The sequence below is a fragment of the Opisthocomus hoazin genome, chromosome 15 (assembly GCF_030867145.1).
Source record: "Opisthocomus hoazin isolate bOpiHoa1 chromosome 15, bOpiHoa1.hap1, whole genome shotgun sequence".
NCBI lineage: Eukaryota > Metazoa > Chordata > Aves > Opisthocomiformes > Opisthocomidae > Opisthocomus > Opisthocomus hoazin.
In genome coordinates, this window is record NC_134428.1 from 23661156 (window position 1) to 24232232 (window position 571077).

General features: G+C 48.6%; 5 protein-coding genes and 1 long non-coding RNA gene across 12 annotated transcripts; 2 read left to right on the forward strand and 4 right to left on the reverse strand.

The window, feature by feature from the left end:
• Positions 1 to 6345: 6345 nt before the first annotated feature.
• On the reverse strand, positions 6346 to 10369 carry B9D1 (B9 domain containing 1). The gene is made up of 7 exons (XM_075436846.1): positions 10243 to 10369; positions 10086 to 10154; positions 9871 to 9982; positions 9700 to 9796; positions 9180 to 9242; positions 8265 to 8332; positions 6346 to 8085 (listed from the first exon to the last, which is right to left on the reverse strand). The coding sequence occupies exons 1-7, from the start codon at positions 10306 to 10308 to the stop codon at positions 7940 to 7942; spliced, it is 621 nt and encodes a 206-aa protein (XP_075292961.1). The 5' UTR covers positions 10309 to 10369; the 3' UTR covers positions 6346 to 7939.
• Positions 10370 to 20163: 9794 nt separating this feature from the next.
• CACNA1H (calcium voltage-gated channel subunit alpha1 H) lies at positions 20164 to 278018 on the reverse strand. 5 transcript variants are annotated; one of them, XM_075436240.1, is made up of 36 exons: positions 277939 to 278018; positions 277390 to 277676; positions 146758 to 146869; positions 143070 to 143203; positions 138228 to 138325; positions 133002 to 133161; positions 123446 to 123761; positions 110325 to 110417; positions 107600 to 108389; positions 103026 to 103438; positions 75185 to 75336; positions 73981 to 74166; positions 73203 to 73320; positions 71379 to 71534; positions 66681 to 66771; positions 64304 to 64512; positions 61889 to 62323; positions 61093 to 61193; positions 60546 to 60669; positions 60337 to 60405; positions 60043 to 60227; positions 57748 to 57874; positions 57004 to 57129; positions 56214 to 56303; positions 55184 to 55376; positions 47072 to 47223; positions 45170 to 45279; positions 43916 to 44049; positions 43267 to 43337; positions 33842 to 33920; positions 31595 to 31716; positions 30752 to 31090; positions 28874 to 29026; positions 25113 to 25296; positions 21903 to 22081; positions 20164 to 21346 (listed from the first exon to the last, which is right to left on the reverse strand). In XM_075436240.1, exons 2-36 carry the CDS (start codon positions 277659 to 277661, stop codon positions 20165 to 20167), a joined length of 7455 nt encoding a protein of 2484 aa, XP_075292355.1. In that variant the 5' UTR covers positions 277662 to 277676; positions 277939 to 278018; the 3' UTR covers position 20164. The 5 variants fall into 5 exon arrangements, with proteins under 5 accessions (XP_075292355.1, XP_075292354.1, XP_075292353.1 ...); XM_075436239.1 differs by having other exon boundaries at positions 30770 to 31090; positions 55163 to 55376; XM_075436238.1 differs by having other exon boundaries at positions 55163 to 55376.
• Positions 278019 to 361289: 83271 nt separating this feature from the next.
• Positions 361290 to 389830, reverse strand: LOC142363240 (uncharacterized). 2 transcript variants are annotated; one of them, XR_012765610.1, is made up of 6 exons: positions 389759 to 389830; positions 375979 to 376091; positions 371906 to 372077; positions 370599 to 370636; positions 369863 to 370088; positions 361290 to 363842 (listed from the first exon to the last, which is right to left on the reverse strand). It is a non-coding gene; the product is annotated as an uncharacterized LOC142363240 (long non-coding RNA). The 2 variants fall into 2 exon arrangements; XR_012765609.1 differs by having other exon boundaries at positions 370599 to 370757.
• Positions 389831 to 414085: 24255 nt separating this feature from the next.
• Positions 414086 to 427527, forward strand: TEKT4 (tektin 4). The gene is made up of 6 exons (XM_075436538.1): positions 414086 to 414643; positions 421639 to 421709; positions 423260 to 423403; positions 424356 to 424578; positions 425559 to 425713; positions 427223 to 427527. The coding sequence occupies exons 1-6, from the start codon at positions 414110 to 414112 to the stop codon at positions 427437 to 427439; spliced, it is 1344 nt and encodes a 447-aa protein (XP_075292653.1). The 5' UTR covers positions 414086 to 414109; the 3' UTR covers positions 427440 to 427527.
• Positions 427528 to 472773: 45246 nt separating this feature from the next.
• On the forward strand, positions 472774 to 475453 carry C1QTNF8 (C1q and TNF related 8). The gene is made up of 2 exons (XM_009935984.2): positions 472774 to 472999; positions 473774 to 475453. Exons 1-2 carry the CDS (start codon positions 472774 to 472776, stop codon positions 474319 to 474321), a joined length of 774 nt encoding a protein of 257 aa, XP_009934286.2. The 3' UTR covers positions 474322 to 475453.
• Positions 475454 to 502466: 27013 nt separating this feature from the next.
• Positions 502467 to 512132, reverse strand: SSTR5 (somatostatin receptor 5). 2 transcript variants are annotated; one of them, XM_075436383.1, is made up of 2 exons: positions 511880 to 512132; positions 502467 to 504456 (listed from the first exon to the last, which is right to left on the reverse strand). In XM_075436383.1, the coding sequence occupies exon 2, from the start codon at positions 504390 to 504392 to the stop codon at positions 503280 to 503282; it is 1113 nt and encodes a 370-aa protein (XP_075292498.1). In that variant the 5' UTR covers positions 504393 to 504456; positions 511880 to 512132; the 3' UTR covers positions 502467 to 503279. The 2 variants fall into 2 exon arrangements, with proteins under 2 accessions (XP_075292498.1, XP_075292499.1); XM_075436384.1 differs by lacking the exon at positions 511880 to 512132 and adding an exon at positions 511496 to 511720.
• Between the last annotated feature and the right edge of the window lie 58945 nt (positions 512133 to 571077).

Sequence of the window (571077 nt, forward strand, 5' to 3'; positions counted from 1 at the left end):
GCCCATCCAGGTTTCCTGTAGTTATGGTTTGCTGCCAATCAGACTGTTCACTAATCAAATACTTAATTTCTTAATGCTGAAACTGCAGCAGTGCTAGCGACCTGGCTGTTGGAAATGCGGCCATGGGGGGAAAAGCATCTTGTTTTGGTTTCAGAGCTGGCTGGGGGTGTTGTACAGACCCGCTGCCCCTGTAACACACCCGTTCCCTGGAGAATGGGCCTGCCCCCGGTCAGGCCTTTGGATCCACTTTGCTTCTCTGTTCGGGTGGGTAAGGAAAACAGAAAAACCTCCTTTGCCAAGGGTGGCAGCCCGGGTACCTGTTGCCTTTTGTACCTCTCATTTTTACAGAAGGATGCTCTCTGCTCCCGTGCAGGAGGGCTCTTGCGTGTTTATTGCTCCTCTGGCTGGCCTCTCCTTTTCTGTGTGATGAGTATTTCTTCACTGTTTTACTCTGGCCTGTTGAAATGGCACATTTTAAAACAAAGGTGCTCGCTATGGAAAGGATTTAGGAAGGGCCTGAAGTGGAAACTTGTGGTGACTTTGTAATACTCTTAAAAAGGAGCCGAATGCTGCAGGCTGTTGCAAGGCGAGGGGGTGCTGGAGGGAGCCTGAGCTGATCAAGCCTGTTGTGAGAGAGGTCTGGCTGCGGCTGAGCCTTCCTCTGACCTTGGGCAAGCTGCTCTCCCCCTGTCCCGGGTTTCCTCTTCCTCGGCTGTGAAGTGAGGTGCTACTTGCCTGCTTTTGCAGAGGAAAAGGATGATCTGGATAAAGTATTATCTACCGGCTTGCCCTCATCCACACTGGTGTTGCCAGAGTATTTTTGCTGAGCACGTACATTGCCGTTACCACTTGTTTGTGCTGGGCCGAGTGGTGCTCTTTCACTCGATTTCATCGAACTGTGAGAAAATAGTCGGGGCCAGCAAGACTTCTACAGCAGCCTGCAGTGTACGTTTAGGAGAATCAACGTTATTTATACAGCCCTTCATGTTAAAAACTTCTGCCTTTTTATCCACCTTCCAGGTCATCTCCTCCCTGTCTGTGAGTTGGGACACAGGCAGACATTGATTCGGTGAAGACAGAAGCGCGTTTGCGAGCTGAGGGTTGTAAATAGCAGAGCCAGTGTTGTACACGGTGGTAGCAATCCCGTCTCTGCGTTTTGCTGTCAATCGATTGCACCCTGTAATTGGTGAAGACTTGAGGTTTCAGTGAGTGGAAGTTCCCTTTGGTGCTTCAGGCATCCCTGCCAATTACCCATTAGGGCAGTTAATTGGCAGCAGTCTGGTGATTGGCATCCTACCAGTGTAGCACAACCCAGTAGTCTGCAGAGGCTGAAGTAGTAAATTATGAACAGGGGAGCAGGGAATTACCTTGGTGGGGAGATGGTGCATCCTCGGGCTTGGCTGGGGGGAGTCCGGAGCTGTACCAGACCTGGGCTGAGTAGCGGGACCCTTGGGTGCTGGGTAGACCTCTCTGTGAAGAAAATAGGGGGAAACCTGTCCTTTCACCAGGTTTTTAACACAGCGTGCAGCAGGGAGGTGGGGCAAACTTTATTTATGAGTTAACTGGCGAGCAGCAGAATTGTTAGCTGTAACACGCATCAAAACTTGGGTCAAAAATGCTGTTGAAGTGCAAAATATTTTTAAAGCATCTGAACATGTTTATGGCCACCAGACAGCCGCTGTGTGCGGAGCACAGATAACCGTAACGCAGCCGTGTGTGGAGGGACGAGGGCGGTGTGTGCTGCTAGACGCGGATGAAATGCTGGGATGGAGGGAGCAGTGTTAAATAATCTTCTGTGGCTGTTCGGCAGGCACGGACAGAAGCAGCCTGGGCAGGTTACCTGATCTACTCCCAACGCTTGTGCCGCTGGTTGAGCATCTGCGTTCCCGTTCTCAGGTGAAAGAAAATCGGATGACATTTCAAATAGCCGGAATAAAGCAGTTGTAAAGGTGGAGTTTGTCTCCTCAGCTCCCTGCCTGCTGCTGCCTGACGTAAAATCTCACCAGAACGTCGGTGATGCCGACTTTGCAGTTTGAAAGCTTAAATATGCTGTGGGAGATCCTCACCATTGTGGTTTTAAGGCCCATTTAAATGCGGCATGCTGGAGCTGCTGCAGGTCAGATCAGAGCTCGATCCAGCCCGGGGTCCTGTTGCTGGCAGCAGAGACCTTCCTGGAGAAAGACCTTGTGTTCCGTAGACACCAATACAGCTGCCCAAAAACCCTGCTGTGAAACCGCCTGCTCTGCCGGCCTCCGTGACAGCCCATGGGCTCATGCAGGGGCTGGAGGAGAACTTCGCGCCCGGCTGCTGGAGTGGATGGAGGCCAGGGCTGAACAGCCTTCGCAGGATGCTGACTCAGCATGGGCTTGTCCCACCAGCCACGCTATCACTAACCCATGTGGGATTCCCCATAGCGCTGTGGCGGAACCACCTCTGGTAATGTCTAAGATGGAAAATCATGAGGCACCTTCCCTGTGCCCCACCAGGGTGGGAACATGGAACCTGTGAGAACCAGGCCGTGGGGTCCGTGTTCTTCTTGAAGGGCTTTTTGGCCGGGGAATGAAATCCGGTGGTTTAACCGAGCTGAAGGGAGCCAGTTCTGCCTTGCTGTAACAGCACATATGGCCTAGGAGACCGTGGGCTGGCTGGGGTTGTGTTGGGTGATGGCGGTGGGGTGGTTTTTTTTGCTTTTTTTAATGTCTTCATTAGCAAGTCTGGCACTAAATGCAGTGATATTCGAGGTGAATTTGGGTACTTAAATATCTTAGCCTGAATAGAGGTATAAAAATAGCAGCCTACAGCAGTTAGATGCTTCTGCTGATCTTCCCTCTGAAGGACAAGAGACTGAATCACTTGCACCCTGCCGTGACAGTGGGTTGCGTTGCACCCTCGCTTCTCTGCAGCCTCCTTCCTGGGGGCTCAGGCCTGGTTTCGTGGCCAGAGGATGGTTTCTAACAGGATTTGTGCCCTAAGGATGGCCAGGCACTGGAAATTTGTTGTCTCCAGCCTAGCCCTCGCAACCCGCTGTCCTTGTGCTCCGCAGCCTTGGCTGCGCTGCAGTGGAGGGTGCTGGGTGCTCTCTGCAGGCTGGCGGGAGCTGTGGTTTGTGTTGGGTTTTTTTTGTTTGTTTTTCTTTGCTGTGCTCCAAATGTGGAGGTTGTTTCTGGGTTTGCAAAGAAGTGCCTCGGCTCTTGGGGTTTGAGCTCACCCATGTTTGCTTCCCAGGGGACTCCCCAGCTGGTGGGAAAAGCCTTGAGGATCCCCCCTGCAGAGCACACACCATGGATGGACGGTGAGAGGAAGGGCAGGGAACAAGTGCTGAGCATCCCTGTGGGGCTGTGGGCCAGGCAACCTTTCCTGCTTGAGGTTTGTGTGGCCTGGAAGACGTTGAAAATGGCTGTTGGTGGCTGCTCCAGCCATGCTGCTGGCACAGGCTTGTGTGCCTGGACCTTGGCTCTCCGGCTGGGCTGGGTGGTGGGTGCAGGAGGGGTGGTCCGTGGTGCTCTCACGGGGGAGCTCGATTTCTTGAGCGTGTTTGAGGGGCACCCTGGAGATGTCCTGCGTGGGCTCTGCTGCAGCCATCTGCTCGTCCAGCCGCTGCTTGGTGCCGTCTGCTGGCACTGCCAGGCTGCAGGGACAAGGCCCAGAGGAAGGAGGCTCTTGCTGGTGCTCTTGGACGCTGGCGGTGCCTGGCCAGTCGCAGACACCGGCTCCGCACCGCCACTGCGGGTGCAAGCCCGGCTCTGTGTAACCCCTGTCTCCCACCCCAGCTGTCCTGTCCCCCTGTCACCCCATGGACCCATGTCTGGGACCGTGGATCCAAGGTGTTCAGCCCCCTGCGTCCCCGGGCAGCAAGTCCTGGCGTGATGCTCTGGTGACCTTGGCACAAATGGGTCATCCTGGGGCTGGTTTGCGATGGGCTGAAGCACTGCTGGTGACGAGCCCAGGTAGAGTTGGAGCTGAAGCTCCAATTTTCCTCAAATTTGGCACTTCTGTGGTTTTGTGTTTTATTTTGTCTTTTTTAATTTCTACTTGGAGTATTTCACAGGAGGCTCCTGCTCCTAAACGGACGCTGCTGCTGGGGAGCGCTTGCTCTCAGCTGTAATCCGTCTCATTTTCAGATGGAGATAACTTCTAGCTGCTGCAGTACTGCTGTTGTAACGCAGCCTTCCTAGCCCCAGGTCAGAGGCGGTTTCTCGAGCGCTCACGGACACACAGATTTCCCCCTGCGAGCAGCTCGGTGGCTCGTGGCCCTGGGGGGTGTTTGCCCTGTGCTCTCAGGGCAAGGGGCAGCGGCAGGGCGGCCGGCACCATCGTGCTGAGCAATTTTCCATGTAGGATCAGGAAAAGCTTGGGTGTCCTTCATGCAAGCTTGTCAGCCAGTTGTTATTAGCAGCCTCCGACATCTTCCAAAAGGCTGAAAGCTGCCACGAGAGGGCAGGAGCTGATGCTGCTATTTCTAGTTTTGGCAGAAAGGGCTGCAAATGTCAGTTCCTCAAGACTATTCAAATGATTTTCCATTTTCTAGAGGGTTTGGTTCCCAAGCTGCTGTTCAGTCCGTGTCCTTGGCTGTCTCCATCCCAGGGTGTCTTCCACAGTGATGGCAGGAAAACTGCCCTGTGAAGAGAGCTGGGTCCTGCTGGGCAGTGTTCTCCAGAGCTCCTCCAGACCCGGAGGGCTTCTGCAAGGCCCTCAGCCATCTCGCAGGCTTCATTCGCCTCCAGCGGTCTCGCTCTGTTTTGATGGCCTTGAAGCCTCATCCTGTGTCGGGACACATGTTCCGAATAAAGGTTTTTTTTTTTCTTGCCCATCTTGAATTAGGAGGTTAATGACCAATTTCACTGTCTGGGAGAGACTTAAGCGTAACAAAATGGGAGCTGCAGTGCCAGCTGACAGCCTCGTGCTGCCATCTGTGCTACAGGGGGTTGGGAACTTCAGTCTGGTTTTGAATAAAAGGGAGAATGATTAACTAGTAAACGAGCGGGGTGGTTACAGCTGCCCGGAGAGTGGCTGAAAGGAAATTGCTTTGAGCCTCCATGTTGGCAGGGCTGGGTTTTTCTGGATTTTGGCTGTTGTGGGTTCTTTTAACCTTTAACGCTAACTGCAAGGAGCGCTTACGGGTCGTTAATCCCTTCGCTGGTAATGTCACCTGCGGTCAGCAGCACGGCGCGGTGTCTGTCTGCTCCTCTGTCAGGAGAGCAGAGATTCTCCCGGGTGAAACAGCTGCAAACGCTCTGCCACGCCTGAGTACCAAAGACTCAAACCAGAGACGTTTTTTTCTAGAAAACTATAAAGGCAGCAGCAAGGCTGTCTCTGGGAGAAGAGCATGTTTATGAGAGATCAACAGTCGGAGCAAAGGAACGGCGCCGAACTCGGGAAACGCTCACTGAAAACATCACCCCCCACACGTGCCCTTGTGCAAGGAGCAAACCGTGTCAGACCGAGAAGCTCCCGCAGGGAAGGGCTCACGAGCTAAACACGTTAAGGCCTTGAAGAAGGTATGTGAGTCTTCACAAACATGCCTGAGACACTGAGGAGTCCAAAAAAACCCCCCAAAACCCAACCGGACCCAGAGACAACAGGCAGAAAGCCCTAATACTTCAGGTAGCAGTGTGGGATCTGCTTAGTCACGTATCGTAAATACCGTTTTATGGAGATTGGCATTTTTATTTCTTTTAAACTCTCGCTCTTCATTGTTTTAACCTTGCTTCCGAGGGTCCCTGCAGCTGGGCTGTGAGTGGTGAAGCTGTGTGAACGCCCGTGTGGGTTTTGATGGGTCTCAGCGTGGTGAGTGTCCAGCTACTCGTCTGAAACGGGAGTGGTTCAGGAGAGGGGTCGTCTTACCACGCTGCAAAGCTGTGCGCAGGTAAACTCACCGCGCCCCTGGGGGCTCGAAGCTTGGGCTTTTTCTGGGTTTAACAGGTTTCTCATGACTGGAAACTCTGTTGTGCAGTTTTGCTCTGATTGGAATGGGGGCAGGTAACTGCGCTCAAGGGAAAAATGATATTTAAGCGGCAGTAGGTGGAATGTTTGCCTTTCAAGTATTTCAAACACAGATATTCATCCTGCTACTGTAGCTGCTTCCCAAATACTTTTGAAAAGCAAACAAAATTCCTTGTATCTCCTCTGAGCCAACAGGAAATACTTCTTAGTTTGGGTTCCAACATGACTCAGTTCAGCGATTACAGAAGTGCCAAAACAGCTGGTGGAGGAGCTTACTGGAAGTGTAAAATCAACAAAAACAAGAGAGGAAAAAAAGTAAGAGATGAAAAAATCATCTGTGTTTGGAAATTTCTAAATAGTATGAAAGATGCTAACGCACACAGCAAAGTTACAGGGCTCACATTCTCTTTTCAGACATTGTATTTATTGAATCACACTGCCCAGCGTGGAGTAATACCTCTCTCTACGTGGGTGCTTTATCTGGTGCGTGTCCCGGAGGCTCTGCAGCTCAACACTCTATGTTACTACTTGTACTTCTGCAGTTCTGGGGTCTTGGTAGTTCACTTACAGGGTGGCATCATGGGAAGTCATTGGCACAGTCATCTCTTGGTGTTTGTGGTCCCAAATTTACGAAAATAACTAAAGAATTATCATTGTAGCATGCACTTTCTCTTTTGTACCTGTAAGGACAGCAGATCCTGGGTGATTTAGGACTTAGAAACATCCGTTCTGGCACAAACAACCCAAAACCCTACCACTAGAAAGACGAACAAGTGTATTTGGACCATTGGGTTTATTCAGCCTAAAAGCAGAGCGCTAACATTGGCTCAGAGGGAGCTCGGTGAAAGGCTGCAGTAAGACGTCAGAGGAGAAGCTCTTGAGCCCAAGGCCAGCTCTGTGCCCCCACGCTGCAGGCACCCGAGAGCTGCCCACCAGCTTCGGAGCTTCTGTCGCACGCCAGTAGCAACCGACATCCTCGGTCCTGCTCGGAGGTGATGCGATGGGGAAGAAAACCGGAGTGTCGCAGACTTGGACATCACTACGTTGCTTTTTTTCTTTCGACAAGAAAAGCAGGTAAGGAAAGCTGTGCTCTGGTACCGATTTGGAGCTAAGTGTGGCTTACTGAGCCTCTGCTTGCTTTGCAGAGCCTTCTCTAGAGTTTATTTTTGAGTCAATACCTGCACTTAAAATGCAATTTGTTCTACCAGAAGTTAAAACCATGCATCAAGGATATGTTTAACACTGTGGCCTCTCTTAACTCCTCTAAAATAAACTGTTGTCCTTTTTTTATATTCCTGAAGCTTGATGCTGATATAAAACCTGGAAGTGGAAGAGTGGTCATGTTGTTCTAAATGCAAAAGCCCAGGTTGCTTCACTGAAAAAAACGTGGGAAGGTTTGTTTCTACAGTGCGTGTGCTATTTTAATTAATTGTACTAACTCTAAAGTACCATGTGGGATTAGAAAGAAAACTGCTGTTGCTTTTGCAGAGGGAAGCACGTGGCATGGAGAAGCGTGTGCACATTGCACTGGGACGTTTCCATAGTCCCTCCTTTTTGGAAGGTGCAGTAACTTCAACTTCCCATTTCTACCACAAAAAAACGTTAGTAAAAAGAACTGGGTTTGCAGTGATGTTTTAAACACAGGAAAACTGCTACAATGATAACCTTTCCTGTTCTTTAAGTATATAAAAGTGTACAAAACGCTGTTTTAGAAAGTATTTTGTCACAGATCTTACTTTGAGATAGTCTGATACTACTCATGAAAATGCTGAATACTGTCTGCTGCCATTCCTCTACGTAATACTTCAACCCGTATGCTTACTGAAAGGAGCGTACTTGGGTAATTATTCCAAAGCCTCATGGGCTTGTGTTTCTTTTGGGATAAAGGTCTCAAGGGCAATTTTCTCAGTTTAGCCAGATGCTCACTTCCCTTTGCCACAAAGAGCCCCAGAGTGCTTCTGTTCTCTGGGAGCCGTGGAACATCTCGTGCCTGAATTCAGTACTTATGGATCCCTTCTGTCACAGGCGCCAGAGAAGGGTTCTGCACGTCGCTTGGGCTCACGTCGTAGCCCAGCTTCTTCATATCTTTGGTCACTACGTTGAAGGAAATGGTCACAAAGCCTTGAGATCGCACCCTCGTTACTAGAAGAAAGACGACATGAATAAAACTGGTTAAGAGGGGTTTTTGGAACTCCTCGCGTCTCCAGGTAGCACTGTTCTCAGTAGGAACAGTTAGGTTCTTTATTTCAGCAGAAGGTGGCTGGCCAAGCCATGGCCTGCTGTTGTGCAAGGGTCGCAGTCAGGAGCGCCCGGGGACTTACCTTCTCTTCCTTCGCCCTGTGCTACCACCCTGGGGTCAGTAAATTCTGGACGTCTCCCTGTGAACCAGCTTGGAGAAGAAAATAGAAAATAATTAATTCGATACATTTCAGTGATGTTTAGATTTGACACAGCTCATTACGTGCCTGTTAAAAAAAGCGGGGTGGTGGTGTTGAATGAGACTCCAAGCTTTTGTTTGCAGTAGAGAGTTTTGAAGACTGATTCACTTTACTGCTGATCTACTTTGATCAAAGATAAGTTTTGTCTCTCTAAGGAAAAAAAATGAAACCAATTTCATACACATGTTAAATCCAAGTTATTTCTGGATTAGACAGAGTCTTTCTGTGGCAAAGATGTGTTTGAAACTGATTCAGCTCTTGATTACCCAGAGTAACAGAGAGGCTTAGATACTCTGAATACATCAGAGGTGCGCATAATACAAAAGTATACAAATTAGAGTATGGATGTACTACAAAAGGGTATCATAAAGAGAAGAAAAGTCTGCAGCACGCCTCCTTCGCGTCCAGTGACAAATGCTCAGTGACGTTAGTCTGAGTAGTGCCTCTGCACGTTGGACCACTGATGGGAATCAACCCATGGAACACGGAGCTGCCTCATGGAGCAGCCTGCTCTGCTCAAAGGAGTTCTTTTTCAAGCCAACAGCGTTCAAACGTGAGGATGACAAAGAGTTGAGTTAGCATTACTGCAAGCAGGTAGTTAATATGTTTTAAGAAAGCTCTTCAAAAGACCTAGATACCTAAACCCGTGATTTTACCTACAGAACTCCAAACTATCTGGTTATAACCCAAAGTATTCGCATGCGTGCACCAGTGAGTAGCTGGATCTACCTTTGGGCCTAAAAGCAAGAAGGAATTCTTAAAAAAAAAAAAAAAAAAAAAAAAATCTTTAATCATTACCTTGTAAACTTCTGCAGCCTAGATGTGGACTCTGGAACAAACATAGCGATGGTTCTTGTGTGCCTAAAACAAATACGCACAGAGCTTCAGAGATGAACCAAACAGCCCTGGCAAGACTTCTCGTCTTTATAAAGGCATCAGCATTTCAGAGACACCAGAGCACTGAACACAGGACAGGGCTTTCCCTTCCGCAAAGAGAGGGGCTGTTTGCACAGCGAGAGCGTATCTCCCTCCCTTCCCAGGGGTGGGATGAAAGCTCCGCAGGTGCTGAGCGTGATGGCGGAGAGGTAGCGTACCGTGCCTCATGTTTGCTCTCTGCCTGCCGGTTCTGACTTTAGAGTTGTCTGCACGATTACCAAGAGTTATTTCGATAAGCAGAGGCTGCTGCCAGAAAATCCACGCTCTTTGTGCCAAAGGGACAAGACACAGCAGGAAGATGGGGGAACGTTTTGTTGAAACAGCATGGTAACTGGAAAAAAAATCTGCCTTTCGGTCCCAAAAGACAAGGGTTGTCGCTCACCGCCCGGGCGTGAAGGGAACGTGAACGGCTCCGTAACCCCTCACCACGTCGTGTCCGAAGAAGTCGGGTCCGTAGACGCTCACGACGATCTGCGGCCCTGCGAGCGAGGTGGGCGTGAGAGGGGCTCCCGGTCCGTGCGTGGGGTTCCCCCCCACCCCCCCCAGCACTCACAGCCGGACGGGTTGGTGCTCTTGAAGGTGATGTCGATGGGGAAGTTCCAGACCAGCGTGGTGGGCGCCACGTTGCTCTTGGAGGTGATCTGGGAGATGCCCTCCTCCAGGCCCTGTGGGGAGGGGGTGCCGTCAGCCCCGGAGGGGGGGGGGGCCATGCTGCCGGCGGGCCTGGCAGGCGGCAGGGCCCGGGGGGGGTGCCGGGGGGGACCTCACCGCTGTGGGGACCCAGTCTTGGCCGTAGACGAAGCAGAACTTGCAGTAAAGGTCGTCAAAGCCGGGGAACTGCGGTGGGGGGGGAGAGGCTGCGTTAGCGGGGTCCGGGGTGGGGGCCCGGCCGGGTTGGGGGGGGGTCCGAGGGCACCGCGCTCACCTGCCCGCTCTCGATCTGCCCGGTGACGGCCAGCAGGAAGACGCTGGGGGTGCCGGCGGCCGCCATGGCGCCGGGCGCGGCCTGCTCCCGCCGGGCAAGGGGCCGGCGTCGCCATGGCAACGGACGGCGCGCCGGAGGGGACACACTTTGCCGGGCCGCTCCCCGCCTCCCGAGCGCGGGGGGATCGCCCCGAAAGGCGGGCAGGCACCCCTCCCTCCCCTCCTCACGCCCCCCAACCCACCCGGGACGGCCCCGAGCCCCGCTCCGGGCGCGGGCCTCTCGCCGCAGCAGGCTGGAGGGGCTGGGGCTGAGGCCTGGCTGCCGCTCTCCCCGCTTGTTCCCCCCACCGCCTCACGCTGTAGCTTTTAAGTTTGTTTTTTTATTTTTAATATCAGTCTGTACCGGCCCCGCTGAGCTCTTTCACAGAATCACAGAATGGTGGGGGTTGGCAGGGCCCTCTGTGGGTCACCCAGCCCAACCCCCTGCCCAAGCAGGGTCACCCAGAGCAGGCTGCACAGCACCGTGTCCAGGCGGGGCTGGAATATCTCCAGAGAAGGAGACTCCACAGCCTCCCTGGGCAGCCTGGGCCAGGGCTCCGTCACCCTCAGAGGGAAGAAGTTCTTCCTCGTGTTCAGCTGGAGCTTCCTCTGCTTCAGTTTGTGCCCGTTGCCCGGCCGGTGACAAGCGGTGTTCCCCAGGGCTTGGCTTTGGGTCTGGTCTTGTTTCTCTATCAACAATCCGGACCAGGGGATCGAGTGCTCCCTCAGCTTGCAGATGGCACCGGGCTGGGTGGGAGTGTTGATCTGCTCGAGGGTGGAAGTCTCTGCAGAGGGATCTGGACAGGCTGGATGCTTGGGCAGAGGCCAACTGTATGGGGTTCAACAAGGGCCGAGTGCCGGGTCCTGCCCTTGGGTCACACCAACCCCATGCAACGCTACGGGCTTGGGGAGGAACGGCTGGAGAGCTGCCTGGCGAGAAAGGACCTGGGGGTGCTGGTCGACAGCCGGCTGACCATGAGCCAGCAGTGTGCCCAGGTGGGCAAGCAGGCCAACGGCATCCTGGCTTGGATCAGCAATGATGTGGCCAGGAGGAGCAGGGCAGGCATCATGCCCCTGTACTCGGCGCTGGTGAGGCCACACCTCGAGTGCTGTGTTCAGTTTTGGGCCCCTCACTACAACAAGGACATTGAGGGGCTGGAACGTGTGCAGAGAAGGGCAGCGAGGCTGGGGAGGGGTCTGGAGAACAAGTCCTCTGCGGAGCAGCTGAGGGAGCTGGGGCTGCTCAGTCTGGAGAAGAGGAGGCTGAGGGGAGACCTTCTCACTCTCTACAGCTCCCTGACAGGAGGGGGTAGTGAGGGGGGGGTTGGTCTCTGCTCCCCAGTAACCACTGATAGGATGAGAGGCAATGGCCTCAAGTTGCATCAGGGGAGGTTTAGATTGGATATTAGGGACAATTTCTTTCCTGAGAGGTCAGGCGTTGGACCAGGCTGCCCAGGGTGGTGGTGGAGTCCCCATCCCTGAAGGGGTTCAAAAACCATGGAGATGTTGCACTTGGGGACATGGTTTAGTAGGAATGGTGGTATTGGGTGGACAGTTGGACTCGATGATCTTAGAGGCCTTCTCCAGCCTATGATTCTCTGATTCTATCATTTTTAAGGTGCAGCCAGGGGACCACAGCCTGCTCCCGCCTGCAGCCACCAAGGACATGGCTGTTGGGTGCTGGTGGTGGCCGGGCTGTGGCAGGTCTGTCCCAGGCCAGGCCCAGGGGCAGGTTTCCCGGGGAGGAAAAGCTTCAGGGACTGGTGGGAAACGGAGCGTTTCGTGGTCCCCGGAGGGTCACTCGTGCTGCGGGGAGAGGGGGAGGCTGGTGGGGTCGTTGGCGTCCCTGGCCGTGCCTCCGTAATGCCGGTGTCCAGGCCTGGGAAGGGGAGGAAACGGGGCTGTGCTGGTTTAATTAGCCTGCTCTAATTAAAAGGAAGGGGTGAGTTTTATGTGTCAGCAAGGCAGGTGGATGTGCTGAGGCTGCGCAGAGCTGGAGCCACTGAGCTCTGCTGGCCAGGTCTTGTTGTGTCCCCGCAGAGCCCGCGACGTGCCGGTGCCAGCCCAGCTCCGGAGGCTCGGCCACCGTGTGCGTCCCGTCCCTTCGGCTCCCTCCTGCTCCGCTCGTGGGGAGCGAGCTGGCGGCGTTCGGCTGCCGCGGACCCTCCGGGAGGAGCGAAGGAAACCCTGGCTGGGCCTGGGCTTCCAGCGCTGTTGTTGCGACGGGTCGGGGACCTTCCATCATGGGCTGAGCAGAGACGCAGGGTGGCAGGGCTGGGACAACGCCTCCGTCCTTGTCCTCATCCGCCAGCTCCGTTTGACCCCCCTTGGCAGAGCTGGTGGAGGTGGCTTTGCCACCTCGGCTCTCTGCAGTGCCTCGCAGTGGTCTGTCCGCTGCAGCTGCCTTTCCGTGGGGACTCCCCAGGATCCCGCCTTGTGTGCCTGTTTGTGTTGGACTGAAAGTAAATTACCATTACACTTCGTGTTAAAAAAAAATGCCTTCCGTGTTCCAAGAGACGTATTCTCCATCAATATCTATTTCCACTTGATTTTTCAGGTTTTATTTGAATTTTTTTTTTTTTAACATTCAGCAAACAAAGTTGGCCATGAGAAGAATGAGAGAAAAGCAGAGGGATGGGAGGGAATGACTGAAATTTTATCCTTTCTCCCCTGTCCCTCAGGAGTGCTTCAGAAAAAATAATTCATTTGAACAGAAAATTATCATGGGGAGGGGGGAATGAAACAGTTCTCGACCAGCTGTCCGATGCAGCTAGCAAGGCTGTTTAATTAACAATTTACTTGGCTACCAGCTCGCTAAGAGCCAATTTAAGGATTTTTTTTCTTGCCTGGCAAGTGATGCGCAGCTGCTGGAGGAGTTAATACCAGCGCTGGGAGACCTTCCCCATGACAGGGAGAAGACAGCAGGGTTATTCAGCAGCTAGGAGTGATCTGTACCTGCTTGTGGAAGGACTCGGTCCCCTCCCAGTCCTAACGAGACCTTTCTTCTTTCCTCCCTTGCATGCCAGTCGTCTTCTAATTAGCTGCATTTTAAATCTTTGTGAGCAGAATGAAATCCCAGGCAAGGAAGCATTTTTACCCTGCTGGAAAACTTCATTAGCGATCTGCCAGAGAGTTTGATTTCCAAGCAGAGTGGAAACCCGTGGATCGCAGCGACTCTGTGGGTGTTGTTATCGATGTTGCTGTTTCTCTTGGCCACGTCGAACATTCACCTCTTCTCTGGGACCTGCCCTGACCCTGCAATGCGGGAAGGGACCAACGGGAAGCCTCTCTGGGGCTGCAGTCATCCTCGAGGAGGAAGGGCACTCGCTGCTGCATGCTGACCTGTCATCTCTTGCAGATTTGTGTCAGGCTCCGGTTCTGGAAGAACGGCTCCTGGCCTAGCGAGAGCACCGGGTTCCTTTGGCAGCGACCTCCACCCGTAAGTTGTGTTAAACAGCTAAGGGAATTATGTTTTCTTCATTCCCAGAAAGAGCCAGGGGTCGGAAAAATCCAGATTCCTTGGAGCTCTGTCACTAAGAGCTTCTGAATCAAGCCAACCCACCTCCACCTGGCTCCCAGCACCGAACAGGCTGCCCTGCTCGTGGGGCGATGGGCTCGGGGGAGGCCGGAGCGTGGTGCTGCTCACCGAGGCGTTTGGTGCCCTCGCCTCCTGTTTCCGTAGGGATTGACCCCACGCTTGTGTGGGTGCAGGCCAAGCCAGCCCACGGGGGGGGAGATGATGGAGGGTCTCCTTGTCCTGGGAGAAGCCGTCAGGCTGTGGCACAGCGCGGTAAAGCTGGCGGTGCGCATCTCGCCTGTTGCCCATCACCCTGTCTCTGGGCTCCTTCGCGTGTTCACAGCAGTGGTAGCAGAGCCCTTGATGTGAGCGGCAGGTCCGGGCGCTGCTGCTCGCTGCCGCCTGGGTCAGAGCGTGCTTCAGAGTCCCGTGCTGCCGCGAGACGCCTGGGGAGCAGGTACTTTGTCACCGTTATGTTTTCAAGTACGATTAAACCAACCCCGGGGCTGATTCATGGCTTCCAACAGGTGCTCGGGGAAGGTGGGTGAGACAGAAATGACAATACAGTGGCACAGCAGAAAAGTTTATTTTTAATCCCAAATATTTACGATCAACACCTGCTAAATGGTGAGTGAAATCCATTTTATGGTGTCATTAATCTGCAATAAACTGGTTTTGTTTTTACACTGTTTGCGCAGCGTTGCCAGCCTGACTCGTCCCTGCCTGCGTTTTATCTCTGCGAGGAGGCTGCAGAGAGCTTCCCTGCCCTTTGTCTTACCAGCTGTTTGCTGCTCTTCCCACCTGCTGCTCGAATCGAGCGGCGCGGGAGGAGGATTCTCCCGTAACATCAAACGACGGCTCAGAGGAGGATGTTCTTGCTGTAATTCTTGCTGAGTGTATTTACCCAGAGATTTATTTTGGTGGGAAGACGAGTGGGGTGAACTTTTGCATTACGTGTCTGAACGCCGCGAGGCAGCTGGGAAATGGGGCCTGAAGGGGTGGCAGCTGCGCCAGGAGGGTCCCCATTCCCCTGGGCACAGCAGGGAAGGGGCTTTGCAGGTCTGAGGGGGACACACGGTGCTTGTGACCCAGGCCCAGGGGACTCATGCCATCGTCAGCCCAAGCATGTTTTACCAATATCCCCCCAGAGCAGGAAAGCAGGGCAAAAAGCCGGAGCAGGCGTTTCAGGACGCCGTATTCCGCTCCCCTCGTTACGCTGGGCGATGCAGCGGGTTGGGGTCTGGCTCCCGCTGCGTGCGGGAGGTGTCGCTGCCAGCGAGCTGTGAAATGCCCGGTCTGCTGTGAAGAATTAATTTCAACTGGAACTTGTTACCATTTGTGAGACCTTTCTTTTTGTTAATGAGGAAAATTAATTAGTGCCTTGGGTCTGAGCCAGTCAGGATAAATTAACGTGCAGGCAGGAAGAGGGAGAGGGCGAGGAGGGCTGGAGAAGCTGGTTCCCAGCGGGGCTGGCGGATTCGATAAGGGTGTAAGGAGTAGGAGCAATAATTGGGCTCAGAGAGGGGAGGGACGCGAGCGAAGCCCCCCTGCTCGTCGGCCGCCCGCTCGGCCGTGGCTGCGTTTTCGGGGGCTGACTCGGGTGGGAGAGCCGCGCTCTGCGTGTGCGTCTGCAGCAAAGCCTGGCGACGTCGCCACGGGCCTTCGGCAGCTGTGGCTCCAAGTGGGGCGAAGCAGAAGTGACAATAACCTGCTCCAGGGGATTTCAATCAAATAGTCAAATAATTAGTGTGGTTTCCTTCCTGTGGTGTGACGTAACCAGCGTTGCTGACACTTTCTCTCTTTCTCCACGAACAGATTTTTACAGTCCAATGGCCGCAGCTGGAAAAACCCCCAGCGCTGACCTACAGGTGCAGGGTCCTGGCGCGAGGAACAGCCCGGCCTGGTCACAGCCCAACCTGGGTATGAACCCTCCTGGCGACGCAGCTGCGTGCGTCGGTGCCGAAGCAGGGAGCTCCTCTGTGCCGCTGCAGGTCCCTCGGCGCGGAGCAGCCCCTCTGCTCCCTCCCAGCCGGCGCTGGGGCAGGGGGCTGAAACCCATCATGGGAGAAGCCAGCGTTAACGTCGCTTCGCTGGAAGAGGATCGAGCTCCCATCCGGTGAGAGCTCGAGTTGTTCCAGGGCCTGGCAGGATTGAGGCAGATAAACACGTTGAGCTGCTTAAAAAAAAAAAACCCAAAGGAGGTGGAGATCTCAGCCCCTCAGCCCCTGCTGCTGGGGCTGTGGCTCTGGGAGGCTGCACTCAGATTTCTAATTAAGCTCCCCCATATGGAAGGCGAGATGGCCCCAGCCATTAAAACACATTGCTGTGTTTAAAGCTTAATAGGAAAGGTTTAATGGATAAAGTCAATTTAATTATTCATCCTAAGAAAGCTTGTACAAATATCAAATGCTTATTAGTATTCATGCAACCTGTATGATCTCGCAGCACTGACAGATTAAAGGTTGTATCTGATTGCACTGGGGATGGATTCAGATTTGTTTGGTTTGGTGTTTTTTTTTTAATGCTTTAGTTTTTCCTCCCCAGTGCGACAAAGGAAATTTCAGGTCGATGCCATCTGAGAGTTAACCTTGCAACAGAGACCATCTGAAGGCTCTTCAAGTCGCTTTGTGATGGTTTCCTCTGCCCCTTCCTCAGGACGGTGATTTTTCATCCTCATTTGATCCCCGCTCCTCAAAGGCTGCCGAAGGTGAGCCCAGACTGATGCAGCGCTGCTGTCCCTGCAGCCGTGGTTTTGCCAAAACAGTCTGGCTGACAAATGGAGGCGGCTGGATTGTCATTCAAAATGCAAAATAGAAATCAATCGAGTTAAATAATGACTTGCATTTACCCGCTGCATTTCGCTTCTGATAGCAAGCAGCGCGACCCTTGCAGCCAGCCTGGTGGCAATTGCTTAACGTTGCGGGGACTCAGTCGGCAGGGAAATGAACGCTGGGTGAGGTTAAACTGTTTCCTGGCGCAGCTGGTCATGGCCAGGTTTGGGCAGAGGATGCAGCTCCGGGAGCTCGGGGGTTTTGTACCTGGATGTCTGGGTGACCGCCCCCAAAGAGACATTGGGAGCGATTCATTCTGGCCTTAGGAAATTCCGTCGGAGCTTGGCTCTCCTCCCCACGCTGCCTGGGTGTTCCTGCAGGCTCGTGGAGGGAGTTGTTACGGCTCAGAGCCCGCTGCAGTGCCTCAGACCCCCGTGAATTTGGAAAGCTGCTTGGGGAAGGCGATGGGAAAGGCTCTTTCCCTTTGTGCCCAGTCCCGAGCAGCAGGGACAAATATCTTGTTCCTTTTTTTTTTTTTTTAAAAAAGTTTTATAATTGAAATTTAAAAAATTGGAGGCTTTCCCTCTGCTGCTCCCCTGCTCCCCGGAAGAGCCCACCTGACCTCCCTACCATCGCCTGTGGCACCCTGGGGCTCCTCTTGCTGGGGCTTCACCAGGGTTTATTCCCAACACTGTAACAAACCCCTTCCCTGCTGGCAGTCTGCGCAAGGCTCCGACGCCACGGAATGTGTTGGTTTGAACAAAAATTCCCTCTTGAGATAAAACCCAATCACAGAATCACAGAATCACAGAATAGTAGGGGTTGGAAGGGACCTCTGTGGGCCATCTAGTCCAACCTTCATGCCGAAGCAGGGTCACCTACAGTAGGTTGTAGAGGACCTTGTCCAGGCGGATCTTGAATATCTCCAGAGAAGGAGACTCCACAGCCTCTCTGGGCAGCCTGGGCCAGGGCTCTGTCACCCTCAGAGGGAAGAAGTTCTTCCTCATGTTCAGATGGAACACTTGCTGTGTGTTTGGGGTGAGCTCCACCGGTTTCTCCTCTGTCTCCAGCTGCCACAGTGGAGTGGGAGATGCCTGTCCTGTCCCAGCCCATCGTGATGCTGCTCCTGGCTTGGTGACGGGCAGAGTCAGCACCTCTTTTCCTCCCTTTTACATTTCTGCTAGCATAAAATAAAACAAACAGCCCCCCCCGCTGCAAAATCCAGGTTTTGGCACCTGGCGAGAGGCTTTTCGCCGAGCTCTGGGGTATGGAGGAGGGGATTTGGGCCTGGGGAATGCCGCCTTGCCCAGCAAAGCTCGATAATTCCAGCAGCGAGTAACACCACGAGCAGCTGTGCCGATTCCTCCAGGCAGGATTCAGCCCAGTGCAGGGGAATTTCCAGTCCGCTGCTTCAACTGCAACGAAAAAGAGTTTGCCGTCATCCCCAAAGCGCTAATAATAATTGCTTTTATGATGTTTTTCCTGGAATTCCTTGCTATCCCACCGAGACGGAATAATTATTTATGATAATCCGAGATGACTCTTAATTACAGCGGCGCACGTGCTTGGAGGCAGCCGGCACGAAGCAGCTCGACATCTGGATGCTCCTGCACCAGGTGAGGGATCCGTTGGTGCCGCTCGGCGAATCCCTCACCTGGTGCAGGAGCCGAGCGGGAGGTGGGAGCAGCTCCCAACTCCGGCAGCCAGATTTGGGAAAGGTTTTAGGGAACGCCGAGCTCCGGGAGCGGGACAGAGCCCTTCGGGCTGGGCTGTGGGCAGCGGGATGGGAGCGGGGCTCGGCGTCCCGGCTCCACCCCGCTCTGCGGCACAAAGTCAGGCCACGCTTCCAGTTTATACAGTTTAATACATGTGAAACAAGATACATTTCCTTTTTGAGTAATGAATGCATAAATAACAGAAGATATATGTGAATGCACAAATATGAGGTGGCATGGAACGAACCCAACAAAAACGATTTGTTTTAATTTCTTGGGTGGTTTTTTTTTCCCCCCCCCCTGTACGTCTGCCCGGCGCTGGGGCTGACGGCTGTCCCACGGTGAGAGGGCCTGGAGGAGGGGTGGACAGGGACCGGCGGCTAAAAAAGAAAACAAATCAACCCCCAAACTGCAAAAAAAAAAAACCCAACAAAAAAACAACAAAAAGAAGTGGTGTGAAGAGGTGACCTGAATTCCTCTCGAGGCTTCTCAGTCCAGGAGGGCTGTGGGAGGCGAGCGCGGGTGCCGGGGTGCGGAGGGACGACCGAAGGAGGAGGGCGAGCGGGAGGGTCACGGCTGGCCCCGAGGTGCCGAAGGCATTCTGCTACGAGGAGCACAGCGCGGTCGCTGAAATGCTCGCGAGGAACATCATCACCTAAGGCAGCTCTTTACACTCTGTAGCAATAATTTACTTTGAACTGCAGTAAACAAAATACATTTCTTAAATAATTTACTATTTATTTGGTTTGGTTTTTTAGCTCTCTGTAAATCTAACTTTTGCCTTTTTTTTTCATCTTTTTTTTTTCTTTGTAACACAAGAGACCGCGTTTGTGCACGTTGGTTCAGATTATTGCGACATTTAACCTGAATTTCAGTTAAAAAAGGAGAAAAAAAAAGCAACAGGACAGTTGTACAGACAAGAAGAATGAATAACTTATTATTGCACTGGCTACAATTCAGTAGTGATTGGTTTTTGTTTTTTTTTTTTCTGTAGTTAGGACAACCTCTAAAGTACAAAAGAAAAACGAGGGAGACGTCGAAAGCATCTGCTGTGAAAAGAAGCTGGTGGGATGATGGTGGAGGGCAGGAGAGGGAAAAACTGAAAGCGGAGAAAGAGGAGGAACGTTTGGGAAATGAATGGCCGTAGTAATTAGTTCCACATAAAACCGAGGAAACGCCACCCAGTTGCGGAGTCACAGGTAATGCAAAACCCAGTATCGTTTCTCTATAAAAATATGTGCATTATGAAGAGAGAGTTTTTGTGGGTATATTTCTTTTTTTTTGTCTTTTTTTTCCTTGTTTTGTATCTCACAAATACATCATTTCTATTTATAGAACTGCTGATATACAGAAAATGTACAGCTCCCGGCTCCTGGGCGCTCCCGCCTAACGTGATGTCTCTAAAAGGTGCCTTGGTAAAAGTTGAGCATCTCTAAAAAAACCGAACCAACAAAACCCCAAGAGACCCCCCTGAACCCCGACCGCCACCGCCTCGAACCCGAATCAACGTGCCTGAGGCCACGGTGGGGGGGAGGAACGAAGCAGCCCCCCTGCCTCGACTCCACCGTCCCTTTAGAAAAGAAACCCCCAACCCGCTTTGCAAACCCGCTCCCCCACCCCGGAACCCATCGCCGTTCCGTCCACCCGTTTGTTTGGTTTCTTTATAACATTTTTTTTTCTTCTTTTTCTTTGTGTGTGTGTGTGTTTTTTTTTTTTTTTGCAAACCTCCACAGCGCTTAAGAACAAGTGACTGCGAGAAAGGAAGAAAAAAAACCCGAGCGAGCAGCCAGCCGCGTCCCTGTGGCCGCTCAGTCCCTTCCATTCGGACCCCCCCGTCGGTGTCAAGCCCTTGAGACCCCCCCGCTCCCCCCTCCCAGACAGCTATACCGGCTCGTCTATGTCTTCTTCTGTCGCAACAGTCACGGGGACCAAGTCCTGCTTCTGCAGGGGGCTCTTGGCGAGGCCCAGGAGCTCTTTGCTCTTCTCGGCGTTGCCCCACTGAGTTTTTAAGTGATCCGGCTTTTTCAGTTCGGAGGCGGCGGGGTCCAGCCGGGAGTCCGCGGGGGCCGGCGTGGACTGACCGCTGTCCAGGAGGAGATCCGAGAGGCTGCTCAAGGAGCTGCCGTCCGACTGCTCGAAGGAAAAGTTGGGGATGGTCAGGTGCTCCCCGCGGCACGGGGGCTGGCCCCGGCGCTCCGCTTTGGAGGCCGGTTCCCCGGGCTGGCTCTCCGCGAGCTCCAGGGACTCTCGGTAAGCCGGGAACTCGCAGGACGGGGTCCTTCGCCGCAGCATGCTGTTCTCGGAGGGTTTGGTACGCGAGGCCGCCCCGCCGTCGTCCTCCATGGGAGGATCTATAGAAATGCAGGGCGGACTCATCTTCTTCTTCCTCCGGGCTCCGTGGATGTACTCGGACTCTGCCTGGATGCGGGCAGGGGACCGCGGCTTTTCCTCAGCGCTGTCCTCAAAGCTGCAGTCGCCATCGCTGATGGAGGGGCAGATCTCGATGGAGTGCCGCCGTTGGTCGTCTGCCCAGCTGGGCTTGTTGAGGAAGCCCTTCGTGTCAATGCTGTAAAACTTCTTCAAGTCCTTCTCCTTGCCGCTGCCTCTGGAGAGGCTGGCTGTGCTGCAGTTCTTGAGGGGCACTGGAGACGGGGCCGGGGAGACGTACGGCGAAGTCGAGCGGCTCCCAGCGTCCGAGCGCTCCCCTCCCCAGTCTTTGGCCGAGCTGTTGATGTGGCGAACCTCCTCGTCGGCCAGGTCGGAGGGCTCGAGGAGGCAGCCCTCGGGGCTGGGCGGGCTGCTGCTGGGGCTGGGCGGCCGGCTGGGGATGCCGTGCTGGCCGCGGCTGTGCTTCCGCAGGAGGGTGCTGGGGGGCCGATGCGGGGAGCACTGGGGGGAGCGCGGGGGGGTGCCCGGGAGGGAGGCAGCCATGGGATGGAGCGGGCTGGGGGTGAAGGTGCTCTGGGGCTGCTTGGCTGACGGTAGCTTCTCTCCAGGCTCTGCCTGCGGGATGTCCTTGCAGTCCGGAGTCTGTGCGTCCACGGAGTCCGTTTGAATGGCCTCCTGGAAGGTGAGGAGAGGGAGATGGGGCAAGACCTGGGGATCTGCCAGGCGGGGGGCACATCCAGATGCCCCGCAGTGCCAGTCCCCATCAGACCCTCGCTGCACCAGAGGACGCAGCTTGTCTAGCAGGCAGACAGAGCCCGCGGGCGCAGGCCTTGCGTCTGCCAGGTCTTTCTGCACGGTCTTGGTCGTGCTCTAGCACCAAGCCTTGGGTCGGTGCAACTGACACTGTCTAAAGCGACACGGGGTAGGGCTGGCTGCGGGCTTCTCGCAGCACCGCTAAAACTGAGCTGGGCATCTTGTCTCTAGGCTTCAGCCATGCTTTCATGGAACAGTACATCCACCAAGATGAAAGTAGGTAGCAAGGGCCTTCCCCTGTGTGTCACTTGCAGAGTCTGGAGTATGTTAAGGTTTATGGCACCAGAAGTCTTTTGTTCTAAAAGGGGGAATTCTACTCTCAGCTCCAGGAAAAGAAACCCAAGAGAGGACTGGAAAAGAAGGGAAGGACCCTGGTGGCTACGAAGGAGTTTACCTCTGCAGGCTCTTGGCCTCTCACCTGTCTGCACAGCAGCTTGTTGAGAGTAGGAGATCGAGGTGTGACGTGGGGCGGAAGGATCTTCCAGCGGCGTCGGCCTTCGTGGTGGGGAGAATGGACTGCCAGCGGCAGGGACTCCGTCGGGACTCTCAGAGAGGAGCATGTTCCCACGGGCTGGGAGCGGATGGAGGTGATGGACCCTAGGAAACAGAGAGAGAGCAGTCACCTCCACTGCTGGCGTGGGGCTGTGAAGGTCTGAGGCAGAACCGGTGCCCACAGACTCCAGGAGGGGAGCAAACGCAAAGGAAAAGCCTGTCTAGTCTGGCTGAAATCCCAAGCCTCAGCCCCAGCCTCGGCCAGCGCCAGGGTTAAAAACCCGGAGTCCCTTGTCCTGTCTCCTGCTTTGAATCCGAGGCCGTAGCTCATCAGGGAGGGCAGGGAGGTTGCAGATGAAGTCTCTGCAATTCAGCAGCAGCGCATGTGGCTCTGCCCGCTCCAGGACATCTCCTGTTACAAACCCTACACTCATAGCCTCTATTTTCTGTTTCGGGTACCAGAAATCTTCTCTTGCAGCTGCTGTGACGCTCAGGGTGGACGGCGGCCACCAGGACCACGTGGCAGCAATGGATGGGGAGCCGGTGGGGTTGCGTTTGAAACGCTGCCATTTCCGCTTTCCTGGTAGCGTTGCCTTGGGTGGATCTGTAGCAGGACGGTGCCTGTTCGAGAACGTGGATCGGGAAGTCTGGTGGCTGTGCCGGCTCCTCCGAGTCAGGACGCCTGGGTTGTCTCTGCAGTGCTGCCAGGGACGGGCTTGCAACCTTACGCTGCTCTGCCAACGTGGAGGCAAGGGCAGCCCCGCTCAGCTCCCTTGGAGCCTCCCGAGCTCGACCTACAGGTCCAGCCTACAGCCTGGGACAGCCAGCGGCACCCTGCCACCCTGCCCCACGCACAGGGCCACGTTCCCACTCCCTACAGCCCACGAGGCAGACCTTGGCCGAACGTGGTCCCATTAGAGGACTTTTCCAACCTTAATGATTCTATGGAGACTGCTTCGAGCGCTTTGGCAGTCCCTGAGCTCAGGTGCCAGCAGGAATCGCTCTGTTCCTGCAGGTTCCCAGTCCCCTGGCTGAGTCTCAAGACACTTCCTCCTCCCCAACCCCTTCGTGGTGCTGCTTTACTGCAGTTCTGCCTTGTTTGAAAGATCTTTTGCTTTTTTATTTTTTTGGCTGCAGGATTTATTGTCCTCATTAGCTGGAAACCCAACGTCTGTTCCTACGTTGCTGCTCCACGTTAAAAACACAGCTATCCATCACTTCAAGAGATCTCGCCCAGAGGTCAGGGAACTTGAACCTATGACAAAAGCCATCCAGACAGATTGCAGTCGCATTTCAGAAAGAGATTTGTTGTTGCGAAGAAAGAAAAGTTAGTGTTTAATCATTTTTCTTTCAGAGCTTTACTGCAGAACACTGCAGAATGAGCAGAGCAGCTAGCTTCCCACCCCCCCCAGCCCACCCCAGTTCTCCCTAGTTCTCTTTTGGGCTCTCCTACAGAGTTTCAGACCGAGTCTGTGCCGTTCATGTGCTAACCCAGGCTTTACGAAATGTTTTTTATGATGCAGAAAAACTTTGTCATAAAATCTGTCACAAACATGGTCATAAAACCAAAACCCTATGCTCTCCTCCCTGTCCTTAGCTGGAATTTCCTTCTGTTGGAAACTTTCCATCTAGCCCTTGTATAGGAAACCAAAGCCCCCTCCAAACTTCATACTCAGGAGCATTGAATATCTCTGGACTTGCAGGTTTTTTCCTCTTGCTTTTCTAGTAAATCAGGAAACAGCATCAAAGACAAAAATAACACAAGATCTGGTCACCTCACAGTATTTTCACTGGGTAGTCACTGCAGTACTGGGAGAAGACCAGACATCCTCAGCTGCCGTTGAGAAGTCCATGGAAGCACAAACGCTAATGTGAGTCTCTGTGTGCTCAGTTTTACTCGCACATAACTGATGGGAGTGTGGCTTAATTCAGAGTCTGGTCAGCTCAGGAGCTGCGTGGCTCTGGGTGATGCTGGCTGGGTGCATCTACCAGACCAGGTGAACGGTAAGCCCCTGTCGCATCGCCTGAGTGCTCTTGGAGAGAAATTTGGGAAACATGAGAAAATTCTTGGTCATTTCTATCCGCCCTTGCCAGCATCGCAGCAGTTTTATACAGGTATAAATCCTGATTTACACCCACTGCAGAGATGAAAACCATTCCCAGTAGTCCAGCCATGAAACTCAACCTCTGTTTTCTTTGCTTAGCAAAGAAATTTGCAGGTGAAATAATAATAAATACTGAGTGGAGAACATTAACTGGTATCCAGAGAGTTTGAACAAACACAGAGTTACTTCACCGGAGGAAATCAGAGCAGATCTTGCCAGCCCCACCAGGGATTGCAAACCCACTACTCCTCTGTCCGAGCAGTTCTTGCATTTCAAACAATGTCGCATCAAAGGAAACCAGGCTGGTAAGTTCTTGGGAGCTGCTCAAGAAGCACATGTGCTTTTAGGGAGGCAGATATTTTCTTTCTTATTGATTTCCCCTTCAAACCAACTCGTGCAACAACAGAGAAAGGCACTTTAGTGGAAATGTATTGGCTGCGGTCGGGTAAATGTATACTCAAAGGCTCTGTGTAGCTCGTGATTCCCTGACTGCGGGGTCTCTCCACGAGATCCATTATAAGGCCAGGCTAGGGAGGCACTGGAGAGTGGTTTCTGATCTTTATGCTCCCCAAGAAACCCCTGCATCTCTGAACTCAATGTACCGTGCTAAAAAGTTACTGCTCGGAGACTGGAGACTGCCTCGAACAATAGCTGCCAAGGAGCTCCGTCAGGAAGCACTCCCGACTCCAGCTTCTACTCGTGTTGATTTTACTGACTCGTGGTTGTGATGTCAGGGCTGGTCACTCCAGAAGAAATGTGCGGCCTGTCCTCTATACCTCCGACACTGCTTGGGACCCCCACGTCTCCCCAGTCAGACACCCGAGCCACCAGCCTTCTCCTGAGAAAATGCAGTGGTGGGATGAAAACACGGAGTTGTGCAGTGTGTGGGAAACCACAGTCGCGCCGACGGTATCAAATCGAAGCAAGCCATGTTCCGCACGGGGTTGCTTACTCCCCACCTAACCACCACGTGTACCTGCTGCCCCATGGCTTCAGGTGGGAGGAGGAAGGGGAAGCTCCGCGAGCGGTACCTCTTTGGGATTTGCAGGGATACGCTTCCATCTCCACCTCGTGGAGGGGGAAAGGGGCTTTCGCTGGCATCACCGGGCGGAACATGTAGCTGTCGTTGGGCAAGGAGTGCATACGGGAAACGGAGATCTTGCGGACCGTCAGCAGGTTTTGAGAGTCCTGCGGCCTCAGAGAGGCTGCGCTGCCCTGCAAAGCGAGGAGACAGAGAAACGGGGTCATTCAGCATCGTGGTGGTGAATCTACAGCAATCTCCTTCTCGTCTGCATTTTGCTTTAAAACCTCGTGCAGATGTTCCTCTTGGCACACTACAGAGAGCCTGCGGCCCTGGTGACTGCAAGGGGATACCAAAACTACACCGTGCTAGCTGAGTAAAGAGCTTAAGCTGTGGCTGGAGTAAGATGAGGCATCAATGACCCACCACTAAGCCGACTCTTGGACACCACAGAGAAGGAGTAAGGTCCAGGAAAATGGGGCCCACCCTCTAAAGACACGAGAAAGCCAGCACTTCTCACACTGTTCTGCTCCGATTTTGCCGGGGATGCTTTCAGCCCAGCCTGGGGGGCGATGCCCTTCTCCTCAAAGCTCCTCTGTGACAGATGGGCAGAATTGGCCAGTCCTTGGCCACGCTCACCCAGGGTACCAAGTGGCTCTGGAAATTCGTGTGTTATCGCCCCAAAACACACATACAGGCAGACATTTAAACATAGACATCAACACCACTGCAAAACCTGCAGCCTCTCTCCTACAACACGGAGCATTTTGGACACCACCGAGCCCAGAAGAAGACAGCCACATGGCAGGAGGAAGGAGAAGACATCACGGCCTTATAGCAAATTTAACCTGGGGTCTTGGGAAGCTTTAGGGACTCAAACAATGTGGTGCTGATGGAGCAGCTGTGAGAGATGGTGCCATGACTTGGCCAAGTGCTGGGAGAGCAGGGACCATTGGAACAGGACCTGCAACCCAGCTCCTGGCCCTGCGTTTTTTTCGTCCTAGACACGTTCCCTGTACAATTCACCACGTTATCTAAAGCACGACTAATTGCTCTGGTTTTCCTTTAACATCAGCCTCCCAGTGACTGATTGAAAACGTTTTCCCAGCTGCAAGTCTTAAATTAAATGCATTTTGCTTTGCTCTGTCGGGCTGTTTTCCCTCTCTGCTAGCAAAATCTGGGCCTGAGATCCCTCACTGGATAGTCTGGAGGTCACCAAGGATCTGGTTAAATCTGTTTTTTCCATACATTTCTGGCTTACAAATTTATTTCCTCAGATCCTTAAAGAGACACATCCCAAGACAAATTACTCGATGCTTTTACCCTGTTGAGCTTGGCTGAGAAGATGGGGGGGATCAGCAGCAGGTATTTACAGGTAGTTGGCATCCAGCGCTGACTGCTGCCTTGCCCAGCAGCCCTCCGGGTGCAACCCAGGCCTCTCGTCTGATGTATTAATGCATCAGCAGCCCGGCTGTGCCAGTTGGCCTCTGGCCATTACAGCTAATAAGCTATCAGCATCGCCATACCTCAGCTGAAGGCAGGCGGGCGATTGTTAACACCCCGGTGCCACACAGAGAACAAAAGGTCTCGTGCCACTGTCTCAGTAGCCGAACAGAAGGATCACAGTATCTGTCTATTAAATCTCAGTTCGTCTTTACAGAATGTTGCGTTCATCTTCTGTGGCTGGGACAAATGAACAGAAATCCCCACTGGACATAAACAATTTCAATTTTTAAGGTTTCAGCTATTGAGACCCAGTTGACTTGGGGACGTGGGCACATTTCAAATGACTTCAAAGCCACTGTAGTCAGTACCTGAAATATGAAACATGGGCAGGAAGATTGCTGGCTCACACCTGGTGAGCTGCTCTCGACAGCTAGGAAGGCTTGGAGACACAGCACCGTGGGCACTGCTGCTCCTGAAACCCCTGATGCCCTCGGGAGCCTGATCCCATGCCCTGGAAATCAGCGTGGCTCCTTCAAAACCCACGAAAGCCCAGCCTGAACCAGTGATGCTGAGACTCTGTGGTGAACCCTGCCTGCAGGTACCCTGAGAGCTTGGGAGGATCCCAGGCATCTGACAGAGACGGGCGAGGTGGGAGCCTGCTCTCCGTGGGACCCCTCTCAGGGAAGTAGAAAGGCATTCAATTGACCATAGAGGCTCATGGTGATGCAGCTCAGAGGCTCAGTTAAGCATCTTTAATCAGTGGGCACAACTCTTTCCTCTTGTGTCTGGGAATCAATGGTCTTTCGGAGTTCTGATCTTGCTCTGCTGCAGAGGGAGCTCGAGAAGAAATAATCCTGTAGATGCCTCCGCAGGACATGACCCTTCCTGGGTGATTAAACGGCCAGAAGATACTCTGTAAGCAAAGGTGACTGGCGGGATACTCTGGAAGAGCGAACACTGTAACTTCTCAGAGGCCTGGAGCCAAGAGCCTGCAAACAAGCTGCGGGCAAAATTCCCAGAGGAAGAGCTCCTCCTGATCCCTCTCCGAAGGTGTGCGTCTGCAGCGGTGCGAGCGAGCTTAGCCATTTCCCGCAGCCTCTGCGGTGGGGAAGGCTGCAGCACGACGAGGGCAGGAGGTAACTCCCTGCCTGTGCCTGCCAACGCTGCCATCCCTGCACAGGCCAGCTCCGGTGGCAGCCAGGGTTGTGCTGCCATTCCCCACGGAGGTAACAAACTCTCAGCTCTTCCTGCAGAAGCCCAGGACCCCCTGCAGTCGCATTTACAAAGTCCCTGAAAGATTCCTTCCCCGTGATCGCCCTTTGAGCCTTTGCAGCTTCCAGGTGGCCAAGCCAATGGACACCGTGCAGAGCTATGAGGGGGGACTTCTGTGAGGATTACACCTTCAAGTCACTCATGTCACACCTTCATCATCACTTCATGTCACAGGGGAAACTGGTGCTTGGTCATCTTGGTCATCAAGAGCTTAATCCGAGCCCAGAATTTGCTTGGAGATGCCCTGAGATACTCGCCACTGGAAGGTGCCTTGACAGTCAGGCTAGAGGTCAGGTAATCAAGGGGAAAATGGTCCAAGCCTAAAGCAGATTAATTCTTGGCGGCCACTGAAGTTCTCTGATGACAGCAAGCGTGCTCCCCACTGCAGCTTGAGCATCGTCACCACCGACCGTGGCTCGCCTGGTCTCGTGCCCACCAGAGGACAGCTGGAGCGCGTTCGCCCCGGGGAGGGCACTGAGCTGCAGCAGGGCAAACCACGCAGCATCCTGACGGGATGGGACCTGGGCACCGGTTCGTGGTGCAGTCGGGAGCGACTGAGCAGAGGGGGCTGCAGCCCCTCTGTCTGCTGGGTGATCTCCCCAGAGCATCTCCCAGAGCCTCAGCTCCAGCGCTTGCCGAAAGCCTCATGTCTTGATCTACTCATGCCTTTGTTTCCTCAGGACTGTATCAGAAACAGGTTCTTACAGTAAGAAGACTAAACTGGGCTGCGTTTTCTCCACAAAGGACTCTGCCTGCCTCCAGCTCTCGAAACATCATTTGAAGACAGACTGCTCACAGATCACACCGCACATCAAACGCAAGACTTCTTTTAGCTAAAAAGAGTATTTCATTTGTGCCCCGCGCCAGGCTGCTGGCTGGGACACGTTCTCTGCCCAGCCCCTGCACACGCAAAGGCAGTACGAAGGACAGGGGATGGAAGCGACTGTTGCGGCTGTGAAGCAACAGGTTTAGGACAATTCAGACACCACCGCCAGCTGCACAGCACCAAAGCACAATGCCACAAAGCAGAAGCAACGGCGCGGTGTCATTCACCTCTGCCTCGTGGCCTGGGGTTTTGTGGGAAGGTGTCAGGACATGGTGGGAAACTGAGCAGAAGGACGGGATTTCCATCATGGGAGCCTCTGCCCCCTCCAGCGTGTCCGAGTCTGGGATGACTACAGACACATCCTCACAGCTCAGCGCCTCCTTCAAATTGGGGAGATAAAAAGCATCAGTAGCAGAGCAAGGCTGGGTCTTAACGCTCGAACACATTTGCCCCGTCGCATTTCCTAGTTGCCCCATTCATCCAAGAGCAGGAAAGAAGAGAAAAGGAGATTTGGGCTGCAAAAACTGGCACAGATGGCAAAAGGATACAGAGCCTCTTGCAACACCTTCCAGGGTGTCCGTGCCCCCATCGCTGGCAGGATTAGTTGCAGAGAGCTCTACGTGTTTAACCTCTTCAGCACAGCTAGCAGCGAGCGCGGCATCGAGCTGCCAGCCGTCCACCCCTGCCCAGAACAGCATGGGTGTCTGAGATGTGAGCAAGGGCATCACCGCAACCCAGCCCCGCTGCCGGGCAGGGGACGGGGAGCCCTGCCTTGCGAAGCCTCACCTGCGCGCCAGCAACCGTATCCACAGGGGGAAACCTGCGGCCAGCTGCCCTCTCACGCTGTTCCCCCTCTGGGGAGCATCGCCTCCCACTGCGGGTGTTCTCGGGCTAAGAGGAGGCTCTGCACGGCTCCTGATGTGCTCAGGAGGTACTGGAAGATGAGGAAAACTCAAGGAGAATGAGCTCAAGTCTGCAGCCACAGCCGATGTGAAAGGAGGTGCCCTCTCTTCCCCCAGTGAGAAAAGCAACCCGGTTGTTAATGGTGCGTTTTCCTGAAGAAATGTCTATTAGAAACTACATTCAAATAGCGAATTCCCCATCGCTGTGTAACTAAATTTCTTTTTACTTGACTTAATAGAGTCTGATAGATTTTACAAAAATCTAATTTGATGTAATTTAATCTCAAATCCCCCATTGATTTTGCAGTAGATTTATTTGCGATCACGGTGACAAAGCAATTTTGGATTCGCTCTTCATCATACGCTGCTGACATGGGATGAGGCAATTATCTCACGCCCCTCCTTCCCCCTCCGACTTCCAATTGCCCTATTTTTCTAGAGGACTAGCAGAAATCAGAGAGCAGGCAGTGTCTGGAAAATCAGCCCAGGAACCTCCAGCTTCTTGCTGAGGGGCTCTGACAAATCCCAGGGTCCCAGTCAGCCATGCCCCAAGCAGGGCACCAGCCAGTGGGACGCTGCATCTCACACCAGCGCCAGACATCCCCTTCTGAGCTGCGCACTTAAGGCTCCTCTGGAAATCCCAAACTGGGATTAAAAAGAACCGGAGCAGTATTTCTACGACTGTGTGAAGGGAATTTATGCCATCCTCTGCTGCACGTGTCAGGGTTCACAGTGCCAGCATTCCCAGGGCTTTATGAGACTGCTCCCTTGTGCTGCTGCCCATGCTGAAGTGACAACGACCCCTGTATTGGCTGGGAGGACAGACAGGGACCTGTGGCTATTATGCTTCTGCACTTCATATTCGCAACCTTTGAATGAACTGCAAATGGCAAGAGATGGACTCTCAGCGCTCCCCCAGAACAACGGCCAGGACAGCGTTAGTCCTGGAGAACGCATTTCAAGCAGACTTCCACCTCAGGGAGCCCTCTTGAGATGACTCAAGATGTGGAGGTGGTGGTGACATCTCTGCCGTAGGGGAACCCGGGAAAGCTGCCTTCCTCCCACGCTGCCTTGTCTCCTGTCTCCTTGGCTCTGTGTCACTCGGGATGTGGCTGTCTGACGATCAGACAGCGGTGACTGATGAGAACCGTCCCCTCCCTACCCTGAGCACAAGAAGAGCAGATGCTTTGTGTGAACTATTACCAGGGCTTGGTGCTTCACCTGCACCGCTGACTCGGACTTCACGGTCTCCTGACTCCTGTAGGGTGCTCTGCTCTCCGGGGCCACTGCACCTCCCCTGCTCCCACTGGTGGCTGAGGTGGTTGCTCCTCTGGACATCTCCAACTCGATCTCAGCATCCATCTCAGCATCCTCCTTGGCCTCCTTGTTGCTCTCCTCCAAGTGCTTCATCAGCACTGCCACCACTACGTTGACCAGGACGAACTGCGCGATGAGGACGAAGGTGACGAAGTAGACAGGAGAGATGACAGGCAGATAGCTGAGGCAGTGCTTGTCTTCCCGAGTGCATTCCCGGAGGGTGTCCTACAACAGAGAGGGAGAGGTGAGGGATTAATAAGGGCTGGGGCTGTGCTTGGGCTCCACATACAGAAACATGAAAGATAACCTGCTGAGGACTGAAAAGCATGCGATTACATATCCCAGACACAAGAGCTTGTAGGTATAACAAAATCGGTAGAAGAAAATACGGACACCATGAATTAGAGCAGCTATGAAGAGGAGGATTCTGTTATGTCCCAAAGGCACAGGGCACAGAGTACATGGTTACTCCTCTCACCCACAAGCACTGGCATAATTTTCCTGAAGTTTTATATACATATGTTAAAAAGAATGAAATTTCAGGTTGGGTGAGACTTAGGACAAATCATCCCTTGAAAATACACTTGTCTTTTAAATGGGAAAGTTTAATTTTGATGTTTTAAAAGGAAATCTTTTTTGTGTTCACAGAAGAGATGCCTAAACTTGTTTGAAATCTGTATCTATATACCTACAGAGGGAAGAAAGTACCCAAACAGAGACTGCACACACCTTCATGATACCATTCCAGTTGTCCCCTGTTGACACCCTGAAGAGGGTGAGAAAGGCCATGCCGAAGTTGGTGAAAGTTGCGTGCCGGCTCAGACCTTCACAAGGATTTTCTTCACTGCAGTCTGCAGGAGAGAGAAGCACATCAGTGAAGCCACGTTTGCCAGTGCTTCATCGAAGCAGACCCCCAAACCTGGCGGTGAGACCCTGAGGTAAGTCACGCTGATACCCGGCATCAGGGAGGACTGCTAAGCCGTGACCTCGCGGTGGCCTGCAGCTACTGAAGGGCAGCTGTAGAGATCATGTAGCCAAACTCCTCGCCATGGTGGCCACAACGGACAGCAACCCACTGTGGCTTAGGAGGTCCAGGTTGGACATTAGGAAAGTTGTTTTCATCTGGAGGACCCAACAGCTCTGGGACAGGTCACCAGAGAGGTTTTTGTTGGAAGTTTTCAAGATTTGGCTAGAGAAAGCTACAGCTACTCTACGCTAGCGATGGGGCTTCAAGTGGGAGGCTGGGTGGGGGCCTCCAGAGGCCTCTTCCACCAACATTTCTGTGATTCTCTTGACTTCACCCCAACAGGCAATGCCAACACAAAGAGATCTAAAAGCAGGTGGAAACAAGCAGACTTGCTGGGCTGTCTCAACAAATACTGCTCTACAGCATCCTTTGTCTCCTACCCCCTTGATTACATCCTTGTCTTGATTATTTTCACAAGGCCCATCTACCATGAGGGATATTTCACTGAGATAAAGTGGAGCAATTGGACATTCTTCCCCTGAGAATTCATATACTAATGAATGTAAACGGAACATATGAAATGCTCCTCTTTCCATAAAACACAGGCTCATTAATTATTCATGAGGACAGGCAACAGTGTCTCATGCTAGGGCATTTCATAATTTCATTTCATACCATTAGATATTATTTCAGAGGCAAACAGGAAGGAAAAACAAAAAAAGCAAAACCCCCCCCCAAACCCACAAATGACCAGTCTTGGGGGAGCGAGCACTGATGGTTCTTGTGGCTGACGTGGACCAGCAGCGATCAGGAAAAAGAAGTGAAAGTATTTCCCAGTTAAATCAGGGTGGGAAGCGGTGTGCTGACGGTCTGCCGTTCGCGCCAGACAAGATCAGGGCTTTCCCAGTCTCTGAGCACAAGCTGGGGTTACCGGGGGCTGGCACTGGCAAGGTGGGCACGGAAACACAAAAAGGATTCACAGCAGCAGAAGGTGCCTCTGGGAGGAAGACATTTTTCAACTTTGTGGCTGAACAAACACATACTTGTATCTAGATATGTAATATAACCCCCACAGTATTTCATATGGGGTGGATGCAGAACTAATTTTTTTCCAGAATTTGTTGGAAACTGAAAAATAATTTGTCTTTGGTTGAAAGAAATATTCTGCTTTCAGGCGTTTGTAATCTGAGCCGAGGGCTGGACTCGTAAAGGGGATTAATGACAGCCATAAAATCACAGCAGAGGAAGGGCCCTTCTGATGCTCTTGAAGCCCGAACTGGGCTGCAAACATTAAGAAGGCAGACACGTCTCCTTCCAACAGCGTGTTCAAAGGCAGTGACTGCCTTGGCCTGGCTAAGCTGGGCAAGGTAAGGCTAACGTCTTTTCTCTCTGACTCCACCTGATTTTCTGTTTAGTGGTGGACACGTTCATGACCAGGTCCGCAGTGTCCTCAAGCCAGAGGAATAAATGAAGCCGGACAGTCAGAAACCAGTGGATGCTTCCTGATTTATGCAGAAAGGGGAAGGTGATGCTGAGAAGAGCAATGGACAGACAAGACCTGGGCAGCTGAAGTGCAGTGTCAGCCAAGTGCAGATAACTAATGGAGCGTGGTGGAAGCTCCGAGGAGGGACATGTTTACGGTGGCATCTCTCCAGCATGAATCTGACTACCATCCAGCTTTACAGACTCATGTTCTGTCTTACGTATCAAACCTCCTTCTTTGTGAACATATCCATGCTGGACAATTATATTTAAACAGTAAATATTCCTCTACAGCCAAGGGTGGTGTTGGACAAATCTCTAAATGTGTGTGTGTGCACATTAGACAGGTTCTGTATTACATCCTCATGTTTCATCTGCGACCCTGAGATCAAGAGAAAACTTTAATCTTCAGACCGTAACTGTGAAGCTAAGGAAGGCCCAAGAAGGAGAGAGAGAAGAAAGGAAACAGCTAGATACCAAATAAACATCAACCGGATGAAATAAATTGTGTGAGGCACATTACTCACCTAGCTTGCCAAACAATTCCACTCCCAGGGCAGCATAGATAAAAAACAGGAGCATAAAAAGTAGGCCAAGGTTCCCTACCTACACAAGGAGAAAGCAGAACAAGGGTCAGGCAAGTTGAGCTCACATATTAAATTGCTCCATCACATTTTAAACACAAGCGAAAGAGAAACCGGTGGCCAGAGGCTAACCATCATCTCCCCTGGCTTCCAACATTCTGGTCCCCTTTCACGGTTCTGCTTTAAGAGATCCAGAGTAATCTCCCGTGGGGGGGGAAGGAGCAGATGTTCCCAAGTGCAAAGCAGTCTCTGTGGCTGGTGCCCAGATGCTCTCCATCGCTCTTCCACTCACCCGGGATGCTGCCTGCATCTGCAATTTGGCCAACCCGTCGCTGTAGCCTCAGCGACACTTGGCGCCGCACTTCAGTGCGTTGGTAGTTGAAGGGACCTGGTTTGAGTTTGAAGGGCCTTTCCCTTCTGTTTGCCAGGTTTGAGACGGAGCACGAAGGCTGAGGGTTTCAAGACAGTAACGTTAACAAGACACGTCTCAAGCCACAGGAGGAACTGCCTGGCTTTCAAACGTTTTGCTGGCCTGGAGGGCTTTCAGAAAAGGGACATGTGCTCCAGTGGGATGTGAAGCTCTCCTAGCCTTGCCACTTTACAGGTATTTCTCAACAACAACTACCTGAATTTAGCTTTTAGTGTCTCAAAGGAAAAACCTTATTCCACATGCTAACAGTTAAATGCAGGCACCTTGCAGTTCAGACACTGCGTGGTGTGCTACCATTAGGTATGAACATGCACTGCAAGGTGGCTGAAGGGGATGGCAACAGAAGTGCAGTGATGCTGAAGGGAACACAAAGGTTCTTAATAACCATGGCATTACAGTTACCGCAACGGATTCAATCACTACATGGGGTCGAAGCCTTTAAAACATTTCAAAGAGCACGTTTTTTTGTGATTCAGGCAAAGAAGATGACGGGCAGAGCAACCTGACCAGCTAACCACCTGCATTTTACCTGCGACTAGCCCTGGCCACATTTACCATCTCTCCTACGAGGAGAGGCTGAGGGAGCTGGGCTTGTTCAGCCTGGAGAAGAGAAGGCTGAGAGGGGACCTTAGAAATGCCTCTAAATATCTGCAGGGTGGGGGTCAGGAGGATGGGGCCAGACTCTTTCCAGTGGTGCCCAGCGACAGGACAAGGGGCAACGAGCACAAACTGAAGCAGAGGAAGCTCCAGCTGAACCCGAGGAAGAACTTCTTCCCTCTGAGGGTGACGGAGCCCTGGCCCAGGCTGCCCAGGGAGGCTGTGGAGTCTCCTTCTCTGGAGATATTCCAGCCCCGCCTGGCCGTGGTGCTGTGCAGCCTGCTGTGGGTGACCCTGCGTGGGCAGGGGGTTGGACTGGGTGACCCACAGAGGTCCCTGCCAACCCCTGCCATGCTGGGATTCTGGGATTCTGTGAAATGCCATGTGTCTATCGGCTTGTAACAGAGATAGAGCGATCGAGTTCTCCAGTTGGACATGGTGTCACAAGGATCATTTATCTCTAAATAAAAATGAACTAGGTGGTGACCCAGGTAGTCAGGCCGAGGGATTCATGAGCTCCAAGGTATGTTCTAGCGAACTCTTCAGTTTGACAGAGCTTTCTTCTCTGAGGCGGCACAGCCACGGTGTTGCTGGGTATTTTGACCATGCTGCTTAGAAAGGTTATCAGTATGATACCTGTTCTCATAAAATCAACACAGCTATCACGTATTTTGACCATGTTGCTTAATTTCATTACCAAGGTTATCAGTATGATACCTGTTACCATAAAATCAACACAGCTATCACTTATGAAGTAGGTTTTTTTTGTGTTAAAGAAATGGGACTAGTCAAATCACCCAGTGGAGACTGTAATTGCTATAAAGCCTCAACTGGCTACTACACATAGAGCTTTGCAATTCCACTAATGCTATTACCATACTGCAGGGAATAACAGAGATCATACAGAGATGTGGATGGCTGGTCTGGAGTATTTCGTCTGCATGTACTGTCTTCTGGAATAGTGCTTCCTAACTCATGTCTGCTGGACCACTCATGGCTTGTAAGACATTAGCAGGCAGTCACCAAACTAACTGCAAATTAGAAAATACAGGAAAGCAGGCACACACGCAAATATACACACACACACTGCTGGGGAGGCAAATGAGCAAATAATTAAAGAGCAGGAAAATAAAAGTGACCCACAAGTTTTCTAGGTTGAGTGTAAATTAAAGCCTGATGCTGCACTGCAGAAGAGGGTCTTGGAATTTTTTCAAAGCAGCCTATAAGCTAAATATTTTACTGCTATTTTAATGCCTAATAAATCAGTCTGTAAACTGCTGGCATTGATGAAATTCCAAAGAATTCAGACTAACATCAAAGTTATTACCAGGTTATCAATCAAAACTGTTATCTATCTCTCGACATGCAAAGCATGTCATGCGCTGACATTGGCTCATAAACAATTTTCCTACTATCTAATGTGCATTTGTAAAAGATTCTGTATTTAAGATCGTGACTAATTACACTACTGAACCAACGTGACTCATAGCTAGTCCTTCAAAGACAAATCTGCGCTCCTGGGTTTGCTTTACAGGCTCAAGGCATCGCAGCCATAGTCTACAAGTGCCAACAGAAGCAGATTTGCTAACGTGGTGTCTGCTGGTGTCGAAGGCTGCGTTTACCCTTGGCTGAGAGCAGACACCCGGGCACTTCCAAAGCTCAGCCGATGCACAGGGTCTCTCGGGAAGTGCCTGAATGTCTGACTGACGTGGAAACGTGGCTACACGAAAGAGAGATGTGGGAGACAGCAGCAAGTCAAAGACCCTGGGATGGGCGACGGCATGACTTTTCCTGTTAAACTCCACCCCACCCTGTATCTAGACACCCAGCGCTGCTCTGGAGTGCCAGCCAAGAAGCAGGTTGTTCCTCATGTGCACAAGAACAGCCTGCTGCCCTGACCACCCCCTGCAGACGTAGCACCCACGTGTATGTGTGCAGGCAGTCGGTGGCTCGCGAGCTTGGAGAGGGCATGAGTTTCTCAGCAGCCCACAAATACCTGATGCTCAGAAGAATGTGGCTGAGCGAAATGGCTCACCTCTTGCTTAGGTGCTTGAGCAAAACCACTTGCGTAGCTTCTGGCTGTACTGAATCAGTACAAGCCAGTGCCAGATTTAATATTCTGTCAGTGCTAGCCCACAGCGCTCTGGTACGTACCAATGTCCCTCAAGAAAGGAAGGTCCTCTTCAGCCCACAGCCTTCACCAAGGCCCGAGCACAGAGAAGGACCCAAGGTATGTTCGCAGAGATGGGCTGAGGTGGAGGCAGCGAGGTCAGCCAGCGGCTGCTGAGTAGCAGAGAAAGCAGACTGGATGTGTGTCTGTGACCTTGAGTGAGTCATTCCTCTCCTGTAACTCAACGTACCCATTTGTAATACCCTTGCGGATAGGTAATTAATGTCTCTAAAGCACTTTGAGACCTACTGAGACCAGACAAGAAAAACGTCGTGCATGAATCATGTTGCTGGGAGGAATGGGAGGGGGCAGGAGGGGCAGGAGCACATCCAGGCACTTTTCTCCAGCAGCCAAAGGCTGCGATGTGTGTGCTGGACTTTGCATCAGGGACAGAGATCCAGCTCTGGTCAGCAACCTCAGCTTTGGCAGCCGGTCACCCAGACAGGCTCTGAGAAGCGGTTCTGCTCCAGCAGCACCGAACAGGTCAGCCCATGCTCTGTTTATCCATCTGACTCCCCCTAACTTGGGCTGGTGCCTTTGCCTGGGCAGAGAAAACTACAGATAACCCCTCTCTCTGGCAGCCAGGAGCTATCCATCATTTGCTGTGGCTCCAGTGCCGAGGGGAGTCTCTGGCCTGTAGTGAGTGAAGCAGAGATGAAGAATGTCTTGAAGATGTTCTTGGTGCCCTAAAGTACCTCAGAGAAGCCACAGGAGAAGATGGAGACCCTGGTGAGTATGTGTGATTCCTCCTGGACCTTCACTTTCTGGCATCCTGGCTGTCATACACTGCTGGCAGAAGTTTCTGTGTGCCTGGGACAGAGGGATGTTGTGGGGGGAGGCAGAGTCCTCCATCCCACCCGAAGGAGCTGGGAGGCCCTGTGTGCAGAGCTACCACCCTTCACCACGGCGCATCCCAGCTGGATCTGTGATCTACTGTCGCAAAAGCCCTGGAATGACCCTGCTCAGCGGCAAGGAAAGCGACGCTCCTCTCCACACACCCAGCAAAACCCTTCTCCCACTGCCGCTGCGTGGTCTGGGGAGGCTGCCTCTGCTTTAGCTCTTGTGGACATCACTGCTCTTAGCTTTCTGCCTCCCCCTAAGTGAGACTGCAGTAGCTAAGCACCACTGCACGTCCCCTCAGTGTTCAACCTCTGACTGACTCCACCAAGTAAAAAGCCCACAGATGCAGACAGACAGAGTACCTACGCCAGGCTGTGTTAGCTCGATACGCAGATGTGTTGCACTGATCATGGACAGCAGGACACCGGCCTCCTGGGCACTATCACTTCTCTGCTGCGCTGTCAGCTGTGTGATCCTACCCAAATCCCTCTAGGTCCTGCTGGCCTCTACTCTCCCTGCTCCGGAGAGGCACGGATGAAGTACGTGTCTCCTGCAATGGCTGGCTGAAGCACACTCCAGCTCCTCCCGTGCCTCCTCCTGCTCTCACATCAGTTACTTCTGCATCACTGGCCCACACCTTAGCATTTCAGTTGTCCATGCAGGCAATGCACACAGCTCCCTGGGATGCCCGTCAAGAGCAATTTCTCATGAAACTAAGCCATTGCCAATCCTTTCCAAGGACATGAGTCCTCCTCATCTTCTTTCCAGCACTCTCCAGCCAAAGCAATAAGCCTGGCAGCAGGAAAACACAGGCTAATTTATGCACTGGACCCAAGAGAAAGTGGACACATGTGTCTGCTTGGAAAACGGAGGCCATCTGTGTGAATTCCAGGGCTGGTGGCGAGGGCCAGACAACCTTGGAGGCTAAAGTCATTGCACTGGTGCAACCACAAGGCCACTAGCTGAACTGAACGAACTCCCCTCTCTGTGCATCAACTCAGCCCCACGCAGACCAGAGCTAATGGCCAGCAGAATGGTGTTTCTTTACCTCGTGATTTCTGCTTCACTGCTCAAATCTCTCGGGCATCTCCGCGCTTGTTTACAGCTTGCGGCACAGCACACACGTACCTATCTTCCAAAATCTGTCCCACCTGCAATGCTTGCTGGTGAGACATTTCTACTTAGAGAACAATCTGAGCTTCCCAATCACTGTGGCTTTCCAGCATCTAGCAAAAGCAGGCTACTGTTTATGTCCCATAGCTGCTGCTACACAACGCCAGGAAACATCTTCAAGAGCTAAAGTTGAGATAAGCACAGGAATTACAGCACCAAGAAGAGTTAAACTCCTGGACAGGAGCAAACTACAGACTGTCCTTCAGGGCACCGATAGAACGAGGAGTTCTTCACTTTTTTCTTGGCACAGAGTCCACCTGGGGGAAGTTCCAAGCTTTGAAGACAAAGAGGAGGCATACTGTACAGTTCTGCAATTAATTAATGAGCCGTCCATAGACCAAATGAGAAAGAAGAAGGAAAAAGAACCCAGATCTTTTGATAGGAAAGTTCCACATTTTACTGTTGTTGGCCCCGCAAAGCCAACTGGACTGGATTCCACTTCGCCTTCTCCGTCAGGAAGAGCACTGGCAGCTTAGCTATTGACTGCAGGTTTCCTTACTGGCAATCAGTACCAAAAGTGCCGTGCAGACTGAGCTGGGCTGCTCAGCATGGTGGATTCACTTACACAACGAGCATTTTAACCCTGCCAAAGGCAAAGTTACAAATGCGAGAGTGAAGTGCAGGCCATGCTACAGAAAGGGTGAATTGCACTTTGGAGATCAGGAGATGTGCAAAGGACTAAAGGATTACCATCAGACAGGAGTCTTCCAGAGCAGACACTGCTCACAAAACCGATGCAGCCACCAGGTGTATAAGCAAGGGAATATTCAGCTGAAGCATAAGAGTGATATAATTCATGGTATAGCCAGAGCTCATAAAGAAGAGGAAAACACTTGAAACAGGTCTTTAAAACCTGGTTCATACTGAGCGATAAAGGAGTTCAATGTTCTAACGTTTGCCAGACTGCAAAGGATTATTTTATCTCTTATTGCTCCAGAAAGGATAAGTTCTAGAAGAAAAAAAGCAAAATTACATCCAATGCAAACACAAACTTGGCTAATTCAGACCAAACCCACATGATTTCTTCAGCAGGAAGAATGTATTTCATCAACAGGGGCTGGCCCTAACACTTTGCATCCTTAAAACAAGACGAGGTGGCTTTTAAAAGACATGTCAAAGTCCAGCGCAGAGCTGTGTGGCTTGTGTTACGCCAGCAGCAGGCCTCTGCCATCACAGGGGAGTTTTTGGTCTGTGAATGGCAGCACTGAGCTGGCTTAATTAGGACTGGCAATGTCTAAGTGATGAAATCAGTGCTGGTCACGTTAGCCCAGCTGGTTTTAGGTGCTCAGTCTAAAGCAGTGGATCTATTTCGAGTTTACACCAGTGTAGCTGATTTTAGCACTTCATACTTTAAAGTCCATGACAGATTTCATTCGTTCTCCAAAAGCCTGTGCCATGAGGGGACACCTTCAGAGCTGAGGCTGGCAGTGCCTTTCGAGGTGACCATGACCCCACTATTAGTTCAACCTCTTGCTCAACCAGCTGTGAAATCGGAAAACATGGATTCCTGTTTGAAAAGGAGATACTATCTCAAGACAGTGCAGTAGTGGGTAAAAGAGCCACCGCTGCACAAGCACAGACGGCCTACGGCAGGAACACAATGATAGATTCACACTATCCCAAACATTTGCTGGGACGAAGAGGGCATTGAGGTATTAGGCAAAGAAGGTGCCATTTTGAGATCTTTCCCTGACCATTCTTTCTGTCTCTCTTGCCTCCCCTCATTTGCTTTCCTCTACTCCATCACATTTTTTTCAGAGACATGGTGGAGGAGAAGATCTCTGAGCTGGTTAGACATGAGGTTACCAGACAAGGACGATGCAGCAGGCTAGGAAGTCTTTCTGCATTGAAAACAGCAGCTCAAGGTCAGTCTGAAGTTCCAGAAGAGGAGACTAAGCCTGCACCATGACCACTTCAATCTTGGATCAAAATGCTAACGTTGCCCCAAGTCTGGGGACAGTCGGTTCTCTAAGCATTACTCAAGGTGTATCTGCCGACGAATAAAAACAAATAGAAAGCTGATGAAAATCAGAGAGAAAGAAAAAAAGTGTACTGCAATGACAACACCTTGTCATGGTAAGGCCATAAATGGACATTTTACATACACCAGGCAAAAATTTTCCCCCAAACCTTAAAGAATAACCACAAAATTCATTTTTCGTGTCACTTAGCAGACACATTCAATGAGGATTTTCCAGCTGTGCTTTTAGGCTGCCAAATTAATTGGGGTAGGGACTCTTCCCCTGCCTTTGAAATGAAAGCTGTAGCTTTATGAAGAATGGTTGTTGTTGGACAGGTCTTCCCAAACTTCTCATTTTCTGAACTTCCATTTCACAAAATGGCGTTTTTATCTGTACAAGATCTGCTTGGAATATCCTTGGGGATTTCCCTTTAAAAGAGACTTTGGTTTGAATGTAAACTGCAAAAACACCCCAAGGAAGCAAAAAGCCTGGCCTGCAGCCACCCTATTGTCTGGGGGGGGGAGAGAAAACACAGCGAGAGAGAAAATATGCTCTATAATCACAATGCTTTCAAAAGAAAAAAAATAAGACACAAATCAAATGCTTTCTTGAAATGCCAAAACAGGGGTCAGGTTGGTAAATTCCATGCTTTAATCTCAGCCAAAATCCTCCACTGAAAAGGAATTATGCATACCAAAGGGCAAATGTCTCATATTAGAAACATCTTTATGGCAGTGATGAAAAGTAAATGGGTCTTTCCAAGAAAAAGAAATTCCCCTTGTTTTCCAGTTCATTTTGAATAGATCATGGGCTTCTTTGTACTTAGCAACTAACTCATGGGGTGTGTGTGGGTAATTACATGTGCTAGTTCTACAGACACTCGTACGGCCACTCACTCTGGAAGAGGTATCTACACGGTGCCGGCTTTTGGCCAAGCCACAGTGCTGTCACCCTGCCCTTGAGACGTGATCCCTCCACAGACAGCTGAAGCCGATCGAGATGTGACTGCCCACCACGGTGCGCTGCCATCTCCCTGTGCCCACGGGGCTGGGGCTGGGAGATGGGAGGCCTGACTCTCCCAGTCCACCCCAGCACACACTACACTGCCTTTTAAACAGAACGGAGTGGGCCCACTCATAAAGCTCCTTACAGCGACTCAGCTGTGGGATGTTCTGGAGGCGTTGAAAAATAAGGACTTGTCTGACCATGCTTGTGCATCCTAGAAGTGCTGCTTCTGAATTGCCAGCTCAGAGAAGAAGGCGGCAGAGTCCCTTGGCCTCATTCTTGATGGCCTGGCACCTCATATTGGTACTCACTTCTGGGTAAAGTGTGGCAGTAAATGTTTCCAGTACTGTCTGGTGGGATACAGGATCCTGGTGGTATATGAAATTGGAATGTGTAGCCAGCTGAGCTGACTCTAAAGACTAAAAGATCAGGACTCAGACCATCAAACCCACAAACTAGCAGAATGCAGCTTAAACAGCGTAAGATTTTAAAAACAAAGGAACTGTAAATTTCTTGGAATTTTTCTGATGTGCCTTAAATCTTTTTGAGGGAGGAGTGCAAGTCAGCAAAAAGTTTCTTTCCTTCTTTTTTCAAATAAATGGCTCCATAAAAAAGTAGTCCCAGGAACTGAACACTTGAAGGATCCTATCAAATGTCATTAAGACTGGCAGCATCATTGTTCCTTTTGCAGCTTATGAGAATACGGTGATTTGAGACCCCACTTCAGGCTTTTAACGCTCAGAAACAACTCCCCTATTTGCTTTTTAAGGTCTGCAGCTCCTCTGTCAATAGGTGGCAATAAACATGATTGCTCCTGTCTCACAAAGAAAACTGCTGCCCTGGAAGTTGTCTGCTTCCACTGCTTTCACCAACAGATTTCTCTGTCTGCCCCTGTGTTTCCTGAACTTGCCAGGGAAATCTGTGTTTCATAAGAGCTCTGCCTGCAGCAATTGGCTTTCTGTTAACACTTCTTCCATCATTCTGGTTCTCCCGTCTAACATATGCTATGTGAGCAGGATGGGCCGTGCAAAACTCTGCTACCAAGGCACTGGTGGCAGCAGAGAAAGCTGATATCCTCCCCAGGTGGCTTCTAGTGCCCACCAAATATGGTGGCACAGAGCTGTCCCCAGGCCTGAAAGGCATAGTCCACCAAAGGGAACAAACTGGGCATGGATGAAGTCCAGGGGCTTACCTGGGGAAGCGCTTGTACCACTGTGTCCAGGAGAGCTCGCATCCCCGTGGCCATTTTAAGCAGTTTCAGCACTACAATGAGAATCAAACCCTGGTCAGCAGGGCTGGGAAACGTCAGGCAAAACCCATAAAGGCAATCTAGCTTCAGATCTTGTGGGGAGGATTTACATCTTTCTTGCTTCTATTCATACAGATGGCAAGCTGACTACATCCTGGCAGGGCCCACAGAACATCTGAACAACCTGACCACTTCCCACACCAATTAATGTTAACGACATCAGTAAAACAGGCCAAAAGCCAGAAGAACTCCAGCGTGCCCTAGCAGGAAAAAGGGACTGTGATGGGGAGACACTTCATCAGTGAAAAGCATCATCTCAAGTTCTGATCTTCCCTTCTCCACCGCTTCCCGCTCTTGTCTGGTATCAGCATAAAAGGTCTGTGATGCCAGGTTTGAATTAGAGACCAAACTAAGATGCGACTGGAAACACCTAGGAAACCCCACCTAGCTTGTCTCTGAACCGACATTTTGCAGCCTCATCGCCTATCTGTTCTCAAGTTGAACTGAGACTGCAGGACTAGAAGAACAAACGGGCAAACCATTTCCCGACGTGTCTGGGGGGATGGCTGGGGACGTACGGAGCAGGCCATACCTCTTGCGATTCTCAGCACCCGCATGATGCGTATTATTGTGGGATTGATGGGCAGCGCAGCATTCATCTCAATTTCCTCCAGCGTGATTCCCACAATTGATAAGAGAACTATGGCCAAATCCAGCTGATTCCACCTAGCAGACAAAGAGAGGAAGGACAACAACAACAAAAAAATCACACACGGACAGACACCCAAGTGTAGAGAATTATCTGTTAATAACAAGAACAAGCAGATCCCAAATGCCTTTCTTCTCTCATATCTGGGCTCATGATCTTCTGTGTGGTACAAAATCAACTCACTGCAGCTGGCACAGCCAGCCTCTGGGCCACAAGCTGCTGCAGGCTATGACTGGGAAGCATCCCTGCCTGTTGTCCCCCCGCTATCCCCCTGGAGCCACTCTCAGGGACAAGATACTAGGCTAGAGGGACCTTTGATGTGATGTAATGCAGCTGCTCCCATGTTATGTCACCTCTGTCTTGAATTGAACTGCACTTGAGTATCTTCACTGATTTATAGCCTAACACTTGCAGAGGATCTTCCACACCAGCACCAGAAAGATGGCAAGATGTGAAGAAATTGATTGTCTTTCCTACGTAATTTCCCTCATTGCTTGTAGCAGCTTCCAACCACTCAGTCAGGATGTATGAAGCAAACAGGCTGCTCTTGTGGAGAAGTGTCCAACCTTACCCTGCTCCCCAGCAAGCCGCCAGACCACAATGCACTTTCACACACTTCTGCTTCTGGCTAAATGCGACGCAGAAGAAGATCTGTAGGTTTCTGCAGCTGGGATCTGAAGGCAGTGGGGCTGAACACAACTACCTCTGTCTTTGCCAAAGGTAGCCAGCAGTCTACCACGGGACTGGTTTGGGCTGCAAAGAAGGCTTGTTCTGAGGAACTCTGTGACCTTAGGTTGCCAAAACTACACTTTTGAGGACTGGATTGATGCTAACAGGTTGTTTCTGACCTCTAAGCTGAGCAGGTCAGACCTGGTGGAGAGGCAGGTCCTGGAGGAAAGAATGTATCGAAGTTCTGTAAGATTTCCTGAATTCCTTCTGCAAAGCAGTACCAGCAGTTCTTAGAATTTTCAGTTCCTGCACTAGTAAGTTTGCACCCGTGGAGAGACAGCCCTTTGCTCTTCCTCGCACACAGCATGTAGTACAATCATAGTAACGCTACATTTATCCAGCATCTGGCTTTGCAACTGGGTCAATACAGCTTTATCCCAAATGCACAGGAGTTTAAAATACTCTCACCTGTCCTTAAAGAACCTTCGAAACCCAAACGCCACCAACTTCAGCACTGCCTCGAACACAAAAACTATGGTGAACACATAGTTGCAGTACTTCAGGGCTTCATCCAGGGACTGAAAAGAGAGACAGCCATTAGGGCAGCCCAAGCTGTCCTCACCCAGAGCCCCTGCAGAGGACCTGGCAGGCATGAGGGTGGCATAAGCACAGAGATGTAAGAAGGAAAGTCGTAACAGCTTGCAGAGCTCAGTTACAAAACTGCACTAAATCATACAGCAAAACTCAAATAAAGGGTTAGACAGCGACGCAAACAAAAACCTCCCGAGCACTAACACTAGTTGTGCTAAAAATGTCAAGAGCTATCAATTCTCCAACTTCAGTGGACAAATTGTTCAGTCTGGGTCAGAGAGAAGCTTTTACCCCTTCCCCATCCAAGGAAATTTAATTCTTCTGAACGGCCTAGGAACTGGGTGGAATAAAAGCCTTGATGGATCATTTCTTTATTCCAGCATGGCAACCCTTAGGACAATGGCTTCGCTTAAAACACTCAGAAAAATAAATAATGTTGGAGACAGATTAAATCTTGCCTTCTTGAAAAATGTTACACCTCTAGAGCTGGGCAAAGTATGTCCATATTTGGTGCAATGTTCACGCTCTCTATAGAGCTGCTCTCGGAAGTCAGGAATCCGCAGTGTTTATACTTTAAGATGATGAGTGTTTATAACGGATTTCATTAGAACTGCAGGCCAACAATAGCAAAAGAATCTTGCTGGGGCCTTAAAATAGATAGTTGCAGAGTAAAACAGCTCTTTGGTTGGGTAGGGTTTTGGGGAGAGGAGGGACAACCGTTCTTTCCTGACCCCAGATATGTGGGATGACCATGCACTCTTTTTGGGGAACAAGAGCTGAAAGTTTTTCAGATGCTGGCACTCCTCAGTGCACTACTATCCCTATTTTTGTCCCAGTGCCTAAAAAAAAGTGGCAACTTACAGGAATGTGGGACAATGTACTTTTTCATCTGAAGCACACTGCCTGAGCCTGAATTCTTGTATCATTTGTGATGGTTTGCATTACATGAATATAAAACAAGTATAAATAAGACCTAATCTGGACAAATCACACTTACATGCGAAACAAAGGCTGTCATGCAAAGGAATTACGGGGGCAGAACAGCAGACAGTCAGCTGGCGTAAACCAGGCAGGCGTTACCCTGTGGCTTGGTGCCCTCTGGCTCAGCTTCCAGAAGGCGTTTGCAGGTTACCTGGCAGACCAGGCAGTACTGCAAAAGCAAACCCTGAGCCTCGAGCTCCGTGAATGATCATGCAACGGCAGAGTAATATATGCGGCAAATGGACAGGCTGTATGATTTACGCCAAAGGTTTTCTTGGGAAAGAAGGATTTGACAATATAAAAAGAAAAGAAGGGTTGTGCTTAAGAGTTGGTTTATTCTAAATTCACTGAGGAAAAGAAACGTTGCTGTGCATGCATTAACTTCACGTTTATATCTGCTAATGGAATATTCTAGAACTCTGGACTGTTTTACAGTCTGAGGGTCAGTCACAGCAGGGATTGGGAAAGGAAATATTTGGACTAGTTTTTTCCTCATAAAAGTTTAGCTCACTCTCCATTAGCCTTATTCTCTGTTTTTTTATGCATGAGCAGGAAAATCAAGCTTTTGGCTGGGGTGACCCCCGAATGGTAGAGCTGGCCTAGAGTTAAATGGATTGCAATGCTGAGCCTGGAGCCTGCTGAGGCTTTCAAACACCAAGGAATGGTCCCAGGGAGGCAGGGCTGGCTGCAGACCTCACCAGCCAACGGTATCCCAAGAGAACAGCATATGGTCCTCAGGTCCTCTGCCACCCCACGGCGCTGTGTCTCACAGCCAACGCACCGACGGATGGCTCTTACCTTTGGCTGGTTGTAGTGCTCCATTGACATAGTGATGACGTTGACCCCAATGATGAATGTGATGAAGAGGTCAAGGTAGTGGCTGGTGCAGAGGGTGTGAATGTACTTCCGCGCTGGGGAATAGTCAGCGTAGTAAGGCCTGCGTTGGGCTTCTGCAGAAAAAGAGGAAGAAAGGCAACACAATGAACGCGGGTCCTGCCGCATGGCTGGCAGCCATCACAACGTGGCCTGCAGGTCGTGTCTTACGGATGCCCAGATTCATCATCTGGGAGAACAGATTCAAGCAAGCCACGTGAAATGGCCAAATGCTTCTACCTAGAACCTTCAAGAACCACAGTGGGGTTATCAGGCTGACCCAAACCTCTTGTGCCTGCAGCAGGGACCTCCACGGCTTTGACAACCAGGTCCATTTTCCTCCCAGGTGCTCTCTGTTCTTACTGCTCTCTCTCAGGCTAGAGGACAACCTTTTCGCTTAATGAGACCCTTGTCACAAACCAGGAAGGGTGAGAAGCAGGTTGGAAATGAGACTGAAAGCCAGGAGAAAAGCTTCAAACCCAGCAAAGATTCAGCTCCGGTTTAGAGGAAGGGCCGAGGGCAGGTCTCATCGGTCTGGGCTCTGATATGCATCTCTCCTAATCCCGCTGATGTTAGGCATGTTCCACACAAGTAGGGGAAGAACATAACCTCAGCTTCTGTGAGAGAAGGCTTTTGGTGTATTTTAAAGCTCTAAAGAAAAGATAGCAATGCCTATGGCAAAGAAGGACACGTGTGAGGGTTAGCAGCACACAGGAGAGCATCAACAGTGATGGAGCGGGGTGCTCAGCATGTGTCTCAACAAAGACTGTCAGCACAAGCTCCTCTGCAAACACAAGAACAAAGGCATGGCTACATCTGAAAAACCACTCAGGCTATGACCACATGAATTTTCTATCTCTGCCGCTGGTCACGACTCCTCCTTTCTTCGCTTTGAAATGGGGAAATTTTCTCACGTGATCAATTTCCCAGGGCTGTTCCAAGGAGAGAGTCTGGACACTGCCCTGAGACCGAGTCATATTTACTGCGTGTGTCTCTCTTGGATTAGACCGTGACCACAAGATGGCTGCGGGCACACGGATGGAGTTGAATGCTTTTCAAACTTAGGAAATGTAAATATCCAAAGAGCGTACCTAAGGCCAAAGTCAGCATTACTGTAGATTTTGCAACTGGAAGAGACATGTTAGGTCATAGTGAGTCAGAGCAGGATTGTTCTCAACAGAGAGGGATTTTTTTCCAAATGTTTCAGCAAATTCAGCTTTAAACGCATGAGGAGCTGGGAAAAAGGAGTTGCCTCACCTTAAAAATAAGGATGGAAGTAGGTTCAAATGCACTGAGTGACCCCCTGAAATACCTTTTCCACTCCTCTCATCTTCCTAATGTGTTTCAGATGGAGTGACTCTTAAAATGTGGGGGGATTTTTTTGGTAACTGCTGCCAGATTAGAGTCCAAAACCCTAAAATAAATAGAATAAAGGGAAACTGAATCTGCTGCTGTCTTTCCAACTACTATTTTTTCTGGTAGTTAAAAGTGGAGTGGAGGCATCTGAAAAACATTTCCTTCTGACTGGGGTCACCTAGACTTATTTTTTCTGCTAACGGGTGTGGAAAAACAAGATGAAAGCAAACACAATTGCTTTTGAATACATTTTTCTGTTGCTTTCATGTGCCTTACTCCTATCAGTCACCTTGGACTGGCAGGGCTGTCTTTGCTACTGAGCTCGGCTAATCTTCTGGTGTGTCTAAAAAATAATAATAAAAACATTGCAGTATAATATTTATTCAACTCTGTACAATGTGCTTTCAAGCATATTCAGGATTACAACATACTTTTTCTTTTTTTTTGGGGAATGTCTTCTTGGGAATGCAAAAAATCAGCTTGTTGGGAGCTCTGAGAATACCCCAAATAGTCGAATGTTATATGAAGGGATTATTTATTAATGACTAATGGTTGATTAATGGATCTCAGAAGAGCATTAGCAGTGATGGGCGGTGTGTCGATCCACTGGCTAGCAGCACGTCAGGAAAACAGGCTGTAGGTGACTGCAGCTATTCTCTAACCTGCCCCAACACGGCCATTGATTAATTATTCAGCAAAAGCTCAGGTGTTTATTATGTTTTATAAACTACTTCTATAATTCTAAAGCATAACCACAAGAAGACATTTTCCGCTGTAAAGCTGCCAAACAGCAAACCTTCTAGGCTGCCGGTCGGCAACGCAGCGCTCTCTTTACAGGGGCTGGATATACCAACAGTGAGGAGGAACCACCCAGCCGTAAGCGTGGGTCTGTTTTATTGAGCAAAAATGTCTCAGAGGTCTGTGCCTGTACACTCTGCCAGTGCTCAGCGCTGGCTATGCCTGGTCAACCGGTTGCTGAGAAAACTTGGGACAGGTTTACCTTGACCTGGGATGAGGGAGCCCTAGGAAATGCCTTACTCGTTTAGGATGCACTACATCCCTGAAGCCAGGTTAACAGATTAAAAAGAAACTTCTCCTGGGGGCACACATACAAGGACAGTCCGGGATAAAGTTGACAAGACCTCGAAACACATGCAACAACACTGTCATGCTCAGTGCAGCAACCCATGCAATGTCCATTAGAGGAGATACCGCTCATGCGAGGCTAACGGTAGTGAGCAGGGGGTGCAGGTAGGACAGGCCAGCTCCTGCTCTTGGCGATGCTGGTGTTAGGCTGGGATGGTCTTGTAAAGGCAGATGGGTTGCAGCAGGGTGAAAGCAGTGAGAGACCAGCCACACAGCTTCACTGCAGCTCTGACCCCTCTGAGCAGGAGGAAGGCTGCGTTTCAGAGCTCCACGACCCCCGGCTCTGCTGGGTCACTGTTCATCCCTGGTCGCTTTAGGAACAGGAGTTTTACTTCAGTCAACAGCACAGCAAGTGGCTCTGCCCTCCTCTCAGTTCAGACACATTTTTACCTCTTAGTGAGAGGTAAAACTACGTTACTAACTATGTTATTTTCCCCAGTTTGGGTGTAAGCGTTCACTGCACACACCTACTGCCACAACCTGCTCAACCAGAGATGTGGGGTCTCCAGGAGCACCTGTATGAGGAGAACAGTGGACCACGGGGATGTGGGCACAGCAAACAGGGGGGATCTAGTGCATCATTAATTACAGCAGGAAAAACATAACCTGTGCCTGGTTTCTCCAAGGAAACAGTTTCTGGGATGAGACCCCAATCAGCCATCCAGCAGACTGACATCAAACACAGACAAGTATCCCTGCAGCTGACAGTCTGAATTGGTGGAAATGCAGGAGGGAACGGAGAAACCATCAAACATATGCAAAAGGGAAACCACAGTCCTTTCTCGCTCCCACTTCTAGATGTTGGCTAATGCTTCAATCTCACCTCTCTGAAGAGTATTTAAACTTCTTTGCTTGTGATTCTGCTGACATGAAAACTAATGAAGCACTGTCTCCTAGCTTAAAAGCATTTAGGTTGGCATTACAATTGCTAGCTACAGCTCCTCCATTATTCTTCTCCGCATGAAACATTAGAAAGCCCTAATGGGTTTATATGCATGCTTGGCACAGAGCAGTTCTATACCTGCAGCTGCCTGGAAAAATAAATAAGCAAGATGGTTTGATAATTCCCTAGTTGGAAGTACTAAACACTCAGTGCCCAAAATTTAAGTTACAGCTCAAATGTTTCTGCTGGATACAGAGACAGTTGTGGCATTGAGAGGATGGAATAATTTATATACCACTGTGTGCTGCCCACCATTGCTCACCCCTAGAGAGAAAGGCTTCCAGTCAGGGCTCTGAAAGGCATCTCTGCTGGGTCTTACAACAAAACTGGCCTCTTCTACAACGCCCAGACGCTCTGCTCTGTGTTGGGAAATCTCTGTCAGAGACACGCGGCTGTGGCCACGCTCCTCTCGTCCAGAGCAGAAATCAGGAAAGAGCATTTGCCTTTCCTCAGTTCTCATTTTTTGGGGCCATCCCAGCGACTAGTGACTGGGTGGCACTGCTGAAAGGCACCCTCTGCTCCCCAGCTAGGGCCTCCCCAGGGCCGTGTCAGGCATGTCCAGCTTTTTCAGCACTGCCTGCTCTGCTCTTGGCACACAGAGTCACCCAGACCCTGCCTGCAGCCTTTGAAGCCCAGCTATCGCCTGCCTTTGACCCGACACCGTGCTCTGCTCAGTGGGCCAGCGGCTGCTGGCTTCACCGCAGATACACGCGGGTTGGGTTTGGCCCCGTATCCTGAATGCAGAGGAGATCCAGCTGATCCATGTGGTTTTAATCAAAAACTTTAATCTGGGGAGGCTGGTTTCAGTTTGTGTCTTCCGAGAACCTCATTAAAAGGTTAGGAGCTGCAGGATTATTAAATTACACTACACTTATTTACATAGTAGATGTAGTGGATGGGAGGTAGTGACTGCATCGGAAAAATGTTCTAGTTTAGCTTGAATTTTTACCTTCACGTGAAAAAGTACGCTGTGCATTTCTGCCTTTAAAACCACACCACGTACATTTCTACAGTGTATTCAACCCCCTGCCCTCTTCTCTCATGTGAGCACAGTGAACTGGCAAAGCTGGTGCCACCTTTCAGTGCTGGCCCTGGCCTCAGCTGAGCTCATTGCAGCCCAGTTGTGCAGGCTGGGTGCTGCGGCCGCTGCTGCAGTGCCTCGCTGATGTGCTGGGTCCATGAGCTCTGCTTGTCGCAGGAGCAGAGAGAGACAAGGCACGCTGACAAGGGGTGTGGGTTGTCACCCTGTCCCAGTCTCTTCATGAAAGTGGCCCTCAGAAACAAGAAACTTTCTGGGAAGGTCTGAGGTGGTGTCTGGTAGCAGAGATGTGGGCTGAGACGGACTCTCCTGCCAGGCTCCTGAAAGGCCTGAGAGGCATCGCCAAAACAGACAGGTGGTGATTCCCCATCCCACTTGCACGGTGTCTAATGTAGGAGCTGTGTCCTCCATGGAGCAATCCCTCTGCCAGGCTGACTGATCTGCACACGGGGTCCAAATCCGGGACCCAGCCTGCAAAGCCTGGGGTTCGTACCTAGGGCTTGCATGGATGGGACCATCCAGGCACCGAGAAGCTGAGGCTTAACCCATTTCCATGCCTGAGCCCACGCCTACCATGGCTCACTGGTGCGTTTCTGTGTGTGTAGGTACCTACAGATGCCCAAAGACCTCAATACACAGAAACACACACAGGGGACATTACAGACAGGAGACAGGACACAAGGAGAAGATGCCAGGCAGACAGGCCGAGTCCAGATGGACAGGCGTTGCTCAGAGAGTACATCTATTAGCTAGGCTGGATTTTACCCTTGTCAACAGACCTCATTTTTCCTCCCCTTACGGTCTGTTCAGGCCAAATGCTAGAAATGGCAGCTGAAGGAAAAGCAAGGCTCTCTGCTGGGCTTCCCAACGCAGGCTCCTTGCTCCTCCACAGAATCACCGGTCTCCTGTGCCCATCCTGCCCAGTGGGCACTGGTCTCTCACCTGCTCCTCCGTATGGGTGAGACACACAGTGCTGGAGCACATAGAAAGCTGGCCAGCCCGCTGTCACCGTGCAGCATCCCATGCCTGCATGTGCACACAGACATTCTGCAGAGACTCACTGCCACGCACAGCACCAACCACATCTCGCATCTTTCTGAGTCTGCCACATTTCTTCACCAAATCCATCATCATCTAAATTACCCAGGAAGTGAAAGCTCCTCCCACTTAAATTATAAAAAAATCCATTAAAATGTAAATAATAATCCCCCCAAATGTGTATCAGATATTTGATTTCACCTTGTTGACAACTCAAATTTGGATGCCAAGCTGTCCACGCTGAACTCAGGCAGGGAGGAGACCTCAGAGCCAGATGATCTGAGGTAACCTCCTGGAAGCCCAGCACATGGCCAAACGTTTAGACTCTCGGTTGCTATATTGGACTTGATCCCCTTCCAGAAAGCTGTCCTCCTCCCCACGTGCTCTCAGTGAAATGTTACAACCCACATCTGTGCAATGCCTGGGGCTGCGGTCTGAAATATCTCCTTGACTCTGTCCTTCGAGACAGCTGGATAAAGATGGGCAATGTAACAGTGTCCATCACTTTGATAGGGACTGGCTCTTCTTGGTGTCTAAGCAGCGAACCACAGACAGGCGTGCATTAAGATTTACTTACTAATTAGGAAAAGCAACCGGCTGTGGTTAAGCGATCCCTCCTTACCTGTGCCCCAGTCTATTTTCTCTAAGGACACTCAATGTTCTTTGTAAATAAGCTTTGGTTTTTTTTTCTCCATATAAACTTTGAGTTTATCTGAATGTCTTCTTGACTCAGCACATTGGTGTAGAAATACTGCACAGGCAGGAGGACTCTTGAGAGCCTGAAACTGATATCTCTTTTTGTGTTGGAAACGCTGCCTTCAGGAGTTCCGCTTCTAATCCTAGCTGGAACCTCAAACTCAAAAACCAAAACGGGAAAAGGGAAATGAAATTGCATTTGAACTCTTCCAAATCTCTGAAGAGATTCAACATCCATTTGCAGCTGGCTAGTTTGATCTAGGTTTCATTTTAACCCAGCTACTTCACTCACAACTAGCTACAATGAAATGGGCTTGGCCTTCACTGTGGTGTCAGGTCAGTCTGTTGTGAAGGCCCTGTGGAGACCACGGCATAGACCTTTAGTGCTGAAGTCTCCCATAGCTCTAATAAAGAGGACCACAAGAGCAGAGGAGGAGCTGGGAGGGATACAGCTGCCTGGCTTTGGACTCAAACATGGACGGATTGAGGAAATTGGCTGGGGTTTCTACTAGCAAAGCCTCTGACTGCTACGTCCTTAGAGCCAGGCAAAAGACTATTCTATCTAACTCCAGTTTTCCCAGCTGAAAATGGACACCTATGGCTTGATGTGTGGGAGACAGCTAGCTGTTTGTCATGGTGAGATATTAGGTCCTTACAGGAGAGATTAGACAGGGCAGCACAGCGCTAGGCAAAGAGCCACAGGACTGCTGCGGCGAGGAGGGCCAGAAACGCTCAAGCCTTACCCCTGACTAAGCTGAGCTTTCATCACAGTGGCCAAGCCATTTTCCCTCACTTCCAAAAAAGGCTTGCCAGCATCTCAGGCAGGCTACCCCTGTTCACTAAAACGGGCTGGGAAGTCGGGGAGACTGGTTTCCCGGCAGTTTCCCTGGCGATACCCACCAGATGCTATAGGCATTGCCCTGGTGGAGCCTGCCAAGGAGCGGTGGAGGTGAGAATTAACACGTGAGAATCCCTGGGAAGGTTTGGGTCAGGAAAGGAGCACAAGCTCAGGTGTTTTCTTGGTCTGGTTTGATGGTTCCTACTAGATCTGCTGAGAAGCAGATTTCAGCTAAAGGCCTTCTGTTGCACCCTAATGGCCCTGCATCTGGCCAGCATTTCCACGCAGACTGTTTGCAAGGACAGAATGAGTCCCAGCTCAGCAGTGAAGGGCTCCCCCAGCCTGTGATGGGGCAAGCATCTCTGGTAATGGACATCTTCCAGTGAAGAATTTTCTGGACAGCCCCACTCTCGGGGCCCCGTTCCTCTCCCCAGGGCTGTCGGTTTGTTCATGCCCTCATGCAGCATGTTTGTGGCATGCGGGGCCATGCGCTACGACTCCAAAAAGCATCGCCGTTATTTTGTGTAAGAAAAGAATTAATAAATCAAACCACCACCATCATCAGATGCAAGCGGCACGTTAAGCCACAGGGTGACCCTCGGGACTGGCCTTCAGGCACACAGTAAGCATTGTGGCTGTCTACTCACTCCATCCCTCAGTCACACCGCAAGCGCTCGCTCGGTGCTTGGGACACCTTTGTCTTGCAGAGCACAACAGAGGGAGGACTCCGTTTGGGGGAGGATTTTCTCCCCAACCAAGTAAACAGGTAATGCTTTACATCAGGCTTGGAGAGGACAATTCCAGGGTGTTGGCAACCCAGGACTTAAGGTACCGCCAAAGAGGTAATGAAGCAAAACAACCTCTTGAATCCCATGGAAACAAAACCAAAGGAAATGAAAGTCTTGCTTTGGGAGCAGGCAGGGCTCAGAAAGATTTTGGTTTGTAACGCAGTCTACCGACCAGACAGGTATATCTCCTTACTCCTGCGCTTTTTCTCCAAGCGTCTCAGGCGCTTCTCCTCCCGACGCCGGGCCTCCTCCGCCTCCTGGTGCTGTCGGCACTTGTGGAAGTTCTCCACCACCACCCCTACAAACATGTTGAGCACGAAGAAGCTGACGATGAGCAGGAAGGAGATGAAGTAGAGAAGCATCCAAGGGTTATGGTTCTGGATGGGCTGGTGAGGTGGGGAATTAAAAAACAAGAGAGAAGAGAAGCAGCATAGACAAGATGTGGGTAAGTCAGGATTTTGGGTACTCTGTAGCAACAAGACAGAACAGCATGCTTTTGTGGGGAGGAGGAGAGGGCTGGGAGGAGTTAGGAGATTTTTCCCAAAACAGTTTCCTCTCATCCACTTTCTGGAATTTTACTTTTGTTGTAAAACCCATCCTAGCCTCTGTACAGGATTTCATTATTTTGGCATTTATTTCATACAGCTTCAGATAAATCTCAGTGGACGTGCATTATCCCACCTGCGAGATCATTTTAGTTGAAGATAGGCTCCAGCTTATCTTTTTTTTAAAGATGTGGGCTCATGGTTAATGTTTCTCAGTTGCTATGAGATCTTCAGAAGCAGGGGAAAATTAAGTACATAGTGTTACCATAGCTACGATGGGGTACTACTCATTTAAGACCCTTGACTTTCCTTTGCAAATGCCACATAACACAAACTTAACGTCTCTTTCACAACATTCCTGGTTGTTTCCCATCTTGTGTGAGTTTGCTCTTACTCATCATGCCTTCCACGAAGCTGCGGTGCAATGGCACGTGTGGCCCTCCTCAAGTAGCATCATTCTAATTAAGAACGCCATCAGTGCTTGTTTGTCTACTACATGGGGCGCAGCCACTGTAAAAGTTACTCAGTGGAGAATGGAAAACCTTGCCAGCCCAACAGGCAGTCAGGAACTCAAGAAGGTCCTATAGATCTGCTTCTTCCTGGGACTTCAAAAACACCAGAGTCACCCAGGCATGAGACTTCCGAGAGCAACACATCTGGACTCTGCAGTACGTTTACCTGTTGGTCAATACCCACGGCATCCAAGCCATCGTACATGATGTTCACCCAGCCATCTTTGGAGGAGAGGACAAACAAGGACATGAGGGCCTATAAGAAAACAAACAGCAGAGATTGGTCTTGCACTTTAGTCCCCATTAAAGAAACTAACAGCAGACAATGCTCAGCGAAACCCATCCACAGCTCATAACACATCATCTGGCCTGGAGCTGGTGGAGAAACACAAAATATTGTGGCTTGCTTTTACCCATTTCTATATCTGGCTTAAAAGTGAGCAAACTATGGTCATTAATGTTCTTTTTGCTTCTGACTTTTGCTCGGACACATCAGGCTTTCTGGTCACCAAAGCATGATTAAAAGTCAGGCTGGCCCAATGTCATGGGGTTTTAAAAAGCAACAGTATATCCCAGCTCCTGCTATGGGCTGTCTTGCCTTTCAGCCAGTATAAAGCACCTTATTTTTTTCATTTGCAAACATCACAGCTAGAAGTCAAGAGACTAAAAGTGGCAGTTGAGGTCCGTACATGAGGGAGTGCATGCAGGAGCAGTGGCTTCACGACAACACTCTCCTATAAACAAGGAATCGTATAACCCTAGGAAGTCTGGCTGCGAGAGACCAACAGGTGACCTGATCCATTTTTACCCAGTTAGGGTTGCTTCTGATAGATGAATGCCTACATCGTTCCTGGAAACTTCTTATGATGGGGGTTTCACACCCTGCTCAAGGAATACATTTTAAGCGCTCACCCATTAAAAACCGGTACAGAAAATCCCTGCAATGAGGATTTTACCTGTCCCAAATTGTCAAAATTGTACTTCCGCCGAACCCATCTGTAGCGTGCGTTAGTGCAGTCAGTCTTCGTAGTGATGTTTTTTACATCAGAGCCATCACAGTAGTAAAACTTGCCTTTAAAAAGCTGTATTTGAGAAGCAACAAAAAAAGAAAAAACAAAAAAGAAGCAGCTTTGAAAAATCTGTCCCAATTTATCTTTCTTTCCCCTAGTAGAGTTGTTTGCCAAGTTCAAATCCCTTTCCTTTCCTTCCAGCTCAGACACCCGTCTTAACACACGTGGCAGGAAAACTCCTCTGGCGAAGCTTCAGGCCCTTAGACATTGCTGTGCATTGCCTCAGATGCAGAAGGAAGGTGACCCTGCAGGCCTGCCCTGTCTTGTTGGGAGGATGACAATCTCCCCTCTGAGGAAGAGATCTTGTATCCATCCCAGCGCACAGAGCCGGGAGGGATCTTGGGAATTTGTCTTTTCCATTCCCTACCATCAGGCAGGCTTAGTTGGTGCTGTGTTGTTCATCTGGTAGATCTGCTCTTCTAATCCTAAGAACCTTCCCATGAGCAGATGCCAACCCCACCCCGGAGCATTTCTTCTAGAGCCCGGCTCTTCTTTCCTTGCACCTAACTAAAATCTCCCTTTGGAGACATTTAAGCTCATTACTTCCACCTTAACCCCAGATGGTGAGAAAAACAGCTTCTCATTTGCAGCAGTCACTTACAGATGGCTGTGGTGAGTGAAATACGCTACCTGGACCCCTAAAATCCCAAAGATAATGAAGAAAGCACAGCAGATGAGAACAATATTCCCAATAGGCCTCAAGGAGGAGATCAAGGTTTCTACCACCAGCTTCAGACCCGGGGCTCTGCTGATGACTCTGGAAAAAGAAAAAACGCAAAACAATAAAGCTTTTAATTTTCATGCACGCCCTGTTATGACATGGTTGCTTTTTCTCCTCTGCTTGGGCTGCAGCAGAGCTAACACAACCCTCCCCTGCCTGCAGGCAGCATTCAGAGACAATCAGTGACTGACTTGGACAACCAGAACATTCACAGTCACGTGAGATGGAATTAAAAAAGTGTAAGACACCCTGTCAGCAGGGTGCTGGGCAATTGCTCACCAGGAACGGTGAGAATGGAACACTGTCTATGGGCAGAATATCACAGAGGTTCCCACTACTGGGCTACCTGTACCTCAGTGCAGAGAGCTGACGCCCTCTGAGGTCTCTGATCCAAGCAGCGGGGCACACACCAGGCAGGAGCCTGCTTCCCAACACAACATGCGTAAACAGCTTCGCAGTGGTACGAGAGAGCACGTCTCGACCTCTTTCTACAGGAATAAGTGCTCACCTGCCCTACTGGCCTGGGCCCCATCACAGCTTCTCAAAGAAAGTAATTTCAATTTGTTTCCTAATTAGTTCCTGTATTGACTCTTAGCTAACAGGAACTTGTGATCAACAGTTTCACAGCCAAAAGGTCAACCCATTAAAGAGCAGCTTGCTCGCTGCGAGGCCGTGAGAGGTTTTGGGTGTGTTGGAGAGCAAGTGTTTTCCTTTCCTGTATAAATGTCTGGAGAACGGCTTTCCCAGGGGCATGTGAAAAATGTGTTTGCACACGTTAAGCGTAACTAGCCCAAGCAGGCTTTTCTGGGAAGGTGGGTGTTTTGACTGAAGAACATCAAAGCTATTTTTAGGAGGGGCCTGGAGAGGGGAGAGGGTATGAGTCCCTGCAGGTAGCTTGAGCTTGCACAGCTAACGATGCTTTCGTGCCTGCCAAACACAGAGAAAAGAGGAGAGCTGTACGCTGCAGGGACAAAGCATTTCAACAGGGTCTTGGTTTGGCAGCAAATAATGCGGCAGTCTGAACTGCACCTACAAAGTGTTGGGAATGGTCCCTGGAGTAATCCTAGAAAAGGCTGTGATAAGCGAAGCCATCGTGAGAGGTGATGAATTCCTCTCTATTAATAGGATCTGGCCTAGTTATTCTCCAAGGCCAATCCCCGTTATTCCCCTTACATTTACTTGTGAATTGCCTATGCCCTGCTCTCTGTTCCTAGTTATGTGTGTTAGATCGGGGCTCCGCGGCGCTGCCAGGCCAAGGCTTGGCCAGAGTGACCCTGAGTGGCTCCCGGTGAGCCAGCACTGCAAGGGGCCCCCAATGCCACCAGCAGAACAGAGCGTGGGAGCAAGAGAGGAGACAGAAACACTCGCAAAGTTACTTGTCACTATGGAAATACAGAGCGGCAGAGAAAGAGCTGTTGTTCTTGTGGTCATGGGCCTAAATAAGATCACCTCTTCCTATTACTCTCATCAGCAAGCAGCTCTCCATCACAAAGCCTACAGGTCTCAGGAGGTGCCTATCTTATTTCCCCTGAAATTTCATGAAAAAAGGCTTGTGTTTCTCGCCAAGCAGGATGGAAATAGAACAGGAGCTGTGAGCTGATAAAAATCCCCCAAGCATTAACACTCTTTGTTATTGCATAATCGTAAACAAAATACGAATTCTCTTTATTCCTCTTCTCAAATACTGAAAACGTCTCCCCTTCCTCTTCCTAGCTGAGAGTTGAATTGTTTTGCAGTAATGTTAGATATGCAGGCACGGGACAGCAGGTATAGATGCTGGAGCTTATCAAATTATTGTCAGCACCTGTTCAATTGCAAATTCCCTCCCAGCCAAGGCAACCTCGTTGCTCGGGAATGACTGCGAGGTTGTGCAGTTTAACAAGGAGCCAGACTGATTTGTAAAACAGTGATAAAACAGTGATAAAAATGCAGCGCGGAGGAGGCATTCACTGTACTAACTGCCGGAGTATGATAACACCTCTCACTCCAAACTCCATCCGCTCTTTTCCATGCTGGCGCAGATGAATTATATTGCAACTAATTTCACTGTTTTCAAACAGTTTCACTAGATAAGAGCTCCCCATGGATGATTCTACCCATACCGTGTTTCATCTTTTTGTGTTATTAAGCAAGACTTTGATGGATCGTGTGCATTTTTTCAAACTCCTTGATCTATCAACACAAAGCAAACTCGGTGAACATACCGGAGAGGTCTCAAGGTCCGCAGAAGTCTCAAAACGCGAAGGACGCCCAGAATCTTAGCTCCGCCTGCTGATGCCATGGAGACAATAATGTCAATGATAGATACAAAGACCAAGACTCCATCCAGGACGTTCCAGCTGCTCTGCAGATAGGTGTTCTCCCCAGAGAAAAAGCCAAGAGCTACCACCTACAGCCAGGAGAAGAGAGACATTTAAATCTTCATCCAGATCATAACTACATCATGCTCTGGTCTTTGCCAGGCCTGACTAAGGGCCATAGGATGAAGATGTAATTACCTTAACCATCATTTCAGCCACAAAGATTGCAGTGAAGATGTAATTAGACACACTTAGGAATATCCTTTCCTGTAAAACACAGAACAACAGAGAGAGGCAAGTTCTTAAAAGATGTTAGAAAACAAACATCTTTCATCTTGCAGGGTCTTGCCCTGACAAGACTAAGATGGGGGTGCTGCACCAAGGAAGAAAATGACTCGGGTACTCACTGTGCTGTGTGGGTCTATGTCTGGTCGCTCCAGTGCTATAGTGATGCAGTTCAGAAATATGAAGACCAGCACCACGTGATCAAACATTTTGTGAGCAATGACCTTCTGGCACATCACTCGGAACCTGAAGAAATGGTGGGGAGTAAAATATCCTTCAGATATCAGCAAGAGACTCTCACCCGAATGGCACGTCCTTGAAAGTCTTCAGCATCGTGCCAGCAGCATCAACCCAGGTGGTAAGCTAGTCTCTCCACAAGCTTCAGCCATTATTATCAATGCAGTAAACAAGATGTAAAAAGATGTAATAACAGCTATTATTAATGCTGGTTAAACTACCCTTCTTTCCTAGACAGGCATGGTGTGAACCATGCCACAATTCTACCCACATGTAACAGAATAAGCTACCTAAAAATGAGGAATTGGATTTCTAAAACTCTCAGTGCTTCTACATCAGAGAGGGATTTTTCTCAAGGAAAGGCTAGCTAGAAATGTAGCATGTCATTACCACAAAAACCTGGTGGGCTGGCATTTGACTGGGATTTCTTACCGATTCTGTGGGGAAAACAAGTAGAGGGACCAGTCTTCATGACTCTTGCACCACTGTGGTTTGTAGGGCTCCAGGACTTTACGAATTCGGTAGCAGTAACTCTGGATAGAAAAGAAGAAACACCTTTTCTTCCTCTTTTATTTTCCTGCCTCTTCAACTTTCACAGTCCTTTCGTGAAAGGGGGCAGTACATGGCATTTCACAGTGCCCGTAAGGAGTCACGGCCTTTGGACAAAGGTGTGGCAGGCATTGTCGCATTTGTCCAACAAAACAGGGAGGAAAGGGGTGGAAGAAAGAGGCTGCTACACAGTAAGATATGAACATAACAAAGCAAGACTGTCTAGGCAGGTACCATTTTGAAATCCAAAGTTGTGCCGAAACCAAAAAGGCCTCAAACAAACAAAAAGTTAAACAGAGAACACTCTTTCTAGGCTTTCAAGCCTTTGAGATGGCGAACAGCTCTTGTGAGTGAAGACATTAGCTAGCTGTTGTTTCTACAGCTCAGTTTTGGAGGCATCCTGGGCCCAGGGGACCATCTCAACCAGTCCAGATATAAGGCAAATGCATGCACAACCCCTTACAGTTTTACCTCATTAGAGACCACCTCAAGGTAACAGCCCAACCCATTAGCTAAAAAACCCCCTTTTGGAAGTGGATGTCCATCCCTTGGATCTGGATTCATTTTGTCTACACCAGCCATTAGGCAGTAACACATTTCAAAGCCTGATTTTTAATCAGCCTTCTTGGAGTGGAAAAGCCACTTAACGCATGACAGCCCAGTTTCCCCCTCAACTCACATCCTCCATGTCATCCTCATAGTCCATGGCATCCTCTTTGTGGCCGTCGACACGCAGGAAGAACTCGCTGGGGACGTGAACCATCTTGCCGTTGCAGTCTTGGTACTCGGCAGGCAGAACGGCCACGGGGCTGATACTGAGCGAGTGGCGCATGGTCGGCAACTGGAGCAGCTCAGGCAAGTCCAGGGAGCTGCGGTAGTCCAGAGACTCTGCCCGGCGGTGCAACGAGGGCCTGCTGACCGTGCTGGACTTGGCGTCATCGGAGTCATCGTCTGTGCTGCCTTTCCCCTCCCCGGAGAGCAAGGACTCTCTTTCACCTGACTGGTTCTTCTTCTTGAGGCTTGGGGCTCTGCCCAGGCTATTCCAGCTGGAGCGTCGGCTTCCCCAGTTGCTGCTGGTGCCCCAGTTGGCACAAGGGGAACTGCGGAGGCTGGACTGAGAGAGGAGAAAGACATTTGAGGGTTTGTTTGAAGGAGGAAGCCAAAGGATATGGCATTTTGCCCACATTGGAGGATCCTCCTTGTTGAAAGTGATGTCTTCCCCTCCCAGCTTTCCTCACTGCGCCGATTTCACCACGCCAGTGCCTTGAGATGGGAGCCAAGCACCCAGCTAAGCCCACACTGAAGGTACTCTTTGAACTACACCTGTAGCACAGCTACCAATCCTCTGTGCTGCATGACTTTCCTACTGTCCTGGCAACATTAACTGTGCATAAAAACTGAACCCAAAGATGCTACTGCTGAAGTGGCATTTTCTTTCCTCTTGTTCAAGTGGTTTCAGTCCCCAACTTGCCTGGCTTCCAAATGCTTATAAATATCTGCAGGGTGGGTGTCAGGAGGATGGGGCCAAGCTCTTTTCAGTGGTGCCCAGTGACAGGACAAGGGGCAATGGGCACAAACTGAGGCACAGGAAGTTCCGTCTGAACATGAGGAAGAACTTCTTCCCTCTGAGGGTGACGGAGCCCTGGCCCAGGCTGCCCAGGGAGGTTGTGGAGTCTCCTTCTCTGGAGATATTCAAGACCCGCCTGGACAAGGTCCTGTGCAGCCTGCTGTAGTTGACTCTGCTTCAGCAGGAGGGTTGGACTAGATGACCCACAGTGGTCCCTTCCAACCCCTACTATTCTGTGATTCTGTGAAAGGGGCTCTGGTACCTGAGTCACTCAAGTGTCTGTTGGAAATTGTGCCCCTATTTACATTACTTTCTCTTCAATTTGCTGCATAAGGAGGTGGAATGAATGTTTCTCTCACAGCAAATTTCTGGCACTGATTGGTGTGTTAGGGCACTTTGGTTGGCAGGTAGTTGCTAGGATGAGAGCACTTAAGGTCAGAGCAGAAAAGCTAGAAGGAAAACTCCTTCTCCCTTCACGGCTTCTTCTCAGCACGAAACGAGGCAAACTGCCTTTCTCCTTCTTCTCAATGTTGGCCAGCTCTCTTCTGACTGCTTCATTTTCCTTTGGCTGGTGGCACTGATGTGCTTTCAGAGAAAGGATTCAAACCATGAACAACCCTCTCCAGCAACTGACAATCCCATGAAACGCCAAGGCAAACAACAGTCATCTCTATTTTCTTTTCAAAAGCATTACCTTGACTAAGCAGCTTACCAAAGGCGATAGTGGCTCTGTCTGCATGAAGCGCCTTCACGGTCTGCTGCCTTGATTTGAACATGATATTGCAGTTACAGAGCACAGGAATGAGATAGATAAGCAACAGCAGAAATCCACTTTGTCTATTAACTCAGCTCCCTGTGTATTCACAGACCTGCCCGCCCTCTCCCCTGTTGCAGGCAAAATGCACTGAAGTTGCCAAAGCAGTCAGCTCCAGCCTGATCCCCGCTCCGTGAGCTGTGCCTGGTGGCTATCGGTCAGCTCATACCTTGTTCCCCTGCTTCCCCTCCAATGGGGCTGCTGTACAGTAACTGGTGCTCAGCTGCTGTGTTGGTAAAGACAAATGCTTCATTTCCCTCGTCACAAGGTCTCATCCTCACAGGAAAGCTCCAAGACACCACAAAATGGTCAGTGTGGGTAGCAAAAGATGCCTGCTCCTACTCAGAGGGGTTTTTTGGAATAACTGCATGAACTTACGACCTGTCTGAGGTTGTGTCTTTCCAGTGAGGTGGCTTGGCACGGACTCCCAATCAGATACTAGGCAGGAAAACACTAAATCCCAGAACATCCCTGTCTCCCATCTTCATACACTCACTGTATTTGACCGCTATGTTGTCACTATCCTGCCCCAGCATACCACACCCATTCATTTCTCCCTCTTGATTCTGTTCTCCTCCTGCCTTACCACATACTTCTCACCTCTAACATCCTCCTTTTTATCTTCCAGCAATGCGTGCATGCACACACGCACATAAATATCACCTGTGCTGCTTGCAGGCACTTGAGGAGAGTTGTTAGCAACAGCAACCTACCAAGGACTTCTGATCGTAGCTCAAGGGGTCCAGTGAAGCGTTACTCCCTCTCCTCGAGTCCACAAAAGTGTGCACTGAATCCATGTGTGGGGAACACTTCGGTGTGGGCATTGGTGTGGCAGCCGTGCGCATGATTATAGGAGGTGGCATGCTTCCCCTGCCCTCCAGGTGTCCATTCGGGGTGACAGCAAGGGAGTACATCTTCATCTCTGGAGAGAAGGGGAGAGAGAATACAAGGTGAATGCTCAGCTACATAAATTACTCTTCAAAACGGACACTGCTCTTTGGGTCTTCTAGGAACTCTGTCAAATGGAGATAAAATATTGTGGGCAATAAGATCACCTCCACCACGTTGAAGGGCATACAGCAAATGCCACAACCTTTTCAGAGGCCTTCAGCCCTGCCTGGACTTGGAACTCGTTGCCTTCCAAAGGAAGCTGCTTCTGCTCACTGCTTCTCGGGATTTAGAGAGTGGAGTTACAGTCTGGGGGACGGGGAGCGAGTTTCCAGGGAAAGGACATTGAGGACTGGCTAAATTCACCCTAGGAAGTTCATCTCTTCTCCTTGTCATATAGTCTCGCACAGAGATTTTTATGCAGTTCTGACATGCTCTAGGTTCCTTCATGGGGAAGGCATCAAGCAAACATTAGGCATTGTCTTCAGTCATCTGTTCTGGGCACAGGAGATGGAAGTCGCTTTTACGCATCCCCTCCATCTAGAAGAGTAAACCCCCTGTAAGAGAGAAATCTAACGGCACAGCACTGTGGTAACTGCAGAATGCATCCATTTTAGCTGCATGGCAAGAACAGGCTGCAAAAACCATATTCACGCTGAAGACAGACTGCACATAACACCTCCAGCCCTATGGAGTGCCATAATACTGAAAACCAAAAGGCTAATTTCAAACACAAAACTAAAGTTGCACTAGCTCCTGTTTTACTGGGCTTAGTGGGTTCTGGTTTCATAACCGCAGAATCAGTCTTAAGGAGGAGGAAGGACGGGAGCATCTGCGACCAGCAGGGAAGAAGTACAAGTCTGCAGTGAGAAATCCAAGTGAGTGCGTTACCCCCGCTATTTTTCCTCCGCTGGCTGCTTTTGTAATGCAGGGTGCTTCTATTGTATCACCAGCTTAGTCGCTGGCTTGTGCACAGATACCTGATCTGCACCACGGCAGTCCATGGGAACACTGCCATTTGTTTTGAGGTGGAAGATCCAGCTCAAAATATGTTAATCTGCAATACCTGTTCCTCTTGCCAGCATATCTGTTTACAGACCAGTGACACTGTAATGGAATTGTTAATGTCCTTTATGCTGTTTAGTCACCGGTTGGCACCTAGGAGGCTTCTGGAGACGCACAGTTACTCACGGACTTTGACTGATGGCAAGTTCAGCCCTGTTTTCTATTCCCGTATTGCCTGAGGAGAGGTGACAATATTTCTTTCCCTTAAAACTCTTATTATCTGAAACTGCTCAGCAAATAGTTGGTGCAAAGCTGGTGCACAGTTGGTGCTGTGGGTTCCTTGCCAGCTGTTTGCAGTGGACATTCATTTGATCACTTGGTGTTTGGAATTTTTTTGCTTCATCTGCAGACTGAGCAGCTCCATTACCTTGCGGAGATCCAGCTCTCTCTCAGCTTCCCCAGTAAATTACTTCTGCCCCTTCCTCAGCTGAATTCCATCTGCTCACCACAATCAATATCATCTCCTTAGCTGAAACGAATCCTGGTTTAGAAGTATTTAAAAGTAAATCCTAACAAGAGCCCAAGCTGAGAATCAAAGTACAGAGGAACTAAACTGGCTCCTGTTTACCATCAGTTTACTATTCACTCTGTTTAAATATGTGATCCCTTCCTGGCCCCTATCTGGTTGCAAACTCTACAGAGTGAAGGCTCTTGCCTGCTATTCAATCTTTATAGTACACTAGTACAGCGTGGCCTCACCTCATATCAATTGCCAGGACCTCCTGTAACACAAACGAACAGCAACATTTCCATCAATCAAACCTCACCTAAATGCATTTGTGTGAGAAACCAAAAAGAACAGATGAGAACATGATTGATTTGAAAAGCTGCTGAGACGTAGTGTGAGAATATTGCTGTCAGCAAACCGTTCTGTGGTGATATAGAAGAAATGACGAGACATATCTACATACCCTAGTACAGTTTAAATTAGAAAAACAGCTGTTTAAAGGAAATATCAATGCTCATTTAACTTTCCCAACACTATTTGCATAGCTGCTCTGTGAACACAGCTATCAGATTAACTGACGAATAAAATGGATTCTTCCACTTTCCTCCATAAGTTTCTATGAAAAGATGACTGTGGAAGCAGAGTTGTAGCTCTCAGATTCCCAGGAAAATGTAGAGCCAAAATCCCACCTGTTGCTCGGAGGTCTTTTAGCTTCTCAAAATCATCATCGAAGTTGGCAGATGTCTTGTCCTCATCTGTGTCTGACCTGTTGGCATCACCCTGTGGAGAGGAGAAGGATAATTAACAGACCCGATCCATTTAAGCTGTAGCACAAAGGCCCTTTGGATTGCTGAGCAGCTCAGAGATACCTCAGCTCCCCATGGTCAGTTTAACTGTGACCCCAAGAACTAGGAGGGCAGAATGCCAAATTCCCTCTGACGCTGTCCTGGGGAATGACCCCAGCTACGTCCCTCTTCCTCGTTTTGATTCATTTTTCTACTTGGACAGAAAGGATGATGCTGTGATTGGGACTGCTGTTCCTGCAATGTCGTTGTGCTTCCTACACTGCGCCCAGCCTCCCTGAACAGTGTATCCTTGGGGAAACATGAAAGAGCAGCTCTCATCAGAGGAGTGACTAAGAAAAATTGGCATTGTGGGGTTCCATATTTGCACCCTCCATGGTCCCAGCTGAAAACACTGAGGTTTTAATGTCAAAGGATGTCGAAGGGTTTTTCTTCTTTATTTGACAGCACTGTAAATTTGACTTAGATCTGAAAACCCAGCCCTGATTTTCTTTCTTCACGCTGGCTGGTAATCGAGATTGTGTTGGGAAATCTCTTGGCAACATTGAAGCTGAAGCAGAAGGGAGTGAGGCCAGCTTGCCTGGCAGCACAGCATCATCTCAGGACAGAGAACAGCCAGTCACCCTCAGGCTGGCCTTCCTCCTGGAAGTCCAGGTACTTTTCCCCTTCATACATATCTGCCCTTGCTACAGAAAATGATCAGCCTAAATAACGTAGAAGCCAGGGACAGAAGAGCTACTGCCAGGTTCTCCTCTGCTGGGGGAGGTCTGCAGAAAGGAGAGATTCCAGCAGGCTGTCGGCATGGCTCTGGCTTGATCCATCAAGACTGCAGAAAAGCTGTGTAAATTGATAGCAAATGGTTGGATTAAAGCAGCTGATCCCAGAAAAAGGAGCACAGTTCCTTAATTGACGCCTGAACAAATCACCATGGTTTCTAGAGACATGGTGCCGAAGTGGCAGTGAACTTCACTTCATCTGTGATGTATGGCTAACTGGTGCAGCCAGGCAGACAGGATGACTGAAAGGTTTAAGCTGCCTTATTCATCTTCTGTTTCGGAGCAGAAGCACTAATGCAGAGTAGATGACAGATCTGCACAATTTTGGAAGGTTTGTCTGCTCTTCCAGAGCAGCTCTGGGGTAGATTTCAAAATGACATGGGAACAATGTAAGCACAAATATGCAATTACAGTCCTGTTTGAAGTCTGGCTGCTTGTTGTCCTAAGCACAAATGTACTAAAAATGGTTTTGCAGCCATTTAAGCCTATTCTCTTCTAGGGATGCTCCTGCCAAATTTGCTCCACAGGCAGATCAGAACCTGAGATCAAGCTGAGACTGTGGACTGTGGTTCACAGTACAATTTTTAGTGTCCTTGCTGAAACACTGCAGATGATTTGAGCTTAGAGCAGCTCTAATCTGCACCCTCTTCGCTGTACAAGTCCCCTAGGAGTCACTCTCCATCTAAGTAGCAGAAACACCTGAGCAAAGGGAGAAGTGCACCTCAGTGTCTGCTATAGCTGCTCAGAGCATCACCCTGTAAGAGGGCAAAGTCAATGAGGTCAAAATAAGAATTCCCGCTGCATTCCCAACATACCAACAGAACCAGGGATGACAAAAGAAAACCCCGCTCCACTGATACTTCTTCCTGGGAGTTGTCCAAGGCGACTGCAAACATCTTTGGTTTACAACCAGAGTTAAGATATGCATTTGTAAGTGGAAGACTTGAACTGAGCCCTGGTAGGTGAAATACAGCCCTGAGAAGGGTTTTCTGTAACACAGCTAATACCTCACTACGAGACAACTGACAAGCCCATAGGCTTAATGTCAGGATTTATAATAAATGGATGTGGAGAGCAAAATGTGCCCTGCAAACATCATGCCTGTGGTTGCTGGCCTTTTCTGAGGCAGCACTGAGTGAATAATACAAGCTTTGAAAACTACTCCTTACACACATTTAAATCATGGTCCATAATGACTCCGAAAGGAGCCATTAAGCCTGAGCAAGAAAATGACAGCCGTCCGGCTAGGTCTGTAATCCTGCACTCAGAGTGCTGTGTGAGGCTGCCCATTTCTGGCTTCGCATTAGCAGGTCATCCAACCTCCAAGAGGGCAAGTAAGGACTGGGATCCGTACCATACAAAGATACCTGCAAGCTGCCAGGTTGCCTTAAAGCAATCAGGAACAAAGGATGCAAACTGCTGTACAAGGGCTCTCTGTGCCCAAACGTAAGATCGCTTCAGCAGGAGCAGTTTCCAGCCAGTCGGGTCACACGTGCTGGGTATCATCCATTTGGGGTTTCCCTGCCATGCCCTCTTTTTCCACCCAGACTTGCTGGTTGGTGGAATCCAAGGATATCTGACACGTCTGGCCACTGAATACTCTCAGCTACCAGATGGCCAAGTGTATTGGTTGCTTCTGCATTCAGTTCAGGAAAATCTATTACTTGAGCACAGACTTTAGTCTGCTATGGCTTGTGTCATCTTCTAGCAGAACTGAGGTCCAGCACAACCACTCTGAATACAGCTACAACTCTCCTAGAGGAAAACCCCTTCTGGGCTGGAAGACAGCATCTACTGCGGAGCCTGGAGAAATACTGGCAAATCCTTTGCTTTGGTCTTACTAGGTCAGCGGATAGTATGTCCACCTCCGTCTGCAACAGGTTGCGCTAGAAGAGGAATATGGCAAAGGTGTTAGAGTATCCAGAGCAAAGCCAGGAGGATGTTGAGATTGGTGACACTCAGAAAACTACAGGAATTTGGAAATAAACAGTGTGAGCATAAGCTCTAGTCACTGACACATGGAGTATAAGCTTCTTCGTGGAAAAAGACCTTCTTGCTCTTCTTGGTCAGCTGTGCTGGATCTTCAGGGCATGGCCCACATTGTACAAGACATTAAAATGCCCACTAACACCGTGCAAAGCTGTTACTTTGGAAAGCCATGAGCTGGACTACTTGCGTCTTCTCTGTGTGTGCAGGTGGCACTCGCCACCCTCAGCATCCATGAAACAGCCCTGAGAGATGTAGATCAGGGTTGGTTTGTTCCACACTGGGCCTTGGCTCCTGTTGTTTCAATTAATTTTCCTCTACTAGTGCTGCAAGGAAGCTAGGAGGGATGTTTTAATAATGAATCTATTCAGAAATCGTTGAAAGACATAAATGTGGCTTGAGAGAAGGGAATTTTTGGTCCATGAATATTTCAATTATATTCCATTGCCAGCGAAGGTTCATCTAAGTGTGATCTAAACACAGCAAATGAGAGAATTATACCATTTCTGGGGAAATATAGTGAAAAAAAAGCTATAAAAATAATTTCTTTCTCCTCTTTCCCTTGGGAGCTAAGGCAGTGAAAACTGAAGCCATTTTCTCATTTTCTTTCTGTGTGTCTCTGAAGCCAATCCAGCACTAAGAAAACTTTCTCTTCTTGATGGTTGCAGAAATAAAAAAGTAATCATTAAAAAATCCCAAAGCACGATGTAAGCTCTTTCGATGCCACTATTCTTAGCTTTAACTGGGACTGGATGATTTTTTCATAAGTCTAAAAATCATTTCCATTTGCACTAGTACTTTGAAAAAGGTAAATTTTTTTCTGGATAATATATATGTGCACATACATCATTATATTTACAACTGAAACAGATCATCCTCACTTAAAATCTCCCCAAAATGGACTTCTTGTGATCTGAAAGGAAGACAGAGAAGAGCAGGACAGGGCAGGGGATGGCTGGTTTCACTCTTTCGGGATGCTGAAAGTAGATTTTGGAGTGGACTTGCCAGTGGGGAGGGAAACTTAAGGAGCTGCAGGGGCCTCCCACTCACACCAGTACCACACCACTTACACCAGTGAGGACTGCTGCTCTGGATCATGTGGCACAGGATTGCCTGCACAGCTGCTAAGGTTCCTGCCTAGTTCAGATCAGGACATGGCATGTCACTTTTGACTGAGAAACAAAATCATTGCTCTAATCCTTTCCATGTGAGATGAGATGCCTGCAGTTTATCATAAATTCCCTGCTCATCGACCCGATACAGACATTATTTTCAGGTGTATGTAAAAATCTCTTTAGCACACATATGTCATACATAAGAAGAATCTCAAAATTTAATGTTTGCAAGCTTGCAATGCAGCTTTTGAACAGCTGTGCTTCTAGCCTCAGCTAACACACAAGGGACAGAGTCACAAGGAAATGCCTGGACTGAAAGTCAGTTCACACTCTACCTGGTCCCCTTGACAAGCACTGGCTAGATAAATTGAAGGACTGAGGCCCATCATAAAGAAACTCAAAACACAGGACATACGGGAGATCTGGTGAGTTAAATTAATCCTAAATTATTTTCTCTAGGTCACACAACAGACCCTGCAGCAGATCAACCAAAGTGTTGGACTCTCAAGTCCCATGCCAAGTCCAGTGGGCCTTATTTGCAAAGACAGATTCACCAGAGCTTTCACACGGCCAACCCAGCTCATCCACACCCCTTAAGTTCAGGACTGCTTGCTTAGCTAGATGTTTGCACTGACATGGATTCATCCCTACACTCTTGCCTACACGTGCTTCTCAGCTTTCTCCCTCCCTCTGCTCAGATCTCTTACCTCTGCCTGGAAGCCTTCTACCAGAATAGCCACGAGAAGGTTGAAGAGCACATAATTGCCGAAGGTCATCAGGGCCACAAAGTAGAGTGCTGCCCATGAGGATGTAGATGCCATCCCATTGTACAGGACCACGTTCCAGTCCTCTTGAGTGAGGATCTGCAGAGAGGTGAAGGGGAAAACTCTTGAATTACTCCACACCTCTCATGCACAGCAGCTGCATTCAAATACTGACTCCTCTATGTCTTCCTCTCCTTTTGACCTTTTCTGAGCATAATCATTGGCAGGTCTCATGAGATGAGACAGCAAAACATTCCTTTATTTAGGTCTTTGCATGTGAGAGCTCTCTCCTGGACAAACCTCCCCTCTCTGCAGGAAGATCTAGCACACCGCTGCCCATCGAGATGACTAGTTCAGCTCCTAGGTATGGTAACGTGAAGGGTGTGCTGTCGCGAGTCCCATTATTTGGTGGTAGTATTGCCTCCTTTGAAAACCATCACAAGATAACAGACCTGAGGCCAGAGCTGTTGTCTCCTTTCAGTCTGCTCTTTACAAGGCATCTGGAGCCGAAGGAAAGGGTAGGGGACATGATATTTGATGAGATGAATGACATTTGGTGGCTCAAGAAGCTCAGGGAAGCAAAGTGGTTTCTGTTAGGTAAAAGCACTGACAAGCTGGGCAAAAAAAATACACGTCTTTGCAAAGCTTTGCTCCAAGGGACCTTCCTCAGGGATTGCCACTCTCGCAGCTTTCCTGGAGCTCGAAAATGCTGGGGCTAAGAAAAACGGATGACAAACTCATGTTCTACATTAATTCATGTTTACAACGAAAATGGCCTCTAACCCTCCTGGAAACAAGGTAGCTTTGGGGATAGGAATGCAGTCAGCTGCACTGAGTCATGCCAGTCATTAACCTTCAGGAGATGTAGGATTGAGCCCTTGCACTCTGTGCCAACTCTGTTTCCCAAAGGACTGGTAGAATAAATGCAGAAATCCATATTGATGTTGGCAAAAAAAAAAAAAAGGGAAGCTGTGAGACTAATGCTGATTTGTCCTTGCTCTTTGGTAGGAAGGAAAACTTTGCAAGAAGTTATATTCTTCGCAGTGAAGACTCTGAACTGGACTTTTTCTAAATGCAGAGTAGGTGTCCAGCACAGCATCAGTCAGGGTTTAGAAACTTACCTTAACATTGTTTACACTGTGCTCCACTTGCTGCACTTGAGCTCTAAAGGCTGAGCTTTTAAACAGAGAAGACTAATCTTTCTATTTAGAACGTTCTGGAAATAGCAGCTTATTGCTCTGTTGTGGAGTATGTCGGTAATTTCAAGCACATAACAGATCTTGTCTGCAGAGGAAACACAACTTTTTATATAATGACTTTCCTAGCACACAGAGCCAGCGACTCCAGCTCTGATCTGTGACAGTATATGTCACTCCCAGTTAAATGAAATTGTTTGCAAAAATGTATTTTTGGGAGCGAAGGAAAGTAAGGAGACCGAGATCTACAGAATAGGAGCAGAATGGACAGTGGACTGTGGGTCTTGATCTTACCACCTATATGAATGGAAAATAAGGGTGGACTTCCAGGCCTTCTTAGACTTGACTTTTACTGACAACAGATATGCACAGTGACAATTCTGAGTATATTGTTTCTCTGTCAGGGCTTATAGACACCAGCTAATTCAGAAACACAATCACTTTGCCCTAATAACCCTACAGTGCCTTTTCAGTCCAAATTCGACACCTACTAGAATATATTTTTATTTTTAAGTGAAATAACTTGCCCAGGTGGTCTACATTAAAACTTCCCAGATTATCCAGAGCTTACCTGAAATACGGTCACAATGGCCCAAAGTAAGGAATCAAAATTCTTTCTGTCTGGAACTGTGTCTCCTGTATCAGTTTTCAGGCTGAACTTGCATCCAAAAAGATGCATGCCAAGAATGCTGGAGCAGGAAAAAAGGGAGATGGAAGAAACATATTATTGTGTGAAATATGGTTGCAGGGAGGATTGCAGTGATTTTTCGGACACTCCTCCTCCCAGTGTTTTGTGTGCCAGTGGTATCTCCCAGGAAGAAGGGCTCTGCTCCACCACTGACGCAATCACTGATTAAACCCTGCCATTTAGCTCTTCTGTGTCACATTTCATTACAAGTGTCTACACTAAAGTCAAATCAAGGATCTCCTTTGTCTAGACAAACTATATTGCCAGCTCCCTAATCCAACTGGTTTCAAAGAACAGGATCCTGAGGAGCATTATAGGGTCAAACAGACAGAAGTCTTGGAGTCCGTACAACGTCCATCTCAAACATAACACTAGTAGGGTCCAGTTATCGACAGCTTCCTGAGCCACAGTTAAACGAGCCTCCCAGGAACTCCAGAGCAATTGTTGCCTGTTTGTGTACCTCATTCACCTACAGAATTACAGTACTGCATGAACAACTAAGAGCAAAAAGAGGTAAACAGTCTGTTGACTGTCTGCTTGTCAGTCTATTGTGAGCACTTCTATTGTGCAGGCAGCCTAGCAAATGCAGTGTATCATTATTATAATCTACATATTACTTCAGTGGAACAATTAATTGAAGAAGAGCTGCATCCTCTGGTACCTGAAGATAAAGATGAAGAGCATCAGCAACATGCAGAAGGTGGCCACGTTGTCCATTGTCTTCATCAGGACCACCAGCTGGCGACGGAGGGCCGGCATGAAACGCACCAGTTTCAGCACCCGCAGCAGCCGAAAAGTGCGGAGCACAGAGAGGCCTCCGTCCGACTGCCCAATGATCTCCCAGACGCTGCAGGAACACCAGAAGGAGAACAACTCTAAACAGCAGTACTGTACCGTGAAAGTCCTATGCAAGCTGGTTTCTTACAGGAGATCACACCATTTAAGCCCTAAAGGGGTACTTTATCTGCCTGCTGCTTTCTCGCCTCTGAAAAACACCTTCACTTCCCAGTTGTGCAGACACACATGCCATGCACAACCTGTATCTTTTAAAGCTGGTCTCCCGATTCTTTAATTCCCTTGCTTTCCGTGGCTCTTCACAACACAGCGTGTCTCCTGCTAGTCCGCATCACTACAATCAGTCCACAAAATGTGGATCACAATTTTGTACCAAGCTAATACCCAGCAGGACTGACATTCGTTGGGGTGGGCTGGTTTGATCAGGCCACCGACTGGCCTTTGTTCTGGGCCTCTATTGCTCCTCACTTCTCTGAATCAAAGGGATGGGCCAACTGAAGCCAAGAGCACTAACCTGGTTTACACCTTCTGTGTTTCCCCTAAATTCTCTGCCCCAAATTGCTGATTGAGGGGTGAACAGCACTGCTAGAAATAATCCCAGCACAGAGGTGCTGCACAAGCTTCTCACCCCCATGCTGTGACATCCCCAGTTCAGGCTGGGACAGTGTTCCCCTGGGAGAGGACAGCAGAACAGTGCCCTCTCTAACGCTCCTGCTTGCCCTATTCCAGCCGGAGTTACGTGTTAATTCGGGAGAGGGAGGGCACGCTGCTGGGTTATGGACACTCACAGTACTCCTTTCCCAGGACCAGCCTTTCTGCACTTCAATGGAAAATTGACCACAGTGCCAGATGTGTGGCGTAAACAGACTTTGTTCTCCATCTGCCAGGTCCATTTACTTTGGACAGCCCTTCTAATGACAGGAATCTAAAAGGCCAGCATAATTATAGCACATCATAGCCAGCGAGCCCTGGATTAACACACGCCATGTCATTCCTGTTCCCCATCCCACTTCCCAACTGGTCTGAGCCCTCGGTAGAAAAGCCACAATGGAGAAAGAACTGGCAGTGACCTGATGACAACTATGATCCCATCAAAGATGTTGTACGGGTTCTTGATGTAGCCGAAGAGACCAAAAGCAAGGAGCTTCAGGAGCATCTCCAGGGCAAACATGCTTGTGAAGACGATGTTACTGATCTCCAAGGCGTTGGTCAACTCGTCCGGCTATGGGGCAAAAAAAGCAACATGGTCAAACAGATGCACAGAGGAAATAGCTAAAGGCTGGTACGTTCCTCCCACTCTGGGATTTGTGCTAATGATGCACAAATGCTACATCTTCCCGTGTTCCTTCCGGAGAGCCATGGAGGCAGAGAAGTGTCTGGGAGAAGCGTCTCAGTCCCTGTGAGTCTTACTGGAAACAAACACAGAATCCCAGCCCATTTCTGGAGCAGCTGCACAACAACCGTGCCCAATACATGGGCCCAAAAAACTAAAGCTATGCAAAGGAGAGGGCTTGCTCACTGTTGCAAGACACAATTATCCAAGTGAACAGCTAATATGGATTACAAGGCTTCTATTTGGACGTGCATTGGTCAGGCTGTTTTCATTGCACTAACCCCAGCAGAGCTTTATGAATACTGCTATATCCAAAGCAGAACCACTGTCAATACAGCATAGCTCTATTCATAGACAAACAGAGCACTTTTCTTGCAGACATCTCTTAAGAGAATTACGAAAACAAATACCAGTGAAAGTCAGCAAGATCAATAGTTTTATCTCCCTTGAGACATTTATCTCGTTTTGGAAAATATCCCCCCAAAAACCCCAAGATTATTTTTCCTTCTGAAGTCCCAGTCAGTAACGTACAGCTGATTTTGTTACAGTGACAGCAGTATAGCCCTTAGCGTCAGGATTCCCTCCAGGATCAGCCTGGGTTTCTCTGAGTGTACACGACTGCAAGCAGCTTAAATCCAAGAAGTGATTTTTCCACTCCCCTCCTCCATCTCCAGCATCAAATTAACTTGGGGTACAATCTTGCTTTTCAGACACAGCCTTAGATGTTCCTTTCCTGGGCTGTGCAGCAATGTCTGCCCAGCACCCAGGCTCCAGAACCTGGCACAGCAGGGACAGCTGCAAAAGGTGGGATGGGGTTTGCTCACTTTCTGGAGCTCTTTATTACTACTCCCTCAAACAGCACCAGGCTCTGCAATGCGCATTTCTAATACTCCAGGTCGGTTCCTTTGCAAAAGAAAATGAGTCTTTTTCATTTCCTCAGTGTAACAATATTGTCTAGAAAAAGGTGTTATTCTCATATCTGACTCATCTCTTGACTGATAATAGCTTCCTTTATTCCCCATCTGTCATTAGACACTGTGTGAAAAGTTGGCAGTTTCTTGGGGATGTTGCTGCATTATCTGAGGCTCCGACAGGAGCAGACCACCGTTACACTGTGGCACAGCCACAATTAACTCCATACTCTGCAAACTCAATGCTTGGCAATCGAAGGAGAGGGTGAAAGAGTTAACCTGAAAGCAGGAAGAGCCCACACATCCCCTACTACAGGCAGCAACAGTCTGTGGGCTGCTAATGAACCATCATTCATAGGCTAAATTACTTTATGCAACGGACTGTCTTTTGCTCAACCATTTATCCAGGAGAAAAAGCACTAAGAGCCTCAGTCCTCGTGATTATAATCCATATACACTAATTACTAAGGGACACGAGAGGAAGGACTGTGCAGTTTTCAGTTAAGTCGCTAGCAAAGGGTGGCCCAGATGGCTGCACAGGGCACCCGAACAGCACGATCACCGGGCTGCCCTCCTCACACCTTCCTCGCTGCAGCGATGGCGATTCCCTCACTGACATCAATCAGCACTCGCCCATGCTATTCCCTTCCCCGACAATGACAAAATAACTCGGGCAGAGGTTTTCCCTTTGCAGCTGAAGAAAACGGCTGCTCTAGGACGGCGTCCAACCAGCTCCACAGCGGAGACTGAGCCTGACACAGCCCATGGGCTCCCCGGCGCCTGGTCCTGCTGTAAGCCACAGCAGTGACGGGACACCGCGCTCACAGTGTCCTCGAGCTATTTGTCAGGAGCAGCGTGTGGCCGGCACGCTCGGACTCCCCTCAGCTGGGGTTATACCAGGGCATTCTCGACAAGAAGCAAAATAACTTGCTAAATTCTTGTGTCCCTCCAGGCAGCAGACTAAGGACTCCTTGGGACAGGGTGTTCATGGCTCGTTAGCGTGTTGAGGCTGGGAAATTAATGACACAATCATCAGCAAGGAAGCTGCAGCTTGGGCAGCTTTGAAAGGACAGAGTTGTTCTGTAGCACTTTCTGCTGGGAAACGAAGTGAACCTGCCTGCTGCGACCCACGGTGCCCTGTAGTCTGCAACACTGCAGCGGTTGCACCCGCTAAGGTAAAACTCAATTCAGGGTTCTCCAAGTTCACCTTGCTGCTGCCAGATGGGCTGCCAAGAGTCGCAATTTTATCTTGAAAATCGGGATAGCTGGTGATAGTTTCAAAGTCCCTAATCCTGGAATGATGTGAATACGACAAGACGATCTCAGGAGTCATTATTCAAAAAGCCAGCGTCCAGCCTGAAAAGCCTAAGCTGAACAAACTTAAAAGCATCCTTGGGTAAAGAAAAAAGAATTTGTAAATTGTTATTCTCTAAAATCTCATGTTTTCTAAGCCAACCCCAAGATTTTTCTGTGCCCTGTTGAACATGTGGCATTGCAACCAGTTAATCTGCCGATATCATTGCTTGAATGGATTTGCCGATTTCCTTTGGCAGCTGGGTGTCCTTACGGCTTGGTCTCCAGCACTGTGGCTTTTGCTTCACATACGAGTTCAGCAAGTGCCAGAGCAAAGCTGCAGCCATCTCTCAGGGAGGGGAGAGAGGGCACGAGGAAAAGGGAAAGGAGAGGACAAGGAGGTGGCCCAGATGAGATCATCAATAGCTGTGGTGAGGGGCTGACCCCACAGATCAAGATGACAGAGGGGACATCTGGGCAAGGTTGACGGACAGCAGGCTGATGCTGCAAAGCCAGTTGTGCTTCAGACAAGAGATCGTCCTTATCTGTCAGTGATCGTACTCGGTGTGAGGCAGAACTAATTCGGTGACAAGGACTGCTGTAACGTGAGACGTTTGGAGCGCAATCCTGCAGCGACAGGGAGGCAGGACCCGCTGGGCAAAGACAAGGATGGATAGCCCTGCATGCTGGCTAAGCTGCTGATGGGAGCTTTTGTATTATTAGAGTGGAAGCTGAACAGCAGACGAGCCAAGCATCCAGTGATACAGCCTTCAAATGTAATTACCTTCTTTCAACACCAACTGGAGCCTAGAAAACAGCCTGCCATAGATATGTTTATGGCTTATGAAATGGTTTGTTGCTTAGAGCACAATTTACTTCCTACTTCTCTCGCTCCCTGAGGAGCAAAGATCTAGGAGGAGAGTCAAGGAAGAGACATTTGAAAGCCAGGATGGATTTGGCCACCCCCCTGGAGCCAGCCGCTAGGAGACACTCTTGTTTTGTTCAGATTGAAGCCAACCCCGGAGCAGGAATTTTTCCAGGAGCATTTTTCTCTGAGAAAAACAAAATGCTGGATTTGCTGAAAACAAAACTTTTCATAGCAAGGATTATTTTTGTCAAACTTCCTGGCTGGAAGAAAATGAAGTTGCAACAAAGCTTTAAAATTGCTGCAATGTCTCGGTTTGACCTTCTCAGAAAAGGAAATTTCAGGCTTTTTGCTTGAGACGTGGTTATGTCACAAAACGCGACTTCCTTTCTAGCAACAAATGGTTAACAAACAAAGGTTGCCATCAAAATAATGCACTGCCAACAGGGTACACCTAAAGTGGTATTTTTTGCTTTTTGCTAAATAATTCATAAACCTTAAAGACTCTGACTACTTCCCCGCCGTAGGGCTCCAACCTGTTTCAGTGCAAAGTTCCTTTTTGAAGCGACAGTGAGAGAGCATCACCCCTCATCAGCTTTGGATATCTCCACATCTTTTGCTGCTGCGATGATTGCCCTCTACATTGGTCCAGGTTTTCAGAGACAGGAGAGGCCGCACGGAGCATGGCCAAATGGCAACCAGGTGGCATTGCACGAGGCTACAGAACACCCAGGGCTCCCCACAACCGATGCAATGTGGGGAGGTGGTGGGCAATGCTGTCACGCTCTCCACGGTGCCAGACACGGAGGCTGGAATGGGAACTGCCACGCTGGAGACAGCCAGCAGAAACAAGCACAGGTACTGGTTTAAGCCACAAGTCCCACTGGTGGGTCCCAGGCAACATTCAAAACACGGTGAGACGTGAATACAAATTTTATAGATTTGAGATTCAAATGAAACCTCATACTTTGGCTGCCAGAGTAAGTTTCCCACCGCTAAAGAGAAGGGCAGAAACTCTACGGGATCAATTTGCAAGATCTCAACATCCTTGAATATGAGTTTAAAGTAACAGCCTTGACTCCAGGCAAAACATGTCCCAGGAAAGCACAACACCTCTGCTCACTTTCAAGGCCATATGTTTGCTGCGGAATATTTCAGTGATTCAAAACCGTGTTTTTGTTAGGGACAGACCTCAAACGTTTCAGCAGTTCATTCTGAGTTCAGATAAACAGACGAAAAATCCTTTTCTAAATAGTTTGGGTCTGAAAACCTCTGAAGACTAGTCTCTTTCTGAGAATCTGATACTTCTGGTTTTAGCAAGAGGCAGCAGCACAACCCCAGAGCCTTCCTGGAGTCGGGAGAAATTCAATAAAAGAGAAATCCATACCGGTCAAATTATTGATGGTCCCTGCAAGCAGAGGATGGAGAACAAGAGTAGGACTTTGCAGCCTTAGGTTCTCTTTGTGCGACTGAATTGCTGCATTTCTCACCAGTCACTATCTCTTTGTGCTTCTCTTTTTCCTCTCGCCCGTCTTCTACCTTGCCTCTTTTGATTGCTGCATCCACAACCACCTATTTTACATGGCTTAGGTTCAATCACCAGCAGGATGGCACCATGCCTTGGCTGGGGCACCTTTCCGCTCCGATACTGAGTAGAAATAATCATACCTGCATCACGCTGGAGGAAAGGGCTGTTAGACTCCTGGTCCCTCCCGCTGAACAAACAGGGAACGACGTTTCCAGAGCAAAGGATGTGCTTTGCTTCAGAAATTGCCCCCGAGCCCAAAGCAGCCGCTCGACTGCTCCTGAACACGGAGAGCCGAGGCTGGCAGAGATGCAGAGGAGTGGTAAACAAATCCAGAACATTTAGTCTCATAAACATCCTTTGCACTTGTGTTGTTTTTTCTCTAGTCCTGGGCCTAAAGCTGTCAATGGGATTTTGAGCACTTGTTTATGTTGGCTTTTCTGCTTTATATTTGGAAGTTCAGTCTGCAGAGACTCTGATCAGGAAGAGGAGACGTAATGAACTGTCAATTTGCGTTTTGCTTCCAGACAGGCTGTATTTTCTCTCTTCAGCCCATTTTTGAGAGATTGTCATTTTCCAATTACTAGTTATTCCATTGCAATAGTTTTCACCTGTCTGCAGTCTCTGGCATCATCCCCATTTCACAGAATTAAAAACCAAAGGGGATGCGTGAGAGGGGCAGGGAGCAGGGGAGAAGGTGTGCAGGCTAATTACAAGGAGGTTGAAGAGGGAGGGAAAATCCAACAACACACAACATTTCAGATTAATAAATCCAAACCATGGCAATTGGCGCAATGCTGGAGAACTTACCCAGCGCGGAGCAACTTTACTTTTTGGTACGGGCGTAGGTTGCAAAGGCATTCGCAAGCTGTGCCCAAGGACTAAAGATGGGACTGCACCTGATACTTCCTAGCAAAGATGCAGTCACAGCCAAGCACACAACAACACCCAGAAGGAACCGGTTTAGCTTCAAGGACGACTTCTTCCTCCGGCATTTGCACACAGCCTGCTCCTCCTTCCAAATACAAGCTCCTGCCATCCCGAGGCCAAGCAGCAAGGTCAGCCATGGCTCTGCCTGGGTTATGGCAATAGAGGTGCAAAGGCCCTGCTCCACCCTACTGAAAGGACACCTAATTTGGGGGATTTGAAGATCCATTTCCGTGAGCCATAGGCAGGGTCAGGATAGGAACTCAACAATTTCTGCTTTTCCACTGAGGGCTTTTCCCAGCAGCGTCTCTGTGTGCTGCACGGATACACAGGTGACACCAGGACACCCGCCGTGATGTCACCAGCTGCAAAAAGGCAACAGTCCCAGAAAAGCCATGCAAAGGGACACCAACCGCAGTGCAACTCTCCTCCTCTCACTGTGGAGGGGGGAGACGATGCCTCTCGGCAGCTCAGCCTTGCGCTTCACCCTTTCATCTCGTGCCAGACATCTATGTTCGCTCATCTGAGAGAACCAAGACATCACAACCAGCCACCCTCCAGGGTCCATCCCTGCCACGAGATCCGCAAAGCGGGAGGAAGCCCTTTGCATCTCCAGTGCACACAGACGGCAGAGCATGGAGCTATACTTGAGCCGGCTTTTCCTCTATGGAGGGAGATTAAAGCCTGCTTGCTTTACTCACTGAGCCATACAGTCTCCCACATAACTAATCTGTTTAACTGGTGGATTACTGGGCTCCATATTACATTTGTAGGGTTTATGTGCCACCGTGAAAGCAATCGTAAGATGAAAGCCAGTTTTCTGGGACAGATTAAAGCAATGGTTCGGGAGGGATTAGACTTCTTTAATACAAAAGATTGTTCAAAAATTGTGGAAAATAGCTTAAATGAGTTTGAAGCACTGGAACCACAGGAGGGGAGCCAATCAATGAAACTGCTAAAGAGAGCTCGAAATTACAAAACATTCCTCTCACGTTTTCTAAAACACTAGAACATGTATGGAATGTGTGTATAATACTAATATTACAGGCGGGCTCCCACTGCGCTAGGCAGTGAGCATCAGTCTGCAGCCCTGGACCTCTATGCCTTCCGAGTACAGGATGAAGGTTGGATAAACCATTGCATGGGACTGTTAGAGGCTGGGCTCAACCCATCGAGCAAGTGCAGAGATCTCTAACTCACAGCCTGGCTCCTTCCTTCCCTCTCCTTGGAGGCGGGGGGTTTATCCCAGTCCTCACAGCACCCAGTGGTCCCCTCCTCCCCATACACCGCAGCTCACACGCATCTAGAGTGATCTCCAAATCCTTGCACTCTCACAAGTTCAAACTTTGTACTTGAAAACCTAAGCTGTGTTTCTTGCACACTCACTCCTTTGAAACCTTACATCAAGCACCAATTTCTTGCCCATATCCTTTTCCTACAGGAAATTCAACTAAAGAGGAGCCTTGGTCTCCCCAGGTAGGTTCTACTCTTGGACCAGGAGCTATAACTAACAGTCCCACTACAGGCATTTTGCTACAGAGTAAATTTTGGACATGAAGACATTGGCAGCATTTGCCCTCCTGGACACAAGCTCAGACCCCTCCGAAGGCAGCCCAGCAACGAGACATGGCATGGGACAGGCCCAAGCTGAAGTTTCTTAAATGCTTAACAGAGTATATAGGAGAATGTCACCTCGAGCACCCATGAGGCTATTAATTATTTATCCTGTCCAGAACAGTGTAATCAGCCATCCAGCATGAGAGCAATGAAATGCAAGCGCGTAGTGTGGCTTAACGGTAATAACAAACACGAACATCCCCTGTCCCAGAAATGGGTGAGGGAGAGAAGCTGCGACATCTCACAAGCAGAGACCCAACACTGCAGCAATCATGTGGAGAAGAGACAAGGTTGCCCTACACTCTGCAAGCCATATGCTTGGTTTTATTTACAGCTATTTTGTTCTAATGCCTCTGAAGCACTTTGGGAAAAGGTCCTCTTTGAGGGAGCTGAGAGAGCCAGAAGCAGAGAGCTGTCAGGGAATGTAAGTGGCACCTCAGAAGACTGCTAGCAAACGCGAAGGCTACCTTTTGACTTTTATTTTTCTCCCCTTTTTTTGCTAGTCAAAGACCAAATGGAATAATTCTGATATTTCTAAGGTAAGTAAACAACCAACCAACCCAATCAAGCAATTTAAGACCTGGCTTCTTTCCTCCTTTGCATTTCCCACCCCTAAAGAAATACGAATAATAATGCAAGTGAGCCTTTCAGTTTCTGCATTTGAAAATATTTCCTTTGTAAACCATTTTGATGTAGTTTATTTACTACATACAACTCTTGTTGCCTTAAAATCAACTTCAAACCAGTATAGCCAATCTAGACTTTGATTCAAACCATGGAAATTGCCTTGCCTTCATACGCCACAACTTCTCTTACTAGAAAAAAATAGTTTGGATGGCGCTTTCCCATGCACAGGAGCGCAGCTGGAAGCTATTTATGCTCTCTGGCCTTGGAAAGGGACCAGGGACTTGAACCAGGATGCCCCAGCTCTGAGGAGACTGCCCTGGTCACCAAGATGTTTGCTGTTCTGAGGCGCCTTCTGCCCTGTGCTTGTCAGTTGGACACCACAACCTCTCAGAACAAAAAGCCCATCTCAGGAAGGGTTTAGCTGTCATTAATGTCTCCACTAAGAGCTGTAACTTCGATGAGTTTGTGCTTTCTGAGGAAAAAACAGTTTTGCTAAGAGATGTCCAAATGGGCTCTACTTAAAAGCAGGCTGGAAACAGGAGGAGAGAGAGATCTCCTCCTCATGCCTACTGATGAATGTTCACTCTCTGGCTTTGGAATTAAAAATGGAGAATTTATTCTCTCAGTCACCTCTGCGCTCAGGTTTTATGCCTTCCTCTAAATGGGATTCTTCATGTGGAGCGGTAACGGTTTAATTGAAGATAGCCGATGGTAATTTTTCCTCCTTTCAATTGACCTACTTGATCTCCTAATGCTGTGTGGAATTGCTGTTACCTCTCTGCTCTGTGGCATGAAAGTCACTGCTAATAATGACTTACACAACTGCATATGGCCAGCCAAATGCAAAACGTGCTGCTCCTTTCCAGAGCTGCAAGTAGGGCATCAGTGGAGGAACGGAGCAAGCTGCATACAAGTGTGACGTACTCTGGCATTGAAAAAAAATGCCATTAATGTTATCCAGCAGTGATCATATACCAAAATCATATACTCTGAGATTTTCATGTGAATCCTTCAAGTTCACTTGGTATTGACTCCTGACTGGGAGTATTTTCTACAGAAGAAACCTTGCCTGCCACACTTCCGTCTCTTGCAACGAGAGCTACAGATCAGAGTTTGTTCTCTGGGATAATCAACTCCGTTGTTGCTTCCTTAGGAAACTTTCCAAGCAGAAGGTCCCACATGGCACAACATATTTGCGGTATTACTTTCCCATTTCTCAGTTTCATTCAGCAAAATGCAATTTCATTTCAAGTGGCATAAACGCCAAGCTGGATTAGATCAATTGCTGTCTTCTCCACCCTCAGGAGGAAAGGACCTGGGCAATCTGAAATGCTATCAGCAGTAGCATACAAAACTAAAGCTACTATTCTTGAAAAGTAGGCCAATCAGCTGGATTATATCTTGATGGAGGATCACTTGGTCTGACAGATGGCTGAAAGAATAAGCCTTAAAATGAAAAAAAACCCCAAACCCTATAAAATAACGCCCCAAACAAGGCCAGAAGTGCTCAGGTTTAGTTATTAAACAAGAAGTCACAGGAGGAAGGCGCCAACTCTCCAGATAACAACCAAGGATGAAGGCCTCCAGCAACACACCAAGAGCACTGTAACAGCTCAGCTGGGAGAGGTGCTCGAGTGCAGATTCTGCGAAATGGTCATCTCTGTCAGTACTCATAAACTGATTAGTTTCATTGAAAAAGAAGAAAAACGGAAATATGCCTGAACTGAGGACAGCGAGTGACTCATCATTCCTCCAGCGTTGGGTGGAAGCGAGGAAGTGCCTGTTCCGACTGAGCTTGGTGCCAAGGAGAGCCATGATCATCCCTTCACTCTTGGCAATGCCAAGGCTGGAACATCGTTCAAGAGTACGTAGACCAGCATGTGTCCCACAGCGCATCAGGAGATGCCTCTGGCAACTTCCCAATGTTTCAGAAATGGACCTATTACTTGTACCCCTTCCTTCTTCTCTTCAGCAGCTGTTAAATACTAGCAGGCTTCTCCCTACGAGCAGACTGCCATCCCACCCCACATCGGCTTAGTTCCTTCAGGAGTCTCTGGCGAAATTCCAAGGCAATTATACAGACTGAATCATTCCCATCCATATGCTGGTGGAGTCCTTCAAAGAACCAAGCAGATCTGTGAGGCATGACATCTCTTAGCAAGGCCTGTGTTGACTCTCATCCAATATATTTGGCTTATCCCTTGCCATAAAAAAATTTATACTTACACAAGGAATTATATTCACACAATTCTTGCCTGCTGCAACCCTTTTTTTTTCTTGAGCACTATCTGTGCTGAAGTCAACGACAAATGGTCAAAAATCAGCCTCATGCCTGAAATCAGCTTTGCTGGCAAATCACAAAGTGTGCATTTCAAAAAAAAATAATGCATCATTCATACCGATTTATTTTCTTTTCCTTTCTTTTTTTCTACTTTTTTTATATTTAGGCTGAAAATATCTTGTATTCCATACCATTAACTAGAAAGAAGACCTAAGGTCTATCTTTTCCTTTTAGATGTAAAATGAGTCACAAGGTTTTAAGAGCTGGAGAATTTAAGAAAAAGCATACAATCTTGTGAGAAATGCTTTACAAGGATAGACACAAAGAACATGAAAACATCCTACAGCCCCTTTCAGGGAAAAATGGACAAAGGCCCTACCTTGAGGAGTCTGCACAAGAAATCAGGGTCGATTGTTGATTTTCTTTGCTAAAATCTTGCAGCCAAGCTACAGTTGCATATTTCTGACTGTGCACAGAGCTTACAGGACACCCATCACAGGCGGCTCTGACAATGTCCATTAAAGGTGGCGGGAGCATGAACACCAAAAGAATAAAGAACCGTTTCCAAACTCTTTGATTGTACTGCAAGAGGCACCTTTAGCAATGATTACATGATCTTTATCCGCATTCAAGCAACAGGCTTGCTCTCTGAGAACAGAGAGATCAAAAGTCTTTGGGTTGTCATTAGCAGGCAAACTCAATAGAACTTGTTTACTTCACCCAAGCTAATGGCACTGGAAATATTTAATCAAAAAATGGACACACTTTCTCTATTACTGCCAAGATGATTCAGAAGGGGCCACTTAAATCTATTTTGTCAAACCATTACTCATCCCTCGCTAACAGACCTTTATCGAGAGTCCCTTTGAAAAATGCACATCTGTGATTTGAGGGCTGTGTACTGGTATTAGGAGACAAGGCACATCAAGAAAACATGATAGAGGACTGCTGATGGGAAGGAAGATGATGATGGGGAATATGTTTAGTCTATATCTGACAAAGACCTCGACTTAGTCATCTTTTAAGCCCAATGAGAGGAAGCTGAAGTGGTCCAATGGAAAAATAAGTTCAAGGAGAGGATAATTCTTCAGAAGAATTTGAGCAATCTACTGTAATTGACCTCTGAGCACTGAGTGGAAGAAGAAAAGATGGAAGATGATCAGGAGAGCTTTTCTAAGGCTCAAGGATCTTAGGGTAGAAGAAGAAAACAAAAACGCTGGGTGGCCATCAGGAGAAAAATTGGTGGTGTATCTTACAGAACAGTGGTGTGTTGCCTACTTGAGCCTTCATTCTTGGGTTATCAAGGGAAGGTTCAGTGCCTACAATGAGATGCCAAATGTCAGGACTCCCAAGCTCTTTTCCTAACTCCTAACGTGTAGTCTCTCATGTGGTCCTAAACATGCATCTGACATTTGGGCACAGGCAGTTCTTTACGGGCTTCCCTTTTCAATATGCAGAGACTTTCATTAACCAAGAATGTTCACCTTCTGGGGTTGTCTTAGAAGATATGGAACCACTTATGACCCTGATATAGGACAAGTTGATCCTGCCTCAGAGCAAGAGGATGGACTAGGTGAGTCGAGCTCTATCTACTGTGGTTTTTGTGACACTGGACCAAAAAGATCCCTGGGGTTCTTAGGATCCAAGCCACTTCTAGGGTGGGTAGGTACATCTTATCACTTTTTTCATAAGCTGATGAAGCTCAGGGACATCCTGTGGGGACAACACAGCTGGGGGAACCTCCAGGTCTTTTGTCCTCCAAGACAGGACTGCACTTGCTACAGACTCAGTTTTGATAGTTTCTCTACAGCTTCCAGAAACACTCACGAAGAGCTTAAGATTCAAAAGCTTCATCAGCATGGAAATGATTATCTGCAAATCCACAGGCAGCAACTCCTCTCTGCTCTGCATCAAAGCCAGCCAAGAGCCAGGAGAACAAATTCAGGGGAAATCCACCTCTCCTCCACTCTAGCAACCCCAAAGCAACCCAAGCAATTGTTACAAGCTTATTTTTGTCCCCAAGAACACAATGCTGCCAACAGCCCAGGGTGCTCTAGCCTGCAGCCAAAGCAGGCAGATGGGAACTTTGGAGCTGCCACGCTGTTCTTGCAAGTGAATTATTGATACATTCTTAGCCATGAGCATCAGACTAAAGTGGTAATTAAAACCATCCACAATGATCAAAAAGTAAAAGCAAAGACAAAAAGGTACAAACCCAGAGTCTGTATTTGCCAGCAGCCTGCAGAACGTGCTATTACGACTGGCAAGGAAGGCTTCCAAGTCCTCATCCTTCAGGTGTGTCGTCGATAACAGGCTGCAGCAGAGCAGGGGATGGTGGTGAGCAACACACCACCACCACTACTGCTGGAGACAAGGGAATGAGCCGCTCCCGGGAGCTCATCGCCCCCCGTTTCACCTTTTGAATGTGTGCAATACAGGCGTCCTAACTCAGAAATTTAAAAATATCAACCACAACCACCGTCATCACTCTTGCTCCCTGAGACAACAACGATGTGCTTTGCTAAGGCAAGACAGGACAAAAGAGGTTAGAAAGGAACTAGGAGATGGAGCTGCCCTTCAGCACAGTCACATCACTTGGACACTGCACAAAGTGAAAGCTTGGAGTTACTGAATGCGAGCAGAAAGCAGCAGGGGATCTCAGCAACTCCTGTTCCTCCTCGCATCAGCTGCTGGTATCTTACAGACAGCTATTGGATTTTCACCTGGCAGAATTCCTCAATTTCAGTGGAACCACCACTGAGTCTGGAGATCGCCCAATGCTTCCACATTTTCACATCCTTGACAAAAAACCCCAATGAAATTAAATTCTAATAAACCACTACCAATATTCAGAGATGACCGAGAAAAAAAATTCACAGAAAATAAATGTGCTGGTTTTGCACTGCATTTCCCTTGTAATATTTATTTCAAATATTGAAGGAAGAACACAAAAATCTGCAAAAGAGGACTTAAAAACGAGAAGGTGACTTTCCACTGCATTTTTCTCATTCCTTCTTCATGAAATATGCCTCACCCCCAAGCATGCCCTGGATTTGCAGTATGTTTCTATTGTTATGGGAACAAAATGATTCGGGAAAAAAAACGTTTAGTCATTCTAATTTTATATAATGAAACAAAATCACTGCTGAAAAAATGAAATTCAATTATATTAGCCCTAATAACAGTAGCACTAATTAAAATTATTGTAATTCGCTACTACTATGAGGCTGCAGTGCCAAGCTGCAGAAGACGTAGGAGTGCTGAACACCTGAGCATAAGAGACTCTCGCCCCGAGTGAGAATCCATCCAAGAGTGGATGGATTTGGTTGTGGAGGTTGTTAGTTCAGCCTCGGTGTGTTGGGCAAAGGGGACTGTTACGCTAACACTAATTACACTGCTAATGGCAACAATAATAACACCTCTCAAATCATCGGCACTGATGCTGCGAACGCCAAAGCGATGCAATTATGCGCTGCTGTCATTTCAAGGGGAGCTGCGAGGCAGAGAAAAGCAAAGGTACAGGAGGCAGCACACGCCTCCTGCTCTATCATCGTGCCGCAGTTTCTCCACGGAAGACGCCTGGTTCGGGTGAAGAGCCAGGCAGCCCTTTCCCTTCCTCCTCCCACATGAGACCACGCTGTGCCTGGTCCTCGCACTCTGCGCGGGCCCGCTACCCTCTGTGCTGCCTTGCCATGATGTCCCCGTCCCGATCCCATGCCGCGTGCAGGAACCACGTCAGGAGCAACCCTCCAGGCAGAGGAGACGAGCTCTGGGTCCCTGCACCGCCTGCTCCCCTGTGACGGCACTGGGGCAGCACCCGGCCACTCCGCAGCCCTGCCGAACCGCACGGCTCTGCCAGCCCGCTGCCCACATCGTGCATTCACCAGGGGAAAATCTGTCAGACAGCGACAGCTCAGACTGACCAAAAAAGAAAAAAGGATTTCATTTGCAGCCTGCAACCTTCCTCCATGCCACGTTCGAGTTTTGCTCCTGGCAGCTTTTCGCATCCCTGCCACGGTTCTGACGAGCAGAAGCGATGCTTCTGCCACAGCAAGAGCCACGAGGAACAGGCGCGCAGGAAGGGCTGCTCCAGCCCTCTGCTCCAACCAGACCTCACGGCTCCACCAGCCGCACCAGGGCTTTGATCCAGTTCCCTGCCCCGGGAGCAGGGCCAGCCATGCCCTGCTGAAGAGGCAACCCCAAGAATAAGCCAGACTGACCCACATCCTCCAAAATATGTCAGTTCTCACCTGAAACAGGCAACACAAGGTTTTATTTGCAGACAGGGGGAGTGAAAGAGAATTGAGATGCAATCTCCAGCTTGGTGGCTTTGATAAACTTGCAAGGCTAAAGCAATGATGGGCAAACGGTGAGCCCTTAAGAAAGTAACTGAGCTTGCAAATGTTTCTCCTCGTGGGCTTCTAAAATGGACAGATCATGGTGAAAGCTGTCAAATTATTTTATTTCATAGTCTCCAAATGTGTCGAGGGGTGGGATACACAGTGGTTCACAAGCAATTATTTGCTAAACATCAGGACTTGCTCAAACGCTCTCACTTGAGAAGGTGGAGAGTGTTTCCATGGCAATGAGCTATTGCCTTGGTGACTGTGGACCTGGACTGGTGCTGCTAAACCACTGCAACCTTTGGACATCTGAGCACAGAAAGGAGTTTCCTCCTTTGCTGTGTAATGATGTTTTTTTTATTTCCGAGTTCATCCCTGTCTAAAAGTTGCCTTAGGTGGTTGTGCTAGAGATAGAGAAGCACGAATTACTACCGAGAAGCATCCTCTGCTCGTGCTTGCCTCCCTGCTACCCAACCCAGAATTAACTTTTCTATCCACCAGGTGCAAACCAACCCTAGGTCTAATCCTGGCTACTCGCAAGCAGTGCTGAGCCTCTACTGTAAAACAGAAAAGTAAACAGAGGAGGCACAAGACTTCATTAGCCCAGGCATCAAAAGTACATTAATCTATATGCATTTAAACCTTTTAAGAGAGGTCAAACTGAGAGGCAGCTGTGTTAACAAGGTGAAGAAGTGAGCTCCCACAAAAAAAAGCAGCTTTGCAGATAAACAGGTAACCTCCTAGGCAAGAAATATACCTGGATTTCTGTGGAAGAGTCAAAAATTTGTCTGTGTCTCCCTCCAAACAACCTTTGGATAAACTTTATGCTATCATAAAAGCCTTATCCTGGGCTCATATAGCAGAAAATTGTTGTATCGCTGCCTTTGAGAACTTCCACTGCTTTTCTTCCCAACTTTATCGCTGAAAGACACACTCCTTCCGAGTGACCAGCCGTCTGAAACCCGAACGAACCGAACCATTACATTAGTTGCCTTTTAAATTTGCACAAGCCCTGCACTCTGCATCTCCAAAGTGGTTTCTATGGAGATGCTAAAAAAATGGAACGGCACCTTCCGGGTGCGGAATTCGGCACGGCAAAAACTTGGGTGATCAGCAAACGCTGGGCGAGAGGAGTTTGAGAAGTGAATTAGAGACCCGGAATACGACTGCTGCAGATAACGGGGGTAAGTCACTGCCTTGGCTGACAGGCATTAACCAAACTGACACGCTGCATGGAGCATCACGCAGAGTTTAATTAACTGCAGGCAATGGGGCATTAATACAGGAGAGGACAGCCTGCCTGATTTCCTTACGGTGCGAACGTGCTGGAGAGAGGGAGGGACGTGAGCCTTTGCAAGGCAGAAGCGATCCTCGCGCATTAAGAGGTTTCTCAGAAGAGCCGTTTGGCTGCCTCTCAGAGAAGCTCTATCTGCAGCACCGGGCAGAGGAGTCCAAATCTTGCAACTTCCTACACAGTCTATTTTAGAGTCTTCGAAACAAAAACAACACACAACAGGAAGGATGCGATTACTAGAAATATGTCTGAACTCTCCCACACTCCAGGCCCCATCAATCTCGACGGCTTCACTATTTGCATCGTTAACACAGAGCTTTCACATCCCATCCCATCCCATCCGTACGGTCCTGCTGGATCAGAGCTCCGGTCTGCAGCGGAGCCCAGCTCCCTCAACACCCATGCTAGGTCCCAGTTTGGCTCCGCTCTGCTTTTCCCAGGCACCGAGTTGGACGCAGAAGGGTCCATAGCCAGGGCTGAAATGTCACATCTTGCATTGACACAACCACCCCGAGCCACACAGAGCCCAAACTTCAGTGCAGTGACCCTAGAGAGACACAGCCACAAACCCTAAGACTGTAACAAGACCTATACCAAGTACGCTATTCCCAAGTATATTTGTCACTTTTCAAACCAAAATACTATTTAAAAAAAGCGGCCAAAAGCCATTTTATCTTATTTAAGCAAATGTCTGTTACAATCACCCAGCCAGGGTTTCAAACTTCAGAGCGTGCACACGCAGGAGGAAGGAAGCACAAAGACACCGTGCAAATGCAGCAGCGGGGACAGGCAGCGTGACGTGCCCTTGCTCTTTGGAACAGAGGCAGAGTATTTCTTCCTTCAGCCACGGTAATCGGGACATCTGTTTTTAAGTGAAGAAACAATAAATGGTATGGAACATTGTCTACCTCCTGGTGAGCGGTCACCCCTGGGATTTGAACATATGGCTGCATCAAGTCTGTCTAGTGCCAACCTGATTCTTCAACTATTAAACCATCCCCTCAGGCTCTGTGTCCTGTACTTTCTGTGTACATTGTACAAGGGAAAAGAATTTGATTTGGGGTTTCGAGAATTTCAAACAAGCATATACAATTAGAAGAGTATTTGCTTCAGATGATGATAAATCACCCTGGACTGGAGAACCTCAGAAAATATCTATTCTTCACTCCGGTGTGATGACACAAAGACTTCTGCAGTGCTGTTTTACATGCTTTCCTGAGAGCCCAAACTGGTTAACCTTCATTCTGCCGCATGTTTTCAGAGGAGTGACAGCTGCAGCCATAAATACAGCATTCAGATTTCATGCTATAGCTGAAAAATCAAATATGTATGAAACCGTCTGCTATTACACACCAACTAGCAAGGAAGAAAAAAAGGAGTGGGAGGAAACCCATAGCATTAAATAATTTCTGAAATACAAAAGGACTTCTGCAAGCTCAGGTGGGAAACGTCCGCTCCCCTATTAGCTGGAGGGACAGTATCTGCCCGTTGGTCTCAGCCTGCCTGTTCGTCACTCACTCACCGGTTAAACAGTCTCAGGAAGAGGGAGAAATCTGTGTGCGAGAAAGGAAGGAGCAGAGGCACGTCCTCAGCCATCAAGCTCCCCACACTACAGCAAGGGAGCGATTCCTGCTACTTTGGGGGGTATCCGTATATGCCAGTACTCTGGCAGCAGGAAGGGAGGGATGTAAAGAACATCATTTCAGCCTGAACCTTAGGAGATCTCAGTGGCACCCTAAAGAGGGGACACAGCTAGGTAAAGAAGAGCGGAGAACAAGAAAAGGAAGGGAAATTCTTATTTGGGTATCTTTGAAAAGTGTTTTTGTGGGTTATTTTGTCCTCAGAAGAAGTGGAAAGCTGTCCTCCCACTCACCTCTGCCTCTAAGGGCTTTCAGAGGCACTCACAGCTCCTAATCGTCCTCAGCATAAACTGAGATTTCTGGCATTTAATCCCTCTGCACTTCCACACTCTGCAGTTCAGTCCCTTGTAATTTGGCACACATTCAGCTGATACCTGCCAGCACTCCAACATACCATATTAGTAGCTCTGCTTTAAAGACATTCAAGATGCTGATCTCTTGCTTTGGCAGCTTCAGGAGACCTTAGCACAAGTGAGAGATCTTCTGCAACATGGCCCCAGTAACACAGGCCATTCACAAGGAGATAATTGCCCGGCAACCCACACTGCTTTAGACTTTCGGGCTGAAACTAATTTACACAAATGACTTGAAACTGTTTGTGCTCCCAGGCAGCAGTGACCGGAGACAAACAGTGCTGACACGGCTGATGTTTTGCCTCTGAACCCGCCACGAACAAAAGGAAAACTCTGATTCTCTCCCATATTGAGCAGCTCCCTGTGGTTTGATTTATTTCTTCTTATTGAGTGGATTTGGGGCAGGTTGGAGCTGTGAAGTTCCTGCCTAGGCTCTGCATAGCTCTGAGAGCAAGGTGTACCTGCAGACACAGAGCCAGGGCTTTGTCCCCCTGGTCACATCACCAAGCTCCAGGTAGAGCTCCTCAGAGCAGCCAGCACACTCTGGCTTCATAAACCACCTCAATCCAAACTAACTTTCAAGCACAGACAAGTCCATGTATAGTCATACCCAGAGTCAGAGAACTACAGGATCCATCTGTCTGCAGCAAAGTCAATTCCCTTTGGAGTATATAAAATAAATAAAAGACTCTGCTGCTTTCTGCAGGGGCACTACGGTAAAAAGCTTTGATTTTGTCCGTGCATGGGCCAAGGACAGGGAGAGAGGAGGGATTAATTTGTACAGGCATCAGGCAGGAGAGAAAATTCCCGAGAAATGCCTTCATCTGGGGAAAGAAGCCAAGTGGTCTTCCTGCCCCGTGCTCGGTGGCAGACTCCCCGCTCTAGCAAGCTTTACCCCTGATGCTACAAGGCCTGTGCAGAGTGTTTTTCCCAAATTGGGAGTCAGGCTGTCTTTAAGGCTGTAAACCAGACAGAGCAAACAAAAATAGAGCTTTAAAAGAATGCATGCAGGCATGCCAAATCTCCCTCATTTTCGAATAAGAGTCTCACTCCTTTCAGATGCAGCTTTCTCCCCCCACCTCTCAAAACCATTTATAAATAAAGTATCTTGATCTTGTAACAAAAGATCCAGAAGGAGGTTCCAAGGAGACATTTAAAGCTTCATTCATAATTCTGGAAAATCTCAATGTCCTGGCTGGAGAACCCTGGTTAAAACCCGAGGAAAATTCATGACTGGGGTTGACAGCAGCAGTAAACATACCTGTTTATTTCCACGCAGTGATTCTTCTCCTCTGGTGTAAGGTGCTAGACTGCTACCCTGAGCATCTTTAATGCTCTGCCTGCCGATGGGGACAGCCAGCTCTGCCTCTCAGCACCGAGGTACCCAGAGAAGGGCAGTGTACGGGATGCCTCCGCAATACCACTGAATCTCCACCTGCAGCTCACAAACTAAGTTGCCATCATTTTGCATGTACTGCCAAATACTAGCCCCACTTCGCTCTTGGGTGTGGCACAACTGTCTTCTCCATGCTTTCCTAACATTTCCCCAGTTAAATCTATTTTTAAGCCCTTCTGTATTCTCCAGGTCTACAGAGAAAGCAATCATCCACAGCGAGTGGTTGGAAACGCACAGAAGTATTAAACACGACTATTTTCTTTGCCTCCTAACAGTTGGGAACCACCAGCCTATAGGCACTGTTCGTCCCTGGCACAACACCATCGTGTACCACCTTCCCCATCTTCTTACCTGTATATCTGTTGTGTTACATTCCTGCTGCATCTGTTCTGAATTTGGGCTGCACACTAAGTTTTGCAGAGTCTACCTGCAACCTCCAGGCATCAAAACCGGTGCTGGGAGAGGTGCAGTGCTCTGTTCCCGCTCTCACCATTATTATTACTTGTAATAACTTCTAGCAGGCCTTGCCCCAGAGCCCCACGCGGCAGGGTGATATACACAGAACAAAATGTGATCCTTGTCTTGTGGAACAAAAAAATCCAAGACGACAAAGAGATGGATGCAGACAGACTGGGGAAGTGTCAGGAAACAAAGCGACAGCCTCGGCTAACATGGGAGGTGGTGTTCCTGGCAGAGCCACAGCCGCATCCTCCCCAAAGCTCCTGAGGCAATCCAAGCCCTCCTTGCCTCCCCGAACTCCAGGGCACACTCACAGAATCACAGAATGTTCAGGGTTGGAAGGGACCTCTGTGGGTCACCCAGCCCAACCCCCTGCCCAAGCACGGTCACCCAGAGCAGGCTGCACAGCACCGCGTCCAGGGGGGTCTGGAATATCTCCAGAGAAGGAGACTCCACAGCCTCCCTGGGCAGCCTGGGCCAGGGCTCCGTCACCCTCAGAGGGAGAAGTTCTTCCTCATGTTCAGCTGGAGCTTCCTCTGCTTCAGTTTGTGCCCGTTGCCCCTTGTCCTGTCACTGGGCACCACTGAACAGAGTCTGGCCCCATCGTCCTGACACCCACCCTCGAGTGCCTAAGCACATTCTCCTGCCTCCATCGGTTGGTTTGGCTGTCTCCGTCTTTTACATTTCCTCCTCTGCTAACCCTGCTCTTGTCCCTGCAGCCCAGCTGCCTTTCATGGAGGCAGCGGGAAGGATGGCAAGCTGCTGCCACGTGCAGTACCAAAGCCACGTGGGCTGCTCGGAGGGGCCCGGCTGGGGCTCTGCGTGGTGCCTGCAGGCACCGTGATGTCTCCAGAGCCACTGATCACAGCTGCCACGAACCAGACACTCGAGCTCTTCCTTGAACTCGTTTCTTGTCGTCGCTCAGGCAAGGCACTACCAGGTACGCCTGCTTCGGAGCGTGGAGCATGCTCACCCCGAGGCCTGCTTACCTGATCAAAGCCAACCTCCCTCTCACCAAACCCACTCCCAGACGGAAAGCACAGGCTCAGTGCAATGCCACGCTCTCTGTGAAAGCCACCTTCTTCATCACAGGCTTCCCGTTGCAGAAAGCCAACGCCCCGCCGTCCAGCTGTGTCAAGCCTCCCTGCCTCGGAGCACATTAGAGCCATTGTCAGCATCACATTTGAAGCTGCCCGCCCATGACTGATTTACGCACATTTTTGTGATGAAATGCAGCTGGCAAGCGCACTCTGCTTTCGTTCTTGGGGCTCTATTACGCTTGGTTTATTTTACCTGCCAGTTGAAATGCAAACAATCTGTCTACATTCTATATATAACCACCCGTTGCCTTCATGTATGTTTATGAAGCATGGGGGTTTCATGGATTCAGTCTCAGAAGCCTTGGAGGGCACCGTGACTGCCTCAGCTGACTCGCTGCATGACCCAGATGGAAAAAATGCGTCTGGTGGGTCCTGCACACTGTGGCTGTGGGGTGGGTCTGTTCCCGGCACGGCACAGAGCTCCAGTCTCCACGCACCAGCTTATGCTGGGAAGCACGTTACTATCACCTGCTCAAGGATTCTGTCATCTTGGCAGAGAGCAGACGTGATTTATATGGCCATTCCCTCACCACAGAGAACCACTAATGGCGTAAGTGAGGGGAAGGAACTGAACCAGTGGTGGTGGTAAAACGTGCCTACAGTTCCACGGGGAATATCCCAACGTTATTCCCTAGACTAATGAGCACATCTATAGGAACCAGATCAGACGGCAAACTCCCCTCGCCACGACTAGCTCTGTTGTTCTCCTGACTCTCCCCTGGCTGCTCAGTATGTCAGCACTTGAATGAGTTATTACACGCAGTTTCTGCATTGGAGAGGTGCTGTTCCTGTCTGGTAGGAGGCAGAGGAATGGATGGATCTCTAGTACGCTTTCCCTTATATAGTAAAAAAAAATATACCATACATACAATCCAACAGAAGGAAAACAGAGCAGTGGAGTCAGTTAAATTACAGAAGAGAGTAAGAGAGACAGAAGGCTCCACGAACACCACTCACGGCAGGCTCCCCGTGGAAGGACACGATTTACACCTTTTGCCATGAAAGCTGCTAAGGTCCAGCAGACAAGGATCTACCCTTGAGCTGGGACACCTGGCTTCTGACTGCAAATATTTGCTGTCAGCTCATGCTGTCTTGCCTCTGAACTTTGATTCCCTCTAACATGGGAACGACACCTTGCCAGGTGTAAATGCTCCACCTACGAGCTGCTGCGGGCTCTGATGAGCAGCCTGGCAGCCTGAACTGTGCAGAGGGGATCCTCAAACTGTTACCAGGTTTGTTCATGTCCTGACAGAGCAGCCGTCTGCAAAAAAGGGGGCCTGGATAAAGGTGGTCTGGAGAGCACTAAAAAGGTGGTATGATCTTGGGGCACCAAAGAGGATGGGAAACACCTCTCTCCCCCAAGGCCTCCAGACAAAGCTCTCCTCTTCCCTGCCAATAGGTGGGGACAGAATGTGGATTATCACAGGGTGCTTGCTGAATGAACCAAATTTCTGTCACTCTGCTCAGGAGACCCCGCACATGTTCTCAACTGATGCAGCTTCCCTACCAAACCAGAGCATGGGTAGCCATCCACCCCACACTTACTGCTGGGACCTCAGAGGGGGAGCAGGGAGGGACCGCTTGGTATGCAGCTGACAAAGCCCAAACACATAAAACAAAGGACTGCTAACGACTGAATAAGTCTCACATCATTTATGCAATAAGCACAAAAACACTGGGCTGAATTTTCACATCCTGGGCTGGGGGAATCTGTTTGCTTCACATCCAGACAGTGTGAAAGTTCTTAAAAATGGATCATGCAAAAAGTTGGAAGAGTGAACAAATTTTGCTAACTGAAAGTGAGAATCTCAGATCAGGGTAATATTTTATTGACTCACAACTCAAAAGGAATTTAAGCAATTTGCTCCAAACACTGCTGAAAGATTCTCCTCTGCTTTCTGAGTAAGTGCTCAGCTTTCCAGGCCAAACCAATTTTTCAAGCCAAAATTGACAAATGCTAAAATGAACATCAGTAGAGAAGCTAGTTGCTACCTTAAATCTCACAGAATTACTTTTACTCCAGAATAATAAAATGTGCTACTCAAAACCAATACTTCTCCTAAACTGATCAGCAATGGATCACTGGGTGCCCACCAAGGTCAGCTCCAAAGTACTCCAAAGACAGCTGCTCTGAAAGAAACCGGCCATGGATGAGGGATCAGAAAAGCAATTAAAAGTTCTTTGAACAGCAATAGCTTGCAACAAACACTAATTTGTACTTCTCTTTTGAGAAGTGAATACAAAATAGCATTTCTAGTGCCATTTGATGTAAATTGAGCCTTTTATGGGGAATCATTACAAGTATCAACACCTACTTCTGCAAATTCCTCTGGGAAGCCAAGTGGGGGTCTCTCCTCACAACTTTAACCAGAGGTCCTCAGGGATGAATTCAGAGCTCACCCTTCTGCAGGGATAATGCCAGCATCTCTCTGGGACAAATGAACAGGACCCTGTCCTGCTACTGGACAATCGGGAGCTGGGAATCGAGGCAGACCCAATAAGTAGCAATTATTTCTTCAGACCAGTTAGCGAAGCACACACAGGAGATGACCCTGGGACAAAAAGCTATCAGCTTTCAGTGGCAGAAGGGCACTTGGAAACACAGCTCCTGGAACAGGACTTGCCTGTGCCAGGTGTCTCTGCCCACTGCCCCAGAGGCATGGCAGAGGTCACACTTTTGGAGCACACTGCTGCTGCTCGGTTGTTGCAGTGCCACAGCACGTTCTCAGATACTTTGGAGAATTGTCAGCTGCAATGCATAACAACATCATCCAGTGTATTGAAACTGCCTGGAAGACTAATGCAAGGATTGCCTTCTCCTTTGTACTTGGCTTTCTGCATTTGTCGGAGTGCTTACTCATGCTGGAGATAGACAAATAAATAAATAAAGCCTGAAAGAAGGAGGGAAAAAAAAGAAGGAACTCCAAACCAGCCAATTAACCTTTGAAACACAAGTCGTGCTGCTGCTAACTAACAGCATCCTGTAACCTCCTAATTACCAGCCATGTACAACGTGGCAGTTGGAGACAGAGCTGGCTGTTAACCCCACGGACGCGCTGTGCGGGAGGATCCGATGTCTGCTAATGACTGAAGTCCCAAAGAAACTCGCTTTCCATCATCAGCCTCCTCCTGCTATCAGGATCTCCTGCCACAAACTGGCTCTGCTGCCATGAAATCTTCAGTCTGCCTCTGAGAAGAGCAGCAGCTCCAGCATCTTCTCATCTTCCCCATGAGCCAGCTAGCTGCGAGGGTGGTCATGCCCTCAGCCACAGGGCAGGATCCTTGCCTAAAAGGGTACTACATGGGTGATGTGCATTAAATGGGGTGGTGCCAGCTACGTTAGCCAAGGGCAGCCAGAGTAACCATGTCAGCAGACTGCTGTGAGCTTCAAATTCGCATAAACACATATTGAAGACTTGATGGGATTTGGATATGGACAGGTCTGCCTCACTCATCTGGAGGTAGCAGCCGGGACTGTGGCAGTACAGACACCGATCCTGTTCATGCCTTGCCAAAGGGTGCTACCATGGCACGGGCGTCCCCTTGGCCTGCAGCTACCGTCAGGGCCAGCAGCAGAACCCACTGGGTTCTGTCTCCAGCCTGGCACCTCGATTTCCTCACCCAGAAGATATGGACAATAATGCTGGCTTGCCTCAAGAGGGCTCCATGAGACTTCTCCGCAAAGCGCTGCCGTGGCCCGGGATGCAAGGCAAGATAACGCACCAAGCACTAGTACAGCTCTATCTTCCATATGTTGTTCAGTCCTCTCCACCCCTCCCCCTCACACAGAGGATTGATGCCTTGGCTTTGAATAGCACCCCGACATAAAAACGTGTACGGCGGGCCCATCTATTTGCAAAGCCACTGATGACTATGAAGTCCGAGAAGCCAAAAAAGAAAAGCAAGCAGCCATTAGTAAGTTTTTATAAAAGGGATTGGGCATTTCCTTACAGACAGTGAGGTTTGGGGAGGACTTCCTTGTGGTTGCTGCCCTGATTGCAGCCCAGTTAGATAAAACCAGTCGATGGCTGAAAACAAGTGGCAAGAGTCGAGACCAGGGAACCTGCTTAAGCTCTTCCACCCAGAGCAAACGTCTCCATAGTGGGTGATGTTTTGCAGGGCTTCAGGGCCCAGGAGTCCCCTGTCCATGCTGCTGTCAGCAGGCACAGAGCACAGGAGGCCTCCCCAACAGCAGCCCCAGAACCCCTGCTCCCTGGGTAATGCTGAACAGCTTGGTGGGAGTGAGGGAAGCAGAGGAGAGCCACAGAGCAGCTATCCTTGTAGGCAGGTCCTAAATCCTTATGACTTGGGGAATGGCCTCCAGGTTTTCACCTCGGAAGGTGGAGAAGGAGACGATGGCAACACCCACGCCTGGTTAACAGCCTGGGGAAGGCTCACACTTTCTCGCCTTGTAATTCCTGCTCTGAGTAGAGGTGCAGGGTTACGGGCAGCATCCATCACTCAGTACCCAGAAAGCTGTAATTAAACTGCTCTTCCTGGCAAGGATCATGGCATACCCAAAACAAGCCATTCTGAATCACAGAATCCCAGCATGGCAGGGGTTGGCAGGGACCTCTGTGGGTCACCCAGTCCAACCCCCTGCTGAAGCAGGGTCACCCAGAGCACGCTGCACAGGACCTGGTCCAGGTGGGTCTTGAATATCTCCAGAGAAGGAGACTCCACAACCAACCTGACCTCCACTCTGTCCCAACACCACGCTGTGGGCTAATGACAACTTTGCTCAGGCATCTCCTTCTTATCGCCACACAAAGCCAGCCTCCCACCTGAAGTCCTGCAGCCAGTTCTCACACGAGGAGGGCTGTGGGTTCTGAAACCACCCCGCTTTGCTCACAGAAGCCCCAGACTTTCATGTTAAACGGTCTGGGAGCCTAGAGCCATTTTCTCTTGCTTTCAGATAGTGTCTCAGCCTCTGGCAATGCCCTGGAGGTCACTCTGTTGATAGGAGAGTGCTCGGGCGAGGTGTTTCGAAGCTGGGCTCTGACAGCTCCACAGCTCGTTATCCCCGCTGCGCATCAGAGACACTTTGCAGTCAGGCACGTGGAGGAACTTTTACAGGTCTCACTTCAAAATTCCTCCCTTTTTATTGGGCCCACGCCGGGCAGTGCCTGCGAGCAAAGCTGGCAGGGTTCTGATGCTCTGTAGCCAAAAGCTTCAGAATCTTTATTGCCATTGGCTTTGAGATGGTTTCAAGCAAACCTTTTACAAGGTAAAATCCAATATAAACCTGCCGGCTACAGTTTTCCTTTGTTAGCAGCAAGGATGTAATTCTCACAAATTACCTTTATATGAGTGACTGTGGACAGACTCCATGCGATCCCTGGGCCTTCTCACAGCAGCCTGCCTAAGGTTTTCCCCCAGCACCCATCATGGCAACATCCAACGACCGGCAAAGCTGTATCCGCCTGACAAAAGAGTATCCACGCAGAAATGCAGCTGCCACGAGGAATGAATAGTCTATTCAAAGGCTACTGACAAGGTGTATTTCCTAATTTTAAAAGCTGTTGTGGAACAACTAACCAGACAGAAAGCTGACAGCAACAGCTTTTTCTTTGTTGGGTTTGGACACTCTCTGCTGTGTGAACTAATTTATTGTTGCATGGCTGAGGTTCATGTGTTTTAGCTGAGTACTTGCTTTTCTGAAAGAAAATCTGTCTCAGCATAGAATATGGGGCTTTAAAGCACAGAACTGGAGAGAAAATAAAGTAGCAGCACTCTGGAGGAATATGTGCCATGGTCTCGAGCAGGACTTAATCCTGGGAAATGACGGAGAAGAAAATGCAGAGCCTCTTGTCCTGCCTTTTGATGTCCTACGCTACTCTGTCTGCCTTTCCTCCTCACTCCTGAGTGGACAGACCAAGGCAGAGAGGAGGAACAGGTTTATAAATAACCCTGACCTAGTCCTGATCCTGCAGTGAAGAATCTAGGGGAGCACTGGATGAATTTTTGACTGCCCGTCTCTCAGAAGCTCAGTATGAGGATGTCCTGCCCTCACTGGGATGTGTTTTCTGCACCTGATAGAGAGGTGGCACAAGAAATTCAAGAGCACATCTTGAGAAAACAGTTGAAAGTAACCAGTATTTCTGAGAAAGAAAAGCCCAGAAAAGCACAGCTTTCCCCAGAGTGACCAAGTGGAGACACTCGGCTGAGTCACCTCCCTCTCCCATCGGCCAACAACAAGGACAAGCTGTCCTCAGCCGCCAGCACTGCCATCACCGTGCTCAGACTAGCACTGGGAACAACACGGTTACTCTTTCCTCCCTCCAAACACTTAAATGAAAGACCTACTTGCACCCTATGAGATCAAGTTAAAGGTTTTGGAGCCTTCATGGAGAAACTAACTCTTTTTTTTTTCCTTTGTTGCTTTTAACATTGCCTGACAGTTTAAGTCTTTATTTAACGGTCCAGAATCAAAGAAGAAACTTCCAAATAGGTTATTTGCACTACAAGGTCCGCCATGCACCACCACCATCAGACCAACGGGGTATTTCCACCAGAACAATTCACACTCATATGAGTAATTCACAGCAAACAACTGGAGGAGTCAGGCTCGGAGCCGCTGCATCCTAACACACACATTTAAACTCTCCATGCTAGCCACCTTCCCGGCTTTTCACACGTGGAAGGATGCTCCTGCTCATCACATGTCTGCAGGATCAGGCCCTCGGCCCCATCCGGGGCTCTGAGCAGCCTGGTCTAGTTTAAGATGTCCCTGCTCACTGCAGCGGGGTTGGGCTAGATGAACTCTAAAGGTCCCTTCCAACCCAAAGCATTCTATGATTTGGTGCTTCCAACTTTCATGAAAATCACTTGCTCCGTCTCTGGCATGGCTTCGACAGAACCACGCCAAGCCACCATGCAAGCCGCCATGCCTTGGAGCACCCGAAACCACAGACCCTCAGGGCTCTTCAGACCAGTCTCGCACTCACCTGCTCGTGGTACTCGATGCCCATGCTCAGCGTGTTGATGAGAATGGCTATCATAATCCCCCGGTTGAAGTACTTGCTCTCCACGATCCTCTTCAGCTTGCTGCCAAAAGCCTTCCACAGCCGGGTGAGCTTGTTCCTCTCCTTAGGTTTCTTCTTCTTCCTCCTCCTCCTGCCCCTCTGCTGCTGGAGCTGGTCTCTGTGGTCGCCGTGCCGCAGGTCCTGGGTGAACTCGTAGACGCCATTGCTGTCGGAGTCGCAGCTGTCGGACTCGCTGAAGGCGAACTCGGGGTCGTCCAGGAGGCTGGCGCAGAAGGGACAGTCCTGCAGCTCGCAGGTCAGCGTGCCGCCCGGCGGGCTGGGCAGCGGGCCGGCCGCATTCAGCCCCGACAGCCGGCTGGGCGTCCGCCGCAGACCTGCAAGGGAGATGCACATCGTCAGCCACCTCACACCCGCGACACGGCGGACAGCCCCGTGTCCCCGCTGGGTCTGTCCAGGGCAGAGCAGCTTCTGCCGCATCCACAAATAAACATAATACCCTAATACAGCCTTCTAGCCATCCATCTTACCTAGAAACTCTTGCCTTGAATAATTTTTCCCCTCTGCTCCCCCCTCCCCAGGCCCCGACACCCACCCTCTAGCCCCCTCCACGGACGCGGGGCTGAGAGGCCCCTCTCCACCGAGCGCGGCAGCCATTTTGTGATCTGCTGCTGGGGGAAGACTGACCGGCACACCTCTCAGTTTCAATTATTTTTGATTATATCTGACTAGGCTAACATCATTAGCGGTGGTCTGAGCGCTATCAAGCTGTTATACCCAATTTAGACAGTGCTTCCATTTAGCTGATAATGAGGAGGGAGAGGTAGAAATGGACCAAAGGTGGCTACAGACCACAGATGACAGCTCGGAGAGTCACGTAGTCCCTTCAGTCTCCTTCATCCCTCCTTCAGCCTTTAATAAAGCTCAGGTGGATTCTTTGCTTGAGGCACAGGACCGAGTGTTCCGGGTGTTTTAAAATCAAACACGTTGCCACATGTTCTGCGGTGTGAGGAGAAATGCTGACTGCCCTCACAGAGCCAGGGTACAGGGATGGTATGGACCAGTGTAACAAGGATGATGCAGGTGGAACGGGAACCAGATTTTATTTCCTCATATCTAGGAACCAAATTCCTAGTTTCCTGATATGTAGGAACCAGATATTAATGGCAGAAAAAAACCCCCAACACGAATGCAATAACGTGAGCATGGGATCCTTCCTACAAAATGCCATTCAAGCATCAACGAAAGCTTTCCTGGAGATTCAGGGAAATAAGGTGAGGTGAGAGTTTTCCCCTGACTGGAGGGTGGATGGGGACACTTGGGTAGGTTTTGGGGAGACCAAGCAAAAGGCAGCGGCTGCTCTTGGCTCAGGGCCCGGGAGCTTGGAGCTCACCCAGCATCAACGCTGCTGATTCCAGCCACTCCAGCCTGACGCTTAAGGATGTCTTTAAAGAGAAGGCAGCACCAAACAAAACAAAAGCACCCCAGCTAGCTTGAAAACCAGGTTGTGACAAGAGTCAAAATACATTTCACTTGCCTGAATGTCACTCGGATACGACTGCCCTTCAAAACAGTCTTGCAGAAGAGGACTGTCGCCCTCCTGCTCATTGCGTCAAAGACACCAGAAGGATGAGAAATCTCTGCCCCCTCACTCAACCTGCAAGCAGCACCGGCGCAGCACTACACATTCGCATGCTGTTTCTGATCGGGACCGGTCTGATGAGGGAACTCTGCAGCGCAGCCACAGTAGCACGGGTAGCAGAGGTAGTGGGCTTGCCAGATGTCTTTTAATGCTATCAAAGTGTTAAAAGTTGTATGAAAAATACTGGTGCCGCAGATGTCTTCAAAATACCAGAGTCTCCTTGGCTGCCTGCTAAAATAACCTCACAGCATCGCAGGGCACAAGAACACGGAGGAACAGGCTGTACTTTATGCTGTTCAATTCCACAACAAAAGAAGGGAAGAGAATACTCTCTCCCACAACTGCATCTTTCCCAGCAGACACCAACCTTATTTCCAGCTGGGGCTGTGAGTGCCCTGGCTGCTAATGCCTCCTTAATGCTCTCAATTATCACTTCTGTGCTCTCCTTGCACAAGTGTTGCTGTGAACAGACTCCGCTTGTCGACTTGTAAGAGTGGAGAGAGAATTAAGTGAAATAACTCTATGTTTGTCCAAAGATGCTGAGGCCAGGAGGGTTGGGCGAGCTCTTGAGCTCACCTCACCTTCCCCGCTGAGCACAGGGCAGGGACTTAACGCGGCTCCTTTGCCAAGTTTAGGCTGGGATGGAGAAACATGAGTTGGGAGCAGGGCCTGGCAGAGCTACGCCCTCAGAAACTAGCTTATTTGGCACTTAAAGATCCTCCTGAAGCCTGGAAGATGCATTCATCATCCTTGCTGTATGAAAACGGTGGCGGTGCAGAAGTGAATCTGACTCAGCCCTGCTGGTGTGGCAGGAGGGGCTGTGGCTGGAGTGGGAAGGAGGGCCTGGAAAGAGCCAGAGCCGTGGAGGGGAACTGCTGGGCACTGGCACATCGTGAGACAGGGTCTCCAGATAGACCCGGCTACCATGCTTCCCCTCCCAGCCCCTGTGCTCCTCTGGAGGCCAGGTAAGCTGCTGCTCACCAGCCAAGAGCTGCGGCATCCACCCCTTCCCCTAGGTACAACCACACTTCTGAAGGAGACAAAACAATTTCAACGAGAGTTGTTTAAAGCGTTCTGGCATCCTCTGGGCTGAAACGCCTCTGTAAAAAGAGGATACTGCCACTGCATTATTAACAGCAACTCCACCTAACCTCTGGCTTTCAAAGAACAACCACAGGCTACGTGAAGCTCTCCTAAGTCGTTCAAATGGCCCTAAGATGTCACAGTTGGGACTGAGGTCTTGGGCTTTCTTCTCCTGAAGAGGACCCCAGCAGCAGATCCCCCTGCAAGCACAAAGAACCAAACCTCTGACTTGAGCGCTGCCTTCCAAGCAACAGCTCTTCTGCTCGTCCTTGCTTTCCCAGTTCCAGACTTCTGCAGAGCCTGGGCTTTTATCTCAAGGTAAATGCACATTCTCACAATAACCTGCATTAACTTGCATAGTTAAAGATGAACCAGTGATTCATATAAAGCCCTTGCTTAACGACGGAACAACGTTGCAACTAACCTTGCCCCCTTCTGCCCTCCTGCTAAGCTCCCAAGAGCACAGAAATGCCTGCCGAAGGCAACTTCTATAAACAATCCACTTTATCCTTTTGTACAGTCAATTAAAAAAAAAAAAAATTAACAAAGACAAACCACCCAACCTATTTGGCAAGCAACCTTTACTGTGATCCCCCCCAAGCTAGGCCTGGTATTTTTTCAGCACATACATCACTAGGATAAATATTTGTGTCCATGCACACACAGAGAAACAGTTTTGGAAAACACAGGCATTGAAAAAAACAGATGACGAGTTTGGCTTAAAGAGACTAAAAAATAGAAGCTAGACTTTCTTGACTTTTTACTGCTTGAGGGTTTAAGACTGTCTTTCAGCCTTTAGCTCCAGCCATGACGACTGGAAATATTTTGCAAAATGGAAACCTAAGTGTTGCATGTAATCACTACTCCAGCAGTGGGTGATTTACATGTGAAGGGAGATAAAATTACACTAACTAGCAGTGCTGGTGTGGCTGCGGTCTGTACAGATCAGGATGGGGCAGAGGTCAAGAGAGTCCCCAAGATGTTCCTCATTCATTCAGATTGAATGAAGCTCCTGTAGTAATCTGCACTAACGCTCATCTCTACATTTCTTCCACACGTGGGGAAGGATGAGAGTGAAAGCTTGAGACTTGTAGCTCTGCTACACTCCTGCCCTCACATGCACCCCCTGGGGACTAGCACAGAGCAAGACTTGGCAGTGGCCATGGGTCTTCCTCTGAATCTTCTTCTCCTTGCCAAAAAGAAATTCAGAGGTTCAGGAGCCCGTCAGAGCAGAACCAGGGGTTTCTAGAAGTGTCTGTTTTGAGCTCATTCAGTGCCTTCCTGTTTTAAACTTCATATGTTTCCTATACCTTATGCTTCTCCACCAGCTTCCACCCACTCTTCCCTTTCAAGGTACCATCTCCCACCAGCAGCTGGGGCTTCTCTGCTGCAGGGCTGCAGCCAGCAGGTCCATCATTCACCAGAGCTGTAATTCCAAGGGCTGCATAGATCTGTTCTTGGGTGGGAACAGAGGGAGAACCTCCAGGATATCACAAAGCACATGAGAAGAGCTCAAAAACACATGCTTTGTAGCTATGGTAAAGAGGCCTCTGGCAGTGGCCTGAACTCACTGCCCAGGCCATCCTGTATCTTGCTTTACCCAATGACTGCAGATACAAGGGCAGAAGGAATTAAACTCTCAGTCCCTCAACATGTCCTACTTCTGGATTCAGCGCTCAGTTCAGACAGCATTTGCAAAACAGCCTCCATCTTCAGCACCCTAGATGGCCATCATTAACACCTTAACTCTTGAGCAATTTGCCCTTTGCCCAGTTCTCCTAAAAGCAAAGAAAATCAGGTTGCTTCTCCTTACCATGCTCTCCTACCAGTTGCTGCAGCCTCCCATAAGAATCTGTGCCCAAATTTACAGGGCTATTAACCACTGCCACAGGTGAATTGCCATTCTTTTTCCCTTTGGGAACGGGAACAGAACCAGCTTTGCTAGTTGGAGAAGGCAGGATGGTAGGATAGTTCATGTTGCCATGGTTGGAGAGTCCAGCAGTCAGTTTAATGCTTGCAGGGGCATTGGAAGACTTACAGTTCACTTGGGGTCCTTCGACATGACAGTCTGCATGGTAAATGCTGTGCACAGACTCCGCATCTGGAGGAGGAGCAGGGCTTTGCAAGTTGGGTGATGGAGAAGGAAGCATCAATTGACCTCCAGGTTTCATGACCTTGAGTTCCAGGTTGCAGATCTCAGGGTTGGAGCGCGGCCCTCGAGGGCTCCCATTGCTGATGTGATAGTGGTGGTGGTGGTGGTGATGGTGATGGTGGATGAGGTGGTGTATGGAGGTGATGTGCTTTTTGCTTCGGTGGCTTTGCCCATTCGTGGTGCTGTTTGGGTTAACTTTTTTCCGGCGTTTACTCTGCCAGTTATTGTACAGGCGTATTGTCCGCCGTTTCACCTTCCTGAAGATGTGGCAGATGTACTTGAGCAGCTCCTCGTAGCAGCTACCTGGCTCTGAGAAGCTAGCAATTGTGCTGTCATTGGAGAGATAACGGGCCCGCTGCTCCTGCATCAGCTGGTTCTCCCGCTGCTTTGTTTCAGAAAACTGTGTTGCTATCACAACCAGGCACAAGTTAATCATGAAGAAGGAACCAACCTGGAAAAAACACAGGGAAAGGAATTAGCAGGGACTTTACAAAGCAAGACACACTCTTCTCCACCACGTGCTGTCTGGACTTGAAGTGTGGTTCTTAGAAATCCCGAGATTTCCAAACATGCCAAATCTCAGGGTCTGCTCACCAAATGTTATGTCAACATGTGCCTAGGCTGCTAAATTTGCTCCTAAGCCATGTTAATTATCTTGGCAATGGCGAAGAAAGCTGTGAACAATAGCCTTCACCACTTTCCTCCGCTCAACAGCGATGACATTTGCTGCTAACGCAGGGTGTATGGAACACAATGCAATGTTACCACCACAAAACAGATCACTAGGAAACTCCCAGCCAACCTGCAAGGAAAGATGGTCTGAAGTCCAATTTGTGCTGTACTGAAACTGCCTCTTCTCCTCCTCTACCACTTCACAGCGCACCCTCATTTTGAGGAGGACAGTCAGGATCCATGCATCTGTGACCTTGTACTCTTTTATCTCTCCGACACAGAGAAATGCATCTCCAGGAGCTTCAGTGCTCCTAGAAAGGCTTGATTTATTGTCTGGTTGAGTTGACATGTTCTTTGGCGATACCTGGTTTTCAAAGTGAAGTCCCAAGGACAAGAATGTGAAGTGACCCAAGTCTACATCCTTCCCTCAGCTGTTGAGTCTACAAACTGGTTTTTCACCACTTGGGTTCATAAATCAGCCAAAGGCAAATGTCAAATATTTGCATCAGATAATCAGTGCCCTTAGGCTTGAAAGGGACTGACGTCAAGAAAGTGCCACTCTCTACATGGCCAAACCTCTGTGCTGTGCTCAGCAGGAAACGTATGGATTTAATCCGGACCATTGTCTGCTGAATCCTCAGGGGAAGCCATTGGGAGATGGTTTGCAGTGCTGTTCTCCAGTTCGTAATATCAGCCTGGATGCTGTTTGAGAATCAGCAAGGGTGCCATTCCCAGCTCCAAGTGACTTGGAGATTAGTCACCTTCTGGCTTTTCTGCAATGATCCATATGTAGAGAAGGGCTCAAAAGAGTGGAGCATAAATCTCTACTATCCATGGCCTGTTGCTAAAGGCTCAAAAATCACTGGCTTCAGAACGCTATCCATTATTGGAAAACTCTCACGCTGCTCTGATCCATGCCTTTCCCACTGGTGGGAGCTGTGGTGGTTTGACTTCCCAAGATCTTCAAAACCACATTGACGAGGATGGGGTTATATATAAAGAATATCCAGCCACAAAAGCACTTTGAAGTGCCTCCACCCCATGTCCTGCCTGACATCTACATGGTACTTTACCCTTTGCTCTCCTCCTGACTTAAATGTTTAACCTTTCAACAGATCTAGACCCCTCGAGAAGGTTGTGTCCATTGTAAAAAAAGAACGTTGCTAACATGGAATAGCAGCTTCTGAAGGCAACCTCCAGCACCTCCAGTGAGTAATACTTTGTTTTTAGGAATGACAGCACCATAAGACCTCAGAAAGGTGCACTGCTGTTACTACTGTTATTTAAAGAGCTCAGGTGAAGTTCAGTATTTCGAGGGCCCTCCACTGAAACGAGGTGTTCTCTGGCACATTGAGGAGGCTAAAGAAAGAAAATCTACAGCCTCTCCACTTTTTGTTCTGATTAGCAGTTGCTTGGCCAAGGCACAACAGTTAGGACGCATCAAGGTGACAAGACCAAGACTGGGAGAGTAAGAGGGAGGGAAGACCATATGGCTTGACAAGCTGTGACTACGCATCACATGTGACACTAAAAAGGACTGCTGTAGCCAATAATCTGTAGCCACAGCACTAATCCCAACCTGCATGATTACGGTTTATGGTGGGAGGAAGGTCTCCCACTCTGAACCCTAGCTGGCTCTTCTCTGCGAAAAGCCCACGGAGCAGCTTTACCCCACAAGGACAAGGAATGGGAGCATCTCACAGTTCATACTTACTATTATAAGCAATATAAAATATATAAAATTGTAAAAAGAATGTGCATCCATCACATAATACATGATGTCAACCCATCCTTCCAGGGTTATAACCTACAGGAAGACAGAAAAAGAAAGTGTAAGAACAAAAGTCAACCAAAAAGTTAGTAATCATCAATCTTCTGATAGTGCCTGGTACTCATCACTCCACAGCATCTTGCAGGATTCATCCAGAACTGCCGCACTTCTTTTCCCAGTTGGCTTAGGATAGCAGCAATGTGCGACCAAAGGACTGGCCTGAGGTTTCTACAGGAATCTGGTACGATTAAAATGATAAAACATTACAATAAAACATCTGAAACAGTGGTTCAGAGCCAGTGCAAAGAAATTCCAAGGAGGGATCATGACCAAAGCAAAAGCCTCTCTGTGCAGAGATCTGGGCTTTTACCTTAGGCTCCCAGTTTTGTAACGCTACCCATAAAATTCCTAAGTTTTTAAGTCAATTTTGTCCCTGTAAAACCAGTTTCTTTGTGATTCCTACTGGCTCGCCGTTACAACTGCATCACCAATATCATAGTGGGAAAGCATCTGAATGGAAGAGAGTTACTTTAATTAAATGTAGAAATGATTTCATACTCGTTTTCTCAGTCTTCCTTCCACTGAAAATGAAGCTGAGGATTTAATTAACACCACACAGGCTGTGTGCAGAGCAAAGCAAATTCTGCCATGTAATTTACACTTCTTATTTAGACAAAACGTACCAGACTTCTAGTGCTATCTCGCTACTAGTCCTAGAGCTGAAATTCCAGCACAGTTCCCCTCAAAATCAAAGCTTCTGTCTGAATTTACTTGCACTGAGTTACGCCTAATGTGAGTCTTGGTGGTCCTAGCGTAAACCCAGAATTACTGCCTGCCTCCAATTTCAGTGGCATCGTTCCTGATTTAAACCATGTTTGCAGTGAAGGAACCGTGAATTAGCTTGCTGTGAACAAGAAAATGATCAAGCGTCACCGGTGGAGAGGTCTTTCTGTATGACATGTACAGAAAAGCTGATCCATAAAGCACTTGCTGTTGAGGCAGTGAATAAAACAACGTTCTGGTCACACCCGAAGCAACAGGGCTTGCAGGGAAGTCAGACAAGAATCCTGTCCACTCTTCTCCTGTGGAGCTGGAAGAAGCTCCTAGATATAGATCTTTGCTCTATGACCACATCTGCAAGGGGGAGAGCATTGCTGTCCACACAACCATCAGTACTCACAGTTTCCCTGAGACCGTCAGAGAACCTTGAATCAACACTACCTCCTCTTGATTCCTCTCACCCGAAAGTCAAATGCAGTGACGTCTTACCAGCAAGTTCTCAAACCCATTTCCCACGCTGAGGCACACGTAGCTCACCACCCACCGTGCAGCTGGGCGAGAAGCCGCCAGCGAATACAGCTCCACGCAAAAACCAATAAAGAGGATCCGCCAAGGAGCAGGTACAAATTGCCTCTGCAGCTGTTTTACTCCGTCAGCATCGCTAAAGACTTTGAGCAATGCGGTCTGACGACTGCATTCACACAAACGGCACCCACCTCTCCTGCTCCTCATCACACACGTTACCTATTCTTTCATATCACGTCCTCGCTGCTGGTTAGGGACGTACAGCTATCAGACAGCAATGCCACGCTTTCAGCAGCATGGGTTTAACAAAACCAGAAAGAACGCTTTTGGTCAACATGAACCCCAGAGATCAATCTGCGGTAGAAAGTTTTCAGCAACAGACATGTTTTTTTTTTGTGTGGATGCAAGTGCTGTGATTCACCCTGGAGCCTGAGCAGGGGTTAAGCTGTCTGGGCAGACACAGGCAGTGATCAGTCTGTTCAGTGGTGTGAAACGGACAAGCAATCAAACTCCAACTGCCCTTTTCTGCCTTTCCTTTAACACAGTTGCAACATTTATAGAGAGCAAAGTTCTTTTCCGCTTCATCCCTTGCCTCTGAGGGCTATGCGCAGCAGCCTGTCGCTCGACGCCTGTGAGGGTCCGTGGGGAAACTGGAGGGATCAAGCTGAGAGGTGACACGAGGCTAAACCAAATCACTGCCAACTACTAAGCAACAGTCTGCTTTGTCCTGTTCAAAGTCCTCTCCCTTCCTTCCCCTCTGTTCGGATGGGCATCTCGGAGTCGGGCTGGCACAGCTGGTGCTCCATCCATTCACACTGGAGGGTGAAAAATGAGTCTAGGGACTCTCCTTCTCTGGAGATATTCAAGACCTGTCTGAACAAGGTCCTCTACAGCCTACTGTAGGTGACCCTGCTTCGGCAGGAGGGTTGGACTAGATGACCCACAGAGGTCCCTTCCAACCCCTACCATTCTGTGATTCTGTGACTCCAAACATCTTACATGCACCTCTTCACCAAATATGCATTTGGCTGGCAATCAAGTCAAATGTATTAAAATGATTAAAGACAGAGCCGTCTCCACACAAGGAGTTACCTGAGGGCTGCTGTTGGGCTTCTGCAGGCGCTGCCAGCTCCCCACCTGGGAAACAGCTGCTGAGACAAGAGTCATGGCCAACCAACAGTTGTAGAGGTATTTTTCTTGCATGCTAGACAGCATTTTCAGCAAGAATCAATCAACACACCACATTTCTCCTCTGGAGGGCTCAAAAAGCTCATCTGGCTCTCAAAATATTTAAGATGTAATTAGAATTTGCATTATTTACTACTCACTGATAAACCAAAGGGACACAGGAGGGATAAACAGACTGCTGGGCTTTTGTTCTCCTGTTTGACATCTTTGTGGATTCATTCTTGGACTCATCACCCAGTATAAATGCAGCAGTACCTAGGGGAAGGATTCCTGAGCTGCCGAGGATTAGAGAGTACAAGCAATCCTGTAAGAGAGCATGCCCACAGGCATCTGTCATAATTTTTTTTTTTTTTTTAATCAAATAGCTCTGGAGAAATGCAGGACAACACACATGCACAGCAACCTGTCTGGACTGAAACACAGTGTCTGTGATTTTTACAGCCTGATTCTCACCATGCTGTGGACTTCTTTCATGCTGTCCTGTAAAGTGCTCCGAATGACTTTACGAGTACATTTTTACCTACTCCAAGATCCCGCTGCACATCTCCAGCAAGGCCTTGGTGTAAATGAGAACCAGACCATTTGAATTTGCCAGCAGCTGGTCTATAACACCGTGAACTCAACTCTTTAACTATTTTTGGAACCAAGTCAAAGGCATCTGACTGGTGCAAGGTTCACTGCTGCAATGCACAGTTTGATTCTCCACATTTATTCTCAGACCAGACAAACACAGAGGGAAAGCTAACAACTCTTGCTGTGGTCCCAAAATCATAGATATATTTTTTCAGCACTGCTTTGCCTGCTGTTCCTCCCTTGGGGCACCCTGAATGCAATGTCACCCATTTTGCTGAGCAGAAATTACTTCCTCCTCTCTTCACTTTCCAATCTGATTAATCCAGTTGACTGCAGCTCCAGCATTTGGCCCTCCAAGCCCCTTGTAGATGTCTTCCAAGGACCTGGAGCACCTTTCTTGTGCTTTCCAATCTCAGAAATCCATTCTCAGTAATTAAATTCTGTTCAAACCACGGCTGTTCAGACAGACATATTAAACAGTGTCTCCAAATGTACCAGTTCAAAGCTTCCAGTAAACGCAACACACAATTATTTATCAACAGAGATAAGTCGGCAAGAAACATGTTTCCTAATTCTGCTCCGATGAAAGAGATGTGCAAGATACATGGCACACTAAAATTGGCAGCTGCAGGGAAAGAGCTGAAAGGTTCAATCAAGATGATTGGCAAGGTTGTGCTGCAGAGTGCTGCCAACTGTAATCACACGCTGCAGACCCTGTGGGAAAGGAGATGCTGCCCCCTTCACATGGGGAAATGATTTTTGCCCACAAAGGCTGAGACTCTGGGCAGAGAAATGTCCTCTAACCCATGCACAATACCCAGTCGGATTCTCCTTGCCTGCTCATTCAGTCCTCTACCTTACCCACAGCATGGGCAGGGATGGGATACATAATTTGTCTCCCATTAATACCTATGAGGCTGAGTACCAAAGCTCCGGGTCTTGTGTCTGGTCCTCTCTCCCATCACTGCAAAGATTTCACAGAAAGCTCACTCAGGTGAGCACAAGGTCAGATTTTGGCTTCACTGATCTTTGGCTTGGACACCATTCACGCAGTCCCCAGTCAGGCACTCCCAGATCACCTTACTGATACCAGCAGGATGAGAAAGGACAGCCAGATTTTTTTATGTCTTCTGTTCGGTGATTCTGATCCTCTTGGTTTGCTCATGCCACAATAATTTCATCAGCTGTAACAAAGACGCTCATCTGATTTATAGTAGCATAATTTGGGACAGAATTAGGTCTTCTAGTCAAGCTAATCAGAATCATTCTAAAACTCCAGAGAGAAAAATCACAAGGGAGATGTAGATTAAAGATGCTGGCAATTAACTCAGACCTCCTCATTGTTCCCAGGGAGACAGGAGGTTTGCAGTGTTTTTTCTGGGGTCACTTCAAAGGTCTCTGCAGAACAATTTCTTTTATTATGTCAAGTTGTTTTCATCATAAAAATCCTTGCCTTTGAGGTCTGCCAAAATTTTTATAAGCTCTTGGCTATAATCCATTGAAGAGCAGGTTATTTTTTGCTTTAGTGTCAGTTAAGAAAAGAAAGAATCATCCACGAGAAAAAAAACAACACCCAAACTCCAACCCAAACTCCTTTAATTAGTAAAGTCAAACGCTGAATTACTTTCCGTGTATTAGCAAGCACCAGCGGCTAGCGCCAGATGGACTGCTGCAGATAGAAACCAACCTTGAGGTGCCACTAATCAATCGAGGAAAGTTTGGAAAATTACTGTGTGAAGTGAAGCTGAAAAGATGATAAGAACTGAATGCACAGCGCGCAGAACTCCAGCCTAGCCCCGAGGCCTGATCCTTCTCAGGGCAAGCTTTCGCTTTTGCGATTGCTGGAACAAACTCCATTCGTAGAGACACACTCTCTAAGCACGGGAACCAAAATTCAGCAGCTCGCGCTTTAGCTCAAAACCCCGACCAAGCACAGCTCTGGCAAACAGAAATTTCCTTGGTGGTTGACTGCAGAATTGCAGGTGCTTGTTCAACTCGGTGCCTGGCCGAAGCAGGACATGAGACAGAGAGAAACTCAAGTGTTTCCAAACCATTTGAAGCATTAATCTTAATTGACATTTATAACTTGCACTCAGCCTCTTTTTCTTTGGACTGAATCGGATCCTTTGGGGACAAGATGGGCACAATCTGCAACAAAACCAACTATGCTGAACCGAACAGCAACTCTGAGGACTGCCAGGATTACTGGCTTTTATTTACTCTTTATCTCATCATTTCCCTGGCCCTGCTGCAAGGATTTTTTGTTTTTATAAGCCTCATCAAGACAAGATCAAATGATATAAATTGTGAGAGCTATTAATTACTGTGATGGTCTCAGTAAGCTTGATAAGGCCTTCGGTATTCGTTTCGGAAAGCCTCTTCTCTATGATTCTGCCCTCCCAGGCGCATTGACTTGGCTGGCAAGCACTGACCAGCCAATAACGCAGTATTCCTTTTCTGTAGGCAGAGAGCTCGGCAGCTAATCAAATCACTATTTTTGAAGCCAGCTTCACAATTTTAATTATTTCCTCATGATACATGTCAAGTACCCTCTGTGGTCAGAAAAAGCAGATTTTATTATATCCTGAATAATGTCCTTTGAACAGATGCTTTTCCTTTCACTTTGAGGACCTGCTTACTTTGTAAAGCAACTTTAGCCTTTTCTTTATAAATCGAGCCTTGCAAACCATGCATCTGCTCTGAAAAGTGGCCCCGTGGAACAGAAAATAAAAGGAAACTCCGAAACCTTGCATTTGGTTTTGATTTGTGACCTCTCAAATCTGTTCCGCATCGATGTGATCTCTGGTCAGCGTTACCAGTTCACAGCGGATCTTGAAAAGCAGAGTGCAGCCAGCGTGCAATGAAGATGGACATGTCACTGATGTCCTTATTGGTGGCCCAGAACCTCATGAAAGTGAATCTACAAGCTTAAAAGTGGCATAAAAACTCATCAGCTTTTGTTACAAAAGGAAGGTTAGTCGCCGTCTCTGTTTCACACTAAATAATGCAAGCTCCCCATCCGACAGCAAAAACATCACTGACTTCAGACGGCTGCTGCTTCTAACAAATCACATCTCTGTCCATATTCATGAGGTCTGATTTACTGTGATAATTATCCAGTCTTCATTGTTTGTGTAAAGTATCTTATGCACAGGGAATGTATTTAACTGTTTAACAATAATGAGTCCATTAGCACAGACAGCGCCGTAAATCAGAGTTTCATAGCAGAGCAAAGCTGAAAGATGAAGAGCCTGCAATGAGGAGAAGGGACCCGAAGCCTGACTGAGATCCTTGCTCACAGACGAGTGTACCACAGAGCAATTACATGAATGACAGCGCTTCTCCAGACACCACTGTCTGGAACGCAGCAGCAGCTTGGGGTACTGGCCCAAATGCAAAAAGCAAGGAGTTTTGATATTCACACTGTTAGTCTGTAATCGAATTTGAAGCAGGGTCTATGAGGGACAAAGGGTGCGCAGCCTCAAGCACAACTAGCCCTCTGCGCAGGGCTGTGACACAAAGCACATCTCAGGTGGCCAAGGGTCCAAGCTTTACCCATTCACACTAATCGGAGTCAGGGGGATGTCTTGCTCTCCAGGATGGATCTGTCAGCTCAACACACTCTGGAGGCAGTTGTGTGGGGACACGAGGGTAAGGGAGATGAACCTCTGCCCTAGCATACAGGTCTCCCCTAGGCTATGTACAACTCAGTGCAACGTGCAATAGCAGGCTTGGGGTAATCAAACCAAATTAAGATTTCCCCATAAGAATTGTTAAAGTACCTCAAGACCAGCAGCCTTTTCATCACCTAACTGGACTCCAGATTAGGCCACGGCTTGCTGCAGGCACCGCTCTTTCTACTCTGAATACAAGAATCTATGACTGAGGCAGGACGAAACCCTTCCCAAAGCTACAGAGGTTGCAGCAGGTTTCTGTGCCATGCTGGGTCCCTCCAACACCTCCTATAGGTTAGGAGGCCCAGATCTGCAATCAGGATGGTCTCTCTGACTTGTGCTATATGGGACAACTTCTTCCAGCCTTCAAAACGAAGGAGATTTTTCAGAAACAACTAATCCTCTTGGAAGTACACTCTGAGATGCTTTAAAGGGGCTGCATATTTTTAGATTGGGTATTCAGCATGAAAGCTCTCCAAACGCAGAAAATGATGTTTATTTGGCTGACCAAATTAAAAAAAGCAACACCAACAAAACTCAAACGCCATCACTTAGAGTGAAATATTTTTGGTGATCCAAAACAGATTCAAGTCTAGTGACAAGGCATCTTGAAGCAGTGGAAATGAAAGCCTAGAACCCTTTTCTTGCCAAATTCAGCACAGATAAGCACTGTTGACACATATCTCCAGTTTAAAGAATGAACCATCTGACAAAAGAAAAAAGCCCTTTTAGCCAAAAAAATTACCTACTTAATGAACTCTGAAAACATGGGCACCTAGTGCGACAGCTGCTTCTGAAAAACACGGCCCACACAACTACATGTTGCACACGTAAATACAACTGCAGTTGGAAGCCTCAGGCTCCTTCACCTCCTTCTGCTTCAGCGTGCCTTTTGGCTGTTCCCCAAAATATTCAACACTACCGAGAGTGGAGAAGCAGAGGTTGCAGCAGACAGGCAAGCAAGCGTACTATTAGCACATCAGGTACAATACTCCTGGGACATCAGGTTAACCATCCCCCAGCTGTCATTTTTTAAAGAACTTGGCTGATGTACCCTGAGGTCCCAGCAAAAAAGCACTCTAGAGAAACAGGCCCTCAGAAGGTCCATATTAACATCCATCCATCCTTGTGACAGCCCAGCTAAGAGGAAGACGGGCTAAGAGGAACCAAGAGGAATGACCCTGCCAGTTCTGTCCTGCCAGTAGGTTTCCAGGGTGGAGGTTTGTGCTCACTCAAACAGAAAGCAATGCTAGAGCTTCAGGTCGTCTCCTCAGATGCGATCTTTTCATGACTGAATGACAGTATGGATGAGGAGGGACTCCAAGCTCACTCCTGTGTTTGGCCATAGAAGTCCATTGAAGTGCATGTCATTTTTCCTTTAATTTGAATGGAAAATATGGTTACTGCTGCAGATTTAGCCAGAAGATTTCCAGGCAAGGCAGAAATCCTCAGGGAAGGATGTCAATCACAACATCCAGAGGCTGAAGAACACGTGAAGGGGGCAACGGCCATGGAACAGATCAGGGCACCAAACAACAGTGAAATGAGACAAATGAGCCTTCCTCTTTCCAAACCCAAAATGTCCCCGCAAGCTCTGTACCTTCTCAGCTGGCCCATCCAAGGCACAGCTAGCAGGGGTGCAGGTCCTGGCAGCAGCAGAGTCAGCAATACGGAGACAAAACAAGCCACTCGTCAGCACATAGCACTGGGTCAAAACAAATAAATCCTTGATGGGATTGAGATAGCTTACACGAGCTCCCAGGGGCTTTGCTGACAAGGCAGAGCACAGAAAAGGTAACCGCACATCCAAACAAAAGGGCTATTTCGGCAGGTGGCCTGCAGCATACGGCTGTCACCGCCAGCTCAGGCAGCGTGCCGTCGTGTTAGGAGTCAAGCAGCCGCAGAAGGACAAATGAAGGAATAAGTGAGTGGCATCAATCCCCCCCACTTTCCCACCTCAAACTTCTTGTCTCTCCTGAGCTGGTCACCCACACCTTCATGGCTGTCACACACTCCTAGCTTTGGCGAGACCACATGCGAAGAGGACTTCTCCATCTAAGCGTGCTATCAAGATAACACCTTGAACTCTTGCTGCTGCTGACAGTTCCTGTAATGCTGCTGTTTCCAGACATCTTTCTTCAGAAGGTGATTCTGCTTTTCCTTTCTTGGGTATTCTTATCATGTCGTGTGCGTGCTGGGCTGTCTTCAGCTCTCATGAACACAACCAGGCTTCTTTTTTTTTTCCTTCCCTGACAGCAGCAAGGGGGCTGCTGAATGCAAAACAGTCTCCTCTGAGAATTCCCTTGCCAGGGCCTTCTGATGATGGGCCCGAGATGTGTTACTTGTATGACCTGATTAACTTGTTAACCGAGATGTTGTCCTAAGCAGAACCTCGTAGAAGCAATATGTACTCAGAATAACATAAGCCAGAAACAGAAGCATGAATCTGAGCGCTGCACCCAACGACTAATTTCAAGAGGGTTTTTCATGAAGGAAGCCCCTTAGAAAATGCAGCTACTTCTGAAACACAACATGTGAAGAAGAGGCCACCAAAAAGCTAACTCAGCCAGCACCAGCAGCGTCAGAGCCCCTCTGAAGTGCCAGCCAAATCTTCCCTCTTGTACTGGATGGACATTTCCCGAAATGTCCATGTAATTTTTTCCTGTACATTTGCTCTCAAAGATCAGTCCTTCCAACTACATCCTGGAAGGAAGCACAGAGGAACAGCTTGTTCCCTTGATCTCGTCTTGGTTCTGCCTTGCTGAGTGTTATTGCTCCTTCAGCTTTGCCAAAGCATTGCTGCCTGATGTAAAGTGCGATTATAGGTCTTACTTTTCTGGAAGTCAGACATGAAATCATCCAAGCAATGGTTCTGTGGTTTACAAAATAGCCTAAATCATCTCTTCTTCCCGAGCCATGTATCTTACCAGCCACCCAACCCCTTTTTGTTTTAATGGGGTTTCCGCATTCAGGCCTGGCTACACCGAGATGGATGGTTCGGAAGGTGGCAGCGTTTTGGCTGCTCCACTGAGACTGTCGGTAATTCCAATTAAATTGGACTTTGGTTAGGTGGGTATATTCATCATTTGCAGTGTGACAACAACACCTGTAATTACTGCTCTTATTGTTGTGGCTGAAATTCATGTGCAATAAAGGGATCTTAATATCATGCCAAACCTCACAGTTAATTTAGGTTCCATCTCCTTTCATTTATTCTGTAATAAGCTAATTAGTTCACATAATTTGCCATTGAAGTTGCCTTTGTAACAAATATATACATGAATTAGGCTATTATGCAACAAATGAAGGGAATCAAAACATCAGTCAATTGCAGGATTACATAAGGAATTATTATCCTTTCAAACGCCCATGGATGCAGCCATTGTCTTTATTGCTTTAAGATTTTATTATTTCCACCAGGTTAGTTCTCATGTCTGATGCCTCTGACTTAACTTTTCTGCTTGGGAGGACAAGAACGCATTTCTGTTTAGCATGCCCTGCTGCCACGTGACGGGTTCCTTGCAAGTCCAGGATCACCACCATGATGTTCAACGTCTTTCAGCTTGGCTGCTTAAATCCAAATTCTGGGAGCTGGAAGAGCTTCGTCATACTGCTAGCCTCCTGCCTTGGCACACTATTTGCAAGGACAAAGTTTTGGAGTGGAGACCTTCAGCTTTCCCTGTCAAAGCCTGCTTTTGGTTTTGTTTGCACAGCAGCGAACCGCGCCCTTGGACACTCTTGGGCACGGCTTGCAGTCACTGCGCTTGGAAGCTTCCTTCTGAATCTCACCTGTGGGGCTCATTTCACCAACCTCCCTTCCGACAGCTCTTAAACCATGCTAGATTTCCAACTCATTTGGGATAAATTATGAGGAATGCTTTGCCCAGCCGAGTCCTAAGACTGCCGTTATACAAACGGGAGGCTTGCCAGACCTTGAGGTTCAGTCCACCGTTACAGCTCTTGCCAAGTACCACGTATTCAGTATTACCCAGAAGGGACGAGGACAATTGCACCCGTCTCATCCAGAACACAGCAGAGTGCTTTCTGCCCAGGAATCCAATACCAATTCACAGGGAAGCTCCTGAGCTACTAAACCCATCAGTTCTACTTTCTGCACTACTTACCTTGAGGCCTCATCTAACTGCTGACCTGGTGCTACCCAGCTTCAACTATTAAATGTGATGAGAGCACAACTCAATCACTTTATTTGTTAAATGTTCTCTGCTTACAGCAGCTTTGATTTAGCATCCAACCTCTTGCAGTAATGATTTATTCTTTCCATATCAAAGCTAAGCAAGCACCTTACTCCCAACAGCTGCCTCTTTACCTGAAGTTATATTGTTTTCAACTTCTAGAAGTGAGTAGTTCTAAAACAAAGATGTAAGAATAGTTTTTGGCTGGAAATACTCTTTAGCATTTGGACAGCCTAAGCAGCACTAAAACCAATCACAAAGCTCCTGGCAGCTGCCAGAATGATCTATGGATACAATTCCAACCTCACCAGACACTCTGCTCTGCCCAAAGGAATCGGTTGAAGCCTCTGCTGTGGCCGGTGTGTTCTTCCTGGCTTAAAACTTCTCATTTTCAGACCGAGAAAATGAAATACCAACATGAAATGAAAACTTTCAGCCTGCAAAAAGGCTCAGGAAGTAAAAAGGCAGCAGGACTCCCCCGAGAAGCACCTGCTCATTTCCAACACACCGGCGCGGGCACTCTGCGATGCATTGCCCTCTGCCCTTTCTCTGGCGAGAACATCGCTGCCCCGTGCTGGGAGCCAGACGGGACCCCCTGGGCACATCCATCAAGCTCTGTCGAAGAACTATGCGAGAGCAGAAAAAGGAGAATACAAGTGCAGCCAGAGGCTTGTCTACCATTCTTGCTTTGATTTCCCTCTTTCCTTTACGCAACACTCACTACCAGTCAGGAATATTCAAAATTACTATGGCAGCTCCTCTCTTCACATACTAATTCCAGAAAAGAATCTAAGCATTTTAAAAAACATAGCCTAGCAGACACTATTTCCATTAAATTCAGTAACAGTCGAACTGCCTTTTGGACTTCTGAAAATTGTTCTAGTGGAATTACATTAATTAATGCACAGAGGAAAATGTATGGAAATAATAGGCAGGATATTCCTCAACAAGTATTATATCCTTAAATCACAGGGATTTCGGGATCTGTCTGAACCCTTCTGGGTTTGGTTTTAAGCCTCTGACACCAGCAGCACCGTGATTCAAGGTGTGTTACTGTGACAGCATGAGAGCAAACAACATGCTCAGTGCAAGCAATCACCCCTTTACAACTCCCAGATGAAAACTGAAAGTTATTAAGTTCATATTACGATATGAAACTAGCAGGAAATTCATAAATGAAATTTAGAGTTCTGAATGAGTAATTATTCATCATTAACAAAACTAAAAGGAGAACTACTACTCTTTTAGGAACAGATGTCACCTACACTTCAGGAGGACTAAATAAAACAGAGCGTCTCGCCAAAAGCATAGAGAAATTTGTATTAAAAACTGAAAGTACAAATTAAACATGGAAATCTGTCCATGGATCATTTAAAATAAGCTAGCCCTAAGAGACCACAGCCTCGGGACTGTGCAGATGAGCCATCCAATGTGCAGAGGTACAAATGCTTTGAAAACGTTTCAGTTGCTGGAGTGCTTTTGTCACCTGTATAGGCTCCCCCTGTCCGAGCGAGAAGCACTTTGGTCTCTAGCGAAGAACTATCCAGGTGTGGATGAAGAGAGACTCAAATTTCTTGTGAGCAGGATCTCTTCACAGGTATTCCGGCCAGAATGGACCATTAGGATTATTCCCATTACCTTTAGGATTATTTCTTCCTCCCTCCAGCTTGCCACGCTAACCAGTACAACCCTGCAATTCTGGAATCAAGCCCACACCATGCCATCCAGCTAGTGCCTACATTTTAGAATGGTATTAAGACTCACTTAAGGACTTTGACAACACTCTCCATTTCCTGATACTACAGCAATGAAGACCCTAACTCTCAAAAATCCCTGGGATTTATACAGGTCTGATTTACAGCGCTAGAACTTGCCACACTTTTGTCTATCTCAAGTATTACTTCCCCCCGCTCTTCTAATATGTACTGAAAAAACCCAGCTGTTCTCTCCAAATGCTCTCTTGCAACATTTGTGCAGGTTATTGTCTGATTCATTTACTCAATATGTCTTTATTTGCAGTTTCACACAGGTGCAAGCAAATTCCTTTCTCCTCCGATGCATCTATCAAAATCTTTCCAAGCAAGAAATTACAAAACAAAAAGAAACGGAAAAATCTTTAGGAGAGTCCTACCTGAAAAATAGCTATCCAGGCATATCCAATATTATCAAAATTGATAGCTCCGTTGTGTGGGTTTACATCCCCTGCCATGCATACGTTGTAATACTGGTTCCAGTTTATGCAGGCATTCCTGCTGCTGAAGTCAGGGTTGTACAAACTAGGGGTGTAGGAGTCCATGCTCAAGGTGCACTCCACCTTGTACTCCTTCCTGGTTGGGATGTTGGAGCATTTCTGCATGCCGTTTTCACGATGCGATGAGCAGATGAACGGGTTCTCCTCCGCTTCGTCTGTCTGGTAGTACGGATGCAGGAAGGTCAGGTTGTACGTCCTGGAGGGGGAAGAAAGAGAAGGATGAGAACAAACAATGCACCCCTTGTTTCATCAGCAGCAAAGGGCGCTGGTTCCTGTCCCTGCTTGGGTGTGTTATTTCTCCTTTGCCCTTCAGCCCCATCAGACTGCAGCAAGCCACAGTCGAGACATCAGCCCCTACCTTTGTCTACAAAGCTTTTTGCTTACAGCATCCTGTAAGGCATCAGCGCTCCTTCGGTTAAAGATCAACCTGAGCTTTCCCAAGCAAAGAGGGCAGTTGGAAGTTGAAATGAGAGGGTAGAGAGGGAAAACATCCCAGCAGGCCAGGTGCTTCCCAAAATCTAGGGAACGTTGCTTCCATCGAAGGATTTTAAGATAGCTCTTCTGATGCTCAGAACATGCTTCAGAAAAGCTGATGGCAAAGCAGCTTTCCCATAAATTTGCCCTTCAGCACATCTCCAGGATGACCAAGGTGAACTTTAACAAGCAGAGACCCAGCCACAGGCCATCTCAAATTCCTTCTGTACTTACATAAGAAAAGAAAGAGCCCACATTAATGGAAACTGTACGCTTACTGCCTATCTGATTTAATTGGCCTGGATAAAGTTCATGGCTCTGTTACAGCAAAGATAAGCAAGTGCTGTAATTGCAGCATGGCAGGGATGTGCCTTTTCCCAAGCCGTGCTCTGGGGCAGGTCAGTGAGCAAGCAGAGTCCAGGAATTCTCCTGCTGTTTGATTAGAATTGGTGAGACCCAGTGGCACTCACTGCTGAAGCACCGCTCAGAAGGAGAAGGTGCAGAGTCCCAGAGCTGACACTCTGGTGTGTTCAGAGGTGCAGGGACCTAAGATGCTATATAATCAGCCAGGAGATAAGGGAAACGACAACACACAAATTCTACGACCCAGTGAGTTGCGGGTAGAAGATAAGCAGGTAATTCTTCAAGACAGGACAGATGTTTTTTTATCTGTTGCTGAATGTACCTAACTATTGAATAAATTTGGCTCTGATGGGTGTCAAACTAGTGTTATTCCACACAATCGCTTAAAATTGCTCCTCAAAAGCCTTGACTCAAGCAGGAGTCACTCAGCAACTGCACTTTAAGGAGACAGCAATTGCTGCAGGGCAGAGGTGGGGGGAAATTAACCCTGCACAACTTTCTTGAGGAATTCGGTTCTCCATCAATGAATTACTTGAGATGGGTGTTGAGGGTTCATCCAGCTTTGGGGACAGGCAAGAGTAGCACATCAGAGGAACTGGGCATCGGTCACCATTATTCCCCTCCCGTGGCAGTGTTCCCACACCTCTGGACACAGCTGTAGTATCTTCCTCCCAGTTTCTATGCGTCAGATTCAAGAGTCAAGGAAGAAACTTGAAACATGTTTTTCCTCCAGGACTGCCCGAAAGCCTTCTCCTCCCACAAACTGGTTTCACTTGGAGGAAATTTCCATATAAAACAAACTGAAGAAAAGGCAGAGTGCTACACTAGCATGGTGTTTGCTGGGAGATCAGATACTACAGCCAGCAGAGTTTGTCACACGGAGGGGATATCGTGGAAGCTTGTGAAGGATTAAAACGCACCGAGGCGCAGGGCTGTGCCTGGGAGTGCTACAGGCTGTGGGCAAAGACGGCTGCGGAACTTCAGAGAAGAAACAGAGGGAGGAAGAGAAGAGACACCCGAGAAGTGACTTCTCCTAACTCACAAGTGACAGGCAGAGCCCTGGCAGCTCTGTTTTGGCATTAGTGGGTACACCGAGAGGGGCTGAGTTCAGATGCTAACGGCTCCTGCACCCTCAGATAAATGTGGTGGGGACACCCACACCTAGGACATCTCAGACAGGGAGGTGCAGGGAGGGCTCTGCACCTCCATGAGACACATGCAGCCCAGGGCAGAGCGATCCCAGCCCCACCAGCCTCGGGAAGGACATTTTCTTCTAAAACATCCAGGTTTGAGAGGCCATGGGTGCATGTCTCACTAACCTCCTCCCACGAAACTCAATAGCAGGTGCCCAGTAGCTCTGAAGTCTTTCACATGGGACACTGGGATCAGGGCTTTCCACACGCTGTGGTGGTGACGGGGGTCTCACACCCCTGGAGCCCAGCCCAAGCCTGCACTAGGCTGTGCATTGCCTGATACAGCAACGTAGCATGGCCACAGGACTCTGAGGTGCGACCGGCTTCCCAGGACTGACTTCACCACTCTTGAAACCAGGACTTTGTGGGTTACAGGCAAAGAGCTACTCTAAGTCCCTAAGATGGTGGCAGGAGAGGTCTCATTTGGTACCATCTCATCAAAGCACCTGGACCTCCAGCCCAAGCTCAACAGACCTCTGCAGTTCTCAAATCCCCAATGTGACAAGTCATGCAAACTCAAAACTTTGTCTGTCTGGGCAGCTCAAAGCCCAAACCTGGTGCTTGCAGCAGACAGCCACAGGGGCAAGTCTCAGACAGTAACCTGCAACCCTAAAGCTACTCTTTGAACTCCCAGCCCTGCAACAGCCTTGTGTGATCTTGCGAACATCTCTTGCTCTTTCTTGTTTCCCTTCAAACCATGCTGACCAAGGCTCTTTGATCTGGATGTGCCACTCCAGCGACCTACTCTTCCAAACTACCACTGATCATCCAGGAAAACTTGCTCCAGAGCCAGGCAGAGCTGTGAAACTCAGCAAAAACTTATTTCCTTCACCACCCTGGAAGCAACACCCCACCACACCACCAGCAGCAGGAGTTCCCCGATCGCAAACGCCTTTTGGCAGCGGGCAGGAGGGGAAGGCTCAGCGCACCGCAGCTCATCGGCCAGTGTAATTAGGATTCTACCCAGAGCAAAGCTGGCCTTGCAGAGAGAGATGGACCATCTGGAGGGATGATTGTGTAATTAGCAGCTATGGCTGCACAAGCTCCTTTCCTGGGAGCAGTTTTGTGTTTAGATGCAGACACAGACGTGCCCGTGCCAAGAACACTGACCATGGAAACAGCGCTCAGACAGAAGGGCTGATGAATTGGTGGGATGCTCCGCTCCGACCTCACACTCGAGGTCCCCTGTGAGCTGCCTCTCCCACTGTGGCACAATATACAACATCCAGCACCACACGCGACTCCGCAGCTGTCTGCCCTCCCAGCTGAAAGACGCCGACACATGTTCATTGTCCCAGATTAATTGTCTCCATTGCAGCCCACAGAGCTGACCTCTGATCTCCTGATATGCCCACCCCAGCTGGACAGGCTGGACTGGGACACAGCTAGCCAGAGAGCAGCGTGCCAGGCAATTCTGCTGGAGCCCACGCACCCAGTTTCACTGGAGGGAAGGAACGCAACCAGGCTGGGGACCTACAGGATCAATCCCCCTCCCACACAACGCTTCTCTACTCACTACACATTGCAACTGGACAAGCCTTTGATAAGCACCACACACAGATCTGGGAGGCAGCATCTTTCCCAGGAATCTCCGTTTCAGAAGCCTTGGGCTGAAGGAGAAATACTGCCTGCAGACACACTGCCCTCGGCTGTGATCTACTAAGCTGCATAGAGAAGATCTGGGCACAAACCTTCTGGAGAACCAGAAGAACACCACACTTTGATGGCTGTGGGAGGAAAATAAAACCAGGAAGACAAAGCACAGCTTGACTGCAAAGGGTGGATGAAGTTTGATTTGGTTCTGCTGCTGCCTAGATGATTTATCCTCCCTTTTCTCTGCCTTGCTCATATCTGCAACTGCCCCCCCAAATAATTCACAAGCTAAAAGTCTTCCCTGTGACAGGCCAAAATCAGTTGCATGGGGATCAATTTGCCCAGCCCTTTCCTGGGCACAGAGACACCACGAGCATCCGTCCGGCTGGAGGGACCCGCGCCAGCACGATGCTCTGCCACCACCGAGCACAGTGGGGAAGGGACACACCAACTGCAAATTTAAGACCTTTTTCTGCTTCCTCTGCTCGATGACCCTGCTGGCAAAACCAAAAAGGGGAAAGAAGGAAGGAGAGCAAGAACAAGAAACAACAGGCTTGCAGAAGGAGGGAATCCCCAATATCCACAAAAGAAATGAATTCGCTCTGCCACACAGGAAAGGTCAATCTGCCTTCCTTGTGACTTGCCAACGGGTATAGTCCAAATAACTTAATGGTAATGAATCCACTAAGCATCAGACCCTAGTGCTCTGGGGAAAAGACATGAGAAACTAAGCCCCAGAATGGATCTTGTTATCACATTAGAAAGGATTAACGCCCCTTTCTCGGCCCGCTGCCCAGTGCACATCTTCCTCCATGCCTGCAGCAGCTTGCAATGTGTTTTTCTTAATGTCCCTGGGCACGTTCAAGTGCAGGAAGGACAGTAGTGGGGCAGGAAAGCCCATTCTGTCCCACGTCAAAGGAGGCTGAACAATTCCCCTCTGCTCCATCTTTCCCCAGGCTCAGTCCCCCCCCCCCCCCCACCCAACCATCCCATGCAGGACATCACCCACAAACTCTGGAGTATGGTGTGTGTGCACTGAGCACAGTCCTGCTACAGCCTTCTGCTGAGTAGCAGAGGAGGAAAGGGAACCGGTGGAGGAACCTCAGCACCAAGCAGGATGCGTTCCCTGCAGAGGAGGCTGCTCTCTGGAGAAAATCCTGCTGACAACCCAGCGTTGCAGCACAGAGCGATGCCAGGAGGAGCAATTAAGCAGAACTCAGGAGTACCTTTCAGACAAACTCTGAGCTGTCTGCCTTGGCCGTCTGTGCCTTCTTGCAGCTCTAGAAAAGCCAAGGAGCCGAAGGCAGTACAACGCCAAGCAGGTATGGAGTTAATTAAGACTGACGTGCTCACATTATAACTGTCCTGCAGCATTAGATAAATACAAAGCACTTCACAGCTCTCTCCCCTCTCCTGCTTCCAACCCACTGAGTTCCTTGAAAGGCTCCACTTGGGGAAAAAGCTCCCCTGCATAGCAACGCACAAGCAAGGAGCAGCTCCAGCAGCAACAACCCAGACAAGCTGGGGGTGACCCAGTTCCTTTATTTACAGTGACAGCAGCTCATGATGGCAGGAGGGAGCCAGAGGGGCTGCGTGGGGCAGACACACATCCTGGAGATCTCACAGATAAACCACTAGCTTCACTTGCCCTTCCCACGCATGCATACCGAGCCTTCCTCTCTCAGACCACACCAAAGAGCCCTTGTGATATTCCCCCTCCAGCTCGCACTGGCAGGGATCTCCTGCTCTCGCTCCCATAGTGGCAGAGACCATCGCGGCATTGCTGGTCCCCACTGCTGCCCAATTCCAGGGGAAGCACAGTCTGGGCAGCAAGCTCCCTGGGGCTGAAAGAGGGGTCTGAGCCACCAGAGACCTCTGAAACACTGGTGTCTGAGCCACCAGAGACCTCTGAAACACCACTCTGGTCTCCAGGGTTGGCCGGGGAGCCACAGCTTCTCACACGGCCCGAGCAGCAGTGACCCACTCCAGTTCACCGCCTGCCAACCTGCTCCTCCAACAGCCCAGTAACTGCCTGCAATTCCTTCAAAGTCACTACTAAAAGAGAGTCCTTAATAAAACAACCTCCTTCCAGGATGATTCTGCATTGCAACAGTGCAATTTTCAAAGAGAGAGAAAGCAGATATTTCCAGCGCACCTCAAAGAAGTTCCCAAATTTTTATCAGAACGTACTATATTTAAAAATAGTTTCTTTACTTGAACCAGCCAACTTTCAAGGGATTTAAAAGAAAAGGTTTCCACAGGAAGAATGATGGCAAAATCAAAGTCACTTCTTCCATGTGATGCCTGCAGCAAAGTTGAACGGCCCAGGAAGCTGCTGGCAGCGAGTGTACAAAGACGCACGCAGCAGATAAGAAACTTTATTTGAAGCACCAACCTCTGAGCTCGCTTACACTCGCTTTACTCCGGAAAAGTTTTGGGGCTATGACCCTTCCTTGGCACCCTGGACTGTGTTCAGATGCTCACCCTCACTTTAAAGCAGTTCTGTTTTCATCTGGGGGGGGGTGACACCGCCACCGAGGCGAGCCCCACCAATAACTCCGGTCTCCCACTTTACGGGGCTGTAAAGAAAACCTGAGCCCGGACCATCACCTGCTCAGCCCCAACCTGGGTGCACAGCACGCCTGTCCATCCCCCAGCCCCTCACAGCCTGCTGAAGGGCCGGTAAATGTTATTTTCAGCTGATGACAACAACACTGGGATTTAGTGGGACTCCACAGACAAAACTAAATGACCAGAATCTCATTTCTCTCCCGCAGAGCTCTATTCTGTTTACTTCTAACCAAAACCAGAGTTTAACTTTAATCCTGCATCCCCTGGGTGAAGGTTTTGTTGTTGTTCTCTTTGGCAGCTCTCCCTGGAACGGGATGGAAGGTCAGGGCTCTCCAGCACCGACACCGAGCACAACGGCTTGGCGCGGGGATGGCCCACGAGGACACAGTGATGGACCCACTCCAATCCAACCGTGGGATTGACTTCACCTATATCTCCACACTGGCTTATGGGCAGATGGCATCCTGCTGCTGGTTGGCAAGACCTGCTAGTTTGGGCCCAATTCTGCATGTTTTGGTCCATTTGTACAACAGCAGGAAGATGTAAGCCTGAAGTGCTTCCTCTGCTACTACCAGTCCATGCCTCTTGCCCCACTGTACGACGTGCTGTTGGGGTGTTAATGACCACTGCAGGGGTGAACCATATCCCGATGCCTGGAACTACGGATTCAGAAGAATAAATCCGGAATAACAGAAAAGATGGGATCAGTTTCATCTGGATTCCCCCGAACTTTCACACCAAGCTCCAATCAACCTGGGATAGCTTCTAGCTGGAAATGGAGGGACTGGTTCATTGCAGCCAGGTTTCTCAGGCCTAAAGCTAACCCAGCAAGACACAGACCAAGACAGGAGCTTCAGTCTGGGTGACCATACCAGAGCAACCCGCATTTGTTATGCTGACCCTGGCACCAGCAGAACTGGAGTAGCCCTAGCCTGCAGAGTGGCTCCATGGGCATGCCAGAAACCTCCTGTCTCCAGATTTCTCTGGAATGCTGTAACTTCGTTCACAGTATCCCTGAGCACATGGCATCCAGCAATAGGACTTGGGCACAGACCATGGATGGCCCACAGGCACCCACATTCACCACTACCTGCTGCTGCAGGGGACCCTGCAACCAGCACAGAGCTGCTGTGAAGTGGGAAGGAGATGATCTCCTGCAGACCTCCTGCCTCTTCAAACGCAGCTCCTGAGGCTTAGCACAGGGAGCCTGACTTTGCCTTTTGTGACCAGGACCAAGACCCTGATAAGCAAATCCTACGATGCCTTTGATGCTGCTAATGGCCATTACATAACGGCCTGCTTAATATCTATACTTTGCAATCACTGCCCCTGTGGTTAATTTTAAAAGCTCCACTTCACAGGAAAATCACACAGCATTTTAGAAACCTGGTCAAAGAGATGAGAGGGACCCACTGAAGCTAATTATGGCTCTGCACTCCTGGTCCTCAAAGCACTGCCTGCGCGTGGTCCTTGCCCCATGCAGAATGGCCACCTGAGCCCAGCTTTAACACCACTCTGGGCTTTTAAGTGACAGCTCAGGGGTGAACTCTGAGCAACGCAGGGTCTCGGTGACCAGCAAATACCTGCCGTGGGTGCAGGAGAAAGCTTATGAAGTTGGAGCATCAAGATGCAGGAGCAGAAGCATACACACATGGCAGACTCATCGATTTTCTGCCTTTCAGCATCTCTGATGGGATGAGTAAGTGCCACCAGAGACGGGCTGCAGCGCAGAGAAAGGCTCAGAGAGCCAAAAGCCACAGGGGTAATCAGTGAGAGGCAGGAACGGGTCCTGGGGTAGAGCAAAGGGATAATTTCTGCTTGTTTTCCAGACACAATACAAGTTGTAGACAGCACACGACTACACACAGATATAATCACAGGCTCTATCTTCTCTTACAGAGCTAGAGCTGCCCTCATTAGCTAGTCTCAGGCATTTCCTCACCTCTGAGCCACTGACATCTTCAACAGTCTCTGACAGGAGCCCTTCGGAAGGATTTCCCCCGGCAGACCTCCCTTCTCTGTGGAAGCTTGCAGGCTGCAGTTCATTTTGATATTTTTGTTGTGCTGACGGGTTTTAAGGTGTGCCCTTACATTGCACCTTTGAAGGTGCAAGTGCAGAACAGCCCAAACTCAGCATCTTGCCGATGGATCGCTGGGGAGCAGAAGGGTGGGACTGTCCCACAGCAGAGGATGAGCCAGGTCATCCCAGTGCCAGCAGCACCCGCACAGACAGAGCCCAGGGCTGGCAGCAGGGTCCAGTCAAAGCCCCAGACATGGCAAGTGAGGAACCAGATCCAGAACCCATCCAGGGAACTCAGGCAGGAGCCAAAGAAACCAGAAACAAAGACAGAGCTGGAGACAGGCACACCAACAGCACAGCACAAACCAGGAATGAGCCACAGGCTGAGCTTAAATAGAGCTCCTGGGCCACGGGCAGGGTGTGGGTTCTAGGTGAGGCTCATCAGGGTAATTAAGGCTTATTAGCACTCTCAGCACCCGGCAGGATGCTGGTGCATGAAACTGCCTAGCTTGGAAGAACTCAAACTAAAGTTTGCATCAAAAGGAGCAGGTGACCAAATGTGCTGCCTGTCCCTGATGCCTGTGCCAGACTGAGAGTGGTGCACAAATGTCTTCAATGCCTTTCACACCAAGCTGCTTATCTTAACACACCGACAAAGATTTATTTGTGTGTTTCGGCAGCATCTCCATGGTGCTGTCTGTATCAGCACGCAGAAGATCTCATCCACCCACTGCCAGGAGGTGCGGTGTGCTCGGTGGCCTCTCAGACCTGTACAGTTTTGGGAGCTGGAAATTTTAGGAGAGCTCTAATGCTTTTGTTTGATCTAAATCCTCAAATTCACAGAGTCAGGGATCTCAGCTTCCTCAGACGGAGATAATCCAAACAACTAACATCCTTGTCCTTCAGCTGGAGAGGAGAAACATGAGCAAGCCACTCCAATCCCTCAGTAACTCATTGACAAATGAAGGTTCTTCATAAAAAAAGTACTTAGCCAGACTCGGAGTCCTGAAGCCAACAACCTTGCGAATGAAGATGACAGCCCCGTTAGGAGCTGCCACTGCAGCTGAGCGGCATGGTCACGTCACGCTCTCATCCCCGTGCTGCTGGAGCCGGCGCCGGCTGCCCTCCAGCTGGACGCGAACCCTGCCGACCGCCAGGCCTTCTCCGGCAGGGGAGAGGGGGAAAGGATGAAAAAGGGGAGATTTTTTTTCGCTGTACTTACATTGCAAAATTCCTGTCTAGGAAACACCTGTTTCTCAGCAGCCCTGCCCAGAGCTGCACACCGACAATCCCAAAGATGAAGAAGACAAAGAAGCACAAGAGGAGGACGTTGCCTAACATAGGCAGAGTATCTAACAGCAGGGTGACGAGTATTCGCATACCTGTGGGGAGAAGGAGAAAATGGGTTAGAGGAGCCCTTTGAACTGGGAAAACGTGAATGCCACACCGATCCCAGCTGCGCTCCGGCTTGGTCATGCAGCCAGTGCATCCTGGCTGGAGGAATGGGGATGTTTATGTCTTCCCCTAAACCTTCAGGCTGAAAAAGCAGGTAAATAGTGCAAAAGGCTTAGCAGCACATGGGAACAAACACTTCATCTCCAAAGGGTGGACTTCAGAGTGGGATTTTCAGATGTTTTCAGTAACACAGCACTCACCAACACACAAACATGGGCAAAGCTGCAAGACAGCCTTTCCTGGAGAAACGCCCCCACAAACCATCAGCCTCCTAAGAAATTGTCAAAATACATATTTATCAACATATTGAACATCTCTCATGAATCACACAAATTGTTACCCCAAACAATACAGAGCCTTGTGTAGGACGATAGCTGCGACTGCTCTCTGGCTCTCCTCCGTGGACAACTCCTCTTTCACGGAGGACTCCTCTCCTTGCTGGCCACCACCAGCAGCTGAGAGCCATCCCTGCTCCAAAGCTTGCAGGGCTGCCAAGCAGGGGAGGCAGGAGAAATTTTTACTTTTTTGAGGGGGGAAAGCAGGATGCAAGCGTTTGTTCCTCAAAGCAAAGCTCTCAGCTCTGCTCCTTTCCCCTTCTCCTGAGCAGGCTGCCGGGACACCTTCCTGCACCTCTCTGCAGGCCTCCCTGCATGCAGGGGCACCTCTGCTCCCAGGGAAATGTGGATTTCTGTGCAAGATCTTCCACCCTAAATAAGAAGATTGAGGAATGAGTCAACCTTGCAGAGCCTCGGCTAACCCTTGCATCTCCATCCATCACGCTCCCAGCATTGCTGCCGAGGGGAGACTGGGCAAGGAGGCAGGGACTGGGCTGGCACTGGGGGGCTGCCCTATCTTACACATCAGGGCACCTTCAAACTCAAGGATAAAACAGGTATAAAGAGGGAACACCGACTTGCAGCTCAGTAGTTCAATAGAGGTTAAATGAACCTCTGAGACACTGACCAGCCACCATTTCAACAGCTGATTATTGATGAGAGAAGAACTAATGAAAAGAGGAAGAAACAAAGGCAAATGTTAAATTATAGAAAAGAATAAAACCAGAAACTGAGCCCCAGGAACCCTGTGCTCAGCAGAGAGCAGGGCTCAACTTCATGACACGGTGGAAATCAATGCGGCTGCTGGATAAGGCGACACTGCTGCCTTTGGAGGGATTTTATCCCACTAAAATGCTGCTCGGCAAACACCTTTTCCTGCCTGCCTGTGTGGGGCCTTTTCTCCTTCCATTTCTCCTAGCAGGATGCTGCTCTCCATCAGCCATCCCATCCGAACAGAGAGCGGCGTTTACCCTGACGCAGTCCCTCTTCCCCCACCGATTTCCACGTCGGCTTCTTCCCTCGGGCAGCTCCCAAGTCATGCCTGATGCCTCTCCTGCTGCTCAGTGACGATGCCGGGCTGCAGCCTGGTACCTGTAGACCCCAGGGATGGGTGCTGGGAGGAGCAGGGTCTCAAAGAGAGGAGCGCTCAGCTGACCCGGCACCTCCCGGGCCGTGGCAGGCAATGCTGGCGGGAGCTGGAGCCCTGTCACGCTGCTTTACCCCCCTTCTCGTGTCACTCTGCCAGCGGAAACGCAGCCCAGCCAAGCAGGGCCGGAGCTGACATTACCTTGTCAGCACAGCACGAGTGGATAAACCACCCCGGCCAAGAAGTCTGCGCTAACAAATAATTAGGTGTGAGTAATAACCTCTGCATCCCAAGGCAAGAGCCTTTCAAGGCCTCCATGCCCAGCTGCATCTTGGCTCCGGCGTGGCTCCCTGCTGCTGGCGCCGGCAGCGGATGCCTCTCCGGAGGAGCTGCGATCCTGGCGCCCAGCCTCATGCCATCCCCACCGGCTGCCCTCCAAACCCCTTCCCCGTGCCGCCCCGGTGCCAATGCCACCCGCGGGGACGGGACACGGCGCTGACAGCCACGCTGCGTCGGCGAGCGCCGCGGGATGCCCGCCAGCATCCCTGCCATCCCCTGTAACCGCAACGCCGGTGCCAGCTGCGGGGACAGCATCGGCCTCCGCTCCGTGCACAGGGGGAAACCCAGAGCTGGAAGCAAAGGGGGGTTGGATTTCGTAACGCTTGCTCCCAATGTGTGCTGTCATCGTAAGGAACCCAGGAGCACGTCCCACAGCACTGCCCTTCCAACCCTCCTTGCAAATCTATCCTTGGAAAAGCAGAAAATGTTCACCAATTCCCACTGGCAAGAGGATGCTGGGCTTTTCTGCTGTTTTTTCCCCCTACTCTCAGTAATATCCTCGCCTTCTTTTCCCCAAAAATGGTTAAAATTTATCTGCCTATACCAGACAACCTTCTTCTGCTCAGCTACTTTTGGTATTTTGGGCTGTTTAGTGGCACCGTTCTTGAGATTGAATCCATCTGTTCGCCATCCGCCAAGGGTGCTGTGGGCTCTCAGCAGAAAGTCAAGTGTGCCATGGGAAAAGAGCACGAGCATCGGTTAGGCTGAAACGAGGATCAGGCTTTCTCTTCATTCCCATTCCATGTGACGCCTGATTTGAACCACATAGTAGAAAAAATAAAAATAAAGCAGGGAAATGGATTTGAAAAAACATTGACCACTACTAAAAAAAACCACCCTAACTACAGCCCCTGCCAAACATACAACTTGCAGGAATTAGATTTTCCAGTCATTTCCAAGGAATAATTTCTATTAGAGATAATGTTTTTATTGGCTGGGGTTCTCCTTTCTTTTCTTAACAAATAAAACAAAACTGAAATAATCTTGCGGGTGCATTTATTGTGCCTGGAAGCGAAGAGCTAATAGCGCTGGCGGGAGCCCAGGAAAGTGCCCAGGCATCACAGGGATGAATCGCCAGGCTGTTTCTCATGGGCCCCTGCTTGCCCTGCGCAGCGACTGAGCACACGGCTCCTCTCCTCTGACCCAGCCGTAACTCGTGTCTGCTCCACGTCCTTTCGCGACCGCCACGCAGCCGAACACCCCGCTCCCGCCAGCGGTGCGGCAGCCGGGGAAGCGCCGCTGTCCCAGCGCCGGGGCCGGCGTGGATGGGGCTGAGCGGGAGCTGCTGCCGCGCCGCTGGCCGGGACGCGGTGGGCGTCGGAGGGAAGCGCCCGGCCAAGCTGTAGCATCCCCATGGATGAAAGACTAGAAATGTAACTCTGTTATTACCAGAACCTGCAAAAATACAACAAAATAGAGGGTTGTCGCTATCTATTCTCCACAGACCCTCGATTATATCAGTCTGAAACAGTAGAAGTACCGATGTTAAAAGTGGATGGAGTTAGTGCCTCATAAACAAGTAAAATCTGTGATTCTCTGCCCTCCAGGAACTGCAACATTTCTAAGAATGCTACTCCTGCCCTGGCACTTGCTGAAGACACTGCGAGTGTTGTGAGACCAGCCTAGGTGCTCCTCAAGCCAGGCAGCTCAACTCCAAACATGGATTGAGATCTTTGGATTTAATCTCACGCACTATTTACAAAAACCTGAAGATTTTCTATTGCCCATCTTCTGAAAAATCTATGTAAAATCGAAGTGGCACGTGTAGCAGAAGACAGCCTAAAAGGCTTACTTCAAAGCTTCAATATCAGACTCCTAAGGAAGAAGAACACAAGCTGGACCTGGATCAAGATTTCAGCTGGACTTGGAGGTGTTTGGATCCCCGGGCCTCCATTTCATAGGCACGTAAATCCTCAAATTCCCCCGGCTTCTGCTCTCACCCCAGTTGAATCCCAGCTTGAGACTCCCACCAGTCCAAGGCAGAGCTACGAAGGGCTTCGTGGATTTCAACATCTTCAGAGCGAGCCTGATCCTCGCCCCACCCTGAAACCTCGGCGGGGCTCCGAGCCCAGCACGTGCCAGTGTCCCTCCGCTCCGTCCCGTCCCAGCGAGGCCACGGAGCCACCAGGCTGAGAATCCCGGAGGAAAACTCTGTTGTGCTTGCGGGCTGCTCCGAAACCCTTGTAACAAAACCTCATTAGGAAAACAAACCTCCGGAGGGTTTCACGGTCCCTTTTAGCCTCTCGTTTCTCTTTGTTTTTAACTTCACTGTCGAATTCACAGATTTATTTTTTCATAAAGAAAAATCCTGAAGAATTTGAGCTCAGAGAGAAATTTCAAAGGCTCCTCTGCGTAAACGCCCATCTGTTCCCCTGCGTGTTCGTTGGAGGTGCTGGAACCGAAACCCTTCCGGGGGAGTTTGTTTGGCTGTCCCTAGATGTGCTGACACAACGGGCAATTAATTTCGGCAGGATGTTCAGCGAGGACTGGTGCGGCTGTGTCATTCAAATGTGCTCGTAAAAAGCACAGGAAATGTAGTTTTTTTGCAAGGAACCTCTATGATTTCCATACAATGCCGCTGCCTTTTGAATGGAGTGGATTTTGGTTAAAACATGGTGAAAGCGCTATGAAATTAGTACCTTGCAAAGGATCGCTCAGCAGACGGCTGACTCTGGCAGGAAATGATTTCAACTTGTTGGTTCGTCTTTCAAATTGGATTTAGAAGACAAGCAGCTGAAGCCACTTGAAAATGGATTTCGGGGCCACTTGAACTCCCTATCGTGGATGAACCCAATTTTGTTCTACATGACAGCAAACCCTCCGGGGTATTTTACCAGCAACGGAGGCTGCTGTGCTTCTAATCCTGAACACAAAGAAATGGAAAGACCTTAAATAGCGGAGAGGGGAAAATGAACCCAGCCAGGGCAAGAAGATCCTTCTTAGAACTGACCTTTCCCCTCTCTTTATGAGAACTTTGTTAGTTACTTTACACTCGGAGCAGAGAGTTACTCGCCTCAGAGAGTTCACAATAACGTTGGAAAACAGCCACGAAAATTTGGCCATCCAGGTATAAAATCTACTCCCTCGCCCTTTGGTAACACTGATAATCGTAATAAGTGATCTCTAACTTGCCATTAAAAATCAAAATAAAGGAACTTGCTCTCAGCAGCACGACAGCAGACTACTACCGAGTGGGCAGCGTGGCTGCGGTGCAGATGAAGGCGTTACTTACTCGGGACCCTGTTAATGGCTCGTAGCGGCCGAAGTACCCGGACGGTGCGGATCGCAGACAAACTCACGTTGTGTCCGTCCAGAGAATACTCCATCATGCTGCGGGGGGAAAAGGAGAGGCGTCAGGATGCGGGATGCTCAGTCTCTGGGCATGAGGGTGCTGGGACTGCCTGGGGCTGGGGCTGTCGCTGCCTGTGTGCTCTAGGAGCCACAGCCCGGGCTTGCCAAACCACCCACTCTGTGTTTGCAGCTCGTCGTGTGCGTCATGCTGTCAATGGGCGATATAAGGGATGTTTCACCCTCTAAGAGACTGAAAATACCCACAGGAGCAGCGATGGCGCAGGGGCCGGCAGGCAGATGGGCTCCCAGGCTGCAGGCAGGACTTGGCATGACAAGGAGCTGCAAAGTCAGAGCCACAGCAGTTGGGGAGCCCCCAGCTATCCGCTCAGCTCCCGCAGCCGCGCTGCTCTCCCCTGCCGCCAGCTCACTGCTCTCCGGCCGGCGGCGCATCCGCAGCCTTCCCGGGGAGATCACTGCGCAGCTCCACGCAGCTCAAAGTCAATACCATGTCTCTGCTATTACACCCCCTGCTAGCACCCAAGCATAGTTTCACGCCAGTTTATCTCTCCCCCTGCGACAAAAATGTGAATAACCAAGCCAACAAGTGACGTTCAAGTAGTTTGGTTTCCATTTTGTTATTAAGAATAGGGAACGTTTTCTTTTTCATGCTCCGTCTCCATTTCACATAAACATTTCTCTCCTGGGCTGGGAAGGATGTTAAGTCGGTTTTCTTGCTCTTTTATAGCAATGAGTGGCAAATGTGTGTAGTGTTGTTTTTTTAATGGGGTTATGGCTAGTTAGCATGGCTGTAATTACAATTTATGAGTTTGACTACAGGGAAGCACTTGTAAATATGTCACAAATCTCTCACCACGCCTGTTCAAATAACATAACAGCATCAAAAGCAACCCTGCGAGCAAGCTGCTGGATCCCACGGAGAAAGAGGTTTTGTTTTGTTTTTTTTTAAAACAAACAAACAGATATGGAAGGAGGAAGGGAAATAGGAGCTGAACTGCTGCAGCCTGGCGCTTCAGAAGCTTCAGTGGAAAGAAAGATTTTCAGCTGCAGCATCCTGCAGCCAGGCTGGACCAAAATCGTTATGTGCCATCAAGAAGCAACAGCCGAATGGACTGAAGCAACAGCTGAATGGATTTCAGGCGACAGCAGAAGGAGGTTTGGTTTTGGGCCAGCCTTGCTCAGGAGCATCACTGCCCGTGTGCCTGGGCTCTGCTCTGCCGGAGCCTTGCACGTCCTATTTGATGCCTTGCCCTGCTCTACAAAGTTTAATTGGGAATAACTCGATGTTCTGATGTTTGCTTCTCTTTGCTCTTTGTCCTGAAGCCGTTTGGTGTAACGCCACGATACCGCAGGCATTGCATTGAGGTGACTTTGGCCTGTTAAACTTCATTTGCTGTGCAGAGGTCCTGGTGATTTTGAGCTGGTTTTAGTGGTAAGCTGCCAGAGGTATATATATATATATACATATATATATATTTTTTTTTAAGTAGTTAGTGAGTCTTTATAAATCAAAACCACCTTAAAGCTAGTATGTAGGAACTGAGCTGAACATGATGAATAGCTTCAAAACTCAGCACGGCACGAAAACAGGTTTTAAATCTAACGTGTGTTCATTAAGCAGCCGGAGCAGAGCAGTGGGAAGCAGCCCAGAGCCGCCCGGAGGACCACACAGTGGGGAAAACCATCGGAAATGCCCGTTCACACCTGCGTCGAGGGGCCTGGAGCCAGCACCAGGTGCCTGCTCTGAGCAGACCTTGCAGGAATAGACACAGCATTGTTTAAAGTCCCCGAAGCAAACAGCGCCGAAGCCTGAATCTGTTCGCTGGCGTGGTCCCAATACAGCACACTCACAATTTATCGGGTGGCTGAGTAAGTGGATTTTCGTGTAACTGATACAGTTTTTGAACTACTAATAGCATGTAAAAGGAGTATGAAATGCTCCAGCGGGAGCTCGTTTTGTACTCCGGAGAGCATACGCAACTGCCAGCGTGTTAAAGGGCCAACTCCTGGGGCCTCACTTTTACTTGGCCCTTGGAGATTCAACGGGGCTGATAAAAGATGAATAATCCAGGATTTGGCCTAGGAAACAGACTTTCTGACCCTGATACTTTGGACTTCCGTGGTACTCCCTTTAGGATTTGAAAGTAAGTCTCAGGGGGATCTACACTGCCCACTGAACCCAACCTGAAACACTTGATGGATTCCAGATTGGGCCTTCTACAAGCAGTGGAAAACATTTGAAACCTTCATGAAAAAGTCAAAAGTTTCTTTGTCAAGGCCAGGCTTGGGGTCCTGTTCTCACATCACACCTGTAAACCAAGAATACCCTGGAAACGCCTGGCAGAAACCTGCTGAAGCTGAGAATTTCGGGTATGTAGGGACCGACGGTCTGGGTGGACTGGCACTTGGTCGGAGATTCCCCACAGCCTCTGGGCACTGAAGAAAAGGAGGCACAGGCCTTTGCAATGTCTTCTACCATGAACAGTCCTTCAGTTGTCAAGTTCAAGATGTCCAAAGCAGACCATATGAGCCTGCAGCATCTCCAGGGACTGGATGCACAAGAAAGCTCTCTGGTTTCAGCTCTGGTGGACAACATCTCTGACGTTTGGGGAACGCTTTCAACTTGGCTGCTGGGTAGACTGAAAGGACGTAAGCTCCATTCGGGCTGAAATTTTCCAGGGTACATTTCTCAGGCGAGCAAAACATGAAAGGGCTTTCAGTGCTGGAACAAACTTCAGACACAATCTGTTGCTAGAGGCAGAAGACATGTTTATTTTGTAGTTTCCCTGCTCACCCTCCGCTCTCTTTGGTACACTTATTAGTAAGCCAAATCAGCTTATCTGTGGAGACCGAATGGGGCAAAGAAGCAGGCAGCGTTGCCTATCACTTGTTCCCTTTCTTATAAAAAAAAGCCTCATAGTAACTTCATCACATCCATCCTCTTGCTGGAAAAAACAACTCTTGTTATTCCAGCAGCGTGCTCCCTGTTAAACCACCTCCAGTTTTAGGCGCAGACACTGGATCAAAAGGTTGTGGTGGGAGAGGTGGGAGAGGTGAAGAACCCTAGCCCATCGCATGGCTTCTCCCTGCTGTCCACCGGCGTTACTGGCCAGTCCAGCTCCCAGACCAGCCGCTCTTCTGAGAGACGGGAAATAATGTCAGGTATGGCTCGAATACACCAAAATCATCTGGAGATGGCCCAGGATCAGCTAGAGCAGGGGCCGTTCCTCTTCTCATCTTCAGCCTGAGTAATGCCAGACTGGCAGCAGGGCTTCCCGTTGGGCTCTCCTGGTGCTTCTGCTGTTTTCATTCTTCTCAAACATATGCCACCCACAGAGGGTGGGGAAATGTCCTGGAAAACTACCAGACTGACTCACCAGCCACCTTCCCCCTCGTCCCAGGTGCTACATGACCAAAGATCCTGGTGCCAAACCTGGCTCTGAGGTACGAGCAGAAGGCTCAGCCTTTCTGCCTGCACGTGCTGTTTTATTCTCCCGCTTCGCCGGGATGATCTGTCTGATGATGTGGGGAACCTCTGCTCGCCCATCAGGAGAGCTCATCCTGCAGGTTCAGCATGGGGAAACGCTGTCGGCACGTCGGTTACAGACGGCGAATTTCTGATCCCGAGTTCCCCCTGTAACCACAGCCTTGCTCTTCCCCTACTACTTCTGGCTTAAACGCCGCGGCAGCTTTGGAAAGAAAAAATTATACACTGCTTCTTTTGTTGTTCTGCTGTTCTTTCCTGGGCTGTAACCACACACGGGTTCAAAGGAAGCTCTGCTCAGGAGAGCTCATGTTTTATTCAAACCAGTAAGGCCATTCCTAATTGTGTTCCAGACAAATAACATGGAGCAAAACAAAACTCCATTAGTGCAGTGAAGATTGTACATCACTAATGTAAGGGTGGAAATGCCCCAACATTACAGGAATGTTCTAATTAACCCCAGGCTGGTCATTATAAACCCACGGATTCAGAAATCAGGCAGAGCTCTGTAATTAAAGCAGTCTATCCCTTTCTAGGGTATACGACGCAGGTAAGAGAGCCTGGGGTTTCTAAAATCCATTTCTTTACAGAAAGAAGTTTTAGACTTGCCAAGCTTTTAGTCCACTCAGTTTTTCCCCATGGGTGTGAGGGAACTGGTGTCAAAAGCACACCGATCTTCCTTCTATCTGTTTATTAACACATCCTGCACAAATAAGCAGCGGTGGGAGACGGTATGAAAAAGTAAACCGAGAGAAGTTTACAGGAGGCATTTGCATGCACTTGTAATTTGGGTCAACCTCTGGCCAGCTTCTTCCACCAGGATTTCAACCTTCTAAACCATATTTTTGGGCTAGATTTTCCTTGTTTTGCCAATTTCTGCCTCTCTGCCTCACTCTAAAGGTGCCACACAGCAGGAGCGGGGCTGAGCTGCTGTGTGCTTTTTCCACCCGTTCTGGAGACAGCAGTCTTCACCGCGAGCACTGGGACATATTGGCCATTGCAAGGACTAGATCAGCGTGCGCTTGATTTGACAGAGATGACACCGGTGAAAGGATTGCTACTGAAAACCTGACATTGCCCTGACGTTCATACCCCATGCCATAATCCGGCGTGGTTGCCAGAGGTGAAACCAAACGACACTTCTGAGACTTTTCCTTAGCTTGAGCCTGGCAGCTTTCACAAGGTGCTATGAAAACCAGCCAGGACAGCCTACAGATTTGGCTCTCTGGGGTTTTCTTGCTTTCACTGCAAAGAAAAAATTTATGAGGTTTTGTTACTGACCCCGCCATCACGATGAAGAAGTCCAGGCGATTCCACGTATCTCCAAGGTAACACTTCTGCCCGAAGATCCCCAGAGCCACCATCTTGATGACCATCTCCACCGCAAAGAAAGCGAAAATGAAGTCGTCAAATGCCTGGAGACCAGTAAAAGATTATTACAGTCAGTTCTGCTGTGCTTTCTTATCCGGGAAAGGGAAAGAAGAGACACGAGTGCTCCCACCACAGAGGCACTCTGTATGCCCTGACAGACGCTGCAAGGCAAAGCACCGATACCAAAGTGCCCGCTACCGCGCTCAGAAATGAAACCTGCAGCACCCGATGGGTGATTGCAACCCTCGAGCATAGCTCCTGGGTCAGCCCACTGCCTGGGAAGCATCAGCAGCCTCTATTGCTGGCAAAGACACAAGGACATCACTGTTGTGTAGGCTGGATATGTTTCTTGGCATTTAAAGCCTCTGCATTCAACAGCAGCTTGTGGATGGGTCCACGAGGTCTCAGCAACTTGCAGTGGAAGCTGTGTTTCCAGACTGCGCAGCTCACACCTCCTAGAAAGAATTTGTCCCATCTAACAGAGAGGGACGTGCTTCACCTCTGATGCCTTCACGGACTCGTGAAGGGACCAGGTTCCTACTCACAGACCCAGACACAGCCAGCAGTGAACATGCACATGAACCAGAGGCTGAAGCAGTAACTATAAGGGCAGTTCTGCTGCACATGAGGAATGCCCGGAGCGGTTCCTCGGGGTGCAGAGGTTCGGGGCATCCCGCTGGCAAGCCTGTGTGCCCAAGCGCCGGAGCCTCTTGATGAAGGTCAAAATGTTGGGGTTTAGATTACTGTGAAAGCGAGAAGAGAAAATAAAGGTGTGCAAATTAATCCAGTCCTGCCCTACAGAACGTGCCTCAGCCTTTACTTAGAGAATGATTCTGTAGGGTAGTGGGGACTTGGACAGCTGTGATTTCTCCAGCCTTCCTGGGGACTAGAGGTATGTGGGCGTACTTGAAGATACCATGAAATGGACTTTTGTAAATACTCTTCTACATGATGCCTGTAAACTTGAACATCAGGAGATACAGATTGCTTTTAAACCACGTGCAGAGGCTTTGTTGTTTTGAATGTCAGACTGGATAAAGCACAGGAACTTCTCGATCTACAGACACGACTGCTGCTGTCCAGACCACTCTCTTAACGACCATACTGTTTGGTATTGTGTCTCTGGCACTTCCATATTGAGGCCTGAGTGGATTAACAGTAAAATTAACAAAGCTTCCACATGAAGCCAAGTCCCCTCTGTGCATCCATGTACCTCTGCATGGCTGTGTGTGAGCACCATCTTCTCTGGCTGTTGGCTTTAGCAACCAATCTTTCCCTTGATAAACCACACAGAAGTTTTGCTCTATTATTTCGGTTCATTTAATAACTGGCATCCAAACACCTCCATAAAGAAGTTCAGGCTTTTCTACCTCATATTCTGACTTCCATTCCCTCCTGCAAGCTGTGACAGGGTGAGGGATAATGATGGCTTTACTCAGAGCCCTCTTCTGCCTGCAAACCCTTCAGGATAACACTTTGGTTTTGGCAAATATACTCAATATGTTGTAATCGTTCAGCTGGTATTAGAAACCCAACCCAGTGCCTGGGCTCCTCGCAGACCGTATGCGTGTCTATCCCGGGGAGGACAGACCAGGCAAGCCGTAAGACTGCAACCTGATTAAATGATGAAAAAAAGGAAGCAAACAATGCCACCTCCTTGTCCAGGCAGGATTCCCTTTATCTGCCTGGACATTTTGGCAGGGATGGGCATTGTCCAAACAAAGTCCCACGTGGGTGAATACACGCAGAAAAACATCAGGGACGTGGAGTGTGACCTTTCAGGAGACATTGGACACTTTCTGATGAGCTCTCTGGGAGCAGCTTAGCCCACAGCCGCCTGCGGTGAGACGTGTTCTGGTGAAGGAGATGGACAGCCCACCTCTGGATGCTGCTTCACACCAACCCTGAGCCTGACCCTCTGCGACGATCCCTATGCTGGGTGCCTCTGGTGGCAACAGCTTCTCCAAAACTGACCTCATTGCATTACAAACCTCTAGCGGCTTCTCAATTCATCTGGTTTACCTGGCTCTGTATTTAACAGGTCCTCTTCTAAGGCTGAAAGAGGGTTTGATGATAAACCCTGCTGTTCCTGGCAGTTGCAGGCAGTTCTGGACTGATCTTTGAAAGAGGCAGGAGAAGGTGGTTGGAAGGATCCCACTGGCCTTCCCGTACAACTGAGATACTCAAAGGGAAGTAAAGCAGCAGATCTGTGCAGGATTTGAACGAACCAGGCCCGTTACACCACCACACATCGGTAGTCCCTGCCTGGGTTGATGTAATGCATCAGAAACAAGGCAAGTGGGTTCCAAGCCCGAGAACTGAGTTGCTGCAGGAAGCCCAGCGCCAAGGTGCAGCCCACACACCAGATGCTGCCGGGATGTGCTTCCAAAACGAATCCCGCAGGCATATGGCAGTGAGGGGATTGCCAGGACGCAGCGAGGGATGCAGCGACAAGCGTGCAGTTCTGGGTTCCCCAGTTCCAGTTCTGGGCTCCCCAGTTCAAGAAAGATGAGGAGCTACTGGAGAGAGTCCAGTGGAGGGCTACGAGGATGATGAGGGGACTGGAGCATCTCTCCTAGGAGGAAAGGCTGAGGGAGCTGGGCTTGTCCAGCCTGGAGAAGAGAAGGCTGAGAGGGGACCTTAGAAATGCCTCTAAATATCTGCAGGGTGGGTGTCAGGAGGACGGGGCCAGACTCTTTCCAGTGGTGCCCAGCGACAGGACAAGGGGCAACGGGCACAAACTGAAGCAGAGGAAGTTCCAGCTGAAGATGAGGAAGAACTTCTTCCCTCTGAGGGTGACGGAGCCCTGGCCCAGGCTGCCCAGAGGGGCTGTGGAGTCTCCTTCTCTGGAGATATTTGAGACCCGCCTGGACGCGGTGCTGTGCAGCCTGCTCTGGGTGACCCTGCTTGGGCAGGGGGGTTGGACTAGATGACCCACAGAGGTCCCTTCCAACCCCGAACATTCTGTGATTCTGTGAAGCGTGACGCCCCGCTAAGCTTGGGGTGGCCAACAAGGGGCTGTGAGCTTTGTACGCGTACGCATTCCCCAAAGGTCAGTTATCCTGGCACTTGGCAAAGCAGCACTTCAGCTGGTCGGCTCTGCTGCGGAGGAGAGCTGGCGTGGGCTCGTCCCGTGCTTTTTTGTTCATGAAGAAGGGAATGAAATGGCAAAGGCACCGGTGCTGTCCTGCACAGATCAGACTGCAGCAATCCAAGAGATGCAGTGAGCTGGCTGGAGTGGAACCGACTGTGAGCAAGAGATTCCCTGCAGCACTGGCCATCCTGTAACTAAAAAGTGTTCAACACTTCCAATGGGAGCTGGATGCCCAGTTTTGAGCACCCCTACTCTTACTGCTTGTTTAGAGAGAGGATCTTGCTGGGCTAAGTCCAAATCTGTCAGCCTTTGGGTCTCACCTAGGGCCACGGCAGCAGGTCTCCTTGGAGGACAGAGTCTGCATTGGAAAAACCATCCCTACTGGAAGGGCTTTTACGGCTGGATCCTGGGGAAAAGGGACAAGATGGGGCTCCCAGCTCCCAGGATGGCCACCCCGCATCACCCCCCATGTCCCAGGCAAGCGGGGCAGCAAGGGATCCTTACCTCCAGGATGGTGCACCGCTCCGACTGGCACTCCACGTCCTCGCAGGGCTGGAACATGCCCAGGGTGACGCAGTTCAGGAGGATGACCAGCATGCTGACGTGCTCGAACCAGGTGAGAGGAGGGCGTTAAGGAGACCACACGCTTCAGCTTCTCCCCTCCCGATGGCCTGGACACTGAATCGCTATTTAGGTGTCAAAAAGCCTTCCCTCCTCCCGCAAGCACAAAAGAAAACACTGCCAAACATCCCAGATCTGCTAAGGTTTGAAGTTTTTGGCAACTGAGGAGAGGGCCTTAGAAAGGGTACTCCTGTTGAGATGAAGGGACAAAGGATGCCTTTCATTTCCCACACAGCAGCAAAGTCAGAGAAGCACAACCAGGCCCACGGCCACGCTTTCCAGCACCTTCCTCTTCTGTACTTCATGCATGCCCAGGGGCAGCTGAGAGCACAGCCGCCTCTGTCCTCCTCCCACAGCAACTTTCATCTGCAGATCTCAAAGAGTTTTACCAGTGAATCACCCCACACGTTCGCTAGCATTTACTCTTTCACTACCAAGCTGTAGCAAGCAAGACAGACGGATTAATTCAGGCATCACCAGAAACCTGGCTTTTGTCCAGTTCCTTGCTCCAACCAGTGAGGTTTCTCTCCTTGTTTCCATCTCAAGTCATGGGAATCGGTGCTGAACGAAGGCTATCTCCTTCCTACCCAGTTTCTAAGTCTTGAGGAGCTACAGAGTCCATTTTGAGCTCTACATCACAACTGAGGATGGAGGCAAATCAAAGCCAAGCTGGTGGCACAAGGTGGTAGGGCCAGGGATGGTGGCATGTTGGGATACGGGATGTAAACCAGGACCGGGGTGCACAGCACAGGCTTCGAAAGGGATGGAAAGGGCTCAAGGTTGGATGTCTCTGGTCGCCAAAAAAAAGGCCATATGCTCTTACAGAACTGACCAGTGCTTAACTGCACTAACATTAATAGTCTCAGAGTATTAAGTGGTGGTTTGCATCAGTGCAAAATAGGCCCAGAGCTTACAATTATTGCTGCTGGTATGACTATTAAAAATCATAAAAAAAGATTTTGGGGGAACTAAACAGGAGTTTCACAAATTAAGCATGAATGAGAGAACTGTTCTTTGGAAAACAATTGGAAACATCTGTGTATGAATAATAAACCTTTCTGCTTTCCAGCACCCGAGTGTATGTGAGCAAGAGCTCATGGAGAAAGCAGCATACAGACATTGTGTTATTTCTGATAACAACAGTTCTCCTGCTCTGGAAATGTGAACAAAAATACCTACCATATTTATCCCTGCTGCTTTTAGAAGTCTTTTATCTGGCATTTCAGCGGCTCAGCGTAAGATTTATCGCAGCGTAAGATTAGGCAAGTGCAGGGCTGCAGTCTGAAACTAGTTTTGCACACACGCTCTCATTTATCCAGATGAAACGAAAAAAAGAGAAATCAGCAGGGTGAGGTCCTGCAGCTTCCCTAAAACCTGAACCCAAACCACTTCTTGTTTTAGAGAGGGCTTTAATTTGAAAATTCAGAGCTAGGGACGCTTTGGAGCCCATGCTGGAAACCAAACACGTCAGACTTGGAAATCCGCTTGTTTGAAATGGAGTTGCATGAAATCAAACAAACAAATGAAATGAAAACCCAGGTCACCCCGCCAGTGGTGCAGAAGGAGCTGGAAGAGGCCCAGGCGAAGCCCCTGGCCACAGCCCCAGGGGACCCGTGCGTTGCTGAAACACCAACGTTGGTTCATTCTAATTTCTCCCTCCCTTCAATGACTTTTCTTGTGATTTTTGACATCTTTAGGGGCTCTTTGGATCCCCTTCCCTTTTGCCTAATTAGCAGCAGAGTGGTAATCCCGCTCCATGGAGAAAAGAGCCCGCATCAGACCCAAACAAAGGCCACATCCTACTTACAATATTTGTATTGCTTGATGGGATTCATGTGGAACTCCCTGTAAACAAGGCTCCTGCGCTATTCCCAGGGTGCCTGCAGTTGCATTCATTTCACTTATTAGACTTTGAGGTTTTTTTTCCCTTTAAAGCAAAAAAAATAAAAGCATGTGGATTTTGAACTGTTAAAAAAAACCCCAAACTGTGCTGATGAATTAGGTCTCCTGCTTCCTCCGGAGGAGGGGAGCACACTGGCCCTGTACCTGGATTCTCCAACCTTGCTCCTCCATCCTGCCCTGGGACACTGACCGTGGGCTCGTGCCGGCTCCATCCCCTGTTGCTCCGGCAATGGGGAATTGTACGACCTAGGCTTTTCCCTGCCACAGGAGTGATCAGGCTTTTGAACCCACCACCCACCAAGGGCTGCTGGTTGCATGACTGTCCTCCAGCCTCCTCTCCACCGCCTGAGCCCTTCTTTCTAGCAGAACCGATCAAGAATTAGATTTTGTTTTCCACTAGAAAACACTGATTTGTCAAAAATGAATGGTCAGCCTAGACCAGTTATGACAGCAACATTCAATGAAGAGAGACTTTTTTACATACAACATGGAAGAGCACAGCGCACTGCTGAAGGGAGTCCTCAGGAGGACGGGAAATGCTGGTGGATGTCGGGGTCTCCCACACCCCGGGGTCTTCGGGCTTTGGGGTCGGTGCCTGTTTGCTGCTCAGATTGCTCTCATCGTGATACAAAATGATAAACATGTGAAAAAGGAAATTTTCTGAGCAGAAAACCTGTCTGCTCTCTGGATCTGGCTTCTGCCCCTGATTTTTTATTTCAGTGGAGTGATGGAAGCTTCAGGCTGAAGATGTTTGTGGAGTAAAGCCCCCATTCTGCTGAGCTACCCTGGAGCTTTGCTCAGGCACTCTGCTCATCAGATCTCTAAAAAACTTTTTCCTTTCCTTTCCTTTCCTTTCCTTTCCTTTCCTTTCCTTTCCTTTCCTTTCCTTCCCTTCCCTTCCCTTCCCTTCCCTTCCCTTCCCTTCCCTTCCCTTCCCTTCCCTTCCCTTCCCTTCCCTTCCCTTCCCTTCCCTTCCCTTCCCTTCCCTTCCCTTTCCTCTTTCCTTTCCTTTCCTTTCCTCCCTTCTAAATGATCTAATTGTGTTTTTTAATGGTTAAATGATCACCTGCAGGAGAAGAAATGTCACTGGAGTTGAAACGAGTGCCCTGACTCCTTAAAGGCAGGCAGAGCCATCACTGTTCCCTGTCCATCCAACACCAAAGCCGAATTCGGTGTCTTTCAGGACGCCAGAAGAGTTGTTTTAATTTTCTAACAGAAAGAAGAAAGGCTCTCCCATAGCTTTGCAGCCACAGATGTTTAGGGGCTGTCAGCGTAGTCAGCAAGGGTCAGCCACAGCTGCGAGATGGAAATAGGCAACGCTGCTGCACGTAGAAAGCAAAGAGACAAAAGAAAACTTGTGCTGCCTTTGAAGAAAAGGCTGAAAATGTGGAAGAAAATCCACTGTAGGGAACAGTTTTGCTCTGGCTGGAGAACAGACTGGAGGAGGGAGGAGGAAGCCCCTGCTCAGGGCTCAGACGTTTCCCGTGGATGCTCCCGTCCTCCCCCACCCCCGAACCCTTCCCAAGGGGATGCGGCTGGAGAGGTCTGAGCTGAAAGGGCCCGTCCCTGCTCAGCCCCTCCAGCCCACCTTCTCCTCCCGTGCCTGCGGCTCCCCCAAAAGGCATTAAGCTCCTGCCCTATTTATTTTCACATCCGATTAATGACAGTGAAATCCCTAATTCAAAACCAGGATTACCCGGAGTGCTCTGCCCTAATGGGACTAATCCTCCCTCACGCCGGTGCACAGATACTCAAGGGAATTTCAGTTCACTCCCCCATTCCTTGCTCCTGCCTCCAGAGGAGCCCAAAAGCTGTGATTTAACCCCTGGCCAGCTGCTTTTCCAGAGCCCTCCCAAGCCATCCAGCCTTGAGCAGCCATGAAGAGATGCCCCAAAGCAATCGCCCTGGGCGGCGGGAGGTAATGGTGCTTTGCAGGGTGGGATTATAGAGGGCATCTTTTCACAGCATCCTCCCCACGGAGCCTGGGCCAGTTCAAAATGCCCAGCAAGAAAGAAAAGTCCCATTCTTTCCCCATGGTGAGGGGACTGGAACATCTCTCCTACGAGGGGAGGCTGAGGGAGCTGGGCTTGTTCAGCCTGGAGAAGAGAAGGCTGAGAGGGGACCTAATATATACTTACAAACATCTGAAGGGTGGGTGTGAGGAGGATGGGGCCAGACTCTTCCCAGTGGTGCCCAGCGACAGGACAAGGGGCAACGGGCACAAACTGAAGCAGAGGAAGCTCCAGCTGAACATGAGGAAGAACGTCTTCACTCTGAGGGTGACGGAGCCCTGGCCCAGGCTGCCCAGGGAGGTGATGGAGTCTCCTTCTTTGGAGATATTCAAGACCTGGCTGGACAAGGTCCTCTACAGCCTACTGTAGGTGACCCTGCTTCAGCAGGAGGGTTGGACTAGATGACCCACAGAGGGACTGGCTCGGCATCCTCCTGGTCCTCCGGCAGCAGCAGTGGCCGCGATCCTCTAAAACTGTGACTGTGCAAAAATGGGTACTTCTGAGTTACCATGGCAACTGCTGCTCTCCCGGCTGCTGAAGCAGCACCCAGTCTAAAAGCTGCCAACTTCGCAACTGGATTTGAAATGAAAAAGATGTAAAGGGGAGATCTAGACTAACCGCTGGAGGCAAAGATAATTGCAAAAGATTGGCTTAATATTTCTTCCTCTGCCACAAATTCCCAGGCAATGACATCTCCAGCGTATCCGGGCCGAGCTCAAATCCCTGGCTGCCCTTCGGGCAGGAGCTGGGGAGCTGCAGAGCCCTGCCCGCCCCGGGGGGCTGCACCCGGCCGCACAGCACCGTGCCGCGGGATCGACACAGTCCCTTACTCTAAAATCTAACCCTGAGTTTAGAAGAGGCAAGACAGAAACCAGGCTCTGCCCCAAAACGTTCTTGGCCCCACCTGCTGTTCATGCAACGGTTGAAGCTGATGCTCTCCTGACGCTGATGGTCTCCAGCAGCTTTCCACAGGGTTTTACCAAAACCTCCAGGGAAAAAAACAGTGGCTTGAGGATGAAGAGCTCTTCTTGCCAGAAGATGCCTCAGCACATGCAAGACTTGCTCTTCCTTCTCACCTCTGCCGTGCCAGTTTAGCTGGTAAAGCCTTGACTCAAAAGAGAGATGGGAATTCAAGAGTGTGTTGAAGCAGTTGCTCGAGTAAAGCTCAAGGGCTTCCAGCAGTAAAACCAAATGGCAGGAGCCCAGCGCAGAGAGCTGAGGTTGGGTGGCCACTCGTTGGCTTCACATCACCTACCCACTGGTATCAGTGCCAGGGGATGTGTTTGAGGAGTAAGAAACCCTAAATAAAGCTGTGCAGGAGTTGTGCGTGTGTCCTGCCCAGAGGGAGAGGTCCCGGCACCTCCCGATTCCGTCAGCAGCCCCTGCCCTCTGCCACCGGCAGTGAGGTTCAACATGGCTCCTCTGTCACCAAGGCAGTGACGCAGCAAGACTCTCATCTCCTAAGGACACTACCGACTGGTAAAGGAACCCATCTAACAAACACAGAAAAAAAAAAAAAAAATTGTCTTCAAACCTACTTTCTGGTGGGTCCAGAGCAGACCGGGACATCAGAGTCACTTTGCACCTTAGGGTGCAGAGTGGAGCGAGGACGCCTGCAGTGGTATGGCATTTCATAGCATCAACGGTTCTTCACGCTGCGAGTGTTTCCTGAAGACAGGATTGCATTTGGCCTCTGATTTAATGTTTTCTTTTCCTCTCTCCCTTTTTAAAGCAGCCCACTTGTGGCTTTCGCCTCACCGACCTCAAGCCCCAAGCCGAGGAGCAGAGGAATGGGGCAGAGGCCGGTGTCACCGCTGCACGCAGCCCTGCCCAGGGGACGAAACCCCGAGGGAGAGCTTGAACACCCTGGAACCAGACTTTAGAACGGACTTAACACCGTTGAGTTTTTGGCAACTGAACAAACCTAAGCCAAAGCAGAAAGAAGCCGCGTCCTCACCGAGGTCACAGCACTCACGCTGTGCTCTGCATCCGTTTAGCTCAACCAGTTTCGGCACAGATCTCACTAAACCGTAAGACCAGTCCCAGCCAGGCCTGATGGCTCCATCTCCTACGGAGATGGCTTCTACACCACGACATGTGCAGTTGCAGCCAGGAGAAAAGAATGACTCTGCTGAACTGAAAAAGGCCAAAGCCAAACCCAGCATGCCCCAGCTCCTTCCCACCACAAACCTCTGCTTCTTGGCCCAAAGGGAAAAGTAAAATTAACAGCAATGATGCAACTCGGACCTCTGTCTCACGCACTTTAGCCAGCAAAACAATGTGGAGAGTTCCTGTTTCTAGAAGACTTTCAGATCCCCGCACATTTGTGCGATGCTATACGAGCATTTCTTAGCCTGCAGGTCAAAGTGCAATATTTTCTTTAAAAATTTGAAGATTCTCTTAAATATAAAAATGAAAGACTTAAAAAGAAACAGCTTGTCTTGCTAGAAAGCTAGGTTTTCAATGCAAATTGCACAGGTACAGAGCAGACTGCTGTGCCTGCAGCCCTGGTTTGTGTCGTGTTCACTTCTCGTCTGTCCCTTGCCCACTCCCAACACTGCCCAGAAAACTCCAGTGACGCGGGTACAGGTCAGGCTCAGACGTACCATAAGGCAACTGGTCTCCTTCACTGGGCAGTTCAGCCAGCCTGTGCCTCCCCATTTTCGGGGAGATAATCTCTACCATCCATCACTCGAATTCTCAAAATATTTCTGCAATAAACACAGGAGAAAATGCCAGGACTGTCTTACCAGTGTGTCGCAAACTCCCTTGCTTTCATCCCATGCCTCGTGACGAAGGACGTGCTGCTTCACATTCCCAGGTCCTTCAGAGGGATCAGACCCAGCTTCTTTTCAAAGCTCCCCTCCCCAATCCTAACCCTCGTTTCTAAGTGCCCACACTGGAGAGAGGCAGGAGCCAAAAGCCTAAACCCTCAGCAGCTGAAAAGCCGCAAGACAAGATCATGGTGCTTACCATTTTCACGTAATCTTATTATTTTTAAGCCAGTCAGGGGATTTTGGAGACTTAACCCATTATTTTAAATGCTTGGATTTGGCAGTATTGTGATTATTACTGTTATCATATCTGTACGTACTGCACACGATGCTGAGGAATAACACAAAGCAATAAAAGCCAAGTTATAGTTACAAGGAGGGAGAACATATGTTTATAGCAGAAGCAGCCAACTGAAGTTTCAGTTTTTATAGTCTAAGATGTGACTAATGCACTAAATATACACACACACATATACACACATACAGTCTGAGAGACTGGGATTTCAGAGCGCTCTTGGTGAGCTGGGTAGGCACTTCTCATCGCAGAGCAACAGGACTCAGGCATGTAATTCCTCCTTTGCAAAATCACAGCTGCCTTTGCCTTTAGAAATGAGGCCGGTCGGAAACCTGAGGACCTGCTTGTAAACCGCCCAACCCGGCATCCATCCCCGGCAGCGGCCAGAGCGCGGCCGGCTGCAGGAGCAGAGCTTGGGGAGGCAGGAGAGGGGCTCAGTCCTCCAGCCAAGTGGTCCAGCAGACCCCGAGGATGCCCACGTGCTTGGTGAGACCACAAAGCAGCCGCCGTATGAGATGGCAACTGGGCTCCTGCAAAGCCGTGGAGCATCGAAGCCCTTGCAGGAAAAGGTGATGGGGATGGGGGTAGAGCAGGGTGTGGGGTGGACATGGCCGCTGCCTTGTCCCACCAAGCCCCACGGCACTGCCACTGCATCAGCGTGCCCATGTCCTCTGACTGATGGATGGGCCACCCTGCAAGATTTGGGTATGGCTGGAAAACTGCTCCAGTGTAGAAATATTGGATTAAAAGTATCTAGTCCCTATTTTACCACTATTTCGAGGTGCTGCCCAAACACTGGCAAATCACTGTGCCAACACCTCCCATCCCCTCATGCCACCAGTGACAAAAACAGCTTTAAAAGGCTGCAATATCCACCTCGTCCTTTATGCTAAGTAACAGAAAACAGTCCAAACTCAACGATATTTAGTAAATAGGAGCAGGGAAAAAAATAAGAAGAAAGAAAAAGAACTGGAAGAAAAATGAGTCAGAATAAAATTCCCAAGAGGCAGCGCTGGCTGGTGTTGGCATAATTTTAAGGAACATTCTTATTTTTAAAAAGTTGATTGATTAAAGCTATTTTTAGTGCCCATACTGCACTGGATCATTCGGGTTCGTTTGCTTATGAATTGTAAAACAAAATGAGGCAGCTGCACTTCAGAAATATATACCTCCCCAGCAGCACCACAAACACGCAGACCAGAAGCAATATTTCAGCCCGAAAGACACCAAGTTGGCACATGGCTTTGGAGATGGGGCAGACGGCAGAGAATTCTTGTTTAACAAAGGATTAGCCCGAGTTACTGGAATAATTGCATCCCACTAGTTTGCTGTAGAATAACCATAATGGGCCTGCAAGCTGGTACCAGCCCCAAATGGACCTTGATCAATGTGCTCTGCTGCTGGGCTGCTGCAGGATGCGCCTTTCTCCCCCAAATGGGAATAATTCCCTTTGCCTTGCACAGCTGGAGACTGGGGAGCTGATTTGGGGAGAGAGCTCCTGGGCTCCCCAGTTCAACAAAGATGAGGAGCTACTGGAGAGAGTCCAGCGGAGGGCTACGAGGATGATGAGGGCACTGGAGCATCTCTCCTACGAGGAGAGGCTGAGGGAGCTGGGCTTGTTCAGCCTGGAGAAAAAAAGGCTGAGAGGGGACTTTAGAAATGCTTATAAATATCTGCAGGGTGGGGGTCAGGAGGACAGGGGCCAGACTCTGTTCAGTGGTGCCCAGTGTCAGGACAAGGGGCAACGGGCACAAACTGAAGCAGAGGAAGCTCCAGCTGAACCCGAGGAAGAACTTCTTCCTTCTGAGGGTGACGGAGCCCTGGGCCAGGCTGCCCAGGGAGGCTGTGGAGTCTCCTTCTCTGGAGATATTCCAGACCCGCCTGGACGCGGTGCTGTGCAGCCTGCTCTGGGTGACCCTGCTTGGGCAGGGGGTTGGGCTGGGTGACCCACAGAGGTCCCTTCCAACGCCTGCCATGCTGGGATGCTGTGATTCTGTGATCTGGCCTTGCTAGACAATTTTTGGCTGAAGCGCAGCAGGTTGCAGCCCTGGGCTTTCCAGATGTGCCAGATGTGCTACGGCCAGGGCATCCCAAACCTGGAAGACTTCCCCGTTGTGATGTCCGTCATCACACAACGCAGAAACCTTCCTGCAGCTCCCGGGACCCTTGCGCAAACGAAGCTCCCTGCAAACCAGAGACCGGCTGCTGCTGCACGGTGGCTGCGCTCGGTGTCCGGTTTGCCCACGTGCCCTCTGAATGCCTCCTCTTCGCTTTCGGCACTCTGGGCAGCTGGAAACAGCATTTGTGTCAGAGGTATCTGCGCTGAAAGCACTGAGAAGTCGGTGTTTGTCCTGCCAAGGGAAAAGCCACCTGTGTGCAACCAAGCCACCGCCGCAAACGGCCAGCGGCCCTCCAGTAACCCCCCCTTACTGACAAATCTTGGTAACGACTGTAACGCAGAGATTAAAGCTTTTTTGCAGATCATTCAACGGCAGTAAGAGGAGGCTAAATCCATCTCCTTATGCACCTTAAATCATTCACCTTGCTCAAGCCAACCGTTCAGAGCCATAATGAACTTAAAAGCAGTTAACTCCCAGTCCTTGTCATGTGCTGCTTGTCAGACAGCTTCATTTTCCCTGCCTGTTGTCACAGCTTTGCGAGGCCGTTCGGAGACAGGCGATGCAGCGAGTCGCAGCTAGCGGGGATTAAGCTTCGAACTAACAGGATGATACAGGCATCAGAGCACCTCGAGGGACGCACACGCTCGCGCTGCCTCCTGATGCGGCTCAGTCGATGCAACACTAATCCCCCCCTGTTCTTGGGGCTTTCTGAGCGTAAAACCAGGATCCGTAAAACCCGATCGCTACCGTTGCTTTTCCCTGCCACGTGCCTCCCCAGCACAAACCCGTCCCGGCGGATCTCGTACCTCCCGAACAAGCTCAGCAGGGAAATCAAGGCGACGCAAGCCATCGTGATGCCCAAACCCACAGGAAAACCTCCCCACGTCAGCCCGCTGGCGTGCATCACCCTGGAGACATCACCTCTCCCACCTCTGTTAAATTAGTGCCCGTTCGTGCCCAGAGTGGTGATAGCAAATGGATTTAGTGTGTCGTTAAGGAGTCCTTAACTGCTCCAAGATGCCCTGCGAGGAAACCAGGCTGTATCGATTAAAGTGACAGCAATGGACGTTGGCACAGCTGGGCTGGGCTGGCTCAGGAGCTGCCCTCTGAAAATTCATTTCTATCATATGAAGGAAAAACATCATCTTAAGTGGTTTAAGTTCTGCAGCTGGAACCCCACAGCCAGACTGAGCCAGAGCAGTCGGGGTTAGTGCGGTTTCCCTGCCCGTGCCGACTGCTCTGAAGCCCTTGAGTGGCGGGTTCAGACCATCCAGGAAAGCCTCCGTTCCTGCCATTTCCACGTCTCAGGATAAAAACCCCGAGAAATTCAAAGCCTCGGTAATTCAAAGGCGCTACTCCCGATCGACGGTGCACAGAGATCTCAGGGCCAGGGCCAGAGGTCAAGTCCCTACCACTTCACCCAAAATAAACCCAAACGATCTCTAAACACATCACCACCCATTCAGCCACCGAATCCTCTAAATCCACCCAAATGAGAGCGTTTCATGCTCACTAAATTCCCAGCCATCATTTACCCAGCAAGGAGACAAGGACAGAAACAGTGTTTTGCCTAGTCCCCTCCGCCTGCGTGACTCACTTGATCAAAATACATACAAGCACCTATCCAAGCAGTGACATGCGAGGGTGAGCAATCAGAGCAGGTAATTGCTTCAGAGAGATGGGTGCGTGGGTGAGATGTCAAATCCTCGGGGAGACGGGTCACGGAGGGCAGAAATCCGCAGCCGCATCCTCGGGGCGGCTCAATGTCATGGCAACTGGGGGGCTGCAGCTCCGGCTTCCCAAAACGACGCTGCTGGGGGTGAACGCCGGGCGGGAGGTTGAGCCCTGAATACCTCCTGGGCCGGGTTTGCTGGGCGGTGGGCGATACTGGAGGGGGCTGCGGGGAGATGTGGTTCACCAGCTGCCTGCCACCAGTCCAGCCCTCACCGTGTTCGGCTCGCACGTCTTACGAAGCGATGGGGCAGCGCTTCTGGGGTTTATTTTGCTTTCTGGTTTTTGCTTTCTGTCTGTGGGTAAATGCAAACATGTTTTTCCCGCTGGGAGACACACAGGTGGGGTCACAGCGAGTACCACTGGACTCACGCAGCTGGTGCATCGGCCAAGCACGGCTTCTCCCATTTACACCAGTATCCCAATGAATTAGGCTCAGGAGGCGAAACAGCCTTCCCCCATGCCTGAGGTGCTGAGGAGTAGGAGCTGTCACCCACAGGGGACCACGGAGGTGACAAACGTCACAGCATCCCCATCTGAGGAAGGTCAGTGCGAAGATACAGCTGCTCCAGGGCTGCAGTTCCTCTGGAAACACATCACCTCTGCATCCCATCTGCCTTTTCCCTACTTGTGCCGCTAGCAAAATGCATGCCGTTCCCAGCCTGTACTCAGCTCAATTGCTCCACCAGCTCGCTGCCTCAAAAGCACGACCCTTGGGAAGCCAAACTCCGCTGGAATCCTGAAAATAAAGAGGATGACTTTGTCTCTTCTGCCTCATCTATCCAGCTAGGGAAAAAGTGCTTTACAACAAAAAGCAAGCAAATAAATGAAACTTTGGAGAAGCGCTGTGTGTCAAGTAAGAAAAATCCCCTTTAACAGATGGGAAATATCAGCAGAGAATCACAGATTCACACAGAATCACAGAATGGCAGGGGCTGGAAGGGACCTCTGTGGGTCACCCAGCCCAACCCACTGCCGAAGCAGGGTCACCTACAGTAGGTTGTAGAGGACCTTGTCCAGGTGGGTCTGGAATATCTCCAGAGAAGGAGACTCCACAGCCTCCCTGGGCAGCCTGGCCCAGGGCTCCGTCACCCTCAGAGGGAAGAAGTTCTTCCTCGGGTTCAGCTGGAGCTTCCTCTGCTTCAGTTTGTGCCCGTTGCCCCTTGTCCTGTCGCTGGACACCACTGGAAAGAGTCTGGCCCTGTCCTCCTGACACCCACCCTGCAGACATTTATCAGCATTTCTAAGGTTGGAGGAACGGTTTGCGAGGGCCAGCGCTCCTCCTCACAAGCCCAGTTTGCCGCCACACAGCACAGTACAAGCCAAAGGAGACAAAACACAGCCCCGTGTGAGTCGCCCCAATTGGGGTGGGTGTCAGGAGAAGCTGCACCCCAACCCAAGCCTGCTGAGCCCCCTCCCAGGCCAGGCCAGAATAACCAGCATCAGCCGAGCAGGGAGAGCAGGACCTGGGGCTGTGTGTGCATTAGTGGGATGGTAGCTGGTATTGCCCCTGAAAATATCACTTGTGGGGATGTGAATCTCAGTCTAGGGATCTTCGGATCGACCGCTCCGAGTAACGCTCTCGCAGCAGGGATAGGACTCTCGTACCTGCGGCAGAATCCCCTCAAACGGGGATCGCAAACCTCCCTGAGCTGCTGCACAGGGGTGGACACCTCGCTCCGACCTCATCTGACCCAAACGCTCCTCCAGGTTTCCAAGGGCAAGGAAGGCCAAAAGATAAAAGATTCTGGAGGAGAAATAGCTGTACTTTTTCTTTCTTCTGTCCTTCGCTTCAGCTACAGACAGAGCTGTGGGGGACTGAAGATGCAACGCACCCCAGTAACCCTGGGGACAGCGTGAACTGGCCTTTAGATGACAAGAGGACAAGAAAAACCTCTCAAGGGACCAGTGACCCCAACGCCACCGTGCTCTCCCTGGCAAAGAGCCTGTGTTTCCCGGCATAGGCTCCCTGATATTTGCTTTGTGCCGAGACACCCCACGCTGCAATAAATTCAGTGAGAATTTTTAACCTGATTTTCAGGAAAGAGAAAAACTGTGGTTTTCCTCCCTACCTTAGGTGCTTCAGGCGTTTTACACGCTGTTAGTATCCCATCATGGCGTTCAGGGTTGGTGCTTGCAGGGACTTACAGAGCAGCCGTGGAGTTTTTTTCTTGTTTTGACAATTCAGCTTCATCAGGTCAAGCTTTTTAAAAAAAAGGGTCAAGTTTTTCAAACAAACCTGACCCGCTGCATTTTGGTGACGTCTCCTCCCGCAAACCAGCCCCAGCCCCTGCTCGTTTTGCCACTGGGGTCCTGGCTGAGATGCAGTGACACCCAGCGGGGTGACCTCCCTTGGCACCCCGCAGCCAGGATCGATCTCATCACAGCCTCGGAATAGCCCGGGGTGTTCTCAAAAGTCCTACATATTCCATTTATTATCAGCATTGATCCCTGTTCTAATGAGCCAAACTGCACTCAGAGAGGGGGACGTTCCCATCAGCCTGATCTCATCTCCTTCACTTGAGTGTTTCATGTTAAAATTGGGTCACTCACATTAAAATTTTGTTGCTTTTTTAAATTCAATGTGCCCTGTAGCCTTTATCCGGGATTTCTAAATATTTGCGAGCGATCAAACGAGATCAGCCCTGAGCAAAAGGCAACGACTCGGCAGGGGATTTCTTGGTGTGACGTTGCCCCATCTCTGCCTGTTTGCAGCCACGCTCGCGGCGGTTCCCTGCGTGGCCGGCGCCTGTGCCGGGCAGGGGAACCAGCCACCATGAAAAATACCGACTGCTTCGACGGCAAGCAAGGCAGAAACTCGGAGCGTGAATTACACAAGCGCTGGGGCTCTCCCCCCAGCCGGGTATGAAGTATTTAACAGCTGAGGAGGGATGCTGGGCTTTAACAACTCTGCTCTGACTCCCGCCCTGCCCATCCCTGCCCGGCTCTCACCCATGGGTGGTTTAACCAGCAACACCCTCGACACCCCGACCCCAGCCGCCTGATGAGCCAGCACTGGCGATGCGTCGTGGCATCCTCATCCTCCGATGGGATCTGGCCACTGGCTGCTGAGCTGCTGCTACGGGCTGAACTTCACAGAATCACAGAATCACAGAATAGTAGGGGTTGGAAGGGACCTCTGTGGGTCATCTAGTCCAACCCTCCTGCCGAAGCAGGGTCACCTACAGCAGGCCGCACAGGACCCCGACTTCACGGGCTTTTGGACAACGCCAAAACGCTCTTCGCACAGAGGGAGAAATAATCATAATAATAATGATAACGGCGATAATAATAGTGAAGCAAATGGTCTATGGGATAGGATGAGCACAGGACAAGCGAGGGACGGCACGGGGAGGAACGGTGACCCAGGCCAGGGATGAGCTGAGGGCTCACCACCGCAGCAGAGCCCTGCTGTGCCCGACCCGGGGTGGAACGGGATGAGTCAGCCAGCAAACGCCACGAACCAGTGGCAAATGGCTCCGGCATGCCAGAACGAACCCGGTCCTCCGCTCACGCACAGCAAAAATCAATTCCGTCAACATCGGGGCGGGAGGATCCGGCACAAGTGGAGGCAGCGAGTGCGGCAGGGCTGGCTCCCCTGTGACTGCAGCCGGGATCGCCATCCCGCAGGTCCCCCAGCCCCAGCTGCTCGGCGAGGCCAGCTCTCACAGCCCAGCAACAGGTTTGCCAGAAATTTGGTCAACTGAACTTAAGACTGGCTAGATTTTTTTTTTTTCCAAACAGTATCATCATCAATAACAGAAGCTGCCCTTCTTGCCTCACATAGTTAATGCTGTGTCATTAACTGGGCTGCCGTTATTGATATCCATATGACGTCGGTGTCCATGTAAATGTCACTTGGTAGCAGTCACATCAATGCTGTGGTCCCCAGGGTCAATAAACAGCAACACCAAATGTCATCCAGCCGGAAAGCACTGAGTGGTTGGGAAATGCTAATGCAAAGGTAAAAATCAGGGATGCACACGGGGCATGAAGTTTGTTTAGAGGAAGAAACTCATTCCACCGTAGTCCAGAGCCCTGACAGCTCCTGGATTCGGTCCTGCTGCCGCTGCGGCTCTTGCTCTTCGCTGTTGCCGTGGGCAGGGGCTGCCCGTGTGCTGTCTCTGCATTTGCACTTTATCTGGGCACAGAATCCACCCCAACCAGCCCCTCTGCTTCCCATGCACGGTTTCCAGCTGCTCTAGGGAACGAGAAAGGCGGAGGGCACGGGCACCCACCGCCCGCCCTGCCAGCCCAGCGGAGCCCTTCGAGGGCCGGCTCCTGGCACCCACGCCGATCCTGGACGGATTTATGCCACGACGTTTCTGATGATCCCTCCTGGGGTTACTCGGGAAGCGGAGGGGAGAAGACATTTCACAACGGCAATGGAGTGCAAAGGAAACGCAGCCGCTGTCTGGCACCGCAGTTGGTGCCCGGGGGCTGAGGAAAGGGGAACCCGCCAGAGGAGCTGGCAGACGGCAGCATCACCGGCTCAGGCCTTGGAGGGTGGTTCCAAAATGGCAAAATGTTTCTGACTTACTGTCTGTAACATCTGCTCCCGCCATGTGCTGCGCTGGAGAAGACGAATAGCACAAGAAGGACATGGAACTGTGGGAGCGGGTCCAAAGGAGGGCTACAAAAATGATCTGAGGGCTGGAGCACCTCTCCTATGAGGAAAGGCTGAGAGAGTTGGGCTTGTTCAGCCTGGAGAAGAGAAGGCTGCGGGGAGACCTGATTGCAGCCTTTCAGTACTTAAAGGGAGCCTATAAGAAAGATGGGGACAATCTTTTTAGTAGAGACAGCAGTGACAGGACAAGGGGTAATGGTTTTAAACTAAAACAGGGTAGGTTTAGGCTGGATATAAGGAAGAAATTCTTTACAATGAGGGTTGTGAAACACTGGAACAGGTTGCCCAGAGAGGTCATAGAGGCCCCATCCCTGGAAACATTCAAGACCAGGTTGGACAGGGCTCTGAGCACCCTGATCTAGTTAGCGGTGTCCCTGCTCGCTGCGGGGGGGTTGGGCTAGATGACCTCTGGGGGTCCCTTCCGACCCAAAACTTTCTATTATTCTAAGAAGCGTGGCTGATCTGCGCAAGAAATGCCCTTTTAGCCGAACTGATGATGCTCAGATCTTTGCACTGTAATGCTCAGCTCATGCTTGAGCTCAGTGAGCAGAGTTGTCTCCGCTCCATTGGTCTCCGCGCAGGCTCTGAACGGCTGTAACTGGCCTCGGGAAGGCTTTCAGCCTCTGCCAAACACCTCCATGCATCTAAAATGAAAGAGGTTCAGTCCAATTTTGAGTGAGTAAAAGAGCCCGGCCGGGCGTCTGCAGTGGCTCAGCCAGCTCCGTGGCACTGGGTTTACCGGGTCTTCCCTGTCTCTGGGATGCGAGCAGCCTCAACGCAGCTGCCGGACGGGTCCCTGTCCCGCCCCAGACCTGGGCGCGCGTGGAGCTAACCGAGGTGACAAGCAGCAAAAATAAAGGACATTAGTACCTGCAACCAGTATAAGCAGACGGGATTTTGGTACCTTCCATCACTTTCTGCTCGCTGCCTGCTCATCCGCGGTACCCAAGAGACGTATCTGCTACAGCACCGAGTGTTAGGAATGACCGTGCCGACACTGGAAGCCCCCGAGGTCCGCCCCAAGACAACCTCCACGCTCAACTCTCCTCAGTCAGGACAGCTGCGTATCTTAATCCAGCTGCGGAAAGCTGAAATCCTGTTCCCAAGGAGCCGAGCGCTACTGCAGCCGGGGTCTCACGAGAGGTTTGCATCGGCAGCAGCATCCATCACGGACAGACAAAACTCACCCACCTGAGGACTGCAGTTTGATGGATTGACCTTCTCTGTTAAAAGAGAGCATTGCTGGCAGAGAAAAGGGAGGGTTTTTTTTGCTTTTTTCTGACTGCAATATTGAAAAGGGGGGAAAATAAAATAAAATCCCCAATCAAACACTTCATGTTATACTTGGATCCATGGCACATTCTTCTGATGAATAGAGGCAATTATTTTTCAGAATAATTTAAGCAGCTTTGATTCAAGGGGCAGTTCAGACTGACATTTAAATGAGCTCAAATTTAAACTGAGCTGTATTATCAGCTAGTGATTTTCTACTTACTGCTTTAAATAACTCCGTGTCCCACGTTTGCAACGTAATAACTCCCAAATTACAATAATCTCAGGAGGCAAAGGACCTTAATGACAGAGTGACCTGCTTTGTCATGGGCAGCGCTCTGGGCTTAGGCAGGCGATGGGGACATCCCGCAGCAGGCGGGTACGTGACGGTGCCGGAGGAGACACATCGCAGCATCCCAGCGCAGCGTGCTGCCGGGCACGGAAGCATCACAGCGTGGGGTGAGGGGCTTTGGAGTTAACCTTCCTCTCAGCCTCCCCAAGCCCCTCGTATCGCTACAGCCGCAGCTTCGTTGTATGGTTCGATTTCCTCTGGCAAGCTTGGGTTTGGCTGGATGCTTCAGTGCTTTGCTGTCCCGGATGAGCTGGCGAATGGTGGGGTCTGGATACATCCCGCTGGCCCCTAACCAAGCTTGAATGAACCCCGGGGAACTAACAGAGCAGCTGAAACCTGAGCCTTTGCCCCAAACGGGAGCGGAGCCTGAACGGCTGCTTCCCGGGATGCCACGCAGTCCCCTCCGCGTTGCACCCACCAAACCTTGGGCCAAAAACACCGCAACATCGCCGAGAAACGGACTTTGCTAGGGAGCTGCTGGCCTGCCAAAACCAACCGAAAATCCCTCCCGAGGGCTCGTTCCTGGTAAACAAGCCCTGCTTGTCCCTGATGCAGGTTTGGATGCCGGGACAAACATTCCCCGGTGACTCCCAGGGCTGCATCGGTCCTTACCCCTCCCTCAGGCTGGCACGGGGGAACGCGCGTTTCGGGATGGCTGAATTCACTGGAGAGCTGTGACACCTCACCTGCTCTTCCTGCGCTTTATCAGTTATAACACAAATATAAACACATTTCCCCACTTTCATAAAGATGTTCTTTGTGGCTTTTCCATCCAGGGACTCGCCAGCCTCGCTGCTGTGGCATCCAAGCGCCTCGTGATCTTTAATGGCTTCTTTGCATGAGTAACGCATTTACACACATCTCACCCAAAATGCTCTTTCATCCTCTCTGCGTGCTTCTCCTCCTTGGCATGACTCTCCAGTTTTATTCCCTTTTATCTGAGCCGTAGCCTGTGCTGGGATGACAGATGCAGCCCTTCATGCCAAAGGAAATGAGGCACAATTCGGATGCAGCACTACGGAGATAAGAACTGGTCCCAGACGCGCCTAACCCAAAAATCGGGGAAACAGCCCTGACTCTCCTGCCAGGAGCCTGCGGGCTGCCCCGCGGGGACCGGCTGCAGAAATCGGGGGGACGGAGCCCCACACTGCAGGCAGCAGGGGCACGGTCCCGGCTGCTTTAGCCTTTGCAGGTCCCTGGATTTCAGCACAGCTTGTTGGAGCTGAACCCGGAGCTCCGGCAGGTTTTGAATGGACGAACGGTGATGTTAATATAGTAAAACTGAGGAGTGTGATGATTTTATAACACAGTTCTTGAGAATATTGGAGAAAGAGCATCCACCTCCAGATCTGGGTCCTCCAGTCCTGGTACCTCCAGCTATGCAGCACTCACCGATCACGCCTGCATTTAGTAACTACAGAATCACAGAATGGCAGGGGTCGGAAGGGACCTCTGTGGGTCACCCAGTCCAACCCCCTGCCGAAGCAGGGTCACCCAGAGCAGGCTGCACAGCACCGCGTCCAGCTGGGTCTGGATGACGACCCTCTGAGTTCTGCCATTCAGCCAGTTCTCAATCCACCTCACCGACCACTCATCCAGCCCACAAAAGCCCAGCTGAAAGCCGTGGGCAAGAAGTGATGCCCACATTTCCCCCCCACGGGTGCATGTCCCACCGAGGCCCTGATCCTTCCCCTTCCCTTGGCATGGGCCAGCCGGCCTCGAGCGGGACGGGCTGGGGAGCCCGCGGTAAGGATGCTGCTGGAAACGGGTTTTCCTTTCCGCTTTATTTATTTATTTTATTCAGGCAGACGCAGGCAGCGTGGCATGCAAGGAGTCTGGTTAGTGCATAAATCATCTGGGTCCCCAACAAGGCTCCACTTTCTGCCTTATTTTTTCATATAAACCTATCATCCCAGCCAGATCCTCCCCACTAAGCACCAGCAAGCCCCGAGATGCAGGGAGTGAAGCCGAGCGGTGACACAGCTCCTCCCGACCTGCTCCGCTCCCCCTCCCTGGCCGGCGACCCGTCGGGGAATGGCCCCATCCATCTCCCGCTCACGGCTGACAAGGGAAATTGCTTCATATCCTCTCCAAAACGCGTGGAATGAAACCCAGATCTATTTTAACACATATTCAAAGGGACACTGTCAAATAGTTTAGCTCTGAAATGAGAGATTTTGTAAACAAACCAGCCAAACAAAAGACTTACAAAGCTCGATATTAATAGAAAAGTTATTGGGCTGCCTTGTTTTTTTTTTTTTTCACACAGCAATAAAAGAAAGCGTTTTAAAAATTCCCCCTGCGGTGTCTGCAGCCCAAACAAACCAGCATTATTCTGACACATGAGAAACGAGCCCGACAAGGAGCGGAGAGAGAGAGAGAGCTGCAGGGCAGGCGTACGGAGGGCAGCTCCGGGAGAGGCGATGAAAAGCTGTAACCCCTTTGTCCCCCCTCCTTTTCACCCACGTCCCCAGTCTCTCCTACCTCACCCCAGTGCCCTCACAGCCTGGAGACCCCCCAGCATCAGCGGGGCTCCCCGGGAAGATGCTCCCCTTCACGGGCAGCAGACGGGTGCCGAGACCCCCATGTCCCTCACCCCTCGCTCGCAAACTCCTCACCGGAGGAGCAGACCCCAAAGCAGGGACGAGCAAAGAGATTTGGGCTTGCAACTATGAGAAACATCGGTGCAGCTTCTCCCTCCCGAGCAGGCCAGGCTGGAGCGCAGCCAGCTGCCTCGCGCTTCGTTAAGCCCTTGATCGTTAGTGGTGGGTACCGATAGCTGCAACGGGCAGAGAGGACCAGCTGAGGGGCTGGGCAGGTTTTTCGTTGGTGCTGCTTGCGGGATGATGGCAGGCTGGGTGGTCACACTAGGGGAAAAAACTGGGGAAAAACCCCACACATTAGGGAAAAACCCCACAAACTGGGGAAAAACCCTACAAACTAGGGAAAAAGCCCACAAACTGGGGAAAAAGCCCACAAATTAGGGAAAAACCCCACAAACTGGGGAAAAACCCCCACAAACTAGGGAAAAACCCCACAAACTAGGGAAAAAACCCCACAAACTATGGGACTGCCCAGGGCTCACACTGTCACAGCCAGCGCGGATGGGCTACACGCAGCAGCTCCGCTCCCCCAAAGGAGGGCTCGGAGGGGTTAGGAACAGCCTTACCTCGGATGTGGCTCTTGGGAATGTGGGATGGAGAGGAAAACGGTGCTGATGGTGGGGATGTGGGATCTCTGCACGGCGGCTCCTCCACTGCTTGGGACAGCCGGGGGGATGATCGCAGCCGGGCAGCAGCAGCCTGGGGCTGCCCCAGGACAGACCAGCAAAGCCATTCCCAAATCCCAGCCCGTGCAGAAGCCCCAGATGCTTTGAGAATGGACAGACACCCAAATACCTCCTTGGGTGTAAGCCCTAAAAAGCCCAGCTTGCTATTGCAAAAGAAACCCCAAAACCCTACTGGCAAGTCAGCGTTTCGCAGCGAAGCAGGCACCGCTCTGCGTTCCATCCCAGTAAAACGTACGCGTTTCCAGCCTGAGCGAGGGACGAAGCAGTATCAGCTCCTTCCAGAGCCACGCAACGCACTGAGGGACAAAATAAAGGAAAACCTGGAAAAAATACAGGAAAGTTACCCCTGTCTGCTGCAAGGTGGGGTGCGGGGATGCTTTGTTCTGAGAGGATCTGCGCATCACGACGCCTCGCTTTCCAACCACTCCAAACGGGAAGGGGAAAACTTCAAGCTGAGGGGGCCAAATTACTATTGTGTTTTCTTAATTTTCCCAATCTGCACTCAAATGAGCATCAGAGATGCCCCGTGATGAACGCACGCCATGCAGTTTCCCACTGCGAAGTCCTTCCCAAGGCACAGACCTCCCTGTCCCTGCAAGGTCAAGGCGAAAATCCACCACAGCCCGCACGGCGATGGGCAGGAGCTTTCACGACGAGGAGAGCTCTGCGTATTTCTTCTGAGGCTTTCTGGCTGAAGAAATGGACTTGGACAACACACCTGGGCTCAGAATCACAGAACCACAGCATGTTCGGGGTTGGCAGGGCCCTCTGTGGGTCACCCAGCCCAACCCCCTGCCCAAGCAGGGTCACCCACAGCAGGCTGCACAGCACCGCGTCCAGGCGGGGCTGGAATATCTCCAGAGAAGGAGACTCCACAGCCTCCCTGGGCAGCCTGGGCCAGGGCTCCGTCACCCTCAGAGGGAAGAAGTTCTTCCTCATATTCAGCTGGAGCTTCCTCTGCTTCAGTTTGTGCCCGTTGCCCCTTGAAAGCATTGGCTCTGCTTTGTGCACGCTGGAGCCTGCTCACAGCCACCCCCTTCCCCTCCGTAAACGAAGAGAAAGGAAGGGGCAAAGCAGAGATGGATTTCACGGGGCGCTCGAGCCTGGGGAGCCCTCTGTGCCCACTCCATTGCCACAAACCGGGGCATGGATCGCTGCCACGGCACAGGGGTGATACACTATTTGGGATTAAACCTGCTAGAAAAGACAAACTGGCTTCACGAGCAACTCAAGAGCCGCGGGATTGTGCCTTGATGGTGCAGCACATCCCGATGCAGCATCAGGGGTGGAAGCACATCGGTCCAGCTCTGCCCCGGGTCCGGACTGGCAGCGCCGGTCAGAGCTTGGGAAATGCAGCTCTCGAGGAGGTAACTGTGACCAGCCAGCCCAGGCTCCCTTCATTGCTTGCCTTGGGTGGATGCTGGCACTGGGGGCTAGCTGGAAAGGGCTGGGGTTTTATTAAAACCAGGCTTGTTTTTCATAAAATTGGAGATTAAACCAATAATATTACTCTGCTGCTGTATAAACCTTTACGTCCTTGGGCTTTAATAAGCTTTGCAAAGGAGGGAAAGATTATCAGCCGTCTTTTGTAACTGGTGGAAAACACCCTGGGTGCAGCGGCTTGGGTGAGCGCAGAATGCGGGAGGGGAGAAGGGACCTGGCTCCCCATCCCACGGCCGGCTCCTGCACCGGGCAGCGATGCTCCTCCAGCCTTTTTCCCAAATTCGGTTCCCACTGCTGCCAAGGGCAGTGATCCCACCCTGCCCCGGGTTGCCCGCAGCCGGGCAGCTCTGCAAGACCAAAATCACCCACACGGCCCAGCACAAGCAGCGGGGCCTCTGAATTTCAGCATCCTTCCTGGCCCAGTTCTGCCCCGAGGTGGTGTCACCACCACCACAACCCCATTTCTAACCCGTCCTTGCAACCCTCACCCCGCAGCATCGCTGCGTGGGGGAGGGAGCACCCAAAATTTCTCCCGAAACAGGGAAACCTCGCTCCCTGCCGGCAGCTCCAGCTCTCGGGTGTTGTACAGGCACGGGAGATGCTTGGAGAAGCCACAAGCAAAGCTTTGCCCAGCCGGGTCCCATGCTGGAAAATGAAAAAGGAGTTGCAATTCACACTTTAAATGAGTTAATGGTCATGAAGTGCTCTTGTATCGGTGCAGGCGGTTGTCAGAGCCAACGCAATAAAATGCTAATTCAGCTCTGCAATCAATGGTGCCTTTCTTAGAAGTGGCTCGATAATTGTGTCTAAACAGAAATGAGTTTTTTAAAGAGGTAAACAGCTGAAATTCACTACCTCCCTCTTTAGTCATCTGGAGTAAATTGGCGACATTGGCAAATGCAGGAGGTTTCTGAGGGCTGCCCATGGGCAAGTTCAGGTACTGCTGGTAGTCATAGAGCCATGGGGAAGGGCGTGATGCCACTCTCCAGGCTGGATTTCACCAGCGTGAAGAAGACTTGCAGGACCAGAGGATGGAATTATGGCTAATAGCCCATCAGACGCACGTCTGACCGGAGCTGGGCAGCCGCCATGGCCCCAGCGCAGACCCACGCAACCCCCCATGGGGGGATGTCCCTGCAGGGAACAGCGGAGTTTGGGCCAAGGGAGCTGGAGCTGCAGCCCACCAGCTCATCTCCTGATGCATCAGGTCTCCGAGAGGATATTTATTTAGCAATCTCTTGCTCATTGAAGAAAAACGATAAGTTAAAGCTATTTGGAAAGACTGCAGCAAACTATGGTCTCTCCTTGAGTGGTAATTACTCATCTGGTTTCCCCGTCTAATAAACACACTTTGGTATTAACGAGGCCCCTCCTCAGCACCACTTACGGCTTTCAACAGAGCGCGTCGGCAAATCACCAGGAAAAACGATCGCAGCCCTGGGATGCACACGGACATTAGCAAAGCTTTGGGGAAAACGCATAAAACCCCACCTCTCGGATTTTTTTTCAGTGTGCACAGACACAAACAAGACCCACAACGCCCGCGGTGGGCGGACAGGCACCGGGCTGGGCTCAGCACCGGGGATGCTCCAAGTCCCTGCATCCGCCCCCGCCGCATAGGAAACCCAAAGCGCGTCTTGCTGGGAGCGCACGTGCCCGAGCCGGGCGTTATTCCCCACGGAGCAGTAGAGCCGAGCTGGAAAGCAGAGCTGGGAGAGGCGCTGGACATCAGGCTCGCAGAGGGTACACGCAGAGCACCGTGGGGATGTTGGGGTCCTGGTTTGGGCTCCCCGGGGAGCTCAGGGTCTGACCCCAGCCCACTGCTGCCCATGGAGAGACTCGTCTGGACCCGAGCAGAATTGCAGCGAGCTGAAGGAGAACAAATATTAACCTGGATGCTGAAATGAGCTTGCAGAGGGTTTTTTGGCTACTGGCTGCTTTTCACTCAGGGTAAATAGTTATAAAATTCAGTGGAGGTTTGCAGTGGAGAGCGGCAGCTACCAGCCAGAGCGAGGTGCAGGCTGCCCAGAGCCGCTGCGAACCGGGCTTGAAATTTTGACAGAATTTGTCTGGATTCGAACCAGCCCCTTGTCTTGTTTGCCTCCTGTGGGTGCTGAAGGGAAGAGGCTTTTTGTTCAGAGCACTGATGGGCTTCTTAACTCCAAGCTGCAACAGGGATCGACAGCATTTAGGGTTTAGTGCTTGGTCAAGCACGCCTGTAAACCCAACCAGCTCTGGCCCCGCTCCAACAAAGCACTTAAGTGTTCCTTCTCCTGCAGGTTTTGCCCGGGCTTAAAGAGCAGGCAGGGCAGCAAACGGCGGGCGAGCCTGATGCCTCCGGAGGGGAGGGTGCGATGCTGCCTGACAGCAGGGAGAGGACGGGGTCAGCAGTGAGGGATGGGGCGAGAGGGAGATTCCCAGGAGATCACCGCTGGTGTTATTTACAGGTATTTCAGAGGCAAGCTGGGACCGAGGAAGCACATAATGACGGTAATTGGTGGTGCACAGATGATTAACCCGAATTTCTCACGTTCTGCCAGTGCAGTTTTCTTCATCTCAATTTTCTTCTTCTAAAAAGTACTACCTTGGGTTTATTTTCCAGTTGCGAATGAACCCAGGGCTTTCGGCTTTAATTGAGAAATTCCGCGGCAATGAGAAGTTGGCATCTCGTGCAGACAGGACGGCAGGGCTGAGCGAGGAACAACCTGCATCTGGTGTTTCTCCCATTCAAAAGCAGCACAAAGATAAAAGCTCAAGGCATCACAGGCAGCGCACAGCTGCAGAAAGGTTTCCAGGCTTAGCACATCAGCTGGAAAGCAATAAATACAAGCCCAGTGCAGTGATTCCCACCACGGGCTGAACTCTTCTGGAAGTGTTCTGGGCTGTATATGCCAACCCCCTTTTCTTGCACAAGAGAATTGTCTGTCGTGTCACGGATATAAACCCAAACCTAAGACAGGCAGCAGTTCATTTGCCAGCACAGACAGGCTGGGAAAAATGAGAAAAGACACTCGCGTGAGGGAGCACGGGCAACCCTTTGGAAAAGACTTTGTGGTGCTCCTCTGGGAGAACTTGTTTCCTGGATTTAGTACCAACATATTCGATGTTCAAGTCATCAAATGTGCATAATAAATCCAGGCAAATACTGAAATCCATTTCTCTAGGTTAATTCCGGGCTCTTTTAAAATTTGGTGTGGCTGAACGGGTCAAAAGTTTAGAGAGCGAGAGGCAGCAGCTGAGTTGTCCCTCTAGGATCTAAGGCAACGCTGACTGCCAGCCTCAAGTCAGCCGTGCTGCTTTCTGAGCTGCCCAGAGAGCTTTCACCAGCCTCGCTTCTCCTGACAAGGAGGACATCTGAAGGTGCAGACACTGGCACTTCAGGCTCTTCCTAACTTTTCCTTGTATGTCTCATCCTCTCGGGATTTTCTGGAAGCTCCAGCCATCAGCACATATCCAACCTGGTTCAGACACCAAGCTGCAGTGCTCTTAACCTGATTAAAACCCTTAAGACCTGGTGGTACCAAAACTCATTTAGTGTAGTTAATTGCAGCCCTAATGAACACAGATCTTGCACCCCTGTGGTTGTAGCATAATTGCTTTCTCTACCTGTTCTCATCGAGAGACTCTGGATAGGACATCCCAGACTCACTCTGTGTTGCACCCAAGAGCCTTTTCTGCAGATGGGTGTGATGCTACCAGGCCATCTCCTCTCTCTGTTGCTGGTCCACAGCAGTGGTTCTCATTGGTAGTAAACGAGACGGGCACAGGGCATTGCAGCCCTCACCCTGCCCATGGGTAATGCGTTTCTGCATACTCCTACCTCCCAGCACGCCAGCGGCTCAGCATCTGCACCGGGAAGGATCTGTTATTTCTGTTGATGGCAAAGATGGAGTTCCCTGGCTATGAAGTTACCCACATCTGTAAAATCTTGAGCATGGCACAGATTCTCAAAATCATCTGGGACACTTTCTCTACTGACCTTCTACAGTGTTTCTATGAGCTCAGCTGCAGCTACTGAAGCAAACCTGTCCCCCAGAAGACTTCTGTGCCCTCCTCCATGCACCGAACAAGGTGAGAATGGCGACAGCCTTCTCTTCTGGTTTTAACATCAGGACCAGAGGTTTCCATGTTTCTCATTGTAAATACCAGTTTGGGGACCAGGACCTCAACATCTCCTGTGCATCTCTACCTCTCAATGGCTTCAATCCACAGCCCAGTTGTGTCCAGTTCTCCTACAACTTCCTACCATGCACAGGACATCATTGCTGATGAGCTGATGCTCTCACTAAACCCATTTTTCACCATCAAGCCATTAGAAAGTTCCCAGTCTGTTTGCAGGCAAAAACCAAACCATACAATAATCGTACCATCCCCAACAAGAAAATCAGAATTCCTTAGAAAAATTGCTCATATCTGGCTGTAAGCAGCAGAAGCTCCTCAGCCTCGCGAGGGAACTTGCCACCTCTTCTTCTATCCATGAGTTAGATCCCATAATACACTTTTCTCCACCCAAGATGTCACACTGTCTCTAACACCAGACGCGGCACGACAGACTCGCTGCAGCCCTCGGTCCCCGCCGTGACCTGATGTTTCCCGACTGATGGAAATGACCCCTCTCCCCGGGGTGGGACGGGGTGGTTTGGTGCCGAGAGCTGTAATTTTTAGTATTGTTCCTCTCCTGACCGTGCTGGATAACGGGCGCTTTGCTGCGGCGACAGCAAAATTCGCTCGGCCGCGCTGAACCGCCAAACAACTTTTCCAGAAAGAAAAATATTTTGCTGTCTCCAGATTCTGCACTGAGTAAAAATAACTCTCAAATCCCCTCTCAATTAGTTGAACGTCACGAAGGGCTGAAATGTGCATCTAATTGTGCCTTTCTTGCCTCAAATTATCTCTGAGAAAGCGGCTCAGTCCCCGCCAGTCCCCTGGAACCACAGGGCTCCGTGCTGGGCTGGTCCCTGCGGGAGGGAAGCCGGGACGGGGACAACAGGGCAGCCCATCCAGTGGGGTCTGCAGGGGGAAGGAAAAGGGTTTTGGGGGAAAAAGGGAGAGAAAGAGCTTGCAAAGGCAGAGGAGGTGAAAGCGCAGGGCCACGGTGGGGGTGGCGGGGACTGGAGCAGAAGTAGGGTGCAGAGCTGTAAAACCCGCTTCGGAAAGGGCAAGGCTGAAAATTCAGAAGATGCTTTACTAGCTCTCTCTATATATGTATAAAAATATCCAAAATATATCTATAAATATATTTAACTTAAAAAAAAAAAATCCAAGAAGAAAAAACCCACATTTGCTCGTGGACTAAAATTCATTAATTGCAGCAGACTTAAATTCGGGAACTGTGCTTCGCTGCCCAACAAGCCGTGGGAAAATGTCAAACCAAAGAACCGATGGGGAAAGTCTCTAACGCCCGTGGCGGAGCGGCAGACCGGCGTGCGGCTCCTCGGTGGCACTGACCCCATGGAGGAGGTGACACCCGCGCTGGCTCCCAGGCAGCCCTACAGCAGTGCTTGCTCTTCTTCTCTCTGGTTGTCATCTCTTTTTTTGGGGGGGGTGATGAATAATGACAATAAAAATGAGAAAGCAAGCGGTATGACAGACAATTACCGCCTTTGTGATTAACCACCCAAGAGCAGCCCCTGCTCAAATCAGCACTTGATGCTCCTTCTAAGGGAAACCATTCCGCTGAATCCCACGATGGACATTTAAACAGGAAGACAAAGTATCTGCTGATTTATTTTCTTGTTTTCTTATACAATCACAGCTTCCTAAATGTTAATGACTCCACACTACACCACTGCCAGCACTATTTGCATACAAGCCGTGCTTCTGCCTGTACGAACGCACGCTGCTCTCGCTAGTGGAGGTGTCGGTGCGTTGGGGGAAGGAGCAATTTGCTGTGCTTGGGGCTCCCTGCCTGCCCAAAGGAGCCCACGGCTCTGTGCAGAGAAAGGCAAGAAGCTCGGCTTGCTCAGCCCCTGAAGGTTTCAGCGCGGGGTGACAAAGCTGGGACAAAACGCGAGACGCAGCCTCCCGGGTTCCAGGTCTGAGCTGGTGGCAGGAGCCAGGGGCGGCGGGGGATGCCCTGGGGGTCCTGCCAGCCTGGAGCGAAACCCCCGACTGACAGCAACCCACCCTCTCCCTGCACGTGAACGCCAGCACAAGGACAAAACCCTCTCCACGGAGAGCGATAGGAGCTCCAAGGACAAATCTTTGCCCAGCATCCAATTCAAGGTTTCGTTATTCCTGATCAGGAAGAGCAGGATACGTACACCAAGGAAAGCCTCCCCTAGCCGGAGACCGGCCATGGCTGCACTCGCTCTGATCACACACTGGAGCCACACAAAGCTGATGAAAGCGCCCGCCCAGCCCCCATTTATCAAGCACCCCGCCACAGCACCATGCCCAGGTTCACAGGAGAAAAGGCAGGAGCTCCGTCTGAGGAGAGCACAGTATCGAACCCCAGTTATTTCAGTGCGAATTGCTCCTTCTCACTCGCAAAGAAACCCAATTTCTACCAATTTAGTTTTTAACAGACCCAGCACCTACCCATGTAGCTCTGTCCGGAGTGCGTTCTCCTCCGCCCAGCACTGCTGCTTTTCTTTGCATGGAGAAGTAGAGTCAACAGGCACAGGACCAGCACAGGATGCGGCTTGGCTGTAGAGCGGTGTTTGGGAAAAACACTTCACCATTTGGTGCCTCGGTTTCCCCATCTCTACAACCTCCTTTTTCAAAGGGCTTTGAGCTCGATTGATACGAAGAAGTAAGTGAAGCCGAGATACCACCAATGCTTAAACTTCAGCAATTTACCCCCAAAGTTCTGACCCTCCCCCGTGTCCCCACCAAAATTTACCAGTCTGGGACCGGATCATCAGAGCCATTTAGCCCGTCTGTTCTCCCTGGATTTTTCTAAACATACAGCAAAATCACAGTGCGACAAACTGCGATCACCACCAGGACCAAGTGCCGCTACAACCAGAAACCTCGTTTTGTGGTTACAGCAGGGTTTCAAACAAAAAAATGCGTGTCTGTAAAAAAAAAATAAACGTCTGTATTACAATGTCTTTCTCCAAAGGTTTCTCCCGTTCTAAAGTCTCAGGGACTCTCTCTGTAATTAGAGATTCAGTTTTCAGACGGATAAATGTTCGGGCCATACCTGGCGATCCTACTGCCACCACTAGCGCTGGCACCCTCACAGAATCACAGAATCCCAGCATGGCAGGGGTTGGAAGGGCCCTCTGTGGGTCACCCAGCCCAACCCCCTGCCCAAGCAGGGTCACCCACAGCAGGCTGCACAGCACCGCGTCCAGGCGGGTCTGGAATATCTCCAGAGAAGGAGACTCCACAGCCTCCCTGGGCAGCCTGGGCCAGGGCTCCGTCACCCTCAGAGGGAAGAAGTTCTTCCTCATGTTCAGCTGGAGCTTCCTCTGCTTCAGTTTGTGCCCGTTGCCCCTTGTCCTGTCGCTGGGCACCACTGCAAAGAGTCTGGCCCCGTCCTCCTGACCCCCACCCTGCAGATATTTATAGGCATTGATAAGGTCCCTCGAGTCAGCAGTCAAGGAAACGCTTAAACAAAACAAAACAAAACAAACCCAAGTTATTTTACCTCTGCCTGAAGTTCCTTTAACTCTTTGGGGAATCAGCCAACGCGCTTCCCCCCGCCCCAAAGCAGCTGCCCCAGGTTTCCATGCAAAGCACTGGCTCAGGCTGCCTGACCTCTGAGATGCTTTAACACAGCTTTCTGCTTTCTTTTTTTTTTTTTCCTGGAGAACTGCATCTCCGAAGAAGCTAAAGGTTACCTGGAGGTTTACAGCACTGCACCGTTTACTGAGTAAAAAAATTATTTCTCTTTATCAGACCTCGTGTCGGTCTCGCACAGCTCGGAAGACTCCAGCCTGCGTGTTGCTGTCAATAAAATATTCTGAATGAAGGTACCATTTAAAAATGCTTTATGAATATGTATTAAATGATTATTAGAAGCACTGACTGCGCATTCTTTAAGAGCTCATTGTAAATCATCATGCAATAAAATACATCAAAAATAAACTCTCAGCCACTGATGCTTTAATAAGCCACAATAAAAACACATAGCGGAGCTCGCAACGCTGCTGAGCACAACCACGTGCAGCTTCAGGGACCTCATGAAAGTCTGCTCGGCACCCTCAGCCTCCAAACACGCAGCCAAGGCTGCACCCCGCGGGAGCTGCTCCTGGGTTTGGGGGGGGGGCTCAGCCCCACGGGACCCCAGGTCAGGCAGGAGGGGGAAACCCCCCCCACCCCGAACCGAACAGCCAGCAGGAAGGGAAACCTGCGGCATCCCAGGCGCCGGGAAAGGCAACGTCGTGCAGGGAAGGTCAAGCACCAGGCTGAGCCACTGGCTGCACGAGAAACTGGCTTCCAGGCAGGTTTTTACCCAGTGGAACATCAAAGATTCCGGGTTTTTTTTCCGCAACAGGAGCCTGGCGCACCCAAGCCCTGTGGCTTGGACAGGGGGCAATGACGGTCGCGTTTCGGGCAAGAGTCAGGAAGCATCCCCGCATCCCGACGGACCTGCAGCCCTCCCAGGGCAGGGGCTGAGCCTCCTGGATGCAGCGGGGCAGAACGGGCTCCCAGGTCGCCCCAAAACCACACCACGAGTGCAGAAAGGCAATTCCCAGTGCACAGACTGGTTCCAGACAGCTCTGATCTTTTCAAGCCTTTTATTCCCAGGAATGCCGCTGGCCTGTGAATGAACCCTGCATGAGCAACAGACTTTTGCCTCCTTCATAAATACAAATTTGGGATATGCCTAAAAAAATTTGGGTGCAAACAGGGCCTCCGCTCGCCCCTGTGCAAAGTCCCCTGGAGCTGAGCTCCCAGGAGCCACCCAGGCAGCCACACAGCTCCTCCTTCCCTCCCCGCCTTGCTTTACTGATGCCAATGAATCATTCGACTGGATCATTTTATTAATTATTTTTAGCAAGCCCGAGGAAAGAAATCGCTTCATTTAACTTGAAAGATCTGCCGTGCCTGTCTCTCGGGGACATCAGAAATGCCGCTGCTGCGTCGCGTCCTGGCTGAGCCGAGCGACTGCAGGCGCTGCCCGTGCCACTGGGTGTGCGAATACGGGGAACCCCGACCCACCTCGAGACTTTTATCTCCTTCTGGGAAATCACAAATGGGTTTGAACTCTTGAAATTAATGGCTGGCGCATCCCTCGGTCGCTGTTTGCCGAGAGCAATTGGGAAACGCAGTGAGAATGAGCGGCAGAGCCCACTGGCATTTCCCCACGTGAACTTTTCTCCTTTTCCTGGTTTCTCATTTGGCAAAATGAAGATGGGTATTTTGGTAACAATAACACAATCTGGGTTGCAATAAAAGAAAGATGAAATTCAAAAGATTTTAATCAGTCAGCGACTGGGCATCGTGAGATGCTTTGGTAGGAATTTTCCTCCAAACGCAAACCCTTTCATCCTGGGTTTCATTCTGCTGATTTGTGGCTTTTTTCCCCCCCTCTCTGGAAAATTTGTCTACAAAGTCCACTTGTACAGAAGGGACAAACCCTGCGGCCACCAACATCCCGTGCCGGGCTGGTTTTTGTTTATCTGTTTATCCCAACCATTGCTCGGAAGCAAACTTCTGACCTTTTAAATTGCTGAGAACTGTAAGATTAAACCGGTAACAGTGAAGAGCTCTTACAAAACCCCTCTGGGTGCTTGTCTCCGAGGACCCTCCGATCTCCAGGCTGCCTCTGTAACTCCTCGCCGGGCGTTTCAAGAGGACAACACCGGTTTTGGCAGCCCCTGTGCAGAGACGGGGCCAGAGCGAAGGGAGGGCGAGGCAGAGCAGGGCATTGCCCCCGTGCCAGGGTCACCCAGGAAAGCCCCAGCACTGAGGTCATCTTCAATTAAATTATCTGGAGAACTGCAGCATCTTCCTTTGGCCAGGGCGAGAGCAAGCCACATCTCTAGCTACTTTGTAAGCCTAGTTTTTATGAGTCTTTACCCAAACTCCTCTGAAAACAAACAAGCAATTCGTAAGAGCAGAGGAGCTGGCTGAAATGCCGATGGCTGCCTTCGATGCGAGACAGAACCGAGAAATACCTGCAGGCTGCGGCAATCGGCTCCGAGTAATTTTCGCTGAGAGATGGGCAGAAAGTTCAGCAAAGCAAAGGGAAACGCAGGGCAGGGGGCTCATCAGAGCCGCTTTCATGTTGCAAAACTACCTTCCCTCCATCATTTTTCTGCAGAGGGAATCTCGCCTCGCAGGGAGGAGTGGACCGCGGCTGAGCCCGGATGCCAAGTCGCGTTTTGATGATACCTTTCATCCCCCAAATGACAAGGACTGATGCAGCGCCTGAGATTTGGCCCTGATCGCTGAGCCCACCCCACGGAGAAGGCAGCCCCACCGCTTCTGCAGAGCCCCAACCATTCCTGTCGCCGTTCGCTTTTCTTTGCGGGAAGGGTTTTCTACACGGGGAAATCAATCCAGGGAAGGAAAAGGCATTACAATTATGCAGGCAGCTTTCACAGCTGAGGAGAGCAGCTCTTGATCTGTGCTGTCATTTGGCGTTCAGAAGTAAATCACCCAGTCCTCCGTGGGCATGGAGACACTGGCGTGGGCGAGAGGCTGCCCAGCACGGTCAACCGGGACTTACAGACAAGGAAGGGTCATTAAAAAGCCAGACGTTAACGGAGAAATCATTAACCAGCAATCGGTCGCAGCCCAGCACAGGACCTGCATGGCACTGGAGCATCATGTGGTCCCTCCGGGACTTCAAAAATGCTCCGTCAAGTATTACAGCACAAAACTTGCCCCACTTCATCCGGGAACTAGAAGTCAAGTGTTGTTCCCTCAGAAATAGGTCTCCCCGAGACCACTCTTCCAGCAAACAGGGCAGCAGCGAAGAGCACGTCTGAGCCAGGGCTTTACTGGCACACTGGGGTGGCACTGCCAGTAATGCCCAGCATCACGCAGCTTTTCGTTTCAGCAGCACCGCTGCCTGCACCAATTAGCACTCTGGTAATTGGCTAGGAAAGCATGGAGCACCAGCAGCTGATCTGATATTTGTCTGGCCTGAAATGGGAGGATGCAGTAAAAGAAATTTCCTGCCAGAGCTCTTCTGCAGCCAGGAATTGTGCGTGGGCTCCTTGGGGGGAGTCCCCCGACTTTCAGCACGTGCTGGGAGTGTCCCCGCGTTTCTCGCCTGGTGACCAGGTGGGCTGAGGGGTGGCTGCGATGGATGGTCCCAACTTACCCAGACAAAAGAAGCCGCTTTTGCACATTATGTCCAACTGTGCACTGCAGGCACTCTGCTAAAAGGCGATGTCAAGTCTGAGGGCTGGGGATGCCTGAAGGCATCAAAAGACCCTGATATTAAAATCAAACAAAAACCTAGACTCAGAAATCCTCCGTGCACTTAACTTTCTGTAGTTATATAACCTGACCGAGGTTAAGTCATGAACCAAGTGAAAAGCAAAGGTTTGTGGAGCGGGACCTCCAGCTCCCCGTGTTTCCAGCCCAGCTTCACAGACTCATGGGTGATGGCTTTGACAAACATAGCATTTGGGGGTTTCCATCCATAAAATCATAGAATTATAGAATCATTAAGGTTGGAAAAGACTTCTAAGATCATAAAGTCCAACCCTCAACCCAACACCACCATGCCTGCTAGACCATGTCCTGAAGTGCCACATCCACACAGTTTTTGAACCCCTCCAGGGATGGGGACTCCACCACTGCCCTGGGCAGCCTGGTCCAACGCCTGACCACTCTTTCAATAAAGAAATTTTTCCTAATATCCAATCTAAACCTCCCCGATGCAACTTGAGGCCATGGCCTCTCGTCCTATCACTAGTTGCTTAGGAGAAGAGATCAACACCCGCCTCACTACCACCTCCTTTCAGGTAGGTGTAGAGAGCAATAAGGTCTCCCAACCTGACCCCCCTGACTGAGCGCCGCGTGTTTGCTCCCCTGCGATGCCAACAAGCTGACGTCAGCGTGACCTGCATTTCCCAGCTTTCCGAACCACAACCCAGCAGAAGGCTGGAAACCGATGCCTGGGGACGGCTGACGGAGCAGCACCCGTCTCCCCTCCACCCACGGCACGGCTCCTCAATCCTGCGTAGCGGCAAACGCAGAACTGCCTCCAAATCTATGTTAACCCACGCTAATGTGGCAGCCCCGGACCGCACCGGCGCACAGCTCAATCAAAGTGTCAGAATACGAATGAAATCAGGATTTGATGAAATTGCATTTACAGCATAGCAGTGACAGCAAGGGCATGTGCATATGTATCCCTTTCTCATCTCCCCTGCCTCGCTAGAGCAGTCAGAGATGAATTTACTGAAGGCTCCAGGAGCTCAGCAGTAACAATACATCTCACTTTTCTGTCTTTTATAAGGACACAGCGACGGCTCGTTCAGGGGAGCTTCGGAGATACCCGCTGCCAATTAAACACAAATATGCTTCTTGAAACCCTGGAGACTGCAAGGAGAAGACGACAGAATAAGGACAAACTGGTCAAAGCCTGGATCTCACCAGAGCTATGGCCCTGGCCCTGAAGGTCATGTTGTCCCACGATCCTCACCAGAACGGTGCTGGTTTCCATCAGCAAAGTCATCCACCCAGAAACCCTGGTGAGGGGCTGCTAAGAGGACTTGGCTGCACCACGGAGACGAATCCTGGCTCAGGAGGTTTTGGCCAGGGATCCGCTGCCCTGCGTACACCCGCCTGAAAATCCAGTGACCAGCTCAAGGTCTCCGTCGCTCTCACTAAAAGCCTCAAGTTTAATTTGCCAGTGTGTATTTAGCACGAGGCTAAGCACGGAGCCGTCCACAGCAAAACCTGAGGTTTGCATCCTGCGGTTTGCAGGCATGAAGCTGAAAACTCTGTTGAGATAAACACGCGGCACAGAGCCCTCCACAGCCACCATAAATTCTTTTGAAATATTAATATTAATAATTAACTATGTTCCACTGCATTATCTCATCTCGTCCCCTTCAATGCAACTTCCTTGTCTCGCAGATTTGAAAGTGAATGTGAGTGGCATAAAATGTTAATACCTAGGGACAACATCTAAGTAAATAGATAAAAGCATCCCACCCCTTCCTTTATCCATCTCATGATTTATTCTGTTTTCATATTCTCCAAGCGCTCGTTTTGCAATGACAAAGTTGCATCTTGCCCAAAACACAGAAACTCAGGTCCACTTTGAATCGTGACTAAACAGTCCCTTGAAGGATTAAAAATAAGGGAAAAATCTGAGGTTTTTTCCCCACTAACTGAACACAGCATATTAAATTTGATATGAAGGCCATAGTGGAGAAGAACATCTTGAAGCCATGGAAAGCATGTGCCAAAGGAGATGTGGTTGTTTTGGTGCATGGGGCCGGTCAGGGAAGAACTTTTTTGTGTTGTTTTCCTCCGATTTGAAGAAACACCTCGTAACAGTAAGAACAGACTCAGATTAAATCATCACGAGACACTTGGTATGGATCACGTGTCGGCTGTGCCTGAGCTAGACTGGCAACTCAAAGTCCATCTCCCTCTTCCCAGGCTCCAGAAAACATGGGCTACTTGCTCAGACCTCCTTGGGCACCACCGTACTGGTTCAAGACACCAGCATACGCTGTTCATTTGAAAATGAACAAGCAACATAACCCCCCCAGGCCAAAAGACAGCAGATCTGGCTGAACCGCAGGGAGAAGCAGCCAGTGGTACACACGGCGGCAACAGCTCGCTGAAGCTGATCCCACCGAGTCGTCACATTGCCCCACTTCAGATGTTTTATCGGCATGGTCATCAGAAGGGAATGACTTTGGTCTCTCCCCCTCCACAGCTCTTATCTGCCCTTCGCATTGCTTTCATCTGTTTGCTTGTTTGTTTGCTCTGTCTCTCCAGCTGGAGACAGAGGTTGAACTGAAAAATATTTGCATTCCAGTCTGGAGTCTTCGCAAAGGCCTCCAGACCTCCTCTTCCTAAGACGTGGAAAATCGTTGCCTTTAAGATCTGACCGGTTGCAGAAAACCAAGATAAACTCCTCCAACCCACTTGTCTATGGTGCTCTCAAATGGGGCACGAAGAAAAAAGCATATAAACCCTGCAAGCTCGCGGGCCGGGGTAAAGCAACCCCGTCTGCTGCTCTTGGTGCAGTTCTACCCTCGGCATTTCTTTAATTCAAGTGGGATTGCGCCATCACGGCGAGAGGAAAGCAAGAGCCTGGTACCCTTTCAAGGAATCCCAAGAATATTTGCAAGGAAGCTCTGTTTTCCCTTGGTTTGCAAGAAGCTCGTGCCTACGGAGCAGTTCTACTAAAAATACCGGGAGTGTTTTGACATTGAACGGTGCCAGAAATCCACCCCGTCCGCGGCGGAGCGAGGGAAGCATACGCTACGCTCTATTTCAAGGTCTGCTCCAAACGCTGGGCTGGGAGGTTGGGGGTGGAGAACGCGCTTTAAAATAGCATTTTGCAAACTTCTGGGGAGGTTGTTGGCAACAGAACATGTAATTCTGGAAACGTCTTAGCAATTAAAAAGTGACTAACTGCAAGAGGAGGATTTCCCCCATCGCCTCGTTTGGTTTTATCAGCGCAGTGTCTTCCCCTGCACCCCGCCGTGCACAACACCCAACGTCCCCGCACGCTTGCGCCGTCAATCTTCTGCTTAATCGCTTCTGACAATCTCCCCATCGCTACCTCATCACCTGCCACCTTTAAGTGACAATTTGTCCTTTCCTTTTCGCTTCCCCCCCTCCACGGTGCATCGCCAACTCAATCAAAGCTCAGCCGTAAAAATTAACACCCGCATGGATAGAGATGGAGTCAGATCCAGCAAAGGGGCTTTGCTCCCCGATCTGCTGAGCACGGCTTTGGTGGGCACCCAAAGACTGATTCTTGTTGTTCCCTAAATGTCACTAAAAGCAGCTGATTTTCCTGAAAACACAAAGTGCTTCCACCAGGAAAACCCCCCAAACAGTCTGTAGCTGTGCACTGAGTTTAGCATCCCTCCTGCAGCATCCCCCTGATCCGGCTGCAAACTACAAGGGCAAAACGCGCTTTTGCAAACAAATTTGCAAATAAATTTGCAAAAAGATGACCTGAAGCAAGCGGGAGCTGAAGCCCCTCGGACAAGGAGGGGATGGACCGGGCCCCAGCAGAATCACAGGATCCCAGAATGTGAGGGGTTGGAAGGGACCTCTGTGGGTCACCCAGCCCAACCCCCTGCCCAAGCAGGGTCACCCAGAGCAGGCTGCACAGCACCGCGTCCAGGCGGGGCTGGAATATCTCCAGAGAAGGAGACTCCACAGCCTCCCTGGGCAGCCTGGGCCAGGGCTCCGTCACCCTCAGAGGGAAGAAGTTCTTCCTCATCTTCAGCTGGAGCTTCCTCTGCTTCAGTTTGTGCAACTCTGCAGCAGGGCATCTCAGTGCTGAATTTGCAGAGATTATTACAGCCCGGCACTCATAATTTCGGATTTCTTTGTAATTGTGGGATGAGGGTCTCAATGCCAGCACATGAGAGGGGAAACAGCAACTCCGCAGCCTCCCTGGTCTCAGTGGTCCTAAGATTTGGGAAGGATAAAAGGGCAAGAGCAGTTGGGCTTTTGTTAGGGACCCAAGCAGGGAGGAGGAGAGGAGGAGACACGGAGAAGGGGGCTTTGATTTCTCCGGCCTTTTATCTAAATTGAAGGTTACCGACTGACAGCTCCGAATGAGGGATTGCCAAACGCTGGCCTCCTCGTTGTCAGAGCCTAAGAAAGCGTGGCAGAAGCAGTGGGTGTGCATTTTAATGTTTTATTTTGCCTGATCTGGGGAAAGCTTCGCTCGTTTGCATTTGAAGTCCCTTCGTAAATTATTCTGACTTCACTTTTTTCTCCCTCCACAGCGCAACATCTGGAGCGTTACAACGACCACTCTCATTTTCAGGTACCTCGGAAGGATGGGAACAGGTAACAAGGAGCCTCATAGACAGACCTAAATAGCAAAAGCCACCCCCATGCCTTGAAACCTGCCATCAGCAGCCTAGTGGAACACGGTTCATATGCCACTGGCAGGAGCTCTGGGTTTCAGCAGGATGGCAGCTCACACCAGCTCAAAGCGCCTTAGAAAAATTAAGGAATGCTCCCGCTCTGCCCGGACTGAGCCGGCAAATTTCACTGCCTTTTTCTAAATCAAATGAGAGCAATTAATATGTAGGCTGATTAACCGATACTGAAAACACCCGACAAATATGTTCTCTTCCACCCACCCAAAAAAAGGGGTTTTTGAGCCTGCTGTGAGTTTAAAACTCACTTGTACCTAGATCTAACATAATACCTCAAACTGAACTAATCATTTAAAGTTTTCTAGCAGGGATGTACGCTCAGCGAGGGGCCAGAGAGCAAGGTCTGGCATCAGCTGCAGGAACCAAGGCTGTGACCGCGGTCCTTGGCCTCAGCCGCTTATTAGCACTGTGCCCGGTCCGCTCGTCATGTTTAATTACATGGCTGGGTTTCCCGTGCCAGGTTCCTCAAACTGCAGGGTTTCAAAATTCATTAAAATCTTCCAGAAAAATCGGACTAAATGTACCTGTTGCCCCGGCCCCTTGCAAAAGCAGCGGCTGCCCAGGGACCTTCGCCCTGCGCTTTGCCCCATCGGGTGCTGCCCCGAGGCCCTGTGGCTTCCAGGCGGGACTCACAGCTTCACCCAGCAACCCCTCTGCCTGTCGTTTGGGCAGAGGATCGGCGGATCGCAGCGTGGTCAATCGTTAGCTGTATGCACGTCTCAGACTGACTCCACCGGGTGTGGAAGCACTGCAGAGCCCGAGCCCCCCATCGCCCACGCCCGCTTTGACAGCATGCAGCCCCTCGTTTTGCTATAAGCCCATATACAAAAAATAATCACCATAAGCATCTTTAAATCTAAGCAACTTTTTAAAAAAGAAACACCTAGTTTCTGCAATAGCATCGCAATCACTGGGGGCCAACCAGTTCTAGTGGCTGGGGCCAAACACATCAGTGCACACAAAAGTAAATCACAGAATCACAGAATGGTAGGGGTTGGAAGGGACCTCTGTGGGTCATCTAGTCCAGCCCTCCTGCCGAAGCAGGGTCACCTACAGTAGGCTGTAGAGGACCTTGTCCAGGCAGGTCTTGAATATCTCCAAAGAAGGAGACTCCACAGCCTCCCTGGGCAGCCTGGGCCAGGGCTCCATCACCCTCAGAGGGAAGAAGTTCTTCCTCATATTCAGACGGAACTTCCTCTGCTTCAGTTTGTGCCCGTTGCCCCTTGTCCTGTCGCTGGGCACCACTGAAAAGAGCTTGGCCCCATCCTCCTGACACCCACCCTGCAGATATTTGTAAGTATATATTAGGTCCCCTCTCAGCCGTCTCTTCTCCAGACTGGACAAGCCCAGCTCCCTCAGCCTCTCCTCGTAGGAGAGATGTTCCAGTCCCCTCACCATCCTTGTAGCCCTCCGCTGGACTCTCTCCAAAATTCATCATTCAGCTCATTAACTGCCAAACGAAGTCAGACAACAACCCAGCGAAGGAGATTTTGCTTCTCCCATGCTGCACCCTGTCACACAGCCCTCCCCTCGGCTCCTCGCCTGGATCCGGCAAGAGACTTTGCCAGGATTCACCAAGATTTGAGCCTCCTGCATGCACCGAAATGCTCATGTTGCTGAGACAGCTTAACCACTTCACCAAAATCCATTACCAGGGACACAGGGGAACAGCAACATCCACGGAAGAGAAAAATCCGCGGAGGTTTATGAGATGCATAAGGACAGATCCGGCTCCAGCAGCCCAGGAGCTACTGAGTGCTGGAGGCAGGGCTGGTACCCAGGGTTACATCACTACACGCTTGCTCTGCTCCTCACCCATCACTGGGTGACGTTTCGTCTGGTTTAACAGGAATTTTTAACCAAGTAAAAGCAATAAAAGCAATAAGATATAAGGTGAAGGAGTATCTGCAAGGAGATATGCTCAAGGAGTTTCTGCAAAGCAGGGCAGCAGTTTCAATCCCTGCACCGGAGTTTTCACGGAACAAGCTTTGTATCACCCAGCAACCCTTTGCCACCCCGCGTTTGAGGGGTTTGGAAGAGCAATCCTGAAGCAATCATAAAAAATCGGGGTTATTTTCACACGTTCCTGTGGAGTGAGTTTTCTAGCTCTCCTGTCATGTCCTCAGAAGAGTAACTGGTTACTGACTTCATCAATGCCCGTGAAATTTTGAGACATATGAATCACCTTCTCTTCACCAGCGATTTCTTAACCCAGCGTAGCACTGCCAGACTGAGGCAGCCAACCCCAGCCCCATGCTGGACCAAGCAGCAACACAGGGCAGAAAGCTCCTGCACAGCCCAGGGCACCTCCATTCTCTCCATCACCTGCTTTCTCTTTCCCTCTCAAATCGCTGGTGGCTTTGGTTGCAGTCTCCGCTCAGGAAATTGCAAGCCAAACAGGCGCTTTGGCCATCGCTTGGTTCAGCAAGGTGAGACATGGAAGAAAGCTAACGACCCCATACAGACGGGTCCACACACACAAACAAGCAAATGCCTTCATGCAAAGCATCCCACCTCTGCAAAGCTGCTCAGAAGGGCTGGAGATCATTTCCCAGCGTGCACAACCATGGGGGGAAAGGTTGCCCCTCATAATTTTCCCTTTCAACAACTCCCATGGCCACGCCATCGTTTTCAACGCCAGAGACCACATTTGAGCCGTTTCTGTAGGAGATGGCTTCTCGTGACCTGGTCTGCTCAACCTGCTGCCAAAGGCTGTAGAGGAAGAAGACTGTAATGGAAGAAAAAGGAGAAGCCATCTTCATCAAGATAACGCTGATGTTACCACAGCTGCGCTCCAGCTCAGCACACTCCTCCTGGCTCGTGGCAGAGCATGCAACCAGCCGGCTGTGTCGCAGGGATAAAAGCAATGGCCAGTTTTCAGATCTCCTCCAGCCCTGACCAGCCGCCATTTTAACTCATCTCAGCAGACGCACGAAATGCAGCCCTTGTGATCAGGCTGCTTTTGGACGGAGCAAGCAGCGCCCATTCCTTCATCGCGTCACCGTGGCTATTTTCTCCCTGTAACGCCCTTATCTTTTCCACGGTGTTTCCTTTTTCTGGGTTCAGATTCAGTGTTACCGAACGAAAAAGCAGCAGCCAGGTCTAATTTATTGAACCAACTCATTTCCACGGCTCTTACTGTGCACTCTGCTTCAGACGAACAATGAATAAGCTTAAAGAACAATACTCGCTCTTAATTAAATGGCGCTGCAAAAAATATGCATTGGTGTTGGCCCACGGCCATGCTGCTTAAGATTTATTAAATTTGACAGTTTAATACGCTCTGAATATCCATGCTCCTTCATAAGTAGTGCTCAGAAAACAGTTTAAATATGCTTTCAATTTAATTATACTTCATGCCTACTTCCCTCGTTGTCAGCAGACCGGTGTGCCGCGAGCTGACCTGGCTTGCAAAGCCCCTGCTAGGAAGGGAGGACGGTAAAGCCACATCTGCTGATGGACCCTGGCACCAAAGCAGCACCAACACGAGCCAGCACATCCCCACGGCACACGGAGCCTGGTGTGCACGGTGGCCACCTCCACGTAGCCTTGGCCAAGGCCACCGAGGCTGCCTCGCCGGCAAGGTCCTGGCAGCCCATCATGCAGTTTTGGTGCCAGGAGCGGCTTCTGCAGCCTCGGTGGTAACGAAGCTCTGAAATGAGCTGCTGGGCTGGGGCCAGCACCCTCCCACCATTGGCAGCCACCGGCTTTTCCCGGCTCAGAAATACCGGGAGATGAATGGCTGCAGAGACCCCGTCCTGTGCTTTGCTTGCCGGTAAGACTGGCTTTCATGCTTCCCTGCAGCACTTCTATTTCTGCTAAAAAAGGGAATCCAGTGTCCAGACCTATCAACCAGGAGATGCGGTCTTGATTCAACAAAATACAAGACATATGCCTCACTCGGAGCTTAACGTGCCATCCGCCTGGCTGCACGCTAAGTCAAGGCTTCAGAAATGAAATACGTGCTTATGAGAAAAGGCCCCAACGGGTAGTCTCAGAATTCACAGAAATGAGGACTTGAAAATAACTTCCCCCTTCCCTCACTACTCGGAGATGTCTTTGAAAGTTGACAGCTAAGCGACAAAGTTGCCAGCACTCAAGTCACCGATAGATTAATTATTCCTGCTTTTGGAAGAGGGATATCTAATTTAATCAAACACACTTCAGAAAGCACTAATTGCTGTGGAAGGGACTATCATCTACCTAAAGGGCAACTACACTTAGAGGAGCAGAAGAAGTGGCTTTGCTTTCATCCCACCACCATCACCTTCCATTATCTCTGACAGCTACTAATGACACCGTGGACGCAGAGAAACTGCCCCATAATTACGAACTGTCTTCCGGGGAGCGAGGAAAGTAGGAAGCTGAAGACACACCACAATATTTCCCTTTGGTTTTGTGAGCTGGTGGCAGACGCAGCAACGAGATGCGGTTTGAGGGGAGTCGTGTCTCCCTTCCAAAGCTGACAGTGAGCTTTGGGGATGCAGGTTAAGAGTCCTGGTCCCAGCCTAGAAGACACGGGCACCCTCAGCTGATCCCTCGCAGCTGAAGACAAGCACCATCTTTTTCAGGGCGTGGCAGGACTGGGGGAAAAAAGACCTGAAAAATTGCACATTTTTACAGATATATGAGGAATTTGGATTTGAAGAGCTTTAAGCTGATATCAAGAGAGGCGTGTGAGTTCATGCAAGCAGACATAATAACCCCAATCCCTAGCTTACTTTCCACCAGTGGAGGATTTTGGCCTGTGGCTTTCCCTTGTCTGTGAATTGCAACTCATTTTTACAATGCCCCGCTATTACGAGCAGTGGCAATCATAATAAGCAAGCACTTTATCTTTCCCAGTAACTTCTTCTCTCTGCCACGCTCAGTGGATTCCAGATTCCATCATCTGGAAAGCCAGACCTGCAACTAGTCACAATTTTCCCCTTGTCTGCACGTCATGATGGCCCATATCCATGCCACGGGCTCAGCCGCTGGCACATCCCTGCAGCCCAGCACCTCGGAGCCGCCAACGGGTTTATCCTACAGCGCCTTACAGAAAGCTACTTTGCCAGAGATCATCCGCTGGTTGAGCACAAAGGGAGCGGGACATAATGAGGTTGAGTGACTGGCACAAGATCACACAGGGAAGCTAACTGCTCCTAGGTCCCGCCCGGGTGCTTCACCATCTCCCTTCCAGAGTGGAGCACATGCACGAGGGTGATGGAGGGAGGATGGGAGGGACCTAATATATACTTACAAATATCTGCAGGGTGGGTGTCAGGAGGATGGGGCCAAGCTCTTTTCAGTAGTGCCCAGCGACAGGACAAGGGGCAATGGGCACAAACTGAAGCAGAGAAAGTTCCGTCTGAACATGAGGAAGAACTTCTTCCCTCTGAGGGTGACGGAGCCCTGGCCCAGGCTGCCCAGGGAGGTTGTGGAGTCTCCTTCTCTAGAGATATTCAAGCCCCGCCTGGCCGCGGTGCTGTGCAGCCTGCTCTGGGTGACCCTGCTTGGGCAGGAGGGTTGGACTAGATGACCCACAGAGGTCCCTTCCAACCCCTACTATTCTGTGATTCTGTGATTCTGTGAAATGCTGTGTGATCCCAGAGCTTTGCAGAGCGGTTACTTCATGGTGGACAACTCCACAGCCATGGCAATGCAGAGGTCACCCCACTCCTTCTCCCATCACTGGTCACCACCCAGCTTTTAAGCAAGGAAATCCCGTGACGTTAAGAGCTCCTGCATCCTGGGTGGGGAATGCGGCGCAGCTTAGCGTAGCAGATCCAGAGACGGGGCTAAAACCGATTGAAAAAGGCTCTCCTTTTCCGCCTTTAATTATGAAGTACTTGTGCTGCGGTGACCTTCAGGGAGAACATGGAGGTTGAACTAAGGACTGCCCCAACCATCCCACCAAAATTCCTTGTTTTATGGCCCAGCAGCCTCACTCGGTGCTAAATCCAATATACTTTGGGAAACCAAATTGCCCGGTGTCGTCATAGGCTGTCCTTATTTAATCACGTTAAAAGCCACGGAGACAGTATTATTCTGGATTAGGGATGAATAAGGCTTTTAAATACAAATTCAAACCAAACCAATCTGCTTACAAAAAAAAGCATTAGAATAAGTAAAAAGTCAAATTGTTGCTATCAAATGCACTCTAAACCAATAAAACTTGTAAACGCAGAACTGCCAGGCCACGGGAAGGCTTGTGGAGGAGACTGTCTTCCCCCAAGCCGCAGCGTTTCTAACCACTTCTAGGACAGACAGCAGGTAATTCGGGTCAATGCTCAAGACATTAAACCGTTGCTACAAACCTTTGGATTTCACAAGCTTTGGGACTTGGCAGGCAAGGGATAAAGCAGCAGAAGTCTACAGACTTCCAGGGACATTCGTTCTCCACACAGTGCTACACCCTGGCAAGTGCTGTCATACAGCACCCTTTGTCCCTTTTTGAGGCCTTTCCCTGGTAAAATGGGACTTGATGAATAAGGTGGAGGTGAAGGGTGATATTTTCAAGCTGCTGAGGGATTTAGGAAGCCAAGCCTCGCTGGAGGTGATGTACGCACTTGCCACCCACCCCTGTGAGGCTGGGATGCAGCGTGGAAATTATCTCCCCCCAGATCTCATCTTTTCCTAGAGATCCACCTAATGACGCATGTCTTGAGCGAGCCTACATCGCACAGAGATGCCATTAGGTTGGCTTTTTCTGGACATCCGAATGACTACAACACGCAGGGCAGCCCATTTCTCAAATCGCATCCCCACGCTGGAGCCTTTAGTGAAAGAAAAAAGAAATAAAAAGGACGGAAGAAAAAAAAAAGCATCCTCATTTGTGCGCTTCACGTGTTCATTCAGACGCCGGGAAAAAATCAAGGGGTTAATGAAAAAATGTCGTGTCTCAGGAGGGCTTCTCGGGGAGAAGCATGGGAGAGAAACGCTGCTCCTTCCGTATGGTTTTGTACACGGTGCCAGGAGCTGGCTCTTCTGCTACACGTGGGTGGCCCGGGTGTCCCCGTGCCACGCTGTGGAGCTCAGAGAGCTGCTCCACAAACTTTCTTTGGGGTCTGCCACGACCGCGTGTGCAGGGAAAGCTGAGGGGCCTCCTTCAGCCACCTCCTGCAGCTCTGGGAAGGCTGTCCCAGCCAGGTTGACGAGATGGCGCATGTCCATGCTGCAGGGAGACATCGAGACGGAGCCAAAGACGACCCGCAGCGAGGTTTTCTCGCTGTTGCAAGGCAGAGCAAAGAACAAAGCCTTATCGGTTGTCTCCCTTTGCTCATGCTTGATGCTGCTGAGCTTATATTCCTAATTATTGAGTTGTACATTGCAGAAATACCCCCTGGAAAGCCAGACCTGCAACTAGCCACAATTTTACCCTTGTCTGCACGAAGACGTACAAGTCATGCGATGTTTCCCCCATCCATGGGCTGACGAGGACATGGGGACACTTCATGCCACGCAAAAAGCCCTCCAGCATGAGCGGGGCCAGGAGCAGCCTGCCGTGTCCCAGCCAGGACCAGTAACTTCACAAAAGATACGGGGCATCGCCAGGCCAAGGCTGGGGACAGCCACGCACCCGCCGTGCCCAGGTCTCTACAGGTGACACCCAGCCTGTCCTCACGTCACCGGTCCCCTCCCTTGCTTGGGTGAGCAAAACCGGGCACAGAACATGTCTCCAGCACCTCCAGAGATGAAGAACTTGCAGCAGGAGCCCACTTGCACCGCACTTCACAGCCCTTATACAAACGTTCTTCCAGATACAAAAACATAATAGGCTTTCATTTTCATTGAATATTAGAGGATAATAGAACTATTAGCTCTGTATTTTCATAACAATTCTCTCACACGATCATCTGAAAGCTAAAGCAGCAATATTAGCTTTAATCTCACGAAGACATTTTGTGCCCGGTGCTCCTCAGGTCTCCCTGTGCCCTCCCACATTTCCATATTTCCTGGTTTTTACCCAGTGCCTTCAGAATTAAAATTTAAATCACAGATTTTCCTTGCCACAAAGCTAGGCTGAAAGCATCACATTTTTTAGGGATAGATTTCCAGATGACTAATTAAGAAATTCCTATTTTCTTGCTATGGGCTGAGTTTGTGAACCCAAACTCTTGACCCCTCTGCCAAAACTGAAAATCTTGGTCAAGCTTGGGTTTTCACTTGCTCACCTCCTCTCCTGTGACCTGTTCCAAACAAGCGACGGGGAAACACCGTTCTGAGCCTTTGCCGAGTCCAAACTGCTCAGCACATCTCAGTGCAGGCCTATGCCCTTCCCACCCCAACAGAAATCCCACCAGCACCCCAAATCAACCCCACCAGCACCCCAAATCAACCCCACCAGCACCCCAAATTAACCCCACCACCTCCTGCCCAAGGCTGCGCCCCGCTCCCAGGACATCTCGGACTCGAGAGGCTGCAGCTCATGCATTGCCAAGACCGTTTCTGAAAAAACGCGGCAGAGTCAAAAAAAGACAAGAGGTTAGAAATTCTGATTATTTTTTTTATCCCCTTGTGGTTTCGTAGGTTGTTTTGATGAGGTTTTTGTAGTGGAATTATAGAATTATTCTCTACTGACATGTGCTACTGACACATCAACTGAAGCTTTTTTTTTTAATTTACTTTTTTAAAGTCATTACGGGCAGATGCTACAGAGAACAGACTGAAACGTTTTGGCGCAACGCCTCATCTTTGTGCAATAGTAAAACCGTCGGCCTCTGTGCTCTGTCACTTCTGACACGCCACGAAAAGGCACGAAGAAACGACTGGAAAAAACCCTTAGCAGAAAGTTCCCAACAAGAAGCTCTGAGTTCTTACAGGAAAGCTCTAAATTACCCAATGAAACCATATTCAGAAGAAAAAAAGTGTTTCTTTCATGAATCTCCTTCAGGATTTTTTTTTAATTGACGTGTTTTGGAAAAGCATGTATGTTAACTGAGAGCAAACAAACAAACAAATTTTCTCCAAAAGAGGTTGATGAAAAAACTCTCGCTGGTCCTCCAGTCCCCAAAATTGCCTTTTACTTCAAGATCTTGGCTGAGCCTGTGCCTGCAATACCGCAGCACGGCAGCGGTCTGATTTTACAACCAACACTTGTTCTGACGCTCAGATCATCAATTTAAAAGCACTTTAAGACTGCCAGATGATCTACATCAATATTATATATTACTCTTACCGGCAACGAGCGTAACGATGCTGAAAGCCCTACGGCGACGCACGCAAAGCATCGCAAGATGCCTTCTGCAGGGAGGTTGGAGAGAAGTTAGTGGCATGCTTGGCCTTGTGGCTGGGATATAAGCCTAAAACTGAGGCTTGGAGAAGGCCCAGCTCCACCTCAGTTTTTAATCCAGCTCTCTCGGTCCCTAGTTGTTTACAGGAGGGAACTGCTCTGGTCCTTGCTGCAGCTGGGCAGCAAGGCTCAGGCTCTTCCCTGAAGGCTCATCACGATGACTACAGCATCACAGCATGATGCCGAAGGCAAGACCTGCTCCCCTGGATGCTGCTACCTGATGAGAACCCGCAGAGAGAGAATTTTTAATTCTTCAGTATAAAAGGAGAAGGTATTAAATGTCTACTTATAAAATATGGAATCATAGAACAATCTCAGGTTGGAAGGGACCCATAAGGATCAGAGAATCATAGACTGGTTTGGGTTGGAAGGGACCTTTAAAGCCCACCTAGTCCAACCTCCCTGCAATGGGCAGGGACATCTTCAACCAGGTCAGGTTGCTCAGAACCCAGTCCAACCTGACCTTGAAGGTTTCCAGGGATGGGGCATCTCCCACCTCTCTGGGCAACCTGTGCCGGCGTTTCACCACCTTCACCATCAAAAATTCCTTCCTTATATCCAGTCTGAATCTCCCCTCTTTTAGTTTAAAACCATCCCACCTTGTCCTATCAAGGAGTCCAACTCCCGCTCCTCGCAGGGAGTCAAATGCTTTGGATCTGTTTCTTGACCTGCCTAAGCCTCGCGTGTCCATTGCTCAGGCAGGCGTGATGGGTGGTGACGCTCTAAATTCATCCCCCCTTGCCCATGCGGAGATGGGTGGAAAGGGTGCAAACTACAAAGCCTAGAACTCACTTGTCAGAAAAGCTCTCCAGCATTTGTTGTTCAGAGATCCCGGTTACCCCTCCGCTCGCGAGGAGTCCCCCGGCTTTCAAAAGCTGCTTTCGCATCAAAGAAACGAGAAATCCAGCGAAGAGCCAAGAGCTCTGGCCGGCAGATGTGTGCGTGCCTGCAGCCGCCAAGCAGAGCATCGCTGCCAGCGCTGCTTGCTTGAACGTGGCTTCACAGGGGAGTCCCACAGCCCCATCCCTTCTGTCTCTGCTGCCCGACGGAGCTGGTACAATTAACGAACCCCTCTCCAGCCCTTCTGACGGACCCCCAACCACACATCGGTGCACGTTCAGCCATTCAAAATGACATTTACTCCCATCGATACTCAGCGACAGCGAGGATTTAGAGCTCACCTTGGTGTTTGTGATGATTTCTACCTAAAGCATTTCAGTGCTTGCACAATCCTATGGGTCCCCGTTCGGCCAACCAAGCCCTTAAGCACGTGTGCAACGTTCAGCATTTTAGGCTCAAGCCTGTCGGGCTGGGCGCATGATAAGCTAAGTGCTTTCTGAAACTAATCCTGCTACGCTATAGCAACAGAGACACACGGCAGCTTTTCAGCAGAGTAAATAACAGTGATGCCCAGCTACCTCACCTCTGCTCCATCGACAAGCGATGCAGATGGAGCTGCAAAGATAGGAGATCGTATTTGCAAGCCATAAAGTTCGTCCTCGCCGGGAAGCGGCAGCGTGCAGGCAGCTGAGGGTGCACGCCTCAGCACCCCGACACCCGGTGCTGGCTGATGCGTGGGTTGGGGGGGCCAGCAAAAGCGGCACCCACCAGAGCATCTTTGGCTCTGACTTGGTCAGCAGCAGTGCCGGGTGCTGGAGTAAACCTCTCCGTTGAGTGCTGCACCATCTGGCCGGCTAGCCGAGATTTGGGGTGGCAGGGAGGACACCCCACCACCCCGGTGATGCCTGGAGCTCCACACCAGCTGGGATTCACTACTCTCCCCCTTGGGCTTTTACTGGTGCCTCCAGCGGCGCAGGAGGAGCGGGAGGAATTGCCCGGCCATGTGTCCGTGTGTCGGGCGGTAACGCAGACTCCACGTTCGACCCACCCCGGCTCCCTCCCATCCCGACATCCCCACCAAACCCCCTGGTTTTCCTGGGGGCTTTGACTCTGAGGGCCCCAAGCACCATGCACCCACACAGCAAGAAATTCAAGCGTTTACGAGACAGCAATGTTGGATGCAGAGCAGCAGTACAGAAGTGCAAGAAATATTGCCAAGGAAAATGCTCGTGGCCATCCTCTAGCCCAAGGCTTTGCCTCAAAGCACCGGGGAGCAGCAGAGGGACAGGGACAGTTTTTGGAAAACACAGACAGAGTTTGGGCTTTCTCTTAGCTCCCAGCCTCCCAGAGCTGGAGCTGATATTTGTCTCTGATTTTGCCTCCTAATAACGGATTTCCATGTTGGTACTGAATTACTGTGGTGCCTGCGGGAAGCTGCGGGGCAGAGCCGGGGCAGCTCTCCGCCTGCACCCCGGTGCCGGGGTGCCCCTTGCACCCCATGCTCCAGCTGCCCTCCACACCTGCCAAGCCGCTGACCTGCGGTGCTAACGTGAAGAGCGGCACACCGTCCCGGCCTCGCGCATCCCGTCCCCATCTCTATCTTCACAGAATCACAGACTGGTAGGGGTTGGAAGACACCTCTGTGGGTCACCCAGCCCAACCCTCCTGCCCAAGCAGCGTCACCCACAGCAGGCTGCACAGCACCGCGTCCAGGCAGGTCTGGAATATCTCCAGAGAAGGAGACTCCACAGCCTCCCTGGGCAGCCTGGGCCAGGGCTCCGTCACCCTCAGAGGGACGAAGTTCTTCCTCATGTTCAGATGGAACTTCCTCTGCTTCAGTTTGTGCCCGTTGCCCCTTGTCCTGTCGCTGGGCACCACTGGAAAGAGCTTGGCTCCATCCTCCTGACACCCACACTGCAGATATTTGTAAGTATATATTAGGTCCCCTCGCAGCCTTCTCTTCTTCAGGCTGAACAAGCCCAGCTCCCTCAGCCTCTCCTCATAGGAGAGATGCTCCAGTCCCCTCATCTTTGTAGCCCTCCGCTGGACTCTCTCCAGTAGCACCTCATCTTTCTTGAACTGGGGAGCCCAGAACTGGACACAGTACTCCAGATGAGGCCTCACCAGGGCAGTGTAGAGGGGAAGGAGAACCTCCCTTGACCTGCTGGCCACACTCCTCTTAATGCACCCCAGGATCCCATTTGCCTTCTTGGCAGCCAGGGCACACTGCTGGCTCATGGCCAGTTTGTCACCCACCAGCACTCCCAGTCCCTCTCTGCAGAGCTGCTCTCCAGCAGGTCTGCCCCCAGCCTGTACTGGTGCCTGGGGTTGTTCCTCCCCAGGTGCAGGACCCTGCATTTGCCTTTGTTGAACTTCATCAGGTTCCTCTCTGCCCAACTTTCCAGCCTGTCCAGGTCTCACTGAATGGCAGCTTCCCTGAGGCCGTTTCTCCCCGCGGGGGAGGCAGCAGCAGCCCCAGGCAACACGGTCTGAGCAAACGGGTCGCCTGCGCTCACAGAAGAGCGCTTCGGTTGCTGCGCTCGCCGCTCGCCAGCCCCTTTGGAAACCCAGGGAAACCAAACAACACAGAAACCAGACGACAGCAACAAAGACTGCCTTCGTTAACGGTCAGGGACCTTGCTACGACGGCGCAGATGAGGTTTGGCTTCCTAGTTGGAGAAAACATTTCTGGCTGCTTTAATGTCTGCTCTTGCAAGTGGCTCCCGGCTCCAGGGAGATGGAGCCGCTGGCAGTGCCCCGTGTCCCATGTGCTCCAGGGGATGCTGGGGACAAACCACGCAAGCCCTCTGTGGTGGGCACGGGCGGCTCTCAGCCACCTGCACCCAATATTTCTTCCTATATTACAGAACACATTCTGCAGCATCCTAACCAACACCAAAGCTGACTTTAAACACATATATTTACTGTGCTGAACAAATACCAAGCAACCCACCGGTGGACTAGCAATAACACTGCCACCTTGTGAGACCTCGCAGGGATAACAGACAGGCTGGGGGAAGGAAGAAAAATCCATGTTACGGGTTTAAAGAAAGGTTCAGACCACAGAATCACAGAATGGCAGGGGTTGGCAGGGACCTCTGTGGGTCACCCAGTCCAACCCCCTGCCCAAGCAGGGTCACCCAGAGCAGGCTGCACAGCACCGCGGCCAGGCGGGGCTGGAATATCTCCAGAGAAGGAGACTCCACAGCCTCCCTGGGCAGCCTGGGCCAGGGCTCTGTCACCCTCAGAGGGAAGAAGTTCTTCCTCGTGTTCAGCTGGAGCTTCCTCTGCTTCAGTTTGTGCCCGTTGCCCCTTGTCCTGTCGCTGGGCACCACTGGAAAGAGTCTGGCCCCGTCCTCCTGACCCCCACCCTGCTGATATTTGTAGGCATTTCTAAGGTCCCCTCTCAGCCTTCTCTTCTCCAGGCTGAACAAGCCCAGCTCCCTCAGCCTCTCCTCGTAGGAGAGATGCTCCAGTCCCCTCCTCATCCTCGTAGCCCTCCGCTGGACTCTCTCCAGCAGCTCCTCATCTTTCTTGAACTGGGGAGCCCAGCACTGGACACAGCACTGCAGATGGGGCCTCCCCGGGGCAGAGTAGAGGGGGAGGAGAACCTCCCTCGCCCTGCTGCCCACACTCCTCCTAATGCACCCCAGGATCCCACTGGCCTTCTTGGCAACCAGGGCACACTGCTACTACATCCCAGTAGGGATGCTACTGGGGCAGCAGTGGGCACAGGAGCTGGGGGGTGCAGGCACCACAACCGAAGTCGAAAGAAGGGACAGAGAGGAGCAATTACCAACAGCCTCCCCACAACACTCGAAGTGCAGAAAGGACAGAGATTTCCAGCAAAACACCAACTACCGGGGTGGGCTGCTCGGCTCACACGGCACAACCCCTGCGAGGACATCATTGCCGGGGGACAACCAGCCTTCCTATGGCCCCTGCGCCTCGGCCCCTCTGCGAACGCCTTTCAACCGCTGCGAATGGGAGCTAAAAAAAAGGACAAAACCCACAGACAAAGCGATTTTATGGCCAACTTGCTGCCGAAGAACTATTATCAGCGTTCTCCGCTTTCACCTCCCCTCTGCGCCTGCTTGTTCCAGATGACTGCATAAAATAAAATCAAAATAAAATCAAAAGAATGAGACTGAGAAAGAAATGACCACTTTCGAATAAGCCCAGCTTGATGGTTTCAAGACCCAGATCGAGCCACAATGGGATGGCCTAGATTTCTCAGCTGATTTTTTTCCCCGGTTTCCCGGACTGAAAAAGGAGAGAGAAAACCCCCCGTACCACTTCACTTGCTTTCCCTCAAAGCAGATGGACAAATTTATAAAACGAGCGGCTGGTAGAAGGAGACCAGAGCTGGCAGGGAGCTGTAACGAACCCAGATTGCCATGGATTGAACACGAAGTTCATTTTCTTTCCCCTTTGCTTTAAAACCTTCAGCACAAGTAATTTTGCACACTGTGTCGGTCATTCCTCGGGACGGGGAACGCTGCCTGGAGCAGTGGGAGAGGAGCCTCGCAGCACCCACGAGCACCCGCTGGAGGTGGCACCAAGCAAGCGATGCTGGGCTGGACCCCCCAGACACCGGGATCAGTCCAGCCCAACAGCGGAGCAATCCCAACCCCACCAAGCACACAGCGGCAGCCGGTCGGGATGGCCAGGGAAATCCAGCCTCATCCTTGGCAGCCGGGGCCAGTCTTAATTTACACGGTAAATCCCAAGGGTTCCCCCGTGCGAATTCCCCGGCACCGCGTCGAGAGCACCCGATCCCACCGGTCACTTGATACTTGCAACGTGTCAGAGCTAAAAAAAAAAATCTGTATATGAGAAATAAGAATAGCTGTGCATTTAATGCGCTAACGGGACGGCGCTCACCGTGTAATTAAGTGGCTGGATGTAGAGTTCAATATTTCTCCCACACACGTTGCGATCCGCATCTGAAAGTGTTACCAAGGGAACACTGCTGAAGCATTGAAAAAGTACCTGGCAGCTGCCAAATCGGAAAGGGCACCCTGCATTTGTGGGCGAGACGAGGCGGCTGCTGCCGCTGTCGGGCTCCCCGAAAGGTGCGCGGTCGGCTCCCGAGCATCCTTCGGGTGAGCCTGGCACGAGTCTGAGCGGGTGGCTCTTTGCACCATCACATCTTCCCATGACCTGGTGGAGAAGGCGGTCACCAGCCTTTGAATTCGGCCGGCCCTGGATGCTCCCTCTTGGCTTCTCTTTGCTGGTTGTTCAACTAAACACGCGGCTGTTCTGCTCCACCCTCGCAAGGAGTGAGCTACTGACTCCAAAGCACAGAGAACAAGCCCAGATAATCAGGGATCATCCTTCATCTACTCACAGGCAGCTCCTTGTTTTATTTCTTCAATGTCAACCCCACGCTGTCTCCCATCCCCCAGATTCTGCTCTCCTCCAGTTGGCCCTATTGGTGAGTCCATTCAAAAGCAGCAGCCCACAGCCATACCCTCAAATCGTTCAATTAACGTCTTCTACTCAATTCTACCTGCTGCGAAAAATGAAAGCAATGATGCTTGTTCCCTTCATGAAGCACTGGGAGACCTGAAGCTGACCGTGCTGTATAAACCTGCTCCTGCTGCCCCTGCATTCCCCACCCAAGCTCACCACGTGGCAAGGCCTTCCCCGCCGCCGCTGCGACGCGGAACGGCTCCATCCCATCCCCCCCTTGCACACCTTTCTGTTCTGAATAATTTTGCAATCTGCCGGCCCGGCTTCGTTATTAAAACAGAGCTCAGAAAACTTCCAAGGCTGGCAACCACACAGAGCGTGGCCTGGAAATGCTGTTCTCACTTCAGGAACGTCATCGTCACCAAGAGTGCTGGAAGCCAGCTTGCCACCAGAGCTCGGACCGCACCCTACGCACTCAAGGGCAGTTTCCCCTGAGCCAAGGGCTGCACGGGCAGCAGAGAGGTTTCTCTCCAAGAGGCATTTCAGAGATAGATGTCACGTTGGTGGTCCTGGTAAAGGCAGTACCCAACAGCAGGGACACACCAAATATCCGTGTGTCTCACTTGACTGTGCACACGTAGAAAGCAGAGCCCAGCACCTACAGCACAACCTGTCTTTGGACTTCTCCTGTCTGCTGTAAGGGAACTAACGAGCCCCAGAGATGTGTGCAGCGGGTGGTCTGTGGGATTTGGATGGAGGCCACCAGCTCACAACACATCAACAAGCTGTCGGAGGGTGAAGGCTGGATGCTACCAGAGATAACGAGCTTGAGCAAATGAGCCCAACAGCGTGGAGGTCTTCATCCTCCCCCACCAATGGCCCTTTGGGTGTCCAAGTCCTTCAGGCACCCTGGGATGAAGAATTCAAAATTCCCACTTCTCCAGACATCCCAGAGGGTTCCGAAGCTTCTTCCAAAACGCAGCCAGCAGCGGGGCAGATGTCAGCAAGGTGGCCCGGGGTGCGAGCAGAGGGCATGGAGCGGCAGAATGCCGCCGGCAGCCGAGCGTGAGCCGGACGCCTCTTCCCGGGGAGCAGCTGCAGCAGGCTGCAGCCCTCATTTCTCTCTATCATCACATTTCTGGGATAACGGAGCTGCAAGGCAAGTCTATCACTCTGCATGACATGTTTTATAGTGGGCTGCACTCTTCATAATAAGCCACTCTTTAGAACTTGGCCACACAACTCTTATTAATGTTAAAGTGACTAATGGGCAGAAACCTCCCTGGGCATAAAGATAGGAATTATCTCCTCCTGTAAGTATCTCTTTCCATCCCAGGCTGTCAGGCGTTGTCTTTTCCCATTGCCTTACCTCTCCTTCTCACTGTCACATTCTTGCTATATTATCTTCCTCTCCCCAGCAGAGTTTCCAAAAGGGGCCCCGGTATCTGCGCAGATAAAAGCAGCTCCTGCCGGGCCTGGGGAATTCTTTCCACCCGCTGGAATGGCAGCGGGACCCAGCAGGCGGAAAACCGCAGGCGCCGGGATTTAGCCTCCCTCCGCCTGAGCATTGGGCTTCACGCTGAACGGCACGGGGCTCCCGGTGCTGACAACGTGGGGATGGGGTCTCACCAGCTTCTGCGAACCAGCTGCTCTTCTGGGTCTTTCTGTTCTTGACGGCATTATCTCACTGCAGGTAAAAGCGATGGGCTTTGATTTGTGTCTTTAGGCAGGCACACTCCTAACTTCTATTGAGCAGGGAGCAGAGGGAAGAAAAAAGCCTGATATTATACCCTTATCTCAGCAACAAGGGTCAGCAATCCTTTATACTTGACTAGTGACATGACTTTTCCTTAAAGGCTGAAGGAGATACAATTTCATTTTGCTAAACAAGCCCAGAACAGCTTTTCAGTTATCTCCGTGCGTGACACTGGGAATGTGAATGTGCTCGGTGGCAGAAAAGCAGCAGCACTGAGGGAGAAATTATTTCCCCCTTCAAAATGTCAGCCCGGGAAAACCTGGCAGAGGGGTAGGGCAGGGACTCTGCTGCATTTTGGTCACAGTTGCTCCCGTGGGCCATAAACCGTTATATATAATGGTTATATATATATATATATATATATATATATATATATATAGCCCACATGTGTACCTCAGTCCTCAGGATGGACTTCTTCTGGCTGTCCTGTGACATACTGTACACTGATGGAGCTCATTATTTGCCTCTCTATTTCCCCTCTTTCCCTATCATGTGAGGACTGTCCTTCCTTAGCTCAGTCCCCACCACAGCAAAGGTCACAAATTTCCCGAGGGAGCTTTCATCAAACGAAGGGAAAAGTGGGCTTGTGAATGCAACAGAAACACCCCTGACGAGTTCCCTCTTCAGAGAGGAGCCCCCTTTCCCATTTAAAAAGGTGAAGCCACTTTCCGTTGGTTTTGCGGGATGGTTGGGGGCTCAGGTTTCTTACAGTCAACCTTTTTTTCCTGAAAACATGAAATGTTTACTCCATCGACTTCTCTCCTTGGAGCTGCAAATTTCTGCATGAAGAAAACCACCATGACCAGCTCTGTGCTATCTGGGGCACCTGCCATGAGGGGGACCAAGAGTTCTCTGAGGCACGGGGTGACTCGAGGAGCCAACACTTGCTTGTTATGCAAATAAAGAAAAAAAACTAAGCTGAAGCAGCTTGGAAAAACTGAACACCGCATAAAAACGTAGTGCGCTGGAAAAGCCCTGAGTAAGCAGAACTCTCGCAGCAGCTGTGGATGTGGGAGTTCAGGGGACAGTGTGGATTACACGGGCAGCGAGCTGGCCCCGGGAGCAGGTGCCACTTTACTGAGCTCCACCAGCCATTTCCCAGGGGGTTCAGATGCTCCAGCTCTCCCTCACCACTGCAGCTGGAGCATAGCAGGGCTGATAGCACAAGGAGGGACCTCCTGGGTCATGAAGATGCCCCATCAAAGGCAAGCCCACCATGTAACCCCCAGGAAAACCCTGGTGTGTCCCCCCCAAGAAAAGAGCATGTCTCTTGCCCTACGGCGGGGCTCTGCCACCGCCGAGGGCGGGAGCATCACAAGGCACCGCACAACCTACGCTCCATTTACTCTCCAAACTCAGCACCTAACAGCGAGATAACAACTTGCTCTTGCGATAATCAACAGACGGCTGGATCTGTGAAAAGCAGCCAGAACTTCGGAGGCATTGGGTTGTGTTCATCTCCTTACACACACGCTTTTGTTTCCCACGAACACGCAAAGCAGGAGAAGCCAAGCTGAGCGGCTGCCTCTGCACAGCTCAAAAAATGCACAAATACAATGCATCTTCCCCAGACCGATTCGTTATTTTGAAATTAGGATCCTTTTCAGGACATCCCCAGCATCACTTTTTCCTTAAGAGAAACTCAACGGGCGCATTGGGAAAATTCAGAGACGAACAGTCTCCCACCAAGCCTGGGAGAAACGCAGGTTGCAGCGGGAAGCTGTGATCGGCCACACTACGCAATGAATGAATGAGCATAACTGAGGTCAGGAGAAACACTGAAAAGGATCCAGCAAGCAAGATTAGGAAACGGTAGAAAATTATTAACACACTACTTTCCACTTGTTTCCTTAGGTCACACAGCTGTTGAAGGTATTAGATGACTTCGGATACATTGGTTGGGCTCGGATTTTGGGTACTAATCCCTGATCCCTTGCCTTGATACAGACACGAGGGCATGGACCTGCAGGGTCCTGCTTCTGGGGGTTCACAACTCAGCAGCGTTCATGAGAGGGGATGTGAAAGGACCAAGGGAGGATGGAGCAGTTTGTGCCTTGAAGATATCAGGACCTCCTTTCCCAAAGGGCACTGGAGCAGAAAGACAACCTCAAAGTGTGAAGACATGGACGAAGAATACCCAGGGTGGACCCTGCCCAGCAGCTCCTCCATGCTGCCAGGTCTCCACCACCACCGCCCTGCCCATGCCCTGGCCAGCTGAGCATCACCAAGCAGAGGTCCCAGGGAGGCACCCATGAAATGATGGACACAGCTGCAGAGAAGAGAAGCAAAGGGCTTTGCACTGCAATATAGGGCTTGGAAGATGCAACGGAGATGGAGAAGCTTTTGCCTTTGCTTGAATCTCCCACAAACTCTAGAAAAATGGGCGAGCACCTTCCATGTCTGTAAGGAGAAGGGCTGACAGCAGCCTTTGAAGACAAATGAACTAACAAGAGAAATCGAGGGAGAACAAGTGGGTCTGACCTGATCAGGCGTTTGCTCCTGGCAGCACGTGAAAGCCGCTCAGCAGCATGAAAGGTGCCAGGTTTGTAAAAGCAACTAGTGGGAACAACAATGGGTATTTAATTAAACCTCACACAGAGCCAGATGACAGTGATTATTGCTGCTGCTTTTCTTTCTCCAGTTAAGTAAGCCTTTACTGCTGCAAAACCGAGCTAAGACCAACCTGCAAGGCATGCGTTTCAGAGACGTGCCCAAGTGACACAATCCCCGTCCCAAGGCAGAGCCCAGCAGAGCATCTCTCTTGTGCCAAGGCTTCATCCCCTTTCCCCCTCACAGAAGATCAGGAGGTTGCAGGTTTTGGAAAACCTAAAGAATTCTCTTAGAGAAACCCAGGTTTGCGTCTCCATCAGGAAAATAAAAATAAAAGCATCGACTCATGGAGCCGCAGGGGCACGGTCCAATAAGCAGCAATAATAACCGGCTGAGAGCAGGATGCCTTCAGATATGGGGGGAAAAAAAAAAAAAAAGCAAGTTAAAACCAAATCTAACTGTAACTGCAAACGGGCTTCCCAGTAGATTACAGGGGTGAGGAAGGGAAGCAGGTCCTCATTCATCAGCCTCGGGTTGAACATGGCGTGAAAACCAGCAACCGCCCGGGGAGGATTTGTCAGGAATTGAGTCTAAGAACATCAGTTTTATTTTACTGGCCCTGCCCTAATTACCCACCTCTGAAGAGTCTCATTTTGTAAAGCTTTGGAATCAGTCTCCTACAAACACGAGCAATGCCAGGCTCACGAAACATAAATAACCATCTCGAGCCGTTCAATGCACCGCTCCCTCCGGCACCGGGCACTGCTACGCCTGGCACTCAGCTGTCCCCGATCCACAGCTGTTCCAGCAGCTCGGGGGCTGCTTATCTCTGCCATAAAAAGAGAGAAAAAAAAAAAAATAGAAGTCATACCTCTACGCACGAAGCAGCAGTACTGCCTTCTCATCCCCCGACAGCAACACGCTAGGAGGAACAGCTGAGAAACAGCTGAGTAATTGCCTGGAGAAGGGATGGAGGCCGGGGAGCTGTGGCAGGGGAAAGCCCTGAAAGATAATACCGGAGTGGGAATCCGGCGCACGTGATGCGAGCTCTGCTCCCGGAGCACAGCACATAGCCGCAATATCATCCCAAATTATAAGCCTACAGAACTTAAACCATGAATGTCGATGGCCTGACTCTCATGGAATCATAGAATCACTAAGGTTGGAAAAGACCTCTGAGATTATCGAGTCCAACCCTCAACCCAACACCACCGTGCCTGCTAGACCATGTCCTGAAGTGCAATATCCACACATTTTTTAACACCTCCAGGGATGGGGACTCCACCACTGCCCTGGACAGCCTATTCCAATGCTTTACAACTCTTCCAGTAAAGAAATTTATTCCTAATATCCAGTCTAAACCTCCCATGACGCAACTTGAGGTCATTGCCTCTCGTCCTATCGCTAGTTACTGGGGAGAAGAGACCAACACCCGCCTCACTACGCCCTCCTCTCAAGTAGTTGTAGAGAGCAATAAGGTCTTCCCTCACCCTCCTCTTCTCCAGACTAAACAACCCCAGTTCCCTTAGCTGCTCCTCATCAGACTTGTGCTCTAGACCCTCACCAGTGTCCTTGCTCCTCTCTGGACACGCTCCAGCACCTCAGTGTCCTTCTTGTAGTGAGGGGCCCAAAACTGAACTCTCACTGAGTCGTGTGTCGTTATTCTCTAATAACACGTTATTCTGAAAGCAGCCACAGAGAAATGAAGTGCCGGGGAGCAGGGTGCTGCAAAGCCACCAGCGAGCTAACCAGAACCAGCCCGCTGTTACAATAGTGGTCTTCTCTTTATGCAAACCAAATTTTTTATTCCGTGCTAAATGCAGTCATAGAAGAACCATCTCCCTCAGCATCCTGCAGAAGAGACCTACCGCAAGGCTACAACATCGGACAGAGCTGCCCGTCCAGCTGGGTGCTTGACTTCAGATGATGGAGAATCCCATATGGATTTATTGGGGTGGGAGGGGTGTGCAATATTTAAGCCATCCTTAAATTCTTCAGGGAATCCCAACACAAAACATAACCCTTGGAAAAACAAACCTCCTGCCTCCAAAAAGCAAATGCACGAACAGACCTGAAAATCAGCTGTAGTTTGGACGACGTCCAGCCCCACCTTTTTGACAAGGTTATTATTTCATCTGATAGTCACGCGCATTCCTACTACATCTTCAGGTCATCCAGTTAAGCTCATCCTTGCCACCTACGCACACAAACCCCCTGTTTACCAGCGATATTAATGTTTTTGCAACACGTCTGCACCTTTCACACACTCCCTGCCACCGCTTCGTCAAGCTCTCCCAACCAAACCCTCCTGAGCCTTCCCCTCTGCCTTCTTAATGAGATCTCAGGAGTTTTCTCCCATTCTTCCAAATCCGTTGGCTACAGTGAGCCCCAGCACGGATTTGGTAACTCTGGAAAGCCCCATGAGCAGCACCAGCTCTCTGCTCCCAACCTCTGCCCATCAGAACTGCTTCGTTAGGGAGATGTAACGACTCTGCGCGGCAGAGGAGCACGGCAGGCCTCAGGAGCAGCCCGGCGAGCCGCGCAGCAGCACCAGCCATCCCAGGAGCACACCGGGTGTCTTCTGCTCGGCTCCCCATCCCACCAGACAAGCCATCCACCTGCCATTTGTCCGGGCTGCGCCTGCGCTCTGAGATCACGTATTTTGCGTACAGCCTCTGGCAACTGTGTTCTGCAATAATTACAACTCTTCAGCAACACTGCTCCAGTGATGTTTAATGCCAATTACTTCATAAGCACTCTTTAATTAATGTTCCTTCCATGCTGCTCCTGCCACTCACCCTCCGTAGAGCTGCACGGACTGCTGCCTTCGACAGACTCCTGCTGGGTACGGCTACGTGGAATAATTTTGGTTGAAAGCATTTGGAAGTAATCTTAAGCATGCACACCTGAAGGCAGCATCAGGGTCCTGATATTTGTTCAGGTGCTTTCTTGGGGCTTGTACTCAGCAACACAACCACTGTCTTGCTGCAGTCTCCATCACAAGCTCTGTATCCTATTCCAGAAACCATAAGCATCATCTATCTTCATTAGAGGACCTCATAAATAAGTTCCCAACCGAAGACCATGCCCCCACTGAGCCAAATGAGATTTCTCATCATTTGATCAATTGTCTAACAGCTCCTGAGAAAAACCCGAATGTGAGCATATTCACTGTTTTTCTGTTCAATCAAGGGATGATTAAACGTCGTTCCCCGAGCACAGCATCTGCATGGGAATGAAAAGCCCTTCAGGAGAAACATGAACAGATTCAGAATGGGGGTTTTCAATTTGCAGCTCATCCCTGCTCGTCCTCAAAAGGCGAGTGCGGGTGGAAGACGACACCGGGGATGTTGGGAGTGCTCGGGGGGATCCTGGCTGGTGGGGTCAGCAGAAAAGATGCTGCACGGGGACCCAGTCAACACAGAAAGCAAGGTATGGTGGAAACGGCAAGGAAAATACATGGGTTATCCAAGCAAAACGAAGTTTATAGGATAGGGAAGAGAAAAAAGAGCCCTCTGGTTGGTCTGACAGCAGGTAGGAGACCTGAGAGGCAGCAGGCTCTGTCGGCACCTGCGGTGGGCTGCGGAGAGCCCCACGGCCAGCGGGGCTGGAGCACCGCAGGATGGTTTGTGGGTGGCTGCCCTGAACTGCAGCAGCCCCGCGATTCCGAACAGGAATGCAAGGCTTGCTTAGACATACAGCCAAATTCTTTGTGGGTAGTAAGTGGATTTGCAGCCACATACACCAGAGAAAAATTTGGCCCTTCAAGTGTTATTCTGTTGTTTAAACTCAATTTGACATTTACTCTCTCTAATGTCAGATCTTTAAATCTAAACACTTCAACAAGATTATTTCCCAGCCTTTCATTTGCCTTCCTTGATTAAGGTTAACTGGTCCCCCTGGTCCGGGCCAAACCAACCCACGTGTGCGGTGTCAAACGATAGAGAAATTCAAAGGTACGAAGAGCTCCTGGCATATCCGCCAGCTAGAGAGGCAGAACAACCTTTCCTCCAAGGACACCTGGATTCTGGGCACACAAATAGCTGGAAAAAGCTGGAAGAAGTAGTTTGAAAATGGGTACGACAGCCACCAGTGTCTGAGCTGGAGATCCCGGGAAGGCTGGGGGGAGGAAGGGATGCACGGAGAGAAGTTGCACTTCCACTCCTCTGACAATGCGAGGGGAACAGACGGCCTTTCCACCGATAACGTTTTATCATCCCTGGTTATTTAAAGAAACTGCCTGAATGCATTTACTCAGACTTTAAAAAACATGTTACACAAGAACACAAACGTACAAAAGAGAAGAGATTTAACCTTATGCCAGCCACCTCCAAGGAGATCACATCATCTGAGGCAGCTTTGCTCACAGATACTGCAGGAACAGCACTTCCCAAATCACGACTGCATAACTCTAATGGACGATGGAGACAGACTTTCTACCAAGGTCTATAGTAAAAGGGGTAATGGTTTTAAACTCAAAAAGGCTAGACAGCTATAAATAAGAGATTCTTTAAGGAGAGGGTGGTGAGACACTGGACCAGGTTGCCCAGAGAAGTTGTGGATGCCCCATCCCTCGAAGTGTTCAAGGCCAGGTTGGTCAGGGCTTTGAGCAACCTGGTCTAGTGGGCAATGTCCCTGCCCATGGTGGGGGTTTGGACCAGATGATCTTTAAAGGTCCCTTCTGACCCAAAGCATTCTACGACACTCTGATTCTGTAACAGCCTGCAATTCAGAGTACCCCCAAAGTGAAGACCAAAGGCATGAGCAAGCAAGAGCCTCGTCTTGGCCTGACAGAGCACAGGAGCATTCGCGTCTTGGGACCGGTCTACAGCATCAGGCAGAGGGAAGACCCCGATCTGCCCCGATGGAAACCGCAGCCTCGTTCAAACCAGTATCAGCCACGAAATCTCAACCACCCCAACGAGGTTTCGCACGAGCAGCACCCAACCGTACAGAAACTGCAGCCTCTTGGCCACCTCGTCCCGAGAGCTGTAGGGCAACCCAGTGGGACCCGCAACGGGGCTGGCAAGGGGTTCCTCTCCTTCCACCCCCGTAGGGATGAGGATTTCCCCGTCTGAGGCTGAGCAGGCAGGAGAAGCCCAAGAGGAGATGCCAGCTGAGTTTGCTCTTGGGAGGCGGCGCGGGAGAGGCCAGGAGTGAAACTTGCCTCCGGCAAATTTTGAAATAGGCAATTTTGAGAACTGGCTGTGATTTTACCAGCTGGTTCTACCAAACTGGGAACAGACTGTCTCCAGTCCAACCCGGAGAAGGAGCCTTCCCATGGCTGACAATGGAGCTTGAACGAGCAACCGCATCCCAGGGCCATTAACATGATTTAAGAATGTGCTTTCAATTTGGGGCCCCAATCCCGTCTGCTTCTAGCAAGTGAGAAGTCTGGTTCTCGGCATTTCTTATTTAGTCTCCCAGTAGAAACAAAGCAGGAATTGCATTCATCCGAGATTCCTTCTTGCTCAGGTTGCTACGGCTCCTTGCAGCTGCATACCCTTGTCAGCTCAAATTTCTCCAGGAAAACAATTAAACCAAGTAAAAATTAGTTTGCACTGCAAAAAAAACCACCCAAACAAACAAAAAAACCAACCCACGTGTTTATTTTCAGGGTTCACCAACCCTGGTGCCTTGCTTTGTCCGGCACTCCTGCGGGCCGCATCCTGCATTCCTTCCGCACCCAGCGCACAGGCTAAGTACGGAGGGCTTTTTCCTGGCAGGATTTATCCCTCTCCTCCCACCCAGCACACGAGGAACGCCGCACCGGGCTCCCGTCCTCGCCGTGCATGTCCCCGCTGGCTCTGCCCGGTGTTTATCCGCCTTGTCAGCCTGGGAAGCTCAAGCCCTGCTAGAAGCGGGCTTTTACAAATTAAAAAGGAGGGTTAAGATGACAGTAATTGTTTACGCATGCCATCGGGACGGGAAGCAGAGGGCTGAATGCAATTCCCGCTTCAATGGCTGAGTCACGGGGCGAAGCTGGAACAGCGGCTCCGGAGCATCCATCCCGGGAGCTGCGGCTGGAGGGACGGCACCCACGCACGGCCTCCGCCTCGGAAACCACTGCCACCCTCCCCGGCACGACTGCTGTGGGGCCGAGGGAGCATCATCCAAGGGCTTTGCGACCCTCGTGCCAATGGGGAAATACAACAACAAGGGTGGATGCGGCTTCCCGGCTGCCTCGCGACATGAAAAGTCCCTGCAAAGAGACCTGGGGTCAAGCCCCACTTGCTTCTCCTCGCACAGGTGGAGCTCTGCAGAAACACTGTGTGTAAATTGGTTTTCGGACCACCATCCAGCTGCCCAAGGGAAAGAAAAAAAACCCCACCAACTTGTATTTCATTTTTCTTCTCTGCCCTGTGACTTTGAAAGTATGCAAAACATTGCAATCTAAACGACAGGCCCAATTTTGTTCAAAAAGGGGAGGGGGAATGAAAAAGTAAGAGCTGAAAAAAGGAATATAGTGATCCCAAATGATTTGCCGGGGGAAAAAAACCACCCGACAGTCTGGCTCAGTCTTGCTCTTCAGCAGTTTTCCTATTTGGGGGGTGAGGAAGCAGAGCATGTGGTAGGTGCTTGTCTGCTGTATTGATTTAATCAAATTTCTGTTTCATCTTTGTGGTGTTGCCATAGCTGCAAGCTGCTGACAAGGTATAAAAGAAAAAAAAAACCCCAAAATTACATATGCATAACAATCTATGAAGTTCCCATTTTATTGTTTAGAGCCCAATTAAATACATTCCTACAAGGTTTCTAGGGGACTTGGTTTCTAATCACTCTGGAAGGGAGGTGCAAACTTGCTCTCCACCTGGCAGCACTGGCAGGTGAAGTGCAATCACCGGAGCATTAGGAAAAATTAAATGAAGAGCCAGGCCTGCTCCCTCTCGATTCCCCCGAAATCACCGCGTCTCTCTGAAGCCTGCTCCATGGCAATGCTCTACAAGCAAAGCTCAAACACAGAGTCACAGCCCTGGCTTTGCTTTTCGTATTGTTTGTGGCTCCCTGCCTAAAACATCCTGCCGGCTCCGAGAGGAATGCCGAATCCGCTGGGGAAAAAGGCATGGCATGTGGAACTCGGAGGGCAGCACAGTTTCGACCCAGCTCAGGGGCAGGGGGAGAGATCTACCCATCACGTGCGCGTACGCACATACGCGTGTGTACGCATAGATCTGCTTAGGCTTCTACCTCCATATGGGTGCGTATACAGATCATATTCCTTAAATAACGAGGAAGTGAGTGGGAAAGTGGCAGAGAAGACCTAAAAATGAAACATCTGTGCATTTTTCTTTTCTTATTTTGTTTTTTTTTTTTAAGTTACACACCACCATCCCGTTCCCTACAAATCAAGGCGAGGAAAGGCGATAGCTCGTCGTAATCAGAGAGGGAGTCTGGCACGATTTATGGGAGTCGTATATCAGAGCCCTGCTTTGCTATCACTGCGAAGGCACAGCCCTGCTCCTTCAGAGCCCCCTTCCACACTTCAGCACACGCGTTCGGTCCCCAGGACTATTTATGGGCGTAAACGCAAACACGAATTCATCTTCACGGGCTGGGGAGTGCTAGGACTGGCTCAGACTAAAACAAATCGGGATTTTCTTTCTTTGTGCCACTATGATTCGCATTGGAAAAGGCAAACTAATTAAAATTAACTTTTTTTTTAAAAATTTTGACGAAAATCTGGCTGTGGGCAGAGGAAGGGCCCGCCCTCTTGGTCGAGAGGAGGACGGGGTGCAGGCAGGGACACGGGAGACTCAGGGCTCAGCCGGGAGCTCCCAGGGCTCCCTCCGTGCCGCCCGACGCCTCTGGAGACGAGAATTCTTGTTTCCCTTCCAGTCCCGGATCCGACCAGCAGACGACTGCCTGCCTGAAACCAGCCCTGAGAAATTCAGAAAGGAAATAAAGCAACACACGCTTTTCCAGCACGTCGGTTTTCGACAGAGGAGGTACCCTGAAAATAATCGTATGGAGCCAGGCAAGCAATTAGGGGCCGCACAGGGATGGGGTGACAGCCAGAAATCACCCCCCCCCCAACCCGAGACGAACCCAAGGGCAGGCGGCTGCTACAAGTCCAGTATTTCGGCACTGAGCCCACCTACTTTTTGGTGGTTGGTGGCCACGTACAGTTCCCTGCCTGCGCTGTGCAAGCCATTCTGCAACAGCCCCGCAGCTCCCTGCAGCTGGAAAAGCCCAGGGAAACACAACGCACACCGGAAAATCCCCTCCCATGAGAGCAGCACCTTTGGCAGCGGCCGTTTCGGCAGCACTTCGAGCGAAGCATCGTCTGTCCCCTCACTCACCAGGCTGGCCAGTGCTCGATTACCGTCCAAGGAATTCATCACAACTCCTCCCAGCTGCCCGCAAGATACCAGCGCTGTGCACAAGGGTGTCTGGACCCAGCGAGCGCCCGGCACGTCAGCCCATCGCTTTAACACTGTCGCTGGCAAACCCCTCTCCACCCCAATTTTGGGACCATTCACAGACTCACAGCATCCCAGCATGACAGGCGTTGGAAGGGACCTCTATGGGTCACTCAGTCCAACCCCCTGCCAAAGCAGGGTCACCCAGAGCAGGCTGCACAGCACCGCGTCCAGGCGGGGCTGGAATATCTCCAGAGAAGGAGACTCCACAGCCTCCCTGGGCAGCCTGGGCCAGGGCTCCGTCACCCTCAGAGGGAAGAAGTTCTTCCTCATGTTCAGCTGGAGCTTTCTCTGCTTCAGTTTGTGCCCGTTGCCCCTTGTCCTGTCGCTGGGCACCACTGAACAGAGTCTGGCCCCATCCTCCTGACACCCACCCTGCAGATATTTGTAGGCATTTCTAAGGTCCCCTCTCAGCCTTCTCTTCTCCAGGCTGAACAAGCCCAGCTCCCTCAGCCTTTCCTCGGAGGAGAGATGCTCCAGTCCCCTCATCATCCTCGTAGCCCTGCGTTGGACTCTCTCCAGTAGCTCCTCATCCTTCTTGAACTGGGGAGCCCAGAACTCCAGATGGGGCCTCAGCAGGGCTCCGTGCAGTTCTCAGCCATGCTGTCTCATTCAGTATTTTTACAGTGATTGTGGGAAGGGTTTCCCCCCACACATATAAATCTAGCCTCACAAGCCTAAATAGAAATCGGAATTTTGATAAAAGGACTTGTGCTATTGCGCATCGGAAACGGAGTTAGCCTCACACGCTTCTTGCAGAGCTACTTATTTTATGTATATCTCCGTAATTGCCTATATTTGAAGCTGCGATTTTCCAGACAGTGTTTGAGTTTTCCACCTGGAGAGCTCGGTGAGCAGAGAATTACCAAGGAACAGGAAGGATGAACGCAAAACTATTTCATTTAAAGGCCTTTCCCCAAGTGTTTAAGTAGAGTGTTCAGACATACATACAAATACGCATTTAGCTTCATCCTCTCTACTAAACCAATAGATTTTAACTTCAATTTGGGGGAAAACGCTGAATTTTAATACAAAGGATTTATGAGCCCATCAAAGAGAAAAAGTTGGCAGCTGGAACCTTTGGATATTGTATTTTGCAAAATAAATTGAGAAATATAAGCTATGGCAAAGGCAGCACAGTTTTTCTTTCCTCCCTTCCACGCTTTTCTCTCCTTACTGGGTATTTTCCAATCAGCAGAGAAGCAGAAAAGCCGCTCTCCGGGCCAGTACTCTCCACACGCCCGTGTGTATTTGTGCCAAACACCCTGACAGAAAAGCAGGAGACACATTTGATTTTCGAAGTGCCCCGCAAGCGCCCACCCTCGCGGTGGGGACCCACGTGTGGGCACCGGGGGGTCCGGGGGAAGAGGCCAGCCGAGCTGGGAAGCAAACCGCAGCCAAGGGCAGGTTACGATTATGAATCCTTGGGGACTGCTGCTGGCTCGCGCTGCACAAACCCAAAAAAGGAGGTTTTGAGCTTGAAATTGTCAGTTTTCTAATGAAGCATCCTCAGAGGATGAACCAAGGATGGGGATGGAGACAGGGGAGAGGAGGGAAGGGATTTAACTCAGACCAAACGGACTGCGCCTTGCGCGTGCGACAGATTTGGGCTCTTATTCTGCACTTTGGGGTGATTTTTAGCAGCTTTTATCAACACGTAAATAGGTCTCGGGAAGTCTCCCCACCATCTGCGCTTCGCTGGGCTAGGTTTCATCCCAGGGCACCGCTGTCAAGGTTTAACTAAACCCACAGCACTCCCCTGGAAATGCTCCCTGCAGTCCTAAACGTCGGATTTGTCTAACGCTTCACACGTGAGTAACTTCATTAAGAAGTCCACTGCTGAAGGAAACACGCCTTCATCACCGGTGGGTTGTCATCACTTCATTTCTCTTTTTTTCGGAGAAACAAAGGGTTTTGGGATGTCTTTGACTGATTCTGCTCCCTTGATGCACTGGAATTTATAGATTTGTACCTATCAATTGCCAAAGAGCCAGCTTTTTGTTGGCTGTAAATTGGAAATACTCACACCCACGCCAGCCTTGCTAATTGTTGCACCGCTATAATTACACCTTTAAAGTTATCCCTCATTAAAGTGCAATTTTGCAGAGCATTAATTAAAGAGCCTGGGTGACCAGCAGAATAGCCTCTACTAATTTTTACGCTCTTCCACCTGCCGTGCCCACTGCCCAGGAGGATTAAAGCCAGAAGTTAACATTTACATTTAAATCCACTACACAGGGGTGAGAGGGCAGGGAGGGGGGAATAAATACATCCCGGTCGCGCTTGGCCGTGTTTAATGAGCTCCCAGGGGAAAGATGCCCCTGTTTGGGAAGCACCCGGGAGCAGCACCGCATCCCATGGCACCTCCATCCCAGGGCATCGCTCCTGCCTCTCGCAAAGGAACTCAAACTGCAACAGTCAAATCAGAAAATGGGAGAAAAAAAGGAGGCGAAATGGGGGGGAAAAGGGGGAAAATCCATCCGGTGACCAGAAGCGTGTGAGCAGCTTGTCTTTTGCGGTACCTGAACCCCGAGCGCAGACCCTCCAGCTCCCGAAAGGCAGCTCAGCCTGGTATTTCTGTTGTTAGGGAAGGGATTACGATGAGTCACCCTTCAGCAAAAGTTCACCCAGAGAGGATGGGGCGGGGAGGGGGGGTGCACCAGGGAGATTTCCAAACATGGCAATGTTTATTTGAAATTCAGGCTGAAGTAGATATTCTGAAAGATCTATAGAAAATATTTTCTCGGGCTGAAGCTTGCTGGCTACTGGATGTCACCAGTGGCCTAAGGAAACCGGACTGGGAGTGCTGCAAAGCACAGCGCACGCAGGCACAAAAATAACCCCAGCAACGTCTTTCCTTTCCCTAAAGAGCATTCTCCCAGCAGAAGCAGGTATTTCACAGGCTGGCCGACCGCAACGTGATTATTTGCTTTGTTTAATCCGGCCAGATGTTGTGCATCGCTGAAACAGCTGTCTCCCGGGATGCAGCCCCGGCTGCAGCCACCGCGTTTTGCACCAGGACTCGTGACCCGAGCTCACGTCACTCACGTCCCGCCAACACGGGGTGCCCAGCGAGCCAAGCTCAGCAGCGACCGTTTGGCCCCAAGGCATGGAAAACTCAGGTAGGATAATTATGGCAGGTAGTAAATCGCAACTACAGATTCGGTGTCATTTCTGATGGGACACACGTCCTGGCTGGAAGGGGAGAGCGCGTTGGGGCGCGGGGAGAAGGGACGGAGCACAGCAAAACATTAATTCACCAAAGGATGTAAGAATTAGCATTCTAATTTTCTTCTCTGCTAGGAGAAACCCCTCGGTCCTGAAATGCTCCTCCAGCGCATCACCTAATGTACACAAATACATCACGAGCACGTCGCGGCGCGCAGACATCACGGAGATATTCTGGGCTGAGGTTGAAGCAAGGACTGTGCCCTTCCTGCGTGGATTCGCTGCCGCTCCGCAGCTGGGCAGAGGTGGAGATGCCCGTGGGAGCGAGGAGGCAGCCATGAGCCTCCCCAGACGTTCAAACCAGACCCAAGCCCCAAAGGCTGCAGAAGATATGGGCGGAAGGAAGCTCTTGGAAAAAAAAATCTGTATTTCCACCATCAAGAGGAAGCGCTTGGAAAAAAAAATCTGTATTTCCACCATCAAGAAGAGCCAACGCGCTGCTTACCGACCTCCGAGCAGCCAGCTGAACCGCACAGCTTCCAAGTGCAAGAGGTGAAGCAGAATGCAAGCTGCTCGACCCCGGCATGTGTGTACACACGGCAGAGCTGCTTCATGGGATATGGCAATTAGTCATCCTGCAAACAGCAGTCACGTCGCAATTACGCTGCGATACCTGTAATTACTCCTAATTCATTTAACCAGGAAGTTCACTACCTGATGGAGAATAATTACGCGCCAGCGCAGCGTGGTTAACGTACCTGGACTATACACGCAGCCGTGGGGAGATGCTAGATGAGCTGCTTGTGTGATGAACTGCTATTTCAACTCTTGCTCAATGCATCAAGAAAAGCACAATTTTAGGGTGAGCACACCGTCATGCTCAGCCTCACATCCTGCAACCCGGCTCATGTCCCTGCTGCACCGCGGCCGAGTCACAGAATCACAGAATGTTCGGGGTTGGAAGGGACCTCTGTGGGTCACCCAGCCCAACCCCCTGCCCAAGCAGGGTCACCCAGAGCAGCCTGCACAGCACCGTGTCCAGGCGGGGCTGGAATATCTCCAGAGAAGGAGACTCCACAGCCTCCTTGGGCAGCCTGGGCCAGGGCTCCGTCACCCTCAGAGGGAAGAAGTTCTTCCTCATCTTCAGCTGGAGCTTCCTCTGCTTCAGTTTGTGCCCATTGCCCCTTGTCCTGTCGCTGGGCACCACTGAACAGAGTCAGGTCCCGTCCTCCTGACCCCCACCCTGCAGATATTTGTAGGCATTTCTAAGGTTCTCTCTCAGCCTTCTCTTCTCCAGGCTGAACAAGCCCAGCTCCCTCAGCCTCTCCTCGTAGAAGAGATGCTCCAGTCTCCTCATCATCTTTGTAGCCCTCCGCTGGACTCTCTCCAGTAGCTCCTCATCTTTCTTGAACTGGGGAGCCCAGCACTGGACACAGCACTGCAGATGGGGCCTCCCCAGGGCAGAGCAGAGGGGGAGGAGAACCTCCCTCGACCTGCTGGCCACACTCCTCTTGATGCACCCCAGGATCCCATTAGCCTTCTTGGCAACCAGGGTCATTGCCTTGCCAGCCTGGTGACAAAGTTTGCTAAACAGAATCTCCTCCAGTTTAACAGCAATAGCTTTCCCACACACCGGGTGCACGCGCTCTCCACTGTCTTCCTAAGTCCCATTAAGTCACAACTACATCTGGCTCGTTTGCTGAGCGGAGACGGCGGCTGCTGCCATGCTAATGAGGGGTGAGCATGGGAGCAGGACCGGGGCGATCCAGAGCATCCCATCTCCCCGTGTCCAGGCACGCCTGGATGGGAGCAGACTGTGCTTGCACCACGTTTTGCAGCAGCAAAAGAGCAGCGTGTGTTACTGGTTTGCTCGGGAAAGGAGATGGTTTCATGCATTCAACTCCCTACCTAAAAATGCAGAAAAACTCCAAACCCCATTCAGCTCCTCCTCCCCGACCATAGACCAAGAGTAAAAATACCACCTCGTGTAAATCCTCCGCTTTCCACCTAAGCTGGAAAGAGTGCCAGCACAGGCAACGGCGTCCGAACGGGCAGCCACGACGGCTTGCACAACCTCAGCGGTGGCTGGGGGCTTTGCCAACAGACCCCGCTCCAGGGGCTGGGCAGGACCTCGGTGACTCCAAATCCCCCTCCAGATGCTGCCCAGAGCAAACCGGCTTCAGTGCAGGGCCCGTCCTCCTGCGTTTGCTCTTTCCCACTCAGGACTTTCCACCCAAGCAGCGTTTTGTGATCTCGCCCTGAGCATGGCGAGGGGGGGCTCCACATCGCTGCTGCCGGACCCACCTGCCCACAGCCCCACGCTCTGGGTGACTGGGGCTCCTGCTGGGGTGGGAGCAGGAAGGGTGGCCCACCCGGCATTCCAAGGAGGAGGAGGAGGACACATTCCTCCTGTTGGGACCGACAGCGACGTGTCAAACCTCTCATGGCGCAGCTGTCCCTGCGTGAGATACCTTACCCCCCCGCGAAGCCACGGCTTGGAGCAGCACGCAGCAAGGGACAGGGTGGCTTTCAACACCCCTCCGGAGAGCAAAGCTCAGCCGACGCAGCGCAGCCCTTCGCTGCCGAGTGCTCTCGCTTGGCAAGGGCTATGCAGTCACTTTGGGATCGCTCCTTTGCTTCTGGCTGTGATGGGATGCAGCTGGAGACCCCGGCAGGCAGGAGCCCCCCCGTGCTCTGGCCTCTCCCCAGCCTCTGCAAGAGTTCCTTGGCCATGTGAAGGGGGAGCGGGTGCCCCAACACTGCTGCATCCCCCCCAAGCGCACCCCTTTAGGGAGCGGCCATGCCAGGCTGGGGGATGGAGGAGAGGAGGCTTCAATGCCACTGACCATCACACGTGCGATGGGGCCAGAAACATCAGCTGAGCCCCGTCAGCTGGAGAGGAGTCATGCTGACATACCTATCTCGTATAAAAGGAAAGGTTAGAGGAGTGTGGAGGAAAAATGAAACCTTCATGACAGTGCACATCTGACCTTGATATTTTCACTGTCGCAGCCAAGGATTAAACCGTCCGATCAGGTTCCTCTGCCTGGGAGAGCTCCAGTGTCTGGAGCTCGAGCTGTGCAAGGGTGTAGGATGTCTGTGCAGATGTCAGCGACCATGAGGAGAAAAACCTCTCCGGACCAGGATCCCAGCAGAGCCTTGCAACCACTCCCGTGTTGAAAGGCGCTGCCTTCTGGCCAGCCCAGCACCCTGCCAAGCAAGCACCTGGGGTTGGCAGCCCCACGGCAGCTTTCGGGGGGGCTCTCGGTTAGCAGAGCTCAGCCTCACATAGGCAGCAACCATCTCCTGGCTGCCCTGCACGGGCTGCCCGAGTCTGGGTCATTTGCAGGGTTAGAGAGAGCCTTTCCCTGCGGAGAGCAGGATGGGGCAGGAGAGATGCTTCCCTGGGACACGGCTGCAGGAATACAAACCACTGCCTACGAAGATCCATGAATTATATCCAAGAAATTCCCTCCCGGTGCTGGTTTTGCTGCTGGTTGATGCCTCGCCGTCTCCTGCCGCGGACCCGGAGCCGCTGCAGGCAGCTGATGCACCACGGCCACTGCGAAAGGGAGCAAAGCAGGGCTGCTCCGACCACGAAATCAGCTCAGGCTTTGCTTTGAGCAAGCTTTGGCATTGGGGGTGACAGTGTCATCACCCCCATTTTCACAGCAGCCAAAGAACATGCTGGATGTATGGCTTTCCCCTCCCGTAACGCTCCCTTCTCTGCACCTTCCTCCAGCCGCCCCGGCACGTCACACCGCAGCAGGAGAGCGGCTGCAAAGCCCTCCCGCACAAGATTCTTTCCGCCCCTGCAAGGGCAATCTCAGAAGTGGAAACAGAAAAGCCATTTAACTATTTTGGAATTCTAAAATCCAAGCCTGCTTTCCCATCTGCAAGTCTTCTTTTGGAAAAAAAGAAAGACCCGAACGACATACTGTAAATCCCAACAGCCGGCTCTCTGACCTTCACCCCCGAGGGGTGAGCGGGGGGGATGATGCCGAAATGGCCCCTTTGCTCCCCACACAGCCGAGACCCTGCTGTTCTGCTGAGCTGGAGCAGGAGGGTTTGGGGATGGCTCAAACCAAGCCCAAGCCAGGGTGAGGAAAGTGCCGTTCCAGCCCAGCCTTCCCATAAGCCGCCTCGGAGAGCCTGGCCCCACTCCACTGACCCAGCTGCCTGCAGAGCTTTTGCTGCCAATTGCTCATTAATGCCAGTTAATTACCAGAGGTGATTCCTGTAGCGAGGAGTCATACCTGTACCTAAACTCAGGCGTATGCTTAGGTTGCTTCTTGCTTACCCAATGCAGTCCAACTAACACAACCTCATCAATAAAATACACGTGCATCCCCAAGATCTTCACGGACGAACATGCAGACGGCGAGGCACGAGCCTTCTGCTCCTCTCTTTTCAAAACGTTCCTTTGAAGCCAGATGTGACATTTCCAACTGGAAGCAACCATGAAGAGACAGGGCGAAGACGGCAGCTATGGGGTGAGTAGGCGCTGCTCATGCCCCGGCAGTCCATGCTCATCCCAGGCTCAGCGCCCACCCTGCGCGATCACCCTCCGTGTCATTGCTCGTTTCACGCCTGTCGCTTCCTTCCCGGCCCCTTGTTTTACCGAGATAGATGGGAAATGAAAGAAAACCAGCGGCTTTTGATAACTGACTGCTGGGCTGCTGAAGCGAAGATGCTCCATTTAAAACGATCGGGTTCGGAATACTTCTCTTTTTGCTCCATTTCACAAAATGGAAGTTTTCTCCTCTTGCAAATTTATTTAAAAATAGACCCACTCCCCATTAATGCAACAAAGGCTCAAAATGAGATGCTTTTAAGCGTTGCCTTATAAGTCTGTATTTTCAAGACGTTTACAGCTCGGCAGCGAACACACGTACTCTCAACTGGATTTTTCTCCCTTTCCTCCAGCTCGTCCATTAACCACTTTTTAGCTGTGTAGGAGGCAGAAGTAGGGACCTGCTGCTTCCTCCAGTTCCCAGGGCCCCCACTGTGCCTCGGTGCACCCCAACAGCCCCAGTGCAGAGCAAGGGCATGCACAGCCCTCACAGCCTCAGAGAAACCCTCAACCACACCTATTAAAATTTTTATCAATTAATTTTTAAAAAATTCTCCAGGAGAGTGGAAGCAGAAGGTTTTTCTATGCCTGTTTTCCGGCACCTCCTGGCTTTCCAGGGCGCACTCACTTGTTTCCATTTGGAAAGGAAAGACAGAAGCCATGGAAATGACACCCTTTTAAACCACAGCTCTTCTGTCCCACAGTAACTCTGGCTTTTGGGCTTTTTCTATCACATAAATGTTGGATCAGGCATTTTCAGTCCCTAACGGTCTGCAAGATGCCAACGCTAAACTATAAAGCTGACACAAACTCTATATTTATGGCTCTGGTCAGTTGGATAGAAATACCTCAACACGTGCACACCAGATCCGGACCCAGTTTGAACTACTGGGAGGTCTGGAAGTGCACGGACCGGGGACTAATTATCACCAAATCAGGCCCAAAGCAATCTTGGTCCACAGCAGCAGCAGAGATGCTGCAGCCAGACCCATCTCTGAGAATCATAGAATCACTAAGGTTCGAAAAGACCTCTGGGATCATCAAGTCCAACCATCAACCCAACCCCACCATGCCTGCTAAACTATGTCCTGAAGTGCCACATCTCCACGTCTTCTGAACCCCTCTAGGGATGGTGACTCCCCCACCACCCTGGGCAGCCTGGTCCAACGCCTGACCACTCTGTCAGTAAAGAAATTTTTCTTAATATCCAATCTAAACCTCCCCCGACGCAGCTTCAGGCCATCCCCTTGAGGCATGGCACGTTCTGGTGTGCGGACGCCGACGTCGTCACAACCAAAACAGCCCGTAAATCATCAGTACCAGCGACGCACCCACAGCGCACGTCTCCCATGAGGGACGGGACCCACCCCGGCACGAACCGCGGAGCTGAATGCCAGCGCCTGGCTCCTGCCCCTGAACCGAACCGTCCCCTCCCACCAGCACAACACTCCAGCTTTTCATGAAGTAAGACTTTTGTAGGACGTGTACGAGATGATGAGTCAATAGAATTTGATTATAAGATTAATACTGAAGAACGTGCTCATTAACCCCGCTGCTCACAATGACAGGGTGTGGTGCCAACTTCCTGACAAAGAAACGCAGGAATTAATTTAGTGACTAACTACATGGAGGATTGCATTACTCCGGTATGCTCCCTGTATCCCAGTGTGTAAACATCCCTAATAGCACAATAATTCTCCTTCCGACAAGGAGGCATGAGCTCAGGCAGAGTTGTGCCATTTGCTTGTTAATATGTTTTCTTCTTGTTGCTTCGCCTTTTCAAAACCAGTCCTGAGACAACTCCCGAGAGCTCAGGGTTTAACTAGAATTTAACTTGGGGTTAAATTCCCAGACAATTTGAAGCAAACACTTTTTTTCAGTGCCTACTCCTGGCTGGACATGATTTCGTGTATCTGGGTATCATACAGCAGCCAACACGCTCCAGTCTGCAGTCAGCTGCACTTTGGTCACCAGCACCTCTGAAGGCTGTGGGAAGTGAGCTGAGGTTTCTGGAGGGAAGGAATGCTGCACGTGGAACCAGGGGACCTGGCTGGGGCTTCTCCAGTGCTGCAGATGATATCAAATGCAATGTCTACTCCAGTGATGGATCTGAGCCTGACTTAAGGCAGGCGGCTTTGTCTTTGCTGCCGTAGGAAATAGAAAACCACATCACAGCAGAACAGATCGCTCACACCAGAGTTCCCTTTAAGAAGCCAATTTGATTTTCTTGCCTATGATTTTTAATTCTCAGGTACCACGGCAAGTCAATAGTTCAAGGCTGCAAAGTAAGTTGCTTCGAGTCAAATATTCAATTGGTATTAGATAACTTTGCCTCCGTTCGGCTGCTGCGTGTAGGTGGGTTGCCAGGTTATGAACTGCACATAACGCCTGAAATCACATTTCACAGGGTGGAGAAAACTCCACCACAGATAGCCAGGAGCTGGATTTATGGGTTTGGGGAGGATATTACCAATCTATGAAGACAGAGGGAGGAAGAAGAACGGAAAAACACTTGCTCTGACATTTCTCTCCCAGCTTTTCATCTTCTTCCTTAGGACACCTGAAGCCAATGTTCAGAGAGCTATGAGCACCTTCCCATCCAAGACCGTATGCTGTTCTAGATGTCATAAATCTGCCTGGAACCTGCCCATCACATGAACCCTACACAACCCGGGAGATGACCTCATTTGAATTGGGAAGCTTCACATGGTACCATCGGTCTGTGCTTACTGATGCTGCAGCTCCAGCTGGCCACACTCCCAGCCTCTCCCTCCCACTCAGACTCCAACAGTTTGAGGAGTTTCTGCTCGTCCCCTCCGGAAATGGAGAGTTCTGAGCAGAGCATCTTCTAGACACAAGATCTTTGCTTGGATTCACTCCATGCTGAACTACTCTTAAAAGATGAAATGTTTTAGTCTCTCAACCAGAGTGATTTGGGATAACGGGACAGCCACAAGTAATTGTTTCATATGGCAAGAGAGACCCTGGGAACGACACATGTTGGCTTTCAACCCGCCCAGCTCCTACCGAGCCCACTGAATAGGTGTCCACCACCGCTGCACTGGCTCAGGACCTTTCCAGGAGCATGACGCTCCACACTGTGAAAGCTTTTGGGCAGCATCGAATATTATTTTGTGCCCTGAGAGTAAAAACATACCCTGAGAGCCATTAAACACAATGTGGATGGAGCACCTGGCAATTTTGCCTCCTGCCTTGGAGAGACGCGGTAAATGCCACAGATTTCACAGAATCACAGAATCACAGAATGGTAGGGGTTGGAAGGGACCTCTGTGGGTCATCTAGTCCAACCCTCCTGCCGAAGCAGGGTCACCCAGAGGAGGCTGCACAGGATCTTGTCCAGGCGGGTCTTGAATATCTCCAGAGAAGGAGACTCCACAACCTCCCTGGGCAGCCTGGGCCAGGGCTCCGCCACCCTCAGAATCACAGAATCACAGAATAGTAGGGGTTGGAAGGGACCACTGTGGGTCATCTAGTCCAACCCTCAGAGGGAAGAAGTTCTTCCTCATCTTCAGCTGGAACTTCCTCTGCTTCAGTTTGTGCCCGTTGCCCCTTGTCCTGTCGCTGGGCACCACTGAAAAGAGCTTGGCCCCGTCCTCCTGACACCCACCCTGCAGATATTTATAAGCATATATTAGGTCCCCTCTCAGCCTTCTCTTCTCCAGGCTGAACAAGCCCAGCTCCCTCAGCCTCTCCTCGTAGGAGAGATGTTCTAGTCCCCTTACCATCCTCGCAGCCCTACTCTTGCTGCTGACTCCAGTTCCTCCTGAGCTGGGCCCAGAGGATGCTTTCCATTTCCCAGCTCCTAACTCCTGTTAACAACGCAACCTCCCCTAGAAGCTGAAGACAAGAGGAGCATCTCGCCGGGTGGGTCAGCACTTTCCCTCATGCTCAAAATCATGTTTCACCCCACTTCACTGCACTTACTTAGGCATTTATTTTTCCTAACGCCTGCTACGCTTTACATTTCACAGCGCCAGATATTGTAAAAACTGTTTACTTCAGTTGAAAACGCGGCCCAACTAAAATAAACAGACAACAGGAATATCTCCTTACTTACTGGTAGCTAGAGAAGGTCCGTTCACTTTGCAAAGCAGCTTGCTGCAGGAAAGCACTTTTAAAAAAAACCCCACAAATAAAAACTAAAACTCAAACTCATTTATCCAAGCTTTGTAGCTATTATTTTGAATTTTTTTTCCCAGCGACACAAATGTGATTAATTTTTTTTATTTACAGTGTGTCCCCCCCATCCCAGCTCCTCCTAAATTGCTTGGTGACTACACACAGACAGAGAGCAAGGGGGAGGGAAAAAAAAAAAGGGGAACAGCTGCTCTCCAGAGAAATCCTGACACGGTTCACGCGAAGAATTTCATATCTGTCAGGCAACCCAGCACAATAAACAGCAAATTCGTCTGGCTCGCCTCTGCTGCCTGGCAATATGTGCACTAGGTCGCTGCATTTTTCCCCTCCTCCTTACTCCTGCAAGTAATAAAGGTGGCAGCTCTTTGCTCCACTTGCAGGGACAGTTGGCAGCTAAATAAAACACTGTAAAAAAAAAATAAATATATATATTCAGCCTGTGGATCCTTGTTTTCCTATGTGCCTTTGGTTAAAGGCTACCTTCACCCACAGGCCAGCTCTTGCCACAGAGGCAGCGGGATGCTCCAAGTCCGGGCATCAGCTTCCAGCCTGCTCCACCCAACCGCTGAGCACGGCGTTTTCATGGCAAACCACCTCTTGCTCGTGACGCCCGCTCTTCGTGCTTCGTCACCTCATGGGTCAAGCCAAAGTCTCAGCAACAGATTGAAAAAATCCCGTTAACTCCTACGGTTTGGCATCAGACCCTACTTTTTCAAAACAGCCTGTTCTTATAACGATGATATAACAGGAGAAGCAATGAGCTGACCTGGACCACAGTGAGCCAGAGGTGCAGGGGTTCTACAGGAGCCTGGGAGCTCCCAGTCCCGAATCCCAGTGAGCTGGAACGCTGTCGCACTGCTGCCGCCACATCAGATATTTTAATATCTTTGTTCACATCACATGTCCAGCGGACTGGGGCAAAAGCAGTTTGTGCCTAACACAGAGAAGGGAAAAAGATATCTTAAAGAAATATTTTAAAAAATATATTATGAATGGGGAATTTCAAGCTGGCTGGCTGCAAGGGGAAAGAACTACCCAAATCAGGATGGGATTTTTTTTTCACTAGTCCTTATTAGGTAAAAGGGCTATTTATAACTGCTCGTAAGTGCCTCTCTGCTCCTCCTCCCCGTCCAAACCCAAAGCCTCTGGCATGACGCCACGAACCTTCTCTGCTGTCAGGACATGAACTCTGATGTCACAAATTCAAGATTATGGCACCACCGACCAAATTCAAGTCTAAGAAAATGCCAATCTCCACAATTCCCAGCCAGCCTTATCTACTACATTAATTAACACCCACCAGCAAGAAGACAAGGGAATAGAACCAATGTTATTTTCCCCTCATGAGATTATTTTCCCCGTCTTTTGCACATTGTGGGCTGAAGATCTTCCTCCCTGGTCTCTCACGTTCCTCGGGAGCCAGGTCCTTGGGAGCGATGGGGAGAGCAAAGCGAGCCCAGGGTCCCCGGTTGCTGCAGATGAGGAAAAATCCATTGCTCCAGTTAGCCCCGAAAATCTCAGTGCCCTCCACAACTCACACAGAGGGGATCTAGTTTTCATTTTTGTCTCTCCCTCCATACTCCACTTTCTATGCCAACAAACGTGAAGCATGCACAGCCCCATCACCCCACAAACTACCGAGGAGAAAACCATCAGCCTCTGATATTCCTTATTAACAGCATCACCCCGGCACTATTTATTTAGAGTATTTATTTATTTACTATTCACCCGTGAGACCGGATCAGAGCAGGGAGGGTCCCCGCCAGCCCCGGGTGGAGATGTCCCCCCACGGCACCAGCACATCCCCTCTGTCCCTGCGGCCTCACACCTCACCGCAGGCATTCTCCAGCCTCCTAATCCACACACACATAAATATACATATATACACGCATATGCAGACATATCCTCCCACCTCACCTCCAAAATAAGGGTGCGATTATTTGGGCACCGGCTAGAAGAGTCCTCGAAAACCCTAAAAACCACGCGTGGCACTAACAAGGCGATGGGACGCAGAGGCACACGCGGCTGAGAAAGCCTTGCCCTGCCCTGCGCTGTTCGTTTGGCATCGATTATGGCAATCAGGACCTCATTTGAGCCTTTTCAAGTGTTTTAATATGAAACATACTGTCCCCAAGGACACCCCTGGTACACGGACAAGAGACAGCAGCGATGCCTACCCCTTTCTTCTCCATAAGCTTTAATGTTTTAGTCCCAGCGTCCTGCCAGGCTCGTGCCAGTTAGAGACACGTTGGCAGCTACGGAGCCAATTTAACTGCTGCCATCGCACTCGTTCCCAGACAAATGAATTAATTCATGATACACTTAAGCTGTGAACATATAAAATATCCTGGAGTTCTCATGGTGAATCACAAAACCATCAGCGGCTCCAGAGGAGGGCGGAGGGTGCTGCTGCTTTTCAAACGACAAACTTTTAGGGCTGATCAGAGATTTCCCATCGAGTGTCTGGCTGGTGGGGGTTGCTCCGTGAAAGCACTCACGCGAAGGGCCTGCTTCTCTCCGCAGCTTGCTGCTTCGCCCTCAAAGCACAACCCCCAAACCAAAACAAAAGCATAACAACTGATTTTGATGAAGTCAGAAGATTTTGCGGCAATAAAATCTCTTTCTACATTTCCTTTGATGGATATAAACTGGAGCTCTGAATTCAGCCCGCCGTAAAACCGCCATCCGCCTCCAAACACAGTTCCATCGCTTATTTGCGTTACGGGACCACCAGTCCGTGGGGAAGCTCCGCTCTGCCTCTCCTCCCAGCCAGCTGCAGATGGGGACCTGCAAAACACCATCCCCAGGCCACCGCGGACCTGTGCTTCAGCAAGAAAATACTTGCACCTGCCCTACGGCGACACGGGCCGGATTTTCAGAAACTTCTTTCATCCCTTGCTCAGAGATGCTGCTGCAGGGAGTTGGCACAGAAATTGCCTTCCCTGCCAACCACGGCATCACAAGCGTCGGGGAGAGGGGGTATCCCTCGTTTTCTCCCCCACGTTTCCTTTGTGGTCTGATGACAGATGTTCAGTGAATTCTGGATGCAGCATGGTCTTGTTATGAATCTAACAGCATAAATATCTGCAGATGCAGCATAGAATGGTCTGGGTTGGAAGGGGGCTTACAGACCATCCAGTTCCAACCCCCTGCCATGGGCAGGGACCCCTTCCACCAGCCCAGGGTGCTCCAAGCCCCATCCAACCTGGGCATGAACACTGCCAGGGATGGGGCAGCCACAGCTTCTCTGGGCAGCCTGGGCCAGTAAAGAATTTCTTCCTTATGCCCAGTCTAAATCTCCGCTCTTTCAGTTTAAAACCATCACCCCTTGTTCTGTCGCTCCATGCCCTTGTCACAAGCCCCTCTCCAGCTCTCTCGCAGCCCCTCCAGGCACTGGCAGCTGCTCTAAGGTCTCCCCGCAGCCTTCTCCTCTCCAGGCTGACCAGCCCCAGCTCTCCCAGCCTTTCCTTATAGGAGAGGTGGTCCAGCCCTCGGATCATCTCCGTGGCCCTCGTCTGGACCCGCTCCAAGAGGTCCGTGCTGTTTGCATTGCATAAAACTAGATACAGAGACAGCCAGCTTCATTTACCGGAGGTGGGAGCAGAGCTTTGTACAGCAAAGAAAAAAATAGAGAAAACCCTTAAAAATGAACATGCAATGTATTAGCTCAATTCCCACCAGCTCCTGCATTTCAAGTAGACTGAGGTTTCTTCCTTTCAGATTTCTAATAACGTCCCAGCTCCTTCAAAGCCAACTTTCCAGGTGGAGTTTTTATGTGAAACAAGCACTGCTCGGTTTTCCTAATAATCTCTTAATTTTAGTTCGAGTCTGTTCCCCGCTGCTGCGAGCGGGAGGTTGTAGCTGCACATTTATGCAGAAGTACTGGGATGCTGCCACTGTTTAGATTAGAGCCCTACTGGGAGGTTTCTCCTGGAAACACCCCATATATGGATTTCACACAGAGAACAAAAAGCAAGAAGAGAGCAGTATTTTGGACTCGGCAGCCACGAGCATCCCTGCCATTGCTGCCGGCGGGCGTCCCGACTAGGGTCCCTGACCTGCAAGCGGAGGAGAGCCTGCGAGGTCCAGCTAGCTGGAATAGGGCATCGGGGACAACTGCCAAGGAAGAAGCAGGAGTGAAATTGGGGCAATTCTCCGCTATTCTCTAGCAAATCTTTCCTGTGATGTCTCAGCGTCCTGACCGACCTCCGAGTCAGAAGTGAGATCTGGCAATTGCTGTCAGCAGAGGAAGACGGAGCAGGGAACAGGCTAATAAGTGCTCCTGGGAAGAGTCAGAAGGTTCAAGCAGGGCTGAAAAGATGTCCTGCCCCTTTTCCCACCCGGCCAATTGATTACTTCACAATTCAGCACAACAAAATATGCAGAGATCGTCCCACAAGTTGGATGGCATTACCTGAATCTCCTTTTCTTGCCACTTTTACTCTGCCTGATGGAAGGAAACAGCATTCCCTCTGATAAAAACCTGTCGCCAGGTTCCCAAACACTGTATTTATTCCTGAAATTCAAGACTTGGGATGTGCAGTTCCTGGGACCATTACGTGGTTGATCACCCCTCGGTTCTCCTGCATTGCTCTGGGTCAGATCTTCAAAAGGAGAAGTCAACATTTGCCACATTGTTTTTTAGACCAACCCTTCCAGGCACAAACAGAAATTGCCCTTTTTAATGCGTCAGTCATTTGAAAGGAGCATGAACTGGAGTGGGTAAACTCCCTTAATCCCGTGGTCTGTAGGTCAGGCAGCCCAGGGCCAAATCCTGCACTGCAAATCCATAGCACATCTCCATCACTACGGAAAGACCCACTTTGCGCAGCCTCCAGCTCCTCAGCTCAACCAGAGACATCTCCCTTACTGCCTGATGTTATTTGCTTTGGCAGAACTTTGTTTAATATCTATTACCCAACTCGCCCTAAGTCCAAGGCTGTTTCGCATTCCTGCCAAAAACAGACTCAACATTGAATTGACTGATTAGGACAAAAATGCTTTCGAGTACTTGGGCTCATGGTGGATCCTCAGCCTATCAGAGGAAAACAAGCAGAGCCCAAACAATGCCAGGCAAGGCCCATTCTCAGCAAAAATGCAGTGATTTTCACCAAATAAGACCTCCATGATCATCTTTTTGAGGCAGCAGAGTAGGAGAAGCAAGGATGCATCTGCTGATCCTAAACGCCATCAGGGCCAAGCCACCAAATCCACCCTGGAGGTCCCCTGTCCTTGAAGGCAGCCGAAGTACGGAGGGTGCACAGGCAGGAGGTCTTGCAGGGGCAGCCCCTGCTGATGCCTCCTTTGATTTCTTTGGTTTCCTTGGAAAAGGAACCGGAGCCCCAGCCAAGAGGCTCTGCCCCACAGCCTGCTCAAAGCCTGGGGCTTTCGAAACACAACGCCTCCCTCCAGACAAGTCACCTCATGGTCTGGGTTAGGATTAACAGCTTCTGCCTCATTACAAATTGCATTCTGATAACAAGCTGCTGAAATACCAAAGTTTTCTAAATCTTCCCTTTATCCCTGCTCTCCACTTGAACCATAAATAGCCCTGGCATTTACAGTGGTACAGCCTGCCTTGTTGAAATTTGATTTAAAAGTAAAATTGGCCGGACTCCTTGTTAAATTATCATTGTTATTCATCTTTACAGATGTCCTCCCCTCTAAACACTATCTAAACCTGAAGCTAAGAGCAGAGACGCAGAGTGAAGTCATTAGAAAAGATTTCCTGACAAACCTCAGGCACAGGGAAGGGTCTGGGGCATTTTTCACCTTACACAGGAGAGAGCCCGGACATCTCCACGCTCTCAACAAACCCTCGCCACAGCCGGTCCTGCCCTTCCCCCAGACAACATCTCCCGCAGCTCGCTACCTTGCACGGAGGGAAAGGACAAGGTTTGTGCAGAGGCATGTTGCTTGATCAGAAATTTAACAGATTTTGGAGGAATTTTGCTGAAGGGGGGGGAGGAAATGAAACTTTCCTGGAGCTCTTTTTACTTTGAAAGCTTTCCCCCTCCTGCTGTCGTAGCTAGCAGCCAGCTTTAAGCAGAAGTATTTGGGTGCCTAACAGAAGCATCTCCCATGCAGAGCTCACTACTCAACTCTCTTTCGGGCTCTACAAGCCGTCCATGCTGCCCAATTACTCCCAGCTCTCCCCACACTCGCAGGCGGGCAGTGCTGTGACTCCACAGCACGACGGTTCCCTTGCAAAGTTCTTTGACAGCAAGCACTAACCAGCAAAGCCCTCCTGGGTCAGCAGGTCATGGAATCACACAGGATGGTTTGGGTGGGAAGGGACCTTCAAAGGTCCATCTGGTCCAACCCCCCTGCAGTGAGCAGGGACATCTTCAACCAGACCAGGTTGCTCAGAGCCCCGTCCAAGCTGGCCTAGAACATCTCCAGGGATGGGGCGTCTCCCACCTCTCTGGGCAACCTCTTCCAGGGTTTCAGGGAATGTGACTCGACTCCACAGTGGCTTCTGAAGTGTTCCCCGCACCCACAGCCAGGCGAACATCATGCCAGTCTCCAGCAGGACTCAGCTTGCTTGCAGACACATCTATGGATCCCATTTCAACATCCCCCTCTTCCCAACGGCCATGAACAAGAGCATCCATTCATGTGCCTTTCTCAAACAAACAAAAAAAATCACCCGGATTGCTGGCAGAGTTTATTAGCTGCGGAGTTTATTATTGCTCCTGCTGCTGTGACACCTTGAAGCTCTCCAGACTCCATCCCTAGGGTTGGTAACCTTCACTCACAGAGGGAAAACCACGGGCTGGTGATTAATGCCCGCGCCTGGGACTGCAGAGCGCAGCTCCGCTCCCTGTACCACTACTTTCGACCTCAGATAAATTACTAACTCTTTCCAGTCTCCAACCTGCCAAGAAAGGATGGTAGGACTCCCCCTCCCCAGGGTGCTGTGAAGATAAATACATTAAAAATTGTGAGATATGGTGTCAGTGGGGATTATATAAATAGCTCTCGGGCTCTTTTCTGCTCCAAGCTTGACCTTAGAGTAACTGTAGTCAGTGGATGTTGTTACTGACACAGTGGGAGCTGAATGCATTTATTTTAAAAGACTTTCCGGGCTTTAAATTGCGGTCTCTGTTCCTCACGTACGTCAAAGGCACCTCTCTTGGCTGGAGGGGAGAAGTGGCATCACTGAAAGTACACACGCGCCCTTTCTTTCTCCGTACGTCAGCACTCACTGGACCTTTCCCTACACACGAGCACAGGCACAGGTACCAATCTGCATTCAAGCATCCAAACGTCTGTGCCTCAGCTCGTACCTGATCAATAAGAAAAGATTAGAGGCACCAATTGCCTTACTCCAGCAACCTCCAGAATGAAAAACCACAGAAACCTCATACCTGTAACCCAGGCTGTGACTATTTTTTTTTTATACCACAGTGCAGCAAACTTACCCAATTAATTTTAAAGATCAGCTCCAACAGAGTACTTGTATATTATATAAATATATAGAATTTATATACACACAGAATATCTGTGTATATAATGTATGTATATATTTTTTAGATATTTAAACCTCTGCCCAGTGAGATATTTTATTATTTTGATATATTTTTGTACAAATCTCTGCCAAGACACCTGGCGTGTTTCTGTGTACGCTCCAAGTTTTGGGGGGAACAAGGATGCTGCAGGGTCCCACAGGGACCCACCCGGACGGCGACCGCAGGCTACCGGCAGTGCCCATCCATTCCCAACCCGCACCGTCAGCGCCGTGCACTTGCAGGACATTATCTGGAGGCAGGAATCAAAACCAGACGCAGCCCTGAACAGCAGCCTTGCGCCGGGACCGTTCTCTTCTGGGCGCTGAATATTTGCCTGCCACCACAGAGTGGAAGACAATAGAAGGAAAGGATCAGATAAAAAGTGGTTTAATTTTTACAAGGCGCTCAACGAGCCAACTCACGTTTGGGATCAGGTGTTAATTGCTGCTTTAAGTGTCTGGCACAGACGGTGCCAGCGCAAATATTGCGAATGTCACATTATTTTTGTTTCGTGGGTGAAACGTGCTCCACTCCTGCCGGAGGAACCCAGCAGAGCTATTCTGCCACCAGACTTGCCGAGAGGGGAAAAATAAAAAAATAAACACTGTATTTAGAAACCATTAAGCGCAGAGGACTGAAATGACGCGTTGGGAAAGCCAGCTCAGAAGACTTCAAGGAAAGATGTTCATAGAAGAGGTGCACAAAGTTCAGCCCTGCTTCTAAAACAAAAGGAAGAGGGTTTAAACGCCTTGCGTTGCTCTTTCCACGTGTATCCGCCTCCTTCCCACTATCTATTTCAGGCACGGCACTGCAGAGCTGGTTGGGGCTCTGGTGGAGCAGCAGCAGGCATGGACCACTGAACCATGCGCTGGGGAAACCTCCTGGGCACCAGCCAGCTTGGCGCACGAAGTAGTTGACCTACTGAGACCGCAAACCGAGAACCAGGATTCAGCTAGTTCTCTGTCATAAGGACAGATCACCAAAAGAAAAACAGTCCTGGTTTTTTTACATATTTCACATCAGATAAATATCTTGTTCCCCAGATACTTTGTATAACCTAACCCCTGTCCCACCAGAAACATGGTGACCTGCTTCCTCCCAGAGTCCATGGATATAAATCAGGTCAGATCATTTTGCAGCGGGTCTGGAGGGGAAAGGGGGACCCCACAAAAAGCTTGCCAGAGCAAAGGTTTGGGTTGAACATCTCCCCTAGCTCACCGGTACTTCGGGTAGCGCAGGTAACTCGGGTCACGAGCAGCAAGGAAACCATCCATGCTGAATCCCAGCAGCCGCGAGAGGACCAGCTCCAGACCTGGCTGCAGGAGGGAGCAAGAGCAAATGAAGGAATCGCTCCACCACATCTCCAGAGCATTCAAAGCGTTTTCTCCAGCAGAGCAGAAACACTCAGGAACTGGCCTAGATGGACCCGTCTATGGCCACCACAGCACATGGCAGCTGTTCCGGGCTCCCTGCGCCTTGCACAGGACCAGTTCTGGGCGATGAAGGACATCCCAGGCATCCTCATCCCTTAAACCACTGCAACTTATGCTTTTAGGTCTGAAACAGGTATGACCAGCCCCCATGTACCAGCCAAAAGACTCTTCAAAGCCAAGATGCAGAATAAAACACAACTCCTACTTCAATTACGCAACTTTCAGTCCAGATTTATGGGCAGAAAACACAACTTTTAGAGCTCTTTTAGATCTACAGAGCAGGAGATCCCAGACCAGCAGCAGGTTACTGATAACCTCATGCAAGAGGGAGGCAGAGCAGAGAAGCACTCTGACCTCCTCCACCTGGACCACTCCTTGTTCTTAAATACTCTTAGCTCAAAAATCCTCCAATTCATAAAGAAGCAGGAAAAAAAAAAAAAAGGGAATTTTATGCCCAAGTCCTGAATTACTCCTAAAAAAATGGACTTCCCCCAGCCTAAAACTGCTGTCAGCAGAGCCCTGGAAAAGCACTCCTAGCCAGTGCAGCAACAAAGTGATATTAAAAAACAAATCACTGCACCGTTTTACTGTGCAGGGGTTTTCCCACGTCTCAGAAAAGCCGGCTGGATTTTCCGAGGCGACGCTTCGTCAGCCAGGAGGGGACCACGGGGATCGCTTTGCTCACCGCTGCGCGGAGCCGCACAACTCACCGCATTACTTTTAATTAAAAAAGGGAAACTGGGATTTAGCTGCCTGCTTTACCACTGAATCAAATCTGGATTTTGAGATAAAGAAGATGAAAAAAAATTATTTAAGAAATCATTTCAGCCATGCACAATCTGTATTTGACAGAATAAGAAAAATCAGAGACGAAAGCAACATCTGAGTTTTTCTTGCCTGTCCAAGGCCACCACAAACCCGTTCTCTGCTGGGTATTTCTTACCGAAATCAGAAACACACTCACACAATCCGATGGGAGCAGGGTGGTGCATCTGGCAAAGCCATCAACCCCCTCGATCCCACCTCCTCTTGCGACCTGTCCATAACCCAGTCTGCTTCAAAATGTTTCCAGACATTAGCTTGTCCCTCATCTCGTCGGTAGACTACGGGCAGGTCGCGTTGCGTTCCTCTCACCATCCCCTCTGAGCAATTTCTCTTCCATCAATCCCATTTACATCCCCCGTTGTCACTGTATTTCTCTTACAGGTTCAGCATCAGTTCCCTTGCGACACCATGCCTCCGTCAGTCACTGAGGCTCCATGGACCAGTTTTAATTTTTCCATTAAAAGCCGTAAGGCTTTTCATGAGTGCAAAATTTAATTAATTAATACGAAACGGGAGATCACAGAACCTGCTGGACCTGCTCCTGCTCACCAGCATCAGCTGGGCAGAGGGGAGAGGGGTGACCCGGTGCAACCGAGACAGAATTTGATCTGTTGTTTCCTCATGCCCACGCAGCTACTTTTAATTATCTCCATGGAGCTTAAAAAGAGTCATTTGCGCAGCCACTGTACACATGCCAAGCAGATCCATTTATTCCAACATAAATCTTTCACACTTGCTACACAGGAGAATGTATCTTCCAATCATAAAAAGTCATGGGGGGGGGAACACCCAACCAAACCAGATCTGTCAATTAAACTAATGCAGTGAAAAAAAAAAAAAAGGGTAACTGAGTCTGTCACAAAATACAACCAGTACGAAAGCCTTCTGATAGTCAAAACCAGCACCTACGGAGGGCTGGAGGCTACCCAAGATGTTTTGAGTCGGTACCTACGCAATGGACGGGCAGCGCTGGCCTCGTGCTCTGGCACGCAGAACATCATGTGACCCCAACCCCTGCGAATTTCTTGATGGGGACCAATGATGTCGCAACAGATTACATGTCACTGTCACACTGACGTGCCACCGCCGCACCGCAAATGGAGAGCTGCACCCTCCGACAATTCACAGAATCACAGCATCCCAGCATGGCAGGGGTTGGAAGGGACCTCTGTGGGTCACCCAGCCCAACCCCCTGCCCAAGCAGGGTCACCCAGAGCAGGCTGCACAGCACCACGTCCAGGCGGGGCTGGAATATCTCCAGAGAAGGAGACTCCACAGCCTCCCTGGGCAGCCTGGGCCAGGGCTCCGGCACCCTCAGAGGGAAGAAGTTCTTCCTCCTGTTCAGCTGGAGCTTCCTCTGCTTCAGTTTGTGCCCGTTGCCCCTTGTCCTGTCGCTGGGCACCACTGAAAAGAGTTTGGCCCCATCCTCCTGACATTCACCCTGAAGATTTTGTGCCTGTTAACGGCAGCGGCTGCATTCCTCCCATTTATTCTTTTTTTTTAATTCCCTTCCATTTAGGGGGTAAAAGCAGCCTTTTCCACGATGTACCATGTCCCGTGAAAGCCTGGCTGGTTCGCTTGCCCCCAGATTAGCAGGAGAAGGAAACCCGAATCCCTTGCAGTCCATTAAATCTACGGAAGAGTCTGTATAGGATGCGCTGCTGTGACGGGAGGGGACTGCGCCAGGTGCTGAGCCAGGCAGCTACACTGAGCCCTCCGTTTTTTTAAGGATTTGTAACTTTTGATCCTTGTGTAAGGAAGTTGGGAGAATGATTGCAGGGCGGAGGGCGACGGTTTCAAGATTAAAAAAAATGAAAACGTAGTCATGGGGAAAGGACATATCTACTAAAAATATTCAGCATATGTTCATTTTGTATTTACAGACTGGTTTTTGAGCCACTCTTATTTTTAATTCAGAATCAGGCAACTGTGGGGAAAAAAGCTTTAAAAAAAAAAACCCATGCTGAATGCAATCACCCTGGGGAAAGAGCAGAGGGATTAGAGTCTAGAGGTACAGGGATATGGATTATTGCATCCTTTTGCAAATGGAAAATAAATCATCCTATTACCTTAGAGCCAGATCAATGCAACGAGGCTCCCAAAGGCCCGATGGGTCTGGCACCCACGGCTGTGGGAGAGGAGGAGGGTGCAGATACGCGGGGCTGTGGTCCCCACGCAGCTCCCTCCTGCAATCCCGGGAGCATCCTTGGGACGGGCCGGATCAGCTCTCCAACGCACCCCAGGCAAAGCCCAGCCAGCGGAACAGCGCAGTGCACCGCTGAAAAGTTCTCAGACCACCTCTTTTCTTTAAAAAACTTTTTTTTTTTTTAACATTAAAAAAAATTACCTTATTTTCCTAATTAAACGCAAGAATCGAACAATAGGTAATTAGTATGTGGAACAGCAAAGCTGCAATTTAGGCGTCTCCAAGGGGACAGCGCAACAAGTGGCAGTTCCACCCCAGCGCCGCATGTCTCGGTGTCTATTTATTTTCCCTCTCTCTTTGATCTCGCTCGCTGGGAGGATATCATCGACGAAACTGGAACAACCGAGGGCAGCAAAAAAACCCAAAGCGGAGATCAGCTGCTCCGATTAGCGTCTCCCTCTCCCAGCCTCCCCTCGAACCCCCCCTCCCTGCCCCCCGAGACCCAGTTCAACAGACAAAATCCAAACTGGGGATCAAAAGGTCTGTCTGGTTCTGGCAGCCGATGCTGCGCCGACTACAGCAAGATGTTTTACAAAAGTAAATGTTGAGTGATAAATAATGAATCAGGGCTGGAGTAAATAGATTTATACCCTCAGCACCGACGAGCTCCACAAGACACAGCGTCGGAGAAGGCTGGGAGCACCCATTAATTAGCATTTCAAGCCCGAACACAGCAGGAAACCCCAAACTGGTTAATTCTTCCGTAATCCACCTCAATCCAGTGGGAGCCTTTGCCTCTTTCTAATGGCTGGACCGTACGAGAGGTTCCTGACTGCTCCTTGCTGGGAAACCTCATTTCTTAATTGCAGCAAGGTCTCAACCCCCAGGGTGCCCCCGATGTCCCAAGGTGAGGGTTATTTCACCCCAACTTCACTGCAGAAATTGCCGAAAAGGGCAAAGACGGGGCTAAAAGCCCCAACCTAGCATGACTGGCAAGTGGAGCATGAGCTCTTTGCTGTTCAGCCAAGCCCCCACCACACCCCTGGCACCTTCCGAGGTGTCCGGGGCCTCCAGCTTGGGTGAGACATCTCAGAACAAGTCTTTGCCCGAGAACTTGATGCAGACCAGACAAAATCCCCAAGAAAATCCACACAAAGCCAGGACCGAGATGAGCAAAGGGTCTTGAATATCTCCAGAGAAGGAGACTCCACAACCTCCCTGGGCAGCCTGGGCCAGGGCTCCGTCACCCTCAGAGGGAAGAAGTTCTTCCTCCTGTTCAGCTGGAACTTCCTCTGCTTCAGTTTGTGTCCGTTGCCCCTTGTCCTGTCGATGTCCTCCTCCATCACCTCCAAGGGTGGGCTGGTGGCTTTCTCCAGTGGGGTTTCCCTGTCTACCCGCACACACCGAACAGGAACAAGCCCCTCATCTCCATCACAGCCTTTCTGGCCAAAAAACAAAGCTCCCAAGCACTGCTCATGCCTTTACTGCCCAATCAATGCTGTTGATTCAATTACAAGGGAAACCAGCAGGACAAAGAGGCAGCAGGTACTGCTAATCTCATTTTCAAGCGAGCTATAAAACATTACCACCTTCTTTTTCATTGTTTCTGAGCACGCCGATGGCTTCCTCTCTCTTCCGCCGGCCAGCCCCGCGCAATCAAATTGGGTAACAGCTTGCTGTCAAAAATGAAGGAAGAGAGAATATTTTTCTCTCTCAGCTCGGGGAGACGTCCCTTCAGGACACGAGGCCGGGGAAGGAGGCAGCGGCCACGAGCGCCGCGGAGCAGCCAGAGCACTGGGAAAACATCACAAGTCTCCTGGGAACCAGGACAGGACAACCAGTGCTTAGAGACATCAGAGGTCAACAGCTGGCCTCAGGGCAGAAGGCCACAGTAGGTCAAGAGCATGCAAAAGACTTGAGATAAAAAATGATGATAATAAAAAAACAAAAAAAGCTGGTGTCACGAGCAGGCTCCTGCTTTCACAGCGCTCTTCCAGAGCTGGAATCACCACCCCGTTCGGCATCGTTCCCGACAGCTCTCACGAGCCTGTGACTGGGGCAGCAGAAGCCGCTGGCTTACTTGTTTGGCTTATTTATCTGCTGTCCCTCCAAGGCAGAGGGCTGGAAAGCCACCACCTTTCCAAGATCCCTGGGGACAACCTCAGGAGCGCAGAGCCACCTCCAGCAGCACATACACCACAGGACCCGCAGGAGCCCAGCAGGCACGGGGATTTCAAAGGATCCCAGCCAATTATCCTAATTTGACGGGAACAACCTTTTTTGAGGCTTTTCTTTCTCAGCGTAACTTCTGAAGTCCTGCGTCTGCCTAGAAATCGGCTTTCTTCCCTTTTTCAAGAAGCTCCAGTCCACACGGTCTTACTCACCCAAAAGCGCACGCAGGCCAGGCAAAGCCAGAGGTGAAAGGAACACCTTAAAATCTGAACAGCTCGGGGTTGGGAGGGTTTTATGGGGGCGGCTTTGGAGGGGTGAGAAAGGTTGAGTTTTTGGGGGGTTTTAGGTTATCATTTTGAAGCCAGTTTCATGATTTTGGTCATGAAAGGAATACATGAAACATTTACGAGTCTCTTAAAATGGGAAAGCTTTAAATTCAGCATAATATTTAGCAATTTTACATTTTTCTTTTCTCTTTCTACTGATGGTGAGTAATAAAAGCAGATGGCTCAACTAGCCTTGGTCCCTACTGGGTTCAGTGGCTGGTCCCCACGCCCAGGCATCCTGCTGCAGCATCTGGGCTGCCCCCAAAAGCCAAACAAACAGCCACATTCATTAGTTCCGTTAGGGCAAAGGTCTGCCTAAAATTAATCGTTCATCAAAATATTTCTATTAACATTTGGTTTTGGGGTTTCTCTCCCTAAACAACAAACGCCGGTTCCGTAACACATGAGGGTGTGCCGCTAATTCAAACACTGGTCATACAGAAACTTGTTAAAGGATTTTCTAGTTAGTATTGTTTGATTAGAGAAAGTACATCGCAAAAATCAATTTATGAAGTCCATTAACAGGTTTGCCCCCATCAAGGGACAAAAAAACTCCACATCTTTCATCTCACCCGTTCAGCACTATTAAATTTGAAATGAAAGACTGAAACACCCTCAGCATTTAAATGTTCTCTGAAATACATGCAAAGTCCCTTTTTAATTATATTTTCTGCATTCTGGAGACAGGCTTTGCCTTCCAACTCATTCATACGTTTTGACAGAAGTTGAAGTGAAAAACTTGTAAAATCTGGATCATGCCAATCAAAATCATCCCTAGCAATGCCATGGACCCACAAGCTGAATTGGATTTATCTGTAGGAGGTTCTTTCTTTCAGGATAAGGAACTGAAAATCCCCATTGATTAGGGGCCAGAACACCATGTGCAAGTTGAGATCCCGTGGGGGATCTCAGCCCGCCGATGCCTCAGCTTCGGTTTGTTCTGCAAAAGCCCATTATCAGGACCCTGCACGCCCGCTGTCCGTCTGTCCTTCCCAGTCACCCTCTCTGCTTGGCTGCTGCCTCTCACCCTCACCCAGCATCATCCCTCGGGGTGCTCCTGCCCTCCATCAGGGCATGGTGGTTTGTCTCTCAGCTTTTCCCAGCTGCATCTACCAGCCCTTTGGGCCACCACTCTCAGCTCCATGCATCACTCGGTTTCTCCCATTCTTGCTTTTAGCTCCCAGAGCCAGACTTCTGCCTCTCCAACAAGTCACGTCTGCTTCAGGAGAGCTCTGAGCTCTCAAACACCTTCCCCAAGTGCCACGTCCAGATGTCACCTCTGCAGCAACCAGACTTTGCAGAGGAGGCTGTGGCAACACGGCATTGCCTGCCTGGAGTGGACTTGTCAGTGCAATCGGTAAAGCTTTAGAGACACATAAAGCTTTCAGTCACAGTAGCTCCAGGTTCTTTTGGACTCTTATAGAGGGTCTAAAATCCAGGAAGAATTTGTGATTTCCCCAAGATCACATGGAAAGTCAATGCAAGGGCAGGATTCAGAATTCGAGTTTTTGGACACCCACTGGTCCATTATTTCCAGCACTGAGCTCTGGAAGATTTTTTGCAATCCATCTCCTTCCACCCTCCTTTGGTTTTTGCAGGTCAAAGTAAACTGTCATCAGCTCAGGGCTTAATTTAAAATCTGAATTATTCTTTTTTCTTAAGAGAAAAAAAGCTCTACTGTAAAACAAGGTTGATGGAAATTTTAAAACCCAACGCAGATGCAAAGAAAAGAAACTGTACTGTTCTGTTTTGAGACGTCTGAATTGAAAATCTGATTATCTTCTGCTTTTCCCCACTCAAATGACTCGGAAGCACCAAGCTCCAGCCACAGCCTCCTCCAGCACTGCCAACCCTGCATCTTTGCTTTCAACATTTCTACCCATTTTGCCCTCACAGCTCCACCAGCAATAAAAGCAAACATGAACTTCAGCTGGATTTTGAGTCAACGGTGTTTTGTTAAAGACAACCATATCATATTCTTGAAGCAGACACAGTGATCGTAATTACTTCATATTAGGAAAGAAAGGAGTGAAAAGTCCACCAGTTCCATCAGGCCTGACACAAAGCAGTACAATTCAGGCAGAGAGGCAATACATCATCTGGCACGAGACCACTTGGGCTTCCCAAATACTTCACAAAAAAGGAAATGCGTTCAGAACCCGCTCCCGATTCCCAATCTTATGTAAAAGCAATAAAAATCAAACATCTGGGCTGGTTGCGCACTGGGATTTGTGCAACATTGTGTAACGTGGGAACAGCACCAAAACTAATCAACAGAATTATTTGCCTGTAAATCACTGCCGTCCAGCTACAATTCTTTCATGTATTCTGTAGCTTTTTTCCATTTTTCTCGGCTATCTAGGCTGAATAAGAAAGAAATATCTTTGTAATCCAAAGCTGCACCGGGGGGGACAGAAAACCCCTACACCAGCAGAGACCAAACTGAATATCCCAGCACCAAACCATTGCATTTTTCTATGTAAATAATGCACTTGGAACATTTCCTTCCAAAATCGTGTGTGCATGCAATTCACATTAAAAAAAAAAAAAAAAATTAGCATTGACACCGCACCCCATGAATACTAATGGAGCATCTTCCACCGTCTGCAGCCAGCGAGGAATTTTACTGACGCTGCTCCTTTCACGAGCTCGGCAGGGAAACGGTGACAGCCCGAGCAGGAGCTCCCTGGGAAGAGAAGGGACCTTGACCTTGAGGGGGGTTAAGTGACAGTTACTGCTTGAGGGGTCGCAGTCTGCCATCCCGAAGTCAAGAGGAATTTGGGAGGTACAAAAGTCCTGGCATTGCACTAGACACTAACACGCTCCGTCCTCTCACAACTACAAAGTGAAATCCCCACAACTGCAGATTAAGTAAAGGGTTTTTTTCTATATCAAGGTGCTTCCCCCACGTGCCTGGCCTGAATCCCTGCGTAGCCCACCCTGGCTACCCACAGCCTCGGAACCCGCGGACCAGAGAGGCCATTCTTCCTCTGCTGGCTTCAATCCACCCGCCAACCCATCCTCTGCAAAACCCTCCGAGCTTCACCCCGGCGACGGCTGCATCCCATGAGTGGCCTGATGGACAACCCTCTTTCATAAAACACGTAGGAGTTTTGTGGCATGGATCCAAGGGTTGCCCTAGTAAGGACTGCACGCAGCTTTCCAGGCTTTGACCCGATTTAGGATGCCTGCACTGAAGACTTCACATTTTTTGGTACTTTGCCGGGGCTCCTTTCTCCAGCAACCAACCTGCTCCCACGACACGTGGATGGACCTGCCACGGATAACTCTTCCATGGGGCACAAGCAAGGGCTGCTGGTGGCACTTGGTTGCTGCAAGTCGACTAGTTGGGCTTAATCAGCCCAAAGCCTTGCGTGCACGACTTCTTTTGGGTTTATTTGCTTCTCAGGTAATTAAAAAGAAATCCAAACCTGAAATTCAGAGTATCACAGCGGAGAGGGAAAAGAGGTTTTCCAGGAAACCGTCCTGCATCGGACAGACTTTCTCAGTCACCCTCATTTTGCGCAGGAGTTCTGCCGCTGCTCGCGAATCCCACGCTGCGTCCTGCGTCACTAAACGAACGCGGGCAGACGGCTCAAGGACTCGCGCAGCTGAGATCTGCGGGAAAGAGGAGGCTTTGGGGGGAAGAGGGGAGCCGCGCCGCTTGCTTGCTTCTGCGCCGACTTTGCAGCGTTCCCTGTCGTTCCCACTGCTCTGCTCGCCTGGCCGTGACTTTCCGCAGAGGACGGGCACGAATGCAGAGGGACTCGGCAAGAAGAGCTCCACAAACTACATTAGCTTTAAAAAAAAAAAAAAAAAAAAAAAAAAAAAATCTGCCTTTCAATCAAGCTAGCCTGAATCCCTAAATAATAAAATCTCCTTTCAAGATGATGTGATCAAAAGTGACAGAACAGAAATAAAGGGGGGGAGGAAAAATAAAGATTTAAAAAAAAAAAAAGAGAGAAATGGGTTGTCCTGGCAACTGGCTTACCTTTTCATCAATCCAAGACTACCGGATGAAATAAATGTTTTCTAATTAAGTTCATAAAAGGTGGCATTTATCGGAGGGTGACCACTTAACATTTTGTTGTAGAAATGGTTATTTTCTGGCAACTGAAGGATTGAACAATGGTCTAGCTTTGATCTCAATGCAATACTTACATCCTCTTTTCATTGAAGAGAGGATTTTTTTCTTATTTTTCTTTTTTCTAAACTTTAAACGATCATAGTAGGAATTGTGAACAAAGCCTAAATCCGTCCCTCAGATTAAGAAGGACCGACTGCGAACAGCCTCTCACACGCAATGATATAATTCCACTGTAATTAGCCCGGATTCATAACACTCCGAGCGAGATGAAACCACACCCGCTGCACTGAAATCTGAACCTCACTGAAAACATCAGCATTTCTACCAAGCTGGACAGGCTGGGGACTTCACGCCACTGAGCCAACTGGCAACCTACAGCCCCGCACGTCAGCCTCTCATCCAAGGTCAAGAAGGATGGCAGAACCAGAACGACAGCCTTGGAGAAAGGCTGCCAGATTTAATAAATCTTCCTCAAAACCAACCGTTCTTTTCCGGGCACTGCTTGGAAGCCAGCAACGGACTAATGGGAGCTGCGGACACAAGGGGAATGGCAACATCGTGTTGACTGCTGTGGTTTTCCACGCAAATTTTGAAGTCCCAGAAAAAAAAAGGAAGAGCAAGAAGCATCAGTCAGGTTGGATTGTCACGCTATTAAGAAGCAGAAGTCCTACTGCAGATGGGTTAGCACGCTCCAGTCTGCACAGGCATTCCAAGATGGTTCAACCTGCAGCGTGGATGGGTGCTATGAAAAGGCAGCTGCTTGGGAGAGAGAGAATGGCTCCAGTGCATCTCTTAGTCTTTGAACTCCAAGACCTCTTGAGATAAACAGTCTAAATTAAGCAGCAAAACATTCCAGGCTCCCTATTAAAGTCATCTGTTCTGGAGAAGCCCTTGGAAAGCAAGGCATCTACCGGACACGGCCACAGGACATCAAAACATTTTACGGTGACTCCAAGTGGCCATCCACACTTTTAAACACAAAATGACCAGTTTAGTCCAAAACTCAACTTTCTTTGGAAAAGCAGACAGCTCTTCTGAGTGCTTCTCATCTAAACAGATCTATTTAGATCACTGCACACACTGAACTGGAAATCACTGAAGAGCACGGACTAGAAGGCAGGCATTTGATGAAATATTTATCATTCAAAACCAATGAAAAAACAACAAGCAGGGAAGTGTATTTTTAAAAATGCTTCTTTGCAACGTGCATTTCTGAGGAAGAACGCTGGGAACAACAAAAACCTGAGGCGTAACAAATAATAGGAGCGGATAGGGAGGCAGATGGGACCAGCCCCTCCACATTACGGCCATACTGCTGCCATTCCCTACAGCAGAACATGGAAAGATCAGCAGCAAACATCCAGGAGCGGCGGGGAGGACATCACCCACGCGGTCCTTGCCACGGCCAGGAGACCCTGCTAAGGCAGTGAGTGGGGAGATCATTTCTCTTCCACCTGTTGCGTTTGGTAGGAACATCAGAGCAGATGAGAGGCCTCCAGTCACAGCCCAACAGCTGCCTAATGGTGAGATGAGATTTCTTAATACTGGAGGAAGTCTGTGCGGAGCAGTAGCTGCCAGGAGAAATGAGTGCATGGGATGGGGAGAACCACCTGGCGCACACCAGGTCAGGAGGCAATGAACAGCCTCCAGGAGAAATGAAGGGGAAGCATTTCTGCCTACAAATCCTCCTCTGAGGTGCCACAGAAGCAAACAACCTCTTTAAGACCACATACTAAAGCATTCAAGAGATATAATCACATCTGGTAGCAGTGGTGCGCAGCTGAATGTCAGACAGGCTGCTTACCAGCTGTCAGGTCCCACTCTCGTTGTGGAACATGGGAAGAGCATGTAGCGATGGTCAGAGTCTGGCCACAAAGTCCTCCAAGCTCCACAAACCTGTTCCCTTCCAGGGGCTCTCAGAGATGATGCTTTTCTGAAATAGCTGGTGGAGAAAGAGGCTTTTCTACGCAGAGGTGTATCAAAGACGACTATGGGCTTTCCACTGTGGCCTTTTTCTCCTCCACCCTAAAACTGATGAGCTGAACTGGAGAGATTTCAATTCCTCGGGACATCAGCAGGACACCAACCTCCTTCCGCATCTTTCCTTCTCGGTGGCAGATCTTCCAAAGCTCTGAGCACCACCAGGGTGCACGGGACAAGGGTGACAGGCACCCAGCACCTGGAGACATGCGGTCCTGTGGTGGCTTGAGTAGAGTGCTACAAGGAAAGTCAACGAGCCCTGCTTGCAATGCGTTCCATTGCACCACCCATTTACTGAGCTGAAACAAGGCAACAAACAGCACTGGGACGGAGCATTTCTGTCCCATGAGGTATGTTTGTCCGCTTGCCTGTCCGTCCTGTAATCGCACGTCACTGCACGCAGCCATGCTACAGCAACTCTTCTCTAACCGTTGGGAACCCGGACAGACGTGAACAAAGACAGACTTGCTCTGACAAACGCCATTTCACCTGCCAGTCACTTGGTGGGTTGCACCTACTTAGAATCATAGAAAGTTTTGGGTTGGAAGGGACCCCCAGAGGTCATCTAGTCCAACCCCCCCGCAGCGAGCAGGGACACCGCTAACGAGATCAGGTTGCTCAGAGCCCTGTCCAACCTGGTCTTGAATGTTTCCAGGGATGGGGCCTCCACTACCTCTCTGGGCAACCCGTTTCAGTGTTTCACCACCCTCATTGTAAAGAATTTCTTCCTTATATCCAGCCTAAACCTACCCTGTTTTAGTTTAAAACCGTTACTTAATTTTCCTTTCCCTGCACCCCGATAATTTCCCGCTGCCAAGAGCCTACTTTCTCTTTCAGACAAACAATCTCAACAGCAACATCCTGTATTACAACACATTCAATTTATTTATGATCTCTCAAAGACCCAATTAGCTTCAGTTTACTCATCTGTGAGATGGGTACAGGATTGCATATCTACTTCAGAGCTACCATCAATCACCAGATAAATTATTCATCGTTTTACAAGGTATCGTTAGCCATGCTCTTTCATACCTGGGAATACAGACACATACGGAAAGCTTCAGACGAGCACCGTTAACGCGCGGTAGCGTTCATCTCCGTGAGACTGAACTCGAGAGAAACGCCCTCTGCTATCCTGATTTTATTAAGGAGAAAAGCCTGACCATGGAATAAGGATTTGGAATTTCCCAGCACTGCTAGTCCTGTTCTTGCTCTCCTGTAGTACTCTAGCCCTCTTCTGCCTCAGTCCTTCCATCTCAATTGGTGAGGTTTGATTTATTCACACCTACCAAGCGCTACCAAAAAAATAAATATCCCTGTATGAGAAGTGCTATGAGAGGAAAAAATATCATCACGCCCAAAGCCCATGATGAGAGGTGACTTGGCTTTAACAGATTAGTCAATACCGCCTGGTGAAAAATAGTCCTTCTGATGGATTTCAATGCCTGCTCTGCCCCGACTAGCACAGGCACTTACTTAAGTGCTTACGCAGACTGCTGCTCCCTTCATTGACAATTTATGGCCAGGGTTGGTGGCTGGAAGACAGCTGGCACAAGCAGATAAACTGCCAGGCCCCTAAGATACTCCTCATCGGTTCTACTCTCCCCCATTGCTTGCCAATGAGACATTGCTGATACAGAGGAGATTTTTGTCCTGTTGAATTCATCCCGTAAATTAAAGAGAAAACATCTTTTTCTTTTGTTACTCTACATTACTGGATCTCCTCAATTGCTCCATTTTCATCCAACACCCAATTTTCCTGCTGAAAACCAGCTTTTAGATGGCTGGAAAACTGTTGACCAGACTTACCACTCCGAGCAATGCCACGCACGTGACTCGAAGGCAAACCTCTGTCAAGGATTGCCATTAGAGCCGTGGTCTTTCCTAATGAATTTGCGTTAGTTAATGAGCTGATGGCGCCAGGCTTTGCTGACCGCTCTGGAGGACAGCGGCTACCAGGCAATTACACAGAGGCACATTCTCCCTTAATGAAATGCACCTCGTTTACCACTGGTACCAGAAAGCTGGGATTAAACAGGAATGCAGATGTGTTTTTTCTTGCCTCTAACTGCCTTTCTCATATGCCGTTTGTATGGGGATGGTGCTGCCTGAACGTCACTCCCAGCACGCTTAATTAATCCTCAGCACCAGGTCTAGCTGATTTTCAGAGCTGAAAGTCCCCTTTAGGAGCTGAGAAGAGTTTTGGGGGTGCGCAGCATGCTGCATACACACGGGACTGAAAAATCCCTCTGCAAGGAGTGCCAGGAAAATCCTGTGAATCAGAACCCTGAACTCTTCCAAAAATCCCTCCATGAGGAGGCTCAAGCCCTGTTTTTGGCTGCGCTCCGAGATGTTGTCCATCTCGAAATCAGCAGTGCTCTCGGATGCCAGCAGAGCAGGGAAAGGTACCATTTGGTCCCCGCTTTATTTTTCTCCTTGCTTTCAGCTGTCTAAAGCCAGAATGGAGAGAGGCTTCTCCTGACTCCGGCAGCATTGGTCTTTCCTCGTGAGAGCTGCTGTGGGAGCCAGGCAATGGAGAATGAAAAACCGGAGCATCAAAAATAATAAAGAAACGCAGTGCCAGCCCTCGCTGGCTCGGGCGCAGCTGCCCACAGCGTGCAGACGGGGACTGTGGCCATCCCACACCACCTCCTGGGGAACAGGGCCACGTCCCTGCAGACACCCACAGAGCAAGCCTGGAGCAACGTTCCTCAATCAGTCCACTTCATGGCATCAAACAAGCTCGGATATGAAGCTGAGCAACTTCTGTAGGACAGGCGATGGGGCCCTGGCTCCACAGTGCCTCTACATCCTCCTGGATCCAGCCAGAGATTTCAGCTCGGGCATTGCATGGTTTGGGGTAGCATTGCAGCATCTTCCTGCTCCGGGCCACAGGAAAGGCAAAAAACCCCCCAGAACCCTAAAAACTTCTTTTAGCTGGAAAAAACACCCTGACAAACTCCAAACCCCAATACCAGGTAATTCTGTAGTGCAACTCGTTCAGTTCGTCCGCTCTCCTGCCATCCCACCACCCCTGTGCCAGGCGCTGACCCCGTCCCCCTGCCCTGGGAGCTCCCACCCCGTCTGCAAGGGCTGGATACAGACAAAGCGTATTTTAACTTTCCATCCTCCACCAGCTCCACACGTGTGACTGTTCCAAGACCCGCAGAGAGCCCAAGGCACCCAGCCAGCTCACAGGGACCACACCACCCTTTGAAGAAAAAAAAACCCAAACCACAGGGCTGCAAACTAATTACCTCGTGGCTCATTATCCCCATCACAAAGAGCTGGGCAGAAATTCCCACATTGCCCAGGCTTTTCCTCCCGAAACGCTCAGCGCCGGCTCGCCCCAGCGCGGGGCCAGACAGGGAGTCAGGGGAGGGGAGACAGTGAGGAAGAGGAGGCAGCTGGGAGATAGCAAGCACCGACGTGGGAGGCAAAGGCTGCAGCAACGCTGGGCTTCAGGTGAAAAAAGACTTAACAGAGAGAAAGGGATCAGGTTTGGAATTTTGGGGAAATGTGAAAACTGTTCTGGAAAACAAAACAGAAAAAGGCTCCAAACTTGCAGGAGGTAGAGGAGAAGGGACTGCACGTTTGATAGCCCAGTTACACGATATAAATCCCCCCAGCTGACATAATACGGAGCTTTATCTGCCCATCCGAGGCGGTGGCCCAGGAGCCAACCAGGGTATCAGTGACACTCGTTGCCATGGGAACGCTATTACCAGGAAACTGGCTCAAGGTGGAGAGGAAACCCCAGAGATTCATTAGCAACAGGTTCCCATGGCAACCACTCCAAACTCATTAATAATTCTCCCTTCCCCCTCCTCCCTCCCTGCCCCCCCCCAACCCAACTTCTGAGCGTGGGTGTGAAAACCCTCCATGAAGGCTGAGCCAAGGGAGGGGAAGGTGCACACGCGTGCGAGGAGCGGCACAGAGCTGTCCCCCACCTCCCCGTCGCCCACCTCCAGAACTTGCCTTTCGAACCCCTGATATAAAATCAAAGCAAGCTGTTACGGTGGACACAAGCCATTTGCAGGGGATGAGGCCCGAGACCTGCTGCAAAGGGTAAAAATAAGAAAATTTCTCCATCAAAAGGGAGAAAGAGCAAAAAGCAGCCCCGATGCGGCTCCAGTCCGGCCGCTTTCTCCCTCCTGCCCATCCCAACGGGTGCTGCCACGTCCCCCACATCCCCTCTATTCATCTCCTGCCATCGAGACCCGCTTTCTGCTTGCTAAATTTGTTCGCCCCGGATTCGAGACCGCAGTTCTCTTCTTGTCCTAAAAACGCAGCTGCGCTGCAAAAAGTGTTACTACGCCCGCGAGAGGAGCAGAAGGTGGAAAACACGGGCAAAGTCAGACCCAAACTCCAACACTGCTTCCTCCCTCCCGGCTTTCCCAGGAAACGTGATGTGCTCCCTCACTCCCGAAAGACTGCCTGGCTGGGCAGGGAATGCCCCAGTTTTGAGTTCTTGTAGCACTTCCAGAAAACCTCTCTGTGTTATGCGCATCCCAGCTCAGGTGTCAGCGAGACAAGTCACAGAATCACAGAATCCCAGCATGGCAGGGACCTCTGTGGGTCACCCAGCCCAACCCTCCTGCCCAAGCAGGGTCACCTACAGTAGGCTGTAGAGGACCTTGTCCAGGCGGGTCTGGAATATCTCCAGAGAAGGAGACTCCACAGCCTCCCTGGGTAGCCTGGGCCAGGGCTCTGTCACCCTCAGAGGGAAGAAGTTCTTCCTCGGGTTCAGCTGGAGCTTCCTCTGCTTCAGTTTGTGCCCATTGCCCCTTGTCCTGTCGCTGGGCACCACTGGAAAGAGTCTGGCCCCGTCCTCCTGACCCCCACCCTGCAGATATCTGTAGGCATTTCTAAGGTCCCCTCTCAGCCTTCTCTTCTCCAGGCTGAACAAGCCCAGCTCCCTCAGCCTGTTGTCTGACTTGGGAGAGGACAGGGAAGGAGATGCAAACGTTAAGAGGACTTGGACAAAAATCCAGAAAAACCCTCTACATTCTCTGCTGTAAAATAAAATTTACCACAAATGAAGAAACACCTGCAGTGTAACACTGCCGGGAGCTGCAGAAGGGAAGCAGGACATTGCCTGGACCAGACAGAGCATCCCCTACGAGCACCTGCAGAATGCACGCTAAGGGGTCGCACAGCATAGAACCCCTGTTTCTTTAAATAAACATTCCCTTTTTTCCAGCTGAGCTGGGGTTTTCTTCATTCAGATCTGTTGTTCTCTTTCCTGAAGCAACAAAAGTTTCGGGGACAGCAATACTCCGTCCCCGCAGTGTCAGCGTTCCTGGGAGAAGACGTCCCGTTCCACGCCTCGGTGCATCTGTCGGTCCCTAAAACCCCAGGCAGACTTCAACGCGTGGAGCTTGTGCTGCACCCACAACCCAGCTGAAAAAGGGGGGTTGAAAAGCATTTGCCTGGCTTTGTTTTGCTGATCTTCTGCCTGAGTTTTCTCAAACGGAAGCCTCCAGCATTTCAAAGCCTGTCCCAAACCCACAGTTCAAAACAGAGCCAGTATCAAACCTGTTCCTGTGATTTTTTTCCTGTGGATTTCAATGAGACTGCTCACAGGACAATGAGGTAGTGCTTGTAGTATGAAGTGTTCTGGAGCACTTCGATAACAATAGCTATTCCTCTCAAAGCCAAGTAATATTGAATTAACCATAATAATAGTGTAATAACTGAACAAGCCTGGAGGTAGAACGTATGGCTTCTATTTTTTTGTGTTTGCTTGCTGTACATAAATGAGATATCATCTTTTCTGATAAACTAATATGAATATCAAACAAATTGAACCATCTCCATGGTTTTTATCCTCTGCAGTTACAATAAAAAGTCTCAGGCAATATTAACCAAATACATTTCACATGTAAATATTAGACCCCAGCCTACTGCTGTCAAACTTCCAGGAGAGGGTTTATTTCCTCTACCTCCAGCCTAATCTCACAGCTCGATGCCAAGTAGTAAAACTGACATTTTGGCTGGAAGAGCCTCCTACATCGGAGCAACTGTCAGATAGTGCAGATTAACACATTTGGGGGATATCTACATATATACACACACATATATATAATACACACATATGTACATATAAGTTCTTTTGTTTACATAAATAGCAAATGCGTTCACCACTTGAGACTGCTGATACAAGACAGAAATCTGATAAAATCAATAAATATTCAGGTCTACAGCTGTTTTTCTTTCCCTGTTAATGTTAGGGCAATGCTTCCAAACTCTTCCTTCTGCAGCCTCTCCTCTGGACAAGGAGACCCCTTTTGGGAATCTCCGTGCTGTAGCAGTGGATGTACATCTAACACAGAGCTGTTACAAGGTTCCCCAGTTACAAATAAAATCCTCTGTCATTTTAAAATTGTCTGAACAGCAACCACCCTCAACCAATTACCTGTGCAATGATATATTCATCATGCAGAAGCAGCCCCAAGCCCAAGGCAGAACGGGATCCCATCACACTGGGTGTTGCACAGACAGACTAGAAAGACAGCCCATCCCCCAAAGAGCTCCCAGTCTGAAATTATTTCAGTTTTAATAAACCTAGCCCCAGATATCATTAAACCTGGCATCATAACTGTTTTGCCTTGTAGCAATTAAATGACAAAGGCGAGAAGCTGCTTCAGAGCCTCTCTTTCTTGCAGCTGCTTGGGATGCTGATAAAAGTTCCTCGCAACACGGGGTTTGAAAAGAGAGAGACAGCAGTCAGCAAATTACCAGGCTGCCAACGGGAGAGACTTCATCTCACCATGTTCTTCAGTCTGACTTTCTTTTAATTCTGTCTCAACAGGACCGAGTCTTTTTCCCCATCATGTGACAGGTCAAAAATACATGTACTTGTTAGAATGCAATTTGGATAGAAGGAGCAAAGGTCAGGGAATATGCTTTCATTATTCACCATAATAAGACTGTGAGACTTGTGGAAGAAAGATATTAATAGTACTGGAGAGGGAGTTGCTTGGCTCGCTGCTGCGGCCAGCCCAGCTGTGTGGTGGGAAGGCAGGACCGGGGCAAGAGGCAGGGGCTGTGGGCACCCAGGGCTATCGAATGTCACGAGGGATGCTCTGCAGAGCAAGAAGCCCCTGGTACCCAGGGCGATTGGACTTGCAGCATCCTCGTTAGGAAGCCCTGATCCCTTACAGAAAAACCACGCGAACATGGAAAGCCTCACTCCTATAACCCCTGAAGAGAAGGGAGATGACTGTCCCTCTCCCTCTCGTCACACGTCCAGTGACAGGCAGCAATCACCTCTCAGGCGTCAAAGACACAGAGTTTCCACTTTAGAAGCCAGCAGAGAAAGGTGAAATTCTCCTGTCGATCAAGTCCCCACCTCTCTCTCAGCTCCCATGTGCATTGAGGCACACGACAAATATCACCTGCAAGAACACATCCTTCAGGAGAAGCTGAGGTGTAGAATTCTAAGATGGTTTTAGACACATCGAGAGCTTTAACCTAAAATATTACTCTAATACTGGTGTTTAATTGGCATAACTAGCAGAATTAAAAACAACTTACACTGGGTAGGATTAGACTAAGGATTTTACATGCTCCTCCTTACGTCCTGTTAAATACTGCTGTTGGGTTAATGTAGGTCTTTAGGAATTGTGGTACTGTAATGCTACCGTGGCCTTGAAGAGCTCAGCTTCCCAGGATACCTGTGCTGCAATTACCTCCACTTGCACAGGCTTCCGATTGTGGAGGACCTGTCCTCTTCGGACGCTCCCTCAAAGGGAGAATTTGAGACACTTTGGCAAACTGCTAAGACACCTGGCACCATTTCTGCCCAAGCTGTGCTCTTCCCTGTAAGATAAAGACTTCTACTGCAAGGCTTGCATTCTGGTACCTATCACCACAGCCAAAATTCACTTTAAATAAGCAGGCTTCTAGTGAAAAGAAAAATCAAGATATTTTAAGCCTTTGTATAAAACAGTAATTCCTTTCCTCAAGGACAGCATTTTATCTGCTGCATAATGAGTCGTAGAAATCCCATCAGACTAAAGGAAGAGTTAAAAGCGCTGCAAAAACTCCTCCAGGTTCCCAAAAGTCGCTCTGAATCTCTACAGCGTGGCTTCAGGACATGGTTTCATCTTTCAGCATATAAAAGCCCTGCAGGCCTCTTTCGGTATATAAATGGCCTAAAAACCCAGGGAAAGCCATGTTTCTCCCGAGCTCTCGCGTATCTGACTTCATTAATGGTCTGTACGGGGAAGATTTTCCAAAAGACCACAGCAACAGGAAATAAGTGCGTGGAGATGAAGCAAGGCGGTTCCTTCTCTATGTGCAAAGACTGCTCCAGGGAAGGACGGTCCACCAAACTGTGTTATTACCTTCAAGACTGCTTTAAATGTGAAGAAGTCCAAGTAGTCCCATTTCTCCTTAAACAAAGCCACAAACGTATGCCACGGCCCCAGTTCAGCATCTGGCTGGCACGAGGAAGCAAACCCAACCAGGAGATCATTCAGAAGTGGGTTACGGATCTCTTGAAACAATCCTTCTACAAGACCAGTGCTAAGGACATCATGAGCCCAAAACTCTGTGGTCAGAGACCCCAAGGTACTCAGCTGAAAACTCTCTGCACCCAAATTTCAGCAGCCCTGAGCTTCTGCAAGTCAACAACCTCTGTAGACATCAAGGTGCTCAACAGCCCTGGACTAAACCAGAGGCCAACTAGCCCTGGCTGGCTGAAACAGGCACCTAAAAGCTATTCACTCCTATTAAAACTTCTGGCTTTAACATTCGTCATCCACTTACAGCTCCAAAAAGCCTTAAGTCTGCAAAACTGGCACAAACCCAGCCTCCTGCAAGGTCACCACCACGTCCTCCCTGCAGCGGCGTGTCGTGTCTCATCCTGAGCCAGGTGTAAACCCTGCAGTGAAACCTGCTTCTCCCTTCCTGACAAATACTGTTTCTTCCTCGGGCTACGACTTTAATAGCAATAACTGAGTTACCAGAGTCACCACAGACTTCAAATGGCTGACATTGGTAGGGAACAGCCACACGGTAGCTCCGCTGGCTGCAGGCAAAGCTTCCTTCTGCTGCAAGCCCTGCCGTAATTCAGGTGCAGAGGCGTTCTCCTTGGGATCTGCACACAGGAGCTAACAACTCCTCCCGTGCACTGGGACAAAAATCATCAGCTTTTGTGTCACTAGTTGCACGTTTTGCTCAAGGCGTGACTCTGAACCCAAGAGCTTGATATGTTTTTTTTTTTTTTTTTAACTTCTTGGCCTAAAGAGAGTGTTTACCCCAGAATCACAGAATCGTGGGGTTGGAAGGTACCTCTGTGGGTCACCCAGCCCAACCCCCTGCCAAAGCAGGGTCACCCAGAGCAGGCTGCACAGCACCGCGGCCAGGCGGGGCTGGAATATCTCCAGAGAAGGAGACTCCACAGCCTCGCTGGGCAGCCTGGGCCAGGGCTCCGTCACCCTCAGAGGGAAGAAGTTCTTCCTCGGGTTCAGCTGGAGCTTCCTCTGCTTCAGTTTGTGCCCGTTGCCCCTTGTCCTGTCGCTGGGCACCACTGAAAAGAGTTTGGCCCCATCCTCCTGACACCCACCCTTAAAATATTTGTAGACATTTCTAAGGTCCCCTCTCAGCCTTCTCTTCTTCAGGCTAAACCAGCCCAGCTCCCTCAGCCTTTCCTCGTAGGAGAGATGCTCCAGTCCCCTCACCATCCTCGTAGCCCTCCACCGGACTCTCCCCAGCCTTGCCTTGCTTCTGTTCTTGGACCACAACACCTGCATCCACATTTCCATTCAATAAACCAGCTTGGCTTTCTCAAAGTGGGCAATCACTCGTATCAATAAGCTAAAAAAAATGCAAACTGAGAAACTGCAGATGCAACAACAATTTAAAAACAAACAAACAAACAGAACTCCACAGCTCACAACAGGCTGGGAGACTGAGTGAAGGTCCTGCAGGTTAGCTGATGTCCACTTCTGAAACCCCGCAACTCCAAGGAAAATCAACGGTGTGCAGTCCCCTAAAGAGGCTTGTGATGGACCCTGCTGGCATGGGGACAGCTTGGGACCGAGGGACTGGCTGACCCCTGCAGGGACAGGGGAGGAGGAAGGAGCCCATCATCATGCAAGCATCCTCAAGGCGCTGGGATCTGCAGCAGCTCTCTTCTGCCCATGATACAAGGTTTCTCTAAGCTCAGGTGCTCACCCCTGGCTTATAAACTTCTTTTATTCTGGTTTCTCCCAATTTTACCTCCTTTTCCTCATGATGCTAAGACAGACTGCCCCAAATCTGAGCTCCGTCCTAGTAAGGCAAGGCACAGACAAAACCCCTACGCTAAAACTGTCTTTGATTTCACTGTCTCCAAGACTAGGTCCGTTAGAGCCACAGATATTTTACAAACTTTTTTCACACACTCCTCAAGTTTCCCGGGAGCATTAAGCGAAAGCTGGAGGATTTATCAGCAGCCCTGTCTCCAGGGATGGAAAATAAGGAGAAAAGGGTCAACAGTCTCTGCCTTTCCTGCCCATGGTGTTGCAGCAGGCTGCAGTCCGGCCGTATTTCACACCCTGCATCCCCACGGCACTGCCCAGCGTTAAATACAGCAGTTAGCTTTACAAATAATAGCATGGAGAAGGAGAGGAAGAGTTACAGGGAAGGAGAAAAAGTTCTGTTTTCAGCTGAGATTTAAAGCGAGCTGCTGAGTCGATGAGGCAGAGAGGGAGTGGAAGGGAGAGCCGCGGTGCAACAGCTACTCCGTCTTCAGCCATGAAAGGGAAAGATGAACAAATTGGCTCAAAATTGCCCTCCTTAATTTTGCAGCCTGCTGTACATACCTCATCCATCTCACAGCTCAGCTCGCCCAGCCCGTGCTGCATTCCCGGAGCCCTCCGTCCTCCCTGCCCCGTGCAGACCGACGTTTTTCCTCCTCAACACCCGCAGAGACCAAACCACGGAGGGGCAAACACGCGAGGAGAGCTGAGCCTCGACCCGAGCTCCGCGTGGTACCCGCACCGGCGACCTCAGCTCTTCCCAACCTGGACTTTCCCCGCTTCACAGCAATATACATCCTTTTCCATTAATTTGCCCTCCCAGTGCGCTTATTATTTAAGCTCTGCATTACTTAACTCTCCAATGTGTTTTGAGACACAGTTAGCAGAAAAGGCACTACGCAAAATAAAATTGTATCTTCTGTTCTAATTTGTTTCAGGGGCTAATTACCAGTTTTATTGGGTTTCTGAGCACGAACGTGTGCTGCATATTATGTATGGCACAGCTGCATACCAGAAAGTGATCCTTTGAGCATTAGAAGTTTCATACTTTGTTTTTAAAACAGTACAGAAAAGGGGAATAATAGATGGTCATTAGGCACTGAATAGGCTCCATTTTTCAACCTGTTTTTTGGGGGTTTAGTGTCAATATGTGGGTTTTCCCCACAGCCCCTCCCAAGCCTGGCGCAGTCCTTCAGTACAGCAAAGCTCCACCGGTCCCGCACCAGCAGACCACCGCTCCCAAGTGCATCACTCGGAGAGATGAGGATAAACAAGTTTCAGCAGCACTTTCTTACCAAGCCTGTTGCAACCTCCCGGGAGGTGAAGGAACCCAGCAGAAACGGCTGCTGCGGGGAACGGGTCTTTGGGAAGAGCGGACCCAAGCTCCCCGCAGCGGCTCGCTTGCTTTGCACCATGCCACAACCACGTCGAAATGAGCTAAGCTTAGAGAGGGCTCTATTAGGATTATAATAAATATAACTTTTGTTATATATATAACAACATAAATTTTATATATATATAATATAACTTCTGTTTCTTATCTTAACTTCTTATCTTAAACCAAGAAGGAATAATCCCCCTGTGATCAGCCGCTACGGATAAACGCGAAGGGCACCGAATTCACGGGACTGCCACGTCCCACATCTTGCTGCCCCGATGCCGGCAGGAGCCAAACCCAACTCACGCACAGAAACACGCTCCTAAACCTGGAATCAGTTTCAGCACAGCTCTAAACATCCAAAGTTGTAAAAAGGATAAAGGCACAAAGCTGTGTGTTTTTCCTTGGCAAAAGTAAAGGGAAGAAAACTTCTGAACTTGTCTTTTGCTGGGGGGGGGAGCAGAAATGCACCAAGAGATGTCCATGAAAAGACTCAACTGCAGAGCAAGGGGAGAAAACGGTCTTTTCTGCATCCAGAAATAATAATTCCATAGGTCCCCTTGGTGTGAAGAGCAATAACTGGGGTGTGTGAGGAGGGCAAGGAGAGGGCGCGTGCCCAGGGGTGCTCCACAGGAGTGGGCACTGCAGGGCCTCCCTGCTCCGAGCAAACATCTCCCTCCCCGTAAAGTCCCCTGTTCCTGGGCGGTATTTACTTGCATCAGGCTGGAAATGAGAAAATTCCATCCGGAGCGAGCGTGCGGCCGCAGAAAAGCCTTCCTGGAGCCGGGGTGATGGCATCTTGGCAAGCGGAGCCCCAGGGAAGAAGCACATCCCGCTGGCAGCCCGCCACCCCATCCCTCCCTCCCTCCTATTAACACGTCGGCCCTTTGCTATTCGGAAAGCAAAAGGCCAGAGATTTATTTTTACGACCCAGTGTTAGCTTTTCACAGAGGAATAAAAAACAAAAAGTACAAGCAAAGCAACCTACACATGTAAAATCAGAATTTATATCCCCCCGAGCAGAGTGGTGCCAGGGATCAGGTGCTCTGCAAGAGACCGAAATGCGTGTGGGACCTCAGAGCGGCGAGGACAGCATCGTCCCCCACGAGGGACAGTGCCTAAGCTGGGGAACCCGCACTGATGGAAGTGATCGCAGGTGTTGGAAGAAGTCCCAGTTGAGGTGTGGTAGCAGCACCAAGCCCCTGCTCCTCCTGCTTTGTGTCCTTGGGGACGGCCAAAGCACAGCCGCAGAGGTGGTTTAGGGGGCTGGTGCCTCCTCCCCACGCAGCTCCGGCTCCGCGGCCAGGCTCTCCTGCATCTCATCATCCCCTCCGAGGGGCCCGTCCCCATGACAGCTCCCCCGGTGAAGCCCAGACAAACACCATATTCCTGGGAGGATTTATTGCCAAGCCCATAAGGCTCAGCTGCACCACTAATTCTGGTTTCATTCCCATGACGGACGAAGCACGAGCTCCTGCCCTTGCAAACCCAAGCACTGCTGAGGAACAGGGATGGAGGATGGATCTGGGGAATCGCAGCCAAACCTGCTGCAGTAGGAGAAGGGACACACACCTGCAGAACCCCCTGATCTCACCCCCTCGTCCACCACTACGACCTTTCACCCTTTCATACACCCCTCACATCCCACCCTGCTTGCCCGCCCGGCAGCAGAAGCGTCAGCACTCGTGGATGTTCAGCTCATCGCCATCACTGGGACACCCCGAAACACCCAGAAACACCCTGCCAAAGTGGCACGGCAGCCATAGCACCTCAGAAGGGGGGTCTGGAGGCACGAGCCACCCCTTGCCACGAGGGCAGGCAGTCTGCCCCGCTCCGAGCATGTTCTTTCAATCACCATCACTCTGTTTCATCTTTGGTTCACGCTGTGGAAAGCTTTGGGGGAAGAGAGGGGCAGAATGAAAACTGAACTTCTGCAGAACAAGGAGGCTGCGATCATAAAAAGATCTACTCTGGTCCCTGCATCACCACAAGCCAGCCCAGGGGAGCACCCAAAATCATCCGCCTTCAGCGAGCCCCGCATCGATGTGCAGGAGAGGAGAAGCAGAGGCTCAGTAAAAATTGCTGTCCCAGCCATGGCGACCGTGGGAATCGTGCTGTGGGATGAGGGTGCACCTCCTCCCCCTCCTCTGTATAACCCACCGCAATGCCAGGCACGAGCCTTGCCCACCCTAGGACCCAAATGTCCACCCTTGGTCCACATCATGGTGACACCTTCTTCCTCTCCTCAGCTCTGCTCTTCCCAGGTCCTGGCAGACCGGAGCCAGAAGGCGTAAGGACCGTTCCTGAGCACACCAACACCGTCTGCTGCCTGTAACCCAGAGCATGCGGCGCAATCACAGAATGTTTGGGGTTGGAAGGGACCGCTGTGGGTCACCCAGCCCAACCCCCTGCCCAAGAAGGGTCACCCAGAGCAGGCTGCAGATGGGTCTTAAATATCTCCAGAGAAGGAGACTCCGCAGCCCCTCCGGGTAGCCTGCGCCAGGGCTCCGTCACCCTCAGAGGGAAGAAGTTCTTCCTCATCTTCAGACGCAACTTCCTCTGCTTCAGTTTGTGCCCGTTGCCCCTTGTCCTGTCGCTGGGCACCACTGGAAAGAGTTTGGCCCCATCCTCCTGACACCCACCCTGAAGACATTTGTAGGCATTGCTAAGATCCCCTCTCAGACTTCTCTTCTCCAGGCTGAACAAGCCCAGCTCTCTCAGCTAGATGACCCACAGAGGTCCCTTCCAACCCCTACCATTCTGTGAGAGATGCTCCAATCCCCTCCTCATCCTCGTAGCCCTCCGCTGGACTCTCCAGTAGCTCCTCATCTTTCTTGAGCTGGGGAGCTCAGCACTGGACACAGCACTGCAGATGGGGCCTCACCAGGGCAGAGTAGAGGGGAAGGAGAACCTCCCTCGACCTACTGGCCACACTAATGACATGGTGTCTAACAACCAGCATTTTCTTCCCTTGCAGAGCTCCTAAAATTACCGAATTAATGGGTGATTTTTCTCCCTGCTCATTTCTGCGTGCAACTCTCACGCCCCGCACGCTCCCCTGCTCCCCACTGAGAGGGTGCATTGCAGCAGGGACCTTCAGGGGTTCGAAGAGCTGCCTGGAGCCTCCTGATGGGACACATGTCGCTAGTCATGTGCATCCCAGCACAAGACTGATTCCCTTTCAAGTGTCGCAGAGCCATTCCAGTGCCATGTGCGTGTGGGGACAGCATCTGCAGAGCCAGGGCAGGATCCCTGTTGGCGTGCAAGACTGCTAACTGCAGGCACCTGATGCCGTGCTTCAGGACCTGCCACTCACTGTGCCGTGCCCTGGGAACAGAGCCAGCCCAACACCAAAGTCCAACCGCTTCCAAAATCCCTTTCATGGCCCTTACGGCCAAGATGTTCCTCCAAGTCACTGGTCTTATGGAAACTCCTTTCCACGCAGGATGCATTTTATCTCAAGGGAAAAGCATGAGCCCTGTAAGAAGCTCCTAAGCTGTCATGCACTTCTGGGGTTAAGGCTTTACTCTCTAGGCCTGATCCCCAAGGGCCTGAGAGGTATTTTACACCTCTTTAGCAATGGATGGATTGATTTCCATGGCTGTATTTCCACTCCCACGGCAGTCCTTCCATTCTGGTGCCTGCCTTGAAAAGGCACTGGTGCACCTCAGTGATGCTCTGCCCATCCAGGCCCCTCAGCAGAACTGCAAGGTTTCACCGTACCACTGTATGCTTATTTTCTTGCTCGCCACTTTGCATTGACTTCTCCAGATACCAGGCAAGGCCAGTGACGAGCACAGGGATGGAGCACCACAGCCTTACAGCACAGCCTGGTCACTCTACCAGGACCCCAGGACGCCAAACCCACGTGGCTTCACCTTTCATAGCAGACACTCTTTGAATGAGATCTGACAAACTGGAGTCACGTTAACCTCAACATCAGATACCCATTTTTGGCCAAAAAGGCCAGCAGGGAACAGGCGCGATCAATCCCGTGCTGCTTTCTCATGTTGGGTTAGTTTTTATTTCATGGTATGGCTCTCTGAAGTCATGCATCTCCAGCAGCCTCAGCTGAAGGAAGCGTAGCCTGATGTTTATAGTAACAAATCTAATAATCAAATACAGTCTGGTAAATGACAAACTGTTTATTTTCCCCTCACATGAGGAATTCTTATAAAACCACTGAAACATTCCATTTAAAAGTCATTTACACGGCGATGTGCTGGGTATTGTCATAAATCAGGGAAAGCAGCCTCGTGAATAATTTCAGAGACTAAAAATAATCCCAAACAGGAATCTTCTCTCTGTGCTGGAACTAAAGAACATACAAGTATATATATAATTTTTTTTCCTCTTAATTAAGACAGAAGGACACTCCGATTGATGGGAATTTCGAGACTCAAGTCAAACCGCACTTGCCAAGGGCTGGACAGATGCTTTCAGGTTGCTTTGAGGGTTGGACTAGATGACCTACAGAGGTCTCTTCCAACCCCTACCATTCTGTGATTCCAGCTCTCCCGCCTGGTGGGATCACAGCAGACTTTGCCCTACTTACTGTTCCCTTCCTTTGGGGCACCCGAGCGTGGGAGTCCAGCCAGGCCTTCAGAGCACAGACACACACAGGGGAACAGGTATAACACCCTAAACTATGCCTGTATCTTCATGATTGGTTCCACCAAAGGAATACAACTGGGTCAGCCCAAAGGTTTATCCACCTCCTGTCCTTGGCAGTGCAAATACACGGAGAAAAGGAACGTAACAAGAAGGGAGAGGAAAGCAATAACCTTCCTTGTACTGAGCAACTGGTGGGATCTCTCGATCCAAAGGTCAGTAAAATAAATAAAACAGAATGAAACTTCCTGACTTTACAAAAGAAGTACCAGATTCCTGCTATAAGTTGTTAAATATCATTTTACCAAGCAACGGCACCAGAGACATCCAGTCTGTATGAGAACAGAGGTCCTGACCACAGTCCAACCCCACTGATGTTCAGCAACGTCTCAAGGGGGAGGTTCTGCTTCAAATTACACTCCTGCTGATCAGTGGCTATTCATGTTAAAGCAGGTGCTTCCCATAAAAACTGGTGTAAAAGTAAGAACATGCAACCAGAATCGGGTCCCTGTAAGTTTACTTCTATATCTGGAATTCCCTTTGGCAGTATGTCTGAGGCCTTCAGCTGGAGGACAACCGAAGCCTCGAAATATTTCACTTGAAATAATTCAGACACTTCCAGGAAAAAAAAAAGGGGGGGGGGAAAAAAAACCCCAAAACATTCCTTTCCCACCCTGCTTTAATTTGAAATATGTCAACAGGGAAAGCCAGCTGAAATCCCACACTTTCCCCAGATGGGCAGTGAGGTCATCGGTGGACGTCCGCCCATGTCAGACTTCACATCCCATCTTGCTCCCTACACGTCATGTGTGATTGCAGCCTTCGCGGCGAGCTGGAGCCCTGCTTCTGAAGCAGAGGTTTGACATCTAGTGGACAGACCGCTCCCGAGAAGCTGTCACTGCGTGCCAGGGGACATCGGTGCAAAGTCATCCTCCCAGCAGGAGACGACCCAAGGAGCAGGGGTTCACCAGGCACCTATGGAGAAACATGCAATGACCAAGGCGTTTCTCCAGCTAAAAGAGGCCGAACAGCCCCAGAACTGGAAAGATCAGGCCAGGCTGGTGGGAGAGCTTCTCCAGGCCCAGCACTGGCAGCATATGAGATCAAAGCAGGTGATGCTTGGACACCAAGCAAACACAAGAGCCGTACATGTCTACTTCTGAAATGTTGTGAGCAAGTCCAAGAAGCATCACTAGGAAACTGGGGCACCCAAGGGGCTGCACAGTCCCATTGGACCCAAGGAATTTGGGTCCAAAAGTGGCAGCTCAGGAGAGTCACCTGTTCTCAGCCCTTCCAAAGGCTGGCAGGAGCTGCTGGGTCTATCCCACGAGCTGCAGTGTGACCTGGGCCACCAGCTTGTGAATTTGGATAAACCAACGCATGCACATCCACTGGCAAGGCAAACCAGACCCTGCCCAGGGCCAGATGACTTTATGAGCTAATTTAGGCAACACTGCTCAGCCATAGCATTATCCTCCTGAGCTCGCCACAGTCCTGGGCAAACACCAACCTGAAATAGGCAGATCGATCGCACTTTGATCAGATAAGCACAGGATATAAACCCCAGCATTAAAGGCCATCCCAGATACCTGGATAAGAAGGAGCTTTTCCTCAGGCCTGAGTAAGTGTGATTCATTTCAGAAGAGGCTGAGATGTGCACAGCTGCCTAGAGATTCAGCTTGCCCATTTCCCATTAAAATTTACGGGCTGGACAGGACAAGAACTTCCATGAGAAGGCCAATTTTTGCTCAAACTTACTTTCCAATTCACAGTCTAAAGCAGCTCGGGATGGAAGCTCCAGACGGGCTCTGAATGAGAAACTGAAGCTTTTGGATGACTCTCCAGCCGTCCAGCAAGGGCAGCACATCACGGTGTACCAGAGAAAGCAACACCACGGGATGGAACAGCAGCGCAGAGCCCGACAGATCTTGTTCTTCTTGGCAGCCCTATTCAACGCAACATGGCCGCGCGCCTTTTTAAGGATGCTGGTCCAGGCGTTGTAAGGCAGAGTGCACCCAGCGGACGTCTGGTCCCCTCGCTACGGCAAGTAAAATAACGGTTGCTCGGTAAAGGATTGCACCAAGAGCCATTTGAAGTTGCAGAAAACCTGGACAGCATCCAACGTGAGATTGGATTAGGACGTGCTGCTGGGGCCAAATGCATTCCTTGACGCACTAACATCTCTGGGGGAGGACGCATCTCGCTGTTTCACGGTCTGATGACGGGGAGTCCAGCATGACCCCAGCCTCTGCTAGGGCGCGTCACGCAGACAAGGAGGGACTGCTCTGGAATGAGACCTCCACGAGATCTGCAGAGGGGAAAAATTCAAGCCTCGCTTCTCGGGGCTTGCTCACCACTGCCAAACACATCACCCCGCCAGCCCATCGCTCCGCTTGGCTGATACCTTATCCTGCTTTGCGTGATGTGCTTTTCTGCACGGTGACATTGCCTTTGCTTGCCAAGGACACGCAGGGGCGAAGGGAGGACTCGGCGATAAGGGACTTTCAAAGGGCTCTCGGAAGGAGGCGAAGCGAGCGCCGCAGGCCAGACAGGGAAGACGCACAACGACGCGTGCGGAACAACAGGCTCGGTTAAGTCTACAGACATCGTAAGACCATCTAACGTGGAACTGTATTGTCTGGGGAACGCTTCAGAGGAACCCCAGCATCCCGCCGGAGAGTCCCATATGTTTTGATAAGAGACTGTTAAAGGCACACTTCTATAAACACAAGTCACATTTTGTATAGATATGGGCTGTAAATGTTACGTTAAAATACCTCAATTGCCTTGAAGCCGATTCATGCTCTGCAACTGCCAAGAAAAAAAAAAAAGGGAGCCCGGGATATTTCAGCCTGCTATCTGAAGTTATTTATAATAAACTCTGACTGAACTGAACACAACGGGCCAGAAGAGCAGAGGAAGCAGCGACGAAGGGTGGTAAAGCTCACACTGCAATCCATCACCCCCGCCGCAAAGCCAGTGATCAAACAAGGCAACGGGTCTGGCTTCCATCAGGCAAAGCCAGGAAACGCAGGGTTAACGCCAGCTTGAACTTGGTCCTGAAGTGACCCCTTGACTTGTGCAAGGGGATGACTTGTGCCTTGTTTGCCCTTGGCTCTTCCCTAAGCAGAGGCCACAGAAGGACTCGGGGATCCCCTTCGTGACCCCTCGCTTTCCACACACAGCTCAGACCGCACCCGGCTGGCGAGCAAACAGCTCCATCCCACCCAACCGCATCTCCACCTCCAGCTCCTCACTGCTCCAACCCGGTATTAGGAGTGACATTAAACTGCAGGGCTGACTCAGAGGTAGCCGAGGATATTTCATCCTACCAAATTTCTCTCCAACCTATGAAAGATCACAGGCTGCCAAGAAATGATGCCTCAGATGTAGCTCCCCTTTCTTGTGATGAGCTGGTGGCTTAAATCCATCCTTCAACTAATACTGCTGCTGACATTGACCCAGCCTGGAGAGCAGAGATGTGCTTTCAAACACGGCATTTAGAGCTAAACTGACAGCTTATCAGGACAAAGCGATACGGAGCAGGCAGGGGATTGATTTAGCCTAACCGATCCCTCCTGTCTCGCTTAAGGGCAAACTCCACAGCCCTTACCGAAATGAACAGTCCCACTGGGTCACAACAAGATCACTGGAATGCACAAGCGCAATAGCAAGGACCTGCCTTTCCATGGTAAAAGCTCCGTACCCATGGAGCCCATGTGCAAAAACCGGTCTCAGACAAGCAGCAACCGTAAAAAACCAGATAAGCTCACAGCAGGGTGGGACTGCTGATGCCCATGTAGCATCCAACACTTTCCACCATCCAGCTGAAGCTGCTCCCCTCATCCATAAGCTCTGCCTGTCCCTCCTTCAGCAGACATTATTCTGGAGCATCTTGAGAGCACTGACCACACTCACTGCCATGGCTTTACAAATGACTCCTAACCTCTGGCACCTGTTTCTTAGATGAAGTTCTGCTCTGCTCATGTGGATATGAGCTATTCTGAAGATGCTTTGCAGGAGGAATTGGAGGTGCCCACGTCACAGCCTCTCCCCCACCTCCACCGCTCATCTACTGTACGACCCCTTGCAAGCCACCTCATTGCTCCTTGGCTCGGTTCCCTTCTCGCTTTCTGCCAAGAAGCCAACGCACTCTCTTCAAAGCTCTCCGAGACCCAGATTGCCTCTTACTTTGAGCTCTGCGGCTCTAGGCTCAGCCTAAGTGCTGCCCTGATGCAAATGCTAATGATGTAAATGACAAACGCGCTCCTTAATTGATTGCCCGTGCACACAACAAGCAGCTCTGCGAGCTCCATCCCTTGACAAACATATAGAGGAAAGCCTAGTAGCTACTTGTCAAAAACTCAACACAGCTACAAAAAACCCCAGCCATGACTCAGCAGGGCCTGGGAAATTTCAAGGCGACATGTTTAAAGAAAAAAAAATTTAAAAAAATGTAAAACCAGGATAAATATAGCCTTAAGACGACCCTCCACTTTGCTGTGGCTGAGCATTGATTTTCTTTTCCAGTCACGGCACACCCTGCTCTAGCAACGGGGTAAGGTCTCAGTTCATGGTAACGGGGGCATCAAGCTGCAGGCTGGAGACGGAGCCGTCGGAGCAGGACTCACACACACGACAAACACTGAGACGGGGTCAGAAAAATGAGATTAGTCTATGACATGGGAGAAGAGCACCCGGCCAAGCCCCCAGCCGTGAAACCCCTGCTATACCCCTCACCCTGGCCCCAACAACAGTTATCCACAACTTCAGCAGATCCAGAGCTCCGCTTTTAAACTCTGAATTCTCGATTCAACAACAGGTTCATACTGAATGGTGAAGACGAGAAAATCTCTTCAAAGCCTATGTGGAATGTAGCATTTTTTTCTGCCCAGAACAGGCAAGTTCCAGGTCACACGGACACTAAAAAAAGGCACTCTCACAAGCGACCACTTTACTGATCCTCATCAGAAAAGCAAAGGAGAGCAGCAGGCAGAAACCACAGCAGCTTCTGCCCTCAGGAGCCGGCTGCCAACCAATGTGCGAGAACTCACCCTGCACCCGCTTTGTGCCCTGATAACAGATTTAAGAGACCGGGGTGGTCAATCAAGCCCTTCACGAGCCTCTCCATGCAAAGGACACACGGTTCAGCATTGAGTCGATTTTTCCTGTTGCCTTATCAACCCCTGCGAGGTCGAGGTTTGCACCGGAGCAGCCAGGAGACCCGCGCCAGCGGCTGTGCCTGCAATAAAAGCGTTTATAGCACCGGCGTGTGCTTGAGACTGCAGAAACAACGTTCAGGATCACCCATAAAGGCAAAGCACCACAATTACATCTGAAACAGGACGCCCTTCTGACTTCTGCTCTTCCATTACCAGTGTTGATGGAGACGAAATGAAGATCTTTCGCGGGAAGCGAGGTGAGGGAAATCCCAGCATATTTACCGATGTGGCACTTTCCAGTGTCCTTGGGAACGGATCCAAATCGCTTTCCTTAGGAGCCTATTTAATAGGACAGCAACCTTCCCAGGGTTTGCTTCCCATCACCGGCGTCTCTTCCACCCATCTGCCCGTGCCCAGCAACTCCAGTATGTTAAACACCGGCTCAGAAAAAAAACATTCAGGAAAAATAGGTGACATTTTATTTTACTTTTTTTCCCCTTCCTCCAGAGTTGCTCTGCACAGTTCAATCCTCCGGGCTATGAAATTCAATAAACCATAATGTTCCAATCGCTACAAGCCGCCTAGTCCCCATCATGCCAAACTAGCTCAGATTTAACAACAAAATTACAGCGCGCATGATACCATTACAGGCTCCGCACAAACACACGCACAGACGGGCCTGCTAATAAGAGGCTGGGGATAGACAATGTGCTCAGGGCTAAATCCTGCCCCTGGACCCATCAGCTTTGCTGGCATTGAAACTACCTGACCTGGAACACGCAGCTGAAGAATAAGGTCTTGTTTTCTTTTCCAAACTCAAACTGATGTTTCCCTGCACTCCACCACAGGTGGAAACCCAAAGGCAATGACAAAGATCTGGTGGATTCATTATTTCACCCCAGGACTTCAACCAGCACCTCCGAGTCTGACAGCATCCTTATGGACAAGCCCCACCAAGGAATAAACGAGCATGCTATCAACCTCCACGAGAAAGGTTTCCATTCCTTTGCAAACAAAGCGAAGTCCATTCTGCTAGAAACTACAGCATGGGCACACACAAATATACATAAAAATTTAGATTTATTAAGTATCTACATGCAAATACTGCATTTCTGTGTTCCTCTGCTTTCCCATCAGCTGTGCCTGAAACCTCAGTCCAAAGAATTTCTATTTGCGGTGCCAGAAGCCACGGTTTGCTTTGTCTCCCGGTGAGCTCTTCATCGTCTCCTCTGTCTGTCATCCCCAGTGAAGGAGGTGTCAGTCCACGCTTTCTGTCCTCAACCATGCCAAGCAGCAGCCTGGGCTGCAGCTCCTCCGAGACGGGAACGGATCTCTACACAAACACCGGCGTACCCATCGCAAATCTCAGAGGGTTTCATCGAACAACGGGAAAATCAAAACAAACGCACGGCGGAGAGGAGCGCGTTGGGGTTCAAAGAGTTTGGGTACGCCAAGTTTCGCGAGGGTCCCGGGGGATGCTCCCAAGACGTCCCTGCTCGTAACGTTCATCCGACATCCCAGCTAAAAGGACTCTCCACCCTTATGGAACACGACAGATGTCCCAAACACCACGTACCATAACTTGTGGTTTACTTTCCACAGCAAGATCTACCAGAATATCAGATATTCGGGCAAATCCTGCCCCAACGGTGCACCACGAGGATGGAGCAAAGGGGCCAGGAGCAGTCACGCAGCCTGAATTTGCCCTCTGAGGGAACGGTGACCACCAATCGATGTACACAAAGTCATCTTCTTTCTCCAGAGGGCTTTCGGAGGCACTGCTTCCGAGCAAAATCGCTAGATACTAGTAGCATTGTGAAAGCACACAATTTCCATCTGTCAGTTGAAACGGACAAAATTAGATCTCGAAGCCGCGCATTTAATCCATTGCCAAACCAGTCTGCCTGGTACAGTGCTCAGAACAGATTTTTATTAAGGGAAAGAAAGAGGAAAATTGTCTTTTACAGCTGCCTCTTGTCAAAGCTCTCCTCCTCCGCCCCCAGCCCGGCCGGCCAGCTCCGGGGTGACCGCTCTGATATTTCCCTGCGGCAGGAGGCTGGGAACAGCCCTGGAAGCCCTGTACAGAGCTCATCAGCCTCTAATTCACCTCCAATCTGTCTCTATGCAGGCTGATGACTCCTAATTGCTGGTTCAGAAATACAGCGCAGAGCCTGATGATTTGAAGTTGGTCTAAGTTATCTTAGAATTAACTATTAGGCGAGATCACATAATAACTTTCCTCCTATCCCAAGCAGCTAAATATTCACTTAAAAGTGTATCTTACCTAAAATCACAAGGCTGCTTCGGCAGCTGGATTAACGGATTCGCCACAAACACCAGATGCTACCGTAAGAATTAAGGGCAAAATCTGAGCTCAAGTTCTCTTAAAACCTCTGTGGAAACAGAGGTAACGTCTTCCTTGCAGGATTTTTAAGGCTGGTGGCAGAGGTTGCTGCTGCACCGGTGGGATGCCCAGCAAGGCTGGATTCCCAGCATGACAGAAGTCAAACACACCGGTGTGTCTCTGGGGGTGCGGGCGCGCGAGCCAAGGCTGCACCCTGGGCCCCCTCCTGATTTACACCAGCATGAGGACATGGCAGACCACAAGCTAGGCACGTAATCCAGCGGAAGACTAATCGGAGCTCTGTAAGCGGCTAGCTCCATGCTTCTCGTCTCCAGCAGCAATTTAAAAGACAAACAAACAAAACCCAACAACACGCAAATACGCAGAGAAAAAACACAATTCGGAGTTCATTCACCGTAAAAGAATCTGATCCCCGTTGCTCTCACGGAGCCACTCCAAACCCATCACGCAGAGCATGGCAGGTAAAGTTGAGGTTTTGCCTCCAAGTAAGCCCAGATGGGTGCTGCCACCCGGCCCGAGCCCAAATCATAGAATGGTGGGGGTTGGAAGGGACCTCTGTGGGTCACCCAGCCCAACCCCCTGCCCAAGCACGGTCACCCAGAGCAGGCTGCACAGCACTGCGTCCAGGCGGGTCTGGAATATCTCCAGAGAAGGAGACTCCACAGCCTCCCTGGGCAGCCTGGGCCAGGGCTCCATCACCCTCAGAGGGAAGAAGTTCTTCCTCATGTTCAGCTGGAGCTTCCTCTGCTTCAGTTTGTGCCCATTGCCCCTTGTCCTGTCGCTGGGCACCACTGGAAAGAGTCTGGCCTCGTCCTCCTGACCCCCACTCTGCAGATATTTGTAGGCATTTCGAAGGTCCCCTCTCAGCCTTCTCTTCTTCACGCTAAAAAACCCAAGACCCCAAGTAACAAAAGCCGAGGGAAAGGTAAACAAGGGTATGCTTAAACTCCATTAGTATAAACCTAAAACTATTCTTGTATTTTAAAAAACTCACTAAAACACAGTAAAGCATCTTAGAGACAGCCATATGATATTCAGATGTTCAGAAAGTATCTACATCCAGCTTGGGGCTACACTGCCTAAAATCCAGCTGCAACCCAAAGCAGCAGAGACCGGCTACAGGCTCCGAGCTGCTGCTCCCACCCATCAGCACAGTTCAGCTCGTGCGATACCTTGTTTCACGCTTCCCAGGGATTTGCCATCTAGACACACTGGAAAAAAAATACATATGGACTCAGTCCATAAACCGAACTTGTAAACAAACTGCAAATTGAAAGGGCATTTCTTGGGTCCCACTGGATCCAAGAGGTGAGAAAATTGAAAGCAATTGGAAAAACTTTACAAAGAGGAGTCTGGGATGCATCTTGTAAATGCCTCGAAACGTAGCAAATTAAATGCTCTGAAGTGTTATAGATTACAGTCTGAATATAATAAGTGAGTTGTAGATATTTGACGGAGGTTACACGTAATCTTTAGTAAAGCCCCATGCAACAAGGTAGCATCTCCCAGTTTCTCACTGGAGGGGAATATCCAGTACAGAACAATTTTTTAAAAAAATCTGTAGAAAAGGAAAAGCACATACAAAGACATCCTAAAATAATTCTAAATACAGTCTTCAGTGAAATTCCACATATAGTAAATATGGGTTTGCGAATGCCAAGAGAGTCATCCTTTGAGTCCGTTGGCTTTGGTAGCTATAAAAGCACTAACTAGGTGTAGGGGTGAGGAAGAAATAGGTAGGCAAATATTTTTCAAAGTGCATTTGCAAATTCAACCTGCGCAGAGATACCCGCTGCAACCCTGGCTTGGGACCACTCCGGGATAAATCCCTAAAACTCTGAGGTGCTGCACGCTCCGCCTGGAATTCAACCGGAATCGCCACAGGGACAGAGAGGGACGGGGCGTCAGGGCCTCCAGCCACGGCCAGCCTCACCGGCGTATGGGAACCATCAGAACCGGGGCTGAGGAGAGCTTAAAGAGAATTCTATTTACTGAATATTATATTTCATTAAAGCTAAAGATCTAATTTTCCTTTCATTACTTATACTTCTGATTTACTTTGTACACTTTGCTCAGATGGACTTTTTTTTTTTTTTTATTATATGAGTCAACTTCATTTCATCAGCCAACCTCACGTCTCCATTCCTGGGCACCGGCATCGCATCTTCTCTCGCCGCGTCCCCACGCTCACGCTCCCCAACACGCGCAGGTATCGCCACACGCCGTCAGCCCTCGCGGCAAAGAGCTACGGCCAAACCTCATCCGCTTGCAAAGTGTTTTCATAACTGGCTTTCTAACCCTTTTTTTGTTGCAAAAGTCGTTTTGAAAACAGGAGCCAAGCACCATCCAATGCCTGCTGGAGCTTGCAGCGAGCTCACCACCTTGCTCTGAGCAACCAGCCGCCCCCTGCCCACGCCGCCGCTCTCCTAAATATCACCGACTCCGGCAGCCTTGCCGGAGGACGGGGATTTCCAACGCTGATCCGCGCTCCGGAGTTCGGCTGGAAGACAGGAATAAAAGGCATTTCGCAGAGGTAAAAACCCACGAGCGGTGCTGAAGGAATTCAGGGTGCAAGACAGAGGTCAGAGATGACGGGGTTCGGTGGTGCCAGGGATGCCGGGACCGCGACGAGCCAACCAAGGCAGCTTCCGCTCGTATTAAAGAGGAAACTCCGGACCAAACTGCTGATTAGATGTATTGAGCCAACACAGAACGCTGAAATGAAAGGAGCTAAAACACATGTGGACAACGTATGTTTAGACGAGTTACAATTTACAAGGCTTTTCTTCCTTCTGTTTCCTAATTGCTTGTCGCTCAGCGGGAGATGCTGCTGGGTGCACAGCACCTGCGCCTCTCGCCAGATTCAGTGGGCGTCGTGGGTGCTCAGCGGCTCCCAGGATGAGGCCAGAAATACATCTCTTCGCTAACGGGTTTTTCCACAGCACGCTAAATATTTTAACTGCAATATTTATATTTGGAGATGACAAATGATGATTCGGTCAGACCCTCCCATTGCACTTGTCAGAATACAGCCTGAGTAAGAACAGCTTCAAAGCAAAGGCTTTCTGATCGAGCTCCTCAAATCTGGTATCTGCTTTTTACAGAGCAATTACATAAAGTTTGTTCAACTGATGGGAGCCCAGACCTGGTCACTTCTCCCCACACCTCCGCGTGCTTCAGGCCAGCCCCCCCCCAAATCCCAACTGGCAACGCTCCCACAGCCGCGGGAGCCAGAGGACATCCATCGTGCAAGGAGGAATGAAGAGAACAGCAAGCCTCGTGTCAGAAGGCAATTTATTACACCACGGAGCAAACAGCTTCGCCCAGTATGAAGAACGGGGAGATGGAGCAAAGGCTAGAGCGGTGCCAACGGAGCAGACACACCATTTTGCAGGAAATGCACTTTTTCACCCTCCAAGCGTACTCACAGATACCTCCGCCGAGGAACAGAATCCCAGAATCACAGAATGGTAGGGGTTGGAAGGGACCTCTGTGGGTCACCCAGCCCAACCCCCTGCCCAAGCAGGGTCACCCAGAACAGGCTGCACAGGACCTTGTCCAGGCGGGGCTGGAATATCTCCAGAGAAGGAGACTCCACAACCGCTTGGAAGTAACACACAGATGTGACTGCGGACGTTAGGTCTGCCCTGAAGTGCTTGTAAGGGCAACCAGCACACGCTGCAAGGAACAGCACTTCAGAAAACAAAAAATTTAAAAAATAAAACCCAGATTTGATGCAAGCAGAGGCTCTACCCAAACAGGAGAACAGAGCCAAGTCCCACAGAAATCAGCTGGCACCAACAAGCTCTGTAGCCATTTGAGAAAATAAATCAGCGGAGGGTTTTTTCTGACTAAGGCACACAGAATTCAACCCATAATGATTCACCGAATGTTTTTATGAATCACTAAATAACCAGCAAAGTTGCTCGAGCTTTATCAAAGCCTTGCGGCAAAGCCGACGCTCGGCGCCGGGATGGAAAGCAGGTTTAACCGCCGCTGCGCGCGACGTCCCGGGCTCCAGCCCAGGCCTCCAGCCCCTCGCAGCAATGCACGGCGACAGGCTCAAAGTCAGCATTCCTCCCAACCACCCCGCCTCGGGCACGGGGACAGCCGGCCATCGCCGTCCCAGCCCATTGCTGGGTCACCAAGGGCCAGGAGCCACCTCCAAACCCCCCCCCTCCCAAGCTACAAGGACATCTAGGGACCGTCAAAACGTGACTCCACGCTTCATTGATCAAAATGTCAGCAGCAGCAAAATAATGTATCGAAGAAAACACCCATCTGAATACAGGCATAGCTCCGTGCTTCTCTAGAGCCGTTAATTAACGGCAGCGCTTGGGAAGAGCCAGGGAAGGACCTCGCAGGATGGCAAACCCCCAAATCCTCCTTTCCACCACCCAACGTGCACACCGAGTACACAAAGTCCCACCCACAGACCTCTATAAATAAACCCACGTAGGAGATCGAGGACTGAAGAAATAAGTAAGTTTGCTTCCAATTATATATCTTTTTTTTTTAAAAAAAAAAGGCAAATTAAAAGTAAATCAATAATAACAGAGGTAAAACACAATACAACTTGGCAGTGAAAATTCAATTTCAACCATCACCCGTATCACAAGGACTATATTCAGGCTGCTTATTTGCTCCCAGCTGTCACGTACAAGAGACTTTCTGGTTGAATCTGGGTTTCGAGGTAACCCCGGAGCTGGGAAGGAGACTCCTGTGCTGGAGCCATCCCTTAGGAAAGCCAGAGAACGGCAGCTCGACAAAACTCAGCCGTGGAAACCAGACCCAGCGCCAGCCCGAACACTTTCTGCTCCTCTGATTAAACTTTACTGGACGCAACTCTCCGATTATTGCTCCCACACCTGAAAAAAATCAGCTCCTCACAGACCCTTCTGCTTTCTGTTGTTTGAGAATTCAAAAGTTTGTTGGTTTTATGAATATAAAACCACACCAACAGGGAGGAGCGGCGGGGGGGGATTTTTTTCCAGGTTGCTCTTCACATTCCCAAGCGCAGCCCAGCTATTCAAAACACCCAACGTGCATCTACTCCCTCTGCCCGGTTTCCCCGCGACGCGCAGCCCTTCGGGCGACGCGTGCCTCCGGCTGGGCAGGCTCCCGGCCCCGTAAGCTGATCCCCCCCCACCTGTCCCCCCGAGAACCAGGCAACAGCTTTTTTTAGCTATTTCTAAGCCCGGCAGCAACCCCCTCTGCTCAAGCCGCAGAGGCAAACCACGCTTTTGGCCCGGCCACGGAGGGTTTCCACCTGCTCCAGGCCACAGGTCTGGGTTATTCTCTGCCACCGACAAATATTCGGAGCGGCCGGGCGGCTTTCGCAGTTCGAGGATCTCCCGAACCGCGGCGGTACTTGGTTTTTCGGACGCAAACCCCACGGCGTGGTCGGGTGCAGCTCCCCGCCTCTGCCAGGAGCATCCCTGTCCCGCCGGGAAGCGGACCCTAAACACGCAGGATGGGACACCCGTGCTTTTCAAGTCATGCTGGACAGACAGACGGCTCCGTTCGCGGGCCAGGGGCACGGGGGTGACGTCTTTTCACTTGGCAGCGAGGAGAAGCGTGCACAAGTTTTGGAGCTGAAACTCCGCCGGGCTGACGCACGGAGACGCACTCCCACGCCGGGCAACGCTCGGTGAGCACGGGGAGAGGAGGGACGCAGGCATCGGGGGGCACGGAGCGAGACCTTCTCCTCCTCCCCCCACCAGATCAACTCTAAAGAGAGCAAAAGACAACTCCCCCAGGAAAAAAAAGCACCATGGAGGATGGAAGCTGCTTTTCAGAAGGGGTTAGCGCTTCCCAGGTGAGCGAGCACCTCAGTGAAGCTCCTCAGACTGTGGGAGATTTCACAGTCACGTCCCTTCCTTCTGTAACAGAGGCAGATTTTAATGCAAACGTAAAGCTCGTTATCGTGGTTTATGGATCTGTGCTTCTGGGGGGTGGGGGAAGCATCACCGAAACCGCACACCCAGCCAGGAATCACCTTTGTGTTGCCACCTTCTAAGTGTTCCTCTTCCCCTGGGACAGGCGCTCAGGGAACCTCAGCCCTTCTCGCACCCAGCCGCCCGCGCTCCTCCTCGAGCCGTCTCCCCATCCCGCCGCTTCCCAAGCGTCCCAGCCCCGTGGCGGTGGCACTCATCCCCGAGCTGCCCGACCTCCAGCTCCTGAGCAAGAACCACATCTCCTCGCTCCGAGGCCGCTCGGCGCAGCTCCGTAAATCACAACCACCAGCAACGCCAGCGCTCTCGCCAAGAAACTTCGGAGCCGACGCGGAAGGATTATTCTCACCGCGACGTGTGGGACTGCTGGAGACCAGGAGAAGGGGAAAAATAAAAAAACCCCAGCAAGGAGCTCGTCCCTATCGCTGCAATACGTTGTGAGCTTTGTTCTGCTACAGCCAAAGCACGCCGGCTCCGACAGCAGTAACGCTACGACACAGGGCTTAGGTAGTTTTATTAAATTTCTGCTTCGCTATTAACCAACCATCACAATTTCCATGTAATATTATGTCAGGCGGAGAAGTTTCATAAAGGCACTTGCTCTCCTGTGGATTCTTAGGAGATGCTGAAAGGAGAAACAAAAGCACAGCCTCACCCTAGGGCAGCATGAGCACACCTGAACCCTCTTTCCACCAACCTCCCCTGCTCAGGTGCTGCTGCTTTGTTTTCCTCCAGCTGTGGGTTAATTTGTCACCGGTACCGGCTTCAGGGGACGCCGAACCCAGAGAACCACGCAGCAGAGCGAGACCCCACGAAAGCCAAAGGAGAAGGCTTCTCCCTACCGCCTGCCCCCAAAGTTTTCAAACCCAATAACCTGCTTGAAGGGAAGAGATCTGCCTCGCCTCACCTTGCCTGCAGCTGGGACGGGAACGCTGTGCCCTCCCCAAGCCCCGCCAGGACCAGGCACATCGCTTCTGTTACGGAACCGTCCTTCACGTTTAATATTTATATGGCTAAAGCATCGCTGTGGAGATCAACTACTCATTTACTCCTCCTTTCCACCCCCAAGGGTACAGGAGCTACGCCACGGTGTAAAGCCGAAATATCTCTGCAAAAGTCAACAGCTCGTGTAAACCTAGCTCAAACGAGAGGAGCCCCTTAGGTCATAAAAAATTCTGGGTTTTTCCCCTTCAAGTCCTTTTAATAACAGACCAAGGCAGCATTCTGGGGCAGATTGTACAATTCCTCCTAACGACAACACTTGGTGTTGTTGCTGAGGGAAACAGTGATCTCGGATGCACAAAGGTTTCTCTGGTTAACTGAAGCGAGATCAATAGTAACCATATTAATAAGTAATGCTTTTAATAGCAGCGGCAGGATATAGGCAGCAAACTGCAGGCAGGTATCGGGGATAGGTAAAAGCATTAATTATCTGCACAATGTCAACGCTTCCCAGCCGGCGCGCGGAGCTGAAAGCTCACTTTCTGAAGATTATCAAGACAGACTGACAACTCTTCGCTTTGCACGCGAGCATTTCGGGTAAAATTCAATTTTCTGGATAGAACACACCGCGCTCTTTCATTTAACATTAATAAACTGGGTAAAGGACACAGGGGAAGGGGGGGGAGATTTAGAGGCTTGACTGTCCTCTTCCTTCCCTGCCTGCAAGTTGCAGAAGAGCCAACGCCGAGGGGAGTTTTCGGGACCCGAGGCGAGCGAGGCACGCGCCTTCCCCAACCCAACTCCAACCCGCTCCATTTTTCCGCGACGAGAACGCGCACATGCACTCCGAGCTCTCTTATATAAACAGCCCGAGGGTCAGCGCCTGGCCGAAATTCCCCACCGCGTCTAAAATAAATACGGGGTTGTCTTTAAACTTCGCTCCTTCCCGCCGCGCTGGGAGATGAGCGAAGTCGGGGGGTTTCTCCCCTCTGCGGGTTCTGGGGGGGCTGAGGCTCAGCATCCCACGATGCTGAAGCCGGGCGCCCTGTCCTGCTGCCCCGTCCCCCTCGCTCCCACACCGGCCCGTCTGATGATGCTGGTGGAACTGGGGGGACCTTGGCTTGTGTGTCCCCCCTGCTCCAGCTCAGGACGGCGGGATGGGCACGCGGGACATCCCGCTTTTCCAAAGCCCCGCGTCCCCCTCCCCGAGGTTGGGGATCGGGACAGCACGGGGTGGGGCAAGGTGTGTGGGGAGGGAAACTCTGGGGACCCCCGAAGGGCTTCGCGACATCCCCGTGCGCTGGAGGGAGCCGGGAGCCCCGAGGGGATGCTCCGGGCGTGGGGAGGGGGTGTCCCAGCGCGGGGAGGGGGTGTCCCTCGGGGAAAGGATATGGGTTACAGACCAGCCTGAGGCACCAGCTGCGCGGGCGGGTGGTTTGCTTGAGGCAGAAGAAGGCGGTGGGTGCCAGCGCCGGGTAAGGCACCTGCTCCTCCTCCTCCTCGGAGGCCAGGTCGGGCGGCGGGTCGCGGCCGGGGGAGCCGCCGGGGCCGGCATCCTCGGGGGGCTGCTCGGGGGGGCGGCGGGGCGGCGGGGAGGCGATGGGCACCCGCACCTCGCCTCCGGCCGGGCGCGGCAGCGGCTCTCGGCTCTCGCCATCAGTCATGGTAGCGGCCAGGACCTGCGGGGCAAGGGCAGGGGGTCAGGGGCGGCGGGCCCCCCCCCCTCCCCCCGCACCCCACCCCCGGCGCAATAAAGACCGGGGGGGCGGGGGGGGGGGGGCCGAGCCGCCGCCCGGGCGCGACCGCTCCCACCCCCCCGGGAAGCTGGGGTTCCCCCCCTCCCCACCCCGGCGTGCCCCCACCCACCGTCTTTTTTCCTTTTATATTTTCGGGGGTGCAAAATTGATTTGGGGGGGGGGGGGGGAAGGGGGGTGTTCCTACCTTAGTTCGGCGGAGCGCGGTGTCCCCACGAGCATAGCCGTGCCTTCCAGTTCACATGGGACCAAGCAGCAATCGGGGATCTCCCCTCCCCCCCCCCCCCCCGCCCCAGACACCCCCACCCACGGCTGCCACCCCCCCGTAAATCCAGCGGAAGGAAGGGGGGGGGGGCTCGGCGTGCGGCGCCTGCCCGCGGGGATGGAGGATGGAGGAAGGCTGGGGAGGAGGAGGAGGAGGAGAAGAAGGGGGGTGGCGGCGGGGGGGTGGGGGCTCTCCCGGAGCCGAGCGGAGCCTCTGCCGACGGTAATCCCAAGGAGGGAGCGGGCAGCTCCGCAGCCGCTTCGCAAAGCTTCGCCCGCGCTGAACAGGAAACTTCGGATTTACCGGGGGAGGAGGGAGAGGAGAGGGGAGGGGAGAGGCGGGGGCGGAGGGGGCTGGGAGCCCGGCGGGGGCGGGCAGCCGGGAGGAGCCGGGGCAGCCCCGGGGGGTCGGGGGGGGGAGCCGCCTTCATTCTCCCCCCGCCGGCCACGCTGCCTTTGTTCGGGCTGCGGGCGGAGGGCAGGTCACCCAGGGCTTCTCGGGGTGCCACCCTCACGAGTGGAAGGCGGTTGGGGGGGGGGGAGAGGAGGAGGAGGAGGTGGACACCCCCTCCCACCCCCCACCCCAGGGCGGGCGGAACGCCCTTTGCAAAGCCGGAGGAGGGGGGGACCGCGTTTGCCCCCCTCTCCACGAGGGATGCGCGGGTCCCGCTCATCCCGGCTCCCCGCCGGCGTGCCCCCCCAAAAGGGGAGATGCAGCCCCCACCCATCCCCCGGGGCTCCAAGCGAGGGTTGAAGGGGTGGGAGGACCCGGCTGCCCCCCCCCGGGGCTGCTGCGTGGGAAGGCGCCCGGCGCCGCTCCCACGGAGGGGGCTGGGGGGCTGCCACACCCCCCTGGAAACCCCGCTTGCCCCCAGGGCATTAATTCGTTAGTTTTAATAAATAAATGTATCAGCCCAAGTTAGAGGTCGGAGCATTTTAATAACTAAAGATCGGCTTTTAAGCGGCAGTGATTTTTAGCTGAGTAGCTAATCTTCTCAAGGGCTTAGCTTGGGGGGATCAGAATAAACAGATAATAGAAAGTCCTTACAGGCATCGTCCCCTCCAACTCTGCTTAGCAAGTTTTATTCCTTTGAGTTATTTCAAATTCTCTGAATTATATCTGAACGTAGCGCATGGGGGGGGAGGGGAGAGAAATTAAAAAATGTTAGCGAGATACATTCCCCTCAACTGGCGTGTTTTAAAGCGGGAGTTCATTATATACCACCACATTCAATTTGCAAATGCAGCTCCCAACGCTGTTCTTCATGGTTAATAACTGGGAATTGATTGAAAAGGGAGGTCACGCAGCTTTCAAAGCGGAGCGAGCTGAGCCTAATGGGGCCGGCGAGGAGATGGTTTTACATCCACACTTTCAATGGTTGCTTTATTAGATGTTTGCAGGTTGTGATTAACAGCATGTGGCAATTTTATTATTGAACAAACAAAGCTTCTGACAAGAAGGACGCAGCCCGCGAAGTGAACAGGAGCCGTGCAAAGGAGAGATTGCACTTGGAGCTTCCACACGTTAAGACAAGGTAATTAGGGCAAATCCTAAATTACTGTGGGAAGGGAAGATTCGTATGTGAGTTGGTGGAGCTCTCCTTGGGCAAACCGTCTTCCACTCATGAATTCCCTTGCTCAGGAAAGTGACCTTTCCAGGAAGAAAAGCAGGTTTACTAAAAGGGGAATGGGGAGCAGGAGAGGCCAAGCCCCAGGAGCGAGCGATGCCTCTTGCCCCCCTCCCAAAAGCAGAAGCTGCCCAGGCGATAACCTTTCCTCCGTGCCTCCCCTCCAGCCCCACATCAGGAGAGCAGGATGCTGCTCCCGTCGCTAACGAATCCCTCATCAAAGCTCTTCCCCACCAGCTGTCCGGGAGCCGGCTCCTGCCCTTCCCCAGACACCCTTCCCAGAGCCAGACACAGCGTGGGGAGCCCGGCATTTTCGAGGTCTTAACCTGTTGCATGAGGGAAAGTATTTAAAGCCAAGCACCTTATTAATAGACTCCACGCAGGGACGGCGGCTGACGACTTTTGTTGTAAAATGGGGGATTTTTAAGAAGCCTGCAAAGAAAAGGCCCAATCCTGACCCCAGGGGGGATTTTTGGCTCCTTCTGCAAAGGATCAGAATTAATTCCAAAGGTGGTCATTATCGAAAGGAGACAATATTTTGTTGGCAGAAGTATTTGCTTCCTCTTGTAGTTCCTGCTTAATCCACACACAGCGGTTGGAAGGAGTAGGCCAGATTCTGCTCCCTTTACTCCAGATTTGCCTCCAGCTGACAGCCCTGACAGCAGTAACACTTCTTCAGGTTTACCCGAGTCGGAAAGTCCTGGCCACAGCATTTCTGTCGTTAATAAACCACCAGAAATTTTAAGATCAATACCAATCTGAGGAGACACAGCATACCCCGAATGGGCGCTTGGCTTGCAAAATTGCAGCTGACATAATGGGACGCGTGATGCTCTTTGCTGGCCCTAATAAATCGTCCCCTGCTGGCATGCACCCGGGTGTATTCCAGTCCGCATGCAAGGTGGACAGGCTGGAGATGTGCCCGTCTGCCCCAAAATCACACAGCCCGGAGAGGAGAGCTGGGGTCCCCGTCCTGGGCTGGCGGGCGAGGTGTGGGAGCATCGGGAAGGCAGCGGTGCTGGGTGCCGTCGCGGGAGGCATCGCCCAGCCCAGGCGCTCGCCGTGGTGGGAGCTCGGCGGGGCAAACTCACGGGGCTCACAAAGTCAATGGAGCCGCAACGGTTTCAACAGTGGAGAAACCCAAAGGAGGGCTACAAAAATGATCCGAGGGCTGGAGCACCTCTCCTATGAGGACAGGCTGAGAGAGTTGGGCTTGTTCAGCCTGCAGAAGAGAAGGCTGCGGGGAGACCTGATTGCAGCCTTTCGGTACTTAAAGGGAGCCTATAGGAAAGATGGGGACAATCTTTTTAGTAGAGACAGCAGTGACAGGATGAGGGGTAACGGTTTTAAACTAAAACAGGGTAGGTTTAGGCTGGATATAAGGAAGAAATTCTTTACAATGAGGGTGGTGAAACACTGGAACGGGTTGCCCAGAGAGGCAGTGGAGGCCCCATCCCTGGAAACATTCAAGACCAGGTTGCACAGGGCTCTGAGCACCCTGAGCTAGTTAGAGGTGTCCCTGCTCGCTGCGAGGCGGTTGGACTAGATGACCTCTGGAGGTCCCTTCCCACCCAAAACTTTCTATGATTCTATGAAACCACATCTGCTCGCACCGTGACAGCCAGCACATGGCCTGGGGACACCCAACCTCGCTCCCACACCTCGCCCGCCAGCCCAGGACAGGGACCCCAGCTCTCCTCTCCAGGCTGTGCGGTTTTGGGGCAGACAGGCACATCTTCAGCCTGTCTACCTTGCATGCAGACTGGAATACACCCGGGTGCATGCCAGCGGGGGACGATTTATTAGGGCCAGCTAAGAGCATTACGCTCGCACCGTGACAGCCAGCGCGTGGCCTGGGGACACCCAACCTCGCCGTCTGCCTGGTCTTCCCTGTTCAATGTTATTTAGCGTGTAGCAGCCCTTTGCAAACTGTCACAGCAAGACAAGATAGGACTTTACAAGAAAATCCCCGGTTGTCTCAGGTATTTCTCATAAAGCAGCCAAATTCTATTTAATATTCCTCCGCTGAACTGGCCTACAACCCCTCAAAGGCTGTAAACCTTCCAGGGACCCTGCTGAAGGGAGGAGCAGCGTCTCCAGCCCTGCACCCTGCCCAGTTCCGGGGAGGACAGCAGGACGCTTCTCCCGGCTGCTACGCCGTGGGTCAGGAGCAGCCCCAAAGAGACCCACTGCCAAGGTGACACCTCACCAGAAGGAAAAAATAAAAGCGTTTCTCAAGGTCACGGGCATGGTGAGAGCGGGACCAGGCATCCCTGCACGACTCGTGCCCTGCTGGCTAGCGAGGCTGGAAGAGGAGCCTTTGCCGGCGTCTATAAAATGTGCGGGGTGTGCCAGCGTAGCAGCCTGTCAGATGAAACCCAGGCAGTAAATCAAGCGGTGTAGCACAGCTTAGTGCCCTGGTTGGTGACTGTCCATGATGCACAGCCTCTTCCCATGGAGTTGCGAGGATCAGCTGGGGGGAGGGGGAAAAGAAAAAAAGAAAAAAAAAAAAAATCCCGTTTGACTTTCAGGGTTTGATGCTACCACATTTCCCAGGCTAAGAGGAGATCAGTAGGTCAGCCCCATAGTTCAAAGCTTCTTTCCGTTTTTATGCCTATTAAGCTGACAGAATCACAGAATCCCAGAATGGTAGGGGTTGGCAGGGCCCTCTGTGGGTCACCCAGCCCAACCCCCTGCCCAAGCAGGGTCACCCAGAGCAGGCTGCACAGGACCTTGTCCAGGCGGGGCTGGAATATCTCCAGAGAAGGAGACTCCACAGCCTCCCTGGGCAGCCTGGGCCAGGGCTCCGTCACCCTCAGAGGGAAGAAGTTCTTCCTCATGTTCAGCTGGAGCTTCCTCTGCTTCAGTTTGTGCCCATTGCCCCTTGTCCTGTCGCTGGGCACCACTGGAAAGAGCTTGGCCCCGTCCTCCTGACCCCTACCCTGCAGATATTTGGAAGACCTCACATACGAAGTCTGACAGAGGTGCTGAATACTTTATGTAATTTTTTTTTTTTTTTTTTTTTTTACTGGATCTAATTCTAGCTGACTCAAATCTGGGTTTTTCTGATTGCAGAAAAACCTTCAAACAAGGAACAATCTAGCTAATAGTGCTTGCATAAATCATCCTCAAAATAATGAGTATCTGTGGAGTGAATTCATTTAGCTAAATAGATGGAGGACCACTTTAAAGTTATTTAGAAAGATTAACAAAAGAGAAGGGAAATGAAAAACAGATAATAAATGGACGAGAGAAGGGAAAAATTGTATTAGAAACAATGAATTTATAATAAATTCAAAATGTTAAGGAGAAATTTCCAAAAAAGGAGATTGGCACCATGGCACTTTGGCTGTGCTGGTGCTAAAATGTATTTTTAATTAAAATACATGGATGTTAAAATGCATTTTAAAATAGATAGATAAATAGGTCTCCAGCCAAAATTATATTTTTACTTCTGTGACTTTCAAATTCACTCATAATTTGTCAATTCCTCAGGGCAAGAAAACACTTCTCTGCTCCAAGACTAGTCCTTCCGCGCAGTTGGCACACCTTCAGCCACCGCTGACTGCAGAAAGCCAGGCTGGACGTGCTCCCTGGGCAGATCGCAGTGCTTACTCCCTTCCCACCCGGCATCTGCACCTTGCTCTGACAGAAACCCCGGTATTTTGCTCCTGCATCCTTGCTGCTTCTCCTCCCATTTCTCCTTCCTCCCATCTCAATCCTTTTCCTTCCTTCTCTGCTGATTTTGCCATGGGCTGTCCCCCATCCCATTCTGTGGTGTATTACCCCTCCTCTGCTCCTTGGCCCTGGAGTTAGGGGTGACGTAGCAAGGTGCCTTCTGTCCCGGTGACAGCCCCGCAGGGAGCCCCGGCAAACGTGCTGGATGTGGTTTTGGTGTCTACCTCAAAGCCCCTACAACAGCTCTCTGTCTGCATTCCAGTGGCAGCAGCAGACACGGATTTTCTTTCCTCGCCAGTGAGTCCTCCCTCCCCAGAAAGTCTCCTACTAGATCTTAACACCATGATGGAGCAACACTTTGGTTCTCTGTAGCCAAGGCTGGAGGAATCCACCAAGAGGTCCACACAAGGCGTACAACAGCTTTAAGTTCCACCTAAATCCTGCAGAAAACTGGGATGATGCCTCAACCAACACGATGCTTTTGAGATCAAGCCTACCGCTCCTGTTTTATCCTCCAGAAAACCGTCGTTGTTCAGGAGACAGCATCCCCTAACAGCTTTTGGCATTGTGTTAAAGCAGCCCAAGGCTATCCCTCTTCAGAACCCGTCACCCACCTTGCCCTGTGTTTCCAGTCCCACGGCTGAACGCGCAGCGTTTCCAGATACATCCCTGAGTGAGTGGATTTCAAACCCACGCACTTTGGACAGGCTCAGAAACTGCATTGTGGCTTCTCTCTTCTGTTGTCTTTGCCGTCTCGCTTTATTTACTTCTCATATCATGTTTAGACTTGCTAAATATAAAAACTGTTCAAAATAACTTTGCAAAATATTCTCCAAGTCCTTGAGGGGAAAAAAAAAATACATTGCTCAGCTCTGCCTTCTCATGTTTTATGGTTTTAGCACATGTTGTAAATAGAATATTTCCATAATAAATATTTGATAAAAATAATTTCCACGTGAAGTTAGTTCTAAGCCAGCAGCCCCAGAAAGGCAGAAGAGGAGCTACCAGGTTGGCAGCAACATTCGGCGCATTCCTGATAAAGTTCCCCAAATTTATTGGAAGCGACCACCTCGAGCAGGGAGGACAAGCTTGGTCTCCACATCCCCCCTTTGCCTTACCTCCTCCTCATCTCCTCGATACGGACACCTGCACGGCAAGAAGGGAGGAACGTCAAGGAGCCCGGGAGTGGCAGATGTGTTTTCTGACAAAGTCATGTCAGCTTGTGGCTTATTTAATTTCCCTGCCTGCGTGCTCAAGCCTTCACAAAACTTACTGGTACCTCTCCTCTTTGACTCACGGGCCAGTGGGCTGAAGCATCTCTCTTCAGGAAGACCCCGAAGTGCTGGTTGAAGGTCCTGGGACACAGCCCAAACTGATGTTTGCAAAGAAATCAACCTCTAAAGCTCAGAGGTCAACTTGAGCACAGTGCACCAGTTACCAGCACTTTCCCAGCACCACTTCTAACAATCCTGCAGGTCCTGGTGAGCCAGATTTCTTGACTGCATTTTGATGAACATTTTGAATAACTCGCTTGTGGCAAGAAACCACCGTGGCCATGACTTCCCCAGCAAGAGCATTGCCTTCCACAGAGCTGGAATTTCACGTCCTTTAATTTCACTGATGCTCTGTAGTCTTATTCAGTGAGAATGAGAGGAGTTTCACTTTTACAGGTGCCTGTTACATTCCCACTTGTTTATTAGATGGGCAAGACAAGACAAAAATAATGAATTTTCAGTTCGTTGCCAGAATCGAGACTGCGTTTGGTGGAGCTCAAAAAACCTCAAAGACTGCACAAATCTGATCTCTTGCTGAAAAATTATGCCTCTCCTACTGAGGAGACAACAGGAAATTAAAGACAAATAAAAGACAATTTCACCAAAGAGTCACCAGAGCCATTTTAAAAGGAATTGAAATGAATTTGTTCATTTATAGGACTTTACTGTGGGTCAGGCCCCTTCAGAGGTAAAATTATTCTAATTGATTATATTGTTGGTAAATGCATTTACGGTGTGACAGAGTATTTGAAATCACCAAGGCAAACTGCTGATGGTGCAGATTAGCTAATTTACTGGACAAAATGACCTTTGTTGCGCAAAGAACCAAATCTTACGGGACAGAAGTCTGTTAAACAGCTGCTAATAGTTTAAATGAATTACCCAAGAAGATGACGTTGAAGAGCTGAATGTATTAGAGGACTTATAGTGGGGGATATATACAGAATATGTATGGGCTGAATATATTAGAGGATGCTTTGCATGAGGAATAACTTAATTTAGGACCCACCGGCTTCTGCTGTTACATGTCCACAGAGAGGAAGCAAGGAGCTACCTCTTCCACACGCTGAATTGTTTGACATTTCTCTTCCAACCCTCCAAGACAAGTGTTGTACAGCAAATGCAAGGTGAGGGAGTGCATCCAAAAGGGCAAAATACTGCTCCGTGTTGCATCGCTGGAGAGGTTTGGCTGTCAAATAGGGAACCGTTCAGCTGGGGCACGTGCAGGTGGCCTGAGCGATGGACCAGCCTGCCCTGGGCTCGGTGCCGCGCGGGAGGACGCTGCGGAGACGGGCGAAAGCTCGCTTGAAATGTGACGGGAAAGAGAAACTCAGCAGTGCTGCATCCTTCTCCAGCAGTAATTTCCTCATGCTATGAAAGTCATATAATGGTCTTTACACAATTTATTGTGAATCACTCATGGCTTGTTTAACACTCCGCTGATTTTGTCTTGATTTATTGCATTGCCACCCTGCACGGCGAGGCAGCAGCCATGGCTTTATGGTCTTTAACGAAAGCCCAAACACCTGTAGCTTGCAGCCCGTGGCTGAGGTTCCCATATCCCAAGTCCCTGCGCGACGGACAGCATCCTGCGAGCCCACACGCCGTGGGCTGAGCCCAGAGCATCACGCGGATGAGTGCAGGGGGTCAGTGCTGCTCCGCTCCCCTCTGCCCGCCGCAGCCCACCGGGTCCAGCACCGCCAGGCCAACTCACTGAGGACCACGCTACACAGCCCTGGGATTTCATCTCCCCATGGCTTTGGGCAGGGGACAGCGAGACCACTCGCTCTTCTGCCCTCTATTTTTATCCTTTACCTTACCGTTCCGGGCTGGATCCCACAGATCTTGGGCGAGATCATGGTCCTGCAGCTGTCCACACAGTCCTGGGACAGAGTCCGTACTCCGCTAAAAGCTGACAGCCTGGTGAGGCAGAGGGTCAGGAAAACAAAAGCATGAACATCCTCAGAGAGACAACGACATTTTACCCCCTCCAAATTTACCTGGGGGTCACACGGAAAGCCTGTGGCAGAGCCAAGGGCAGATCCCGACTCCCCCAAGGCTTAATTACAAAATTAGCGTCTGCCTCCTTGGACATTAAGGTGTGTTTCAAGACGACAGTTGATGCTGGTGACACCTGAGTGATCTCCAGCTCCAAGGAGGTCAGCGAAAGTAGGCACCGGGCTACTGCAAACCCACAGAGAGCATCTGGAAATCAAGAGAGCATCTTTTCCTCCCTTTCTGTGGGGCAGCCGACGACACAAGATGTAAGGAACAGCTGCCCAACAGAATCCTTTCATCACTTCGGACAGCTAACAAAGCTAAAAATAAATATTTCAGCTTGGGCAGTACTTAAAAAGATTTTATTGCCATAAGGCCGAAATTTCAGTCTATCAAAATCTCTTTACACAAGCCGAGTTCAGTGAGTAATTGGTTTAGAAAGAGTCAGACCAAACGCACAGCAAAAGTATAAACCGTTCTCATGAAACTCCGTTAACTCCCCTCAAAAAATATATACAGAAAATAACACAGACTGTGCCACCAGTCGTGCCGCAGAGCCCTGTAGGTGCCTGTCCAACTGCTCGCCCCACCGAGCACGTCTGGATGAAAGAGCTGCCGTGGTGCCCTCAGCCAGCGCTTGTCCCACGCCAAACCCCCCTGTGGGGCTGCACCCCCGGGCGCTGCTGTAGGGCCCTGCTTCGCTCCCAGCGACCCGGAGCGCGGTGGGACACGAGGAGCATGTTGGCTATTTTAATCCCACCCATAGACACCGAACAGCTGCACATGCCCGGCCCCGGCCAGGCGCAGTCACGTCCCTGTTTGCGAACCTTGCCTAAAACACCTGGCCTTCTCCTCCCCAGTTGTGCCATGGCAGCGCACTGGGTATGCTGGGATGGTTGGCTGGGTCTGCAGAGGGGTGCAGAGCTGCTGGGATGGATGGCGAGGTCTACAGAGGGGTGCAGAACTCTACTGTCCCGGTGAAGGATGCCCGCTCTACATCACCTTCTCCAAGACTTGCAAGACCCAGAAGATCAGAGGGACAGCTATAGGTGACAAACATGCAAGGCAGAGTCAAATTTACTTCTGCTCCCCAAACCCCAGGGTTTCCCAGGCAGATGCAGGTGAGCATGGGTCCAAGGCTGGATGGGAATCTCACATGGCCACAACGTGCTGCTGCCATGAACTCCAGAGCTGATTGACACCTATGCAACGGTCACGGCTGGCAGTCCTGCTGGAGATGCAGCTCCAAACCCCACAGCTTTAAAGTTATCCCCAGATAAAGCTCCTGAGAAAATCCAGACTTGCTATAGCCTCAGGGATGACATAGTTTTGCCATAAAGAAGCCTACGGACGACAAAACTGGCTCTGAAAGATCTTCCCATCTCTGCTGTCAACCAGTGTTTCCATCAGTGTCACAAGCTGTTCGCAGCAACAAGCTTGAGATAAGCAGGAACACAGATCCACCCACGCAGCCAGGCGAAGGTGCGCGTGGAGCCTGTGCTGAAACAGCCGCCCTGCTGCCGGGGACCCGCGCTGCCCGCAGCACAGGGGAGCTGCTGGAAACGGCATCAGCCGGCTTTAGCGACCAGGGAGCAAATCCTCCACGCACCCCAGTACCGAGCGGTTGCCAGCTGCAATCTGTGCAACTCATTGCTTTGCTTCTCCAGATACTTAAGGAAAATCGGAATTATTTCAGGTAATCCTAAAAGGGAAAGAGGATGTAAAATCCTCTTGCTGGGTAATTTAGAAGCGGATAGGGGAAAATGCTCCAGGATCTCACTTCTGGGGCAACCCTGTGATGGCCAGGTACAGACCAGGGGCACGCTGGAGTTTTCTGTCGCCCATTTCTGCATGTCGCAGGGCTCCTGGGGATGTGGGGGACAGACACAGCAGGGGATACGAAGCTTAAAAGGCAGGGTATGCCTACAGAAGCAAGGCTCTGGCTAGCTCGCGTGGGAGCCACGCAGCTTAATCTGTGGCAAAAATTTAGCAGGAGCACAAGTCTTCTGCAGACCGGAGATAAATGAGTGTTAAAAGTCCAACTCCAGCTCACCTTTGCCCTTTCATTATCTCCGTATGTGAAAATGTTCTTCTTTATAGACCTACAGAGGCAGGCAAGTAAATAAAGGTGCAAACAAGCTAGAAGCAATAGGTTAAACATACCTGCAGGACAAAGAACAGCGTGGTGGGGGCAGCTAAACAGACATCAGGATGCACAGGAAAAAACCTCTTTCTGAGTAATACAATCCGGACGCACCGAGAGGAAGAGGCCGGTTTGTGTGTCCGAACGCGGGGGTGCCATCATAGCCACCGTGTCCCAGCCTGCGAGCTGTCTGAGAAGGGTTTGCTGCAGGTGGGTCCCTCTGGGCAGCTCTAAGCCTGGGGGGAACCAGGGTCTTCTGCGTTCTATGGTCTCCTTTCAGTCCATCTTCCTGTTGGCATCACCTGAAGCTGCTTCAGTCTTCCTACAGTAAGGCAGGGAAAGAGAAACAGCTGTAACAAAAGCAGACATTTTTACGAACAAAATCTCTCCCGTTAAGGGAAATCCAGTTAACCGAAAAACTGAAAATTCAAAAGATGATTTACAGGAGAAGAGGTACAACAGATATTTTGTGAGGGGAAAAAAAGGTCATTTGCAAAGCAGCCGAAATGTTTAAAGATTTGCTTTCACGTTTGCTGCCATCTGGGTAATTCACAACAATAAAGCTGCCTTTTATCCCGCTTTAATCAGCAACTCCTTTTTCATTCCCGTCATGCAAGTTACAACATTTTGTTCTTCCTCGGCCCAGGTCTGCACGGGGAGAGAATTGGGCACCTCCTGGCTCCATCCAGCCTTTCTGCCAGCATGAGTTCAAACCCAAGTTGCCTCATCCTTACCGCTGTTTTAAGCGGAGTCAGATCATTTGGTAACCAACCACCAAAAGCCTGGGAGATCTGAAGACAGAGACATTTCTGTTAGTTAAGGCTTCCTCTCTGGTCTACAAGTCAGCATTTCACATCCCCCACGGAAAGCATCAGACCTCTGCTCTTCCAACCTCTCTCCCCTTTCATTGCAGAGGGGATCCACTGGTGACCCGCCAGCATCATTAACCATTCCCTTGGAGTGGAGCACACTTATTGTTTTAAATAATTCACAAGGATATATTTCAATCAGCTACTGTTCATTAGAATTTATTAGGCTGGACCCAAGGGCAGGCATGGAAGCTAATTAGAATTATTATTTTCAGGTGACAAGTGTAAGACCTCCCAGGGATATTTTCAGCCCTTCATTTTAGGGCTGAGGTACAATTTTCAGGGTTCTTTCTGAAATTATTTAATGGGATGGTTCTTTGTAATAATGCAGAGGGCCTGGGAGAGGGGGTCGTAGTGGAAAGAGAAGGAAAACCAGACCCTGCTGAGAAATTCTGGGTGGATAAATAAACAAAAGGACATTAATAACAGGGCCTGACTATTGCACTGGAAGCTGCCACACAACCAGTTTCTGGTCCAGCATGGCCACTTCATTGCACACGACTTCCCATATTGACCAGGGAGGGGGAGAACAGGGCTCAGAGCCCATCACAGCCTCATTTGTGTTAGCTTTGAGGCTCCATGTCTGGTAGAGCTGCAAGCATCATCATTCCTTCCCTCTCCTCTCACTGCTGTTTTGGCATGTCCAGCCCTGGAGAACGGTGCAAGGCTTTTTGGGGTTGCTACCACGTCCACCCGCTTGCTGCTCCCTCCCCAGAAACCAATTTCTGGTGTAAAAGGAGCAGCACCGTTTCCACGTGCTCGGAGCCGGCACCTTCTCCGCCGCTGAGCTGCTGATGCCGAGGCAGGACTCGCCGTCCTCAGCTCCTGGCATGGAGAGAAACCAAGCAGCAAATTATTTACGGAGGAACGACCTACTCAGCAGTTGTTAGCCCGGCTCCAAAGCGCTCACTGCTCCTAATGACGTCTCCAGAGCTTTGCTGGGAGGGAATGTTAAAGAGAAGAGCAAGAAAACAAGCCGGCTATCTTCGGTGACTGACTGATGCCAACGGACTACAACTTGCTAAGCATTTTCAAATAGCATTTGCAGTTGACAACTTGACATTTGGAAACCCTAAGGACCTGGAAGGAGATGGGGGAAATTTCCATTCATGCAGGATGAAGTGCACTAAACTGCTTTTGATCGGAGCTGTCTAGAAGGGAGGCAAGACCTGACAAACACATGTGGTTTAGGGACACCTTCGCCCGTAAGGGCAAAAAGCAACTTGGCACGTGTGCTAACAGAGGGCACACAAAAGCATCCAAGCTGCAGAAGGGTTAAGCATCCATGTTCTGGGTACCCGACCAAGTGCCACATCCTAGCTCCTAGCCAAGGACCCCCATATCCTGGCAGAGGATGGAGGAGATCAGGAGATCCTGACCTGGGGGCTGCGCTTTCCCTGGGTGCGTGGCCATCCCTGGAGGGGTTCAAAAACCATGTGGATGTGGCACTTCAGGACATGGTTTAGCAGTCATGGTGGTGTTGGGGTGATGGTTGGACTTCATGATCTCAGCAGTCTTTTCCAACCTTAATGATTCTATCCCTCTGTTTGACCCTCCACACCCACACTCATGCCCCCAGTGATAGGGATGTGACCGGGGGGAGGAAGGCTGCAGCAAGGTTGCCTCTGCCTCCATCTCTCCACCCTGACAGCTCTGGGGTGAGCACCCCAAAAAATCCCTACTGGCCATTGAAAATTCAGACGTCAAAGACCTCTGCGTGGGTCCTTGGTTCCCCTTTAGTCGGGCAAAGGGAGAAACCCAAAAAGCAGCCCCAGACACCAAAAGCAGTGTCTGAGGGGAGGAAATGAAACCAGATCAAAGCCTGCTTGTGGCAAGTGAGCGGATACCTCAGTTTTGTCAAGCAGGACGTGCATCCAGCTCCCTGCGCTCCCCAACCTGGGCAAGACACTTTGCTCCCTGCCTCCGTTTCTCCTTTCGGAAAAGCAGCTCAGCTGTGCTGACAAGCATGAGGAGGCAGATACCATCACCATCTATAGAGGATCTACATATTCATATATTGTGTGCCCTCTGCTGGCAGCCTCATTTTCCAGGAGCAGAGGAAAATCCCGCAGGGAAGGGCAGGTGGGACTTGGGTCTCTCCTTCAAATGTAGGAAAATAATTGAACACAAAGATGAGCCACAGAACTGCAGCGGTAGCAATAAGAAAGGGAAATTCCTTCTGCAGGTTGCGCAGTAGCAGGTAATGAGATCACGCCTTTTCTGATGCTCCTTGGACCGGGCTGGTTCCTGCAGGAGCCCCTGCATCCCAGCGGCACTGCGGCAGCGCTCACCAACCAAACGCTCAGCAGGCTTTGCTTCCAAGGAGAACTCCTCTAATCTGCCCACATACCTGAAACAAATGAGGGCGAAGGGGAGGTTTAAGTGATTTATCCCATCACCTACCAGGTGATGCCCAAGTTCAGCAGCGTCACAGCAAGTATCCCAGACTTGTTGAAGTAAAGCATAGATCAGGTGAAAACAACCATGGCTGCATGTGGACAGGCTGGTGGAGGAGCACACATCACCTGCAGCGAGTAGTCCTGGTCTTCACCAAGGTCATTTCAGCCACGTTCACAGCCTTCGCTTTGCGCTAGGAGTATTTGGGCACTTAGACTTGGTTTTCTTCAAAACCTGTGCAATTCCAGCAGGTTTTGCTTTGCTTGGTGCTGCAAATCCTCATTTTCCATTGCTTTCAGCTCTGATGTTGGGCTGGTGGTACCTTGGGGGGCTGGAGGGACCTCCCGGGGCACGCAGACCCACACCGCTGCTCCAGCCCTCGCTGTGACCGCTGCACCCCTCAGCTCTCCTCAAAGCCAACAGGGCCTTCAGCCTCAGCAACAGCCTCTCTTCTGACTGCCGAGAACCTGTTTTCCAGGCTGCATTTTTTTTAATCACCTTTCAATACTTACTTCTTCACGCACCAGCATTGTCTTTTAGCACAGATGATTCATTTCTCTTCATCCACTGAAACGTCCCTGAAACATTGCTTAACCAAAAGCCAGCTGAGGAAGAAATGCATTTGGCTTTTGTGGAGGAAACCAGTTCCCCTACCAGCAAAAAAAATATCTAGACAAGCAGGTTCAATGTGCCTTTGTAAGTCTGGATTGGACTCGGTCCTATTTTCATCCCATTATTCTTTCCTTCACAATTTGTCTAAAGCTTTGCAGACTGTGAAAGGCCAGTCGCTGCCGGGATTGCTTTTCCTCCTCCTTTCATATAGAGTACTCTGTTTGCCATTCTTCAGTTATATGAACCACTCCTGAATGACACATCTGTGAAAATACTTTGCCAACAGACCTTTTTTTTCCCTTTTTTTACCAGCTCCAGCCCCTTCAGCATCCCTTTGCAGAGATCCCCCCATTTCATGGCCTCCAATACACCAAGGTCTGCTTTTAACTGAAATTATTTTCATGTAGCTGAATCCCCTGTGCTTCCTCCCCCTTGTAGTACTGTCTGCTATTGAAAACAGGGTGAGTTTCCATCAACTCCGATGGTTTGTGGCTGTTTAACCTTGCGTGAGCACCGTGAGGGTCTCTGCCCCATCGCTGCCTTTCACAAAGCTTTTGGGATTTCTGACTTCGAGAAACACGGTCCAAAAAAATGACGAGGGGCATCCTCGCCCCAACCACGTCACCTTCTGGTCCTTGTGAATCTGGGTTTCCCTTTCCGCTTTCCTTACAGACCCCGTTTCCCAGCAGCTGCACAGCGGAGCCCCATCCTGGGTTTACCCACCCAGCCCATCTCTGCTCGAGGTGGCTTTCAGGGGATTACAGCAGCTTCGATACTGAACAAGGAAAAAGAAACCCCCAAAAACAGAAGAGAAGAGAGCAGAGAACAAGGGAGAAAGCACTGTAAAAAGGCCTACAAGGAGACTAATGACACTGTTTAAACACAGTTGTCTCCTGCGATAGTGCTAAATCCTTTTTATGACCTTTCAGCCTTTAAAAACAGTTTATAAGACAATTTTCTATTTGCTAAGCCTACTGACAAACAGTCAGCAACTGCTTACGGTGGTACCAGGAGTCTCAAAATAGAATAAATAAGGTCCCTTTTACCATTTTCCTCTCCCTCTTATAAAAAAACTTAACTATTTCCCTCCCCAGCTGGTCTAGTGGAGGACTGCACAACCAGAGCCAGAGCGGAGGGAGAAGGGGAAAAGCGTTGGGAGAAAAAGAACCTGCCTCCACGAGCAGCATCACAGGGGTGGCAATAGCTGCTGGGGGAGATAAAGCACATCCTGCACGAGATTGCTGCATGAATGATGCTTTGATCACAAAAGCAAAGAGCAACAAGACCATTTTAATGGTCTGAAAACACATGAAAGGCTAGTGCAGAAAGCAGCTTTGATACACAAGACAGTGGCGTAGCATTTATTTTGTGACCTTTAACGAGTATGGACAGTGCAACAACAAGATAATTTGATGGAAAAAAATCAAAAGGAGACAGAAAAATTAACCCGAGAGTGTTGTGGCAGAGGGAGGAAAGGAGAAGCTGGGGCTGAAAGCGCCTCAGCGCCGACTTCCAGGACATTGAGGACGGAGCACTGTAAAGTGCCCCATGTCCTCAGTCCCCACTGAGAGCAGCAGGCACCCAGTAGCTCCCAGGAACAGGGAATTTGTGATATTACTCAGCAAAATAATAAAAACCCCACACTTACAGCAATCATTAAAAGTTATATCTTCATACAGCCCAAAGCGAACTGCGTTTTGATGGGAGCTCTTGTACAGAACACGTTAGAACTACCAGGGCGTAGAAAGACTTGTGACAGGCATGGGCATGGTCCCCAGGTCCTCAAATGTGGCAAAACCAGGGAGAGAGAATTTGAAGGAAACTTGCAGGGATGGAAGGGAGCAATGATGACGTGGGAAATAAGTATTTAAGAGAACTTCAAATATTAGAAAAAACCAAGAGCAAGACATGTGCATATGATAATTTTTAAAATCTCTACTGTTTAAATTTGATAAACCAAGGGCTATGGAAATAACAAGTTTCCTTTTTTTCTCATGCAAAAGGGTGATGTAGTAGAGGCCCCAAAATCACAGACAAGGTCCTGCACAGGGTCACATGCACTTACTTCTCCCCAAGAGTACGCCCTGGCCCTTCGCTACCGATAGCCACTTGTGTGACTGGGGTTTTTTTGCTCATAAGGATAAGATGAGAAATCTTTTGGTCCACAACAGCTATTTTTGCTTGAAATCTGCGGGAAGGGCACCTGCTATATGCTGTTCTTCAGTCGAGAGCACAAGTCACCTCCCTGGGAGAGAGAAAACATCCCGAGCAGACCACCAAGGCCAACGCTTACCTTAAATAAATGGTCTGAGCAAATTGCTGGAAAGTGCTATCAGATTTGGCTGGAATTTCTAAGCAGTGAGCGTCCCACCTGAAAAAAAAAATCTCCATGATGAACAGTCACAAAAAGATGGTGCCCATCAGCTAATTTATGCACTATGAATAATTCAGCCACGTCTATTTAAAATATTCAGCTGAATTGAAGAGATCATCTGGAGGTGAAGAGGAGAGCTGACCACCCCAGAGGTCTCTCCCTCTTCCCACACCAGCGACCTCTTGAACTGCACCAGCTGAACCCAGAGGTTCAAAGGAGATGAAGAAAGAGGCAGCAGAGAGACAAGCCCAGGAGATAAAAGCAAAAGACCTCCCACCATCTAGAAGAGCTTCCCAATGTGCATCTTTTTACGGTGGGCATAAGATTTTTGGCTGCTTCTGTTAAGAGCTAGCTCGTCCTCCTCCCGCAGGCTCTGTGGTGCTTGGCCCCAGCCCCTTCACGTGCCAGTCAGCCTGAGTGAGGATTAAAACCCCAGGAGAGTTTGGAGCTCATGCCAGCAGCCACTCTCCCTGGCAGCGATGCTCCAAACTGTGATTTCCAGCAGCAGAGACCTGGCCAGGTGGGGTTATCCCCGCTGCTCTGAGCCGCAAGCAGAGTTGAACTCCCTGTGTTCTCCCTTCAGGTTCTTCTTGCACCACATAGGGAGGAAGGACACATCTAAAAAACAAACATTTTCTGACATTTTCTACCCCCTTATTTGTTTTACAATCATAAAACACTTACGGGGACCCTGGGATTGAATGGTCTTCCTCCCTCCAGCTCCCCACAGTCACCTTCTTGTGGTGTTTGGGTGGCTTCCCAAGGGATAAAGGACCAAGATCCACAGAGACAGTAAAGATCTGGTACCGCTGGAATAAATAAATACTGCCTCAACATCTTCCATTGAAGTACTTTTGCAAGTAGGAAAAAAACAGAGAACATTTGGATCCCCAGGACCACTGGAAGCTCATCACAGCAGCCAAAAGTAAAATTTTTCCCTCTCCCTTGCAGTACACCTCCAATATGGAGCAGGTGATGGAGGCAGTTGCCTTCACTCATCCAAACTTTGCATTTGTGTAACCTCAGAGCTAAGTTCTGTGCCTCCGTCCTTCTAGGCAGAGCTCCACTTCAGACCAGTAGAAACAAGATTTCTGTTTTTCCAGAAAGCTCAGCATTTCTCAAACTAGGGTTTTCAACCTGAAATGGGGTCACAAGACCTTTTTAGTTGGGTTACCAGCCCTGGGCAACTTTGTGTTTATTCCAGATAATCTGCAAGGCCGAGTTCAGGGTGGAATCCTTCTTGTTGTGGCAGGGTGGCCAGTCAAGCATAATTTCATTTAAATTTATCTTTGTTAGCCAGCAAATTAGTCTGCCTCCTCTACTGGCCTGCATTATCATATCTTCAGGGCTACTAGGAAATATCTGCAAAGCGTTATGCTGGCAGCAAGAAAAAGAAGTCTGTTGTAGAGATAAGTGTGTCGAGGTGTCTATCTGGCTCTCTGAACAGTGGGAGCAAGAGTGGGTCGAATGAGAAAATTGTTTCATGACCCTAAGAAATAGGGTGGGAGACCTGCAAGTCTGTACCCACCTTCTGCTACATGGTGTGTGCACGTGGGAAGGCTCTGGTTCTGGGCCAACGCATCCTTTTGTTTCGGGTCGCAAAGGCAGAGAGGAGGAGATGCAGCATCAGACCCACCCACAGCGAGGCATCACCCCAGACCAGATGGGAATCCTGATGCCACCAGCTGTGGGGTCCCCTGGGCTGCTCCCCATCCTTTTCTCAGGCATTGCAACAGCCAGAGCAGCGTCCCGCACAGGCAGCATTGCGTTTTGCTCCACTTTAAGGCTCCTTCCCATCACCACTGTGGTCTCAGGAGCGTTAGTAGGACAGTGACAGAAGCCTCATACATATTAAACGTGTTGAAGGTGAAATGCTTAATAAACCATCACATTCAGAGCCCTCTTTACCTCTCCACAGTCGTGTCTTATCTTGACTTATTCCTGCTCTGCAGAGAAAGTGGCAGGATTTAATAGCCTTTTATTAGCATGTCAGCTTTTAAAATGGTCAGAGTGTTATTCATAGGGTAAGTTAGAAAGAAGAAAATGCAGCACGTGTAGGAGAAATACTTGTTGTTCCAGCCAATGAAAGGGGTTAAGTGCAGCGGTGTGTGCCTTGCTGTCACATCTGGAGAGGAGCCATCACACTTTCCCTCCCAAGCCAGCCTCATTTTTACTTCATTTCCATGCTTCGTGCCCCTGCCACTCTGTGAAGCCGTTTGCTCTGGGAGCTCTGGGATTTTGCTCCCCTGAGCAGCAGGACAGGCACCAGTACCACCAGCTTTAAGGCAACAGCAGGGTTGCACAGGTGCAAACTGGAAGTCTCAAACACTTCTGGTGAATGAAGGTCTGCTCCACATGTACCCCCTTCCCTCCCCATTACTGTCTTTTAACCGTGCCTGAGAAGTGTTTTGTTGGGGTTTTTCCTTTTCAGTCACCAAAAGCCCTTGTCTCCTCCGTCCTTTTGCCACCTGACATTGTGCCCAGACCCAAAGAGCTGGCTCTGCCTGAGAGGACAATATTCTTCCCCACCAAAATGCAACTTCACAGCCTTTGAATACAAAGAAAGAACGGGCATCAAATACTCCTCCAAAAGATTTCTTGCTCCACAAGTCACATTTCAAAAACCCTCCTGGGCCTAAGAGTTCTTCTGTTTACTACCCTGGAGCAGATTTTCTTCTCCCAGTGTCACAGGACCAGAGAGGTACAGGGATATTCGAGTCCTCTGCTCAGCCCGGCAAAGGCTGAGCCTGGTGTCCTGGTTTTATGTCTACGCTCAAAAGGGCCAACTAATTTTTGAAACAAAGCCTCATAGCAAAGGTATGAAATGAAATAATTTGTCCTACACAGATGTTCTACAAAAAGGCATATTTACATTATGTAAAGATAAACACATGAATGTTTCTTTCCATGCTTGCTCAGAAGGATTAGAGAAATTCATCCTTGCTTCTCCCCATGTTTAATTTTCTGATCAATCCCACATCTTTTTCTCCACCTTTCACAATTTGGGGTTCTGCCTTCAACTGGAAAAGCTGAAAGGCATCATCTGCTCCCAGGATTTTTCTGGCTCAGATAGGAAAATCCAGAACAAAACCTGTTCCCATCACAGTCCCAGCCCAGACACAAGGTGTTCCACAACACATCCACATTGAGGGGCTCATTAAAAACAGACCTTCTGAAACTTGGAGGCTCACCCTTCATTACTGACTGCGCTATTCTGGAAGCCTATTACCTTTAATTGGCACAGAGCTGCATTGAAAATGTGGAGCTAGCTCCACTCTAATCCATGCAAGGACTGCCTCTAGATTTTGATGGAGGCAGGTTTTCACCCCAGAGCCTCTTGGAAGCAAATCTTATTTAGGTCAGGAACGACATTTTCCTTTCTGAAATAATAGGCCAAACACCATCGAAACTGGAGCACATTAGTTTGAGCTGTCAAGGGATTTACTTTACAATACTATATATTACACCCATGTGAGCACTGAAAAAAAAAGGTGACCCACTGTGCTGAACTTCCAACAACTTATTCATCAGCGCTGGTTGAACATCAGAGTTTCTGGTCCAGAGGAAACCCGGGTTACTGTTAAAAGAAATACCCTTTAGCCCTGTTTGAAACAAAGCCCCACACTAAGGTTTGTCATCAAAAGTCTCAGTTCAGTAACAGATGTGCCAGCTCTTACAGCCATCAATATGTATGAGAAGGCCTTACAAGGTCCAAATGGAGAGCTCAGCCGTTAAAAAGTTGCACTTCAGTATAAAGTGTTTTAGGGTGTTTTTATGATGCATTTTCATGCAGACAAAAGCACCAGCTCAGATGGGGAAAAGCCCTGCCCCATGACAGTTTTGGCAGTCAGCACAGGCTGCAGCCCTCGGAGGGGAAGGTGGTGGTTCCTTAAAGTTATTAAAACACTGAGTTCCAGAAGATTCAATGACTTGCTTAACAAGAAAAGCTGGATGAGTGATAGAACAGACAATAAGACATTTTTGCACCAAAAGCTAGATAAATCCCACATTCCTCAAGCTCTTTTGATGGGAAATAGTTCATCCTCTGTCCACGGGACTGGTTATAATTAATGCAAGAGGGTCTTGATGTGGCCCAGGGATTACACACCGCAACAGCTCTGTTCCCATCCTCCAGCCCCAAAGAATTTAATGCATGTAGATCTAGGAGCAGTTACAACCAAGGAACTCCCAGGACCTCAACACAGCTTGGACCTACCCTTCCTCCTCAGCCAGGGTCCATGCTCTTCTCTTTGCCTTCTCCTGCAGCAATGCCACTCAGGTTCCACATCAAGGCTGTAGACCTCCACTGCCTCTCCTTCTGCCCTTGGGGGACAACCTGACCAGCCCTCACTTCAACAGTCACGCAACATTCACAGCTTGTTAGACACTGCTGTTGTCCAAGCAGAGCCACCTGAAAACAGGGAGGTGGTGGGAGGACCAGAATGAGAAGTGGTGAAGGATTTTATGCTGCTGGATTTGTGCTGGGATCCCAACATTTTAGCAACTACTTGTTCTTACACACACAAGTTCTTACTTGTTCCCTTGACAGACAGGGAATCCTGGTGATTCCCAATATCAACACACAAGTCCAGGGTCAACAAACCAATAACAAACTCCCCTGCTTCAATGTCTCATAAGGAAATGCTCCAAAACCAAGTTGACTTGGGTAACATAAAACATTGAGGTCCTGCCTAAACCAAAATTACTGACAGCAATTGATCAATCCATGTAGCTTTATTAGCATAGCCTGACTGCAGGTTCCTTCCCAACAGCAGCAGCATCTTGAATCGATAGCTTAATTGTCTTCTTGGCTTGTTTTGCTTCTGGTTAAATTCACAGATTAATCCTGCAGACTAACAGAGGCCGCTCAGCTGAACGCGTTAAACCTTCACAGGCTGATGAGGAGGTCCCCCTGGATTTTCACGTCTGAGCTTGACAGGAAGGCAGCCGGCGCGGGGAGCTGTGCCATGGGAACTCCCCGGCCCCGCAGCGCCCTGGGAATTGTCACTGCAGCATCATTTTCTGGGAAAGGAGGGAGGCCGAGGCAGGTTTGCATGCACACGTGCCTGAAGTCACGTTGACAGGTAGCACGTCCTCTGATGAGATGTTCCCCACAACATTTTATCATTGCTTTTCCACTGTCTTTTCTTCCTTATTCAGTTCTCGCTCCTGAAAACAGCCTGGCACCATCTGATCTAGACTTGTTCTCAAGCAATGATCTTTAAATATCGATCACCATCACCTATAGGTCAAAAATGGGAAACAAGCTATCTGAAGTAAATACTGCCTCTAACTCAGCTACGGCAGATTTGAGGGGGCTTTATAAGCCACACACTAGATCCCCTGTTGAGAGAGCTCTTTCCAGATAAGACAACTTGCTTCAGATGTGTCATTAATCCTATGAATAAGATGTCCCCATTAGACAACTTCTGTCGTGTCTCTAACTTGTTAGAAGGTGGCAATGCTTTTGTGCCTCTCTCCTAAATATTAATCTCCTAGAGAGGCCAGAAGAGTTATTTTTTGCATGACCTGCAAAGCAAAGGTGGTCTTTGAGTCTTGTTACTTAGACCCAGAGAACAGATAAGGAACTGGGCTGTTTGCTTTTCCTACTTGGAGTCAATGGAGGTGTGCAGATTTGTGGTAGCTGAGGATATAGCTTTGGATTCCTGGAAGACTACAGAAAGGACAAGAGATGGTAGATTTATGATTTCCAGTTACCAAGGAATTGTAACCTATTAGCAGTCAATCACAGAAAGTTAAATGGCAAAGGAGAGTGGCTGACAGAATATTTGTGCAAGGTTCAGGAAGTGGTAGGTATAGGAGCAGACTCCCCAGGTTGGATGTGATAAAGCATAACATCTCTAATATCTAAGGTGAAAAGAAGGCAGAGAAAAGAGGTGACACTCCAAAGCAATAGCTCACAAATCAGCCATTTCTTAAGTAGCTCAGCAGGGGCTGGGATGATGGGGTTGACAAGCAGGGACACTTTTCACTGATTACACTTTACAACAACTCCTAATGGCAGCATGATCTCATCACTCCCAACCAAGCCCCGCATCACAGGGGACAGGGGTCCCAAATTGTAACCCAGGCATCACAAATGGTCCACCTTTGATGTTAACAGATCTGCATCCACACAGCAGTGCAGAAAGGGCTTTATCCCTGTCATTGCTCCACTGCAACCGCAGGGAAACCTCGAGCATCTACCGCAGCCTCTGTGGCTCTGAGCTGCTGACTGGTGAGCCAGGGCAGGATGAAGCCAGTACAGCCAGGCTTCTGCTCCAGACATCTAGGACGACCAAGAAAGGACCAGGCTTGTTTTTGAGAAGCATTAACAGACAAATTTCTAGCCATGCCATTTAGGGGTGAAGGAAGGATTTTCAGCACAAAATGAGCTTACTTACCCATTTGAGATCAAGTTCTTTCCAGACAGGAGACATGTACTTGTCTGCATGTCATCTAACTTGTATTTAAAGCCTATTCTGAGGGTATTTTATTTTAAGAGGGTTTAAAGTCACACACTGCACTGGAGAGTATTTCATCCTTGAAATACTCTTCTAGACAGGAAAGTTTTCCTACCAAAGGTTACAAGAAACCAGCTCCTGACATTTAATCACAGTGATTTGCTTCAGCGGGCTGGTATAAAGTACCACTCAGCATAAATAAAGACATCAATCTGGCTGAAGTTTCCCCAAGTAATCCTATTTCACATGGCTAATGATGAGTAATGCTTTGATCTTGACTCTGGCTGAAGCATCCCATGGACAAGATGGTCCTTATGGTGAATTCGAGGCTTTCTGTGCAGGCAGCAAGAGAAGCATCCAATTCCTTCTAAAAACAGCAAGGGGCAAGACTTTGCTTCTGCATCAGGGCAGTCACAGCCCTGAGCTGTGCAGAGCTGCCCACGAGGCAAGAGCTCATGTCCATCACAAGCTGTAAGGTGGCACAGCAGCCCCACGAACCCAGCACTGAGTCACATCTGTCTGCACCTGTCCACCACTGCCATTCTCTACCTGAACTCCTTCCGCACAAAACCCCTTTACCAAACCAGTTCCTGTGCTCAAGATCTGCAGGCTACGATGCACCATTAACTCTCGGGCTCCAGGAAGGGATTAGTAAGCAGCAGGTCTGAGCTACAGCTTTACCAAGAAAAGGAGGCAACAGCAAATAGCAACTCAAAAGGCTATCTGCTGTCTTTGGGCACCCATCTAAGGCTCTCAGCAACACAAAAATCAGTTTGGCTGAAGAGAATGAACAAAGAAAAAAGGGCTTTTCTGCTGCTCCTTTCAGAATAACAACACCTTCCTCAGCTCATAGTAAACCCATGACTCATTATAAGATAAAACAGAAGCACCACCTTCCCTACCACATTTCCATGATCTTTTCATGCAAAGAAAGCATGCTGTTTTTGTTAGATGCCGATGTGCATCCTTAGAATCATAGAAAGTTTTGGGTCGGAAGGGACCCCTAGAAGTCATCTAGTCCAACCCCCAATCCTCCAAGGCCCCAATCCTTGACATGGGCCAGGAGTCCCCTTAGCCCACTGCACTCTTAACAGCAGCACCACATTTTGCAGGACTGTGGTGTTTGCACAAGGCTGCTCTCATGCTATATAAGGTCATCACTTGATGCTCCCAGGTGAGAGAGCACAGGCCTGCAGCAGTGCTGCCTCTGCCCAGCCAGCAGATCCGTGCTGATTTAGGGTTGCCATTTGCAGCAGGAAAGGCTTCAGCAAAGAAGGAACATGGCTACAGCAAGAGCATCCCAGGGGATTCTGGACTAGAACAAAATGACATAAGTAAATCCGTTTCAATGAAAAAGACCTCAGTATTTCAATAGCTTTAATATTAAACCAACTCAAATTTTGGAACAAGCCTGATTAGCAAGTCAGTTCACATGCTCAGGCCCATAAGGCATGGTTTGCCTTTAGCAGCGTTGCCAAGGTTTGCTACCAGCTCATCATGGCTTTGAAGGTTGCTCTGGAAGATACTGTTTACCCTACAGAGTAGAACCTCCAGGATAGGTCACTAAATTTGCAGGTGGGATGGTGCTCATAACATGCCCAGTGGCCTCTGAGCTTTGATTTCTTCATGAGCGAAATGCACTCCACCAGTGATCCCTACTATCCCCCAGGTCAGTCACTGGAGCCTCCATCCATCTCCCCAGTTTAACTGCATTCAAAACCTCAGAGTTTCATTCACCCAGCAAACTGTGAGGACCCCAGTCAGAGGCAGGACCAGAAAACCACTTGCTGTTTGTAGTTCTTCCGTAGAACGCAGGCAGAGCCACCACTTGCTCAGCATAGGAGGGAGAACAGCAAAGCATAAATGAAGGATGTCCCAGGAGAGCGCAAGGCGGATTCGCAGCCAGCACAGCTCCCTGCACAGCTCCTCAGCTTCTTCATTTAGGAGGAGAGACAAAAGTCTGCATTCCCCACTCAGCCCTGGAGCAAGAGATAATTAGTAGCTCATTGTTTTAAATCCTAGTAAGTGTTCCCCAAACTGGCTAGCCATGTTGGACATAATGTAAATGATTCTGAAGAAAACAGTCTGTAGAGTAGTCTAATTAGGTGGCCATGAGAGCAAGGAGCCTGTGCAGCACTCTGCCAAGGGAGACCCGATTGCACAAACCCCGGAAGATTCTCACATAACAGCAAGAGCCAATTACTTTATTTCCTAAATATCCACCAGCGAGCAGCTTACAGACTTCATTTCACCATTTGTGAACCCCAGAGTTGGCTACCTAGAAGAATTTTTTCCCTTCTTTTTGAAGGAAGCAAGGGAGAACAGTCATTTTGGAGTTTACCAAGACACAACAGCTCCACCAAACCCCTTGGTCAGTTTAGCAGAAGACATAGCACAAACCAGAGCTTTGCAGTGGTCCTTGTCAGGGCCAGCACACTGAGGAATAAAGCAGTTTCACAGGAACAACAAGAAGCATCCCTTCTCTTCGGGGATGGGCTGTTGTAGCTCCCACCCAAATGCCCATGTCTAGCAGGACTCACGGTTTCTCCAGGAGAGGAAGAGAGGAGAGTTGTGTTTTGGTATAAATGTAGGTCTGGAAGCACTTCTTGCTTTGGCAGCCAGCTTTTCATTGCTGCAATGGCTTCTTTCAGATCTCACCTTGCAGTTTGTGGTACCTCACGTGGGTTTAGCTCACTGCTGAGGAGTCTGGGTTGGACAACTTGCCCTCTCCTGTCCCAAAGGCACAGGATGACTCGAGAAGTCTGCTTTCCTCAGGCGATAACTCTTTCAATAAAAAGTTCAAACCCATGTTCTTTAGAGCTGCAAGAAGCAATTACAGCCTGACTGAAGGTTATTGGTACCCACAGTCTTGGCACAGCTTGTGTTCCAAGGCACCAACGGGCAGCAAATAAGTGTTTTGTCACAAATCAAGACTGCCCTAGAATAGCCAAAGGATGGTCTGCAGCACCCACAGTGCCACTTGGATTAACAGCAGCAAAAGCCTTGGAGGTAACATAGGACAGAGCTGAGATCTATTCCCATCTCCACCACCCTCCAGTATGAGGTTGAGTAACCTCAGGCCAGACTTCAAGCTGAGCTCTGACAAGACCAGGCAGACACTGGGTGCAGCACAGAGTTTACGCTCATGTCAGCTTAGGGACACCTGCGTTTCTACTCAAAGCACTGCTCTCAACAAGCTTTCAACATCACGGCAGTCAGGCTATGCTCTTTGGAGGCAGGGTTGCCTCTCAGACTTAATCAAACCATGGATTATTGGTGGGGGACATCCCACTCTGTCCCTAGTTAGATCAGTTCATCTCTGCACAAAACCCTAGAGTATTGTCTCCACCACAGCACAACACTTGCAACCTGGGAATTTCTCTGCTGGGTCCTTTCCCTGGCCACAGCCAGAGGACCCCAGAAGCAAGAGATAGCAGGTAGGGAATGCACAGCAGCATTTCTCCACTCCCTGCTCCAGTGGGAGCACAGCCACGACAGCGAAGGCAGAAGGAAAACCATTCTGGAAGGTGACTGAACAGCAGTCAACTGGATTTCAACTGCTGCAGTTTTCTTGCATTCTCCTACAAGAGGGAAATCAGCTGGAGGGGGAGTGCTTTAATCCCATATTGCAGCTAACTGTGGTTGCTCAGGATCACCTGAAACCAAGCAAGCATGGCTAGAGAGGACAGGAGGATTTCTTGAGCAAGGCCAGCTTTCTCGCTTGGCCAGCCGAGCCGGACACTAGCTCTCGAGAGGCTGCAGACTGACAGCGTTGCCATCAGGGAACTCCCTTAGCAATCACATATCTGAAACAGGAGACTCCAACTCATGCAGGAACAAAGTCGCGGCTGATCAGAAGTTCAGACCTCACAGAAGAAAAACCAGAGTATTTTACTACAACAATGCTGAACAACCTGCATTTTTCACTCCAGAGGCAGCTTTCCCCAGGGAGCCTCTGACCTTGTGTGCAGGACACTGCTGAGCAGGGTGCTGAGATCTTGAGAGCATCCAAGTGACTTTGCAGCAGAAAGCCAGCTGGAAGTAAATGATGCTTATGGAAAAGTTACTCAGGCACTTCTGAACATATATCCGTCCCTGCAACTGCAAGGTGCGTGGTCATTGCGCTCACTTCTGCCTAAAATATTTATGTGCTGACAAAGGTGGAGGCAGAGGAGCCTTTGGGGTCACTTAGAGAGGAAAACTCCTCACTGCAACCAAAATAGCTGAGACAGCAAGTAAGCCAGAAACGATCAAGAGCAATTAGAATATGCCTGTACTACATAACATTTACTTGTTATGCTAAAAGAGTCCAAAAAGCAAAACAAAGGACTTCTGCTAATTCTTTCCTACTCCATTACCCTTGCAACCAGGAAAGCATATTAAACACCTCTGCTTCGCTCACTGCTTCCTGTGTGTTCAGTTCAGCTCTCCCTTGTCTCAATAGCTTAAAAGCCTGTTTTTCCCTTTAAAAGCCAACTTGCCTGCCAGGTAGCTTCTCTTAATCTCTCAGTCTTGGCTAGAAGCCTCTCTAGGCTGCTGAAAGAGATAGCTGCTTACCCTTTGTTCTTGCAACAAGAAAAGCCTCAGCTATCAAATCATTCCAGATTCCTTTGTAGTCTGAGAGACTCTAAAATGGAAAGAATAAAAACCCCCGTGTATCAGTCTAACAGATTAATAGCTACTAAGGCTAGTGGTTAGACCAGCTTATAACCACGCCACACCTCTCTACAAAGCAAGCCTTTTCCAGACCAGATAGCTATAAGACTTGGTAACAGAGTCATAGACCTTGCACGACAAGCCTTGTGTCCTTCCTTGTGTCAGTGGTCAGCCTGAGAAAGGAGTCGGAGACTAAACTGGTGCTTCCAGCTTCAGCTCTTCCCCCAGGGCTGATGGAGGAGGTCCCCAGGAGCAGAGCCAGCTCAGGAGCAGAGGACTGCAGTACCCAGCCATCCTCCACGAGCAGACTGGACCAGCTAGGACATCCCACCAGGAGAAGCATGTCCATGCCTGTCCATATTGGTCTAGGGCTGTCATTTTCTTTCTCAAGGTTTTCTGCACACTGCACTTACACACAGCTTGTCAACTGAAGAGATGCACATGGCTCCCATGAAGGCAACATTCATTTTTACAAGCTGAGAACTGTTCCCAGAAGTTGCAAGCAAAAATAACACCCAAGCTGCCAGTTACATCAGCACAAACAAAAATTTTTGTAATGAAGTTCTCTGCATCTTACGTGGTATTGCTTCAAAAAGCCTTTTTCAAAGTCATTTGTAGAGAGCATTCACCACAGCGAGCGTGAAGAGGCATGTCTCCCCTCCACATGTCTTTACAACGCTTCCTTCCCTGGAAAGCAAGCCCACCATCTAGCTACATACACACCAAAAGGATCTTGGCCCTCCTGGCATAGACCTCGGCACATCTCTCGTGAGTGAAAACCGTCTCTCATCTTGACAGCAGGAGTCAGAGACTGTCCCAAAAGAAAAGAAACCATAGCCAGCTGCAGTAAGTTTTCACATCCCTGTAACAGACCTTCTGGATCTTCATTCCTTGAGTAGGGATGCAAACTGTGTATGACTCCGATTGCTGTCACTTTTCAGAAGAACTCTTGCCCAGAACAATTCTTCAGGTTCAACCTCAGTTCAGCAGGTGTGGATTTCTGAAAGCATCGTTTGCTCTTCTGCTGCACCGTTACTCATCATCAGCGTTTCCATCACCACACTGATCTCCCCGGAGCTGCTCCTTCCCCAGTCGCAGGGACACGTGGCTCTTCTCCCTGCACCTTGGGAAGCAGCTTGCTCTTATCCACTAGCTGGAGTGTGCTGTCCAGCGGCATCTGTTAGCACTCTTTGTACAACTGCAAAACTTTTCTTCTCATTTCTGCTGCAGAATCACTTTAGAGAGTTTAGCAGAGTTTAATTAAGTTGTCTCTGCTGAGAAGTAAGCCTGCTCCTGGGCTAAACAGCACAGTGTCCCCATTTCACGGGAAGAGGCAAATGCAACAGGCAAGAGGCTGCTGTATCCATTAAAGATGCAGCAGAATATTTTATAACAGTACCAAAAAGTTTTTGGAAGTGATCTTGGTCTTAAGCAATCCATCATGCTGGTTCAGTCAGAGCAATCCCAGTGGTTACGTTTCACTCACTCCAGCTAGCTGAAGCAACAGGTAGATGCTAACGTCACCATAGCGAGCTACACTGAGCGTCTTTCCACTCCGGTTTTACACCACTGATTTCTCCTTGGTTAACAACCTCTTCACAGTACGCGTCAGGATCAATGGCTAGCGAGGCTGGAGCAGGCAGCATCCAGCCAGGTTTGCAATCCAGAGCAGTGGGTTAAACTTACGTGTGATGACATTCCCCACCTCACAGTGAGTTTCTTTTTGTTCAGTTGAAATTAGAAGCCTTTGAAGTGTATATGTGCTTGTAGTCCAGGAGAAAGTCTCCGGGGAAGCAATTTGCTACAAATATTCAGCTACTTAAAAATATTTATATATGCTAGGAAAGGATTAGACTTCATTTAGCATTTTCTCTACCTTTAAACCTCATTTAATGCAGCATTAAGCGCCAGCTGGAGAAAATTGGTTCTGAAGTTGTAAAGGAGAAAGACTCTTGAAACAGCAAGATGGTTCAGTAAGAAGACTGATTGCTCATTGGTTTCTAGACTGTGTTTTAGTAATAGAAAACTAAAGGATGTCTGAGATCCTCAGTTCAAAAATCTTTACTTACACGATACTTTTTCCAAATTAGAGAGCATCACAAAGATGCAGGCATCTAGAACCACTTTCAAGGGTCAAAAGGTGAGATAAGGACAGCTGGCCTAACAGACTACAGAAGAGGCATCCAGACTGTATCTGGGTACCTCCTCATGTGAGAAATTCCACATTTAAAAAAAGAAACATCCCATCATATTATTTGCAACCACTGATGAGTCTTCGTGCAATAGCAACAGAGGCTTTCCCAAGCCAGCACAGCAAGGGAAGGAGCACCAGACTGCAGCTTATTCTGCTGTTGGCAGACAGGGGTGGGCATAACCAGCTGCTCTCGGAGTGGGAGGGCTTCGGCACAGCCACCATGAGACCAACGGGGTTTCATGAGAGGCTGGGAAATGCATTAGAGGTGCATGAAATCCATTAGCAGGACCACTGAATTCCTCTGCTGCCCCAGGTCCCGCTAGCATGGTCCCAGAAGAGCGTCCTTGGGGAGTTTTTGGAGCCAACAAACCACCGTCAAGATAAGAGCCTGGTAATGGAAACCTGCTTCTTCGATGAGCACTGTAGGGTGTGTTCTGGAGCTGCGCCCCAGCTCTGGTACCCGTCGGGTAGAGAGCGCTGGGTCCTCTGCAGATGGGTGGCTGCAGAAGACGGAGCTGCTGGAGCCAGCTAACCAAAATCCTGGTGTGCAGGCAACTGGAGCTGGTCCTTGGCATTTGAAACAGAGGATTCATAGCTATTGCCAGGCAGCTCAAGTCTCTGGAGACTGTTGTTTTCCTACTTCTGCCATCAACCTTTTCAACCATTACCGAAATACATCTCCAGCAGGCAGTTCATACATTAACAGTTTGCACACTTCTAATAAAATTGTTTTTCACAACTAAAACACAGCATGTGTTTTAGCAGCACTAGCCACCATCAAATATTTACTCTGTTCAAAGAGCCATCAGTGACCTGAACAAAACCATTTTTCAAATACCGAACAGGAAAATACACTCCAAACTCTGAGCTCAGTCACATCTGGCTCCAAGTTAGCTGGCAGATGGGAAGAAAACCGGTCACAAATGCTTAAAAATTTAAACTTCTTGCATTTGTGAAGTCCGTAAGTTGGAAAAACATGCTCAGATCAAGGTAAGCAGGGTCCATTTGTAAAGGCACTTGGCGTTCAAAGGCAGTGAGATAGAAACATGCCCAGGAGAGACACATAACATGTTTACACACTGCAAGCAAGATGAGCTCCTACTATTCCTTGTTTGGCCACCTTCCTCCCAGCCTCGCCGGACACAGCACAGAGCAGCCAGACACTGCAGCCCACCCCCATCTCACAAGAGTTACAAGAAACATCCATTTTTATGGCAATGTGCAGAAAACCAGAGGCAAACACGAACACAGGAGCAGTTTATGAAGAAGCCCAGCCCACAGGTTGATGCTACGTGCATGGCAGCATTTGGGTATGGCTGCCCAACAGGCAGGATTTGCCTGGGTTTGTGGAAACCTTGAGCTTCTCAGACTTACTGAGATGCCATAGCTGAAAGCTGAACCCCATGTGGGTCATCCCTCCCTAACCACCACAACTGTGGGTGTCCACAGTGCCTGCTCCAGCCCAGAGGCAGCTCTGCAGCAGAGGCAGGTCTAGGTCTAGGAATGGCCAAACTCTGCCCTTCCTCAAGATGCTGACGCTAGAATATTTTGTATGGGGGTAAACAAGGGATTTGCAGTGACGCATTCTGCATGGGAAGCCTCCTGCCACAAAGACACCCAAATTCCCTTACCAGAGGAGCATTGCTGAGAGCCCACTTCTCAGATTTCTTGGCATAGGTCTGGGGACCCTAGGTAAGCAGAAAGCCCTTACCTCTGAGCCTGTGCACCCACCACTAGTATCCCTTGTCTGCCCCCCACCCCAGCATTTAGTCAAGCCTTTCCTTCTTGCTGAAGGAGCCAAGCAGCCTCACCCAGCCCCACATCAGAGCCACCTGGGGCTGTAATCCTCTTCCTCCCCACACCTGCAGATGCTGCAGAGCCAGACCTCCCATCCATGGGCAGCTTTTACAAGCACCTCATCACCACCCACTGTTGCCCCCTCCCCTCTGGCCACGGAGGTGCCACACCAACCTGGGTTTCCCCGCAGGGATCTCTCATCCTCTTCGTGCTCTCCTGCCAATTGAAGAGGCAAAGCAGTGTTTCTTCCTATTAACCTGAAGGCACCAAACAAGCACAGGTATTGCTTCTCTAAGGTCATCAGCACAAAATCCCCCATCTCTATGCAGTAAGGCAGCCCATCACCAGCCACCTCTGAGCCAGCACACCAGCTGCAAACCTCCTCCTGCCCCCCTTGCGTCCCCTTAAATACCCACTCACCTCTCCCAGCAGCCCACTGGTCCCTGCTCCTGGGAAACCACAGCTGCCACAGTCCCTGACCGTTAAGGTCTGCCGTCCTGATGCCTGGTCTCAAAGGGAAAAGGTTTGATGCAGGGCTGAGACCAGGGCTTGGGGACCAGGTCCAACCAGCCCAAGCACCCCTTTCCATGAAGACGTGATTATTTTGCAGCGGTACCCTGATCCCCACATTCCATATTCCCACATTTTCACCGAAAGGGTCTTTAACACAGAAAATGCACCAAGGAGCTTACTGAAGATTTCAATCACAAAGTGGAAAATCAGGGCTCTGCCAGCTGGAGGGAGGAGTTTGCAGACCCTGGAAATAGGTTTATCGTATAAGAATTATTGTTGTTTATGAGCCCTGGGGTGTCAAATGTGTGCTTCATTGTGGAAAATTGTTTCTACCATTCACTCTGTTCCAGGAAGTAAATTTCTGTGGTTCAGGAGAAACTAACTGTGGTAAATCCCTAATGCAAAGAGAGCCAGAAAGCTTTTTCTATTCCTAATTACGCCGTGTTTCTAAACTTTCCCCTATGGCATGCAATATTAGAGTTCTTTTAGCAGCTTTTCCTGAAGAAAACGCTAACAAAGGAGGCATTGTTATAACGCTGATGAGTGCTGAAATCACAGCCGCTGCCCTGGCTCCGAGCCCGCCAGCTAGAGCAGATGGGGTGGCTTCTTCCCGCAAGAAGCACAGGGCCGGCTTCAGCCTGGTCGGAGAAAATGGGCACATATAGAAGAGTGAAATCAGAAATGCCGATGGGAAGACTTGCCAATGGACAGTGAATGCTTTATGTCCCACAGTGCATCAAAAATGCTGTACCAGTGCCCTTTGCACTCCCCTCTCCCGCTCGACCTAAATAAATGACTTGCCCTGAGACAGCCAAGGGAGGTGAAATCTCACCGAAAACAGGCAAACTTCTTAGCAGAACAAGAATATACCTGCTCAGTGACAAACTCCCCCCCAAAGAAGCCCTCCTCCATGTTTCACACCCATCCCTACATCTGCATCACTGTGCTCAGCCGTCCACGGGATGAAGTCACTCCTGCATTGATTACTTTATTGATAGCGTGCAGCCCCTCCAGGCAGTTCTCTCTCGTCGTAAGCTTACGTCTGCGGCCTGCTCATCTCCAAAGGGAGAAGTTGATTCCATGTGGAAAACAAAATATTGCCCATGGGAGCCATGCTCAAGAGATTGGAACAAATTCGTTCATGCACCACCAGATCCCTGCAACATGCCCTGGTTTCATTCTGTGTCGGTGAGCAGAGGAACTAAGCGTTCCCTCTGCACTACTGAACCGTCACTCAGAACAAAATAATGTTACCAGTGTAGCTTGGAAAATGTTATTAAATGCAGGCAGTTATTCTGAAGATTACATTTTCTGGATCATGCACAAATAATAATGTTAATTCACGAAACCATCCTGAAGTGTAGTCAGAGAGATAGGGACCGTTTCCTCCTGTACGAGGGATGAGAGGAGATGCCTGCACAGCCCGCCCAGCTGTTCTCCCTCCAGGGCATCGGGATGCTCTTCGCAGTTTTCCTCACTGCATTCCCAACAAATGATTTCCCTAGGGAACATGAGGAAACTGGAGGGACAGAGAGATGGGTTTGCTGAACGAGCTGGCTGTGCAGAGCCCGGGCCAGTGGTGTGGGGTCTCCAGACCTTGGTTCGTTCTGCTCCCTGGGTAATCTCAGCAATCCCAGGGATGTCCAAGCCCTTCCTGAATGCTAGCCAATCTCCCACTGCATGTCTCATGGCACAAGCCTGCTTTAAGGGGAGCTTTATTACTAAAAGGGCACAAAGCAGGATTTTCAAAACGCAGCTACAAAGTCCTGGACCCAGTTCTGTGGGAGCCTGGGATGCAAACCACGCCTTTTGGAGCCTGTGCAAGTTCACCTCAAGCAGCTGTCTGCAGCAGAAGAGGTGGATTGAGAGGGATGGTAGCAGGATTGACCCCCAAAGATTTGTTCTTGAGCCCCTGTTGAGGTGGAAGCTGTTTTGGCATTCACCAGAGGAGAGCATCCACAGGGAGTTTGTCCCTGTCTGGGTGTGAAGGACCACAGCCCTGATCTGGGCAACAGAGCGATTTGCTTTTGATGGCTTTGCACTGCCACCTTGCATGGGGAGTACCTAAGTCTGCAGCTGGAGGCTAGCGGAGAGGCTAGAGCCAAACTTTCCACCATAAATCCATGCTTAAAATACTTCCACGTCAAACAGCGCGATTCAGATTTCGGGCACTTCTGGGGTTCAAGCAGCACTTAGGTAGGATGGAGACATGAAAGTCCATTCTCCATTGCTCAAGCCCTTTATCTGATCTAGCCCTAAGTGTTGAAAGCTTCAAAGCAGAAATCTCTTTTTTACTCCTTCTCCCTGCTTTGATTCAGATCATTGTTAATATCAGCATGGAAGAGAAATTTGGAATGTTTTCTGAGAGTTTTATCTCCTTTTCAGGCTCATTAGAGTGGGTGAAAAAGGCATTATTGTACATACATCTCAGGACTGTTTAAATGCATTTATTTTTTGGCAGGAGGTAGGTTTGGAAATTTGTGTTTAAATGATGATTTGAATGGAGTCTGGGTTGAGGAATTCGCTGTTTATGAGCAATTTCATTTTAGTGTTTGCTTATATCAGTGCAGCTATTGCTTTTGTTGGAGTTTGGAGAAGGCACAACTCTTTTTAACAGCTGTGGTGGGTGATGGCCAGGGTGGTGGAGATCTGCTCAATACGAATTCTTCAGGGTTGAGCATCTGCTTTGAGAGATTTGAAAGTGGCTTGGTGTTTGTGGAAACTTCTGAATACTAAAAATTAGGAGCCTTTTACAGCACCTCAGAATAAACATTTCAAATTAACAATCAAGCTGTGTGAAAAAAAAAAAATCCCCAACTATGCTGGCCTACCCGATCCCATCAGCTCCACTGAAATCTCCGCTGGGAAATGGCAAGAAAATAAAAAGAGAAAACAAATTTCAGGTCAGCCCCAGGCGTTTTGTTTTAATTGAAAACATTGAAACGAGATGTTTCAGTCTTGTTCATTACTCATTTTTATATGTACTTGTAACTTCATTCTCAGCTGAGATGAACAGCAACTGTTGAAAGAGCAGAAATCCCTCCTGGAAGGTGCTTCCTCCGTCAGCTCCCACCAGCCACACAGTGCTGACAATCCGGGCTTTGTCAGCTCCTTAGAAATGCTCACAGAGCTGAAAGCCCCTTCCTGGTGATTAAAATACACCTGGTTTATTCTATGTTTGCAGCACATAATAAGTACACACAGCGCTTGCTTCCATGGGATGGGCAGATGCATGCACCCACCTGCTTATGGGCGGGTGTAGGCATGTCCAATTTCCTAAAATTTTCCCATTAAATCACGACCTGGCCCCAAACAGACACACTTCCTTGCAGAGTGACTTATTTTCGTTCATCTCTTAAATAAATAAATTGGAACAAGCTACAAGGTTTAACAGGATCACACTGAACGTGCATCTTAAAATGAATTCTTGCATATCTGAGTGGGGACAAGCAGCTTTTTCTTGTCCCTATGAAGCTCCATCATTTTGCAAGGCCTGAGCTTGGTGCCCCGTGTTTGAGTTGCTGCTGCTGGGGAGGATGAAATGGTGCCTGGCTGGAGCTGTGAGAGGGAGATCAGTCCATCACGTACCTACACGACTCCAGATGAGCAATTGAAATTCCTCCATTGTACGTAATTCATTTATAATTATTTGTAGAAGGGAGGAGGGAGGTGGAAATGTCATTACTCTGCTTAATGACTCAACCACGGCGTCCTCCTGGGCATTGCTCTTTCTTTCGCTTTCTTTCTTTTTTTTTTTTTTAATAAACAAAAATGTGCTTGATTGTGAAATTTAAATATTTAACAACATTTACTTGCAGAGCATTTAGCAGCTGACTTTTCAACCTTCCTCTCTATTTCCATTTTTATTTTGTTTGCTGTTACAGAGGAGCACTAATCCTTCCTTAATGTCCCCCCCTGGCTTCTCCTCCCCACCTCCCATCCCACCTCGGCATTGTTTGGAGGGGGCAGGAACGTCCCACACGTGTCTCTGTGTTTTTCCAAACTCATTTGCTTACACAAAGGTTCTTCACTGTAAGGAAAGGACTTCCAGGCACAGTACTCGGTTAAAATAATCACAGGCTGCCACTGTTCAACTGTATCTAGAAAAGGAGAGAAAAACCATTCCTGAACTGCTGCGTTGCTCAGCCCAGACACAATTAACATCTGGATTTCAGGCTTTTCCAAAGCCCGTCCATGTTGCCTTCTGTTGCAAGGCCATCGAACAGCAGCATTTGGGTGGGACGTGTGGGAGGAAGAAGGACAATGGCCCTGAGGCCCTGGGGCCGAATGGTACCCGCGGCAGCGAGCACGCACGATGGTCAGCAACGCTGCTGCGACTCTGGAGAACTTTGCTGACCAGAGAGAACTTCCCCCTCGATTCTCTTGAGAGTGACCGAGGGCACGTCTGCTGTCTGTCCTGACAATTTGGCCGTAAGACGGGCCAGTCAGAGGTTGTGTTTTCAAAGCTCTTCAGGCTGCAGAGTCTCAGCCATGCCCAAGGTGCTGTAGGTCCTACTCCAGGGAGGATTTTAGGTGCTACCATCATAACCCAAAATATATATAGTCATGCAGTATTCTTTGACAGCCATCTCACATTTGGAAAAAAGGGAGAAAAAGCAGGCATTGAGTTTCTCCGACTTCTGAGAGTATTTGACTAGAAGGCCTGAAAGGATCATTTGCCCATGCTAGCTTGCTTGTGGGACTTGGGAATTGAAATATTGACCGGATCTAGACCAGAACCTGGCAGCTGGTGTTTTGTTCTCTGAACTATATTTCCAGCACGAGCGTTTTCAGCGAATCTCCTGCAGTCTCCACAACTTTATCGTTCTGCTCTCGCCGTGGCCAGGTTTATACGTGTTCCCTGTTTCACCCAGCTGTCCCAGAAGAAAAGAAATGTCTGTTCAGCTTGCTGATCTCGGCTGAGTTTCGCAGGGTGAGCATTTGAAACTCAGCCACGGGGATGTCAACGCAAAGTGTGTGAAAAACAGATAACAGAAAGGGAAGCAGTTGAGGGCTTATTTAATTAATACATTCACGTTGACTCTTAATATTATTTTTCTTAAAAAAGTAGCAGTACAATTCATTTAAAGTCCTTGCCTCTTTTTAGCAGATGGAGGAGGATGTGTAATAATGCTGGAGGACCTTGGAGGTAGATAATTTTTGTGCTCAAACAAAACAAAGAAAGAAGCAAATGAATTTTTGTGCATTGTGCTCTTTTCTAATCCCTCCAGTTAATTACTTTTGTGGCCAGAGTGGCTTTCACAGAATGGGTTTCACTATCATTTTCAGAGCCACTGGAGATGCTCAGCAGTTGTGCTCAGGAAAGGTTTATTGGGTATAAAAACAAGCCACAAAATGTCACTTCTTAAAAATGCAACCCTCTTTCCTCTTGGGAGAGGAAACCAGAGATGGGATATTATCGTGAGTAATGGGATGGAATTGGGGAAGGAAAGAAATCATGCTGAATATCAAGAATAGCTTTTTAACAATGAGATGTATTGGGCTGAGGATCAACTTCCTAGGGGAATAATAAATAATCCATTGTCATCGTAAGTGCACTTAAGCAGTGCTTTTCTACTGCATGTCTCAGAGGGCTCCAGAGAGGACGGAAGCACCATTTCTGTTTTACTGGTGGGGAAACTGAGGAACGTAAGGCTGCCCAAGGTCAGAGCAGGCAACAAGAGCCTGGAATCCTGGCAGCCTCGAACCTTGCGATTGAAAAGGTTATTGGCGAGTAAAGTAAGGGCGATGCATCGGGACTGGGTGGTTCTCAGGCAGTGGGACAGTCCGTATTCTCCCTGGGCTCCCAAAATACTACACTTGCTTTAGGATTATATTATATCTTCAGGGTGGGGGTCAGGAGGACGGGGCCAGACTCTTTGCAGTGGTGCCCAGCGACAGGACAAGGGGCAACGGGCACAAACTGAAGCAGAGGAAGCTCCAGCTGAACCCGAGGAAGAACTTCTTCCCTCTGAGGGTGACGGAGCCCTGGCCCAGGCTGCCCAGGGAGGCTGTGGAGTCTCCTTCTCTGGAGATATTCCAGCCCCGCCTGGACGCGGTGCTGTGCAGCCTGCTGTGGGTGACCCTGCTTGGGCAGGGGGTTGGGCTGGGTGACCCACAGAGGTCCCTGCCAACCCCGACCATGCTGAGATTCTGTGATTCTGTGATTCTGTGCTTAGTCTTGAGCTGAGAACCCACAAGCAGCAAAGGCTGTGAATACCAAGGGGCCAGTTCAGCATCACCAAGTGCCTTGTGTCAGTGTCAAAGTCATGTAAAGCGGTTCCAAAGCCATCCTTCCCAGCAGTGGTTTACCTCCACTGCTTCCTCTTGCTCTGCGTAGGTGTAAATGGCTACACAAGTCGCCAGGTTACAAAATGAGGCTGTGGAAAATCTGCCTCCAAAGTATTATTTCTTCATTTTAAATGCAGTCCTCCCACACCGCAGCAGAGGTGCAGTGCTCTCCTCGCGAAGGGGTGCAGGAAATTCCTGGTCGCGGCAGGTTTCAGCGAAAATCTCCCCTGTGCCAAAGAACTGGGGGCGAATGAAAGGTGCTTCGCCTTGCCAACGGTGCAAACTCTTTCGTGGGAGTCACAAGATTCATTAACCTGGCATTTTAATGGCTATTATGATAACAGCAAATGAGCCTTTTCTTCTCTGAGGTGTAGTTTAGGCCAAACACCCTCAGCCGGCGCCAATCAGCCGTGCCAAGAGCTGCCTTCGCATGGCTCTCGCTGTCGGGGGGGGGGTTGTAAGCCGTTGGGGCACGTGACTCTTCAAGTTTAGGAAAGGCCTAAAAGTGTCTGTGAAGGGGGCATTTGTGCCATGAATGTATTTTGATCAGAGCTGTCCTCCTGCAGAGTCTTCCTGAGCGGGATGTGAATGCCAGGATCTTCCAGTTCGTGCACTGATGCTCAAGGGCTCCACACCAGCACGATGCTGTCCTGGAAGGCACTGCTGGAGGTATCTCAAGGTTACCTGGACCTCTTCTTAAAGTTAATTCAAAAAATACCTGGGAAGGACTGGGAAGGAAAGTGGCGCTTTCAAGGACTTTCTGGGCCCCTGTCAAAAAACCCCCCAGTTTGGCTATCTGATAAAAGTCTGCAAAGTGGAGTTGAGATGTCTGAAAGTTACGAGGATGGGAGAAGTTTTACTGTTGCCTGAACCTCCCCAAGGCAGCTGAATATCCTCCCACAGCCTCCCACCACTTGGCTTCCAGGCCCAGCACGTGGATACACCGCTCTGCACTCGAAGTCAGAATGGGAAAGCAAAGCCCTGGCCACGACGGCCGCACCGTGCTGCTTCCTCAGCAGCCTGCGTTCCCAGTAGCTCTGCTTTGGATGTTTTGCTAAGGCTCCTTCAAATTTTCACCATCCTTTCATTTGCAGGCTCAGGTTTGGGCTGGGATATTTCTTTTTCTCTGTGCAGTTTGATACTTGTGATGTTGTTCTGTTGTGAGAAACTTTATCTCCTCACCACAAGCAGGCACTGGGGAATGGCTCCTTCGGTTGCCAGGGGTATTTTCACTCGTCCCTGGCCTTTGCGCTTGCATTTCAGCCAAGGCTCTGTTCCCTGCCCACAAGTGCTCGCAGCCCCGTTGGAGAGGGAGATATCAAGCCCCCCTGTATGGGAGGGATCTCAGGTCCCTGAAGAAAGTTGTTAAACACCTATACTAAAAACAAAAACCAATGCTGAATCTATCTGAGCTCTCTCACCCCCACAGCTGATGGTCTTTGATCTCTGTAAGGTCAACTGGCCCACGACGGTGGTGCAACTTCTGCATCCTCTTCCTTGGGCTCCTCATCGCTATTCCGTTAATGTCCAAATGGGCATCACCAGCCCCGCTGTGGCTCCAGTTTGGTTTCACATGTTCTCCTGCCCCTCCAGCTGAAGCTGCTCAAGATTTTATCCCTACAGTTGTTCCTGGCACACTGGGTCCTTCTTTACTGGGGACTGCACCTTCGCACTGAGCTGGCAAAGGTTGTGTACATGGTGAGCAATGCTGACAGAAAACTTTTTGTCCTTAAACCTCTATCTTTTAGGCATATTGGAGGTTCCCAAAGCTTCCTTGGGACTAAAAAAGATTTAAAAGCATCTTACCAACTGCATCACTCAACATGTTTTTTCTAGTCCTCCGGCCATAAAGAGGAAAGGTTCAGATTTAGTGACCTTTTATTTTTCGTGGTAGATGTTTTAATCTAGTATTAGGACACTAATGAAATGGTGTTGGTTGAAATCAGAAACTGCTTTAAAGGTCAAACATTCACGACTCAGTGCTTAACGCTGACCCAAGATTCACGTGAAATTGGGAGCAGAAGCCCCAGATGTCCAATGTCCTGTCCTACAAGCACCTGCAAAGTAGCGCAGTTCACTACGGAAGGGCTGCCAGATTTTGCGACAAGCTGTGTCATGAGAGACAAGATCAGACACGATGATACTGATGGATATTCACCCAGAGGTTTGAATGATCAGTGTGTGCATTTCAGACCTGCAGAGCAATTATAGCGATAAAGAAAACAGTGGAACATTAAGCATTTGCTGTGGTATCAGACACAAAAAAAGACATGTTCAGATGCGGCAAAGGCAAGGAGATGATTGTTCGCTCTGAATACATCGGAGAGGTAAACATTAGAGACAGAGTAGTGCTATTTAAGCTAATGGACAATTTTGGCATGAGAACAAATAAGTATAAACTATCTAGAGGCTAAAAGGATGTTTTTATTCGCCACAGAAGGGAATTTCTAGACCAGCCATTCAGTGGTGGGGATAGGGAAAAACAAACGAACCAGACTGATAATGGGGGTTAATATGGGATGCGAAAGGGACTGTCGGACACAGCAACGGGGAGCTGCCTTTCAAGGCCCAGGAGGCTCTTCCCACTCCCACTCCCGTGTTACAAGGGCATTTAGAGATTCTTGCTTTTTTCTGCTTTACATCTCTTTGTCTTCCCTATGCTTCAACCCAGCATCCATCCCACACTCTTCCAGCAGAAAGTTAGCTGTGCAAGAGGCAGCTCCGTGCTCCCAGGAAGAGCATTTTCGGTGAGCGGGCATGCGCAGCCTTCCCTTTGCTCTGCGATGATGCCAGCTTGGCGTGCCAGGACCCACTCTGCTCGGCAGCCTGGCCGGTGGGCTGTTTGTGCACTCAGGATTGCCTTGCAGACAAGTTAAAGGGTATGTTTAATTCTAGCTGTGTTTTAGAGGGAGAGCTGGAGCAGGTTTACTTTGCCTTTTAGTCAATTCCCAAGGTTTCAAGCTGTGCATAATGTTAACTCCAGTTTTATTAGGCCTTTAAAGTGCATTTTTATAACATTTTGGCTCAAACGAATTTACCAACCATATCACAAAGTAGATAAGGAATAATAAAGTCCCAATTCATACGCAGTTTGAAAAGTTGTTCTGTTTTATGGCTAAATCAATGGACAGCTTTTTGAAAAACAATGTTTCCTCTGGGTAGACATGCTCTCCACTTTGCACAGTTAGGTGCTGACACTGGTGTCATGAACGTGGAGGTCAGATCCTCGGCTGATGCGAGCTGGCACAGTCCGACTGATTTCAATGGAGATTCACCATCCAACAAGACAGTCTGTATGGTTTTCTCTAGGTTTTCAGCTCTTTGCCAGCAAAGGACCTACTCGAATTCCCATTGTAATTAGGGGGGGGAATTGCTATGGTCTTCAGCAGAAGCTGGCTCAGGGTGTTAGGTGGAAGTCAGCAGGGCCATTGCCATCTTACTGCTATGGGGAACAAATTACTCGGGAATGAGCTTCAGACCTGGGATAGTTTCCTTAAAGCCAGATGCCGCGTCGTGTAAATGGCTGGGGCAGAATGGGTGGGAACTGGCTGCCAACTGAGATGCAGAACAAGGACAAGATGTCCCAGCTGGGCACTGGGTGAAGGACATTAAGCACTTCAATAGGTGATACCCACCCTCGGCCTGTCAAGATGGGACTTCTCTTAATACAAATGTCAAGAAGTGTTAAATCCTGATGCCTCTGAGCGTGCTTGCAGGGTGCTCTGCTTTACAAGTCTGTGGATGGGATGTGCTGGGAGTGGTGACAGAGTCTCCATGAACCAGAGAAATACTAACGTTTCATTCTGGTTTTCATCCAAGAGGGTCCTCACTGCATCTGGAGCAGCACATTGACGTTGGGGTACCAATGAGCTACGTGCAAAGCCTCCCGAGGAGTCTTTTTTTCCCGCATCCATCCATTAGCGAGGCTGCACGCGGCGGCGGGGAAAGCTCTGCTGTGTGCCCTGCCACCCCCGCGCCTTCCCGTGGTGGGATTCCTGGGTCACCGCAAACTCGTTAGTCTCCATTTCATTGGAGTGATTTGCATACATTGCCCATCTGTTCCTATTCAGCATCGTTCTCTGGCCACATGCACTAGCATAAAATTGCAATATCTCAGCTGCAAGGCAGGCAGGAAAATGTTGGCTTAGAAAAAAAAAAACCACCACTTTTTTTTCTATTGTGCTTACATTTTGTGGAAACATTTATTTTTCTGAAGTTCTGTAAAAGCTTGTTTTACAAGGACCTAAACGTGGCTAAATTTGCCCCGCTTGCATTCCTGGAACGCGGGGGAACCTGCCAACCTTGGCTCTGTGTCTGCAGACCACGTATGTTGTTAAATGACTAGCTGCTAACAGCTTCCTGCCGTACAGATGGCAGCTCAACGTCCTTATTTTGATAGCGCCGTCACTCCTGACACAGACAGGCTGAGAGGAACCTGTACGTCATGAAGCCACTGGCAAAAATCCCAAGTGATGGGGAGGAACACTGACTGTGTACACAGCACAGTTCTTGAAAATGCCACTAAGTAAAATTAATTAAAATCATTAAAAGAAATTATGACTATTCATTACCTAATGATATCTGCAACTTTTAGACAATCTGGAGTTGTTTTCCATCTATTAGCCTAACCCTACAAGTGTGTTACAAAACCCAAAGAAATAATTAATGCATGTGAAGATTGCGGGAAGAAGAGTGTTACCTGCTTGGGCTCAGTACAGCACCTCACGGGACAGGCTGCCTGGCTGCAATATGAATAATAATTGCTTATAATCTTCATAAGAATAATACTTATGGTCACTAATTGGGGTGTTCAATGGCCCAGTCTGGGGAAGCATAAAGTTTAACACCACTTAAGCTCGTTTTGCAAGCTGAGTGCAGTGCAGGCGCTGTCTCCAGCTGGATGGACATCAGCAAGCGCCTTCAAACTTCCCTGAGCGGGATTATTTAAGCGGACTACGGGCGGCACGGGAGCCTTTCCCACTTCCCTGTGGGCAGTCTGGAGACAGCAATCCCACTCGTGGGATGCAGGCGGCTTCACTGGGAGAGCAACCGCCCCCGGCCATGGGAGCAGGCGCGGGTCTGCAGTCCCAGCACTGCTGCCCGTGACAAGTTCATATTCTCAGCTGGGTTTGTAATTCACCATGTTTTCCTGAGAAAACAGCTTCCTCAAAGGCATTCCTGAAAGGTTTTATCTTCCGCCGGCCGTGCGCAGGATAGCACAAACAAATCCTCGCTTCCCGCTTTTCACCTTCGCTCCTTTTTCCGCAGGGCTGTTTTCTTGGGAGCGACGCGGCGAGATCACAGCTTGCGTCTACGTGTTCGCCGCCGAGCAGGCGCCGCGACAAGGCTGTGATCGAGCGTGCAAATCGCTTTGTTTTGAAATCGCCGAGTTCAAAGCGTGCTCCTTCCCTTCTCTCTCCCGCTCGCCTTGCACTCGCGGGGCTGTTGTGGTGGTGGGGTGCAAATTGCATTTGGGTGGCACTGCTGGGCCGCGGGACGTGCGACCTGCCCCGCACATCGCCCTCGGCTCCCTGCGAGCTCCTCAAGCCGCCGTCTGCTTCGCAGAGCTGCTGCTTTAGGGGGAAAAAAGGCATAAAGTCTAACACAAAGCAAGGTGGAGGTGCCGAGTGGGGTGCTCCATCCACACGGAAAGGAAAGAAGATACAGGACCCCTTCATTCATCTCAGCCTAATTGGCCTTGAGTCCGGCTAATTAGCCAGGAAGTCTTCCAAAGAAATATGGATATATCTGATATTTCTTCAACAGTGTTTTCCTCTTCTAAAATTTGCACAGTCAGATGCAAAGTAATCACAGAATCACAGAATCACAGAATAGTAGGGGTTGGAAGGGACCTCTGTGGGTCATCTAGTCCAACCCTCCTGCCAAAGCAGGGTCACCCACAGCAGGCTGCACAGGACCTTGTCCAGGCGGGGCTGGAATATCTCCAGAGAAGGAGACTCCACAACCTCCCTGGGCAGCCTGTTCCAGTGCTCCGTCACCCTCAGAGGGAAGAAGTTCTTCCTCATGTTCAGACGGAACTTCCTGTGCCTCAGTTTGTGCCCATTGCCCGTTATCCTGTCACTGGGCACCACTGAAAAGAGCTTGGCCCCAACCTCCTGACACCCACCCTTCAGATATATAATACAGGCATCTGTGCCCTCCAGCTTCCAATTTTGGATGCTTGAATGTTGCTTGCCTGCCTGGAAAGGTCTCCCCTGGAGCTGTAGAGAGGGGAAAAGTTGTTTCTTCTCTTGAAGACAACGGGAGCTGCAGATCTCCAGCAGTTCAAAAGCCTTGTGAGGTGGCTGCAGTCGAACGGAGGCTCCTCAAAACAAAAAGCCCCTTTAGAAATGCATCTGACAGCTAAAGGCAGAGAAAGATGTTCCTGAGCTTCTGCAGCTCTGCTATCTTTATCACTAGAAACATTATACGGTAACACAGATACTGGGAGTTTTTTGCTCGCGGCTATAATTTTCACTTAAAAACAAAAAAAATCCAAAGCAAGCAAACTCTGTTGGAACGGCGTGAAGCTCATTTGAGCAACCAACAGCTGAAATACGGTGCAGGGATTCTACAAAACCAAACACGTCTCCAAGAAAAGGAGCAGTGAGTAGAACACAGAACCCCTCCTTCAATGCCGAAAATGCGGCTTTCGAGCACCCCAGAAAGCCTCCCTGGCGTCCTGCAGCACGCCAGAGAGGTTATCAAAGCCTGTTCAACCCCAGCCAAGTCTACCACGCTGTTACGGGACAATTGTACCGGTCTAGTTCTCGCCGGGCAGGTACATGTGGGTGTCCACACTGAATTCTACTCGTAGCAGGGCTGTTTGCGCTATTTTTACCTTTACGGTGCTTTCCCCATCAGAGGGATATTCTCCCTGCGCCGCTTGAAGCCCTGTGAACATCCTGTTGGGAGTTACGTATCTTCTTCCCTCCTCAGCAGGACCAAGCCCTGCGAGGGGAGGATGCAATTAAGATCACCAAATCGTAGGACTTTACCTCATCTTGGTGAACAAGGAGGGATTTTTGTTGTTGTTGTTTCCCATTTGTAGGAGGAAGGAAACCCAGGGCCCGGTGGGAATGTTGCTTAGCAACTGAGCTGGACCCGCATGCCGTTAAATGTGAAAAGATAAAATAAAATAAAAAAAAAAAATCTCATTTAAAACAACCTTACAGATTTCACCTGACAAGGATGGAGCAGGTCTGCCAGGGTGTATCTGCTGCCTTATCAGCAAGGGCATGCCTCACACATGGCCGTGTTTTGCAAGGAGGGCATTACCTTCTTTTACAGCATTGTACGCTTTGTTAACTGCCTGGCTGCCAAATAAAATGCATGAAAAAAATGAATGCTCCCTGCTGCCTTATTTCTCACTCAAACCCAAATAGGGGTCAAGCAATGAAAGCTTGATGTGCTTTGGAGGGACTAGGAACTTCCAACGCAGCTGGCAAAAAATTCTTTTTCCAGTTTCCATATCGGGGTACTGGACGCACCCCAAAGCCAGCTTGATGGAAAACGTTCAGCCAGGCGCAGATTTTTGCCAAAAGCCAGCTCCTTCCACAATTCCCAAATATTCCTTCTTCTCCTGCAAAATCCCACATCCTCATGTTGCTCTCCAGCAAGACCTCTGCGTACTCGAGGGGTTCAAGGAGCTGATCCCGTGCCGAGGCTGCTCAATTCCCAAACCGGACAGGTGCGGGTGGCAAACAGGAGATGCTGTGACGGGTAACGGTCCCCGTGCTCCAGACAGCACAGAAGAAGTGGTGGGAGCTTTGCTGGTTGGCACGGCTCAGACCAGACAAACTACGATCGTTCCCCATCTGCCTCCGGTGAGAGAAGCTGGATGTCTTTATTAAGGCCTTTTCTATCTCTAATTTCCAGGAAGCTTTCAAAAACTTCTACGATGATAAAAATAACAATAAAAAGAATGCGGAGCAGCAAGGCATCCAATGAATCTCAATTGATTTCTTCAGTTTAAACTATGCAACCTCTAATCCCGCTCTCCAGATAGATCATTGCTGATGGCTGTTTTGAAAGTGCCTCTCTCTGTGAGAAGATGCACTCAGAGGATTATAAAATAACAATAAGGATAATCCCAGACGAACAAAGGAGGCAGTCAAGCCCCCGGCTTTTGGTGTATTACTTCAAGTGGGCTGTTGTATTTTCTGCTCCTTTCTGCTAATTGTGATGGTGAATAATCAATCCTGGATGGGGAAACCATGACCTTTTCAGCAGCATATTCCAGAGGACGCAATTTGTATCTCCAGCTCCTGCAGATCTGGGCAAGTCCCGAGGGACTGAGGAGGAATAATGGAGTTTGAGATGCTGCAGCCATTGCCTATTCATAGGTGAGCTCCAAGACCTTATTTTAAGCTTGGCCTCTGACTTGCCTCCTTCAAGCAACACGAAGCTGCTCTGTATGCGCCAGTTCTTCCGAATCTTTTAAATGTTCAGTCCACTTGGGTTGAATAGACTCCAGCACGAACCGGAGCACATCTGCTGTACAAAAAGAATTGCTATTGCCTGCCTGCCTTCTAGCTAGGCATAGGAGAGATTATTTTGATGACAAGAAGATGCAGCGAGGGATGTGAATCCATATTTACAAGGGAAAAACTTGGCTGAAGGTGACTTGTGGAATGACCAGGCATTGAGAATTCAGCACCAGAGGTTCCTTTCTACACGCACTACGAAACTACAGCGAAACACAGAGCGAGCGCATCGAGTTGAGGGGCTTCTTAGGTTAAAATCCCGTGTTGTGGAAAACTCTTACAGTGAAAGGAGACTTTAACACCTTCTTTTTTTCCCACTGCGAGTGTCTAAACCTCCTGGCAGAGGAAAACTGAGGTCCCTTTCCAGTAATGTGGATGAAAACTGATTTGGGGAGGCTGGTGCCAGCTCTGAGAGGTCTACTGCCTTTCCACAGTCCGTTTTCTCTCCCCCTTCGCTGTGGCTGCTGACAGGGGTATGAATTGCTGCAGTGGGTGGAAAGGATTCCCCTACGGACCCGCGCTGATCCCATGGGAATGCCTGGAGCCCCAGCACACTCATTTCCATTACATCCTCAATCAACTATCATGTCCTATCAGCAGTGGATCAGCAATGACTTAAACATTATTGAAAATCAATAATTTACAGATGGGAAAAATTACTGTACCTATTTTCCAGGTCCTTCCTGGCTGGAGCAATGGTCACTGCCACTCAGGTACCCATCACTGTGCAGCCTCGCAGTGTGCACTGAGAATTTGAAGCCACCAACCAAGGCTGACCGGCAAATTGTAGTGTCAAGACTTTGATTAAGTATTTCGTTTGTAGATAGATATCTTGGTACGTGGCAATTTCGTTTGCCGTGAAAACAGTCTGTGGAGGAGCACACGCACATTGTGAGCGGAAAGAATGGGCATTTAAACTCACATTTCATGTAGTGTGACGCACCTTTATTCAAATGAGAATTGAAGGAACAATATTTCAAAGCCATAAACATTTTTATTCAATTAGCACTTAAAACGCAAAGTTAATTTATTTGGGACATTTAAGTTTAATTTCTGTCTAATTGGAATGTTACGGTATTTTAAATGGCAATCGATTATTAAAAATGTATCTGCTCTTTCGAGCCCTAACAACCTGGAACTGATGAACGTTTTACTGCAGAGATGCTCAAGCCTCAATAGATGTTTTTAACAATCTCAATTGGTGTTTAACGTAGAGGAGTGAACTGTTCTTTTCAATCTAAGGAGACACATCTATTTGCAAATCATAGTGGTGCTTATTGCATAATACCGAAATGCCAGCTGATTTTTTCCAGGTTTGCTCTCAACTATATTCTGAATAATTAATTAGCATTAAACCGGCATAATGAACCCACCTTATGAATCCCTATTAAATCTTAATTTCCAAAGCAGCGAGGGCTAAGCGTGCAAAGCATTAGTGCCGGAGGTGGGATGAGAAAAGCGAGCATCTCTATAGAGAATCTACTGTTCGGTGGCGTTGCTGTCATCTAGAGGGCAACACACATTGCTGCTTCCCGGAAAAGCTGCTGAACGCAACCCTTATTAATAGCGGTGCTGCTGCTTGGCCAAGCGTGCTCCGGTTGCGCTCGCCAGCGGGGAGTTAGCCAAGCCGGAGTCTTGCTCTATTGCTGTATCGATTGCATGCCACGCTTTGCTCTCCTCTGCCCTGGTTGTGCCTCTGCGCAGCTCAAGGCAGCATCTGCCTTTTTGAATTATGAATGTTTTCCCAGCTGCCCCACACAGTAAGGATTTTATCTGGTATTTTTGTAGGAAGTCATAATTTGACAACTGCACTGGATATATTTCTCCCATTTCCTCTGATTGCTCTCCCCTAGGAAACGCTGTGCCATCACTGAATTTTGTGCGCAGATTAAAAACTGCGTTTGTACACCCAGTCAGCTTTTGGGGGTTCTCTGGGGTTTGGTATTTTTGGGTTTTTCTTGTGAAGGCATTACGTGTCGCCTTGAAGTGGATTGCTGAGAGCTTCTTTGTCTGCTTCGCCTGCGTAGGTGTGTGTATGTATCAATGGGGGATGACACCAGGTGATTTAAAAGCTAATGACATCTTTTCAAAGAAAACCTCCATCTGGGTAGCAGAGCACATTGTTTTCCTTAAAAACGAAACTTGAAACTTTAAATGGTGAGTTCATCGCTAAATGCTGTTGAATCCGGTGTCTGGCCAACTACATTTTAAACCCCATTTCTGGAAGTCTTCCACACAATCTGTCATCCAGTCAGCTTCCTTGTTATGCTTGGATTTGACGTCAGGTTTGTGTCTATAGCACGGCTCCTGATTGACAAGGAGGTTATTTTATATATGACTCCGAATTCATACTCGTATATAAAAGGATTTCAAGCTCTTCTGTCTTTCTAGGACAATTTTCCTCACTGTTAAACAATGCTGTATATTCTATGAAAATGAAGCATCGACGTGATGTCAAGCTGCCACAGTTTTCCGAGTCTCACCGAGGACGTGTGCTGTACAAGGCATGTACCAGGACATACTGCTCCGGAAGAAATGATCCCCAGGGAAAGCCCTGGACTCCGTTCCCCAGTCCTGCACAGCACATTTGGCATCGACTCCATGCCCAGCTCCAAATTCCTGTGATTATCCAAAATATTGGAGCAACCTGAGTCTGCACAGCAATGTCAGGAATCTCATCTGGCAGGATTTCCTCCTGGCTTCCCCTTCTAAAAAGGATTTTGGGTTCTGTCATCTTCCCGGAGAGTGGAGACCTGCTGCTGGGAGCTTTCTTTAAAACATCCAGCAGCCAGGGCAGATCCTCAGCTGCCACGACGTGCTTTGGGTGGAATAAAGGTGATTTAGATGAACTTGGTGACTTCTCACCCAACAATTTCACCCAAACTGACGCTTTCTGGAAAGTTTTGGTTGCTTGATTTTGATTTAGGGGGAAACACATTTCTCTCTGATTTCTCCCATTTTTCATTTCTTTTCCAGCTGCTGGGTGGAACAGGGGTGCCGTTGCTTCATCAGAAATCTCCAGCTGACTGTGAGGACCTGACCCATCAGGGAAAGCTCTTCTTGGGGCATTTCTGCAAGGACAAAAGGAGGTCCCTCACTGTCAGCACAATGTCCCCAGCTCCGTGTCACTGTCTCTGCGACTGAAAAGACCCACCGAGTGCATTTGGCCCTTACAACATCCACGCTTGCTATTTGGCAGATATCATCCCGGGAAAGGATCTGGGGTTTTTCTCCGCCCCAGACATGAAGCACATGCTCCTGCCAGCCCAATGCGTATTCTGTGCTGCCACCCAGGGACGCAGAAGAAAATGGGTCAATGGGTTTGCCAATTAAAATTGCAAGAAACTTCATCCTCCCTGATGCCAGCTTATAAAGTGCAATTAAAAATTAACAGTAGCGAGGCTTTCACATTGCCATGGTTGAACCCAGCCTGGCTTCCTTCAGGATCCCGTTATCGTGTTATTCCATGCACCGAGGTGGAAGAGAAACAGCCCTAAGCGGCTGGAGGGGCCGGGCTGCTGTCCCTCGCTGCGAGGTGGCCCCAGGGAAGCTCAGGAAGCTTTGCAGAGCACCATCGACTCTAAACCTCCATGGCGTGCTCATTGCAGGTACGGTGCAGAGAGCAGTGACGGGAGGTAATCCCACAATCATCCGCAGAAGATGACTCCCCCAACAAGCAGATACACCGGCTGAGCAAGCAAATGGGGCTGTTAATCATAATTGTGTTGTGAAGCACTTAAAAACAAGCACTTGAGCGATGCAAGATGCGCAGAAGAAAAGATAAAGCAGCCATGAAAGGAGATGCTGCTCGGGCAGGAGAGCTGCCATGGCTGGACGCCCACTCGGCTTCCCACCGCCGGTCTCAGAGGAAGGCGCTTCCAGCCTGCTTCCCCGTCCTCCCGGAGATAATGCCGCTCCATTTAATTTTACGTTACAGACATCACAGCATCAATCAGGCGGTTGTAAATTGGTAGAGCTGCTATTCATTTTGTCTGTAAATCAGGAGTGTGCGGCACGACTGAAGTTATGCTTTTCATGGATGCATAAAATTAAATTCGAACCCATTGGCAGCATCGTTAATAAGCTGTGTTAAAGACAGATGTCTGGGTTGACTAAACTCTGAAAATAAATGAATAAACATTGTAATAAGGTTTCAGCTCTGACACTCCACTGAAGCCAGCGCAGGTGCAATAATTTACACCAGTTACAACTTTTTCAAGAGCTGAGGAGCACACTGACTTATATTGCCAAGTGTCAGCTCTTCACTTGCCACTCTGCCCAAGAGACCCCCCAAGATGACCTTCTCCTCCTTACTATGCTAGCTGTTAACGGCATCTGATCACATTGGGATTGTCCAGGTATGGATGACATCTGGACCCCAACATATGAAGGGTTCCCTGTTTGGCTCTGGAAAGGCAGTTACAGTGAAATACAGAGCCAGGTAGATATCTACCTTCAGTGGACGTCTCCCAGCCAAAGACCTGACTGACATGCCTGAGGCTGCAGGGTCTGAGCTGTGAGGTGGCGAAATCAGAAGAGCCAAAGCAACAGCTTTCCAGAATAGTTGGAGCAATGGGGCTGAAAGCAGATTAGTCTTGTTTGTCTACAATACCCTTGGCTGTTCTTGTTCATGGAAAGGGCTGACCGGTCTCCATCCTTCCCGAGCAATTCATTAGAGGGAGCTCATCAAGCTCAGAGTGATCTGCATGGCACATTTGCACGCTGAGATAAATGGTGACTGTGACAGAGTGATGAGAGCTGTCGGGGCTGATACAGATGAGTCTGGTTTGATCAGCCAGGTACAGCATCAGAAGTGTGGCCAGGATTGCTGTCAGGAACTGACTGGAGTCTGCAAGGGAGCTGAGGAGGAGCTATCTGGATGCTGAGCCCCGCTGGCAGGGGGAAGAGGTGTTGGAGTGGCTGGAAGAAAACTGCTGACCAAGGAAAGAGCCTTTCACCAGCTTGGTCAGAATAAAAGCTGTCACTCCATAAGTGTGTGCTCGTGGGTGCAGCAGGTTATTCAATGGTCTACCCTTTTCCCTGAGGCTGTTCTACGCCAACCAACAGCGTTTGGGAGAGTGGAACAGACCATAAGTCCTCTGGGTGCTGCTACCCACTGTCTGCAAGTCAAAGGCAGTGTCTGTACCCGAGAGAGACTTTGGTGTGCTGCTGAAGAAAGCCTGAAGATGCCCCACTGAGCCACGGTGTCCTCATCGGGGGATGTCACTGTCCATGAAGCTGGATGGATGCACCCGGCTGATAGGAGGTACCACGGCCCTTCATCAAACATGCAAGATCTCTGTGTAGCAAAGCTGTTCCTTCCTGGTAAGCTTCTGAAAAGCCTTCCCTGGGCCAGCCCACACAACAAATAAGAAGTAGGATGGCAACTGCATCCTTAGATGTCCACAGCATCTACATCTGAGCTCATCCTTGAAAGTCCCTTGCTAGTCTGTAAGAGAAAAAGGCGTTTTTAGAGCATGATTCATTGACCTATTTTAGACAGCTCCATAAGGACAAGATGAATCACCCTCTTGGGTGCCTACTTCTCTCCATTCATGGGGAGTTTGGATGACTAGTGCAGACAAAGGCGTTTATACTGTAAACCACGAAAGCGAGGTGTGACGAGTGTTGCACATGGGGTCCCTTGGTGTCCCTGGGACTGGGGCAGGATGGTGCACCCCTAAAGTCTGCTTCAGCCCCATCTCACCTGCAAAAAGGGGTGCAAACTGGCTCCCCTCTGCTGTACGTCCACCCCTCTCCTCAGTCCAGGGATGAACTAGGATCTCCCTGCCTGCACTGCTGCTGGTACAGGCATCTGCTGTGCATTTTGGTCTCTGAATGTTCTTGCAACACATCAGACATGTCAGGCTGTCCCCCCTCTCTCTTGGTGTTGCCAGGCTGCTCTCTGAGTGATGGTTCTGCCATGAGAATTCGCAAAACTGGGCTGGAAATTGAATGCCAAGAGCTTTTTCTGGCAAGTTCTTCCTGCTTGGTACATCTGGCCAGGTTGGAGAAGTCATAAAAACAACTCTTCCTTGGGCATTTTGGCACTTCCAGCCCCCGCCAGTGAACAGAATGAAAGCAGCAGAGGTATTTATAAACAGAGCTGTGCAAAAACTTGTGTTAAGAACCAGGGTTCCAAATTTGGGTTCAAGTCTTGTCTGAATATTCACATTAATCAAATGCTACTTGAACACATAACACCTACCACCTTCCACTGGAGAAATATGAATTCATTAGCAGGAAAGGTGAACAACTGAGGGAGTATTCTTTTCTGCATTGAGCAGCGACCAAATCAGAAAATAATGGAGATGTTCTAATTTAGCCCTGGCACAGGGACTACAGCTTCAGCCCTCCTTGTGCCCACGAAGTCCTTCCTGCACAACCCCATCATCCAGCCTTTCACCTGGCAGGGTACCTTTTCCTTTTAAATAATAACCTTTGCAATATCTCCCCAGTTAGGCAGCTCAAGAAAGGTTTGTTACGACAGCTTTCTTACTGCAATAGCCTTGGCACAAAGAAAAGCCAGGAAATTGGTTTTGGAGGCTGGCTTTGACGGACAACACATCCTGGACATGGATTTGTTTACGTAGTCAGTTGCTGGAGCTAAGCCGTGCTTCTGTCATCGCTGTTTCATGCAATACGTGTCAATCAGAGTCAGTAAGAGCACTTGCATTTTGTTCTTTGTCAGAGGAATGTGTAGACGTCAGACCCTGACTGCAGTACTCAGCCTTGTCACGGGGAAGGGCCCTGGGAGGGGAAGGGTTTGCTCGGTGCCGTGGGCTGGGACGTGGCATGGCAGGAGGGAGCGCTCGCTTTGCTCCAGTACGTGATGCCACCAGCGCCTGTGCTGGGCCGTGCACCCTGAAGCACCGGCACTGAGCCTGCACCCTGGGGCACCCGGTTGGGTCTCAGATGGCCAGCACCAAGGGCTTGTGGGCTGCTCTGCTTCCTGACAGACTACAGCCCCTAGAGAATAGTATCACAGACTGGTTTGGGATGGAAGCAAGCTTTAAAGACCATCCAGTCTAACACCCCTGCCATGGGCAGGGACATCTTCAACCAGATCAGGTTGCTCAGAGCCCCATCCAACCTGACCTGGAATGTTTCCAGGGATGGGGCATCAGCCACCTCTCTGGGAGAGACAACGCAGATTCACTTGAGGTTATGAGGTTTCTTCCAGCAACGCAACAGATTTCATTCTCGATGGCAAAGTTGTGCAGACAGCAGATCAGGAAACCACCAAGCGAAGCCAACCTAATCCTGGCTGAAGGCTTCCAGCCATTGCAGAGGGTGAATCTGGCTTCAGAGCCACATGTTGAGGACCAGCACGTGCCCAGGGTCTCTGCCTGCAATCGCAGAGGGGAAAGCATTCCCCAGGCTTTAATTAAGGCAATTTTTTCAAAGCTGGGCTCATTGCAGATATATAGGTCGCTTGTCTAAGCCGGTTCTACCTCTCCCCCTCCTGCGATGAGGTGGGCAGGGAGCTTCACACAAGCAAAAAAATTATTCTCTGTCATGTTTGCAGCAGCTGCGAAAGAGCTGATGGGGTCAGTGCCATGTGTGTGAGCAGGGGAACTGCTGCACCCGCCTCGGCCCTTGTGCTTCCACTAAGTCCTGAAGCTGGTGGAAACCCTGGGTAATCAGCCCAAGAGTTTAACAGAATGAAGTAAAAATCTCTTCTCTTATTTGATGTGATTATAAAGCAAATATTGCACCTGTGAAGGAAATGGAAGTGACAAGTCCCCTTGCCGCACAATTTGAAGAAGTAACACTTAATACAGTGCTGCCAACTGATGTGTTGTGTGAGGCTGCTCACAGGCGTTGAGCTGGGAAATTGGTGGCAATACACATTAGCTCAGTCATGTTTCATTATGTGGATTTTACCAGGATGGGGTTTTTCTCTCTGTCGTTCATTAGCAGGTCCCTGTGAAATGTGGTGGCAGATGATGAAGACGAGCTCTGTTCTGCAGAGCAGGACGGATCCACCCTGGGAGAACATGCCCAGGGATGCCCTCCCAAAGCAAGCAAAGAAAAGGGAAAATTGGGCATTTCTGGGTGCTGTCTGTAAAGCAAGGCACGCATGAACTCACTGCTCTTCTGGTTTTTTTCCTAGCAACGTTTTTTCTGCATATGGTGAAAACTGGAAAGTTCTATGTTACCCACTTTTATCTCATTGATGCTGAGATTTTTTGACCAAAACCTTTTATTGTTTTCCTGTGGACAAAGTTGGATTTTATTTTTTTTTTGCTTGTTTCCTCTGTTTTGCTGATGACATTTTGAAAATGTTTCCCTTTCTCAAACCTATTTGCTTTGGCAGGTCATCCAATCCTCTCCTCCCTTCTCATTCTCACTAAAAAAATCAGCTGTAAATATAAATTTCTCATTCTTCAAAGATTTTCATGATGCAAGGTTGAGAAAAAATTTGTGGGAAAAGAGATCCAGATTCTTCCACTCTGCCTATTACTCCCTTCACAGTACCTCAGTTTGCAAATATTCTCGTTAAATCCAATGGGATAATTATTGTGGCTAACGTGAGAGAAAGCGACCAAGTTGCACCCATAAGGGATGGACCTGCATCGCGATTCATGCCCATAATTATTCTGAAAGAAGCCTGATTCTCTTCAAGCAAATCACATAAGATTACCTGTGCTAACAGTTGATTACCAAGGAGAGGCCTTCACAGTTTGACCCTATGCAAATAATTGCACTAGAAGAAGATCATAGATTGGGTTGGAAGGCACCTTTAAAGGTCATCTACTCCAACCCCCCCGCAACGAGCAGGGAATCTGCATATGATTCCTATATGAGCTTGAGTTTTTCACTCATTCCAGTAGAACTCTGCTCAAATATACTTCGCTGTGACTTTGGTCTGATTTTTTTTTTTTAGTATATAGTTGTTCTTAACTAGTAATGAAAGCTACAGTCCATTAGCATGATTGTTGGGCGAGTTCAGCATCTCTCAAAGGCTATTGATGCTGAAACCCTCAGTATGGGAAAGGGTGTAAATAACCAATGGTATTTTTCTGGCAGAAAGCCCAAGAAGCTTATAACAATGACAAGATTTGAAAAAGCTTTCAAGTAAATCAATTGTCATTTTTTTTCCACAGAACCACAGCATGTTAGGGGTTGGAAGGCACCTCTGTGGGTCATCTAGTCCAACCCCCTGCTGAAGCAGGGTCACCCAAAGCAGACTGCACAGGACCTTGTCCAGGCGGGTCTTGAATATCTCCAGAGAAGGAGAATCCACAACCTCCCTGGGCAGCCTGTTCCATTTTTTCAATGTTCCTGACTTAAGTAAGATGAAACTTCGCTTAGGCCACATCTCTGATGCTGGGTTGGCAACGTGCTTTGCAGCCGGGGTGGTTGCACCGTGAGTCTGCTCTTCCTCCTGGTGAGCATCACAGCCTCAGCCTGGAGGTCCAACACCAGAAGTTGGGCACTGAAATCAGTCCAAGGCAGGGTCTGTGCCTGCTCTGAGGAGGGGGAACACCTCACCTCCCAGCCCTGGAAACGGCTGCCCGAGCACCAGATGGTTTCTGCCACTGGAAAGCTCACCCATCACATTAGAGATGCTCTGGGCAATAGCAGCAGTCGGACTAAAGGCGCTGATACTCGTGTGGCTGCATCCAGGCGACAACCCCGATAAAACCAAATGCTGGCAGAAGTGTAGAGTCTCTGCTCAGGTGCACAGCTGGGGTGCTCGTCAGACACCTTCTCGTACATCAGAACACTCATTACAGGAGGGACGGGAGGAGCGAGGATAGCTCACACCCTGCCCCCGGTTCGCAGACTCCTCGGCATCACACAGAGCTGCCCTCTCCACCACTTTGAAAATCTTCTAATTAAAGCTAGGGGCAGCTAATGATAAGCTGATTTAGCAATTAGCATAATGTGAATAAGAGGAATGTGGGTGTCCTTATTCCAGAATGATCCCAGGCAAGAGGAAAAAAAATCCCAATTTTAATACCAGTAAGATTAATTTTACATTTTAATTAGAGAGGAAGAAAAAAAAATGGAGAGAGTATAGGCTTTGTTGGTGGCTTATAAAACCTTGTGGAAATTTGGATTATAATGAATTTTGTCCTTTTTGTCGGCAGCAGTTATGGGGGTGCATTCAAAAGGAAAGAGTTCAATATCTTCTCCAGAGTTACCCACACATGCTGCGCTTCCAGCTGCCCACAGATACATCTCTAAAGAGAAGATTTTGCCGTAGCAGAGATTGACTTCAGCCACCTCACAGCAGACCCGGGTAGGTGGTTTGTCCTGCTCCCCTGGGGTGTGGAAAGCCAATTTTGCAAACAGATGGGAAAGGAGCTCATGCAACTACACCTTCAACAGCAAACACTTCAGGAGTAAGAGCAGAGATTTCAGGCTGTGCTCTCATCCAGGACTTTGCTCATGGCCCATACGGCAGAAAGCAATAATCCTCGGGAAGCACATGCTTCTCCACCACTTTGAATTCACTGCTAACTTAACTGCTGGTTGAAACCCAGCCAAACTACCATCGCTGGAGATGTCCAAAGGCCTTCAGAATCCCCCCACACCTTCACCAAGTCCAGCTCTTGTCCCTCTTGAAGCAAATCCATCACCTTCCTCTCTCCCCCTTGCTTTCGGGACACAGCAGGAGCAGCGCAGCTGGCAGAGACAAGGCTTGGTCCTTTCAATTCTGCTGCCTGGGTTCATCTGACAATCCAGGCTCGCAATTGCTTGCCTGCCTGCAGACCTCCAACAAGGCTCCCTGCACAGATGATCTTCAGGGGTTTCTCGGCAATGTTCCAGTGAGTCTTTATCGAGCATGTGAAAACAGCAATTTTTCCAAAGATTATAACTTGGTAAAATATGATTTTCCCAGGGATACCACAAAGCACATAGATGACAAACAACATCCTTTCCCAGACTTCAGTAAAGAGAATGCAGTTTGCTTTATAGATTTGTCAGAATTTGGTTAACTTTTGAAGATAAACTCAAGTGGAAGAACTCATTAATTTAAAATAGAATTTATTTCCTCTAAACCAAGAGATTTATTTGAAGGGACAAGAACTTGACCAAGACTACCTGTTAGAAAGTACCCTTAATAATTCCTTCCTGTAAATTATTGCAAGTAATGTGGATTAGAAGATTATTATTTGAGTTTAAGTATCAGTTACACCTCTATTGGAATACATTTGTTCAATCACTGTTTCTACTCATTCCACTGCATTCTGTAAAAACAATTCTTGTTCTTTTCACACAATTAAAGTTCTTCATGATTTGCAATAGCCAAAACTTGTGATTTGCTTTTATACTGCCATTTCAAAGCAAAGTTCAGCTCTGTTCCTTAATTTTAACTGCTATTGCCTTCAGTCAGTGTGGTTAGTTAATGGGTAGGGAATCCCTGATCCACTCGGGGACTCCTGCAATTAATGCTGCAATGTCGAAAGGAGGTTGCCTATAGCAACCTTCTCATTTGCTTGAGTGCTTTTATGTGGGTTAACGATGAAATATTGTCAAGATATATGCAGGATGCAAAACAATGCAGCATAAAAATAATTTCTTCCCTCAAACATGGCTACTAATATTGCATCTGAAGAAGGAAATAATGATGAGGCTGTTTGGATTCCTGACCTCCAGGCTCCTCTCTTTTCTTTCTGTTGATGCCTTACAAAGGGCTCCTCAGTATCCGGCAATGTACCACTGATTAGTCTGAAGGAGAAGTGATTTCAAAACCCTCTTGAACGGAAACCCTAGAAAATAACCTGCAGAGTATTATAACTATGATCAGCTCCCTGGAAATGTGCTCCACTCCTAAATATTTATGTTGATCAACCCACCCCATCAGCCTGAAGGAAAAATAAAGGTCAAGAGCTCTTTCCTGCATGGAGCCAAGGAGGTGCCCAGGCTTTTTTGGGCAGCTGTGCCATTCACCACCAAAACGCTGGGTGGTAGCCAGCCATGGGACAGGGAGCGGAGGCTTCTCCAGTTTTCTGGGCACAGCCTGGCACTTCTCCATGCTGGAGCATTCGGTTTGCATGGCAGGGAACCCTCTATGGGGGATGCTCTTCTGACTCACCATACGTCTTGCAATGATGGAGGGGAGAGAAGGTCTGAGATACTTGGTTTGCCAAGTTTGGTGGTGCCAAAATCCCTACCGAGCACCCAGCTAAGGGAAAGGGCCTTGGGCAAAGCCCTGCATTCACAGCTGCTTTTCAGGAACTGTGACATTGGACACTGTACTAGTCAAGGCTGCAGAAAGCAAGAGGTCTTTCCAATGCGCAGAGTCTTCCTTCAGATTGTAAATGAAATAAAAGCACTGAATCTCAAAAAAAATCACTATTGGCAGAAAAGACTCCACAGCATTCAGATGTGGTGAAATCCACACAAATGAAGCACCTGTGGAAGAAGTCCACATGGGACCGCTTCCTCCTGCCTGTGGGGAACATAAGGGTAACTTTTCCTTTAATTAAAATATACCCGCTTTGGAAAACTGATCATCTTTTAATGAGCAAAACTCAGTGTATTCTCCAGCAACCTTCGCACACAGTATTAATTAAACATGGCATCCTCTGACAATGCATCAAGCTGGCAGCAGGAGGCAAAATGTGCCTTGACAATGCCTGAAAAGATCAACTGTGAACCCAGATTCCCAATTGCCACAACTTTCAGCATCTTTCTTTTTTTCCTCCTTTTTTGAAGTTCTGCTGCGAAGCCATTCACAAAAGAAACATGTGAAGAGAAAAAAAAACACCTCTAAAACACACAACCTGTGGCTGCTACTTAATTTTCCAGCGGCACAAACAAGACATCAGTGACTGATCAGCCTTTTCTTCATCCACCAGGGGTTCAGCAGGTTGGAGGAGCAGCCCAGCCATGAGTTGATAACCACCTGACAAGGACTTCCCTTCGCCAGGGTGCGAGGCAGGGTGTAGCAGCATTACTGTGGCAGGCACACAAGAACATCAACTCACTTTTGCAGGATTCTCACCTGCAGCTTCACTCATGATACTCCCTAAAGGTTGTTTTCCATGAGTAACCTCATGCCCCAACAGCCTGAACCACGTAGTCCTTCCCTGCAGACCCAGACAGCAGGCTGTGCATCAGTCTGCTATTGCTTTCCCATTGAGAAAGCGTCCTTCATCCCTATTGCTTTCCAGGAAAGAAAGAAATTATTCCTTCTCCCCGTCTCCCCTGAGCAGGTCACTCATCTCCCATCTCAGAGGGGACCTCCCCTCACAGCCCCACTCACATAAAAATCATGGAATTGATTGTCTCTCTCCAAAGGCTTTACCTAAAACTGGCTGAAACTAACGGAAAACTCCCTCAATGCTGAAAATTTGAACTCCAAACTGGAAGCTGAATAAACAATGTTCCACTGAGGTCTGGTCGCCTTCTAATATCTTAATATATAGCCAAGAAACCGCTAATACCCTTCAGCAAAACACACGCAGAAGCGAAGGACAAACTTCAGAAATTAGTATCAATCAAATATTCATTCCATTTATAGATAGAAATAAATGTGTCACTAGCCACAGCGCTGAGATTTAATAATATAACGTAACACACTGAAATGGAACGGCTGCCAAGCCCCGTAACACATCTGAGCATCGTACCTACAGCACCGCACACGCCAGCAATGCCAGAGGTCTCCGGGGAACATTTTGGAAAATGCCATGTTGTTACACAGAATTTTGGTACCTTTTGATTGGGAATTTATAATTCCACATGTTATGCAGTGGTATTTTCACTATAGTAAAAGTGTGTGCTATGAAACCTCAACCCCCCTAAAACCCACCTGGGTTTTCAACTACTAATTCTGGTTTTACACTGACAGCCTCTGGAGAGAGGTTTTGCTCTGTTCTGAATAAAACTGAACACTTTCCCCATTTGGGGCAAACAGCTAAAGAGGGGTGGAGGTCTGGCTGCCACCTGGCCTTTCCTCAAGCCTGGCTGCAAAGGGGAAAGCATCCCTGATATCCAGCAGCACCTTGGCTCAGCGCCGAGCCCAGCTCCACGAGCAAGGAGACGGGCTGCAGGCAACGTGCTGGGCTGCACAGGGGGTACACGGCATCACCGGACCCACCATGCCCTGCTGCCCACCAAACCTCCGCCTGCTCCGGGCATCAGGCAGCAGCGGGGCACCCACTGAGCATCACCAAAATAACACCTAGGTGAGACAGCAGCTCAGCGAATGGGGCTTGTGCCTCTGTCAAGGCTCCCATCAACAGACACCATGCAATGGTGGGTGATGTAAAATACACCTGGAAAGTAACAAACATGCTGGGTCCTCTTCATTGACAAGCCCAAATCTTTTTTCTGCAGTAGTAGTAACAATAATATAAAAATACTAATTGCTCAGCTTTATGGAAACCAAAATTAAATTGTTTTCATAATCATTACAAACATCAGCTACACATAAAGATGTAAAGGCCCCACAGAAGCTAGCGGTTGTCAAATAAATATGCCAAACCTTTTAAAGTACAGAGGCTCTTTGAGTCAGCAAACCTTTAAACACTGGTTGCCACGCAACACCAGTAACATTAGATGATGAACAGCTCAGCAAGCGCACCGAATGTGGTAAATACAGGGTTTCAGCATTTCTGTATCACTATTTATTAAGGCATTTCTTTATGCTGTTGACAGTCCCCAGTAAAACAAGGACAGGGACGCTATTAAAAATCAGATTGTTCCTGCAAAGAAAGATTGATTGGGGATGCACAGACATAGCATAAGCTATACGGTACAACATACAGTCCCTATAGGTCTTGAGGTTGCCAGAAAATGAGAAATTGTCCCAGCCAGCAGCCATCTGCCTAGAGTGAAATGTGTTTTCACAGGGTAAATAATTAAGCTGAGATACATCTTTCACATCACAAAATGTAGAGGGCAAATCTGCATAATTTTGCATAGAAATGACAAAAAAGCCTTGGCTGGGGCAGGAGGAAAAACATCAGGTTCCTTACCAGCAGGCAGGTAAGTGGATCTGGGGTGGGTGGTGCTTCTTTCGCTTCAAACTTGCAATGCTTCTCCAGCGGTGAAGCTTTTCTGGTTTCAGCAAGGTTACCTGGGGGGAGAAATAGGGCCCTTTCCATTTTTAAAGGCATCCCTGAAGACAGCCATTGCAGAAACAAAGATTAGAGCACAATAAGGGAACGTTTTTTCCTGCCAAACTTATTTTCCCCTATAGTCCCAGTTTTGGAAACTGTAATTTTCAGAAACTCAGCTTTTCAGGTGGAAATTCTCATTAATCTGTGGTATATCCATCAAGAAAAAGGCATTATTAGACTTTGCAAATTAGTAAAAATGTGAAACCTCCCAGGCTGCAGGAGACTGTGATGGTCCTGGGGAGTTCGAGTCCTCCCAACCCCAGGAAAAAATACTCCCCAAACGCAGCGCTTTTGAGGTGCATTGCCTGGAATTTTACGTACTGGAGAAAAAAGAAAATCCATCCTTCTCATATGACAAGGAAAATGAAGACAAGCTCTTAAAAACTGCTTTGATTATGAAGGAAATAATGGAAGGGATTCAAAGAGTTCTCATACGGAGTGAGTATATCTGCATTTGTAGCATATCTGCACATACGGAGATAACAGCACAATTTTACATCTGAGAGGCGACAGCATTCTATAAATATTGAAATATGATGATGTTGAGCAACTTGTGCCTGGCAAACCCTGTTTTTTTTCTCCCATTCGGCTTGTGCTAGATCCTCTCCCTTTGCCAGCCTGGGGACACATTTTGGTCCAGCCCAGGAGCACTGGGGCTCTCCCGTTCCTAATCAGAGATCATCTCTTGTGCACCCCTTCTGAGTCAAAAGGGGTTTGGTAGAAGATCAGCTTGGTTTCATAAATTAAATGACAGTTGCTTTTAAAGGGGGAAAGAAATATACTGTGTTCAAATAACCTCTGAGACTCCATGCTGAGGGACCAACGTATTAAAAAGGTAATAAAATGTACACCCGCCTGGGCAGAGAGGAATGGAAGGATGTTACAACCTGTCTGTCCTTCCTGAAAGGGCAAAAATCTGCTGGAAGCTGCAGAAGGACAACCAGCCATGAATCATCTTGCCCACCTGGCTGTAGGCAAGCAGGTAGCTGGAGCCAGGGCTCTGACTCACATCAGCTGAAAGCAGACTTAAATCACACCCAGATTTAGGTCAGGAAGCCCTGTTGTGGGGATGGGAGTAGATCTAAGTTAAAACTCGGGTAAGAATCAAAGCTAGGTGTTCCATGAAGCCATCGCCTTACAAACCCCAGCTTTGGGCTAGAGATGCCGCTTCCCACAGTTCCTCCAGCCCCAGGCACGCAATCCAGCCATCGGGACTCAGCACAGGATGTTATTAGCTTTGTCAGAGATGATGTAAGCTGCAGGGGCATCGAGATGGGTGTTAAGCACCAGCATAACTGTGGCCACATTTCCAGAAACTCAGCTGGTGAGCAGCTTCCAACTACCCAGGGATTTTTTGCAAAAGCAAGAACACCGGCTGGTCTGATGCAACCTAATGGACCATTTACACAAATGGGATTTTTTTTTTTTTGCCATCTACTGTATTCCGCACAGGATTCCAGTGGATCCAAAATGCAAGAGAAAACTGGCACTAGGTTGGCATATTTTGCTACAGCACAGTTGGTGGAATATGGACAAAATGTATTTGGCTGTTTCTGCTTATTAGTGCTTGTGGCTGGCCTGTGGCACACTGATGAGAGCTTTTCCAAGAGCTTTCATGTGTGCAGATGTGATAAGATGCTAATTTTCCAGAATTTCCACAGCTGGGTTTTCTGCACAGAGGAGCAAAAAGAAAACTGAATCTCTTGTTGAAAAGATAAGGAACTTTCAGGTGACACAGGTCGAGCTCTGCAGCAGCTGAGTGGGAAGGCAGTGGGTTGGGCTCAGCTGCTCGGTGAGGTGCTCCCAACAAACCCCCTCTGAAAGGCGATTCAGGGGACCCCGGCTTTACTCCTCTGTGGGTCATGGTGGCTCTTGGCTCTGAGAGCATCGTCAGAAGTTACAGGGCAGCCAGAAGCCAAGATAAAGGAGATGCTCTGCATTGCTCTTCCTTGCTAAAAGGACTCCTGTGTAGAAAGCCCTTTATTTATGGCTATAGTTGTTACGATCTCAGCTTTTCTCCATTTACATGCACAGGTTTCAACAGAGCCACCCAGCACGTGCTCCTCACTGTGCAGCCTGGGAGGGAGTTTGGCTTTATTACACCAGGCACGCACAGACCCCTACTACAGCAGGGAACGATAAGGCAGCCCTAAATCACAGGAGAGGAAGCAGCTTTATTTCCAATTCACCACTCAATTATCAAGAGCTGCTTTTCCAATTTGTTTATTTTTCATCTCACAGCTAAGGTATTTAAAGTCTACAGTTTCAACTCTATTTCTGTTCTTTCTTGCGAGGCAAACTCTTTTTATGACCTCTTAAATCTTCTTTCAGGTGGTTTGAAATACCATTGCTGTTCATAGTCCAGATGATTCCTCAAAATATATATCACCAATATATCACCTAGATATATATTTATCCCATTGGGTGAATCACCTCTTTCATTTCATTTTTCTCCCCTGTCCATATACCTAGGCTACCCGTACATTATTTTTCTTCCACTTTTCACTATTCTGTTCTCTCACAGCAGTAATAAATCTCACCACAATTAAGACAACTAAGTCTAGTGTACCAACCAATCCATATTAACTGTCCTTTCTGGCTGGCTTCATCATACAAAGTGCTCCTAATTCTGGAAGGTCATTTGAATATGTTCTGGCAATTACTCAGCTGAATATTGATCTCTGCATTTATGTGCCCATCCAATGCTTTCTGCTAATACACAGCATTGAAATGCAACAACCAGCTTTCAGTATTATTTCTTTAATTAGAAAAGGAAAATTGGAAAAGGTGTTAATTCTTCAAAGGTTTACAAAGTGCAATTCTCTTCTCCAGGTGTTTATATTCTCCCTTGCTTCCCTGTTAAATCCCATTTCATCCATTCTCCCAAACTCTAATAGTAGATAGGTGCACCAGGAGACAGTTGTTCAACAGCTAAAGGGAATTCTCATGCTTCCATTACTGCGAATAACCCTGAGAAAAGCCGGTAGTCCACCAACACCAAGCAGCAGCTCTACCCTCACGGGGTCTCCTTCAGCATCTCCGGTCTCTCACCAGTAACCTGCCTGCAGTAAGGATCCAGTGGACCTGTCCTGGACTAACAGCTCAGGATAACACTGCTTGAATTAGGCAGCACCAGACACACACAAGAGCTTTCCCCCCCCTCCCTGCACTAGGTTTAAGGGGAGCAGAAAATCAGTTGCCAAAGATGAGAACTAATTTGCCAAATATCAACCTGAATCTGGGCACCTCAATAGCAGAAAACAAGTTAACCCAAGCTCTTCAGCAACCCACCAGGATCCCCTCTTACCTCTCTCCTTACTGCCAGTCCTTCCCCTGCCAACACAGCCTGCCCAGAGCACCCCCAGACCTCCCTGCTGCAGCCAGGGGAGTCCACAGCCCCATCAACCACAGGCCAGGCTAAAGGGGAAGAGAGGACTTATTGCTATTCTTACAGGCTAGAGAGAGCAATTAAGCCTCTCCTTTTATAGGAGAGGGATCTGGAGACACTCCAAATGATTAACCATGGGCACCTGGTGAAGGCAGAAGTGGGCAGGAGTGTCCTGGGTCTGGGTACAGAATCACAGAGTACACATGGGTAGGTTGGAGAAAATACGGGGGAGTTGGCTAATTGGGAAAATTAGTTCAAGAATGAGACTTAGCAGCTCAGCAGATGCTTCAGGATGACCCTGGAAATGGGACTGAGAGAGCTTTCACCCACTTTTTGAGGAAACAGGGCTGTATGGATGTTCTGAAGAAATATCCCACATTGCATCTCTAAGTAGACCTGTATTTGTTTTATCTGCTGCTTCTGCTTGAGGCAAAAACCCAGGCAGGCCCCAAAGACTGACCAAGTGCTCAGGCTAAAGTGACAATTAGCCTGTTAATCAGTTTAAAAGTGGGATGCTGCCCATTACATTGCCCTCTACAGTAATCTTTGGCAAAATAAGATGGTCTAAAGAAGCAGATGCAAGCTATGAAGACAGGCAATGACAATGAGTGACACCTGCCCTGGAAAGTGCTGGCCTCCCAGCTGCAGGTTTGGCCATGCCCTTTGAGCCAAGGACAAACAGCAGCAGCAGCTCTCCCAGCTGACCTAAGTGTGATGGGCTTCCCCCTTCCAGCTAAAACATCCCCCATTTCAGGTGTGTACCCAGAGCACGTTCAGATCCCCTGAAGCCCACGGATGCTGCACAATGCACAGACACAAAGCTCATGTCCCTGCCTCCCCGGGGACGGGCTGCGGGGATGCTGGATGCGTGGTCTGCTCCATGCCCTGCTTCAGCTTGGAGTCTGGCCTCCTTTATAGCGAGAGACGGGAAGGAAGCAGCAGTTTGCTGTGCACAAAGGCTGGTAGGAGGGAGCCTTTTGCAAAAACGGTGCCAAAAGCAGGGAAACAGCGTGCTGTATCAAAGTTACACAGGGGAAAGACAAGCGAGAACAGTGCCTGGAGAAGTGCGGGACGCTGCGATGGCAGCTGTCAGTTCGGGGGGGCCCATTGCAGCGGTCCCCAGTCCTCGTGCGGAGCCATGGCAGGAATAGGCGTGTTATGATTTATGCAGATGCTTCCTGCCAATTAAGAGGCAGCACGCTTGCAAAATGTGCAGGTTTTACACTGGGAAGTCAAATGTAGTCAAGGGGATTCTCTTTTTATTGGTCATATAATGCATGTACGTGAATCCTCAGGTGGAATATTTAAATAGCCATCCTTCCTGGAGCGTTTTAAGAGAGTATTTTTCCATCAGCATCAAGCAAATGGCAAAGAACTGTCAGAGGAAGAACGGAAATTCAAAGCACTCCTGCCACAACGATGGTGCTTTTCTGGAAATACCAGGTTGATCTGGTCCCTTTGTGTTGGGAACTCTTTTCCATCCTCCGATACTTGGGATGATGGGGGGAACTGGGTGGCAGGGGATGGCAGAGGGGATTACGGGTCAGTAGTGACACAAGGGGAGGTTGGATCCAGAGACGTGTGACAGAGATAACAGCGTGACCAGAGAGTGGGAGAGACCCTGCCGAGGGAGACTCTGATGAGGTCACCCTGGGAATCCTCATGCTGTAACGAACAGCCAGGTGGTTTCTATAGAAACACTGGGACAGGATTTAATGCATTAAATGGACAAGTTTTAATGTTGGCATTTAATTAAAAAAACAATCGAAATACATGAGGGAATCCTTATCACACGTGCGTCCCACGGTTTCCCTCCAGTGTGTCAGCAGTCTGGTCCAGAGCACTGGAAAATAAAAAATAATCGAAAATAATTTTAAAAATCTTCAGAAATTACTCAAAATTATGTCTGTGGTTTCACTTACTCTGTAATATATATATATTTTATATATAAAATTTCATCACAGGACTCTTTTTTCAGTCCTGGAGGTACTCACCCTTACCAGGCTGCCAGGTAAACCATCCGTGGCATCCGTGTTTGCACTTCAGGCAAGAAGATAAGATTGAAACAGCTTTTGAGCTGATGACTTGAGAGCAGATGGGCCAACCCTGACCCGGTCATGGGAACTGGGTTGTCCCCTCAGTTCGGGGACATCTGAGGGCAGAATGGTTGGAAAAAAAAAAAGCCCTTTGATCCACTGGCTCCTACCCAGGACAAGCTGTGATGCTTCAGGAGGCAGCACCAGGTACTTTGGGGTACCAGGTAGGAACTAACTGAACAGGCAATGCTACTGCAGTCTCCCATCTGAACAGCAGGGAGAAGGAGCCCAAAAACCTGCCCCTTGATGGCTTAGATCACCCCCGTTTCTGCGGACACAGTTGTTCAGCCTTCCAAGAGGCCAGCCAGGCATACTTCGCAAGCACTAAAACGATTTAAAAGAAATACAGAGGGTTTTCTTTCATTTTCCTTTAAACCCCAGTGAGACGGCAACTGCTCTGATGTAACTTGTCCTATCATCTTCCCCAAAGAAGTGCAAATTAGAGCTGGGAAGGTATGAAATGCAATCATCTTGCCTTAGCAATAGGAGGCTGCTTCAGCAAAAGCAGAACAGCTGCCCTCTTTAATAGTGTCAGCGAAGTGAGCACTGCCAGAGCCCCGGAGCAGAGAAGGAGCTTGGCATGGCTCCCGGGGATGGGCGGTGGGCACGAGGCACCCACCGGCCTGCCCGTGTGTCTCCTTGGGGTCCCTGGCAAGAGCTGGATGGCTCTGCATAGGACTAAGGGCCACCTGCATGTCCGTCCTCTCCCCATCAGTTCTGGGCCAGCGTGGAAAAGCTGCAGCCCCAAATTGCTGCTCACTGGACAGGGAGAGGAGATGGGCCCAGTTGCCTCCATCACCATCAAACCCCACACGCTCCCATCCAGCCCCCTCAAAACAAGGTGGCTTGTGCATGTTTCTGCGCTGATCCGTCTTGGTTGTTGAATCCTCTTGGCACAGGGCACATCAGCAGCATCTGCTGAATTTTGAATTGCTCCTGGACTGTGTTTGCTTTTGAGCAACCCTCACAACCCCATGCCATGACACCCTACACCTTCATCAAGAGCTGAAGGAGGGAACCCCTCCCTCTGGCAGCCACAGATAAAATAAGGACCTCCAGGTTTCTCAGGGCGTTGCTGTTTTCTGCCTTGTTTCAGCAAAGCTCTTCCCTTCCCATGGCCGGGTGCTGCTCCCAGCCCAGGCTCTCCAACAAATGGGTGTCAGCACATGGGACCTTCTTACTCCAGCTGCTCCCTGAGCTCCCAGTCGGTGTCACAGCCTTCGAGTGGCTCCAAGTTCCCCTCTCTGGGCACAGAACACACGAGGAGCTGGAAATGACTGCCTAGTCTGAACCCGAAAATGAAATCTGCTTTCCAGCCATGGGCATGGCCACTTGGAGGAAATAAAAACAGGGCTTGCTAATGAGCGTGCCAGGCTCACTGCCGCCTTCCTCTGCTCTCTCGGGGGGATTCAAAACCATTGCAGAGTCAATCACATACACAAACAAGATTTTTAGCAGTGGTAAGAAAAAAAAAGGCGGAAAGGAAGAAATAAAATTATCCTTGAGAAGCATCTCTGCAGCAGAAACCCCCAAATACACGGTGGCAGGTAAGCACGGGAGCGTGAAAGCTTTTCGAAGGGGGCATTCTTTTACAGTATAGACGATCATAACAGCAAAATAAATCATCTTTCTTTTAGCATAAAAATGTTTTACACCATTCAATTAAAGCCTCTGAGATAAAATAATTTCTCCGGGGTGTTTCCTTTTGCTCTTCTCTTTCTGTCGGAAGTCATTTCAATATTTTACTATCTTAGTAATAAAAAAATACATAATGGCTTGCTAGGCAATATTATTTCAGCAGCTTGCTCACTATATGAAGAAATTCAGAGCAGACTTTCGGTTCACTTTACACTGGAGATAAAAACATGTGCCCGAGTGCCAAGGGGCTGTGAGGGGAGTAGGTCATTTGCTTGGGGTTGCCATGCAGGCTCTGGGTAATCAGCGAGAGCCAAGCCAGATCCTCTCCCTAAAGGCTGTGGGTAAGGCATCGCAGAGCCACGCTTCCACTTCTTCCCCAAAGTACAAATGAAAAAAAGAAAAAGGGAGGTGAATCAACACTTCCCTAAATATTAATAAATCTGTGTTGCCCAACTGTATCTTTTAAAACACTGTATGCTTAAGTGGTCCCAAGCGGAACGGTGTGTCTTTCCCCTAGTGTTAAGAAGAGCAATAATTCTACAATCACTTTATTACTCAGTCCTACTAAAAAATGCATTAAGCCCTTCCAGCAAATTTTAGTTTTATAAAACAATTACTGGATTCCGACATTGGCAAGCGTCTAAGTCAAATAAGATGTCGCTGGATACTTCTTCAGACCCCACGTGTTTCATTTTGAAACCGATCCTCTGCCATCGAGCTATGGTGTCACTAGAAAGGAATTCCTTAAGTTAAAGAGAGTAAGGTATTTCTAGGGTAAATATCAGGAAAAGGACTTACAGGGAACCGTAGGATGACACAAGACTCACTTGTCTTTCAGGAATATGAGTGTGTGTGTATGTATATGAACATATATATGCACACATATACATATAAAAAGTATAAAAATACATTTTCACACATCTTTTAAAACTCCCTTCTGTTAGATGCAATGGTATTTTCCCTTCTTGTGCAAGAACAAAGGGATAAAAAGCCCCTTAGGAAACAAACATCCCGTTACGTCATACAAAGGCCCCATTAATAAAGGATGAGCAAAGCGAAGGGCAGAAGAGGCAGGAAACAGAAGCAGAGCTCTGAGCCTAATTAGACCCTTCTCAAAAATTTCTCAGGAGGCGCTTGCTGAGGCTGAGGGGGTAAATATTTTATAAGGGGAGCTCCCTTTCTCTTCACGCTTCTCCTCGTGCCCTCTACTGAACTAATTACTTGCTTTGTAGAGGGAAACACTGCTAATTTTAGCCTTCCGGGGCCCTGCATGGAAAGCAAGGGGTGTTCCCTGGCTGGCTGGGAAAAGCGGTCTGGCTCCCACCTGATGGCAGGGCTGGCTGCCGCTGGACAAGGGGTCTGCGCAACGACCTGGCAAACGTGCTGTCCCAGGTATGTGAGGTGACCCCGCATCGTGTGGCTGAGGACAGGGCTGGGGATGTGGCAGGAGCCGTCCCCAGCAGTTGGGGACAACACTGTGCCCTCCATTTCTGTCCTCCAGTTCCCACCACTCGTCCACTGGGCCACACTATCTCTCCCATGCCCATAAATCACCCCTGTGCTATCCCACCCCACGCACACAGTGCGGGGAAAAAGGGGCAGAGGAAGCAGCTACTGAGGAATTCAAATCGTTTAGTTAGCAGACAAAGAAATACAGACAAAGAATAAGAGGTAAAGAAGAGAAGGAGGAAGAAATACTCCGGCTTCACAAATTGAAGTCACTTAGAAATCCTTCTGCTCTTTTCCTAAATGAAAGATCTAAAAACCACAGCAGGCATTTGTGGCTCTAACGGCAAACACGTGCGGCCAGGGCAGTGCCCATCCATGGGAACGCGAGGTGCTGAGCAGGGCTGGGTGGGCCAGGACCCCAGGGACCTCGGGCAGCTCTTTCCCGACCTGCCCACTGCTGATGGAAGGAACAGCAGTGGCTTATAAGCACTGGCTATAAATCGGTATTCTGGCACGTTCCCCAATGCCTCAGCATTCAGCAGCAGCTTCAAGGCCAAGGCCAGGCTGGGGGAGCACGCGTGGGCTCCAGCACGTGGCTGGAAAAAGCCTCTGCTCTGTAAGTGGCTGCCAACAGGCTCCGGGGAGGGGAGCGGATCTGGGGTCCTCAACGAACCCGGCTGCATCCACACCACAAGGCTGGGGAGATGGTGCAGATCTCCATTTCCCTGCTGGAAGCCCAGACAAACTTCTCCATCTTCGCAGAAGAGTGCAACGAGTTGAACCACAGGTCCCATCAAACCCTGCCCAGCAGTGGGAGTCTGGAGAAAAGTCTAGACCTGTAGTGGTGGGTCCATGGAACATAATCCAGCGTCCCATACTGTGCACTTGGGACCTCCTATTCCCCCTCCCTGCTCTGTTGCCCACTCCTTGGAGGGCAGGGCTGGAATAAGCCCTCGGGCTGGCACAGCCCTGCTCACTCTTGTGCTCTCTCTGACAGCAGAAAGGAGAAAACCTCTGGGGGATCGGCAACCCCCTCTCTCCTGATCTGCCCGGCTTTTCCCCAGGCTTCCACCTGCAGACCAACATTGACCGTTCTGGGCACGATCCTGCCTACTTTTTGTTCTGTATCCCAAGGGAGGGAGGATGCTACACACCGAGCAACCGCCTGAAGCACCGGGGTGAGACAGCCAGTCAGCCCCACGGGGCTGGGCATCGCTTGGTAGGAAAACCTGCTTCATCCCTGCTGGCATGGCTGAGAGGGTATCTCAGTTCAGCAGACCGGGGTTCACCTTCTCATCGTCTGTGCCCTGCTTAATCCAGCCCCTTTTTTAGGCTTCTCAGATGTTTTTCCTTCATTTGTTATCTCTCCTATTTCAGCATATGAAATCCCAGCCCTGGGGATGCCACGGAGCTGGTGGCAGTCCTGGCACACCTGACTTCTGTCCCTTTGCCAGGGCAGGTGCTTCCCCCCTTAGCAACATGGCACCAAGGAAATGAACAACATAAAATCAGCAATTGCAAAGAGCACACAAAGTTTTCAGTGCATTGAAAGGGATATTTTATTCCTTTTTTTCTATGAAAAGTACCAAGAAAAGAAGGAACTGGGCCAACGAACTGATCAGTGTGGGGCCCCCCTCCCTCTTCTTCAGGGATTTTTGCAGCGGTCCTGTCCTCCCGGAGCCCAGCTGATCCAAAGGACTCTGACTGAGATGTAACATTTCTCTCGACTCCGAAAATCTGCACTGATCTCTTAACAGGATTTCCCATGGGTTGGCTATAATATGGATTAAATTAAAAAACCCACCACCCAGCTTTTCCCTTTCAGCTACGGGCACTTGCTCAGTGCAGTGGGCTTTTATGCTAGGGAGGAGATTTGGAAGCTCTGAGGTTGCAAAGCAGAGAAATGATTTGATCTGCAAATGCACACCGAATCCCTGTAAACCCCTGTAAGTTTATGGCACAGCTTCCTGGGCGCGACCGAAGAGCTGCCCGTGGAGGAGAAGGCATTGCGCCCGGCTGCAGAACACTTCCCACTGATACACGCACGCACAGATTATGAAGAGATGGCATCTTAGCAAGCCTCATCATGCTCACAAGCATCTCAGCAAGCCTCATCACGCTCATAGCATCTCCTCTTTACTGATTATGAATGATAGCTAAGAACTAGTAGGGGATAAATTTTTCCCTCCACCCTCATCCCCACTGGGTCTCCCCGGGGTTTCCATCCCCAGCTGCTCTTCACCTTGGCCCGGACTCCTGTTTGATGCACCTCTCTTCCGCTGCTCCAGCAACACCACACTGGCAGACTTACAGCTTCAAAAGCTTTCAATGAATGTGGCCTCTTTGCTAAGCCTGGGGTCAACACGATGGGCCAGAACAGCATGGTGGGGTTGGAGTTTGGGGTGGGAGCAGGCACAATGCCCTGGATGAAGCCAGCCCTGCGGGACCCTCAGAGCCTGCACACCTGAGAAAGGCACAGACAGGCACGGAGGGACCACCCCAGAGTCCCACACTCCCTGAGGACTCCCTGTTCCCACCCAGCCCCTGCCGTGACCAAAGGCACGGGCAGGGCAGGGAGAAGAGCAGCGTGGCCTTTTTCCCCGCTCCGAGCCCTAGCACCCCAGAGCCATGGGGCACAGCAATGTCCTGACACAGACCTGGGCCCTCCATAAAGCGTCACAGACCATATGGCCCTGGGATCAAAGTCAGCCGCATCAAGCTGGACCCCTGGAATGTTCAACATCCTCCTGCTCCTGCCCTAGAGCCCACTCCAGACACCTTTGCTTTGCTGCCTTTCCCCCAAAGCGCAGCACAACCGACTTTTGCCTTTACCCCTGGTGCATCAATCGCTAAAAACCACCCGGCAGCAACAGCCAGACAACTCCCCAGAGCACTAATCCCTGCATCACAATTACACTTCAGGCCAGATGAAAAATTCATCACTAGAGCAGCCACGCTCATTAATCCCCCCCAAAAGCTTTTCTTGTCTCTGCCCCCTCCCGCTGCATGGGTGGGTAAGAGAGACAGAAAGGAGGGTTAGGACTTCTCCAGTCGTGTTCGTTTCCTTCCCTGTTCGAGACAACTAATGAGATCTGCGTGGGCGAATGTCTCCTGCACCGTGTCAGATCTACTCTCACATGGCTCGACGCGTGTGATGGCAGCACCGTGGGGTGTGCGTGCACGCGCGTGTGCCGGGTGCACTCGCGCCGAGCCGGTGGCCGCGCACACGCAGCAGCTGATGCACGCCACGCTCTCCTCCCTCAAAGGTTAAATCAATCCATTATCCTCTTTATTAGGCTTTTGCACGCTGGAATAGCTGTGCACAAGGGGAGGGGGTTGTCTCTTCCCCTTTCTTCAGCTGTCAGAGGAATGAACTCGATAGGATTCAAGCATTCAAGCTTTAACACTCATCCCCCCCCCCTTCCCAGATCTCTACCAACATGCTGCCAGTCCTCTGTCCTCCCCCTCCACAAAAGCACTCTAAAAGGAGCAGCAGTGAAGAGCTTTTTGAACGCCTGAGCAGTGGTGATACCACGCGAACAGACTGGGAGCAAGTTACAGGCTCACCCAAATCCGCATTTGACGCTGATGTAAGCTATGTGTGTTTTCCTGCTGCTTTGCTCCCCCATAAAAGCCGCTCCTCGGTGCTAAGCTGCTCTTCGTCCCCTGGACAGGCTGGGGAGATCGGCCCCACACCATGTGAAACGAGCTGGGCAGGTCTCAGACTTTCCCAGCGCAGACATGGAGTGGGAACAAGCACCCACCAAGGGCCTCAGGGAGGAGGTGCTGGCACTCTGATAACGCCGCGTTTATCATATCAGGGACAGGAGACAGACAGCTTTAACACACTGAAGAAATGGATACCTGGTCCCACGGACAAGAAAGCAAGGCTGAATCCCCTTGGCTGTTCATTTCTATGAATACTTAAATCAACCACGGGCCCAGATTTCTGGAGACAAGCGGATAGTTGCTTAGGGCTCGCTGGTGTTTTTCTGTCAGCATGATTTTGTTTTGATTTTCGAGCTGGAAAGTCAGCCTCTGCAGAACACAAAATTTCCATAAGAATATATAGACTTTTCCATCAGTTTTTCAAGGTCCCTTTAGAAAAATCAAACGAAGACAATTTCCACAGGGCCAGGTTAAAACCGAATCAAAGCTGGTGTTTTTTTCTTTAGCCCAACACTCATTTGCTGCTTGGAAACCTCATGGACATCTTAATTTGCCAGTCTCCAGGGCTGTCAGTTCATGTATCGCTCCCAGCCTTAGGTATTTACCTGGGTGTGAACTTTACTCAATCCACTCAGTAACTATTTCCTCAGACTAGGTTCTATATTAAAAGTAAGAGCTAAAATTTTATACCAAATTGCCTAAGAAACAGGACACCCAGCAAAAATCCATTTACACAAACCTCCAGTGAATGCCTCAGCTAAAAATAAGCTCATTTCCTGCAGTTAAACCTCATACCTGCTGCCGGAAACCTGAATCATGCTGCCGGCGAGATATCAATCTCAAAATACAAACAGCACCTTTGGCTTTTGAAAACTATTTGGAGATCATTGGGTGGTTCCTAATAGATCACGTAAACTATCCTGGAAGGGCTACGAATGAAAATGGAAGTGGCAAAACCAGTGCAAATCAGAACCAGCTGGATTATCCATCTGGGGTCAATCAGCAGGAATCCAGGGACTTCCATGGAGCCCTGTTGATTTGTAGCAGCTGACCCACGTTTTCCCTTCAGAAGCCTTTAATTTCAGTCAGTGTGAAAATTGCTGTAGGTTTTAACTCCAACACGTGGTGTTATGGGGTCTACCCACTGCCAAGAGCTTGGTGAAGGCGAGATACTAGGTGGTGCTTAGAGAGCAATGGATTTCTCCTACGTGGACTGTCCCTCTCCTTGTGCCTCTGGGTGGGTTTCTCACAGGAACAAAATCACTTTCTTACAAAATTAGCTGTCGCTTAGCTGGAAAGTTTGAATGTGCCATTTAGTATGAGGCACAGTACCAAGTGCCTTTAGTCAGATCCCAGCATCTACCCAAGTACAGCTGCTCTCTTCCCTTCCTTCGATTCACTCCGTAATTATATCACATAAAAGCAATCAAGTTCTCTTGGCAAGATTAATTCACTTTATCCTCCTGGGCCCTAATCTTGTAACCCTACATGAGCGTATTTAAGGCGTCACGGTTTGAGTGCTGGAGTGCCTCCTCGCCCGTCGTGCAGGGCTCTGCACAGCTTTTCGAGGGAGTCAGGCAGTGCCGCTGTCCTCAGGCAGCTGGTGTGAAGGAGACATGAAGGATGTGGTTCCAACCCCACCCACCTTTATAGATTTCCTCTACTTGGCTACAAGGTGGTTTTAGTGGCCAGGTGATTCTTCGCCTGCTTGGTGCCCTTATGCTCTCTTAGAGGTGTCAGACATCTTCAGGAGATGTGCATCCACAGTTCCTCCTGGCCTTTATCCTGCTCTATCACAGCCACTTTCCATCTAGTTTTTATTCCATTCACTTCAAGGAGTAATCACCAAGAAGTCCTGTTGACTTTTTTAGGACATCACTTCTGCTTTTGGTTTTCTTCACTGCCCTGCCACTTCTTTCAGCTGATCACCTCTTTCTGGGCTGGTAGCATCTGCGGACGTCAGGAGGAGGTAGCCTCTCTCCCCTTTCTCCCTGGCAACATCTGGTTAGATGCAGGTTTCCTTTTCTTCTCACCACCATCATGGCTCACCCAGCCCTCACTCTGGAAATGACTAACATCCAGAGAGGATGTTGGTGGCCAAAGGTGAAAGATTTTTATTACCGAAACATAGTGAGCAAAATATTCCAACTGTTGTACATAACCACTTTGGATCACCCGTCCTGCACAAACACAGTTCACAGATCCCTGGTCACAAACCTACCAAGCTCCACTATAAACCTTGATTGACATCTTGTCATAGAATCATTGGATCACTTAGGTTGGAAAAGGCCTTTAATATCACCAAGCCCAACCATAAACTTAACACTGCCAAGTCCACCACTAAACCACATCCCTAAATGCCACACCTACATGTCTTCTGAATATGCCAGGGTATCCCTATTTCCATGTGAAGGCCATCCCAGAGTCTTGCTCTTCCCATGGTTAGAAACATTCATTTAATTTCTAGCCTAAATTACAAGACCAGCTTCTCCCACATCATTGCCCTTGACAAAGTTGCTCTCTTTTCTTGGCACTTACTCCCAGTGCCTTCTCCTACGAGCAATGGTGCCTCCCCAGAGCTCATTTTGGTAGGAAAGGACTCTCTTCGTCAGCTCCCGGCAGTCAGGCAGGTCTGGCCCCAGATCACAGAATCACAGAATCACAGAATGGTAGGGGTTGGAAGGGACCTCTGTGGGTCATCCAGTCCAACCCTCCTGCCGAAGCAGGGTCACCTACAGTAGGCTGTAAAGGACCTTGTCCAGGCGGGTCTGGAATATCTCCAGAGAAGGAGACTCCACAGCCTCCCTGGGCAGCCTGTTCCAGGGCTCCGTCACCCTCAGAGGGAAGAAGTTCTTCCTCATGTTCAGACAGAACTTCCAGGCTTCAGTTTGTGCCCATTGCCCCTTGTCCTGTCGCTGGGCACCACTGAAAAGAGCTTGGCCCCGTCCTCCTGACACCCACCCTGCAGATATTTGTAAGTATATATTAGGTCCCCTTGCAGCCTTCTCTTCCTCAGGCTGAACAAGCCCAGCTCCCTCAGCCTCTCCTCATAGGAGAGATGCTCCAGTCCCCTCACCATCCTTGTAGCCCTCCGCTGGACTCTCTCCAGTAGCTCCTCATCTTTCTTGAACTGGGGAGCCCAGAACTGGACAGAGTACTCCAGATGAGGCCTCACTAGGGCAGTGTAGAGGGGAAGGAGAACCTCCCTCGACCTGCTGGCCACATTCTTCTTGATGCATCCCAGGATCCCATTAGCTTTCTTGGCACCCAGGGCATGCTGCTGGCTCATGGTCAACCTGTCATCCACCAGGACACCCAGGTCCCTCTCCGCAGAGCTGCTCTCCAGCAGGTCCGCCCCAAGCCTGTACTGATGCCTGGGGTTATTCCTCCCCAGGTGCAGGACCCTGCATTTGCCTTTGTTGAACCTCATCAGGTTCCTCTCTGCCCAATGCATTGCTTCAGCATGAAATTCCCCTTGAGACCCAGACCCCAGGGCTACACACAGTCTCCACTGAAGGTCCTCCCACTCCCTCATGCAATGAAGTAACATCGCAGATGAAACATTTGAGGAGCACTTTTGCCTTTTTTTAATCTCAGCTTGTTTACAAGCTCTCCTTTGCTTTGGTCTCGGCTAGCGATTTCTAGCACCCTTTTCTGAGGAAGATGCAGCGTGTGTTTAAACAGGACGTGGTGCGTGTCCGTGTGTGCGCGTAGCACTGAGATAGCCAAATAGATGATGAAAGGCAAATAAAGAGGCCAGAGCACGGTGTTTGAAGGATTCCCTTTGAGGCAGCTTCACCTCACCACTTGGCAGGCAGCTAGTCATTTTCTTTTTTTTTCTCAGTGGGATTAATTACACGGCAGGTGGAATTCAAGGAGTGCGATGTCAAAACTTCTAGCTTTAGCGTGACTTCCCCAGGTCAACACAACCCAGCTGAAAATCAGCACGTGTTCTACAGCATGTTCGGTGCCTTACAGCAAGACCAACATGGCAGTAACAGACACGCTCCCCGCAAGGAGTCCCCCGTGTTGGGTACTCCCCGTGAGCATCCCTCAGCGCTGCATCCCAGCAGAGGTGTCTGGCCTGGCGCTCGCTGTCTCATTCGTTTTATGCAGACAACATGAGCACTGGAGCTGGAGCTGAGCTGCAGATGGAGGTTTCCTCCTCCTTCATCACACTGTGTCCTAGGTATGGAACAATTGCAGGAGAGTGGGTAGATGGGCTCTGCCAGTCCTGCGGTCTTTCCCAGTCCTGTTTTCCCAGCAGTCCAAATGCACTGGGCCATGCTTACTCTGGGGTGTCCCATGGGAATTTCCCCGGTGATGGGAACCAGCGGCAGCTACGCAAACACGGGGAGCTGACCCGGCTCATCTGCTCAGGCAACTGCTTCTCAGCCCCTCGCTAAGGAGGGTGCTTGCTGTTACCCACACTTTATTCTCACACATAATTGGCTGTTTGTGAACTTCTCTTTGCCATGCAGACTCTGATTTCTACTGCTATGTGAAGCATTAATTAACAGCAATTTTGCCTTCATTTGAGCTCAAAGAGAGCAGCTAGTGAAGCATTCACACATTCATATGCTGCTTTTGCAGCCTGCCGAAAGGTGCTTGCCTGTTCCCCTTCCTAAGCTGCAGCCTACTTGCGCTGACCTTGCTAGCTCAGGGGACTTCGCTGGTGGCTTTTCTCACGTTCCCCAACTGGAAGGGCTGTTGGTCTGTTTTCACATCTTACAGTATGTTTCTGCGCTAGTGCTATTTTTTCAGTTGGTTTCCCAAGGAAACAAGGCTTACATGATTATCCTGTATTTGTGCGTGAGAGAGAATTAGTCTCCTTTTAATAACTTTTAAACCTGTTGGGCAGTTGCACCCAAATTAGGCAGCAAGGTTAGAGACAGCATCTTCCATAGATAGCATTTTCACGCAAACAGGCTGCACTGGCAGTCAAACCATGGCATTTGTGTCTCTGCTGAGAAAAAGCCTGAACCTGTGAGAGCTTAACCCCACTGCAGACATCAGAGAATACACACAGAATGACCCGGCTGCACAAGAGAGACCAGCTGCCCTGTCAACACTGCGTAAAAGAAAAATGAAGAGTGTGAAGTATTGGTACAGGGACCATGTGCATGAGGTACGCAGCAGAGGGACAGAGCTACGGGAGAGCCACGCCGGGGGCTGGATCTGACGCACTGCACCAGCCCGGCTCTGCCTCTGGAAATCTCGACGGGAAACCCAGGTTATCAATCCCTAACTCCAGTGGAAGTCTGAGCCCTTTGATAAATACCACAATTGCCTTAGGCCCTCACAGTTTGAAAACTGGAGCCTTCCCGAAGAATTCCTCGTTGTTACCCTCCCGACACTGCCTCGGTGGCTCTAGGAAGAATCCACAGACAGAGATCAAACGGCTGCAATTAATTTTTTAACCAGCTTTTGAAAAATCTTTCAATCAAGGGATCTTCCTGGTCTACCACGTGCTCCCTTTCCTGTGGGCCCCAGCTTTTGATGTTTATGGGGGGAGGCTGCTGGGACGTGAGGGCAGCAGACAGCGCAGTTCAGTTGCGTGTGTAAAAGGCAATGAAGAAACAGATCCAAAATGAGAGACAAAAAAGGTTTTTCCAGCTCCAAAGTGGGAAGTTTCAGCAGACAGCACACAGCACGAGGGGATTTCTTTCCTTTCTGATTTACGCTCGGGCTCTCAGGCTGGTTTATTTAGGTTATATTGCAATATACAGCGAGCTTGGATTAAACTGATTTCCCTCCCCTCCATTTACGAGATGGCAAAGGCTCGGGGCGCTGCTGGCCCGTGCAGAGCAGCAGCTCGGCCGAGCGCTCTGCTCGCCCGACACACCCCATTGAGCCCAACAAATTCGCTCCAAGGCTGTGCTAATGCTTTCTGCCTAAAAGGGGATTAGGATGGTCTGCCTCAGACTTCACAGCCCCCCTCCTGCCCTGCTCTCGCCTTCCTGGGCCCTGGCCTTTGCAATAAGGAATAAATTATTGTAAGGTTTATCCCTGCTGCATGTTCTTTTGTAGTAGTGGTGGCTTCTGTTGTTCAGCCATTATGGCCAAAAAGTTTATTTCCAGCTATGCTCCCAGAGCGCCGGTGCAAACCCAGCTCTTGGGTTTGCTGTGGCTTGAGACAAGCTCACTGAAAGTCAACTTCTACATGCACGAAGCTCTGAACAACCCCGATTTTTTTTAGCCTTAGATGCAGGCAGGGAGGGCTGTGGATGCTCAGTGGGCAGGCACAGGCTGAGTTCAGGCTCTTGGATCTCAGTCTCGTCTGCCTGGCTCTCTGCCACCGATGTTCCATGTTCCCACTTGGTAAAACTGGGATCCTGCTTGTGAAGTTTAACTTTTTTATTGTGTTAGGAGGGAATATTAATCCCAAGTCTCTGTCTGTTTGTCCTTTTGGCTCACCAGCCAAGCTAGCGGCAGGAGCAGGGCTGCGAGCCCCCCTCCCCTCCGCGCACCGCACGCAGCCCCCGTCTGGTGTCACGTCGTCAGAGCTCTCAGAACGATGATTTCTGTGCTTTTTCCCAGAGTCAAAAAGCGCATCAAGACCTTGGTATTTTCTGCATTTAAATCTCCCAATTAAAATTCATAACTCTGCCAGCTGCTAAAAATCAAGGGCTAGCAGAGTTGCTAGTGTTATGATATATTGTAAATTTTTCCATCCCTGGTTAATCCATCAGCAGGGCAGTGAAAACTAGCTGGTTTCCTCTGTTCAAAAAAGCTTTGTGACTTTATTCCCGCACTTGTCAGATGATCTCCAGGTACCAGCCCCCTTTTCTCCCCCACGGTCTAACAGATGCGCAGAACGTAACCTCAGAGCAGTTAGTCTCAACCTCTGCTCAGCTTGGGAGGTGGCTGCTTTGATTTTAGACTAAAGAAATCTTTGTGAGCCTCATCCCACTTTCCCCCCTGCAAGTATGTTCGTGGTCTAATAAATGGTGCTGCCTCTCCCGACAAACCTTGCTGCGTTTTATCCTCATAGCACTAACAATACTGTTTCTCCTGGGCTGATATTGGTCTTTTTTTTTTTTTTTTTTTTTTTAGCTAGGATGGCAGTGTTTTGAATTTACCTGCCGGGTGGTTGCTGTGATGGATAGATTTCCACCGAGCTAAAGGCTGAGCCAAGAGGAGGGAGAGCCCTGTGCAGCCTTCCCCGGCGCACACAGGGAGACTGAGCTGTCACTGCCATTAATGAGAAAGCTGTCAGTGCCGAGAGCAGCTACTCCAGAGACCCACTTCTATTGCAGAGGGGAATAACAGCCGCGGGGAAGAAAGAGCCATGGATAGGACAGGCATCTGCAAGGGACTCTGCAAACGCAGCAGCTTCCTGGTTCTGGTGAAAGTTAAAGGCTGGCTTCATTCTGTAGCGAGCAAAGAGATTATTAGAAAAGGAAAGTTGCACTGGATGGAGCTGATAAGGCGCCCTGCACATGATGAAGATTTAAGCCCCAGTTGCCACCCGTCCTACTGTCCCAAGTGCTGAATTCCTAAGGGGAAAGCACGGAAAACCGGAATCCTAGTGCCCACCTATCTCACGGGGATGACAACAACTTCACGTGACCTGTACTCCAATCCAGCTTCACTGTGTCAGAACGCTCAAGCCTCAGGAGGAGATGGTGTAAGAGAGCACCACACGGGCAGTTCAGTGCCTTCATTATGTTGGTAACACATCAGGATAATTCTCCTTCAAGCTATACTAACCTACCAGTCTGGCAGCAATAAAGTATTTATGCTTGCAAAATGCATAATTTACCCATATGGAGCACTTAGAAGCCACACTGATTTCTCATGAGTATACGCATATGTTCATCTAGGTACCTAGGCCTATATATTTAGATGTATTAAGAAAGACGTACTTTGATTGCATCTGATTTGTTGAGTGATGGAGCTCACTCGCATCTACGGCTTGTTGTCGTTATTTACCACTCTCCCCATCTGAGTCATCTGCATTCTCTATTAGTAACGATTCCAGATTTTCCTCCAGGTTGTTGACACGAGTATTGACAAGGCGCTGGGATGGGGGGCCATCCGTGCAGGCCAGCACTGGGCACACCCTCACCTAGTGCTGCCTCTCTGGCAGCCATTATATCCAGAGATCTATTTGCGTATGCTAAGAAGGAGCTGCAGATGTTTTGCCAAGGATTTCAGGGGAGGTAAAACTCAGACTCGTGCGAGTTGTCACAATCAATTCCATAAATCGGAATGTGTTAAGTTTTTTCTCAACTGCCAAGATTTTTCACTGGAGGTTAGGCAGGGCAGGAGCAAACAGACCTCATCTAATTTCATGGGAAATTTACTTCTTTTAGTGGGTTTTTGCAGTGGAAGAAATGCTCATGTATAAGGAGTGTACTTCAGGCAACCAGCACACTCCCAGCATCCTTGTCATTGCCTGGAACGTCTATAACCTGATGAGCAGAAATGTCTTTCCAGGTATGATGGAAAATTTATCAAAATACATTTTATATTGTCTAGAGGAATAATTAACACAAGAATCAATTTGGCCTTGCATATGCTTTTTCTTAGTAAATCATTGAGCCATTAACCTTGGGAAGGTCAATACACCGTCCTTATTGAATTCAAGAAAAGCAAATTTTAAAGTAATATTTAGAAGCAAAATTCTTTCACAGTTTCTTAATACACTCTTGGGTCCTGAACCATGACACCACATTAGCCTTTTTGATTCCCTTGCCACCTGCGCAGCATCATCATCCTCTTCTCCCCTTCTCATGGACTGTCAGGAATCTGGAAATGAGGTAAGAGAAGTGAAAAGATAGACAGGCTCATCTTTCATCTAAAGAATGCCTGAGTGATGCAGGTACTTTGGGGGTAGATTTATTGTCACACTCCAACACAGAACATGCCACATTTTGGTGGAACGCAAAATTTTTCATCGAGGCTTACAAGCCTTATTCAAACCTTACTGAAGTCACCAAATAAGTGGGACTGTTCCTATAAAGTCTTGGATTGGGCACTCAATATGCATTAGTATTAAGGCATAAGTTGATGGTGCCTGTTCCAAAGGCACTTCAGTGTCAGCAAAATCTTCTCATCTGGTTCACTTTAATCAGTCAGCAGTCCTGGACAGCACCTGGAGTGGATACCAAGTTATGCTGACAGAAGGCGGCAAGTCAGAGGAAATCAGACACATCTCTGAGGAGAGCCCACTGGGAAACAGAAGGCAAATGCAAAGGCTGTCCTGCTCCTCCAAGGATCAAGCACAAATGCCATCTTCTGTAGCACAGACATGAGTCCCAGAACAACATTTCTGGAGTCAGAGCCCCAATCCTGCCTCATACCTGGCCCACTTCCAAATCACTTTTCCTGGATGTAGTCAGATCACCTCCCAGTATCCTCCTGTAACTGGTGGAACAGCAGGCATGAGCTCTCCACAGGTGGCCCAGCTTTATCTTGTCACTCCACATACTCAGGACCAGTGCCTGCTTGTCTTCAGTTCTCTGAAAAGCGGAATCAAGAGTGGCTTTTCACTGTCCTTCCCAGACTCAACCACGGCCACTTTCAGATGCATGACCATCTCCAAGGCATCCCACCCTCCCTCCTCTTCATGGACGTGGAGAAGCCAGTGGGTCTCACGGGTTGGGTTGGTGTTCTGGAGATGTGATAGCAGCATGGTCCAAACTGCTGCAAAAACGGGGTTGTTTTGCTTGTACAGGCAAAGTGTCTCAGGCTGAGACTGTAGCTCAGGTGCTCCTGTAAAGTGAGTAGAGCTGCAGGGCAGGAGGGAGAACTGCTGCTGGGTGCTTGTGTCCTGTCCTCTCCTGGAGGCATTCTCACCCGCCACGGCTTTTGTCTCCACACCCACAAGGGATTTCTCCCATTTCAGACGGGAAGAACCATGTCTGGGAACTGAGAAGCTCTGAATGCCAGAGGGGAAAAAAACAGCTTCAGTGACCTGAGGAGCTTGCCAAACTGCAGCCCCCTTAACAAATATCCCCTTCCAATTAAGACAAGTACCCAAAGTAGAGATTTTTCATGGCCTGAGAATGAAAATAAATGTTAAATAAATAATTTGGGGCTGTAAAACCATTGTATGCAAGTGATATGAAAATAGGGTTCATTTTGATTTAGATGTTTTTGTGATTTCTTTCTTTGAGCTAAAATTGACTCCTTCCTTTGTCCTACATATTTTTAAAGTTATTTTGAACCCTAAATCAAAACATTTTTTTCGTTTAAAAAAATAAAGACATGCTTGCTTTAAGGGTTTCAATGCTTTCGCCTGAAGGAAATGGTTTTGAACTGAGAAATTTGTCAAATCAGCTCCCATCAACAATTTTGGCTTTAATAAATTATACTTTCCTAAAGAGAAAGAAAGTGCAACATCTAACATTTCATGAAAATAACAAAAAAAAATCCTGACCAGTGGCGAGTTCTTGATCTGGGGAACCTGAATTACCTTGGGGCACAAGAACGAGGGTTTGAGTGACCTGGGTTTCACAAAAAGCAGTGAAAAGACTAGGAAAATAAATGTAAACATCACAGGGATGCGGATGCAGACTCTCTTGGCAAAGTCCAGTGTGCCTCGGTTTCCCCATCTGTGCAATGAGGGCAACAGCACTGAGCAGAGCTGGGTCCGGCTGTGGTGAGGATGGGAAAGAGGACAGAGGAATTAGGAAGCTACGTAGCAAGGACACACTGCTGGATGAGCTCTGCAGAGGATGCGGTTCATGGGACAGGTTCCGATCGATGTCAAACAGCTGAGTGCTGGGTTCACGACCAGGGTTGGAGGCAGAGAGGGTCTTGAATGGTTTCTTTTTCTCCAGAAATTCATGTGCTCTCATTTTCATTCCAAGCAGAACGAAATCCGTTTGAAAATCCCGAATTCTTCAGCAACAAAAGTGTTGTTCTGCATCCAGCCCCACTTCTTGCCCCGTTTATGTTTTGCCCGTAGTGCGGAGAATAACTAAATATTCCAAGGCCGTGACTTCTAACGCCTGGCTTGCCTCATGGTGCACAGAGCATCGCAGGAGGTAGCTCTGGGTCAGGGAAGGGCACTGCTCAGCCTTGCTGTTCAGTCCTCTCCCAGGGAGCCTGGAGGAGAGCACACTGCCTGCTCAGCTCTGGGCGCTGCGTTGTAAATACTCGGCGGAAGTGATTCCATCCCTGACAAAGAAATGAAAAAAATGATGTACTTCGGAAAAACAAACTTGTGTTTGCCGTCACAGAGGAGAACTGCAAGCTAAGACAAGATGTCATTGTTTTGTTATCAGGGCAAATAGGTGAAGTCAACAGCAGACTATACAGGGCTGCTCCTTGAGGGATCCCTCAGGAAAAACTACCGGTGCCTCTCCTTGAGGAGAGGAAGGGACTGATCTGCTCTGCTTGTTGCCTGGTGCAGGTCATGAACTAATGAATCTTCTGTGTGGAAGATCTAGGCCAAAATGCAGGAATGACAGCTGTCAAGGGGGACGGGGAGGTGTGAGAGCATCTGCCTGGGGCACTGTAGGGTCTGTCTCCAGGGCTTTTTGTGTCAGGCTGCTCCCATCCTTAGGGAGGGCTGATCCTGCCCTGGGGCAGGGGGTAGGGTAATCTAGTGATGTCCCAGGGTCCCTCCCAGCCCCTTTTCTCTAGGTCTATAAAAGGTCTCTTCTATAAACAGGAATATAATGTTTCTCATTTGGCTGTTCAGTCCACAGAAGGGCTCCAGGAGGGAGCACAAGACACTTTTCAGCCAATATCAGGCAGCCTGATGATTAAGGACAGGCAGAACTCGTGCGTGGTGAGATATGCACCGTAGACGTTTCACTGCTTTGTCACTGTGCTGCTTCAACCCTTCCACAGCCTGTTCCACATCCACAACACCCAGCTGCCACGATGTCTCTGGCATTTTTTTGTGTGTCTTCCACAAATGTCGCTGTTGGTCTGGGGAAAATCCAGCAGCTAGCAGAGAACCAGGAATCCACATTTCATTGATCCCTATTGAAAAAGGGTTGGATTTTTAAGGAAAAAAAAAATTAGATTATGACTTGCCTAGCTTCCCAAAAGTCACTATCATGAAAGCAGTCTATGCCAGACAGGACCTAAAATCTAGTGTAAGAATGGAGGTGGCACCCACAGAATAACTGGTTAATATTTTGCAGAGAAGACAAACGGAGATATAAAAAATCAGGAACTTGTAAAGGACAGACTCCTCACAGAACCTATTCTTGACAGAATTTCTTTTCTTTGTATCTCAGGACCAGAAGGGACCCAGTCTAACAGGAATCGGAGAGGAGTCACCATTGAGGGTGAGAAATAATTACTTTAAAACTGCAAAGTAACGCTAACTAAGATGAAGAGGCAAAACACGGTGCAGCCTTGACAGAAGTCTGGATATATGTCGCCTTTCACGGAATTACATGGGTGACCTCCACAGCTGCAAATGGAGTGACAAATGGCAAACGCCTCAAGAACAGAGGAAAAATAACACCGAGATGTCATTAAACCTGAAGTAAATAGTTGATGCAGCAACTCGAGCAACCACTTCCTCATCAGAATGCCACAGTCCTGACCCTGGCAAGGAATCAAGTGGACCCATCCAGAATCATCTCCCTGCTTCACATCCAGCATAATTTGGAAGTTATGAAGTAGTCACGTCCTTTAGTGCCCTTGCTGAGTTTCCATTTATTAAGTGGAGTATTCATTATTGTTCTCTCCTTTTTATGCCACAACTTCTTGTAAAATACAAAAGTGGAATGGAAGAAAAAGGGTCCGTGTAAAATGCTGGCTGAAAAGTCATGACCTCAAGAATAAACATCCGTCAACTGAGGAGTCATACAGACTGTGCTCAGAGATGGAAAAGCGGTGTGATAAGGCTGGAAGAGTGCTACAAAACCAAAAGTGGCACATACAATGATTTGGTTATGAAGACAAGCACTTTCCAAATGTGTCCTTTGAAGGAAGGGCTTCTCCAGTCTTTTGCAGACATCAGAAACACACCTCCAGGCGCTGGGATGGAATCCTGCCCAAAGCAAGGTGTGACTGTGCAGGCTCACTCTGCTGATGCAAGGGCAACTGTGCCCTGCTCTTCCTCCATGCTAGACCCAGCCTTGGAGCTGCCTTTGCATTTGATTCTTGACCTTGGGCAATCTTCACATTGCAGAGGAGACATACATTCGCAACTGAGTTCTCCCAACGTGACTGCAAAGCTTTTATTTCATTAGCACAGTATCAATCATCTCCTACTTTTCTACTTCTCCTTTAATGAACTGTGTTATCAGCATTTCAGTACTGTGAATTAACAGATATCAGAAAATGAAATGATTCAATCCACAAGTATTTTTGCAGGTTCATGGTATTCTTGTTCATTTAAGCAAAGCTGTTCCTCAAATGCATATGGGCAACAGCAATGCTACGCTAGCAGAATAATTACCATAATTGTCACAAATTGTTAACTCAGCAGGTGACACAGTGAAGTGCAGTCCATTCAAAAATGAGATACGTGAACCAAGCAGCCCTGGAAAACAATATCCTCCCCTGAATATATGTCACAGGAAGCTTTACATTTCATCCCGCTCTTAGTAAATTTGGATGGCTTCAATTTTTACACTTTTGCATACAATTAGCAAGTAAGCCGCCTGCCTGAAGATGACTGGGCACAGTCAGTCACCCTGTCTGCAACGCTGCCGAGATTTGAGCTGGAGTTACCTTTGCTTATGTGCTTTTACCGTATCTACATCTGTGCTCATTTAAGTACAGGAGCTGCTGAAAATGTCAGTCAGGCTTTGCTGTGATTGCTGTACTCGTCAGTGATGTCTTGATGACACCGATAACCTTCCTTCCCCCGCTCTGTGTGTGCCTGCACTATATAACGCGAGACACCAGGACAGCCGTCGCTACCTGGATTTCTCATTTGGTCAGTTCCCATTTGGTAAAGTCATTCTGTAAAATTAAATGAGAAGAAATCTGGAAACAAAATCTCCGTATCTAAAAGCCTTTTCTTTAAGGAAGGTCAACCCTGAGTCTGAGCAGATGGAGCCCTTTTCCAGCTAACACTTCTGGGTAGTAAACAGATAAGGGCAACAGTCTTTAACTGATTTTACATCTCCGTGCATGTACCTAACAGCGAGCAAAGGATTTCCTGCAAACTCCTTCCTCAGGTGGTGGCTATGGAAGGTTGAAATTTGTCAAGCTGATTTTCCAATTTTAAATGTTGTTTTTTTTTCCCTCCTGAAGTCAGATGTTTCCATTCTGATGTATGTTTTCTCATTTTATGGTTTCTTTTTTAGACATTGCCTCCCCCGTTCCTGTTTTTTGTCTCTTCACTGTTTCCAGAGGATGAGGGGGATAGGTGTCTAAAACCAAAGGAATCATGTTTTTTAACATACAATTTACAAAAGGAAGACATATCTTTGTAACTAAGATCCCTCCAACCTCTTTACCTGTAAATTGTTACCAGCTTTGACAACTTTACTGCGACAGGGACATGTGCTAAACAAACATGATGTTCGATGCGATACACACGGGCGACTGGAGACCGCCTTTCCCTTTTTTCCCCTCACGCTGTCTCTGTAGCTGCTGCCCTTTAGTTGCCGGGCGGGTTGTGTGGTGATCATCTGAGACACGAGCCTAAATCCCCAGTGAGTCTGGAAAACCTTCTGCAGAGTGCTGGAGTTGGTGGCCGGCTGGGAAAGGACTGGAGGGAAGGCAGCATAAGAGCTGGCTCCAAGGCAGGGGAAATTCCTCATCGCGCTGTGCTCTCTGCTTGGACTTCCGCTGGAAATAAAGCAGTGTTTTTTCCTCCAAAAGCAATGCGTTTTTAAGAAGGCAGACTCATCTGAGCTAATCCGGTGGCTGCACACGTGACAGCGTAAAGGCCAGATTCTCATTCCTCTCGTGCTGGGGTAAGACGGTGCCATGTCACAGCCCGGCACTAACGAGACCATGGGTAGGGTTTGGGGCTTGCTGCAAGCGTCACCATGTTTCCCGTAAGATTCCTACAGACAGTCTTTGATAATTGCAGGGATGATGTTTTACAGTAATGATGAAATATTGCTTTTGAGAGTGGTGCTTTCACAAACAACAGCAATTGTGTTCAAAACAGCAATTCCAAGGCTGACTGTGCAGGTAAATTACCCAAAATACCTGTAAGGACAGTCAGATAAAATAACTGGAACAACACTAGGGCTAGTGTGATGCTCTGGGAATAGCTAGAACACTTTTTCCATAAATTCTTCAAGTCCAACCTAACAACTTCCTCGGGGAGCTGACAGCCCTCCCCACAAGGACATTTCTTTAAATTTCTTAACATGCAAAAGTAAATACTTGATTTCATCTGACAACAGCAAGACAGATATTTTGCTTAAGGATGGGAATGAGTCAGGTTCTCCTCTGCCCTCTTTGCAATCTGTCCTTGGCTACTTATTACAGAAGTAACAGTCTCTGCAAGCGTAGACTGGGAGGTCAGCCTGGGGTTGGGGATACAACGACTGTCATCAAAGGCTATCCGGGTGACTCTTCACTTTGTTAGATCCAGGCATATTAGTTTATGAAAAGGAGTCAACAGGGCTTATCCAAAAGAGAAGGATGAACTGTATTTAAACAGCTGAAAGCTTGCCTGATTTCTACTGCCCCGTGCTTCATCTTGGCTGGCTCTAAGCCTCCAGAGTGGCCCAGCCACCACAAAATGAAAGAAGGCTCCTCCATTCAGGAAAGTCATTCAGACTGGAACATTTGCTTCCAGTCCTGCAAAGCTGTTATTGCATGACCAGGGAGTATGGACAGCCTGTTTTTCAAGAGAAAAAGAAAAACATTGGAAATATCAAAAGGGAAAGACTACGCAGAGTATAAATGTTTCCTGTACCATGATGGGTGCATGGTGAACCTTGTGTAAGAAGAGTTAAAAGGCATAAGATCCAATGAGTACAGACTCAGTCTGGAAATTAGATTTTAATCCACAGAGGAGTGGGTTTTTGGAGAGTCTCTTCACAGCAATAACAAGGGCAGGCTGTCAGATGCGTTTATGGACATGGCTGCTTGGAACAGATGGGGTTGGTCACCACCACCCAGGAGAACTCCCTTGGTCTTTTCATTACATGCCCTGTGCTGGTGGGAGGCAGCCCGGGGAGACTGTCTGAACACAGTCCCTGGTCCCTCTGTGCTGATCTGCTTGGAGCAGAGATTGACCCCTGCGTCTTTAACACACACTTCTGAGATCAGAAGAAAATTATAACTCCTGTAATAATAAGGATAGTGAAACAAAGGCAAAGCAGGAAGGCAGTAAACCTTCTCAGATACATTCATTCTCTGTCCACTCTGCCTCTTTCTCTCTATTTTTGAGCCTACATGAACAGACACCCATGACAGGGAGAAGTAATGGAGTCACTGCTGTGCTCATGCTCAACTCCTTTATTTCTGACTTCCATTCATTCGTGTACAGGAGCAGGAGGAATTTGCGCTCTCTGCACTTTTCTGGGATCTAAATACATCGTACACTTCATTCAAGCTGCAACAACCCTCAAATATTGGTGCGCCCCCAAATCAGTGCTATTTGTTCTGGGAGAGAGTGCATTTTGCTTTGGACTTTGTTTTTGTTTCTCTTGGAGCTGCATGACATTGCACAGCTTTTCTAAGGATAAGATCACAGACGCTGCACTGTGAAGATTAAGGGGACTTGTTCATGGGGATACTGTGGTTTTGTTAATGGACAAAAAAGGAGATTTTTGTGAGCTCAACTTACACGCAAAATGAATGTACATTACTGTGTTCTAATTGCAAATAGCTTGGCTGGGGCTTTAAAAGCACTGCATTCCAAGTCCAGTGTTTGTGAAATGTCTTTTAATACTAACCATGGTTATAAAGTGCACATTATTATTGTTAATACTTACAGGAGCCTTTTAAGCAATTGCCCTGCTGCCACCCAGTCCAGCACAAACACTCTCCCTAGCATGGAGTATTGGAAACAGCATGAATTAAAAGGGACCCAGATAAGAGGAAAATGTCTGGTTTCATAAAGACTGTGAAGCCTGAAGGACCTCTTAAAAGGCTGAAGATCCAGAACTGCCTATTCTGAGTGCAGACACCCCCTGCACCCTGCATCCCACGGTGCTGAGCTTGCAGAACTTCACCCTTACCCTGCTTTTTCCCTATTTATTGTGCTTTGTTACATATTTTAGGTTTAATTTTCATAGGGATAACAAACTCACATTTCACTCGCTGGATTTCGTGCACCAGAACTGCAGGGGAAGGTTTGGCTTCTCAGTGCTGCCAGGGAAGATCTGCCTTGTCTCCTTCTGGGTGAAGGTGGGCAGAAGACTCTCGATGACCGTCTCTCAGGCACCCTTCCCTGCCCACTGCCAGTACATTTGTGAAGCGCAGAACTGCTGTTAGCCTTCCTCTACAAGCCCCCATGTAACTTGGATAGCGAGATGCCTATATACAGAGATAAAGACAGAAATCTGGATGAAATTCAGATGTCTCAGTCTATGAAGGATTAAGGCTTAGGGTCATGAATCCCACTGACTTCCAGTAAGATTTCAGTGCACTCTTAAGTGTTGACATCACTTTTGAAAGTACTCCCAAACTGCTGCAGGACTTTATAGTTTGAGTGACTTGACCAAGGCCATGAAAAAAAGCTTGTAGTACAGCTTGTAGGCATTAACTCAGGCCCTCTAAATCTCTGTGTAGTCCTTTAGATCCTACAGAGCTTGGTTAGTGCCATGCCCCATGTTAGGTCTACAGCTCTTTGTCTTAACACCAGGTTGAGCCGCAGCCCACTAATATCTCTTTAGGAAGCATTATACAGCAATCAAACAGTAATATGTAGAAAAAGATTAAATCTCCTTATTGTTGTTATGTGGTTTAATTGGTTGTGAAACAGCTGAATAAGAAGCCACATTTTGGCCTGCGATAGACAAAGAACATTGATTACTGAATATTTACCTGGAGATAGTCGTGTGGACACAAGAGGAGTAGTGGAGCTGGGGAGAAACAGAGGCAAAGGATGAACTAGAAGCCACTCAGTGCAATACAAACACAGCAGACAACATCCACAGCGCTGTTCGGTCATGTAACGCCACCACAGCCAAATTAGAAATGGAGCTGAAATTGAATATAAACCACATGTAATGTTCTTCAGTAAGTGTGATACAATGCAGTGTAATAGCCTGATACTGTATATTAACCCTGGGAATTAGTAACTAAATTGCCTGTGCAGACAACAAACAAATATCTGGTTTGTCAGGTTGAGAGAAGGGACATTCTTGCTACGCAGAGCCATAACCTGATCATTCTGCGAGAGGCTTTGGAGAGAAACAGTCCAGGAGAAAATGTCAGTTCTATCTACATACATTAAGCACAATTTACATAAATTACGTGCTGTGAAGGATCAATATGTGATCTTGTCCATGGCTCATACGTCTTCTCCTCCTGTCACCCCTGAAGTGAAGCAGGGGGTGATCTGTGTGTCAATGCATGCGCGGTCGTGTCTGGCCAGGCTGCTGTCAGCCCCCAGCTCTGCCCCTGCCGAAGACACTTTGATGGGCACCAGTTGGCCAGGCTCCAGTCTAGGCTTTTTCTCTGGACATTTAACATACTCTTCTGATCAAATTAAAAAGTATAAGTTTCTGCTTACGCTACACTCAGACACTCTGTCTGAAATCACTGCAGCTGACAATGTCAGCCATGACCTCTTTCCTCAGCTGTACAAGGTCAGCAAGGGCAGACTGAATTTTTAAGCTGTTTGGTGTAAGTTAAGAAAAAAAAAACAATTGTCTGGGAAATGTGAGACGTTGCAAGAAACTATGTGATAAGATTATGAACGCCACAAACTGTTTGCATGAAGCATTCACAAGAAACACTATTTTGTTGTTTTTCAGGCTGCGAACTCCTCCTAATTGGAAATAGCCTCTCCCAGGCTTGTCCAAAGCCTAACGAGAACTGATGAATCCGGCAGGATCAGGGGGAAATGTCCTAGCCAGCAAGGCCAATTCTCTCCCTTCACAGTTGCCTCATTCAAACACACCAACCTCTACCTTAAAACATGTGAGGTTGCAGGTCTAGAGGGACTTCAAACTTCCTTCTAGTCCTTAAAATGGACAACCTCATTTGTCTGAATATTTCTTGGCCTCTAGAGAGATGAATAAAACAGTAACCTGCATGTCAGCAGTTCCTGGGCTGCCTACCACCGTGCCTCTCTGCTGTAGCAGCTGCAGTGGAGAGCACGTCTAGCTGTGCCAGAACCAACCCACCTTTCAGACGTGCGGAGATTTCCTCTCCTTTTTGCAAGACTTCAAACCTCTCCTTGAAACCCGGACTCTCTTGGCAAAGTATTTCAGCATGGGCTCCTCCTGTTCACTTTCTGGACTGCTGGTCTAGCAATGCAAACTCTTGTTTTACCCTGCATCTCTCTTCCTCCAGCCCCTTAAAAAAACCAACAACAAAAAAAGCCAGATGGCACAGAAATGTCAATGCTAGTTTAATGGTAAATGTGAGAAGTAAAACAGAAGAGGGAAAAGCAAAGAAACTTGTAAGCAGTCACCCCCCATCCAAAGCAACCCAATGAAGCAGGTTCTCCAGAGACGTAGTTCTTCTGAAATCAAACATATGGCAAATAGATTTTCTATTTTAAATTCACAAGTGAATGTTGGAACTTTCAAGCCAAAACCAATACACAATTTTTTTCTTCCCACTCGGCAGTAATTAGGGTTTTCTACTGTGTTTTGCTCCATTACCTGAAAGGGCCAGAAGTGAAAACTGTGGCCTCACTGTAATCAGTGGAAAAAATCCTCAAGTTTAACAGAAGCAGGATCTCAGTCCAACCCTGGAAGACTCTCACGCTCAGAGTCACCGCCCAGCTTCGGCATACTGAAAGCAGCAGAATTCCACACAAGATCCCGACGGCATTACAGCCACACACCACGACCCCACGCCCTCCCCTGGCAAGGAAGAAGTGACAGGTTACTCTAATTTTAGAAGAAGTTTACTGAATGGACATTCTTGGGATTCGAGAAGAAAATCTTCACGCTTCTAGCAGACAAGCCCCTCCTGCTCTTCCCAAGCTGGCCGCAGCCTGGGATTCTGGCACTTCGCACCGCAGCGAGCAGTGGATGTTAATGTGCCGCTTCTCATGTGCTACCTCTCCACTAACATCCCTCCCCGCCAGATAACAAGTGTGATCCTCGTCGGTGCTGTTAGATAACATTTCTCAGCAACACCTTCCTTTCCACAGCAAGCTCAGAGCAACCAAACTGCGAATTTCTCCTACGAGCCAAGAGCCAGCGAAGAGCAGGGCCCTGCCTCCCTCCCAGGAGCCCACCAGCCAGGCCCGAACCCTCCTTTTGCACCAGGCTTTTCCTTCCCATCAGCCTTTTTCTAAGCTTTTCCTTTCCATGAGCCTTTTTCTAAGCCAGCTCCCGCTATGCAGCTGGGAGATGTTGGGACTGAGCTGCTGCTTTCCCCCACCCCAGCAGAGGCTGCGTTTCAGCCCTGGGAGAAGGCATCACCCTCTTCTGGCTTGAATCTGAGAAATTTCTTATTAAAATTGTTATCAACTTATCTGCCCTCAGGACTAGCCCGACAGTTATAAGGCATTCTGGGGCCATTTGGGAAAAGAAGCACTTTTAAAATGTAGGATGGTGTTATTAATGCTAAGGAAGGCATTATAGAGTATAAAATTAGCCTGCTGGAGACATCTACCTTCTGTTCCTTATACAGTGTGACATCCTTATGTGTCTCTGCTCTTATCTCCAAAGAATATAATTTCATTAGTAACTTGGAATATCTCCATCTCTCCTAATTATTCACTATTTCTTATAGCTTTTTAAAAACAACTTGAATGTTTAAAAACTTGCTCAATAGAAGCCACAGCCAGGCCTTCCCTATGGCTACCCCCCTCCTGCCTTCGACATGGCCCTCCGGCTCCGCGGCACCGCGATGCTGAGCAGCGAGGCCGGCTGCAGCCCAGCTTCAGAGCAACCTGCAGCCCGCTGACAGCTGAAATCTCAATATTTCTTCTTAAGCTGCAGGAAAACAGCTGCCTAAGCAAACCCCGGCTGCAGGCACGGTCCCCTGGGCGCGCTCTGAAGCGACTCCCATGGCGGACGGTGGCTGACGAGGACGGAGGCAGTGTCAGATCAACGTGCGGAGCTGGGGATGTTCTTCGGGTTGGGCTGGTGGGAGCAGAGCGAAGAGCTGCTCCACAGCCTGCCCGCCCTGTCACCCTGCCCGGCCCAGGGAGCGCGAGCTCCCTCGCACCGCAGGCGGCCATGTCTCCTTTCACAGCTGGCAGCTTTCCCTTACAGAGGGGTAGGGATTCCCAGGCCTCACTGGGGCTCGCAAGGAGCCTTTGCACCAAAACCCGCCGCTCTCTTAAAGCATGCAAAGCCAATTTCTGGGAGACTTCGAAGGGAAAGTGCGCTTTTGTTCTGCTGCCCCGTAGACAGGCTGCAGAGGAAGGGGCAGTAGTCCGGAGGGAGAAGAAATAACCCAAACCACGACTGAACGCCACGTCTCGCGGTGTCCCTGCGACATGGCTGCTCTGCTGCCTCCCAGTCCTCCTCAGAGCCCAGCACCAACCCGCAGCCTGAAGCCAGGAGCAAGGAAATCACACCCGTGCCATGTTAAAATGATAAACCAGAACGAATCGGCAAGTGTTTCCAGCAGTTCAGACCCTGGCACAGCCCTGGTTGGGATCACCGTCTGCTTCTGAGCACCCGGGTTAAAAACGGGTCCAAACTGTGCTGAAGGGTGAGGAGATTCTTAATGACTTGTATTTACTGCAGAAGAAAAAATGAGCTGGCGGAGTGAGACAGGATTATGTTCCTTTGTAAGGTTATGGACGTGCAGCACAGAATTCATTGCTAATGGGGTTAATCCTTCTATTGGGGAGAAAAATCAGATGGTAGCACCTTTAAATTGGCTCTTGGCAAGTACTCGATTATTGCAAGAGACCAATTAAATCAAATCGGGGTCAGAGTGTCTCAGAACGGGGAGAAACAGTCCTCAGCCTCGTCTGGCTCGTCAGAAAGATGACGGGGACTAGGAGTCTGCTGTGAATGAGGTTCAAGTCAATAAGCTCCTTGTAATTAGATTCACTCTAGTGTTTTGTTTTCCTTAAAATACATATAATTAAATGAAGGGGAAAAAAAAGTGTGATGAGAAAAAGCCATCCCATGAAAGCAGCAATAAGGCAGGCAGCGAGGCAGGCACGTTCCTGCACCCTCGCACAATCTCGCTGTTGCTCTCCTCGGGGCAGACCTCGCCGCAGGAGAGTCAACACTACAGCTACCCGGGGATGAAATTCCAGCTCTGCCCAAAGCCCCCTCCATCACCTGAGCACCATTTAAACCCATGTGTTAGGGCTTTACAAATGCTTTAAATAAGACCTTTGGATTTGCTGTCTGCATTGGGGAATGCAATTGAGTCTTCCCTATGAGACCCATTTAAAGACTGCCTGTTATTAAAGTCTCACTAAAACCCTTAAACACTTCACATAAAACGATACCTAAGTGGGCTTCTCATTATGTTGAGAAACATAACTGCCTCGTTGTCTTCAGAGGGATTTAACTGCTGCTTATGGAAGACTGCTCCTGGGTCACTGCTTGTCGTCTGGACAGGGGCAACTTGATGTGACCAGCATGTGAGCGACTTCTGCTCCAAGGCAGGCCAAGGATGGACCATTGGCCAACAACCACAGCAACGTGTGCATTAACATGGTCAGGCCCCATCTCACGCTTAAACACTTCAATGGTTGTTCAGCCATAACAAAAAGACCAGGACAAATCTCCAGCCTCTTGAGAACTGCGGGGTTTCATCACCTACCTGCTCTCGGAGACCTGAAACTACAGGTCACAGGTTGATCTGGATTTTGTTCTCTAATACCTCAGAAAGAATTTTCCTGCATTGGCTTGACAAGAGTCTCTTCATCATGCCGATTGGATCAATTGAATCCTGCTGATAATGCTGCAGTCTTTGTTACTTCCTCTACTCTTTACATCTCCACGTAAAGAAAACGTGAAATAGGATCCTCTCAAGATATTGGGGGAAAAAGTAAGATATCCAGTATTAATATGCTTAGACATTATCTCAGCATCTCAGTGGGGATTGTCTTCACCTGATTCAGAATTTAGTACTTTAATATTTTTCCAGATCAGGTTACGTAATCAATAAATCCTTTGCATTACAGAGAATTTTATTGTGCTGAAGAACATCACAATAAAACAGTCTTCTATTTTTTATTTTTAAGTATAAGTCCTCTTAATAAAAACATCACCTTTCAGTAGAAAATAGTTACTCATATAACCTGTGTAGGATTGTTAAATACCTGTTGCCTTTCCGAAGATAGCTGGGGTCATTAGCAGCATCTAGGCAATCCCAAAGAACAGGGAAAAAGCAGGTAGTAACAGACTCTTGATTTTCAGAACACACAGCACACATCTGAAATTAAAAAAAAAAAAAAATCAACAAAAAATCTAAGGCAATATTTCAGCAGGAAACCAAAACCATTAGTGACATTCAGGGGAAAATGAGACTTACTTATGCAGAAAGCCATGAGTGCGGTATTTTCGTTCCCCAGGCGAATACCAGACACTTTATGTTTTTCTCCACTGTGAAAGGACTACACTTTGGATGGGGAAGGTTTTATTTCATACAGGTTGTGATGCACTCCATGACTCTGTTATTTCTGGTAACAAATCTGTGAGAAATCTTCTCTCCCACAGAGAGGGATCCCTGGCGCTCTGTGCTGGGTCTGCCCTGCAGCCACCATCACGGCCAAGGGCAGCTTGGCTTGGGTTTGAATCCATAACTGCCTTATGGTGCTTTGCACCCCCTGGGCATCTGTAACTCCATTACCTGTGTCTGGTAACTTGGGCCAAAGACAGGCTGTAAATCTCTTCTTTCTCTCCATCCTTCACCTATAGTGTGTTTGTTAATTTTTCTTACAGTCTTCAACATCTATTTTTGTTCTGGCCATTTGCTCTGTTAACATTGCATCTATGGATAGCACATGTAGGGTTAAAAATGATGACAACTCTTATAACTTGTTTCACATTCCAGTTGTAACAAAAATCAGTGACTTCTGATCAGGCATTTGTGTCTCCACCTTTCTAAACTGGCCCTCTGTTAGCAACACTTAAAATGGACTGGCAGCTTTCTGCCAAAGATTGATTGGTACCAGCACACAGTTAATTGGTGAGATGGTAGTCACTCAGCCGATCAATTCAAGCTTGGGCTGCCTGCCTTTTTTTTTTAAAAGATAATTGGTTCTTACGTATACCCAGAGCAGGATGGCTCACCTGTGAGCTCTGCACCGAACTCCTACCACAACAAGGCACATCTTGCAGCAATGCCAGAATAGCATAGGGAGGTTACAGGCATGTCCAGTTTTTGAGTATTTGAATAGTGTGATTATAATCTCTGAAATAACTTCAGAGCCATCATGCTGCAGTGATCGTTTAACAGACTTGCTAGCCTTTCTGGCCTTTGGAACCAGATATGAAGAGACAATTGCTCTTGGCAATGGATCACGCCACTGACGGCTGCGATCTCCAACCTCCCAGATGTACTAGGAGTAACTGAATGGGATTATGATGAAGTTAAATTGGCAGAGACTTGTTCTCTACTCTATTTCATCTGAAGATGAAAATGAAAATAGCCCAGCCTGGCATCGCCCTGCACAATAACCTGAATCTATTATGAGTTTTCAGCTCCTGCAATCTGGAAATGTTTGTTTTTCTCAGACAGACAACCCTGGAAAGTTACTGATGGTGACAGCTGACAAACCCAACATGTTTTCTATGGCCATTTTTTCTCTGCTATTATTCCCCTCAGGTAGTGCTTTCACATGTAATCTGTGTCCTACAGATTCCACTGGTCTCCACCAGAAGTTATTCTGAGCCTCCCAGCTCAGGCCTCACAAGCTGTACAGGTTGTCTTTTGGGGGTAGAACACACCACCCTCTCACCTCTGCAAATGCACCTTCCCCTTCCACCACAGATGAAGTGTTGATCTGTTTTGACCCTTCGATCCCCATCCTCTGTTTTCTAACAGTGCAAAAATGTCTCATTTCAGAACCAGAACAACTGGGCATGCTGTAGCTGAGAGCTTTCTTCTCCCTTGGAATATGTGCATGTAGCTCTTCTTGGTATCAGTGGGAGGTCTGAATACATATTTAATATCAAAGGCTCATATTTAAAAAAAAAGACTGATGATTCTTCCCGCCCCACTTTGAAGGACATGAAAGGAACCGATTCTGAAGCCACACTGAGCTACGAGAATCAGGCCAGCAAGTTACACGCCCAAACCACTTGTTTCTTTTTACAAAACCCAGCTGAAACATGGCAAAAACATTTTAGGGAAGCAAATATGCAAAATCTTTGTTATCTGTGTAATGTTTGTAATGGCAGTCCTCTGCTTTCCCTAATTTCTTCACAATTTGCATATAAACGAGACATTGTATCACTAGGTGGTTTTATTTCTCCAAAACACTGTCAAGCATGTTGACAAAGTTTTGAGGCTCTTAAATCTTTTCCTTAAACACATAATCCATCATTCAGTTTAAGAAGGAACTGATTTAAAGATATGGTGAGTGCTTTTAGGGCAGGCAGCACAACAGAGCTGAAGCCCAGGAGATTCCCACTGTGGCTGCCTGAGAAAGCAGCAGCCACCTTTCTCCGCAGCTTCCCCGAACACAAGCCGGTGACAGCAGAGCCTCCTCGGTGACCCGGTAACCTGTACAGAAGTGCTGTTGAGTTTCACAAACGTAAGGCAAAACTACTCTAGGTTCCTGTGAAGTTTCAAGGGGAACCCACCCTCAGGCCCAGTTCTACCCGCATCAGATGAAACCTAGGCTCTGCAGCAGATCGTGTCCAGCTACTGGCAGGTCCAGGAGAAGGCAAATTTGTCGGCTGCAGCAACGGTTTAGGCTAATTTAAAGTCATTTAGCATCTATTGTTTCGTGTTCAGCAACAAATTTTGCCGTTTAGGTGCTACTTAACTAACATAGGAAAAAAAAACTAATTTTGCTCCATCTAAAGGAAATCTTTGAGGCAACTCACGTAGGATGAGAGAACTTATGTAGGACAAAAGATTTTTTTTAATGGCTGCAGATCTAATCCTTTCGTATTATCCCTCTCATTTACCTGTTGCTTGTTGCTAGAGCAATGGGCAGGGAAAAGGCTTAGTGAGGGGCGACATGTTGGTGCTGCTAATTGTTTGGTGCCTCTTGATGAGCTGTGTCTCTTCGACTCTCATTACTATCGCTGAAATCAAGCAGGGTTATTGCTGATTTTCTTCTCTCTTCTTGAGATCATGAGTTGTGGGCACAGAACCTGCCTAGGTCCACATTAGAGAAGAGTACCAGCTCTGGGGATAGTCCTTCTTCTCACAAGATAGAACAGAATGAGACCACGCGAAACTACAGTCTGCCTAGGACCCAGCTCATACCTACACAGATGAGTCCAGTAAATCCCTGTGTAGCACCCAGTTGCAGAAGAAAGACTGTGAGATCATGTTTATTCTTTGAAGAGATCACAAACAGAACACAACTAGCAGCATTTGCATTTTCAGCTTTGTTTTGATGCAAAGAACATGCATCCAAGCATAAGGTTAGTCACCAAACCTTTCTGAGAGCTCCACAGGCAGAAGGAGGAACAAAGAAGCATGGGATCCGTTAAAAGCAAATGATGGGAGAAAAGCAGTCAGTTGTGGTATTAATAAAGCATTGCTTGCCTTCAAAGCTGGATTATTTCAACAGCTAATCAGCTTCAGACCATAAAGAGACTCCAGAGCAAGCCTGATTGATGAGTGAAATTCTACTAGCACTGTTGTAATGAGAAGGGATATCTGTAATCCTTTCTGTGGTGCTACCCTAAAACTTCGAGTGCAGAACAAGATGGGACAGAGAGCAAGTATGTGTCTGAGCAACGATTATCTCTGCAGACCTAAGAATCCTGTTTTTTGTATGATCTATGGTTTTTCAAATGCATGAGTAATCGTTCAAAGCAATCTCTGCCAGGCAAGACTAAATCTCAGGAATGGGTGCTGAATGGGGAGGTGCTTTTAAAATTCACGCTGAGTATCTGAATCTGTCAGTGCCTGTGTAGCTCAGAAATCCTGTCCACATGCCTACCTTAATGGCACCTGGCAGTATCTTCCCTAACTTCTACCATCCATAACTCAAGCATCTCATCTAAGCCAGCTAGCTAGAGGCTTCCACAGAAGCTAATGAAGATCAACATGTCCTGAAGGAGACCCAACCCACCAGTCTTGGACACCTTCTAGGGCCAAATTAATTACTCCATGGACCTACTTCTCTCTGCAAACACTCTGGAAGGAGCCTTGTGGATAGGCTTTAACCAGGCACCTCCAGCTGGTGAGATGAACCCACCCAGGGTACCATGGCTCTGCTAGACAAGTCCTAGTGATGCTGCCTCCTGGGACACGACTTCCCACCTGCACTGGAGGATGCTTTTCTACAGCAGGAAGCCAGTGAAGGTGGTTTGCAATAGGACATGGCTGATATTGAGAGGCATGGGCCACACTTCTGACTCTGGGATGCGGCAGAAGCGTGAGGCCAGGCGTGAGGGACTTGCAAATTCACTCTGTACAGCAGCTGCTTTCACTGCCTGGGAGTTGGAGCCTGGAGGCACAGGATTAGGAAAAATATGTTGTGGGCAAGAGGAGGGGCCAAAAACTTGGAGTCAAAGCAGTTTCCAAACTTTGCTTTTTCTATATCAGCAATAGCCTAATATATCTTTGTTGACTATATCTTCCTGGCAGCTTTTAATACCAATTTCTTCCTACTTGGAGTTTTTTTTTTATCATATTTGCATTTGAGTCACTTCTATGCTTCCCTTTATCATGTCTAAATTTCCTTCTGGATTTCACAGAACGGTAGCTATATTCAAACCAGAGGGGCACAAAAAAGAGTGCCAGGATGCACACGTGAGGCCAGTTGTCAATGGATTCAGGCTGATTTATTGCCCATTGCCAGATTTGAATGTTCAAAATTATGTTGAAAACACTTTACAGTGACACAGCCATGAAAGAGAAATCAGGGATGCTCTGCCAACTCTGTGTACCATCATCTATCATCAGTCTGATCCAGTCAATCATCTAGCTTAATTCACTTCCTTTATAAAGACAACTATTATTTTGAGGTCTAAATGCCACATCTGTATAAAATTGATACCCTTGTTTCAATGCTGGTCTGGCATTGATAAGCAATACTGGGAGGACTAGTATGCCAGGAGGACTGGCTTTTCCACTTGTTTTTCCAGGCCACACCATCATCTTCCATCAGATTGGCATGCGAATGAACTGTAAATAAATTAGATCAGTATATATAATATTTAGAGAAGGAGTGTCAGGCTGGAAGCCACTGCAAATGAAGCAGAAATACATATCAAGCTAGAAAGTGTTTTTCCAAACAGCCTGGTAGGAGATAATGCATACACATATTAATTAATTGTGACTGTAGGCACCAAGCTATAACACAAGTGCTGAAATAGCTCAAAGCATTCACAGTTACGATTCCTAGGGCACAGAGAATTCCCTCTTCACTGAAGTTTTGACAGGGAGGGAAGAGGAAGCATCTAATTTTATGCAAACGAGGACTCTGAAATATTTCACTAGTGTTTGTTGTTTCATTACTGAGGATATACAGCAGAGCATTTTCAAATCCAGACCTCTTCGAATCCAGATTTAAAATAGTCTTATTTCTTGCACGGTTATGGTTCCTGGGTACCTCACCAGGAAGCAGGACCCTTGTGCTCAGTGCTGTACAACCCCGAGCAGTGTGCTGCAGACACCACACTGCATGTTTGATCCATGGTGACCACAAAGAGGTTCAGGCGAGTGCTGGGTATTGAGTACATACAAGGCAAAGCAATCCTTTCCCTGAAAATGTTATGGTCTAAACAGAAAAGATAAAGAAGGAAGAATAGAAAAGGTGTCCCAAAGGGACAGTGAATTAGCAGAACCAGAAACAAAACTACATTCAAAATACACTTGCCCCTTAAAAACACAATTCCTCCACTCCTTCAGATATGTAAATCTCCATCCACAATGACAAGCAAAAGCTTACTTTACCTGACATTTGTAATAAGTATTTTGTTACATATTGTTGCCAAATGCTAGATCTGCTTGTAGAGGTGACAGATAAAAATGCCAACCATTTTCAAAGGACTGGATTTGCTCTTCCCGTCCAAAAGCCAAAAGCCAAGGTGCAAACAAATATCACCTGGATTTCTTGGCAACACTGAAGCTAGAACATGACATTCTTTATGGGACCCCATATGCTCAGCCATCCCGCAAAGTCCAAGATGAAGGCTCGTGTTTATTCCTTGGGGTTTGCTACAAGGGCTCCATTCCAGCTCCTCATGCAGTCACAGGAAGGACTCATAGGCACGCAGAAGGGAATTGCATCAGACCTTGCAAGGATAACACCGCCATCGTACTCCTGAAGAAGAAAAAACTATACAATAGTCTGCCAATGTTTTCCACCTGTTAATTATATCTTGACTAGCTTTGAGAGCTTGCCAGGTATGCATTAACCAACTAGTTGGGATTACCTTGAAATACTGTCTCTACATCCCTTTAGTTGCTGAAGGGAATAGCTAGAGAATGTAAAATACAAATTCAGTCTATTTAGCAAGTCTCTGGCAAGAGCTTAAGGGCGCCAATGGAAAGCAGAGCTCAGGGCAATGCACTAACTAGTTTTTGTAAGTGTATATTTATGGGTATTTTACATGCCCCTCTATAGCTACGCAGCATTCATTTTAACAGGATTCACCTCTTTTGGAAAATCTCCAAACATTGCACGCTGCCTTTACAAAGAGTCACCCATATTACCCTGTACGGTAAGTAATCACTTTGGCTTGAGGTCCTGCGATCAATCACAAAGCAGTGGGCGAACTGCACGGCCAGATGAGCATTTCTGAAGTAGGTGTTTCATTGCAGCTAAAGCACAGCTGTCTTGGTAGACGAAGTTTTTTCCCTCCCTCATTATCCCGAGTGGCCTCGCAAAGTCCTTTGCAGTCCCTGAATGCAAAGGCTGGGACGGACCGATTGTCTTCGGGCCCTTTCAGCGATCAAGGATGAGGAGCAGAGAACTTATAGATTTGCCACAGGAGTATTTGAAAGAGGTTATTATTGAGCTTCTGCCACCTTAAGACTTCTGGGGAAAGCCCTGTACAATAGGAGGGAGATGTTTGTGAGTGGCTGGAAAAGAAAAAGTACCAAATTCTTCTAGATCACAAAGCCCGGGGGAAATTAGCTAACAGGAACCAAGTGGCCTGTGTTTGGCAACCTGAAGGCATGACACAGCTACTTAATAACCAGAAAGTCAATGTGCCATGTGCAGAAAATGTCCATAGTGTAACAGAGACAGCTCTGACCTTTCTCAGCAGGTCAGCAGAGCTCCTCGATGCAAGGGCTTAATCAAGCCGTACATAACGGTGGCTGACAGAAGCTCATGATCCATACCCGGGATTCAGAGAAGACTCTCCTGCAAGGCACTTAGCACAGTTATCGCTCCCATTTGGCAAATGGTCAGGAATTACACTTGATTTGATGAGGTGCTGGGAGATAAATTTCCTGTCGCCTCTCAAGATAGATGTCGTTGTGCAGCAATCAGTGCCAGCGAGCAGATGCCGGGTGTGCTGCTAAGCCACCAGCTTCGTGAGCAGTGCCTTCATGAGCAGCACCGGCTCGGAGCTGAGCTGAAGGACATTCACTTGTTATTTTACCTGCTAATGTTCTGCTGCACAGGGGCTACCCCTGGCTTAGGGTCTCCACGGGAGCAGCCTGGCTTGTAGTCAACCTGCGTGGCCCATGCGAGGTCTGCAGGGACAGGGTCTTGGGAGCTGCTCCCTCTGTTTAACCCCAGGAAAACTAATGAAATTCACTGTGTTGGAATGAAATCTTGCAGAGAGATTTTTATTTCATCGGTTTTATCCCAGTATTTCCTGTAGACAGATGAATGCTTGATGTCATAGGAATACACTCTGTTTACATGATCCAAAAAACCACCTCACATGCTAGTAAAAGACCTAAGTTCCCATATCATTTCCCTTCTGTCCCAAGATAGCTTACCCAGCATCCCACACTTGGGACCAGCATTTTCGGCTTTTAACCTTTGGCACCTCAGCCACAATGTCGTGCAGACCTTTCTATCGTGATGCTTTCAGGATACAATATTTCTTGAGGAATATCCTGCCTATTACTTCTATACATTGTCCTTTGTGCATTAATTCATGTAATTCCACTAGAACAATTTTCAAAAGTCCAAAAGGCAGTGCGGCTATTACTGAATTTAATGGAAATAGATTGTTCTAGTATTCTTTGTTCTATAGTAAAAATTTTGAATGATGGTAATTACTGAAAAACCTGCATTGCACAGTTGATATTCAGCTTTTCCATCACGAGACTCCCCTTTGTCTTGCTGTCTCTGTCAGCATTGCTGAGTACACCATCTTCTTCCATAGCATCCACTCTTTTGTGTTGTTACTTATTGAATTAGACATCCTGAAGGAAGAGTGCTGCGTCAGATGAACCCAGGATGCTGGGTGAGTGCTGGGATGGATGTCATGCTCGCTAAGATGACTAAATCATCTTGTCGGGGAACATTAGGGAAAAAAGTTGAAGTCCTTTCTTAGGGAATGCAGGATGCTTTGTAATGCACTTCTGCAGGGCCAAAACTCCTTGTGTGTGTGTCTTTGCGCTTTCAGTTTGCACTTTCCTACAAGTCCACGTGCCCTGTGGATCCCAGGGGGATTGCAAGGTGCAGGCTGGAGGCACAGCAGGGCTGGATGTTTGCACAAGTGATTAAACCCCAGCACTGAGACAGAAAGACTTAGTTCTGTCGCGATTGAGCTGATCTAATATTTCATTGCTGCCAAGGGAAGTTCTAGCATCTTCCTCCTGTGCCTGCCCTGGTGATCCTGAGACCTTTCACTGAGCTGCTTCAGCTCACTAAACCGGCATAAAATTCCACAGGCTTTTCCAGTGAAGGGTCTGGTCTGTAGCAGAAGCCTGTAGGCAGCCCGGGGGGAAGAGCGTGGGGACAGAGGGAGCACCAGAACTGCCCCTTTCAACAGCAGTGAGCCCTGAGGTCCCTTTGACAGCACATTTCAGCCAAACTCCAGTTGCAGCCAGCCCCATGAAACCAGCTCAGTGATCTAGAAGCCTTTAAATGGACGTCAGTGGCCATGTACAATATCCTTAGCGTGCCCACTGCTAAGTCACATTTGTGCACTTGTACATGCAGTAGGGTTTTCCCTGCTAGTAATCTAAGGTGGTAATTTGCATATGATGTTGGTTATGTCTTTAAAATATAATGAGGGTAATAAAAGCAAAACTCTTGCCTGGAATTTTAAGTGAATAGTTATCTGTCTCTCCTGTAACTTGCATGTGCTTTCCTCATTTGGGCAGAATGAAATCTACACCGTTTTAGGAATCTCCAGATGTAAATAGATCAGATCATTTATTTCCCAGCAACTGACAGTTCTTTCTCCCCCACCCCAGTGACAAGCAGTGATTTGTAGTAGGGATTACACTCTGCTCCTTGGAAATGGTGGCGAACAACATGATGTTGTGTTATTGCCCTCCTGCAATAATGCGAGGACATGTCTAAATTGATTTCTGCTCACTCCCATTTGGGAAAGTGCTTGAGCCAATCCTGCAGAAGCCAGCAAAGCCGTCTGACTGCAGACTGACATGTTCCCACTAAAAGAATTTATACTGTAGACAGGAACGCATTTTGCTAATGGAGATTATCCTCGAAAATGAGTAAAATTGTAGTATATCTGAGTGTGGTCCAGCATGTACAGCCATCACTGACTGAGCTGTTTGGGGGAATTCATGCATCATACGCCTCTTCAAAGTACTTCACCTGGTTACCTCTCTTAGCAGTGGTGTATTGCTCTTCATTTGTGAAGAGAATTAGATCTGTGCGAGAGGTGTGCCAGAGACAAATTGGAGACTGTACTGTCTGGCCAGGCATCACCATCCAGCCATCATCAGACAGCAAAATAGTGCAGAGCGTCTAACGAATGAAAACAGCTGACCAAAACTCAGTTCTCCAGTTTCACAGGCAGAGGAGGGCATGTCCCCCAGTACCGTCCCCTGTTGTGGTGCCTCTCCCTTGCTATCACACAGCTCTCGGTAACCCTCTAACTGCCCCCAGTCCTGCCCCTGTCATACAGCCCGATGCTGGCATTCCCGGAGCCCTAAGAGCCCTGGCAGCCCTGGTTTTGGACATGTGCTCCACAGCAAGCAGGAGGCTGCAGCAGCATTGAAAAGGGTCTGGAGGAGGTGGGGGTTTGATGCCTTCCCCAGGTGCTCACAAGGAACTGGCTCAGCCAAGGGAGATGTAAAAACAGGCGGCTGACGGGGAATCCTTGTATCGTGGGATCGTTGCAATGCATCCTTCATAGCAGAAGACAGAAGCCTGCTAGAAGGACTGACGGACAGGAAAGCCAGCTGCTGGCTGCTTCTCCAGAGGAGGCAGTCTGTTAAAATCCAGCAGAGTAAAGACGGAGAGGACACAAGTTAACAACAGTTAAAACAGGCCAGGTCAGGCAGCCTGGCCTCTCTCTACGACAGAGCCTTGGATCTGAGGCCAGCGCGCAGCTGAGCAGGCGCAGCTCCAGCCGCCAAACAGCCAAGCAAAGCCATGGCAAAGCGTGCACTGGCCAAGGGGCTGCGGTACGTCTGCGAGAGCAGTTGGAACTGGAGCACAGGAGCTGGCAGGGAGCTCACCCACACCCACGGCAGTGTGACGGGAAAGAGGGGAGCACAGAGCCTCCATTCCTGCTTCGCCTGCTGGAGAAGAGTCAAAAGAAGCCGTGCATCTGAGCAATGGGCCAGGAGAGAGCATCGTCCTGCAGGCTGGGCACAGCCGTGAGGGAGAGGAGAGGAGAGGAGAGGAGAGGAGAGGAGAGGAGAGGAGAGGAGAGGAGGGGAGGGGAGGGGAGGGGAGGGGAGGGGAGGGGAGGGGAGGGGAGGGGAGGGGAGGGGAGGGGAGGGGAGGGGAGGGGAGAGGAGAGGAGAGGAGAGGAGAGGAGAGGAGAGGAGAGGAGAGGAGAGGAGAGGAGAGGAGAGGAGAGGAGAGGAGAGGAGAGGAGAGGAGAGGAGAGGAGAGGAGAGGAGAGGAGAGGAGAGGAGAGGAGAGGAGAGGAGAGGAGAGGAGAGGAGAGGAGAGGAGAGGAGGGTGGAAACCAGCTGTTTGAGAGCCGCTTGCAAGGGATTTGATGGGAGAAGCCCTCTGAGAAGAGACACTGGAGGGTCAGCGTGGCTGTGCACGACTGGCCAGCCAGCTAGAGCCACAGAATTGCTGGAAATGGTTGTCTCTGAGATCATCTGAGCTTAGATACGTGGTGTGCCCATGCGTTATTATTCAGCATGTGACATGAATAGGCACAAAAGACACAGGAAGGGAGGAGGAAGAGGAGCAGACATGGTTTAAAGCTACCTCTGCTCCCTCTCCTGAGCTGTTGAGTTCCTAGACCTGCCACAGAAATGCTTATGACACCACTTCCTGCAAATCCGTGGGGTATTTCTGTGCTCTCAGTTGCTGCAACACGCGGGCTCTGGGCCTCAGCTGGATCAATGAACGCGTGTTTCGGTTTTAGCAGCTTGCAGTGGACAACACTGGCAAGATCAGAAACAGAGGAGTATGTAACAACCTGATGTGCTGCCTCTCCTCTCCAAGCACTAAGCCTGGGACCAGTACTAATGCGTGTGAACCAGCCACAGCAGACCTAGTTTTCATAGATTTCATGAAATTCCTGTGCCCAGCACCAAACAGCACTACGTTAGTCCCAGGCACTGACACAGCACCACACAGCAAAATCCAAGAATGTCTTACAGTGGGACCAAAGGAAAGAAAACAAAAGCTGAACAAGCCTTCATTTCCCATCCTCCCCTCCCAAGAAAAGCAAACAAAAGACTTTATCTGACATTAAATTAATAGTTTTTAAAAGAACAGATTGAGGGACTATTTATGTTTAATTATCCAGCTTAGAGGAAGAAAACAGCAGAGACAAGTTGCTAATGATGCAATCTATATGTTTCAGCATTCACTGGGTGCTTTGGGGGTACAGTGAGTATCTCTGTGCTTCTTTTGCAATGAGTCTCTCTTCTTGCATCTGTCCCATCTTGCAAGGTTTCATTCTGCACTTCTCACGGCAGGGGACTTGTTGATTACTCTCCTCTAATTGAGTTTGGGTAATGGAAGTCACTAAAAATCTCTTTCATGTCACGCGTTGTCACATATCTCATTAAACCATTAGATTTGTTCTAGACCCCTTAGAAAAGAGGCTAGGAAAAAAAAAAAAGAACAAAAAAAGAACAATGTGCTAATATTTTTCAAATGTTTCCAGAGAAACTGCACAGTGTAATTACAGCTGCTTTTGCATTATTTAACCTGCCTACACACCCTTGGGGCTTCAAAGAGGGAAAGTCAGACAAGATCCCAAAGAGTTGTTTTGTGACACACACTTGTGTGTGGGATCAGGCTACGGAAGGGGCCAGAGATTTAAAAAATATTCACAAATGCAAGTTTTTCTGGGTTAGTTTAAGGTCACCTGGGTATAAGACAGTGTCGACACCAAACTCAGACCAGACTGGGGCTACTCCAAAGGGATGTTATATCTAGCCATCCCCTTCCCAATTTACTGTTTTCTTTCACTAGCTCCCCTTTTTCAGCACATTTTACATCTTTCTGTGCTTCCATCTCTCTTGTAATAATACTATTTACCAGAGAAACTGCTATAGCAAGCGGAGGAACCCCCTCTTTTTAAGGAGATAAAGATACTACGTCTCCCTACCAACTTTGTGCCTACAGCCCATCACAGCCAGCCCACCAAGGCATTCACCACCGCTCAGACCTGTGCTGTCACCTGGCTGGAGAACGGCACAGCGGGTGCCCGTGTCTAGACAGCAACCTGCTTGGGTTGCAGGTACAGGCGCAGGCTGGAGCAGGGCAGCTTAGTGCTAAAAGTGGCGCTTGTCGCTCTTTGCACATCCAAAACTGCTGTAAAATTATTTGCAGCTGAGATGATGGCAGAGACCTGCATCCTAAATCTTTTCTGAGCCTAGCTTTGCCGGGTGCAAAGTAGGGATGTAAGACTCACTGCTCACCAGAAAAGGTTTTGAACAAGCTTACGGCCTTTGCTTTGAAAAGATCGCGTTCAGGGGTGTGTTGTGCCGACCTGCTGTGACGGACTCCAGAGACAGGACAGTGTTAATGCATGGTAATGCTCCTTCTGGTACACAGTACCCCAGCAGGTAGAAACAGGAGCATGAATATTTGAAATTTAACTTTCCCTAATATCACCCCATTTACTTTATGTCAGACTGTGTTTATCTTCCACTGCTCACATTTAAATGTCAGAGTATCAGCATGTCTAAATTCCTCTTTTCACAGATGGAAACTGTCGATTTTTAAACACAAAAGGCACCCGGGAATGTGATATACATATTACCCTGGCACAGCATTTAACCTTTAAAGCCTGTTCTTTAAGAACGTGTTTTAGGATAAAGCCAATCACTTCAATAAAATGATAATTTACTGTTCTATAGCTCCTGGATCTTGAAGAAGCCGTAAGTGCTTTGCAAAGGATAAAAGCCACAGAGATCAGGCTCTAAATAATATTAATTAATGTGCAAGATAATGGAGGACTAAAAGTTTATGCTTCCCATGCACCTCGTGGTCTTCCTGGCACCAGCACTGCAAGACGGTAACGTGGAGGAGGGCTCAGGCAGAGGCTGGGAGGTTGGCTCCCTGCACTCCCACTTTGCTCCATGACAGATCAGACCTCTTGGGGTCTGCAGTGTGGATGTGGGTGCTGTGGAGCCAGCACCCAGCCGTGCGAACCCAGAGGTGCTCCTGAGGTGCCGGCACCATGCTGCCCACTGGAAGGCCCCACGGAGCCGAGCAAGGACACCAAGAACACAGCAAAGTAACACCTAGCAGTGCTTCACAGACACATTTGGTAGTGGTCAGGATTATTCAAGCCCTCCACAATTTTAGGCTGTGATTTCATGAAATGCTTTTAAAATTAAAATTCAGAGACACTTGCAGGAATTTGGGCACCTACCTTCAACTCTCAGGACTGCCGCTCCGTGCACCTACAGCGTGTCGTCTCTCTCCTTGGAGTCTTTCAGCCTGGAAGAGCCAAAAGAAGCTCCAAGTCAGACTCCAACCAGTGCAAGAACTGAACTTTACGTCCTGTTTTCAGGATGCTTCTGTATTTTTTGGACCTCAGCTAGAGATGTGACAATTGAAAAAATGAAATAAGGCTCAGTAAATGAGCAGATATTTCAAAAAATCAGAGTCCGCTTTGGTCATTTTGTGAAAGACAAAAGAAATTTTGCTGTTTGTGGCCCAAAATTTTGTCTGCCTTTTGGGTGACAATAGCTGGGTATTAAAACAGGTGGATTTGAAGGCAAATTTTACAACAGGAGTAGGGAGACAAGGGAGCTCAGGGACATTATTTTAAAAGACAAAATGTGCTTTAGCTGAATATTCTCTCCTTGGCTCTTCACTTCACAGGGTTTGGGACATAAAAGCAGCACTTGCCACTTTGGTGTGTCATGGGGCAAAGCTAGATATCACATAAGCAAGAATAGCCATAGGGGAGGAATATTTTTCCACGTATTTTTGACCCTCAATACACTCCAGTGGGCTTGGATCCTTCCTTCCCAAGAAGCAAGTTCCAGGGATGCTTTTCTACCACAATCACACCAAAAATCTCTGAGCTTTTAAAAGCCAACACTCACAGGAACAAGTTTTCACTGGTTTGGACATCAGGTAGAAATCTATACTGATTCCTTTAATTTGGGTACTACCTCCCTTTCTCCTTTAGAAAAATATGCCTTTCTATTTCATGGAGGGAAAATCTCTCTCTTGTTCTCACTTATGGAGCCCTGGAGATACCTGCACCAATTACCATGTTATTAGCTCTTTTAAAGGACAAAAACAAATGGGCAATTGAGGTTTGATTGCATTCCAGAACGGTCTTTTTTCCTCTGTTTATTTTTGTCAGCTCTGTCTAGGTAATATATTCCAGGAAAGGAGACAGCGGTGCTGTCTGGGGGCAAGTTTAGCTTAGATGGGTCCGCACAGGCTTTTTGCCTCAGCCCTACGGATACCCTGTGGAGTTCCACGCTCCCTGCCGCAGCTGCCCGACTTGCCCTCGCTTTCATCTCTGCCAAATTCATTGCAAAGCTGGATTGAGAAAATGCAGTTTAGCAAAAGGTGGGAAAAGGGTTGCTCACATGCAGGAGTGGAAACCAGGCCAGGGATCAATCCCAAGTTCTTTGCATTATGTTGGGCAAATTGCTCCCGAGTCTCTCTCAGCACCGCGGCTCCTATCCTGACCGCTCCTCTGCACCCATCGACCTCAGCCAGCCCAAGGCAAGTGTGTCGCATCCCCCTGAGCTGCTTTTATAGTGGGATCTGAACTTTTACATGGAGCAGAGAGAGGCTGAGTCTAGCAAGGCTCATGCAAACAAGCAGGCATTAAAGGTAGGACTGGCACGATTCATCCCTTAGAGATAGGTATGCTAATCCAGCACGCTGCCTTTTCCACTGAGCCCTGAAAAGCATTCCCATAACCGTTCATTGATGTCTGTGTGGCACAAGTGACTGCTCAATTAAATCACAATGAAATGGTTGTTTGACACCCTTCATTAGAACAAAGCTACTTGGCAGGAAAAGGTGAAGCATGGGTAAAACAGTTTACTAATTGCATTACATTTCATCCTCCAGCACTGTAACCTCCCCCTTCTAATTACAATAATTCTGAGCTAGAGGTTTCGTGGGATGAATGGGACGAGTCGTAGAGAGTATAACACTGCTGAGGCGGCAGTAACTTTGTTGTGGTGGCAACAGGAGAAGGGCTGGGTGGGACCCATGCCCAGGATGGCACGGCGTCACTGAAACGCGGCTGTCAGCACAAGCGCAGAGCTCTGCCTGCACGCAGCTGCGGCGGTCAGATGCTATGTAAGCTGATTTGCTATGTAATTTTATGGACCGTCTTTAAAATATGGCTGTTGGGCAGTGATAAGCCTACAACTTTATCTGCAAAAGAGAGTTGTTATTTATCTAGATTGATTGGATTATAAAGTCAGGACCTTTAATTAAAGAGTACCGTAATCCAAAATCAAAATAATACAAGCTGATGCCCAGCACATGGAGTGGGTCTTCCTTAAAGCAGCTGGGCTCTGTCTGCTACCGAAAGTCCATTCATGCTGTTAACAGCTTCTGTCCCACTCCATGTGCCGACTGGATTTTTAATAAAATCTATGATATTGAATTCACCGGCTCACATTTGTGCATGCTCAGCAGACGGCTTTATGAAGAGGCGATAGCAGCTATTCCACAACCTCCAAGCATCCCGTTGGAAGTCACCCCAAAAAGGTGGTTTGCCCCCCTCGAAGTGCTTTAATGTGCGGTGCAGTGGGAGCGGTGCCTTTTAGTGTCCCAGCAATGGCTTGTCTGAAGGGTGCAACTTAAAAGAGCAAAATCGACTGCTGCCCATCGGGAGTGCTCCAGCCGGGCGCAGAGCTGTCTGCCGGCAGCTCACGCTCTCTCCCAACACCGACAAATTTCACAGGAGGAGAATTGCAAATCCTTGACCCCCTCTGAGCCTCACACTGGGATTTGAATGCTGGACTGCTAGTGTTCACTGCAAAGCAAACCACTGCCTTGCTTTTAAAATGAAGAATATAACGTATTTTTTTACTTCTCTTTTTTGAGCAGCTGGAATATTTTAGCCAGTTTCTTTCTTCTTTTTTTTAATTTAAATGTTACAGAGGAAATTTCAAGCTGATTAGTTAGAGTCTGGTAAAGTAATAAGGTGACTGAGAATAGTGTATGAAAGCAGAATTCCCAAATCTGCCGCACTTGGGTGGCTGCCGAAACGCTCCGAGGTCCCAGCACGGGCGGGAGCTTCGCAGTGCCCTTGGCTGAGCTGGCAGGAAAAGGTCAGGGACTTCGCTGCGGAGGCGAGCAGCAATTCAGGCTGAGGTCACCACAAGAAGTTTTCATTTCCCCCGAGCACTGAGCAATGCAAAAAACCAGCAGCAAGTGCTTACAAAGCCCAGCTGATCCTGGTGGAACAAACAAAGCCCCAAACCTCTTTTGCAAGATGAAGGCATCTTGCAGCCAGGGACTGCAGATGAGCCTGCCGCTTTCTTTGTCAGGTTGCAATCCTTCCCTCTCCTCCCTTTCTGTTTCTGTATTTCAGTTCTCCCCTCCCCAGCCCTAAGATTTGCTTGCTTTTCCTTCACTTCTTTTTGTAGGTCCAGGCTCAGACAGGGAGTGTGCTGCCTTCCAGATGCTAAAATGGATTACTGGATTAACTCCTCCGCTGGCTGTTTGGCCTTGCAGAGGCTGGAGGTCAGGGAAGTTATTAATTCACACACCTCTCCGTTTGCTCATTGGGAAGGGGCTGGAGCTATTGACTTAGCGGATTCACTGGGATCTTGCAGCCATACTAAAGCATGCATTTCTGCAGGCAGTAAATCAGTATACATCTTCTGATGTCTCTTGTTATCAAATGAAAAAGAAATGTATGCCATATTATAGGCATGTACATGCACCAAGGGAAAAAATGCCGTGTGTGTGAGTTGCTCCAGCCTTTCCAGCAGCAGGGCCCCTGGGGAGGCAGGTGGCAGTCCCGATGCCCGCCTGGGTGCTGGCTGCACCCTCGGTGCTGGCAGCCGCTCCCTGCCACCTCCCGTGCAACGGTGACGAGCCAGAAGGGAGGTGTAGAGCCTGTGACCATGGTAAACACAACAACAGCACACTGGGTAACTGGGAAGCCAGCTGGCTAGGCGCAGGGGGCAAAGTATTAAAGGTTTTGAGCAACAGTGATGGTGCTAAGACAATCCAAGCAGAAAAGCCTGGCTATGCTAGCTTGGAAAAAATTTGGTTTCCTAAGCCCCTGCAATCGGCAGCATGGCCATGCAGCGCAGCAGCCACCTTCAGCCCTCGTGTGCTCCCCAGGACTCTGAAACGGCCCGTGAGCATGTGTGTGTCCCAAGCTGTGGTGAGCCACCTGATCGAGCTCTGCAAGGAGATACAGCCAAGCAGCAAAGATGGTTACTCCCAGCAGTGCAAAGGGCCAGTATTTCCCTGCAAGTTTCATACGCCTCAGAAATTACGCACAGAGGAAGTCTTTGCTGGTACATCACGTCAGTAAAGGGAACATGAACACAGTGATGATTTCTTCCACATCCAGATGAACCGGTGCCCGGCCATCATCGGCCTTTGCTGGGCATCAGCAGCCTTTAACCTGCTCCAGCACGATGAGATGCACCAGGTCCAGCCCTGGTTTAAGGAGTCATCTGGAGCTGCGCTGGTTTGCGGCTGACCAGTAAGCGGGGGCACACGGAGGGGGCACAGCCACTTCCTCCCACGGCAAGTGGGACCATGACATGGCAGAGCAGTGCAAGCAGCAAACCCTTCCCTGGGGAAGTTCAAATAACAAGAAAACCTTTGAATCACATGGGTGATGACAGCTTGATTACAACTGACTAGTGCTGGCAAAGCACAAAAGCTATGCAGTTTTACATCGCATTTCCTCCTCTAGAAGAGAGGAGTAATATACCCTCTCAAATGTGTCTTTGTGCAATAAAATTCTTCAACATTTTGAACTTATGCCATTGCTAGGAAACACAAATAACTATCTTCTCATAGCTGCAAATAGGCATATTCTTGTGGAAGGCGATTTTTTTGAAGATGAATTAGTTTCAGATGTAGCCCATTGGCTTTCAAGTAGCTGGGATGGACAACATTCCCTGGAGACAATAGAATGAGTTTCTGCGCATCTGGAATTCGGCTTTAACATGATCTTTATTCTGCAAGGAAGATGGATTCTATTGCTGTACAATCCAGAGCGTAAGAGCTGATCTATTCTTATAAGCATACGAATAAAGAAGCCTCACCTATGGCAGCTTCTGGCCTCTCGAAGGCGAAACATGCAGCAGATAAAGGTCCAGACACCTTTGGATGAAATCAGTGGCTTTCTGATTTCTACTCCTGCTATGAAGAATAGTGATCTGATGGAAGTTTGATGCCTTGGAGATGTGAGTGCCCACAGATGCAGAGATGGCAGGAGGATGAGCTGGGACAGGCAGCCCCAGAGCCCGAGCACTCACCAGCCTGCACAGCGAGCCCAGCCTTCAAAGGAGAGCCAGGCTTTTTGCACGAGCAGGATTTAACTGCAGTGTTTTCTGTTTCCATTGGGCCAGAAATTGTACGTGACCTCACTGACTGAGAAGTGCTTTGGTTTCAGTAAATTAACATCTATATTGGCTGTTCATCTGGTCTTGAAATGCAAATTCCTATTAGTAAAATTTACCATCATATGCTTTGTTAACAATAAAAATAGGGATTTTTGACTCGTTTTCTGTCCTCGGTCTAGACAGATTGTTAAATATCATTTTTTATTTTTATATTTCTAGTATTACTTATGTGGCAACGTGAATCAACTGGCTATAAATAAATTAAGATGTAAATCAGAAGTGTAATTCTAACCATTAGAGGCATGAGGCTCAGGAACAGCCTTTTAATGTGACTAATGAAGCAACAATCTAACTAGTTTGAAGATGGAAGTTGACAAATATAAAAGAGTTATGTGACATACTTGCACAGGGAGCATCCTGGGAGTGTCCTTTCGAGCTGGTGTCGCTTTGTAATCAAGAAATACACGCTTTGTGTAGTATGTTCAGGGAAGCCACTTGTTATGGCTTTTTTTAAGGGAATTTTTCACAAGAGCATAAGAAATATCCCATGCAGGGGAGCAATGCTCAGTCTAGCCTAGGGCTCTGGCAAAGCAAATGGGTTTGAGGCACTGGTAATCTCCTAGGAGAAAAAGTGATATATTTTTTTGTGGGCTTTTGTCCTGCTGTGCTTCTTCCTGAGACACCTAAAACTGAGACATCTCCTGAGAACTAGAGCTTTAGGGTTTGGCTGAGCATGGACAAAGTCTGGATAATATGGGCTGACTTGGGCATCCTTCAAAAATCTATTTGTCTATTAGTAATCCTCAGGCAATGGGTTTTGGCCACAGAGCTAATCCCTAATAAGAATTTCAGGTTGCAAACTGAGTTGGTACATCCCTACATGGCTTCCCCTCTCAGTGTTATTTGTCAGCACAGAACTTTTTCTTGAGACAGATACTGAAGTGTAGAAGGAAGTGACAACATTTTGGATTTCTGATCAAATTTTTGAAAGCTTTACTTTGCCTACGAACATCCAGAGGCTACGGACTGATTATAGCCAGGAGCACAACACGTGAAGATGTCTGCATCTCTCAGATACCTCCTGACCTCTCCACGAAGCATGGAGGGTGTTGTAGAAAAGCAGCCTCTCCTTCTGGAACTGTTGGTAGGGACAGTGCCAGAAGGAGGAAGTAACAGCTCGTTAGCAATCAAGCAGAGTCAAGAGAGATCATTTAACCCCTTCTGTGCATCAAGGCAGAGACACAGGGAGACGAAACAGGGAGCTTCAGGGCCCCTGATGAGACGCCGGCAGAGGATGGGTGGTAGAGGGAAGAAAAAGTGCAGCAGGTAGGATTTGGTCCACAGTTTGAGGTCCAAAAGCATTGTGCTGAGCACCCAGTAGAAAAGAGTCTAAAGAGTTAAAAAACCTCTTTCTTACATGCATCTGATAAATAGAATAAAATTTCCAACTCAGAGATGATCCAAGACCATCTTCCAATAAGAAATAAACCCAGGGCTTAGAAAACGCACACAGGCAAAGCAGATGAAACGTAAAAGCATTTTTCCACCACAGTAGTGTTAAAAAAAAGGTGACCTTTAAAGAAAGCCAGTGAGAGTTCATTTGCAGTAACAAATAAATAAAAAAAAATCAGCTGTATTAATCCAAAAAGCCCTACCTCCCAGACATTCTTCTGCCATAGTCTAGTACTCTTTTTAATAGGTATTTCAGCATTAGGATTTGAAAATTCATTTTCTTTTAGTGCTGGAATAAATGGCAGTCTAGGGCTCAAACATCCTCTCCTTTCCCATCCTCCTCTCTTGATGGAGCATAGCCAGAGGTAGCAGCTGCTCTCTGTCCTTTCCTTGCACATCACTTTCATCCAGGAGTTTCAGCTTCCACTGGCATCCAGGTGGTAAAAGGGGAAGAGGTGGAACAGCTCCCTCTCTTCATTCTCCCAAAGGTCAGCTCCAGAGCTGAGAAAAGCGCATTAATTGTGCCCAGGATTTCTTTAAATTGGAAAGAAATGCCAACCTAGACCTTTGCTCCACGCACGGCAGTGCCCTGAGCAGGTGCTGGAGCATTGCAGAAAGATGTTTTCTTCCTGGGCAAGTTCTCTGATGTCCGTGGTGAATCTTTCGCTCACGCCTTTCAGGAAACTCACTCTTAGTGCCCACACGCATCAGCCGTTCACATGTTTCACATCCAAACTGTGGCATGAAGAAAATGTAAGCCACGGACATTTGGCCCAGACCTTTGAGATAGCTGCAGCCGTGAAGGTCTGTGTCCCCCGCTCTGAGCTGCTGCTCCTGCAGCGGGGAAGCCCGGCTGGTCCGTGTGATCATTGCATCCTCCCAGGACCAGACCAAGAACACTCATCTCCTGTCAGAAGAATTGCCAGCATGGAGCAAAACTGTTGTAAAACAACTGTATTCGAAGGCTCTTTGCTGATATAAAGCACATTTGTGTTTAAAAGGACAATGGCTAAATTAAAATGCCAGGCTGAACACTTAAGCTATTATTTTTACAAATAATACACAGGATGTCCTTGCCTTTAAAAGATCAGGAGAGAAAGATACGTCTTTATTTTATTTTTTCAGTGTTGTCAATTCACGCAGCTTGAGGTTCTTCAGGTAAAGTGTCAGCTGCTGGAGGCATGTCATGTGGTGATGGTCTCATCATTAAAAAATAACTGAGTGGTGAAAAATAAAACGCAAGCTCCAGGTGGGGAACTGAGCTGGGAACAACGTTCCTGTGCATTAAATGCTGGCATCCCTGTAGGTCAGGCCTGATAAAATCTGGAATAATCCCAATGTGACCCAAGGAATCAAGCAGGGAAAACCCAGCAGGAGATGACGAAGGTGCCACCGGCAGCGTGGCTGTGAGCACAGCTCCTGCTCCCGGGTGCATGCCGGCACTCCCAGGGCTAGCACACCTATACAGAAAGAGCTTACGCTCTCTGAATGCTGACTGACACTGCAGCCTGCATAGTCTTTAAATACAATCATACCTGATGCCTGTTACAAATTTTATTAATTTTAAAAGCTTTCTGATCTCTTCCAGTTAAGCTTTAATTACTGTTCGTCATTTCCAACCCACAGAAAGATCAAAACCAGTTTAGAGGGAGAGGCTTTTCGTCCCTTACCAACCCTGCCCCCTGTCTTTGCTGGGAATTGTATTTCTTCACTTTGCACATCCATGAGATCACGAAGCATAAAGCAGCAGTCAGCTAGCAACATCTACCGAACGTATTCCCGTCGCCTGTGGCAGGAGGCCAAACACAGTAAATACGACTTTAAGGTTGTGCAGTTGGTCTTTTGAGCTTTCACAGTTTGTAGCTGGAGGGGAAAAAGAAAAAAAAGAGACCAGCTGGTGCAATTACTCTTGTTTTCAATTGCCAGTTATGCAACAGGCAGGTCCATGGATATGCTTTAGACCTTTCCTACTTGGTGTGAAGGCCACTGCCACCTTCACCTTAAAATAGCAAGAAGCAGCCAAAGAATGTCACAGGCTGGGGAGCTCGTTGGTCACTTCATTTGAAATGCAGAATTGCTTTTAAAGGGTCAGATTACTTCCATCAGTGCCCAGTGGCTCTGACATTTGGTTTTCTCTTTTCATCTTCTTACAGCCTCCCATACGTTTGTCAGTTCTGCAGAAGGTGACTGCCACAAACTCACCCATGCACAACACGAGTGTCACTCCGCTGTATGCCAGAGGTGGGCTGATATTTGGCTTGTTGACTCGACCTGCCAAGCTGATCTTCAGCTCTGGCTGTGGTGTTTAAAGCCTGAAGGACTAAAAACTAAATGTAACACTTCCCAAATTCCGAAACAAGCCACTTGCTGCAAAGGGGCTGGAAAACTGAGATGCTGCTGTCCTTCAGCAGTACCAGTTCTGAACAGACCAACCCACCAGGTCTCCCAGTATTTGGCAATGACATGGCTGCCACACCAAAGACAGCGGTTCCTCTCATCTGCATACACTAAAGTGGGGAATAGGATTTTTAAATGTAGCAGGCCCAGTTCACACTGATCTCCACGAGAGTGAGGTACCCAGCAACTTCTGAATCTGATCCATGCTGCCCTTCCTGGGAATGAAATGATATTTCCTGCAATACTACATAATCGGGGATGTGAGGGGATCTTACGTTGCCCTTTGGACACGGAGGGATCCCTGCTGGAGGACCAATGGATATCCATCACCCCTCCTTCCTCACTAAGGCTGGAAAGTAAAATATGAACAGCAAGACACAGTTCTGCTCGAGTATGATTTCTACAGTGACTTGCCTGGGATTCAGAAATCTTTCACTCTGTTCTCCAGCTGCCATAGGATCTCTTGACAAGGAGTCACAACTCTTCTCTAGGTTTCACCTCAGTCCAACAACAACTGCAATAAAGAGAAAAACAAACAAAGCTGAGAAGTGTTCTGAGCGAATGCAGGGGAAATATTTTTTTACAGAAAGTCTAAGCAGCTTTGCAGAGCTCTTTTCAAGTGCATTTATTGAAATTTCCCCAGAGCCTCCCTAATGTAAGTACCGTTGGAAAGATCCTAACTAAGAGAAAAAGCTCCTGCTGAGTGATAGTCCGTAGCTTTATTAGTGGAGATCAAAGGGAATAAAACAATTACTGTAATTTCCAAGGAACAGTTTTTCCAGGGGCACAGGAGATGAAGGCTGTGAAAGTGGGTCCGTGTGTGCTTAAGTAATGGGCAGGCATTTCGGTCTTCAATTTTTTTGCTGGCAGAAGGAGTCACCTCCTGTTCTGGGATATACAAATGCAAATACGAAGGAACTTTTTTTGGCTTCCAAAGAGTGCCTGCAGTTTTAAAGCTGTGTGCATGGGATAACTGTGTGACTCCATGGCTCTTGCAATGGCCTGGAGGATGCTGGACACAGGCTGCACCCCGGCAGCAGGACTCGGTTACACAGAATCACAGAATCACAGAATAGTAGGGGTTGGAAGGGACCTCTGTGGGTCATCTAGTCCAACCCTCCTGCCGAAGCAGGGTCACCCAGAGCAGGCTGTACAGGACCCCGTTCAGGCGGGTCTTGAATATCTCCAGAGAAGGAGACTCCACAACCTCCCTGGGCAGCCTGTTCCAGTGCTCCATCACCCTCAGAGGGAAGAAGTTCCTCCTCATGTTCAGACGGAACTTCCTGGGCCTCAGTTTGTGCCCATTGCCCCTTGTCCTGTCACTGGGCACCACTGAAAAGAGCTTGGCCCCATCCTCCTGACCCCCACCCTGCAGATATTTAGAGGCATTTATAAGGTCCCCTCGCAGCCTTCTCTTCTCCAGGCTGAACAAGCCCAGTTCCCTCAACCTCTCCTCGCAGGGGAGATGCTCCAGTCCCCTCACCATCCTCGTAGCCCTCCGCTGGACTCTCTCCAGTAGCTCTTCATCTTTCTTGAACTGGGGAGCCCAGAACTGGACACAGTACTCCAGATGAGGCCTCACCAGGGCAGTGTAGAGGGGAAGGAGAACCTCCCTCGTCCTGCTGGCCACACTCTTCTTGATGCACCCCAGGATCCCATTGGCTTTCTTGGCAGCCAGGGCACACTGCTGGCTCATCGTTAACCTGTCGTCCACCAGGACACCCAGGTCCCTCTCCGCGGAGCTGCTCTCCAGCAGGTCCACCCCAAGCCTGTACTGGTGCATGAGGTTGTTCCTCCCCAGGTGCAGGACCCTGCACTTGCCCTTGTTGAACCTCATCAGGTTCCTCTCTGCCCAGCTTTCCAGCCTATCCAGGTCACGCTGAATGGCAGCACAGCCTTCTGGTGTATCTACCACACCTCCCAGTTTGGTGTCATCAGCAAACTTGCTGAGGGTACATTCTAACTCTTCATCCAGGTCGTTGATGAAGAAGTTAAACAAGACTGGGCCCAGTACTGACCCCTGGGGGACACCACTTGTCACCAGCCTCCAACTAGACTCAGCGCCGTTGATGACAACCCTCTGAGTTCTGCCATTCAGCCAGTTCTCTATCCACTTCACTGACCACTTATCCAGCCCACACTTCCTCAGCTTCCCTAGGAGGATATCATGGGAGACTGTTACCTACAGTCTGGCGGGGGACAGGACACCTTCACCCTCACGTGTCCCTGGATCAGGCTGGATTCAATCCTGTGCTCATTTTTGAGGTCCCAAGAGACAAATCTTGATGAATCAAATGCTGCAACTGTTGCTTTGCAGGGGAGCATCTAGGGTGGTGGGGAGAGCCGTGGCTGATGCGTGCTCTGGAAATCGGGCTATGTTACCCTCCCTAGATGCACAGGGGATGATCGTCAGACTCGCCCTGCTCTTGTCTCAGAGGCCGAAATGACCCTACAGCTGGTCTGTGCATGGCAGCTCCTCTCCAGCAAAACAAGTCTCCTTTATCCTATTACATCGTAACACGTGATTTAGAAATGATTCATCCTTTTTAGTTGAGCCTGGACTTGGCTATTACCTTGCTTTTCAGCCAAATATTATTAGGAATGTTGATGTGTCTACACAGGGACATTTTCTGCAAAATTCATCTAAGGAGTTTTAAAATGAATGAGCATATATAAAATACTTCTTTGGAACAAGAATGGACTTAATTTTGTTTATCTTAATGCATTTTGGAGACAAATCACAACAAACCAAATAAAGGTGTCTGTAATTCTGTCCACATTGAAGTGAACGCAGCTGAATGAATCCACTTTAAATTCCAGCCTTCGGTTAGTCCGGGTTAATTTTCCCAATTTTCCCATGTTAGCAAGTCCCATATTAAAAAAATTTAAAAAAAAAAAAGGAAGACACAAACACCAGCTCAGCTATAACAGTGATATTCTCAGGTTTGAAATTTGTAGATCTGGGAGGCTGCATCCCACGCTGCCTTTTACAGAATGGGGTATGCCCAGGGAGCGGGGAGTGACTAAAGGCGCTGCCTGCTCTCTCGACGGCACGGCCGGGCTCTCACTTCTACTTCACCCGCTCCAGAACAGCTCCACAGCGAGAGCAGCGGCAAGGTTGGCAGGTCTGTCATGCAGAAGGCTTCCTGCAACTTCTGGTGCCGGAAAAAAAGCGTGTCAGAGCCGACCTGGGAAAGCAGCACTGCCTGGAGATGAGAACCGCATGCGGTCCGAAGGAGACACGTACCGGGAGTGAAGCAGGAAATCTCCCTCCTCTGTGGGAGCCCTACAAACAAACTTACAGCTCTGAAACCTTTCTCTCACCTTCAGAGATAAATAAATAGACTGTACAAGTAACTAGGGTTTCCTGAAGAGACACAGGTGTGAGGACAGAGGCACTGCAGACCACCTGGGAGGTGGGCACCATCATGTCCCACGTTGGGAAATGGAGGGGGCACACGTGTGGCAGCACGTTCCCCGTGGGGCTCAGCCCATTACAGGAGCACTATTAGGAAGACGTAACAAATCTGACAGCAGCAGTGACTAAAGGGGAACAGCAAATTAACCACCCGTGCTAATGAGGGGAAAAAAACTGCCAAAGCCTCTCGCTACAAAATGGGTCCCCATGTATAGTCACTGCCCCAGGAAAAGTGTTAATTTGGCACACGTCCACTCATCTGAGAAAATCTTCTAATGAAATGCTGGCTAGCAGTCATGGGCGTCACTTGGAGAGGCTCGTCTCTGCTAGAAAAGGGCAAGGCACCTGGGAGAGCTGCTGCTGGCCCAAACAGTGGGTGACCAGACTCTGGGACCCAGACCCAGCAGGGCTGAGGACGCTCTTCACCAGCACGTGTCATGCAGAGAAAGAGTCTTTGGTGTCCTCGGTAAACAAGCAAATGATACAAACATATTAAGATATCACCTTTGTACTGTAAAAGGCACTGATCCTTTGTTAGAGATGGGAGAGAATGATATCATGAAGAACAGCGAAAACTTTTCTATCAGAATGTTTTTTCAGGTAAAACTCTGCTGTTGAGGAAGGAAAAATTTGCATGGAAAGTGCTGGTCAAATGTAATTTTCATAGGAGAATAAAGAGAAAAAAATCAGAATTTATCTTATGGATGGTTAGCAAAAACCATCGGTGTCCATTATCAATAAACAAAGATCTCAAAATTATGTACAACATTTTCTTAAGAATTTGAGTTTATTTTTTGTTTCGTTTTCAATTAATTTCCATTAAATTTTCACCTCCCTTGTATTATCATTTATCGAGCCATTCTCGTGCAGCTTTCTGTAGGGACAAGAGTCTCTCTCAACCATTTCCAGACAGAATATTCATTATTCAGCTGAATGGACTGAAAAACAAAAACGCCCCGCCACGGCCAGGGCCACACAGCAACGCAGTAACTCAGCTGGGAGTGGATCCAAGCCGTGGCTCCTGGTCTCTGCTCTCATCGCCAGGACAGACTCTTTGCTTGAAGGCAAAAGGGGAAATGAAAGTGATTGTAGGACACTCTCCAGGGCACAATCACAAGCTAAATAGGCTTTGTTTATGTAGACGGCTTTCTAAAAGTCAAACCATTGATAATGGGGGATCTTAATATCAGGCTGTTGTCTGGGATAACCACAGTGGACTCGCTGGGGACTGCTCTTGGAGGGCGTACAGCATGCTGTATTTACACTGATACTCTAGCAGTCAAGATCAGAAGCAGTTTTGGACTCAGTCCTAGGAAACGAGCCAGGTATGATAAATAAGATATATTCCGGGGAATATGCAGGGCCAGTGAATTACAGAGGCAGGCTCGGTATCAAGGCTGTCTTGCCTCTCACCGTTCCCACTGGGAACACAACCCAGCGTCGTCCAGATGGCTCTGTAAATCCTGAAGGAGCACACTGGCCTCCCCAGAGCACCCAAGACTCGGGTCCTTTTCCTCTGCCATCTCCAGCAGCTTGCCACGCTGCTGAGCCAACTCAACGAGCTGCCTGGGTATCGTTAGTGGATGGAGAGAGGCAAACAGCATCATTCTGGGTTAGCTCACATACGCATGACTTGTTGTTTGAAAAGAGACCTTGAGCTCTGCTGAACCCAATGTACTCATCTTTAATTTTTACTTTCCCAGCAGAGATACACCCACATTTCTCCAAAGAATTACAGCTAGTTTGGTTCAGGCATTTTTTGAATAACTTCACTTCTCATTGCCCCTGCTTTGGAGCATCTGAGAGAATAAGCTTTTTGTTTGCTCTTTCCTAAGGGAACATTATACTATTAATGTATCTGGAAGTTACGGAAAATGTTCACCATCTCCTGCATTCAGGGCTTCTGGAACCAAAGTTTTATCACCCAAAACAATGTGCCAGAAAGTCAACTGCTGCTGTCAGCCAGGAAACAGGGAGCAGAGACAGTGTTGGCAATCCAGTGGACCGATCAGGCATCAAGAATAATAATAGAAAGATATTCTGAACAGATGAATCATGAGAAAAGCAATAAGCTGAAATGTCCTGATGCTGGTAAGTAAATATTTACCAATGACGGATAGCTTTGCAGAAGATCTGTTAATGTCATATTTGGTAATAATAAGAAGAAAGTAATATATATTACGAATATTACTCAAACTTACAAATTTGAACAAGTTCCTTCCTAAGACAAGGACATTATTTTTCCATTTTCCTTGTGGTTTATGAAGATAAACTCAATGGCTGAGATCAGAAGAATCTTAGAAGAGAAACACACTCCAAAAATTTTAAGTTGTTGTCATTAAACCCAAAACACACATGCATTTTAGCTGCATATTGAATACCCCCCCTTCTCACCTCCCAGACAGTGGTCTGATGGAGCTGGAGCCTGGCCACCCAAATATAATCAGCCATCCACAAAAGACAGGGAAAAAAAAAAAGCTTTTAGTGCTGATCAGTCAAAAACCTGATAGAAATGTCATTTTCTTTAAAGCTCCTCCACTTAGTGGCAGAAAGTCCTGCCATATCCCTGCAAATTTTCATACTGAATACCTCCTAGAGAGTGAAGTGCACACTGCAGTAATAAATCAGTAATCCCCAGCTTCCTAAAAAGAAACCTGGTTTGTGAATTTTTCTATGTATTTAAGTAAAGAACTTTCAGATCCCTCTTCATATTCACACTCAGGCTTTTAATTTCTAATTCCCCATCGCTCATCTCTCTGCCTGGGCCTGGTTCTCCTGAGAACATTTGAGGGATACATCCTCCATACTTGGAAATTTTATGGGGCTTCAATTTTTTTCAGAAAAGGAGAATAAAAGTAAAGAGCCAAAAGGGTTGAACTGTACAGGGCTGCTGTTTTGGTTAGACAGTCTGAGTCCCGAATTCTGGAAAAAGCACTGACCGTAACCTGGAATTGAGTTTATTTGTGCAAATATTTAGTGTCATTTTCCCCACTACGTCCTTGCCACCATGGCCTGAGTCACGCTCTCGTGTGATCCGAGTGCTTCCTTGCTGTCACCGAGCTGAGGTCCCCTCTGCTGAAAGCTGCCTGTTCACGCAGGCTTCGAGCTCTAGAACATTTCTGATAGGAAATAACGTCTCAGCAAAGCGTGGCAGCTCAGCAAAAGCCATTTCCAAGTGACTCACTGCAAGGTGCTGCAGGAGGTGAGAACTTGCACGGTGCAGATTATCAGCTTTCTCTCCTGCTGGCTAATTCCCTGGTATGAAGTGAAATTCTCAGACCATATTGTGCTTTTGATTAGTGCTGCCAGAGATACGGAAAGCAGCAACATGTCCAGGCTCCGGCAGCAGATTGCAAAGACACAAACTCAGAGATACTACCTGCAGCAAGAGCGGTCCTGCCCAGGACATGGACTGGTTTGCCCAGGACATGGACTGGGTTGCCCAGGACACGGACTGGTTTGCCCAGGACATGGACTAGTTTGCCCCTGTGGGAGCAGGGACTGCTTAAGGAGTGTTTTTCAAGAGAAATGCTCGGCTCTGCAATGGAAAACACTTCCCAAGACTATCATGTGCTGAAATTGCCACCTACCCAAGTCACTGCTTTTGAAGGTTTTTGTTCTTCGTTCCCCAGTTTAAAGCCAATGTGAAAAGCACAGAGAGCAACCACAGCTCAAGGTTAAAATGGAAATTAAATATTTTTCTACTTGCATTTGCAAAGACCTTCAGGCTCAGGCTTTTATATGTTTTACATATCTGCACATTTTATATCTTGCCAAAAAAAGCAGCAGCTGCACTTCTTAAATATCCCTCCTTTATGGGGCAAAACTAAACACCATCACTGGAACTTCAGTGAATTTCTCTGAAGTACTGATGCAGTGTACGAGGAACACTCCTTACCTACTAACAAATGATTAATACCAGGTTTAGACATGCTGCGAGAAACAATTAAACCTCTGGTGTCAGCTCCCTGACCGTTTTACCCAGCATGGTTTTGCTATTGGAGCCTGCCAGGATCAGACCGCAGAGCGGTCGAGGGGATGATCATGCTCACCTTTGAGGGGACTCTAAAGGAAATACAGAAAGGCCCAGGAGGGAGATTATTTAGCTGAAAAACAAAGTCCTCTGCTGATTTATGCAACTATTTATGCACAATTTATGCTAATATGTCCCATGATGTCGGTAGACTCCAGCCATCCATCATAAATCTCAGGCACTGGCTGGCTGCGCGGAGCCCATAAGGAGGGCGGATGGTTCTGGTGGGGCTCCGTGCCAGGACAAGGATCTTCCCAGGACGTCTCAGTGCAGGATCAAGGCCCTGGTTTGTACCAGACAAAATCCTGAACAGGCCTGAGCTTGTTCAAACAAAACCCCTGCTTTCTGCTCTGCCTGCAGATGCAAGTCTTGGCTGCAGAAAGAGAATGAAGCTGAAGGGGAGACTTTGTTTTCAACTACAAAGTTGGAAAAAGCTGGGAAAATGAATCTAACTAAAACTGATGGCCTATCGTTCCAAACCACAGCAAACCTCCAGGCTCCACGCAGAGAAAGCAGCGGCCTTGGGTGATAAATTGATTGTTTTCCTGTTAGCTGTGGAATTTGTTAGTGCTGTAAAACTGCTGTCCATGCTGAGGACTCCTCCTGTTCTTCTCTTGAACCAAGAGAATAATAAAAGGCTTCTCTGGAAATTCTTTACATCTCCGTTTTAAACAGATGGTTGCTGAACTCCGTGAGGTCAGCAGTACACCGTCTGATTATCACCACGTGGCTCCTTTAAGCAGAATAAATTAGGAAAATAAAGAAAAAAACCACCAGAAAGACAGCCCAAGACTTGCTTTCTGCAGAAGACCTTGGTGCAACCGCACAAGGATTTCAATTTTGAAGAATCACAGGACGCAGTACCCTGACTGATAGCCATTGTTGGAAAGCAAAATTAGATGTGTGTGACTCATCGGTCACACAGGTCTAGGGGACAGAGCACCACATCCTTCACGTGGGAAGGCTTTTTGGTGAAGGAGACTCAACAAACTCAAAAGACTTAATCATGATTCAGTGCTGTGCTCCCACACCCACACACTTACCAGTGGGACCCATTCTCACGTGACAGGTGTTTGATTTGGAAGGAAAACATGCTCCAAAAATAGACATCAAGATGATGTTTGGATGAGCATAAGGGAATCTAAGAAGACAAAAGTATATAAAAAGAAAATAGCTAAGTGGAAACTGAAAGTCAAAAGCTAAGAAGTTTTTAAAGGGAGAATATCTTGTCTTGCTATAAGCATGAGATTAGATTTCCTGCTGGTAAACACCAGTGTAATTTCATTTACCTACTGGAACTAAACCAGTTTATTCCAGTGAAGGTCTGAAAAACCAGACTGCTTTCTCTTTTCAAATAATGCAAGAGCTATCTCCACCCATGCCTGCATGAGAAGCAGCAGGAAGGAGCCTGGCAGTACTGGTAAGGACGCTATTGGTTTTGTTTCAGCAGCTCGGTGCCCACGTTGCCAAGCCGGACCTCGACCAGGCACTTGCCAGCTCCCTCTTCCAGTCCTCCTGCCTGGCAGTGCACGGCGGGCAGCTCCTTGCCAAAAGAAGTCACACCACGACGCAGATTTGGACCAACACTTCTCCTGAATTTCCTCACTGACCAGCCTGGCATCATGGAAGGGCAGCAGGTCCCAACTGCTGCAAATCAGCTGCCTACTGCCGTGGAGGATATGGCAGCTCTGACCGGGGCGGGGAAGAAGCAGGCAGGAATTTTAGCCGATTATTCTCAACCTCCGAGTGTCCCTACGATGCACAGTGTCAGTTTGACATCCCTGCTGTGGTGTAAGCAGAAATGCTCTTAACGTTTCTCATTGCCACACGGTCCTGGCTCGTCACCACCGGGAAGACGGACACGTCAGGGGGTCGCGGAGGTGAGACAATCTCTACCCGCCGTCCCTCTCCCTCCTGCCCCAGACTCACCGCTCTCCGGCTAACTCCAGCCTCTTTACCCGTGTCTGGCTTTAATCAAACCTGTCGGCACAGAGACCCTGACCTTCGGAAAAGCCTCCAGTCCTTTACTATAATTAAAATGATTTGTCTAATGCTGCCCCATCAAGATGTATTTCAGGAAGGAGAAAGTGCAAACTCCCAGAGCTGGTGGGAAATGCAAATAAACAGAGCGTCGATCTGGCATAGATAGTTGTCACTCAGACTGATCTCACCCGCTGGAAGGATCTAATCAAATACACTCTGCCTCCAAGATATAAGGCTGGGAAATGAAGCTTTAAATGGTGTTTTCATCCGTGCTGAAATGGCTCAATTTATGCTTTGTTTATGTTTGTGAAATAACTGCTTTTTAAAAAAGAAATGCTAATACTGCTACAAATAATTAATGTTATCTGAATCTATCAGATTCTAGGAGGCGGTGATTAGATTCAAAACAGCAGAGACCTTTCCAATCTCAGCGCTGTGAGACAATATAAAAACAATGCCTATGCTCTTAGATAACCTTTGCCCTCAGTCTTTTGCTGAACATCAGGGCTCCCAAGGCTAGCGTATGTTTATGTCTTAAGCTGAAACATAACATTTTGCCCATATGTTGATATTAACAAAAATTTCACTTCCTAACTCTTTAATCTTTTTATTCATGTGTTCTGTCGCTCTCGGGCAGGGATTGTGAATACCAGACACTGCCTTATGTAAAATAATCGACTGTATTTTTTCTCCTCTGAACTAATTCACCACATTTTCTCCCTATCTAACATCTAGATGAATGCACTGTGTTTTCTATCCATCACCCTGCTAAGGTACTCATCACTGGGGTACACAACCAGCAGATAAAAGTATAACGATGCTATATCAAATAAAGAAAATCAATGTTCCACCCTCAGTAAAACTGAGCCGAATTCTAACAAGTCGGTCACCACGAGGAGAATTTGGCCTTCTGTTTCAAGCAGAGGGGATTTCTGAAGCAGTGCTCACAGCCCATGATATTCTTAGGCCTTTCCTTGCAATGCCTGGGAAAGCCAGGGTTCACCTCTTTTGCTCCCTCCGCCCCAGTCTTGCTTGCTGGGGTTGACACAACCCTCCTTGCCAATGCCCAGTTCGAGCCCAAGCTTTCTTGGGTCAAGTATGGACATGGAGAACCAGGTGCTGCACTCAGGTGAGCCAAGAGAGGACACGGAATCTGTGAGATTTAGGAGTCTGGTGTCTAGCTTCTGCGCCTTTATGGCTCGGACCTGGCCAGCATTTGCCAGCAAGTTCTCCTTGGTCTGAACCTGGGTTAGAAGCTGCATTTCAGAGAGGCGGACCCAGAGCTTCAAGGGCTACTAAATGACTCAAGAAACTGGATCATTCAAACAGCAGCAAATACCACAAAACTACATAAATTGAACAGGTTTTGTGCATATCTGCCTGATTCACAGAGGTAAGAAAAGCAAATCAGGATCCTTGGATGCAGTGTTTCTTCGATGTAAAACGGTGCACCAGTTAGGGTCATTGGTGCGAATTTTTATGTGATGGGAGTAGTGCAAAGTGCAGGACTAGGGTCTGAGATCCAAAATGCAGTGAAAGCAACCCCTGGCTGCTTTGCGGACAATTCATCATGAGAATGTCCATTGTGAACAAAAAAAGGGACATCAATTTTTTAAGCAAGTCTGCCCTGAGAGCGGGCAGCTCAGGCCAATGCCCCTCTAATGTACCATATAAACTTTAATGTACTGCCACTCCATTTCAGCTGTGGTTTTTTCCCCTCATTGCAAAATGCTGAATTACAGTTAAATGCTAGATGGTATTTCCTGACTGTGTGACTGATGGCTTGCCTTTGTGCATGGCTGGTTATTTGTTAGCAGTGAGCACTTCAAAGCCTAACAGCCAGTCCAGCCGCCCAGCAAAGTGGTTCAGCTCTCTTTGCCTGCCCCACAATGTCAGCTGAGAGAAAGGAAACATCTTCTGGCACTTCACCACGGAGATACGAAAAGTGACTGCGCTGCTTTTGATGGAGAGGCACCCCGTCTCCCTGCCAGCCAGCACATCCTGATATTTTCTCCATGGAAATTGGGACAGAGCTGGGAGGGAAAGGGGAGTAAATTATATTTATGGCTGGTGATCAGTCTGTTTGCAGCATATCTCTTTATACCTGGCCAACTATAGAAGGTTTATGATATGCTTTCCATTCTTAGCAAGGTTTTCCTGCATTAAACATGCAAACAACTTTCCTTTTTCCAAGAAAATATATGGTAGTTGGTCTTGTTGGTCTTGTTTCTGATTTCTCTACTGATGGGACAGCATTTAGTTAGTAATTATGCTTATTACTTCCAAGAAAGCGGCCATGATAGAGCTGCTCTGTGCTGAGATTTTATTAAGCTTAGAACAGCAAAGTAACTTGGGTACCTCCCTTCAGCGGGTCCCCAAGGGCAGCCCCCAAAGCATCAACACAGCTTGAAAAGCCAATTTTCAGAATACTGTGTCAGCCTCTACTTGGAGGGATATTTGGATACAAGTGGGTCACATTTTCAAGCTTTTGATTGCCTTTACAAGGACAAGGAATACATCCAAGGACCCAGACCTTCTTTGGAGAAAGTCTTTCCAATAATTCTCTGCTGTGGACAAGACACAAACCTCCCAGCTACTGGGGTGCGAGAGGAAACGTCTCCCTTCTCCATGATCAAGACCTTTACCACTCCACCAAGCAGTGTGCAGTCTGTCCTACAGACAGCAGCATGGAAGGGATTAGGTGCAAACATGAAGACTGGATCCAGGTGACAACGTTGCTTTGGCCACGCATGCTAATTTAAAAAATCAGACAAAATCAAGAGGCAAAAAGAAGCAGCAGCACGAAGCAAAAAAGCTCACAAGGCACCTGACACAAACAGTAGCATTTGCTGGGGGAAGGGGAACCAGTTTCCTGTAAAAACCCATGATTCTAGCCACGAGAAATCTTAATCTATTGCATGTCAAAAGATTTGAGCTGGAAAACATTTTTGTTCTTTTCTTCCAGTATGTTTTTGTCATCTTGTGCTCTGGGAACATCTTGAATAGCTGTTAATAATTTATATCTTACAGTAGCATATTAAATCACTTGGCTGTCAGAATGGCTTTGAAACACAGGGTCCCTGGGTCTGCCCTGGATAATGAAGGGAACTCCTGAGTCGTCCAGGTGCCAATAGGTTTTGCTTTTATTGCTTGGAACAATGTGATATGCAGCCTGTTAGGACATGATGCATCAGTGAACACTTGAAAGCAGGCTTAGACTGATGAAAAAAAAAACCCCACCAAACCACAGTCTGATGAAAATACCCTCCAAAATCTGTCTGGTCCTTGGAAACATTGACCCGTTGGGATAACAACCCTAAAACTGCTCATTGAAGTAATCCTTGCACTGGATCAGGAAGACTCTACATATTTTTGGCACAGTGTTTCCCTGTTGGAGAAGATTATAATTTACTAGTCATATTTAGGGCCTAGAACCCAGCTGCTAAGTTTGCAACCTCAGCCATTACAGCCCTAACTGACCCACCTCCAACACTGCCTTGGTGACACTCCATGGGCTGTGATAAGGTGTTGCTAATAAAAGCTCTTTTGAAATCTTCAGAGAAAAATGCTACTTAATAGCAAATGGTTGCTGCCCTTATTTCCAAAAAATGTTTTTTCCATGCCAAGGACTTCCACTTCGAATAGCTCAGCAGGGCTTTTCCTGTAGGCTTCTCGTACTTTAAAAATGCAAAATTTGCATAGATCATCATGCAGAGAAGGCCACAAGCAGAGGAAACAGAAAGAAAGGTACAGGCTGGGGGTAATGTAAGGAAAGCAACAGATAGGACAGTTAGAGGAAAGATGCATGAAAAAGGAGAAAAACAGAAATGAAGCGCAAAGGGAAAGCAAAGGGTGTCATTCCAGTGACTCCAGCAGTGCAAAGAGATCATCCACTGCTGCTGTGTCACTGGAGGGCCAATTACATTACAATATTTGCAAAAAGGAAGACGAAGGATTTCTTGTCTCTGCTGGGACTGAATCTCCTTTTTCAACACAGTCTCTGTGGAAGGGAACCTTTGCTGGGCATGTGCTGCCAGCTGCGGCACAGGCTTGGCGGGCAGTGGCTTGCAGACAATGCTCGAATCCAGGGACAACCACTCAATCTTTCTACAGAGTCCAGGACCCCATAGCAAAGACTGTTGTGAAACAGGGTACATGATGTGGTGTACAGGAGGGTATGCGGTGTGTATGTGGTGCGGGACTTCACAGGGATTAAGCAGAAAACAAAGGAATGACTGTCGGAGGCCTCAGGCAAGAATGCACCCAAGGACATATAACTAGCACATCCTAGAGAAGGGCAGATAAACCAGCAGACACCAAGATAAACAACCTGAGAAGTGAGCCAACTCATGGCCGTATGTGGAAGGAAAGACTCAGAGATGATGGAAAGGACACTAAGAAGTACCACTTCTACAGCCACCAGCAACCACCAGAGACCACTGAGGACCCTGTGGAAGCCCCACAGAGACCCAGGCTGCAAGCGCAATGGCTATGGAAATATGATAATTAGTTCCAGGACATAGAATAAATATGTATGAACATTCCAGGAAACTTAATGCACATTTATGTAGCAGGGTGATATAAGCTCGGGATGAGACAACGTACAGCATACACGTTATGGGAACAATCCCCCGTGCATCCGGCACCGTAATAAAGAATGCCTGCTTTTAATGCTGCATTGGTGTTAAGAAGTTTCACTCCCGATTTCGGTGACAAAACAACCACTGACCTTCTGTGGGCTTAGAGCAAACTCTCGGAAAGCAGAGTCTCCTGCAGAAGTTTGCGTGGCGCCAAGGGCCGCTTGGCAGCCAGGCAGCCGTTACTCCAGGCCTGCGGTGCGCGCTACCGGCTGCGCACACCTCGACGCCGGGCAGGCATCGCCCTCCTCAACACCCCGGGAGCCGATCGGCCTGATGGCACCGGGCGGGCTCCAGGCCACGTGGCTTTTTCTTCCTTTTTCTTTTCTAAATCCAGAACGACGCTGAAGACCGAGGATCTGTCGCAGCGCAAGGCCGAGGGTGCCCTCTATTGTCACCGCGCTCTCCACCGCCTTCCTCCTCCTCCTCCTCCTCGGGCTCTGACGAGCGGCCTCTCGCCTCGCAGCCTCCCCTTCGTCCCTTTTCATCGCTGCGCAGTGACGGCAACCCCCCAGAAATTGAATATAGCCCCAGCACAAGCTGTCTTCCTCTCTCCAAGGGACAATTAAACAGGGGGTGCCGCCGCAGCTGGATTTCACAGGCACCTGCTCCGCGACGAGGCCAGCGCCACACAAACCGTCTTTACAAAGAACGAACATTCGGGTGTAAGCAAGGAGCGAGGCGCAAAAACCCATTAAACTGCACGGCCTGAGGCCAGGGGGTGCCGCAGGCCCCGCGCTAGGCCCCGCGGCCTACCCAGGGCCTCGCCCAACGCCCGCCGGGCAGGCCCCGGGCCGAAGCCCTGTCAGGATCCTCTCGCGTTTCCCGAACGAACAAAGAGGAGCCAGAACGCAGCGCAGCGTATCCGTGCGCTCCCCACACGGACGCGCCCGTTACAAGCGCTACACCGGGCCCCGAGACCTGCACCGGGCCCCGCGGCCGCCATGACGCCGCCATGACACCGCCGCGCCCACCCCCGCTCCTTCCCGATTGGGTGTCCCCGTCGCCATAGCAACAAGGGACTTGGAGGCGGGTGCGGGCAGCCGGCCTTCCCCTATCCTACGCGCCCTCGGGGCGGATGCGCACTCTGATTGGTGGCTGTCGTTGGGCGGTAACGAGGGGCGGGCTGTTCCCCCTGCTGCCGCCTCGGGTTTTCCCTTCGCGGGGGGGGGGGGAATCCGCCTCCTCATTGGCTGCTGCCGTTGCCCCGGCGACGGGGGGACGCGGCGCGGTCTGGCGCGAAGCCCGGGCCTGCCGTGCGGGAGGCCCCGCCGCCATGGCGCAGGCCGGGGTCCTGCTGACCAAGGAGCCGGCGCCGCAGGCGGTCCCGGCCTCCGACCTGCCCGCGAAGGTGTGCGAGCTGGAGCTGAACGCGTGGCCCGACTCCTCCAGGGGCCTGGCCACGGCCGGCTTCCGCACCGCCAAGTACCTACCCCACGAGTGGCACCAGAACAACTCCGAGCTGTACCGCCAGGCCTTCGCCGGCTGCAAGCAGGCCGAGTGTGACCGGGCCGAGGCCAAGGTGCTGGCCCAGTATGCCTCTGCCACCGCCCAGCGCACCCAGCAGGACTCCACGGCTGCCCTGGGCCGTCGCCTGCAGAACATACGCTGCTGGAAGGCTGAGCTCCGGAAGGAGATTGAGGACCTCGATGGCGAGACCAGACTGCTGGCGGCCCAGAAGGTGCGGCTGGAAAGGGCGCTCGATGCTACCGAGGTGCCCTATGCCATTGCCACCGATAACCTGCAGTGCCGGGAGAGGAGGCAACCCCCGGACCTGGTCAGCGATGAGGTGGAGAGGGAGCTGCTGAAGGTGAGCAGGACGTTAGGACGTTAAGGGTGGTTGGCAGCCCTCTCTCAGTGCTGCCATCTCTGAAATGATGAGCAGCTGGATCAGTAGGTGATAGCTGCAGCTCATGAAGGTATCTTCTGGCAATGCATAGAGGCCTAGTGCCCGTTCCTGGCAGCCTGGACTCTGTCACTCCTAAGTTTAAGAGGGATCTTTTAAAATCCTTCCTTTGTTTAAAAAGTATTTAAAATCACATGATTAGAGGAGACCAGATCCCACCTCTCAGACCAGATCCAGACAAAATCAAAACAGAGGTTTCCCAAACCAAGATGGGCATCCTGTTCTGGCATTAAACTTCTTCCAGCCTGTGTGGTTTAAAGTCCCTCATCTCTGCAAGGTACACTTTAAAAATTCAGTACACAATAAGCAGGCTATTCAGGACCCGTGAAAGCCTCCTTGCCTGTTTGCACGCTCAAGCTGTCCAAATCTGGCAATCTCTGGCATTACCTTTTACTGCTGAGCCTGGTGCTGTAGTCTCGCCAAGGTTCATGACGAGGTGGTGACCCAACACTGAACTGCAGTGTCTGAACAGAAATCCTCGTGTTAAACCTCCTGCAGGACAGCACAACAAACAGTCCAATGTAGTCTTGTGACACCAGCATGAGGTGATAGCTCCGGGCAGGCGGGAAGGCACAGGCAGGTGGTATTTCTGACAGTGTGACTGCAACAAGCCTGAGACCCTCCTGAAATCTGCTTGATCCTTTTCCTCCCCTAGACAGCTCTTTACTCCAGCTGACACTTTGTTATCTGTCACTGAGATCCAGCGCTGCATGTAGATTGCCTTCAAAGCTGATGTAATTATTGTGGCTGCACATATTACAGAGAACAGATTCTGGGTCATTTTTCATTCTGGAATCATACATATTCTGGTGTCTCACTAATAAATTAAGGATTATTTGCCTGCAGCCTCCAATATACTGTGAAAGCTGATTTTAGATGAGTTACTGATTAAACCAGATGATTAATATTTGTTATTAGAAAAATATCGAAGATACTTGCACAGTTGATGGCATGATAGTATTTAGCAATAGGAATTTTAATAGGAATTGTGCACAATTTCTGAATTCTAATCAATATTTAAGAGGTTGTTCCCGTCGAAAATATGAACATGTGAGAGTTAGTGTATAGGGTATTTCAGTGTGTGAATTCTTACAAGATTCAGATTACAGAAAAAAAAATATTTTCATCAGCTGCTGATGTTTTAGAGAAGTCTGTGAAATGTAAGATTTACACAAAAGAATGATTTTCTGGCAGGATTTCTGCCCAGTATTTCTTTCCTCCTGATCTCAGAGAATAGTTTGCTCATTGCTCAGAAGTCCATCTGCTGCTGCTGCTGCTGCTGCTTCTTCACCTGAAACTGTGATGGTCTGCTTGTGACAACAGACCATCGACAGCCAAGTGGGATGTCATCAGAAAAGAATGATGTGAGTTCAGATGAGGCGTGTGTATCCTCAGCAGATGGACCCCTGAGAAATGAAGATTTTGTTGTCATGCCAATGACCTTTGCAGTGCAGAAGGAAGAGGAGTACATAATATCTGAGGAAATCCTTCCCATTTCCACAGAGGAATGAATTTTATGACACCAATGTTTGCAAATAGATTTTAAAATGTGCCCTCTGTGGCTCTGCCAGCTCTTTAAGCTGCAGCTATACTCTGTCCCTCTTTCACTGCAAGAAATCAGGTGGTACCTTGTATTTCTTACTCTTTGCAAAACTAATAACTCTTGACACTTAGAGCTGCTCTTCCATGAATTCAGGCTGTTCACTGCACAGATTTCCAAGTTAATGGCCTGGTTCACTGATAGATCTGTGTTATATTTGCTTATTTGGAAGAGTTATGCAATTTTTATCACTAAAGTACTGACATACTTTTTCTGAATGTTGCTTATGTGTCCAGTCACTTTCTAATCTTAACTCTCATAAGTCAATGCAAGGGAGATCAGGAGTAATTTATTCTCTTCCCATGCAAAAACTGAGACAAAGAAGAAATAGTTTCCAAACTGTTCCCGTGTTAGGAAACAGATATTTTTTTCCTTGCAGTTTTAATTACACAGTTAATTGATATTCTAGGGCATTTCCCTTCCTTTGAAATTCTTCTTCTCCTACTAGCAGCCCAGGCTTATGTTGGCATCATCCTCTGGCATCTTTGCCGTGTTCCTGCCAGCCCCCATGGACATGGGGACTGGGGAAGGAGCATGTCTGCACAAGGGACTACCTTTCACTCAGTCATGGGAAAACTTTCCATAGGATGCAGGTTTTGTTCTTGCTTTCAGCTTTCTGCAGCAATGGAGAATATTTCCCTGTTCCCAGAGCATCTTGCCGAGTTATCCACCTCTCAGCAGCCCCTTGGCAGATGACATTTAATAAGACAACATCAAATACACATCTACAAGCAGTTTTGAATCTCTGCATGTGATTGCATTTTTATTATCTGTTCAGTAGGAATCACTTCAGATGACTCACAAAGAAAACAGAAGTATCTCTGAGGAAGGTTTTATTCATCCAGATAATATTTAGGGTTTTCCTGGTTTTTGGCACACCATCTATTTCTTTTAGGGAGTTTTGGTTCCAACTCATCTGTCCTATTTGCTTTGCAGCAGGAAGTTGTATTTAGTTCACCTGTGGCGATACATACTACCACTCAACAGCCACTGCTGGAAGGAAGGATGAGGGCATTTAGGTGAAAGCTCCTCACATGTGTAGTGAAATCAGCTGTTACTCAAAAGTTCGTTGACTCCACTTAACAGCATATTCATCTTTTCTTAATGCAGTTCTGGTCAAGAAAAAGAAGCAGTAAAGACACGATTGTTTTTCCAGTAAAGAAGGATCTTTGATGACTGAAAAGAAGATAAAATCTCTCAAATAGAATAATTTTATTTCTTTGTGCTGCTGCATTGGTAATGACTGAATTCATAAAAAGCAGTACATGCATCTGTTTTGTATGAGGTTTTTGACTTTCATAACCCATGAGACATCTCCTCTGAATCCCCTTTGCATCAGCTTAATGACAGTTTAGTATGTTTATGTGCACACATTCAACACTGGAAATGTAAGCTCTGGAAAAGGACTTGCCACGTGGTGGTATACAGTCAATAAATCATGTTTCAACCGCATATATTCTGCATTGCAAGGTTATTTCTGCATGTCCAGTGTCCAGCTTCGTTAAGTGAGTGCCAGATACGACTGTAGCATAAGCAGATGTACTTACGTTTATGCCGGTTATTTAGCCTAGAACTGTATTTGACTCAGAGTGTTGATTTGTTGTGTGTTTGCTTCAACAATGAAGTCAGCCCCAGCTATTCCCTGATGCTGAAGACAAAGGCATTAGCCAAGATCCTGTCAACTGTGTAAAACTAAAGTTTAAAAAAAGTGGAGAAAGGATACGTACGTATGTATTCCTAACTGCAATAATGGGGCAAGGAAAACAACAGAACAGCGTTTCCAAAGGCCGTGGTCAGTAGCTTTGGCCGGTGAACCAGTGCACAATAGCACAGCCCTGAACGCAGACAACTCAGTTAAGAGCGTGGTGCTAATTTTCAACACCTGCAGGTTGTGGGTTTTGAAATGACTCCCGGAGACTAGCAGGAAAAAGGCCAGTCACAGAGCTGAGATTTTGAAGACTGTTACCTGCTTTCGCTCCTGGCTGTAATGAAGAAGTCGTCTTGTTACACGCTGTGTGGGAGTCTGAATCAGTGAGATCCGCACGCTGGCTTGCTCCTACTTGCTGTGCTGATGTGTGGGACATCTGGTGTGGTGTTGTAACTGATGGATGGATGCAGCTGGGTTTGCAGTCAAGGGCGACCGCACAGCCTCCCCCACGGGATTCTACCAGTTCCTCTTAGCGGCTCTCTCGCTGTGTCGTTCTGGCCCTGGGTGCTGTAGTTAGAGATTGATGACATCTGCAAGTCGCTGATGTAAAAAGACAGGCTGCAAAAAAACTGAATTTGTAAACTCATGGAAGGCTCAAACATCTGCTCTTAAACATTTTCTTTGCACCATTAATTAGACACAGTTATGAACTGGAATGGTTTTATCACTAGATTTGAAAAAAATCCAACTTTTGCATCATAAACATTAAAGACTATAATAAAAGAAATGGCACGCTAAACTATAAAGTATTCTTTCTCTGTTAATCGACAACCATTTATAATGGGAGGTTTATTATTCATATTAACCACTGAGAAAAGAGCAGAAGAGAACACAGCTGAAAACAAGCCAAGATCACTTCAAAATTGTCAGTATCTCATCTTAATAGCGTGTGAAGACATATATGGGAAAAAATAAGTAGAAAAGAAAGACATTTCATCCACCAAGTCCTATCCATGAAGAAATGCAAATCTATGTTGTTGTTGTCCTCTGAACCAGAGGTGCTGCTAGCTACTAAAATTCTTTTCAGATGCTTTTATTCTCTTAATGCAGGCTGGGCCTTCAAATGAATTGCCAGTACAATTCTGTGCACACACTAAAACAAGGTCTTCTATTCTGCCACTTGCTAAAACCCAGCTCTGCCCCCTGGGATTTTAGTGTGGAGTCACCCACATCTTTGTGGCTGAAATCACAAAGTCTGGGAGAGCTCTGCTCCCAGCTGCAGCTCTCTCTGCCATGGTGGTTGATGGAATTTGCTCTGCAAAGAAAATGTGAAGGAGCAGACATGGTATTTTAGAAGTTCTGCAGATGGTGAATGAGGTTCCCAGCTCCTGCTCTTCTGGCCGGCGTTCCTGCGGTGGGGACCTTCTCGCACGCCGATGCCACGGGCCAGCCACAGCTAGGGCTGGGCAGCAGGCTGCCAGGACCGAGGGACCTAGATCAAAGCATCTTCATCTTCAGCCTAGTGCCACAGCTCCTCCCAACCACACCATCTGACTTTGTACCGGTTTTAAAGTTAAGAGAAATTATTTGGTAGACAAGTGTTGAAAATTCATTGTCATTTATGCTTGCTCATTCACTCTAACTAGTCTTAGACTGCCATTAATTATGAGAACTGTATCTTCAGTTTTAAATGTCATATTTGTATGTGTATCTCCTCAACAGGGAATCCATTTTTAAATTTTATTTTAGGTCATTCAACAAGGGAATTCTTTTTTTTTACATTATTTCACTCTTTCCAGGGGAGAGACCTTAATTGCTAAAGGAAGGCTTTTCTCATTCAGTGTGCACATTACTCACAGGAAACTGGTTGTCTCTTTATTTACATGGAGACTGACTACCCAACACAAAATAATATCAATTACTATAAATGTAATTTTGAGTGCTGGATCTTTCTAACCCTTTAAAATCCTTTTGAATTTTTACTTTGGCAACTCAGCCATTGCAATACTTCCTCCCTGCAGAAAGTGAGCTTTCGTGTTCTTACAGTTTGTAAAATGATACCTTCAGCTGTGTATTGGTTTCAGTTGTGCTCTTTTAGAGCCTTACAAATAATATTTTCTTTCCAATCATTATTGTCCTTTTCCATTTAGAATAAAATGATCCTTTTAATGGTCCCTGTTGGTTCCTTATGATGGAGAAACTGACACTGCAGGGACATACGCACTCATTTATTTGTCAAAAACAGTACAAGGGTCAATGAGTGCCAGCAGTGTTCTGGGAATAAAGTTTATTAGTAAGTGTATACTCCCTTAACTGTCACTGGATGACTGTCATTTATGTAAACCAGCAAAATTAGTTAGGATTTTTTCATATACAAAAGCTCTTTTTGATATCTGAGCTTCAAATATTAAATTCCTTTAAATAATAAAAATGGAAATGCTTGCTGGGCTGGCTTTTATATAATAATATGTAACCACCAGGTCAGTAAAGTCACTTCATAGAGCACTGATAGTTAATCCCTAAAGCAGCATTATTGCAGTCAAAAATGAGCACTAGGTACTTTTTGTTCAACAAGAGATTGTTAGAAAATGCAGCCTTTTTTGGTTTGGTCATGTTTGTGTGGAAATGAACATTCCTGCTAAAACCAGCTTAAAATTTCAGACATCGGATCCGTTATCAAGGTGAGACAAAGCTTTGACTTTGAGCAGTCACTGTCTTGCAGCTCGGAGGAAATTAACCCCTCAAACAACATTGCATATGTGAGAGAATTCTGCAGTCCTCGATACTGTCCAGCACCAGGGGCAGAATGAGTTCTGGAATAAATAGATCTAATAGAAAAATGAAAGCTATAACTGTCATTGGGTTTATATCACAACAGCTTTCCTCTACCTACTGAAGCAGGCAATAGCTGTTTAAATCATGGAGTAGCAACTTCTATCTTTAGTTAACACGAAGCATTCGAAGGAGGCAGGCCAAGAGAAGGTTACGATGCTGCTGCTCCGTCGTGTTAAAGAGCACCGTATCACCATACGTCAGACAAGCTCTGTTTCTGAAGTTCTGCAGGAATCTGATGGGAAGCCTCTCCCTTGCACACGGATAAAATGCTTAGTGCAGCACAAGGCAGTGGGCTCCGAAGGTATCTGCAACGACTTGGCAGGTTCTGGAAGCCAGCGTCTTGGCAGAGAAGCTGATCTGCTGTCTCACATCCCTCGGAGTTGGTGCTTGCAGGGCAGGCAGTGTCCTGCTCCCTTGGAAAATGGCACCGTGCGCTTGTGCAAGGCAGTGACTCTGGTCCCCTGCCCAGCATGATGCTGTTGCCTTATTTTTCCCTTCTTCAAGGCTGTGCAAGTAATTCAGATATTCTGTTTAATCTGACAGAACATAGACTTTTTCATAGAATATACATGCAATATGAAAATAAAAAATCCCCAGGCTTTAGAAGTGTTCCAGATATTGCTGCTGACTTGACTTATAGCCGATTTCCCTCAGTATCTGGTAACTCCTTGGAAAATCGTGTCTTGCGATAATAGAGTAAGAGTGGGTAATGAGCGGGAGATTGAAGTATTTATCCACAATCATTGAAATCAAATTGCTCTGCGTGATAGTATGTATTGCTCTGGATATCACAGAAGTTTCAATGTTTTTATCTAGGAAGCTGAACTTATCAGAAATATCCAGGAGCTTTTGAAAAGAACTTTGATGCAAGCTGGGAACCAGATGCGGTAAGACATTTTTCACGACAGCTTAGTAGCTAATTTATATAACCAAATAATTCCTGGTGTATAGGGGTACAAATGCCCAGTGGATAAAGAACTTACCGATGCCAGGCTTATGAGCCGTGTGAATTCTGTTTAAATCTGAAAAGAGGTTCTTGGTGATGAAACTTCAGGATTTTCGAGTAGGGTAAGGTAAGAGAAGAGCCATGCCCTAAAGCCATGCTTTAGATTTTCAGTCCCAGTTTCCAGGATGTGTATTCAGTTATCTGATTTTCCAACACTAAAGTTAAGTGCAATAAAAGTATGATCTGGATATCACTCTACCTTGTTGCACCTTGTGATATATTTGTAGTACAGGGTCTTTTAAAATACTTTATCTGATCAAAGGAGGTTTTCCAGATCATTTTTTTGCCACCAGATGTCAGTAGGAACTTAAAATATGAAACTTCGCTCTACCTGCTGTACCAGGATGGATGTTCATTGCATTTCAAAAAGAATATTCACTTTTCATTTATAACAAGCCCTTTGGAAAGATATTACCCAGATCCTAAGATGCAGCAACACGAAGGAGTTAACTGCTGGAAACCTTGATATTTTAGTTATTAAAAATTTTTAATCTGCTCCAGTTTGTGCTATTCTAGCAGATAAAATTAAATTTCAGTTTTAGAAAGAATGTCTATAAAGGCAAAATAATTTAAAGTAATTCTGTTACATCAATTAGAGTATGAGAGGAGTCTACTGAGTTTAGGCTTCACTTTTTGTAATTGTTTTAAGATCCTTTTAATACCATTTAGTACCATCGTTTAGTGTCATTGGCCAGCAGACACTTTTTAATTCCTTAGGTGAGAGTGACATCTGGTGTTAACAGTGGATAACGACCCATTCTCTTTCATAATCTGAAGTCATTCCCATTAATTGGGTGATGTATGACTCATTTAATTGACAGCAAAGCAGCAGTTTTAGCTCCGAGAATCATTGTACGTGTATATTCCAAGGACAAATGACACTGTCTGTGTCCTGCACTTTTTGAAAGGCTAGATAGGAGGGCTCGGAGAGTGCTATATGGTCACTTCATGGAGGTCTTAAATTTGAGATGGGCTCAATATAGCAGCGAAAGAGGAGGACAGGTCTTCTACTAGCACTACTTGATGTCTTATTGTGGGAAGAGTGTTCTGCTGGGCAAAGCTCCTACCTGTTCTCCTCATAATAACTGCGGCTGTCACCACTATTGAAAACATCCTGTGGATGTTTTAGGATTATTATGTAATATTCAAAGTCTAATAACTCCTTTGTCTCAGACTGTGAGACCTCTAAGCCTTCAGTAAGCACAGAAAAGTACTGAAGGTCTAGGGCAGTGGTTAACACATCAAGTTTACTGTCCTTCTAGCAGATAGTTGTGGGAGAGAGAGTTTGGTTAGGATTTTCCAGACAAAAAGGAAAGTTTATGTTCTCATTGCTTTTTGAAAGGTAAAGAGCCTAGCTTCACAAATGTGTGTGTTACTTTTGTTAATTGTATTATTTTCCACTAGCAATGTGTGATGATGACGACTTTTCAGATTAAACCGAGATCACAAAGAAGTCTGTGAAATGGACTGGTCAGACAAAATTGAAGCATACAACATTGATGATACGTGTGGAAGATACAGTAACCAAGGCACCAACATCCAGTTCCATCCCAGCTCAGTGAAGTTTGAAGAGAGGTGAGCAGTTACTGTCATTACCCTCCACAAATAACCCTGGCAAGATGCAATACACCCTTTGCGTCAGTGAAAGGTGTAATGCTGCTCCGAATTAAAGGTGTGATTGCTGCTTTTTTGGACATGCAATGTCACAGCTTTAAAATAGCTACACGGATAGCAAAGGTAGTGCTAGCATCTCAGCGTGGCACTGCTGATGGCAAAGTTGGTTCACTATATGCAGACAGTTTGTAGAAGCTTTTCTTGGAAATAATTGGCTTTATACTTTTAAAACCTGATCTAAATCCTCTTGAGACTTCACGTTTGACATCGTCAGGCATGCCATTCTTTCGGGAAAGGCACCTGCTACTTCCTCTACACAGAGACGATTACTATTACTTGTAATAAATCTTGCAGCTTCCCCTCCTCTTCCAGGCAGTGTTCGTATGACACAGTGTCCCAAGAGCTACGTAGATCCTTTTGCTGCTCAACATGACAAAGTATAACGAGACATCTTGTTTCTTTTTGTTTGAAAGTAGACACAGACTGTAAAGCTTGAATATAATTATGTGTTTGTTTGCTGGTGACTTAACTGCTTGTGCTCACACAAAAGAAGTATGTGTATACATTTTTTGCCTTAGTAGTATTAGCTACAGATGGAACAACTTTGGATGATTTTGTGTCATGTATTACTTTACCTCAGAAGCCACAAGATGAATGAGAGTTTATTAATTTTGTAAAGGGTTAGTCTTCTTCGTTCATAGTAAGTCTAGACTGCATGCAACACAGCAAAACCAAATAGAGGTTGACAACACTTTTGCAGGGAGAGAACGAGCTTCAGATTGTCTTCCTAAGTGCAATGTGAACAAAAGAGCGAGGTTCCTATTTGTATAGCCTTCACCTCTATTTGTGTACCCTTCACCTCTATTTGTGTACCCTTCACCTCTATTTGTGTACCCTTCACCTCTGCTTCCAGTGCCTCAACACCGAAGACGTGGGCCAAGTTCAGCCATGACAACATCTATAGGGCAGAACAAGAAAAACTAGCTTCCATCAGTCTCCGTGCCTTGATTGACAATATTCTTCACGACGTGTCTGAGGACCTGAGGATGCAATGCGCTGCTGTTAATCAGGCCTTTGCCAGACGCTGTGAGGAGCTGGATCATGCAAAATACAAACTAGAGCATCATTTGAAAAAAGTAAGTATTATTTTTGAAATGCTGGCTAGAGATGCCATAGCCTCTTTTGAGAAGATCACCGTAGATTTATCCTCTAGAAAAAAATGTCTTAGTCCATGTCAGGTATTGAACATTATTTTGTGTCAGTTTAGTATCTGGTAAGAGTTTTTAGAGCTGGATTATGGCTCCAATTCAGCTTTTTCTGCCATCTGTCATGCTACTCTAAACAAGACATGGACTTAAATATGAAAAAAATTAAACGCTTCCTTCCATGTCTCGCTGAACTAAAACCTAAAACCGTGTGATCAAGGAGCTGATCTTTGGGCCAGCATTTCCAGGCTAGGCTGGTTATCACTTTTATGGAACGAAAGCCATGCTGTGCTGCAGTAGTTTTATTGCAGCAGTTCCTGGCAAGTGAAAAGAGGTGTCTTCAGCCTCTGCCCCTTCTCTGATGTGGAGCAGCTCCTACTTCCGAGTTAGGCTATTGGCAAGTGTGGAAAAAATAGTCATTCCTTAGCACCTGTTGGGTAATGACAGGTAGCTAGACTTTACTTTTTGCCCGTGTGTCAGGGAGATGGGATTCAGAATTTCCTGTTTTTTCAATTTTCTTCACTAATGCCAGAAATCCATGCATTTCTAAGATGATCAGCAGTTCTTAATCTCATTCAAAATAACTTGTTTTATTTGATAATTTACAGTTAAAATTTACAATTAAAAGCAACACGTGGTGGTGGGATATGTTGTCAGGAGACACGGAAGAGTTTTTGAACAGGCTGCAGAATATTTTCTGCTTCTTTTTAGACCAAAGCTCAGATTCTCAGTGTAGTAGTAGAACTAAAGATGTCAAAACCACCTTTATGCTTCTGTTTCTTCTATATTCTGGCCCAATACAAGATCAAAACTGTAGCTGACTCACTAGGACCAGGAACAGATGCATAGCATGCATAGAGGCAATGTGGGTTTTTTTTAAAACAGTGCTTTCTCTTGGGTATCCTCTTTAGATCCTTCAGGAGATTGGAGATCAAGAAGCTAATGTTGCTGCTCTCAAACGAGCGATCAAAGACAAAGAAGCCCCAATGAAAGTTGCTCAGACCAGGCTATACGACAGGTCTTTTAGGCCCAGCGTAGAGCTCTGCAGAGATGAAGCACAATTCAGGTAAGCACTGTTAAACAAGTTCTCCAAGGTGTCCATTTTATCCAGAAGTGAGGTTAGACAGCTTTCACACGTTTTATTGGCAACACATGGCCTTCAGCTTTTATTACTAGGTTTGATTCTGATGTAAGTCAGAAATAATTCAGTTGACTGAAATCACTGTGAGGAAAATATCATGTTAAGATAATGTATTGACAAACAGAAAATCTGTAGACTCAGCTCTGCCTTTTGTCTCTTCGTTTTCTTCTCTGAACTGTGTGGTTTCTTTTTGATGTAAATGATCCAAAAAAATCTTACAGCATGTGGATCATTTGCAATCCTTTTGTTGCTAAGTGAAAGTTCACCACAAGGTGGACTATGGGCTGAATGAATTATGCTTCAAGTGCTGAGAACGTAAATGGGCTGCACATACCCACAGCCTCAGACAAGTTCCCAGTGCTATGAAGCATCGGGCAGGTAGCATTTGATTTTCAGTAATAATCCGTTTTAAAACTGGAGGTCAACAAATCCTTTCAAACTAAAGGTCTGAGTGTCACATTTGTCGGTTTTGATCTCATTATAAGCTTTGTAATTGATTCTCCTCCGTCACATTTGCCTGCCCTTAGGAAAAGCGGGGAATCAGCTTTTGCAGGTTTACAATATCCTTGTAGCAGAGGTGCCTACCATTCAAAGCCAATACGCTGCTCTTTATACAGTGAGGAAGAAGTTATAGTTAATCCAGATGCTTTATACCGTCTCAGGCACGCTCATTTAAGGTCCTGATACAGCAAACCATCCGTGTGCAAGCTTTTCCGTATGTACATTGCCTCTAATGGGATTTAAGGACACATGCAAGCCCTTTGCTGAATGGGCATGTGTTCAGTTGCTGGGCTTATACTGTTTGTAGTTACTCAGATTGCACAGCACACAGGGATCTTGTTTTCCCAGGGAGTAAATATGTGCCTTCTCTGCAGGCAGATTGCAGTAAAGCGCCTAACCCCCACTGACTTTTAGTTGAAATGAAGTGCTGCTTTAAAAATGGTTTGCTGCCTTTTTTAAAAATGATGTGCTGCTGCTTCTTGAAAAGCTTATATGCTTTTAAAGTAAAGACTGTTTTCTGATCTCTGGTGCAAGTATGATCTTTAATACTTGAGTTTTATACCAGTGAACAGATATCAAAAAAAAGGCTTAACAAAATGCTGACCCAGTCGAACTCAGTGACTAATCTAACAATTTTTGTCCTGTAATTCTTAGTACAAGTGTCCTACGCAGTGGGAAAAGGTGAGGATGGATAGTTCCACTGGGCTTAGTGGCAAAAGGCATTCTTGGTACTGTCTAAATCATGGGAGACTTCTGTATAGAAGCTGTGACAGTGAACTCTGCTTTTGACCAAGTGTGTAGGACCTCTCTGAGGTCCTTTGTTGTTCAGTATTATGATTCGATAGCTGTTGATCTTTATTCCCATTGCAGTTCAGTGTTTTTTTGATCGCTGACTGGCTTCTGCTCTTTTCTTTATCACTTAATTCTGTTCAGGTTGATCAGTGAAGCTGAAGAACTAACAGAGTCCATTGAATCCCTGAAGAAAAAACTGCTGGAATCTGAACAGTCTCTGAGGAACCTGGAAGACACACGAATGAATTTAGAAAAAGAAATAGCTGTGAAAACAAACAGTATTTTTATTGATAGACAAAAGTGCATGCCCCACCGCACACGCTACCCTGTTGTTTTTAAATTAGCAGGTTACCAGTAGTAATCTCTGTACTAACTATGCAAAGTCTGGAAGAAAAAGTACTCTAGAATCTTTCACATAAAATACATGGATAATATTATACACAGAACTACTGTATTCACTGTATTTTCTTCTATTTGGGTTAAAATGCATTGGTATAGTGACATGGTGGGCTTTGAGTCTTTAAAAGTTCTATAAAACCTTGCCTGTAAAAGTATAGTCAGTTTAAAACACAGTTCAAAGGTAATTCATTATATCTAGAATGTATCTGTATTATATATGCATAATTTGCACAGTATGTGATATTTGGGGTTTTCACCCCAATAAGTGAATACGTGGAGTGAATATTTATTGTGAATAATAACAATATACGCAGATGTAGATATAACATTTATAGCTTGCTAGCATTTTCAAGCAGCCTGAAAGAGCAATAAAACCACTTGCCTGAGAAGATCACATGATCAGCAAGCAAACAGATGATAGGCTTTTAAGCTACTCAAACATTATTAGTTTTAAAAAAAAAAAAAGTTTGCACAGGTTAGATGACGATCTGCCCATTGGCAGAAGCCCTCCCAGTCCGTGACACCTGCTTATGTAATCTGAAAATGAGTCCAAGGATGGTTAACCTGCAAGTCAATGCATTTAGGTTTTTTTCAGGAAAAAAAAACCCTAAACAACTTGTGAATAGCAATCGTGACTTTCAACTTAAGCACTCAGATGTTGAATTGAGCTCTTGATCTGTTCCAGCTATTCCCTGGAAGCAAGGCCTGTGTTTGAACTGTTACCCCTAATGGAGAACACATCAGATTCACCTGCTCCAGTAGAGCAATGTAACAAGTGTCATTCATCCATTCGCTTAGGAGGCCACTTGGTTAAACATGTGACGTGTCATAAAAGGGGAAAAAATGACACAGAGCAGAATTCCGTTATGGTTTCCTGTATTACAGTTTTTGACTTTTAAAAAGCAGCTGATCAAAGAGGGAGAAAAAAAAACTCAAAAAGCCAAACACACGCAAAACATACCCTGGCCAGCATGCATTTCTGAATAGCCCTGCTCTGTTAACCAGGGAGGAGAGGCCATTAGCCCATCTGTTTTTCTCACAGACAACTATTTGTATTATCTTAGCGCAGGACGTGCAGAGCACTGTTCAGCGATTGCCCTTCTGCTAAAAGCCACTACCATTTCTTTGAAAACCAGCTGTGTTCAGTGAAGGCTTTTGACCCAAGCCCGTATTTTACACGTTTTCTGTTCAAGAGTTTTGTTTTGCTTTTTTAATAGATCTCCCCTTCATTATTATATTTTTATAATCCAGGTGTTTAATCCTTATTAGAGAGAAATGGCATGTAGATTAAAAAAAAAATGTGGCTCTAGTGTGCTTTCCTGTGCACAAAACTTAAAATGGTTATGAAGGATTATTTCTGTAGACTGAAAAGATTCTCCTTCATTCTGCCTTTTTTAAAACACCTTCAGCACCTTTCTTCTTGGCAGCATATTCTAGCCCGTTCTTCCTGCTCAAACCTTGCAGCCTAATCGGTGGATCACACACCGTGTCTGCAGCTGCAGCACTGTGTGGTTGTCTCTAGAACCGACTTGAGCCGCGCCAGAAGAATAAAACGCTTTAAAGAGCGTTCCAGTGTTCAGAGCTGTGGTGTTAGAAGAGTTTCAGTCCTTTAGCCCCAGCCTCGAGACAGTTCTGCTTGTTTGGGCGCATGTACGTCTCCACGTGTACACATAAAATAGAAGGAAAAAGAAGACAGCGAAGCAGGCTTTAGACTGGTGGGAATGTTGACAGAAACTTTGCAGAAAGCACAGAAAGAAGCAACGTGTTAAAATTGTCCTCATTCACCCATTAACGAAAAAAAAAGTGGAATCAAAGTGGAACTTGGGTTATGGTTATGGTAGATGGGATGAGAAGAATGTCCAGTCCAGGATGTGAAACTGTTATTTTGATTCAAGAGTTTTCCATTAGAGAGAGGAAAACAAAAGTGCCGTCATTTCTCTGAGACTGTGCTGAGTACAAATAACCTTGTGCCCCTTATTGGATTGTAAACGGAGCTTTCCCTAATTAAAGCCTATCAGTTTAATTTACCTTTGTGAACTAAATTAGTCTGCCCTTGCTTTAGCCCAGTCAAGGAAAATCCTGCTCTGGTAAACCTCATACGTTGGCAGGAGCGTAATCACTGCCCCACTCACATGGTAACAGACGAATAGGAGCAAGTTGTAAGAATGAGAATCAGATGGAATAGTTCAAGTTTCAGTAACTATTTTTTCTTTAATTACTGATTTAAAAAAATAATGATTAAAGCCACAGCTCTAGCATGTAACTACGTTTTTTGTATTTTTTTCATAATTCACTCTTAAGCTGAGGATTTATCAGGAAATATTTGAAAAGATGTTTTAGCTGGCTCTCGTGTGAGCTAGGGCCACAGGTGAGCTATAGCTCCCAGTTGTCTTGAGCTCTGCCTGTTAATCTGTATGAAAACCGTGGACTTTTTTTACTTCATTAGGATTTTTTTTGTTTATTATCCTGAGAGATTTCTGTTTATGAAGACAAGGTTCAAGTTCAGGGAAGTCTGAGAGTTTTCTCGTCTGCTTAGAGGCAGAGGAAGGAATTAATGGTGTGATCAACGAGACCTTATAATACCTGGTAAAGGAATTTCAGGAAAAACCAGGAGTGAAGACCCTTTAAAAATTTATTTGTTGCTTAAGAGCAGATTATATTCTGCAAGGGGAGCAAAGGTTACAGAGAAATGGGAGATAATATTTGTGTAGTATTTTCATCATGAATTATTGATTTTCTCTAAGATTGGAGCTTAGAACAACTGTCTAATCATTTCAGCCTTGTACTGAAGGTCACTAAAAAATTTAGTACCAAAGTGGCAGACACCAGCACCGAGATGCCCAGGTGAGATTTTTCAGAAGACTCTGTCTCTGCTTTTGGACCCCTGACACATGGTACTAACAATACCTGCTTCAAACCTTGATCTTTAATTCAGGCTACGTGGTAAATAGCCACACGGACAGCCAGTAACACCAGCTGCGTCTTACAGAAGAGATCTGAACATGGGCAGTTTTTTCTATTGTTCTTCAAGACTGTCTTTGAGGTAATTTGCAGTGTAATTGCAAAATAACCTGCAGAGAAGTGGAAATTATTTTTAAATCTTTTCCTGAGCAATTTTTCCAAGTAATTTCTGGGTAGTCTCTTAGCTCTGCTGGCCCCTGTAAGTAAATTGCATCCAAACATCGGTCTTAGCAGTAATAAAAGTCGCAGTAACAACTTTATGGCCATGTACAGTGCTCATTAGTGGCCCGTTTTATTCCTGGGATTTGTCTGATTGCCAGGTCACACGCTGGGCCCATGGCAGGCTGAGAACAGGAGCAGTGAAGAACCTTGAGAACAGAGCCAAAAATTCCTCACACAAGGGTTGTTTGCAGGACCGTTGCAAGGTTGTTTGCCAGGCTTGTTTCCATACATTAGATGCCCTTTTCCATCTCCAAAGTGGCAAGACGGTCTTCATAGCATGGAGGAACAAATCCCAGCTGGACAGGAATGAGGAGAACTGGCTAAATAGCGAGAGGTCAGTGCGGGTAGTAAGTCCAAGCACAAACAGCCTGAGCTGGACTTGCCGTTAATTACATCATTGGATGTATTATTTAGTAACTAAGTAGCAGTTGATAAACATACGCATCTTGAAAATTTCTTAAAGTTTTTTTGGAAAATAGCTATCCACTATTTATCATTTGTCCTCTTGTTCAGAGTTTACATACATGAATTTAACAGATATAAAATATTTCATGTGCCCAGGTCCCCAAGCAAACTCTGACCGATCCACGCTGTGAGCAAACTGTACTTTGCTCTGTTGCTGTTCAAGCTACTAAACCAACGCTTAAGCCCACAATTAACCAAGGGGGTTGTGAAAGCCTACAGGGAAGGTTGCCTTCAGCACACCACCTCACAGTATCTGCTCGCTCCATGCTCCTTTGTTACTGCAAGCTTTGTGCTCTCGCTTCTCTGGGAACACACTCGTCACCGAATGAATGAGTAGTAATTTATCTCATCAGAAGCTTTTGCATCTGGTTCCTTCAAAGACAGTTTGCCTGAAGAAAGGCTTCAGCAGGACTCCTACATTTAGTCTGCTCCAGGAACTGGGTTCACACCTCATAACCTCTTCACCCAGACTGAAACACTCGCGATGTGCCCGAATGAGAGCTCATCCTTTGAGATGCTGGGCGCCTTTAATTCCCACTCATGCCTGTTGTCTCAGGAGGTGTGACCGGCCCTCAGGATCACATCCCGGCTGCATTCCGCTCTGGATGAGGAAGGACAGTCTGTTCTCACCATTCTGTGGGTGATGAATGCTGTTGTTCCTATGACAACCTCACTACTGCATCCTTATTTAAAAAAAATCATATCTATAGGGGGTTACTATGATTTGTTAGATGTGCCATGCACATGCACTTTAGTGCTACAACTTCCTCGTAAGCTTTGCTTAGAAGAAAAAATACAGGATGACAAGAAGAGTAAGTTACATGAATATTTAGGAGCACTAGACAGTAAGAAAATTCCTGTGTGAAGCAAGCCCATGCTGACAAACATTTTGAGACACCTGGCTCCTAAGACAATATTTTAATCCCATGGGTTGTGATAGGAATAATGAAAATTCTACTTTTGCATCATCCATGGTACTGTTGTGTTGTGAGAAAAATCAGCCGCTGCAGTAATACCCTCTGCTGCAGAGATGGTTTTTAGCCCAAGCACTTACAGTGGTAACAGCCCCAGACTGGGGTTATGGAAGTGTGCCTGAGCTTGCCTGGCCTGCAGACCATGCCAGGAGACACTTTGTTTTGGGGACAGTGGCAGGAGTGAGCCTGTCTGCACGCAGCTTGTTCTTTGGAAATGCAGAAGTGTGGCAATTTGCTGGAGAATTATTCCCCTTCGGTTCCTCCATTTGCTCCTTCGCCCTTATGTCTTGCCGTTCAGTCACGTCAAAAATGCGATGTCTCTGCTTGTGATGCTTCTTCATCTATGCAGAGAAACTTTATCTTTCCTATTTAATGCCTTTTGATGTCTGTTTGGAGAATGAAAAAAAGAAGCCAGACCGTAAGTCGTGTCTCCATGGAAGAACATCGGTGCTTCTCTCAAAAGCTGCACCAAGACCTGCTTCAAGAGTGACTGCAGTTTCAACAAGCCCAGCCATTCCGAAAGTAAAACAGCAGCAGGAGAGGATTAAATCCTCAGGGAAAGGGCCACAGAGGGTAAAAAAAATAAAGGACTTCTTTTTAAAAGCAATAGGAAGATGAAGTATTTTATTGCTGATTCTTAGAGAATTTGTACAAACGTAATGACAGGGAAGAAAAATTGAATGACCCTTTCACATGGTCATGCACAGTTAATTGAGAGGACCAAAGTGTCCATCGCAGGGTAATTTGGGAGATTTAAAAAAAAATCTTCCAGAAAGCAAATAACTCTGAAGATGGGGAGAAATTTCTCTTATATTGATTGTTTCATCCTTTAAAAATTCATAATGCTGCCAGTGACCTTCCATGCTAAGGGACAGAGATGTCTTTCAGATCAATGGCTTTTAATTTCTTTAAACCAAAGCAGCACCGAACCGTCTGAGGTACGTCCAGAAAACACCCTTATTTCTGTTGCTCAGTGGTCAGGGAAACGGGAAACTGCAGAACAGCAAAGGCTGAAACACAGGTGGACTGGGAGGGAACAACACTTGCTACTGGTAAAAAACAACCACCATTTTACTAGTTATTATTTCTTTAATATTCCCAGTTCCTGCTAATTCCTCTTGGCTTTACTGCAGGTGCTGACAGGAACTGGTAGCTATTTCTGGAGGTCCACAGCCAGCAGCGAGCAGCTCTGCTCCAGACTTGGGGCACCGAGAAGCCGGGGCTGCGGGATCCCATCCCCTTCCCCGCTCCGCCTGCCTCGTGCCAGTAACACAAAGCGGAGCAAGACCAGCACTTCCGAGCACCCCACAGGCAGAAAATGTCTGAGATTTTCAGACTGAAATCAGTGCTAATATCCCTGTCCTTCCCACCATGGAGAGCTTTCCTCTCCACAAGCTTTAACGACTCTTTCACCCTCACCTTTTCAAGATTTCACACTTTTTTGGCCAACCTGCATATCAGGAAACACAGAAAGCCAGGAGATGGGTCACCAGACTCCAGGAGAACGTCAATGAGCCAGGAAGCTGCCCTTCCTCCAGCTCGCCCTCCTGCCCCTTGCTTTGGGATCCCATAGGTACGACGCGCACAAGCCCGTAGCACATTCCACCAGCGCAGCCCCAGCGTGTGGATGGCTGCATCAGCTCTGCTGGCATTTCGACAAGCCACGCCGTGCTCCCATGGATGTTCCTCAGTTGAGAGCATTATCTGCCCAGTAACTGCAGGACAAGAGGGTGCAGGACGAGAGGGTACAGGATGTGGGCTCTCCTGAGCTGAGATTCTTGGCAATTTGTGACACCAGCTTTTGCCCAGGGACAAATTCAGATCTGTAAAACTGAGGGAGGGATCGTAAAACCTTGTAACTCCCATCCGTATGAATCAGTCACAGGCTGTGATCAGGAAAGAACTCTCAGATCCCTGTATATGTGTTTCAAGAGCTGCAAACGGAACACATTGTACCAGCAAAACAAGCCCAACCTGCGAGTTGCACGTGTTTTTGGCTTCACCGCCAAAGGACAGGCAGGAGGTGGATGGAGCAGAGAGCAGCCAAGAGGTGTGAAATCATTACCCTAAAGCTTTCTGGATCAAAGCCGGGCCATCTCCAGAGGGCTGAAAGGTGTCAGTGCACATGTTGAAAAGTCCTGAGCCACCGGTTGCTGCTGGAGAGAGGACGGACTGGAAGAGCGGGTGAAGATGGAGTTCTGTGTTTGGGTTGGGATGAGGAGGTGGGCAGCCACCGCCGTGCTCCTTGGGCACCCAAAGGGCTCTGGGCAGGACTCGACCAACCCGTCCTTCCCGGGCGGGACATCTGCAAACCCTCCCCGGTTCTTGTACCTGTGAGGTGCAGAATTTGCCTCTGGGGTGGTGTGAGGCAGAACGGGGCTGCGAGGAGCTGGGATTGCTGCCTCTTGGTCTCTCTCCCAAATTTTCCTTCAAACCTCTCCATTGCCCCTTGCACACCAGGTGAAAGCCTGTCTAGATGCTGAGCTGTCTCCTCCTGCAGGGTTGATGAACTTCCCATCTTTCTTTGTGAGCGTTCAGGACATTTGAAAGAAGTTACCTCCAAGGCAGGAGCTTTCCTCCAGGAGGGTCTGTGGCCACTCCTGCCCATCCATGCTGCTGGGATGAAGGTCTTACTGGCATCCCAGGAAAAAAGATCTGGTCCCTGACAGTCATGGGGCTGTAATCAGCTCTTGCTTAGCTGTAGCTGCACTTAGCTGGAGCTCGTCTCACTGTGTAGACATTTTCCAAAACCCATTAGGAGTCACAGAGGAAAAGGCACAATCAACCTTCGAACCAGTGGGACTCTTGCAGAGCTCAGCGTTAGCCACGTGTTGTGGCAACACAGTGTCTAGACCATGAATTACCACCCAAGTATTTCATTTCATGTCTGTTTAGGAGAAAAAATGGAAAGGGGAACAACAGGATGGGGTCCTGTTTCCAAATATCACACAGATTGTTTGAACTGCGTTCACAGATTGAGCAAAAATATGGGGTTTGTCCCAGACATGGAATGGCAGGAGAAAGGGAAAAAAACCAGTGAGATTAAATGTAAGAGTTTTTCTTTGTTTGGAAATGTTTGCAATTTCTCCTTCCTTAACCAGCTTCTTTCAAGAACCTATTAATCCGTTGAATCATTACTGGAGGGAATTAAACCAGCCAGAACTGAGTCAAGGCTACACAGCAGCTCAGGGCAGGTGGGATGCAGAGAGCAAAAGGGAGAGATTACAGATTTAGTCCGTAGCTGCTCTTCGCAAAGGAGAAGGCCGGTCAGAGACATCGGTGATGCAGGGAAAACAGAGGAATCTGTTTGTTTTGGGACCATTTCTTCTGCCGGGCAGTGAAACTACCTGCTGCAGCGTGAGCCCACCACAGCAGCTGTGCTCAGAGTCCTTTTTCACCCATTCCCAAGTGACCGGGTGTCCTCGGTCCCCAGCAGGACACGTGGCGTGGAGGTGGAGCGCTCAGCAGTGGTCCCTGCGCTGCTCTGTGTGCCCAGCGCCCTGGGGCCAGCCCGTCCTGGACGCCGGCCCCTGCGGTCCCGGCTGTGGGCAATGCACCCAGCTGCCAGCAGCAGCTGTTGGCGTGCAGATGTGGAAGCATCCCTTGCGCTGAGAGCTGCAGAGCAGGATTGCGCATGGAATAAATCGAAATCCACCGAGGTCCTTGGCTGTATTTCCATTTCATACACTCTTACGCCCAATGATGGAGTGCCTCGTTCGGATGTGGGCTCGTGATTAAGGATTGCCTTCAGGCCTTGTAAATAGAAGATCATTTTGATGATTGCTGCAGTGTATGAGCTCTTCATAGGAAAGGCTTCTAAAATCCGAATGGGTTCAAGCATGCAAGAGATTAATGTGGGGCTGCATCTATCCCAGCCTGCAAATTCCAATTTATTTTTGCAAAGGCCAGTTTGGTTGTAAAATTGCTCCGTGCTTTCTGTGAAATTCTGGGAGACTTTCTCTGCCCATGCACAGTGGTCACTTGTCTGGAAACCTGGCAGTAGGTTACAGTTAAAAGCCAACCAAAGTCTATTGCCAAAAATCAGCGAGCTGGCAGGTTTGCTGTCGTGTCTACATGACCGAAGAACACAGTAAACAGCTTTTTTATGCTTTTAGTAGAGGATTCCTTGTTCACAGGACAGCATCCTCGCGCCGTTTCTGGCACGGGGAACAGTGCTGAGCTACAGCGGAGTTTACAGAGCTGCAGAGGCTTCGCAGCAGGTGATGGACTGAGGCACTGAGGCTGAGAATATTCTCAGAGCAGTTTAGCAAGAGCTGCCCAAAGCACGGGAGGGGCAATTTTGCCTTGCACGGACCATTGCTACGGAGCGGCTCGGTGGCAGCTCTGCTCGGGAACTGGTCGCAGGCAGCAGGCAGGGGAGTGAGCAAACTCCCTCGTCGCTCCCATAACACAAATGCAAAAACAAGTGAGCACCTGAAAACAAGTGAGCAGCTATAAAAACTTGTGTTAAGTCTCTACTGGCTTCCAGAGAAGAGAAGGGCAGAGCTTTGCCTGTGCAGCCCAGCTTATGCTGAGAGATGGTAAAGCTGAGCAAGCAAGCTCTTATCTTTAATTAATTTCAGATTATTGCTTCCTGCCTCATGGGACTTGTGGGTCTAAACCAGAAACTTCCCCAGGATCCTCGCTCCCTGCCCTGAAACCTGTGCTGGGAAGGATCAAACCTCACCCTCCTCCCGCACCCCTTACTCCGTCCTCCTCCTGCCTGCGACCATACTCTTTGGCCACTGCAGTTTATTACACGCTCAGTTTGCTTTGCAGACAAGAATGGTTTTTACAAGGTCTCTGTGTCTCTGGAGCTGATGGTGCAAAACTGTATCCAGCTGTCTGCTTCAATAAAATAAAAAATTAAAGGTGGGCGAATCTGATGCTTTTCCCAGCCAAAGCCTGTGACGGAGGAAGCAGGCACCCGGTAAATGCCGCTGGAATTGACTCTGCCGATGCCATATCCCAATCTCCCGTGTGCGCTGTGCTGCTGCCTCCCCTCCCCACCTCGGGCCAGCACCCAACAAACCTCTCCCATCTGCATCAGCACCACCTTCTAGGCTGGATCCCTCTAATGTGAGTAAATTTACTGCATTAAATGGCCTTATCTGGAGTGTCCTTAAACATGACCTTAGTTCTTCCCATGCACCAAAGTCCCACTGAAATCACTGGGAATTAAGGGCCACCCTGAATTTTGAGTCTCCCACCCAGCGGGACGCACGGGAGGGACAACCCAGCCGAGGTGCTGAGCTGAGGTGCTGAGCTGAGGAGGAGAGCCAAGGAGGAGAGCGGGATGACAGGCAGTGGCATGGCACCTCCCCTGCAGTGCTGGGATTATTTCGGTGTCTTCTTCTAATGATTTCCCCGCAAGGTGAAAACTGTGGCAAAAAATCCCTAACACTGAGAAAGCACAAGAGTCTGGAAGTAACCTTGCTTAGCAGGGAGATCACATTGCCCATTTCTCTTTTTACATACGAAGCAGTGACCAGATGGAATGCTCTGACGTGCCCAGCCCGGGATGCACAGGGCACATCTTTGAAGGCAGAGGGGGCAAGGACTTTCATTATAAGGGCATTCAAAACAGGACACTTATTTACAGCCTTCAGTGCCAACATGTTGGTAATCACAACTGTTCATTACCATTAATATAAAAGCTTAAAATCAGTGTCCCACAGTCTTTTTTTTGGGTGCAGAAAGGTGACTGGTGCTGGGGATACCCAGCCACACCGGCTGCTCGCAGCCCAGGGACCACCCTGCAGAGCCTTCACTGCTCCTGCAAGCATCGAGGTTCAGAAGCACCTTCTCTAATTTTGGCCTTTCCTTGGCTAAACCCTCCTGCAATCATTTATGATTTCTAATTACCTTCCTAATTGCTTGGTGCAAGTTTTTCCAGAGCTTAGTTCACACCTCGCTCCAACCTTGAACCAGGCTGGTCCGCAGGCTGGGGATGAGCCCGTGCTGAGCCACCGCCTGGGTTTGTCACAAAGGTCCCCTCCTGCTGTTACCCTGATGCTTCCCCGTGGCTGTGCGCTGGCGCTGAAGGCAGGAAAACTTTTCAGTGCATGCGAGAGAGCATCCTCCAGAAACACGAGCATCCAGCCTTGGTGATTATACACACAGCCTCCTGATTCTCCATTGGTGTCACAGCACAAGATGTGTGTGTGCACCGGGAGGTAAATACATTCCATAGCTTTTCCTCCAAACCAACATTTAAATTAAAAGAATTAGGCCTCCCACCACTAAACAGCCTATGTTTAAATGCTTTGCATCTGCTCCAGAATTCCAGCTGACAGTTTAATCAAAGCTCTTACAAATGTGTTTTCCGCTGCTCGCTGCCAGCTCTGATTACTCTCATGTTCTCCTCGCCACTCATCGCACGCTGCGATGAGCTGAGAGTTTTGTCGGAAACCTCCGCTTTCGGTCCTATTTGCTGCCCTCTGATGATCAGCTCGGTGCAAATCTCCTTGTGACAAGAAGGGAAACCAGAATAACGAGGGGAGGGCTCTGGTGTGGAGCTATGCGACAGAGCAAGCAAACAGACCACTCACGCTAATGGTCTCACTCGGTGTCTCTTTGGAATAATGTGATGCTGCTTTTAAGCACGGCTTCCTTTTTTTTTTTTTCCTGATATGTGTGAAAAATCAACCAGAAGTGCCAGAAGTGTGATCTCTTGACTATCGTTATCATTGCTGTAGAACTGCAACCGCACCCTAAAGGTCAGGTACTGCCGTAAAAGGGTGTTCTGTGGGACAGACACAGGCTGGAGACCGGGGACCGAGTGCAGGTGGCAATTATTTCACATGACCTTGTCTGGCTGGCTGCTGCGAGACCGGCTGAGGGCCTTCCAGCTACGGAGGGGGGAATAAGCTGAGGGGGAACCGCAAAAATCCAGGAGAAACCTGAAAACACCTCCACCGGGTTCAAATCCTGCAGGGAATGTGCAGCCCTCCTAACTCACAGTCCTTTCTGCTTGTCTTCCCCTCTTGGACCTTCTCTGGGTGTGCAGCCCCAGGTCGGGCTGGAGCTGCCCTTGGCTCACCTTCAGCCTTGGGCTGCGGAAACCCTGCCTGGAGGGAGCCAGCTCTGGCATTAACGCTTTCCTAGTTATTTTTCAGAAATGGTTAACTACTGCCGCTGTGCGAGACCTGGCCTGGGCACCCGCGTGGCTGCAGGGGATGGGGCATCCCGTGGACCATCGCCCGGTGCCTCCTGTCCTTCGCCCACACGTGGGAAAATGTCATTGACAACTCTGAAACAGCCATCGCTGCCTGGGGAGTACGAGACCTTCGCCACGCTGCTGGAGGAAGGTCTACGGAGGTGTTGGAGGCTAAAACATTTTCGTTCTGCCGCGCATTGTGTTGGGTAGATCACGGCGTTGGGTGCGTTGACAGAGATTAAAAGAGATTAATCTCTTAAAAGAGATTAAGAAAATTAATGAAAAGGGAAAACCAACCCAAACCAATCTTTGCCTTTCCACAGAAAGCAGACACTCACCGTACTGCTTCCATCGACATTCCGGTCAGCTGATGCTTTTAATCGTTCTTTTATGACATTTCAATTATATGTTTTATGTAAATAAATGTCAGCTTTGGGACTGTCCAGGATAGGAGTTTTGTAGAGACTGTCTTCAAATCCTCATTAGTTACCTGTACTGACTTACCAGCTCTCTTTCCACCTCGGTCGGGCTGGGTTTTACCATGAGGGAGGGAGATTTGTGAGTGCTCTTAGCCATCTTTTTCTTCCAGGTTCAAAACACTCCATTTGTCAGGAAAAAGAAATATTTCTTTAAATCGAAATCACTGCTGACACTTTTCATAGATTGACGTGGTAAGTGCAAAAAGCCACATATCATCTTGCAAACGAAAGTGGGTTTTGGATAAACAGTATTTTTCTTTGGCAAATGACTTCAAGGGAAACAAAGAAAGATGGAGCTAGAGTTTTGCCCTAAATTTGAACCGAATAATTCCTGTGGCTCTGAGAATTTTCAGCAGCATTACTGTAAAATGGACGCAACGCTTCACTACGTGCTTGACCCCAGCTCATCACCCTGTGGCCTAAAGGCTGACTCCAATGATCAATTCAGCTACTATTTTTCACAGTGATGAATGCTCAGCTCCACTTTTACCTGAAATAAAAGCTTCTTTAAATCAGGGAGAGCAGCAGCTTGCTCAAGGCACCCGGCCCGGGGCGAGGACATCCGGCACTGCCCCTGCCATCCTCTATCAGTAGCAGAGACGTGGCCTTTGCCCTGTCACTTCGCCTTCCTGTCGAACACCCTCCAGAACACAGGTACCATAGGATGCTGCTCTGTATTTATAGTTTCTGGTGGAAGATTTCTGAGCATGCTTCTGAGGTTTGAGGCTGCCTCGGTCTGCTCTGGGACCTTTGGGCACTGTCAGCTGTGTTTCTGTGCAGATAAGAGGTAAGGTCACAAAAAAGATCACAAAAATCTCTCTCTTATTCCCACTCCTGTGCTGAGATTGGCCTAAAAATATTCCTCTAGGAGCGAGCTGTCTGCTTCATGACCCTGATTTTTGACTCACCGCAGCCGGTGCTTGCCCCAGCCCCAGTGGGAACCTCGCCTGCTCCCCAACACATTGGGGACAGACCCCGAGCTTTGCTTTTCCCAGCTTCGCACAGAGGCAGAGCAAGTCATGGATGTTTTCCCTGGGCTTTGGTGGAAGGCTGGAGCTCTGCACAGCAGCAGGGATTGTCCAGCTTGACCAGCACCCATTTCTGAGTTACTGATCAGCGAACTCTTGATGTACAAAGCCTTTCCCCCTCCTTTCTAACCCACTGTTCCAGAGGCAGCTGAAGATTTGCCGAAACCACGTATTAGCTATTCTGTTTAAAGCCAGAGTTGTCTCCTCAGCCTCTTCCTTCCAACTCTCCTTATCTTTTAGTACCAGGACCAGAGGCATCTCTCCACCTTCAGCCTTGCCAGCTTTTCCTGCAGGGCCGGGTCCAGTGAAGCGGGATGCACCCGTGCACGCAGCTCCGCTCCCCAGCCCTGCATGGACCACGACTACCGCAAAGGAGGCTCTTTGCTCCGTTCACCCAAAGAAAGCTCTCTTGAAGCCTCCCTGGGCAAAACACCACATATAAAGCACGAACCCACAACCTGCGCCGTGCACAGCCAAACCCCGGTGATGTCTCACCCCCCCTGGTCCCTCTGTCCATCCCCAAGGGATGCAGGAGGAACACCAGTGTGTGCCCACCTCCAGCTGCAACGCAGCACGCTCACGGCATGCGGCGTGGGCACCTGCCTGGGCCAGAACCGCTCCTGTATCAGCTTTCCTGAGAGACCCTGTCTTGATGGTGCGTTCACAGCAACGGTGCAGCGCTGGGCGATGCTGGGTGGTGTTTGGGGACAGCGAGGTCTGCAGTCAGGTCTGATCGTGTTTAGCAATGACCACGCACTGATGTGGTTGGGGATCGAGAAACCAGCACCCGTCAACGCGTCCTGTCGAAACAGCTCCAGTTTTCTGCTTTAATCTCTGAATCACTGCACTGAAATCCGCTCAACTCATCTACAGCGCCTGGGGGGAAAAAAAACGAAAAAACTGATGAAGGGGAAAGAAAAGCCCACAAGCTGTTTTCATGGAGGAAACGGAGTATGATCTGTCAAAAAGATTATTTTTTACAAATTGTTTGTCTGGTTATGATGCTGAACAAGAGTTACATTTTTCTCCCTGACAGCTCATCACGAACCGAGTGCTGAGCCGAGAAGCGCTTAAGAGAAATGGAGCAACTGAGATCCTGCTGTCCTGGCTTATCCGCTCTCATTGCTTACCATCCTGGTGGATACAGTCCTAGTGGATAAAGAGGAATTAAATTAAAGAAAACCCAAACCAACCCAGGAACTCCAACAACTTGCAAGTCCAGCTGTGTTTTTCCCTCCTGCTCCTTTTTCTCCTTAAAGAAAGGAGTAAATTCACAGCTTGAAAAGACTGCAGGACATACCCACTTCCGTTTTTTTCAACAAGGATTTTCCAAACTTTTATGGATAGGACAGGGAAAACATCACACAAGAATTTGCCCCGTCTCTCCCTACCATGGTCCTACCCGTGCCTCCAGCCATCAGGGCATGAAGGATGGGGCCACGGAGCAGGAAATCACTGCCTGTAATTAATAATAAGTAAAGGAAGATGGAAAAATGGCTGGGGAAAAAAACCCACATCAAAACACATTTGTTATCCTCTGCTGATACGAGATTTGTTTTTTCACAGCATGCTTGCCTTAGTGATATTAAATTGGGGGGGGGTGTGTTGTTTTACAAGTCAAGCAAAACGTGTTGTGTGACCTGCTCTGAAATGGCTTGGTTTGTTTACTGATCTTGACCATTTTGACCCCCCCTACTTAAAAAATAATACTAGGTAATTTTCAAGATGGAAATATTGCCTCTGGAAAAAGCCAGAATGAAACATCCTGACTGCTTTCCATTTTTCTCTGCGATCACTCACTCGCAGATAACTCTGGCTGCCGCAGGAACTTTGTTTAATTTAGCAGAAATTATTAAACTGCCTCATCTCAGCCCCGCAGAATATCATTTTGTTCAAGAAACAAGTGGATTTTCTTATCACTGGTTAAAAAGAAAGGCTCCTGGGCAGTTTAGCAGAGGAATAGCAGTGGGGGATGCATCAGGTTGTTTTCCCTCTGGCTTTTCTATGTCTGGCTCCAGCCCTGGAATGGATCAGGTTATGTCAGTCACTGGGCCTTGATGGGAACTGGTTTGAGTGTGTCCTCCAGTGCTGGACTGGGCCCTCAGGTCTCGGCCTTTCAGAGGCATTTAGCAGCAATGACTGAAGGGGTTACGGGTGAAGACGAGAGCATGGAGATGGCTCCCCACAACGCTGTTGCTGGCCCCGGATCCCAGTGCCATGCCCTGGGGAAGGACCAGCAGCAGCAGCCAAAGGGCTTTGCCCCCTCCCTGCAGCCCACAGCCCCGACTGAAGATGAGATCTGGCTCCGAGCATTCAAAAATAATGATTTATGTAAATGTGGTTCTTTTATTAAAAAAAAGGAAAAAAAAAAGTAGGTTTGCAAACATCAGTGGATGGCATAATGGGATGTAATTCGCTGGAGTTTTCAACGCCATGTTACAATGCCTGTCTTAATTGTGATGAATTACTTTGAAATGAGTGGGTGTCAAAGGAATTGATTGGAATAGTGCAGCGTTACCACTTTCAAAAATCTCTTTTAATCATGGATGGTTTTTTCTTAAGTTTTGGTTCTTATGAGGTTTTCTGTTTACAGACTGCCCCGGGAGTTTCTTTCCTCTTCCATTCCTGTTCACACACGGACAGCTGCTGAGCGCAGGGTTTCCCTGAAGACTTTTCTTAGGAGCACTCCTACCTCTGGCAGCAATCCCTGGAGCCATGTGGCCGGAGAGCAGGAGCCAAGTAGAGCACCCAGAAGCTCCTGTGCAGGGACCCAGTGTTGTCATTGCTTAAGACACATCCCTGAGTCCTCCTAGCTGGGAAGCCACCTGCAACCCGACTTCTCATCCCACAGAAATGGATTTTTATCTTCTTTGCTCTTTCCTCAGGCATTTTGGGGAAGGTGAGACTAAAATTAGCTGTGGCTTCTCTCTCTGTGCCGGGCTGGGAAAGCAGCTCCCAGGGAGCTCGGCACCCACTGCCACAGCAGCAGCTGATGTGGCAATGGGTCATTTGTCCTCACGCCTGTTCTCGGGAGCAGGAGGGATCCGTTCTCCCCACCCGCAGACCTGGCAGGTTGAAGGTGCTGAGCCGTGCACTACCAGAAGTGAAAAACCTGCGGAGGACTCTGGAGCTGGCAGGGCTGCTGGACTAAGGGTTACAAACCCTGCTTTTTAAGGACTTTTGTTCTTTTTTAGTGGTTTCACTTAAAGATTATTCCCTTTGTCACTAAAAACTGAGCCTCTCTTGTCATCTTGTTCAGCCTGAAGAAGAGAAGGCTGTGAGGGGACCTTAGAAATGCTTACAAATATCTGCAGGGTAGGGGTCAGGAGGACGGGGCCAGACTCTTTCCAGTGGTGCCCAGTGACAGGACAAGGGGCAACGGGCACAAACTGAAGCAGAGGAAGCTCCATCTGAACATGAGGAAGAACTTCTTCCCTCTGAGGGTGACGGGGCACTGGAACAGGCTGCCCAGGGAGGCTGTGAAGTCTCCTTCTCTGGAGATATTCAAGACCCGCCTGGACAAGGTCCTCTGCAGCCTACTGTAGGTGACGCTGCTTCGGCAGGAGGGTTGGACTAGGTGACCCACAGAGGTCCCTTCCAACCCCTACCATTCTGTGATTCTGTGATTTTGTGGCATTTTGAGTTGAAACAGAGCATATCACCAGCCAAAGCATCGAAGCAATGACGTTTCTGTTATTAGCAAGCCTCGAGCATCATGTGGCAGCATTTCCCGGAGGCCCTTTGCCAGCAATGCCCAAATCAATCATGAGATCTGATGTGCTATGGGCCACCAGCCTGGACGCATCTTGCGGGCAGCAGTGCGAGAGACTGATGGGTCAAATCCTGCCTCGCTGAACCCAGCCACGGGTGCTTCCAGGGCATGTGGCTGAACAGCAGCATCTTTCCTCCTATACACAAAATAAACAGCCAGATCCAACAGACACTATCGGTAATGAGACTTTGTACACTGAGATACACTAAATGTACGTAGTGGGCCACAGCATCACACTTTCTGCTTCAAGACAGCTGTATTCAGAGTACCCAGAGTATCAGAGTCTGGTTTAGACTGGATGTTAGGAAGCATTTCTTTACCAAGAGGGTGGTCAAACCCTGGAAAAGGTTTCCTAGAGATGTGGTCGGTGTCCCAAGCCTGTCAGTGGTTAAGAGATGTTTGGACGATGCCCTTAACAACGTGCTTTAACTTTCAGTCAGCCCAAAAGTGGTCAGGCAATTGGAATGGATGATTGTTTTAGGTCCTTTCCAGATGAAATTTCTCTCCTCTCCTCTCCTCTCCTCTCCTCTCCTCTCCTCTCCTCTCCTCTCCTCTCCTCTCCTCTCCTCTCCTCTCCTCTCCTCTCCTCTCCTCTCCTCTCCTCTCCTCTCCTCTCCTCTCCTCTCCTCTCCTCTCCTCTCCTCTCCTCTCCTCTCCCCTTGCCACACACCTATTTCCATTGAACTAGAGACTTTCCAACCATGCTTTATGAAATGATTCACAACTCAAATCTGGCACAGACTTTCGGGCTGTGCCAGTACCTCTTTAGCCCCTCCATGGCCATGAAGTCACAGCTTGTGACAGTGATTGCAGTGACGTTCTCCTGTGGAGGTTTCTCCCAGCCCCGAGATGCCGGTTGGCAAGCTCAGGGCTGGGGCTTCCAGCCAGCCCTCGCCATCAAGCAACCGCGAAAACCTGCCGAGCTGCTGCAGTGGGCACTGCCTAACCAACTTCACAACGTGTGACCTGCAATTTTCCCAATTAAATTACAAAAGCAAAACTCAAAAAGCAGGCACCTAACTATACTGTCTTCTGGAACACTGTAATGTGCTGACATTTCTGCAGGTCCATCAGCGGCAAGAGGGTAACTCCCCAGCAGAGACCATGCTCATAACAAAACAGCAGTGATGCAAGGAAGCCCCAGAAGCATCACGGGCTTGGTGGGTGCCCCAAAGGGAGGTTTTCAACCCCTTCGGCTTTTCTGACCAAACCATCCTCCTTCTTTCCCTATCGGAGGTGACAGTTGTTTTCCCAGCTGTCCACCCAGGGAGCTGCGGTGTCAAACCCTCTGATTGAATTAGTGTGGCTAATTTATAAGGAGGTAAAATGGAATGAAAAGCAAAGTAACCAGAAATGAGATTATTTTTCAAGGTACATTTAACTTACTGTGACATTTGAGAGCATGAACCTTTAACAGCAGTAAGCAAGGCCTATTTGTCTGAGAGTTTAAATATTTAATTCCCAGGAAGACAGACACAATTTTTCAGATTATAATAATTATTTTAGACTTGATCAGCAAGAGAGACAAGCTTTGAGCTGGCACAATAAAAAAGTCAAATAGGAAAAGTAACGACAAATTGGCCATGTGCTGGAAAACCCTGCCCAACCGCAGGGCTGAGTGGCTTCGGGATGGGGATTAGGGGACCAGAGCTCTCCTCCTCATTCTGCTAATCACCAGGTTTGCAGCCACAGGCAAATCCTGCCATCTGGTTGCTTGCCCTTTCTGCTTTCCTTTCATTTGGAGCATGAACTCTTTGCAGCCAAGGCCAAGACTGCAAAGACCACAGGAACCCTTTCCCATGCATCAGAGGGGTCCTTGAGCCCTTCATTTGGCCTCTGGCTTCCAAATATAGCAAAAACAGGCACCCAGAGGGAAAGCATTTAATTTGCTTTTAATTATCACGGCACTAGCTGGCTTAAGTCTGCAGTGCATGCTTGAAGGCTTGTCCATCTAATCCCGAGCCCTTGCTGCTGCTGCCCCAATATTGACTCAGTGGAGCCCATGGGTGCTCACCACCACAGGAAAAATGCTGCGTGAAGTGGCTGGACCTGCATTTTTGGTGAGTAAACGTCAGGAGTTTGAGCAACGACACATCAACCTGCAAGAAACTGCCAGGCTGTTGACGAAGAGTTGAGAGCATCCTGAGGACAGGCCCTGGGGTTGACAGCAGCGTTGTCCTCCCAGGCTTGTGAGGGAGCTGGGATGCTGCCGGACAGCGTCCTGGGATTTAGCAACCTGTAGAAAGCTGGGGAGGTTTAGCAGGGACATCAACCTGCCAATGCTGGCGGACAGGGCAGGCAGGAGCAGAGAAGTATCAGGCAGGTCAAGTCCTTCCAGGTGGCAAGGGCAGGACTTGTGAGCTGCTTCGCTGGAGATGGGAACTGCTGGAGCAACACATGAATCTGCCCTGGAGAACGGCTGCCACCATCAAACCTCTGCCCAACTTAAAACACACCATCCAAGAGAAGGGAAAAAAAGAGATTTCCTTCCAGCGTGGCAGCCAGGGAACGAGTTTTCACATCACATGTGCTTTTCCACTGCACAAGGTTAGCGTTAGCTGGGAGGGCAGGAGGGCAGAGCTCATCGCTGGTGCCTGGAGCAAGCAAAGGCCGAAGGAACAATGGGCACCATCTCAGCCTTCGGGGCTATTTTGGCTTCCCCTAATTATTAGCCCCAGCACCAGCAGACTTGTACTTTGTTACAAGCTCTTCCTCTTTATCATATCACTGAAAATAATATCTCCTATGCTTATTCAAGGGAGATCTACATAGGTAATATTATTTGGGAGTAGTTAGGAATAGGAATTAGGTTTGAATAAATTAACTATCTGCAATTATTCTCCCTACAGTCACACCAAGCCTGAATGCTCATCCCAACATTGTTCTTCTTCCTAATAATGAAAAGCGAAATGTTTTTAATGAGGTGCCTTAATCCAGATTTCGTAGCCAAGGGCTGTGCTTCGTTGTGCAGAGCTCGTTACTCTGGGTCCACTGCTAGGGCAGTTTTGTATATCAATATTTTAGGGGACAGATTCGAAGTGCACAGGAAGACACACTAATTGGAGGAAAGGAGATGGAAAGGAACAGTGTGGCAGTGAAGGCAGCTCTTGAGAAGGAATTTTAGAGCTTCTGAGGAAAAAGAAATGCATTGATAAATTAAAGTTAGACATAATAAATGAATGACTGTGTTTTATTGGGGAAAAATGAGGTTGTTTTATCTCTAAATCTATAAAATAGAATAGCTTGTTCCTTCCACCAGTAAATGTGATCCTACTCAGCTTGACTTTGTCCTCGGAGCACTTAAACTCACAAGCTAAATTAAACCACTGGATCAAGAAAGGGAGACTTCAGGACTCATTAAGGAAACACCTCAGCACAAGTTTAACTGTGGCATCTACACCCCCAGTTTCCCCAGTGCGTTGCTATATGAGCACATCCTCAAAATGAGTCGCTCCCTCCTCCTTCGATATCCCATCCTTTCTGATCAAGCTGAGCCTCACAGGGATGCATTTCAGAGCTGGTGTTTACTGAAGCTGGGTTGTTCAGCTGGAGGATAAAATTAACATGCACTGATACGGGAGGTGATGCCTTCAGTGGCACACTCAGAAGATGCATCCCTTGTAGAATCATAGAAAGGTTTGGGTTGAAAGGGACCTTAAAGATCATCTGGTTCCAACCCCCTGCCATGAGCAGGGACATCTTCCACCAGCCCAGGTTGCTCAGAGCTCCATCCAACCTGGCCTTGAGCACTGCCAGGGAGGGGGCAGCCACAGCTTCTCTGGGCAACTTGTTGTAATCTGAAGTCAGATCATCATGAGACAGATCTCAGCTGTTGAGGACCAGTATGATAAACCGACCTCAAAGGAGTAAGATTTCCCCAGCCTGGGCTTAAACCCTTAATTTTAACAGAAATAAAGTCTTTTGAAAAGTAAGAGTAGGCGAATTTTGAAGGTGAGATACAACAGGAGCCTCACACTGTATGGGGACGGCAGACCCCAAACACAGACAGAGCTGCCCGTGTCTATACCAGTGCGTGCCTGGGGTCCTGCAGGACATCAGCAGTGACAATATGGGGAAACCCAAAGCGGCTGGGGTGGCAGAATCGGAGCCGTGGATTGCTGCTGCCCCAGGAAAACACATTTGCCAACCCCTGAGATTTGCAAGAGGATCTGAAACACCAGCACTGTTACGGACCTAGCTTGGGCAGCCCTTCTAGGCAATAGTAATTATGACCTGCTTAAATAGGAGCCTCTCTTCCACATGCAAAACAGGACACTTGCAGCAGTAGGAAAGTAATTGTAGCCTTTTTCCTTGACAGGCAGCTAGAATTAACTCTGCTGCAGCAGCAGCAACAGCGATTTGAATATGTATACAAAATAATCCATTTTATCGGACAAATGATTGGAGCAAAGGCCACCATGTTTTTCGCTTTCTAAAATGTAACTAAAACCCATTTATCAGGAAGATAATTTTTATGTTTTTTATTAATTACTACCTCTTGATTATTTTACTTCTAATTTCTTTCTCAAATAGTCCATAGAAGTGTTCTTCCATGCACTGAGGTTTTTTTGTGGCTTCTTTGTGAATATTTCCAGGCAGCTGCTGGAAAACAAGTGCACTGAATAGACCGAGCAGAAGGGTCAGTCTAATATAAAGCACAATAGAGCAGAGAATCAAAAAGAATCAGAAATCCAGGGAAATTTTGGACCGTGTGCAGTAATGAGGGTTTCTGATAAAACATCCACTCTTTTTAGGACTAACATTGGGATTTCAGACAAAAACCCCTCACAAATTCAACAGAAACTAGCCAGAGTTTTGTATTTGGAAAGGAAAGATGTAACTGAAATGCAGACATTTTTGTTGGGAAGCATCACTAAACCTTGTGAGCAATAGGAACCCAACGGATCCGTCCTGCAGCTGAGCTATTGTAACCCTGGGAAGCTCCCATGGGACATCTGCCCTCTGGAGCAGGCATGAGCCGGCTCGGCATTGCCTTCCTGTAATTATCCGGAAACTGGAAGTAAGACTGAAAATTCCTTTCCTAAATTTTTATGAGGGTGGGGACACCTGATGTCTTTTGGATCCAGGTGGAGTATTGGAAGACATAACTGTCACCTCCCAGAACATGGGGTTTTCCATCAAATTTTCCTTTTCCAGAGTAAAAGAAGAGCCTTTCTCCATTTTTCCCTCTTTTACCGCACTTTTCAAGGCTTCTGGTCATTTAGCTGGGCAGAAAGTACAAGAAGAGACCAGGTTTGGAAAAATAATCTTGATCCAGAAACATCTTGGGTGAAGTCTGAAGCTCTCCGATGACACCTCCGCCACTCAGCCCAGACAAACCCTGTCTTTTGTCGGGTGACACCCGGATGTTTGTTGGTACTGCACAGCTCCAGTCCCATCACTCCTCTGTGCTCCAGCTATCCACTACAACGGCACTGCTCCACTATTCACATCCAATTTGATTTATAACCCTCGAAAGTCAAGGGAAAGACCTGCCTTTGATTTCAGTGATTTTAGGATAAGCTCCTAATTTCACACTTTGTCCAAAAAGCAGATAAAATGGATTTGAGAAAGGCTTTTTTCCCTGGAAAATTAATCTTCTTTAAAGTACCTCAAGGCGTAGAATTATTTCTAAAATGTCCCATAGTAGAAATAACTTGTATACTTGAAATAAATAGATTTTACAGTAATCAAATTCTTCAGCCTGGCTTTTTATCCTGTTTATTGCCTTGCGAACTTCTCCATCATAAACAGCAGCACTTACAAATACAGAAATAAGTCACTGTCAGCGAGCTCAGAGGAGCTGAAAGATTGGCTGTAATCATACAACTTGGCGTTGCCTGAGTATCGCTGTACCTTCCACGTGTTTATCTGATTCAATTACAAGGTGCACCGAGGAACTGGAAATGTATTCCAAACACATTTGTGCGAGAGTGCCAAAGTGCGACGGCTCCTGTTGGAATTGTCCCCAGCCTGCAGCCCCGATTCTCCCAGCTGGGATATGGGTGGCTCCACCGAGGTGCGATGAATCCCACCTCTGCCAGGTATCTTTTGGTATTTGAATAGAGTTATGTAATTAAAAAAAAAATCTTTATTTCAAAATTAAATTTGCCAATGTAGATTGCACTATAGGATTCAGAATCTGTGTCCCATTTTGAAAAATTCCCAAGGAAGAAAATGTGGCTGACCTGCAAAAGCAGCCGGAATGGAGCCTGGGAAAGGAGGCATGTCGGGTCACTTGTTTTTTTGCTATCTGAATTCATTTCCATTGTGAAATAGAAGTAATTTTCTAGGGAAACAAAAATAAAATGAAAATCAATACAGCTTGTCAGCTAAACCAAAATTAGAAAGTTCATTGATTCCAGTTCACAAAAAAATTGAGATTTTTCATCCTCTCTCTGGTTCAGGGTGAAAAACCACTTGGAAATCTTAAAAGCTTCTTGGGGAAATAGGAAATCTGCTCTCCGTTCTGCTCTGCTTGAGCTACAAGATTACACCGTGATTAAGGTTTATACGGTGAGGATGACAGTGCAGGGTGAGAGAGGCTACACAGAGTAGGTTTAGCATTTACTCGAGGTGTGAATACTGAACCTTCGTTGCTTTCCCAAGTTTTTGACTCATCATGACTCAGGGCTATGGCTTTGGTCCATGGTTGATGCAGTAGACGCCCGCTGCTGCCTCGCCACCGCCCCGCTGCTCTGCCTCCACGGGGGAAACCGTTGCCCTCTTCAGTGCAAAGTCCGTGTGGTTTTCACTTCTTCCTGAAAATATCGATGAAACTTTTTTTCCCCCACCCATCATTTTTTTGTTTAATTTACTTTTTATTTAATGTATCTATTTTATTGCATCCATTCAGGAAACAGAAGTAACATCGTACGATAGGTGTGCTAATGAAGAGCTGGAATTCATTAAGCGAACAGGAAAACATTGAGCAAACATGTTTGTGCACAACCCAGAGATTGAAGCATGTTTGCAGAAAAGATCCATTGAACAGTTACGAACAAACAAATCAGCAAAAATCTAAACCCAGATCTCGCATCTTAATGATGGAAAGCAAAGCTGTAATCCCATCAATAAGCCATTACCCACAATGACGTGCAATTGTTGGGTCTTGGCTGCTTATCCCTCGGCTGTTCACATCTCTCTGCAGATGGAAGGTGGAGGTTTTACCTGCATGGAGCTGAATGTCTTGGTCACCACTGAGCTCCTTGCGCTGCCCAGCACCTGGGACCCTTTCCCCAAGTCCTGGCATTGCTCTGCGGAGGAGATAAGAAAGCCATCTAATGTCAGCATGTCCTCTTCTGACCCTCCCAGGAGGGAATGCATGCATTCCTTGTTATTTTGAAATGAAATGGTTTCCTTCTGTGAGCCAATATTGATCCCTGGAAACATTCCAGGTCAGGTCAGACGGGTCTCTGAGCAACCTGATCCAGCTGAGGATGTCCCTGCTCATGGCAGGGACGTTGGACTAGATGGCCTTTAAAGGTACCTTCCAACCCAAACCCATGATTCTATGGTTCTATTACTCTATCATTTCATGAAGTTTGAAATTCACATAAAGCATTGCATTTGAATCACAATATTCCTTTATGTTTAATTGCTTTCTGCTTCGAAATAAGAAGCTGATGGGGTGGAATTTCCTGCATGGAGGCATCCAGGTCCTGGCCAAGTCCAAGAGTGGGCAGACAAGACGCAGTGCGGTTGTCAGAGGCTTTGACACTCTCATAAAAAGAGCTGTATTAATCCCTGAAGATGATCGATTTCGGGAAAAGATTCAAGATATCTGCTGATGTGAATCTATCCGTTGTAACAGAGATTTTTTTCAGTTAATAACATGACCCAAAATGGCACAACTCTCGACTCAGTATCCTGTGCTACACAGCCATAATAAAATCCTGTCCTGGCCTCGGTGAAAGACTGGCTGCACTAATGAGGTAAGGTTCTGTATTCTCTAGGGCAACAGAGAAATTACATTTAATTGCAAGAATAGAGCATCTCTGGTCATTGAACACAGTGCATCGCAGAGGAGAATGATTCACTTTGCTCATGACTGTGCTGAATACAGAGCAGAACAGCCCTGGCTGTTATCGCCCGACAGAGGAAGGAAACACTCGCTCATCCTAAGGCAGAGGTGCAGGTTACACGCCTTACCTGCACATGAAGTAGTTTGCAAAGAGGTCAGCTTAAGAAAGGATGTAAAAGGGGTCTTAAATCTCTTTACAGGAAGCCCAGCGATGTTCACTGACTGAGACAAAAATTTATGAGACATGCTTTATAATAACTTCTGGGTTTTATCCTTTTATTAGCAGTTTTCTGAGAGGCAGCTCAGAAATGTCACTGAAACTCTTCAGGACACACAGCAGTAAACGACACTCAATTTGCTATGCCTGGAAGCAACAGGCTCTGTGCTCTAATGGGTCCATCACTACTGGTAAGTCAGCGGAAGGTGGATTTGTCCCAGCCCTGCCAGGGGACTGTGTCACCCCAGGCACTTCCCGCATCTGCACTCTCCATGCTCTCACTTTTTACCCTGAATAAATACATATCCTGTCCGAGGGAGCTCGGTGCTGGGGGTGCCTCTGGGCCCCACTGCAGCATATTGCTAACAAATCCTCAGCACCCATTCGTCGGTGTTACACGGGGAGTACTTCGTGCCGGGAGTATTAATCTGCTGAATTGCAGCATGTTGTTGTTGTGGAAAGGTAAGAAAATGGAACTGACAGCAGCTCTGCTCTTGGCGAGGCAATGAGGATGCCTTAATTACAGCTAATTGTAGCTTTCCATCACATTAAATTGTAATGCAGAATGTTCCAGGTTAGTCCACGGATGAGTCACGCTGGCTGTCCCCTTCCATCTCCCCAAAATGTTATACGACACTATTTTTTTCTGCCTGTACAATATGCAGAAATGGCTCCTCACAGAAAGCAGCATGGACAGGACGCCTCGAAGTCTGGAACAGGGAGCAGCTCATAACGAGCCCGTTGTACATGGCAAACGGCGTCCGTTAGCGCTGAGCCGGGCTGCAGCATCGCTGGGGCCAGCTCGCATGGGAGGAGAGCTCGGGGCAGGCTGGGGAAGGAGAAAGCAGTGCTGCTTCTCCAGGTGTTCGTGCAAGTCATCTGCATCAGCACAGCTCCATCATCTGCCTCCTGAAAAAGCAGGAGATCAAGCTTTGGGTCCACACTCGTCAGCGGTTTGACACTGACAGGGGGTGGATCTCGCAGAGGTAGAGGCGAACGCTGCAAATCAGGAGCCCTGCTCCGTGAACTGAGTGGGAGCTGAGGGGATGCAGCAGTGCCCTGACCCAGGGGACAGCCCCCGGGCAGCACCACGCGGGGCTGGGAATCGGGCTCTCTTTGGGTTTTAGTCCGCAGCGAGCACTCAGTCCTTGGCATCTCCTCAGGGCTGTTACTCAGCTGAAGGTCTCTGAGACCCTGCCCAGGAAATGAAGGCAGCACTGGAGTGGGGTATATGCTGCTTTACAGCCTGGATCTTCTGTATATCCTCGGTAAATGCCTGCTTTTCATGGAGAATTTGGGCTCTTGCTGAAAGTCTCCAGTGTCAAAAAACCCTAAAAGCTTTATTTCCAGCCAGAAACAGGATGCTTTCCCAGGGTTTCTCCTTCTGTGCAGTGCAGAACAGAAAGGCTGGATCACTCCCCCTCTATTCACCAAAAACTTCCATGAAGAATCTCAAGACACCCCACTACCAGACAACCCCAGGGACTTTCTACCCACAGCCCATTTCCAGCAATTTTTTTCTAACACCCATGTGCCTTTTGGTGGGACCTGAATATGCAAAGTCATAGGGGATCAAAGCACTGCTATTTATAAGAGGGTAGATTTTTCAGGCGTGCAGGCAATGTAATTTAAGACCAGACAAACATCTGTCTGTTGGCAATTGCTGTGCGTGGGCAGATCTGCTCTGCCTTGGTCTCTGCTCCATGTTATGCCCCTGGCAGGTACCTTCTCCTCTTTGCGCTTCCATATCAGTGCTGGCTGCCCTGAGACAGGAACCCAGCCTAATGGCAAGCATCACCAGGGTCAGTCCAGGGTGTTGCTTCCAGGCCACGTAGATGGACAGCTTTGTCTTCATTCTATGCGTTTGATCCACGGCCAACAGCGAAATGTCAAAGCAGAGAGACGTGATTTTAATTTAATAAAGGAAAAGGTAGGCTCAGCACAGAAGTATCTTGCTGCAATTGCACATTTGATCTGTGGTGGCTGTGCAAGAACAGGATTTTAAAATGCATGGACAGTCCATAGGAGGCCTTCGGTTGCAATAACATTGGTGGGCATTGCCAGCAGCTTTGCTCTTCTGCTATTGCCAAGGGGAAAACAAAATCAACCCCGACTGTAACACCGAACCAATCCGAACCAGCCTGGAAGTCATTAACCTGAGGGATCCTGAACCGAGATCATTGCCACCCCCAGAAACCTTTCACGGGACTGGATTCCCATCAAAGGCCAATTTCTCCATCTCAAGATGTCTGAATAAAACTCTTTGCTTTGCTTCTTATCAGTTCTCCAGCTATTAACAGCCTCTCTCAGAGGCCAGTGGGAAGAGCAGAGCTCCAGCTCAGTGCCCTTCTCTGCCAAGAACGCGACTGATTTCGCACGTTGCTTGGACCAATCTGTAGCAGCTCCTGCCCCGGGGGAGTGAGATTTCACGGAGGTAAATGCAGGGAAGGCTGTGAAGAGCGCAGGCAGCATTGCACCGTAGCACTGGGAGACACCAAAGTCCTGTGCCCATCCTGAGCACTGGCCCGTAGAGCTGCATTGAGGCTGTGTCAGCCCCAAAGATCTGAAAAATTATGGCACCAATTCAGGTGAATTCGACCTCTGAAGTTTTGCACAGTGGAGACTTGAATTGCTGCTTGAGTGAGACTCAAGAAAGGGATGCAGCTTCTGGTCTGCAGTGAGGAAGAGGTTCAGATGGTGGACATGTGCACTTCTCACCTTCACTTTGAAATGTTTCTGGTGCTCTGTCACCTTTTACCTCGGGCTGCTCTGAAGTAGCTGCCACTGTGCCTAGAAGTTATCGTACTACAGGTTTTTTGGAAGTACAGTGCTGAAATGTGTTTGATGATGGATGGGATCTGCGCTGGCCAAGCTGCGAAGGGCACTGGGAATGCCAGCGTCACGGAGCTGATGCATTGCCTGCCTTCCTTACAAAGGTGTCTCCATTAGACCTGCTAAAGAGCGGCAGAAGCGGCAGCCAGCCCTTGAAGCATCGCCGGTCTGCTGACAGCCTCCGGGGCTGCGGTGGGGAGGTGCAGGGAGATCCTGAGATTTATTCCCAGGTCTGCTGCTGTCGTACTGCACAGACGGAGAGAAATCATTTAACCTTTCTGTGCCTTCGCTCTCCCATCATAAAACGATTATCCTTATACTGATGTTGTAGGAGTGGTCTCAGGTGTCATGATGTGGCCAAGAAAAAGTGCACTTGGATGCTAAAAATACTCATGGTATATGTCAATGTCAAGCGCTCCTGCAGATCAATGTTACGTGCTGCCCTTCCTCCTCCTTTTCTCCAGATGTAAGAAGAAAGATGATGCTTTTGGCCACTTTTAGCTGCAGGTACAGGGCGCTGAGCTGAGACCCTCAGTCCGGGAGCCAGCGTGGAAAAAAGATCTGTGTGGCTGTTCCTGATGCTGGGTCCATCCAAGCAGACTGCTCCAGCTGAACGGCCAGGTCTTACGCTATTGACAGTGTTGCATCTGCTTAAAAATAAGACCCAAACCCATATGAAAAGAAATGATCTCCAAAATTACACCAGACCAGCTGAAGTCATCGCTGTCTGCTGCCACGGACATGTGGATTCCTGTCCGATGCCTTCGCGGCTCAAGGAATGACGTGGCAGTGGAGCTGTGTGAGGTGTCCACATGAGCGCTCGTACCTTGGAAGGTGAGAAAGGCTGAAAGCATTAAAGTAAATTCCAGGGAAAGAGATTCTAGTCTGTGTGCTTTGCTCTGCATTTGACATGAGCCAGGAGCACATGTGTCTCACAGTCTTGTATCGGAGCACGGCTTGTGCAGGGGACATCTCACTCCCTGCCCAGGCTGTCCTGAGCTTCCTGTGCCCATCTCTGCCCCTGACTCACCTGAAGATTTTTCTTTCTCTGTTTTCTTCAATTACAAGTTCTTAAAAGAACAGACTTTCTTCCTGAGGTTTGTTGCAACTCAGGAGTAACTCGAGGGCACCAAAAGTTTTTTGGCATTGAATCTGTTTCTAAAGCACATTCTGTGATTTTTTTATTTAATTATTAAACTGCCTCATCTCTGATTCCCTCGCACAGATGAGTGATTTTTGCTCCCACTCGTAAATCACAGGTCCTTGCTCTTGCAAAACTCTCTGGCTGAGTGTTCGTTAAATGTGAAGAGCAAAAATCTATGACTTCATAAAATAGCCTCAGTTTAAGAAATGAAGAGTAATTCTCAGAGGAACGGAGGGGACAGATCGAGTCTATTGATATCTCGGCCAGCTCTTCCACATTGCTTCTGCAGCTGCCACCAGGGAATCAAAATTCACCGATAGCTTCAGCCCTGTCCGCCACGGCGTGGGAAATGAGTGTGAAGCCCGAGCAGCGATAGCCGGGGAGTGTTTAATAGGAGATTACGAGAGGAGCCATGAGCCATCCAAGAGCAGAAACGCTGGCGGAGCTCAGCAGCCGGAGCTGCCCGGGCTCAGCCAGGTCAGCGGAGGGGAGAGAGAGGTGGGCTGCGGTGCGAAACCCCCCGGGCAAAGGCAGCCTGAGCTCCTTTGTGCTGGGGAAAGGTCTGCAAGGATGACCCGAAATGTCAGCGTATCGATCGCGCAGCGGTGACTGACAGATGTCAATGAGCTGCCAGATTCGGTGGGGTTGGGCTGGCAACGTGTCCTCAGACAAAAGGGCTTGTCTGGACCCATCCCTTGCATTTACCTCCCTGATGAAAAATTATTGCAATCTATTTTCAGTTTTCTTTTCCAGCAGAAACGTCTTAGGTGAAAGGTGGGTTTCAAACTGACATTTTTAGGATGGGATAGGTGTTGTAGAGGCTCACACCTAGAACGTGCTGAAGCAGGTCCTGGGGATGTAGATGTGGGGACATTTTGCATACAGGGAGAGATAGGACTGGCAGCTGCTCTTGCCGAGCATGGGGAGAGGGAGTGTGGTTTCCCACAGCCCAGCCATTCAACCAGCAAATACCATTTTAAAGCTGAGAAATAGAGATTAAAATAAAAAATCGGGGAAGCAAACCACCCTCCGTCATTTTTACCCTGCTGTCCAGAGCCCGTCTCACTCTCATGAGTTTCAACTTTTTAAAGCTTATTCTGAGGACATGCATGCATCTCTCTGTGGAAAATAGCAATTATTATGTGCTACGGGGTTCTACCCATCATTACTTCTGTATAAGCAGGCATGGTAAAGCTATTTCATTCAGCCTAGCAAATTAAATGAGCCCAGTTGCTGGAATGCAGAGCAGTGGCGTGATGAATGACATACCAGGTGAACCCTACCAAGGGATTAAAGCAAACTTCCAAGTCATTTACAAAAAGGTAGAGCACCGTTTCTTTGCTTGGCACCATATAATTACAAGTAATCTAAAATCTGGAAAGGAAATAAAAGTGAAAAATCAAAACTCTCCTTTGTCCTGGAAACAAAACAACAAAGAGAAATATTTTCCTTCTCAGCTCATTTTGGTCTCTGTACAAATACAGTCACTGTGATAAACCTCTCTGAGCACTGAACGCTGTTGCTGTGCCAAGAGTTTCTTCCTGGGTTTGGCTATTTGGATTTGGGTCTGTCACCGGACTGGATTTTTAAGAGATGCTAAAAGCAGGAGCGGTGCTCATTGCCTAATATTACTCTGAATAACAGGGGTTTTGAGAAAACACATAGAATAAGTCTAGCCACCTTTTGTGTTACGTATTGTGAAATTTCCATGGTGTGTGCCACCGACCCGAGCAAACACCCTTCCAACCGTCAGACAGACGCTGTGAGAACGGCCAGAAACCTCTGCTGCTCTCCCCAAAAAGGCGATGCACAGAGAGGGCTCAGATAGCATCACCACAAGTACCTCAAACCCTGTAAGATTAGCTCGTGCTAATCACGCTAAACCCAGGATTTAACGTGAATTGATGCTCTAAGTCCTGCCTAAGAGGTTATTCAGCAGAACAAAGCTGCTTTTTACGCAAAGGGAAGGCAGATACAAGGGGAGATGGATTTGCTATTCATGACCACTCTGAACTCCCATTTCCATTTAACAAAGGCTTAACTCAAAACCAAGACTCAGATCTTTCAGGATTTCTGAATTTAGATTTCAGAACAGGGCCTGAAAACTTGACAGCTTGTAAATGAGGTTTAACGATGAATCAATGTTGCGGCTTAGTGCAGTTATAGTCAATTTTAAGAGCACCCCTTGGTTATTCATCACGTTCCTGGCAAAGCTGACCCGGTTCATCATGACCAGGTCTTGCCGCGTTGTGCTTCGTTAGCCTGGACGGCAGGAGAGGTCGTCCCTCCCCAGCACGCTGCTGCAAACATGCTCACCCATCTCTCCGTGCCAGCCTGAATTAGTATCCCTTTCGTTTTTTAATTAAGATGTTTTGATCAGTGTTTTGCCAAAGTCTGCGTACCTGCATCAAATAACCTTGTAATATCTAATAGAAATTAGGTCTAAGAGATCTGTTTCCCAACAGTCCTGGCTGATTTGCACTGGCCTCATCACCCTCCATTAACGCTTCATTAGAGATTATCAGCAATTCTGTTACTTTGACAGGTTCACCGTAAGGCTGATTAACCTAGATTTATCCAGGTCGTCTCGTTTCTCCTTTGCAAATACTGCTGAGCGTGAGCAGCCCTGCAAGGCTCCGGCAGCCTGGGGAAAGCCACCCACTTCTCCTCGTTCCCTTTCTTCTCACCCAGAAAGCTTTCGATTCCCCTCAGAGCCAGCCTTTAGCCGTGAATATTTTCTCACTCCGTTGTGAAATCACAGCTTTCACGCTATTTAGTAAATTATTCTTAAGTAGTTCCCAATTATCATTCACACACTGCTGTTTAAAATCCAATTAGCTCGTAATTATTTTTGGCTTTGTGCAGTTGGCCACTTGAAAGCACCACGCACTCACACATGCACATACATCTATACATTTTATTGCATTAAATTACGTTATCGCTTGGGGATTAGTATATTAGAGGCTTGGAAAAACTCTTCCTGGGCTGCCTGGCTGACATGGCAGAGCGTAGAGAGCTGCTCTTCACTTTTTCCACTGATTTTTGGAGCCGAGCACAGCCACTGCATTAATCATCTCTCCGCGCACACCCGCCCAAGCTCCCCGTGCATTGCCTGGGCTGCTCATCACCACAGAGGTCTGGCTGCGTTTTGCCAATGCCAGGGGGGCTGGTGTGCTCCAGAATGACACCCCAGCAGAAAGCCAGCAGGAAACTTCCTTTAATGTTTAATGTTTCCACAGGAATCATCTCTATGTGTGTGTGTGCGTCTGCCACGTGGTGCGGACGTTGTCATGGCACAGAGCCCCGGCCTTGAGCGGGAGGAGAGAGCAAACACACATCACTCTCACCGAGTTCAACGTGGTGGAAAAATCCATATAAAACATGCCTTTTTGTTTAAAGAGCTGGTTACAACTCAAATAACTCCAGCTATTATATATACTGTGTTTGAAAGCTAAAAAAACCCCAAAGATATGCCTTCGCTTAGACGCAGGAGACAGGATGAGCGTGCCTGCGGGCGCTGGCTGAGAGGTTTCCATCGCCTTTTTACGTGGGCAGAGCTGGGGCTGCGGTCTGCCCACGCAGGGGAACGCGGCTGCAGAGCAGGGAGGCTGCAGCATCCCGGCACGCCGCAGGTGACCACAGCCCCGGTTCAGCACGGGGTCACTCCTGTTGCCTACCTGGAGCACGAGTTCAGGTCTGTGCGCGTCTCCGGGTGTCCTTCCCAAGCCATCGATGCTCGCCCTCGAGCCCGTGCTCCCAAACTGGCAAAGCTCCTCTTCCTGCAGCACGAAGCCAGCACCCTCCTAACAACCCAGGCACTTCATCAATTAACTGATTAGGAAGAAGCATCCGCTCCCCGCATTTTAGCACGCTGAGGCTGCAAAGAAAACCATGGCTTTGCCAGCAGACTATTTCTGTCCTTTCAATTTCACAGAATCACAGAATCCCAGCATGGCAGGGGTTGGCAGGGACCTCTGTGGGTCACCCAGCCCAACCCCCTGCCCAAGCAGGGTCACCCAGAGCAGGCTGCACAGCACCGCGTCCAGGCGGGGCTGGAATATCTCCAGAGAAGGAGACTCCACAACCTCCCTGGGCAGCCTGTTCCAGGGCTCCGTCACCCTCAGAGGGAAGAAGTTCTTCCTCCTGTTCAGATGGAACTTCCTGTGCTTCAGTTTGTGCCCGTTGCCCCTTGTCCTGTCGCTGGGCACCACTGAACAGAGTCTGGCCCCATCCTCCTGACACCCACCCTGCAGATATTTGTAAGCATTTCTAAGGTCCCCTCTCAGCCTTCTCTTCTCCAGGCTGAACAAGCCCAGCTCCCTCAGCTTCTCCTCACAGGAGAGATGCTCCAGTCCCCTCACCATCCTTGCAGCCCTCCGCTGGACTCTCTCCAGTAGCTCCTCATCTTTGTTAGATTTCCAGAAGTGCATCCATTTTCTACCCGGGTATGGTTTACTTTCTCATTGCACTCATTGCAACAGCTGCCCTTGCTCTCCCGGGCAGAGAGGCGGCAGCCGGGCTCGGCACGCCCTGAACTCGCTGCTCTGTCGCACACAGCGTTTCTTCTTCATTTGCTGCCAGCCTTCAGCAGTGTGCAGAACTGATTTTTTTTTTTTTTTTTCCCCTTGCTCCCTGCACGGACAAAAGCCAAGCTTTATAAATCAACTCTGTAAACAGAAATATCTTTCTTCCTTGAATGCGATTATTATTTCAAAAAAGGAGGCTGTCGTTTTTAGAGGCAGAAAACCTGTTTAATCTGGAGACACTGGCTCTGATGCCAGGCGCTGGTTACCACAACATTTTTGTTCCATCCTAAGTTTCTGAGTAAAAGTAAAAATCTCTCATATAGACTGGTTTTGGACAGGGTTTGACCAGCTAAAATAATTTTTGGAGACCGAAAACACTCTTTCTACTGAGTTACATCTATAAACTATTTTTATATCCATGCAAGTAAGTTCTCAGTGGCGGCCTCGCACCCCCCTGTGAAACCTGAGCTCTGCCTAGTCGCACTCCGACTGTACATTTTTTTGCCTTGAAGAGCTTACTCTAAAAATAGGCAATGAAGAACGGGAGAAGAGACGTGCCATCCCCAGGAGGGCGGAGGGGAGCTCTCCCAAAACCCCACGCAGCCGGCAGCAGGGCCAGGAACCAAACTCCCATCTCCAGGGCTCCATCCCTCTGCTTGAAGTGCTTCGGCATTCGCCTTTGCACTTTTGTTGGCATTGGTTCTCGTTGCAAGGAAGAACACGATGCAAAGCAGCTCCCGTGTCTCAGCAGGGCTGGTAGATATTATTTACTAATTGCATTCTAATTAGAAATATTTGCCAGATGACAAAGGAAGCAAAGCAACTCTCCAAAACATGCACAGGGTGCTCGGGAGACACTCACTGATCTGCTCTGGGAGGCAGATCAACAGAAATCCTGAAAAGGCATCGATGTCACCCATGTGGTGTCCCTGCTGTCCATGACACAAACATGTTCATGCAGAACATTTGCTTCTGGAGTCCAGGTGATCTGTGGGACCACGCAAATGAATGCAGCAATGCCGGCAGGGTGGCTGTGGAGGCACCGGTGCAGGACACGCAGGAGCCTCTCCCTTCCACGAAAGGTGGGGACCAACATCAAGAGAAGAGCAGGGAGATAGAGCAGGGTACCTGGGAAACACGACGGATGAGAAAAGATCACACAAATTTGGTGCTTAATCCAGAACAGAGAAAGGGACAGGAAAGGCTTTTGGCTGGCATTTGTGAGGGTAAGTCATTTATTTTCTTAGAGACTGTTTGAGGTCTCTCCAAAAAGAGCAGGAGTCAGGTTTTTCTTTCCTTGGCAGCTCAGGAAAGGCTGCAGCCACATTTCCCCCCTTGCTGCACGGGGCTTCATGTGGCTTCTGCTCGCGCATGCAGGGCTGGGATGGGGACCACTGCTGCGGCAGGAGGGGATGGGGACAGGGATGGGGACGAGGGGGGGCTCCAGGGAGGCTGGGCTGGAGGAGCCCAGCACCGGAGGTGACTCATGGAGAGCTGGACGCTGCTCGGGTTCATGCCAGGACAGCAGCAAGCCACTACATTTCACTTCGCTGGTCCTCACTGAAGGAGCCTCCCAGCACAGTACCAGCACCGTGTGTAAAACCTCCCTGCCCCTTCACACAGGGGCAGCCCTCGCTCCCCAGTAGCCCCTGTTCCCTCTCCTCATCCCTCTGGTTGCAGATTTTTAAATTAAAAAACAAAAAATCCCCCATGCTTCAGTCTGTTTTAATCACCTGCTAGCTTTATTTAACACCACCAATATAAAAACATTCCCAGCGTAAGTCATCTGCAAGCAATTTGAGTTCTCGCTTATGTAACCCGGGTCCACCTACAGCTTTAGAGGTTGTGTTGTTCCTATTTAATTCTGCAAAGAAGTGCAAAAGCCCTTTTACATCGTGACAGCCGTCTCCTGCCTCTGATGCAGGGCTCTGAACTACAGGGGACAGGTGACTGTCGGGCAGTGGCACAGCGGTGCCGAGCATTTAGGAGCTGGGGCACACCAGCACCTGGAGCAGGGATGGGGAACCTCTCTGAGGACCTCGGCTGAGATGTCCACTGCCCAGCTGGGTCAGGGAAGAGCACAGAGGCTTTGAAGGGGTTTTGAAAAAGCAGAGAGCTTCCCAAGGTGCTCTCATATCTCATCCTTCCTTACATAAGGCAGAGACTGCTTCCAAAATTATTTAAAAAAAGGCATGAGCTGGCCAGTACATGCCCCCATGACTGGTGGGGTGGTGAAGTGCTGGGCTCTGGCGCAGGGCAGGCGGCAGAGCAGGAGGACTGCGGGGGAGGAACATTTAAAGCCAGGATTTGTCACCTGAAGCGGGGAAGGGCACGGCGAGAGGAGAAAATGGATGGTTCCCCTCCTGATATTCTCAGGACAAGCGAAAGCATGGCTTTCCTTTTCCAGCCTCAGTGCAGGAACGATGCTGGAGCTGGTGCTCTATGGCATACCCATCTCTTTGCACTTCCTCTTCTACAATTAACAGCAGGCAGCTGCAAAACATAAAAAGAAAAAAAGAAAGAAAAAATAAACCCCAGACCAAACCCAACACATTCAGAGCCCAAACCTGGTTTTCAATAAAGCCACCAATCTGCTTTTCTCCAAGGGCTGGAAACGACCAAGTGCACAAGTTCAGCTAAGTGTGGGCACTAAAATCAAACAGCACCAGTGGGACCAGGGAGGTGTGCGGTGTTCAGCACACTCTGAAACCCCCAAGTCTGCTCCGTGCTGTCCCATGCGGCTTTATCTCAGCAGTCCCTTGGGGAAGAGCAAGCTGTGCTGCACCCCACATTATCTCCTAGCTCAGGGGTGACCCAGCCAGCTCGCAGCAGCGTGCCATGCCGTGCCCAGGGACCGTGGCAGCCCCCAGCCCTCCCGAGGGACTCGCGTGTGGCCGGGAGCACCGTGTGCCGCTCTGCAGATGGGCCATCCCAGGCAGGATGGGGCTGATGGCTTCTCCGAGGAGGCCCTCTGCTCAGCCTCCTGCGGAGATGGTCTTCATGTCTCCCATCCCGCACAGACCCTCGTGGCACCCCGGCGGTGACTGCTGCCGTTTGCCAGAGTTGGTCATTCAGTCCCAATTAATGTGAAACCGTGGCGGCTTGCTCGCCAGCCATTTCTGGGTGTTGTGGAAAAGTTAGTGCAGAACGCACTGCTAGCAAGTAAATAGTGATGGGAGAAGACTGCCTGCAGCCACAGACTGAGGAAGTCTCACCCCTGGGCTTGCGTCTGACCTCCCCTTCCTTTCCCACCCGTAGGATGCTAATATTAACCGCATCCTGCCGAGGATGGTTTGGCGTAAGGCGTTATCCCCTAATCCTGTGAAGGAGGGAGGGAAAACAGCACGCTGCAGCGGCACATCGCCTGCCTGAGGCTGGCCCCAGATCTGCTCGCGCCGAAGCAAAGAGCCACCCGTTTGTTTTTCAGCGCGGAGGTGCGTGGGACAGCGGGGGTGACATCTTCCCTCGGTGCTGGCCTGTCCCCAGGCATCCGGGGGTACACCGGCATCTTCCCTTAGTGTCACTGCAGGGACACTTTCCATGGCTGCACCCCTTCAAGAGGCCTTTGCCACTTCTGCAGTTCATGCACAAAAGCCAGAGCTTTTCTTGTGGGTTAGTTGTGGGTTTTTCCCCCCCCCTCCTTTCTCCTGCCTAAAAAGATGCTGAAATGTCCCAAAGAAAAATTACTTCCATGTGATCCGCACTTTCTCTCTTGGCTGGAACACTGGATGTGGTTTTGGGTCTGTGGTTTTTGATTTTTTTTTTTTTTTTTTTTTATTCACAGATTTCTTGGTCTTCATTTCCATCATTGTGAGAGGCACCGTGCAACCCGACAGACTGGCTGCGAGTCCTAAGGAAACGATAGCGGGACAAAAGCACAGGAACCCAGCACGAGTTGATGCAAGCAAAGAAACCAGAAAAAAACCTGCTTTTGCAAACAACCCAGCTGCTGGGTTTCATAAAGAGCCGGACTGACTTTCAGTGTTTCATTTGGACTCCAGCTAGGAAGCTGCAGCAGCCACCGAGAACGAAAAAACCTGAATGAACGGCAGCTTTCATATTATGCACCCTGCTAAGCAACAGCAAGGAGAGTAAAAGACAGGGGGTTCTGAGTCACAAGGTAAGGTAAATGGGTCTGGATAAGTTGGGGAAAAAAAAATGCTATTACTCTAGGGAACAAAGCGTTCCCACCCTGCAGAAGCAGGTCGCTTGGGTGAGTCGTAGCAAGAGGTGGTCTCTGCCTGCGCTGCTCCGTCTCGCTTTTTCTGCTTTGCTGCAACAGGCGAAACGAGTCCAAGGCCAGGTCATTGCTGAGCTGGCTTTAATTTGTGCCTACTAACACTCCTTGTTTCATTAACCGCTGTTAGCACTCCAGAATGATGCTTCCTTCTAGTCTGGTTTTGCTGTTTGCTGTGGTTGACCAGCGGGACGGAGACAGTGCCCGATCTTGCGTGGCTCCAGTCTGCTGCAGGCTCCTCCGCCGCTGCAGGAGCTGTTTCCTGGCGTCCTCCGCAGACGTGGAAACTCTCAGGGGACTCTGCTTCTCCGGCCTCACCGGGAACTGCAGCCATTTGAAACGTGCTGCTCACTCCCGAGCTGTGAGCAGGGGTTTGCAGCCGGGATGGGATGGGATAGGATGGGATGGGATGGTCCTGCTGCTGCCAGCACCCATGTCCTGATGCTCCCACCCACCCAGCCAGGACAGCACCGCATGGGACCTGCTGCAGGGACACCTCTGCCTGCTTTATTTTGGCACATGGAAAGCCAAGTTCCCAGAGCGGTTGAGTCAGCGGTGGCAAGTCACGGGAAAGCTGCCTTTCCGCCGGGAAGGGCGAGGGAGGGTTGGGCGCAGTCCACTTTGTCAGGGCAGTGTGCTCTACCAGAGAAGCTGCCCTGGGAATCACTTACTGTAACTTGCCCTGTGCCTCGGCACGCTGGGCTGAATCACCGTCTGGGCTTGCTAGGGCGACGGGACCGCTTTCAAGGAGCCGCCCAGCCGGGAGCAGGGCCATTTCCAGGACATTGCAGGCATGTTCCTGGCATCGGAGGTGCAGGCAAGGACGAGGAGAAGGAGAGAAGGAAGAATTGTTTGTTTAGGAACCAGCAAACATGCTTTTGCTCCCTGTCTGTGCGAAGTGTGATAACAGACCAGGAAAGGCAGGACCGTGTGAAGATGCAGATGCCCAGGGGCACAGGACCGCTTCCAGACAGGCACAGCCTCTCCTCCCACAGCGCCCGCAGGGGTCTGCGCTAAATCCATGCATTCCCCCAGGCCTGAGCCTGTGCAGGTAATAGGAAGGGAAGTTTGCTTGGGATCCTCATCTCTTCCCATGCCTGGCAGGTGACATTGCAGCTGGAGAGGGCACGTGGTGACCCCATGAGCTGCTGCTGCTCAGTACTGCGGGGGTGAAGGTGTTTCACAGCTCCCCTCAGGACAGAGGAATTCAGGCAACTCACCCACACTGGGAACAGACACACACCAAAAAAGCACCAGAAAATAAAAAACAGCCCAGATAACTAGAACCTGAGCTACGAACTCAATGACCAAACGTTCACCCAGGCTATTACAAATATGGGTGCAGCCAACGCCCCTGGACTTCTCCACGCCTGGATCCCAGCTTGGTCTCCATCCCCAGCCCACTCACAACTCGCAGGGCTCCAACCAACCCGGCTGTCTCCAGCAGAACTCCCAACCCCTCTTCTGCTTCACCCCGGCGCGTTGTATAAACACTGCGGACAAGAGGGCGTTAACGTTGGTCATCTGCAAACCACTGCAGACAGTGGAAATTTTAAACCGCGCTGCTTTTCGGGATCCAAATATTCTTGTCTGCGAGCCCTCAAATCGCTCCGTGGCTGCAGATGGGCTCCTGATGCTCAGCTGGAGCGAAGCATCTCTGCGGCATCGTGTCGGAGAGGAGCTGCCCGGCTTTCGGCTCTGGCACTGTGGGCAGAGGAACTGCTGAGCTGTTGTGGCTTTGCCTTGGAAAATGCAAAAGTTCCTTCAGTGTTTTTGTTTTGGACTTTTCTACAAGAAGTTGCTCATGAAGAAATTTTAGATCCTCCTGGGGAAGAAAATAAAAAAAATCCCAAATAAATCATTTCCAAGAGGAAGTCCAGTGTCCAGACAAACCCGGCCCTAACGATGCTTCGTTTCCTGCTGCTGGCGATGCGAGGAGTTCTGGAGCAGTGAGGAGGTCAATGCCTGAAAGAAGACAAAAGGTAAAAAAGCAGGACCGGAATATTTTCAGTTTCTGGAACAATGCCGAGGTTCGCGGCTGACACATCCGCGTGTTTTCCATCTCTGCAGCGCAAGAAAGGTTTTAGTCTTAACTGCCCTCTTGGGTTTTCAGTCAAGATTTGTCAGTAATTAAAATGGGCAGTGGCTGGCTTTGTCCTGTGCACCGTGAATTTAAAGCAAAGGTAGTCATAGATTGCTTTTCTGAGCGAAGCCGCAGCAGTATCAGGAAGGAAAATGTTAGCAGAAATTTAAAGGGTGGCTGAGGGATCCAAAAGCAATTTCTGCCTTGTGAACTCTCGGTATGGCAGTGTGTGAGCTCAGCACGGTCATTAGTAGGATTTATCCTTCAAGCACCCCTGCGAGGTAAGGACATACTTCCACTGCACCCACTGAAAACACAGGTCTGGGGTAGCTTGAGGCAGATTTGAACCTTTGACGTGACCTGCGCATCCCACAGGGCTGCTTGCACTGCTGATGGACCGGACCAAGTTTGGCCAGGATCAGGGGACAGGTTGCAAACGCCACATTGCTAACCACAGGGAAAACCTTTTGGTCCAGCCTCCAGGCTGACTTGCTTTGTATTCTCGCTTTATTTTCTCTGTGTGCAGAGCAAATAAGCTATTTTTGCAGATATTATGGGGATTTGTTACCATTTCTATTGCCCAGATTTGTTAGTTTACATCAAAGTGTTAAAATTCTGCAGGTACACAGAATCATTAACAAAGCTTTGCATGAGCAAATGTGCCTCATGCATAAGCTGTCTACCCAGAGCTAGAAGATTAAACTCCATCATGAACCAAAAAAAATCAATCAAGGTGGTCTCTCCAGCTGCAACAGTGTCAAGAAAATCTATTTAAATAAGAAGTTGCACGCAAGAAGAAAGAATCACATCATTTCACTCCCTGAACTGGAACGAGTGGTTTCTGCCCTTCCCTAGCAAAGGTTTGTGGCATCCCTAAAGCCCTGCGTGGGAGGGATACGGCTTTTCTTGCTGGCAGACAGCAGGAATGCCAGGTGTCGCCGGAAAACTGGCACTTTCAATGCAGGTTATTCATAGCAGGTAAAAAAATGTGTAAATAAAAAGCCTGATGGATTATATTGAAGTCAGGGTACTTGCAAGGTCAGTGCAAAGCAAAAATATGGTGTTTAATCATCTGTTCTGTCTGTCTGGTAGACAGCAGCGTCCCTGGTCTGGGCACTGCATCCTCACCAGCACTGTGCCCGGGCTCTGCTGGTGCAGCACCCATCACAGGGTTCGTGTGGCCAGCGCTGGTCAGACAGACAGACACACCCTTTCCAAAGGGTCCAAGCAATGGGAGTGCTTGAATTTAATGCAAGGAGACTGCTATTCTTGCTTGCTTTTTCTTCTTGTTTTGGGCCAGGCAGAAATACCTGAGCAAACAAATCCCTTTCAGTAATATTTTACTCTTGTCTTTCTACTGAGAAATTCAGAGGGGAAGAAAAGGGACAGAAAAAGCAAACAGTCTTTTTAAACCTTAGCTAAAGTGTGGTTTCCGTCAAAGAAAGCTTTCATTACGTTTAAACAGCTCTCCAACGATAACAGGTATTCTAATCCTATAATGAACACAACCACCAGCCATCCCCATCCCCAAAATTCACTGAAATTAACTGCCTTTTCAACAGGTTCAGATGTCTCATTTCATCATTCATAAGCTTTCATTTTGTTTGCCAAAATATTAGCCAGAAGACAGATCTGCCTGTTTAGCACATGCAGGATTTCTTCCTTAGCATCAGAGTAAATTCACACTTGGTTGTTGGGTTTCATGCTTGTACCACCTGCCGAGGCTGGGGGCTGCGCCGTGCTTCAGTAGCTTTGGAGTGGGGAGGCTCAAAAGTGCTATGGGAAGAGCAAATAATTTGTCTTGAAATTTCCTATTGCAACCACATGGACTGTGCGCTCAACCTGGTGGTGAGCTTGCTGCTTCGCAAGCGTTTTGCAAGAAGTGTCAGAAGCATCAAAACAATTTACATTTTTCTACAAGTTGCAGCAAGCTTTTCAACCGAAACGTTTCAAACTCATCAGTTGTCAATCAACTGTTTCAAAATGAACCCAAGCTAAAAGCAGAGCCAAAGAAGCGGAATTGAAAAATGGTTTTGAGAGAGGGAGGGCTTCTCCTTGTCCTCACGTGAAACATTTATAGACTTCAAAGTTTCCAAAGACATGAGACCAGTTTTCCTCCCAGCCATTACGATGTCTGTGTGTCTGTCATCATCTCTGGGTTTTTCTACCCGAGAGCAGAAACAAGATTTCTGGATTGAACCCAGTTGCGATTTGCAGGTTCCCAGTATGGAAGACAAAGGCAGTTTATAATTGATTTATACTTCCAGTTTTGATCTGTTGCTTTCAGGATGCTCCTGTATCTCTAGAGTGGTGTCATGAAAGACAACCAAGGAGGAACGTACTCAGTTTTGCAGCCTCGGGGCATTCGGTGTGGTACTCATGCATCCTTTCAGGCACGATCGAGCGTGTCGGATCACGGTGGGAAGGAGGATGGGTGTCCCTCCCATGGGGGGATCTGCAAGATGGGCAGGAGAGGCAGCATCCCAGCCTGTGCTCTGGTCAGTCATGGCCACAGCAGAGCGAAGCTGAGCTTGTTGTCTGCTGTCTTCTCAAGAACATAAACCTGTGCAGCTGAAGTCAAATCCATCATCGCCACATTTGACAAAATAAAGTCACAATAATTATCTTGGAGGGGGAAAAACCCAAACCGCTAAAAAAAACACCTCTCACTTTACCTCACAGATCTTAAATTCTGAGCTTCATCCTTTTTGTATCTTTTTTTTTTTTAACACATCAGATTTGACTTCCCCACCACCGCAAAAGTTACAGTTTTTCTCCTCTGAAATTTGGCTCAGATCATTATTTTCTCCAGAATGACATGATCTTGTTCTAAGGAAATCCTTACCAGGCTTGTTGCATCATTTGCTTCATTTTTTTTTTTCTCCAAATGCAATTTCTAGCCAATAACTTGAGTAATTGTTCTTCATGAATCATGCAAGTGGCCACGTTTCTTCAGTGGGTTCTTGGATTACAGTAATACAAAATATGAACAACCTGAACACTGATTTTTCACCCAGACTTCTTTTTCCTTAAGTCACTTCTAAAAATAGGAAATTCATCCATCTGACAGAAAATAATGGCCTATAAAAATGTAAAGTAATTTCTTCATATTTATGCATCCTTTCCCTTCCGCCCATTATGAATACTCCTCTTAATGAATACTCTTTCTCCTTCATGAAGTTATTATGAGCAATTATGTCCTCTGGTTTTAATGTTCTGATAATGTAATGAAATGCCCTATACTTTATCCCCAAGTTATTGACTACCTGCACTCCTGAGAAGGCTAAATAGCTTTTAGTCCCAAAGAGGATATATTGGCCCTGATTGCCTGGGACTCAGATTGAACATGGGGTTTTCTGTAGACCGTTACATATACGCACAAACTTTAATCACAGCAGAGGAGACCCCAGAAGCATGACGTGGACCCCAAATTCTCTCCGTGGTGCAGACTCTGTGTTCTGGCCACATACGGGCTGGTCATTTCTGACCTGCTGTCCATTTAGACTCCCATTGCATTTCTGTTCCTGTTTGGCAGCACAAGGATGGCTTAAGAAGTGAATGAAAATTAAAAAGACTTAATGAAAATGAAATTCAGGCCCTGAACACTGATATAAAAGGAGTATTAATCCCTTCTCAGACTTGTACCTGGAATGAGGCACAATTATGAATAGAAAGATCATTTCAAGTTATGACAGATTTGATGAAAGAACTTTCCCTGCTGTCAGAAGAAAAGTTATTATGTTGCTGCTAATAAGTATTCATCAGGTTTCCAGGGAGCTGGATTACACCAAGTAATAAGAGGTGTGAATGACAGTGCTTTTGGGGCAGGTAAGAACTAGAAGAATACATCTCCAAAAAATGCTGGTACAATCCACATACCTTGCCTGTATTGACACTTTTTTTGTTGTATTTTCTCAACTGGTCCGTTTTGTGCCCGGTGAAGCCTTTGTAGGGTTCCAAGGCAGGATCCCCTCCCTTGCTCTGGAGATGAGACCTGTGTGTTCACTGAGCCACTCCTGAAAGCCAGGACATCCAGCTCCTACCTTCCTCACCTATTCCAGGAATTAAAGCTGGTAGAAGAGGAGCTTAAAAGCTGTTCCCAGCCTGAGGTCAGCAAGAGTCCATCTGACTAATTGGACTTTGGATAACACCCAAAAAGGCATCGGTCCAAAATCTGTCTTGTGTGAAACACCACTGCAATCAATAGAATGAGGCTAATTATGCATGGTATGAGGAGGCAGATGCCTGTCTCCAGCTCCAATCTCTCCTTATGAAGGAGGGTGATGGGGAGAGAGAGAAAGCTCACCTCTGCACCACCCAAAACATTTTTTCCTTTGTTCATTTCAACCAGTATGCAGGGCCTTTGGAGCTCACCAGCAGCAGATGAAAATGTCATAGATGATCTCAAAAACTAGCATTTGTGCAGAGCAAATCCCAGTTTGGTCTGTTTGGTTGCAGCTATTTGACTTTCCATTCTGCACATCGGAAAATAAAAGCGGAAAATGTACACAGAAATTCTGCTAGGAAGAGCACCTGGATATGGTCAAAGCCACAAAATGCTTGACTCGGTCACCTTGGGAAAAGATTACCAGCAAGAGACTATCTAAAGAGAGAAATGCTTTTGATTTCCCTTCAGGTTTTTCCTCAAAAAATAAATTGGGCTTAGGTACTATGCATTTAATTAAAGTTTCATTTTCTGCATCTGATTTTGAATTTTTCATGATGGTGATGCAATAAATGAACTAACAGAGCAACACTTCGTGCCTTTACCCAGCAGCTTTTGCGAGGGCTGTTCCAACAGGAGCCAGGCTGTGAGCATGCCTTGAGCAGAGCTTGCTACAGCAGCTTTAAGCATCTCAGCCTTAGCTTCCAATCGCTGCAGGCTTGGGGTTGTGGGTTTTTTTTTTTCTTTTGTTTACCTGGTGTCTCATGTCAGATATTTGAACTGTAGGTAATGAGAGACTGGGATTGCCTTTGCCATTGCTTGTAAACAGTATGCAGTGGGGCACCCTTCTTACCTGGAGTCTCCTGGTGCCACTACAAGATTAATAATTAATCAGAAGAAATGCACCTTGCGGTAACATTAACAGATGGCCCGTCTGAACCTCCGATTTGAATCACCACGTTAATCATTTCTGTTCCTTTGCTCGGTCCAGCTGGCTCCGCTGAAGATGAGCGCCGTGTTTCTCCTGCTCTTGGTGTCCACTGCAAACGTCGGTGCCGCGCTGGAAAAGGGTCTGCCGAGACGGGAACCGCGGCGCCTCTCGTGTGTGCGATGCTGCGGGCCTTCAGAGCAGCCCGTCTCCATCATCTCCTCACGATACACGAGGATGAGCAGCGACCCTGCCTACTCAGTACCCAAAGTCCAGCCCACTATAGATATCACCATCCTCAAAGGTGGGTAAAGCTGACTACTGTGATAACATCCTTTCTCTTACTTGCTCACCCTCGTTTTGCAGGCTGTGCTCCTCCCTACACTAAGAAACTCATCCACTTTATCTAACCAAAGGAAGGTCAAGGGGTGACATTGCACAGGCTGTAAACATATGCAAGTGAGAAGAGCCGGCAAAAGGCTTTAGTCCATTAAAACCCAGTATCACTGGAAGCTCGAGTTAGGTCACACTGAGAACCAGATGCAAATGTTATCGCAGAATTACTAAAGGGTAGGTTTAGAAACTAGGAAAGATGCTCACGCACTTTTTTCCTTGCACATTTGTTGTCTCAGTAAGAGGCAAACAAAAATGAAGCATGTAATACAGGAGACATGCCAGGGAGTCCTGTGAGCAGGGTACGCAGACCAGACAGACCCAATCCCTCTCCCAGGCCCAGATCAGACCTCAGTAAAATCAATAACTTTTCTTGCCCAAACCTCTGCATGAAGGGGCTGGGTTCATGAGTACTGGATTCAGGTAACCAGCCTGGTAAGGTCATGGAGTTTCACTATTGGACATTGAACATTGGCACCACAAGCTCAGCGGAGTCAATCTCTCACCTGGCATTTTTATCCTTCTGAGAATCTGGAAGGCGCTGGTGTCTGACCAATGCTTCCAGACATCTGTGCTGGGAAACCAGTGTTTTAGCAGCTGCTTTGCTGGTTGTCTCCAGCAGGATGTGTCTGCAGCCTGGGCTTCACATGATTGTGTTTGACAAGGTTTTCCTTTATGCTTGCAGGTGAGAAGGGTGAAATGGGAGAGAAGGGGTACCCTGGAGCAGTTGGGAAGGAGGGAGAAAGAGGGCTACGTGGCTTTAATGGACGGAAGGGACAGAAAGGCCAAGCTGGCCCACAAGGCCATTCCTGCAAGCAGCTCTATGCCGCTTTCTCAGTGGGTCGGAGAAAACCCCTTCATAGCTCAGACTACTTCCAGCACGTCACTTTCGACACCGAGTTCGTGAACCTCTACAAGCACTTCAATATGTTCTCGGGGAAGTTCTTCTGCTATGTGGCAGGAATCTACTACTTCAGCCTCAACGTCCACACCTGGAACTTCAAGGAGACCTACCTGCATTTGATGAAGAATGAGAAAGAGGTGGCCATCCTCTACGCCCAGCCCAGTGATCGGAGCATCATGCAGAGCCAGAGCCTGATGCTGGACCTGCAGGAAGGAGAGGAGGTCTGGGTGAGGATGTTCAAGCGGGAGCGAGAAAATGCCATTTATAGTGAGGAGTCTGATGTTTACATCATCTTCAATGGTCATTTAATCAAGCCAGCCATAGAGTAGCCATTCATCAGCTTCAGGCTCAAAGCTTTGATAGATACATTAGTGTCTTCCCTCTTAGAAATGCATATGTCTAGTTCCACTTGGAAGGATTACGGGCCTCCTGGCAGGACTGTCCATCCACACCAAGGACACCTGTGTGGATGGAGGTGACTGTTTCAAGGTGATGCAACCTACACAAGTACTGAGAAGGCTTCAGCCCTTACGTGTCCTGGAGAAGACGCACGCAGAATGCCCCAGTTCTGCAGTCCTCTATAGATCCCCAATAATATCCCTGAAGAGTCTACCAAGTTAGTAGCAAAAATTTAACCTCTTCGCTCTGATTTAGAGAAGATATTTTTATTATATCTAAGGGTCATCTTCAGATATCGGTTATCTGGGTGCTAGTTAAGGAATATCATTACTCCTGCAACAATACTTGAGCATCTTTGTAGTGTGCAGTTTGCTAACAAGAGCCCACGCTCACCAGCACCTGCATCAGGTCCGCTCCACTCAGGTGGGCAAGAATACACCAGCATCAACAATATTTTGCACAGCACACTTACCCTAAATTATGTTTTTGTTCCCTTTCATGTAATATTACGGTCAGAGCATAATGCTAGAATTAGATAAATAACAGCATCACAATCTTGCAGAGCTTTTTCAGAGGAACATATTTTTATGTACAGCTGTAGCCACATGCTATGACTTTGCCAGACTTCTGTACTGCTAGTGATACTTCTCACACAAGAACATCCAGCTTGGCTGGGAACGTATTTCCCATTTTAAGGAAAACGGTGGACCCTGCCTTTGGACCCAGTGTCTGAGTGCCCATTGCCAAGCTGGAATTTCAGGCCATGCTCAGGTCTGAAAACTACTCTCTTGTAGCACCCTCATTTCTGGGAAGTGGAGAAGAAACTGGAAAGAAAAAAGGGTGTTTTATTGCAAGCGGTGACATTTTAGGGAATTTGGTTTCTTTTTTCCTAAAAATTTATTGACGTAACAGTGGAAAGGTGCACACAGCAGCAAGAAACATCGTTTCCCCCAGTTCCTCCTTGCCCATTCCCCCAGTCTCTTGTTCGCATCCCGAGCCGTTTGTATGAAGGCTACATGAAAAGTTCTTGCTAGGCAAACTGCTTCCCTGCTCTTCCTCGCCTGTCCACAGCTATTTGGAAAAGGAGCTGAAATAAAGATATTGCTTGGAGTACACTTGCTTTGAGTACCCTGGTTTTGTTTATTTCATGTGCTTTCCCACAGTACAGGGCTAAAAGCACTAGACTGAACATCCAGACCCACATAATCATCTCGGGTAGCAATTTTCATTAATTTAACACCAAAAAACTCCAGAAAATAGACTGACTAACTCTTCTCCTTCCAGGCCAGTAAACAGCCATCATCAAATATCAGGATGGGGAGACAGAGAAGTTAATGACCCCTTGCTGTAAAATAAATACCAAGTCTTCAAGATATCACAACCTCCATGAAGACTGGAACTTTTAAGCAGCCCATCTGCAATGTAAATGCATGATAAAAATGGGTCTACAAGCCTTGAAACTTCATGTCTGCTCCTGCTTCCAACACAGAGAGCTCAAAATGTTTTTTTTCCCTCCTTTGTCCCCACTTCTGAAGCATTCCCCACCCAGACCTAGACTTGGCAGCTGCAGAATGTTGTGCTGTGGGTGCAGGGTACCGGTGGCAGAGGACCACATGAGATGCCTGTGGTGGAGCAGGGATTACTCGCCGAGGCTGATGTGGTTGCGGGGCTGTAACATTCCTCCCATATCGAGCAGTTTCACCACAGCTTCAGCTCACTCCTGCCTGCAGTTTGCTGCATTGACTAGAATTAAAAAGCAAAAAAAGAGATCCAGCCCTCTCTAAAATGTCACGCCTAGCTGGAGTTATCGACAGTGCTTCGTCCAGCGCTGGAAAAAATACATCCACAATGTGTTTATGTTCAACCTGTGCTGATTTTGGAAGAGTTACCTTCTATCATGAAGCAAGCAAAAATCCTTCCACCTGTATCATTATGTATGCTTATCTTCATAACACTGAGACACACAGTTCGAGGTAGTCTGGTTATTGAAGCACCAGGACAGATTCAAAATGCTCACAACTTTATGCCAGGGGCATAAGCAGGTAAATCATTAAAGCCACATTGGTTTCAGGTGCAGAACAACCTTTCAAATAAGAGAAAAAGTTTATTGGGTTGCATACATTATTCCAATTAGTCATTTATAGCCTAAAAGATCTAGGAGTCTCAACCTGCCCAGTTCTTTGGGGAAAAAAATTGAAATATCTAAGGAGGTAACGTACAAAGACATTCCTACTGCCACCTTTTGAATGCACCCACCAGTGTTTTCCAATTTCAAGGGCTGGGACAAGCATCCTTGTTTAGAGAAGTTTAATGAGCCAAATCCAAAGCACAAATATTTGAGATCTGCTCATCAACATACAGGCAGCCTGCCAGGGCCTCTCTTATAGCAACAGAGTTTAAATCCCTTTTTTTCCAGTAATATGTGGCTTGGAAACTAAACTTTGAAAAAAGCTTTTTAAGTTCTCTTCTGAAGACAAGAAAGTGGGGGGTTTAAGTGCTTAAATCTAAATGAAAAAGAAAAAACTTAATTTGTATTTATTTTTCCATTTATTTCCCTAAATTGGCACTTTGTATTTCATGCTTTGAAGTAAGTCACCAGGGATCTGCCAGAATCTTTCTTCCAAATCCTTCAGTGAAGGGTATAACACAGAGATGACAAAACTGCCTCAGCTGCCATAAATCCCAGGTGCATTTCATTAAGACACATTAGCTCCTCTCACTCCAGGATCCTGGTGGAAGATGAAGCCCCCATGGTACCATGCACCAAGAAACCAATTTGCCACAACAACCTCACCTGTCCTTGGGGCAGGGCCAGACACAGGGGAAGCAGAGGGACCTGCTGAGATCATCTATGAGGAGCTGTAAATGAAGCACAGGAGCTTTCTGTAACAGAAAACATCAGATGAGAAGCATCTACCCTCTCTAAAATCTCTTTTGGTTGGCATAGGAAGATTAAAAGAGACTTTAAGACAACATACCCTTTGTTTTCTGACTGCAGATCTGTAGGAGATTTACACTCACCAGCCCAAACTTCAGCAATAGGGAGGAGACAAAGTCATCTAAAACCCTCTCCTTCATTTCTTCGGCATCAGAGTCCCAGCAGAGCACTTCACAGGGAGAAAGTGTGCTGGGACAGCATCTGTCCTTGTACTGGAAAGGTGATGAACGCAAGACAGCAAACAAATGACCTGCCCATAGCCACTGCAGGTAGTGCAAGATTTATGTTCAATATAAGGAAAAAACACTTCAAGCAGAAGGAGAATCTGACTCCGCAAGTGGCTGGAGCATCAGACACTGGCTCTCCACCCCAGGAAGCCTGCAATGGCATCCTAGGATCTGCCAGGAACGATAAGGGCAGCTCTGGCTTAGAGCAGAGGGATGAACTGCAGAGCTGCACCCTGCCCCTTTAACCTGCTTTTCCTGGAGACTGAAGTTTCAGCTTTTTTCTTCGTTGAGAAAAGGCTGAAAAAGCCACAAGAAATACTTCCCGCTAAAAATCCCTGTATGAAAAAGCTGAGTCAGGCCTGCTGTCACATTACCTCAGCTGCAATTTCCAAAATCACAAACCCACACAGAAGAAATCCGGCAGCACAGCTCAGTAATTACTGGGGATCTCTCTGCCCCATTGAATCCTGTGCTGAAGTCTGCCTTATGACTTCCAAATGTTCATTGCCCTTCCTTACACGACTGCACAAAATGAAGCCTTGCATGATGACTTGGAGGATTTCTGCAGAGCCTTTCCTCAGCTACATAATTGCTCTATAGCTTGTTTTTGCTCATTTTCTCAGTTCTTACCTTGCAGGTGTAAGACAGCAAAGAGTCCTCAACACTTACAGGCTTCACCTAAAAACACCAAATCTCTGAGTTCAAACACAGAAGCATCTGACAGAGCCTGACCCTCTTTTACCTAGAAGCTTAAAAATAGCGCAGACTTTCCTTCCCCTTCCTTTCCCTCCCCTTTTCTTTTCCTGAAGCAGAATCTAAGGGTGGTGCTTGAACTCTTCTTTATATGGAGCAGCAGCAGATTACTGGGAGCCCACCTGAGCCTGCCTTCACAAGCTGAGGGGCTATATACGGCACCAGTAAAGGCTGTGGTGTATTTTGGACTTGCTGGGTGTGGTGAGCTTCATGGAGGTTTAAGGAATGAGGTGCTAGGTAAAAATTATAGATCAGCATTTTTCTTCAGTGTTTAACAGATGATTAGAGGAGACACTGCTTTATTTCACACTGTTCTGGATGTGTTTTCATCTTCTCTGCTCCTGCTGCCTGTGAGGAGCTGCAGCAGTGCTGAGTGGAAGGGTGCTGTGACAAGGACTCTCCTTGGCTCCTACTGCTGCTCCTGCAGCTTCTTCACTGACCCAGCAGAAGACCTTGCTCTTAAAGAATTTAGTGTAGTCTTTAAACAATCTGTAACTACTCTGAAATACTCTCCTGAAAGAGGTGTTAAAGGGTTTATAATCCCGGCTGTGACAAACAGCCAGTGTTCAGGTTAATAGCTCTTACAGTGTTATTAGAGCTCATTATGCCTGGCAGAGCTGGTGACCCGGCTGGTGATTAGGGCTCTTGATGCCCAATGGCATCAAGGAAACTAAAATCTCTGTGTGCTCCTTGTTTTCCCTCCCAATTATTCCGTTCCTGTATGCTTGCTCCTGGTGAAACCCTGCTGCTCTGTACTGTCAGCCTCGGTCTAAGTTGATTAAACTTCTGAACAAGTTAATTGGCTCTCTGAGACTGTTCTGGTGAGCTGCAAAGCAAAAGTCATCTCCTTTCAGAAAGCCCTTCTTATAGCACTTCCTAATTCTCAGTAAATAGAGCAGCAGGTGAAGGTTAAGTCTTCAGGTTACTCTAGGTTTATCAGGGAATCTGCAGCACAGTGAACTGCCTTGCTCGTACCCCTGTGATGGCACGGAGTAGTCAAAGCCAGGTGAGAAGCGGATCTGAGAGGCCTGACACTGAGCTACCCACAAAAGCAATCTGGCTCCTGTGCTCCCTCCTGCTCCCCGTGCACTTGTGCTATCCCGGAGAGAGGACATGCTCATCCCGCTGCTCCCTGCTCTACGGCAGCTCACTGAGCTGGGCTCAGGGTTGCAAAGCCTGGAAGCTTGCTCTGTCCTCAGTCTGTTAACTGAGATCTTCAAGGACAGCCCGGTTCCTTGATTTGATTTCAGCCTGCAGCAAGAAGCCATCCCTTAGTAACTGCTGTAATCCCAGTTCTCTTCTGCCTGATCATAAGATCAGTAAGGGCTGTGAGCTGGTGGGAATTGGGCTTTTGCCAGGTGGAAGAGACTGGCGAAATCCCTGTTCTGCCAACTTTCACTCAAAATTCTAAATTCCCCTAAACTCAAGCTCTTTGCGTGTTTTTTAGTGCCTGCAAATATTCCAAATGGGACCTGATGGCAAACGTGCTTCTCCCCAGCAGCAGTTCAGTGTTGCTCCTTTGATCTGATGTTGGGCACGCTGCTGTGCCGTAAGCCCGTTCAGGCACTCAGCAGCTTGCTCTGAGGACATGCCGGACACTTTTGGAAGTCTGATTACCCTCTTCATCCCTTTTGAAACCTCTCTTCATGCAACAAAGTCTTCAAAACATCGATCACATGAAAACTAAAATGTGAAAAATTCTTCCTGAGCATGTCTGGGGATGCGAGAGAGCATCTATGGCGCGGGTGGGAGTTGCAGGTCTGCAGCAGCCCTGACACGCGGTGCTTGGACATCAGCTGCTCAGTGGAGTAGCTGATACTGCAAACACACGTTGCAGGGCCTCGCTGCATCCTGTCTGCTCTGCTTACGGTGCTCACCCCTCTCTGTGGCCGGGATGCTACAACCTGTTGCAGCGGGGTTATCCAACAGACTCTGCATCCCCATCTTCTCCCAGCCTTCTTTTGGGTGAGGAGGCTGTTTCTGGTGAGGTTTCGTCCCTCTTGGCTTTCTGGAAGGATCCTTCTCTTTCTGTCAGGGCAAGAACAAAAGGAACCTCTGCCTTCGGCAAACTGCTTTCTTCCTCTCAATAAGGAAACTTTTATTTTACAACAGGAACATGCAGATAACATCAATGCAGATAAGGAAACCAGGCAACAAATAATGCTAATGGGTTGCATTTGGACAAGTTGAATGGAACTTAATGATTCTAGTAAGAACCTATTCACTAACAAAGATTTAAAGTAGCAGATAAAATGCAGGAGATAGAATAGCAAAGTGTTAAAACAAATAGAAACCACTCCCAAGCCAGGCAGCAATACATAGCTAAAAGGCTGGAGACTTTGACCTGGATGTGCTCGGCAGTCATTGGGTTCTACCCTGCCCTTGGGTCTGCTTGGGCAGGAGGTCGGGAATGATATTTCCCAAACCATCGGGCTCTGTCTCCAGCCAGTGCAGCAAGGGGTGCCCCCCCATCACTCCCCCACCCTCCATGAGGTGCTCGGAGAGAGGGGGGACACGGCGGGGGGGTTCCCTGTTCTTGCACCACTCTGTGCACCACGGCTGTCCCTGCCAAAGCCCGGCGTTGCCTCTTTCTCCTCCTGCACCCTCATTTTGCATGGTGGCTTTTGGCTTCCATGGCAAAGGTCCAAGCAGCAGCACTTGGAAACTGCAGACCTGTGTGCTCCCTCTGCCACTTCACGCTGCCTGGCTCCTTGGCCCCTTTTCTTTGCCTCTTTTTGGGAGGTTTTATCTGCTTTCTGCCTAACCGGATCTTCAGTTAGGTGTCCCCAGGTAAAAGAGTTCAAGCACCGTGTGATTACAATGGGGCAGGACCTGTCTTCTTCTGGGGAAAGCCCAGAGCTGGTTATTTGTGTCTTCACGGTGCTGTGTTTGGCCGCAGCAGAACCGTGGGCAGAGCTTTACCCCTCCACCAGCAGCGGCCGCAGCTGAGGGTCCGGCAAACGGGGAGGCTGAGCTGGCGGAGCCCCTCTGTCGCTGCAGGGATGGTGATGAAGGCTTTGCTTCCCCTCTCCCAAACCAGCAGAAGTTTTCTTGGCAGCAGCTGCGCTTCATGCTCCGGCCAAAAGCTGCTGCAGAGGATCTGGGCACCCCGACAACTGCTGCCATACATTGGGCATGACAACCTAATGCTATTTGCAACTCTCTTCTTCCAGGGAAAATCGCATTAAAGGCCAGCTCGCACAGAAATTGTTTCCTCCCTTGGTCGTGGGGGGAGCAGACACAGTTTTGCTGGCTCGGGGACCCGAACACTGCAGTGTGCACAAGCAGCAGATCTGTTCCTGCCTTTGCCACCAAAAGACCGTCGAAGGAGCGAAACTTCTGCTGCAGGAAATGGAGGAATCGCCACTGGCTTTGGTTTTTCACTAACTCAACACGCCAGCCCTGCACGGCTGCCTGCGCGTACCCGGGGAATCGCATCGCCCTGTTTCCAAGCCAGGAAGAATGTGAGTCAATTACTGGACAAGGTCGTTCTCCCCTCCGTGTCTCTGTCTGTGCTCTGCATCCCTTTTGAGGCGGAATTCTGACTCTTCTGTTGGTTGAAAAGGCACCTGTACAGTGAAATGTAAATCACAGGCTGCTGTGCAGGCCTGGGATGGCAGGTCCAGACAAGCATTAGCATCCAGGGAATTAACCAGTGTCTGCCTGGTTTTGGGGGTCTGCCACTCTTATTTGCAGTGCCTGAATCCCACCAAGAAGAATTTCTCTGAAGTGGCCTGGGCAGGAGCCCCCGTCACTTTTGCTTTAAGTCCTGGGTAAAACCAAGGATGGAAAAGCTCAGAAAGTGTTCCAGAGGGAAGGAAAATGCCAAGACTTTCAAACTTCAGTCAAAAGCTTTGAAAACACAGAACTGTGAACAAACACCAGTTCTGGCCTGAAACTTGTTCTTCTCCATAGGAAACATTCCCTCAGACCACATGTTGATGGCAGTTGCTCCCCAGGGTGAAGTGAGCTGACAGCAGCACAACGCTGCCGCGGTGATGCTCACGGTGTGCAAGACTTGTCGCCTGCTATTTTTAAGATCCAACAACATATGAAAAGAACCGCTGGAATAGGTGATGTGGGTGCCAGCTCCTCCTTGCCATGCTTTCTGTGCCCATTTGGCAGTGGTGCTGCATCTCTTGGCTTTATTATATATTGCAGAGAGAGAATGAGCTTCGCTGCTCTCCTGGGAATGGAAATACAGGGCTGTGAGGAGTATGTAATGCAGCAAACATGAAGAAAACCCACCAGGCACATTTAATTTGCGATGCTACAACCACCTTCTTGAGTCATAAAGGTTCCTTGCACAACCTTAGCTCTAACAGCGGACATGACTTTAGTTGCTCTCTGCCATGCTAAAACAGGGACACTTAAAATAGACCCAAGCAGCTAATGTATAAAATTATCTCATTAAGAGACAGAAGGGCTTAGTGCTCTGAAGACCCAAAGTGAAAGCAGAGAAGGGCTAAGAAAAGGTATTGGTGCACTCAGGATTTTGGCAAGGGCTCCTCTCCTCCCCAGCGCTGCTCCTGTCTGTGAAGGCTGAAGGAACGGCTGGTGCAGGTTACACAGCTAAAATATCTGTGACTCAACCCAATATAGTCCCCAGTCGTTTTCTTAGCTACACCGCTGAGGCCAGAATGAAGTAAAATCAAGCAGATCAATAATGAGAACCTGGCCTGAGTTCAGCAGATTCCGGGAGGCCAGGTCGCAGAGCCAGCACTGCCTGTACTGGTCAGACCTGGCCCGTTATTGGAGATGATTCCAGTTAGCATGTGCTGGGGACTTCAGGTGTTTAGTGGGAGGTCTCCTAACGGTTTGCACGTTGGCAAATGTTCGATCATCAGTGTCTCTGGGGTGGCTGTATTTTGTGCTCAGTATCTCCCAGTGCTGGGGTGTTTCACCTTGGATGGTTCTGAAGTGGAGCAAACAGCGTTTATTTGGTATATTAACCTCATCTAATTGAGTCTCTCTGCTCATTAAGAGTAGCAGTTACAATTTATCAGCCATAAAACCGCTAACCGTGTTTGCTTAATTACCGGCGATGTCATTTGTGAGGGGCTTTGGGAAAGAAAGCAGTGGGTGTTTGGAACCGACAGATACCACGTGCTGTGTTGAGCTGAAAAGCTCCTTCCCCACTGAGGCTCCGGGCAAAGCAGCTTGCGCAGTGCATACCGCCCGCAACGCTCCTCTGCCCGTGAAAAGCGATGCAGCCTCACGGCACCCGCTGCCTTGGCTGGGAACCGGACGGCTGCGGGTCGATCCGCAGCATCTCGGGACAACCCTGCGACGGGCAGGACAGGTAACAGCCCGGCGACCTGTCCCCAGAACCGGCGTCGGCACGCGCCTGCCTCTGTGCTAAACTAGCGACAAGGAAAATACCGAATGCTTTTGTGAGGAGGTGGCATTCGTCAGAGGCAGAAGGGCTTTGCGAGTCAAGCGTTAGGTCTTTAAAATGCAACAAGAGCCACGGCACTCAATATAAAATTCTCCAAATGCTTTTAGTTTCACACTGAACAATATCCTGCGGCACTAGATAAAGCATTGTTCCAAAGTGATTTATGAGTTGAATAGGATCCTGCTATTATTGAAGTTAATTGCAGAATTCATCTTTCTCTGCCTCGGATTTGTTTTGGATCCTCGGGAAGTGTCCTGTAATCTCTTATCCACAACTACTGGGTTGCAGCCTCAGCCAGCTACTGAGTAAAAGGAGGAAATTGTAACCAAATTAAATCTAGCACCACTTTTCGTGCAAAGTGGCTTCTGCACAGTGAGTCCTGATGCAAGGAACGACTTGAAAAAGGCCCTTAGAGAATTTCAGGTACGACAGCACATCACAAACCCCGGAGCAAAGCGGTACTTTCCCAGCCTTGTGCTCCGGGAACTGTATCTTTCAGGCTTCTTGAACTTGCTGTGATTGTTACTCATTGGAAATGACACTTCCTAAATTGTCAAGTGTCACAAATTTGTGCTTTCATTTCCCTCTGAAATTCAGTTTGACTGGAAAGCCTGTGTATGCAAGCTCCTATTGTGCTCCTCACCTTGATGCTCACACTCGCAAGAACTTAACAACAACAGAGAGTTTTATTCTTTATTGGTGTTAAGACTCAGACCTGTTGTGCAGCCAAACAGGGCAAAATATCCCAGCTAAAATGATGCCTTTGACACAAAAAGGCTATTGGCAAATATACCAAAAAAGAGTGTCCAAACCAGAACATTCACAGTGGAATTCATGCCCCTCTTCCCCTCCTGCGGTGGGCTAAGCCCAGTTGACCGCAGAGCAAGTTATTCCTGGTGCTGATCTGAGCCCGGGTGAGAAGCGCGGGGCTGTCCCGAGCTGTCCCGAGCCTGGTTAACCCGTGTGATGTCAAGAAATCAGCTCAGAGCAATGTTTCACTAAATTTTGCAGCACCTGCATCTTTCCTTTCTGGCTTTGTCACGTTAAAAATAAAACATAGAATCATAGAATCATAGAAAGTTTTGGGTCGGAAGGGACCCCTAGAGCTCATCTAGTCCGACCCCCCTGCAGCGAGCAGGGACACCGCTAACTAGATCAGGGTGCTCAGAGCCCTGTCCAACCTGGTCTGGAATGTTTCCAGGGATGGGGCCTCCATGACCTCTCTGGGCAACCTGTTCCAGTGTCTTACCACCCTCATTGTAAAGAATTTCTTCCTTATATCCAGCCTAAACCTACCCTGTTTTAGTTTAAAACCATTACCCCTCGTCCTGTCACTGTTGTCTCTACTAAAAAGATTGTCCCCATCTTTCCTATCGGCTCCCTTTAAGTACTGAAAGGCTGCAATCAGGTCTCCCCGCAGCCTTCTCTTCTCCAGGCTGAACATCTGGTATCTGTTGAGAGGTGTCCCATGAAACACAGGCTTTCTGCTCACCTAAAACCCATGCCTGGCCCAGCAGCACCCTCCAGCCCAGCCCAGCTGAGCTGTCACAGTGCCCAGTGCCCAGCATGGCCTGGGTGACACATAGGTGCCCCAAGCCACCGGCCGGGGTCAACTGTATGCTCTACTCTTTCCCAGCCAGACTGAATTTAAACACCTCAGCTACGTGTCAGACACATTTCGGTTACTTTTTCTGATTTATCACGATCTTCCTCAAACGAAGAGCTCGCCAGTCCCAGAGCGAATCAGAAAGCTGGCGATGCATAGTCAAAAGTCTTGAGAATATTGTATTTTTTTTTCATCTTGATGTGCAGTATATGCTGCGCTCTGAAATTTTTAGCATTTTAATTAGATGATTTGGATCAGCCTCGGTTTTCAAATTGCACCTTTTAAGGGCTGGGGAAGGAGAATGTTTGGAAAAGGGGAAAAAAGGCAGAGAAACAGTTTTGTGTATGGGCTTCTCATGCAATTCCATTTTCCACAGTCTTTTTTTGTACTCCCTGGAAATTGCAAATGCTCTTTGCTAAGTGCATCTCTGACAATGCTGGCTCCTGCTCACTGAACAACATGGAGGTGTTTTAATATCCTATCGGAAAATTTCTCAAGGGATTCACAAAGGATGAAATCCACCCCCGCGCAGCCAGCCAGCGCCAGGTCCGTCACTGTGAGACAGACGTGGCTCGTAGACTTCCCTCTGGCCTCTCGCACAGCAGCGAATTTCACCTAAATGAACTGCCTGAAGTGATCTGAGGCTAAATTCATGCTGGTTTGAGCTGGTATCTATCATGCTGGTTCCTGGCATTGCAGAACCTGGTCCAGGATCCCAGCCTGGGAGACAGGGCTGATGTTACCCTGCCCATAAACCCGTCCGTTTCGGGGGTGCAGAGACCCCCTACTCACGTTGCTTGGCTCGGTCTGCATGTTCCAGCTCAGCTCCATGTTTATATCATGGCTACATCAGGTCAGAAATACGGCGCAATTGCATTGCACCCACATAAGATTTTACAGGTGCTGGAGAAATCCAAATACAGTTTGGTGACATGAATTTATTCCATGTAAACCACACTTTGCTGTGCTGAATCCCGTCTGGAGTAGTCAGGCACACGCACGCCAGAAAATAAAATGTTTGCAAGGCTGCGATGTGAGGCCCGTCAGACCTCTGTCTATCACCTGGCATATGGGACTGGCTTCACACGTGTGGCTACAGCAAGCGAAGGCAGCCTGTGGTGTGAGGCTTAATAGCAGTGCAAACAGGAAAGCAGAACGGTCGAATTAATTCTGGAAGCCGCACAATTAATTCCCCCTGCCCATGGGAGCTGCTGTCATCGCGTCTCTTCAGAGCCGGCGTTTCTTCTCGTGACATGACACCGATCTGGCGTGTGCTGCCGGTCTTTGTTCGGCTTGTTTGAGGGAAGGGTTTTGCAGGGAAGCCGGAGTGCGATGTGGATGATCTCTCCCGTTGTGCAGAGCTGCTGCAGCCCCAACGTGTTAGCGACGGCCGTGACTCACACGCGTCAATGGGAGACGGGCAGGAAGAGCCCGCGTGGTGCGTCATCTTGTTAATTGGAGTCAGTCTGTTTCCGTTGGTCCCACTCATTATTTTTTTTTGTCGTGGCTATAGGCTCATGGGCTAGATGTCATGGACAAACACAGACTGAAAGGTGGTGTCTGCTGGAGAGATGGTGAACTCAGATGACCGACCTGGATTCCTGAAGCCTTGGACTTTCTAACACAGTGTTGCTAAGAGCCCTTCATCTCCACCCTGGATTTGTTTGTGCTTTCTGGGCATGCTGTTAGCTCCCAGGGCAAGGACACAACACGATTTTATTTCAAATTTCAAGAAGGCAAGAGGATATTATACTGGAAAAAGCCAGGAGAGGCATAACTGAGATCTTGGCAGGGAAAAAAAGATGTTTCTCCCAACTGTCCACAGAAAGACGTGGTGGCACTTGCCCCTGGAGCACTGGGAGGGGAAACCCAAAAATCTGCCTCTGGAGTTTCAAGACGGGGAAGCCAGCAGCAGATGCTCTGGGCCAGTGGTGGCTGCACACCCGGACCTCCCATCCAAACACTCTTCACTTCCACACGGAATATAAAACCCACGTCCACAGTTTGCACCTTAGGCGTAGTGAAGCACTCGTCCCTCCTGGTAATTCCCAGACCACGGCCATGCTGCGGGCCCAGGGCTGTGCTGTGTCTGCATTTGCAGCTCAGGGGCTGTCGAGTCAGATTCAGATGCAGACTTCTTTGTTGGCCTCACATCACCAGAGGACAGGCCTGTACATCCCCTGTAGCACCCACCTCTTTTAGAGGCTATTGCTTTTCCATTACCTGTGTTGGAAAAAAACAAAACACTACCACAACTCTGAAGGTTCATCCTAGGAAACGGAGACTAGGCTAAGGGAACAGGACACATCTGATGTTCGGGACAACACATTGCTCGAGGTCAGAAACCTGGATTGAAAGCTTAAAGGCTCGAGATGTAGATGATAAGAGTGCAAGTAGAGAAAGCTTTCACCTTTAGTGACTCTTCAGGGAAAGACGAAGAGATACAGAGGATTAAGTGTTATGAGATTACAACAGGAAAGAGAGCGAGAACACAGAAACCCCACAGCATCAATCTCATAGCAACAAGGCTGGATTTAGATGGAGTTATCCAAACAATACAAGAACGTGCAGGAATAAATGTGACACGAAAACAAAGTGCAGGTTGAGGTGACCAACTGACACATTTCAGGTAGCTGAGATGGTGGAGCTGGATAAGCCGTTCTGGGAACAAACCACAGAAGTATAAAATAAGCAACTTTTGCCTTCTTTCTGGTTGCAGAAGGTAATGGGCAGTTAGGAAGACCAGGGAAAATGCACTGTTTCCACATGCTAGAAACGTGGCCTTGGAATTTTAAGGATGCTGTCGAGGGTGTGCTAAGACCCACAATGTCTGGATCCCAATGATAGCCCAGTCCCTGGGGCCACCGGCGCACAAAGCCTCAGGGAACAGAGATCTGGTTTTAGCAGCTGGGCTCTTGGGCCTGTGGTAGACCCAGGGAGGTTTGCATTAAGGCACGCACAAGCAATATTGATTTTGCAAGTCAGACTACATTTAGCTGCAACTCAAAGAGGGAAGCAGCAAAAATATCATCCTTGGCTCTTCTCTTACTCCAGTGTAAATCCATCAGTCTCTGGATATACACCGACCTCAGGCCCCTGTTCAGACACGCGCCTGGGTATTGCCTCCCTTTGAGAGCAACCAGAGGTCCTGATGCCAGAGGAGTCCGTGGGGGCTCTGCTGAAACCCAGGAGTCCAGAACTCACCAGAGAAGCACATTAATCCCAGGTCACTCTCGACCCCTCTGAGATACCCACCTGGAAGCTGCCATTCAGAATTGCTGCGTTCTGCAAATGCCACTTGTAGAAACTGAATATGTGACTTTTCCCCCTCACTTATACCCATTTTTATCGGAATAAAAAGTGATTCACCTAAGAAAGGTGCTCCTTCATCCCAGCTGTGGCTTTTTTTACTTTTGCATCCATACATCAGCAAAGAACTTTGATATCCAGCAGTTGAAAATTTGATTACTGAGAGGTCTGCGTGAGCCTTAATGAATATTCATAAATGTGTAGCTAACAGAAATGTCAAAAAGTAAATACATTTTGTAACCTTGTGAAGGTCACAGGGCAAGATTTCCTTGACCTTCATGCGCAGGTGGGTGTCTGTTCTCAGTAGTGCAGCAAGACAGTGAACGTTTGTAACACTTCAATGAATCAAGGGGTTGGCCAAGAAAGGAGTATTTAAAGCTGAACGGGAAGTTTTAATTTGAAGAATTGTCTGCTGAGGTATTAAAAATGTCAGTCAGTCCCTCAGGCTTAGTGACTGGATTTGAAATGTGTAAAAAAATAACCACATTGGGGAGTGTCACTTCTGTCTCTTGCTTTCTGGGAATGGCTGGCTGGGAGGACAGATTTTCATCTGAATTTGTCAGTCTTTGTCAAAGCATGACATGTTTTGATGAAATGTGTTCAGAGATGCTGTCAGCTTGCCTGGTTCCTCAGAAATCCGCTGCCAGGCTGGTGGGGAAACCCCTGTCTCTCCAGGAGCACTGCATTAGGCTGTGAAGAAAGAGCGAGGGGAGCTTTTGAAGGCTCAACTCAAGTCTGAGAAAAGTCTTCTTGGAACGAGGAGAGGATCCCGTGGGTCAACGGCTGCACAGCACCCGTGGAGACGGTCTGCAGGAGCCATGGAGGGGACATGCGAGGAGCACAGCCGCTCCCTGAAGAAAAGCCCCAGGCCAGGGGAACAGATGCTGAATTTACACTAAACTGCTTTATCCGGGCCACACTGAGGAGATGATGCCTCAGACCCCAGCAGGGCTGAGCCAGGGGCTGGATTCTCTGTGGGGGTGGGAAGCAGACCCTACGTGCCCTCTTGGCTGCAGCTGCCACCGTGCTTCCTCCTCTAACCCCAGCTGCAGACAGGCATTCGTTCTGAAACCAAACTCCCCAGACGGTTGTTTGTCGGAAAGGTCATTTGGCTGTCTTATCTGAAAATTGATGCATTGAAATCTTTCCTAAATTTGCTCATTAAATATGATGCATTGCAACATTACCAACAAAAATGTTGGCAGGCAGGCTTCTCACTGGAACATCTATTTTATGGCAGCTGTGGTCCCAGTCCTGACCCAGGGGTAGCAGTGGTAGAGGCAGGGTAGGTCTGGCCCCTGTTCAAAGCTGGGACCCAAAATGATGCCTTTTCAGACCAATCTACTTTGTAAACTCTTAATAACAGAAGAAAAGGCCAAAGTTGCAGGAGAGATGATGGAGCTGGGGGAAAGCGTGGGAATGCTTGTGGGTGTCTCTGGGACTGGGTCTGACCTGAAGGAAAGGCAAAGCAAGTGCCATCAGGAAGAGATCTCCTGTCCCTAGAGGAAACACCTCAGCTCCCTGCAGGACGTAACTGCTGCTGCCAGGAGCTACAGGATCTGGGACACGTTTCGTGACGTGAAGAGCCCTCCAACCCACACGTGGTCCCTGACAGTCCTGCTCTTCTTTTTTAAAGACATTTAGCAGTCGCACGCGGCTCTGTGTGTACATCAGGCATTTCCACGCCTGGCGTCTCAGATACCGCTGTCCTCCCAAGAGGACCACTGAGTCTGAGACCGACTTCCCAGCCCTCCCCAGCAGCCCCCCTCCTGGACGCAGCAGCAGCTGGCGAGCGAAACGGCGGCATCGCCAACGGTGCCCGCATCCCCTCTCCCCTCCACCAGCCTCTCGGAGCAATTTGTCAAAGCAGCGTGAGAGTCAGAAGCAGCGCTGAAACGCTTTGCGCTGAGATTTTCAATTAGGGAACACAAAAGCCTGTTTAATAAACTCTTAGAGGCTTGTTAGCTGAGACATAATTAAGATTAATGCTGACTTGGGACCAGAGGAAACAGGGCTGAAAGCGAATCAAAGGGGGGCAGACAGCTTCCACCATTAGGATAATGGAAGAACGAGTTTCCTCCCCGCAATAGCAGATGGTATCAGGTGCACTGCTATGCCGGAGGGAACCCTGCTTATATTTCCCTATTCTGTTAGAAGGCAAACCTTAAAAAGGGCAAAAAGTGGTTTTCTTCATCTTGTTCCCCAAAACGCGCTCTCAGCCCTTGCACAGACAGGTATTTTCACAACAGCGTTTGCACGCTCCAAGCACCAGGCAATAGCAGGTTTGGAATAAAGCTCCCCGCTTCGGGCTGGCAGGGAGACGGCTGCTTGGCCGACGGAGTTCCGATGCTTCCCCGAGGCCGTGATCGCTGGTAGGAAGGATGGACAAAATGGGAACCCCAACACAGAGGCACAGCTGCTGTCTGTATTGCCAGGCAGGTCTCACCCCCGCCTCAGAAGGTGGCTGGGAGGGGGGAAGCCCCCCGCAAGGTCTGACAGAAGGAGCCGGCATCCACGCACACACAAAAGGGCGCGGGGCAACACGACTTCTGCGTTCCCTGCTTTGAGCTCAGTTTTATCAGCCTATTTTTCAGCTGTCTCATCATTCCCTTCAGATAAAACTTTTCTTAGTTAATTCCAAATATGATCAAATTCTACCGAGGAAGGAGAGAAATAATCTTTGCTCTGCTAATGCAATGCCAGGTTTTAATTCTTTCCCATACATCTTCATTTATTAAAGTCCTTTTTCTTTCCAAGGCAGAGATGTTCCTGGCTGAATTCATAAATCAAGCCAGGATAAGTGGGTGGTAAAATCCATGAGCGGTTACGCACTGATGCCGGTGAAGCAGCCCTGTCGCTCCCTCCGAGCTGGGTTTTCAGGCATCATCTGGCCAGGCACCCGCTGCCTTCTCCAGACGACTCCCATGGATGCTGAGCTGTCTGTGGTTGCACTGCTGGAAACACACACCAAAAACCACACCAAAACTCAGGGGTCTGCAAATCCAGTTCCCACTTGTTAGCACCTAGAACTACGTAAAAATGCCTTTGATGGCCAAGCACTCGCTCCGGCAACGCCAGCGGGGAAGGATTGCCTTCCCTGCCCTAAATCTGGTGCTCAGATGCTGCCAACCCCCCTGTCCTGCCAGAGGGCAGAGAAAGGCGTCAGCGAAAACAGGAGGGACGAACGGTTTGGGGGATTCCTAGGTGAGACCAGTGCAGGTGAGCTGTGGGATGGCACAACTTGGGGCCAGGCAGGAGGTAGCAGCAGGGACTGGGAAAAAAATAAAACATGCGCATCCATTCTCCCTACGGAGCAGCAAAATCCAGGATCACGAGGTAGAGCATAGGAGGGAGAAAGAATTTAGGGCCAGGGTGCAGGGAAGCACTGTGGGAGGAGTGGGTGGACGAAGGCAGACATGCACCAAGGGGGAGGCTGGAGTAAGGGGCACACGTCCCAAAATGACAGCTGAGGTGCACCCCATCAGTTAAATCCTGAACTCTACAGATGTCCTCAGGAGGAGGTGGGAATTGTTAAAATATTGGCTCCCACACCACCGCCCCAGCTCTCACAAATCTCTCCAGAAAACAGCCCCCTCGCTGCTGAGTTGCGAGGCAGAGGGCTTTAGTCATTTTTGTTTTGTTACACAGAATCTCAAGACATGCCTCACCACAAACTATGCACATACGGAATGAGCTGACGGAAGGTTACTGATGTTAATCACAAGCTGTGTGGAGTCGGAGAAAGAAAGAGATGAAAACCTGAAACGCATACCAGCCGCAGGAGCCCTCAGAACTGCCTGTCTCGCTGCCACCCTCCATCCCCCATCCCATGCTCTCTCATTTACGTCTTGTTCAGGTAAAGATCGAATGCTTTTTCATGCCAGTGAATTCCAGAAATGCGGCAGCACCGCTCCGCTCTCCCGGGGTGCCCTGCTTCTCCCGTCGCCTGCTGTGCAGGGGCCCCGCTCGGTGCAGCTCCTAGCACCGAGGAGCATCATTCTTGGTGAGCAGGCACTACAGCAACGAGCACACGAGCTGGCTTTGCACTAATATTAGTGAAAAATAGTGCAGTAAATCAGTAGTTGCACCAATGTTGACCAGAAATATGAAACTGCTGTCGTGGGACGGCCAAGCTGGATTTACATGGCTGTACTTGCATGACAGCTAATTTAGGCTTTAGCTAGGGTGGTAGAATGATGCCAGACCAGTCTGCTGCTCTGTCTTTTCCAGTTACCCCTCCTTCTGAGTGCAGTCGTGTTGTCTCTGTGGGCTGAAGTCTGATGGGATGGCCCCAGCTGTGTTCACCCTGCCTGTCTGGATGGATTTGGCACCCACGAGTCCTCCAAGTCACAAAACCAAAAAACTTTGCTAAAATTCCTGTGATCGATTCCCCTTCACTGACCGCAGGGCCAAATTCTCCTTTATAGAAAGTCTAAGATAATTTTCTTGCTGCTTTTGATTTGCATGGACATAACCTGAGGACAGGGCTTAAATCACCACGCACTGACTACACCACCTTTGATCATTCTGCCAAACTCTAGAGCACGATCGAAAGGGAGAGAAAAAAAGAAAATATTCAGAAATGGGTTAAAAAAAAGCAAACAGCAAAAACCAAAATCCAAAACAGGGGTGGGGAGAGAGTGGCTATCCATCACCATTACTGGGTAACGCAAGAGCTGTGATAGCACTGATTTATCAGTTGCTAAATGTGGAGAGCAACACCCACAAAAAAAAGCTGTGCAAAACCCGTGAGCGTTTTTGAGTCCTGGTGTTTCAGTAAGAAGTCTTTGCTAACTTGTCTTATTTGGAATGAAACGGGTTAGGGAGGGCTCACCCGAGCTGCTGCAGCGGCAGGGACCTGCATCACCCGCTGCCAGCCAGAGACGGGCAGGCACGGTGGCCAACTCCTTGGCAGCTGTAGTGGCCCAAGTGGCCGTGGGGCTGTGGTTCCAGCAGGACAGCCCTGTCCTTCTGCTACTGCAGGTGTGTTCAGTGCCGGCAGACACTTCACACGCCCGCGCTTGGCCAGCCGACGAAGGCAAATCAGCCAGGCTCCTGGGAGCAATCGCAGGAGTTGGCAAATACAGCGTTAGCAGCTCTGTGGGACCTCTTCCATCAGGTTCTTGGGATAGATGATGGATTTCATGATTAATAATATGCCCCTTCTCATCATCCTTCACAGCATAAATCTTGCTCACGGTGCAGCGAAAGGCTGAAGAGAACAACGGCTGCATATAAACGCCCTGGGGCTGGACAGGGGCATTTCAATGCTGTGGCTCAGCTTGAAACGGTTAATGGTGGCCAAGGAAAAGAAATATGTTCTCTTTTGTTCTGTCACTGTGGGGGAACAGAAAAACTAATGATCTATTGCTGTTCCTAACTGGGCAGCCTTTAGAAGCCTGCTTCAGCAGGTAGTCCTGAAGCCCAGCTCTTCTTACCTGACTGCCCCAGGTTTGAATTTTTGCAGTCATCTCCCACACCTGAGCTTCTAGGAGGGGTCCTGACCCCCCACCACCCACTGCAGGAAATGGATAGATTGCATTAAAGGCCTCTTTAGTTTTCACCTGGCTGGAAACTAGATCATGGGGGAAAAGGGAAAGGTGTAAAGCCAGGTTTCTTCCCAGTATTGAACTGGATTGCAGTTGGATCTGAAAGCACTTATTCCTTGGTTCCAACAGACAAAAATATCTGCAAGAAGTTACCCTTTATCCCAGAACACCCTTCCCCCTTCATCCATCATTGCAGGCATGGCCCTGCTCCTTGCTGCCACCCCTTTAATTTGCAAGCCCTTTTGTGCCTCATCACATTATGCATAATTGCTTCCATTAGAAGCATCAGTTGGCAAAAGTCACCCAGCCAGAGGTGGGTCTCCAAGTCTCAGTTGTCTTGCGCCCCTCAAACCAAGCTTCCCTCTCTTAATTGTTTCCTTAATGGTTTAATTCATTAAAGGGATGACCTAATTGCAGGTAGCATTTATTCACTGCCACCATTCTGCCAAATGAGAAGAGACAGTCATTGATCTTGTCCAGTACCTTTGGCCTTTGCTGAAATACCCGAAAGGCAAAGAGGTTGTGGTGGCAGGGAGGGGTCTGCATGGCAGAGGCATTGCAGCCCCCGCTCCCCAGAAGCCCACCCCAAGTGCCTACAACATCCCCGGCATCAGTGAAAAGTCTTCAGCTTTGCCATGTGAGTTGTTTGATACTTGCAGCTTTTTGACATCTGAAGAGTCATTATCCACTGCCAGCTTCTATTTTCCTGATTGTCACCTCGGTGCCGCAATTGGGGATGATTTGCAGCTGTTGTAACTCACTGAAAGGCACAAAAGCAAGGCTGGGACCAAGCTGATCCCTGCTTCTCTTCCTTCTCAGCATGCTCCTGATCCCGTGAAGGTAAGAGGGACTGTGCCACGTAGAGAAAAACATCATCTTCCTGCACCTGGGCTGCCGTGCAAGCTTGATCCTGCTCCCCAGCGAGTGCGTGCCAGCAACTCCTGCTGTCCACACCCACCAGTGAAGTTGCTGTGAGCCCTGCCTTGAGGTCTAGCCAGAGCAATCAATAGTCACTCTTTCAGCTTAGACTCTTTTTCCCTCCCTGTGTCTTACATCCTTCAGGAGAGAAAAAGCATCAGGCAGTCAGCAAAACTCTGGATGCTGGGGTACGAAGCATTATGTATCTTGCTTTTCAGTATTCCATCTCCTCTAGTTCAGTGCACAAAAATTTGGGTTTACAGCACTGGCGACTCCAGAGTTGGCCCAATAGCAACTGTCATCTCGCACCGAGCAAGATGCTGTGGACACTCTTCTTGCAAGTCAAGACTTGTCCAAAGCAGGGAACTGGGTTGCATCCAGGGAAATGACACACCGCCTTGTCCAGCTGCTGTACCGTGGCAAACCACACCAACAGCAGGAGAGAGGATGTTCACTGTAGACCAGGGGAGCTGGTGATGGTCCTTAAGCCTGGTCACGCTTTTCTTCCAGTGACAGTCCAAGGACCTTTGGTTTGAGCGGAGTGACTCTGGATTGTCTCAAGGGCAGGAGACAACACAGTTTGACTTGGTTGCTTTGGCCTCTTTTGATAAGGAGCAACCCTGTATTCTTTGGTTGCCTGGGTTGAGAGGAAGATGAGTCAGTCCAGATGAAAACCTGCCGTGTCCTCTGCTCAATCTATTTAACCAGAAACTCTGCCCTAATGCAAATTAGGAGCATGCCTAATTTTTTAAAGCATATAAAGAGAATTTGGCAAAAACACATCCTTGCCGTTTTTATGTTATTTTAGCAACAGAAATGACATATTTCTCATAGATCACGCTGCCACTTTGTAATCCTTTCTGTGTATTTTCACAGCACAGTCATTTGTTTGCCAGTCATTAGCAACCGGCAGAGAATAAAATCAGTCAATACTATTTAGATAAGGCATGGCTGGCTATAAAGCGCTGGCAGAACCCTTCCACGGGCTGTGCCTTGAAATTAGTCGTCAGTTCAACCTGGCAGATGCGGGTTGATAACTCACCCACTGCAGGTCTCTGGTACTATGGGCCTGTTCGTGAGGGTTATCTTGCTCTGACAGACGGGCTGGTAGCAAATCTCCAAACAGGCTGCTGAAGAGTAAAACCTGCATTGACGCTGGATGCCAAACCTCTTATCAAAGCCCAAAGTGCCTGGCTATACTGGCTATTTGCAGGGAGGAGGAAAGGAAGGATTCGTTTTTTCTTTTTAATTTAATTCAGACAAGTGTAGGGGTTTTGAGGAGGTCTGGATGAAACAGCTCAACACGCGAAGCACAGCAGCACCCTGCTCACGTAGGTCTGCTTGGAGGGCAGGAAATGTGCCCGTGGCTCAGAGATAGGGAGGGAAATTGCAGACAAGGCTGAGTGCGATCGAACACGGACCGCGACAGATAAGATGGAGCATATATCAAGGGCAAGTCTGACTACAGAAGGACTAAGACAGGCTCCAGCAGCCTATGTTTCGTTCCTATTTCAGCATTCAGGATGTCAAAAACCCTACTTCATGCCGTATGCTGAAATGCTCCTTCGTGTGCTTCAGAGACGTGATTTCCCAAGGCTTTACTCAGATCTCATTCCTCCTCTTCTGTCACTATGTACAAATTACCTGCATTTTCTCCATGAAGTAAGAATATTATTTCTAGCCTATACCGCACACACATATATGACCCCTAAGCGCTGGCAGAAGTTATCTGACTCATATACCATTTGCCTAATCGCTACTGTGGCTGTCAAGTCTTGCACTTGGCTGGTATCTGTGACACTGAGTACTTATCCAGCTTTCATGGGGGTATTGCTTGGCATGGCTTAGCATCGTCATCCTGGCCGTGCTACTGATGGATGGTGTGATAACGTGTTGGATGGTCCATCAAAGCCCGGTTTGTGTGATCTATCCAATCCTTTTTGCCCCAAGAGAGCCACACTGAAACCCAATCTTCTTTCAAACTGGTCCCTCTTGGAGAGGGTAATGACAAGGAGGCTCTCAGTGCCCAGAGCAAGCTGCACATTTTCTGGAGATGCATTGCCGACCAGAGCCACCTGATTGTCCATCTAGCACAGCTTTTACCAGCAAAATCCCCACCTGAATAAAGGAAAGGAGACTTATGTCAGAGACACAAAATCAATGCACCAGAACTTATCATCTTCATAAAAAGCAACTATTCCTGTAAGACTTCAACAAAACTGATGTAAACTCCGCCGTGCTGGCACCAAACATGCACTTTGTGATGGGACTTTCAGATCTCTCTGCCCTGTAGTAGAGGTGTGAGAAAGGAAGCACTGGCTTAGTTTTGCAGACAGAAAGCTTTGGGGATCACAGCCTGCCTGACATCAAACAAAGCTGTAAAGTCAAAATTAGGAACTGAACCAAGATCTGTGGAGCTCTAAGTTGACACCGTAAGCACGAGCCCATCTTTTCTTCACAGGGAGTGCATAACAAGACAGAGTCATCCCTTCCTCATCAGTTCCTCTGTACTCATGGGAATATATTACATTAAATTAAATGTGTTTGCAAAACAAGAATGCCTTCTGAAAATGCACATTTATTCATTCGCTGGAGCGTGACCATTACTGTCTGCCTAGTAAATAAAATTAGTTTTGATTCTTTTTAAATTAGAAAACAAATCAGTCATTAGCCTAATGGAAAGCTTTCTTCAATCTCACAAGTAAATTCTGCACACATTTCTAAAATGTTTTCTTTGTTTTTTTATGGCAAATTAATAGAAGCCAAGTCCTGATCCCCTGCTGCAAATCAAGAGAAGAATCAGAAAGAAATTCAGACACTTCTGAGTTTTTCCACATTCTGGTGCCACTCTTTCTTGCAGGAAGTTAATTTTTATCAGGACTAGGTTCCTTTGAAATCAAGCGAAAGAGGATCCCTGGCTTGATCAGCAGACAGGTCATGCTTTTCAGCACCCTTTGTGCCTTTCTGATCGTCACTTGTGGTCAGAGCATCAAATGGGCCATTGAAAAAATGGGTGAGTAGCAAGGTAGAACGCTTCATCATGGACTGCAAAATTCATTTCACACTGAAATCAGTGTTGATTTGCTCTGCTTCTGTTCAATCACGATGTGAGAGTCAGCTCCAGGGCTAGCTTGGCCATGCCAGAGGAGCAGCCCTGATATCCCTGGAGCCTGGAGCTCTGTGTCCCCTCGGGGACAGCGCTGCCACCCAGGAAGCAAGCTAGGACCTGAGCTAACAGCCCAGTGAGACCACCTTGGCCATGCATCTCACCACAGCAGGTGACAGATCTAGGAGTCACCGTCATAAGCAACAGCCAGATTACTTGAAAAAAAAAACTTTTTAGGACCCAGAAAAGATGCAAACAATTTTGGGGTTTGTTTCATTTGATGAACAAATTGTATAGTTTGTCCAGAATGTTTTATTAGAGGAAAGAGAAGACAATCTCTGTAGCATAAGCCTGAAGACCATGGTAGATGACTAGTGCATGGTAACTCCACACAACACATGCTGACCTGACTTGAGTCAGAGAAAAGAACAGAGAAATTTCGCTGGCTGCACAAAGAGCTCATAGTTTGCACTGAAACTCTTCCTCTGTGGTAAAAGATGATGCTTTTGTTAGCACAGTATTAACGTTTATAAAGCGTTTTTGGCCTGAAACGCTGCTGGCTTTTCCTTCCAGGTTGTTATAAAATCATCATGGAAAGAAAAACAGAGTATCCCTAATGCACCAGATTACTACTACACCGGTGTCCTCTGATACCGCAACAGATTAATGTGACAGAGCAATAAAACTCTGGATCTTCATTTATCACACCTCTCTAGCTCTCTCCCATGCTCAGAGTGGTTTGAAATTAATATTAACTTTTTCCCTGAAAAGCAAATAAGAAGCTACCCAGAAATTGTTGATATTTCAACTCTGCCAATTTTTACTCAAGTGTTGGTCTTGTGAGTATTTTTCAGTTCTTCTGTGTTCTTACCTAATCCACCGAGGAGGTTTTTTATTTTCTCTGGAGTTTATTCTTCCATCTGCTTCTCATTATATTGTGTAATCTCTAGGTGTGTGACTTATTCTAGCAGTGTGGTTTTATTTTTGCATTAAAGTAACACTCACACAGCCCCTGCGGGTCTGCTACAACTCAGTCTGAATGATGTCTAAAAGGGGTGTCTGATCCTGGGATGAAATGTCTGGAGGGATGTTTTGGGTTTGTTATCTACTCTCTGTCCTCAAACCACCACTCCAAGTGTGCAGGTGGTTTTGTCTGACTCCAGATTCCTCCGTCTCTATTCAGTGCAGCCTTTTGGCAAACCACTATCCATCTCACAACCTCTCTACATCCTACACAAGCCTTTGCATCACCTATAAATTTATTTTAAAATATAAAAGGCTAAGTATGAGACTGTTGCTCCTTGTACATTTTCATTCTTTCAGTGGTGCTGCCCGTCCCAAGCATATCAAAGCTCCTGCTGGACTGCTGGTTTCAAGGCTGTTGGGTGCACTTTCTTCAGGTTTACCAGGAATCCTTCCTGTTCCCCAAGAGAAAAGATTTATCTTAAAAATGAAGCCTGAGATACACAAGCAGCTCTCCTCTCAGGCAGCCTTAGGAACACACTAGTGAGGACTAGCAGCGACGATCCCCTTCCCCTCTGGTCCCCTGTGCATTGCCTCTCTCCAGAACTACAAGATTCCCAAATCTCACCCTGGCGTTTCAGCTATTCTCTGCTCACAACTGCCTTGCTACTTCCATAGCAAATACTAATATGGCATCTAGCTGGTGAGAGCAACCAGCCTTGCTCAGCTTTGCTGTTCGTGTGAACGACCCTCTGGTTTCTTCATTCTGCTAATTTTCCCTGTGCTTAAGAGCTCAGCTGCTCCAGAGGATCAGGCCAGTGATGGACGATGGCACAGATGTACTCAGACACACTTTGACTTGAATTATGCGTCCCTGTGCTTCTGCAGAGCAAGCTCCCAGTGCCGCGTACGTGGGGCACCCTCCCTCTGTGAGAGCATTAATTATTACTGCTGCTTGCAAAATGATCTGTGAACTAAAATGGGTTTTTCTAATTCTGTCACTGGAGAAGAACTTCTGGCTAATCAACTGGAGTCAGATGGAGTTGGCAGAGACGACGTAAAGGCCTGCACTAATTACTCCACGTGTCTCAAGAACTGATAAGAGAGTTGATTTATGCCTGGAGCAGCCTGATAATTCCAGAAATAATAGATATTGCATGACTTAATTAATCAATGTAAACCTGGTTATGCTGTGATTTTGAATTAATGGCCATGGTATAGCACAGGCGTGAGGAAGGTGGGCTACAGCCTGGTACTAAATGTACCTACTAATGGTCCAGACCAAGAACCAGGCTCTGGATATATCTTGCATCTGTCTCTCATTGTATCTGGTGAGCTCTGGTGCTCTTGTGCTTGGAGAATGTGGGGCCATGTATGATGGCACGAAGGAGGAAAGTGATGCATATGTAGAGAACAACAGCGGGTAGGGACCAAGAACTTACTTAGGAATCAATCCATCCTATGAGTTCATGCTGAATAGTTGCATCAGGAGTAAGTATTTTTAAGGCCTGAGTGGTTTTATCTGCCCTGCCTGGTGTGCTTGGTCCTCAGGGCTGGTGGTCACGCAAGCAGGCCTGTTCCCCACCTGCACAGATAAAGGGACACCCTTGGGTGGGAGCGCAGGCTCTTCTCACCCTGAGCTACAGGTCCTGCTGGCTGAGGTTGGCCTACAGGACAAAACATGCTTTGCTCTGGCTGTTGTCTTGCTTTTTCTGGTCTTCATACAGTGACCATTGCAGCTCTATGGCCCATCATGGGACCTCCCTGTAGTACCCTCTACCTCTCACCCCAGGCTGATTTTTGGATGTAACGCAATTTTATTGTTTGTATTTGCAGACGGACTATGTTTTCCTGGACCAGCCTGGGAGGATGGACGGCTTTTACTTTGTTTTCATCCTCGCAGGAGCTTGTTTTCATTCCTCCACGGTGGTTGTTGAAGTGAAGATAGATGGACAGGCTGGTTGGGACCCATCCATGGTGGGCCAGAATAAATATCACTGAACAGAAACACATGCTTTTCCCAACTAAGACAGACTTCAGTTAGACATATCTTAGGTATGATCACAAATCCAAAAAGGAACTTGCCTGCTAGGGCTGATGGAAAGGCAGGTAGATCCAGAGTCAGTTTTAGCCTATCAAGAAGCCCAATGACTAGGTCTCTGGACAGTGATTTAACTCCTCCTCCAGCAAAGCATTTTAAGGAGAAGTATTTCTGTACCATAGTGCCACATGATTTAACAGATTAGATCTGCTTTTAGCACCTTATGGTGCAGATGACCCAACACGAGAGTAGATTTTGAACACTGCACAGACTGGGATCTACAAGCTCCTGAGAAGGACAGTTAAGAGCAGGAACAGGTCTGTGCTCCCAGGTGGTCTTGAAGTCCTCAGTCAAAAGGACTTGTGGAAACAAGCTGACGTGAAGTAGCTGATAATGGTAGCTTGCCTTTGAAACAACATCTTCAGGCTCCACTGCTGAACTTGCCAAGCCATTGTGAAGCTATAAGGAGGAGAGGACTACAGCCTGGGCCTTGATCTCAGTTTGGAAGGCTGCCAACCCCAAAATCTTCAGTAATTTCAACATGAGGCCTCTAACTCTAATCATTCTTGTCCACCCTTCTCCGGGTTGCAGTCTAGGGGGGAACCATGTCAGCATCATGCTCTTTTTAGAGTTATTTGAATAATCTGCCTTGCTTGTACAAATACCAGGCTGGTATTTACTGCTGGTGCTGGGGCTCAGCTGTGTCCCTTAGAGATGCTATAGAAGGTCACCAAAGGTTGGAAGGACAGCTGAGATGCCCTCGCCTTTTGTAACCCCTGCCCTGCGTGCCATTGCATACAAATAAATTTCCTTACAGGAGGACTGTTTGATCTGCGGCGGTGACAGTGGCAATAGAAAACAATTTCTAAAGAGAATAAATAGTTTCTGCCTGGATTAAAACAAATGCCTGGTTTGCTTTCTTCCTTTTCATGTATGAAGAGCCCTCGCCTCACAGTGCGAGTAGCTTGGACCAGACCCGAGGCAGGAGTCAGGTCTGGGTGCTGCTCCCTGCTCCCCTCATCCTGCTCTACGGTCTCACAGTAGTTGTTTGATCCCTGTGTACCTCCTGAGCTCCCAAGCACCGTGAGGCACAGTGACTTCTGGTGTCTGAGCAGGACAGAGCCCTGCAGCTCCCTGTACTTGGTCCTACCATACTAAACCATATTGCATCTACAACGACTGAAGCATCAAAGACTCAGCTGTATCTCTTTTGTGCGGTGCCTGACAGTGCTTGGCAAAGCCATGAAATGGATAGTCAGCAGGGGGTTGAACTTGTTTTAATTTCTGAAAATACAGTTTATATTCATGTCCATACTTACATTCAGAACCAATAAATACACACAACAGCTTTCCAGGACTTCACAATCATCGTCACTTACATAGTAATAAAGTGGTTACATTACATTTTATATGCAGTTTGCTTTAGAATGTGAAAGTATTTTGAATACATTGAATCCTTTCAACAATGTTTTCCTAGTCTTGTTTTTATTCTTTCTTCTTGTGTTTGAAAGATTCTCAAATACTATGAATCTCTTCTATGGGTTAATGACAGTAAAACGATGTCAATGGGCTACACAGCACTCTGTAACCATGGCTCATACACAATTTCAAGTTCAGTGCTGTGACCTTTTTTGTATGAAACTTGCTCTTAAGAAACAGTGTTTTAAGAGCTCCTCTTGAAGACTTCCAAAGATATTCTCTGAGCTGTTTTCTGCTTTGAGCTGATCCCAACAGTGCAAAGCAGCCATAAACTCAGCTTAACAAGGTAGTTAAAACAGGTTTACTGTTGTTTTGCATCACTAGAGCAGTACAAAGCCATCAGCGTATACCAGTAAGTCAGTTCTCTAGAGTACAGAACGTGGTAACACACATCTGACTGCTAAAACACGTAAGAGCTTCACACAGCCCAGTATAACCCATAAGAATTTCAGCTGGGAAAGGGAGGGGAGTAAAGAGAAGTCTATGTACATTTATTTGAGCTTGTGGGTCTCCAGATTTTAGCCTTGCTGTGAATTCATCTCTCCTGTAAGTCCCCAAGTTCTCCAGGTCTACAAGTGCTTTGCAGTACCAAACCATGCCCTTAGACCTTGCTAGTCTGCATATGTCCATTGAATTCAATATTTCTCTGGGTTAACATTGATTCCTGCAAGCGGCTGCTGTTCTCTTGCCTGTGTTCAATGGGGTCACCATCCTCAACACCATTGCCCTTTCGGAGGCAAAGGACTTTCTGAAAACTCTGCTTGAAGTTGTCAGAAAGAAATCCATAAAGAATGGGGTTGGCACAGCTGTTTGCATAGGAGAGGACCACCACAAAGAAGTACACCCCTACCAACACAGGGTCTTCTGGCAGTATAAATATCAAATTGACAATGTTCATCATGTAAAATGGGAGCCAGCAAAACACAAAGACCACCACAATGATCACCACCATCCTGGTCACCTTCCTCTCTGATCTCCTGCGCCTTGTAGACCCAACTCGGATCCCCGACGATTTGACTTTAATCACGATCAGCAAGTAGCAGAGGCAGATCACCAACAAAGGACCAAAAAACCCAAGGACTGATGTGTAAATGATGAAAGCTGCTGACCAGATGTTGACAGGCTCTGGCCAGTTCATGTTGCAGGTCTGAAAGTCTTCCTGCACATCCGAAAAGATGATGACTGGAAGCACCACCAAGAACGAGAATGTCCAGACAGTCACGCTGATGAGCTTGGCCACCCTGGGACGTCTCCACTTGGTTGATTTAATGGGATGAACTACTGCCAGGTAGCGGTCCATGCTCATCACAGTCAAACAAAAAATACTAGTGAATTGGTTAATACCATCTACAGTCATAACCAACCTGCACAAAAAGGAGCCAAAAGGCCAATAGGAGATGGCGTTCTGGGTGGCCAGGAAGGGCAGGCCCAGCATGAAGAGTACATCAGCAACAGCTAAATTCAAGATGTATATGTTGGTGACAGTTTTCATCTTGGCATAGCGCAAAACCACGTAAATGACCAATGTGTTGCCGCTGAGTCCGACCACACACACAAGGAGGTAACAGATGGGAATCAGGACTTTGTGGATGTATTTGAAGGAGGGCTGCTCTGAGAGCGTCCCGTTCTCTGTCACATTTGTGAGCAGTGAGGAATTCACATCGCTGGGACTAGCTTCTGTGCTAAATGCGTTGGAAAAGTATACAGGATCCATAACTTTTACTCCTCAGGTTTTCTTTTAAGGCTAAGAGAGATTAAACTTCATGGGCATCTTGTTCCTAGAAAGATAAAAAACAGGAAGAAAAAGAGAGAAAGAGTGAATTCAAAGTAGACCTAAGTTTTATATATAATTTAATTTTCCATCTATAGTCAGAATTTGTGTTTGAATTATGCAGTTAGCGCGTGTGATGAGATCAAGGCCTGAACAAAGGAATTCCACAATGAGAGAGCCCAAGTCCTCATCCCAGTAAATGCTGGTATCTATTCCATTTTCACAAGCTCTGTGCAATGGGGTCAGGGCTGGATGTAACTGTGAAGCTGGGAGGCTGCACGGCAGTAACACAGCATGCATCCCACCAGGAAATGCAAGCGAGAGCAGAGAGGGTCATGGCCACCACACTTCACTGAAGCTTTCCTGCAGAGGAGAAGTCCGAATGCCCTGGCATGTGGGCTGTTCAGACCCAAAGCCCGCTGGTAACAAAGCCAGTCCTTCCTCTGCTGATGAGAAACATTAATTCTTGCATGCCTTCTGTGCCACTTGGCAAGCAAACTTTACCGTTTGACTGTCTCACACTTCTTAACCTGTCATGGAATCACAGAATATCTTGAGTTGGAAGGGACCCATAAGGATCATCGAGTCCAACTGCCAAACAGACATTCTCCTCTCTTTTGAAATCAAGGAGCAGGGGGGATAATACCCTCTACTTCCCAACTTGCACAAAAATATACGAATCCAGAACCCACCTTTCCTCCTAGCTTTCCTGTCTAAACACTGATACAGAAGACGTTAGCAGACAATTTTGAAAAACTCTGACCGGACAGCGCATACAAATCAGACTGAAAGCAGAGCCCTGACATTAGTGCCGAAAGCTTTGAAGTCAAATTTGGTGCAGAGGGTGCCTGGAGAGGCTCGGGGACTGACTCAGCCCCGTCTCACCCCCATACAAGGTCTGGGTGCTTTCATAATCCAGAACCAAAGACAGTTCCCAGCTCTTCATACCCGAAGTTCCACTGCGATGTTTCACAGGTCTCCCTGTACAGATAGACACAGTCTCAGTCTGATAAATTCAAATGCCCCTTACTGCCTGGCAGAACCCATTGAGAACGCCCAGGGAGCATCGGCAGCTGTGGAGGTGGGGAAGCAAAACCCTCCATAACAACCGAGAAAAGCCTAGAAAAAAAATCAGTGAACTGCAAGATGGAAAGGACTACGTCTGAGAACGCTCTTCCATCGGGTCAGGCCGTGGGCATGCAGATGTGAAGACTTTGCAGTGGATAGGAACAAGCTGTTTCTTTGACATCTCTCAAGACTTCTCTTCTGTTAGTGTTTCTGAATCCCTCTCCTTCCACCGTGAAGTGTGCTTTTTGTCTAAGAAACACCTTTCTTTTTCAAGAAATCCAAGCTGAAGTTGGCAGCTTCAGCCACAGGCAGCTGAATGGCTTTTGCGATAGAACATATTTTATTATACAATCTGAAAAGGGTTGAAAATTTCCAGTGCTCCGTTTCTGTGGCATGCCTGATTCACATGAATATTTTTTCGCTCTTTGTCTGAACGTGGTCTAAGTAGGTGTTTATAAAGCTTTCTGCTATGAAAAATGTTGAAGCATCTGCTACCAAAGAGTGGAGAATCAAAACACCAGTCTGGGCCAAGATCTCTCCCAGGTCTGGCCAGCAGACTGCGGTGAAGGTGCTCAAGGAGGATGTGCTCAGCAACTTTTTTTCCCACCACATGATGGTTAGGTTTCCATAATACTCTGGGGGCATGAACCTGGATTCAAAAACACCCAGCCCACACTGCACTCATGCCTTTCAAGCAAAAGCAAGATTCAGTATCATGTAAGCATGCAAAAGACTTCTCATCTCCAAAAGGAATGCAAACACCTCCACAGGCTGTGCTTTCTCTTTGGGTGAGAAAAACTGCAGTGGGTGAGAGTAGAAGTCCCTCCAGCTACCAGCATAAATAAGCTGCTCTGATTTGGAAGTGTGCAGATGGGAAGTAGGTGTCTTGCGTGTAACTGCGTGGCTGGGAGGAGATGTACCAGGGAAATCTGAAATCCAGGGTCGCTCGGATGGTAAAGCTGAGGGAGCTGCCAAAGCTCAAGCACACGCTAGCTTGAAGATGGAGAAGAAAAAGGGGCAGGGAGGATCTGCAGGTGCTGAATATGCCACCGTGGTGTTTGGGTTTAGGTGTTGCGGCGATGGGCACAGTGCAAGAGTCGTTGCAGTTCCTGACAGCCCACTGCAGGGAGAGCTCAGCTGAGACCACGCTCCATGTCAATTAAATAGGACTGGATTAGTGCTTATACAAGAGAAGGCAAACTCCAGTTCTGGCCAAAGAGTGGATTTTTAAATTCTGTTCTGACACTAATTTTAAAATACTAAATTTTATTAAACCTCAGATTATTTGTGGGGATGTATCTGGGAGAAGCCAGAGCAGCACCACACTCCTCTTCAGGCTATGAGGATTTTGATCTTTGGGAGACTGCATTTTCTTGAAACCCAGATGCTGTGTGGCCCAGATGGTTAGCCAGTGTCTTTGAAGGGAAGAATAGAAAGGATTTGGGTCGGGGGGGGGCAGGCGATGTTTATATACTCATCTTCATGGAACTGCATATTTGGGACCGAGTACAGTGCTGGGATTGGGAAGGCACTTCTCCCCAAGAGCAGCCTAGACTAGCTCCGCAACAACCAGCCTGGGCCAAAAAGCAAAATTTTTGTTCTAGGACTGCAAATATAGGAGGACAGTAAGAAGAACCAGTGCTGCCACTCAGCAGGGGAAGGTCAGGAAACGCTGTCATGTGTGGCTCTCATCCTAGTGCTAAAGAAAATGAGGATGGACATCATTCTTCTAAAGTTGCCTCCTTTTTCCCCAAAGTACACATTCTTGAAATAGTTGACTGTAGAAATTACACAGTAAGTTCTTCAAGCTTGTTGCTCCTTCCACCCTGTTTAGAGTTCAAGCCTTGAGAGAAGCACTGAGGAAGAGGAGTTCCTTTATGTGGATAACCTACTGCACAAAATCCCTGCTTGCCAGGGGCCTCAGGTTCTTTGAGCCATCCATTGCTGGCATTCCTGATGCTCCCAAGGGATTACTTGAGGCACCTTCCGTGGCTTCCATGGAGGGGGACAGCCCCCTTCAACAGCAGCTGGGGTGGTCTCCTCCTGCTGCTGTGCTGTCCCCAGGAGTCAATGATACTTCAGCAGTTTGTCAGTCTGCTTCTTTAGTATTTTGGAGCTCTTCTCTTGGTTTCATGTGAAATTTAACATTTACTTTCAGTTTTTTGTTACTTTTGATGAATTTTGCACCTTCCCCTGCAAAAGCGTGTGGATTCAGAAGGAAATGCATTGCTCAGGCTCTCATGCAAAGCCTTTAGTGTCTTCATGGCTGGCGGCACCAGCAAGGAGCTGCCATCATCTGGACTTCTCCCATACACCAGCTGGGGAGGTGATGTGCTCAGAGTCAGTCAGATCTGAAAGCTGAGCCCAGGTCTCCCAAGTCCCCGTTCAGCGCTTTATCCACTAAGCCACCGAAACCAGACCACCTTTGCCTTGTAGCCAGTACTATTTTGGGATTCATTATGGTATGGCAACAACAAAAAAGGCTGAACAGCTGCAAAAGCATGTTTTGCTGGCTGTCTTTGGTGAGCATAGATGATTTTTCCCTCTGTTTCCCTCTGCTATCCAGCCGATACCTTGCCCCTCACCAGCGCTATTTTTGTCTGGACTTCTGTTGCCACTACTGCAGTTAATGACCACGAACCTCAACAAAGGATGACTAAATATAATTAAGACATGCTGACTGATATCTTGTACACTTGTTTTGGTGCTCTTAATTAACGGATTAATAAAAAAACACCTCTAGGGGACTTTCATCCAGATTTCTTTCCCTTTGGTGTTTGATCTTCAGGCCATCACACTGGTATACTTCATAAATTATGTGCTTTCTGCTTAAAACACCTGAACCAAAAAGGACAACAGAGCTAGAAACACAGATCCGGAGTAATCATTAGTATAATTCCGAGTTCTCCTTTTACAGAGCAGGACCCTGGAAAAAAAAAAAATAGGCATCCGCTGCAGCTGAACACATCTGACAGCCTGTGTCCCTGCCCAGGAAAACTGAGAGAAGAAGTAGCAGAGCTCTTCTGGCTCAGAGCATTCTGCTCGGAAGAAGGTACTCAACCTTTGTGAAAACTTCTCTCGCAGGTGTCCTAGACAAACGTGCTTCTGCTGGGCACAAAGGCAGGCACCCATCTCACAGCACCCAGGAGCCCATTAGTGACTAAAGCGTCGTCACAACATAAGGAAGAACAAACCTTAAAACTGTCCAGGCAGATCAAGGCTGAAATTCTTCCTGGCTGTGGTTACAATAGGAAAGCAAAAATAATTCTATGAAGTGCGTTGCATGAGAGTATAGCTGGGATCAAGCAGGAATTAAATAAAGAAACCTAATTTTATGAGTCGAGATCTGATCTCGCTACCTATTTACCACTGGAATCAGAATTTTCTCTTATGCAGCCTCCAACATAATTGCTGTAAGGAAAATTACGACAACAACGGCAGATTACTGCTTCCAGGTGCAGAATAACTACCAGGACAGGCCAAATGATCATCCAGTCAGACATGCTTTAAAAACAGATGGCCTTGGTAGTAACGGGAAGAAAAGCACCTGGATAAGCATCCAAGAAGTATCTAACTGCAGCGGAACTTCACGGGTTTTCCCCCCTGTCCCATGGAGTTGGCCGTGATGTGTTAGTGGCACGATTTGCTATAACGAAGCGAAGAAATACTCTCCTGGTCCTTCAGTAAATTTGCCCTTTTGGGGGTGAATGTTCATGACCTGCTTCTTCAGCTACAGCCTGTGGGGCCTCCTGCTTTGCCCTCGCATGGATCGAGCCGGCAGAGCCAAGGGAGAGCGAGCTGGGGGTGGCAGGGGAAGGGAGGGAAGCGGCGGTGTGAATCTTGGTGTGACCTGGCAGAGCAGCTCTGAAACGGCACAAACACCCAGGCAGGGCTCTGCGTGAGGAGGAGGGAGAGGCAGCATCACACCAAGACCTGCTGCAACTTCTTACAGTTAGAATACTGCTCTTGTACTAAACCAGCAGCTCCCCAACAGCACAGAAATCTCATAATTTCATACACAGAATTCTTGGTTTTCCCCACTCCCTACCCTATTCCACCACCTGGGGTAAAAAAAGCAAAAGGATTCCGTTCAGACGGGAGCTCTTTCCTTGTTAAAATGTGCCATTTGGTGTTTCTCAGGGTGTGTTTCTCACTCCAGGAAACTGGAGTGATGGATTTTTCTCTACAGAAAACATAACAAAACAACTTTCTTGTACTAAATTGGTTTTCTGTTTGGAGTGGCTGTATTCGTACTAAACACTGATCAACTATTCAAAACTGAGCGATGTAATGCAACTTCTAGCACCACCAATATCTTTGGGAACTATAATTTCAAGTTGGCAACGCTTCGTCGCCACCTGGCTCAGGCCAGCCCAGTGTTTCCTAAAGCACTCTGCAGAGACGTTACCTGATGACTTGGTCCTATTTTTAGTTTGCAAACAAACAGCCCATAAAGCACTTTTGCTTTTTGCCAAATATTTGCTAAATACTTTTTGTCCCCAAACACATCTCAGGGTCTGTTACGCTCAGAGGTTACTGACTTTGGCTGAGCTGGTCCTGTCACACCAACAGTCCCGTAAATCCCATGCTTCTGGTTTTGCTCCCAGACCAGCTGATTTAAGCAGTTCCAGCCAGAGGAAAGTGCGGAGCCCGACATCTCCGTGCTGGCACCCGGGCGGTGTGGCTGGGGCTAAATGTCAGCGGCCACGCCGGAGCATCACCGCAACCAGGGGTTTTTACCAAAACGTTTCTCTCCGGCTCCTCTCTCCTCTGCAATCCATCGACATCAACTGATCTCAGGGACGTGACAGGTTCAAAGACAATTCAGCTGAGGAGCATTTAACTACGGGCTGTGTCTGCTCCCAGGCTGAGGGAGAGCTGAAACAACAACCACAGATCCCTTTGGCTCAGGGACTCCCTCCAAGAGAGCCCCGGGATGGAAGGAGCTCCGTAACAGCTTCTCTTGCTGCAAGAAGCTCCAGGAGAGGAGTCTCGGGGGGAGACCTCCCAGGGTGCGAGGTCTTCTGCTCAGGCGCACCCCACCCCAGCAGCGCAGACCCACTCCGGTCACCGAGCCCTGGCGACAGGGTCCCCCAGACACTGGGATTCCCAACACCAGCACTAACAGACCGACCCCAGCACCCAAAGTACCGGCTGCCTGGTGTGACCTGCATGTCTCCTCCCTCACTAAACTACAGAAAGTCTCTAGCCCACCCCAGCGCAAACCTGCGAGTCCAAAACACCTGAGCAGGGGTGTTCTTTCCCTGCTCCTCAGCGCAAAGGTCTGGGCGCAGGGTCCAAGCCGAGCCGGGGGTTGCGGGTGCTGGGGGCTGCAGCAAGCCGGCGAGGCTGCTTCCAGCCCAGACCCACGATGACCCCCAGGACCCCGCTTCTGACCATGACCGTCCACTTCTGGCTGACCACCCCGGAGCACACCGGACCCCCTGGACCTCCCTGCTGTGTTTCACGAGGAAGGGGCAGCATGTGCTCAGCTCTGGCCCCCCCATGGCTTTCTGTGGCCCCAGCTGGGCAGCAACCAGGGCTCTGCCACCTTTTTGGGTCATGGTGGGGGGGACTCAAGCAGAGGCGGTGGCATGGCGGGCCAGAGCATCCCTCCGGCAGGTGCCTTCCTCCTCCCTTCCAAGCGGCCCCTTTAAAGCCACGCTCAGGACTGTCCCGCTGTAATCCCCGCACCCCCTGCCCGGCCCGGGGGTCCCCTCCCCTCCGTCCCTCCACCCAGGACGGGGTCACCAGCAGCAAAACCCCCTCACCAGCAGCAACCCCCCCCCCCCAGAAGGGCAAACTCGGGGTGGCCGCTGGCTGCGGGGAAGCCGCGAACGGGACCGAGCGCTCCGGTGCCCGGTTCATCCCGGAGACCCCTCAGAAGCGGGGTGCGCTTCGCAAAGCCCCCCCCCATCCCTTCACGCTCCCCCAGCCCCTCTCGCCATCCCCTTCCCCCCCACCCCGGCAGTGATTACCTGCAGCTCCAGCGCTCGCTCCCCGCCGGCTGCAGGCACGAACGGCCCCGCTCCCCCCGGCTCCGGCCGCGCTCCCCCCGCCTCGGGCCGCTCCCCGAGCTCCGGCGGCGGGCGGGGACGGCGGCCGCTCCCCCGGGGAGGAGGGACGGGGCTTCCCTCCGGCGTGGGGGGGACGGAGCAGCGGCAGGGGGGGGGTGCCGAAGCCCGGGAGGGGGACAGCCCTGGGGCCACCCACTCTGCAGAAAGTTGGACTGGAGGTAGGGAGCCGTCGGGGCTGCAGGGAGAAGCCCTCCGCCGGGATGCAGCCCTCCGCCGGGATGCTCTGCCCACCCCCCCAAAGCGTGGCTGTGCCCCCCCCCCCCCCGAGCTGAGGGACGCCCTTACCTGGCTCTGTGGCCCCGCGGTGCTGTGCCCGGCCCCCCCAAGGAAGCGGCAGCCCCCCCTGCCACGACCGCCGGGGCTGCGCCTGGCGAGGGGCGGGGGGGCTCCCGGGAGGGGCTGGGAGCACCCGCTCCGTGCCCGCGGAGAGGAGGGAGGGGTGGATCGCGGGAGACCTGCATTTCCTCCGCTTCCAGCTCCGAGAAGTCCTTTTAAAGACTCCCGCAGGCTGCTTTGCAGCGAGCCCCCCCCCCTCCCCGAGCGCAGGGGACTCTGCTGCTCCCCCCCCCCCCCCCCAAAGTGCAGCCGCTGGGCTTCAGGGACGGCGGGAGGGGGTTGTCGTCTCCATCACATTGATGTGACGCTCCTGTCCCTGGGCGCTGAGCAGGAGGGGAAGATGGAGCGGCAGGGTCCTGCTTCTCCCCGGGCAGCGGGAGCGCAGATCCCGGGCAGGGAGGTTTTACTCCAGCTGGCTGCGGATCCGGCCCTAAAATTACTAGCTGGCGGAAGGATGCAGGGCTTAATATCCAGGCTGTCAGGCTAAACTTGGTGCTTGATTTGCTCCCTCCTAATCTCTGACTTCACCAGGGTTCTGCTGGGCGGGAAAGGGCTGAAATATTTCGCCCTTTGAATGCAACAAGTGAGTAAAAGTCGTACACGGCTCTCCCCTTCTCTGCTCTGCATCATCCCTCTGCTATTACATGTGTCTACACCCGTGGCAGTGTCACCTCAGCCCCTCTGCTCGCCCCTGTGTGCGCAGCGGAGGGTGATGAGAGCGGTGGCTGCGTGGTTCCCCAGCCCGCTTTCATCAGCATGCACGGGGCATCGCGCTTCGTAATAATGTGTATGATCTTAATCCACTGCTGAGGCTTTTCAATTAGAGATCTGTGATTGAGTCAGATGTGTGAATGCAAAAAAGAGAAGGAGAGAGCTGCGTTTGGCATGTTGCTCGCTAATTCAATCTGCTGATGTATTTATGGTCATGTATTGCTAAATTGAACTAAGACTCCAGTCTGCTCTTGCCATGACAATGGGGAGAGTCATCTGATAAAAATAGAGTTGGGATGATAAACAGAAAAGAAGAGGAGATTTTGATTACCTTCCTTGAAAATATGCCAAGCAAAATGTGATACAATAGTCCCACTGTGAATATTAGCTTGAATCAAAATAGGGCTAATTTAATGAATTTCCCTCGTATATTTTATTAGCGTTTTGTTATCTGTTGTGATATAAAAAAAAGTTTCTGAGAAAACACGGTGGTCCCTAAGTTTCCCGGAAGAAAACAGCACTCTTCTTCTAAATAAACGCTTTGCAAAAGTATTTTTACCAGGATCTGTGCTATGATAGAGGCAGGAATTTCAAAGCTCTCAAGGCTCATCCAGTCCTTTACCCACTCCAGTCAACAGCTACGCTCCGTTTCAGGGCTGAATGAAGCGAACACAGAGGCTACCTGAGAACGCTGCCTGTTATCACGATTTAATGCCTGATGTCCCTGGTCAGAGACCAAAGATCACTTACACCAGCCATAGAATAAACACGGCTGGAAAAATAACTCTTGGCACACAAAGCATGGGCACAGGTACCTGGCAGCGCAGGCTGGGCATGAAGACCTTCAGAGGTGCGTGGGAAGGGTGATGGCCCAGATTTGTGGTGGTCAGGGTCAAGGTGAGAGGCAGACGAAATCTGTGGAGGACAAAGCACCCAGCTATGATGTGGCAGGAGGTTTTTGTTTTTTTTTAAATTCTACTGGGTCTGTCCTTTTTGCTGCGTGTAACGTTTTGTATCTGTGTAATCTATAGATCATTAACATTTTTTTGTTGGGGTTTTGGAGAGGAGAGATATCTAATATTGAGCTAAAGGCCTCAAACTGCATTGTTTTCTTTTGTTCTATTCTTCGTGTAAAAGCACCTCTCAAACAGCCATAACTTGGATACAAGTCTATTTATTTTGCCGTTCCTTGTCACATACAGAAACTCAGTGTCACAACAAGATCCCTGAGCGGTGCATTTCCGACTGTAATGTTGAATGACGAGGAACCTGCTGACAAATGTAATGGTAGCAATACATTTTAAAACGGTGCCTATGTGTCACATGGAGGAGGTGACAGCTCCAAGGGAGCTGTAAAGACAGGTTGCACGGGAAGCTCCTCCTGTGCTTTTGAAACTGCCTTGTCAAAATTCAGCTGAAGCAGAAAGGATGAGTTGTGATCAATATTTTTAGAAGGAAGAACTGCTGGGGAACTTCTGCCAGCAGCCTCTCCTGTAGAACCTGGCAGATAGGAACAGAGACTAATTGCTGGCGAGGGAGGAATCAGTAGTGTGTAAACCACGTAAACCGTCTCGGTGATAGACCTGGGTCCAGGCCTGGCCTGAACTACACAGAGGTGGTGTTGAAACGGAGACCCTGGGGTTGGATTGCCTCCGATTAGAGGGACTGAAGTAGTGCAACAGAGATACTTTTCACACTTAGATGAACAGAGAAACTGAGAAGGAGCAGAAGATGTGTGGTTTGTTCCTGGTTTATTTCTGGAGCAAAAAACTGATCGTGTGCTAATGATTAGACCCAAAATTTTCACAACGACCAGAGGATGAAGGTCAAAACCGATGAAGTCAGTATTGAAAAGCAGGCAAGTCTGCATAACTTTGCCAGGCTGGAAGTAGACTCCTTGGTGCTTCAAAATCTTCCCAAGTGGTGAAGGAATATCTTTATTTTAAAAAATAGGAGTCAGAGGCACCGGCAAAGAGAGGTGCATGTTCTTGGTTAAACAGCCAGTTGGGGCTGGGAGAGATGTCCATTTCTCATCCCCACGAGACTACCCAAAGTGCAGGATGGTCGTGTTGTGAAGATGCCTGTCCCAGCAAGCTACAACACTGGGAGTTGTGGTGAGTGAAACTGTGGCTCTCGAGACTCAATTCCGGCCTCTGCCTGAAGGTTACAGTATGTTTTCCTCTAAGGATTTTAAACATGGGGTTTTTTAACATTACCAGTTTTGAGAAAAAGGAAATGTATGGAGTAAGACCTCTAGTATACTACCTCAAAAAGAAAATCACCAAGCTTGCTGGATGAGAGTGGTTGCGCATCACTTGGAGTATCCAAATCCAGCTCAGATTTGGGCGATAGTGTAGTCCTGAGTTATTCATGTTGCCATAGAAATAAATGGATCCATTTTCTGCCGTTCACTGTTCAGAGCTTCAGACTACACTGGCTACAGCTATCTATCACCCCTCCACCTCATAAGCCCTGCCCATGGCCATGGCCATGGGGTTGGGTTTCCAATCTTTGCTTCTCTTGGGAACTCCACATGCAGTAGGGACTGTTTTTTTCTTTTTTTCGTTTTTTTTTTTTTGTTTTTAGTGATTGGCTTGCATTCAACTCAAACATTTTTGAAGCTCACAGAAAGCATACTTCAGCTCAGCTTCTAACTGGAAGACAGTTACTCCATTCAATTACATTCACAGTTTGGCTGGCTGAAGCCGAATGTTTTCACTTTGCGTGCAGAATACTCTGTGAAAAGCCAGGCAGCGGGAATCACAGCAAGGTTGAGGTGTTTTCGCTTCTCTTTTGTTATTCTTACGAGGAAGAAAAATCAATGCCTTTCAACTAAATGCATTAAAAATCTCTCAAATGGGCTGTAATTACAGGCCCGTCTGTTGTCAGGTTGTTGAATCGCCTGTGGCAGAGATGCGTGAAGATCTTCACGGCTGGTCATTACTGAGCAGCCCTTGGTTACTCCCCACCGTGGTGAGGCAACGACAGCCCAATCTGCTGCTTGGAAGCCCTCTTGGAGGAGAAAACATGGGCCAAAGGGCTGGGTTTGCTCATCACTAGCTTGAGTGAACATTGCTCGGCTACTTGTGACTTGGTCGGGAAAGAAAACCGGTCTTCTTTCCATGACTTTCAAATCAGCTGCTCTCAATAACCGTGGAGCAAACTCATTGCTCCTTCAGCCCTAGATGTGGTAGATGAACTGTTCTTAAAGCCTTGTTTTTTGCCCAGTCCTTCTGATAGAAATGTGTGTCTTTACACAGTGCTTACTCCCCTCTGAACAAACCCATCTACTACTCTCTACAGACAAGAAATTTGTATGTGCACATTTTTTCCTGTTTTATAGCAGTGTGCTTCTCTGTACTGTGTTTCCAATTGTTTGCATAGATTTTTTTCTGAGAAGCTATAATAAAACATAATTAGATGCATTTTCATTTAATTAAGGTGTTTTGTTTTCAATGAAATGGTGTCCAAGCGGAATATTTTCGTCAGAAAGTGACTTTCTTCTATCGTTGTTACATCTGTTAGGAGAAATGTGAGATGCTGTATTTTTAAAACCTGGTGGTTTGCAAACCTGTAGCCCAGATGAAGATATTTCTCTGAATTCTCATAATCTTCTGCGTTAGGCACCTGATCCTTAGGCAGCACTCCTGTGAAAGGTTCTGTTACTCTGCATTGCATGGCCATCCTAAACAAGTGATAGGACCATGCACAACACACAGGGAGTCCTGATCTGTCAGGAAAAGATTGACTTTCCATGATATCTTTTTGTCTTCTAGCGCTGCAATGGAGAGACCATCATTATTGACTAGTAGGAAGCAGGTACCCTTTCCAGCTATCTTCTAAGGAAAGTTCACCATAATTCTTCAGAGTTTACCTGTACAAAATACATGGCCTACATAAATGTCCTCCTGCCCTAAGCATGTTGATGCTGCTGGGGTGCTCAAAAACTGAAATGGAGACTGTGCTGGTGCTGGCACTTCCAGAAATGTGGGCTGAGGGTTGGAGCTGGTGAAGTCAACAGGTCTCTTGTGACCTCCGTGGGTGGCTTTTTGTGTACTGTTGTGACCGGGAAGTAAAGTGATGAGGTGAGTTACTTAATGATTCATTATTCATTTTGTAGTTATTAATGTGAGCAGCAGCCAGCATCTCAAGCCTGCAAACTTGTTTGGTTTTCTGCCAGATTCCTCATTATGTACATGTAAACACAGGCAAATCATTTAATAGAACAGTCTTTATTAAATAAGGAGAGAAGCTTTATTAAATAGAAAATTCCTGAGCTCTTATGACAAATATTTACAAATTGGGGGTTTGTTGCAGGATTGGAAGGGAAAATAGCAGCAAATTGGTAGAATCAAGATTTGGTAAAATATTGCACGTTTTAGGATTCAAATCCAGAACCTCCTGCTCTCTCTGAGGAGAATGGTAGGAAGATGATCTCTGACTTACAAGGGCTCTCCAGCGAAAAGACACGGAATGTAGAAGTAACAGCATTCCCTGGCATTTGATATAACTGTAAACAAGTGTTTCCTTCATGTTGTCTGAGAAACACTCAAAGCCGGATGATAATATTTCTGGCGAGCCAAACTGCTTTTTAGACACCGTGGAGTCAGAAAGACTTGCAAGATTTGAGTTGTTTCAGTGCAGGCCAGGGAGGTTTTCATATGCCCTGTACTACCTGTGACAGACAAATCCATTCCTCAACCAGCCCTGTGGTGCAATCTCCTGGTTAGGGCATCACTCTCAGGGAAACAAGCCCATAAGCTGCTTAGAACAAAACTCAAGTCAAGGGATTTTTTGGGGGGCATGACCTGTTGTCACTAACAAAGAGAAGCAATAATAAAAGCTGTTCCAAATAACTGAAAATAAGTTGGGAATGAAGAGAAGTTGGAGGTGTTACAGAAAACTGCAAAGAATCCTCCATCTTTTGTGCTAGGGTGGTATCAAAGACACTTCTGATAGCTCAGCTCTGCAGTGATACACCGTGTGTGCTTCCAGCACCAGAAGACCTTAATGTGAGTCGTCTCATGGAGCACAAGTGAGGAAAACAAACCAGGTTTGTCGATGCTGACCACTAGCCATTTTGTCCAATGCCTCGATAAAGCGTTGTCTGTGCACTGGCAGAACTGGTCTCCTGCCTTAGGGACAAATAGTGAGGATCCGCTGGTATTTTCAACTTTTCTCTCCTCTTTGAAAAAAAGTTTAATCCTTCCCAGGAGAGGTGAGGTGAAGGAATGTGACCTGCAACCTTGATCACGTCAACTCTGGGACATTAATGGTGTGAGCTGGTACATTCCCCACAGTACTGCTTGCAGGTACTTCTACCCACCTGCAGGTTCCCACACAGGGGACATAAAGCATAAGGACCATGTAGACACCCATTTAGCTCTTATTCAGGCAGCATTTTAGAACAGAACAGGATAGGATAGAATAGAATAGAATAGAATAGAATAGAATAGAATAGAATAGAATAGAATAGAATAGAATAGAATAGAATAGAATAGAATAGAATAATAGAATTAGAATATTTAGCTGTAAGGGCCCTACAATGATCATCCAGTCCCACTGCCCAACCACTTCAGGGCTGACCAAAAGTCAAAGCACCTTGTCAATGGCATTGTCCAAATGCCTCTTAACCACTGACAGGCTTGGGGCACTGACAACATCTCTAGGAAGCCTGTTCCAGGGTTTGGTCACCCTCCTGGTAAAGAAATACTTCCTGCTGTCTAGTTTGATCCTCAGTTTTGAATAGCCCTTGTGGATCTTGGACGATGGAAGGTTGCCTATGTCCCTTGCATTTGCATCTCCTGCTCAGACAAGCTGGAAGCAGTCCTTCCCACGCCTATAATATCTGTCGTAGAATTTGATTGAGGTTGTGTTTTCTGCATGTATGCTTTCTCATGGCCTCTGCTAGCACTTTAGCTGTTTTCTAATCAAAATAACTTGCAGCATTTGGTCCTGTTAGGAAATTAAGTCTGCAGACAAAATTCACTTCAATTTATTGCTTTGCTTTTACTGAGAAGCAGATGCAAAAAAATGAAATATTAAAAACAATCTCTGTGCGCATGTGCCAATTTGTGGAACATAATATCCTCATTATTAAATTCAACAGTCAAATTCGCTTCGGTGCTGAAGCGAGCCGGTCTCATTAGCAGGCTTGCTACTGCTATTAAGTGTTTGGTTAATGGGTAGAATATGTCTTCTTGTGTTCGTCCTGGCACTTTGCGTGTCTTGCTGTACGAAGAACAAACATTACACTGTTTTTTTTATCAGCTATAAAGTCTTACACTTAAAATATTTCAGTTCGCTCCTTTGAAATGCTCTATCAATACTTATTTAATTTCTGTCCCCGGGGAGTATTATGCCCATTTTGCTGGCACACTGTGTTCTGCGAAGCCTCGACTGTGAGTTGATAACAACGCTGGAAAAGAAGCACTGATATCTTTCCTCGCGCTGCATAACAGAAGCCAGCTGTTTACTGAAAAACGCTCCATCACAGTGCCCAGCAAGTTTCACTTTAACGATCGTAGTTTTTGCGAGACTGTGATTTTTGAGACTAACATTTAGAAAACATTTATTTACTTTTTATTTACTTCTTTGCAGTCAAAATATTTCATTTGTGTTCAATTGGAAAGTCATATTGATTTCTGGTGAGGTTTTGTTTTAATCCTTGGAACAAAACCTCGTTCCTGCAGCTCTAGTTTCACCTTTTCATTTTCTGCTTTAGGGAATCGAAAATGCTCTCATCAGAGAGACTGGGAGATAAACTTGGTGGAGATGGAGATATTTGTGTTTCTAATGCTACATTTCAAACCGTGCCTCAGGCTGGTCAACTTGAAATGCATTTCTTTGGAGCACTGTACCCCCAAATGTGTCCAGAACTCCCACTTCTCAAAACACACAGCAGTGCATTAGCTGGCATTACTGCGGCTATTAATGTACAAGAGAGCGGGGCTGAACCCTGCTTCTCAAAATATTTCTGATTTACACTTCAGCAGCCTGAAAACACATTTTCTGTCCTCCTGTGTTGGTAACCTGCCGTTGCAGGTGGGTTCCAGCATTTGGAAAACCAGCTGGGGGGAAGAATAAAACCAAACTCCGATATGGAAAACAGAACATATACACACCGAAAAGTTTGGTGGTAGGTGAAGGACTGATCTTCAACTGACTGGTCATAATCTCTCCTGAAAAGCAGCAGACGAGGAGGTGCAATACACTTATTTTTCCAGTATTGTGCCTGGTGTGAATTATACACTCTGGCAGTTTTCAGTAGTCACTCCACTGACTAACCAAGGTTTGAAGTGATTACTAAAAACTCTTTAGTTAGGGAGCTTCAGCTGACGTGCCTGGTCTCATCAGAAACAGAAGGACATGACTATGTCATTTATCTTGTGCCAAAATGGAAACCATTTGGAGCTTGTCATTTAAACTTGCAGCGTCCAGCTGGCAACTGGACAGCTTGAGAGCTGGGAACGTAGCTCGTGGAAATGAATAGCTGGGTAAGTGCAAACAGGGGAGAGGTTAGCTGAAGTTGGGATATGATCACGACAGATTCATTGGACATGAGCAATGTCACGTCCCTTCATTTTAAGACAATCCACATGTGCTTCTTGTCCTGCCTGCCTTTGCCATTGTCAAGATTCTTCTCATATGAAATCCAAAACACAGCAGCTACTGGGAGGAAAATTAACTCTACCCCAGCTGAAACCAGGACAGCCAGACAAGACTTACAAGGCTCTGATTTCTGTACATTGGAAATGCTGTGTACGTGCCAAATATCATGATTGTTAGGGTCACTTGCACTGAAGAGAGTCTTAATAAAACATGAAGAGCCGTGACCTTAAGCCAAATTATCCAGGCTGCAGTAATAAAGAATTTCAGGCAGAGACATCTCTCAGCCTGCATCCCAGCCCGGACGTGAATGTAACACTTATTATGTCCCTGACAATGAATGAACAAGCAGCTGTGAGACCGCAACCCATCCTGGCTCTTCCTTTGACAATGAAATGGATTTTTAATCTGTATTTCCTCACCGTGGTGTCTCAGGAATATGCCTGAAGTTTAAGTCATGTGTAATTCCTGCTAACTTACGTAGTCACCTGCTAAGGAGTCCTTTGAAATTGAGCTACTTGCCCTCCAGGACTGAAGCTGGGATGAAAGGAAGGAAAAGAGGGATGCAACCTGTGGAAGAGGAGATAATGTCTCCATCAGGTCCTTGTCAATAAAAGGTTTAATAACTGGCCTTCTTCCTCCACCACTCATCGCTGCCCAGCGGGTGCAGTGTCCTTGCTCAGGTCCGGGTAAAGCTTAACCTGGACTGGATTCAGACAGAAAGATCTACGATATGGTAGATATTTCAACCAGTTGTACAATGGGCAGCACCGCTTCAGTGCTCAAGGTAGAGCCGTAAACAAGCATTGAATTGACTTTGTGATGGACGTGAGCCTCCAGAGAAGGGTGCATCTTGCTTGCAACATTTCTTAAGGCTTGTCAGCTGTATTTTACTGCTTCTCTTCTTCAGCTTCACACTAGTTAAACTTCGCCGTGACTGCCACCCTCGAGAAGCAAAGTAGCTTTTCCCTTTAATGGAAAAAAAAAAATCATTCTCGGCAAGTAGGACTTCTTGTCAAATAGGTTTAATTTGTGGCTGTAGCATCCTACATAAGAGCATGGAGATTCATAACTTACATAAGAAGTTTATCTTCTTCTCTGTCCTTGTTTCCTTCTTATTATAGCGTTTTATTGAAAAGCCCTGGGCTGGTAATTTTACCACTCCTTATCTTTGTGCAGTTTTTAACAGATTTTTTTCTTCCCTCCGCAGAACAAATGTCAGAAACAAGACGACAGATTTCCCAATGAGATTCACACACAGTCAAGGCAACAATTTCTTGTAAAATAGTGTTTTCTTGAAATACTTCCATGTTTGCAACCTTCAGCAGAGTATCTCATCAGGTGACAGAGGATTTATTACAGTAGTTTCATTTACCCATTGTGGACAACATTCCTACTTTATACTGATAATCTCTTTGGTTTCTCAAGAACATGTGATCATGATAAACTTACTGAGTGCTGCAACTTCTGTGAACAGCCATTTTCTGCCACTTTTTGGAAGTCAGGATATGAATGAGCAAGGTATTAATTTCTGTCTCTTTTCTCAGACTTTGTACCTAGCCAGTCCTTAACCTTTGTTATTTTCTGAACTTGAAGACACGAACTATCTAGAAGCTTTTATGGCTCTCAGTATGTCAGGATTTGAGCATCTTGCAGCCACTGATGTTATTTACATGCAACTCTTCAGGCTTGGCAAAGTGTTCTCCTCTTTGACAGATGGGGAAACAAAGTGCGGGGCAAATTAATTGATGTTCCCAAAGTCACACAAGATTTTTGTGACTTCTCATTGCTTTCATGTCCTTCTGGGTATAGAATTTTGGGGAGAAAATTCCCTGCTATCACAGTTCATATATGCAGATGAAATGCAAAGTAAAGCAGCACTGAGAATTTTGGAATTGTTTTATCTCCAAAGATGTTGGTATAGGAAAGAAGTGTTTTATTTGGTTTTTTTAACCAAAAACTTTAAAAAATATAGATATTTCAGAGTGATTTCTGCTTTACTAGTCTTTCGACCTTTTGCCCTTAGTTTTTTGCTAAGCTGATTTTTCAGCAGCAGGAGAGACACCTCCACTTTCATTAGAACTCAAGTGCAGACAGTGAGCAAGGGACGGGTAGCATCAGGTCCTGGGGTGGTCTGCGCACCACTGCATTGGCTTTGGACCCTCTGCTGTGAGCCAGGAGGGGAGGATGCAGCCTCTTGGGGGGCAGAGCTGGGGGAAGGCTGCTGAGGTCATTTCTTGCTTTCAGCATCAAGCCTCATGGTTGAGCAAAAAGAAAGGGTAGGAGACTCTCCTGGCAGTTATTTTGGTCCCTTGGGATCTTTAGTGGACCCTAGGACTACCCACAGAACCTGATACAAGGAGGCGGGTTGTCTGGTCAGCCTCCCCAGCCTCCTCTGCAGCTGGTGGAGATGCAGAAGTTCTCCAGGGGCTGGTTTGGAGAACCTGACTTCACATCTTGCTCCTCAAGGAAGGGAATCTTTATCTTTGGCTAAAATTGTAGTCCAGCACAGGCATTTATTTTGCTTATGCTGAGGCCACACTGCCTGGCAGCTTATCTACAAAGTGCTGCTGGACAGAGAGTGGGCAGGAGATTTGTGTGGAAGGAGGCAACTGCAAGGGCTGGAGGCTTGGGAAGCCACTAACGCATGCTTGCAAGATCAAAATTCACATCGCAAACTGGCAGCACAAACATGTTGCGGGGAAAAGCATGTTGGGGGAAGATCTTCAGAGCAGTTTTTAGCTCAGTTGGCTTGAGTGCACTTCATATCTGTCACTTTGCAAACAGCCCCCACTACCCTTCAAGAGAGTGGTGGGATCCTGATGGCAGGTTGCTCTAAGGATCCTCCTACGAGGAGGAAGGGTGCCACTGTTCCCATGCCAGGAAATGTTTACGTGCTCCAGAACTTCCTGTTGCTCTTCTGTACTCACCAAGCAGCAGGAACTTTATGCCATCTGAGGATTTCAGAGTGTCTCCCCTGCTCTCTTGGCTCCACTGTCCAAGGGGTGAGATTTATTCTCAGAGAGACACAACTTGCTCTTCCCAGGGACAGCTGATTGCCAGCCAGGGCCATGCAGGCATCTGCTGCACAGTAGCAACAACCAGCTGGTGATCCCACCACCTTCCATTGATGTCGCAAGCTGTCAGTGCTGGGGTCTCCCCCTCAAGCATCAGGTCTCTTCAGAGCCAATGATTTGTCCAGTTTGAGACACACTAAAATGAAAGAATGGGAAAGTGGTTGGAAAAAATCGTAAAGGAATAAATATCGAGAGGAAAAATAAACCATCCTCAGATGCCACATCTGAGCTGGTGTGTTTGAAGATACCTTTTACAACAAGAAAACCTCCCTACCAATTATGTTTTCATAAGGTTTTTTCTTTTTCAAATATAGAAGGAAAAAGATGTCTGAAAGTATTTTTCAGGATTTTGAGGTATTTCCAGTTCACGAACAATTGCAGAGTCTCCAAGCTACCATTTGTCTTACCTGCTCCCTCTCTCTGCTTTGCTTTTAGGGGTCACACTTTCGATTTGGGAAGTTTTTCTCTACACAGCTAAAATAAGACTACACCGAAGTTCAAATGTCCATGTTCCACCTGGGTCCTTCCTACTATGTCTAGGCAGTGAGTGGAGTTCTTACTTGACAGTTATTGACTTTCTTCTTCTTGTTCCATCTCAGATTTATCTTCCTCCTTCACCGTTTTAATTGTAGTCTGCATTAGGAGGGTTTCTGCATTGCATCCACTAAGCTGGCAACACAACGATAACTCAATTTGCTTAATGTCAGGTTGCAGATAAACACATGGAAATTCATCCTAAATTTCCAGCGTACTGGAGGAATGGTAGTGAATACCAGCTGATAGAAACAGGCTTGCGTTCACTTTCTATCCACCTCCAGCAACAACAGATGTTGGACAGCCACAATTATCTTCCTCATTTTACTTTCTAGCTTTTATTTAGTATATTGACAAGCTGGATTGGATTTGGAGAGGGGCAGGGAGCCAAGCCTGAGCCACCAGAAGAAATCCATTTGATCATCCGAGTGTCTGTCCAGCTCGCTGACCCTCGCTGCTCTCACAGCTGTAACAGCCAGCGATGAGTCGATAGTGCAGCAGAAGGAAAGTTTGAACCGAAGGATTCAGCTCTAGGGAGTATCAGACGTTTCAAGGTACAAGAGGCCAATATGATTATCTGGACTGCAGCAACACAAAGCAAGGAGTTTCCCGAGGCAAGTGCAGTCATCCAGGCTCAACTTCAAGCTGTCTAATGCTGGAGAACCCTCCCTACGCCTTGGCAGTTGGTTTCAGTAGGCAGGGATCACCATCACAGAAGCCTGTGCCTTGTTCCTAGCCTGAGCCTGACCTTCTCCAGCATCCAGCAAACATCTGGGTTTGATCCTCAGTACAATGCATTATACTGGGATGAATGAAATCTTAGAGAATCACAAGCTATCCCCACACTGCAAAAAACAGACTGGTATCCTATGGCTATTCCAGTTGTGATGGTTAATATTTAATTCATCCAATGTGGTCAGTAATGTAAGAATATCCCTTTGGCTATTTATATAAGCATTTTGTCCAATCTAAATTTAAAAATCCAAAGTGCTCAATACTTCCCAATACTTCTATCTCATTACCCCTAGCTATATCCTACTACATTATTTCATCTCAGTTCTTTCTCATATGGGTCATTTTTTGCATCATTCATTCGCTATGAAAAGCATTTACCTGCAAATATGCTAGATTTCAGTTGTACATCTTTCTCTTCAAGGCTGACCTCAGTGATTAATAACATAGACTTCAAGAGCTCGAAGAGTATGAGTAAATGCTCCTCGGTATGAGTAAATGCTGAAGCATGCATCAACTTTAAGAAATTTGTAAACCATTACCTTGCTTTTCATCAAGCTTTGTCAAGCTGTGCCTTAATTATCTCTGTTAAGATTTCCTCCTAAATGAATTTCTTGAAACTCCAAATTCATGTTTGTGTTCTGAGTGTGAAATGCTACTCTTATTTCCAAACAAAGCCCAACAAAAGCACCCTCTTATGAATATGAAGAGCCCTTAAGTCTGCTTTCTCAAACACTGCCATACACATTTGCAAGATTTATCAAGCCCTAATGAAGGATGCTGTCTCAATTTTGTGGCTGGTGCCAGCTCTCAATACCTTCGATGTGAAATTAGATTATACTGAGACTAATGCACCACAACATACCTTATTAGGTGATTTATAGTCTTGGCTTCAGGGCCTGAATATGGGTATGTCTGCAAAGGGCACTTAGCATAGAGATATGTATTTCAGAGATTTTAGTTAAAGCCTATTAAACCCAAGATGGATGTTCTTATTCGAAAGCACAACATCTGCACCGGTGGGGAGGGAGAAGGGGGCAAACTCCTGACTGTAACTCTCTGACTCTAACTCTTGTTGTCAGCTAATTCAACTCATTTTGTCTCTGTATTCTCACACACTGGAAACGCAACCCTAACACCCAGTATTAAATTCCTTTTTGGTATGGGAGTTCAGGTTTTTTTAAAGGATTTTGGCTACAAAGCTTTTGCCCAGATTTCTACAGTCTTGGTTGACTGCAGGAAACTATTCTTGAATGCAAAGGGTTTTAATGTCAGTATTTCTCTGCCAAAAGCGAAAAAGACTATCCTGCACTTTTGCTCATCTGCTTTTAAAGCTCTGCTGTATTCAGGGTGCAGAGGTGTTTCGTGATTAGTGTTGAGGGGTCAGAGGCAGAAGACAAATGAAGTCATCGTCTGGATGACACCTCCATATATATTAGCTGTTTGTATCTAGATAGGAACACAAGTCCTGTGAGACTGGAAAGGAACATCACATCTACTCCCCTGCTTCCAGAGTCTAGGAGGGTTCAGAAAAGATATACAGCATGGGTGAGAGACAATTTCCTGGTATTCGATAACAGATTTAAAGCCCAGAGTAAAGAACAAATACTACAATTTCAGTGCAATACAGGTGAGAACCATGTGGACAATGTGTGCATTTGCACACATCATCCTAGATCCTCTCACATTTCTACCACTGCACTTCGGAGTCCACATAAATATGCTCATCTACACCTCTTCATGATCTTGTTAATTAATATGGTTGTTCTGATGACAGCCTTGTGCTAACAGAAGAATTGGACTGTCCGAATGTTCTAGCTCAAAAGCAATGCGAAGGTATGGAAAGGTGGCTGTTTATGCAAGGTCCGTGTGCTCTTCCTGCTCTACTAATAAAATGTCAGACCAGGCAGCACTGTGATATAATCAGTTACAACAGAATTACTCTGTGTCTACCTGCAAAGCTTCGAAAGTGTAAGGGAAGAATATCCAATATGAGGCACCATTCGCTGCTGCTTTTATCTGCCGTGCTGATAGTGCTGAAAAGGAAGATGAAGCACTTCGCGTGTTCCTCCAGTTTCAGCCACTGCAGCTGTCATAATAAAATATATTTTAGTAAGGACAGAGGCTTCAGACCCACAATGGAGACAGTTCCTGTGTGCATACCAAACCAGGCAGACAAAACTTTCCATCCTAAATAAACTGGCGATGATATGGACAACCTCAGTTGCACTGGGGGGAACTGATTTGTCAGGGAACACGGGCAGAGCCCTGAGCAGCTTTACACTGCAGGAGATCTCCATGCCTGAATGTTTTTCCGCTCCCCCTGCCAACCACGTCAGTTGGTCTGATAGAAGATGTCGCTTCTCCCTGCGTGCTTTGCCTCCCTTCAGCTGGGTGAGGGATGGTGTAAAAAGGACACTCTCCAGGTGACTCAAGGTTCCACCTGTCGTTGCCAGGGCTGCTCTGGGAGGCAACTGAGTCATGCTATGAACTAGGTACAACAGCTCCAAATAGGGAAAGGAACAAAATGAGGACGATCAACACCCAGTGGACCAGACCTTTGATGGTGGCCAACAGCACAATTCCCATTCTGGGACTGCTATGCTGCCAGCCAGTTTGTCTTCCATAAATTATGCAGGTTGAAAAAAACAAGCTCCAAATGCAAAATATCCTAATCTTTTCTGCTTGTGTACAACAACTTCTGCTACCCTCTCTATCAACTCTATCTCAGGAGTGTAACAGGTATTACACAGCAACAGAAGACCTTCTCCTAGGGGAAAAGAGAGTGACAATCCTCCTAGGAGAAGGTCAACTTTTTCTTGTGTTCTCTGCTGTAATTCTGCTGCTAATTGTTTAGGCAGGAGGCAGCCCAGACCAAACCCTGCTTGGAGGGCTGTAGGACTTTGACGTCCATCATTCTGAACATCGATCTTATTCTGAATGAGTGATTCCAGACAGATGCACTGATCCATGGCAAATGCTAATTGTGTTCATATAGAAGCTTCCTTGTCTCAAGGCCATCACAAAACCTGGGGAAAGACGGAATTGTTAATAATGGTGATGGAAGCTATGAGCTTGTCAGGAAGCCTCTGCCTGAAAATATCTCTGTGGTGGGGTTTGTCAGAGTCTGATTTGGAAAATGAGAAGATGTCCATTCCCAGCAAAAAGCCTCTCTGACTCCATCATGCGCTTGACCTTCTGTAGTCAGCCCCTGCAGTAAATGTCCACAGTGTAGTACTGCATATTTGAGAAACACTGTGCAATTCAGAATGGATAAGAAATCAAAAAGAAACCAATAGATTTTACTTTCAAGTTCAGTAGGACTTCAGGAAAGTTCAGACCCAGTTCCTCAGCTTCAGTCTATTTTCTCTGGAGCAAAACTTTCAAGAGTATCCAATTCAGTTATTTTCAGATAAGACTTTCTTAAGCTCTAACCTTGAACCAGGGAGGCGTAAATCAGATTGCTGCACGTCAGCTGAGCTATTTGTGTGCACTCTCTTCAATTTGAAATCAACTTAGTTTAGTCCTCACTGGCAAATGGACAAACTGAGTTACACTCTCCCACAAAATACTATGACTTTGAGAGTGTTTAACTGAGGGGATTTCCTATGGAAAACCCCTAACATACGAGTCCGCAGCGCTAAGCTGTTACGAAAAAGTCAAACCCTGTCTCAGTGACTGAGTATTATATAATGTCTGCATACGGAACGATGAAGAGGAAATGCAGCCTGTAAAACATTGGGAAGGAAAGCCTTATCTGGAACAGTGAGTGTGATTTGAGTATTGCATTTTAAGAAAGATGTGAACTGATTGGTGAGAATCCAAGAGAGAGACAGATGGGAGGTTCACAAACAAGACCAGCAAAGAGTATCTAGAATAAGTCTAAAAATAAATGACTGAAGGAAGGAATCAGACCAGTCGCCAAATTGTACATGAGGTGGCTGGTCAAAAGTGGTCTTTCAGAAGAAAGAGAAGAAATCAATCCCACCCACAAAACCTCACAACACCTCCTAAATCCCTCCCACATCAAGAGACTCTGAGGAGCTACAGCAGACTGCCGATGTCCCTGTGCCCCCTAACAGCTGTCCAGCCATCCACGCTTTCGCTGTTCTCCACCTGAACTTCCCCAGATTTACCCACTGTGGTTGCAGAATTGAACTTCAACCTCTGAAGGATGAGAACAAAGATGGCCCTCAGTATGCACTTTTCCCAACATCACTGAGAAGCCTTGGACTGATTTTAACAATATGGTCAAATGCAGATCTAGAGAATATCTTAAAGAAATGCTATCCTATGGCTGCACCTGACTAACACAAATGGAGTTATATTAGATAATGCAGAGATCTCTTTCACAAATTTGTTCCCTTTTTTCAGAACATTTCTCAACTTAAGTGCAAGATGCCCAACAAAGTACAGAAAGTCTTTCAGCAGTAATATACAAAACAACTCCAAGTTTTTATTTCTTTTCCCTCCATGCTACACATATTCAGACCTTCAGAGCTCCTTGGATAAAGACAATGTTTTGTCCAATAAGCATATGAAAGTTTGCAAAAGTTTTATTTAAAGAAATGCAGCAGTGAAAGCTCTGTACCTGTCTCGTCTGTTCCTTCTAATACACTTGCATCAGACTGTTCAGGATGTTTCTTGGTAAGAGCTAATGATGTCAAGAAACCTGGTGACTGAGTGATGTTTCTTAAGTTCATAGCAGCTGACTCAAGAACAATATGTCTCATTCCGCTGCCAGAACCGAAGTAAGGATGAGACGTACTCCATCAAATTCAGACATGAACACAGATTTTTTTTTTTCTAAGCTATGCAAAAAGTTCTTACACTCAGCCAAAACTCATTCACACAAGGGGAAATTCTTGGATCTATGAGATAAGCACAGTAAACTCAGCAAGATTCCACAGGCTGTACTGTGCTTTTGCACTCGGTTAGGAAAAATGCTGCAACAGTTGTTCATTTTTTATATTTCTATATCTTGATCTCACCAATAGCCACCATGCAGGTCAGAGAACCCTTTTTCTAGGGTAAAAACAGCATCAAAATGCTATTTTTAGTATATAGGTGTGGATATGGTTGGAGAATTCCATCCTTACTTACTTTCCACTTTCTCCTCTAAAACACACTTCAAGAATAGCTGAACAAATGCCTCCCAGAAATTCACTGCTTACAAGAACGGGAGAAGCAGTCACAGCCTTATCAGTGTTTTCAAAATATTAACAATATTCTTTATTGTGCTCTTGGGGCTCAGTCTCCCTAAAGAAGCAGATGACCTTTTTGCTTCTGTTTTTCTTTCTTCCAGCAGATCAGCCTTTCTCAAGTATATTTGAGATGCAATCTTATTGTTCTGAGTAAAGTCACCCAGGAGCTCACAGAGGGTAGTTAGAAAAAGGCCAGTGTATTCTGATAGTCCTATAATTCAAAACCTAAGTGCTCTGGGTTCTTATGCCCTTGGATATATCCATATGTCTTTTCTTGCTTGCATAAATGAGTGCCTGAGTGATATTGATAAGAGCCTGGGTATTGTTTTCTTTGCAAGGCAGAAACATTTAACAGATACATTGCAAGTGACTCTGAAAATTTAAGATATCCCCAACAAGCAGCATTTGCTACTGCTGAAGGTAAAAGCAAGAGTACAGAAGTCATTTGCAGCCATGCTGTGTGGAAGGGAAATCGTTCTGTAAGACCATTTCGCTTTCAAATGTTAATAGCCTTTCTTTAGGATTATTCAAAGAGGAGTCTTCCCCTGAATATGGCATGGGAATCCACAAACTGGTGTTACCGAGCAAACTTTTGCCTGCAGCAGCTGCTGAAAGGTGAAGATACTCTTGACGCTGACAGCCATGGGAATTAGCGGCAGCAGGTCAGTGTGTGGTGACTGAGGCCACCCAGTTCAAATCGGTTAGTGATTTCACTATTTAAGGACCACAAGACTATTGAGAGGGGGCAATGGTCTGGTTTAGATGATCCCATGCTGCTCTGGGATTACCTAACCGCCAGCCAGTCTTCAGTCTGTGACAGCCACCCCTTCTCTAGCAGGGCTATGCCTTGTATCCCAGCTTGTACACACCCAACCACTGCTTGTGGAAATACGGCCAGTCTGCTCACTCATCCCAGGTGATGTTCAGATGTCAGAAAACCTCCCTGCAAATCATATTTAATGTAAAGGCACAAAGGGAGCTCAGGCACATAACGGTGTCAGTAGGGAATCATGTCTTGATTCTTGCTCCAGCGGCATTAAGAATAGTCGGTCTGATCTATTCCACTTCCTTTTGACCAACATCGAAGGAGATGAAGCTATGGCCTATTTATTGTCCACCACACATCTCATCTACATTCTCTCAGGTACTTGGATCCAGGGCCTATCATTCTTCCTTATGGTCTCATCTTGTTGCAGCAAGGCAAGTGATTGAGTTGTCAGATCTGCCTTCAGGCTTGCTTTTGTTACATTTCTTTTCACATCAGTCTCCACCTACCAGGATGTGTTTGGTGTGTTTATGCTCTAAGCTAAAAATATTATTGCATTGTGGAACATGAAAGCAAATGTTCACAGAAAGTCTGAGCTTTAACATCTTATTCAACTCCATAATTAAATGTCACTACCTTTATCTATGTAAGTGTTGTAGTTTCAAGCAGGAAATGAAGAACATTTTGGCTTCTCTAACAGCATTATTTCAGATTTTAGAAACATGGTGATCTAAGTGTTTTATAGGTATATGCTTTAGGGTCAAATAAACTTCAGAATAAAAATGTTTTTTTCACTGAAAAGAAGCTGAGCTCAATCCAGAATCTGAATAGCAAAATAACAATCTGCTCTTTGCCAAAGGCAAACAAAACACCCCTATTGCTATGCCTACTGAAGAGCCACCACTTCATAGGCCTTGTTTTTGTCGTTTATTGACACTTCCATCTCCAGTGTCATTTAGTAATACTCCAACCAGTCTTCTGGGTAATAAACATTAAAAATTATGATATTAGCTTAATTTAGATATTAGAGACCATAAATGACCCTATGAAGAAATCTAGCATAAAGCATATGAGTCATTTAAAACTCTCATACCGTCATGGTGAGCATCTAAATTTATTCCCTTCCCTGCAAGCTAGGACAGAAGGAAACCACATGGGGTTGTTTCCCTGCACAGACACAGTGAGACAGCTTTCCTAACGAGCATTCGTTGATCTCACCAAACTTCAAGCTGTCCTAATAATAGGGTTTTTAAAGCAATAATCTCATCTATTTGTTTGCCAGTTGACGGATTAAATACTCATAACTCAAGGCCTATATTTTCCTCAACTAACTCTAGAGGTGGTCCAAGACCCAAGTGATTCCCTGAGGGGCTGCAGAGGGTGGGATTGGGGTTTTAGGCTGGAGACTGGAGGCAAAGGGCCGGGTCGGTAGCTCGGCCGCTCTCCATGGTGCTGCAGAGCTCCGCCGTTTGCCTGCAGGCGCCTCTTTTGGCCTCATTTGTACGCCAGCCCCAGCACCCAGCAATAGTTTATCTCCAATCTGAAATCCATGTTTTCCTATCAACAGCACTTCGCAGGACAAGGTGATCTTAAAGCACAGCAGTACCTTATTTCCGCTCTACTCAGACACCCTACCAGCTTTAAACTTCATCAAACTGTATACTATTTTAAAGGGTAAATCCCTAGATGGAATTGTTCTTTAAAACATGTGTTTTGTGACTGTGGTGCCTGCCACCAACATTGAACTTTCATTCACATAAGATTTGAATGAAGCTATATGTACATGAAAATATCTAATATTAATGTCTTACCGATCGTACTTCCAAACACAGCAAAACTGAGATTCATAAAAAAAAAGTCATTTTCAGTGTGTTTTCTCTTCCATGCCTCGGAAACATGGTGGCACTTCTGGAAACACATCTGCTACCATGCCATAGACTTAAAAAAAAATCAGTTACAGTTATGCTCTTAACATATCATGTTCAATTCCCTCCCCCCCCCCCCCCCCCCCCGGCATTGACCAGGGCATTTTAAACAATGGCCATTTGCATTCAAATCCAATCATTTAATATCTGCAATACCATACCACCATGAGACCGCCTATTCTTGTACAGCTTGAAGTTTGGAATGAAGCTTTAATTGGAACATTAGTACTTTCTAATGAAATTCAAGATAGTTCAATCAGGTTTCACAGATAGAATGGCTAAAAAGATTGCAGTGAACTTTCACAATTACTTTTTTTTTTGTACACAGTTACAGTTTTAAATCAGCAAACTTACTACTTCTGACTCTTTTGGTGGTGGATAAGACTCCTTCTTTAAAAGAAATAGATTAATTCCTTTCTGTTCGGAAGCTGGGGTCTGGACACGTCTTTCTGCATATGGTCCTGTGGATCAACCGTGTTTCCACCCACCATTTCTATTGCTCGAGTTGGCTTGAGGAGAACGGGGCAGTGTCTTTTTCTCCACCTTAATCTGTAGTTCTGCTTTAAAACTTCCTTACTGAAGATCTTAAATCTAAGTAAAACTTGAAATAAAGCCACAAATCAATTATATACTCAGTCATACAAATAACTCTACTATGACTTTGATGGGATTCTGCACAGGTGGATGGTGACCGTTTGCTCATGTGGACCTATTCACTGATATTGTGGTAGGGTGTAAGTGTGGCCCGATTATCAAAAGCAATAAATAATTTCAGTAGATTTTCCAGAGTGGAATTTGATTGACCTGATGCCCTGAGGGTTTCTTCAGGAGCCCACTTACAAATTCAATAGTCTGCTTCTTAAAATCACAACAGCAGAAACCCTCTATCTTCTAAAACATATTTGAGAGGTCTTCCGGGTGACCCTCCCAGGTTCTTGGAAATCCTTGCACTTCTGATTTCAGCACCACTCACTTCAGCAGGAATTATACTTGAATATGTCTGCAAGTTATACCAACATTGACACCTGTACCTGCTTAAAATCCAGGTGCATGTCACACCAAGGTTTGCAAAGGCTCTCAGAGCACTTGAACACCCAGATCTGTGTGTCTGCCTCACTAAGGAGGAAATAAGCCCAGGCATTGATAACTATTTTAAGCTCTTGCTCAAGAAGTTTGCTAAATTCAAAGCTCTCAGCCTCAGATGGAAAACCTAGTGCTATTTTGAGCTCGTATAGTCACTCTGCTTATCGAGAAAAAGTGTGTGGGCATCTTTGAGAGAGAACAACAGGAGTCTATGAAAATACCCTGCGATAAATGTTTTTCCTCACTGGAATTTTTGATTAATTTGTTGGCCTGAGGCTGTTTAGATTTTCTGGCTTGTGATAAGAACAGCAAATGATGGAGTAGTTTTTGTCTCAAGTTTGTTACCATTTGTGCAGTGCCCAAGGGGCAGCTGTAAATTAACCACTTTGAGGAGCAACAAGATTGTAGTCACTTAGCCGATGCATTATTATAGAACTTTCATCTGATGCTTATTTTCTTTTTCTCTCTGATGATACCAAAGATGAATACAGACAGTGCCGAGGTGCCGATATTAATTCACAGTCATGAAAATGTACATAAAATTAAGAGTGATCCAAAATAAGCAATTGACTGGCATAAGGGAAATCAACCTATTCTGAAGCAAGATATTCTTTTTACTCGGAGAACTACTTAGCAGCTTCCATCAAGCGGGGTTTAATCAGAATGCCCATCCACTCAGATTAAGCAATACGAGAGTCACTTCCTGAACACAAACTCCTCGGAGTATCTGTGCTTTCCCCGTGAGTTGACACCAAGCAGAGTCACACATAGCAGGCTGTGCACTGAGGACGTGAGCCATGAAAATCCATAGAAATGTTTTAGTGTCATAGGCTTAGAGATGTTCTAAATGAGGGGCTTGAATAGACACCAAGTTCCCATTCTTTCTCCTGGAACTTCATATCCTGGGAAATCTCATCAAAGGGTGATATTCCTGGTATTCACTGGTGCATGTTTGGGTGGTAAAAGGAAAAGTGTCTTAGGTGCAGAACTTCTGAAAAAAAGAAAGGGCACAAAGGGACTAGATCCAGATAGGTCAATAGTCAGGTGTAAGTATTGTATCAAAACATGTTAAACTTACCAATGCCTTGTGAGCCAGGATGCACCTCACCCTTCATTGTAAGGGAAGAGATATGCCACTCTATCGCTGATAAATCAGATAGATAGTTATGCACACAGTCCCTCTCCATGACAGCAGAGCACAGAGGTCTCTTGAATATGAGTTGATCTGAAATTTGCTGCTATTAATCACAGTTATTTTCAAAGTAAAAAATTACCTTGAGAATTCATTCTATGTTGTCTCCAAAAGACAAAATGCATCTCATCACTTCTATACTAAACATGAAGACTGACTTAGCAATATCTTTACCATAATCAAGAAGAGTTTGACCTGAATAATAGAGTGAAATTTGGTATCATGCAGAAGGGCTATTCTACCAATACAGTCATTCAAGGCCATTATGCTGTCAAAACAGGGCTGAGGGATTTAAAAGGTCTCTGGATTGTCCTGTAGACCTTTGTACAAAAATAACTTTGATCCATAGAGATTTACTGTGTTTTACATCTTCCCAGCTGTCTACACAAGGTGAATTTCAAACAGAACAAAAGTGACTGTGTGTACGTGCATAGACTTTGAGGAAATATGTCCCCAGGATTTGTACTGATGCTTCTTGTTGCTTCATAACCCAGTTGAATATTTTATTCCTTAGAACAGTGCTTTGATGTAAAGTCTTGACTGAATTATCTTCTGATATTTATATGAAGGAATTAACATAACTGATAACTCAAACTTTTTCCATCGTTGTTGTTTAAAGGTGGTCTACAGGGAAAACAGCAAAGCTGACAACATCTCAGATTTTGGTGGAATCTATTTTAGGATCAAGCCAGTCCAGATGTTCTGCTGTTGTACACAGATAATCTGAAATAGATCTTCATGAAATTGTTCAGTTCATCCTCTCCTGTTTTCAGCCCTGTGTTGTTCTGGGATGGTCTGATGCCCTCAACTGCACAAAGTCATCCTCTAATGATTTTCTAATTTCACTAAAATTGGTGCAGATAGATGTGAGGAATTTGTAGTTAACATGAATATGAAAGGCAAAATAGAAGATGTGATCATGCAATTCCACTCGAAAAATGTAAAGATTTGTTTGGAAAACTAAAACTGAGCAATAAACAAATCTATTTTACAATTCTTTCATGATACCAGTCTTTGAAAAATGTCATGGTCCCTTCTGGAATAAAATTCAGGCTAGTTTCATCAGAACAGCTCATTGTCTAGTCTCAGGTTTGATAGGAAAAGGAGTGATTGATTCAGAACATTTTTTTAATACCCTGACAGGTTAAAAACTAAGAATCCCTGCCAAAATTCATGAAGTCTCATTAGTTACGGACCTAAAAAGAGCTTTAAAATTCCCCCTGCCCTCCTTGGATGGGATTCCAGCCTTGCAAAGCAAATGTCATTGAAAGAGTTTGAGCTCATGGAAAAATAAATTCTCTTTGACAGAAGCGAAAATTTGAGGGCCCCAAGAGTGTAAGAACATAAAGTCTAGCCAGAGTGAACCAGATCTGCAATATATTAAGCCTGAATCATAGCACTGAATCATTCTTCACGCTGAAGGAAACCAGAGTTAGATCAGGAGGTCCCCATGCTCAGACTTTACTTCAGTAATACTCTCATTGAGGATTACATGTAATAGTTTTACACATTCGTTTAAACTTACCCACTTGCTGATCATAACCCCCAGTCTGAGTAAGCGAGGGTAGGGATGAATTCTATTAGATATCAAAGGCTTCTCAGACAGCGTGAAACGGAGGTGAATGGAGAGATCCACACCTTACCCCAGCCTGGGGTGTAGAAGCGTCTCGGGCCCTCAATCGCAGCAGAGGGAAATAGGAAGATAAGTGAATCCAGGAGAACTCTGTATTTCTGTGCTTTGTCTGCCCACAGAGATTGTGCTATTACGTCTTTATTTTCTAGATTTTTTTTCCCCTCCTCCCTACTCTTAAGCTATGAATTGTGTTTTTACAAAAGGATCTTGGCAGGCTGAAATTCAGCTTGCCAGCATGGTTTCCTTTGACAGCAGCACAATGCTTGAATTAAATACCAGATGTAGTCTCGGTTCAGTCATTCTCCCAAGCAGATTGGAGACCCAAATTTGAAAAAGCTTGTGTGTTTGGAAGTGGATCGCTATCTGTCACTTTTCCATATCTGCTGTTTTTATAACTATCTCTATTTATTACACTGAAAGGTTTTGGTCTTACAGAATTCACGTATATAAAATGTATAGGGGTAAATGTGAGTGTGTATACACGCATATCATTATACATAATTGTGTATGCATATATGTAAATGTATTTAGACAAGTTGGCCTGTGAGGAGCAGGAAAACTTAAGGTCATTTTGTGATGTCTTTCCCTGCTGTGTGTTTTCCAATATCTAACAAAAGATAAATCTTCTAACCCTTCTTCCATTCTTTCTTGTATCTGTTTTCTGCAAAATTTCTTGGAAATGAAGAACTGAATTGATGGCGGTCCTCTCTCTTTCTGCTGGGTGTGATGTAGGTGAAACAATGGGTCCAAGAGTTATTGAAATCAGATCCACTGGGCATCCACAAACTGAGCAGGCATTGTCCTACCCCCATGGAGGACAGCACTGATGCTTTCCACTCTCTACACCTAAAGACCTGCTACACACAGTTTTGGTCATTTTCTTACTAAACAGACACTTCAGAACGTGAAAGTGTGGTTTAGGAAGCATCTTTCTAATGTCCTTAAATTATTGTGGCTTTGTTTTAATAGTCCAAGGAGTTGTTATGTGCGTTGGTAATGCAGCATACATTGCAGTTGTCTAATCACCATCATTAAAAGTTTGATCTGCACTTATACTGGATTTGATTTCCTTCTTATAGGCAGTAAAACCATGAAGGAGGCATGGGGCTGCCTTAGAGCTCTGGCTGCAACTCTGATTTCAGGCAGGTTAAAGAGCTCTCAGCTTTCTCAGAGTGTCAGTATTCACCTCTTTTCTTGGTCAAGAAACAGACTTAAAAATTCTTCGCAGTTTTCCCATTTGCCAATGCTACAACATTCATAGCAGGCTAATTACTCTGCTCTTTAAAGCAGAGTAATTAAACTGCAATTAAGCTGACACCCAGAATATGGTCCTGGTCAAACGCAAACAGCAATTCATTCAGGTCACCTTGTCTAAATCAGAATCTCAGCACACATCAGCCTTAGCAAAAAGGGATGAAAGCAGTCACGGCCGTTGATTGGCATGAGGAAGCAGAGGAAACTCACCAACATCCAGCGTGTAAATCCAAGCTCGGTGATACTGGCCAGCTCACAGCTACGTGTGAATCCTTGGATTAGCATTCTTTGCTTCAGCTGCCAGATGACATTCCAGAAAGCATCACACAGGTTTATTAAAAATCATTTCCTGGAGTATAACACGCATCAGTGTCACTGCCGCCGAGTGCTGAGAGCCGTAGTTATTTGCAGCGTGTTGCATGGATGCACTGAGCTGTCTCCTCAGAGCTTCAGAGATTCCCATTTCTGTCCCTCATCGAAGAGATTGGAGACCTGCTTGTCATCTAATGGGTTGTTCTGGTGTTTGAATCAACTGCTACAAGGAGAAGTGCAATTGGACTGTTCCATGGCAGCCCCACTGCCTGGCAGATGACCGTCCCATTACGATAATATTCATGGAGGAGAGGCGTGAACAACAAACCGTTAATTCATCAAGGGGACAGTAAGGGGCAGATTTGCAATTCTTTCTCTTGCTAATGGAGATTAACTCACAAAAGTAGCATCGAATGCCACCTGGAGAGTCAAGCAAGAAGTGGACCTGTCTACTCTCCAGCCTGCTGGTCTGACTGCCCCATGTGCTGGGAATCAGGACTAAACTCTGTTGGCCAAATTAATTTGATGAAGTAGGCAAGAACTCTGCTTGCACAGCACTTCACTTGGCTATTTAAGGGCCTGATCGACTTGGCATTGGGATTGAATCACTGAGAGTTGAAATCTAATTCCAAGGAATCGTTCCTATAAATTGACCCTTCATTTAAATCAGTGGTTAACCAAAAGTGACTTGGAGAGTGCCACGAGGAAGCAGTCCAGAGCTGAGCCACAGGAATAGTTTCAATAGGAAATTGGTTCATAAGAAACAAATAATCCAGGAAAAACCACTGTGAGTTATGAACGAATCTCAGATCTATGAAGGAGAGCTATGCCAGTGAAGTCCAAGAAACAATTCCGTAAACAGTGTGTCGGTTCTAAGGACTAAGCAATAAAAAAACAAAATAATCATCAGCCTCTATGTCTCTGCAAAACTCAGTACGTGCCAAACAGAATGAAATAAACATTTCCTGTGACTGGACTGCAAGAAATCTGCATAGCAGGACTAAATTATGAAAAAGAAAAGGAACGTGCCCAGAAGAGAGGCCAAATACAGCTAACCACAGGTTGGGCTGAAAACAGCGTAGAAACAGAAGTAAATTTGGATGAGAATTAGCCCATACATCCTGAGTTTAACCACGAGTAGAAGACCTGTTGACTTTAGGGCTTACATTCAGATTACATTCAGAGATATTTTAAAATAATTTGTTGAATTTTGGTCATAGCACACGCATCTTGATAACTGCACTCCTTTGGAAATCCATTTATAGACACATAATCAGTCCTGCAGTAAAACACAATTGAGATTCCCTTGTGAAAATGGGTCCATATTCCAGAGGAAGCGAGGGTGAGAAAACATTCCTTGACCGACTGGTTAGCAAGTCCTTTGCTTTGCCAGGTTTTGCTGCTTGTTTCCTTCTGTCTTGAGGTACCAGCATTTATTTCATGCGTTAAATTCATCATTCCCTTCTGGAGAAGTTGTATCTTCAGCCTTCAATGCTCTGTGACCTTCTCAAAGGCAGGACCTGGAGCCAGGCTTGGCCGTGGGAAGCCCAGGTGGAGATGCTGAGGGTGCAGAGCATGCAGAGTGAGCATGCAGAGCACACGGAGAGTACAGGGCGTGCAGAGCATGCCCCGTGCTGAGCTGCAGCACCCGGGATGCTGCTCACCCAACAGAGGAGCTGGAGGCACTTCCGAAGCCAAGAGAAGCCCCCCCACAACTCCACTGAAGGGTCTGGGAACCGCCCCTTGCTGCGGCCGCTGGGCTCCTCTGCCAGAGCCTGTTTGTTTCAGAAAATGTTTCAGATGTTTCAGAAAATCCATCTCAAGATAAGAAAGTATGGTAAACTGGTTACATTAGCTGGGATTTCCACAGGAATTAAGGGATCAGCGATCAGAATCCCTTAGGCTCCAGCGCAAACAACAGTCCTTGTACCTTTTATTTAACAGCATTACAATTTTTTTCCCCTTCAGCAAAAAATACCAGGTCTTCTAAAGAAAACAGATATAACAGAGAACGTTATGTTTACCACCTTTGCAGATTTTTGCCATTAAATTTTTATTCGTACCGTGTTAGATAAATGTAGCCCACATCATCCTAGATGAGGTTTCATTTATTCCCAAACCACCGTGTTTATTTAATTCTCTCCTTTTTCCACATGTGGAAGATCACCGTCTCGCTGTCTCTCAGCAGCAGATGTTCGCTGAAACCTGATAATACAGTCACAGCAAGGATAGCTGCTACCTCACATGTCACCATTCAGAGGAAAGGCTCTGGTTTAGTTTGCTCAGGTTTCACCTTATTTAACTTTCCCTTTTTGCATTAGGCACGTAGTAAGAGACCTTTACTCAAGCAAGCCTGCAAGAAGCTGGGCTTTTTTTGTTCAGCTGGGAAGGAGGCAGAGGAAAAGCAGCAGCCTTGTGCACGGCTGAGACTTGATACAGGAGCCGAACTAGAAGAGATTAAGTCCCCTTGCACCCCAGCTCTGTCCTGGGTGTTTGTGCTGCTAACTGCTGCCGAGGAAGCCGCACATCCCAAAGGAATAACCTGGCATGATGGCTGCGTTCCTGGCCTGGTTATTGGGGGGCCCATGGGGATCATGGCTGCATCCTCTGGCCCATCTCCCTCCCCTTGGGACCATACACCCCCCCCCCCCGCAGCTTGGAGCTGAGCAAAACCTGCACCGCATTCCCCAGGGATTTTACAGCCCTCCTGGAGCTCTGCGTGAGCCTGCAAGTCTGGAGAAAATTGGAGGTTCAGCCAGATGCTTTGTGGAGCCATGCTCTGCTTCTCCTTCCTCCCCTGCCCTCCTCCCCTGCCTTGTCTTCCCTCCCTCACAGACCTTCCCGTCCCACCGCTCCTGCTATTCATCTGTCCATTACAGAGCACAGCCTTTGTGTGTTCCTTTATCGCTTTGATAAAACTGCTTAATCTCTGGTTTTGGCTGCTGATTTCACTTTGCTCCAAGATGCCACTTTGGATTAGGAGCGGGGAGACAGCTTGCTAGCAAGAAAGAACATAGAGCCAGGTTTGTCACGCTTGTGCTGTTCCCCAGCAATACACAAGCTTCATCTCCAGGGACAATTTCACCAAGTTGTTCAAGCTTCGTTCTTGCTTAAAACCAACTGATTCAGAAAGACACGTTAAAAAAAGCCTTTTTAATCATTGATGCCCAGATTTGGACACCATTCCTGATGGTTTGAAGCAGCCAAACAGCCTCTTCGATTTCCCACACGAACTAAAGCAGGTAGGTTTAGAAGCAGCTGGCCCACACTGTCCCCCCTGTCCCCCCCTCCCACACGTACAGATCATCTCTGCTGGGGGTCTGCAGTCAGCCCGTGGCAGCAGAGCTGCATTTGAGCCCCACCTCAGTTTATTCACTCAGGGTTTCTGAGCATTCTTCAATCCATGTTGTTGTCACCTGGAAAACTGGCAGATCACAGCCAGAAGCAGCAGGGTAGGAGTTTACTGGGCAGTTTGGTAACATGCTGAGATCTCTGATCTCTCAGGGTGAGGAAGGTGCATGGTGGTCCCTGGGGCTCGCAAAGTTCTTGGGCTCTGCATGCACAGAAAAGGGCAACACGTTTTTCCGACGTCTGGTCCTGTAGCGGCTGATCCTTGCTCCACGGAGGACGCTCGTCCTGGGAGTGACAAGCTTCATGTGAGGCCTGACATTTAAACTTGTCTTGACATTTTGCTCCTCTAAGCGAGAACAAGGCAGACATACAGTAACAAGGAGCCAACAGGAATGTGCCTGAACCGCTGGCTCTCTCGGGGAGGCGTTTGCCCTTAGTGCTGAAGGCTGAATTGTTTGCGATGCAGAGAGCGTAGCGCGCTCCCCAAGCAGAACAGCCGATGCTGAGAAAGGATGGAAACACATACGGATCCTGCTCCTGCAGGGAGCTGGCTCCAAGACAGAGACGTATAAATGACACCCAGTCTGCTGGACCTGAGCACTGATTTTCTTGTTAGACGGGGCTGTAGACGGTAATAAGATAACTGTCAAGAAATGATGAGAGGTTGCATCGAGCATCAGCTGAGCCAGCTATATCTACAAAATGAAGGGTTTCCAGCAAGGTGGCACGTGCCATGGATTAAATCCTGGTACCCACGTGTGACTGAGATGCTGTCACCCCCATGGAGTGATGTGCTGTGCCAGGTTTCCCCCTCCTCCACTTCTGCTGAATAAGCTCACTTCACCCACTTCTGGTTTAGTCCTCCATGGGAGGACTGAACGGGCAGACAGCAGAGGAAAACCACGTCCCTGGTGGCCTGTTAAAGTCTGGAAGACTCCCCAACAAACAAATAAATTGTTTCTGTAGAGGCCAGCTCTCCAGCCAGCTAGGCACTAACACAGCTGCACAGAGGTTTGTGTGCAGGTAGGAGTGCCTGTGCCATGGTTTATGAGAGGGGATGGTGGCGTGCAGGGTCTGTGCACGCAGGTGTGCAGCCCCTTGCGACACACGAGCTGCGGGTACGCTCTTGTGCACCCTAAGAAAACTCCTTCATCTCCCTGTGCCTCGTTTCTTCTACATGTGGCAGCGCTGCCTGACTTCACAGAGGCAAAGTGAGGATAAACAGGATTAAAAAAAAAAAAAAATATTTATGCTGTACTCATTCATCATAGAAATGGGAGATGACAAAAGAATTCATATTCATTTTCTTTTTTGTTTTGTGCATACAGTGTAGGTGTGATGGACCTGTTAGGACTTTCCCATTGGAGTAAGGCTTCGTCCAGTTATTTGCTAATGCTTGCCAACCTTATTTTAGAGCGGTCCAGATGGCAACATCCCCAGGCTGCTCCATGGGATCCGTGCAATGGGATGGAGCTCTTCCAAAGCACACAGAGACTGGCAAACCTGGGCTGTTAGTCTTTCCCCAAGAGGTGTGAATTGGTGGGTGACACAGGCAGCTGTATTGTGCCTGCTGCTGGTGTTCCATCTGCAAATGCTCCTGTGCATCACAAGGTTGCTCTTCTCTCTCTGTGGTGACCTTGGCTGTAGCCAATTTTTGTAGTCTTTCTGTGGCTCCTTCTCCCCTTTGAGTATCGAGAAGGATCATTCTCTTCTACCTCACCAAATGGGGTCTTTATTGATGGTGTGAATTGTTTATAGCAAAAAGGATCATGTAAGTGCCTAAGACAGACAGCATATTGCATCAGAAAAATCATTCTGGCATGCACATTTTGTAGCCAGGTGTCCTATGTGCCAGTCTAGCCTGCGATATGCGCTGTGAGTGCTATTAAAATGCTATCATTTACCTTTTCCCAGCTGTTCTTGTGCTTTAGAAAGAATTCCCTGGACTCCACGCTGAACAAAGAGGATTTCTGCAGCACCAAAGTGACACTCTCATCCCTAAATGGTGAGCCTAAACATTTGATTTGTGGCTAAAAACCCATTTTAAAGACAGCATTTGATTTCAGTGGAATGGTGTTAAAATGTCACACACTATAATTTATCTCCCATTTTCCCCAATCACTGATTAGAACTAACTCAGCTTCGAAGACCAGCACCTGCTCCATCCATCTCTGTTACTAATGCTTAGTGTTGACGGCAGTGTCTTTAGTCCAAGATCCTCAAAATGCAGCTCCGTGTTGTTAGTTTTCCCGTTTTCCCATGTCAGGATGGCGTGAGGTGAGGCCTACCCTCTTAGCATCACAGAATGGTAGGGGTTGGAAGGGACCTCTGTGGGTCATCTAGCTCCACCAGGTTGGAGCTACTGGAGCTCTGATACCTGCATTGACTGACACTGGGATCACTCACAGCTTGCCTGTAGGATTCATGCTGGAGACTGGCTGTGGGAAAGGCAGCAAAGTCCTGCACGGAAGAGATGGGTTCAACCTACAGCATGGGATTACAGAAAGAGGAGGCTCAGCCATCGCATGCACGAGGCTCGATAACCCTCACCGTGATTTTTGCTACCATCAATGGCCAAGGGTGTAGGAGGCTGTGATCTTTCTCTTCCTGACTCGCAGGAGCATGCAGCAGGATGCAGACAGCTTCATTTTATTCATCTGAAAGCCCTCTTTGCTCCTCTGCTCTGATGCTAAAAGTTCAACTGTGTATTTAAAAGTTGGGCTGCACCTCGGACGGAATGAGCCCTGCTGACAGCAGCTCTGTGTTGCAGTCAATTCAATCAATGGGGTTGTTATTAAATTGGTCAATTCTTTGCTTCACCATCCAGGTTTGCTTGCATTTTTCCTCCCAGCATGAAATTAAAAAACAATTAGGAGCAAATTGTCCACTGGCAGCAGCAGTTGCTTGTAAAACCCAGGCATGGAGACCTTGGAATTCACTCTTCTGCCTTTCGTGCCACATTGAGGTTTAAAAAGTTGAATTTCCTGGAATTTTTCATTTTCCCACACACCCTGCACCCAAAAGATGGTGCAGAGGGCCAGGCCTCATAAAGTGGGTGCGAATGGGTCTAAAGGACATCATTGATGTTGCAGCATATCATGCACAGGCAGAAGGGGTTGGACTGGAAAAAAGAGGTAAGCGGTTGCTTTACTCTGACAGCTCTTAATCAGGGGACATTCCCGCGTGCATCTGTAGAGATGCTCTGACCTCCCTATAGCAGTCCTGCCGTGGGTGACCTGCATCCTGATGACTTCAGCAGGAGGGAATTTGTAGGTGCAGATCAGGTTGAGGAGACCTTGCTCAGCTTCTCTGATGTTTGCGTCCTTGTCTTCCAAGTATCTGCATTATCCCAGGCTTGTATCATGTATATTAATGAATTTATCCTTTATCCTGTGAGTTACAAGAATAGAATTACCATTATTTTAGAGACAGATGATATTATTTGCTTGACATCCAACAGGGAACTGAACTTTGATCTTCTGCCTTCCGGCTCCATGCCCGAGCTATAAAACCTGCCCGTCTCCTCTCTCCTTATTTTCTGTACCTTGTAGCAGGTAGTCTCCAAGCTGGCAAACACGAAGCCTGGTTATAACCAAGACAGGGTCTGCTCCCAAATGGGTTATGGTCTGAGTTAGTAACAGCGGCAAGCAGATGACTACATCAGACAGATGGGGAGCACAGGGTTTGCTGTTGTTGCTTGTAATGTTTTATTCAGTCCATGTCAGTTATCATCAGATTTGAGCCTTATCCTGAATCTTGGGCACAGTCAGTTGTGCTTCGGATTGATTTGCATCGAACAGGAAAGCTTCCAGCTTACGGGAATCTGCCTGAGATGGTGAGGCTATGATGGGAAACTGGGTATATAGCCAAGGACAGAGACAAAACAGCAAAGTCCTTGGCTGCTCATGCATTTCGGGGAAAGCACACACCTGGATCTGGAGAAGTCTGAAGTGTGTTCAGGGCTCTGTGCCTCCCCAGGGCTTGGAGTCAAACCACATCCCAGAAAGTAGGAGGCAAAGTGCATTAACACTCTCCCCATGGCACCAGTGGTACACAGCACAAAGCATTCTCATGCTGTCACTCACCCTGGCTGGTACTTACCATGGTCTTACCACCTCCATACAGGTAGAAAAACCACAACATACTTAAAACATGTAAAGCCCAGCTCTTTCTCTCTCCCCCTCCCAGCAAAACACCATGCAGTAATAAAGGCTGACTCTACATTTATCTTTGCAAGAGCCTGGAATCAGAATTAATTCCTGCGAGCCGCATTTATTAAGAGAGCACCATTTCAGACAGGGAAACAACACTTGCAATTATTTAATTAGAAACCCAGTGCGAGACAACGGAACAGGATGTGCCCTGGGCTAATAACTGCAGGTTCCACAGCTCCGCGTTCGCATCGTGTGCCCTCCTTTCACGTGCCTCCAGACAGACGCGCTGGAGGGCAGGACCAAGTGAGGGAGCTACAAATGCATCGCGATGTGTTTTATTCCCTAGTGAGCTACATTCAGTTCCAGTCTCCTGTACCTTCGGTCATACATCGTGATTGGATTTTGCATGACCTCACCGTCTCCGAGTGAGAAATGAGGGCGTGAAATGGGACAGGCTGTTGCGGCACAAATCCTGTTCACTTTAACTGACAAACCAAAAGTTCCTCAGGTTCTGTATTTTATTTTTTGATATTTTTAAATCCCTGAGAGGGCTGGGGAAGATCCGTCAGAGTTGCTCCAGAGCTTATGAAGAAGCTTTTTCTGGGCAAGTTTCCTAGGCCAACTGCAATGCTCAGTGCAAAAGTGACTTTGTGGAATAGCTAGAGCTCCTCTTTTGTGGGAACAGCTTGTGTGCTGGAAGGTCAGGGGAAGATCATTGTGCACCTGAGGAAAGCGGAGGTGGGTCATGCGTGGTGAAGCACAGTCTGGGGACAGCTTTCCCTGCTACGAGTGAGTGGTGGAGAGCGAGCAGAGCTTCGGTGCTTTCCTCCCACACTTCTGTGCTTCAATGTCTGCAGAGAGCGAAGGTGACCTTTCTCCTGCAGCCATCAGCTCCTCTTCCCCAAGCTCCAGACCTCCTAAAATGGGCCTGTTGTGCTTTCTTAGGGAAACTTTCTCCTCTAGCCTGGTCCAGAGCAGAGTTTGGGCATGAAAGCCTGCTGTTCCTCCCACAGGCCCACCAGTTAAGGTAGGGTTATCACCATCGCTCATGGGATGCTCCCGCAGATGGTTGGGCTGGCTTTGCCACTCAGCGTAGGCACTGGGTCATGCTTCACCTGGATTCATTGTCAAGGCAAGAAGTGCCAATCTGCAGCCCTCAAACCAAATCTAAACATTTCTCTAAGTCCAGGAACACGGGGAAAGATTGCTATGCAACTTCTCTTTCCACTTTCTTTCCCTTTGATTGAAGGGCTCACACTAGAAACAAGTGATGCTTTTTGTGAGATGTCTATTTCTGATAAGCTCTTGCCAGTCCGCCAGGGAACACCCAGCCTTGCACAGCCCTTCTCTTTCATTTTTGAAAGGGAATATGCCTGATTTACTGCTTTGCCCAAATCTCCAGAGCGGCTCTTGTCATTGTCTTCTTTGGCATCATTATTTATCATCATTTCATTTCTTGCTGAACCTGAGAAAGAGAGCACAGTGGGGAATTGCTACGCAATTGCACAAAGCAGGGGGGTGAAGCTGGCCGCAAAAAAAGTGGAGTAAAACAGGAATAATCAAAATAATCACCTGGAGTGATTAGCACTGCTTTCGAGAGAGCTGGCATCGATTGCCATCTCCAAAGCTTGTTTCTCAATGCTTTAAGACAATTTAATCAGGCAGCTGGAGTTTGTCTTACCAAGTGGAAATCAAAGCCTGCTCCTGACGGAATGAGGCTCCAGCTCAGACGTTTTAGGGTGTTCCTCCTTCTCGTGAGGCGAAGGTGACAGCCAGAGATACGGCGTGAAGATTTATTCTGCACTACACTGACTTTACAGCGTCCTCTGGAAAGTGCTGAGATGACAACTCTTCAGCTGGCCCCAGGAGATGGGACCAAACCAGCGTGTGGCATTTGCTACCTACCCTTCACTGCTTAGATATCAAAATTGGATGCTCACCGCAGGGAAAAGGGGTTACTTTTAAAGTGCACGAGCACACAGCTTTCCTGGGCTGCTCTGCCCCTACTGCTCTGTGGCTGATCAGCCTGCTCCCCTGCCCAACTAGACTCCTAGATATAAAGCACAATAAACTCTCCTTCAAAACAGGATGATAATTGCTAGCTAGGGCTCAGGTAATGGTTTCCCCAAATGCTCTGATCTATTCTTGTCCATATCAGGGCTTTTTCCCCCTTTGCCACGTGAGTGCAGTTTTTCTTTCACATCAATAGCAGGAAAGGGTCTCCAGTGGGAGCAGGCGAAAGTGGGGACCAGTGTCTGATTGCCTGGTGGAGGCAGGGATGAAGAACAGGAGAAATGATGGAGTAACAGGAGAAATCATAACTAGATTTTTAAAATAAAACTTCGTTCCAAGTCTTAATTTATTAAAAAGTAATAATATTCAGAATTAACTTCGTCGCCCATTGTAACAGTAGCTGGCAAGTGTCTGTTAACAGCATCAAATGTCCCAAAAGGTACCAACTCACAATTCTGCTAGTTTTCAGTGTAAAGTTAGCTTGGGAAGGTCAGGACTGTTACGGAGCAGAAAAGCTGCTGGGCAAAGAGGTGTGAGCGGGCTGTACGGCCGGAAGAGTTCTTCGAGTTCTTAAATTGCCTGCTAATTATGCTTTATTACCCACTGGTAAGGCTGGGCCCTGGCTTCCCGCCCCGTCCCCGCCACCCACAGCCGGGCCCGTGGGCAGGCACCGCTAGAGGACACTGTGGTAATTTCGGAAGACGCTTCGGAGCGAAATTACCGCTGCAAACTCCATCGCTTCTGAATTTTTTAACGAAGTATTCCGTAGGCGCAGACCCTGGAGCCAAGAAGAGGGATTTTGGCTGTTTGTGGTTCTTCCCTTCAGCACTAAAGCCAGAGTTTGCGTGATCTGCTGGAGGATTTGCAGGGAGGGTGAAGCAAACGTCGTTGGTTTGAACGTTCAATTAAAACCCAAATGTTCTGAAGGACCAGTGTTGAGTTGCTCCTGGTTGTCACTAAGGTAGCTGCAGAGGGTTCGTCCCCAGTTGCACACATGCCAGGGCTCACACTTTCCCAAGGAAAAGCCAGCTGGTGACACCAGGACACGGTGACACCAGGACACGGTGACACCGACACATGGTGGCACCAGCACACACAGGAGCACAGACGAGGGCAAAGGCTGCCTGCAAGCCCAGGAAGAAAAGGTGCCATGGGCTTTTCTCTGCTTCGTGTTTTGCTGGTGGAGTTCAAGCCTAAGCTGGTTTTTGGGGAATTCTGGAGTCAGTTTAACTAGAATTGCCACAAAACATTAAAAAAAAGAGAAGTATTTTACATTTTACAGATGTCAGGATTTTTTCCCCCAATATTATTCCTTCTCTCCAATCCCTGATGGGTTTCAACACCTCCCTCCCTTGCTACTGTTGCTTCAGAAGGCAAAACCAGCAGAACTGGCCCAGTCAGATGTTGCAGGAGCATTCCCAGCCCTGGAGTCCCACAGCAGAGAGAGCAAATGCTGCTTCGTCCAGGGCAGTTCCCTCTCCCCGGGCTTGTGAAGGGAGCACTAAGGGCTTAGGTGGGCTCAGCTGCCTTCTCTTGCAGGATAAAAAGTCACACCAGGCTCAGAATAGTTTCCCTCCAGCAATTTGCTCTCCAGGAGCCCCTCAAGCCCATTTTGCCACGCAGGCGAGGGGGGTCTTGTCATGTCGTACCCAGTTACTCTCCCAGCGCCGCTTCAAGGCAGTGATGCTGATTCTGGTAAGCTGCTCCTCTGCGCCGTTAATAACTCTTCTTCACTGACTCCGAACGATTTCTGATTTCATGCTACAGTGAGTGACAGGCAAATCTCATCCAAGACAGCGTGTCGTGACGCCCATGCTCATCCTGGCTGAACTGGCAGCTGGAAATATCTCCTACACCGATGGTGGCGAGCGGGTGTGTCACCTCGACATCTGAACTCAGAGCCTGCGGGAGTAAAAGCAGGAGCCTTGCCCAGGCAGGAGAAAAGGTCTGACCGCCGAGGAAGAAGCAGTTTGGACGCTGAGATGTTTTTAGTGGATATGCCACTAGAGGGGAACAAAGATCTATAATATTTCCAAGATTCGCAAGGAGCGCCGAAAAGCCTCCTGTAATCTGGGGGCCACAGTGCCTGCCTGGAGATGACTTCTGTGCCAGCACCGTGTGAATGCTTTTCCTTATCTCTGACAAGAAAAAACTCAATCAATCAACTTTATTAATTACATTTATCATAAGCAAAGAATAGCAAAAGCAATTATTCCCAAGTGTCTGTGTGTTTTACTACACACTGACACATACACCAGGTGAAAAATGAAGAAAAACAATAAAGCCTTCTGCAACTTCTTCTAATAACACCTCCTCTAAATTGGGTGTTTGTGATATACTCGGGAGGTACATGTGTAAAAAATAAAGAAATTAGTTCCAAACCCTTCATGCTTTACGTTGAGAGCTTTGCAAATGAAGTACGAGATAATTTCTTTGCAGTTTTTCTAGATATAATAAAGGTTGATAATGTGATTATCAGGTTATTCATTATGGAGGCATAATTCATTTGCAATAATCTGGAGGCATTAAAGCTGAAGATCTCTAATTATGATGCTTTTAGAGGAAATATAGATAGAAGAAAAGTAGGGGGTAGCTTGTAATTCTCTCCATAAAATTAGTTCCTAGATGAAAAGGAAAGGGTCAGAAAACAAGTTAGTGACTTAATTAGTTTGGAGAAAAACTATAAATTATCTAAAAAATAATGTTGGAAAGCTTTAATGCACCAAGGGGGCTGGTAATATACATAATCACAGTAGAAATTTGAATTTGGCAGTGATTTCATCAGTGTGATGGAAACATTTTGAACAAGAAGAGGGGACAACTGCCATCGATTTCTCTTGGGGTCTGTTCGAAGTGGAGCGGGTGGCAGAGGAGCGCATCGCATCAGACAGAACGGACTCGGTCCTCGAGGCCATCGGGAGACCTCTCCTACCCCGACTGTTTGCGGGGGAAAGCTCGGCAGAAATATTCTCACATTGGTCCTGGAATAGGACTTGGCCAGCATCCCTCCTCCAGGTGCTTTCCTACCCTCCACCCCAGCTGCTAGCAGAACTTGACAGCGATGTCTCGGCCCTTTCAGCCAGCACAAAGGTGTGAAGGCGACACGTGCACATGTGCAAAATCTCTCTTGCGCACGTAGTCTCCGTGCTGGGTTAAGGCACCAGTCTCAGAGGAAATGTGGATTTCTCACTCGTTTTAGCTTACTGCAAAAAGTAATGTCATGTTCAGGAGGGTGGAGGCTGGGTGTCCTTGCTGGATTAGCCCAAAAGGGAAGTACATGTGCTTGTTTGGATGTAAAAAGGATGCTCACTTATGGTCCAGCTTTTCTTTAGCCAAATGTGAACTTTTTTCCTGCTCTGTGTCATGGGAAACCTCTGTTCCTGGTGGCATAGCTGCAGGACTGGAAGCTAACTGAAAGACTGAAACGCAAGAACAGGTACAGCCTACTGCTGGACTCGGTTTATGTCTACTATACAAAAGGATCTTGAATCTGAAGTTCTCTCTACTTGGTGAGTGATAAAGCAGCAGAATGCCTGTTTGAATCATGAGCTCCCCAAAGGGCTCCAGCATGGCAGCCTCTCATGCCCAGGTTGGAGTTTGGACCTACATCCCAAATCCTTAATGGCCCACAACCCAAAGAGCAGGGAGATTCCTAGACTAGGTATGGTATGGTCCATTGCACTCCAATGTCTGCTGTCATCGCTAAATCACCCAGTCGCACGTCAAAGATCTTCTCCACTTATTCAGAAAAAGGGTCTACCTCTTCTCCAAAACCAGAGAGCTTTGTTCCTCCCAAAGCACTGAAGTGGCTTATTCTAAACCTCCAGATCTGGAAAATACCCACAGGTGAATACGGTGAGGTTTCCGTCTGTGCTGTGAACAAGTCTTAAAATTCTCACAAAAATGAAGCCCTGTGGCCATGATTAGCTTTTCTGAGTCTAAATTCTCTCCCCAACATTTGTATCGCAATTGCCAAAAATCAACGAGCAAAATGACCCATCTGAAGTGACAGTTGTTCCTTTCACCTTGTTGAAAATGGTCCCTGCCCTCCTGCCAAGAAGAGGTGACCTCCCCCAGGATCACCCAGACGGGTGAGGACGCGGCACGTCTCCTCCTCGACCACACTGGACATGTTTGTTTGGGACACTGAAAGTGAGTCACCGTGGAATTATTTTTCCCCAGAGGACTGAAAAATAGTCGGACAATAAATCTCAATAAAAATCAGCCAAGAGTTAATGTTTATCTTTTATCAGCATAATGGGAAAAGTTTGAGCAAGCCAGCTAGATTCAGGGTGAAGTCGAACTCCCAAACTTTCTCTTAAATTAGGCCCAGCGGGGGCGTAAAAGCATCCTTAGGGACCACAGAGCTCTGCAGGAAATTATGCCAGCTCCACCAACTCGTGTTCATTATCAGTGTCGCTCACTCATGTCACCTCCACAATTATTTTAGGACCTGTCACCAGTAACGTTCTCCCACCAGCAAATGTTTCCAGCTCGCTCTAATGGGGAGGCTGAAGTTCGAAGCAAAAGTTACCTCTGCACCTACTCCTTCGCACTTGCTGCCTTTTCGCACCCCTGCTGAACAGCGAACAGCGGAAGGCTCCTGCGATCCGCCCGCGTCTGGCAGCTGCTGGGAGGCACTTCGGAGCGAGGGGGCTGTGCGGCTTCCCGCGCTCAAAGAGAGGAGTCCAATCGGGGGAGGTGGGATGGATGGGCAGCGTCAGGCTCTGGGAAGCAGACCCAAGGGTTAAGCTGGGGTCTGTAATGAAAAAACTTGAATCCACAGACTCCAAAATTTGAGGGAAATGAGTGGCAGGCTGTTGTGGAGGTGCTAATGATGTAGGGAGGAGACAAAGAGGAGATAATCAAAGTCTACCCAGTTATAGGGCTGTCACCCAGATCCTGATGGCTGATCAGCTTGGATACACGTTTATTACCTCTCAGAAGATTTTTGGAATATTGTGGAAGATGGAAGAAACAACCGATGCCACACAAGCACACAATATTGCAGGTTTGAAGAGACCCCACAGCCTTCTGCTCCTCAGGATGAGATGCCATTGCCCAGGGTTTCGCCTGGGTGGGTGTCAAACAGATCCGAGCATGGAGGCTCCACAGCTTTCCTCTGCCCCTTGCCAGGACTTGACCCCTCTCACTGGGACCATTTTTCTCTTGCATCTACTTCCAATCTAGCTGCAAGCTGTGCCCGTTGCCTCCTGCCCGGGAAGGGTCTGGCTCCATCTCTCCTAGAAGCCCCCCCTCACCCTCTCCCCATCAAATTCCCTTCTACCACTGCAGACACCGTCTCCGCACAGTGGCAGTTTGTCCCACACTTCTTCTCAGCTACTTCTGCTCTGAAGCAACAGGGGCTGTGCAAGGCGCTGGCTGCAGCTCGAGCTCACACGTGAATATGCCAGACGAGCCACCGTCGGAGGCTCCAGGGATGAGCCGTGTGCTGGAAGGGAGCAGCTTTGATTAAGTGGATTATGCTGGAAATAAGCACCAGACAAAGCACTGAAATGTTGACATGAGCTACAGCAACGAGACACGGCAGTGATTAATAAGCTGCAGTACTGTAACTAATCAGTGTTCACAAGCACTTTGGACCTGGAAAGCATCTGCTGAGAACTGTTCGCTGTGAACATTGCCTCTATGATGTTGACAAATCATATTGATATCTTCACAATGGGGAAAGGGGCTGATGAATCCATCAGTGGGAGGGGTGTTGTAATGTTTTCTTCACATAGGCACACCACGTCCTCATCACGGGCTGAAGGATGTCACCCATCCCCTGGCCCGTGGCTTTGTGCCTCTGCGTTCATCAGGGTTGGGGCTCCTGTCGTGACTTCAGCCCTCAGCGTGCCTCCAGCACGCCCTAACCTGCACAGGTCGCCGGCAGAGCATGGGTGGGATGGCTGCGACGCACATCGGCGTTGGGCACCTGCATGGACATCACCTGTGTCCAGTACTGGGCTCCCCAGTTCAAGAAAGATGAGGAGCTACTGGAGAGAGTCCAGCGCAGGGCTACAAGGATGAGGAGGGGACTGAAGCATCTCTCCTACGAGGAGAGGCTGAAGGAGCTGGGCTTGTTCAGCCTGGAGAAGAGAAGGCTGAGAGGGACCTTAGAAATGCCTCTAAATATCTGCAGGGTGGGTGTCAGGAGGACGAGACCAGACTCTTTCCAGTGGTGCCCAGCGACAGGACAAGGGGCAACGGGCACAAACTGAAGCAGAGGAAGCTCCAGCTGAACCTGAGGAAGAACTTCTTCCCTCTGAGGGTGACGGAGCCCTGGCCCAGGCTGCCCAGGGAGGCTGTGGAGTCTCCTTCTCTGGAGATATTCCAGCCCCGCCTGGACGCGGTGCTGTGCAGCCTGCTCTGGGTGACCCTGCTTGGGCAGGAGGGTTGGACTAGATGACCCCGAGAGGTCCCTTCCAACCCCTACCATTCTGTGATGCTGTGATTCTGTGATTTCTGCTACATCTCTTCCAGCTCCATCACCTCCCTCCCGCTCTGTTCTCCAGCCAGCAGACAATTTCCCTGGGTTAGCATGAGCAGCGGACACAGATCACAGCCCTTTATGAAATATTCTTTCAGGCCAAGTTGAGCTGGGAGTGGATTTTCTAGAGAAGAACATACAATTTCATTACTGTGTAAGTCAGCAAATAAAAAGCCGCTTGCTTATGAGAAACCTCCATCCTTCTTTTAAACATTTCTGGGGAAAAGAGTCCTTGGAGTTGAACGGATGGCCCCATCTTGTCACTGCCGGTGCAGACATCCCACCTCCTTCGTCAGACACCCTGTCCTGAGACAACAGGTGAAAAGCAAGTTCACGGAGAATTTGTTCTTCCTCCAGTTTCCCTTTTCTTCCCCCCCCTCCGTCTCACCCGCCTGCCTTTTATAGTGCAACACATGTCAGGGTTCGTGTAACAAAAAGAATTTCCAATGTCAGGCAAATAATTTTTCCATCTGTGGGGTTTTTTTTTCTCCCCATTTTATATTTTTTTTACGGAAGTGGCATCTGCGAGGTGCTGGCTGTAACCGATACCTCCAGGAGTCGTGCAGTTCGTTACCAGCAGCCCGCTGTCGGCGTGCCATTTTTGGCCGCTCCAGCTGTTGTTATGGAGAGGGCACGCATCAGTTCAGCTGACAGCTGCAGGGAAAAGGAAAGTTGTTTTTTCCTGTTCAGCAGTTGTCTTCTTCCCAGCACACCCTGATTGGGGTTTTCTAGTAATAGGCTAAGGTTAAAAATCATGAAAAATATGCACAAGTGTCTACCTGATACGGTCAGGTCTTGCTTTTCCTCCTGTCCGTTTTTGGAGTGGTGCATCCCCAAATGGGGCTGTGTACGCGCCTGGTTTACCTGGCTGGGAAACGCTCAGGACCTTGAGAAAGTATGAGCTGCTCTGGGTTGTCATAATTCACGTCAGACACTGAAGGAGTGTAATGAGAAGTGGAAGTGAGCGCTGGCAGAAGGTCCTCCAGGTCCAGTGTTTGAAATGTTTCTCTCAAAAGCAGCTCTGAGCAGCAAAAATTAAGGAATAGACATTGCTTCCCTGGAAGAACGTTAGAGATGGACTTCACCCTGCCTTTCTTCCTGCTGATGCTGAGCCATCCAGCTGGTGTGTAGGGGAGATGGTGGTAACCCTGACAGTCCCACGGCCACGCCGTCGGCCGCCCACACACCCTTCATTCCTCTGTCCCCATCCCTGGGAAATGTCCTTCCGGTGTGTAGGACCAGGCAGGGCTTTCACCATTGACAAATCTGAGAAGCACAGAGGACGACGGGGACAGGTACGGGCTCATCGCCTGCCCGCGTGAGCCAGCGCTCGCTGAAGGGAAGGAAAGGCTTTGTCAGACCTTGAGCAACATGTGTGTGCTATTAAAGGCACGTTAATGAAGATAAATCTTTAGCTATGTACTGAAACCCTACCTGCACAATATAACAGCAACAGCAGCCGCAGTCTGACAACCCTTCTGCTTGCACTGCCGTAACGTTACCAGATCTCATAATCTTCCTGGCTGGGACGCTGTTACCCCTCGTGGCTCAGCATCAGAGAAATCAGGATCCCAGCCCGGAGCCCTGTGCAGGGTCGGGGGGATGGCATCGCAATCGCAGCTCTGCCCTCAGTGCGGGCGCCCATGGGTGCCAGCCTGGTTACACAACCCCAAGCCTCAACAGCGGGTGCTTCGCCTTCGAAGGAGGGCCTGATATCTCGTTAATCGCCTTGTGGAGGTGGAAATGCTCTTTCCATCGCTTTCCTGCCCACGCTCCTCCTGTGAGATCCCACACACGTGGCAATCAAAGCTCAGAAGCCAGCCTGACTTCCCGAGCATTTCTCCCCGCTTTCTCGCCCGTGGGCAAAGGTGGCGGGGGGAGAGCCCCAGGGGATTTGCAGCTCTCCGTGCCCTCCTCTGCATTGCTCTGAGGTCTCCAGGGGCTCGCACCTATGATGGGAACGGCAGATCGAGTGGTGTCGCTTACCACATATTGCTTTCGAATCTGCAACATGGGTGCAGGAGGACAATTTCTCCCCAGCAAAGTATCGTAAGGCAAAAACCAAGAATATTTGTTTATCTTTCCAGTAAAGGCATCATGGGAAGGATAATTTCTTACATGCTAAAATACAGACTGTATCACACCGAGAAACTTGAAGGAAATATTGCTCATCTATTCCTCTTTAACTGTCAAGGAATTCTCAAGCATCCTTTTTTTATTAAATGCCACATGAGACCTTTTTTCAATCCTACATGAAAGAAAAGTACTTTATTAGGTAAATATAATGAAATAACCATGTGTTGTTTCTCAATTCATGGCAAATGTTTCTACTTCCTGACGGTATTGATTCCAGATCGAAAAATGCTGCTTTATCCCAGTACCACTTACCTTTCACACAATCTGGTAAACTCAGCCTAAGAGCTGTGTAAAATTTCATTTTCCATCAAGTTTCTGACTTTTTTTAGTACAATACTTGTGGAGTCCAAAGACCTTGCTCAAATTCAAATATTCATTCCAGTGCGATGTATTTTCATGCTTCCTTTTTCTGTGTCCTACCATTTGCACACCCACAAGAAGAGAGTTTCCAGCTTAAATTGTGGAAGACAAATGACAAAGTACATTTGGTGGCAACCTCATTCAAAATTTGGCAAGGCGCTGGGTCTAGCCGCACATCACCCAGTGACAAAAGATGGAAACCATGAAAATCTGAAGTGTGGGGTGCTTCCAAAGGGCTCTTTTTGCAAGCTGGAATACTAAGAAGCTGTGGCTCGGTAGATACCCTGGACCAGCAGAAGAGATGTGGTTCCCTCTATAGAGACAGTTTAAATTCATTACCTGAAATTACCACATCCATGCGACATTTAATGAACTACATTATTTTGGGGGCACATTCCATCAAGATCACATTCACAGTTTCCCAGGGAAACCAAGCTGATCGTGTTGCTGATGGAAATGAAGCTGAACGTTAAAACCTTTGTCACATCTATTGAGGAAGTGAATTGCAAATGATGTGGGATTTTATTGTCCTGCAGATCAGCATCTAGAAAGCCAAAAGTTCATATGGACTTGCACAAATCTGATTAAGCCATCAGGAAGGAAATCATGTGATGGTGAAATCAGGTGCCTTCCCCAGGGAATCCCAGTGCTTCCTGATGATTCTTGATAAAGAAAGGCTGCGAAGACCCTTTTTTATTTTTTAAAGACACTCTGCCCACAGAAGGAGTGTTTTTGAGTGTCCCTGCACACTCACACACTCCAAAGTCATTGGGCAAACCAAAGTGTCCTCAATACCTTCCAAACCTTCCAAATCCAGAGTACGACCCAGACCAGCTTGGGCTCGGGAGGTCTCTTTGGTGCTGCAGCACCAGCATACAGCAGAGAATTGATGGACTAAGGGAAGGGCTCGTCCTTTCTCTTTGACCTTTGGTGCACAATAATTATTTGCAGATCCAGGTGCTGGTATCTTCCCAGCTACAGTAAGAGCTTGTCACAGCCCTTCGCTCAAACCTCTTGTGTGCCTGCTCTGGTGTTCTGTGGGGACACCCACAGCCAACTCCAGGTGAAGTCAATGATGACTTAGGATACAAAAAGAGGTGGAGAAACAGCTGCTACCCCTCTCCATCCTGGACAGCACAGCCGCAGGCTGCATGGCTGGCTCCTGCAGCTGAAGGCAAGGTCAAGGTGTGGAAGAAGGTGACTGCTCTGGGCAACAGGGGGACAAAACACCCTTAAAGCCCCTGTCACCTCCCTCACATCTCCCAGTTCCCATCTGGGCAGCAGTAGCCAGTTTGTCTGTGCAGATCAATCCTCTCAGTTGACCATCTGCCACAGCACTTCTGGATCTCCTACCTGATCTTCAGGATGAGTTGGCAAACTCCAGGCATGGAAGCAAGATTGAGAAGATGTGAGTCAGCTTGGGAGAGGTCAGAGCACCCTGGGATTACTGCATGGAATATCCCTCACACCCTGCATGCCCTTAGGGTTTTCCTCCAGCTCTTGGTTTTGCTGGCATACAGGAGACCAGCCACCTCTGCCTCTGGTGGAGTGGGTCTCCATCATCGCTGGTCTGGGTGACCCTGTTCATGTTGGACACTCCTCAGCCTTTCTCGGCAGTTACTGCTCACGTGTCAAACCAAACATGCTCTGATCCGTACCCTCTGCTGCATGACATCATCCCATATCAGGTACTGCTTATTTCCTTTGTTTTGTCCCTTCTAGCCTCTTTTAGACACATACAAATTCTTCGCCTCCTACATCAAATGCTTTGTGACCCGCTTCCTCCAGCACTGACTGGGGAAAACTTGGCACCAAGAGCCCACTGCATATGAGATGATTTTTCCTGTTGTTTTAAGCAGTTTTAAGCTGTTGATTTATTTAAGGCTCCACATCTTCCCAGCATCACCAAACATCTGATGATTTTATTTCGATTGCCTGGTTATTCATGGCCAGCCTGCTTTTCCACTCACCCAAGCCTCTTTCAGTTATGAAAAAAATGAAATGGTAGATGTTTATTTTATCTCTTCTCCCCAGAGAAGGAGTTTAATAATTTAGCAGCAGATATGAAACTGCTCTGTGAGGAGTAATTTGTTTTAGGGGGGAAAAAATGAGATGATTTTTTTTTCTTTCTCTCCCAGATCCCCATATATAAAGGTATGGCTTGCTTTGGATCGTATTCACTCTCTGAAGACTTGGTTTTGCTATTAAAATCTTTATTTCACTACAGATTATTCTACCATTCCTTTGTCTCTCTGCTATTAGTCTGCTTTTGGTATGCAGCTGTCACCATGGCTTTTAGTAACCAGCTTTCTATTGGTTCCCAGAAATGGTTTATATCCCCTTAGAACAAGCCAATAAAGGATTTCAGGTGCTTTTTAACCTGCCAAATGCAGCTCATCAAGACATGCATGGAAAAGAAGGGCAGGAAGCAACAGAATTTTTGTCACAACTTATTTACTGACCCTGTGTTTTGTATTTATTGCTTGCTTGGTCTCTTCAAGAACTTTTTTCCCTTATGAAACAACGCCTTTATGCTTGTGGTGCCCAACGCAGGGATGGACAAGCCCAGTGTCACCAAGTGAAGGATACCTGTGCCTGCTGCCCAAGTGCCTCCAGAAAATGAGCCCTGCAGTTCCTTTCAGGGTGACTGCAAGATCGGAGCTCAATAAATGGCATTTCTAGACTAGGGACTGTCAAAGGCCCTTATACATATTTCCCAGAAATTTTAGAGGTCTAATGGCCTCTGAAATCACCAACATCTTCCAAAGATCTAATCTCAGAAGACCTGTAAGAGCTTGGTATCTTGCCAGCCTTGGCGTCTCCGTCAAAGGGGGCTGAAGTTGACTGAATTATTGCAGGCGAGGCAGACAGACGGGCGCATTCACGGCAGCCACACAGGGCTCCTTTCACCAGCCAGGTGAGAAAAAAAAATCCAAATCCTGCAAGTCCACGCACCACTTTTCCCCAGGATCCTCAGCCCAGCCCTGATATGTGGGTCCCCCTTGTTCCCAAACGTGGGACCCCACTGCCGTGGATCCCCATGAGCTGCTCGCATCCTCCTGATGGGAAAAGTGGGATTAAATAAATCGCAGGTTCTGTAACTGCTAGCTCCTAAACAGTATCACTTTTGGCAAAGCTGTTTCACATTCTGACCAAATGGAAATTCTTTACAGCAGAGGGTTGGATTTTTTTTTTTAATTCGCTCTTTTTTCCTAATACTTCTTGCGGTTTTCCCCCCCTCTGTCAATTTTAATGTGCGGCACATAATAATATGAAGCTAAGGACACTGTTCTGATAATTTCTTAAGCAGCCCCAGTGAAACACTATCCAGATGTGTTGCTGTTTTTCTGCAGGGAGAATGCATTGTGCAAGTCAAAAAAAAAAAAAAAGGCAATTTTCTCCTCCGCTTGGCCTTCAGTTTTAAATGAAATGAGGTAGGCCACCATTTTGGGGCCAGAAGATGAAAACCAGCACACCCAACCCTTCCAATAACCTAATAAGGAAGGATCCAGAAGAGTTCATCTGAGGAAGAGAAAGCAGGAGAGAGAAAGAGAAGGGGGGAAAAAAAATCCAGGCTTAGGAATCAGGAGCAGAAATACAAGCCTTGTTCCTTGTAAGATGGGATAATCTAAGTCAAAAACCACATGAATCAATTCAAGCTGAGTCCAGACTGCTGGTGTGTACACACATGTACACACACACACTGCATTCGCTCTGTTTTGTAACATTTCAGTGGCTGCTGCTTCTTTGGGAGCTGTTGGGAAACACATTTGCTCTGTTCCCACTCACGAGGAGGGCTGAAAATGTTTTGATTTTATAATAATTGGACTTTCACACCCGGAGTGCTTTCAAAGCACTGCCCGAGCATTATCTAATAATCCTCAAGGCAGCTCAGTGAGGTAGGTAAAAGCCAGCATCATTATCCTCATTTTGCAAACCAGGGCGAAACCAAGACAGGGGTGATATATGCCTTGCCCAAGGCCACACAGCACGTCGATGGCAGAGATGGGATTAGTACTAAGGAGCTGCTGGCTCACGGCCCGGGATCGCGGCTCCGTCCACTGGCCCGGGCTTCCCCTGGGATGGAAATCTATTTGTGCGTGAGCGAAAGAGGGGAGAAAGGGAGGGGAGGGCAAGATGCGCAGGAAATATGCACTGCAATGAGTAGCACAGGGCTATTTTTTGAACCAAAAGGATGGGATCAGAGAGCTCAAGGGTGTTTCAGATGTCCTGTCTTGCAGGCAGAGCTGATGCTGGGCTGGAGGCAAAGAGCTTTCCAAGGCAGAAGTTGTTTGGTTGGTTCCTTTCCGACCGACCTCCTTCAGACAAGAAGGAGCTGAACTCTGAAAGGGAGTGAGCAGCAGGTCCCTGCTAACGGGGCTTCTCCGGACAGAGATGGATGAGGGAACGCTGACCCCATCGGCTCCGCTGGCAGGGGAGCGGTGACAAGCAGCTGGTAGTTGCAACTACCTCCCCCAAAACAGCTGGATCTGAGGGAGGACATCTGGATGCGGTCTGGGTGGTTTGCGAGAAACAACGTCCACTGAGTCACCAAAGAGAGCGAACCTGGGTCTTCGGGATGCAGAACACGAGACGCCCTACGCTCGCTACAGGGACGGGGCTGCAGGGCGGTTGCAGAGATGGACTGGGCCTCCCACAGCGCAGAGGTGGGAGGAAAAACTACATTTGGGGTTGTGCACTCCGAACCCTACCCCGGTGTGCAGGGACTGTGGTGGATCAGAGCCGCATGTGAACGACCGAAACTCTTTGAATCCAAGGGCGCTCACAGAGACTCTACATCCTACGAACACACTGGGGCCAAAGAGCCAAACAGCGATGTAACAGGTGGAGGAAAACGATTAAATCTCTCTAAACCTTCTCTGCGGTTTCCAGTCCTGGCTTGGCTAAGCCGCTGGAAGCTTCTGAAGCTCCAAGAGGGCTTTTTTTTCCCCATGCAGAGGTGGGTCTGCCAAACCCACATCCCACCGCCAGCCACGGCTGTGCCTGGAGCATTGCGGCTGATGCGACCCTCCAGCAAAGCACCTGAGGACCCCGATTTCAGGAGTTTTCCAGTCCCTTTCTCTGGCTTTCAGCAGCAGCTGAAGGTGAAGCTCCACAGAAGGTAGTGTGGCCACCTTTCTAGTTTCTTGATGACAGTTGCCTATGCCAAGCAGAGCTGCATTTACCCAATTCACTCACTTCTGATGAGCTTTCGCTACTCCAGAGCTACTGCCTGGTTTCCCAGAGCAATATCACAACGTAGTGTTCATGAAAAATCTCCTGTAACATCAGACACCCGAAAATCCAGTTAGTGACCACCTCTGCAGATGCTTCACCAGGGAGGAAAATTAAGCCAGAGCTTGCACCTACTTAGACATCAAAGCCTCCGAAGAGCAAGAAATCAGCATAGGAAATGAAGTTTTATTAGTTCTGGTGCTCAGGATTATTTCTTACCAGGATCATAGAAATTACCCTTGGGGTGTCCTTCTCTGCACTAGCAGGAACACTGGTTACAGGATGAAGTCCAGCTCTGTTTCCTCCAAGTTTTACTATCTGCAAAGCAGTTGCATGGTTTGCATCGAATCACTGTGTTTGCGAGAAACCAAACGTTCCCTGTTTTGAGGCACCCGTTGCCTTCGATCCCAGGTGACAGCACATGGATGTCTAACCTTTTGGCAGCCAGGTTCCAGACCCAAGACACACGTCTGTGTTTCTGAAGCCAGTCACAGGACCATAACACCAGATCCACCCCCCTCTCCAAAACTGGCATCAGAGCCCACTCTTAAGGCAGGTATTTCTTGACTACAAGTGCATGTAAAGCTTGTGCTCGCTGGGTACCCACCACGCAGGTGTCTGGACCTGTGGCCACTGCACCCTGCAGCTCCTGAGAGCTGGAGTCCCTCCTCCTGACTTTGGCTGGAAGTTCATCTCAGTTCACAACCGTTGTGTTTTACCTTTGTTCTGTTTCCCTACGCATAAGCCCGTGGCCTAGAGGGAGAGACGCTGCTTGAATGTGCAGGAAACCTGGGCTAGATTCCCATTCTCTTGCTCCTTCAACTACTTTAAAAGGAAAAGGAGTGGGGTTTTCCAGCCACATGCGTGTCACATTCATGCATCTCGTTAATGCAGCATCACGGGGATCTTGCTCTCCAAGCCTCATTACCTTTTGTCTCCAGTTCCAGGAACAGAGCAGACGGTTGCCAGACCGTGGTATGCAACGCTTACCCCTTGAAAAATCTTTAAAGAATTTAAACGTTGCACAGAATTTTTAAACAACCCCAGCTGCCAATTCCACATGAGACAATCTGAAGATAAATGGATGTTTGTAATCATCCAGGCACTGGCGAAGGAAAGAACCACCATTCAGGTAAGCAGCTTATTAAATTTACCGGTGTGCCCTGGGTGATTGCATTACAGGGTTCACCCATGTCTGTCCACACTTCCTTACAGTGCCACTTCTACTGTGCTCAACACTGTAATTAGCTTGATTTATATTAAACATTGTTACCGCTCCCTTCCCCTGTGTTCCCGTCTTCGGGAAGCCTGGAGAATTTTGACAGGAGTAAGCCGTAACTAATAGGAGTGGAAAACGGTCCAGCGACTGGGGATCTGCACTCCGCTCCTCCTGACGCCACAGAGCTCGTCAGAGGGAGGAGATCACCTAAAAAAATGAAAGAAAAAAAGGTTTGGCTGGAGAAAACCCACAGCAGATGCCTGTGGGTGCTGCTGGCCTCTGCAGAGGGGAGGGAGTGACCCTCCACGGTTGCCTTCCTGGCAGCAGAGCACTTGGAGGAAGACTTCAAGCAGGGAGAAATCACCTGGCGTGGGGATTTCATGGCAAACCCATCTCTCTGGCAAAAAGTTTGCTGTGTGGGGTGAATCTTTCTGAAGTGGGATTTGCCGCCGGGCAGAGGGCCAGCCCTGAACTGCCATCACCCTTGGGGCTCGCTTAACCCCTGCCTGGCACCCCGGGTGCCGAGCCCACGCTGCCGCTCGGCTTTGATACGGCCTCGCACCCCTCAAACAGCGCACGGGGACATCAAAAGAAAGCCCCCGAGCCCGCAGCGCTCAGCCCTGCCCGCCTCTGCCCGCGCTGCCGGCACCCGAGCCCATGAAGCACGCTCCTCCATCCTCGCTTGGGCAAGAGTCTTGCCAAGAGCCATGGGCAGGTTTTGAGACAGGACCTCCCCCCGCCCTGACTGAGTATTCTGAACAAGGTGAACCCGCTTAAAAGAGTTTCAGGAAAGGCTGGTGGAAAAGGAGCTGCCACTGTCACCCAGCTGCAGCCATGACCTCACTTAACCGCACTTGGCCTGCTCTGAGCTGACACCTCATGGCGCTTCTCCCACATGCGCTCAGCTAAACCGACTAAGCGATAATGCGAATTTTCTGCAGCCAGACAAGCAAGAGATGAGGAAAAAAGCTTGTGTGTTATCCCTAGAGCAGGACTGAGGGGGATGCAGCAGTCGTTCCTCTTGTGCTGGGACCTCGCATTAGCTGTGGCCAAGCTCCGGAGGGTGGCATTGACACTGGGGGACAGGACAGCTAGCCTGGAAGGCTTGGGTCACTCTGCTTGCCCTAATCCACACTGGATCAGCTGATTTCATTTCTAATTTCCTCACACATGTGCTCAAGCACAGCTGTGGAACATGAGCCGAGTCTGCAGAGGAAATCCTGAGATTTACACAGGCCCCAGTGGATTATAAAAACCTGGAAACCGGACAGATAACACTCATGTAACAGACTCGAAACATGCTGAGGAGAAAAAAAAAAATCACAATAGATTAAAACCTGCTGTTCTCTGCAAAATGTAAAAGTGTCTTGTCCAACACTTTGAACTACTGTGTTAAAACTTTGTAGGTAGCTATCATTTCAAAGGTGTAATCTTCGGGAGGAATTTTTTTTTTTTAATGGATTTGGTAAAGTCGCAATAAAAGAGTTCTTAAAAGGGCTTGACCTAGAGGGCTGCAAGCTTTTTGCCTGGTGAAGTTTGTTTCTAAACTGTGTGCAGCTTCCAGGGCTTCTGAGAACTTCCAAAATCTGAGCTGGCTGATGAGGTTAAACGCACAAGGCAGTGGGAGTAAGAAGTAAACATTTCTTGTTGGGAGATGTTACGTTTTTCATCCCAGTGGAAGCGGTTGGGCACCGTGTGGGTTCCTGACAGGGGACAGATAAATCTATTCTCCAGCTTGTCCCTGCTTACAGAAAGCACAGGATTCAAGGGTTTGGCTTTACTGCAGCCTGGGAGATGACCCAGCTAGAAAAGATTTTATTCATAGGTTGGATGCTCAGCTGATTTCACAGCACAAAATCACCACAGTGGCTCTACAGTCTACACCGTTACGAGTATCTTGCGGTTTTGTAGCCCATTGTGTATAGAATGGCTTTTCTTTCCAACTGCAAAGCAACAACGGCCATAGCCACTCTTCTCTTTATGAAATGGTTTTGTCCTGGTTCATGGTTTCATCTGTCCTGTGCCAGTTGCCCTGTTTCTCTGTATTTGCTCTTGGACATTTTTAATAACTTCAGCTAACAATTGATCTGGAAGGGATCGCCACTGTCCTGGAGAGACGTATTCACATTCCCCACATCAGTGCTGTAGGAAGGAGTTTTTCCACATATTTTCCAGTTGGCTACTGGCTCAGAGCTGTGATTTTTGTGCTCATTGAGGTCTCCAGCTGCACCAGTGGAATCAAAAACAGGCACAAGGTCACACTGTTTTTTCTTAAGCTGTCAAATGTGATTTATTGCTTTTCTCAGGATCAATGACTTCAGAATTTGGGTTGCCAAGCTGTGCTGGGTCACGTCCATCCAGGGCAGTTCACAAGGCCAGAACCTCTTGTTTTGGGGCCCCAGGACTTTGTATGAATCTCGGTTCCATTTTATCTTGGGCATCAAAAGAATTTCAAGGAGAGGTCAGATAAAGGTTTGGGGGGTTTCCTCACTCATCTCTATGAAGAGCAAACCAAGATATTTTGGGGTTTGTGAAAGCAAAACCAGGTTGACTTGGATCTCAGATCTATTTGATCTCAGTCACCAATCTTCCTTTTGAATTTGGGGTTTCCAAACCAAAACCCAGCTAAGACTTTGTAAAAAAACAAACCTGAAATCCAGCCTCCTCCACACATTCCAGGTGGTTGCTGAGAAGAATTCTTCTAAAAGTTCGTTTTAATCAAACTGTGACAAGAAGAAACCTCAGCTGACATCAACCTCGCCTCAGAAGGAACAAATCCCGTCTTGAGAGGGGCGGAAAGAAGAACAGAGAAAGGCAAGCAAGACCTGACTTGGTGTCTGCACTACCAACATGCTCCAAGCCAGAGCTATTTAAATGCAAAGCAAGAACTCCAGGCATCTCACGACCTTTAGCACGGCTTGAGACACTGTGAAATGATGTTGCAAGTATCATATGACAAGACAGAAGGAACACTGCTGAGATTTCCCTGGACTGCAGAAGCTATTGTGGTAGCCGAGAATAGAGTGGTTTGTGCCTTGGTGTCTTATAAGATGATATAGAAGGTGTGAAGGTGCAGAGTGCGTTGCCTCGAAAGAAGATTGTCTGAAGGACGTAGTAATGTTGTCCTCAAAAACGGAGCCACTTCTGTCAGAAATGAGGTTAATATTCTAGGATTCACAGACCTGGGACATGCAGGAGATGGGGCAGTGCAGAATGTTCAGGTTTAGAAGGTGGACTTGAAACATTTGTATTTTGAGCTGTTCTCTTAATATCCAGAAAGAATCAGGTCTTGGCAGATGGTCAGTGACAGACAGAAGGAAATCAGTCTCTGCAGGTCATTTTTTCCACCAGCAATGTGATCCCACAAAAGTAGTTTCCATCCTCTCCCCCAGGAATCTTTGTCTCTCTTATTGGATCCAACTCTTTAAATAAATTGCTTCCCATTTATCGAATGGATTTCCTGAACTTTAAGTTTGTATGCAAATCCTTTCTATCATGATTTCCAAGGTATCTGTTTTGCTCTGAGAGTCAGCTATCATTCCCAAGGGGTTTGTGACATAAACTGTGGCTTTTGACTGAGAATCAAAGCTTCCTGGGGTGAGCACTCTGTGTTTTCTTTTGCATTTTGCAGTTCTCCCACTTCAGTAAGCAACAAGTAGCCAAATGAAAAACTGCTCATTATTAGCAGCTAGAACATGTTCACATGAATGATCTTTTTTTTCGGTACCCTCTATAGAATTTATTTGGTGCATGTCACAGCCCAAATTGAATGGGAAAGTAGAATGAGTCAGAATCTGCAATGGTGGCTTTATTATTTAGGCCAGCTTTTCAAAATTATACTGCGCATAATCCAGAGAGCAGAGGTCCTGCAATGGTCGAGAGAGCAAAGTCAGCGCAAAGTCAGACACGAGGAGAGCTCCCTTGGGTCTTCAATGAATCCTCAGCGAGGGCTGTGCACGTCATCCCTTCAATTGCTTCTTCAAGACACGGGCTGGCACGCCCAGCTCTTGTGTTTGCACTGGCACACGTGTGCCCTCATGCGTACACCCACTCGTCATCCCCCCCAGTCTTTGCTCTGACCTGGGCACGTTGAAGTTAGGTGGGTCCACAGGAGAAACTCTTTTGCAAGCAGAGACCCATAAACCCCCAATCTGCCGTACGCTTGCGTGCCCACTCCCACGCCCAGCAAAGTGGACGCGTTCCGGGACGCTCGCCACACGCCGAGACGCGCGGTGCCAGACGCTGCCTCCGAAGCGCTGCACTTTCACATCCATCCGAGGAGGATCGTAACGCACTGTAACAACCCGCTGGAAAGCCAAAGGCCTAGACTTGGGGATTTTATTGGACCATTAACTTGGACAATGAAATTCTTCAGGGAGGACATTTCTCGAGACAGACAGTTTCGTCAAGCAGTTTTTTCCATCTGACCCTGGGCCCCGAAAGTAACGACAGCCTGAACACAGAAACGCTGTTTGCTGATTGGTACCACGATCCCATGAAAGTCAACCATGAGCCTGGTGAATTTTCCACTTTAATTAGGTGTGAAAAGTCAACGGAGCCGCGTGGCTCTCGCAGGGGAACCGTAGGGAGGCTGTTCCATGGACAACCCCTTTCCACCCTGCAGCACTGCAGACCTCAGCCCCATACAATCGCCCTTTGAAAGCCAGGCCACGGTTACAGTCCCGGCTTTCCTTCCCCTGATGGCAAACCGGGGAGAGCCTGGAAATCCTGTAAGCCCCGGAGAGCCAACTGGTGTCTGGCCGTATTCATTCCTCAACAGGTTTCTCTGAGGGGACTCAACTGCCAAAATCACTTCTGGGCTGTTTTTACTTTGCATTTCAGGGCCTCTTTGCTGTTTGAGAACTGGAAGGCGCTCGGTGTGCAGGGTGAATTTTGTCCTGCAATGCTCGTGATGCAGCTGGGAGGATCATGGTCATGTACTGTAACAACGTGGGAGACCAAGGTGCTCGGTTATTCCAGCAGCTCGAGCTGCGGGTTTGTGCAGCCCAGCACAACAGCTTTCCAGCCGGCATGCTAATTAGCTGTGACAGTAAAAGAAGAGAGAGCGGGGGCAGGAGGAGAGCAATTAGGTCACTGACACCAGATAGTTTAAGTCCACACAAGGCTTAACCACCGGTAAGAGATCTGCTGGCTGGCTTTGGCAGTTATTCTCAGATAAAGACCTCAAATCTTATAAGATTTCAGGTCTTCAACTGCATAAGTCTTCATGAAGCGTCATCCTTGCTCTGCCAAGTGGCCTATTGGGCAGGCAGTTACATCAGCAATATTAAATAAATAAAATACAGTCAAGGTATCATAATATTTTCCTAAAAACATACAAAGAATTGTTAAGATCAGACCTGCTCACCTCCATACACAGCAATACGTGATTGCAGGAATTAACCTTCCACATGTATCTGATGTTTCAGTTCAAGTTCTAAGTGGCTTCCACTGCACCGGTGGGGCGGAAGAGCAAGCCAGCAACAAAAAGCGAGCAACCTCATAAATCTATAGAAAACTGAAACTTGGGAGGATTTTACACGGCTGAATGCAAAATAACGCAGTGTGCTCGGTAATCGAAACGCTGCCTTGCAATTAGACAAGGAGGCTATCTCTCGTGCCTTCAAAGCTAGGTCTGAGAGCATGTCTGCGTGGTGAGGTTTTGGCGGCGTGCAGCAACGCTCAGTTCTGCTGTAACCAGCTAACCTGAGGACAGAAATGAGGACAGCTGCCTTGGTCTGGCATCTGCCTGACTCTGCTCACCTTACCCCTGCGGCTGAACAGCTGCTGCTGCTGGAGCAGACGCGGTGATTACCACCATCATTAACAGCAGCAGTGCACTAATTCCTCTGCAAACATACCCTACGCAACATAAGCCAATACTGCCCCGAGAATACGTGGTATAAAGACCTCGTGGATAAAGCAGGGAGAAGCAAGTTTCTGCAGAAGAAACGACGCTGGACGTGTCCCTCTATCAAACTACAATTAGTCTGTAAAGTGAAAGCTCGGAGCAGGTTGCTCAGATCGTGGGATAGGACGTGTGTTGTGATTGTAACCAGCTTGCGTCATCCACGATGCATGTTCAGGTCAGGCAGCTGGATGAGGCTGCAGAAAATTAACAGAAAGCCATTACCACGTATACACTACAGATAAAGGCTTCAGCATTGCTGCCAGAGCTTGTAATTTTCCACAACAGTGTCTGGTCATCAAACCAAGTGTTTGCAAAGTCTTCCAGAAATCTTCCACAAACCGCACCGTACCCTTCCTGCCAGGAGATACAGTGCCTCTTGCTGTCTTTAGACTATTTAGATGTCTAGTTTGACGCGATTTGGTGCATGAGAGGACCCATCCAGCCGAGAGACAGAGAGATGAGACTGAAGCCTCAGTCACATTCCTGACATAACCTGACTTGGGTGGTGTGAGCACTCCCTGTAGCTACCTACATTTGCCCTGGCAGCCGAGTGAAGAGCCACCAGAGAAATCTCTGATGAACTAATGATGAAAAAAAATCAGAAACTGCTCACAATGCATGCCCAAAGAAAGCGGATGCATGGCTCAGCAGCCTCCAGAACATGGTGCTCTGCCATCTGGGAGAGGACGGTGATGGGGAGGCGCGAGCACATCTGTAGCCTGGGCCCCAGCTAGGACCACCCCGGGGGATGTGGGAGCAGTTGCTCTTGGCTCGCATTTTTCCGTGCAGGAAATCGCAGACAGAAATATGATGCATCCACCATAAGGCGAGTCCGGTGTGTCCTGGACAAATGAGCTGCTCTCCACGGCCGGGTGTGCGGGGTGGAGCTGGGCCCTGGTAGCCCCTTTCCCCTCTCCCACCTCCAGTGAAGCCGCCCCATGATCAAACCACGGCACTTCACCAACACAATGAACTCAAACATTCCTCTTCCGGAGAGGATGTGGTCAGTCACCACACACATCTTCTGGGGCCCAACCACGGATCCAAACAGTCTGGTCACACATCACATGTAATCTTAACAGCAAAGTTTCTGACATGCAGTTCAGACCTACTGCTGTCCTTGTGGGATATTTCCCTTATATCTCCATGATAATAAAGAGCGAGACTTGTTCAAAATATTAGTATCTGGGGAGAGAGAAAAAACGCTTCAGCAGACTATGACTCACACAAGAATTCCCTGAACCTGAGATGTGTCGTTAGGAAGAATGAACTCATCCCAGCTCAGAGGTGAGGAGTCAGGATCTCTTCCGAAGCTGAAGCTCCCAAAGCCCTCTCCAATGAGGTCCTTACCGGGGGACTCATGCTGGCATCACACAGCAGATCCCACCCCATGCAAGGCTGGTAGATGCTCTCAGACACTGTGGTGGAGACCCAGGATTAGAGCAGGAACCATCCGTACAATGTAGCCTAAAGAACACACCTCGTAGAAAGGAATCAGATCTAAGGCCACCATTCCGTGTTCCATGACTGGAGATCCCAGACACGATGTGATGACACCTGGAGTTGACGGTTGCTCTCCCACCAGCAGCACCCTGGGGACTCTGAGCTCCAAACTTCTCATATGTCCTCCCTTGTACACTGGCCCAAATGCTTCTGTAGATTCTGCAGCATCCACTGCACATGCCAGCATCATCTCTACCTAAAAACAGCAATGTTTTATACAGCGATGCTCTCCTGAAGGTATTGTTGTCCAACTTGCAACATGTAGGACTACGTGAGTCTGTGTAAAAAAAACAGAACAACACTCTTCCAGCCAGATTTTTTAGAAGAAAATAATGATTATGACTGATCCTAACTTTTCTTTTTTTTACTTCTATTAAAAACTCAGGCTGTTTTCATAAAACTAAAAATATTCTAGTTTTGTTTTTTTTTTTTTTACTGAAGGCTTTCATATGGGGTAAAAAGTAATTTTTTTAAAATCTGAAGATGAAAACTCCTTTTCTTCTGATGTGTATTTTTCAGGAAACACATAACAATTTGGGTTTTTTTTAGTGAAGATTTCTGCCGTTGGGTGAAGCATGTTTTCCCACCAGCTGCAGAGTGTGTATCAACACGTTCGTTTAATCATTCTGAAGTGTCCCTGTGTAATATCTCCTGGGGTCTATTAAAATCCAGTTGGTACGATATGTAGTCTCCGTCTTCGAGCAGTCAGCACAGAATATCAGTAATTTATCAGCATTTCCA

Bases quoted from the DNA above. Each gene is read 5' to 3' on its own strand.
- B9D1 (XM_075436846.1), bottom strand. From the start codon at position 10,308: ATGGCGGCCGCCGGCACCCCCAGCGTCTTCCTGCTGGCCGTCACCGGG. The intron at 9,797-9,870 runs GTGAGTGCTGGG...CCTCGCTCGCAG, and splicing joins GAGCACCAACCCGTCCGGCT to GGCCGCAGATCGTCGTGAGC. The intron at 8,333-9,179 runs GTAATGATTAAA...TTCTTCTCCAAG, and splicing joins AGGCTGCAGAAGTTTACAAG to CTGGTTCACAGGGAGACGTC.
- TEKT4 (XM_075436538.1), top strand. From the start codon at position 414,110: ATGGCGCAGGCCGGGGTCCTGCTGACCAAGGAGCCGGCGCCGCAGGCG. The intron at 421,710-423,259 runs GTAAGACATTTT...ACGACTTTTCAG, and splicing joins CAAGCTGGGAACCAGATGCG to ATTAAACCGAGATCACAAAG. The intron at 425,714-427,222 runs GTAAGCACTGTT...AATTCTGTTCAG, and splicing joins AGAGATGAAGCACAATTCAG to GTTGATCAGTGAAGCTGAAG.
- SSTR5 (XM_075436383.1), bottom strand. From the start codon at position 504,392: ATGGATCCTGTATACTTTTCCAACGCATTTAGCACAGAAGCTAGTCCC.
- CACNA1H (XM_075436238.1), bottom strand. From the start codon at position 277,661: ATGACTGATGGCGAGAGCCGAGAGCCGCTGCCGCGCCCGGCCGGAGGC. The intron at 146,870-277,389 runs ATATCCTTTCCC...CCCTCCTCTCAC, and splicing joins CTCAGGCTGGTCTGTAACCC to CTGGTTCGAGCACGTCAGCA. The intron at 56,304-57,003 runs GTAAAATCCTCA...GTTTTCTTATAG, and splicing joins ATTTTGACAATTTGGGACAG to GCCCTCATGTCCTTGTTTGT.
- C1QTNF8 (XM_009935984.2), top strand. From the start codon at position 472,774: ATGAGCGCCGTGTTTCTCCTGCTCTTGGTGTCCACTGCAAACGTCGGT. The intron at 473,000-473,773 runs GTGGGTAAAGCT...TTATGCTTGCAG, and splicing joins AGATATCACCATCCTCAAAG to GTGAGAAGGGTGAAATGGGA.